The following is a 576,716-nucleotide window of genomic DNA, read 5'->3' as shown; positions in this document are numbered from 1 at the left end:
AACAGCATCTGAGACAGAAGGTGGAAAGTTTATTGTGCTGTATCTGGAAGTGTGTTTATTTTGCTTGATTCAAGATTTTAAATGGAAAAGTACTTTAAAAAGTCTCCTAGGCAGAATGAACAGTTGGTTGCAAGTATTAACTGGTGAGCAAATAAACTCATTTCCCAGGTCTTTTCACCAATTTCAGACAATGAAATCATTAGATCCTGTTTGAGGATGTAGGGAACTGTCACTGAAAGTTGAATCAGAATTGATGCCCTCATTATAATGAAAATCATCTCCAATTACCCAGGACAAACTGGATTCTGGTTTTATAGCTCCCCCTTAATAGACAGAACAGATATTTCCTGGAAAATTGGATGTATAAAGAAATTCTGTGTATCATGCCATGTTTTTTCCATTAATTTTATAATAAGAGACAGAGATATGTTCTTCCAGCCAAAAGCAAAAAATAAAGATGAACCAAGTCGACTCCCAGATAAAACAAAAAATCCTATATTAATTCAGAGCCAACATTTTGAAGTGCCTTTTTAAGGGTGAAACAGGAATCATTTGATCAAATGTCATAATGCTCAATAAGTAAAAGACATACTTAACATTTTGAAACTGAGAATGCTAGAAACTGTGGGGCTTTCCATGTCAAGTATTGGGGATAGGGAGGGGGTGACCATTCACATCACCTTGCTTTGTGAATTATTAGCTTGCTTTGAATTCTAAACACACACAAACACACATACACACACACACACACACACACACACACACACATACCCCTCTATCATTTATTCACTTAAGAGATACTTGCTGGATTGAATTGAATTGAATTGCTCATTTTGAGCTCTGTTACAAATGATGAGAGGGAGGGAAAGTCTTCAGACATCTTACGTTTTTTATTTTTGCTTCTCACTGACATTCTACTATGGCACTTGTAGGAGTTCTCATGAGCATCTCATCCCTTCCTTTCCCTTGTTCGTGCTGAATTGGGAAATGCCATGGCACATGCCTCTTGATTTATAGAATTTAAGAGCTGGAAGGGAGCACAGAGGACATCTAGCCCACTCTTCTTATTTTAGAGATGAAGGAAATGTGCATAAGAAATTGAAAAGAAGTGGTCAAGATCATGCAGGTTAAAAATGGCAGAGCCAGGATCCAAACCAGGTCTTCTAACTCTAAATCCAATCCCCCTTCATCCAAGGTGCGAAACATTTCAGTGATTTTTGTTGTCATTATTGTTGTTTACTCATGTCCAACTATTCGTGACCCCGTTTGGGTTTTCTTGCCAAAGATACTGGAGCGGTTTGCCGTTTCCTCCTCCAGCTCATTTTACAGATGAGGAGACTGAGGCAAATAGGGTTAAATGACTTGCCCAGGGTCACACAGCTAGTAAGTGTCTAAGGCCAGATTTGAATTCAGGAAGATCAGTCTTCCTGACTCCAAGCCCGGCGTTCTATTTGCTGTGTCACCTAGCTGCTTAAAGATTGTATCTTAAATAAACTTTGTATTTACTTTACCACTATAAAAGCACCCCCTTACTCCCTTTGAAAAATTACTATTAGCACACTAGGTACATGAGATGGGCCTCTTTCCTGGCTTGACAATGCTGACCACGACATGGAAAAAAAGTAAAGCTATTTGATAGCCAAGTCAGGATGAGAAGTACGTTTCCATCCTAATCCACCATTCTTTTCTCTAGGTTACGTAGACTTCCTGAGACATTGGAATCTTTCTAAATAGATCTACTATATACGTATTATATGAGGGACTTTCAGAATTCCTTTATGAACCACTTAAGCTAATTCCAACTCTGATTTTAAATTATCACCTAGTCAAATGCCAGATACTGTGTTATTTCATTTGTTAAGGGTCACCTTGATTCTTATTTCTTGGGTTCTTTCTAGGCATAGTGTATAAACACCACCTCAATCCTGATTTTATCTCCAGCAGCCGATACTGTGAACAAGTAGAAAAGCCTGCCTAGCCATACGTGGCAGCTCGAGCCCATGCTCCACGGCAGCATACGGAAGGCACCCTGTAATCTCTAGAGACCAGAATGTTCTACTTGGTTGGCTGTCTGTGACCCAGTAAGAAAGTCCAGCTGAGAGTTCAGCTTTGAGCATCAACACCCAAAAAAAGCCATCCTTTCCGAGTGTTGGTGGGGTTTTTGTGTTTTATTATTGTTTTTTAATATGGGAGGCAGCATTCAGATGGGCATTGTAGACTAATGAAAAGAACGCTAGATTAGGAGCAAGTACATGTGAGTTTAATCCTGACTGTCATTTTTTATCTCTGTGACCTTGAGTAAATCACTCTGGGCTTCCATTTCCTTATCTGCAAAATGAGCAAGTTGGACTAGAATTCAGACTAGAGTTACAGGGTGTGAGAAGAAAACACATCTCTTCTACCTGTGTGACCCTCAACAATTTATTTAACCATCCTGTGCCTCAGTGTCCTCATCTGTAACATGAAAGGATTAGAATAGTTGACCCCCAGAGGGCTTTTCCTTTCAAGAACTATGATCCTATGAGCCTGGGATCTCTAAGATCCTTTCTAAGACATGGTCTTGTGAACCTATTATTTCTAATGTCCCTTCCAATGCTCTGCGGTGTCTTAAAGTGTTTTGCCATACCGTCTTATGTGACACCAGCCTGACTTAATTCAGTGTATGACTGCATTGTTTAGCTATTTTTATATGGAAGGAAAGGTTTACCCCCCCCATAGGGATGCTAATTCACCCATTCCTTCCCAAACAGAGGGTTAAGCAATTCAGCAGTGTACCAGACCCAGCATCTATTTCAACACCATGGACTAAAGAAGACACAGCATCGAGGATCAGTTTCAAAGTGACCCCCAGAGATGATCAATGATTTAGGAAATCAGAGCTGAAGAAGGAACATTGGCCCCTTGAAATGTCCCTAAGGGACCTTAGAGCTCTGATCCCGAGAGGGTTTTAACTAAATGGCTACTTAGTTTATTGGATTTGTACACAGCAAATGTTTAACTGAAACTGATGGAGGGAAAGCTCCTCTGAGCTATGAGACAAAAAAAAAATGACAAAAAGCTTTTCAAGGTCAGAGCACTCAGCACAGCCACTTCAGACAATTGATAAAATGAACAGTCTTCTCTGGGCCCACGTGAGCCCAATGGGAAGAAAGCATCAGAAATGTTTTCAAGTTGATAGAGGGCATTAGAATAAGTGCATTACTGTACATATTAAGTTAATATATGCTGAATTATAATAGCATTGGGCATCCACTTGAGCACCTAAGGAATGAGTTCCTGTAAAATGGTAATGTCATTAAACACCAAAGGAAGTATTTATTACTGTATTATATACTAAACGGCATTGCCTCAAAAAATCCCTTAGAAGAAAGAGCAGCTTTTATTTCAATGATCGCACTGTAAAATAAGAGCAATCTAGCAATACTGAACTGAGGGAAAAGGTGACCGACTGCTTTTAACCTCTGCCTTTGACTTTATCTGCACCTATGGGCGGCTAGATGGTGCAGTAGATAGAGTGCCCAACCTGAAGTCTGAAAGACCCCTCTTGCTGAGTTCAACTCTAGCCTCAGACACTTACTAGCTGTGTGACTCTGGGCAAGTCACTTAACCCTGTTTGCCTCAGTTTCCTCATCTGTAAAATGATCTAGAGAAGGAAATGACAAACCTCTCGAGTATCTTTGCCAAGAAAACCCCAAATGGGGTCACAAAGAGTCTGAAACAACTAAACAATAACAAGCCGTCTATATAGTTACCTTGGATACCATTTTAATTTTCTAGGTTCAGTGTCACCATAGAAGGACATCTCTGTTTGGTTACCTCCAGAGATCTGTGCTTGGCCCCGTGCTAAATAACACTTTTATCAATGGGTTGGAGAAAGACATCAATGACATACTTATCAGATTTGTAGAAAACACAAAATGGAGGAGAATGATAGTTGGGATACAAAAATCACTTGAGAAGCTAAACCATCCAGTTGTTGTCTATCCAGATGAAATTCAATAGAGATAAATGTAAAGTCTTAGACTTGAATTCCCAAGTCCTACACAAATTCTCAAAACTGGATAAGAGAGGCATGGTTAAAAAGCATTTATTCTGTAAAAGATCTGCATGTTCCAGTGGACTGCAAAGTCTGCACGAATTGGTGGTGTGATGAAGTAGCCCCAAAAGCTAATGTGACATTCAGCTGCGCCCAGAGGGCTCTTCCAGGAATGAGGAGGTATGGTCTTCCTCTGTGGGGTCTATGTGATGATCTATTGAAGGAGCTCGGGATGTTCAGGTTAGAGAAGAGAAGACCAAAGGCAGGGTGAGGCAGGAGAGGTGGTAGCTGTCTTCAAATATCTGAAACTCCACTATGTAGGAGGAAAGATTATTTTTCTTCTCTTTAACTCCAGAGGATAGAACCAGAAGTAATGATTAGAAGCTACAAAAAAAAGAAAAAAAGGCAATTTTGGGCTATATCAGGAGAAAATGTCCTAGTTGGATAATCAGTTGCCCAAAAATAGAATGGGCTACCTCAAAAAGTGATGGATTTCCCTTCCTTGGAAGTCTTCAAGCAGAGGTCCTTTATGTTATAGGGAGGATTTATTTCTTATATACCCACTTAGGGGCTTTCTAACTCTAAAATTTATGCTTCTGTGAGATAAATGTCAAGTTCTGGATATTACTTGGAAAAAAATTACTTAGATTAAAAAAAATCACTATTTTATTGAAAATCCTCACTGATTTGACTCATATTCTGGCAAATAACACTCCATTTATGTAGTGTTTTAAGGACTATAAAGAACTTTGGAGGCCACAAAGTTAAACCCATAATAGAGTAAGAATTTCTTTTAAATACCTTCTACAAACAGTCATTAAACCTCTACTTGAGGGGAATTCCACTACCTCCTTTGTCATCCCATCCAACTTTTGGACAGTTATTGTTAGGAAGTTTTCAACATCAAGCTTACCTCTCTTAGTTAATCTGCTTCTCTGATACATCCATCCATTTTTCCTAATTGTGCCTTCTGGGACCAAAAAAGCAATTTCTTATCCTTCTTCTACATGACAACCTTTTAGATATTTGAAGATATCTACTTTGTCCCTGAGTCTTCTCCAGGATAAATAACCCTGAACCTGAACCCTCATATGGAATGGTCTTATCATCCCACGTGCCTTTTTCTGGAATACTACAGTCTACTTATGACCTTCCTGAAATGTGGTTCCCACCACTAGACACAGCAGCCTAAGAATTTGAAAACTTTTCTTAGCTGCCGTGTTAAAATGTTGATACAAACTAAGCTTGTAGTCCACTAAAATCTCATAGATCTTTTCCAAATGGAAATGTTATATAGCCTTACTGTGTTTATCAAGTTATCTTTCTTTGTTAACTAAAGTACAGAACTATAACAGCTAATTTTCTCATAGCTTTATGAGGTCAGTAATAGCAATATTATTATCATCCCTAGTGAGTGCTCCGAATGTTTAAGTTATTTGCCCAGAGTCACACAGATAGCAAGTGTCAGATCTAGAACCCACATTCATCTCTTCTCACTAGAGGACATTCAGCTACCAAACAAAATTGTCTATTAAGAGCTGAAAACAAAGCGCCAAATTTCAGAATGATTACCCTTTTGGTGGACAAACATCATATGTATTTGAAAGTTAGCTTTAAAAGTATATGACATTCAAGAAGGTAGTGATCTCTTAATAACTTACACAGAATTTAGACTTGTATTGTATTTCACATCATTTAATCCTGACAACAAACATGAGATTTGTAAAAGTTCACAATTTTATAGTACTTTTTTATAAGCTCGTAATAAATATCCTTATTCACATTTTACAGTTGAAGATATTGAGGCTTAGAAGACTGAACAACTTATCCAAGGTAACAGCTAGGAAATTATAGGACCTATATTTGAACCTAGGTTTTCTAACTGTAAAGGCTAATGCTTATTCTAGTAAACTCCACCTTCTTAATATGTTTTGCATATTCACACACATATATATTTACACATGTACAAATATGTATGCACATATGTATGAAAATAAAGTAAATGTGTAGATAGTAGCTATATTTTCTATATTGCTTTAAGGTTTGCGAAGCACTTTTTAAATATCATCCTCACAACAACCCTGGAAGTAGGTGCTATCATTATCTCCATTTTACAGATGAAGAAACTGAGAAAGATAGTGGTTAAGTGACTTGCTCAGGATCACACAGCTAGTACACGTCTGAGGCTGTATTTGAAGCCAGGTCTTACTTGACTTCAGGGTCAGTGTTCTATCTATTACGGTACATGTCTAGTTAGGTAATGTCAATAGGACCCCTCTGTGTAGACTGAAATGTATCTTTTTTTTCTGTATCTGTGGCATCGTCCATTCTAGAAGAAATAGTTAATTTTCTCCCCAAGTTAAAATGTGTAAAATTGATATGCAAGAAAAGTCTTGTGCCAAATAAACAGTGTGACAAAACCAACAATCAATTCAGAAAAGCTTTTCATTCTTTAATATAAAAAGGTAAATAAGAAAATAATTGAATAATCAGCCAAGATTAATTGTCTAAATGATTAGCCAAGCAGCAAAAATATAAATATGATTGAGTGAGTGCATAGAGGAAAGGGAAGGGAAACCAATCATTATATCGGTTTCCCTTTGGAGTAAATACTAAAGCATTTGTATGCCTTGTGAATTTTTATTGAGAAGAAGTCAGGGTAACACAGAGAAATAGTCCTGCTGATCTCTTAATTTAAAAAAAAATGCTCGTCTGTTGTTTAGTAATTTCTTAGTGCAGCTCATCTATAAATGTCTATAGCTGCTAAGAAAATATTAAATGTTCAAACTTAAATGCAACTTAGAGGTCATCTAGTCATCCAACCCATGAGGAAACTGATGCTCAGAGAAAAGAGGAAAGAAGGGAGCAAACAAACATTTATTAAAGTGCCTACTATTTCCAGGTACTGTGTCAGATGTTTCCCAAATTGTATTTTATTGGTTCCTTATAACAATGCAGGGAGGTGGGTATTATTACGATTTCCATTTACAGTTGAATAAACTGAGACAGACAGATTGTGACTTGCCCAGACTCTCACAACTAGTTAGTGTCTGAGGCTGGATTTGAACTTAAGTCTACTTGATTCCAGATCCAGAGCTCTAGACACTAGTTAGCACTTCCTAACTGTCTCAGAGAAGAAAAATGATTTGTCCTATACTACATGGAAAGTCTATGGCAGCATTAGGACTAAAACATAGGTCTCCCACTGCCTGGCCAGTGATCTTTCCACTCTACCTCCCTGATTTTAGACACCAATCATTGATTAATTTTCACATTTCAATATCTGTGATTCCATCGATATGAGTTTGACATAACAGTGGTTCAGATCACCACCCATCCAACCACTGTTGAACTTATTTCCCTTGGCATCGTAGAAGTCCTCCATAGGGTATCTGCATAATCTATTAAAAACTTTCTTTGGATAGAGCACTGCCCCTGGAGTCAGGAGGATCTGAGTTCAAATGTAGCCTCAGACACTTGATACTTCTTAGGTGTGTGACCCTGGGCAAGTCACTTAAACCTGATTGCCTTACCAAAAAAAAAATCCTCTTTGTCTTTCAATATCTGCAAAACACATGATATATTTGGATAATCCATCAGTTTATTCCTTCCTCAGAGTATTTAGGTGAACCAACTTTTTCTCTGATCATACATTTCTTGAAGGAATACTTTTACACCACTTGTTAACTGCATATTACCATTAACAATATTCTGCAGGCTACCTAGTAAGCCTTCTACACATTGACCTTGATATCACTTACAATTTTGAGTTTTTGATCATTTTAGAGCTCCATACAATATTTCACAAAGTTATAAGAAAATTTTATTTTTAAAATGGGGTTTTGTGTCAAGGAGCAAGTTGGAAAGAAGGAAGAAAGGAAGGAATGAAGGAGGAAGGAGGAAGGAAGGGAGAAAGGAAGGAAGGAAGGAAGGAAGGAAGGAAGGAAGGAAGGAAGGAAGGAAGGAAGGAAGGAAGGAAGGAAGGAAGGAAGGAAGGAAGGAAGGAAGGAAGGAAGGAAGGGAGGGAAGGAGGGAGGAAGGAAACCAGTATTTATTAACCACTTACAATGTGCCAAGCATTGTGCTAAGGGCTTTACAAATAATCTGGTATTTGATAGTCACAACAACCCTGGGAGAAAAGTTCTATTATTATTCTTATTTTAAAATTGAGGAAACTGAGGCAGACAGAGGTTACATGACTTATCTAAGGTCACACAGGTACTGTCTGAAGCTGGATATCAACTCAGATTTTCCTGACTTCAGTACCAGCTCCTTATACACTGAACCTCTTACTTTGGGATACTTGAAAACACTGCAATTTCCCAAATGCAATGGAGCTCACTAGCTTCTTCCTATTTATTAGCCTGGTTCTTTTGATTTGGTCCCAGTTTGTTCATTTTCATGTCACCTATCATGACAGTCCAGTAATGAAAGATCCAAGATAGAAAACTAAAGTTAGCATGGCTGTAAATTGCTAGACTGGTTGTCGGTGGAAAAACTTGGAAAAACCTCCAGATTGTTATCCAGGTAATTTGACTAGGTAGATGAAATTATAGTCAAATGCCTCTTTCTTTTATTTCAATTAGTATGCTTTTTCCTTTTATTTAATTTTTTCTCAATTACATATAAACAAAAATTTTAACATTCTTTTTTTTTAAAATTAGTTCCAAATTTTCTCCATCCCTTCCCCTTCCTCATCCTTGAGAAGGGAAACAATTTGATATAGATTATGCATGTGCAATCATGCAAAACATTTCTATATTAGCCATATTGAAAAAAAAAGACCAAAAAAACCACTCAAGAATAATAAAGAAAGTAAAAAATGATGCTTTGATCTGCATTCAGGCTCCATGAGTTCTTTCTCTAGAAGTGGATAGTATTTTTTATCATAGGTCCTTCAGAATTGTCTTGGATCGTTGTATGGCTGAGAATAGCTTAGTCATTCACAATTGATCACAGTACAATATTGCTGTTACTGTGTACTTTGTTCTCCCAGTTCTGCTTATTTCACTTTGCATCAGTTCCTATGACTCTTCTCAGGTTATTCTGAAACCATCCAACTTGTCATTTCTTATAGCACAATAGTATTCCAGCACAGTCACATACTACAACTTGTTTAGCCATTCCCAAGTTGATGAGCATCCTCTCAATTTCCAATTCTGTGTCACCACAAAAGAGCTGCTATAAGTATTTTTTGTACATATAGGTCCTTTTCCTTTTTCTTTGATCTCTTTGGGGTACAGACCTAGTATTGGTATTTCAGGAGCAAAGGGTATGCAGTTTGATAACTCTTTGGACATAGTTCCAAATTGCTCTCCAGAATGGTTGGATTAGTGCACAACTGCACCAACAATGCATTAGTATCCCAATTTTTGTTTGCATCCCCTCTGACATTTATCATTTTCCTTTTCTGTCATATTAGTGAATGTGCTAGGTGTGAGATGGTACCTCTTAGTTGTTTTCATTTGCATTTTTCTAATCAATAATGGGGACAGCAAGGTGGCACAGTAACTACAGTGCCCAGCCTGAAGTCAGGAAGACTCATCTTCCTGAGTTCAAATCTATGTGACCCTGGGCAAGTCATTTAATCCTGTTGGCCTCATTTTCCTCATCTGTAAAATGAGCTGGAGAAGAAATGACAAATCACTCCAGTATCTTTGCCAAGAAAATCCAAAATGGGGTCATGAAGAGTCATACATGGCTGAAATGACTGAACAATAACAATAATCAATTAATAATGATTTAGAGCATTTTTTTATATGACTATAGATAGCTTTGATTTCTTCTTCTGAAAACAGCCCATTCTTATCCTTTGTCTGCTTGTCAGTTAGGGAGACTCATGTTCTCATAAATTTAACTCAGTTCTCTATATATTTGAGAAATGAAGCCTTTATCAGAGAAACTTGTTGTAAGATTATTTCCTAGTTTCCTGCTTTCCTTCTAATCTTGGCTACACTGATTTTGTTTGTGCAAACTCTTTTTAATTTGATGTAATCAAAATTATCCATTTTATATCTTGTAATAGTATGCTTTTCCAACTTCTAAATCAAATCCCATTTGCTTGTTTAATTTTTTTTTCTATTAAAGCTTGGCTTCCTGACTGTTGCTAGGTGTTTTAAACCCGGTTTCAGCTGAACTAAGATTTGCTAAATTGAAATATTGTCTGAGAGTTAATTCTTTTGGTTGCTCACTTCTGTTTTTCTGTCCCTGAATTTTGGAAGACTGGACCATGAATTCTCTGGTTCTGGTCCCAGGACCCCTGAAAGTGAACAAGTATATAGGGCAGTCTTTTAAAATGAATCAATCATTTTTAAGCACATCTGGCTCTACACATTTCCTTTTTAGCCTTTTTAGTTGGTGAGTCAGAAATCTGATGTAGTGCAAAGAGACCTGGGATTTGGGGAAGAGAACCTGGTTTCAAATTCTGGCTCTATTAGTTCCTAGTTGTGTGGTCTTGGGTGAATCCCTTCCCCTCTCTGCCCCTCATCTGTAAAATGAAAGAGCTAGATTGATGATCTCTAAAGTCCCTCCCAGCTCAAAAAATGCTAGGAGCCCAAGTCTCAGAGATTTTGAGAGCAGCCCTGGTTTTAATTAGGGCTTCCCAGAAACCTTATCTTCTAGTTGCACTGCCCAAAACTTTCTCATATTTTTCCCCTCTCTTGAGTTTGCACGCAACTTAATCAATCTTCTGCCCTTCATCTCTTTTCCTTTCCAGGGCTGTGTTTGAAGATATAACTCTGGTGCATTAGCAGCAAGCCTGCTTTCTTCCTTTGGAAATGGAGCGGTATTGAAGGCTTAACAGTATTTTTAGTGATATGATTCCATTGTTGGAACTATTCTCTGATTAGATTACTGTGACTGGCCAGCAGTGCCCCAGAGGACATTCTTGCCAGAGGCCTGACTTTTAAGAGAGTTTATTATTTCTTTATGGATGCTTAGAAGTCAGTCAACAATGTCTATTGAGTATAGATTCTGTGCAAAGCACCGTAATGAACATTGTTGGAGATTGGAATAAGAGAAGGCATAGGAGACGTGGGCCTTGGCTCTTGCCCTGAGGGAGTTTATATCTAGTTAGGGCTCCCGCAAAAGACTACCGCATCTTTTCCCAAATAAAAATCATTCTAATAGTTTTCACTGCCTTTCCAAATATTATAGCTCTCTGTTCTGACTTTTCTTAAACACTTACCTACTACACAATATTTTTTGGGGGGGCGATTGATTTTATTTTTATTATAGTTATTTACAAACATGTTTTATTGTCCCTCCAGACTGCAAGCTTCTTGAGGCCAGGAACCCTGATTTATTTACATTTCTCTCTGCGCTCAACCTAGAATATGGCCTTGAACACAAGCCTCAGTATACATTTGTGGAATGAATGAATGAATGGTTCTGAATTGTGATTAAAGCAGGTTGGGAACTATTTTATAGTTTCCTTTGCAGAATTTTCATTTTACCTCAAGGCTTAGGAATAGAAATTTAATTAGAAACTTAGAGCATTTTCACAGTGATAAATAAATGTTTTTGTTTGTTTGTTTGTTTGTTCATTTTATCTTGTGAACGTTCAGTTTGCCTAGCCAGGCAAATCATTTCCCCTTCTCCTTGCTTCAGTACTTCTCATTTCCAAAACTCTCCCTCACAACACCTTTGAAAGTCTCAGGTGTCTAATAAAAATGGTACAAATGTTACTCACTTTTTGGATACTGTATACCTATTCTCCATTAGTGGATAGTTTTTATTTTATTTTTAAAAATAATGTATCAATGAAATTTAGTTGTTGTTAGGCTGTTCTTCCACTGACTCATTAAGAATATCAATCAACAAGGATTTATTGAGCATCTACTTTGACTGCCTAAGCTGGGTGATGGGGTTACAAAGGCAAATAATGTCTCCTCCCTCCAGGAACTTAATATTCTACTGGCCAGAAACAACATATTCATAGACAAGTAAATATAAGATACATATGTATATGTGTGTGTATATATATATGTGTATATATATATATATATATATATACATATATATATATATATATATATATATATATATTCCTACATCTATGTGAGATAATGCTTGTAAATAATATTTGTAAAACTGTGTTTGCGGGACAGCTAGGTGGCACAATGAATAGATCTCTGGCCTTGGAGTCAGGAGGACCAGACTTTAAATCCAGCCTCAGACACTTAACACTTACTAGTTGTGTGACCCTGGGCAAGTCATTTGACCCTGATTGCCTCACCAAAAAGCAAAAAAAAAGACAAAACAAACAAACAAAAAAACTGTGCTTGCCACAGTGTCTGGCACATAGCAGGTCATATATAAATGAGTAGGTCATATATAAATGCTTTTCTTCCCACCTCCATATACAGAGACAGACAGACAGAGAGACAGACACAGAGGAAGAGAAACAATAGGACCTATTTTTGTTCTCTAAGATTAATATCACACTGGATATCCCCTCACTTCACCTGTTTAAGCCTCAGTTTCTACATTTGTAAAATGAGATGGTTGGATTAGAAGCTTTTTTGGGGTCTCTTTCAGCTGTAGATCTAGAATCTTATGATGCTATTATCTCATCAAAACCTTCATTTGCAAGTTTTTCTCTTTCATCTAAAAATAATTGATAATGGTTTCATTTCAGGCTCTCTTATTCATCAGCTCTTATGTTAAGCAGCCAGGCCCGAGAGCAGAATTGGATGTTATCATAAGAAAAGACATTGTTCTACTACGTAAGAGAAATATGTCCTTCCTAATGGATTATCAGTTGATTGGCCTCTGTTCAGAGGGGTGGTAATTATTCTTATCCAGAAAAAAAAAAGGAGGGAAGGGATGATGCAGAAGCATGAATGTCAGAGCAAGTCACAGCCAGATGATTTACTTAGTAAGTTCAAATCCCCCCCCCCACTTGCCACATTGTACCTGTGTGACTTAGAGCAAGTCCTTTGCCTTCTATTTACCTCAGTATCTTCTGTAAAATGAAGGAGGTGAACTGGACTGCCTCAGTCTCCTCATCTGTAAAAGGAGGAGTTCAGGCTAGATGACATCCAAGGTCCTTTCTAGGTCCAAGGCTATAACTCCAAGTACAAATTGGTACCATAAAATGTGTCATCCAACTAAAGTGTGTTTTTTTTTAATTTTTCCTAATGCTTTATCATAGCAGAACAATAACCAAATAGTTTGTATGAACACTTTCTAAGCTCATATATTATGAGTATTCCTAAAAGGCAAATGAATTGACTCTGCCCTAGCTATGCTCCCAAATAGTAAATGTGCCCCTGGAGGCATTCAGTGAAGCATTACCCAGGAGTGCTAAGTCGCTTCCTCCCCTTCAGCCCTTACGTCACCAGGATTCCAAAGAGCGTTGTTCATTATTTGTTCAGAATTTTCTCTAAGATGCCTTATATGTTAAAGGAATTATGCCTCTGTTTAAACTGATTTCTTTCCTATTCTTTCACTCCAGCAGAATAGTGGATTAAATGGTATATTCCTGTACCTACTACTACTTCTCATTTATATGGGGGAAAAAAATTAAAACTTGGTTGACCTTCAGTAATGGGGACAATCATTTTCTAGGACACATTGAAAGCAGTGCTAAATTCAATTTAATGTTCTGTAACAAACAAGGCGAAAAGATATAGAGATACCGATTTTGAGGAAAATGTTAATTATCTTAAGCTTAATTACAGATAGAATCATGATGAGAATACATAAAAGGCTTGAAATGCAGCCAACACATTTCCCTAAGAACATTAAAAAATGATTGTTGTTTACAATTCACAAATCGCTCAGACATAAAGCTGAGATGGGAAAAACAGAGGCAGCCTCTCCTTGAAATGAGAGCTAAAGCTGCTATTTTAAAAACCATTATAACATAGGAGCTCATACAAGGGTCTAGAAGCAAAAAGAGTCATATGAAGTTTCCCTTCCCCCACTTTAAAAATGTAACGATTATTCCTATACAAAGTATTGTTTTCTAGGGAACTTAATCCAATTTTTATAAAAATAATTCACCAGAACTTAGATTGTTGGCAAGGGATTAAAGTAGAATTCATAGATATGTAATGGAAATGCAATGGAAATAAACTCAGGGAAAATGAGAGAGTATTTTTTAAGATCAAGTCCACTCACTGAAAATCTGTCCACCATCATGGAAGCTATCATATTCTTCTCTTAACATCTCATGCATATAAGATGAGACTAGACGTAGATGGATTGTACTCCATAAATGAAAGACATAATACACTTAACAATGAGATCAGGGATCCAACAAAGCTTAGGATAATAGGGAAGGGACTTTGGAGATCACTCAGTCCAACCCCCTCATTTTACAGTTGAGAAAAATATCAATCAACGAACCAATCATTAAACATTTTTAAACACCTACTGTATACCAGACATCATGTTAAGCAATGGGGATAGAACTCAAGTGACTTCTCCAAAGTCAATAAAGTTATGTCTGAGCCCAGACTTGAATCCCTGACTTCAAATCTAGCATTTTTTTATGCTGTATCCCATATAAATCATTTTATGATTGAGTGCAATAATTTGAAATTCATAGAATCAGAGAGCTGCAACTTAGAGACCATTCTTTGTTCTATATAAGGGGAAACTGGGCCCAAGAAAGATGAGTAACTTGGCCAAGGCCACACAGCTAGCTAGTGGTAGTGGTAATTCTGGGTCTAGAGCCTGACTCCCAGGTTCCCTGACTCCCTCCAGCCTTGGCTCACCAGTGTCCCAACATCTGGCGCAGCTGGACTCTCCTGCATTTGACTTTGAGTTGTCATTATTTCTTTCTTCTATACCTGTACTTCCTATTATATCATGTCACCCTAGTAATATTTCACTATCACATTTAATTCAACTAACCTTTATTAAATCGGTACTATGTGCAAATTTGTAAGTGACAGGGATATAAAGATAAAATAAAATGTGGTGCTTGCCCTCATGTAACATACAGGCTACTCTACACGAGTAACAATAGCAGGATCACAAGGTAGAATAGATTAAGTAAACAGCAAAGCAACTTCTATGTAAAATTCGAAAAAAAAAAGGTTGAAAGTTTCACTGAATAGGTGATTAATAATAATAATAATAATAATAATAATAACCGCATTTACATTGCACTTTGATATATCCTCTTTATCTATGTTTTCTCTACTGCTCATCACAACAACCCTATAAGGTCTGTATTATTATCTCCATTTAACACATAAGGAAACTGAGGTTGAAACTGGTTACATGATTTGCTTAGAGTCACACAGCTTGTGCCTAAGGTAGGATTTGAACTTAGGCCTCCCTGACCCCAAGTCCAACATTTTATCCACTGCTCCAAAAAATAGTTATTTTAACAGGCGAAAATGGGGAAGAAGAGAGGGAGAAATAAGTAACTCGATTTAATCTGATTGGCTATTTAGAACTGTTACTTGTGCTTCTTTAAATAGCCCTTCCCAATATGTTACCTATTCCATAATAATAATAGTGTTGTAATAAGCCTTACAACAATCCCCATAAAAGAGATGGTATGAGTAATATTATGTCCATGTCTCAGATGAGGAAACTGAGACTTAGAGAGGTTAGGTAATTTTCCCATAGTTACATAGGTAGAATCAGAGCTGAGATTTTGAGCCCAGGTCTTCCCAGGATGGGAAGGAATGCTGGGAAAAGATTGTAGGATAGTTTGGGAAAAGCACAGAGGTTGGTAGGCAGCCTTAAATTGCTTATAAGGGATCTTTATAGCTACTGTTAAAGGTTTTGTCCAATTGTTTTGTCAGAGCTTTCGCCAGAGAGCAGGTTCAGAGCTCTGCAAACATGCCCCAATTCATGGGCCCCACAGGCTGCGCACCAGATGGTGCTGCCTTAGCTGTTTCCAGAGACAGGTGGTGGAGTCTCTTACAGGCACTAATCGAGCTATAGCCAATGGCTTCAAAGCTCGAGATACGGTCAGAGGGAGAGAAAAAATGGGGTGTGCTCCAGTGGGGAGGATTGAGCTCCACGGGCTTGGATCGACTCTAGTTTTCAGTTTGTGATTTCAAATTTCCCAGGACATTAATTAATTGAAGTTTTAGCAAAAAGAAAAATAAAAAAAAGACCAAACTACTTTGACAAAATTCAACAAGTTGATATTTGTCAGGCAAACAGAATATTTTCTATTTGATCCTGGAGGTGAATAGGAGTGACTGGAATCTGATGGATGGGATGGGGTGGTGATAGGGTGAGATTCAAACTTTTAGGAAGATCACTTTGAGAGCTGAGTGGAGGATAGACTGGAGTAGGGAGGGAATAGAGGCAGGGAAACCAATCAGAAGGCTATTATAGCAGTCCAGGCATAAGGAGATGAGGGCCTACACCAGGGTTTATTTATTGTCCATTCATTCATTCATTCATTCATTCATCCACTCAACAAAAGTCTGTTGAGCACCTACTATAGAAATCCCTGATTTTGTGTTTGCTAGACAAAATCCAGGTTAGATTTTTTTAAATAAGGAGAAGGAACAGATGTGCTAGGTCCTCAGAGCCCGAGAGGATGCTACCCCAGTGGAGGGAAGCACGTTCCTTGTTTGCAACTGAACCTTCTGCTAGACTCAGCAACAATGAGAGGCAAATTGCAGGCTAATGATAACAATCTAGCTCATGTTTAGATCATGCATTTTTGGAAAATTGCAAAACATGTCACAAAGGCTTCCTCATTGGATCATTACAACAACCCCATGCATAGTGGTGGTGTTGTTTAGTTATTTTCAGTCAACTATGTCTGCCTCTTCATGACCCCATTTGGGGTTTTCCTGGCAGAGATACTGGAGTGGTTTGCCATTTTCTGCTCCAGTTCATTTTACAGATGAGGAAACTGAGGCAATCAGAGTTGAATGACTTGCCCAGGGTCACACAGCTAGTAAGTGTCTGAGGTCAGATTTGAACTCAGGAAGATGAGTCTTCCTGACTCCAGGCCTAGCACTCCATACCCGACGTCAATTAGCTTCACCTAGTACAAGTGCTCTTATCCCCAACTTATCATTAAGGAGTCTGTTGCTCAGAGACATTGTCACTTACCCAAGATTCCATAGCTGTTAAGTAGCAAACCAGGCCTTGAACCCTGATCTTCTAAACCATGCTGTGTGCAAAGACAAAACAGGCATTGAAGCCATTTCCTGTGATCCATGGACAATACAAATACTAATACAAATTTTTTTCTTCATATATCTTGAAAAGTATTTTAGCATTTTTTAAGTCACAAAGAGAAAGGATCTCTTGTTGTTCTTATGAGTTGCTTAAGCAAAATTTCATTGTCTCTGATAAGATTTTTTGTCCTTGTTCAGATCTGTGAATGTAGGCAGCTCAGTAAATAGAGCACCTGGCTTGGAATAGCTCAGAAAGTTCAGGAAGAACTGAGTTCAAATCCTGCCCCAGATAACTTCTGAGCTATGTGACCCTAGGCAAGTCACTTAGACTCTGTTTGCCTCAGTTTCCTTATCTGTAAAATAAGGATAATAATAGCACCTATCTCCCAGGGTTGTTGTGAGTATCAAATGAGGTAATAATTATAAAGCCCTTAGCACAGTGCCTGACATATAGTAAGTACTACATAAATGTTAGCTATGATTATTTTTATCATATTATTATTGTTGTTCAGATATGTGAACCTAGGCAGCTAGATGGCACAGTGGATAGAACACCAGTCCTAGAGCCAGGAAGACCTGAGTTCAAATCCTGCGCCAGACACTTACTGGCTGTGTGACCCTAGGCAAATCACTTAGTCTCTGTTTACTTCAGTTTCCTCATCTGCAAAATGGGGATAACAGCACCTGCCTCCCAGGGTTGTTGTGCAGATCAATGAAATAACAATTGTAGTAACTGTAAAGTGCTTCTCATGTTTTTATCCTCAGGCCGAGCACAGTTCTCTGAACTGACACGTAGTATAAATACGAACTATTTTACATTCTCACCATCTGTGATTTCATTTGCTTTGGGAGCCTAATCTGTAATTCATATGTTGTAGAAAGTCGCCTGGAGCCTTGATGTGTGACATGCCTTGCCCAAGGTCACACAGCCGGAAAGAGTTTTCTGCTAGACTCGATTTCAGCCCTTCCAGTTCTCTCTCCATTACTTTAGGCTCCCTCTCCATTATTATTTAAGATGGTCTTTTCAGTTTTGTATTTTTTATGTTTATATTTTTATGTGCACTTTGACTAGGGAATCAAGGGCTCTTCTTAGAGGAGCTGCCATTTGCATGGGGCCGTCATGGACAGTTGGAAATTCAACAGGCACTTTTAGCACAGAGGAAAGCATCAGCAAATAGGAGCAAGGTGGGAGCAAATGTCCCATTTACCTGAAGTGTTAGGAATGTGGAAGGGAATAGTAGAAGATAAGACTGGAAAAGTACAGTGGAATTAGACTATGGAAGGTCTTGAATGTCACTCTAAGGAATTTTAATTGTATTGAAGAGTAATAGGGAGCCATTGTAGGGTTTTGAGCACAGGACATGACTAGATATATACTTAAGGAAGATTGCACTCTCAGTAGGTTGAAGAGTGGATTGGAGGGAGGAGAGGATGAAGACTATTTCCACTATCTAGGATGGTGGCAGTTGTAACACATAGAATGTTAAATAGCCCCTTGTGAACTGAGAATGCATATGACTGTGCATACTGTTCTATAATACACCTTCATCTATGATTCCTTTGTTCTTTCAGTCTTGACTACTCTTGCAGTGGCCAGTTTGATTCGAGGGCATCTCAGTAGGGCAGAGCTGCATTATTTGAGGTTCCATTCATGCTGAGTGCCCTGCACTCAGGAAATATTCATTAGTGATGGCCTTTATTTTGATCACTGAAGAAACCATGGAGCATGGTAAACAAAATGTCCTTGACCTTATCATGTTTCCTTCTGTCTTTCCCAGAAGACCTGGGTAAGGTCCCAGTCTCTTCTGTGGCTCCAGCAGAGATTTTGCAGGATGAAACGTTATCATCCAGGACCAGGCAGGAAAGGGATTTCAGCACTGAGCCAGCTTTAATCTGTAGAAGAGGAAAGGCAAAGAGGAGGCAGCTAGTAGAAAGGAGTATGGAAGAATCAATTACCATGCTGGCAAACCTCTAGCCCAGGAAGGATCAGCGGCAAAGGGGTGTGTCCGGAGGTTGATGGCAATAATTATCCCATAGCATTCAATTCAGTAAACAATAGCTAGGCCTAAGGATAAAAACAAATGGAAAATAACATAATCTCTGCCCTAAAATGGCTTATGGTCTAATGTGGGCTTTTTAATAACAACATGTACCTGCACACAAATAAGTATAATATGAAGTAGAATTTAATAAGGGCAAAGAAGAGCCAAACAAATTACTGAGGGGAAGGGAAGGAAGGGAAAGTTTCATGGAAGAGGTGGCATCTGAGTAGGGCCTTGAAAGCAGGTGCTTCAAAAGATAGAAGGTGGGGGCTAGATCTCTTCTCAAAATGGAATGTGGCGAAAACAAAGGCACAAAGGAGGGGAGAGAGCAGCATGAGAAACAGGAAACTAGGAGGAATTCAGTTTTGTTAAAATGCAGAACATGTTTAGGGGGATTTTATGAGATAAAGCTGGAGGGGTAGTTTAGAGCCAGCTTATGGAGGGCTTTGAATACCGCTCTATTCTAGGAGTTATATGGAACCACAGAAGTTTCTTTGGTTTAAAAATAAAGAATGTAAACTACTTAAAGATAAAATCCTATCTTTTACAAGAAGCCTCTCCTAACCCCTCTTAATTCTAATGTCTTCACTCTGTTGATTATTTCCTGTTTATCCTGTTCATAGCTTGTTTGTATATGGTTGTTTTCATGCTGTCTCCCCAACAAGATTATAAGCTCCTTGAGGGAAAGGATTGTCTTTTGCCTCTTTTAGCCTTGCCAACACTTAGCACAGTTCCTGGCACATAGTAGGTTGTTTAATCAATGTCTATTGATTGTCTCACTTCGTGTACCTTTTGGCACATAGTAGGCACTTAGTAAATGCTTGCTAATAGATTGATTGATTTATAGACGAGTCACAAATCATTGCAATGTAGTTACGCTAGAAGGCAATGGAGAAGGGATAGATGGAAGGCAGGAAGATCCATTCATGGACCACAATCTAATAAATTTAATTGTTGACAAAGAGAAATTTTGCAAAATAAGAGAAAAAAATTGATAGATATTCTAAGGCTTAATCTAAATTATAGAGAATAGCTGCCCCTAGCCTCACTATGCATACACCTCAGTTCTGGGCCTTCCCTTCCTGATTCATTAGCCTCAATTGCCAAAGGTCTGTAGTACTCCACTGGGGCAAGCCCTGCCTTGTTGATGTCCCATGCTGACCCCTAGACAACTGGGTTCCACTTCATATGAAATAGTGGCCTGTGGTAGGTTCAGGTCTGGTTTCTCTTCTTTATAAAAGCAGTCCAATTCAATCTAACAAGTATTTACTGCCTACTAAGTTTCAAGCATTGTGTTGGTCCTAGAGATACCAAAAAAAAAAAATCTCTGCACTCATTGAACTTGGATTGTGTGTATATCTATGTGTGTATATGTTTGTGTGCATTTATCTGTGTGGGAAGGGGTAGTAGTAAGGGGAAATGCTTACAGATAAGTAAATACAAAGTGATTTTTTTTTAGGGAAATGCTAGGAATGTTGAAAATCATAAAAGGCCTCTTGTAGGAGATGGCATTTGAGTTCCACCTTGAAGGAACCTAGGAGAGCCAAGAGGTCAAGGTGAGGAGGAAGAGCATTTCAATTCCAGGCATAGAGAATAGATGGAATGTCATATTCAGGAAACAGCAAGTAGGCCAGTTTGGCTAGTACAAAATGTACGTGAAAGGTTTTCATCTGTAATCAACTTAGAAAGATAGATTGGAACCAGATTGTGAAAGACTTTAAATGCCCAACAGAAATGTTTATATTTCTTCCTAGATGCAATAGGGAGCCACTAAAGCTTCTAGAGAAGGGGAATATGGGGTGAGAGAAATCCTTTAAGAATGTCATTTTGGCAGCTGTGTAGAAGATATATTGGAAAAGGGAGGAAGTGGAGGCTGGAAGAACAATTCAGAGACCACTGAAATAGTCTAGAAAGAAATGATGAAGGAATTGACCAAGACTTGGCAATTGATTGGATAAGGTATAAACTAGTTATGGGCCAAGTAAACAGAGCTAATTCAACTTAACTTACGCTAATAGGCAAGCTTGCAGGTCTCCTATTTCCATTTAATTTGTGCATTTTGACATCAGATTTTTGTCCTAGGTTGTTTTGTTTGTTTGTTTTTTTGGGGGAGGGTTAGCCTCTATTTCCTAACATACAGAAATATAATATATATATATATATATATATATATATATATATATATATATATATATATATATACATATATATACATATGTATATATATATATATATATACATATATATACATATATATATATATATACACACACACACATATATATATATTCCATTAAGTGGAATGGGAGGTTGGTTCCTTGACAGAGTCATGAAAAAAAAATATTTCAGAACAATTTAAAAATATTGATGTCCCACAGATCCCTCCAAAGCATCCATAAACGTCACACTGTTTTGGGGCCAGTCTTTGTGAAGAGTAAATCTGATGATAAGTTTTGCCCCTCAATTATTTGAATTAATCAACAACTATCTAATCAAAATAGTGACAAAATCGAACAAAGTTTTAAATCAATGTTTTATATAGAAATGAGTGCATTGCTCTTCAAATAAGTGAACTATCAGTTATAGTAATATAGTGACTTGGAGTTCAAATATTGGAAATGATCAGTTAAGAAAAAATATGAGTTTAAGACAGCCACTTACAGGTTTCGTCAGTTATAGTTGTATATTTGAGGCAAACTCGTAACTTTGAACCATGGGGGAAAACCGATGACAGATTCATAATGAAGAATGAGAAATATTTTTGTACATGGCTAATGAGGGAATTTGTTTTGTTTTACTATGCATATTTCTTACAAGGGTTTGTTTTGCTTTTTTTTTTCAATAAATGGGGGAGGAGAGAAAATCGATTTTTGCTAGTGGAACAATTTAAATTAAATCATGAGGGAAGCTTGCTGTTCTTCAGACAAAGAATATGAAAGTGAAAAGAGCCAACATTTTGGAAAAGGCATCACTGTGTAAGGCTTTTATCTTTTCATATAGACAAATACATCACAACTATGAAGCATTTAAAATTATCACCTTTGCCACTCCAGTATGTTATGGCTCATTTCTCTGAGATTCTAGCCTGTTGTTTTATTTTAACCCCAAAGAATATTGAACTCTATTATGAAAAAAAAATTTTTTAACAAAAAATTTCAATTCTATTTTCATTTAGATTAATGAAAGTATGTTGTTACTTAACTTTTGCAAACTGAAGGGCTTTTTCCCTCCATTTAATTTGATCAATTGCACTTTAAAACTTTTCACTTTCTTATCAGAAGAGCTTTAAGGCTAATTGGCAAGCAAGTGAATGATCAGTTCAATTTTGAGAGTGGAAACCACTAATATGGGACGTATCATTTAGAAACCTACATAGATTTCAAAGTATCTCTACTGACTATGGATATTGAACCGAATTTAAGTACAGTCTTGGGCAGACAATCTTGACAGACCTCTCTTTCTCCATCTCTAAAATGGAAATAATGTGTCTTCTTCCTGGAAATCTCAAAGATTTGTTCAATATATTTTGCCAAACTAAAAGCTTCTAAGACTCTCCATGATGTAGGCTAGATCTATGACGCTGTATTTTTAAGCAAACTATGAATAATGTAGTTTATAATTTCACAAACCATACTAGGTAGTCTACAGTAATAGTGGTATCCACCATTTTGAAAGAAAATAAGGTAAAGACCATCACACTTATTTTCAGCTCATGCTGACAGACAAGGTGAAGATTATTTTATTAATAGGTAAATGCTAGCTATTTTTCATAATAATTTCTTTTATCTCACAGTAATAATCATATTTTTCCTTTTATTCCCAAGGAAAAGAGAAAGTAAATATATGATGCAATACTTGAATGGTGCCAGTATTTTAAGCTCAACTGGCATGCTGTAAGATGTTTTTGCCAAGATGTCTTCTTTTTTTCTTCTTTTTCTTGTGATATTTTGAAATTGACAGCTTCCAGCTGGCTGCACCAGACTGTCCATTTCAAATGCCATTAAAACCTTTTGGAGTTGGCAGAAATATATCAAAGTCACTGTACATCTTATAAATGGAGGTTGATAACTAGAGACATTACAACAGGAATACCTGTTTGTGATGGAATAATGATAATTATTATAAAATTAGAGTTAAGAAAAATTTACACCATCAATTTTAACCTTTACCTATCCTTAAGTGCCTGGTGTAGTTTTTTTTTTTTTTAACATGGTAAGCATTCAGTAAATAGTTGTTGGAAAATGAAGAGATGAATCTTCTCTCTCTCTCTCTCTCCTTTTTTCTTTTTTTTTTTTTTTGCACAAATATATGCCATTCGTGATGATGGCTATAAATACAAATCAGGCATTGCAGGCGGCCAGAATCATAAGGAACTAACACAGAGGGAAATAAAAGAAGAAAAAAGAACATCAATTCATCTTCCAGTTTTTCAGATCAGACAAGACCCTGGTCTTGATGAAGAAAAGCTGTTCCCATATGCATCAGGATGGTTCCATTGATCTAATTCTTTCATCATCAAAAGGGAGTTGGCTTTTTTACAAAGCATTAAAAAACAGCAGAGTAGTAGTAAAATTGCAACAACACTATCTGGTTCTCTTTATTGGGTGGTTTTCCTCAGTAAAATGTGGGCTTATGGACTAAAAAAGTCAGGAGAACCCATTTACATTGTGCTTTGTTCATGATAAACTTGTAAGGAATGTGGTGCAAGTATTATTATATTCATTTAATAGACAAGAAAACTGAGGCTCAGATTGATAAAATGACTTGCCTAGATTTCAGAAGCAGAAGAACTGGGACTTGAATCCATATCTTTAATCTATACCTAGTGATCTTGCTGTAACATTATGCAACATATTTAATACTTGTTTTTTTGCATAACAATAAAAGTCATTTCATCAATAACTACTTGAAAAGTTATTCAAGCTTACCAGTAATCAAAGAAATACCCATGAAATAATATATGTGAAGTGCTTCAAAAATTTTAAAGTGCTTTAAAAACTTTATTATTTTTTGGAAATCCATATATGATTATATAATAAGCAGTATCAAACCATGCCTACCCTTTAATTCTGAGACTCTAATATAAAGATGTTATTGACAGAAAAAGGAAATCTATACAGAATTATTTATTGAAGTAACAGGAAGAAGGAAGGAAGCAAGGAAGGAAAGGAAGGAAGAAAAGGAAGGAAGGAAGAAAAGCAAGGAAGGAAGAAAGCTCTCTATCCACTATACTATACTTCCTTTCATGTAATACATATGGACAAAATACATACAAGGTTATTTGTAGGGGGAGGATTGAGCAGCTGGGTATATCAGGAAAGGCTTTGTGTAAGAGGTGATGTGAGCTTAAGCTTTGAAGGAAACTAGAAATTCTATAATGCAGAAATGAAGAGAGAGCATTCCAAGCACAGGAGACAGCCAGTGCAAAAGGGAGGAAATGGGAAATGGAGTATTATGCGCAAAAAAATAGCAAGAAAACCAGTTTGGGCATTCTCAGTTCCCTGGAGCCAGGGAAGATGGCCGTGGGCAACTGGAGGTTGGCCTGCCCCTCACTTCCCCAACCATCCTCCCCTTACCTCCCTCCCCCAACTGATAGATGTATTTGGAGAATGTGTGCAATGTGTAACACCTGGGGACCTCTCACCTCCAGTAGTGGGAGGAAAAACAAATGTCAGCTCAACTATATAACACTCAAAGGACAAGATATTTGTGTAGAGACATAGGCTCTGAGAACATCCTTGTTACTATAGGCCACTTGGTCTCTAGCAGTTTCTGTTCAAATCCCTACACACATACCACTAGGACCAGCTAGAGCCCTTGTTCTCATAATTCCTGCCATCCAGTTCACTGGGGTTAGGTGAGCTTCTCTTTTGAGATATATTGGAAATTAAACTGCATTTTTCCATAGAAAGAATATGTAAGAGATGCATAAGTATAGCTGAAATACACTAATTCAGTCTATATTTCAGGTTACTGATGAGTTGGATAGGATTTTATGGGACATCCTAGAAACCTCTTGACTGCCTTTGTAAACATTCTTTTTAAAAATGCCTTTAGAGTTCCAAACAAATGACTTACAAATAAAGTTTTGGAATACCATCAGTTCATAATTTAGGAACTTCAGTTTTCTAAAAAGTGTTCAACAGCCATATTGTTCTATAGAAGAAAAAAAAAATTATGATTACTGGGCCATGTACATTTTCCTGCTTGTTCCTGACAACAACCTTTTATGGTATAAGGGGTATAGTATTAGACTGTAAGTTCTTTGAAAGCAGAGTCTGTGACAGCTCTATCTGTATCCACAGTATATAGTAAAGTATTTTGTAAACCATAGATGCTTAATAAATGTTTGTTTGATGCATAGATTAATAGAGAGGTTGAAGGAAAGTGGATGGATGGATGGTATATTAGTATTACCAGACCACCAACAATGAATATTGTAATTTGATCATTAAATTATACATTTTTAATCTTGATTCAGAATATTATTTATGTTTAATTTGATTATGTGTATGAGAGGGTAGGGGGAAGAGAATTCAAGAATGGTGACTGTCTTTCACTATACTAAGCAGAATCAAAGAGCTGATGCTCATTTCTTTGTACACATTACTGCAGTACACATTACTAATGGACCTGAACATATGATGCTTGAACACTGACCAGAATGGTTTCATTCCACCTGTTGAAATTGTTTTGTAATTCTGAGGACCTGAAAGTTGATATAAAGATGGTTCTGGAGGGAGCAAAGAGGGGCTCAGGAGTAAGGATTCATCTGGTGCATTCAAGCTGCACTTATAATATAAGGTACTATGTCATTGTAAGAAAGGAGGGAGTGGGTTGTACTGTGGAGTAAATCAGGACACCACCATGGGAAGATTAAAACTGTGGCTTTCCGCACACAAGCATTTCAGGGATTTTACAAAATTCTAGGGTATTACATAGGGAGAAAAATATCTGGAGCAAAAGAAGTCAGAGACAGGGGCACATTTGCAGAGCAAGGTCACAAAAGGGCCTAGTTTCTCCAATAATTAAAACTTTAGCACCATTGACTTCATAACCAATTCTGTAGCATCTGGATTTCCCAAATATGTTTTTCCTCTGTGGAGCATGGTTTGCTTTTCCCCTCTGAACATTTTTGTGTTGATTTTAAAAGCTGTATCAGCAAAATGGACAAAGTTTAATAATAAAAACTAACAATTTTAGGAAACCTTTAAAATGACTTTTATTCTAAGAATAATATAGTATTAGACAAAGCCATGTCGTGATCAATTCTTTAGAAAAATGACATCAAAACTCTACCAGCAGATTGAAGATTGGGGCAGGAGGCTTTAATAGTAGTGTTTGATAATAAGTCAGTAAGTATAAAGTCCAAAGAATTAAATGGCATTTTCTAGAAAGAAGTATTTCACAACTAGCAACTTTGGTTTTATTAAAATGTATTTTCACTGAATGGTGAGACCTTGCATGAAATTTTTTGCCACATATTGTGTGCTCTACTGGCTTTTGTCTATTTTTTCATTATGAAATCAAATCTAGAATATGATCTTACTTTGCCGTTTATATTACTTTGCCCACATTCAAGAGCAACCAATCTTGCTTTATTAATGAAGAAGAAGTCAGAGACTTGAGGAGGTCACATGTTACCCTGAAGGCCAAAAACTTTTTTTTAAAAAGGAAGATGTGGAAAATATACCAAATTCTTGACTCCCATTCTTATTTGGAAAGTAACAAATCTAGTATTGCTTATGGAAGATGATAACCATAGATTCACAGCTTTCCATATGGAAAGGCCCTTAGATTTTATCTAGTCTAGCCCCTCATCTTATAGATGAAGAAAATCAGAAGTTAAATAATTTGCCCAGGATCACACAGGCATTAGCCACAGAGCAAGGCTGTAGGTTTATGCATATCCTTTCTTCTTAGGTCTAATAATGAATTACCTACAGTAGTGAAAATGCAATATTTTTTTAAGACTATACAACTGGAAGGTTTAAATCAATGATTTATTCCTCTGGGCAACCCCAGATGTGGAAATTTCCTCCACTGAAGAGTTGTACCTGTCCTATAATTTATAGTCTTAGAAAATTGCCTGGAAGATTAAGAGGTTAATTGATTTGCTTACAGTCACATAGCTGGTAGGTATCAATGGAGAGATTTGAACCCAAGTCTTCCTGACTCTAATTCTCTACCATGTACTGCCCCCTTCGATGTATTTATATACATACTTATACATGTATATAAATATATATTCAAGTATATCAGTATGCATATTATCTACACATGTACATACATATATATTCAGGTATTATCAGTAGGTTGTACCACATTACCATCAATGACTTGCATATGAGAAGTTTCATGAATAACATTAAGCTGTGTATGAGCAGAAAAGGAGAGGAACCAATATTAGCAAAACTGAAAATGACAGATTTACATCCTGAGAGCTGTCCCAGGTGCCATTTCTGTTGTTAATGTTTGGACCTGTAGTTTCATTGATAGGGAAGTGGTGCCAAACTCAAATGGAAACAGGGGTTGCACGTAAGGATCTTGGTGAGAGGAATGTCATACACTGACATAGAAAATTGCATATTAATATTATATATGTTTTATTATATTTTATTTAATTCATTAATTATTTCTAAATTACATTTTAATCTAGTTCAAGTAGTTCTTTGGAATGTAGTGGACCATAAGCAGGCCAGTGTTGACACCTTTGGTATAAAGAACTTCTGGAAAGGAAATTCCTTCTATCAATGTAGATAGGTAACTGTTCTGGAATTTATAATCTTAGAGGCTTGTCTGGGGGTATTCAGTGGTTCAGTGGGCTAAAATTACATAACTGGTAAGTATAAGAGATCAGACTTGAACCCAAGTCTTCCAGATTCCTAGATTAGCTCTCTATATATTATACCACCCTGTCTCCCAGGCTGCACTGGTTCCCATCAAATATTTAAAAGCAGAGGATGTCCTTAAGAGTACTGGCTAACTGCTTTCTGCTAGATTCATAGAAAGGCACAGACAATAATTACACCTAGACTAATCAAAAGGTCCTTGATCCAGGGATAGAAGGGTCATCAGAAGTACAGTCCCCTCATTTGACAGATGATGAAACTGAGACACAGGGCTGTCAGTGACTTGCCTAAAGCCATATGCATAATAAGCTTTAGAGGAGAGAGTTGAACTTAGGTCCTCTGAATCCAGAGAAGGCATGTAGGCAAGGGTACACGTGTAAATGTTTAATAACCAGTTCTTCAAAAATTAAAGACCCACTTTTAAGTTTAGTCTGAATAATTACCATTTTGTCTATCATGTTCTCAAGTCTAAACCAATCAGCAAAACAATAAATCAAGTCCTGATCTGTAGTGTTCTGGTTTTCAAGGTATAAATGCCCATGTTGAAAATATGACAAACTCTGGCAGACCTGCAAACCAGTAGGAATCAACTCCAACACACCTCATTCAAGGAGTGTCTGTAATCCTACAGCAGGAATATTTATGTAACTGATGGAATCACAGAAATAATTAGCATTTATATAGTGCTTCAAGGTTTGTAAAACACTGTATATTATGTTTTCTCACAACACGGCTTCACAACAATCCTGGAAAGCAGGGCTATTGTTATCGCCTTTACAGAAGAGTAAACTGAGGTACAGAGGATAAGTGGATTGTCCAGTACCACAAAACTAGTAAATGTTTGAGACAGAAGGCCAACTCAGGTCTTCTTGACTCCTAGTCTAGAACTGTTTATTGAACCACCTAGCTTCCTTTGAATTGAGTCAGTAATAGAACTTGTAATTGCACCAGGAATAGAATCAGGAACTTGATGAATTCTAAGGTCCCTTCCATCTCTAAATATTATCCTAATGTTAAGTATAAGACTGTGGATTAGAATATCTGCTCTCTTTTTCTGTCAAGCTGCTAACTGGGTTGGAGAAGTGAGAGCTACATCTATTGGTGTGCTGGTGAGAGGTGATAACAGGTTAAGGTCTTCCTTACAGGCCATTTGAAAGGATAAAGATGGTTCGATCAGTGTATTAGCCTTGGATTACAATGCCTTGGGATTCTTGAAGTCACTCACTTTTTGGCAATGGCTGCTCTGTGATGGATAACAAAGACGACTCATTTATTTGGCAGTGGTATAAATACAAGAATACAAAGGGATGAATGAATGGAAGAACAGATACACTGTACCCTTGTGCATAGTCTCCTTCCTGTGCATGCTTTAATCTTGGTTAGGCCTAAATCCTCCCTAAGAAGGGCAAGAGAGAGGCCAGGAGGAAGGAGGAAATGATGGACAAAATAACGGCCATCTGGGAAGCATGTTTTAATCAAGAGAAACCAGATCTCCTGGCCCTGCTCCCTCCCACCCCCATCTTTTTCTTCCTTTAGAGTGATGGACTCTGGAAACAATATTGGCCATGAAGTGTGCCAGTTAAATTCAGTAATTTTATTTCTAGAAAAGGAAAAGACAAAAAACAGCACATGGCCAAACCAATGTTAGAGCTTTTGCTTCCTGATCAAAATAGCAGATTTCGGCTGATTTCCTATTCACAGTGAAGATGAGGGAAGAAAGACATTAGCACTATGTCCTGGTTGACCTTCAGATCAAATATTGTATACACACACACACACACACACACACACACACACACACACACTTAATATAGGGGAATCTGTAATCACTTTTCATTAAAATACACACACACACACACTCTTAATATAGGGGAATCTGTAATCACTTTTCATTAAAATACACACACACACACACACACACACACACACATGTGTAACCAGAGCTGTCTAGCAGAGAAAATATGATTGCCTGAAGCAATGGTACCCTTAATCTGACAGCTGCTGTTCTGCCCTTTTGTATTGATGAAGAGGATACTGCCATCTGAGCAAATAAATATTTGCTTGTCAATAAATATCTACTGATTGTAGCTTGAAATTCAATTCTGGTTGCATTTTTCAATATTGCAAAAATAATTTTGGAAGATGTGAGTTAATTAGGTTTGACATTTTAATACTCCTCGTGGCACTAAGTTTCCACATGCAAATGGCACATTGCAACTACATGGCATTTCAAAAATTATATTCCTCTTTAATTCCTAGAAATGTAAAGCTTAATTGATTGGGTTTTTACTCATCTAATTAGGAAGCTTTTATTAGGCACCCACTAGGAGCTAAGGATGCAAAACATAGGAATCAGGACTGAGTGATTTCATCAGGGTTGAAAACTCCCAGATGCAGAAACTCACTCTACTAATGCAGATCATCACCTCGTTTGCAACTTATAATCTTAGAGAATTTTCTAGAGTACCAAATGGTTAAGGGATATGCCCAGAGTTGGGGCAACTAGGTGGTTCAATAAATGGAGTGTCAGGCTTAACTTCCTGAATTCAAATCTGGCACTTATTAGCTTTGTAACCCTGGGCAAGTCATTAACCCTGTTTGCCTCAGTTTCCTCATCTGTAAAGTGAGCTAGAGAGGGAAATGGCAAACCACTCCAGTGTCTTTGCCAAGAAAACCCCAAATAGGGTCATGAAGAGTTGGACGTGACTGAAAAACAGCTAAACTAAACATAGACAATATGTGTCAAAGGCAGGATACAAAGACAAAACGAAAAAAGTTTTTTATGGAGAGTGTGGGGAGGGAGAAACAAAATAAGAAGAGATAAGTATAAATATGGTAATGTGAGAACAGAGATGGCTTCAGTGAGGAGAATAGGGAGCCTCTGGAGGGATCAGAAGAGAGAGTTAACAACTAGCAGAATCACAAAAGACTTTCCATATAAAGTGGGACATAGGTTAAGCCTTGAAGGAAGCTAGGTCTTCTAGAAGACGGAGGTGAAGAAGGGGTGAATTCCAGACATGGAAGACAGCCTGTACAAAGGTAATAGGATTGTAAATGATGGGATGCTAAGTTCAGGGAGCAAGCAGGTAGGCCAGGTTCAGTGGAATGTTGGGTATCTGAAGGAAGATATTTACTAGGCTTCCAGAGGTAGGCTCAACAGGCTGCCCATCAATTGGGACATTGAAGGCTCTTGAACAAGAAGTGAAATATTTAGACTTGTGCCCTCAGCAGATTACTTTGGCAGCTCTGGGGAAGTAGTCAGTAGTCAGGGGGCCTGAGCTAAGAGCATGATTGTGTGCATAGAGAAATGCAGACTATTGAGAGCTAAGTTCAGTGCTGCTCCACCTTGACTGTCTATGAGGGGGTCCTCAGGAGAACAAGTAAATGCAGTTTGAAACTTGGGGAAAGTAAGAGCATTACTTTCCAAATAATTAGTGTTGAAGATAAAACTCCTGACAACTACAGTCATTTGGGAAGATTAGAGACACTCTTGCTACAAAATGTGGAGATTTTGTAGAACTTGGGAAAATTTGAGCAGAGCTTTTCAGTATAACTCTATAAGATGATTTTCCCCTAGTAATATCAGAAACATATTATTGCATAGGAGTTCAGCTAGAGTAGTCAGGGAGGCAATATTACTATCAATGTCATACTAAGAAAGCTTAGATGATTAAGAGCACTTAGATTAAAGCTAAAATCTTCAAGAATTGCTGGCAAGAGAAACCCAAACTATGGTTTTGACAAAAATATAAAGTAATAATTATATTTTCTAATTTGGTAGGAAAAGAAAATCAAAGTTCTATTTTTCATTTTTTCCCTTCATATGGGAAACTAATTTAATTATATCCATTGGATTGTCATCAATGGGAAGTGGGAGCCAAATTATATCAATTAAGAACCCACATTCCAAACACCCACATTTCCAAGGGTTGGGGCATCTTGGGCATTTACTATGCAAGTGACACTGACTTGTGGTCACACTTGGACCCCAGGTAAATTATCCTTTTCACCAACATCTCACTATCCTCTTATCATTCCCAATTTTTAAAGGGTATTTAACTCAAATCATCGAGCATTTCTTGAATGCCTATTATGTGCAAACGATAAAGAGCAGTAAAGATAAATAATCTGTTCATTAGAAAAGGAATCTATCTATTTATTGTAATACAAAGATAGAATGAGGAAATGCTATGAGAGTTCAAAGAAAGCTGTGAATACTGCTGGCTGGTTTCATAGATTTGGTTGCAACTGAGTTAAACCTTAACAGATTGGGAGGATTGTTACTGCCACTAGACTTGAGGGTCAGGTATGGGGAGAGAGAACAGTGCAACCCTACTATCATTAAGTAGACCCCTGCTTTATAACAGGTGCTGCCTATGGTTCTGGGGACAAAAAAATTAAAAAAAAATAATATCTGCCCTCAAGAAGCTTACATACTATAGGAGGAAATAAAATATTTAAACATAAGTTTGTGTGTATGTATAATAGATAAATATAAATATAATAATAAACTAATAAACATAAGTATGTGTGTATGTATAATAGATGTATATTTACATATGTAATATGTAGTCACACAAATATAAATGTATATAATATTAATGTGTCTATATATACATATCTGTAGACAGATTAGATAGATTAGAGATTAGATAGATGGACAGAGAGAAAGAGAGAGAGATTTCAGGAGATCAAGAGCACTAACGATAAAGACAGTTATGAAAGGTTTCCCACAAGAAGCAATCGGAAGGTAGTACATCAGCTGAGCTTTGAAGGGAGCTAGGGGTTTTAAGAGATGGAGGTGAGCAAGTGAATTCTAGTCATGGGGGACAACTTATGCAAAAGCCTGGAGATGGAAGATACCAAGGTCATGGGATAGCAAGGAGGCCTATTTGGCTGAAAGACCAAATACACAAAAGGGGGTATTATGCTATAAGCCTGAAAGTTTGGCTGGAGCCAAACTGGTGAAGGATATTAAATGCCAAGCTGAGGAGTTTCCATTTTATGTCAGAGGCAATATGGGAACACTGAAATTTCTTGAGTGGGACAGGGTTTGGATAGGGGGTAGACAATGATATGATCAGATGAAATAACAAAATTTTTGTTTGAGGAAAGGCTTGAAGTTGAGGGGTGTTATAGTAAGGATTTCCTTAGGGTACAGATTAGGGTTCCTTAGGGTACAAGATGGTTCCTGAAGACCTTTTTCAACAATAAAGCAATCTTCCTTGCTTTAAGAAGATCGCTTTGTCAGCTGTGTGGAAGATGGATTGGAAAGTGGAGAGACAACAAGTTCATTTTGAAAACTTGCAATATTTGAGGCAGGGGTATGTCTCAGGAGAGCTGATTGTTAAATTTTTTTTAGTGTGAATATTTACACATTACAAATTGGGCAAAAGCTGCAAATTTATTGTTTTATTAATTTCTAGAGTCTTAAGATAGTAGTTGATAAAATATAAATAATATAGATTAAAATTAAAAAATTGTTCTGCCTTATTGGAGAAACAGTTGTTCAATATTTCCCAACATACCATTTCATTGAGGTGAGAGGTAGTGAGGTCCTGGACTAGGGTGGTATTGATTTGAATAAATAGAGGAAGATTGAGATTAAGGTATTTGGAGAGAGAGAATCAGACAAGACTCACATAAGGCACATGATAAATAAAGGAAACAAAGCTCAAAAAGCAGAGGACTTTTCATGGGGAATGGTAGATGGTCCTAGTTAGCTAGAGCTTTGATATAGGAAGAAGAGTGAAAGGTAAGGTTGAAAAGGCTGATTGGGACTAAATTGTGGAAGACCTTGTGTTCTAGGCTAGGATTTGGGACTTAACTTTGTAGGCAGTGGGGAGTAAAGACATTACATGACCAGGTTTATGCATTAGGTATTTGGGGAAAGCCTTGAAGTTAAGGGGTGTTACAGTAGGGATTTCCTTAGGGTACAGATTAGAGAAGATGGTCCCTGAAGACCTTTTTCAACTCTAAAATTTTGTTATTTCGTGATCCTCCATTGATGGCAGTTTTTATAAGGCAAAATTCCAGAAAACACATGAGTTAGGGTTGCTAGTAAGTTAGAAGCCAGGGAAAGTCTAGGAGAACTTAAATTAGGGTTGAAACAGTGAGAATGGAAAGGATGAGTAGAAGTGATATTATGGAAGTTGTATCAGTAGGATTTTAAGATAATTCAGGTATAAAGGATAGGAGAGAAGGAGATTTCAAAGCAGTCAGATTCTGAGCATTGGGTGACTAAGAGAAATTTAGTGCTTTTAATAATAACAGAAAAGTCAGTAGGAGGAACAGGTTTTAGGGAAAAGCTATTGAGTTCAATTTTAAACAGGTGTTTGAAATGCTAATGGAATATTTAGATGGAAATTTGGGTCTGGAACTCAGAAAAGAGATAAGGACTAAAGATTTGGGAGTCTTACACATAGACAATAGTTTAATCAATGGGAGTATCTGGAATTGCCAAGGGGGAGATTGGCAAAGAATATGGAAAGAGAAGAGAAGGATAAGGAAAAAGGTTTCGCTATTGACCTATAGAGCAAAGATATCTCATTATGGGCTGCTAACTCAACTTAATCTCTTATTTTTCCAGTGATTGACCATGGCTCTATAATATTATTCCTACAGCCTCAATTTAAGTATAATAAAAATCTCCATGGAAGTCAATTTATAAGTAATGAAAAAGAAATTAATATTCTTTTCTAAGCCTTTATTGATCTCATAATGGAAAAGGAGTACATCAGTATTGTATGTGTATATACTTGTGTTTAAACCCACATGTCACCACTCAGCCTTTTGATAGCCTTAATATTAATGTCAAATTTATTCCTTATGTAATTGTAGGATGAATCAACTTTGCTAGACACATTAATTCCTTATTATCTATATATCACATCTTCTGAGAGAAGATTTGAGCCCTCGATTGGATGAAAGGAAATTTCTCTCTTTCTCACTCCTCATTTTCTCCTTTTCTACCAACACTTCTTCCCTTCTCTCTACAACTTTACTTATCCTTCAAATTGCCATCCAATACCTCTCTTTCCTTTCACTGCCAACATCCTGAAGAAAGTTGTCTGTGTCTACTGTGTCCACTTTTTATGACACCTCACACTTCTCAAATTCTGGCTTTATTCTACTAAAATTGTATTTTCAAGTAAACCAATTCTCTCTTACTTGCTAAATTAGCCCTAACTCTAAACCTAACCCTAATTCTAACCTTAAATTTCATAGAGTCAGCATCTACCCTGGTTAACCTCCTACGAGGCCAACTCATTCTTAGTCTTTGCGGGATCGCCATCTATCTTCCAACCCCAAAGCATGTGTGATTCCCCCAAGACTTAGTCTGAGCCTTCTTTTCCCTCCACTTTCTCAATGATCTCATCAGCTCACTTTGAATTGTCCTTTAAATGCAGATGACTGTTGAATCCACATATATATAATCCCAATCTTTCTTCACCATTCTAATACCGTATAGCAAATTGCCAGATGCACCCTTCATTTGGCTATCTTGGACGTCTCAAACTCAACAGATCTGATATGGAATTCTTGACCTTCCCTTAAACCTGCTTATCCTTCAAACTTCTACACTTTGGTTGAAAGTATCACAGTCCTCCCAATCACCCAGGTTTATAACCTCAAAGTCATCCTAGAATCTTTCCCTTCCTTTGATCCTCATATCCAGCCAGCTGTCAATTCCAGTAGATTTTTACCTTATATCTTTGTATTTTCCCCTTCACTAACACAGCCACCATATTTCAGGCCTTCATCTCCTCTCATCTGGTCTATTGTAATAGCCTCTCAAATAGTCTTCTTTCTAATCCATTCTCTACAGAATTGTCAAAATGACTTTCTCAGAGCTTAGGTTCAATCATATTCTTCTTCTTCTTCTCAAAAAATATCCAATTGGCTTCTTATTGCCACTAACACAAAATACAAGTCCCTGGTAGTTATAACCCTCCACAATATGTCTCTAATCTACCTTTCCATCCTTAATTTACATTACTCTCCCCTAAAATATTGACATTCCAGCCAAACTCTAGTACCAGCTGTTACCCAAATTCTATCTCCTCCCCCGAAGCAATTTCACAAGTCATTTTTATATCTGGAACAGACTTTCTTGTCAATTCTGTATCTTAGAATCTTTGTTTAAATTCGAGGCTCAACTGTCATGCCTGCCTCTTCCTCCACAGACCCTTCCTTGATATTTAATGATCTCTAGTCATTAACAGTCAAACCTTATATTTGCTTATCTGTGTCTATGTTATAGCCCCCAAGTTGAATATAGCTCTTTGAGGGTAAAGATTATTTTGTTTCTGTCTTTGTGTCACCAATATTTAATAGAGGACCCTGCACACAGTAGGCAGTTAATAAATATTGCTGAATTGAGTTTTGCTTGTTTAAAGAACTGTCCATAATAATAACAATCCACAATTATATAATACATGTACTGTTTTCAGTTTTCCTCATGACAACCATATGTGTGCAAGTATCATTATACCCATTTCACAGATAATAAAGTCCTATAATGTCTCCTTATGGTATAACTTTTACCCTAGGATTTTAAAAGGATATTTAAGTAGAACACAAACTCTAGCAGGTAAAACCAAACTTGAAAGTCTCTGCATACATACTCTACATCAGTCGTCTAATGACTAGCCTAGCTAAATTTGTAGACGCTCATCACCAGAGTGATTGACTTTTTAGTCACAGCATTTCTTAAGGATTATCTCCTGAGTTCAAAGGATGCTAGATTTAAACAAGAATTTACTTTAATTTGACCTAGTCCAACCTTTCTTAAAGATTATCTCCTGAGTTCAAAGGATCCTAGATTTAAACAAGAATTTATTTTAATTTGACCTAGTCCAACTGGCTCTCTCATTTTAAAGATAATGGAATAGACCCAGAAAAGTTAGATACCTTCCCCTAAGATAACAAAGATAATAATTTACAGAGGCCAAATATGAACCCAAGTCTTCTGACTTGGTCCACTTTTCCTTTGTGACTTGCTCAAAACCATGATCCCAAGCAAAGGTACCACTTGAATGTAAAGAGATTAGAGCCTACATGGAGAAAAAAGTACAGGTGCTAAAAGCACAGGTCCTAGAAATAGTGCAGTAAATCAAGATGAGATAACTGAGTCTCAGAAAGATTAGATGACTTGCCTTGTAGTAGCAAAGCTAGTTTCTTGTAGAACCAGAACTTGAGTCTAGATCTCCTGACTCCAAGGTCAATGTTGTTTCCACTATATGCTATGCCAGCCTCCGACTCTGTTAATTTTAAAATTATTACTGTTATGTATTGAGTGACCAAAGTATACATGACATGCTGTGGGGTTTAGCCAAGAAGTCATAGTTCCAACTTAGAGCATGGTGAATTTTTAGATACGTTATTCAGACCTAATATTCAACAAGAAAGGAGAAAACTTTTCTATTTGAAAACAAAATGTGAAATCCAGAACCAAAGTAACTTTATACCACACTTAGAAAACACCATCACTTAGTAGTCAGACCAAAGATTGTGATACAGGAGTTAAAAATCATGGCTGTAGGTTAAATCTCATTTCAGCAAACTCCAAAGCACTCACTCTGTCATACAGAAGAAGTTTAATAGTATCAGCTATTTTCCTAGATGATTGGGTCATGAGCTGGAATTTTTAAAAATTTTGTTATTAAATACATTTTCTCATTGGAGCTATATTTATTACTAAGTAGATTCAATTTGTATTGCACAAAATGTATGTATAAGGAAACTAGAAAATGTTTATAGACTCCCTCTCACTGGCAATTACTGCTACCTCCTTGACCTCCTCTTTCCCAGCCAAAAGCGATAACTCCTACCCTACAATACGCGTAGCACTTGGTAGCTATCTTTATGTATTACATTTCTCTCAACATCTCTCACAACTTTGCACATACATCTTTAATACTTCAGACACTATGGTTTTTATCACAGTGAGCGCCTTCTTCTCTGACTCAGATCATAACCCCTCCATGACTTAGGAGATTGTCTTTGACAGCTGCAATGGCTGAAAAAATAACCACTCTTTGGTTAGCCAAAATAGCGATAAACTTCTCCAAACTTGGCTAGGCCAGTCCTTGAACCAAAGATGTATGTTCTATATTGGAACCTGTGTACAAAACCCTTCTAGTTTGATAGAAGCTGCTGGAGCTTGCTTTCTGCAAGGTTAGGCCCAGCATCACTTCCATGTTAAGGCAAGATGTCAGAGGAGAACTCTAGCACTCAATCAGTCAATAAGCATTTATGTACTTACTAGGTGCCAGGCACTGTGCTAGGAGATGGAGATAATAATAATGAAGATGGTGATGATAGTTGTAACAACTAATAGCATTTTACTGCTAAAGAAACTAAGGCAGGCAGAGGTTAAATGATTTGCCTACGGTCACAAATCTAGTAAATGTTTGGAGCCACATTTGAACATAGATCTTCCTGACTTCACACCCAGAACCATATCTATTGTGCCACACAAAGACAATTAATTCATCTTTGTTTTTGAGAAGTTTGCTTTCTATCAGGAGGTGGTGAATGTCTCATAAATTAAATGCTTAATCAATGGTTGATGAATGAATAAAGGTCTCCAAACACTTCAGTCAAAGAAAAATGTTGCTGACAGGAGGTCTGAAAACCTAAGAATCCCAGCTATGATTTTTTTTTCATCCAAATACTGAACAAAACAGTGTCTTCCAGGATAATGGTTAAGAAGGTAGCTGTGTATGTTTTCTTTATGTACTTAGTGATTCAGCAAAGTGTTTAAATTTGGTAGAAACTTTGGGTTTCCCAGTCCAATGGTGTTTTCTCCAAGTACCTGCCCAAATTTCATCTCTCTCGTGCCCTTAAAAATAATTCAGAAATGGAGGAAAGTTGTTATTATCACATTCATAAGATCAGCACACACAACCTTCTAGCCTAATGAAAATTAGTCATTTCAGAGCTCCTCTTTATTAACCTAGTGATTCTTAAAATTGTGATTGGCCTATGTAATAAAAGAAAGTAGAGTGAGAAAAGGGCTGATGGAAATGTGAGCCTTAAATGAGTAACATCTATTACTCTGATGGATGATTGATGGATATATTTGAGAAAATGAGGCTCTGTTAGGGTGGAACAATCTGAAAGCTGGCCATAATCTAAACATATTAGTACCAAGGACCCAATAGATGAAGCCTTCCAACTGACATTACACTGATGGTTGTGCAGAGAAAGTGTGGAAGATAAATATACAAGAAGAGTAATCGACAAGCCCTGCCCTAGAAAAAGGAGAGCCCATAGTGCCATCATTTTGTTCTCTCAATGATGAGTTCAGAAATGAATATGAAACAGTTGCGCTTCTGGGAGCCAACATGGTGAAGTAAGCGGTAAGTCACTGGAACTCTCCCATATTCACCTCCAAATAGCCATAAAATAAAACCCCAAAACAAATCCTATAACAACAGAACCAGCAAAAAGAGGGAGTGAAACAATCTTTTAGTCCAAAACACTTGGAAGATTGACAAGAAAGGTTTGTCTCACTCAGGTAAAGGAGGAACACAGTCCAAGATAAAGCGCTCCCCAGGAAGCCAGCAGCCCTACATCAGCAAACCAGAGGGAGATCCTCAGCCCCAGTGCAGTGGAGCAGGCATACACCAACACCAGGACCCTCCAAGTGCCTCACCAAAAACTGCCACATGCTTCAGCATAGCCCCAGGAAAACAGGTAGCCACCTGAGGCCAGCCCACCAAGTTTTTCAGTGTAGCCCTGGGAAAATGCAGAAATACCCCACAGGCCTCAGCACATGCCAGACATTAGCACTAGGACCCTGGCTCAGTACCAGGAAAGCTGCCAAATCCCTACAGCCTCCAGCAGCACCAGCCACCCCCCCCATCTACCCACCCCACCCTTTAGTGCAGTACCAAATGTGAGATTGGAGAACAATTTGGAACTATAAAGGGAAACCAAACTGTGTATACCTTTTGATCCAGCAATACCACTACTAGGTCTGTATCCCAAAGAGATCATAACACAGGGAAAAGGATCTATATGTACAAAAATTGTAGCAGCTCTATTTGTGGCGGCAAAATATTGGAAGTGAAGGATGACCGTCAATTGGGGAATGTCTGAACAAGTTATGGTATGTGTGGAAGACTACTGTGCAATGAGAAATGAAGAACAGGCAGATTTTAGAAAAACCTGAAAAGACTTGAGTGAACTGATGCAGAGTAAAATGAGCAGAACCAGAAAATGTTATACACAGTATCTGCAACACTGTGCGATAATCAGCTGTGAATGACTCAGCTTTTTTCAGTAATACAATGATCCAAGACAAGTACAAAGGACTCACAAAGGAAAATGCTGTCCATATCCAGACAAAGAACTGATGGAATCTGAATGCAGATTGATGAATACTTTTGTCACTTACCTTTATTCTTTTTTCACTTTTTTCTTTTGATCTGTTTTTTCTTTCACAACTGTGACTAATATGGAAATCTATTTTACGTGATACATGTGGCACAAGCATAATCTATGTCAAATTGCCTACCATTTTAGGAAGAGGGAAAAGGAGGGAGAAAAATTTGGAAGTCAAAATCTTGTAAAAATGAATGCTAAAAATTTTCTGGACATGTAATTGGGAGAAAAAGGTAAAATACTGAAAAAAAACCCAACAAATGAATATGAAACATCAGAAGGATCCCAGAAAGTGTTCTTGCACTATGAAATTTACCATAATTTTCCCAGTATTAAGTCTGCTGACAGGTCATACATAGCTTTGGAGATTCTAGATCCAGTGGTTCATTTATTAAGCATCTACATTTTAATGACATGGAAAGAGCTCAAAAGTTTCTTAGCAATGGGTAGTTGGCCAGGATTATGAATTGAAGCCTTTAGAGTACATTGGCACAGTATGTGCTTTGCAGTTTGATGCATGCTAAAGTTAACAACGCATATCTCCTCTCCTCTGTTTTTCTCCTTTCTCCTCCTCTCTTCTCCCTTACTCTCTTCCCAATTTCAATTAATCAGTCAATCAACAAGCATTTATTAAGCGCTTAGTATGTGCCAGGCATTGTGCCTGGCACTGAAGATACAAGGAGAAAGCAAAAACAATTCTTGCTCACGAAGTGCTTCCATATCCATAAAAAAGTATATTCAAAATATATACAGAGTAGAATAATTGGAAAGTCATCTTTGAGGCAAAGGCACTAGTAGCTGGAGTGTGGTAGAAGAGACTGGGAAAGGCCTTCTGCAGGAGGTGCCATTTTAGTTGAGCCTTGACGAAAATTCCTGGCTTCCTTCTGTCCCAGGAGATGCCTCTCCCGAAGTATCAAGGACAAAGTCAAGCAGTCAGCAGCAACAAAGGGACGACAATCAAAGAAGGAAAAACCTGGTGACAAATTACGAATGCATAGTAATCTCTAACTTCAAGGCAACTTCTTTATACCCCATGGCCTGCACATGCCTTTATAATGCCAATTTCATTAGAGAATGGGATAAAATTAATCCACTATTTATATTTCTAGTCCAGGGTTTTGTAGACATTCCCTGAAGAATTAAAGGATTGAATTTCCTGGCCTCAGTGCTCGTGCCTTTGCCCAAAGGATGCTGGATACTTGGATCATGAAATCATAGATTAGAGTTAGAAGGAATCATAAAATCATAGCTTCAGAGGTGGAAAGGGCCTCACACACTATCTAGTCCAACCCTTTCATTTTACAAATGAGGAAACGGAGACCCAAGGTGGTTAAGTGATTTGCATAAGGTCACGCAGGGAATAAATATCAAAGGCAAGAATCTAAGAGCTAGAAGGGAATTCAGTGGCCATCTGGTCCAACCCATAAATGAAGGCAATTTCCACTATAACGTAACCGATCATCCCATATCCTCTGTCTCCAAATTCAGAACCCTTTCTGCTACATGAATTAGGGTAAACATATGCATATCCACTTCCAACAGATTCCTTATCAGCCCTTTTCTCCAAGAAGGGGAAAAATCATCTTCATTTTGATTCTGTTAGCAAATTGAAAGGTAGTTTGGGGTACAATATAAAGTGATTTGGTTGGGAAAGGGCTAGCAAACAGATTCATTTAACTTTGATTGACTTGTTTATGTTTTGAGATGTTCTCCTTGCCATTAATATCACCTTTTCTCAGCTTCCATTTGGAATTCAAACTCTGTTCCTTCAAGATTTCCATATGTCTTTTGAAAAGAGGTTAATATTTTCCAATGTAAGTTGAGTGAATTGCTCTCTATTAATACTCATCTCTCACCCATGGCCCACCCCCACCACCCCAGCTTTCCCTGTTGTAATTTCCCATTAATCATTCTGGAGAATGCCAGTAGGGAAATTTATCCACAGGGCTATGAACTTGATGGGATTACAGCAAATTAGCTCAGTGACATACAGTGACAGGTTCAGACTGTATGACAAGTTTAGAATACCCAATTACTTCAACAGAAGCAACATCAGTTAGCAGAAATGCTGCTACTGAAGAGCAGTTGACTTAAAATATCAGTTTGTCTTATTCAGGTACAAGATGAAGCACCCTCGTCAATGAAAGGTAAAGCAAAATTAAAATTGTGTTTATATTTGGAATTCCAAAATCATAGAATCAGAAATTTTTAGATAGAAGAAAAATAGATCATTTTTTCCCCAGATCTTTGCCCCCACTTTGTTTCTGCAGATGAGGATCCTGGGGGTAAAGGCAAATGACTTGCCCAAGGTCATCTATGGGGTAACAGAATTGTTTTTAAGGGATCACTTGTCTAAGTGCTAAAACTGCTTTACAGATAAATTACTTATTTAAACTCCTAAAAAAAACCGTTAGTACTTAATGGAGGTAAGAGGGGTTTCGTAATTGGGCCTGTCTAAGAGAACAGTTGAGGAAGCCAAATTTAGACTCTCTTCTTCCTTCTCCTACATTTCCCAAGGGTTATAGTGACACACAGTAAACAGACTAAAGTGGGAAGCTAGAATCGAAGCCAGTGGAGACCTAGGTCATTAATAGGAAGATTTAAAATGCAGATTCCAGGTCAAGGTCAACAGCCAGCAGAGCCATAACCAGTCAAACTCTCTCCCTGTGCAATTTGCACTCCTACCCCAAGCAAGGGCCAGTTCTCAAGTAGCAGAGAAACCTTAAGGAATGATGAGATATTTCCCCTACTTCCAACACCTTCCCCAAGTGCAAAAATACCTAATTAGCTCTCTACACCACCCACCACCACCACCAAATAGCCATGGTCTAGCATACAAAAAAAATCTACAAAAATTACAGTGAAGAACAATTAATATGAACCGTGAACTTAACAGTAATTGCTTGCTTGGAGACTCAGAAAGTTTAGGCTTTGTCCCAAGCTTTATCCAAACCTTCCTACTAAGTCTCTGCCAGCATAGGGGCATACATTTACAGGATTACTTCCTGTAAAGCAAAGCAGAAGTAGAGCAGTCTCTTACCCCTCCCGCCTCTCCGAAGAAATTGGTGGCTTTATACTTTGGGATTCCTGCTGGTGATATAGCCAGCCTGCAGAGCTTAAACTCACCCCCTCAACAATCTAAGTAATGGGTTTTCTGTATCTTTTAATGAAAAGTATTAGTTGGATTGTTAACTGAAAGGCCATTTTTTTTCCCTTTACATGAGACCATTTAGAGTGCTTACCCAGTGACTATGCCCAGTACTTGTAAGCAGAGGTGTTGTAAGCAGATGAGATAGTGGATGTTAAGCACTTTGCAAACCAAAATCACTAAATAAATGTCAGTTATTATTATTATTATTATTATTATTAATTACCACAATCATCATCATCAATAACCTATAGTCACCAGGCCTCCAGGCTGGCAATGATTTCATCTCCAGGGCCTTTTACTCCTATCAACCTTAGTCAATTTATAGAGCAATATAGGAGGGTTTCAATAAATGTTTAACATCAGACTCTCTAGTATGCTGCAGTTGGCACACACTTTTGAGTTTAATCTACATTATTAGTACTTTCTCAAGTCTAAACAATCGAGAGAACAAAAAAACCAAGCCCTGATTTGCAGCAAGTGCTATTTCTGAGGTATAAATACTCACAGTAAAAATTTAACAATCAGCTCTCCCTAACAAACTTCCAACACACTCTGATTTATAAGGAATGTGAAGAAAGCTATCACTGGAGAGTAATGGTAATGCTTAACAGGTAAAAGGAAGAGTAAAGGTCAAAGTAGTTGAGATTTATTAGTTTAATGAGATTAAGGTGAAATCAAATTATATTCAGCGAATGAATTGAATGATAAATGATGTTCAAGAATATACTTATTAGTATCATAAACTGTCAGATAAAAGTTTCTGAGAATAATAACAATATCTATCAGCCCTCAGCTGTCATGGGATAGTCCTTCCTCCAAGTGAGAGGGTGGTTCAGATGACCTCTTAATGTTCCTCTCAACTCTGTGATTCAGTGTAGTTCTTGGTTTGGGTTTGTTTGTTTTTTAACATAGAACTTCAACAAATCTGCAGTCTCATTGATGTAGGCCCTCTCTCCATTAGGGCAGATCACAACTCAACCATGCCTTAAGTACTGTGCAGGTCTTGCCCATGTCTTCCCACAAATCCTCCATGAAGTGTCCATCCAATCAGCTAGAACTCCTTTAACATTTGGAGAGTATATGTTTGTGTGTGTGTGTGTGTGTGTGTGTACATACACACATATACATATACTTATATGTACATAAATACATAATACATATATACAGCTCTTGTTCCATCTATCTGTTATCCTTTGCTCTCACCATATCTCCTTTCTAGAGTCTACATTTCCTGAATATTTTCATGACACTTCTTGCCTACAAATCATCTCTGGTAATATACCCTCTCACTCCCTCCATTGTCCTTTGAGTCATCCAAAATTGTGATCTTTTATTGAATGTGGTACTTCATGACTCACAGCCTCAGAACATCACCTGGAAGTTATAGACATTTAACGTGATGAACAGAAAATTTCTTATTTTATACTTTGCTTGATATTGTTAATGAGGATCACTAAACAAAGTTAAGTTATCTCTATATATCAAGGAATCTTAAATGATCGCTACATATGCATAGGAGACATATTAATAGAAGGGAGCCTTTAAAGTTATAGTTTGCTCTATTGAGTTAAGTACTTTTGGTTCAAATGTGATTCTAATGTGTCATTACAAGAATAAATTGCAGGGGGGCTAGGTGGTGCAGTGTATACAGCACTGGCCCTGAAGTCAGGAGGACCCAAATTCAAATCTGGCCTCAGACCAGACACTGGACACTTACTAGCTGTGTGACCCTGGGTAAATCACTTAACCCAAATTGCCTAAAAACAAACAAACAAACAAAAAGAATAAATTGCTAATAAAACTCTGCAAAGCAGTTCCATTTTCCATCTTGTGTCTCATGCATAGCTTTCCAAAGACATGTTTTTATTTTCACTGCTTTTTGAAGTTTTGTCATCAGTCAGTAAGCATTTATTACTTACCTACCACGTGACAGGCATTGTGCTAAGGAATGAGGCTACAAAAAGAAGCAAAAGACAGTTCCTGTCCTCAAGTAATTCACAATCTAATGATTTTGGGAGATTTGTCCTTTGTTACAATGGAAGTGAATATGACTACCTGTATGACCTTAGGTAAATCACTCGACCTCTCTAGACCTCAGTTTCCTCATCTGTAAAATAGGAAGCTATACTAGATATCTGTTGAGGTCCCATCTAGCTCTAAATTGGTGATCCTAATGTTCTGCAATATCTTTCTATAATTAATTGCAAATTTGGTTATAATCTAAACTGTTATGACCCTTGACTGCCATATCTCTCCCTGGCAAGATGATCAAGTATTTGTTGGCATGTTGCCATTTCCAGGCCATTTGGCCTCCTCATTGTGGACATTTCTTTACATTGATTAAACTTCTCTCAATAAAGCAGTGTATTCAATATTTGATAGATACTTTTGTTTGTTTTTCACTTTTCAAGATCAGTAACGTATTTTAATGTCACATTACAACAGCATCTTCTCATCTTTATCCTTTCCTCCAATTTGATTATGATTTTGGCCTTTGTGCTTATGGTCTGATGGCACACAGAAACTATTTCAGCAATGATTCTGAAGTAATCTGTTGTTCCTATCTATTAAGATATAATCAATTTCATTTTCTCTGATGTTGTTTGATCTTAAAGAGAACTTTCATGACTTACAAATTTGAGAGTTCTCAATAGTCTCAAAGCTACTTGACTTCAGATTTCTTTATTCTAAATCATATTTTCCTTTTTTTTTAGCTATCTTACCCTTTCACAGTAAAGTCACCAAATACCAAGGTATATGTTGATTCTGTTTAGAGGCTCTGTCAATTTCTCCAGAGAATTTCAAGACACAAGAGCAGTGCTTCCACGGAGCTTGGATCTCCTGTTGTCTTTTTGGATTGACCTAAAGAGATCTTATTAGTCTAGTAAAATTGGAGAGGACAGGGGACATAGCTGTGCTGGCGATAAAATGCCAGCACTAGGAACTGACACCTCATTATGTAACCCCTGTCATACTGACATAGTTGGACCTCTCTGCCTGTGGATTTAAGAAATTGCATATGTGGGAACAATACATTCTTAAGTAAATGTTGTTGGATGACATGCTTTATTATAAAACACATCTGTCATTCACAGTTTTTAGGGCCTGTTTTACTGGTCTTCTGGAACCCCAAATTCAGAATTGCATTCTCACTGTGAAAGTTTTAGAGACAATAGTTTCATGTAATATAATCCTGACTCTGCTTTCTTGTGTGAGATTTCAATAGCCCTGGAAACCAAGAGAAATGCAATTCTTACATTTTAAGGATTTGAAAGGTAGTTAAAGAATCTTTTTAGACACTTGGTCTTAAAATATTTTATTGTAATTTATTTTATAACTAAAGATAAAACAGTAGGCCAGATGCTGTGGGAAATAAATTATATGGTAGGATGGAATTGAGAACAAGACAGGTTTGCCTTCAACCTCATCCAAGGCGGTTTATTACATCCTTGTTTCAGTAGTTTAACTGTTTCATAGGTTTGGACTTAAAGAAGAATGCTATAGCAAGTGATAAATCTAAAAGCTTCTGTAAGGCTTCTCAAAAATGTTTATTTTATACCGTCATACCTACTCACATTCTACAAATCTAAATTTCAGTATTTTCTTTAAAATAAACGTTATATAAGATACATATGTTAACCCTCAGAATATTTTATCTCCCCCACAAAAAAGAGGGTTCTTTCTTTAATAGGCAGCTAAGTGGCGCGTGGCAGAGCTTAACATCAGCTGGCCTGAGTTTGAATTATGGCCTTAAATACTTATTAGCTATGTGTCTTTAAGCAAATCACTCTTCCTCTTTACCCTTTTGGCCTCAATTTCTTCATCTGTAAAATGGGAACAATAATAGATCCTACTCCATAGTGCTGTTGTGAAAGTCAAATGAAATAACCTTGTACAAATCACTTAAGTTCTCTAAATTTCAGTTTTCTCATTGGCAAAACAAAAGAGGTAGACTAGATGACTTCTAAGGTCCTTTCCAGCTCCAAACCTGTGATCATTCAATGCATTGAATGACTCTTCATGACCCTACAGATATATTAGCATAGCATGCCAGGCCCTTCTATCCTCCAGCATCTCTCAAAATCTGTCCAAGTTCATGTTCATTGTTTCCATGACACTATCTATCCATCTCACCCTCTGCCACCACATTTTCCTTTTGCCTTCAATCTTTCCCAACATCAGGGTCTCTTCCAATGAGTCTTCTCATTATATGGCCAGAGTATTTTAGCTTCAGCTTCAGTATTTTACCTTCCAGGGAATAGCCTGAATTAATGTAAGTATTGATTGATTTGATCTCCTTGCTGTTCAAGCAACTCTCAAAAGTTTTCTGTGGCACCCCAATTTGAAAGTGTCAATTCTGCCACAGTCAGCTTTCCAACTCTTTTCCAACTTTCACACACATACATCACTACTGGAAAAATCATAACTTTGACTTCACAGGCCTTTATTGGCAAGGTGATGTCTCTGCTTTTTAGTATACTGTGTTGAGAGCTTACTATTTGCCAAGTGTTATACTAGGTACTGGAGATACACAAACAAAAAATAAAAGTCCCAGACCTTTAAGGATCTTATTACATTCTCCCTGGATAGAGCTATATTTATTTGGACTTGTTCTACAGCATTTGAATTGATTGTTTTTAAATGGCTTCTGCAGTGTTTTGTAAGTGTTAACTAATATGAATTCCAATGTACTCTGAACATGCTTTAATTAAAAATGAAAATTTTGTGTTGTTTTCTAAGATTAAAGAAAAGACAGGGAGACATGTTTGATGTGAGGAAGGCCATGTACAATAGGAAAAGGGTAGCTGTCAGATTTTTCAACTTTTATTATTGATTTGTTGAAAAAATCATTCATATATTAAAAGTCTAAGGTTCTACTAATTTCATTTCTTTATGTGCATTTTGCTGAAGAAATTAAGGACATCATTCCATAGCTTCCCTCTCACATGTTAGGATCATATTGTTTATAGATAGTGGTCAGGAAAAGAATAGTATGAACTTCTCTGAATGTTGTTTTTCTCTGTTTTGAAGAAACTTTGTGACAGATAATGAATATGTAGGATATTTGATATCTTTATATTTCATTTCCCCTCCCCCTTTCTCCCTCTTGTTTTTTTAATGGAGATGCAAAGGAAACAGTAATGGACTAAAGGTGCCATCTATTCTTGATGCTAAAGGACTGACAATGAAATGTCTCCCCTTCCTCTTGGTGTAGGGGAAGAGTGCGGGATTTGGATTCAAAGGAAATAGATTCAAATTCCAGCTTTGACATTAACTACCTTTGCTACCGTAACAAGATATGTCCCGTTTCTGGGCCTCAGTTTTCACAACTGTAAAGTGAGAGGTTTGGGATAGCCTACTTCAAAGGTCCCTTCTGTCTCTAAATATATGATCCCATGATTCAGAGGAAACCTGGGTTCTAATGCCACCTCAGATACTTATGCCCCTCTAAGCCTTAGTTTCTTCATCTGTCAAAATGGGTATAATGCCTCCAATATCAACCTTTTATAAGCCTATTTTCAGAATCAAATGAGACAAAGTATGTGAAGTTCTATGCAGTTGTTAGCTATTACCCCTCCTGCTTTGGAGGAAAATTAAGTTCTTGATTATTGAAGTAATAGATCGATGTGCTAGTTTTAATATAATTTTTTAATGTTTGCAGAAGTTTCTAATAATAATAACTATCAAGGCTTGCAAAAAGTTTTTACATATATTAACTCATTTAATTCTTATAATCACCCTGTGAGATAGGTGTGATTATTATCCTTATTTTACAGGTGAGGAAACTGAGGCACAGAGGGGTTAAGTGACTTCCTCAGGGTCACACAACTAGGGATTGACTGAAGCACGATCTGATCTCAGGTCTTCCTGATTCCAAGAATTGTACTCTATTCACTGTACCACCTAGTTTCCTCAAATAAAATAATTAAAACATTCATTTTTTAAAAAAGGAGAAACGCTATGGTTACAAATTACTTATTATATGACCTCCATGACCTTGGACCAGTCACAACCTCTCTGGGCTTTAGTTTCATCATCTGTTAAAAGAGGCATTTGAAATCGGTGGTCTCTAAGGGCAGTTTCTAGCTCGAAATTCTATGGTTGGACAGTCAACTCCAAGACTTGTTTATGAATGATAATAGGAAAATATTTCCAATGCCATTTTTAAAGCTAGGAAGGATTCTGTGTTGCTAATTTTCTAACTGAATGGTTTCTAAGCTTTTTCTGCCTGGGGATTATTTTTGTCATGTGACAAAATTTTGTTGACTCTTCTGCCTTTATTCTCTATACTCTGACTCCCCTTTCTTATGCGTTAGGTCGGTGTCTCAATGTCTTCAGCTTCTCCTTTACTTTCATCACACCTTGGACAAGTCACTCATCTCCTCCAGGCTTCAGCTTCCACCCGTACAATTAAACGAGTTCAGACTTAAATGATCTCTTAGGTCCCTTTGGCTCGAAATGCTATGATCCCATGAATATCTTCTGACTTATGAAAGGGAGCCATATTGTGTATATAAATACACATACACAGCTTTGTTTCAGAATCATCATATGGCAATATGTCTTTTTTACATCATATTTATATTTCTAATTGTGGTTTTTTTTCCTCTGAAACTCATTTTTAACAAGTACTTTGCTTGTTTTTGTTTTTGAGCACATACAGAATGCACACACATGCAGAGAGAAGGCAATTAGCTCCAAGTTAGGTTGAATAGCAGGGAAAAGCCAATCCAAAATTAAAATTTTGCTTTAAGTCCCCATGCAAATAACTGAGCTAATTCCAGGCATCTATTTGTCTCCTTTCCATCTCTCCCAAGAAACAACTTGCTCATGCTTTTTTCTCTTTGGAATATTCATTACCCTTCCTTCCTTCACCTAACTTGAATAACTCATGGGAATCTATAATACATGAACATCGTTTATTATTATACAACCCATGGCTCTAGGCTTAGCAATACACAGATGAAATTGGACTGAATTTTAGCAAGTTAGAATGAGAAATCCTGGAGGTTGTCTTTTTGAAAACAGCCCCTTGATATCATCTTGTTCACTTGGCAAACAATACTTGTTCATAGGTTTAGAGCTGGTGGGCTATCAAATCTAACCCCCTCATTCTACAGATAAGGAAACTAAATTCTATAATAATGAAGTGGTTTGCCCATGGGATTAGAGGCAGAGCCTCCAACGGACATCCTTTTATTGCAAAGCCAATGTCTTTGACTCTATGTTTTTACATTTCTCCCTGTCTCAGAAAAGGAGAGGGGAGAATGTGGATGGGGAGGAGGAAGGACAGAAAGATTGGGAGTTCTGGTTTCTTGAGCCATCTGCTTATGTGAAAACCCTAGAATTGGCTGTATCTTTCAATAATATCATTTATACATACTTAATACGTTCCTTTGTCTGCCTTTTTAAGGGAGACTGTGAGAAAGCACTGGTGGATGAGCACTGATCCATCACCAATACTAGGAAAACAACCCCAAAAATATCTGCCCTGCTACGGATGAGTCAGAAACATCGTCTTTGTGTGTGGGGAACATATGTTTCATCTTAGTTACTGGTGTTACATTTAATAAACCTTTTCTAATACCTCTTAATAATATCACACATGCTGAATACCACATACTCAGAGGAAAGAGCAATATCATGGTTGATATTGAAATAATTGAGCTAAACCTATAAAATAAATGTCAACATACCTGTTAAATTAATGGTTCAAAAACTAAAATCATTTTAAAAACACAACATGTTTTTGGTAACTATTTACCAGGAAATTCAGTATTCTGTCTACATCTCTTGGCTAACCATGTTGATTTTTTAGGTAAGCCATTTTGTCCTATGTAATGGGACCAACTATATTAACAGAGATGATATAATTAATGCTAAGGTACATCTTCATTATTACTTAGCTTAAAATATTCCAAATGATTTTAATAATCCAGAATTTGTTTGTAAATATAAGTGTAAAATCTACATTCAAAAATAGTGGTAGTTAGCAAATGTTTTTGCCTGAATTTATTCACGACAAATAGCTTCAGGTCAGTGGGTTAGAAACTCATCAAACTTTGACTGCCATCTTGTGGACAGATTCAAATTAGCCCTAAGAGGAACAAGAGTTCTGAGTGCCTCTCTGAGCATGCTCTCCCCAAAAGTGGCATGATTAACCCAAAGGAAATGGCTCATTCATTAATTAAGCTACATACTACGGAAGTGGTCAGCCACAGTCAGTCAAGCCTCAGTTAATTGTTCTTTATCTTTGCAGAGCACTAAAATGCTTGTCAGAATTATGCATATAAATGATCTTAATTTTCTCCTTCCTAATACCCGGGGTGGGTTATGTCAGGGAAAATTGCCTGGGTGGTTTTAAAAAGCTCTGTCTCCTGAAGTGTAAAAATCTAAGAGCTGTTTTAATTAATGCACTGGCAATTAGCAGTTTATCCCCAAAGTACACAATTTTCTGTTGACAGCAGCCCACTGTATTACTCAGAGATAAGGTGGTAATTCTGTAGGTGTATATCTATTTCTGTTCGTTTGTTATAAAGTTAGTATGACAAAGGAGAAAATGGTCAAAAGACCATCTTATTTTCACCTAAATATTTGGATTAAGCAATGAGAAATTAAGTCAAGAAGAAAGGGGAAAATAAAACACTAAGCAGAATTAATTGCTTCTCAAATTCCTTCAGAGAAGGACATCTCTGTGCATATCAGCCTTTCCATTTTCTTTTTCATATTGTATTAAATCCAGTGAAATGAACTCCCACTTCAGATTTAGAATGCATGCAATCTGGATGATATAAGTACTCAACAGACTGCATTCTCTATAGAGCTGCATCCAGATTCAAATAACAGCTCTGCCATCATTGAACCTGGCTGAAGGATGCGAGCATAAGCACACTACGTTATTCTTGACCAATACTCCATTTTGCCTATTAATACAGAACTATAATGAAATTGAGTGTACAAACACATCACACCATGGGATGAACTTATCTTAACATTCAGATATTTGGAAGCAAGCATGTCCTGGTAGCATCAAGTCAATAGTAATAAATATATGCTGGATGAATGAATGAATGAATGAATGAATGAATGAATGACAAAAATTCAGGAAGCCAGGAAAAGTCACAGAACAAGTCTGATTCCTGTTGGTGACATTTTTCTAGTTCATTTCTACCCCATCCTCTCCCAACTCTCGGGGTGTTCCTAATCTCCTCTGAGATTCATTCCCCTCACCTTTCTCTGGCCTGCCTGTCTCTGTTAGCCTCTGTGCAAAGCTTCTGTTTAGAAACAGCAGCCAGAGCTGGGCATGCCCAGTAGCTATGAAAGAAGCTACAACTCCCCCACTTATAGTCTCTTCATTATCAACATGACAGTAATTAAATGCATCTGCAAGCAGATCAGGTAGAAATCTCCCCTGCTGTGCATTAACAGACATTGAAAAAACACATTCCAAGGGAATTTTACAAATTCCTCTCCCTTTTCTGTTGTTGCTATTATAGCTTAACCTAAATACTTTTCCTATGTCATTCTATCAGAGATGACCCCAAATTCTCATAGACTATGCCGATCAATTAGCATTTGTTCAGTGTTTAGTATGCACAAGGCATTATGGTAGGTACTGGACATACAAAGACAAAATTTTAAAGTCCTTGCCTTCAAGGAGCTTATGTTATGTGATGGAAGACAATATGTGCACATATAAGTAAATACAAAATAAATCAGGATAATTTTTTTGGGGGGAAGTGGTAGCAGATGGGGGAATCAAAGAGAGGTTTATGTAGGTTAGAGCCCTTGAATTGAGCTTTGATGGTGATGATGAGGGGGAGAGATACATTCTAGACAAGGGGGACAGCACAAAGATTAGCAATGGAGATCACCATCTGATGGAATGGAGAACACCAAGATGGCCAGTCTAGCTACCAAAGAGTAAGCAGAAGGGAGTCACATTAATAAAGCTTGAAAGGAAAATTGAAACCAGATTGTAAAGGGTTTTAAATGCTAAGCAGAGGAATTTGTATTTAGCCCTAGAGGTAATCGATTTGTTTTTGTTCTTGTTTTTTTGTTTGTTTTAAGTGGAGGAGTGATGAGGTTGGACTTGTGCTTTAGGAAGCCACTTTAGCAGCTTTAGGGAGGATGGGTTGAAGTAAACAGAAACTTTGGATATGGAGACCAGATAGAAGACTATTGGAATAGTTCAGAAGGGGGCTGATAAGGGTGTAGCCTAGGATGGTGACTGTGAATAGAGAAGGGGATAGATGCAAGACAAAGAGATGCTGTAGAGGCAGGAATGGTGACACTTTGTAACTGGAAGGACGGCAGAGTCTGAATAGAAATAGAGAGATTTGAGATGCCTGTGAGATATCCAATTTGAAAAGTCCAACAGGCGGTTGTTGATGGGGACTAAAACTTAGGAGAGAGATTGGAGAGAGAGACAGACAGACAGAGACAGAGAGAGAAAAAGAGAGACAGAGACAGAAAAAGACAGAGACAGAGACAGAGAGAGACAAAGGCAGAGAAAAAGACAGAGACAGAGACAGGAAGAGAAAGAGAGAGACAGAGATCTGAGTTATCTGCAAAGAGATGATAAATAAACCCATAGAAGATGCTGAAGTCTGCAAGAGAAAGAGTGTAGAAAGAGAAGAGAAGTGGGCCCAGGACAGTTTAGGTTTATGTTCCCAGTTAGGGACATGATGTGGGTGATAAGTAAAGGAGGCTCAAAAAGGCAATCAGGCAGATCAGAAGAACAAGAGAGACCTGTGTCCCAAAAATGTACAACTGGTTTTTCCTCCACGGGTTATAAGACAGACGAGGCATGAGACCTGCAGAAATTTGTCATATTGATCCTCCTCTTTATGCTACCCCTCTCATTACTATTATAATTAATCAATCGGGGAAGCTATGTGCCAGGCATTGTGCCAAGTGTCAGGAATATGGAGAAAGGCTCTATTATCAAGGAGCTTACATTCTAATGGAAGAGGGGACAATATGTCAATAAATAGGTACGTACAATACAGGTGGAAGGTCACTTTAAGGGGCAGGCTCTAAAATTACTCACGTATGGGGAACCATTTCAAGTATGGTACAAAGAAACTTTGACCAGTCCCTGTTCTCTAGGAGCCTACAATTTGTCAAAAGACAGAGACTGAAATGAAGAGCTCTTGTCTCAATGAACATTGAACAGTGGAGTCACTATCAAGCCCTGTCTAATGATGACTTATAGTAAATACCTTCACAACATTTCTTGCATCTATCCCATGTTGCATCAGAAAAAGTCCTGAACTTGTAGGGGCTGCACTAGACATCACTGTATCTGAGTCTGAAGCCCAGCTCTTCCACTTACTACTGGTGTGTCCTTGGGCAAATCATGTAATCTCTCTTGGCCTCTGTCTCTTCATCTGTAAAATGGCTTGGACCAGATGGCCTCTAAACTCCCTTCTGCCCCTAGATTCATGATGCCCTTTTCTATTCATACAGCCACTGCCCTAGTTCAGGCCCTAATGACCATTCACATGAATTATTGCACTAGCCTAATTAATTTTCCCTGCCTCTAGCCTCTCCCCTCCACACAACTGCCAAAGAGATTTTCCTAAAGCACCAGTCTGATCATGTTACTCCTCTGCTCTAGAAACTCCAGTGGCTTCCTATTGCCTCCAAGACAAAATATTGATTCTGTTGCCATTCCAAGCCCTTCACATTCTTCCTTTAGTCTGCCTTGATGGATTTAGTGCACATTACTCTATTTCCCATATTCTGCTTTCCAGTCTAACTAGAACTTATTCCTCAAGCATAGGATTCTATGTTTGTCCAAGCTTTCTTCCTTTCCTGGGTTGCATCCCCCTCGCCTCATCTCTGCTTCTTAGAATCAACTCAAATGTTTTATCCTCCCATAAGAAGCCTATGTGCTAGTGCCCTCCCAAACCCTGAAATTACTTTGCATTTATATAGGATCTAGATTTTTGTATCTGTGTACATATTTTCCTTCTGGTAAAATATAAATTCTTTGAACAGGGACTATTTCATTCTTGTCTTCGTATGTCCAGTACCTAGCACAGTACCTGGTATAACCTAGGCATTTCATAAATGCCCATGGGATTAAATAAATTATGTTATCTATGGCTGGCTATTGTCTGAGACCAGTCTAAATAAGTTTGGAGAGGATCATCACTAGGTTGGCCACAGGGTGATAATTTTTTTTCAATCATACTAACTCTTGAAGAAGACATACTGAATCAAAGAAGAAGATGAATAAGTAGCATTTATATAGCACTCTGAAGTTTGCAATGCACTTTACAAATGTTACTTCATCTTACCCTCACAACCCTGGGAGGTAAATGCCATTACTATCCCCATCTTTTATTGTTATTCAGTCATTTCAGTGGTGGTAACTCTTCATGACCCCATTTGAGATTCTCTTGGCAGGGATATTACAGTGGTTTGCCCATTTCCTTCTCCAGCTCATTTGACTTATGAGGAAACTGAAGTAAACGAGGTTAAGTGACTTGCCCAGGACTACACAGCTAGTAAGTGTCTGAAGCCAGATTTAAACTCAGATCTTCTGACTCCAGGCCAGATGCTCTATTCACTGTGCCAACTACCTGCCCTGTACCTCCATCTTATAGATAAGGAAAATGAGACAGACAGTAGCTAAGTGACTTGACCAGGGTCACACAACATATAAGTGAGACTACATTTGAATTGAGGTCTTCCTGATACCCATGCCAGTACTCTGTCTTCCATACCACCTAACTGCTTTAGAAAAGAGATTTATAGTCTGTATCATTACAGTAAGTTTCCACATGGAGAAAATTACATGTCTTTGAAGTATTAAAATAAAAATGAGCCTTCTATAGAAAAATATATGAGTTATAAGTGATGCAGAGCAGAGTTAATTCTTAGACAACAGCAGATAAACACAGTTTATATGGGATAAGCCCAGGTCACTGACAACTGAGATCCTGGAGAGTCACACCAATAGAAGTGAAATGCTGTAGAATTTAGAGTTAGGGAAGAACATTGTCTGTGATTCTTGCTAATTTCATGACCGTTTCTTAGCCTTTTAACTTGTCTCGGTTTCCTCATCTAAAAAAGTAAGAATAGCAGTACCTATAATTCTTAGGTCAGAAAGACATAATATGTATATGTACATACGTATGTATGTATGTATGTATGTATACAGTGCTTTTGAGCATCTTAGCTCACTATATAAAATATCAGCTATTATTTTATCTCTTATTAGCTGCTTCTTAGCTTATGCATACAAAGTTTACAAAGCTCACTGCTGGGCTTTGTCATGTCTTTTGTCACATGGCAGTTTGGTCCAAAATGAGTCATTGCAACACGTCTTATGGAATAACATCATGATTCATCTACTGCTAACACTATCTGGAAATAAACGGCTAGGCTGCGTTTTTAAAAATTTGTGGCATGATGTCCACATAGCATTCATCCAGGTTAAATTGCTTCTCAAACTTTAGCTCACCATGCTATAAAAGTCGTTTAGGTATTGTGTTGTCTTAGGTCACTTTCATGTTTCTAGTAAAAGTAAGTTATGACAAGCAGCATTTCACTTGTCTCAGTTGTCAGTGACCTGGGCTTATCCCACATAAACTGTGTTTATCTGCTGTTGTCTAAGAATTAACTCTGCTCTGCATCACTTATAACTCGTATATATTAGGGGACATGTAAGTGGGTCTTACAGCCATATTCTACAACCCACCGGAGTATGGCTAATCAATTTATAGTCTTATATTTGTGTTGAGAAGGCAAAGGAGGAGTTAGTAATGATATGGAGATGAAAGGTGAATACGGAGTAATACAATGATGTTAAAGGGAAGTAAAAAAGTTAGGAAATTGATGAAGGTATAGATATAAGTACCTAGTGACCAATTATGATTAGAATATTCTAGAAAGAGGTGGAACAAACTGAGCATGCACTTTACATTGTCCTAGCTAGAGAAAGCATGATTTCCCACAGGAACACATTTCCCCAAGGTTTCTTCATGTTAGAAATAACTAGCCTACCCAGGGGCCTTTGCAATGCTGTCAAGCTCTCTAGAAGCACAAGAAAATGAAACAAGCCTAAGTATCTTAATTCTACTCTGGTTGTTAAAATTCTGTTGGAAATTGAATTAGGGGGGAAAAAAGTTTTAAAAGCATTATTCCTGATGGCATGTTGAAGATAAGAGCCCATTGCTAATTACTATTACTATACTTTGCAGAATCACAAAATCACAGAAGTTCAGAGTTGGAAGTTCCTCAGTCCATACCTCCCCCCGAAAAAAATTTCCATGATAGCAGATGCAGCAAATGCTTGTTTAGCCTCTGCTTGGAAGCTGCCTTTAAGAGGACATCCACTACCTGCTGAGACTGCCCATTCCACCTTTGAATGGTTGTAATTGTTAGGAAAGGGTTTTTTTCCCCTTATAGTAAATTTGCATTATTTTAAATTTCCACACATTACTTCTAGCTCTGTCCAATGGTCCCAAAATGTAATGACTCAAATTCTTTTATATGATAGCTTTGTCAAATACTTGAAGACTTACCATATTCATCCCCTACCTCTGACTCTTCTCTTCTCCCATATAAATATCTCCAGTCCTTTGACTGATATTCACATGGCGTACACTCAAGTTTTTTCATCACTGTTATGTACCCTCCTCTGGACATTATCCATTTTATCAACATTTTCCATTAATTGTGGTACCTGGACTGGATGAAATACTTCAGGTGTGACCTGGCTAGAACAGAGTGTGTAAGGACTATCACGTCCTTGTTTCTGGAACCCATACTCACTTAATACAACCCGAGATGACACTAGCTTTTTGAGCTGCCTGATTCATATAGTTTCCTTTCTATTAACATTTCTAACTCTTTTTCAGAAAAATATCTCTCTAAGTAAGCCTTCCTCTATCTTCCCCAAGCTTTTTTAAGTCAAGCAGAAGACTTTCCATTTATTCAAATTGATTAGGTATAGTCCGATGATCTAGCCTAGCATTTTTGGATCCTGACTGTTGTCATTCAGTGTGTTAGCTATCCCTCCCAGGCTTGAGTTGTTTTCCCATTTGATAAGCATGCCTTCCTAGTCATTATTCAAAATTGTCAAACAGTACCCAACCAAGTGCAGATTGATCCTTGGGACCACTCACTGGAGAATGACTTCCAAACTGGCAACTAATACTACTCTGAGTCTGGCTATTGAACCACTTCTGAATTCATCTAACTGTACTCTCATTTTACCCACATCTCTTCATCCTTCCCATAAGAATAACATGATATATTTACCAAACATTTCCCTCTATGGTAGGTAAACTAAATCCACAGCATTCCCCTGGTCTATCAGTTTAATAACCTTGTCAAAGAAAAGAGATAAGGTTAGTCTGGCAGAATGTGTTGAAACTTTTTTTTTGAATCAAATCTTTTATTTAGTCGAGCTCCCAGTGAAAAAAGCACCATCTACCAGTGATGACTGGTACCAGCTTTCCAACTTCAGTGTCTTATAGAGTTATCTGAGGCACAGAAAAGTAAAATGACTTACCCAGGATCACATAGCCAAAATGTGTCAGGCATGGACTTGAACCAGGTCTTCCTGATTCTGAGGCTGGGTCTTTATCTTTTCTAGGGGTTCTAAACCTGGTGTCTGTGAATTTGTTTTGTTTTAATACTTTGATAACTTTATTTCATTATAACTGGTTTCCTTTGTAATATTATGTAGTTTATTTTATATGTTTAAAAGCATTATTATGAGAAGGGATCTGTAGACTGCCAAAGAGATCACTAACACACACACACACACAAAAATGCTTTAGAATCCCTGTTCTACACTCTGCTGCCTCCCCATATTGAAAAGCAAAATAACATTTTTGGCATTTTCTCTAGTCCCTTGCTATAGTAGAAAGAACATTAGATTTGGTGTGATAACCATGTTCAAATCCCAGCTTGGCCACTTGCTAACCTGTGTGACTTTATGCATGTCACTTCCCCTTTGGGGACCTCAGTTTCTTCATTTATAAAATTGAGAGGGAAGGAAAGTAAAGCAGATGAGCTATACATTTTCTTCCAGCTTAAATCTAAGATCCCATGTTCTCTAAGACTTTTTCCAGTTTTAAATTTTATAAAATTATTGATACAAAGGAAAATGTTAAGTACCACCTAATAGTCCAGAGAGCAGGATTTTGCCACATTTTCTTTGTATAAATGTCTTGACAGTGTCTTGATATTTCAAAGTAACAAGAAGTTTTGTGTAGTTATGCTAATTTAGTTACTTAAAAATGAATCCCACAAACCAAAACCATTTTCTTAGGGTGACAGTGGTGGGAAGAGAGCAATCATAGAAGCAGTTGAGAAGACAGTAATTTAGAGAATTGTTCATTTATAATGGGAAATTATTTTATTCTTCAGGGCCTCATCTATTATCAACTGTTACTTATTCACAGGACTCAGCATAGCATCACTTAGTCCAAGCTTTCCCAGGGTGTAATATGACTATTACATAGAGGTCACCTTTAAGGGTGAGTGGACAGTTCGTTTGAGATGGCCTATCCATTCTGTTTTTAACACAGATGCTATGACTGCTAATTATTTTTATGCTAATATATGTACATCCTTTTTATTATGGATGCCAGATTATGAAAAATTGGATAGAGATCGATAACCAACAGATGGCGGTGATTTCAAACCACAACCATCCTGGGCCAGATTTTCACCAGCAGCCAACAATATAAATACTCAATTTACCTGACACCTCCACCTCTTCCCCATAACGACCCTTCATCTTCTCCCAAAATCTCTTCTGTATCAAGTCTATAATCACTTTTTCTTCATGGGAAAACATTTCCCAATTTGCTTCATACCATTATCCCAAAGCAAAGAAAGAACAAATGAAGAGTCTTTGCCATCAACAAACTCAGTATGCAGTTTTAATATTTTTAAAGCAATTCATGCTTTTAAGGCAATTCTTGGATAATAATAGCATTTAGATAATCATTTAGGATGGTTCTGGGGCGAGGAGTTGGGACCGCTGACTTCATTAGGACACGCCTGCACACCACATGCCAAAGGCAAGCTGTAAGTGGCTCACGGGCCACAGGTTGTGCAGGCCTACATTAGTAGAAGGACTGCCTTACCAATAAATTCTTCCTATCAGTACAGATTGTCACCTGTGTAGGGCAATGAAAGTTTAAGTTACTTGCTCAGAAGTCAAACAGCTAGTATGAGTCAACCGAGACCTGAACTGTAGTCTCCCTGACTTTAATACCAACTTTGTATCTACCACATTACCCTGCCTTTTGTCCTCTAAGGATCACAATGCATTTTTTATACATTACCTTTTTTGAGGCTCACAAAAGGTCTCTGAGGAAAGAAGGAAGGAAGGAAGGAAGGAAAAGAAAAGGAGAAAGGGAGGGAAGGAGGAAGGAAGGAAAAGGAAAGGAGAGAGGGAGTAGAAAGAGAGAGGAAGGGAGGGAGGAAGGAAGGAAGGAAATAAGGAAAGACAAAGGAAGGGAGGAAAGTAGGAAGGAAGGAAGAATTAGCAGGTATTATGCTAAGTGCTTTGCAAATATCTCATCGTGCAAGTTTAATTTCCCCATTTTACAGATGAGGAAACTGAGGCTCAGAGATGGCAAATGAATTGTTGAAGGTCACACAACTTGTAAATGTTGTTGACAAGGTTGGAAATCCCGTCTTCCTAACTCAAAGGCGACACAATCCCTTTTTCATAACTGAAGAGCCATTGTCGATGACTGTATCTATATTTAATCCAACAACCCACAGGGTCTGTTGGTAAGTTTGCACTCAAACTTTCCAGCTTGGCATAAAACATACCAGAACTTACTTTCCACTTGGAATAGCCATTAAGAATCCAGAATCATCCCAATGCTGTGAGGAGATACCACGTTAGCAGAGGGCTATTCCATCTGTACCCTTATGTACACTCGTGTATACATCTGTAGGTATGCGTATAGACACCCAAGTCGGCTACATATCCACTTTTCATTTGAGGCAGACAGGTCCACCATTTCCTTCTTGTTTCTGTAGGGTAAACACTGCATTTCATTGATTACTGTGTACAAGACAGGCTGGTATTTTGCCAGCTTTCTAACTGTTGGTGGGTTTCGGTAATAGCACCTTGGTGAGAGCCTTTTCAGAATCCAGAAACTCCAGCCTCAACCCCTGTCTATTGACTACCAAACCCTGAATAACCCTCCATATGGTGCTGCCCCGGAGTTTGATAAATACCTTGTTGATTATTTATATGACTTTCGGCATATTTTGACAGGTTGTTCACATTAGTCCTCCTGCAAACCTGCAGCTTTTGTTGTCGCTATTTTCCCATGGTTCTATATTGCCATGTTAAGTGATCACACTGAGTTTCTGCCACAGTAGATTGAGGAAAGGGGAAAAAAAATGTAAGTAATAGAAAAAACAATGCTGAAAGGCAGGAAAAGGGGCAAAACCTCTATTTAGCAGAGATCTCCATGAATATGTTTGTGCCTTCTGTCAGCATGTTGCTCGACTGTAAACTGCTTTGCTACTTAGATCAATAAAGGGTAGAGCCTAGGGATAGTAATTATGCTAATTGGTAGGAGTGACTAGAAACCAGGCAAGGCACTGGATAAGCAGTGTCTCAGCACTGATAGGCACATTCCTGAAGGTGGATGAGGTCTGATACCAGCAGTGGAGTGGTTCATATTTGCATTATTCTGAGAAATGTCAAAAGGGCTTATGAACAGTCTTTGACAGGAGGTGGGAAGGAGTAGGGAGATCGCTAATCTGAAGATGTGGGTTTGAATACCAGTGTCTACGCAGTAGTGGGTAATTGTGGGCCAGGCATTTAACCACTCTGTACCTGTTTCTTCTACTTTAATATGGAGATAATAATGATTATTCTATGGATCTCATAGGCTTGGTGGGAGGTATATGCGTTTTGAACCTCAAAACACCAGATGAATATACTTCAGGCTTATTATTTATCTATCTGCTTATTTGTTTCTTCATTTGCTTATTTGTTCGTTTGTTTCTTGCAGCTAAGTGGCACAGTGGGTAGAGCTCTAGGCCTGGAGTCACAAAGACCTGCTGTCAGATTTGGCCTCAGATACTTTCTAACTGTGGGATCCTGAGCAAATCAAGTCACTTAATTGCTGGCTGCCTCAGTTTGCTCATCTATAAAATGGGGGTAATTACAGCACCTACCTCCCAGGATTGTTCTGAGAACCAAATCAGATAATATTTGTAAAGTGTTTAGCACAGTGCCTAGGACATAGTAGGCAATTAATAGCTTGTTTCCTTTCTTACTTATTATATTATAATTAAATTATTGCTGCAGGTAAGAACAAGTAAAAATAAATTCTGTTTATTCAATTAAGATTTGCTGTACCTGGTTAAAAAAAGAGATGCCTCCCCGTCTCATCCCCCCCCCAAAAAATTACTTCTTTAACTGAATCAAACTTACAATCTACAGAGAGAACAAAAGCATAAAAAAAACTGAAGGGTAATTCACAGTGGAAAATATCATCAAGCACAGATCCATCTAGTACATGCTGACAACAAAAAATTCTGAAGTGGAGACAAGTCAAGTAATGAGCAGTCAAATGGAAGCAGTCACAGGAATTTCCTTTGGGGGGCTTATCCTGTGGCTAGGTTCTGAAAGAAGGGAGGGATTGAACCGACCACAGGAAAAATGAAGTATAACAGGTAGAAAGACATTGGTTCATATCAATGGAAACTAATAATTCATCTCAAAATCTTTCATTTGAAAGTATAAATTAAATAACTCTCAAACATCAGTTTCAGGAAAAATAGGTCATAGAGGATGTCTCCAGAAGCCCTGAACCTGTCTTCTAACTTGAAAAAAAAATGAGTTGAATAAAGTGTATAAACACTTTTTATTAAAAACAAAACAAAACAAAAACACTGAGACATTTTATTTATCATAGGATGTTAGAGCTGGAAGGTACCTTTGATATTTTACAAATAAGAAGACCGAGGCCTAGGCAGAGAGTGACTTGCCTACACCATAAAGTAGCAAAGCTAAGATCCAATTACATACCCTGTGAATCCAAATATAGAGCTGTTTTTTGGTGTTTTTTTTTTCAACTTCATTATCAATGCCTCTATTTTAGCCATGGTCTGCTAAATACATCACATTTAATCTAAACTATTAAGCCTTTATTTAAAAAATAATAATAACAAACAAAAATTATACGAAGAAGCTTGTATCAGGAGGTGGGAACCACCTTCAAATCCTAGCTGTGGCCTTATATGAGTCACTCTCTCTGGGACTCAGTTTCCCCAGAGCAGTTATATTAGCTTATCTTGAAATCTGTAGTCCTATAATCCCCAGATTTCCTCTGGCCAACTCATTTAATCCTTTTCAGCCTCAATTTCCTCATATGCAAAAAATGAAGATGACAATAACACATACTTCACTGGGTTGTTGTAAAGATCAAAGGAGTAAACACATGCACTTTGAAAACCTTAAAGCATTATATCAATGCCAGCTATTCATAATGACAGTTACCTAAGGATATGGACTAATCAACATATAGGGGTCTTCCTGACTCCAAGCCCAGCTCTCTATTCACTGTGCTACCTAGCTGCCCCCATAGGGATCATGGAACCCTTGAAAAGTGCCACCTTTCACAAAGAGCTCTTGCCTGACTCCTCAGTTGTTAGTGTTTTCAGTCCTAACCCCTCTGCAATTTCTTTGTATTTTTTTTTGCACATATACATATACACAGTTTTACAAAAAGCCTTAGGACAATTAAGCATTAAAATTTAAAACTATAGAGGCAGCTAGGTGGCATAATGGATAGAGTGCTGGCCTTGGAGTCAGAGGACACCTGGGTTCAAATCTGGCCTCAGACACATGACACTCACTAGCTGTGTGACCCTAGGCAAGTCACTTAACCTCATTGTGTCTCCAAAAAAAAAAAAATGATAAAACTATACTAAGGCTTTTGGGACGGTATGTATACATGCCATTACCCCTAATTGAATAAAAGCTTATTGAGATTTGGAATTATCTGAGATATATCCCTATCACCTAGCATAATGCCTCCATATCCTATCTATAAAACCCTTGGGTTGTTTTCTGGGGCCTCATGATTTCATGAGCCTCGTTAATATATTTTTAATGTTTAAAATAGCATTATAGTTTCACTATTTTGAATGTAGCAAAAGAAAAGAAAGGAACCAATCTGTATAAAATTGCATATTCACATTTCGAGTGTTATTACATTATAAAGTCTATAACAGAAAAAGTATTGCCTAGCTAATAAATAAAATTAAGAGGGATGAACTAGATAATTTTTAAATTCCTTTGGGACTTTAAAATACTGTGTTAGAAATAGGAGCTTCCAAGTTATCAGGTTTCCTGGACTGTATATCTGTCTGTTGCAGGAGCCCCATACTGGTTAGATAAGAGCTATTTCATGCCTTTTCTCTCTCTTCTTGTTGTTCAATCATTTTAGTCATGTCTAACTCTTCTTGACCCCATTTGGGGTTTTCTTGGCAAAGATACTGGAGTGGTTTGCCATTTCCTTCTCCAGCTCATTTTACAGATGAGGAAACAGAGGCAAACTGGGTTAAGTGATTTGCCCAGAGTCACCCAGCTAGTAAGTGTCTGAAGTGCCAGATTTGAACTCAGAAAGATGAGTCTTCCTCACTCTAGGCCTGGTGCTCTTTCCACTGCACCATGTAGCTTCTTAGTAATGTTAAAAAGAGAAAAGAAGCCTAAGTACCAAGAACTATATAGAATGTACATTATAAAAACATATATACAGCCATATGCCTATATTTCTCAATGCATCTATACACAGATATAGATAGATAGATAGATAGATAGATAGATAGATAGATAGATAGATAGATAGACAGACAGACAGATAGGTAGACAGACAGACACTTATTCTGTAACCATCTTACCTCTCTGGTTCTCAGTTCCTTTATCTCTCAAGTGAGAGGTTAGATTCAATAATATCTAAGGTCCTTTCTGTTTCTAAATCCTGTGATCACATACTTCACACATCAACTTGCAAATACCACAACTACACTTATTGGCTATATTTTAAAATTCCCTTTAAGTATCATTATTGCTATTATTATTATTATTATTATTATTATTATTATTATTATTATTATTTTGGCTTGATTTTCTGATTTTTTTAGTTTGGAGAAGAACAACTTTGTATGATAGTTTCAGGAATATGGAAGTCCTAGCCCATGAATACTGCATGAAATAGAATTTAAAATGGAGAGAAGAGGTCCTTGATTGTAACCGCATGGTACTAGGAATGCTGCTGGCTGAATGCTCACCAGAGAATGTAAAGCAGCCGAATTGTTAAAAGGTTACATGTCTGTATTTCCCTTAACACCTACCATGGATGGAGAACATAATGCATGAATAAGCAAAGCATCTCACCTTTTTCATAGCCCAACTTCTGAAAGCATAATTAATTTTTAACATTGTTTCATACTTGCTTAATTGAAAAAAAGGATAGGAATATTTTGTTCATTTAAGTATAAATATAAATAAATATAAATATAAACATTTAATTCAAATAAATATAAATATAAATATATATAAATATAATATAAACATTTAATTCAAATTATACTTTGTATTTTTGCCATTTGAAATAAATATTTGTCTGAAACCTAAGGATCACTATTATGTATGATAAAAAAAATATTTAGGGGAGTTTCCAATTAAAATTTTGTAATATAATTAACAAAGAGGGCTGTTTCCCAGGTCCTGCAGCAATCCTGGAGGTTGGAATTTCTTACAGGAAAAGTGTCTTCCTCCCTTCTCCTCCCCTTTTTTTCTATTCTTTTTTTTGGGGGGGAGGGTTGGCAATGGGGTTAAGTGACTTGCTCAAGTTCACACAGCTATTAAGTGTTATGTGTCTGAGGTCGGATTTGAACTCAGGTCCTCCTGAATCCAGGGCCGGGGCTCTATCCACTGCATCACCTAGCTGCCCTCTCTTTCCCTTTTCTACCCACTACCCTCTCTTGCTCCTTCTCCTTGTTATTGCTACTCCCTTAATACACATTCCTTGGATCACAGGATCATAGATATAGAGCTGGAAGAGACCTCAGATGACATTTAATTTTATGCCCTCATTTTACAGATAAGAAAACTGAGGCCAAAGGAAGTTAAATGGCTTGCCCAAGGTCACAAGGTGACAAGTGGCAAAGTCAGGATTAGAACTCAAGTTGTCTGGCTCCAGGATACATCACTCTCACTATTGTACCATCCCTTGGGTTTTCTAGCTCATAGAAGCAGTAGTTACAAGCTTTATCTGCCAGAGAAGATAGTGAATGAAGATGGTGATCCCTGCTCTGCTACCTTATTCAGGGAGAAGGAATCACAGCAGAGTGCTTTTTCGCACCTTTCTCTCTCTTCTGTGACTTGGAAGGATGGAGGTGGAGTAAGAAGAATTTGATGAGGTACAATAATTAATCAATTGCTATTTTTGACTATCAGTCTATCAACAAATATTCATTATGTATCTTCCATGTGCCTGACACTGCCCTAAGTGATGAGGATCAAGTACAATGACAGTCCCTACTTGAGATGAGCTTACATTCTAATGGAAGAGACAAGTATATATATAAATGTATGCTGCATAATCATAAAATTAATAAATACGTATGTATGCATGTATGAGTATATACAGTTAAATACAAGGCAGCTGAGGAACAGCACTAGCAAATGGAGGGGATCAGGAAAGGTTTCATGCAGAAGACGGTACATGAGCTGCTTCTCAAAGGAAGAGAGGGGCTTTGTGAGGCAGAGATAAGGAGGCAATGCATTCCAGAGATGTGGTAGGAGATCAAGTGTCACATGTGAAGAACGGAAAGTCAGTTTTTCTGTATCACAGAATATGGGATGGAGAGTAATGACATATATATATATATATATATATATATATATATATATATATATATACATATACATATATATAAAAAAGATAATTGGCACCAAGTTGTTTCAGGCTTTAAAAACTAAATAGAAGACTTTATATTTTATCCTATAGGGAACAAGAAACTATTAGGGTTGGTGAATAAAGGAGTCAAATGGTGAGATCTGTGCTTAAGGAAACTTTGGTACCAGTATGTAGGATGGACTGGAGTAGTAAGACACTTGAGGCAACGAGACTAATTAGGAAGTGGTTACAATCAACTTGGTGATAGATGATGAGACCCTTAATTAAGGAGGTAATTGTGTGAGTGGAGAGGCGTCAGATGCTAGAGTTTTTGTAAAGGTAGAAATGGCAAGATTCAGAAACTGATTAGATACGTGGAGTAAGAGATAGTGAGAAGTCCAAGATAATGTCAATATTGAAAACCTGGGAGACTGGAAGAATGGTGTACTAAACAGAAACAGAGAAATTTGGAAAGGGGAGACAATTTAGGGGGAAAGGTAATTTGTTCAGCTTTAGAAATGCTGAATTTAAGATGTCTCTGAGCCTTCTAGTGTGAAATGTCCGAAAAAGACAAATGGAGATGCAGGCCTGAAACTCAGGGGACAGTCTGGGGATGGATGTATAGGTCTCTGAGTCATCTGCATAGACATGATAGTTAAACCCATGGGAGCTGATGAGGTTACCAAGAGAGAAAGAGTAGAGGATAAAGTAAAGAAGGTATAAGACAGAATCTTGGGGGAACTCCCACACTTAGAGGTCATAATGTGGATAATGAGCCTGAAAAGGAGACTGAGGAGCAGTCAGGGTGTTGGTAGTGAATCAGGAAAAGTAGAGTTCCATCTATGTTTGAGTCACTGTGAGATGAGAAAGAAATTTAAGACATAATCCTTGCCTAAGAAGAGCTTACCATCTAACTGGGGAGATGAGACTATACATGTAAATTAATTACTGGACAAGAAAGCATTTTACATATCAGCTTCCCCCACACATTGTCCAGGAATCATAGTTTTGTTGTAAGACCGCTAATACATTTTATTTAAACTCTATTGGGGCATCCCACAGCAAATGGCCTATTCATAAAATAGTTAATATAGAATGGACTGAACCCAGTGACATTATTTTCCTTAACATCAGAGTTTTAAGAACCAATTGACACTAAAATATTCATCTGTACGATGTCAAAAATAAATGTGAAAAGAGAGAAGAGAGATTTATGAAGGTCAGTGTCAACAAGGAAGGTTTTGTAGAAGAGATGGGACTCAAGCTGGGCTTTGAAGAATGGGATATAAATAAGTGAAAAGGCAGAAGATAGGCATCCCATATGGGGAAAAGAGTATGAAATAAAGCATTCATACGAGAGTGAGCAATAATAGAGGACTTGTGGAGAGTAAGTAAATAATCTTGAATGAAGATTTCATGTTGGTAATTAGAAGGAAGTATGATGGAGCCAAATTGTAGAGGCCTTGAAAACCATGCAAATTCAGGCTTGACTCAATAGAAGTTTTTTAACAGAATTTTCTGCCTCCTGAGATCTTCAGCGATCATAGTCTTTTTTTCCTTATATTCTCCTGAGATTCTTTTTTTTTTCCTTCACTCTACCTCCTTTGATGGTGGATTTACCCCTGGGGCTGGACCTCAATGCTATCTCAGATGACTATGACACTGGGGAATGTACTCTTTTTTTATACTTTAAAAAGCTAACAATGTATTTATTATATAAGGACGTAATTTATTTTCTCTCCTTTCCGCCTTCTTCCCTCCCCCATTGAGAAAAAAAATCCTCATAATAATTATGACTTCAAGCAAAATAAATTCATGCATTAGGCTTGCCCCAAATATCTCTCATTCTGTGCTTTGAGTATATAACCTCTTGGCTAAGATGTGAGTAGTAGGTATCATCATCATTGTTCCCTGGAATCATAGTTGGTCATTGTGGTGATCAAAGTTAAGTTTTTCAAAGTTATTTCTCTTTATAGCACTGTTGTTAATGTTTAAATTATTCTTCTAATTCTTCTCACTTTTCCCAGCGTAACTTCATACTGGTTTTCCCAGGTATCTCTGAAACCATCTCTTTCATCATTTCTTCTAGCACAATAGTATGCCATTACATTCTTATACATAATTTGTTCAGCCATTCCCTACTTGATGGGTACCCCTTTAATTCCAGTTCTTTGCCACCACAAAAAGAAAGGCCGCTATGACCATTTTTTGTTTAAATGAGTCTTTTTCTTCTTTCCTTAATGTGGTAGGGGTGTAGGCCTAGTAGTGACATCACTCCATCAGAGGATAGAGTTTTGTCAATTTAGAGATTATGGGTAACTGGAGGAAGCAGTTTCAGTTGGATGATAAGATGAGAAGCTAAACTGTAAAGTTAAGAAGAGAGTAAGGAGAAGAGAAGCAGAGGCATCAGTTATGGATGGCTTTCTCAAGGAATTCAGCTATAAAAGGGAGGAGAGATATGGAACTGATAGCTGATGGTGATGAATGGATCAAGTGAGGATTCTTTTGAGGATGTGGGAGATACGGACGTATTTGGAGGCAGTAGGGAAGCAAGCAATAGACTGAGATAGAAGATAAGTGAGAGGGCACATCTAGATGATAGACGGAGCAATCTGTTAGGGAAGACAAGATGGAAATGGGATCATTCATGTATGCAGAGGGGTTTGCCTTGGCAGAGAAAAAGACCATCTCATCACATGAGAAAAGGATGAAGGATGGCAGAAGGCATCTGAGTGGTATGAAATACGAAGAAGGCAAGAAGAGGAAGCTCACAGTGAATGGCCTCAATTTTTTCAGTGAAATATGAAGCAAGGTTCTTAGCTAAGAGGGTGATGGAGGGGAGAAGCTATGGGAGGTTGGGGGAACCATGAAAAGGTTTAGAAAAGCCAATGCAGTGAGTAAAATAGTGAGTCAATTAGGGAGATGAAGACGGATTGCTTTGCTTCAGCGAGCACCCAATTGAGATAATACAAAACAAATTTGTAGTGAACCCAGTCAGCACAGTTTTGTGATTTTCTCCAGCTTTGTTCAGTAGCACATGAGCCAGTGCAAAGGCAGTGGATGTTGGAAGTAATACCAAGCTCGGCTCAGCACGGCAAGATCAGTGAGCAGATCAGGGAACATAGGATAGGATAGGATTGTGGCTTGTGAGAAGAAGAGTATGCAAACATGGAGGAAGGGGTGGGAGAGTGGGAATCAGATGAACTTACCGTTGTCTGAAGTGAACAAAAGAGTTAGATGCACACACATCTAACAAAGTAGCAGTACATCAGGCTCAACAGGAAAACAGTCAGGCATAGGAAAGAGTGAGGTAAAAAGAGAAGATAATACTGAGGAGGAAAAAGCCAAACCAACACAAACTTCCTCATCCTGCAGGAGGTGTTAAAATAGGAAATCAAAGAACTCAAATCCAAGGGGGTGCCCACCAACTGGGGAAGGGCTTGACAAATTGTGGCAAATGAATGTAATGGAGGAAATGAGGAAGAGACAATTTCAGGGTAATATGAACAGATCCAGAATGAAATGAGCAGAGACAGGATAATAATTCATACAAGGACAGCAAAATTATACAGAAAAAATTTTAAAGACCTGAGAAATGATCAACACAATAAGCAGCTATATTTTCAGAGGACCTATAATGGAGGATGTTATGTACCTCCCTACAGAAAGTGAGGGGCACAAGGTAGAGAGACGTACTTTTTTTTGGACTTGGTCATTCTGTGAATTGATTTTGCTCAACTATGCTGATTCGTTTCAAGATTTCCCCCACCCCTTTCTCAATTTTCACTTTGGGAGGGGGAAGTTAGCAATAAAAATGCCCCCCAAAAGAAGACCATTGAAATATATTTTTTTAAATATGCAGAAGAGAACCAAAGAAGACTTACCAGATCCTCCCTAAGGCTAATGCCTTCACTGTGATGATTATCCTTAATTTATATCATATAAATGTTCATATGTTTTCTCTCCCATTAGTCTGTAAGCTCCTTGATGTCAGGTACAGTTTTTTGCCTTTCTTTGTATTTTCAGTGCTTAGCAGAGTTTCTGGCACATGATAGGTACTTAATAAATACTAGTTGACTGAACAGAAGGGAATTCAGAAGAAAGCACAGACAAGCAAGACAATGTTGAAAGTAACATACGAAAATACATATATGAGCATATGTATATGTATATATACATTTTAAAAAGCAATCAGTATGAAATGGAAATAATTTTCTTCATAATCTTTTTCGAAAGCTGTGTATGTAGAAACATTCTATTTTGGTGTTTAAGTTCAGAATAAAAATGAAAAATGTGTATTAAAAGATAAAGTTTAACTTAGATATGTTGAATTTTAAATAGGTCTGCGAAGTAAAAATATTCTATAGGAAACTGGAAGTGTAGAACTGAAGCCTGGATAAGAGGTTGAAGCTATACATTTAAATTAGTGAGCTATCAGTGTGGATTTTATGAAAAGTGTTGTGAAAAAGAGTCATTTCTTCAAGGGAAGGAGTGTAGAAAGATGAAAGTATGAGGTGAAGATTGAGATGTAGGAGAATTGGATGATGAATAAGAGTAAGCAAATGAAGCAAGAAGAAGTAAGAGGCAAACTATGCAGTATCTGTGATATTGAGGAAAAGCCTTTGGGTCTGGCCAGAAGGTGGCTATTAGTAGCCTTCAAGTACAATTCAATAGGGTGAAGACAGAAGAAAAACTTTTGAAGTGTTAAGAAAAAAATGGAGTGGGTACAGTAGGAGAAATGGGATGGTGGTGGTGGTCTTCCTGGCTTTGTGGCTAAGCTTCCTACCACTACATCATGCTGCCATTCCCTATTTAATAGAAAGATAAGTTATTAATTTGGAGAAGAAAATGGCAAACCACCCCAGGATCTTTGCCAAGAAAACCACAAATAGGGTCGCGAAGAGTCGGACATGACTAAAAATGACTGAACAATAAGAAATTATTAATTGTAGTATTAATATTATGGTATTAGTCCCTGGCAGTGTGGGGACTTGAATGGAGGTCTTCTTGGCTTCCAGGTAGGCCGTCTCTTCACTACATTAGTTTTGAAGGTTAGAACCAAGAATAAAGGTCTAAAACCTAATATGTAAGCCATGATGGGAAACACCAGAAGGGAAATTTACTTTAAAACTATGCCAGCTACAGAAGTAACCTGGGCCTGTTTATGAATCACCTAAGTAGTGTCCACTCTCAATTTTCCTCACGTTTAGGGTAACATTTAGTTGCATGATTCATTAGGCTCTGACCTGTGTTATGACTTCCAGTATGAAGGAGCCTATGATCTTCCAGACCTTGGGTCGGCCAAACTCTGGGAAACCTATCCTTCTGCTACAGCAGGAAGATATATCAGTTTTGCTGTCAGAAGCAGACATTGTCTCTGGTCCAAGGTTTCTGTTGTGTTTCAGGGTTTTTTTTTTTTCTGTTATTCTGGCTGTTTGCTTGGCTCTGACTTTCACACTCATTTCCCGCACACTCCCTAATACTTGGATGCCTGCTTAATTCTCTTCTTCCATGTTGGTTCTCCTGCTCATGATTTCCTGGGCTGTGAGCCTGAAGATCCTCTACAGATGGCTCAGGCGACAATCAAATCATCAATGTGAAAAAAAAAATCATCAATGTAGGCTGAACTGCAGAGGACAGTAAAGTAAAAGAAATGCTATTCAGACCTGGGACTGGTGGAAAGCAAAGGATGTTAGACCTTTCCTGAGGCACTCAGCTCCTAGTGCCTCTCTCACAAAAATACCTTGTATTCATTGTGTCTATATTCTTTCTATGCTTAGAGATGCATGGATCTTCTCCTCCATTGGACAATAAGTTCCTTTGAAGGAAGGATGGTCTCTCTTTTGTGTTTGTGCTTCCATCACTTCAACATAGTATCTAGTATATAGTAGATATTTAATAAATATTGAGTGATTGAAAATAGAGAATCAACTAGGGTGCAGCACATGGGGGTACAATGAAGAATGTCATTAATGTTAGGGTTTTATATTATATTTATTTAATGCCAGAAAATTCTACTTTCTACATCACACAGGCAATTTATTTTATGACGCCTTTGCTGACTACCCTAATCGTTAGGTCTTTCCCCAGGCCAGAAATGATTCTTTTTTATTTTGCATTCATTTTGTGTTTCCTTATTTATTTTCCCCAGTAGACTGGTTTGGTTTGGTTTCTTTTTGCCTCCTCAGGACCTAATACAGCCCCTGACACACAGTAGGCACTTATTAAAGGCTTGTTGAATTGCTTGGTGCAGGTGAATGTTTACTAGATATGTAGTCAAGATGTCCATTCAAATCTCATCTCTTCCATTTACTATTCATATGATGTTCTCTAGGCTTCAGTTTCCTCAATTCTAAATTTGAGGGGCTTAGACTGGATAACTTTAAGACCTCTTCTAGTTTTAAATCTATAATCCTTTGAATAATAAATCACAGATGCAATAGTGAGCAGTGGGCAGCTAGTACCCCAAACAATGGATAGAGCCTGGACAGGAGTCAATGAGACTCATCTTCCTGGGTTCAAATCTGGCCTCAGACACTTAACTAGCTGTGTGAGCCTGAGAAAGTCAAATCATCCTGTTTGCCTCAGTTTCCTCCTCTGTAAAATGAACTGGAAAAGGAAATGGCAAACCCCTCCAGCATTTTGACAAGAAAACCCCAAATGGGGTCACCAAAATTCAAACATGACTGAAACAACAAAAAACAATAAACAAATAACAAAAAAATAGTGAAGTCTCAAATGGAGAGTAACAAACTTCCCACTTTGGAGCAAAACTGTGTTTGTATTTTTCAGATTCTGCCTAAAGCATCCACATTGCTCTTCCCTGTTCTGATTTAAAAATCAAAAACAAAAACAAAAGAAAACCTGGTACAGTTATAGAGAAAAACGAAGAAAGATTAGAACCCAGCAGTAAAATTGTCAACCCAGCAGTAAAATTGTCATCCATTCTACAAGAGCAAAGGTGGAAACTGAACTCTTTCTGGGGATAGGCTAGCTCATTTGGTCACAGTTTCTTCTCCCCTCCCCCCCGTCAAAAAAAATTTGTGTTTGCCTAAGAACTACAAAGTAGATTCAGGTGATAGGGGTGAGGGACAGCCATGATGAAGAATGACCAAAAGAAGAAGCAAGGCCTCATCAGAAGCAGTAGGTCCAGGTCTAGAATCTCAAGAGCCCTTTCAGGCTCACGACCAGAGCTGATCTACTCTGTGGGATGCTGGTACATGTTTGAGATAGAGAGAAGAGGAAGAATGGAGCATTGGTACAGAGGCTGATCTTCCTCTGTTTCTCTGGTTTTTAGGGAAGGACCTCAGGCTTTCATACAAAAAAACCCCCTACTAATAAGAGCAAAAACACTTCATAGCAGGAATTCCTAACCTTTTTTTGTTTTTGTCATGGACCCCTTCAGCAATCAGATGAAGTCTATGATCTCCTTCTTGGGGAAAAAAAAAAATTAGATGCATAGGATAACTAAGAAAACCAATTGTATCAAATTACAGTTCATCAACATGTTTTTAAAACAAGTTCATGCGGATTAAAACCTGCTTCATGAATAACAGTTTTCAAAATATCTTTACACATCTCAAAGGAGTTTCAGGACTGCCTTATGAGAGAGGTAAGATAGTGAAGCTTGTTTTATCCTCATTTCACAGAAGAGAAAACAGAGGCACAGAGTGATTACCAGGCTTGCCTGTGGAAATTTGACTTGCTACAAGTCACAAAGCTAAAGCCAGAGTTCACATCTCCTGATTTACTAATCCCATGCTCTCTCCTCCACACCACATGACCATCTCCATTTTATTTTTTGCCTAAGGCTCACCATTGTGTACAGAAGGCCCCAAAACATTAACGTTTGTGCTTCTGTTCTTTAAAGATACCTTGAAAAAGTGAAGGCAAGTCACTTTTGGCAATAATGATACAGATTTTCATTCTGGAACACAGCATGTCTATCACTGAAATAATTCAAAAAGCTATTTTTGTGGGTATCTTTTTGTGTGGTAAAAACAGTCGTTTTGGCTGACTTTAAAGGATGCATCCCTTTCTAAATTCATGCAATATGTTCTGTCATACTACTTAGATTTTATGTCTTCTATCCAGAATATATAGATGACCCTGATTCAGGCTATAGGAAGAACAAATAAATAAAGTTACCATTTTATAGAAGAGATCTTCATTATTAAATTATTTTGGTAGGTTTTGTAACTGTGAAAAACCAATTTGCAACTAATACCCCTCCTGTGTCACTTATCCTATATTTATCTCCTCAAGCTGACTATGAGAGAATAAGAAAGCCGAGGTTACATCTCTACCATCAATTTAAAGAATATGCCTCTTTTTTGCTTTACTGTGAAATTACATTTCTTATAAATTGCCTACAGTTGATGCCTCATGGAGGAAGTATCAAAATTCTTGATGCATAGGTGTCTGCCTGGGTCAATGAATGATTATGTCTTCTTTTGATTTTTCTCAAGGATATGGCAATGATAGAGAGGGGGAAAGGAGGAAGGAAGGAAGCAAGGAAGAAAGGAAAAGGAAGTAAGGGAAAAAAGGAAGGAAAGAAGGAAAGAAAGAAAGAAAGAAAGAAAGAAAGAAAGAAAGAAAGAAAGAAAGAAAGAAAGAAAGAAAGAAAGAAAGAAAGAAAGAAAGAAAGAAAGAAAGAAAGAAAGAAAGAAAGAAAGAAAAGAAGGAAGGAAGGAAAGGAAAGAAGGAAATAAGGAAGAGAAGGAAAGGAAGAAAATAAGGAAGAAAAGGAAGGAATGGAAGAAAAGAAATAAGGAAGAAAAAAGGGATGGAAAGGAATGAAGGGAGAGAGAAAAGAGAGGGAGGGAGAAAGAAAAGAAAATAAAGAAGGGAATGAAGGAAGGAAAAAAGGAAAAAAGGGAAGAAGGAAGGAAGGAAGGATGACCAGAGCAAATATGCCTTAGTACCAATACTGTTAATTCATGCTCCAGCTTAGCAGTTGTGCTCAATAGGTCACTTAGCTTGCAAGTAGCTGATGGCTGCTGAAACAAATCAAGCCAGGCTCTTTTTCTGCCAGTCCCCAGATAAATGTCTTTATGGAACCTGTTCAGTAAGAAAGTTCTGCTGTCCCGCTGTAGCACAGATGGTTGAAGAGCTGGCATCCACACCAAGAGAAAGCTGTGCTCAGCAACAAGGTCAGAAGGAGCCATTATCATCCACTTCCAGAGACCCTTCCTTCCCTGGCTGGATAAGAGCCCTTAAGCTTAAACTCACTGAATTCTCTGGAATTTTTCACTTGAGTCAATTGGCTGAGGGGGACTAGTCCACTGCACACATTTCTGAGTCCTGGAGGGATTAAATATGTGTGTTCCCTGTGAGTCATTGGCTGGATTGTACAAAGAGTTGCAGTTTTACTAGAAATCTTTTAAGTTAGAAATCTAATTGGACCACCTGAGAAATTTTCCAATGAGACACAGTCAAAGAAAGACTACAGTATCATCATCTTAGCTATTTTTCAATTTATCACTGCATATTATACTATAAAAAGAAATATATAGATAATCCATGTATTTTTCTCATTTAGTTTTAAAGTCACTATAGACTACAGCAACTACAAGATTATAAATTCAGAGTTGGCATGGATCTCAGAGACCATTTGTTTAAACCCCCTCATTTTACAGGTGGGGAAACTGAGGCTCCAGAGTGGTTAAGTTACTTGCTCAAGATCACACAAGGTGAGATCTATGTATGCAGTCTTATTATATAGATACTCAATTTGCCCTGCATATATTCTCTATAAGATGTTTCTGAATGCAGCTTTTTTATATACTATATACCTTTATAGCTTCAGTTTCTTCATCTACAACCAGAGGATGTTGGATTAAATGACTTCCAGTATGACAGACAGGGTGAAACAGCAACCAGAATGCTAGACTTGGAGTCAAGAAGATTCGGGTTTGAATCCTGTCTCAGATATCTATTATGTGACCCTGAGCAAGAAACCTAATCCCTCTAAGCGTGTTTCTTCCTCATCTATAAATTGGGGATTAGCTGTAGCACTTACGTTGATAAGGCTCAAACAAAGCTAATGAAGGTAAAAGTGCTTTCTCTTAGTTATTGTATTAATATTATAATTCTAATACCTGCAGCTAAAGGTTTTTTTTAAAATTGGCAACAAATTCCTACAGTTCCAGAAAATCTGGAACCATCCAAACCAACTACTTTGCTTCATTTTTATTTATGTTCTCAGATTTTACTAGAAAAATGTACTGTTTGCACACAATGAAACACAGAAAATATTATCAACCCAAATGATCCAGTTATGGGTAAAAAATATTGAATTAGCTGTCAGGTCAAAATGTTTAAATGACCATTTCCTGGAGGATCAATATAAAGATACTTTAGGACCAGTGCATAAAAATGATTTAGCTTTTACCTTTTCCTGGTTTGCCACCAAAAAAAAATGTAATTGAACTTCAAAATGTTCTCTGAATTATTTGGCTTCTTGCTAAGGACACTGAGAGAGAGAGAGACACACACACACACACACACACACACACACAGAGAGAGAGAGAGAGAGAGAGAGAGAGAGAGAGAGAGGTTTTGATGAATGTTGATTATTATAGGCCTGACAGAAGATCTGGATGCCTCTTCATGAAACTGGAGGTTATGAGACTTCAGAAGTATTACAATAGCTTTCTATGGGCAGTCTTGGCTTTGCCTTTCCTATGCAGCCAGGTTGCTGAAGGTGTCATTATAAAATTACAGGTTCAACCTCTCCAAATAAGTTTCTCTCCCTTTTTCAGGGACCGTGAGTGAGTTAGTGAGTACTGGAGACAAAAGAACTTCAATCTGATTTTACTCTTCGGTCTAGAGATGTCAACAGCTTTGCAAGGAAAGAATGAATGGCTATTCATTCATTTTATCCTCTATTCTCTAACCTTGTTGAGTCATTTCAATTGTATCCAATTCTTCGTGACTCCATTTGAGGTTTTCTTGGCAAAGATACTGGAGTGGTTTGCCATTTCCTGCTCCAGTTCACTATACAGATGAGGAAATTGAGGCAAATAAGGTTAAATGAGATGCCCAAGGTCACACAGCTAGTATCTGAGTTCAGATTTGAACTCAGGTTTTCTTGACTCCAGGCCTAGTACTTTATCCACTATGCCACCTGACTGCCCAGTAACCCAATAATTATTATATAATATATACTAATATATGTATCCATATGTATTATATATATATATATATATATATATATATATATATATATATATACACACATACACAAGCCATTCCACTAATCTTAGTACAGTTTTAATTTGTTAAAACTTAAAAGCTTATACATTTTGTTCAGCCGTTTTCAGTCATGTCCACTTCTTCATAACCCCATTTGGAGTTTTCTTGGCAAATATACTACAATGGTTTGCCATTCCCCTGCTCCAGTTCACTATACAGATGAGGAAACTGAGGCAAACAGGACTTGCCCAGGGTCACACAGCTAGTGTCTGAGGCCAGATTTGAACTCAGGAGGAGGAGTATTCCTGACTTCAGGCTTGGTGCTCTATATACTGTAACACCTAGCTGCCCAAGATCATACATATGTATCTATATATGTGTGTATGTATGTATATGTATATGAACACACATACATATACATGCAAGTATATATGCACACGTGTATATACATAACACACACGCGTGCATATATGATATTTATTTGGCACTTGAAGTCTGCTAAGTTTATTTCTACACCTTTTCTTACCTAAGCCTTGCAGCAACCTTTGAAATAGTCACTACCAATATTATTATTCCCATTTTACAGATGAATAAATCAAGGCTCAAAAAAGGTTAGGTTACTTGCCTGTAGACATTCAGACTGTAAACAACCAAGATTTGAACCCATGTCTCCCTGACTCCAAGTCCAGTACTCTATGGATTCACTGTACCATACTGCCTGTTTGTAGCATAGAACATATGGGAAGAGAACAATGCTTTGCTCCTCTCTGATTCCAGTTCAAATGCTGGTGCAAGCAGAGGAAAATCTGCTTCAGTTAAATCTCATAGTATCCATGCCATATTCAGAGCCAGAGGACCTGGCATCAGATGCTGGCTCTACCACTTACCACCTGTGTGACCCTTAGGAAGTCGTTCATCTTTTCTCTTGGTCCCTTGTCTGTAAAATGAACCAAATGGTCCTTCCTGTCTCCAAATCTATGACTCTATGAGACATAGCAGTTGAGCTAGGACATCTGGAATAGGTCTGGGTTGTCCCTGTTCAAAGCACTCTGTGATGTTTGCTGCCACTTTTATAGGTATAGGTTCTTAAGGTCCCTAAGACCATTTCCTCCTAAAGACTTTGCAAAACAAGAAAAGCCATCTTAAAGTGGGTGATGGAAACTGAGTTGGCATCCTAGGTTATACAGCCAAGATTCTTATAGGCATCAGTAACAGAATGAGAATTTCCAATAATTCTCTACTCAGGCATGATTTTTCAATAGGGGGGGAAAGCAGTCTGTCTTTAAATAATTGAACATAACAGAAACCTCACTGTATTTTTTTAATTTTTTTTTCCATATGCTTTTGAGTTGAAAATGTTTCTCTTCCTTCCTCCCCCTGACCCTCCCCAAGAAGGCACACAATCTGATATAGGTTTTACATTTACATTCCTATTAAACATATTTTCACATCAGTGAAGTTGTAAGTAAAAATTATAACCAGTAGAAGGAACCATCAGAAAGCTGAAACAAAACTCAACAGAAGGTAAAAATAAGATAGCAATTCAACTTCCATATTTCTTTCTTTGGATGTGGACAGCATTTTCCATCCCGAGGCCTCTGGAGATGTCTTAGATCCTTGTAATGCTGAGAAGGGTTCAGTTTAACAACCTTAGTCATTGCAAAACGTGGCTGTTATTGTGTACAAAGTCCTCTTGGTTCTGCTCACTTCACTCAGCATCAGACAATACAAGTCTTTCCAGGTTTTTCTGAAGTCAGCCTGTTCATCATTTCTTATAGCACAATAGTATTCCATTACATTCATATACCACAACTTGCTCAGCCATTCCCCAATTGATGGGCATCCTCTCAATTTCCAATTCTTTGCCACCACAAAAAGAGCTGCTATGAATATTTTTGTACATGTGGGTCCTTTTCCCATTTGTTTGATCTCTTTGGGATATAGCCCTAGAAGCTGGATCAAAGGGTATGCACATTTTTGTAGCCCTTTGGGCATAGTTCCAAATTGCTCTCCAAAATGGTTGGATCATTTCACAACTCCACCAACAATGTATTAGTGTTCCAATTTTCCCACATCCTCTCCAACATTTATCATTTTCCTGTTTTGTCATGTTGGCCAATCTGATAGGTGTGATGTGGTACCTCAGAGTTGTTTTGATTTGCATTTCTCTAATCAATAATGATTTAGAGCATTTTTTCATATGACTATAGATGGCTTTAATTTCTTCATCTGAGAACTGTCTGTTCATATCCTTTGACCACTTATCAATTGGGGAATGGCTTGTGTTCTTATAAATTTGTCTTAATTCTCTATATATTTTAGAAATGAGGCCTTTATCAGAGAGACTGGTTGTAAAAATTCTTTCCCAATTTTCTACCTTCCTTCTAATCTTAGTTGCATTGGCTTTGTTTGTGCAAAAACTTTTCAATTTAATGTAATCAAAATTATCCATTTTGCTTTTCATAATGTTCTCTATCTCCTGTTTGGTCATGAATTCTTCTGTTCTCCATAGATCTGATAGGTAAACTATTCCTTGTTCTCCCAGTTTACTTATGGTATTAGCCTTTATATCTAAGTCCTGAACCCATTTTGACTTTATTTTGGTATATGGTGTGAGATTTGGGTCTATGCCTAGTTTCTGCCATACTCTTTTTCAGTTTTCCCAGCAGTTTTTTTCAAAGAGTGGGTTCTTATCCCAGAAGCTGGGGTCTTTGGGTTTATCAAATAATAGATTACTACAGTTATTGACTACTGTGTCTTGCATATTTAACCTATCCCACTGATCCACCTCCCTATTTCTTAGCCAGTACCAAGCAGTTTTGATGATTGCTGCTTTATAATACAATTTAAGATCTGGAATTGCTAGGCCACCTTCCCCTGCATTTCTTTTCATTAGTTCCTTTGATATTCTGGACCTTCTGTTTTTCCAAATGAATCTTGACTGTATATTTTTAAAGATAATGCAAGTTTAGAGACAGTGTGGCCTCGCTGATAGAGAGCCAGTATCAGAGTAAGGATGGGCTGGGTCTAAGTTCCACCTCTCATTGGCTGTGTGACTCTGGGGCAGGTCACTTCACCTGTCAGTACTCTAGGTAGCCAAGACTAAGTTTCCAAGAACCTTGGTAGAGGTAATTTACTCCTTAGGGAGTTCACTGTACCACATAAACCACTAAGTACACTTTAGTATATTACCTTTCTCATTCCTCTTCAACTGTTATCTGTCACTGCTTAATTTAACCATAATCCTGTCCCCCGGATTTCCTGGGACAATCTGCCTGAACCCAGAATCGTTGAGGTTTATTCATGGTCCCCGAATATCTTGAGGCTTCAAGGCACCTTCATATCAAAAGCCTTTTGAAAGAACCACTTCTTAGATCTTTAATCTTCAATATGAGGAAAGAAATCAGATTATTCCCAATTTAATTAGAGAAAAGGACGTTAAGCTGCCAATCTAGCGTAGGTCTTTAAGCACACCCTCTGTGGACCTGGCTTCATCCCTTTCTCCATGTAAATCAGCTAACCGCCATAAAAGTTCCTCAGGGATTTTCTTCCAATTAAAGCTAAAGAGATAGAGGGGTTTCTTCTCCCTCCTGTAGTTGTGCCTCACAACTTATCATCTCCTACTGTAGAGAGAAAGGCTTCCTGAGCATATCGTAACCTCAATAAGAACATCTCTGCAAAAGAGGGCGGAAATATTTTTTGTCAGTAGAAGCACTCAGTTTCCCATAGACAGACTGAAACAGGACACAAGTCTCTTTCTAGCAGCAGACTGGCAATTGTGGTTTTTCTACACATTTTTAGAAATGAGCAAACAAGAATCTATGAAAACGAATGGACAGATCTCTGGCATATCCATCTTTACTCTTCTGAGAGCTGCCTCTGCCACACATTATCCTTACCCAAGAGTCAACTTATTTTCTTTGTGTTCTAAGTGCTGTCTTCCCAGGGAGCAAAATAATTTGCCACTTGTGACAGTCTATGTGTGTTTGGTTGCAGGGCTAGGTTTTTTTATATTTTATATCAGATTGTTTGTGTTCATTAAATGATCAGTATATTTTATCCATGAACATATCTATAGATCGTTTTAGGGAAAGATGGAGAATGTTTTGTTTTATTGTGTTAGCTAGATTTCAAACCATAATGGCAGAGGCTAGCTTATTTTGTGAATATTATGTCTGTAATTGGGCCCAGAAGCTATTTGGTGATGGGTACTTGCCGTAAATATAATGACTATCCAGTGGCTGTTATTCTTATGTTGGAAAAGCACAGTCAAGTCCAAATTTATGATTGGGGGCAACTGTCCCAGGTCCATAGTCTAGAGGGAGACTCTGATCATTGATGGATTTCTTCCTCTGCCCATAGAATTTTATTTGATCAGAAAGTACCCTATATCTTTTATGGCCCCAAAAGCTAAAATTATGCTTTGAACACTGGTCATGTTCAACTATAACTACTCATATTTTAGAAATTCTGCCATCTGTTGTTTCACTGTGTCCCACATGCTACATTCTAGATTCCCCATCATGTTCTGTCCCTTCCTTCTTTCATGCATTTTTATATACCATTGCCTACCTTTGCAAAGGATTCCTTCCACATCCCCAACTTCCTTTCATTCCAGACTTAATTCAGAAGTTACCATTTCCATGTGTCCATCTGTGATTCCCCTGACCGTAAAAGATCTCTCAGTCCCCAGTGGGTCACTCTTCTTTTTTGGACTTTTTCTATCCTCTGGTCTCATTTGAATTTTTATTATCTTTATTGGTATATTTATCTCATTCTCCTAATAAATTGGGAGCTCTGAGAGTAGGGACTACCTTTGTACAAATGTTTGTTAGATAAATTAACAAGTGAGCATCAGATTTTGGAATACCAGGTCCTATAGCAGCAAAAAAAAGCTTGTCTACTGTATGACAACCTAATATAAAGGTAACTTTGGGAACAGTGATTTCCTGCTGACTTTGGGTTCCAAAAGGCAAAATCATAAAATAATATTACACCTCAATTAGAGTCTAAGAACAGGTTTTCTGTGTGCTAAGTAGAATATGAATTTCATGAGGGAAGAGACTGCTTTTCTGGTCATGTGGCAAAGTGACTAATGACCAAAAGGTAGACCACATAAAGCTAGGTCCCAATTAGTATGGATAATGAATTCCCTGAAGTTATCATCTGTATTCATACTATTTGAAGTTGCAATGATATAAAATACGGTCATGGGCTTTAGCTTAATCCATATTAGATATGTGATAAACTCTGTGATGTACTTATAGCAAGAAGGACAAATGCCACAGAGTGGATTATGAGCTGTGCCATGGGAGGCATTACTATGGTAGTCTCTGAGATCAGAGAGTCACTGCAATATTTTGAGTATCCCCAGGACCAGCACAGTTCCTTACATATAGTATATTCTTAATTGATGCTCATTGAATTTCATCAAATTGAATAAAATCAAGTTAACTGATATAGGTACAAATGATAACTTTATTATATATTTAAAAGGAATAGCAAGTTGTATATAATAAATTTGCAGTTTCATGCACATTCATCTTTTCTTATAATATGTTATAGAAATAGTTGCTTTAGTTCATAAATTAAAAATAAAATAAATATTTTTTTTTAAAAAAAGGAAGGAATGCTAACCACTCATGAATCTCTAAAGCCCTATATTTCCACAGACAGTGGCTTCATGCTACAAATTTTGCTGAGTAGAAATAACCATATTAACAAGCCTAGATTCAGTGTGAAGTTCTCTTCAAGGTCCTAAAAAGAAAACCCACCCAGAGCTTTCTACCCATCTGCCAAACCCATTCTTGTCAGATTCTTCCAGAGGCATCTAAGTGGCTCAGTGCATGCAGTGCTAGACTGTGTCAGGAAGGTCTGAGTTCAGCTTTAGGCACTTACTAGCTGTATAATTGTGGGAAAGTCACTTAACCTCCCCATGCCTCAGTTTCCCTTTCAACTTTCCAAACTCTGTTTCCATTAGTATTTTCCACATTAAACATGTATCCAGCAAAATGGATTTAATAATAGCATCTACCTCATGGGGTTGTTGTGAGTATCAAAGGAGATAAAGGTTAAGCCCTTTGCAAGCCCCAAAGTGCTACATTGCTACCTGCTATTATTATTTTTACAGGATCTTGGTGCCTTTGTTCCACTGATTGATTTTTGACCTTCTAACTTTAAAATCATTTTACTCTGACTGAAGATTTTATTTTTTAATCATGTCCTTTTCTTCCTATAACTTGTTCCATAATTGAAAGAAATATTTTCATAGCACCACAAAATGCTTCCATAATTTCACTAAAAAGAGAGCTGAAGTTTATCAACACAATGAGCTTGGTGCTCTCATGACAAATTCGAGACTCTTGGCAAACCCTGTGATTTCCCTGTGCCTCCTTATAAGGAAATCCAATGGATGAAAGCTCAACTTAACAAAACAGCTTCTTCAGAAAGAGGGTTTTGCAAAAGTATTCATTGCTAGAGAGGCAGAACATGGTAGTGGAAAGAGAGAAGAATGTGCTGGTAAATATTTAACAATCAGATCTCAGGAGAAAAAAAATGTACACATGACACATTTTTAAATTTAAACTGCATTATTAACATTTTCTCCATCACTTATTTAATTCTAGACAATCAACAAAATAATAAATCAAACCCTGAATTTTAGCATTTCCCCACTTTTAAAATGTGAATGCTCACACTGAAAATTTAGCAAGTAGCTCTTCTGATCCTGTATGTACTGGCTCTAGCAGACCCAGAATAGAGGCCTGGCCTTTAAGTAAGGAAGATCTGGGTTTAGATCCTTCTTCTGGTACATATTAGTTGTATGGCTAGGAATCATAAATTTAAAGTTGGAAGGCATCTAGGTAATGTAGTCCAACCTCATTCATTTTACAGATGAGGAAACTGAGGCCCAGAAAGGATAAGTGACTTGCCCAAGGTCACACAGGTAGTATGTGGAAGAACTCAAATTCAAACCCACATCCGCTGACTTCAAATCTAATGCTCTTTCCTTTATACTGCACTGCCTCTGTGGGCAACTTACTTAACCTCTGAGTAGCAGGTATTTTCACACAGGAATTGCCCCCACAGATGAAATTCCAAATTTTCACAGGAGCAATATTCCTAACCCCTTCGTCTATGTAAATCAGAATAACTTTCCTCAAAACACATTGAAACTATTCCCAATATTTGCTTATTTCAGGGGACCAAAGGGTCAAGTTGTTGACATCACTTTCTGGTTGCCTGAGCACAAAATAGCCATGAGGAGCTCCAGACATCCTCTGATGCTTGGCTGTGTGACTCCCTCAAGCAAGGGAGGTTTGTTCACTTGAATTGACTCAAGGTATCCTCAATGCATATCCTTGTTGAACATCCTATTCCTTCTATGACTACGTAATTCTCCTTTTGTTAACTGTTGAAAGAAGGAAACGCAAACCACTCCACTATCTTTGCCAAGAAAACCCCAAATGGGGTCACGAAGAATCGGACACAACTGAAACAAGTGAACAAAACCAGTAAGAATGATCCATAAGTGTCTCATTTCATTCCAGTATGGAGTAGAGAGGGCCAGGGGACTGGCCTGAGTTAAGTCAGCCTCAGAATATAGGTCCAGATCAAAAAAAATTCTACCAGATTATTATTACAAAGCCTCATAATGGTTTGAAAGTAACTGCTGCATTCATAACTTGGATCTGACTTGCCTTTCCAGACTTCACACATTTTTTAGACCAGCTGAACTGGCTTCTTACTTTTCCTTATACACAACATTCCATCTCCTGTCTCTGGGTCCTTGTGCTTTCCCACATGCATAAATTATTCTCTTTCCTCACCTCTCTTCTATTATTCATTATTCATAAAAATTCATCTTCCTGTATGAAATCTCCCCCGTCTCCCTAGCTGCTAATACATTCTCTCAAATTACCTTATGTTTATTTTGTATGTATTTTGAATATATAGTTAGGGCTCAATTAGTTCAAATAATGAATCCTGTAAAGTGTTGGCATTATTAGAATTCAAACTGCATATTTCCAGTGGGCTGGAACCAATTTCCTATTTTACATAATCATAACTTTAAATAATATGAATTTGAATATATATGACCAATTCCCAGGATTCATTGTTCACACTTATTAGGACCTGTATAAGTTGTGTAATAGGAATCATTTTTATATACTTATACAGGTATGTATTATCTCACAATAGAATGTAAGCTCTGAAGGCAAGAACTATTTTCATTTTTGCTTTTTAATCCTCAGAATGGTTCCTGCTGCATTCTAAGCGCTTAATACATGTTTGTTGACTGAATGACCAATTCTTGAAGTCTGTGCTAGCAGTGACGAAGCCCTGTCAGATCTTACCAATCGGCAATGGCATGGGCCCATGGCTTCTCCCAGAGGACCAGGAAAACTGAAAGTACGTAAATTCATCATGAGAAATTAGGCCACCGGGTGATGAATTCTTTGACCATGGCAACCCATAAAATCGATATGTAAGCTATGGAGAGTTGCTATCTACGTCAGTGGAAGGAAGAGAATGCATACCTGTCAAGCTCTCTTGAATCAATGAAGTGCTCTTTACTTTCTAAAAGGATTCACCTCAGAAATCCTTTAAGGACCAAGATCTCCCAAGCACTTTTGAAAGATGACCTACTTCAGGTGAACTGGATTTCCACACAGCTTTTCCAAACCTCATCTCTTGTACGAAGTGACAAGACGTGCTCAAATAAACAGCATGAGAGTGAGTTGGGAACTTTAAGATTTCTCTAGCAGATGAGAGAGTGAAACTATCAGGTGACACTAAATATTTCCTTCAAATGCCTTCAAAGTGTCACACAGTACACAAAGCCAGTGACTCACTCTTCTGACTCACCACGACAACAGCAGCCTGCATCAGGGAGCTGGTAGCACACGCCTAACAGGTTCTAAAGCCTCGAAGTGGTTAATGGTGTGATGATGCTAAGCGTAGCTGTGATCACAGCTCCTGGGGAACGAAAAGCAAATATATACTTTTGTTTCCTTTTACCTTCCCCCAAAAAAGAGTTTTATTCTAAAAACTTATTCTCCTCTTTGATCAAGATTCTCTTTCTCTTCCCTCCTGTTTGGATTTGTTTGTTTGTTTTCAGCATTATTCTGGGTAAACCCGAGCTCAATGTGGAGTAACCCTGTGGGGGAAAAGATGCATCAGACATAAATAACCATGCTCTGTGGCATGGCTTTCAAAATAAGCATTGTAGGAAACCAACCCATATTTACCTGAACAAGGGCCACCATCACTAATATTTTCTGAAAGGGATCACTCGTGGAAGTATACCATCGATTTTCTGTGTTCCAGGCATGATTTGTGATGGTAACTCAGTTATATCAGGAAGCATAAGAACAATTCTGTTTTCTATAAAGGTCCTCCATTCAGCTGGTGTAATTAAAAGAGGACAAAGGAAAGGAAAAAAAAAAATCACTAGATCACTTCAGGTGGTATTTATTAAAGAATATGTATAAACACACATCTGTCTTGACTTTGAATGTTATTTCTCATCTGGTATCTGTTAAGCTTTGACAGCTTCACTGGCTCTGAACATAAGGACAGTTGACTGAAAGCTTCAAAGGTCATGTAAGTGCAAGAAAGAAATTACCAGTATTCCTTTGGGACTCTCTACCAGCAGCCTCTAACTAGATTGCCTCTAAAGCTATGCTCCTCTGTCCTTTCATCTATCTCTATGATTGAACTCCAAAACCAATTCTCTAAGATACATTTAACAAGCATTTCTTAAGTTCCTACTTTGTGCCCAGCCATTGTACTTGGTTCTAGGAATACAGAGACAAAAATGAAAAAGTCCCTGCCCTCAAGAAGCTTACATTCTATTAGGAAGAGAGGAGAGGACAACTAGTACGTAGATAAATCAGGTTTAAAACCATGCAAAATAATTTTGGTGGGGATAAGGGGGCAGGCAGCAAGAACTGGGCCAACGTTCAGGAAAGTCCTAGGGGTGTGGGAAACGTGGTTACATGAGTGAGGAATTCTAACAGGTGGAACAGAGGAGGTCATGCATTCTGGGTATGGGAAGCAGGCTTTGCAAAGTCCCAGAGATAAGAGATGAAGTATCAGGTACAGTGAACAGCAAATAAGCCAAATTGGCTGGAGTTTAGAGTACATAAAAGGGATTAATGAGCAGTAAGCCTGGAAAGGTAGTCAGAAGCCAGGTGTGCTGTGCACCATATTTCTTCTGTCTCTCATTAGAATGCTGTTTGTGATCAGTCAGCAACAATGATCAATAAGCATTTGTTAAGCCCCTGCAGTGTACCAGGTACTGTGCTGAAGCAGCTCTCATCCTCAGAAGTTTGGATCTTTTTATGCAGCTTTGGTTTCAGCATTGTATATTCACAGTGCCACAAATGGGACCAGTAATTTGGTGGCAGTCGTAAGCAAATTTTGTAGGTGGGAATGCCAGAAGTTATTTTCTTACACTTGAAACTCTATACAGTATTTCCATTCCAGATATCTATTCATGTGTTGCTGCACACACCTTAAAGTCAAGAGAGAGGTTTGTAATTACAAGAGTCAGCCCTGAAAAGGAGCCCGAAGGTACACACGCCACCCACAAGATTGTTCTTGGCATCATTTGCAAGGCGGGGCCCAGCTATACAAGAGAATAGGAGTTGTCATTTCATAAATGGTAATAATTCTAGAGGACACTCGAGTTCTTTGAGTTATGTTATTATCTACTCGAATGAGACATATCTCAGTTTTGAATCATAAGTGTGGGAAATGCCACCACCCAGCTCACTCCAAAGTATGCAAATTCTATTTCGGCCCAGACTCTTGGCTATAGGAGAACCCACAACATTCAATATCATGGAAGCTGCTGGTTTGGAAATGTTTTCCTTCCTGTGCTCATTCAGTTGAACAGTTCATGTGACATATTTGACAAGGCAGAACAAGGAATTTATCTCTTCAATGGCGATGGAACATTTTGCCAGTGAGGATGAGTTTTGGGGAAAACTAATGGTAAGTAGAATTCAGAATCTAAATACAGAGGCTATTTTGATGTGCTTTTTCCTCAAGGCTTTTTATAAAATTAAGATGAAAATGGAATAGATATCAAAAGATTACAGACTTGCTCGTTACTTTACAGTGAAACATACCTGCTACATACAAAATGGTATTAGTGACAAATCCCTTTGAATGCAATCCTTTGGATGTAAATTCTCTGAATTTCACTGATAGAGCAATATCGTACTCTTCACTGGCTTGCCAAGCGTTTGTGTCCTTGTTAAAGTAAAATGTGGAACTAATGAATGAAAAAGATTTCAAAATTTCAGCTAGATTTGTATCACAAGTGAGCCATATTTTCCCAAGCTTTTATAGCCTTCCTAAATAATTTTAAAAGATTCCTTTTCTAAGATTTGTCAATTTCTTATTTAAACCTCTTTATAAAATAATATTGTTCCTATGGTCAGATAAGCACAAGAAATATTTGCATATATAATTAATGACTTTCTATAATTAATGCTTTTTTATATAAAATTCTGCTTTGGAATCATGCAGAGGTGCCATTTCACTGATGTACCAGTGGGTTTAGAATGGATAGATTGTCAGTTTCCATTGAAATTAGAATCACTGGATTTAGGCTGAAAGAGACCATCTACTACAACCTCCTCATTTTATAGATGAGGGAAGTATCAGGGGCTTGGGTTGCTACCATAGTGGGGATAGGGAGGAGACAGATAGAGTTGTTGACCCGTCTAAGGAAAGATTCATGTCCCATTTCCCATAGTTGCAGAGGAAGTTTTGTGTGATTTCAGTTCTGGCTGAGGTATTTAGGACTTTTAGAAAATACCTAGAGATGGGTATATGCATATGTGATTTTGAAAGGTTAAAAGCTAGTCTAAACACTATGAATGTTAAAGTGTGTGGAAAGTGAGAAATAGGGGTGTCATGGCTTGACCTGGGAGGAGAAAAGTGAGTGCAGCTGAGCCTAGTGTCTGGGAGCTGCCATAGAACGTGCCATGGAGGGCATTCCCCTGCATGGGCATCACAGTATGGGAAGTGGGGGTGGCTGGAGCTTGTAATCTGTGTTCTAGTTGCTAGCATACCATAAATAGTGCATTCCAATCTGGAACAAATGGTAATGAAAGCTGAAAGACTGGATTTTACCTCATATAAGCAACTCTCTGACCCTGACGAAAGGAAACCCTGGTAGACAGAATCTTTAAACTCAGATTTCTACCTCCTTTGCAAGAACAGAGAACAAAGAAAATGCTGATTAGACTGGCCCTCCACACAATTTGATCTTCTAAAAAGGAGAGCAAAGAGGATGACCAATGGAAAAAGGGTCAGGAAGGTGCTATACAGGAAAGATATCAAGAAAACAAACAAAAAAAACCCTTTCCTATACAGATCTATCATTCCAGCAGGAGATAGAAGAAACACATGCATGTTCCCTGAATGAGAAGGGAACTTTGCAAGGGATAAACAATTTCATCTTTGGTCATATAGAGAAGCAGGATCACCTCCCTTATTTCTCATGGAGAAGAGGATAAGAATGTGTCTTGAGTGGAGTGGTACTTGGCAAATAGTAGATGACTAATAAATGCTTTTTGAATGAATGAATGAATGAATGACTGTCCAAAGCATGGGACAAGAAAAATAGAGAAAGACAAACACAGTTATGTCCCCTTCCACAATAATATTTTCTTTCTATCTGGAAAGGTCCTTTTCTTTTCTAATTTAAATTTTAGCCTCGGTCAGAAATGGAGATTTCAGGGAAAAATAGAAGACAAAATGATATATTAATATCTTCTTTTTAGGGAGTAAGGATTAGACTTACATGTTCTATTTCTTTCTGTAATCCTAACGCTAGGCCTTCTTTGGGGCAGAGGGTATTGGGGTATATTGGTCTGGATCTGTATTTCATTGGTGTATGGAACTCCTGGTGGCTAGAAGGCTGGCCTTGGAGTCAGAATGAACAATTCAAGTTCCATCTCTATCTCATACTGATTGTAGGACCCTGGGAAGGTCAGGTAAGCCTTTGGTGGCCAAGGTAGAACTTTTAGACTAAGGATTGCATAAAAAGTTATCAGTCTGTATTGGTAGAAAATCATGTGATAGTAAATAAAATCATAAGATGAAGGAACATTTCAGAGCAAATTAAAAAGGTCTTTTCAAAGCTCATTTTTTATGTATTAAAGAATATTCAGCATTTAGGGATTTTATGAGCCTTCACATATACTTTATCTTTGCCTGTGAGACAAGGCACTATGGATAGTCATTCGTAAGAAAAGAGGTAAAAACAATGGGTTTTGCTGAAACAATTAAACATAATTTTCAAGGTTTTCCAAAAGTCAAAGATTCAGGTACTGTCAGAGCTTTCAATAAGCTGAAGACCTGCATCAGACATAAAATTGCCTTATGATGGTCCTTTGGGTTCTATAAGTAACTAAATCCTTAAAAGCGAAGTTAATGATATATCTTATTCTGTATTCTGTCTGCTGCTCTATAGAAACAAATGGAATGCAATGACTAAGAGATTCTCCTTCTTTAGAAGTCTTTAAGCAGAGGTTAGATAATCACGTCAGGCATACTATGTCATAGTAAGTTATAATGAAATAACCTTCCTATTCCTTTGGCAATAATAATAACAAGGAGCATTTTTAACACAGGGGTAGAAATTGTTTCTATTAGATATCACTGCACATTTAAGGCTTTTTGTTATTATAAAACTACAGTGATAGGATTTTGGAAGACCATTGCAATAGGTTTGGGGAAGTAGAGCATAGAGTGATAAGTCATCAGAGAAAACTTGAAGAAATAGGCAAGTCTAGCAACCTAAACTGGGAAAGATTTGATTAGCCATCGGGTTAAGTCATTGCTACAGTGCTAGTGAGAGACTCAGACAGAAAACAAAATCAAATGAGTGGCCCAAATGGGACTTTCAAATAGAAGGGACCAAAGAGTGTGCTTCTGGACCCTAGAAAGACCAAGATAGTACAGATGTTATTTAGGTAGAGATGATCTCCATTATCCAGGCCAAATGGCTGTAAGTAATGCTAGCTCAAAAAAGGTCTTCACCTCCACCTAACCTCAATGAAAGGGAGAACCAATCTTAGCACCTAGTAAGGAAGGAAGTAAACCTTATTAAGTGCCTGACTACTTAATAAGTGCCTACTTACTATGTGTCATGCACTATGCTAAGCATTTTACAAACATATCATATTAGCTCAACTAGCTTGGGAATATGCCTCAGACCAATAGAAGCAGGTCAAAGAGAAACAGATTAGGCATATTTATACAACTTCCTGGGAGCCGCAGCCATGTAGGATGAAAGAATAGGATGAAGAAGATAACCATAAAACCAATGCAAAATGGCCTGAAGCTCATGAGAGGACCCTTCAAGGACTATGCCTTCCTCCTTCAGGGAGTGAGGACTCAAATGCTGATTCCAAGTTTATTCAAAAATGTGGTGGAAGTTAAGTGAACTAGAATAGAAAAGAATCAGCCACCAAGACTACCTTTTTATTCTTATTTCATATAACTCTTCTTCACTCTCCATGTTCCAGACAAACTGAACTGTTAGCTGTTACCCAAACTCACTTATACCATCTCCATACCCCAGTTTATACTCCCTACTTACCATGGTCTGTCAGAATCCTCTCCCTCCATGGCTCCACTCAGGTAACTCTTCTATGAAGCATTTTTTTAATTCTCCCAGATTAAAGTTTATTCTGCCTTTCACTGTGTCCTAGAATGCTTTTGTTCTGGTTATCTCCACCATTCAGATCTTGTAACCTATCCAAAAAGCATTTGTAAGCACTGACTTTGTACTAAGCACTGGAGATATTACACATAAAGGAAAAAAGACAATACCTACCTTCAGGGTGCTCACATTCTAATTGGGGAAACAATTTGCAAACTACTATGTCTCAGAGGAAAGGTTCAACTGGTAGAGAGGAAGGAAGTAGCCTGGAAGGGCCTCTTATAGAACGTAGAATTTGAGCTATTGTAAAGGAAACTAGTACTATGCTTGAATATATGACTGTATTATACATCTATATCTATAAATAGTTTACAGAAATATAATTTTTATTATATTTATCCATATACATCATATATTCTTCCCCACCCCTAGAAGTATGAAGGATGAAATAATCATTATTCTGAAGGACTTCACCTTTTCTCAGCCTAGGTTCAACTGATCTCTCTGACATTTCCTGGGACTTTTCCTGGTTCCACTTAACTCTTTGCCATCTGAAAATTATCTCTCTTTCCTCAAATTTTTGGTAATGCTTGTGTCTACCTTACTTTTACACTACCATAGTTGGTATCATAATTATATGTGCATGTCTTTTTTTCTCCTATCATATTATCTACTTGAGGCTTCTAACATCACCATCATGATGTCATTGGTCCCCTTCAAGAATACATGGATCAATAGCAGTAACAACAGAGTAGATGGTATGAAGGGACAAGTAAAATGACAAAGTTTAGGGGGGAATCATGGGTTCATTTTGAAATGTAAATTATTTGAAATAACATCAGATCATTCAGATATAGATGTCCACTGGGAAGTTGGTGATACAGGGTGATAGGTCAAAGAGAGTTAGTAATAATTTGCATAGAAATGTAATAAAACCAATAGGAATAGATGAAATCACTAAGAGATACAATAAGAAAGAAGAATGAAGATCAGTCAAGGACTGAGCTTTCAGGAAAAATCCAGGAATGGATGATATAACAGCAAAGGATACCTTAGGAAGATATAATCAGGCTAAAAAGAAGGAGGACAGGGGGCAGGGCAGATAGGTAGCACAGTGGATAGAGCTCTGGCCTTGGTGTCAGGAGGACCTGAGTTCAAATCTGGACTCAAACACTTGATACTTACTAGCTGTGTGACCCTAGGGAAGTCACTTAACCCCTGATTACCTCACCAAAAAGCAAAAAAACAAACAATAAATAGAAGGAGGACCAGGAAAAAACTCTGCCATAGAAGCCAAGGAAAGAGAAAGTATACAGAGTAAGGGAGTGGTCCTAGAGCACTGGGCTTGGAATCAGAAAGTCTTGAGTTCAAATAGGAAGAACTCAAGTTCAAACCCAACCTCAGTCACTTACTAGCTATGTAACCCTGAGTTAAGTAACCTTAACCTCTGTTTCCTCAATTGTACAATGGAAATAATAATAGGCCTTCCTCTCAGAGTTGTTGCAAGGATCAAATGATATAATATTTGTAAAAAAGGACTTAGCACAGTGCCTGGCATATAGTGTGTGCTATATAAATGCTTATTCCCTTACTCTCCCTTTTTTTTCTCTTCCCCTCCCCGAGTCAATAGCTTCAAAAGCTATAGAGAGATCAGGAAGGATGAGGACAGAAAAAAACAAAGATCATTGGATGAAGCAGTGAAGAAATCAATGGTAAATTTTGAGAGAGTAACTTCAGTAGATGTAGGATTAGAAGGTGGGAGGCAGGGGTTAGAATCACAGAATTTTAAGGTTGAAAGGGACCTCTCAGACATGAACTAGTCCAATGCATATCTGAGAAGGAATTCCCTCTCCAATGTTCACAACCCTTAGTTATCTAGACTCTGTTCAGGTCTTGCAGAGATGAGGAACTCACCACTACCTGAGGCAGTCCATTCCACTTTTAAACAGCTATAATTTCTGGGAATTTTTTCTGTGTAGCAACTACAGCACCCATGTAAACTTCCAGCAACCCCAGCTAAGTGATTACAAATTATCTTGGCTTTGAGATTTCTTTTCAGTCTTTATTTCTGCTTCTTTGACTTCGTGGTGTCTCTGATCTCTTGACCATCTAATTATATCAGAGCTCAAGGGCAGATCATGACTACAGACTGAGGGCAGTGGCCATGCTGAGCTGTGCATATTATCCTAACTCCCTTCTCTATCCATCTAGCAACACTGCTGCCAGACTGATTTTCCTAAAACACTTTTTGCATCATGTCACTTGTTTTTCTTTCTTTCTTTCTTTCATCCTTTCTTTCTTTTTGAGGCAGTCAACATTAAGTGACTTGCCCAGAGTCACACAGCTAGTAAGTGCCTGAGGTTGGATTTGAACTCAGGTCCTCCTGACTCCAGGGCTAGTACTCTATCCACTGTGCCACCTAACTGCACCATTATGCCACTTTTCTACTAAAAACCTTCCAAAATTCTTTAAACCTTATCAAGACTAAAACCTTCTCTCTGTCCTTCATGACCTTCCAAGATCTGGCCCCATCCTACCTAGACAACTTCATTTCCCACTACTCTCCAACATATATTCTCTGCTTTATTCAAAACCCATATGTTTATTATTCTCTCAAACACATTCATTTTAAGCACTCTGCTCACTTCTGCCTCCAGACTTTTGCTTACATTGTTCCCTTCTCATCCTTCTCTCAGTCTTCTCTCTTCTCTGTACCCTTTCAAATCCTCCTCATCCTTCAGGACCCATTGTTATCCCTACCTCCCCTTGAAGCCTTTCGTTACTGTCAAACCTCATCAACGTCTCTCTTCTCTGAGCTATAACACTAATCTGTGCTACCCAAAATAGCACTAAAGTACACACAGTCTCATATTGTCCTGTAATTACTTTCTTTGGATCTATTTTTTTTTTCAAAATCGAATGTGAACTTCTTGAGGGCGGGGACCGAATCATCTGCTGATTCTCCAAACTCTATAGCACTTGGCCCAGTGCTGAACACATAGTCAATACTCACAAACATGTTATTGTTGTTTAATTGATTATAGTCTAAACATCGGACTGAATGTGACAAGTCAGTTGGTTCACTATGGTAGAAGAGTGTTGAGAGGAGCTAGAGAAAGACCTGTATTCTCAAGGCATCTGCTTAAGGGAGGGAGCCCCTGTTAACAATGTTTGGGTTGGCATCAGACAAAACCAGTGGTGAATGTCAAGATTCTTTTCTTCATGAGTACCTTTGCTCGTATACTATATACAAGATATTCCATGATATACATTTATCCCTGAGTTTGTTACGTCATTTAAGTCACACATTTAACCAATGTTTATTCCTAGAGCAATCAAAACATCATGATATAAACAAAGATCAGTAGTGCAACGTACTGGAGTCTGGCCGAAAAATTAGTCTTGACCTCAGTTACTATAATGAAGATGGAGCATGGCTTATTTTGTTGGATGATTTCTTTTGTCGTCAGTCTTAGACTACAAGTTCCCACTGGGTAGGGACCAGGTTCAGAAGCTTATTGTGCATTGGAACAAAAACGTGGAACTTAGAGGGATCTAAGTAATCATCTGGCCCAACCCCCTCATTTTACAGATCATGAAAACTGAGGTTTAGTGATTTGCCCAAAGTCACACAGATAGTAAGCAGGATTTCAACCTCTGGCATCTAGCTCCAGAGCCATTGCTCTTTCCACTGTACTCTACTAACCTTTTAACTCTGTGTATAGCGCATTCCACAGTGGCATGTGCATATAAGTACTGAATAAATAATGTGCATGTAAGTAGTAAATAAAGAATTTGGATGATGCTTGATTGATCTAACATGACATTCACCCAAGTACAAGTATTTGAACCAAACATTTGGATTTTTAATGTGTTGGTCCCACCGGTATTTTCCTTGGTAAGAAATCATTCTGTATACCCATTCGTCCCCAGGTAAAATATTAAATCATTAGTTCTACTGTCAGAGACTCAATACCCTTTTCCCAAACTTGCTGGGTTACCCCAAGCTAATCACTTAACTTCTGTGTCTGATAAGCCTCATCAATAAAATTAAGATATCAATACTGATGACTATAGTTTATTGTTGTGTGGAATAATTATAATTATAAAATGCTAGGAAAATATAAAGTGTTTGGCAAAGGATTGCTGGATTATTATTGCTTCTCACAGGCCACTGGGCAACAATCGTACCATAATATGTTTTAGTCACTTCTGACCTGGGTTGCACTCGGCACTGAAGATTGAAGGTGACAGGTGGCATAAATAGCTTCAAAAACAACTGATTTTTCTCTTTAGTTCTACCCCCCCTTCTGCCCTAAGTCCTGGCTAAGCTCACTCTTTCTCAACCTCTCCTTAGTTCTTGAGGCAAGCCACTCCTTTGTGAAAAGTTCTCCAGGCATAGCTGCTGCCAAAGCTACTCTCCTAGTCAGCATTCTTGAAATCAAAAGCCAGGCATTGACTCAGAAAACTCCCTCACTTATTTCGAGTTACCTTTTTTTAGGCACTCTTCTGTTTCTGTTTTGTTTTTTTTTAAATTCAGATAATGTTCTAGCTTCTTTTTTACCTGTTTATTTCTATCCTCATTCCATACCCTCTCACCTTCCAGACCCCTTGCTATGTCATCACCAAAGTTTCTGACCCACTTGTGCTCTGTCAGCTGTCTATCCATCTCTAACTCATTATAAATTAGAAATAGTATAGTTGTACACTCACGTTTGATATATATATATGTGTGTGTGTGTGTGTGTGTATATATATATATATAAAATATATCTTCTATCTATACACAAGATCATAATTAACATGCAATTAAGAAGGGGTTATTTATGAATGACATCACAAAGCAGAGGGACTGATGGCAGTTGTTATTGTATGCTTAGAATTAAGTTCTGCCCAAATGAAAGAAGGGTGGTTGGCAGCCTGAAAAGAGGGGGCAATATTTAAGTTGTAGACCTATAATATGGGAATGTAGTGATCACACAAAAAGAGGACTAAACAGGTTTTCCTGCAAGTGTGAACATCCATTCAATTTAAGCCAATTAATGCAGAGCTACATATCACCAACCTGAAGGGAAAATTATATTTCTCGGTTAGGAACCATAGCTTTATTTTCCTCTATCAAAGATTGTCATTAATAATTCCTCCAAAAGAATTTGTGGGAGGTAAAAATAAGTGCTTGTTAATTTAAAAAATAAATTTAATTTTTAAAATGCAATAAACTTATGGCATTTGGGGGACCAAATGAGGAAAAGGGAATTCATTCTTAATTTGTTTTTCCCATAATTTGGAAGGAGAATAGGATGGTAGGTGTCAGAAAGTATCCTAGAAAATATGGCTCTTACTGGGTGACATATTTTTGGGTAGTAGAATTTGTCCTAAGATTGTCCCAACCTAAAAGCAAAATGTATCTATGGAAATTTCTGTCTTCTTCCTCTTCCCATTTACTACTACACTCAGTTTCATTCTTTCCTCTGCTGGCCTGGCCTGTTAGCTCAGGTACAGTTTCGTTCTCAAATATATTTGCATGACATTTGCATTTGGCACAGAGCACTGCGACAGTGCCTCTTCCCACTAACCCAGCAGGTTCTGAGACGCCAGCCAGCTCAGAGTGAGAAGAGGGGACATGATGAAGCTGCTCGCAATTCTTAATGCAGTCTCAGTGACCGCTGCTGTACCTCTGTCCAGTGTGGTTTTGGAAGCAATTCAGAAAGCACCTGCTGAAATACTTGCAAGGAACCCATTGCTTTGCCAACTTGAAGTGATTGGCATCACTCTCAAAGAACGTGAAGGTCACCCTTTTGCTTTGTGTATTTTTTTTTGTTTCATTTCATATGAAAGCAAGAACTCCTAAATTTTCTAGAGAGCGAGTACAACTTGCCAACGGGCATTATTGCCTGACTTCCTTCATTGTTCTCTGCAATCCAAATAACCTTTTATGTGAAAGAAGAAAAGCCTATTGGTAACTTGGAGGTGGAGGATAATCACCAGAGGTCATGAGTTGCATGGCTTAAAAATAAAAAAGAACTTTTAAATTCCTTTTTTCTCACTTCTTGTGTGAACTCAGTGCAAATTTCGTCCCCAGGTAGATGTTTCTTTTTTCAAAAGTTTTAATTGATTCTGGCTTAGGGAACATGATCCATTTGCTCTCAGTGGGACTTGGATGAAACTATTTCAACAAAACTACTTTTGGTCCTGTTCTCTTTTGGTTCTTGGGTCCTCCTGCTAAGTTTAAAGTATATACAAACAGTTGGGAGTACAGAGAAGAGCCAAGAGATGAATCTCTATCCAGGAGAGCTTGAAGAAGTCCTAACAATAAATCTGAACAGCGTTCAAGTTCAACAAGCATTTGTTAAGCCCCTGCTCTGTGCCGAGCACTATGCTAGGTACTGGAGGAAATACAAAGTTTAGATAAGGCACAGCCCCTTCCCTCATAGAGCTTACAGTCTAGTGCAAACAGAGAAGCATAGAACACACTATTATGTGATAAATGGATTTGAGAACTATAGAGGAAGAAGAGGAGGAAAAGAAGGAGGAGGAGGAGGAGGAGGAGGAGGAGAGGATGATGGCGAAGTACCATATGAGATTCAAGGGAAAAAGCGATTACCAACTGGGAATTCCAGAAATACTTAGTTTCGGAGGTAACATTTGAGTACAGCTTTGAAAGATGGGAAAGAATTTAAAAGAATGTAATTATCATGATGACTATTGACCCCAAAGAAGAGGTGAGAAAATGTATCTCCCTCCCTTCCTTTCAGAAGCTGTGGTACTATAGCTGTGGGTGTCACATGTACTTGTCAGATTCAGTTGATGTGTTTACTGAACTGCTTTTTCTTTCTTTTTTATTCTTTGTTACCAGAGATGGGTAGGGAAAGGGGAGGGATATATCTGGAAACAGGAATGATGTAAAAATAAAATGTCAATAACTTCTCCTTTTTTAATAAATAGAGAATAGGGGACAATATGAACAAAGTGTCCTTTTCTCCTAGTCTCCCTCAACAAAACACAGAAACACTTCTCATAGAGTCAGAGTTGGGGCAAATCATTTTTTTCCATCAACTTTAGGGTGACTTGTGCCTGACTGCCTCCAGATGACTCCATGATGATTATCACTGCGCTCTTTGGTCTGTATTGGCCAAGCAAAGACTTTTCTGCAGGTACTGAAACCCATGGTTACCATATAGAACAGAGTAAAGAGCTAATCATGGTACCAATGCTGTCTTCCCCTCCCACCTCCCCAGTGACCCAGGCATTTTCTTAGGTAAAAAGCTTCCCAAGTAGAACACACAAGGAAAATCACTGGTCACAGGGCTCCTCTGATGATCCATAGCAGAGAAAACTGAGAGATTCTTTCCTTTTCCCACTTCTTCCTCCCCTCCAAAGCCAAGAGAACACTTCTTTACCTGAATTTGTAATAACTTAATCTGCTCTGCCTATAGGGAGGAGAATTGAGCTCAATATTAAGTGCCTTTTTTTTAAAAGTTTATCCTGTGCTGGACATTGACAGAGCTTCTGGGGACTCAGGAAGCTTAGCAAAAATTTGAAAGGTCCAGTTGCTTGGAGGGGGAAAGATTATTTAGCAAGATTTAGCAAGAGGGAAGAACAAGGAGAGATAGCACAGATACAAAGAAGTAATGAGTTGGAATTAAGGAAAGGGAAATCTAGAGTGAAGATCAGTAGAACTTCTGTGACAGTGATGGACTCTCTGTCCTTGAGACATTTCATGCAGGACTAAAGCAGGAATTAGAAAGGATATTGTAGTAAGGAAATCCTTCACTGACAGAGCCCAGTGGCATGACTGTGCTTTTTCTATCTCTAATTTCAGTGATTAGTTTGTATCCATGTGACATTATTGATTCTTCTGCAGGCACACAGCAGCCTCACATATAGAGACCTCTGGAAGGAATTGATGTCCATAGGTGCAGCTAAGAGAAGCATTCTTCTTCCCCCGCCACACACACACTCTTACCTTATTTATATCCTTCTTTTTTGCATCTTTGTATTACTCCTTTATCTCATTGCACTGTGCCAAGCACAGGTACAGGAATAGAATTTGGGGAATAGATAGGGTGTATGGTTGTTTATTCTTGTAATAACATTGGCAGGTAACTTTCCACATGTAGAAGTGTGTCATTTTCTTATAGCTGAGATTGAAAGCTCTGCTCTTCCCAAGAGAAAAGACACTTATATTGACATGTTTATGTTTTGGAATAATAATATTTGTCCATGTGAAAATATGTGTGATTTTTTTCTGCCACACCATATGGCTTATTACTATTCATAATCCAAACAGTAGCAGCTGCTGCAGAGTGTGTGAATGAATTTCCTTAAAGTAAGAATGGGCTGGTCTTTGGATGCCAGATGTAGTTTCTGCAACATCGCAAAGTTACCCACGAGCAACTTTATACATCAGGCCTTTAGATTTACCCTTTCAGTTCTTTGGTGACAATATTTGAGGAGCTGATTGTCCCCTTCTTTCTATTTAAGTCTTGCAGAATACATCCACCCAAAATGTCACTCATTCTACATAAGTAGGATGAACTATCCTTTCGAAAATTTTTGGCAACGAAAACTAGTTTTCTAGACCAATGACAGCTGGCAGAAAATTACACTGAATTTTTGTCCTAATTCCCTGTTGTGACTTTTTTACACTCTTGATCTGCCTTATACATTTTTATCTAAGTATACACTTAAGGGTATTATATCAGCTAATGACTCACCCTAGACTCTTTTAGAAGAAGCCAATGACTATCTGGTGGCCTTGATGGTAATTTGGAAGATACTGTGAACGTTCCTTATGGGTTCACCACAGTGTAATTTGCAGAGACCTCCCATGACTTCAGTACATAAGGATTTGAAGGAAAAGTACCAAATGCCGGCAGGAGGGCTCATAAATTCAGCGGTATTTATCTGAAGAGCATATTTTGGCAGTACAGAAGTATCTCTCTCATATCATGTCTTCCACATGCCAAGTTGAGCTATTTGATACAAATGTTATGATCCTCTGAAACACGTAAGGTTTTTTGGTTTGATATTTGCTAAACTTGAAATCATGAAGCTCTAAGTTTTGATCTGACTTCTTACACTGGACTAGCTATGTGACATAACTACTCAGCCCTGATTTCCTCATCTCTTAAGTAGATTTATTAATACCTACCTCACACGTTTGCTACTAGTCTCAAATGTGAGATGTACATAATACATTGCATAAATGTCAGTTATTATCATTATTATACATTGATGAATATCATTGGTAACATTGGTAACAATAATAGTTAGAATTTATATAATTTACAAAATACTTTAAAAGTATCTTATTTTATCTTTACCACACTGAGAGGTAGTTGCTATTATTATTCCCATTTTATAGATGAGGAAACTGAGGCACAGAGATTTTAAGTGACTTGCCCAGGGTCACACAGCTAGTAAGTGTATAAGGTCAGATTTGAACTCAAGACTTCCTGACTCCACCTTCAATGCATTATCACTATAAAAATGGAGAACCGTATGTGATATTTCATTCCATTCAATGATAGTCTTTCCTCTGTAGATGGTCCACCCAAAATACCTTCCTTGAGTTCTTTTTATATCTCTGGGGAACCAGTGTAGCACTTAGACCATCAATCTGCTAACTCTCATTGTCTCTATGTGACTGATACCTCTCCTTTTCCAGTCAAACATGCCCTGGATGATTTTCCTTTATACTGTTTCTAGGGAGCAAAATAAAATATTCTGTCCATCACAATGGAAATTATCTTAAGAATTTGATTCCCGAAGTGTTTTGGGTGTTTGTTTGTTTTTGTTTTTTTTTTTACTGTATAATCAAATGTTTTTTCCTTTGAATCATAGAGACAACTCCCTCTATTTTTGCTTAACCTAGAGGGCAAGGGTGAAGGAAACAAGTACTGATTAAGCACCTATTATGTTCCAGGCACTGCAATAAATGCTTTACAAATGTTATCTCATTTGATCCTCACAATAATCATGGGGTGGGTACTATTATGATCCCCATTTTACATTTGAAGAAACTGAGGCTGACATGGATTAAGTGATTTGCCCAGGATCACTCAGCTAGGAAATATTTAAGACTGGTCTCAGTCCAGATTTGAACTCAGGTCCTTCTGACTCCAGGGCCAGTGCTCTATCCACTGTGCCACCTAGTTGCCCCTATGATAATTATATTTCAAGGAAATTTATTTCCTTTGTAGTCCTAATTCATTTTATTTTCTGAATTTAGAAACATTATTTTGAGAAAGAGTTAATAGGATTCACCAGACTTCCGAAAGGATTCACAGACACACACACACACACACACACACCACACACACACACACACACCACACACACACAGAGTTAGTCCTTGATGTAGAGTATTTGTAACTGAGACTTTTTTTAAAAGTTGGCTCTCTAGTGACCTGTCAATGAACATACACGAAATTTGGGGTAGTGGCACTGTGATCCTTGGGTGTCTGACATACTCTGTGGTTTTCTCCTGGCTGTGGGTCTCACTCATTTCCAACTTTGGATCAGCCGTCTCCTTGGAGCTATTCCTCTTTTTCAAATGTCTATTGGTCAGCTCTCTCAGCACCTGCTGCTTTTATCACAAGTTATAATAGGATGATTTATCAATGTCAGTCACCTTATTCAGCAGCAAGAGTACAACTACAAGATATTAAAGAATCAGCCCGTATGCCTGGCCTTTAGTCACTGTTCTCTGATTCGAAGTGGCATTTATACCTTTGCCGTTCCAACACTTGTCAAGTCCTGGGAACCAATCTTCACCTGTTTGTGAGCTTAGTTGTCATGTACCTTTCCTTTCAAGATGAATTAGACAATTGCTTTGTAAACTTTTTTTTTTCTGCAAAAGACCCTTTTAAACATCTGACAATACCAGGGCACCTCTTTAGGCATCTAACTATATTTGTTGCTACAGAGAAAGAAGGTGCTTTTCCATTTGGATGCCTCAATCTCTGCTTCCTTTGTGGGAACCCAAGAGTCTATGACCTGGTACTACATAGGGCCATAGATTTAGAGCTGAAAGGGACCACAAGATTTATCTCATTCAATAGATCTTATTTTACAATCAAGAGATTTGCCTAAGGTCACTCTTACAGTAAGTGTCAAAGTTGAGATTTGAACTCAGGTCCTCTGACTCTAAATCCCACCCTCCTTTCATTTTATCACAATAGTTCTGACAAGTAGTACTTTTCTTCTAATACTGGTTGTCATAAATGGATCTGCAAATTAGCTTGCATATGCTTGGTGCTGACCTCTGTATATAACTGTTGAGGTCAAGGACTACATTGCTTTTGACTTTGTATTTTCAGCGTCTTGTCTTATATTTGTCATTCATTCTCAAAGAGGACCATGATGTCAGGGAGATGATGATATCACTTGCAATTGACTTTGTTTTGAGTCAGGAAGGGTTGTGCAAGCCTCACTCTCTCCTCTAGAGCCATATGGGTCCAGTGGCCAGATATTCATCAGGACAACTGGAGATGGCCCATTCAGTGCCTAGTATATGCTTGTGAAATTGTGTATTGATAATTATTAATAATAATAATAGCTGGCATTTATATAGCACCTACTATGTGCAGCACACTGTATTAAGCACTTTATGTATATTGTCTCATCTGATTCCCATTACAACCCTGGAAGGTAGATGCTATTCTTATCCCAACTATATAGTTGAGGAAACTGAGGCAAACAGAGGTCAAGTGACTTGCCCAAGGGTTACAAAGTATCTGAGGTAAAATTTGAACTCAGGTCTTCCTGACTTTAGGCTCAACACTAGCCACTGTGCCACCTAGCTTCCTAGAGTGATTTCAGAAAGACCAGAAAAGTTCCTTCAAAATATCCTCTCTATGCTGTATTAGAGACAAGGCTCCAGATGCCCCCTTGAATTCCTAGGAAGCTGTGGATAACACTGAATTAGATCTCTGGGGATTCTGTTTGTGTTGATTTGAATTTACCTGTGAATACCTGGTTTAAAAAGAAAAATGTAGAAGATGGTTTGTGTACACAATAGCACATTTCAGTTGTAGAGTGCTTTTTGATTCATAGTTGGACTTGATGCTGTTGTCTTCCTTAATACTTTGCTAGAGTATGGGGCCAACTAGGCCCCTTTGTGGATGCAAAGAATCATGCCTCGACACAGATTATTGTCTGTGCCTCTGCTTTTTCCTTAGCTTCCTTCGTAATTTTGGGCAAGCCAAATAACCCTTCTTGACTACTTCCTCACTTGAGATATGGGGATAAAAATACCAGCCACCTGGTTTTGTTTTGGTGGTTTTTTTTTTTCACCAAATGGCATGGTACAGGCTACCCATGATAAATGACTAAAAAATAGTTGTAAATAAAAATCAGTACATAATCACAATACCATTATCAATTCCTGGTGTTTTCTTGTTATTATTGCCAGATTCAGAGCTTGAAGGGAACATGGAAGCCATCAAATTCAACCATCCCATTTTACACTTAAGAAAACAGAGGCCTATAGAGATCATAGAAGAAATTTTCTCAGGGTCACACATAAGTATTAAGTGACGACAAATATGAGATTTGAACCAACACCATCCCATTTTCCCCACTGAACTACATTTCTTAGAGTGTCTTTACCTATAACTATGAAATTGCATAAAATTTGTTCTTGCGTTCCCAGTGTGTAGTACACAGCTTTCTCTACTTAATGAATAATAAACAATGTTCTGCTTCCATTGTGTATAATATCTAAAATAATAAATGTCTTATATCTGAAACAGAGACCTTTTGTGAGCCTGACTATACTAATGTGCAGTATTGATATACACGAATAATTCCCATTAATGCTAATAGGACTTAATGTGCTTATAGAAATCACCTGGATTTTGATGGTAGAATATACTCAGGATAAATCTGATGGTTGATGAATAGACATGGACTCACAGAGGACATTTGGCTGGAAGCGGTTTATTAATATGACTTCATCCTAGAGCTGAATTCCTATCATGTGTCTGAAATATTCATAAAAAGTCATTTCTGCTTGCAATCTCTACCCCACCTCCCATCCATCAACAGAGATGAAGTAGATGTGTGTGTGTGTGTGTGTGTGTGTGTGTGTGTGTGTGTGTGTGATGAGACACTTCTCTCTGGTTTAAATTTCTAAGTTGGGTTTGAAAAAAATACAAGATATTATGGAAGGCAGAACAGTTGTACTAAAAGGAGAGGACACACACAGCAGCTACCCATCTTCTCATACTTTGTGTCTGTCAGGTCATCTTTATCAGCTGTAGCCATAGGATCAGGTAGGCCAATTGTAAGGAATTCAGAGATCCCCATTTCCATCTCATCGTCCCTGAAAATTGTCGACTGGAGCAGGTAAAAATTTCATTTCATTTCTCATCTAAATGTGACAGCACATTCTGACTTTTTACCTTTAGGGCAATTCTGAGTAACAAGTAAGATCACTGGAAGAATTGCATTAGAATGCTATCAAAGTCATTAAATCACTTTCCAAGTAAGATTTCCAGCTCCTTACACTTATCCAACATCTTGGGGTGCTATTCTTATTATACTTCAGCAGCCTGTACTTTTCAACTTTCCACTGCTCTTCAGGAAAAGAATTTCTTCACAAAACTGTCTTTGTTTGTCCTATGGTGATGATTCAGGGAATTTAGCAAAAAAAAAAAGATATGAAAATTAAGTTGGGTTTTGGGGATTGAGGTTTTTTTTTTTTGATAGAAAGCAATTTGTTTTTTCTTTGTCATTACAAATACAAGAAGAGAGAATGTAGATAGTAAATTCATTTTCATTTTCCTCTCATTTTATTTCCAGGCTAATCTTTCATTCATCTGAACAGCTTACATTTGCTACATTACCTTATCAAATTTCATGTTCTCTTAAAGCTAGTTTTAAACAAAACAAACAGCAACAACAAAAATCCAACTGTTGCAACAAGTAAAAAATTGCACTTTTAACTTTGTGTCACCAATAATTATTCCACTCATTTCTCCCTGGACTTTCATAATTCCTTTTCTTGGGGAACTTGTTGAGTCATTTCATTCATGTCCGACTCTTCCTGACCCAATTTGGAGTTTTCTTGGCAAAGATAGTAGAGTGGTTTGCCTTTTCCTTCTCTAGCTCATTTTATAGATGAGAGAACTGAGTCAAATGGGATTAAGTGACTTGCTCAAGGTCGCACAGCTAAGAAGTGTCTGAAGCCACAATTTGAAGTCAGGTCTTCCTGACTCCAGGCCCATTGCTCTATCCATGGTGCCACCAGCAGTCCCATTCTTGGGAGAAGGGGGCAATGAAAGGATAAGAGGTGAGCACTGGGTTAGAGAACTGGAAGCAGTTTTATTTTTTCTGAAGAAGACAAAGTGAGGGGTTACCAGAGAACCAGGTTCCTCATATTTCTCCCTCACCTCAAAAATAATGAGAGAAATCCCTGAAAAGAATCGCATTTCTAGAAATATTTTGAGAACAGATTTTTTTAGGGCCCTAAGGGCACTCTGAAGAGCAATTCCAGCACAGTAGCATGATGATGATGGTGGTGGTGGTGGTGGTGGTGGTGACGGTGGTGGTGGTGGTGATGATGATATAGAGAAGAAAAAAAAACTGGGAAGAAACCAAGAATATCACAGGTTTCAAAGAAACAAATGGAAAAATCACTTAGAGTGCTCAAATGGATCGGATCGTATACAAATTCAAAGAACTAGAGGAAAAACCAAATAACAAAATCACAAGAGTTGATTAAATGAAGAAGTTAATATACCTAAGAAATTCTGAGACAATTAAAGAAAGAAATCTCAGGAGTCGATAATAGGGAAACTTAACAGGAAAGAAAGAAGCCCAGAAAATATGAAAATTTAATAATACGTAACTTGAACCAGGATTTATGCAATGTGGCACAAAACAATAGATAACTTAAGTGGAAAAACAAATTCAAAAAACTGACCAACTGGAAAAATTTTTGGCAGCAAAGCAGATGAAAAAATTGGGGGGAGAGAACAAGAGGAAACCTCTGAATTATTGGGGGCCCAGGAAAGAAAGAGAAAATAATCTAATCAGTCTATTTTTAGGAAATTGTTCAAGAAAGAAATTCCGATGCTAGCTATCAAAAATAAATTGCATTACAGAAGAAGAAAATATACACAGAATTCCAATATGGAAGAATTTAAAGTTCAACTTACCCAGATTTTAAAACTACAGTGATAAGTTTTTTTTTTAAATGCTTCAAATCATCAAAATAAGAAAGAGACTGCATATAAAAAAATACATTCTATGAAGAATTCCAATGGAGTTTTCTACACAAAGATAAATGACTGACTATAATATATTAAAAATTGTTAAATATGGGTTTCAATCCTAAAGTTAATTTCTCAGCAAATCTAAACAATCATTTTGAAAATCATTCCAAAATGAATATTTAAAAACTATAAATACCTCCCAGGTTTCATGGAGAGAGGTTTCATGAGGTTTGAAACCTCAGAGGTTTCAAAAGTTAGAACTGAGCTAGAAAATTACCTCCAGATAGTTGTGTTTAGAACTGATACTTTCCAACTGTTATCAACTAGTTATCTTAATTTAAAACCCTACATTGGGAGAGAAAAACAACCATAGCATTATATTAAAATAAGAATTAGTTAAATTGTTTAACAATACAGTCAGACTGGAAAAGAAGTACAAAATGATGAATAGAAGGGCAAAAAGAAACTAATGAAATGAGTATCAATCAATCAATAAACATTTATTAAGTGTCTACTATGCATTAATCACAGTGCTAAGGGCTGGCAACACAAAAAAGAAAAGGTAAAAGACTGTCCCTGCCCTTAAGGAGCTTCCAATCTATTGAGTATATAATTAAGAGGATATAATTAAAGATATAAGCTCCCCTTCTTCCCCACAAATAAAATTAGCAGGAAAAAGAAGATGGGTAGAGGAATGATTGTAATAAATTACAAAAGAAAGTTCCAATTCTTAACAGAAAGAGGTATCAAATTTTATAGTTATTTATAGACTTTATAGCCTAAAATATAGAAATTAGTTTGGAGTTGTTATGTTTGGATTAGTTATAAAAATGATAAATGAATAACAATTTAACAAAGAACAGAAAATAAGTCAAATCAAACTAATATTCAATGCAAGTTAATTAATTACATCACAAAAAGAGAAAGGAGCTAATAATGGATTTTTTTTTAAAGACAAGATCTAACATTATATTGTCACAATCTATTGTGAAAAGATATAAACATATTTAACTGAAAAGGTGGGCTGAAAGCTATCATGCTCAAGAAAACCTCAGTTTGCTTCAATAATATCTGAAAAAGTGAAATTTGAACCAGAAAGTAATGAAAGATCAACAATGCAAATATAAGTATTTTTCAAGACACAGGAAATAATTCTTTTAAATCAGGTTTCTAGATATGCCTTAAAAAAATATTTAATTATATTTATAAAAGGAAGGTTCAACTTTGTTAAAGGAATAGAACATTCATGGATAGATTTCTACTATCAAAATTTGATAAATTAATTTTTAAAATTAGATAAGAAAGATTTTACAGACCTGGACAGTGCTGGGGAGGGGGGATGAAAAAAACTAGATTGGACAAATATATGGGAAGAGCTTGAAGGCTAGAGTAGTAGGGTTACATAGAGATCTGGCCCGATAGTCAGAAAGAATCTGGTTCTAGTACTAACTCCAACACATACTACCTATAAGACATTTAATAATTCACTTAACCTTTCTGTGCTCCCAATAATTCTGCCAAACTAAGAATTAAAGATGAATTCACAATCTGCATAGGGGAGGGGGCAGAATTTCCCCACTAAGTATTCCCTAATTAAATGAAATTACAGATCCATACCTCCAAAAAAGGATAAAACTTAGTGGGGAAAACATAATCATGAGACAAACACAAAAACTGATCCTACTCTTGGTGATAGAGAAGATGTAGGTAAATTCAGAAAGCCAAGAATTATGTGTGTTTTATTTGTAGATCACAACAGAATAAAACTGAAGTTTAAAAAGCATAACATAATCAAAATGCACAGGTTTATATTGACCTTTTGAGTCAATTAGTTTAACAATGCCTAGGCTACAGAAGGAGGTATCTAGGTGGTGCAGTGGATAGAGATTCTGGAGTCAGGAAGACCTGAGTTCAAATGTGACCTCAGACACTTACTAGCTTTGTGACCTTGGGGCAAGCCACTTAACCCTGTTGGCCTTGGTTTCCTCATCTGTAAAATGAGCTGGGGAAGGAATGACAAACCATCCCAGAATCTTTGCCAAGAAAACCCCAAATGAGGTTCCAAAGAGGCAGACATGACTGAAAAACAGCTGAACAACATGACTAAAGAAGAAAATATAAAATCACAAAGATATAAATTAATATAAATTTATAAGAGAGAGCTACACATAAGCTTAGAGATAAATTTACAGCACAGAATGCCTATATTAATGAAAGAAAATTAAAAAACTAACAACTCTACATTCAGAGAAATTAGACGAGAAGGAGCAATGTAGTTAATAGAGTACTAAAGAAGGGAGATTATTAAGAACAAGGCAAAAATTAATAAAATAGAAAACAAAAGAACAGTTGAAATTATAAATAATACAAAAGGCTGTCTTTTAAAGCCCAATAAAATTGGTAAATGGTTATTTTAGTCCAAAAGAGGAAAGAGAAAAAACTCAAATTAATAAAATACAAATGAGAGAGGGTAGATCCAAATGGATGCAAAAAAAGAAAAGAACATTTAACAGTAATTTAATAGAATTGTAGAGCTAGGAGGGGCAAGCCATCATCTAGTTCCCACCTCCATGTACAACTTTATGGTAATAAAATTCAAAACTTAAAAGACATGAATGAATATTTATAAAAATATAAAACATAAAATATGAAAATGGAAAAATGGAAAATAGATGACCTACATAGACCCATCATAAAGGAAGTAAGATAGGCCATGAATGACCTGCTCTGTAAAGGTGCACAGGAACCAGATGGACAGATAAGTGAATTTTTTTTCAAAATTTCAAAGAACAAGTACCATGTAGTCCCAGTATCAGTGTTGGGTAGTTGGCAAAGTGCTAGGCTTTGATACCTGGATTTCAATAACAGCCCTGACTCGTTGTAGCAATTTGACCCTAGGCAAGCTATTCCTCTTCTCTGAGATTCAATTCCCTTACCTATGACCTTCTTTTTAATCCTGATGGATCACCTGATTAATTGATAAGCTATAAGGTGCTATGTAAGAGGGAGATTTATGATTACAAGGCTAGGGATAGTTATGGAAATATCATAAGGTCATGAATTCACAGCTACAAGATACCTGAGAGGCCATTTTTTTCAACCCTTTCATTTTACAGATGAAGGAACTATGAACTAGGAGGATTGGACCACTTGCCTAAGGTCCACAAGTAGTATCAGAGGTAGAATTTGAATCCAGGCCCCAAATCTCAGAACTCCAGCACCATAATTACCAACCTACATCAAATTTCTACTACCTCTGAAGTGGATGTCAGTCACCTAAACAGAAATCAGCATGGCTGGCTACAAGCCTCCAGCTTCTAACATTGTGGGGCTCAGTAAAGACCTCATTAATAAAAGTTATATGGAAACAAGTTGACATTGCCCCAACTCTTTTTTGGTGTTGGAGAGGTTTTATATCACAAATGAGGGTTTTTCTACTATTAAACCCTTCAGTGAGCCAGAGCAACCTTCATTCCATAATTATGGTCATGATCATGATGATAACTGACATTTCTATGGGACATTAAAATTTGCAAAGCACTTCACATGCTCTATCTCATTTGAGACTCACAATAGCCTTATGAGGTCAGTATTACAGATTCTTTCCCCATTTTACAGATGAAGAAATCATGTCTCCAAGAGGTTAAATTGTCCTTGTGTTCCTAGTGTCTGTTCTTGGCACACATGTAATTGTTTAACAGATGATTGTCAATTAATTGATTGCCCATAGCCATATAGTTAATAAGAAATAGAGGCTGGATATATGAATTCAAATCTTCCTGATTTTGTAGAGGAAAGAAAAAAGTAGATCAAAAGAGCAAAACCCATTGTTGGTAAGACTGTAAGGAATTGGGCATTGTTACATTGTTGATAGAACTATAGGTTGCTATGATCTTTTTGGAGAACAATTTGGCAAGTTAAAAATTCATCTTATTCATTGATCCTGTGAGCCTACTGCTAGAATTATACCCTAAGGGTATTATCAAATGGGAAAACAAAAACATAACTAATTCATTTATGGATTTAATGGAGAGAGAAACAGCATGAATTTTAAGAACTTATCTAACTATATAATTTATTGATATCAAAAGAAAGAATATAGTGGCCCATTATAACCACTCCCTACAACTCTGGCCCTAGAAGACATTCCAGGCCAATGGTAGGCTACTCAAGAGCACTGTATAATACACCAAGCAATCAGTGTACCTATGGATGTACCAATTGGAAGTGAGGCATGTAAAAATGCGTATCCAGGTTGGTAACAATTTCTTTGGTGATTCAATGGATTCTCTTTTCAATAGAGTCTCTTTTGTTATTTCTGTCATTATATTCCAACTCAGAAACTCTGTCCCATGGGGAAAGGCTCAGGTCTAACTAGTTTTCAATGGAAGGAGTTCTCATACTTGAATTCCACTATATCAATAAAATCACAGTTCCTTTGTCCATTTGAGTATTTTTTAAATCTATACACTAGACTAATGATACTGCCTAATTCCCAAAGGTGTGAAAGAAATCTCAGATTACTAAATGATGAGTCTTCATTTGATGAAATAAGTTTATACCACTTTTTTTTAAAAGTTCAGATAGTTTTCAAAAGTGCCTTTAAAACAATATTGGCTTTACAGGTATTGTACTTTTAAGAACAAGCTAGTTCTGCAAATCTAGGCTGTAAAAACTGTTTTTGTGAGTGAGAGTAAAGAGCAGGGGGAAGCATGGTTGAGAAAGGAGAGTTAATAAAGAGATTAATTGTATATAGACTGAGGAAAAATATCTTCTTGAGAATTTGAAGTTAAAAGCCGGTTAGAAATTGGATACTTGGGAAAACATTTATTGGAAAAATAAAGTCAGCAGTCTCTACTTACAAGAGATTGTATAAGAGTCAGGTATAATACTAGTTGCGAATACTAAGAAAGCAAATTCATCACATTTTCTGTTTGATTAAAGTGGAAGTTGTAATGTCTCTTTCCTACCACAAAGAAAATACAAAGCTAAACAGAAGGCTGTATGAAATGTCTTTTGATGCCAAGCAGCTCTGAAGCTTAGGAGCTATATATGTGCCCTACATAAGCTTTTGATTCTCTGAAAACCTTCAAAGTGAGTGAGATGATTGTATACTATTCAGTTCCCTACTGTATTCCCAAAAAGGCCAGGTTGAATTAAGCAAAACTGAGTAGTCATTTAGGATTGTTGAGAAAGGTACTGAGTTACGTATTTAGTTTATTTTTGATTGTTAAATTTTACCTTCAATTATATGGAAAGGTATGAAAAGACTATTACAAATAAAAAGGCAATTTTTAAAAATTTAATATAAAAAGAGAAAGAGCATGTATAGGTTGTATTCAGTATCCACTGCAGTGAGAACATAGATTCTCTGAAATGTTAAAATACAATTAAATCACATGATCCTTTTAAATATAGTGTAATGGAAACCCTAGCTATTTGGTTCTGTTCAACATTCTGTCAATCAATGGGTGATATCTGGAGAATAAAATTAATGAGTGAAAGAGGATTATACTGAGAGAAGGAGAAAGGGAGAGATAGAATGGGGTAAATTATCTCACATAAAACAGATAAGAAAAGGCTTTTACAGTGGAGGGGAAATGGGGGAAGGTGAGAGGGAATGAGTAAATCTTATTCTTATCGGATTTGGCTTAAGGAGGGAATAACATACACACTCAATTGAGTATGGAAAGCTATCTTACCCTACAGGAAAGTAGAGGGGAAGGAATAAGAGAGCGGGGAGGGTGTATGATAGAGGGGAGGGCATATTGAGGGAGGAGGTAATCAGAAGCAAACACTTCAGAGAAGGGACAGGGTCAAAAGAGAATAGAATAAATGGGGGGGACAGGATAGGATTAAGGGAAATATAGTTAGTTTTCCACAGCACGACTACTATGGAAGTGTTTCAAATGACTACACAAGTATAACCTGTATCGAGTTGCTTGCCTTCTCAATGAGGATGGGTGGGAAGGGAGGAAGGGAGAAAATTTGGAACCCACAGTTTCAAAAACAAATGTTAAAAAATTGTTTTCACATGCAACTGGGAAATAAGATACACAGGCAATGGGTTATAGAAATCTATCCTGCCCTACAGGAAAATAGAAGAGGAAGGGGATAAGAGAGGAGCAGGGAGATAGAAGGCAGGGCAGATTAGGGGAAAGGGTATTCAGAACACGCTCTGTCTTGGGATTGGTGGAGGGATGAGATGGGGATAAAATTTGGAACTCAAATCTTGTGGAAGTGAATGTTGAAAACTAAAAATAAATAAATTAACATTCTATCAATCACTCAATAAGCTTTTGTTAAGTTCCAAGTGTAATTTCTACAAAGCAATAGTTTTATTTTTTTTTATTCCAAGATTGTACACTTTTGCTATACATGCCTATGAGAGGCATAACCATTGGGCCATGATGCTATAAATAGATCGGTCACCATGATCCACCTGTGGTAGTTCAACCAAATGGCTTACACCTGGAATTTAGGGAGGCTAAACAGCTTCATTCTTTCCAGTCTTGAAAACCCAAATTTATCAAGACAGTGATAAATAGCATAATACCTATCTACAATACCCAAATATTGCAATATTGATGTATTATGACAGTTGTGCATTAACACGGACAGTTAACCCATTACTATTATTTACATGGGCTCTTATGCTTCTGTTGGACTAAAAATTCTCAGGATACCATGATACTGGGAAGGTCAACAAAGGGAAAGATTCCTTCTTCATAGGCAGTGAAAGACACTCCGGAAATGGAACTAAAGAATTTCTCGTGTCACTTGTGGGTAAAGAACAATTCTAGCCAATCAGCTAAATACCTTCTCTGTTAACAATTCTGTTGTTGTTGTTGTTGTTTTTATTTTTTTCAAAGAAAATGATCAAAGAGATTAGGTTAGCAGAGCCAGCCAGTGACCTCTGGTTCTAGCAGAGTTTGCAATTACCCCCACAAAAGGAGAGAATTGGCCAGAGAGTCAATTTAGGAAGTGAAATGCATTGCTAAGCTGAGAGCTCATCAGATGAACATGAAGGCAGAATAAATTAGTTAGTGTCTTGTATTATTTCAGTTAGACTGTGGATGTCAGCAGAGGTACTACAAGAACACTGGGAAAAAGATGAGCCAAAGTCGTTGCCTCAGAAAACAACTTTATGTGCACGGGACGACATCACTGAAAGTGGTAACTAACAAATCTATGGAGAACTCTGATACTCAGCTCTCATCTCTGTGCCGTTATGTAGGTTTTTCCCCATGACTAAACTGTTCTCCGTCTTCCCATCCACCTCCTGGTTTTCTTCAAAATTAAGCTCCAAGACCACCTTCAATATCAGAAGTTTTTAACCTGAGATCTATGAAATTGATTTTTTTAATATTTTGATAACTATTTCAATGTATTTGGGTTTTTTTTCATCTTATGTATTTTAACTTACGCATTAAAAACATTATGCTAAAAGAGTCCAATAGACTTCACCAGTCTGCCAAAGGAATCCATAACACAATATTAAGAACCCATGCTCTATATAAAGCTTTTATTGATACCCCACCCCTACCCCCAGCTGCTGGTGCTGTCTCTTCCAAAACTACCTTGGAATTGTTTCATTTTATCATCATTTTGTATATATTTATCTATATATATATAGTCTCCTTAAGAACATAACCTCAAGAGCAGAAATTACTTTATTTTTGTCTTTGTAGCTCCATTGCCAAAACTAATCATGCAAACCACCATGGACACCGAAGTCTAAAAGCATTTCCACCTGGCACATTATGTTTCTATTTTATTTTTCCCCTTGCTCTAATGATTCACTAGGTTTCTGAACCATTATTTTGCAGAATTAAATGTTTCCTACTTTTTAAAATATCTATCTTGAGTATAGTAGCTAATGATCAATGACTCCCAGGAGTTAGAAAGTGAAAATGATGAATAGGAGAAATATGTTGATTATTAGTCAGTGCAGGAGATGATTTTCACTCAGACATTCAGGAAGTCAATGATGGCAGATTTTGGTTTTTTAGATGATTACCCTCCTGACAGATCTGTCACTGTATCACAAGTACAATGCATTCTGCTGTATTTTTTTTCTTTGACAGGAGAACTCATAGCTCATGCCAGAACTTGGAAAGTATTTCTGATTTGTGTATTTGGTAATTGATGTAAATTGACAGTGTATTTATTTCCCGGTGGTAGATTTTTTTTAAAAGGAAGCCACTGGGCATGTCCTGACATGTAAAAAGCTTGCAAGGATATCACTGTTCTACACTTCTTAATAAAAAAAAAAGATGAAAAATCAAAGTGAACAGTCCATTTACAATCCTCTTCTTTTTGTTCTTCTTATATTGAAATGCTCATATTTATTGGTAAATTCATAATAAAAAGAATCTTTTAAAAGCCAGGGTGAAGAACACAGCAATTCTCTCATTTTGTTTGCCTGAATTGATTATATGCAATTGTCTTTGGACCTAAATACATTTGAGTCTTAAAAATAGTTAATCTACATATCTCTTCACTCTTCACAACTCTGAGTAGTCAGAAGAGTAATGGCGATACAAGAGAGGAATTAGAAGGGGGTTGGGGGGGAGCAAGAGGCTCTGCTTATCTAATCTACCTGATCTATTTCTCTCTCTTTTTAAAAAAAAAAATTATTGGCAGAGAAAATATTCAGGTCATTGACCATAACAATATTTTCACTTGAAAGTGAGAGAAAAGCTCCTTAGCTCTCTTCAATTTCATGTAATGGTTGGAGAGTTGATCTTGGAATTAGAAACCCTTGGGTGCAAGTTACCCCCTCCCCATTCCCCCATTTCCACCCACACGTCTTAGTGTATGACTGGGGAAGTTATTTAACTCGTCTATGCTTTAAGCAACTCTCCCAAGTTCTACATTATAGAAAAGGTGCTGCATTAGTAGAGACTATTTCCTTATATAGGAGTTGCCTATATAAATATAGTATTTTTATTGTTCAATTGTTTTTAGTTGTGTCCAATTCTTCATGACCCCATTTGGGGTTTTCTTGGAAAAGATACTGGAGTGGTTTGCCATTTCCTTCTCCAATTTGTTTTACAGATGAGGAAACTAAGACAAACAGGATTAAGTGACTTGCCCAGGGTCACACAGCTAGTTAAGTGTCTAAGATTTGAACTCAGGTAGGCACTCTATCCACTGAACCACCCAGGTGCCCAAATACAGTATAGTTCCCTACTGTAATGAAATCACAGGTCTAGTTTCTATCCTGCTGCTTTACACAAGTAACAAAACATAAATTCTTTTTAGATAGGGAGATATCCTACTCTTTTTTTTTTTGTACCTCACACATAGCAGCCTAACAAATGTTTGATGAATTCTAATTAAGTGGTGTCAGGCAAATCTGGTAAAGCAAATAGCAATCTGCTATGTCTCATCTCTTCTGCTCTTGAAGACTTGTCTGATAATGTGAGATATTTTGGCATTATTCATTTCATGTTATGAAAAATTACCATGGCAATGGTCTACATATTGAAATACATGTGTGTTCAATCAATTTCAGTCACGTCCTTCTCTTTGTGACCCTATTTGAAATTTTCTTAACAAAGATACTGGAGTAGTTTGCCATTGCCTTCTCCTTCTCCTTTTACGGATGAGGAAACTGAAACAACCAAGGTTAAGTGACTTGCCCAGGGTCACACAGCTAGTGTCTGAGGCAGAATTTGAACTCATGAATATGAGTCTTCCTGATTCCAAGCCCAGTGCTTATCCACTGTATCACCTAGCTGCCCTGTGTTGAAAGATATAGATGATCACAATTAATAAGAAAAAATGCTCTTACCAGGGACCAAGTCGTCTTGCCAAGGAAAGGCAAACCCAAAGGGAAGTCTCTTTCCCTGTACTTCCACCTGCCAGGGCTTTGTTCCCACAAGTTAAAAATATTAGAGCCACTAGTATTCTAACCAAAATTTTTGGAAAAAAATGTAATATTCACGACTGCCAAAAATGATGTTTATATATTTCTGCCATTTGATACATCAATGCCCTCATCCTTCTGAAAAATGAATAAGCCCACTCTTGCAAAGGCCTTGGCGATCTCAACTCGCTCAGTTCCAAATTTGGTACGACCATTTGCAGTAATGCGTTAACACGCTGTTTGTCACCAGCTCTTCTTTCCCCTTCCTCTTTACATTTTTGCCTGCCGGCAGTGCTTGGTAGTGAGTTCGGACATGGCAAAACAAAGAAATTTCAAGCAGATGTTTTCAAAAGGCTCCTTCTCACTCGATTGTTCAGTGAACCACACTGCACTCAAGTATGGTTCTATAATATGAGAGGATGGGCTAGATGAGATATCCATATTTATTGTCTAGTGTCCCACCTGGCTGTAGGACTCGATGACCCATAGATAGCATCACTGAAGTGTATCTTAGAAGGATTAAAAATAAATATATTGTATTCTTAAAAAAGTCAAGTCCATTATAGTCTTAAATTTTTGTCTGTGTTTTGTCTAGAATGGTGCCATTTTTTAATGTTCGCCATAAGCTCTTTGAGGAAAGGAATTGTGTCCTATAAAATCTTATATCTCCCTCAGCTGTCCCTGTCTAGTCTCATCTCCCGGTATTTGTCCACATAAACAATGGAAAGAGTACTAGCTCTGGAAGCCAAAGCCATGGATTTGAGTCCTGACTCTTGGGCTTAGTATCTGTGTATTCTTGGGCTTTCATTGAACTTCCCTCTGTCTTTTGTTTGCTCACTTACAAATTAGGAGATTTCACTAAAGGACTTCTGATGTCTCTTCAAAGCTTTGATTTCTTATCCTTTGACCTAGTATGATTCGTCTCACTCCTGGATCTGGACACAGGAGAGACACCTGAGTTCAAATCTCATCTTAGACCCTAGCTATGTGACCATAGGCTAGTCACTTAACCTTATAGAGACTCTGTTTACCCATTTATAAAATGGACATAGTAACACCTAAAGCACCCACCTTACAAGCAAGAATCAAATGAGCAAAAATTTAAAGTGGAAGGGGGAAAGAAGAGCTGGTGACAAACAGCGTGTTAACGCATTACTGCAAATGGTCGTACCAAATTTGGAACTGAGCGAGTTGAGATCGCCAAGGCCTTTGCAAGAGTGGGCTTATTCATTTTTCAGAAGGATGAGGGCATTGATGTATCAAATGGCAGAAATATATAAACATCATTTTTGGCAGTCGTGAATATTACATTTTTTTTCAAAAATTTTGGTTAGAATACTAGTGGCTTTAATATTTTTAACTTGTGGGAACAAAGCCCTGGCAGGTGGAAGTACAGTGAAAGAGACTTCCCTTTGGGTTTGCCTTTCCTTGGCAAGACGACTTGGTCCCTGGCAAGAGCATTTTTTCTTATTAATTGTGATCATCTATATCTTTCAATACAGGGCAGCTAGGTGGTACAGTGGATAAGCATTTATTAAATGTTCACTATTATATAGATGTTCAGTAAAAATATGTGTTGGATCAATACATGAATGAATCAATCAATGAATCTTCGATAAAAGGTTGTAGGCTAGGTGTCTTTAAAATGGGTTTATTGCTTTTTAAAGGGACTACATTTCTTTTTATTTGGGAAAAAAAAACAGGAATAATTGTAAAGAAGATTTTATCAGATAGCAGTTTAGCCAAATACCACTAAGATAGTGGTGTTGAATTCAATATATGGCTGGCAAAACTCCCACCTGCTACCAGATTAAACTGTAATTGCAAAATGTTTAACAAAATAAATAATAATATAATCTAATACAGCCTAGATAATGTTAATTTGTGGTTTTCAATCTACACTCCATAGGCAGGGAGAGATCCATTTCTATTTGAGCTTGACCCCACTGATCTGACCCCACCCAAATCTGAGATTCTGATTCTGTGAAAGCATTCTACTTGTCCTCGACTCCTCTCACTCTACTCCTCATGTCCAGTTACCAACTCAATGGACTGTAGACTTAGAGCTAGAGGGGAGTTTAAAGGCCATCAAATCCAATGCCCCATTATACAGATGAGAAAAAGATTAAGTGACTTGTCCAGGGTTCCACAGCTGGTAAGTGTCCAAGATCTGAACTAAGGTCTTCCTGACTCAAAGTCCACTGTGCCACCTAGATGTCTCTATTCCTCTCAAGTCTTCCTCCCCAACTACCCTTCCTTTCCATTTTCATTGCTGATGTCTTTCTTCAGCCTCTAATTGCCTCATTACTATATTCATGGGGTAGATACCTAATTGACATTCCTGACTATAGTTAAATCAACAAGTATTTATTAAACGTCTGCTATGTTCCAGGCACTGTGCTAAACATTAGACTCTCAGCTATGGTATTACATTATGCCTATATTAACATTCCTCAAACACAACTTTAATCTTATCACTCCCCTGCTCAAAACTTTTCTGTGGCTCTTCACTGCCTATAAGATAAAAGCCCAAATCCCTTTGGCTGACAAATATAGTCCCAAACTACTTTCCTGCCCCATCCCCCACTATTAATACACATAAAGCCTCTACTCCAGCCAAGCCAGTGTCCCCTGAACACATTTCATGCTTTTTCATCTCTGTACCATTTCCCTTACTTGGAAAATCTTCATGCGATTGAAATTCTACTCAGGCTCCAAGGCCCAGTTTAAATCACACCTCCTCCTCCTTGGAGGCTTTCCTCATCCTTCAAGCCAAAACTGATTCTTCCTTCTGCTGAACTCCTGTAGCATTTTTAGAGTATACCACTTACAAGAAACATATGACATATTTTAGGTTTTTTGTGTGCACATCTTATAAACTGAACTAAATTGTAAACTACTGGAGGGCAGAGAATCATATCTTCTACTTTTTTGTATCTGTCTTGGCCCCTACAACTTAGTGAGCGGCATCATGGCAGACAAGCATTGTTTGGTCAGTTAGTCAGTAAGCATTTACAAAGCACCTACTGTGTGTCAGGCCCTGTGCTAAATAGTGAAGATACAATGAACAGCAAATGACAGTTCCTATTCTCAACGAGCCCATAATCCAATAAGAAAGACAACATAAAAACAACCACGGACAAAGATCTATACTGGATAAATCGGAGACAATCAATAGAAGGAAGATACTAACATTAAGGGAGATAAAGAAAGGCTTCTTACAGGTGCGATTTTAGCTGGTGCTTGAAGGAAGCTAGGGGAGCCAGGAGTTAGAGATAAGGAAAGTATTCTAGACACAGGGAACAGCCAGTGAAAGTACCCAGTCTGAAGGTGAAATGTCTTGAGTGATGAACAACTGGGAGACCACTTAGAATCAGAATACCTACAGTGAAGTCGTAACTACAATAACTCCCTACCTATGTGATCCTGAGAAAGCCAATTAATCTCTCTGTACCTCAGTTTCCATATTTGGAAAACAGAGCTAAATACAGCATAGACTAACTCATAGGGATGTTGTAAGAAAAGTGCTCCGAAAATCTTAAAACACTATATACATGTAAGATATTACACAATATGAGCCTAATAAAGATTTGTAGAATGAATGAACTGTACATTGGCAAGCTAGTCCATGTAGAGAGAAAAGTAGAAGCTGCTGAGCAGAAAGAAACCAGTGTAGGTAATTCTTGGGAAGCGGTATATTTCTTTAACAGAAACAAGTGAACCAACCCATTTCCAAGGGAGAATTTGCAAACACCTCAGAAAGGACATTAGCATTGCCCACAGATTTTATTTACACATAGGATCAAGAATTTTAAACTCTTGAAGGAACAGGATTCTTTTGATCTTATTTAAACTGACTGCCTTAATTCTACAAACGATTTATTGAGAAATATCCCTACTAACATTATTATTACAGTTATTGTTGGACCCTATTCCCACCTTCCCTCCATCTTGGAAACCCTTATGTCCTTCAGTACTCTGTGTAAGATGGTGAAATGTCCATATTTGTTGATATTTGTCATGTTTATAATAATAAAAATGAAAAAAAAATTAAACTGCTTATGACACCTACATGGAGCATTTTCTGACCATTTGCCTTTCTTAGTGCCCCCCAAATTACCTTGGACTGATTTTGTTCATGTTTTCTGTGTACTAATTTATGTATATATTACCAACTTAGTCAAATGAATATTCCTTGAGGGTGGGGACAGTTAGGTGGCACAGTGGATGGAGTGCTGGACCAGGAATCAGGAAGACCTGAATTCAAATTTGGTCCCAGATACTCCCTGGCTGTGTGACCCTGGACAAGTCACTTCCTCTGTCTTTCTCAGCTTCCTCTTCTGTAACATGGCGATGATAATAATAGCATCCACCTCTCCGAGTTGTTCTGAAGATAAAATGACACATATTTGTAAAGCACTGCACATTTCTAAGTGCTGTCTGAATGCTAACTTTTGTTATTGTTGTGTTTGCATTTCCATTGTTATGTAATTTTTGTTATATTGTTATATTATATAATATATAATATTGTTATTGTTACATTGGTATTTCCATTGCCTACCACAGTAACTAGCACATAGTAGGTGCTTGATAAATATTTGCTTATTGTTTGAATGATTGATCTTATGCTCACCTTTATCACTATTATCACAGTGTCGATCGGATGGAAAAAAGGAGTATATATGTCTTTCAGTGTTTAAATTTAACAGTTTGTCCCTGAAGCAAAGTCATCACACACAGAACAAATTGGCTAGATTAGAATTGAGTCTTCAAGCTTCAGGGCTACTATAATCCATCATATGTGGGTCAGTTGCTTTAGAAATGCCCATTAGACACTATATCATAAGGAAACCATTTTTAAGAAAATATTTATATTTTTGATTCAGTAACACAGGAGTCTTCTCAACACGTGAATTTAATTTTCTTTTTAGTTAAGGAACTACTTTCCAGTCTTTGAATAGGCTTTTCAAGTGTTCATTCCATTTTTATATTCTCAATCAATTTCATCCGGCATCCCCCAAAGCCTCACTGTAGATGAAGTGGCTTGCTAAACTTGAAAGGGATCAATACATAGCAGCAAAAATACAGAAGGTCATTTAAATTATTATTTTATTAGCAAACCCAGTAAATATGCGCCCATTTTATTCAAATAAATCAGCTGGAAATCAAAAAATTGCTTTTGGGCAAAGAAACCAATTTACTAGGCCCAACCTAAAAATAAACTTTTTCTTTTCATCTTCAGCTGGCATTAACATGACAAAGCCACAACAAAGCTTGCTTAATGAAGGATATATTGTTCCCATTTGCCCACATGATCTTTCTTCATGATTATGGAAAAGTGAAGGTATGGAATTTGTAACTATGGATCCAGTGAAACTGAAAATGCTTGCTGGGAATGGAAGCTCATTGTGTGTGAAGATTGTGAGTCACGCATTAAAATTCTGGTTTCAGATGAAATCTTCAGATTGGCATTTCATTTTTTTTTTCTGCAAATGATCTGAGTCGCACAGTATTCACCAAGCCTACCTAAGGCAAAGGAACAGTCCTCCAGCCCATTGGCCTGATCTAGCTGAATTCATCCAGCCATGGGGTGATATTACTTTGGTCACACACCAGAAAGTAATTTTCCACTTTGTGGGCTACTGTGGTCACTGCACACAGAGCAGAGTCTCTGAGCTGTGGATAGTGGTTAATCAGCTAATCAGAATTGCAAAGGGCAGAATAACCAGTGAACAGAAGCAGGTGACAAGAACAGTTTTCCTCCAATAAAACTCATTTCAGAACCTACTCAGCTCTCACTCCTGGACTTCCTTCCCTTCCTCTCCCCCTCCTTTTGTCCTTTATGTATTTCTCCCTCGTCCATGATAAGTGTTTATGTCTCCCTGTCTTTGGATAAGCTCTCTCATTTTCCTGCTGTTTCTCTCCTGTCTTGGCTCTTCCTTCCTTTCCACCCTTATGCTTTTCCTCTTTCTCTTCCTCTCCCTTCCCATAAGTCTTCTGAAAGTAACCGATCTAGAAAGTAACCACTGATATTTATTTTTAGCATGGCTTCTATTTATTGAATCAAACCTCATGTTTTCTCTTCTTAAATTTGAAAGCAGTTGAATTAAACTTTTTTTTTCTCTGGCAAAAACAATAGAAACTAAATTCAGTTGTTTTTTACTTATTTGAAGCCCTGAACTGATTTCTTTTCCCTCCATCCGGGTTATTGGCCTACAATAAGAAAATAAAAAAGATTACCCACCTCTGGCCAAAGGGATTAGGAAATTTGTGGTGGAGATATTTCATACACATAAAATCATCCATACAGTCTCATAAGATTTTGCTATTTTAGCACTATGAAAAATATTAGATTTTTTTATTCTGATGGAAGGTAGTGAAAGGCAACATGTTATAATAAATTTAGAGTCAGAGGACCGGGATCCTCGTCCTTACTTCGTCACTTCTGTGTAATTTTGAATAATAGCAGCAGCAGCAACAGCAGCAATAGTAGTAGTAGCAGAAATAGAAATATTTGTATTTATGTTATAGTAATATTTATATTTATTTGTTAATATTTATATGGTGCTTATTATGTGTCAGGTGCTGTGCTAAGCACTTTATAACTATTATCTCATTTGACCCTCACAATAACCTTGTGAGGTAAGTGTTATTATTATACTCATTTTATAGATGAGGAAACTGAGGCAAATAAAGGTTAGTGACTTGCCTAAGGACACACAGCTAGTAAGTAAGAATGATCTCTAAAACCCAAACTGGATATCATTTTAATCTGCAAAATCAGGGGTTTAGGCCACACGATCTCTACAGTCCCTTACAAGTCTACATCCTAAGAATCACTTCTCTAAATTGTTCTAGTACTTTTAAAAATCTGCATGTTAGTGACACAGTAATTTGTCAGTAAATAAAGTTACAAGCACAGAACCAGGTGTGCTTCATGTCATCTGGAGCTACTGAACTTGGAAGAGAAAAAAAAAAAGAAACGTGTGTTTCACACCTTTGTTGAGAGGCATCAAGGCCACTTGACTCTAAGAATACACTTGAACTTGTTTGGTCCCGCAGAGCAGCAGGGTACAAAGATTGTGTACCAAGTGCAGCCACATTAAACACTACCTAATTGAAACATCTGCAACTGGTTTGTTGAGTAAGAAATAGCCTCATTTTGATTAACACCATAGATATGTTCATTCATTACCCTTCACATTTTAAGGAAAGACTAGTTGTCACTTTTTTCCTCCCTGAGACTTAGTTTCCTAATCTGCAAAATGGGGGTGGAGAAAATGTTGGCCTAGAAAGTACTGGATTAGGAGTAGGAGGAACTGGGTTCAAATCATAACTTTGTCAGCCTTCTTAATTAGTTTACCTAAGTAGGCCTCAGTTTCCTCATATTTGAAATTGAGGAGGTTTGACTTGTCAACTGGACCCAACAGGCCTCTCACCTGTGTGTGGCCAGAGCTAAACAGAGAGTCAGGAAACAAATAGAAGTTTAATTTCAAAGTAAGGGAAATTGGCTCACTAGCAAGGATCTGGACACATGTTCCAGGGTGGTCCGTAGTGAGGGGCCCTAAAGTAACTAAACTTTGATAGTTATACCAATGGCTATGCAGAGAGCTTTAGCCCTGACAATGAGGGATAACAGCAGCAATGAGGAAAGTTTGATTCATAGCAGGGCTTCATGACCAGAACATGTGCAAGCTTGTCCCGTGCTTATCTGAGCTCAGAGGACACCTGGCACTGGTCAAAGCAATACAGTAATTATATGATTTTGCCAGAGGGTGAGATCATCCAGAGGGCGAGTGCAAAGGACTGTTGTTATGCCAAGCTCAGGACACAGCCTGCTTGCTGGGCCTTAGCTCTGGAAAACAGAGTATCTCCTACTATTCTGACAGACTAAATGTCCTCTGGGATCCCTTCCAGATCTGAATCTGTAGGACCATAGATTCACAGAATTAGATCTGGAAGCGACCTTAAAGGCCATCTCTCCCAACATCTTTATCTTACAGATGGAGAAACTGAGGCCCACAAAAGTTTTGACTCACCAGGGTCTGGTACATACATATATACATACACACACATACACATATATACATATATGTGTGTGTACATATACATATACACATATACATATATGAAGAAATATATATCATATTGAAGAAATATGTGCATGATATATATTTGATATCTTTTGTTTTTATATCACCTCCATTTCCAGAGGTAATAAATAAGGAGAATAACAAATGAGACCCCAAACCCAGCACACATTCCATGTCCCATTGCCTCCTTGATCCTATGTACTCAGTGGTCCTTTTCTTAGCTAACATTCTATGATGCTATGAGACCATCTATACCCCTTTTCTTTCTCAGCCTTAGCAATTCACTGGTAGTAAAACGATAAAGTATAGGCTTGGCAGTGTTTATTTTTTTTTCTTGTTTTATTTTTCCCCTCCCTCCATAAAATTAATGCCATTTGCTCAGATCTGTTTTGTGATATGAATCATCATAGGGCAGTAGCCCTGTCTTCTGATTAGAAAACAGAGCTAGGGGCCTCCTTTTCCAACTTTATCTGTGATACCTTGGATGATATGGGCTGCCAACTAACTAACTGCTTTGTTCTTTCTTGCCCTACCTACACAGTAGACATAATAATATTGTTGTATGCAAACAGATCATCAGATGAAAGGTGGTATGTGAGTACTAGATGTTACATTATCACCATCATCAAGAAATGAGTACTGAATATTTGCTGAGAATACTGCTTCAGAGAAAGAAGAATCATGTAAATCTGATAATACTGGATAATGATCTCCCCTATCCCCACCCTCAAAATCTAGAATTTCTAAAAAGCTTCGTTGGTATTCATTGTTTCTGAAATATTCCTCTCTTTCTACAAGGATTTTGCTACAACTCATGACAAGGGTAAATGTCATTAAACTATGGGCCCAGAGTCACAGAATGTCAGAGGGACCAGCTGAAATCCCACCTTTTTTAGGAAGCCTTTCTCAATCTCTCATAATTCTAGTGTCTTCACTGTTGATTATTTCTGGTTTGGCCAGTGCATATAGCTTATTTGCACATAGTTGTTCCCATGTTGTCTCCTCCGCCACATTGCAAGCTCCTTGAGGACAGGGACTGTCTTTTGCCTTACTTCGTATGCCCAATGTTTAGCACAGTGCCTGGCCCATAGTAGTCACTTCATAAATGTTTGTTGACTAACTGATGAACCTTGGAGGTTCATAGGATCATAGCATCCTAAGATCTAGAGCCAGAAGAGACCGTATAGACTATGTAGCCCAACTTTCTCATTTTACAAATAAGCAAGTGAGGCCCAGCACTTGCCTCCTTTCCCATCTAATCTCATCAAATTTAAATAGAAGAGATCCTTTCCTACCAGCCCCTATTTCTTTTTCTTCCTCCTCAGAGCTAGAAAATGGGTACAGGCTCCCCTTGTGGGTGAGAATTTAAAAACGTAGGTATAACATCCTATGTGTTCCCCTGCCCCAGGACTGCCAAGAGCAGGATAGAGTGAAAGAGAGCAGGAATAAAGGGATGGAAGAGGATATATGAAGGAAAAAGTAGAGCCCATGGGTCCTCTTCTGTGGACCTAAATTATAATTCTATATATGTATGTATGTACACAGACATACATATGTATGTATGTATATATATACATATGTATGTGCATGTATATGTATAATATGTAATTATATTTTATATTATATGTATTCTGTATTATATTCTATATTGTCTTTTGTTTATATATTATACATATCATCTTTTATTTTTATATCATCTCCATTTGCAAATATTTCCAATACCCTATTGCTCTCCATCCCCAAAGAATTATCCCTTGTAACACAACAAAAAAGAGACAGTTAAGCACTAACCAGAGTACCAGCCTTGCCTAACAGCATAAACACTGTTCGGCACCCATAGGCATCCCTGCACCCCACCTCTGAAAAGAAAAGGAGGAGGTGCGTGTTCTCCCCTCTTCATCAGTGCCAGGTTAGCTCATAATAATTTCATAGTATTCAGGGGTTTTGTTCTTTACATTTTTACTCTTTCTCATCCTTGTGTATATACTGCATTCCTGGTTCTATTTACTTCGCTTTGTGTCACTTCATAAAAGTCTTTCCATGGCAAAAGTCTTTTCAACTTTTCATAGTAATTGTCTTCATGGACCTAACCAAACTCCGAATTGGCAACTTCTGAAATTAACACTGGCCTAGGTTCTCGGCAGCCAATTGAACTAGCAGATCCAGGCAAACGAGAAACAGTAAGGATTTAATCAACGCAGAAACAAATAGTAAAGTTACCAAAACAGTATCAGTCACATTCCTGAGTGAGTGTGCTTCTACTCCTCCCTTTCCAGTCAGCTCTACTCCATTCCTCCGAAGTGGTTTGTACATTGTAAGAAGAAATGGTAAGCTTATGCTCCTCCAAACTCACTATTTTAAAAGGGAAAAGTCTCTTGTTTAGTCTAATAGTTTGGGATTTTCTTGGCAAAGGTACTAGAGCGGCTTGCTATTTCCTTCTCCAGCTCATTTTACAGATGAGGAAACTGAGACAAACAGGGTTAAATGACTTGCCCAGAGTCACACAGCTAGTAAGCATCTTGAGGCTGGATTTGAACTCAGGTCCTCCTAACTCCAGAGTTGGCACTCTATCCACTGCTCCACCTAGCTGCCTGGTTTAGTCTTTACATCCCATCTCTTTCCACATGGCTCCTAGCTGAGCCATCTTTGTTTCATCTCACCTCTCTCTACATGCATTTCTCCTACCACATGGCAGGCAAAACTTCCTCCTTGACCATTTATTTCACCAAGGGGAGAGCCAAAATCAAAGCTCTTCAGTACTGGGGGGGGGGAAACTACTTCACTACTCTCCCCCCATGCCTGCCCCCAAAATCTACCACTATTTCTGCATGGTGAACTCTATCCCTCCAGGCAAAAAGGGGGAATTGAGAGGAAAAGTGAGCTATACCTAATCTGGCCCACTGAAGGAGCCAATGGGTACATAGGATAGCGATTAGTACAAAAGCCAAAGATGATCATCTCTTGTGCTCAACCTCAGTCAGAAACATCTGGAGTATTTTTGTCCAATTCTGAATACTACATTTTAAGATAGATACTGATAAACTCTAAAGGAGTTTGACTGGAAAGGTCGGGTCTAGAAACTGAGTCACAGAAGGATAAACTAGCTACCTTTAAATGGACCAGGCTAGGGAATAGAAGAGTAAAGATATATGCATGTAGTAGTGGTCTCAAATAGTTGAAGGTGATAGCTGATCGCAGTTATTCTGTGAAGCTCCAGAGAGCAGAACCAAGACCCAAGAGGGGCAGATTTCAGATCAATACAAGGAAGAACTTACTCAATAATTAAAGCTGTCTGAGACTGAGCCAGCTGCCTCATGACATGAGTCAGCTCTGGAAGTATCCAGGCAAAGACTGACATTTCATCAAGGCTGCTACCAGGTGTCAGATGTCTCATAAAGAGTATTCCTGCTTTGGGTAAGTAATAGGCTGCACCCTCCGATCTCTGAGATTATGTCTAATCATTAAGGTGCTAGGGTTCTAAGATGACAGCAATACTAGTGGCCTGATGGTCTTTGAAGTTCCAAAAGGGCCATTGCCACAAATCTCGTACTTTAATCCACACACTCTGTGATCTATGTATGCTGCTCACTTGCTGTTACTAAAATACGACACTCCCATATCCTGACTCAGTGCCTTGGCACTGGCTGTCCGCCACGCCCATAATGCTCTCTCTTCTCACATCTGCTTAGTTTCCCTGCAAATCAGCTCAAAACCCACCTTATCCTGCAAGACTCTATTCCTAATCCCTTCAGCTAGTAGGCTCATTCCACCCCCTGACATTGCCTTCCATCCACTCTGTATACTATCTTGCATGTGCCTATTTACTCATTGTCTTCAACATTAGAATATGAGCTTCTCGAGGACTGGGACTATTTTTCAGCTTTCTCTTTATGCCTAGCACACACATTTTGCTGTTGTTCAGTTGTTTTCAGTTGTGTCCAACTCTTCCTGACCCCATTTGGGGTTTTCTTGGCAGGGATACTGGAGTAGTTTGCCATTTCCTTCTCCAGCTCATTTTACAGATGAAGAAGCTGAGGCAAATAGGGTTAAAAGATTTGTCCAGGTTATCACAGCTAATAAGTATCAGAGGCCAGATTTGAACTCCAGAAGAGCAGTCTTCCTGACTCCAGGCCCAGCACTTTATCTGCTATATCACTTAGCTGCCCCACCTAGCACATAGTAGGCATTTGATAAATGTTTTTTAATTGATTGATGGATAAGATAAGAGGAATTTGCAGTTATAGATCAGAGAAAGAAAATCTGTGTTTGCGGTAGGTACGTTGTTGTTGATTGTTCATTTCAATCATGTTTAGCTCTTTGTGACCCCATTTTGGGGTGTGCTTGGCAAAGATACTGGAGTGGTTTGTCATCTCCTTCTCTAGTTCATTTTACAGATGAGGAAACTGAGGCAAACAGGGTTAAGTGACTTGCCCAGAGTCTCACAGCTAGTAAGTATCTCAGATCAGATTTGAACTCATGAACATGAGTCTTCCTGATTCCAAGCCCAGTGTTCTGTCCACTGCTCCACCTAGCTGCCCTATTGCCTTAGGTACACAGATGACTTATTCAATGTGTTCACACTCACCCCAGCTCACTGCTTTTTGGATAAAAGTTACATCTTCGCTCCCAGCAGAAATATACTAAAGGTTATTAATCAAGCACTTTTAGTAGGAACTTTATGAAGGTCATATTTCTGGATTATTACAAATGTATAGCCTTACCAGGCTTACATTAAAAAATGAAAATTACACCACTGAAAAATATTGCCCAATGAGCTTGATTGCTTCTTTTGTGGGCTTCCTGAATAAGATTCCTCCCTCTATTTATATGGAAGTGACTGATAGGCCACTGCAGATGAGAAATAGAAAAGGCCTCTTGGCATTTCATTTCAGGGAAAGTTGTTTTCTGACAACAGCATTTTAGCTACTTTATTTTCATTTTCCTTATAAGTGGAGGGCCTAGGAAAATCACATTTTAGAGGGAAGGACTGTATGAAAGGGAGTCCATCCCCCACCCCCGCTTCTCCATACATAATGTATGCCTTTTGTGGCGTTCTCTGGGGAACAAATGGGCGATTGATTTCAATGACTTCTCCATTTGTTCAAGTAATAAAGTGAAAAACTGGACTTTATGTCAGATGTTATATTGAAGCACGCCAAGTACTCCTTAGTGTCACTTTTCAACAGTTGAGGAAAATTCTTATATTCATACTGTTTTATGCAAAGATATTGGATTATTTTAAAATAGATCTCTTTTCATTACAATAAAATGTATCATACTGATTTGTATCCCTTAAAATAATATTAACTTATTTGTCCCTTTAATTGACAATGCCAGACAAAGAATCACAGAATGGTAGAGACAGAATGGACCTTAGAAATCATTTGCTCCTACTCCCTCTTTTTCAAGACAAGGAAACTGAGGCTCAGAGAAGCTTATGACTTAGGACAGAGTAGTTAATGGCAGTGACTATTAACTAGATTTAGATCTTGACTTAGTTCAGTATCCTTTCTACTATTCCCTAGGATGGAAAACAATGGTGCCCAATAGACTTTGAATGCCCACTCCAAAACAATGTATTTGTGAAATTTTATCTAAAACAGGTTATGTTCCTTATAGAAATCTGGTATTTGTTATTGTTGTTCAGTCATTTCATTTGTGCCTGCCTCTTTGTGATTCCGTTTAGGGTTTTCTTGACCCATTTTACAGATGAAGAAACTGAGGATTAAGTGACTTGCTCAAAGTCACATAGCTGAGTGCCTGAGGTTGGATTTGAACTCAAGAAGGTGAGTCTTCTTGACTCCTGGCCCAGTGCTGTATCCACTATGCCACCTAGCTGCCCTGGTTAAAAAAAAAAAAGTGTGTATATGTATTGTGTATGTATGTGTATGTATAAATATGTATCTATGTGTTTACATACATATATATACATATATATATACATAGCAAAATAAATATATACAAAATAAAATCAAGATAATTTAGGAGTGGCACCTTAACAGCTAGAGGAAATCAGGAAAGGCCTTATCTAGGAGGAAGTACTCGAGCAGAGCTTTAAAAGAGATTGTGGAATCTAAGATCCTAAGAAGTTAAAGTCGATTTGTTCATTCAGTTAATGTTTATTGAACACCTTTTAGAGAAGCATTTTGGTATAAGAGAAAGAGTACCAAGCATCAGGCAAGATCCAGGTTTAAATACTCTGATGCTAGTTGTACAAACTTGCACCAATGACTCAGCATCCCTGAACTCCCACTTCCTCATCTGTAAAATGGAGAGGATTATACCAGTTATACCTTTCTCATAAGAGTTTTGTGAAGCTCCAGTGAAATAAGGGCCTTTCAAGGACTCTGAAAACCTTCAGGTCCTGCATTCTTACATTCCAGGTGCGAGGGAGAAGCATATAACCATCCATAGGACCATTCCCACTGTATGTGAGAGAGAAGCCACATACATGGATAACTTCAATCTAAGCCAGTATATTATATAGTTTAGTAGAAATGGCAAAGAACCAAAGTTTTATGACTCATCAGAAAGAGGAATTAATTCTGGCTGGGGAAGACTTCATAGAAGTGAAGGCTGAAGAAGGTCTAGCCCTTGAAGGATGGATTTTAATGAACAAAGCTGAAGTAGAAGTATTCCAGGGGAAGGAGAGTAAAATATACAAAGGCCGGAAGGTTTGGGGGAAAAATAATTAAGGGAGAGGGTATATAAAGGAAATAATTGGGAATTAAGGGTAGATAGATAGGTTGGAGACCAACTAGGGAGCTTTGAATGTCCATGTGAAGATTTTCCTCCTTTATTTGGTGAATAATGGGAAGCCGCTTAAGAATTTAAAACTTAGAAATGACATACTCAAAGAGAAGGAACTAAAGGGAAATGAACCTGATGGCTGTGCGCAAGATGGAAAGATTAGAGGCCAAAAGACCTCCACAGAGATCATTTCAGTAATCCAGGTGTCAGTCTGAGCTAGGGTACTATCAAAAATACTGAAAAGAAAGGGAGAGAGATAGGAGAGATATTATGATGGAAAATTCTATAGTATTCAATGAGTCGTGGTGTTTGAATGTATTTGTGAAATTTGATCTAAAACTCATATATTCTTTATAGAAACCTGGCATGAATGTCAAGGTGAGGAAGAAGGAAATGTCAAGGATGACTCTAGAGGTTTAGAGTCCTGAATGATTGGGATGATTGGGAATGATTGGGAATAATTGAATGATTATTGCTAAAAATAGGAAATCAAGAGGAAGAGCTGATTTGGGAGACATTTTTATTAAAGTCATCTATTAAGAGCAAAGGAGACAGAGGTGGGCTCGTGAGTCATCAAGAAATGAGTAAAAAGCATTGCCAGTCCAAAGCAGAGTCCAGCTGAGGCTACACAATCTCTATTCTTGAGGAACATATAATTTATTTGACAGTCAGTCAACAAGTATTTATTAAGCATCTACTAAATATCAAGTCTTCCTCTAGGCACTGGTCATGTAAGTAGAATGAAACAATTCCTACTTGCAATGAGTTTACATTCTAATGACAAGGACATATACAATATAAACATCATCCATATAAAGTTAATACAGGAATATGTATATATACCAAGTACTTAAGTGCAGGCTAGACTAGAAGACACAGTCCTAGCAGTTTGGTTGATATTAAAAAAATGGCTTTATGCAGAAGATAATACCTGAATTGCATCTTAAAGGACTAAAGAGACTCTGCAAGCAGAAAGTGCTTTTCAAACATGGGGGATGAACTGTACAAAGGTGTGTAGGTGAGCGATGAGGCACCGCAAGTGAAGAAACAGAGAGAAAATGAGTTTGGCTAGATTACAGAATATGGGAGAGGGAAATGATGTCCAATGAGTCTGGGAAGGTAGGTTGGGGCCCTATCTATATAGCTTTCACATCTAACCAGAAAATTGTACATTTTGTTCTAGAATCAAAAGGAGATCACTAGAGTTGGTTAAGTAGGTTAGTCACACAGACTCATGGGTGTGCTGAAGCCAGCTCAAGCCAGCTCTTGAGAGCTGATTGTTAAATTTTGAGTGCAAATATTTGTACCTCGAAAATTGGAAAATGCTACAAATCAAGGCTTGATACATTGTTTTGTTACTTAGACTTAGGTAGTGATGCAAGGAATGTTAATAATGCCAATTAACCTTAAAATTATGTTATTACATGCATTTCCCCCTTCTCCCTAGAGAGCCAGTTACTAAATTTTTGCAGGGGGCAACTAGGTGGTAGCCTCAGAGTCAGGAGGACCAGAGTTCAAATTTAGCCTCAGACACTAGCTGTGTGACTTACTTAACCTGATTGCCTCCCAACAAATGAATGAATGAATAAATGAATGAATGAAATGAATGGATGTTTGAATAAATTAGTTAGTTAAAATACATTAAGCATTTGCAGTATATCCCTGCACGTGGTCATATCTGTGCTTAAGGAAAAATAATTTGGCATTTAGATTTATTTAGATAAAAGACTAATACACATGATACATCACCACATGATATTAGGGCAATTGTGAGATATGAACTACAGGATTCTAGAAAACATGATGGTGAGATGGAGGAATTAGAAAGATCAGGAAGGTCTAGATAAGACTTCTGGAAAGAGGTAGGATTTAAGCTGAGTCTTAAATAAGTAGACTATGGATAAGTGAAATGGAGAAGAAAGGCCATTGTGGGTAGGGATGGAGAAAGGTGAGCAAAAGGAGAGGCAAGAATGAGTAAGGCAACAGAGAGAGAGGGAAATAGCCTGACTTCAACAGTCATGGAATGCAATAGCGGAAATAAGTTTTGATAGGGAAAGTGAAGCAAAATCACTAAGGGCCTTGAAAGTCAGGCAGAGGATTTTAGATTAGATATGATAGAAACGAGGAAACCACTGAAAGTTCTTCAGTGAGGGTGGTAAAAGTAATATTTAAATAAAATTAGGCTGTCAGAGGTAAATATGGTTTGGAGGAAGGAGAAATTAGATTCAGGAAAGAATACCAGCTAGGAAGTTCTGATGATAATCCAGGCATGAAGTGATAATAGCCAGGACTGAGGTGTCAGAGATAAGAATGAGAAAAGAGGGGCAGCAAGGTGGCATAGTAGATAGAGCACCGGCCCTGGAGTCAGGAGGACCTGAGTTCAAGTGCGGCCTCAGACACAGAATAATCACTAGCTGTGTGACATTGGGCAAGTCACTTAACCCCAACTGCCTCACTAAAAAAAAAAAAAGAATATGAAAAGAATGAATACAAAAGACTTGTCGGAGAAGGGGAAGAAAAGACATGGTGACTAGCTGACAAATTCTGGCAAGGGATGGGTCAAAGAGGACTTCACAATTTCCAACCTGTGTGAATGCAAGGTTGGTGATGCCATTGGGAGGTGAAGAGAGGAAGAGAAAGATGAGAGCTCAGTTTGGGATGTATTGAATATGAGGTGATGCTTTCAAATGGAAATGTCCATTAGGGGTTTAAAACATGGGAACAGGTCTCAGATGAGGGTGTAGGATTGAAAGTAGAGATTTTAAAATCCTCAAGGAAAGAGGAGACTGTTGAAGATGAGAATTCCTAAGATGTGAGAGAGAGAAAAAGAAAGAACAGGAAGAGAACGAGAACAGAGATCCCAGAGCTGAGCCTTGGGCTCACGATGATTTGGCTGAAGTTCAGAGAACCACCAGGCATTAGAGTTATGTACATGAGTAAGTGAGGCAAGCTTCCAGTACACTCCTTTGTCAGGCTGGAATCTTCCTGAGGGAGTGAACGAAGTGAAGGAACTTCTCTGAACCTCACCCCACTCCCAAGATGTAAAAACTGGAGCATTAGCTTTGGTGGAAAAAGAAAAATAAAAAACAAACTTGCCAGGGCAAGGATTTTTGTTTTTAAGAACAAACAAACCCAATGAGACCAACTAGATTTCTCTTTGAAATTATCATTCTGTATAACAATCCCTTTAAAAAAAATACTCAGAAACACACACCAAATCTTTTCTTTTGACTGACTCATGGGGCTTGTAGGTCTGGATTTCATTGTCTTGTTTATTTAAAAAATGTTGGCACTCCATTATTGCCTTCTTACCAGCTAAGATTTTTAAAGGTGTGAGAGCTTTATATAATCATTTTTATTTCCTAGAGTGTTTTAGAAATAAGTGAGTTTTAGTCTCAAAAACTAATGGCCAAATAAACTTGTGTATCAGTGTTGGTAAAGGGTATAAGAGCATAATTAATCTTTGGAAGTAGAGGTTAAGTAAATATCACATTAGCCTATGTTTCCCTCACTAACTCCTCCATACCCTGTATTTTAGACCTTGCCTTATAGATAGGAATGTAGTCATCACCTCAAGGGCCATTATGCTGATAGGACTAAGGTTAATTTCAACTGGAAGGGAGGAGTCCTGTGATTTTGCTGGTTCAGGGAATATCCATTGAGGAAGTTCCTTCTACATAGGTACTTTTGGTATCTTTCCTGTGACTGATGGTCCTAGCTAGTTGACTGGGGCACTGAGAGATCAAGTGGCTTGCTTAGGATCACACAGCTTAGTGTAAGAGACAGACATTTACCTACCCTGGCTCTGGGGCTGGCTCTCTAGCCATTACAGCATGACCAGCAGTGGCAAACATGCTGCCTCAAGGCCACATGTGGCCTTCTAGGTCCTTGGGTGTAGCTTTTTGACTGAGTCCAAGTTTTACAGAACAAATCCTTTTATTAGAATAATACAGAATAAATCCTATGAAGTTTGGATTTAGAGGGCCACACTTGAGGACCTAGAGGGCCACATGTGGCCTTGAGGCCAAAGGTTCCCTACTCTTGACAGGACTTTATCAATTTCACTGCCTTAGTGAAGGTACTTATTCATTAAACAGAAAAATAAACATCGGTGGTGGAATTCAATTGAAGGGTCTGGAATCTGGACACTAACCTTAGGTAATCATGTGCCCCATTACGTCAAATGCAAGCAAATCAGTGGGAGGGGGGAAAGAGAGCAGATTCAGAAAGACCCTAAAATGTTTAACCTAGAATATGGTTCCTCCTATGCATCTGTGGGTTTTTTTCTCTTTTGTCCTTCCTGACACATTGTTGATAAAGAAGAATTTATCATTATTATTATTATTATTATTATTATTTCCCCCATCAGATTATTTTCTACACAACATCCCATGTTACATTGATTAGGTACTGTATAATTTTAAGAGCAGGCATTAGTGCTTGGTTTTATATATCTAGGTTGTACACTAACTCAGCAGTTTCCAGGATATAATAACATGTCCCAAAACCCCATGGTCGGCTCTTTTATATTGTAATGAGTCAACTTCACAACTGCTAATTTTCAGCCCACTTATCCAAAGGGACTAGTACAAACATATGTTTCTAGCAATTACAATCAGCAAAGAATGATAAATGCAAATGGTAAGAAGAAAAATCAAGAGTCAAGAGTTGAATTGCAGAAAAGTTCGTCATCTTTGTCGACCCAGTCAAAAAAAAAAAAAGGTCTTGGCTTTCCTTACTAATCTTGTTTCAGAGTTGTGCCAGACACTCTATCTTAAATTAGCAGATAGAGTCAGGCAAAATTTGAAATGGCTTCTAGCCAGACTCAGCGAAAACGTGAGAGATATACACTGAGGCACTCCTAGTTTTTCCTATTTTAAGATTGCATTCATCAGGACAGGGACTGTGGAAGACACAGTGCAAACATTGTGAATACCAAAGTTCATGGAATGAGGTGCCTGTTGGGATGGCCAAATATTTAAGATAATTGGCACCTGAACACTGCTTTGAGCTTCACACTTACATGGCATGAGTTGGAGAGAAAATACAGTGTCATTTTGGGGCCAAACTCTGATTTCCACATTCAGCGGGGCAATGGAAAATCACAGAATCCCTTAATGTAAAAGTTGGAAGAGACCTTAGAATAGCAGCATGGCATATTGGGCATGGAATCAGAAAAACCTGGGCTCAAATCCTTCCTTACACTAACTAGCTATGTGACTTTGGATAAGACACTTATTTTCTTGGAACCTCAGTTTCCTCATCTGTAAAAGGAGGATGATAATAGCACCTGCCTCATAAGGGTGCTGTGAGGACTAAATGCAGTAATGTATGTATGCATGCAAAGTGCTTTGGAAATCTTAAAAATGTTATTATTGTTTATTAATAATAATAATAGCTAATATTCATGTAACACTTACCATATGCCAGGCACTGTGCTAAGCACTTTACTATTATCTTATTTGATCCTCACCAAAGCTTTGAGAAGAAGGTACTATTATTGTCCCCATTTTACAGATGAGGAAACTGAGGTAAACAGAGGTTAGATGACTTGCCCAGGGTGACACAGCTAGTAAATATCTGAGGTCAAATTGGAACTCAGCTCTTCCTGACTTCAGGCTCTGCAATCTATCTGCACCACCTAGCTGCCCCTAGAATCTCTTTATTTTTCAGAAGTGAAAAATTTCTGACACCGAGGAAACTGAAACCCAAAGAGCTAAGATGACTTAACCAAGGTCATACAGCTAACAGAAGGGCAAATTGTGAAATAAATATGTAATTTTTCATCTCCTAGCTATCTAACCACAATAATCAAGGGAGACTCTAAAAACAGTAAAATAGGCATGCCAAAGTTTGTGGCATTGTCCATCTGAGTATTCAGTAGTTCCTAGTAATTAAAGACTGGGTCTAACTGTTGCCTGTAGCACTGAGGCAGACTACCAGACACTCCTCTCCTTTCTTTATGAACTACCAACCTTTTCACTCTCTGCCCACTTAATCGTGGTGTCATCAACCAGCCCAGTCTTCTCAAGCTCTATCCTGGTCCCTGGCATGTGCCAGCAGTTTGAGGATAAACAAATCAGAAGGAGAGAGCAAAGTTCAAAAAGATTAGGTAGAAACAAATAAAAATAAAAGCAAATCAAAAATCCATAATACAGGTTTGGAGACTGATGGATTTGGAGTCCCTGATGATTGATAGCACACTGGCTGTTACTATTGGAGGTTCACCATTCACTCAGCAAGCAATTAGAAAGAACCCACTATGTAGCAAGAATTCTAGGTGATGAATATACAAAGTCAAAACTAAAATAACCCATGCCTTTAAAGAATTTACTTTCTGCTGGAGGAAAATAACATATATACAGGTAAAGTCAATACAACATATATGGAAGTGCCTTTTACTGCCTGTGTTACCTTGGATAAGTCACTTGTAATCTCTGGGCCTCAGTTTCCTCGCTTGTAAAGTGAGAGGGTTGGATTACATGATCTCAAAGGTTCATTGTATCTCTAAATCATTATCTTATAATTTATAATTATAAATCTTATAATAATATCTACTTAGGATCCAGAGGAAGGTTGCTATCTGCTTGGGAGACCAAGAAAGGACTTGTATAAGAGTTGGCAATTGACTTGAACCTTAAAGGAAGCTAAGGATTCTTAAAGATGGAGATGAGGAGGGAGTGAATCTCAGGAATGAGGTACATCCTATCCAGAGGCATGGAGGTGGGAGGCAGGATTTCGTTTACAGGGAATCCCAAGGAAGCTAGTGTGCCTGTCACACTGAGGGCATGAGGAATACCTGACTGTAGGAGCAAATTTGTATGTTTATGGATTAGAATGGTAAAAATCATCATCTAACCAGCTGACTTCATGTAAGTTCTGTCATTCAGAAACTAAAGGAATGGATCTGGGGGAAGTGTGTGAGGAGGTGGCCAGATCTTTTTTTTTTTTTTCTGCCTGGTCCTCTTTTGATCATCTCAAATGTTTGGAACATTTTGATACCTTGCTTCTCAGTTGACTTTCTGAAGTGGCCCTCACTGACCAAGGCAAGCAGGACGCTCAGATGGCCTGTCTGGTTGAGAGTGGAGTGGTTTTGCAAGAGAGAGTGAGAAAGGGAATGTCTGTGCACCAGCCCACAAAAGAATGGAGTGATTAGATACTAGTGGAGGGAGGTTTTCAGTGCCCTTGTCATCCTGACACCCCAAGAAATCAACAACAGCAACATGCTGTCATTAAGCTATGAAGGCAATGCTGCTGATCCAAGCAGTGTGGAATGTACTTGGAGTTGTTTCTCTGGTAACAGTGATGGATCAGATCCAGACTACCCAGTAGCTCTTGCTTGGGCCCCAGAAAGACCAGGGATGAGCTGGCTGACTCGGTAACCCCGCTTCAGTAGCATACTTTTCTCACCAACTGATTGTGGGATAGCGTTAAAAAGATCCATAGCACTAGAGTCTGAGAGGCAGCTAGCTGATGCAGTAGATGGAGTACTGGGCCTGGAGTCAGGAAGACTCATCTTCCTGAGTTCAAATCTGGCCTCAAATTCTTTTGCTAGCTGTGTGACCCTGGGCAAGTCATTTAACCCTGTTTGCCTCAATTTCCTCATCTGTAAAATTAGCTGGAAAAGGAAATGGCAAACCACTTCAGTATGTCTGCCAAGAAAACCCCTAATGGGGTGATGAAGGGTCAGACATGACTGAAATTAACAACCAAAAACAGAGGACTGGGGTGCAAATCTCACCTCTAGTACTTACTGCATACGTACCTTTGGGTAAATCACTTAACACCCCTCAATCTCACTTCCCCTGTCTGTAAACCAAGGAGGTTGGACTGGTTAATTTGTATAGCTCCTTCTAGGTCTAGTCCTAGGATCTTACCTCATGAGTGTTACTGACCTCAAGAGGTGAGACATTTGATGACCACCCCTCCTGAGGGTAAAGCAGAAAGAAAAGCAGGATTGATAGAGGAGCTTTTAGGACAAGAAGAATTTCAGAAGCAAACCAATGTACAACATCCTTCTTTCCAGAAGCAGCTCTCCTCAGGTGGTGTTTGTCTTTCTCACACAAGATCTCCCGAAGGCTTGGGTATGAGTGCTCATACTCCCAACCTGAAAGGTGGCTAGCTGATACCTAGGTATGATCAACTGTAAATCGATGTAAATCATATGTAGCTTTCATCTTGACTGTGCTGGCCAGAGTTCTCATTTGGAGGTGGAGGGGAAGAGAGACAGAGACAGAGAGAAACTGTTTTCTTAAGTGAAATATTAATTGTTCCTAATTGTGAGTCATGAGACACTATGGCATAATAGGTAGAGTGTAGAGTGCCAACTTAGAGTCAAGATGACCTTGGTTCGAGTTTCACCTCTGACACATATTAGCTATGTGAATATGGTCAAGTCGATTGATCTCTCAGTGTCCCAGCGGCTTTCTAAGAAGAGCTATCACAGTGGGAGGCAATTCCCATACAGTAAACTCCTTGAATGATTGGAGACAGAAAGAGAGAGACAGAGAGACAGAGACAGAGAGAGAGAGTTCATAACTAAGCTATCTAGAATGCTGTCAGGGTACATGATTTGTCCAGTCAGTATGTGTCAGAGGTAGGACTTAAGTCCAGGTTAATCTGACTCTAAAGGTCAGTTTACTATCCACCATCCTGGGCTACTACCTATCTGTCTTGTCTGTCTGTCTATCTTTCTATCTATCTATCTATCTATCTGTCTGTCTATACATCTACACATATACATATGCATATATACATACGTGCACACATATAGGCACATATATATTTAAAGAGAAGAGGGGAGAAAGCAGCATATAATATAAGCATATATTATATATATAATATATATATCTTCATATATACATATATAAAGATATATTTTTTCTAGGCCCAAATTCATTAGTGAGAAATATATATAGATATATTATACAGCATGTCCCCAAAGTTTTAACAGACTTTGAAGCTCAAGACTTTTGCGATACCCTGTATACTACATCTATATATGGTTCTCACTGATAGACATAGGCCTAGAGTTGCATATTAGCTTTTCATTCACACATACACACACAAACACACACATATACATACAAATACATTTAATAAATTACAATGTATAGCTTAAGTGAGTTGAGGACCTACTCTAAACTAGCAGCACAAAAGTAACACTGTAGAACAGAAAAGTCCACTGGCTTTGCAGTGGAAAGATTTGGGTTTGTTTCCTAGTTTTCATGACTTATTAAATATGACCTTGGAGAAGTCATTGATAATTGAACTACTGCTGATGATTCTCAAATCTCCCTCTTCTCCTTTAACCTCTTTACTGATTTACAATGTCACATCTGCCTTTCAGGTATCTTGAACTGGATGTCCCGTAGATATGTAAAACTCAAATTATCCAAACTAGAACTCATTATCTTTTCCTCTAAACCTTCCTCTCCTCCTTAATTCCTTATTACTGTGGAGGGAAACATCACCCTCCCAGTCAGTCCCTCAGACTCACAACCTAGGAATCATCCTGGATCCTTCACTATCTCCCACCCCCTGCATCCAATCTGTTGCCAAGGCCTGTTGATTTCTTGAACACATCCCTTTTTCTCTTCTAACACTGCCCTGCCTCTAGTCTAGTGTAGGCCCTCATCACCTCATGTCTCCATAGCCTGCTGGGGTGGGGGGTGGGGGGGCCTGCCTACCTTAAGCCTCTCCCCACTCCAATCCATCCTTCATTCAACCACCAAAGTGGTTTTCCTAAAGCACAGGTCCAACCATATCACACACACACACACACACACACACACACTCAGTAAACTCTAGTGGCTTCCCATTACCTCTAGGAGCAAATATAAAATCCTCTGGTGTTCAAAGACTTCATAACCTAGTCCCTACCCCATCTTCTCAGTCTTCTTACACCTTAATCCCCAAGAGGTCAGTGATACTGTCCTCCTGGATGTTCCACAAACAAGACACCACATCTCTTAGCTCTGGGCATTTTCTCTGGCTGTCCCCCCATGCCTGGAATGCCCTCCTTCCTCATCTCTGCCTATGTGTTTCCCTGGCTTCTTTCAAGTCCCCAGGAAATCCCATCCTCTACAGGAAGTCTTTCTGACCTCCCTCCCCCAATCCTAGCACCTTCCCTTTGTAAAATTATTTCCTATTTACCCTATATATAGTTTTTGCACATTTTCTTTCACTATTAAGATTGTAAGCTCCTTGAGGGTAGGGACTCTCTTTTGCCTCTCTTTGTATCCCTAGAGCTTAGCTCAGTGCTTGGCACATAGTAGCAACTTAATGAATCTTTATTGACTGACTGACTACAATAAAGTACCCCTACAGGGTTCTAAAGGAAGTTCTTTGAAAACTGTTAAGTACTCTATAAAAGGAGTCATATTAAAAATTCTTAGTTAGGGTGAGTTAAAGATAGAATGGAGATATGTAGTGTAGTGGCTAGAAACCTGACCTCAAAGCCAGGATGCCTATCTCTGACATATGCTGGACATGTGACCCTGGGCAACCTTAACCTCCCAATGCTCTAGCCTAGGTAACTCTCTGAGACTCCAAGTTTCAGGGAAGGCACCGACCTGCATTGGTAGAGCAGGTTCCTAGGTGGGGGAGGGGGAAGGGAAAGATGTCCCAATACTAATAAAACCACAAATCTCCTCCTATCCCTATCCTAAGACTAGGATAAAGTCAAGTCCATAAGTAATGTTTTTGTACAATAATTACTAATTAATATAATCATGTGCAAATGTAATTTGTTTCATTTATAAGCTGGCAGGGATGAAGAAAGCAAATTTCTCTTGGAATGGCTAGAGCATGGTCATTAGGATGAGGTCATTGATTTACAGTTAAGTCATGTTTTCTGAAGTTATAATAATAATGGAACACAAAATCTTGTAGCTGACTCTTTGGCAACTAGGAGCCTGGACAAATTCTCAGGGTTTAAGACTCTTTTCCTTGTCCCAGGAACAGTTTCCCACACCCCAGGCCACCAATGGGTGATGGCCTCCTTCATACCACATACGTTACTCCGTGTGTCAGGGCTTTAGATACTGGAAAATCTTTCAGAATGTTGGCCTCTCCCTTAGAAGTGGTCTTGCAATGTGACTGAAGGGGAAAGTATGTAAATTCAAATCCCAGGTTAGGTGCCGGCTCACTTGATCTTCTCTGAGATAACAGGAGGAGAAACCAGCCTTCAAAGGAAGAAGGAAAGGCAACCAGCTATTTGGGGCTGTTGGAGGGAGTCAGGAAAAACTACCAGCTTCATATCCCTGGGCCAAAAATTTAATTACTCATATCATTATGTTGGCTTGCCTAGGTGCACTTTTTTTTAAAGTTACCTTTTTACCTTCCTTCTTCTTCTTGCAGACACAGCAAATGAAGAGTTTTCAGAGATAGTTCTTTTCTGAGCTTAAAAGCAAGCAAAGCTTCAGATATATAGAGACTGTAACAAAAATGAAATCCTTTACTTCTATTAAAATCACCTTTATCAAGTTCTTATTATGTGCAGCAAGGGGCAGCTAGGTAGCTCAGTGGATAGAGCACCGGGCCTGGAGGCAGGAAGACTTATCTTCCTGAGTTCAAATTAGGCCTCAGATATTTACTGCCTTGTGTGACTCTGGGGCAAGTCTCAGTTTTCCTCATCTATGAAATGGACTGGAGAAGGAAATGGCAAACCACTGCAGTATGTTTGCCAAGACAACTACCAATGGGCTCACGGAGAGTCAGATAAAACTGAAATGATGAACAGCAATGATGTTGTGTGCCAGGAGCTGTAGACACAGACAAAAATGGAAGCGCCTGCTCCCAAAAAGCTTGTCAGTCATTCATCCAGTTAATAAACATCAAGGGCTGACCATGTGCCAAGCATTGTGCCAAGCACTGGGAATACAAAAAGGGCAAAACACAGTTTCTGCTCTCAAGGAGCTCACAGCTCAATGTTGCCATGTGGGACATACGGGGCACACATACACAAAATATGGATAAAGCAAATAGAGAGTGATTATGGAGTAGAAGGCCCTAGCAGGTGGGTCGGGGGAAGAGGTTAGGAAAGGCCCTCTGCAGAAGGTGACACGAGCTGAGTCTTGAAAGAATCCAGGGATTCCAAAAGACAGAAGTAAAGATGGAGACCATTTCAAGCTTGGGAGACAATCAATGCAAATGCACAATGACAGAAGATGGAAAAAAGAGCATCATGAGTGCGAAACAGAAAGAACACTGTGGCTGGACCATTGAATGCAGCAGCTGCGTGGTGTAGTGGATAGAGCGCCAGACCTGAAGTCATGAAGACCTGAGTTCTAATCCAGTATCAGATATTTCCTAACCATGTGACTCTGGGCAAGTCACTTAATTCTGTTTGCCTCAATTTCCTCAGCAGTAAAATAAGCTGGAGAAGGAAATGGCAAACCACTCCACTATCTTTGCCAAGAAAGCCCCAAATAGGGTTACGAAGAGTCAGGCACAACTAATCAACTAAACAACAACATAGAATGCTTAGAGGAGAATAATGTATAATGTGTTAGGGGTCAAGGTTAGGACTGAGGTCTAGGGTTAAAATCCTAACATTTTTGGTGATTGTGAAAATTCTTGTGTGCCTTTCAATTGCTTTCTTTCTGTTCTTTTTCATTAAGGTAAAGAAAGACATGGTTGCATATGCACTTATAGTCACATGCTTGTCCACTCCCTTACTTAACTTGCCTCTTAGGTGAATTTCTTCCTTTCTGCCATACGGAAGGAAGTATACTGCACCTTCTACTTTAGAGAGAGCTTAATGGCTTCATGGATCCATTTAACTTTCAGCTAAGAGTCTTAGAAATGTACCCCTTGTAAGGTCTCAATGTACCTATACAGCATGCTGTAAGATCTTTGAGTGAAGGGACCTATGTCATTGTATAGGGAAACGGAGATTTTTCAGTTGTCAAAATACAGTCACACAGGTGGTCTGTCTCCATCAGCCAGAAACTGAGTGCCTGATTTTTATTGCACAAGCACCCATTGTATGCCAAGTATTATGAAAGGTACAGGGACTGCAAAGACAAAAATTAAACAGCCCCTACCTTCAAGGAGCTTACTTCTACTAGAGAAAAGTACATGTATGCAGGCATATAAATATAGAATATGTAAAAAAATCAAAGGAATATAATTTCAGGTATGGGGAGCACTAATGGGAGGCTCATGCTTGTCAAATCAAATTGTTTAATTTTTTTTTCAAAATAAACTTTTTCTTACAAAAATATAAATTACCCAGATTAACAGATCAGGAAATAGAATGCCTAACTAACCCCATCTTAGAAAAAGAAATTGAACCAGCCATTAGTGAACTCCCTAAGAAAAAAATCCCCAGGGCCAGATAGATTCACAAGTGAATTCTATAATTAATTCCAATAATATATAAACTATTTGGGAAAATAAGCAAAGAAGGAGTCCTACCAAACTCTTTTTATGACACAAATATGGTGCTGATGACAAAATCAAGAAGAACTAAAACAGAGAAAGAAAATTATAGACCAATTTCCCTAATGAATATCAATGCAAAAATTTTGAGCAAAATACTAGCAAGGCAATTACAGCAATATATCACAAGGATTATATACTATGACCAGGTGGAATTTATATCAGGAATGCACAGTTGGTCCAATATTAGGAAAACTATCAAAATAATTGGCCATATCAATAAAAAAAAACTAACAGAAATCATATAATTATCTCAATACATGCTGAAAAAGCTTTTAACATAAAGTTTTCTTAAAAAAAAACCCAACAAAACAAGATATCCTTCCAAAAAGATTCAAGGATAATAAATTAAAATATCTCACACATTGCCTTAAATATTACTAAACTGAAATTTGGGCACAAGATGAAGAGAAGCAATATCTTCCCCTGGAATAAAATCTTGAATATTTTCTCTTTTATCTTATAGCTGATAGGAACAGTTTAAGGCAATAGCTGTACCCTAGCAATGATTTACTCCTGTAACATTGACTCTCAAAGTACCTTTGTCCTTTTTACAGGGAGAGATTTTTGACTATGTATAAAATCAGTAATCAAGTATAAGAATACAAAGTTGTGCCTAGTCATCGCCGTGCCATCAATCAGCGAGCAAAGGATGACCTGGTCAGAGATCAATGATTAATGGAGAAAGAAAAAAATCTGCATATTCCTTTTCACCCCAAGGTTTCTCCCTGACTTGTGGCCATCTGAACTACCAATTTCCCGTGTGCATATCTAGCTGAAATAAAAGTCGCTCCAGTTAGTAATTCATTTCCTATGCCTAAATAAAACATATGTGTGTATGTACATCATATTTCTCTCTCTACCCCTAAAAAGGTCCATTGGTTATTTTCTGTTTCGTAATATTTCATCTGCAAGTTGATCCACAAGTTAAGAGATTCTAATACTATTAGTCATTTCTCTGAAAAGTAGCACGTATCACAATTTAGAATTTGTATCAAATTTCAATCTTGGATTTCATTTTCATTTTGGTTAGCTCTTTCAATTTCAGTCTGTTATTTCCCATCATGTGTGTGTATATGTGTGTGTGTATGTGTATGTGTGTGTGTGTATGTGTGTATGGTATGTGTGTTTCTTTTTTAATATAAATTTTCTTTATTATGAACTTAAACATTTCACTGTACAAATAATACAAGAGAATTATATATAAAACAGTGCACTTTTCTATTCATACCATTCGAAGATTCTTAAGTGTATATTAAATCTAACACTCAAGATATTTTCGATATTGAACTCAATTCAGTTCAATCAGTAAGGCTTTATGATGTACCTACTATATACCAAGCTCTGTGGCAGGCTCTTGAGTTACAAAGATAACTAAACAGTTCCTGTCTTTAAGAAACTTACATTGAAGATGGATAAGGGGGCTAAACAGAGGGCAGTAGAGGAAGCAGATGAGTAAATGCAAAATAAGACAAAATAAGTACAAAGTGATGGAAGAGGGAATAATAAAAACTGGATGGGTCAGGAAAGGCCTCTTGAAAGAGGTAGGATGTGTTTTTTCAGTTATTTTCCAGTCTTGTCTGATTCTTCATGACCCCATTTGGGGTTTTCTTGTCAGAGATATTGGAGTGGTTTGCCATTTCTTTCTCCAACTCATTTTACAGATGAGGAAACTGAGGCAAACAATGTTAAGTGATTTGCCCAGGGTCACACAGCTAGCAAGAGTCTGAGTTAAGCATTAAAGAGAGCTAGAGACTCCAGGAGTTAAAAGTGAGGAGAGAGCATTCCAAGCCTAGAGGTGGAAGAAATGTCCTATATAGGGAATAAGAAGTAGGCTAATTTTCTTGTGAACTTGCACAGACCACACACACACACAAGCAGAAGAGTTTGTTCTTGTAAAGACAATGGACAAGAACCAAATATTGTATAAATGTGTTTTGTATAGGCCTTTGATCCTCAATATATGTTGTTCTTACTCTCACTATGATCTAAATTCCATATGACAAATCTAAGCTCTGAATACAGGGCATTTCAAAACCACATATGAAGGGAGAATCAAAGAAGGTGACTTAAGGTAATGGAGCAATTCAGGCAGCTAGGTAGCACAGTGGACAGAGCACCAGCGGAAGGGCTGGTGTGGAGTAGAAAGGCTCACCTTCCTGAGTTCAGATACAGCCACAGATACTATCTGTGTGGCCTGGGCAAGTCACTTAACCCCATTTACCTCAGTTTCATCATCCATAAAATGAGCTGGAGAAGGAAATGGCAAACCACTCCAGTATCTTTGCCAAGGAAACACCCAATGGGGTTGTGAAGAATCAGACATGACCAAAAAATGACTGAACAACAACAAATGGGGCAAATCCTAACACCCTGATGTGTTTGTGGCACCCCGAAGAAGGGTTTTGATGTTTCATCTGATAAGCAGGAATGATAACCATTGTTGGGAATTGTCAACATGTGAGAGTCCACATGGGATAGATGCATCCTGGCATTCCCTTTTCTTTCTTTTCTTTCTTTTTTCTTTTTTTTATTTAGGCAATTGGGGTTAAGTGACTTGCCCAGGGTCACACAACTAGTAAGTGTCAAGTGCTTGGTCTGAGGCTAGATGTGAACTCAGGTCCTCCTGACTTCAGGGCTGGTGCTCTATCCATTGCGCCACCTAGCTGCCCCTCTGGCATTCCCTTTTCAAGCCCACATCCCAGCATGTTCTCTGCCATGAGAACATGAGTTCAAATCCCCAAACACCCCCAAATCTGCCACTTACTCTCAGTATGACCTTGATAGAGCAATTCACTTCATCTATTTCTGCCTCATTTTCTTCATCTGTAAAATGAGGGGGTTGAACTAGATGACCTCTAAGGTCCTTATGCTACCACTGTAGACATCAACATCATTATTGCTGCATCTGAGGGAATGGAATAAGGAACACAAATGAGGTACTTGGAAGGGCAGTCACATATAACTGCTTCCGTGGGCCTCTCAGTAATTCCGTCCAGAACAAAGTAAAGTGTCCAACAGATGGAAGAGCAGATTTTAATGTATTTGGAGCAGGAATGATTTATGTGTCTTCTGGAGTAGTCCAGTGTTTTCCTGACACCATTTTGAAAGAAAAAGAAATGGTTGTCGTTGTTGTTGTTGTTCTTGGGGTTACATTTCTGGTGGCTGTTGCTTCCAAGCAGCTGCAGCCACGGGATGATGTGTCACAGCTGTGCTCCTGCCAAGCCCTGGCCCTCTTCCACCCACTTCATGTGTGCCTGCGTGGGCCCCTAGAGGGGCTGCGCAGCACAGGGCTCCGCCACTTGACGGAAGGAGTCACTGTATTCCCACTTTGCCTTTCCCGAAGAGGGGGAGAAAAAGAAAGCAACCCAGGGTTCAGCAGCTCAAGGGCTTGGAAAGTTGTTAAATAAAGGCCTGGGGGCTCTGTGTATGTCTGTGATTACAAGCTGGGTCCTGGCATTCCCTCTTCAAACCCACATTCCATCATCCCACATTCAGCTCAGTTGTCTTCCAGGAACCTTCCCAAGAGAAACAGCTGCCTGATGCTTTAAAGAGGAAATATTGAAAACTCTTGAGGCTTAGCATTTTAGAATCTGCAGGGTTGAGGAGTTCCTCTCCCTCCTCTTCCTTCAACAAACGTTAACTCCTCTCTTTCCAAATGCAGAGCATTCACTGGAGCTGCAAAGCTCAAGGTCGGAAGTCACTGTACAACTACCAAACGATTTTTCCTCTTCTCCTGGCTCAGTTTCAAGTGAGCCAAATAATGATGATATCATATAGCCCCTAATTAAATAGTTGATATTGTTATTAAAAGTAAAATGTGCTGTTTTATTAGTGGGCTTGTTTATCATTATTCGCTGCTTGCCAAATGATCAAAGGAAAGAGAATGGATGATTCCTAAGGGAGACTGTAAAATTGAGTCTTTCACCCAGAGATTTCGTGAATTCTAACTGAATCTCTAAGCATCCTTAGAGTGTTATTTATTTGTTCAAGTAAAAGAAATTGGTGGTAATCTCAGGATTGGCTCTATAATAAAACAGGAAATGGGGCCATTGGTACCACACTTACTAATTGAAATATGGCATTTGTTTTTAGGTAGGTCAGGGGTGGAGTGTTTTGTTTGGGGTTTGGAAACATCAGTTGAGTAACCACTGAATAGACAGTTGCTTTCTTTTCTCTTTTCTTCCTCTCTTGCTCTTCATCTCTCTTTGTCTCTTAACCCCACCCCTCTCTCTATTTCCCTCTCAGGTTTGCCTTCACCCTTTCTGCTTCTCTCCTCCTTCTCTCTTTTCTCTCCATTTCTGTTTCTCTTCTCCTTCCTCAGTCCTTCTCCCTCTGTCACTTTCTCTTTATCTCTCTGCTATTCCTTTTCCACTCTCCTCCTTCCCTTCCTTCTCCTTTCCTTTTGTCTCCTCTCCCTCTGTCTGCCTTTTCCTCTCTCCCTTCCCAAATGGATTATGAAATAATAAAAATAACAGTAGGAAAGTTAGTAAGGCTGGGTCTGTGGTCTTAGCTGTGGATAAACAGAACATTTTCCTTATTCCTTTCATCTTCATTCATTTTATATATTCTCTCACTCCCTGCCTCCTCCCCCCCCCTTTTTCTTTTTTGTAAAAGAAGTATATTTCTGTTTGGAACTTTCTTCTGAACTGTAACCTGATTTTTTTTAAGTGAGAGAGAGAGAGAGAGAGAGAGAGAAAGCATGTGTATATAAAGGGCATAGTTGATTTTTCAACTTGCAAAAAATGATCTTCAATGACATTTATATCATCTACTTGTAGTCTTTTGCATATTCTTTAGTAAAGTGATTCATTCTAATATTAGATCTTAAAATATCTCAAGTGGCTTTTAATCTCTAGGTTTTAATCTAATGAAGGAATGATTTCTGATTTCTGCCCCAGAAAAAGTATTTTAACACTTAAAAGAAAGGAGCCAATGAAGCCCCCACCCCACAGTGTACACCCAGGTAGAGGAAACAAATTTTATTTGTAGAGGAAGTGTTTTGCCATACACTATGCAATTTGGATAACTTCAGTTGGTAAGACTATCTTCTCTGTGTTGCCAATTACGTATTTGGTGCTCTGTGAATATGATGATACTATTCAGATTTTCTTTTTTAATTCTTTTAAAATGTTTTCCACTGAAAAGAGGACAGAATTAATTAAGCTATCATTTGGTCCTCCCACTCACTTCTCAGCACCTTGTAATGAAGCTTCCAATGCCACCATTGAACTGAACTTGTTCTTTTCGAGGTTACCAATCATCTGCTAAATCCAATCAGACATTGGGGTTTGTGAACTTTTTTATATTTTGATAACTGAATTTCAATATAATCAATATAATGAGTTTCCTTGATAATCCAGTGTATTTTATGTTAACCATTTAGACACATTATCTTAAGAAAGGTTTCATTGATTTCACCAACCTGCCAAAAGAGTCCATGACACAGAAAAAGTTAAGAATGCCCTGCTCCAAACTCTTTCTTGGTGATATCAACCCCCCACATAACAACTGACTATGGGCATCTCTACCTGTAGGTCCCAATGACATCTCAAACTCAGCACATCTAAAGCTGAACTCATGCTCCCCATTCTATCTACCTGTCCTCCAAACTTCACTATTTAAGTTTGAGAGTGCAACCACCCTTCTAGTCACACAGATTCACCACCTACAAGACATCCTTGATTCTTCCTTCACTCAGTCATTCCCTATGGCCAATCACTAGCCAGTTTTTGTTGATTCTTCCTTCAGAACATCTCGTGTCCACCCCTTTTCTCCATTCACAAAGCCTTGCACTTAATTCAAGCCCTTATAACTTCTCACCTGGATTATTAGAATAGTCCCCTAATTAGTGTCCCTACTTCCAGGCTCTCTCCAATCCATCCTCCACAGCTGCCAAAATAACCTTCTAAAGCACAAGTGTGGCCACGGAACTTCCTTGTTCAAAAGGCTCCAGTGGCTTCCTATTACCTCTAGGATAAAATACAAATTCTTCAGTTTGGCACACAAAACCCTTCACAATCTGGCTCCTGCCTTCCTTTCCAGACTTATCACATATTATTGCCCTTCATATACTCTATTTTCTTTCCAAACAGGCCATTTGCTCTCCTTAAATTGAGCATGCCATCTCCTACCTTTGTGCAGGCTGTCCATCAGGTATAGAATACACTCCATCTTCAGCTACATCTCTTAGATTATCAGCTTCCCTAGAGATTTAACTCAGGCATTACCTCTTACTGTTAACATTCTCTTTATTCTTAATTTATCTTAAATATCTTATATTCTCCTATAATGTGAACTCCCCAAGGGCAGAAACCATTTCATTTTTATCTCAGTTTCCCCTTCATGGAATGCAGTGCCTTGCACAGAGTAATTAATAAATCTTTATTGAATTGAAATAAATTGAATTCCTGTCCAGTTTGGGACAGGAATAGGTGGCTTAGGCAGTTCAAAAGATATCTCTAAAGAGCAGCAGAAAAATCTAGAAAGGGTGTTCTCCTGGTCTTATTCAAAACAACAATTCTTATGGGAAACCTCTTAAGGTCAAAGACTTTACATGTTACTTGAATGGAAATGCCCAAAACCATCTATATTTTGGCCTCATAGGAGACCTCTAGTGGCCGCTACCAGGGAGGAAGTTCTACGAATTTCAATCTCAGAATTATTAGGGTTCAGTCACAATCCCAGAAAACTTTTGGCCATAGCTACGGCATCTGACTCAGTGCAGAGTCTGGCAGAGAAGCTGATGGGCTGTGCCACAAAACATGGAAATGTCCACATGAGAGAGCTGTCTTTGGTGACCCATAGGTATCATAACCAAGGTTTGGTTTTGGTTTTTTTAACATCTCTGTCCACGAGCTCTTTGCCCAGAGTTAACCTCTTGCAAGTCAAAAGGATATATATTCCTTCCTCCTCTTCTTCCCATGAAGAAGTTGGGAGATGATGTGAGAATTTGACAACCAACAATACTACACAGTGATATGCCAACAAAACAAATTTAAGTAGAGTGTGCGTAATTTGACTAAAGGAAAAATCTCACAGTTTTTACCCCATTTCATGTTGTAAAAAAATATACTGCTCTACATTTTTAGATTTAATAAGATATAAAGCTGAGGTGAATCTGAGATGGCATTTAATTCAATTCAACAGACATCTATCTCATTAGATGATATTTAACTCACTTCAGTTCAACAAACATTAAGTGGGGGCAGCTAGGTGGTGCAGTGGATAGAGCACCGGCCCTGAAGTCAGGAGGACCTGAGTTCAAATCCAGCCTCAGACCAAACACTTCACACTTACTAGCTGTGTAACCTTGGGCAAGTCATTTAACCCCAATTGCCAAATAAATAAATAAATGAATAAATAAATAAATGAATGAAAATTAAAAAAAAAAAACAAACAATAAGTGCCTCTATGTGGCAGGCACTAGTGATACAAAAACAGAAATAAAATTGTCCCTGCTCTCTCAAGGAACTTAAAAGTACAAATTGTATGCAGATCAATAAATACTCTGTGTGTGTGTGTGTGTGTGTGTGTGGTGTGTGTGTGTGTGTGTGTGTTCAAAATAATGAGGCAGCTAGGCAGTATAGTAGACAAAGCTCTGGGCCTGGAGTCAGGAAGACTTGAGGTCAAATCCAGCCTCAGATACTTACTAGCTGTATGACCCTGGGCAAGTCATTCACTTCAGTTTTCCCAATTGAAAAATAGGGATAATAGCATCTACCTTGCAGGGTTGTTGTAAGGATCAAATGAGACAATATTTATAAAGCAGTTAGCACAGTGCCTGGCACGTAGCAGGCATTAAATATATGCTTATTCTCTTCTCTAACGAAAAGTACATTCAGGAGGGAAAGAGCACCGACAACTGGAGGAAATCAGGAAATCCCTGAGTTAGGGGGTGGCACCCTATGCTGTGTTTTAAAAGATGTTAAGGATGCTACTAGATGGCAATAAGGAGGAAGTACACTCCAGAAATGTGGTGTTCAGGCCACTGAGTACAGGGGAGTAGTCCTAGAGTTCAAAAGAACAATTCTTTTACTAAAAATATATTCTATTACCCTCAAGTAAAAGCAGTTCCCAAGGCAATTAAAGTAGCCCAGGAAGATCAAAACAGATAAAAGCCACAGGCGAAGAGATAGCAGTTAGCCCAGACATACATAGAAAGTAGTCAGCAAGAAAATGGCGTGGGGTCTTAGGAGTTCCCCCACAAAAGTCCACAAAACTGCATTTATATTCTTCTTGCCCAAAAGGCCCACAACTGGATTGTGGATTAATTTAAAAGGGGAGGGCATGGCAAAATCTATCCTAGATCTACTTTACAACTTCTTTGCTTAAAACAGTTCTGGCTAGTATACTATTGGGATATTCACGTCTCCTCATTTCTACAGTATTTTCTCCCATCATTTTAGGTACCCCTGAGGCAAAGGCTCAGAGGTGGGAATTAGAATGTCATGGATGGAACAGCTAGTTGGCCAGTTTGAATAGAACAAAGAGGTGATGTGAACAGGTTGAAGAAAGTTAAGTTTAGGTTCCATTTTTGGAAAACCTTAACAATTCAAGCTATCCATAAAACATATGAGGGTGAGTTGTATAAAGTGAGAATAAAAAGGTAGGTAAGACCATTGCGGAAATGGTCTTTATCAGCCAAGCTGATAAATTTATATTTTGTCCTGTAAACAATAGGGAGCCACTAGAATTGGGGTTTTTTTGTTGTTTGGTTGGTTGGTTTTTTGGGGTGTTTTTAGTAAGGGATTAGCAGATGGAGGGAGGGGAATTTCTTCTTTTTTTTTATTTTAGCTTTTTTCCCACATAGGGAATTCCTATTGAGGGACTCCATCTATTAATGCACATTGGCAATCTCTCCACCAATTGTAGCCTTCTATAGTGTTCTGTGACATGCCCAGAATTACAAGGCCATCATATGATAGAAGCAAGATTTGTACCCAAGTCTTCCTGTGAGTCTAGATTCCTTCCACTCTGCAGCACTAGTTCTCTTGGTAGCTTTGTGGAAGATGAATTAGAGCTGCCTTTCCAGTCTGACGATTCCCTTCACATTCTCTCCATTCCAGTTAAAATGGCCCTGCCCATTACAATTCATCTTTCACCTCATGCTGTGGGCCACCTAAGGGAGAATAAGCGTAGCATCTCACACTAAGGTTCAATAAATCAACTTCAGAAATATAAGATGGGGGTGATGTGTCTAGAAAGCAGTTCCTCTGGAAGAGATCTGGGTCATCCAGAACCATCAGGTAAATATGAGTTGAGAATGCAATATGGCCAACACAAAAATCTAAAGCAATTCTAGGCTGCACTGATAGGGACCGTGTCCAGTACAAAGGTGATGCTGTACTCTGCAGAACTCAGGCTGTACTTAGAGCATTGCATTCATTGTGGATACCGCATTTTTGGAAGAACATTAATAATCTGAGAATGGCCAGAATGGTGAGAGAACTTGGGAAAGAACAGTGGAAAAACATGGTTCCTGCCTTCAGGGAGTTTACAGTCTAGTAAGGAAGAGAGACTATGCCCCATACCCAGACAAATGTGATACAGGGTAAAATGTGATGAGGATAAGGAGCAAAAATTAGTCAAAGAAAACCTGAGGGGAGAGAGAGAGAGAGAGAGAGAGAGAGAGAGAGAGAGAAGAGAGAGAGAGAGAGAGAGAGAGAGATCTCTTTAACCTGAAACAAGCTGGGAAGTCTGAAAGAAGTGATACCTAAATTGGACCCTGAGGAAGGGAATGCTTATAAATTAATTCAACTCAATTCAGAAAGTATTTGTTAAGCCAATTCACTTAAAGATTTATCAAGAACATACTCTATGCTAGACCCTTTGGTAGGCTTCTGGGGATACAGAGACAAAAACTAAAATAAAATAGGCCCTCTTAAAGTTTATATTCTGATGAGATTCCAACAGGTGATGAGAAGGAGGGAGTCAATTCCAGGCAGGACTGCACAAATGCACAGAAACTAGAGAAAACAGGACAATAATGGGGAAATCTTAGTAGTTCAAAATTACTAGAACATAGAATGTATAAAGTAGAATTATGTAAAATAAGGCAAAAAAGTTGAGTCAGATTGTAGACAACCTTAAATGTCAGAGATACTGAATTTTTTTGTGTGTATATGTGCATTTAACACATACATTAAGAATATTTCAGTCGCTGTATGAAGTATGGATGGAGAATTTAGAACTCAGATGGGCCTTAGGGCCATAAGGTAGACAGCATGACAAAGGCTTAATTTGTAGTTACAGGATCTGAGTTTGAATCTGTGCTCTACCATTTACCACTTGTGTAACCTTAGACTAGTCACTTATGATCTTTGAGCCTCAGTTTCCTTATATGTAAAATCAGAGGTTTGGACTAAAAGATCTCTAAGGTCCCTCACAGCTCTAGATCTAAGATTCCATAATCCAGTCTGTGTTGTTCCACAGAAGAATAAATAGAAGCTCAGAGAAAGAAAGTGATTGTCCCTAGGTCATGAGATTTAAATCAAGTTTACTGTCTCCAAATCTAGTGGTCTTTCCACTACATTTTTCTTGAAAGAATCTGGGATCAAGGAAACTAGTTAGAAGCTATTACAATAGTATAGGAAAGAGGTATTGAGAGTCTGAACTGGTGCATTACCACTGGGAATGGAGAGTGGGGCATGAATGCCAAGAGATATTGCCAAAGTAGGATCAATAAGCCTTGGTAGTTGATTGGACACGAGGAATTAAGATAGAGGTGTGTGTGTGTGTGTGTGTGTGTGTGTGTGTGTGTGTGTGCGCGTGTGTGTGTGTGTGTGTGTGTGTGTGTGTGTGTGTGAAAGAGAGAAAGACAGAAAGACAGAGGCACAGTGTGTGTGAGTGTGTGGGTATGTGTATGTGGTGGGTGGGCATTTTAATGACTTGGGGGCTTTAAGCCTGGAAGAATGGTGATGCCATCTGCTGAAATAGGACAGTTGGGGAGAGGGAGAAGTTTAAGAGAGAACATTGTAGATTCAGTTATGAAAATGTCTCATTTGAGATGTCAAGCAAACTAGTTAGAGATATCTAGCACAAATGTGGAAATATAGATGCAAACTCAAGGGAGAAATTAGGACAGGATATGTAGATTTAGAAGTCATCCATGAAGAAGTGATGACATGAAAGCGTTATAGGATAGTCATGGAAATAGGTTAGGACAAGAGGAGAGGGCCAAAGACAGAGTCTTAGTAGTCACTTATATTTAAGGGCTGGATGTACCATAAATAGGAGGCCAAAAATGTATAATACACATGTACAAAATGATTCAGGTGGGCAGGATCTTAGAGTACGTGGAAAGGAGTTATGTGAGATGAAACAGAAAAAGCAGGGTGGCCTCATATTGTGGAGGACTTGGAATATTAGACTAAGGAATCTGGATTTTTTTTTGTTTTGGCTAGGCAATGGGGAAACATTGAAAAGTTTAGAATAAAGGAGTGATGTGACCAGATCTATCCATAAGAAAGACTAATTTATCAACAATATGAAGGCTAAAATGGAGGATAAAGAAAGAGAAGTGGAAACTCTGGTTAAGAATAATCATTTCCAATGCCCTCATTTTAAGGATAAGTAAAATGAGATCCAGGCAGCTACATGGCACAGAGGATAAGGTGCCAGGCCTGGAGTCAGGAAGATTCATCTCCCTGAGTTCAAATCCAGCCTCAGACACTTATTACCTGTGTGACCCTGGGCAAGTCACTTAACCCTGTTTGCTTCAGTTTCCTCCTCTGTAAAATGAGCTGGAGAAGGAAATGGCAAACCACTCCAGTATCTCTGCCAAGAAAACCCCAAATGTGATCATGAATAATAGAAGATGAGTGAAATGAGTGAACAGCAGCAGCAAAATGAGACCCAGAGAGGGCAAGGGGCATGCACAAAGTAACAGCCAATAGTGACAGAGTAGGTTTTAGAACGTAGGACTCTTGGCTCCCAGTCAGATGTGCTTCTGACAAAACTGGGGCATTTGACTAACTGTAGTTTGGAAGTATTTAATGGGCAGGTGGGGTTTTATTTGGGTGGGTGGGGGAGTGAGGATAAGAAGATTTGAGAAAATATATGTTTTGATTCATAATTAACACACTCTGGAAATTATAGAGTATAACAGTCCTCAAACTTGGAGCAAATTAGCAAAAGCTGGTGAAAATGTGAGCAACAAGTGATCACAAATCGTAATTAAAATGTTGATGAGCCATCCTGCAATTGAGTGCTAATGCAGCACGACATCATGCTAATTGCCATCATGTGCGTTGTGCCCCTGCAACTGCCAAAAGGGCAGGACTTTAAGATATTTTTTTCCTTAGAGCTTGAATTAGTATGCCTTGTGACTATGGGCCCCCACGTTGCAAGAATGGATAATACTAATGCAACATCTCATTGTAGAATTCCATCATTTGAAGCTTTGCAGTTACTTGATGGGACTGAACATTGGTAGAAACACTTTTTAAAAAAACAGTATATTGCCCCAAATTGGAGCTGCTTCTGTGACTTCATCCCAGTTTCCAAAGGACATTTGTGTCTTATTATAACAAAGAATTATTCACAAAGTGTGCCTGGCATGCAGATCGCATCTTTTATTTGTAACTATAAAAGAGTCATCTACAGTGGCTGGTGGGGGAAAAAAAACTAGGCAAGCAAAATTTAAAAAGCTGGGGGGTGAGGGTCAGAGGAAGGGGAAGGGAGAGTTACCAGTCATCTTCTTGGTAATAATTTCATGTCATTGAAATCCTCAAGTAAGTTCCTTTTAGGAACTCTGTGGTTGTGCCATTGTATTGTCTGGCAGTGGATGCACTGTGATTCATAGGAAAGCAATGACAAGGTTCTCTTGGTTCACCAAATATTGCCTACTGGACAGGGACATGATGGCTTGCAAGCAAATGACCAAGAACTGTGGTTGCTCTCATTCTTTGTGGGAAAGCTGTATTGAGAATGATTTAGCAGCCTTCAACCTTCCCCTCCACTCTTTTGCCCCCCATCAACATTTTTCCAGTTTTTAAAATATCAGTATGTTTCTAAGGTTGTCATGTGTCTACTTCCAGTTTCCCTGGGCTCACAGACCCAGGTACATATGAGTGCATGCATTCCAGGTCATGCCTAGGTTTCTAGGGATATGGAATTATTTATTGGAGCTCCCCCTGGAATGAGAAGATGCACCAAAGAGATTTGGGGCTTTAGTGTCCCTTGCTGGTCAGCTTGAGGAAAATCTCGTGTTAGTGATATAGTCTAGCCCTTGATTTGTGCTGAGTGGGTAACATCTGATTCTGTGTGTGTGACAAGTCCTGTTTAGGCAGATCCAAAGTTAATTGATGAATTGACATGTCCATCTAGTTTCTGAAAGTGCTTGTGTCTAAAGACAGTGATTGGGAAGGTGAGGTGGCATTTTAAGAAGTCCCTCCACTGCTTTGGTCTAGACTTGTGATTTCGTTGGCCTACGCCCGCAGGGGCAGGGAACCTGCAGCCTCAAGACCACATGTGGCATTCTATGTCCTTGGGTGTGGCCTTTTGACTGAGTCCAAGTTTTATAGAACAATCCTTTTATTAAGGGGACTTGTTCTGTGAAGTTTGGATTCAGTGAAAGGGCTGCACTTGAGGAGCTAGAGGGCCACTTGTGTCCTTGAGGCTTCAGGTTCCCCACCGCTGCCTAGGGAACTCCAGGTTGTGAAACCCTCTACAAATACAGATCAGCAACTGCTCTGCTACTTATTGTCTTGGAGAACTGACAGGAGACAATGAGAAGCCAGGATCATACAACCAGAATGTGTTAAAAGCAGCACTCGAACTCAGGTCTTCCTGACTCTATCAACTATGCCACACTGCTTCTTGTAGGAAATAGGACGTATATTTTAAAAGTTTTCCTATAAGAAGAGCACAGGAAGGCTAAAAACCAGACTGCTGAGGCTTGCAATAACTCCCAAAAACAACAAAAAGGATTTTTTAAAAAGCTGTGTTGAGGGCCAAATGTAGATACAGCTGTGGACAGAACCACTGTTCAGGATAGATGATACAATGATAAAGTTTGACAGAGAGAAAGTGGAATGACTCAACTCCAGTTTTGCTGGGGTGTTTTTTTTCTCCTCCAAGGAGAAACCGAGACAAATATAATTGTGCTAAGGTTGTAGAGAGTTGAGCTGAGATCTCAATAGTCAGTCATTTGATCAAAGTTTGATTCTCAAATGAATCATGATGTCTGATACTTGTGTTTTGCTTTACAACTTACAAATTATCTCACCTCCCTTCTTTTCTTTGATCCTCATGACAACTCTACAAGGTATGCAGTAGATGATGAAAGTAAGGCACAAGGAGTTTGAGTGACTTGCCAAGGTCATGTAGCTAATAAGAAGAAGAACCGGCATTTGAATCCAGGCTTTCTGACTGTGAATCTGTTGTTCTTCCTATTATATCAGGAGGCCATGGAATGATTTGATCCCGGGAAAACAGAACTGAATAGTGCACAGAGTTCACACATTTTGAGAACAGTCGTTTTTTTTATTCTCAGATATGTGAAGCCAGCCCTGTCTTAAACCTTCCCCTAAATTATTTGCAGTGGGACACTTCCTGACATTTTCAATGGCTTTACTAAGAAAACAGCTGTCTCTAAACAGCAGAGGATAAGAGCAAAGATGTCTAACAAGGAGCTGAATCCAAGATACGTGAGAAGAATAGCCAGGTTCTTTAAATTCCATGGTACTAAAATTATTTAGGTAGCCTCATTCCATGCCACACTGGAGGAACTTCTATCTCGAGGCACTGATGTTCTGATTTGTCATTGTTTCTCCCAGAACAATATTTCTAAAAAATCCCAACCACAATGCTTCACTTCACTCCCTCTCCTCCAGAACTCTCTTCTATAGCTTTGCCCACCAACTTGCCATTAAGCGTGTACTTTCTTTACTCCCTCTTCCCACCTTGCTCCTTTTCTGGAACCATGAAACCATTTTTTAAATTTTTATTTCAAGTTTCCCATTTTTTCATTGATGAACTGTGTCCATCTACTTTCCTATGGTCTCGCTCACCACCCCTATAACTTTCTGACCAAAGTGCTCCTCCCTGGTCACCACTTCTGCATGTACGATGTCTCTGTTAGAATACAAACTCCTAGAGTTCTTGCTTTTAAGTTGTTTCTCTAGTGCTTAGCACATAGAAAACACTTAAATGCTTTTACATTCATTCATCCTTGGGGAACTGTGTAGAATAGGAAAGGTGTTATAGTACTTGAGAACAGCAAATATTCTGATTTTCAAAAAAAATGTAAGAAAGGCAATGTTTCAAATGACAGGCTATGAAATTGAGGCTGATTACTGGTAATTTGAGCATAGATTAATAACAAAGTGGTTTGTGAGTGTTTGGAAGGAAAGAGGTGATGACTAGGAATCAGCATGGACTCATTAAGAAAAGTTGTGGTAAATCATTCTCATTTCCTTTCATGAAGAAGTTTGAACCACTGACATAGTCTACTCATATTTCAAAAATATTTAACAATGTATCCCAGGTGGAAAATGTGGAAGAATGTGCTAGAGTTTGGTGAATTTAGAACTGGTTTATTCACTGCATCCAATTGGTGCCTTTAAAGCTGACAGGAAACTGGGAAATTATTCTGATGCAACCTGCTTGTTTACTGATGAAGATAGTAAGGGCCAAGAGAGGCTGAGTATCTAACTCCAAGTTATTTAAGGAGTAAGTAACAAAGGTAGGATTCAAACCCAGGTCCACTAGACACAAATTCAATACCCCTTACTCTACACTGTTACCTCTTAACAGTAGAAAAAAGTCTTGGTGAGTGTCATAGGGCACTGTTATTAAGTTGTTTCGTTTGTGTTCAACCCTTCATGACCCCATTTGGAGTTTTCTTGGCAAAGATACTGGAGTGATGGGCAGCTAGGTGGTACAGTGGATAGAGCACCAGCCCTGGAATCAGAAGGACCTGAGTTAAAATCTGGCCTCAGACACTTACTAGCTATGTGACTCTGGACAAGTCACTTAACCCTGATTGCCATAGAAAGAAAGAAAGAAAGAAAGAAAGAAAGAAAGAAAGAAAGAAAGAAGGAAGGAAGGAAGGAAGGAAGGAAGGAAGGAAGGAAGGAAGGAAGGAAGGAAGGAAGGAAGGAAGGAAGGTAGATAGGTAGATAGATAGATAGATAGATGATAGATAGATAGACAGACAGATAGATAGATAGATAGATAGATAGATAGATAGATAGATAAATGAAAACAAATAAACTGGAGTGGTTTGCCATTTCCTTCTCCAGCTCATTTTACAGATGAGGAAAGTTGAAACAAATAGGGTTAAGTGACTTGTCCAGGGTCACACAGCTAGTAAGTGTCTGAGGCTAGATTTTAACTCAGAAGATGAGTCTTCCTGACTCTAGGCCCAACACTCCATCTACTGTGTCACCTAGCTGCCCTAATACAGAAATAGAATTGACTAATAATTAACAATTATGTATTATTATGTATTTATATTATTGTATATGTTTATATATTATAATATTATCACCTATAATTATTATATACAATAATAAGGTAGCATTTATATGTACTTTAAAATTTGCAGAACACTTTGCATATGTTAGCTCCTTTGGTCTTCACAACAACCCCATATGTAGGTCCTATTATTACCCCCATTTTACTGATGAAGAAACTGAGGTACAAAAATGGTTATATGACTTACAGAGGGTCACAGAGCTGGTAACTATCTGTCTCAAGTTTAGAACTCAGGTCACACACTGGGTCCTACTTCTGTGCTTTATTCACTGTACCATCTAGCTACCTGTTCAATAAAAATAAGTCTCATTCTTTGGATGTAATTGAATTTTGTTGTACCGTATTTATTGTTCCAAAAGAAGTGGCTCTTCAAAACTTTCACCACTCTCATGTTTGTTTTCATGGGATTCTACCTATAATAAGAAGACAAAGGGGATGGAAGCAAAAGAGTCAGAAATGCATGTGATATAATGACAAAATGCAAATTTTTATAAGTAAGGCACCCAAGTGAAAAATAGATAAGGTAGAGACATTCATGCAAAATTGACTAATAATGATCATTTGGCCAAATCTTAAATCCATAATTGGGAGCAAGGTATTGCTAGTGTTTTTAAAACCTAGCTCTTTGAATCTCTTTCTATTGAGCAATAAGTAAGGATTTTTAACCAATGTAAGTGAACTGACTGTTTAGTAGACTGTATTAAGAAGTACTATTAAGGGGGCATCTAGGTGGTACAGTGGAAAGAGCACCAGCCCTGGATTCAGGAGGACCTGAGTTAAAATCTGGCCTCAGACACATAACACTTACTGGCTGTGTGACCCTTGGCAAGTCACATAACCCCATTGCCTATCCAAAGCCAAACCAAACCAAACCAAGAAGTACTATTAACTAGACTGACTATGTCTAACATAATGTCTGTGTAATATTTAACTAGATAGTATAATGAAATGAAGTAAGACCAGAATGAACTAATGAAGGTCATACATATAACTATGTCAGCCAGTAGGTATGAAGGCACAAGTTCATATCAATTAACCCCTGTAAAAAGCCTCAGATACCTACTTTGATACTTAGGTGGACTTGTGATGTCTTTTATGTGGATAAACCTTCCAAAATGGAGGTCTATGTGCGAATCCAAAAACCTATTCATGATTGTCCATTCTGGTGACTCTCAACCACATCCTCCCATAAGTCCACCATAGCCAAGATACGTGGGGCTTTCTTCTAGATCTCAACACTGCCCAGATACTCATGGAACGTGGATGTTGCCACTAGTAAATTCCTCATATTTGCAGAATCCTTCTACCTTTGTCACATGGTAACTATAATTTTTTTTTCTCATGATCCTAGCTTATTAGGAGAGCTGCAGCAGTTACTTATGTCACTGCAAACTCAAGCCTTGGCTTAAAGTTCATGATAATATAGGTAGGTCCTAATTGGTAGGAATAATAAATCCTCTGAAGTGGTTACATGGATTCAGATTCATACTATTCAAAGTCATAATGTAAAATATGGTCATCATTTCCAGACCAATAAAAAATATGTGATGCAAATCCAAATAATGAGACCACTTCATGGAGTTCCTTGTTTACACAAATTGGGACCTGATTGTATTTGGATTTAGAAGGATGTATAGCAACATAGGGAAGAAAGAATCTAAAGGCAGAGGTCTTACTATCTTCCACAAAGCAGGCTTAGTAAACTGCCATGATAGTAAGCTGCAAAGTAAAATTTCCAGGAATGTCCTCTATTGCTCTCTACCTCATAAGTCTAGCAGCAAATGCCAACCTATCAAGAGTTAGGGATGACAGGCCTGTCTTTGGATAGAGATTTCTAATTTCTTGGAATTTTTACGTCCTTATGGTTTTGGTTTCAAGATGTTTCTCCATTCAGAAAAAAAAAGCTTCATAGAATACAATGTTAAAATGAAATAGAATAAAACCTAATTTACATGTTATACCAACTAAATAGTCTCTACCATGGAAACTGTAGATAATGTTAATGTACCTTCAGAAAGAATTGTTTTAATCCTTATTTTATGAAGAGGTTGAAGGGAATCTTTTAGAAGAGATTTTTACCTGTGAAGATCCATATGAACTGATGTAAAATGAACGAGCAGAACTAGGGGGAAAATTTACACAGTAACAGCAATATCATTAAGATAAAACTGTAAAAGACATGGTAAAACACAATGACCCAACACAACTCCTAAGTCCTCATGATGAAAAATGCTATGTACCTCCAGATAAAGAATTGATGGACTCTGAGTGCAGTATGAATCTCTTCTCTTTCTCTCTTCCTCCCTCCCTCCCTCTGTCTCTCTCTCTCTCTCTCTCTCTCTCTCTCTCTCTCTCTCTCTCTCTCTCTCTCTCTCTCTTTCTGTGTGTGTGTGTGTGTGTGTGTGTGTCTGTGCCTGTGTCTCTCTCTGTCTGTCTCAGTTCCTGTCTCTCGGTCTCTCTCTCTCAATGTAGCTAATGTGGAAAAGTGTTTGGCATATTTGCAATGAGTTTTGTATTCCTTGCCTTCTCAATGGGCGTAGGAGGGGATATGGAAAATTAAAGAATCTGGAACTGAAAATAAAATAAAATTTAATTTAAAAAATAAATAAAATTTTGAAAAAGAAGAGACTTTAACTGATATTCTTAGTGAACTAAATAGTGGAACTGTTGTTCCAGAAGTGAGAAAGTATTGTAATTGTACTGATTAGAGGTGACTGTGGTTTTGATCTTTCTCACAGCTAAAATGTTATATATAATTATTCATGATTTTGTGTTATTTGTTACATTGTAAATAAATTATAAATTTAGTAATTTGATATTTATTCAAGGAAAGATTAAATGTTTTGACATAGAAAGAGATAAGAGCAACTGCTTATGAGACAAGTTTTCTCCAGTTTACTAGATAAGTAATATTTAATAATAAATGGGCTGAAAGTTAGTTGTTTAATTAACGAGAAAGATGTTACAACTTTGATAAATGAGGAAATATCCAAACATACTCCTGGAGATAAAAAGACAAAAGTAAAATAGCCTCTGACTTCCAAGAGATTATCTGCTAATGGTAAGGAACAACATAAACAGATAATTGTATGCTTAATGTATTCAAAATGAATAAAAGGCAGTTTTGAAAGGGAGGATTTTAGAAGCTGGGAGATCAGGAAAGATTTCATGTGAAGGTGGCACTCTGGCTGAGTCTCGGATAAAAAAAAGAGATTACAAGAGTTGGAGGTAAGAAGAAAATGTATTTCAGGCATGTAGAACGGCCCGTGCAAGGAAAGAAGAGAGAGACAAAAGATACAGTGTTGTTTGCACATAACGATATAAATCCTAAATTTCAAGACAGAGAATGATGTATAAGACGACTGGAAAGACAGGAAGAAACCAGGTTTGGAGGAGATTTAAATATTAAAAAGAGAAATTTCTATTTGATACTAGAGATAATAGACAGCGATTATATTTTTCGAGATAGAGGTACTGCATGATAGTTGTTGTTCAGTTGTTTTCCGTCATGTCCAATTCTTCATGACCCCATTTGGGGTTTTCTTGGCAAAGATACTGGAGTGGTTTGCCATTTCCTTCTCCTGCTCATTTTAGACATGAGGAAACTGAGTCAAACAGAGGCAAGTGACTTGTCCAGGGTCCAGGTAGCTAGTAATTGTCTGATGCCACATCTGAACTTATGAAGATGAGTCTTCCTGACACCAGGTCTGGTGCTCTATCCCACTCAGAATGATAAGACCTGCATTTAAGGAAAATCACTTTGGAGGCTTTGTGGAGGATGGATTAGAGCAGCATGACACAGAGAAATCAATTTGAAGACTATTAAAAATTGTAACATAGGGGTTCTGAGAGGAAAGGATGGTGTGTGTGTGTGTGTGTGTGTGTGTGTGTGTGTGTGTGTGTAAGACAGAGACAGAGACCAGAGATAAAGTTGGTGGGAGAAGGGGGAGTATTGAAGTAGAAATTGCATGATTTGACAATTGAGTGGATATGTATGGTGAGGAAGAGTAAGGGATCCAGGATGACACAGTCTGGAAATCTGACTGACTGGATGGGAGTACCCTGCATCATAAGAGTTCACAGTTTCACCATAGTTGTAGACTTGAAGGTTATAAGACCTCACCACACGTAACCAGTAATAGCATTTATTAATACTGGATATTAATATCACCCAAGCAACTCCAAAATTGCATAAAGGACCATATAAATTGTGGGCTTCTTTTCCATGAGACATCTGTCTATTTTGCAATTAACAAAAGGTAAGAGGAGCTTTACTCATTTCTTTTTATTGGTGCAGAGAAAGAGAGGGAGACTGCTGCTTCACAGTTTATGCATAACGTTGTTAAGATTATGTACTTTCTCCATTTACATTCTAATAACTAACCCAGAACTCTATACATGTGAAAACTCAATGTACGTAGAATGCTTAGCAGACTGTAACATTTTGGCATCTCCAAACAAAAACACCTTAGTTGAAGGTGTTTCCAAAAGATATACCTTTTTTTTTGGGTTACTTATTGGTTGTGGCTTGCTAAATGGCTAAGGGTTTATGTACAGTAATGGTTATTTATGTTAACTCAAATACTCAAATGGATGTGTAATCTCATTCATCAGGACATTCTTTCAGTGAAGATGACAAACCCATCCAGGACTGCCCATCCTATGCAACTCTTGTCCGTGTTCTCTCAGAAATTTACCAAGAACATCCATCCAATGAGTTAGGTGGCTTTTCTTGATTTCCTTCCAAAAAAATCTTTTATTTTATCTTATTTCAATCAGAAAGCATTTATTTTCTCTCTCATCTCCCCCTTCCTTGATTTCTCCTGGAATTGTGAGAATACTCATGAGATGATACATGCTTTAAAACGTTAAGACATTTAGCATAAAACAAATCCTTGTGAAGCTTAACTGTGTGGTGTATTTTTTTTAATGGTTTGTTATTGTAAAATCCACTATGACTGATATGCTGCTTGAATAGATTTTCTCTTTTTCTGCATAAGGTAGTAAATAAGATTTGGAAATATATTACAAGGACATACGTCATATTCCTGTTCTCATAACATTCCTTTTGGTTTAGTTTTTCTTCCATGTTTTTTGTGGTTTAAATAAATTGTATTGATATTTTTTGTTTTTTTCATAACCATAATTTTTCCCAGCATCCTTTTCCTAACCCTTTTCACAGAACCATCACACATAACAAATAATATTTTAAAGAAAAAAACAGAAAATAAGCAAAATCAGTCTGAAAATATGTGCAATATACCACACCCATAGACCTCCCTGCTCTGCAAAGGAGTGGGATGGGATGGGGGAGTTTTCTCATAACTACTCTTTAGGGCCATGCATGTTCCTTGTTATTTTGCAACATTTGCTTTTTAGTATTTGTAGGGTTTTTTTAAAATTTACATTGTTATAGGTGTATTGTTATAGGCACATGATTTCTTGTCTGTGCTAACTTCACTCCACATCAGATAGTGTAAATCTTTCCATGCTTCTCTGTAATCATCAAATTTGTCATTTCTTGCTAATACATTCATGTGCCACATTTTGTTTAGCCATTCCCCCAATCAATGAATATCTACTTTGTTCCCAGTTCTTTGCTATCACAAAAAGTGCTACTATAAATATTTTTGTGAATATGGGGACTTTCTTGGCTTCCTTGGAATTCATGCCTAGTAGTGGAATCTCTGAGACACTCCTCTTATTTTAAATGAAGTTTTAAGCTTTTTTTTCCTTTATGAGACATTTCATTGGTGAAAATGTCTATTTTAAGCCCAACATAATAACTTCAGATTTCAGTAGATACTTAACTCATTCTCTTTATATGTCCCATATGGAAATATTAAGATCCAGCTTGCCCATTTTCTGGATATTTATACACATTGCAATCAACTCCTAGTTTTCTGCTTGCCTTGTCTTTTGTATAAATAACATTTGGGCAAGCTTCTAAAAATGCCTCCCAAGAGATTAATGCATTGTGTACATTTTCTACCACTGAAGCTGTTGCCAGGAATCTTTCTGTCTACTATTCAGGTTGAGAAAAGTCAGTAGTTACTCCCTAGATGCAAAACCAGTCCATGCATTTTTGTATTTCTTCTAACCTCAAATTCTCCTTGACATGATATGCTGAAACAACCATAGTCTTTCATGTAATCTGGTCCTGTGAGGAGTTTGGCATATCAATTTAGCATTTATTTTCTTTTATCTTTGTTTGGTGCCTTAATTTCTGGCCTTCCTCCTGCTTATAAAACATGTGTCTGTCTGCTTAGGGGAAAAAAGAGAGGTGATCAGAACAGTTTAAGCACCAAAGAGAAACCAAAGCAGGGCAATGTGTAGTAAGTGAAAGACATGTCAGGAAAGCTAAAACAGGAAGAAAAGAGGAGATCGGGCACATTTAGCAGTGTTAGCAAAGAATTTTCAGATACAGGTGACTGAAGCAAATTGCCTGTCAAGAGATTCATTTCATAACTCGACCAGCCATGTAGAACAGCAGCCGCCCAGTGAACAGCCATTCCTCTGGACCATATCTTTAATGGCCCCTGAGCCAGGCTTCAGGAATGACAGTACTACACTCTCAAGCAACATTCACATCCTTTGGGAATGACAGACAAAGGAGGTTAACTCCGCTTGCCACCCCTTCACGTTGTCACATCCAAACCATCAGTCAAAACACTGAATTGAAAAGGAATAATAGAGGTTGGGAAGAAAACGAAGGCAGTGGCTTCTGGGGGATAATTGGGAAGGGGAGATTCGATTTATCTTCAGTATCTTTTCTGCAATAGTTGGTTAAAATCCAAATTGAGAATAATGAGAAGAAGAACTGATATAGAAGCCATGAATTCATCATTCTTTACTCAGGAATCAGCCTTTTGAATTAGGAAGTCCAAGAAAATATTCTTGGAAAGTAAGCTACCACCATCTTTGTGAGCCCACATGAGTGAAGTACAGGTATTCTAATGGTCCTTCCTCTTTGTTGCTTAATCAGGTTTCTATCTGATACATTGCAACAGCTACTATTTAGACACTGAGCTGCCCCCAACCCTAACTTAATAGTTACCCTGTACACTGAATATTCTCTCAAAGTCAGGATAAATTCTACATATTCTCCCCTATGCTGTTGAAGGACCGTGTCTCAATGATCCGAGGGGTCCTACGAAGAATGTCGTTGTGTGATCTGTGGCCCTCACAATGAGAATAGATATGGAAGTGATGGCCTTAATGGGCACTGTGAGATTAAAGGCAGAAGCAGTGTCCTTAATAGGCACCGTGAGGGTAGAAGCAGAAGCAAAAACATACTAAATTCAGTGTTCCATTTGACCTTGTCCGTGTTACTAATAGGCCTATACCCCAAAAGTATCAAAGAAAGAGTAAAGGACCCATAGGTAAAACACATCTATAGTATCTTTTTTGAGGTGGCAAAGAACTAGAAACAAGGGTACCCATCAATTAAGGAATAGCTGAACAAATGATGTTATATTAATTTAATGGAATATTATTGTGCTTTAAGAAATGATGAAGGGGATACTTTCAGAGACTGAAGTAAGCTGAGAGAAAAGAACACTTTCTACAATAACAACATTCATTAATAAAGTTTATTATTTTTATTTTTCAAGATTTTTAAATATTAATCTGTCCCTTCCACTGCCCACCTCCTCCACTGAGCAAATTTGTTTAAAACTCTTCAACATATATTTAAGTAGTCTGGAAAAACAAATTCCCACATTTGCTATATCTGAAAATATATGTCTCTTTCTGCATTTTAAATGTATTGGTTCTGTTGGGAGGTAAGTGGTATGTTTCATCTTTATTCTTTTGGACTGACGGCTTATCATTGCTTTGATGAGCTCTAAAGTCTTTCAAAATTGTTTTTCTCTATAATGTTGTTATTATTACATAAGTTGTTCTCTTAGGTCTAGTCACTTCACTCTGCTTCCTTTCATAAAGGTCTTCTCAGTTTCCTCTGAAATTGCCCATTTCACCATTTCTTATACCATCATAATATTCTATTACATGTACATATCACAATTTTTAGGCATTCCCCAAAAGGAGGATACCCACTTAATTTCCATTTTGGGGCTACCATGAAAAGTACTGCTAAAAATGTTTTGTACATATAGATCTTTTTATTTTTCTTTGATTTCTTTGAGGTATAGGTGATATAGCTGCACAGGCTGGTAACTTTCTCAGTATAATTCCAAACTGTTTCCCAGAATTCCTCTACAAATTCACTGTTCTACCAGCAATACATTATTTCCCATAGCCCTTCCAACACTGGTCATTTTCCTCTTTTGTCATTTGTGGCAGTCTGTGAGGCAAGTATGAATTGCAACCTCAAAGTTGCTTTAATTTGTATATTTCTAATTGTTAGTGATTTAATGCATTTGATCATGATTTTTGATAGCTTGGATTTCTTCCTTTGAAACTTGTTTGTACAAACAGATGTGTTATTTTGGCCCTTTGACTATAGTAACAACAACATTGTTAGAAAAAAAACAACTTTGAAAGTATTAAAAACTCGGATCAATGCAATGCCAACCATGATTCCAGAGGACTCATGATGGGTAGCTCTTATTACTCACCAGGTGACAAACGAAGGAGATTAAATGATACATATTTTTTAGACATGGCTAATTTGGGAATTTGTTTTGCTTGACTGTGTACGTTTGTTACAAAGGTTCTGGTTTTCTTTTATTTTTACTCCTAACTGGAAGGATAGGGGAGACGGAAGACACAGAAAATAGGTTGGGAAAGGTCACTGAGGGAAAATAATTTAATTTTAAGAGAATAGAGGCAAAAGCAATATTTTTAATGTGCATTATGATTCATTTCCAATCAGGTTTTCAAACCCAGGTATTAACTGTGGTATGGCCTTGCAGCATAGGCCATAGTCTGGTATGGAGAGCCTAAGGCTGCTGGCTCTAATGGATCCCAACTCTCTACCAACAAGCTCAGTGAATGGTGTTTGTGTGTTGCTGGGGGTGTGGGTTGGGGGGCTGGGAGTAGGATGGACTGTCAATAAGCCAGGGATGAAGTCACTGGGTAAACAGCCAACTTTATAGAAAAAAAAATCAGCACTCCTGCTAGAAAAGGAAAGAAAGTAAAGCAAAAGCAATAAAAGTATGTGTGTTAGAGACCAATTCTAAATAAGTAGAAAGACTAGAAACAAAACAGAAGAAGAATCATTCTAAGCTCCTTCAAGGCAGAGACCACATCTTGTTCTTCTGGTACCACTTTTAGCACCCAGCAAAGAGTGATTACCTACTCATGGCAGGTGTTTCTAAAGGCATTTGAATGAATGCCTGAATGAATGAAGATACAGAAAATAAGCAAATTATTGCAAATCAATTTGGTCTTGTCCTCCAAAAAAAAAAAAAAGGAAAAGTTTGTTAGGTGTGTTTAGGGTCTTTAAAAAAATCGTTTACCTTCCTTTCAAGTGTCCAGCTTTCTTGCATTCTTAAGCTCATTTTCTAAATGGTCATGTCCTGGGGAACCAGAAGGCAGTACTCAGGTTCACTGAACTGGAACAGCATCTTGATACAAACAGACCAGGGACCTACTGAAAGAGTTATGCACTTGGCAATAACAACACCTTGAGTTCAGACAGAAAGCACATCTGTGCCTCATTGATAATGTAATAACCTACATTATACTTTTGGCGGAGAACACCTGTGCACAGCCCAACGCGTCAGCCCTGGGCAACCATTTTGATGGAGGTGATATTAACAGCTCTCATTAAAACTGATGACTGTAGCCGTACCCAATAGCACTGCTGTAGTGGGGCGTCTGTCAGCATTTTCATTACAGGCCTTGATTTTTAGGAGTTTATAATTCAACCATCAAAACCAGCTTTGCATTGAACTGAAACATGAAAAAAAAAAACCCCAACATCTCCTCATATTAGGAAGTGGTTTAAGTTTTTTGAGTTATAAAACTTGGTGGCTGCCTATTCACACATCTCTGTGTACATCTTTGTATGTTATTATTTCTTGGCCCTAACATTGACAATTTAATAGAAAATAAGTGTGTTAGTGTATCCATTTTGTTAAGTTTTATTTACATTTGTTTAGATATTCTGGAAGATGTGATGTAGATTGAGAAACAGGGAAGATGACAGCAATGGAGTTAAGAAGACCTTAATCCACATCTTTCCTTTCACACTTACTTGCTGTGTGACCCCTGGCAAATCATTTATCATCTCAGTGTTCTCAGGCAATTCCCCAAAACTAGATTATGGAGTTCTTGCCTATCTGTTTAAGTGGAGGGAGTTTCCACACTGGAAGTATTCAACTGTGCCTCTTTTTCACCTTTTTTTTTTTTGCCAGACCTGTGTTTTCATGGGTAAGATGCTCCCAGTGAGGAACTCCTATTAATGCAAATCTCTGCCAACTCTGAAACTTATGGTCTTAGAGAGTTGCCTAGGGTACCAAACAGTTTAGTCATTTATTTTGTGGTCTTTCTGTCTCTATCCACTCTATGATGTGGCCTTGAAAAAGAGCCTTGAATTCCTTGTGTTTATATATAGGGGTGATAAGCTCATAGGCATAAGAATTTCTCATGCTTTCCACAGCAGCACCTATATCTTGATAAAAGAAAGATTCAGGGTTGCAAAGAATCTATTATCTTTGGTTTTACAAGAACTCTGACATTGTGAAATGTAGTCCAGGCACAAGCTAAGCCTGACTGTCTACATTTCTGTAATTCTCTTTCCTTTGAACATACTGCCTCCCTTTAATCACTACTGTAACCTAAATGCATATTTCTCCCAAAAGAATGCTTTGAAAATACAAAACACCATCTGTAGACTATGGTCATAACTGTTATTTGTAAGATTTCTGGTTTACTTGGATATAGTAGAACCAAGAAGACCTGGGTTCAAGTCTTGCCTCTGACACATATTGGCTATATGAACATTGACAAGTTACTTAGCCTTCCATCTGAGCAAAATTCAGCCAGGTAATTAGCCAAGAAGAGGCTGGCCTGGATTGGTACATAGATGTCCTCACCAATGAAATCACACATCAAGTCCCTATCTCTATTTCTAGTTTGGAGAAGGACTAGTCCAATATATCTTAGACATAGGCCTACATGTATATCTGTAACTTTCTTAATGGTCCTCTTTAGAATAAATCCTCTTTCTAAGGCAATTATCATGACAACTGCCTATTAGTTCTCATATGATCCCATTCTTTCCAGAAAGGGTTCAGTGTTATTCTCCTAATAATGGTTCTGGGAATAGGGCTGGGAGTAGAAGCGGGAAGAATCATTACAATCACAGTTTCAGAGTTGGAGGATACCTCAGAGACCATCTAGTCAATCCCCTCATTTTATAGATAAGGAAACTGAGGTCAGAGTGATCAACTGACTTGCCCAAGATCATCTAATTAGAAAGGTAATAGAGGCAAAATTTGAACCTGGTAAAGTAAGTAAGAAATGAAGAGAGCATACTAAGAAAAATGTCACCCACTTCAAAGTTCTTAGGGCAGGTCTTGTATATATACATGCCTATCTGTTCAAACTTACTGACTGATGTTTCTATTTAAGAATCATTATCTATGAATTCTGTGAAAGGAAGGTGAATATATGTTAATGACTTGATAAAAAATGAATAATCAAATGAATAATTCATTAGTCAGTCAAATTCAGAATGTGTCAAGTTAATGCAATGGGGCATTATATTGTCATTAAGAATGACAAGTATGAGAAATTTGCCAAAATAAAAAGAGGTCCATCCAAAGTCATTCAAAGTGAAAAGTAGATTTTAAAATGATGTGTGAACACTGAATTATGTAAAAGATTTGTTTGTATGATCATAAGGATAAGAAAAGGCTGTCAAGTTCACTGTTGCTGATTTTGATGTTTGCAGATGTTTCCTTTTTACTGATGATATTGATTAGATTCCCAATAAAAACACTGACAGCCATTTGTCCTTGTACAGTAGGTAAGCTCCTTGGGATCAAAGGTGGCTTTTTCTTCTGCGTTTGTATTCCCAGTGCCTCGTACCCATGCTTTCTAGCTGCTTGATAGGATCACAGACTTACAGCTGAAAAGGACTTTAGCAGCCATCTTGTTCAACCCTTTATTTTACAGATGAGGAAACTGAGGCCTAAGGAAATAAATTGACTTAGCCAAGACTTATACAAGTAGTAAACACAAGCCAGAGAAAAAAATGTGAGTCCAGGTCCTCTCTGACTCTGGAGCCAATGTTCTTTCCACTGCACCTTGATGCTTGTTGGATTTGATTGCTATATAAACTAGAATCTGTCTCTTTCATCTAGGCAATCTTCACTGATGGATCAGTAACCTGACAATAACCTTTTAATTCTTTGAAAGGATTGGTAGGCAGTTGTTTTGAGACTGAGTCATAACTAGCAATATTTTTTATCTGGGACAAGTGGGAAGGAGGAAGGAAGTAGAGAGGTCTTCTGGAGAAGGTGCTCTTGGGAAGAAGGCCATCCCAAATTGAAACCACTACTGCTATAGGGACAGAGTGGTCCAGGAAAAATACATATTCTGAATTTCTGGTGCTCAGACAAAGCCCCAATTGCTCCACCTTAGTTTTAGCTATGTTTTGAAATGTTAACAGATGCTTCAAATGGACCATCGGTTGATTCACTAAAGAAGTCAATTAATAGTCATTGAAAAAATGTTAATGATATTTTTCCCCACATGGAAATTGTCCTCTATATGAAACACAGACATGAAAATCTTGACTCCCAAACCCAAAGTTATGTTACATAACTATATACTGTCTTAGATATTCATTTCAGCCCTCATGGAAGAGTTTGAGGGATCAGATGTAATGAAAATACCATAGATAACATATGAAGTGAAAAGGGGGCTGTGTAGAGGATTGAAAAACCGATCAGCTGCTGCTTCCCTGGTTGCTAAATTTGGCCAAATTGTGGTTGTGGATGGCAGCAGATGTTTCTGTTTCCTCCATACTATTCTTCAAATCACTGATATCTGTTTTCCATTGGAAAATTCTAAGTCTTTGAAAAGTTGTTTCTTGAGTCCACATAGTAGATCATTGAACCATATATACTCTAGCTGGGTAACTTCACTTGAAAAGTTCAGTTCTCTCTTCTTTCTTCATTATCTTGAATTCAAATTGAGACTATTGTTTTTAACCAAGCCCTCTTCTCATTTTGATTTTGGATCTAGACTTTGTGGTTTTTCTAAAACCAGAATTACATCTAAACTTTCCCAGAAGAATACTCATGAGGATTAAATTTAACAAGGATATAATTTCAGAGCAATTTCTTCCTACTCACAAATGGATTTTATTGATTATGTCCTTTCATATTTTGTCTAAGCCTGGTATCAGAGAAAATGTCTTGAATTTGGAATTAAAGAACTTGAAATTGAGCCTTGGCTAATGCATACTAATTGTGTGACCTTGGAAAAGTTTCTTAACCTCTACTCAATTTCTTCATTTATAAAATGAGGAAAATATTACATTAGCTACAGATTATTTTAGGAACAAATGATGTAATATGGGCAAAGCACTTGGTACTCAGAAGGTTTTGTTTAATAGAGAACAGAGACAGAACCTGTGCTTTTACTGATACAGAGAAAATTCTGTGGAGAGGGAATTCTGACAACTCAAATTATCATTTACTTCCAACATATAGTTTTAGAAAATTGCCTATGTCACTGAGAGGTTAATTAAGTAATTTTCCCAGGATCACACAGAGAGTATCAGAAGTGGGACGTGGACACAGGTTGCCCTGGCCCCATAGCCAGCTCTCTAGCCATATGTCGTGCCTCCATTCTTTATGCAATACAAATGTAAATTATTAATAATAATACTAACATCATGGCATTAGTGACTGTTTTTTTTTAAACACGATCCTCCCACTGCTGAATTGTGTCCTTTAAAATTTCTCATTTAATATCATTATTTCAATAAGTTTAATCAAAGTATCTTCCTTATATCTAACTTTTAGCATTTTCATTCATATTTTAAAGTTTTACTTAGTCTAAATGGTAACTTTAAGAGGGAAAATCTTTTTGATCTGCCATCTTATTGTGCCATTTCAAAGACTTAGTAAGGAAAAACTGAAGTCATATTCAAAGAAACTAGGAAAACCAGTTCCAATGACACACACTGGTGCTTTTAAAAAAAATAAGGTTTTGTGCTTTCATCATTCTGTGAATCTGCTAGCATGGAAACTTGCTCCAATGACATACGTCAGTAACAACATGAGGTAGTAGATAAAGTGTTAGACCTGTCATTAGAATGATTTGCACTATGGACACCTCTGCAAAATGGGGATAATAATAGTACCTACCTCAAAAATAGTTGTGAGGTAAAATGAGAGAATGTTAAAACTCTTTGTACACCTTGAAATGCTATATAAATGAGTTTGCATCATTATTATTGTTGTTACTTTTATCAATCTCATTCTTCTCTTATTTTAGTTTAATGGCATTCAGATAAAAATGCTCCAGAAAGAGTTTTACAAATATGGCATATTTCCCCAAGTCAGCTGTCTATGTGGAATCAAATAATCAAAGGTCAAATTCACAACCAAATTAGGATAAGCATAAGAAGAAAATAATGGCGGCTATGAGAACAATTCTAATATGGCCTATTCAAGTAATTTGATACGGCTAATGTAAAACATCTATATATGAACTATATACTAAGGACCCATTTTTGACAACTATCACAGATAAAATTTATTGTTGTTGTTGAGTCATTCACTTGTGATTGACTCTTTGTGACCCCATGAACCATACTGTCCATGGGGTTTTCTTGGCAAAGATATTGGAGTAGTTCGTCATTTCCTCGTCCAGCAGACTAAGACAAACAGACGACTTGACCAGGATCATACAGCTAGTAAATATCTGAGGCTGGATTTGAACTCAGATATTCCTGACTCTAGAGCTAGCACTCTATCCACTGAGCCATCTAGCTGCCATCACAGATATAAAGAAGTCACCAAAATGAGGAGTACAGTGGAACCTAGAAAACATCTCAGCTGGCAATATTTTTGGCAAGTAGAGAGACAGGGTCATGAAGGGCAACACAGGTTTAGAATATAAATTCAGTTGCAAAAAAAATATAGAAAAGAATGGGAGGAGAGGAGAAGAGGCAGAATAAGTAGCTTGTTTTAAAGGCCATTTTGTATTATGTCACCAAAATAAGTACTTGTTTTTAAAAGCAAATTAAGTTTGACTAACTAATGGATATGAACTGGAAATCATGAGAGAGAAGCACACCAGTGAGGACCCATGAACAATAGCATTAAAAAACTACCCCTATATTGCCCACTTTGAGTAATGCACACGTGTATAAATTTTACAACTTGAAAAATTCTAGGAAATACTACCAACAATAACAGTTGTGGCCAAAAACTAAGTTAATACAGTTTGTATTTTGTTTACTGTTTGTCACTGAAGATAAAGGATGCACAAGACAAATTTTGCTTTGGGTAGTGCACTTCTGGGTAAGATGGCAGTATCTGAGATGGAGATTTGGATTTCTGAATGCCTGCTTAAAATAATGACCAATTCCTAGTTTGTGCTTAAAAAAAGGGGATGGGGGGATTGGGAAGAATCAATTAGACTAATGTCTTGAAAATTGAATAAAAAATGTTTCCAAAAGGATTGGGAAGACTGGGAAGGTGTTATAGTCACAAAGCCAGATATGATAGAGAAGAGGTTGTGTGTTTTGTCCTTTGTTTTCAAAGAGGACCATGACATCAGGAAGATGATTGCAAGTGAATTGATTTGAGTGAGGGAAGGCTGTGCAAAATCACCAGCCTCACTTTCTCCTCCAGAGCCATCTGGGTCCAGTGGCCAGATATAGATCAGGACATCTGGAGATGGCCCAGCAGAGAAGACATGCAGAGAAGGAAGAAGATCAGAAGTTCACAGAAACAAAAATGTAGATAGTATCAATGGTCTCAAAAGACTGTAGATAAATGCCTAAAATATCCACAAAATGTAACATGTACAAGAAGATGTTACAGAATTTTGACATTAGATGTATTACAGAAAATTATTGAGATGAAACTAATGAACTGGAAAAAAAAAAAGAATGCCTAGAAAAACAACTACCTCAAATCTCCCCTGAATCCTAAAGGAGGATATAGTAGCTACCCTCTGAGTAGCTACTGAGGAGCTAACCTACCAGGATAAGTGGAGGTTGGGTGAGTAGCTGCAGAGTATAGGCTATGGAAACCATGCTTTCTCCTTGTAGGAAAATGATTGGAGGATCCAATTCTTGTGGATTTTGTGGGGTTATTCAATTCTGTATAATACTTTCAGCCATAGTTAGTTCTTTTTTTTTTAATGAGTAAAATTCTGAAACAAAAGCCTATCTTTTTAACTTAATATCTGAAGAATTGAAGCTAAGGATCACACAAAAAGCAGTGGAGAGGTCCTAGCTGGACATGAACAGGCAGCAATAATCAAACAAGCAATGGCTCAGGAAAAGTGATACAAATGTTACCATCAGAGGAATTTATTATTGGAAAAAAGGTTGCATCAATCACATGAAAAGATTGCTGACAAACAGGGAGTCTGAAAGCTTTCGTGGCTTTATTTAGTCCCAAAGGGTAGCCCCCAGCATGTTCAGTGGACCCCCTGTATCGGATTTATAGGAAGACATGGATGAGGATCACATAGGACAGATGACTTACAGTCTACCTTGTTAGAAAGAGTGTCAGTGAGATCAAAGTAAAAATCTTGTTACATACACCAAACTTACACCATTGATCCCAGCAGAGAAAGACCTCTTTGAGAGCTGGACAGTCATGCATTTACAAACACTAACATAAGATCATTAGGCCTATCATGTTTCTGAACATCACTATGAGGAAGTCGGAATAGTTTGCCTTTGGCCTTCCTTAAGCCAAGAAAACTATGAACCAGAACAACATTATTTTAATTTGGAGGCTAACTATACTCAATTAATCAAGCGTACCACTGGGGCTGATCTGGATGAAGGAACTTTTTAATCACTTTTTAACATTTTTAACAAGATTCTATTTTATTTTTAAACTCTCTGGGATGCATCTCCTAGCGTTGATTTAAAGCCTGAGAACCTAAGGGGGAAAAAATGCCTCTTTCTGTCAAGGGATTATATTGTACATTAAGCATTTGGAATGAACCCCAGATAGGCCTCAGGAAGCAGTTACTGCCTCTCGACTTATCATCCCAAAAGCGATTTGTTTTTAAAGTTGATAATCCCCAGGGCTATAATAGTGTCCCACATCTGCCGTGAATTGAAAACAGATCCACATTAAAAAGCATTACATCAGTATCGTAGATTCATTAGAACTGAGTCAGATGGGAAGTTAAAGTACATTTCTACGTATGGCCTGATAGAAATACAAGCAATTCATTTCATGGAGGAGCAAGATTGCCCGGTATGTAGGTTATACATTTTCATTCTTAACACTGCTTTGTGCCTGGCCTTTTGACATTTTAACAGGAATGTCCAGAAGTGAAGCTACCCTGGGACACAGGTATGAAACTATGCAAATATCTAAGGACCTCTTAGGACTACTAATAGATCAAAATCCTGAGAGATAGACTGACTTCAGTAACATTCAATCAGTGGTATTTGATGCTGACGTTATTATAATGGCTTGTAGGTTTCAAACACTTTTTTCACCTAGGAAAATGCTTTTTTTAATTATTTATATAATGCATTCTCTGAGCAATTAAAATGTTCAGGTAAACCAAGAAAAGCATTTCATTGTTAAAATCAAAGCTTCTCTAGCTCCTGCTATTTATGGACTTTTCAACAATTTCCACATTTGCTAGCAACTCTGTGTGTGTCTAGACCAGTGTAGTTGGGTTTTGAACTAGAAGAGGGATAGCGTTAAATGATGTATAGTCTTTGATTAACCACCAATAATGGGTTTATTAAATGGTTTCTGGACACTTCTATTAACATCTCTACTGTGTTTGAAATGTGTTTTCAAATAAGACAATTGCAGTGATCTATCTAAAAAAATTTTTTTTTACATAAAATTAAGCTAAAGGACTCTTAAAGGAAATCTGGAGCCTCATAAAAGATATTAATCAGTATGAACTCTAGACCAATTGAAAAAGTGCTAATAACTTTGGTGCCCACTTTCCTCCAAGATACCTGCAAGGCAGTGTGATATTGTAGAGAGAGTGCTGGATTTGGAGTCTGGGAGACCTGAGTTCAAATCCTGCCTCAGACATTTAGATTTGTGATTCTGAGCAGGTTATTTGGTGTCACAGGGCTGCAGTGTCCTCATCTATAAAACAGGGATAGCACCAACCCCCAGGAATTGGTGAAAGGATCAACAGAGAAATGGATGTGCTTTGCACATCTTAAAATGCTACTATATTCATCAGAGTAACTTCCAGGGCTAGGCATTAGACACACAGGTAGCTTTGCTCATTTAGAATCAAGCAGTTGTACTGAACAAGGAGGAATTTCCAGCCTTAGCAATATTATTTAAAGTTTACCAGTCCCTTGCTATGGTGTTAACGGCAGCCAAAACACTGTTCTGAAATGTGAACTTTTAGTGATAACTGGTCAGCCCAAGAAGAGTCTTGAGAAATGCCAGAAAAGCTCGTATAGGAAACCTATCTACTTGTTCTTTCTCAGTGGCTTTTCATTTTGTGTGGATCTGTTTATTAAAAAAAAAAAAATCCCACAGCACAAAGGCTGTTTTTACTACACGTGCTTCCCTTGGTTTCAGAAGGGGAAAAAAATGCATTCAGAGTCAGAGCAGCATTTTTGGCTGGTAACATTTTCAGTCTAAGTGCCAAAATGTGGTTCTGTCTTGACTGGTTGCCCACGGTTCTTGAAAGGGGGAAGGTTCCTCAGATGCCAAGAATTGACTCCACGCTGTGTCATGGGACTCTGCCCTCTTAATCCCAACAAGACAGAGGTTTCTTTTGGAAGGAAAAGTAGCACATTTCTGTTTTCCCAGCTAGAGGATGAAGTGAGATTTATTGATCAAATTAGACAGGAGAGAGAATTTGGAGACATAAACTGCCCAACTCCTCTTAAGAATAGGAGCATAGGATATCCTGTCCTAGGTGGGATGGATGTTTGAGTCTTGAACTCTGAAGACATAAATATTAGTGTTGACTGGTATCCAGACTGGGAAATATGTGTAAACACATCTGGACATTACTATGGCTATAATACACCAACCCCTCCTCCTTTCCCGATCTTCCCCTTGTCATCAAAAATGGTCTTTTCATTTTAAAAAGTCACCTTGTGCCTCTTAAAAATTTTACTGCTCATTCTATTTTGTTGCATACTTATTTGCTTATCTGTTTTATCTTCCCAGCTAGATTATAAATTCCTCCAGGTTCTGATTTTTTTCTTTACCTTCATATCTCTCTCAGTGCCTAGAACAGTATCTCATACATACTAGGTGCTTACTTAATGTTTAATAGATTTGAATTTGTTATTTCTTGAATTTTTTATTAGCGGCAAAATAAATAGCTCTGCACTAGAGAGGAACAACCATTCCATTCCTGAAATATTTGGGTTACTTAAGCACTTTTATACCCATGAATACTAGTGGAGAGTGTGCTAGGGAGACCTAGGTTCAAATCCTACCTCAGACATTAGCTGTGTGACTATGGGCAAGTCTCTGAGTCTCACATTCTTACTCTTAACTTACCTGCCTCAGTTTCTTCACAATGATATTGAGATGTTAATAGTGTTCTCTTTTACTAAATTCTGTGAAGAAGATATGGTAAAAAATAGATTAGAATGCTTCCATCCTATCTGTATTTTCCAACCTATTAAACATTTCAAGCTTTGGAAATAGAAGGAAAGCAAGGGAAAAGAGAACAGAGTGTATTTCAGAGCAAAAGTAACCTATACAAAAGTGAGGAAGTAAGAACAGGAGGGAGTACTTACTTCTTCATCTCCCTGGTCACTATTGTCTTCACCTTGCCCTTATCCCCACTGAACTTTTCCAGCTTCTCCAATTTGATAAATACACTTTAAATTTTCATCAAGACACCTAACCCTCTCAGTTATCTAGAAGACTTAATGAACGCTTTCTCTAATCCATTTAAAACATTTTATTTGTTTGTTTACTTATTCACTTACTTTTGTTTGTTTATTTATATATTTATGTGTTTATTTATTTGTTTGTTTGTTTGTTTTTCCATGTGAGCTACAATGATGTTCAGAACCAACTCTGGTTGAATTGCTTTCTATGTTATCTTAAAGCTGTACATCTATGACCCTCCAATCCTCTTCATATGCCCTCCTAAGACTTACTTTAGCCATCTATTCTTTGGAAATGAGCCAGTCATATATTCAAAAGACCAGAAAGTAATCTAAGCCCCATTGCCATGGGTCCTTTAAAAATAATGCTAAAAATATTAATGATAATAATAATAGCTAGCATTTTAGGGTTTGAAAAGTGCTTTATATATTATCTCGTTTTGATTTGTCATGTTGATTTTCAGAAATACACACATATATACACATACATATATAATTATATTATGCATTATATATATTATACATTGACATATAAGGGTATACATATTGTATATGTGTGTGTAGATGTGTATGTACATACACATAAATATAAATATGTATATATACATACATATATGTGTATATGTATATATGTATGTATATGTATATATGTATGTATATATACATACGTATACACATATACCTAGTATTCTAAATGCTTAGAAATATTTATTTTGATGATATTCCAATATTTTCCAGGTATGGCAATCAATTAGAATATAATTTTCTAGTCCAACCTTTTACTTTTCTTTTAAAAGAAGAAGTATACTCTCATTCTCATAAAAGAAGAGTACACTCATTAACTGTGTCAAGCCTCAGTTACTTCATTTGGAAAATGAGAATAATATTTACATAACCTATTTCACAGAGTTCTTATATAAAAAGCACTTTATAATCTTAAAATGCTACACAGGGCATTCCAAAAGTCTTGGTGCAGATTTAAGCTTTTATGGCTTTATTTTTTATTTAATAGCTATGAAAACTTAAATCTGCACTAAGACTTTTGGAATGTTCTGTATGATTATGGAGTGTTTAAAACAAATTTAATGCCTTACAAAATGACAAATGCAGTTCAGCTGTGTCTACTGAGCTAAAATTAATGATGCAGGCTCTCCTAATTGTACCTCCTTGAATTAATATCAGTAGATCATCTTTCTTCAAAGCAAATGCAAAGACTTAGAAGCCAAAATCTAAATTTGAGTTCAGACTTGATTTACTGTGTGACCTTGGATACGTCACTGAGCCTCAATTTACTCCTCTGTAAATGAAATTAATCATATTTGTGCACCCTGTGTTACAGGATCATTATAAAAAAAAAGTTTTACAACCTCCAAAGGCTATGTAATTGTTAGTTGTATTGTTTCAGAGACTGCCATTATTGATAAGTTTAATCTCTCAGGGAAAAAAAAAAAGATCTACATGTTTCCTTTATAAGGGGCAAGGTGGCACAGTGAATAGAGCACCAAGCCTGGAGTCAGGAAGACCTGCATTCAAATCCAGCCTCAGACACTCACTAGCTGTGTGATCCTGGGCAAGTCACTTACCCCTGTTTGCCTCAGTTTCTTCATCTCTAAAATAAGCTGGAGAAGGAAATGGCAAATCACTCCAGAATCTTTGCCAAGAAAACCCCAAATGTGGTCATGAAGAGTCACACATGACTAAAACAACTGAAAAACAACAGCCTTTATAAACTCTAGAGACACTTATCTCAACTCCCACTATCACTGGCAAGTTGGATTACAAAACAAAACCAGCTTAGAAGCTCGATAGAGTCTTTATCCTTATTTCCACTCTCATGGCAAAGTCTGGTTCCCAAAGAGTTTTATTCTTCAACTTATAGCTTTGTGGTGACACCCCCCCCCGCCCCGTGCCGAGGGTTTGTGTTGTCTTTCTAATGCAGTCAGTTGAAGCCCCCATTTTGATATCTTTCCGGTGTGATCACTTACCAATTATAGTTAATATCTCCCTTATACCATTGGTTGACCCAGTAAGCATACTAGTATAATTTAGCCAATTAGCATCAATTAGCTTTTTCAAAGCAATATTACTGAGAAGATATGACATGAATAGAAGTACAACACACACACACACACACACACACACACACATACACACACACACATACACACACACACACACACACTTGAACCAGGGGCACACTCTCTTCTATAACACTTCTGTCCCTGAGAAGACTGAGCCAAATCTTAAGGCTACTGCTTAATGCTACAAAACATTCACTCCTCTAATTTTGCACTCAGCAGAGCTAGTGGACTAAGTTGCTCTCTTAATTGTAGAAACTAGTTGAACCACCGCTGGAATGAATCAAGCAATTTGCTTCTAGCTTCATGGCTAACTGAGGTCAAACTGGATAGACTCCTGGCACTCACCCCAACCTTTCAGAGCTCATGAGGTCACAGCTTTGTCCACTCTATCTCTAGTCCTCCATCATCACATAGAGTGGGAAAGATTAGACTTAATAGGGACAGAACAACAGCAGGGTGGCCATATGCTCATGGATATCATGTTGACCTGGGAGGGGAGATGTCAGACTGGCAGCAGGAGGCTGCCAAGAGATGCCATCACTACTACTACCCCTCTCCCCACAACAGTCCTTACCTTGTCACTGTAATGCATTCAGGCAGGAAAAAAGAATGAGATTAAAACATTGGCCTCTTTTGTCTCTATACCCAGTTCTGTGTCAGAAACCAATTGAAACCCCCTTCTTCACCTTGAAACAAGGGGACTTGAAAGAGCCACAGAGTATTTACTCATGCTTTGAAAAGTTCATTGGAAGAATGCATCAGACCAAGCACCCTGTACCCTTCCATATGGGTTGAGTCCTCATTTATAATCCCTCATCATGAAATTATCTTGGCTTTTTTGTTCCTTCCCCTTTCCTTCATCTCTTGTATTCAATATTCAAATTCTCAAATAGGTCTATGATCTTATTGATTTGGGTGTTGCCTCTAATGATCTCGACTCAAGCTATCCATGCCATATGACTTATGGAAATTCACCCAGATGTTGACCACTTGAGGTCCCCAAGCTTGCTAAGAGGCCTGATATCTTGAGAGTACCAATCAAGCATTCTGGCCATCCACCTATCATCCCTTGCTCTTTCAACCTGACAAGCCCATCTTTTCTTTTTATCATCAAATTCTTTGAAAATCTCCTTGACTCACATTTTTTCTTCAGAGTTCTTCATTTATTAAAGGTGGCCACCTCTCACAGAATCATAGGATCAGAAATTTGAAGCTGGCAGGCACCTTAGAAGCTATCAAATCCAATACCCTCATTTTACAGATGAGGAAACAGAGGTAATGAAGTGACTTGCCCAGAGTCCTGAAGAAAGTATCTGAGACAAGATTTGAACTCATCTCTTCCTGAACCCCAAGCCCGGCACTCTATCCACTGTGCGACCTACCTGTGTCTGTGCTACTCCATTGCTCTTTGTGTGATGCCCATCCTTTACTTCTTTTGAAGCAGTATTCACTACCATACAGCAACAATGATAAAAAAAAATTGCCCATTTTGAAAAGATGTTCCTTTGAAATTATGTAAAGTTTTGGATCAGGAGAATTGCTTTGCAGTTTCCCACAAGCACACTCTTGTACAAAAATCTTATGTGTGAAGAAAGGGTAGATGGTTTGGTCATGGTGCCAATGTTGGGCTGATTTTAGGATTGCCATAAAACTTTTACTATATTGAAACATTTGCTCTATGAGCCCAAGTTGGAAGATATTCTGACCACTAGAGACATCACTTAGCATTTAGGCAGCGGCTTTCAAGGGCCCCTTTTAGAAATGTTTATATTGGGGCCAGCTAGGTGGCACAGTGATAGAGCACTTCGCCCTGGAGTCAGGAGGACCTGAATTCAAATCCAGCCTCAGACAATTGTCACTAGCTGTGTGACCCTCAGCAAGTCACTTAACCCTGATTGCCTCACCAAAAAAAAAATGTTTATGTTATGTTATCTATTAACCTATTAAACACCATTGAAACCTTTACATAGATTCATTCATCAAGTCATCTGTCACCTAGCAAAGTGTAGGGTCTTGAGGGACTAGAACCATGTAGTTAGAAGACAAGGAGAGAGGAAAAGGAACTGGGGATAGAAACCAAGAAGAACCCAGAGTACAGAAGCCTGACAAATGAGACACAGTGCACTAAATGGGATACCGCAAGCCCTAGGAGGGCAGTAAGAAGATAATGAATACCTCAAGAAAGTGTCCTGAAACATAGGAGGAGATGCTCAAAACACAGTACTTCTCAGTTTTACTTACAACTGACCTGGGAGGGAAACGTTATCTATATTCCACCCTACAAATGCCACACTAAAGATTTATATCTTCCCTATTCTCTCACAGTCACAGCAGACTAAGATGGTCTGGACCTTTAAAAAAAAAAAAAGATCTAAGACAGATGAAGTATTTGGTGACTTACTCTCCTCTCTCTCCCCCCTGCCCTCCATTGCCAACTGTGGCGGGCTGCCCTGGAAGCATCTGGGGTAGCAGGAGCAGCTGGTCCTGTGGCCCCCCCTGGACTCTTGCCACATGCCTTCATTCCAGGGGGGCACGTGCCAAATGGAATGTAGACAGGAATACTGTGAACGGTATGTGTGTGAGTGTGTGCATATGTCCATAAAAGATGCTACCAGGGAGTAGTAAACATATCACAAGGTTGCATAATCAGGCTGGGAGTGGAAGGGATCAAGAATTGTTCCTTCTCAATCAAAAGTGTGTGTGTGTGTGTGTGTGTGTGTGTGTGTGTGTGTGTGTGTGTGTAAGACAGAGAGAGAGAGGATATTTTCATATGGAAAAGTTGATTAGAACTGCTTACTCCTACGTCATGATCAGACTAAATGGGGCAATCCAGGAGTGTTCCAAAAACAGTGGTTTATTCCTTACGTAAGGAAGACAAGACCCTTCCAGATCCAGAAACCAGTTGAAAGATGCCTTTATACACAGGAGATACTGTTGGTCTCTGGAGGAAATGAAAGTCCCTGAATCCCCAACAGTGACTGAATATGCCCTGGGTCAGGAAGGGCAGGAGAAAACTCAAGAACTTTGTGTCAAGAGGTGGGAATAGTCATAGTTATTTTTATAGAGGATTTTCATTCCAAGCACTAAGAGTTTGATTTTTAAAAGGCAGAGTTTTTGAGGTCTTGGAATCTTCTTAGGAGAGAGAGGAAGATTTAGACCCAAAATAAAAAATGATGGCAATGGTAGTGGTGGAGAACAGGAAGACCCTTTGTAGACCTTGGGGACTGGCATTTAAAAACTTACTTTGAGCTGTTTTTCCTGCTAGTAGTGATAGTCTGTGCTAGGCTATCCATACTCCTTTGGAGGAATAAAGGAGTTAATCTTGTTATCGTAATTGGGATATTGAAAAGAGTATGCAAGCATGAAGAAAGAAACAAAGGGCACAGGCATCAGGTGAACCTCACTCTTCTTTGAAACCAATGAAGGACAGGTTAACACATACATAAATACACACAAAGTTTGATGTAGAAATACACAAAATAAATCAAAGGCAAGGTGTAGGGGTGGCACTAGAAGCTAATGAATCAGAAAGGACCTTTGGTGGTGACCAAGCTAAGCTTTTAAGGGAGCAAGGCATTCTAAGAGGTAGAAGTGAGGAGAGGGTGCATTCCAGGCATAAGAAAAAGCCTATGCAAAGATAAGAGTCAAGAGATGAAATGAAACATGGGAGGATAAGCAAGTAGGACAGTTTGACTGAACTATGGGCTGTATGAAGGGGGAAAACTTGCCATAAGCCATATACACACATATAATTGAGATGATATGATTCCAAAGTAGGCAGAACACTTGACATTTTGATTACTTGCATGAATGAGCAGGTACCTTAGATTTATCCTAATTACACAGGATTGCCATTACTTAACCCAACCCTCTCCATTTGCAGAAGAGGAAACTGAGGCCTAGAGAAGTTAAGCAACTGCCTAAGTTCATACTGTTGTTTAACGGTTGATACAGGACTAGAACCTAGGTTTCTCCTATCCACCAGGCTTTCCTCCACACTGTCTACTCAATGTTTGATTTTGGTGCACTATCTTGAAACTACCACAAAATCCTGACCTGGCAGTAGCAGATCTTGATTTCAAGGTTGAAACCAGTGGCTTTCTTTGCTATTACTGCTACAGTCTGCCTTGGTATAGAGAAAAGGTCATAGATTTAGAGTTGGATGGGACCTTAAAGGCCGACTACTCCAACCTTCTTTGACAGAAAGGAAACTGAGGTCCAGAGAGATCAAGTGAGGTACCCTAGGTCACAAAGGCAGTAAGTGTCAGAATTGCAGTTCAAATCCAGGTCCTCTGAATTCAACCTTGCACTCACTCTTTCCACTATGCCTCTTCCAAAAGTCAGATTTTTTTTAAAATAATAAATTTTAGGGGCAGCTAGGTGGCACAGTGGATACAGCACCAGCCCTGAAGTCAGGAGGACCTGAGTTCAAATTGGTCCTCATACCAAACACTTGACACTTACTAGCTGTGTGACCCTGGGCAAGTCACTTAACCCCAATTCCTAAAAATTAATAAAAAATAAATTTTATTGATATATTTTGTTTTTACATCACCTAGATTTCCCCCTTATCCCTCTCCTTCCCAGAGAGTCATCCAATATAGCAAAGAATATTTCTTAAGAAAAAGAAGAGAAAATCAGTAAAATCAATCAATACGTTGAAAAAAATGGACAATATATGCAATATTCCACACCCAAAAACTGTAGCTATCTCTATTTGTAAAGGAAGAGGAAGTACTTTCTCATATCTCTTCTTTTGAGCCACATTTGTTCTTTGTAACTTCATTTTGAGTGTTTTTTTCTTTGTTTGCCATTTTTATTGTGTTGTTTTGTTTTGTTTTTTAGCCTAAGCAGTGGGGTTAAGTTACTTGCCCAGGGTCATGTGTCTGAGGTCACATTTGAACTCAGGTCCTCCTGAATCCAGGGCCACTACTCTATCTACTGCGCCACCTAACTGCCCCCATTTTTTATTGTTTTATGGTTATTCTTCCATTTCCATTGTTGTTGCCATTGTATATAGTATTTTCTTGGCTCTCCTTATTCCACTCTGCATCATTTCATATAAATCTTTTCATACTTTTCTGTATTCATAGTTGTCACTTATTATAGCACTGTAATAATCCATTACAGAAAGATTTCATTCTGATTTGTAAGTACAAAATCTTCAGCATCTCAGTCTCATTCCCCATTATTCTCCTACTTCCACTCCCACCCCCCAGAGGGTATAGGGTGGTGGTGATAATGGGGACAGCAGTAAAGAAATGTTCAAAAGCATGTCCTAGTCAATCAATAAACATTTATTAAGTGCCTACTATGTGCCAGGCACTGTGCTAAGCCATGTCCCATGGCCTTATTCTGTTAATTGTGTTACTGACAGGGAAGAGATTTGATTTCCAATGTGCTAGGAACTGGCAAAAAGGAAGAGAGGATCATTTAGGAGAGTGCCGCTCTTCTTTTTTGCAGAGGTGGGAGACTATATAGGTGTAAAAACACTATATACACTGTCAGACTCAGTAGTGGGGTCAGTTAAGTTTGCTGAATTATTTTTCCCCTTTCTTTTTTTTTTCTTTATTACAGGGGATAGCTCTCTGGGTAGGGGAACAAAAGTCAGATTTTCCCCTCCCTATTAACTATCCAGAATGTTTATGGACTATCCCAAATGGGAATATCTTAAGAATTAGGTCACTTTATACATAAAATAAAAGAGTTTCTTATTGTTCAGTCATTTTTGAGTCATGTCCAACTCTTTGTGACCCCATTTGGGGTTTTCTTGGCAAAGATACTAGAATGGTTTGCCATTTCCTTCTCTAGCTCATTTTACAGATGAGGAAACTGAGACAAACAAGGTTAAGTGACTTGCCCAGCTAGTGTCTGAGGCCAGATATGAACTCGAGAAGATGAGTTTTCCTGATTCCAGGCACTGCACTTCATCCACTGTGCTACCCAGCTGCTGTGGGCTATTTCTTAAATTATCTTTTTTTTTTTTCAGCCAGACATGACTAAACTAGATTCTCTAGGGTAAACATCCCTAAATGAATAGTTATTAAGAATACCAATTATTACTTGAAATAATTTGTTTTACAGTTAGCATGGATATCTGTGTCCTGTAATCCCAATCTTTTTTTGTTTCCCAGCACTTTCCATGGGGCTATAGGCAAGAAACTAGCAACAACACCCCCCCCTTCCTCCTCCCACCACTACCACTCACCACCACCAATACTTCCCCTTTTCCACCATGCCATCTAATGGCATTCATTAGAGACTGCTACTGAATTATAACTGGCTTCAGTCAGCAGTAATTCTAAACTAATGCTCTCTCTGAACCTCCACATTTAAGATTTGTTTTCCTTAGGTCAATTAGCCTCTGTTTTCCGAGTTGAATCTCATTTTATTTCCTGCTTTTATTTTTAGTCTCTAGTCCCTGGAGGGTATCTTTTTTATCCTTCTCTCTTCCCTGCTGTTTGCAACACCTCCCAATTGGATATCATTTGTAAATTTAGTTAATGAGCATTTTAACACATTCCCTTTAATGAAGCTGTTAAATCTGAGCTCTGTGCTGGCATCCCACCAGATGCCTCCCTGAAATCCTAACCCATTCTTGTTTACCCTTTGTCAACCACTTATTTATGGTTCCTTATTTGTTGGCACAATATCAAGCTAACCTTTGGAACTGGCACTCTCACTAGGAAAAAAAAATAGGTGTCTGTGTGTTTTGTAAGCAAATGCTTGACTCTGTAGCTGAAACCAGGCTGTTTTCCTGGCAAGCTCTCTTTTTTGCCAAACAAAATAAATGGCAGACAGAACAAACATTTCATAATTATTCTAACTGGTTGTGCATGTGGCACCTCAACTTTAGAGATGCCTGTCGGCTTTTGCAACAGCAAATACCAAGGTCCAAACCTGCTGGCTACAGCTGTCAGAGAGTTTTCCTGTGTTTAATTATAACTTGATCCCCGAAGAGGGCATAGAAATGTCAGGTGTGCTTTTCAATCACTTACTTACAGGAATCAGAATTCATGGTACGATGCCCCTTAGATTTTCTTGTGGGATAGGACCCCTTGTTACAGTACAGTCATAGAATTTAGAGCTGAATCCGATGATCCAGAAGATTTTAAGGTAACAGTGATGCAAGAAATAGAGGGCTTGGATAGAGTCAGGAAAACCCCAGTTCAAAACTTACCTCTAAGGCTTACTACTAGCTTTAGTAAGTCAAGGCAAGTCACTGTAACTTCCTGGGCCTCAATTCCTTTATGTGTAAAAAGAAGGGGGTGTAGTCAAAGGTCTCTGAGATCCTTTCTCGTTCTAAATCCATGATGATCTATTATAAACCAACACCCTTGTTTCAGTGATGAGGAAAGTGAAGCCTAAAGAAGGAGTGACTTGCCCAAGCCAGGGGTGGGGAACCTGGGGCCTGGAGGCCACAGATGGCCCCCTAGGCCCTCAAGTGATGTCCTTTGACTGAATCCAAACTTCACAGAAGAAATCCGATTTGTTCTGTGAAGTTTGGATTCAGTCAAGATTTGTTTTATGAAGTTTAGATTCAGTCAAGATTTGTTTTGTGAAATTTGGATTCAGTCAAAGGACCTCACTTGAGGACCTAGGGGGCCATCTGTGGCCTCCAGGCCCCAGGTTCCCGACCCCTGCCCAATGCTGTTCAGCTTATGTTCCACCACACCTGCCTATATAACTGAAATTACATCAGAGCAATAACTAGCCAGAGCTCGTGGGACTTTCCCCCAGGCACTAATATAAGAGGAGGGGCTTCTTTTCCCCCACTGCAATGATAATTCCTTATTTCCTCAGCAGGCTGCCCCTTCGACACTTTGGAAGATAGCTGATGACCTCTATCCGACCTGTGACTAGACTGTGCCTTTCATCACACTCTCCCCACCCCAAAAAATTACCTCAGGTACTCTTACGACTAGTCACCACTCTGAATCCCACAGATAGCCAAGCCTGGTTACAAAGTAAAGAAGGACCTTCAAACCTTTCAGCTATTGGCAGAGAGAGTAAAAATAGTCTATCACCAGTCACTATAGGATAATGCACAGACTGTCTCCAAAGTTATCATGCTTATTCCTTCGAAGCCAAAAAATACATCTTCCAAATAAATTTTATATGAGGAAGACTTAGATTGTGTATGTCTGCTATCTGTGTGTCAAACCCAAGAACTGTCCCCTAGGCCATGGGATATTTTCACTCTTCCATTTTCATATCTGACACATGTGTGTACTTCTCTCTCTGCTTTTCAAAGCAGCCATCCTCATCTTTTCTTCCTTCCAAGGCTAATTGCTGAAACAAATTTTGCTGTCCCTCTGGCTCCATCTTTTCCCTGGCCCCTTCCCAAACACCCACACTCAGCATGTACCCTACAGAGCCACTTCCAGGTCAGAGAAGCATTTGTCATTGTTCTGCCATCAGGAAGATTAAGAGTCTCAGCCTAGTGCCCAGCAGCTGGCTGGCACCAGAAGCTGCGATTTTTCAGTGCTAAATCATCCTGCTGCCCAAGTCATGGTATCCAAGACTGGTTACAAAGTAAGGAAGGACCAATAAGCTTTAACCTTCAAACCATTAAGTTAGTAGCAGAGGGAGTAAAAACAGTAATTATCAAACTTCATCTCACAGGGCATCTGAGGACAATGTATAATTTCTGGGCATGGTTTTCAAAATGTATGTCTTTTTCTTTTTCCCATGGAATAAAGGCATAGCATGGTGTTTTCAAACAATTATTTTTTGTTGTCATTTCCTACATCATCTACATGGTATATCCATGGGTTTCAGTCCTGCCACTGACAGTCCCTAAATATCTCTTAGCTGTTGCTGATTTCTAGAAACATGTCTTTAAGTAATTTCCTCTCTTCTTCATATTGAGAAGTTAGAGTTAAAAGAGGGAAAAGATTTTTTCCAACTTTAATATGCTTATTTAAAAGTTTAAATTTGGTTTCTTCTTTTGTCGAATAAAAACTTGAGGGCAGGTACCAGTGCTTTGCTTTTTTGTTTTTTTGTCTTTTTGCTTAATACCTACACGGTCCATCACAGTGCCCAGCACATAAGAGACACTTATTAAGGTTTAATTAATTAATTAATCTACTTTGCCTGATTCCTTCTCTATCCCACCCTCTGTATTTTTATGTTACTCTAGGAACAAAGGGAAGACCGTATAATGGATAGAGTACTGGATTTGTAGTCCTGGCTTCAAATCTTATTTCTAACAATTGCTAGATATGTGATCCTAGGCATGTCACTTACAGTCTCTGAACCTCAGTTTCTCATTTTTAAAATGAGTACCGACTGCACAGAGTTAGCCTGCAAACCTTTGGACTCCTCCATCATGCCGCCACACTGGATATCTCCTCCTCCACCTTTCTGCTTACTTTTGTGTGTTACCTTCCCCCACTTGATTGGAAGCTTCTTGAGGGCAGTGACTATCTTTATTTATTTTTATTTATCCTTATTTTATTTATTTATTTTGTTATGTATAATAAAGCACATATTATATTATACATCATATTATTAATATATTATTTATTTTGTTATGTATAATAAAGCACATATTATATTATACATCATATTATTAATATATTATTTATTTGTTATGTATAATAAAGCACATATTATATTATACATCTTATTATTAATATATTATTTATTTTATTTATCTTTGTGGATTTGTATCACCAGTGCTTAGCACAGTGCCTGGTACATCATAGCTGCTCAATAAATATTTATTGACTAAATGACTAAGATTGGTTATACAGGGCCTGTGAGATGGTGCATGTAATGTATGTATGTGTGTTTATCCTTTTGTGTATGGAGAGGACTAAATGGAGTTCTCTTCCTATTCTCCATTTCTTTAATTCTGTGGGTCTATGATGTCAACCACTTTACAAACTTTATAAATTTTACAAACCTCACAGCACTATTTAAGTGTCAGCTCTTATTAAGTCTGATGGCGAGGGTATATTTCACTCACTTAAAAAAAGTTCAGAGAGGTTGTAGTTTAAAGTAGGTAAAATAACCATGTCAGTAATATAAATGATTGTAGAATTCTTTACTCAAATTTTGTTCCCAGTTCATCATTTGATCTATGACCTTACCCTTTAAAGGACAGAAACAAGTATTTATTAAGTACCTACACTGTGCTTTACAAACATGATCTCATTTTATCCTCACAATGAGGCTGGAAGTCAGATGCCCTTTTTTACAGATGAGGAAACTGAAGCAGACAGAGGTAAAGTGACTTCTCCATGGTCACACAGCAAGTTAAGTGTCTGAGGCTGGATTTGAACTCAGGTCTTCCTGACTAGGAGCTCTGTTCTATCCACAGTACCACTTAGCATTATATTTCTATTAAGCTGAAGGTGGACTATCATAAAGATATAGATATCTGGTTTTAGATTCTCAACTCATCTAGTTACAATCTGAAGATCTTTTTTTCAGAATATCCCAAAGCATCTTAGGTTGTCAAAGGTAGAAAGGCTAGCTTTGTGGGAGCACTAACTGTGTCCTCCCAGGTAATTGTCCAACCCATGATCTACTGAAAGAGGATCAAGATTTCTCAGATTGGGAGACTAATGTGTAGAGCCATAACTAGGGTAGGTTGACAAGGGCTTTGTCCCAGGACAAAGAATTTAGAGAGCTTCAAATCTAGAAGACGTTAACAATACTTGCAATCCTTCAGTGCATTAGACTGGGATCCTCCCCTATCCCACCTAGCTTTCCTTTTCCTGATATACGCCTCTTCAGGAATGGTTTTGTGTCTTAAAATCTCTCCCTTTACTCTACCTTCCACCAACTTTCATATCTCTTACCCTGGACATGGTTTGTATTGCTTGTTGCATATACAAAAATTCCTAGCTACAACTCTTCTAATAGTCCAGTTCTCAGGTAGCACTTGGTGAAAAATTAGTTTCTGTACCTTTAGAGATCATTAAAGAAAAACCAGAGCCTGGACCATTTCCCATAGCATCAGCTTGAATTATTTTTTTTAAGCAAACCATGGATTACATCAAAGGAGTAAAGAAAAAAAATGTGTTTTCCCCTAGAAATGTCAAGGTACGAATGAGAACTAATGAGCACTTCATCTGTCGTGGCTTATGCTTGACTTCTACTGTCTAGCTTGAAATGTAACCTAGTTGGGTAGGGATTTCAGTCTGCTGACAATTAGAGAAAAACTTTGAGTTTCTTCACTAAGCTAAGAGCAAACAGATCAGTAATAAAAAAAATGCCTTAGCCAACAGTTCCCAATAAGGTCAGCCTGTTGATCAATTTGTCTGGGGACAAATGAAGATAAACAGGCCTGGCCAAAAGGAAATTTGCAAACTTGGCCAAGTTTCTCTTTGATGTCTCCTGCCTCACCTATTGGCTGTCTCAGTCCATGAATCCCCCTCCCTGCAATGCTTTCCTGCTTTTTAGCCCCCTCCCCTATGTCATCAAAGGAGAAAAGGTTCTGATGAGAACAAGCATTTTACACTTTTACTGAAACCCACTCACACTGATGAGTTATTCCTCCCAGGGTATTTGCAATTTCAGTTTTTTATTTCTAATTAGACAGCCAATAAATATTTCTTAAATGTTTACCATGCGCCAGGCACTGTGAGACAGTGTGTTAAGTGCTGGTGATAGAAAGAGATGCCAAAACATTCCCCCTGCTTCCAAGGAGTTCCTATTCTAATGGAGGAGAGAACGTGAGCTGTACAAAACACATCTGTCCAGTGTAAATAGGAAGTAATTTCAGAAAGAATGAACAGATTTCTCTACAAACTCAGGAATTTTAGGCAAAGTCAAACAAAAGAGGGGAGCTGGTGGGAGGGAGGAAAAGATAGAGGGATTGCTTCCTTGCTCCAAAAGTCTTAGGAGGATGCCTACTTCTCCCTTGTCCTTCCCTCCTCTTTCTCTTTCTCCTATCAGGGGTGGGAAACCTTTGGCCTCAAGGCCATATGTGTGCTTCTGTAGGTCCTCAAGCTGGGCCTCTTAACTGAATCTAAACTTCACAGAACAAATCCCCTTAACAAAAAAGGATTTGTCCTGTAAAACTTGGACTCAGTCAAAAGGCCACACCCAAGAACCTAGAAGGCCACATGTGGCCTCAAGGCTTCAGGTTCCCCACCCCTGTTCCTAGCTCCTTCTTGAAATACATTCTCCCTTGCCTTGTGCCAACAGTTCTACTTTAAGACTCTTCCTCCTTCCTATGACCTTTTCTTTGCAACCTCCAGTTATCAACATGGTGGTTTTGCTGTTGACCTTTGGTTGGGCAATTTGCAGAGTTCCTGTTACGTCAAGTCCTCCAACACTAAGGACCATCCTGAATGGAGCAGAATGCAGGAAGAGTTGCAGGGATGTAGCTGGTAGAGTTTGTAGAGAGAGGTAGAAGAGGAAGGGGAGGGAAGAATACAAGAGTGTTGGGTTTTTCACTTTCTTTTTCTTGCTTTTTCTTTGGCAACATGACTAATGTGGAAATATGTTTTGCATGACTTCACATGTATAATTGATATCATTTTGCTTCCCTTCTCCCTGGGTGGAAGAGGGACTGAAGGGACAGAGAGAGAATTCATAACTCAAAATATTTAAAAATGAATGTTAAAATTAACTAATTAATTTGAAGAAAGAAGAATCTTGGACTAGGAGCCACAGATAGGGAATGACATAGGGAATATCAGCCCTGGGGTAGCTGGGGAAGGAGGACAAGGTGGGCCAGGGAAACTTTTGGGGAAGTTGAGGCTTAGAAGTGATAGTGTTGGTCATTTTGAGCCATTCTTACATTTATTCATTCAACAAAACTTGATTAATCATCTATTGTTTGGAGCATTATGTTTGAGAACTGGGAAGAGATACAATACTCATGACCAGTTCAACAGTAACCTTCCCTAGTAAGAGCCCATATTACCAGAGACAGAGACTGGGTTTGTGATTTCAACTGATATCGGGAATTTTTTGGTAAGGTAACTCCCTTTACCAATAGAGATTGTCACCTTCCCAGAAACTTAACAGTCTTAAGAGAGTTACCTAGTGCATTGAGATGTTATGTGATGTACCTAGGATCACACAGGTGGTTGTGTGTCAGAGGTGGGATTTGAATCCAGGTCTTCTTAGCTCCTAGGCTGGCTCACTCCACTCTACAATGAGGTCTCTCATGGCAAAGTATAAGTAAATTTCATCTTTCTTGGAAAAATTAAATTATATCTTATTAGGACATGCCAGTTAGTGGCAGTCATCCAGGAATAATGTTCCATTCTGGACTCTTTATATAATACCCACAAAGGTGTAGAAGATTTCCTTGGTGGAAGAGTGGCCAGTTGAACCGCATAACAAAGACATTTTATGAATAGTCTTTAAATAAATATAACAAGTGAAGACATCCCCATACATATAATTATCAAAAGGGAACCAATGAAGAATGTTTATTGATCACATATTTTGCATTGATATGATGAATTCTCTCCTAAATATTAAAGACAAGACTAAAATTTTTGACCCACTTAATGCCCATCAGTAAACGATTGGGAAATTAGTCATTCCATTTCTGTGCTCAGTCTAATGGCTATTTGTTTAACTGATAACTGATGTCTACAGTGTAGATCGAGGCCTTCAGAATGGTACTTCATTTGTGTGTTAGGCCTGATGAAGTATCTTTATGTTTATCCTTATATTCCCACATTTAATTGTTCGAATGATCTCTTTTTAATAGACATTTTGTGGATCAACACAGGCACAGAACTTGTTAATCACAGGGGAATATCAATCACGATACGTGTGTAATATCCACACTGAGATAAGCATGTGTATATGTATAGATAAAAACTTTTTTTCAACAGATATGGTCTTTCAGATCTATGATTTTAACTACATGAGTCATTTTATCCAAGTGCAAACTCCCTCAACAGATTCAACAGTAATTTATAGTCTTTTTTAAAAAAAATAATATTTTATTTCCCCCCAATTACCTATAAAAATAATTTTTAACATTTGTTATTGCTTTTTTTAAGTTTTGAGGGAGGAAGGAAGGGAGGAAGAGAGGGAAGAAAAGAGGGAGGAACATAGGTAGAAGGGAGGGAAGGGAGGGAGGGAGGAAGAAAGGAAGGAAGGGAGAAAAGGAGGGAAGGAGGGAGGGAAGGAGGAAGTGGAAAGAAGAGAAAAATAGCATACTTCAGTCTGCATTCAGACAACATCATGTAACAACACCATGTAACTCTCTTAAAAGGGAGGCAGCTTGGAGTAGTGGATTAGTCAGAATGACTTGGGGTTAAGTCCTATTTCTGACATATACTGGCTGTGTGACCCTGAGCAAGTCAATTAACTTCTCAAGGACCTAAACAGCTTTCCAAGACCAAGTTTCAGAGTAAACTGCAGATCTGCACTCGTAGAGGAAGCTGCCTTCCCAGGAATTCCCTACACCAGTAAAAAATAAAAACAAAACCATAACTCTTAGAGATTTTCCTGAGACACTGAGAAGTTAAATAACTTGAGGATAGGACATATATATGACTGATACACCCTGAGATAAGCATATACATCTATAGGTACCATATCTGACTTGCAGAGTGTTAATTAAGGAAATTCTGTGACTCAAATGGAAGCAATGTTAATTCAATAATTATATCAATAAAATTTCTTATTAATGGAATTATGTACAGTTAGAGAGTAAAATATTTCCAAATGCATAGTATGTATGTAAGGATATTAATGTTTTACTGAACAACTGATGCAATTTCATGAACTCTTCTAATTATAATTAGAGTGTGATTTGGGATTTTATAAGGAAAATGTCCATTAAGAAACATGTCATCTACATGAAATCACATAATGAAGAAATATTACTAAACAAATAGTCATCATTCAAGAGGTATTTTAATATCCACTCATTGTAGACCTAGCTTTAATCCCAGTGCCCTCTTAGTTCAGCTTTGATGTTGGAGTGAATAAGGCCCTAGTGAGTCATAGAACAAAAGATGTTTACTTTTTCCAGACACAGCAAGGCACTTCAGTTTCTCCAAACAAGGTCCTACTTCATTTCCAACTGGGAACTTATCTGCTCAGTACATCATCAAGGCATGGCTGCTCAAATGGTCTTAGGCACCCACCAAGTCTGAGGGGCCCCAACTACACAGACTAGGCCAGGAAGCTGCATCAGGGGCCAGTCAGGTCTCCTGCAGGAAGGAAGTCAGGGAAGTTAGGGAAGCTGGGTCAGGAAAACCTTGGTCCTATCACACTATAGTAATGTGTATATAGAGAACTGATCTAGTATCATAAAATGCTAGATTTAGAGCTCGAAGGAGCCAAAGAGGTCATCTAGCTCAGCTCCCATATTTTACAGATTGGAAAACAAGTTCAAGAAAAGTCAGCTGACTTACCTGAGATCACACAGGTACCAAGGTGACAGAAGCAGTATTAGTACTGCCTTATCTGGTCCTCTGACTCCCCAAACCAGTTTTCTTACCATTCTCTCATGCTGTCAATGGATACTTATCTCTTAAAACTATAAGTCCCAACAAGAAATGGGAATGAAGAGGAGGAAATTTTTATTTGATGGGCAGTAGAAAGTTTTGTTAAGATGTGTGGGAGTGAAAGAAGGGAGAAGGGACAAGATAGCCATGCTATTTTACTGGGAGGTTGCTTGTGATAGAGGTGGGGAAAAAAAGAAAAAATCCTACAGGAATTAGTTGTGATTAAGGAAAAAGGTTTTAGACCAAGAGAAAATTGGTGTTAGTATTTTTGAGAACTTAGTTAACTTAAGCCACTGATGACCCAACATAGAGCTGTAGATAAAAACAACCATCATCTCATACTAATATTAGCAATTAGAAAAAAGATGGAAAGGAAAGGAAAGGAGAGGAGAGGAGAGGAGAGGAGAGGAGAGGAGAGGAGAGGAGAGGAGAGGAGAGGAGAGGAGGAGAGGAGAGGAGAGGAGAGGAGAGGAGAGGAGAGGAGAGGAGAGGAGAGGAGAGGAGAGGAGAGGAGAGGAGAGGAGAGGAGAGGAGAGGAAAGGGGAAAGAAAAAAGGAAAGGGCTCCAGGTGGACTTAGGAATGAAGACTTTAAAAAAAATGTGTCTAATCAAGTGTTTCTGAGTATCGCTTGAGGATGGAGGATGGAAGAATGTAACCAAACAAAGGGAGGGATGCCAGATTACTTTTCATCCAACCATATCATTCTCTCCGTCTTCTATAATAACAATAACAGACTATATATGTATGTGTTTGGATACATATATACACATATGCATATGTATTTATACACATACATACACGCATATATACATATGTGTGTATATAGACATAAAACAATCGACAATTTACAACAACCCTGTGAGACATGTGCATTATTTCCATTTGCTGGATGAGTATCATAGGGTCATAGATTTAGTCATGGAAGGAAGAAAGGAAAGAAAGAAAGAATGAAGGAAGGAAAGAAGAAGGGAGGAAGGAAGGACACATGTATAGCAGCTACTATGTGCCATGCACTACACTAAGTGCTTTATAAATATTATAATATAATATATAATATAATATAATATTAATATAAATATTATCTCATCTGACCGTCACAACAACCTTGGGAGGTAGCTGCTACTGTTATCTACATTTCACAGTTCAAGAAACCAAGGCAGATGGAGCAAGATCACTTGCTCAGGATCAAATAAGTGTCTGAGGCTGGATTTGAACTCAGGTCTTCCTGACTCCATCCCTATCCCTGCACCACTTAGTTGCCACTAAATGGCTTACCTAAATCACTCAGCTAGTAAGTATTTGAGGAGAAACTTGTGGGTTTTTTCTTTATTTTTCTTTATTTTCTTTATTTTTTAATTCTGAATTTAATAAACACCAAATAAAATGAGCATTCCTATAAGAAAAATAGAAATGAGAAAGGATTGTACATTTACCTGTACGTGTACAGCTTGACTTTCCTCTGAGGTGGGATTTGTACTTGTAACATCCCACTTTCAGTATAGCTTTCTTTACCCTATGCTGCTGAGGAAACTGAGGCTCAGAGAACATGGCTTGACTTAACCATAGCTAAAAAGTGACAGAGCCAGGAATGGAGGGAAAAGATAGGTTTTGGTTTGTTTGTTTTAGCCAGCTGTTATGCCAAAGAACTATCTCTTGCAGAAAACTTTGGCAACTCAGAAACTCAGGGCTACATCATTTCTATGTCCTTTCTACAAGCAGAGCAGTGTTCAAGAAACACAGCATATCTGAGGAAATGCTATCTTTACATACCAAGAAGTACATGCAATTTCTAATACTTAGTAAGTTCCAAAAACTTTCAGTAAGCTATTAGAAAGCCATGAAATGCATAATTTACAAACTTTCAGTCCCTCCAAATCTTAACTAGAAGGGTATTTTTGAATCAAAACTGTGCCTTGGAAGCTCTGGGCCCTTCCTGCTGTATCAATCCATTATAACAGAGCCAAATGTAGAAAGCTGAAGTTATTACTTATTCCTCTAACCCATCATGGGTTTAGAAGATCCGAAGCCAAGTCCAGGGAGGGCAGGTTCTATTAGGAACAGGCCTGGGAGGGAGGTATGGATCTGGGTAAGGTTATTCTGCAGTGGGGCTGCTGGTGTTTGACTCCACAGTGTATGCTTAGAATCATGCCAGATCTTCCCCAAGAGAGATCTGGGATCTCCAGAATTGGCCTAGGAATGGCACACGGGTCGGGAGGCCACATGTGGTCCTAAACGTTCTGTGAAGTTTGGAGTCAGTCAAAGGGCCTGTCTTGAGGACCATGAGGGCCCTCTCAGGGTCATTTTCCTGGAAGTAAAAGAACTCTGGTAGAACAACAGCCAGCCAGGACTTGCTTAGTTTTTTACATCCTAGCCATTCTGGCTCTACACTACCTTTGCAGGCTTATCACACGTGTTCTCTGCTTCATACGTGCTACAGTCCAGCAATAGTATACTGCTTGCTCTTTCCTATACATGACAATCTGTTTTTCATCTTTATTCCTCTGCAGACGCTACTGCCCTCCATTCCTAGAATGCACTCCTTCCTCACCTCTGCCTCATAGAATCCTCAGCTTCCTTTCAAAGCTCATTCAAATGCCACCTCCTACAGGAAGCTTACCTTGGTTCCCCAGCTGCTCTTCCAATGAAAATTACTTTTCATCTAATTTATGCATTTTTTAAAAAAAAAATCTATGTATATTTTGTATTCAATGAACCTACACGTTGTGTTTTCCCTTCTCATCCTCCCTTGAAGGTAGGGAGTTTGTGTCTTTTTTGTTTGTGTTTTTTTTTCCCCTTAGAATAGTGCCTGACACTCTCAAGGTCTCTCTGAAGCACTTTGGAATTGACTGTGAGACATGGGAGACACTGGCACGGGAGCGCCCAGCATGGCATGCCCTCATCAGAGAAGGTGCTGTGCTCTATGAGCAAAGAAGAATTGCAGTAGCTCAAAAGAAACATAAGATGCAGAAATTTAGAGACATCTCCACTCTAAATGTTTATACAGAGTATTTATGCCCAAGCTGTGGTACAGCCTTCCAAGCTTGTATTGATCTGATCAACCCCAGTCACACACACTGTACTTGACCCCAACATAGTGATGCCATTCTAGTCCTCTTAGAGAACAAAAGATAACAACTAACCAACAGGCCCTGACACATAATAGGTATTTAATACATGCTGGATGAATGAATGAATGAATGAATGAATGAATGAATGAATGAATGAATGAATGAACGACCAGACCACTCTCAGACAGATATGCAGGTAACTTGCCATTTGACACCCTACACTTGACATAAAATAATGATACATCTGAGGTCAGCAGGAAATCAGTGACCAAGGAAGTATTCTGGGTACTGAAAAATCTTGTGTAATAATCATGTAGTCATGGCAAAGGATGAGAAAATACTCAAGCTAGCTAGGTGGCACAAATGATAGATTGCTAGACTTGGAGTCAGGAAGACTTTGGTTCTAACTGAGCCTCAGATGTTTATTAGCTGTGTGGTCCTAGGCAAGTCCTTAACTTCTCTCAGCTTCAGTTTCTTTCTGTGTAAATTAAGGATAATAATAGCACCTTCCTCAGGGTTATTGTGAGAATCCAACAAGATAATATAAGTAAAACACTTTGTAAGCCTCTAAGCATTATATAAATGCTAGCTATTAGTTTTTTTTTTCTCTTTCTCAAAATAGAGGAACAGTTCTTATTATGAGAGACCTTCCAACATGGCAGTGAATTTCTATTCAGCTTATCTGGCTCTGGATACAGTGAACTACTGAGAAGGGGTGCCTAGCAGCACAATGTGCCCTGGCAACATAAGCCTTCCTTTGCAGCTGCTATTTACAAGGGAGCATCTAGAGAGAGGCAGCCATGGAATACAGGATGGGTTTGAGAAATGTTGCCATTTTCCTATGATATGAGTTGTCATTTTGCAGAAATCAGCATACCTCCACCCAGTGGCCTGACCCAAGAGTTGGAGTAGTAAAGAATTAGTTTTCTTTCAGAATGGTTATAAGGATTTGAAACACAGCTATGTTCAGTATTGACATTTTATGTAGCAAATGAAACATTAGTACAATCATATCTACCCCAGGAGGAAGTAAAATTAAGAGTGCCCAAACCAAGGAATTAATTATATTGTTCTTTGTGAACTCCTAACATATACTATGTCTCTGTGAGCATTAATACCATCCACAAACAAGACAGACATGGGCTGCCGTGATCATTTAGATGGCAAGATTGTTCCTGCCACAGAGAATTCTGTGGATTATTTCTAGATCAATGATCAGGGATTTGGGCAGGCAGTTGGGGAAAAGGGTTTCTGTTCTTTAAACAATGACAGCATGCGTATTTCTAATATAGCCAAGTTAGCTCAGTTAATGCTAACATAAGGACAATTGCTCATTTGATCCTTATGTACCACAAAGAGCTTTGTATAGAGCACAGATTGACACCTTGGAGGTATTTTATAAATGTTCCTATTGGCTACAGTGTGAACCAGGAGAGATTGTGATGAAAAGCTCATTGTACCTAGAAAAAGAGAATAGATGTTCCAAATCTGGACTCAACAGATCTTGAGTGTTAGGTTGTCATGATAACTAGCCATTTTTACCTTTACTCACTTGGACTGGCTTTACCTTCCATGTAAGCCCATTAAGAGCTTTCCATGACCAATGTCAGAGGGTTTATAGAAAGACAGGCACCCTGATGCATTATTAATACAGCTGTGAATTGGTACAACCATTCTGGAAGGCGATTTTGAATTATACAAATCAAGTAGCTAGAATGCTCAAACAATTTGATAGAGATTCACTGATAGGTACATACCCCAGAGTGGGCATTGCCGAAAAGAAAGGCCCCATGTACAGCATGATATTTATGGCATTACTTTTTGTAGAAACAAGGAACTAGAAATAAAGAAATACACATTGATGAGGCAAATAATAGGACGTGAATATAATGGAATATTACTGTGCTGTAAGAAATAAAAAATATGATAAATACAGGGAAGCATGGAAAGACTTACATGAATTGATGCAAAATGTAGTAAGCAGAGCTAATGAAACAATGGCTATAACAATTTAAATAGAAAAAAACAGCCACCAGGAAAACAATTGAAAATTAATGTTGCAAAATTACAAAGAATAGCTTTGTCTCAAAAAAGAAATATAGAGGCAGCTAGATGGTACAGTGGATAGAGCACAGAACCTGAGTTCAAATTTGACCTCAGACACTTAATACTAGCTGTGTGACCCTGGGCAAGTCACTAACACACCCCGCCATTACCTTGCCAAAAAAAAAAGTTATAAGGAGACAACTTCCCCCACACCTTTATGGAGGTAGATAGATCTGCAGGTGTGAGGCATTGCATATAATAACATGTTTTTTTAAAAATGTGATGATCCATTTTAAAGAATTTTTTCTCTTTTTTTCTTTTTAAAAAAATTTCTGTGTTATAAAAGATGACTCTGTAGTAAGAGAAAGGGGAGGGATATAGGGGAAATTTTTGGTGATGTAAACAATAAAAGATATCAGTAAATTTTTTTAAAAAGTCTTACATCGTACCTCTAGGATACAATACTGTAGCCCAGGTCCAAGTGAGGTAGTCAAAATAATAACAACAATAACAACAAAAAAAAATTTATGCAAAGTAGTATACAAATGTTATCTCATCACTCATAATATCCCTGGGAGATAGATACTGTCATTATCTCAGTTTTATAGATGAAGAGACTGAGGATCAGGGATGTCAAGTGACATCTAAAGTTAAAAACAATTTCTGAAGCAGGATTGAGACCAGGTCTTCCTGGCCAGGTCCAGTGTTTACCTGCTATGCCACACTGCCCTATTCACCTATTAAATTAGAATCCCTAAAGCTCTAGAGACAAGAATGTGTCCACAGGTGCACCAGCAAAGTCACTGGCAGTAACCAGTCAGTAGGATCCAAGAGCCAGGTAAAATCAACTGTCCAGTGCCAAAGCAATGGGAAATAGAGCATGGCGAGGGAACTGTCCAAGCTTATGCAAGAAGTCTGCCATAGCTTATTATGCTCAGTGAGCTGGGAACTCTTGTGGGTTGGAAGCTGGGATTCATGGTGCGAGTCTTGCCTGCCAGATCCCTCGAATGGGGCTGCCACTGTAGAGGACTCAGACTCCTCTCTACATCCTCCATCATGGGGATCATCTGTGTTAGCAACGTTCAGGAGTAATCTCAACTGGTTACCATACAATCTTATCTCATAGAATCGATTGATCAATCAACAAGGATTTATTAACTGCCTGTTATATCCAGGCAACATCTTAGGCACTGGGGAAAAACAGACAAAAATGAAGCCGTCCCTGTCCTCAAGGAGCTTGTAATCTATTAGGGGAAGCAGTGAGCACACAGATGAGTCGGGGGGGTAATATATATGTATATTACATATATATGTACATATATATTTGTATGTATGTGTGTGCATGCATATATATCACAGGTGAGTAAATATATTTATGTATATTGTATATTTGTGTGTGATAAATATATTTATGTATATCACATTGCGTATATATTTAACACATTATTAAATAAATCTATTTTACTTATATGTATATGCATGTGAATATTCAGAGGTAATTGGGGTAAAGGTGCTAGCAACTAGTTTGGATCAAGGAAGATCTCACGTAGTAGGTAACACTTCAGTTAGGCTTTGATAAAAACTAAGGATTCCAAGAGACAGTGCTGGCTAAGGAGGGAGTGCCTTCCAGGTGTAAGGCACTGCCCAGACAACAGCACAGAGAGAGGAGATGGAATGTTGCAATATATAACATGAACAACAATTAGGGGAGTTTGGCTGGATTATAAGGGGTGTAAAGGGGAATAATGTGTAACAACAAGGTCTGGCAAAGTAGGCTGGAGCTTGCTCATGAAAGGTTTCAAGGCCAAGCCGAAGAGTTCCTAATTTCTTCTCAAGGCAGTAGGGAACCAGGGGAGGTTTATAAGCAAGGCAGTGGTATGGTGGGTGGTATGATTTGGAATGATTGCTTTGGCAGCTGTATGGTGGAGGGATTAGAGAGAGGAGAAACTTGAGACTGGGAGAATAATTAGGAGACCAAGACAACAAGCCAGGAGGGAAATGATGAAGATAAGAATGAGGATGGTGGCCATGGAAATGGAGAGAAAGGGAAAGACATGTGTGAGAGGTGTCATGGAAGTAGAATCAACAAGATTTAAAGATGGCTGTATATGGGAGTGAGGAAGAGTCGAAGATGACTCTGAGGCTGCACACCTGGTGACTGGAATAACAGAAGTGCTCTCAACAAAAATAGGAGTGCTTACTCCTTCCTGTGATGCAGTAAATGATGAAGTAGAAATAGAGTACCTACTTCAAAGTTATACTGTCAGATAAGAGCTGAATTAATTTAGTCTGGTGAAAGATAATAGAAAATCCTTGCAATAAGACCAACTGGGTCCAGCTTAGCACTTTTCTCTTTCTTCCTACAGATAATTACAAACATAGAGGCCCCTTATCAAAGATCCTTGCTTTCCCAGGGAACCCTCAGATTGGACACTGTTCCACAAACCAAGAACTAAACAGGCAAGTTTTAGGGAAGACAAAAAGCCATCAGAGAAAGGAATATCAAACATTACATGAAAGAAGGCTCCTAGTTCACATGGTTCTTTGATCACTCCAGCTTCGAAGTTCAACAATCTCTCAACAGTCATTTGTTTTTAATAGACAGGGGAAAGTATTCAGGTCAGTAACTAGTATTGGGATGTTCCTGCCATTGACAAGTATAAGCTAGTGCCTCGATGAGAAAAAAAAAAAGAAGGGAGAAGCACAAGTAAGGATAAGCTTTTTCAGCTATTTTACTCCTACTCTTACTGTTCCTCTCATTCTTTGCCTATATGTCTGTGCTTTCATCATTATGCTACATTTCAACAGCTCCCTCCCCTATGTACCCTTATAAGAGCTCATGGCTTTTGGAGTCTGCATCAGTGGGCCATGATAGTGATACATTGACATTTAAAACCACAGAAGTTTTTTTTTTTAATATGAGTATATGCATGATTTGATATCATATTAATAATAATAGCATAATTTGTTCAGTCATTTTTAAGTTGTGTCTGACTTCATGACCCCATTTGGGGTTTTCTTGGCAGAGATACTGGAGTGATTTGCTATTTCCTTCTCCAGCTCATTCTACAGATGAGGAAATTGAGGGAAACAGAGTTAAGTGATTTGCCCAGGGTCACACAGCTAGTAGATGTCTGAGGCCAGATTTGAACTCAGGAAGATGAGTCTTCCTGACTCCAGGCCTGATATTCTATCCACTGCACTACCTATCCACCCCAGTAGCATAATAACTAATTATAAATGGTAACTAGGTGGTACCGTGGATGGAGTCCTGTGCCTAGAGCCAGGAAAACCTAAGTTCAGATTTGGCCTCAGACATTTGCTAGCTGTGTGACCCTGGACAAGTCACTTTAACCTCTGTCTACCTCAGTTTCCTCATCTGTAAAAGGGATAATAATACTATCTACTTCATAGGGTTCTTGTGAGGATCAAATGAAGTGATATTTGTAAAGTGCTTAGCTTAGTGTCTGCAAATAGTAGGTACTTAATAAATGCTTGTTCCTTTCCCTCCCCTCATAGTAATTTTAAGCCTACAACCATGCATGTATGTATGTATGAATGAATGAATGAATGAATGAATGAATGAATGAAAAATAATTTATTGAGGATTTACTACATACCAAATGTTGTGCTAAACTCTGGGGATACAAATAGAAAAATCAAAACATTCCCTGATGACCCTTCTCTAACTGAAGAGGGCAAATCACATATCTAAGAGATGGCCGAAAGGCGGCTGGCAAGGCCCAGGGATCTTTAGGGTACGTCAGAAGGTTAGACCTGGAGGACAAAGCATCACATCAGATGGTGAGGCCCAGAGGTCCTCAGTGGCAGGAAAATTACTAAGGCTTAGTGGTCCCCAATCTCATCAGAAGGATTGTAGTTGGTAACTCTTGGTTCATTTAAGTGATGTGAGAATCTGTGATGTTCTTGCCCCTCTGGTCACCCACACGGGGTCTGCATAGCTTGGGGTTGATGAAGAGGTAAAGAGAAGGCAAGGCAGAGAGTTCCTTCTGGCAGTACCCCCGGTCTCTGTGGTAGTGGAGACCTAGAGACTTTTCAGGATAATTAATCACCACCAACTCTGCCCTGAATAGCTCAGATTCCTGTAAATACTCAAAGGGAAGGAAAATTGAAATGCATGGAGAATGAGAAGATGGCGGAAATTAGTTGACATTGGTCACTAGGACTTCCTTTTACATACATACATACATACATACACACATATATATGTGTATATATATATATATATTTCATTCATATAAATATATATGTAATATCTATATTAAACCTTGTATAAAACTGCCTCTTTGAGGGTCCTTTCAAACCCTTCTATGGACCCCTCAGTGACCCTGATTTGGACCTCAACATAACATTTAAAAGTAATATCTTATGGTAGAATGATACTTGTGTCTCTCTGATTCTCTGTTTCTGTCTCCTAGAAAAGCTTTCCTTATCTGTTGCTGAAACTTTCTTTTTTCAAAAGACTTTCTTTTTATCCAGTACATTTTAAAGAATTAGTTGCAGTCTCCTACCACCAATAAATTACAAAGGATATAGGTCAATCCAGCAGTTTAAGTCTTTAGAGTTAGTCAACAATTTACTAAGAAGGGTGTAAACACTGACATGGTCTCCAGACTCTGAATATTTTGATTAATCTTTGCCAGGGGTCACAGCTAACTCCGGCACTGAAATGAACCTTCTAAAGATCTATGCCACAACTCATGAACAAGGAATGTCTAGGGCAAAGAAAATTCCCATCAGCACCTAATGGGCACTTTGCTTCATAGTAGGTGGGCTGACCCCTAAATCCTATGATTTCTAGTCCACTGTCCTCAATAAATCATAGAAACACAGACTGTTAAAACAGAAAAGGAACTTAGAGGTCCAGTGTCAATCTCAAATAGCAATACCGCCTCTAATCCACACTTAAGGATCTCTGTGGGTCACATATTGACTTAGCTTTAAAATCTAATATTATCTATGTCTTATAATATTTTTATTTTTTTTTTAATTCCCCCATTACATTTTAATTTGGTTTGGCTGCACTCAGGAGTATTGCATAGTTAACATTTCTGAGACCAACCCCCTTCTTTTACAAAGGAAGGAACTGATGTCCAGTAAGTTAAGTGGCTTGATTTTCTGCAGGGATGTATTGTCTCCTGCAGTAGAATATAAACCCCACAACAGTAAGGACTATTTTTTTTCATAATCTATAGATTCCTAGTGTTTTCACATAGCTTGGAACAAAGTAGGCATTTGATAAGCGCTCTCATTGATTGATTAATTGATTGCCCAAGGTCACACAGCTAGATAACAACTTAGGTGATTCAAGAGACAGGTTCCCCTAACTCTTGGTTCGGATTTTTTTTTAATAGCTTACATGTAACTTCAAAAAAGACTTCTCTGCTTTGCCGGTGCTCTCAGGTATTCAGCATGACCTTAAACCTCTACTCTGTTGCTACAAAGGCAGAGAGAGCCCACAGAGAAAGGAGCTCTGTGCTGCGCTCACAACCTTTTGCTTTGGTCCCAGGGCTCTGATGCTAGCCCTGCAGGCGAGTAGTTGCAGTAAACAAATCAACAATTGCTGCATTTTTTTTTAACAGAATAGAACCATTATTCTCTGGGTGAGCAGAATCCAGATTTTGATTTCTAGTCACAGCTCCTTTTAAAAGAGAGAAGGAGGTGGGGGGGGAGGGTAGGAAGGCAGTCAAAAGGAGAGAAAAAAGCAAAACACAGTAGGAAATTAAAACAACTAATAATAAGTGGTATTTATGTAGCACTCTACAGACATTATCTCCTCATTGCTTTTTTTAGGTGCTTTTCAGACCTGACTGTGACCTCTTTTGGGAGGTTTTCTTAACAAAGATATTGGAGTGGTTTGCCATTTCATTCTCCAGCTCATTTGACAGATGAAGAAACTGAGGTTAAATGACTTGCCCAAGGTCACAAGGCTAGTTAGCACCTGAGACCAGATTTGAACTCACAAAGATGAGTCATCCAGACTCCCTGCCCAGCACTCTATCCACTGCACCACCCGGCCACCCCTTCTTATGTTATTTCCTCACAACAACCCTATAATGTAAGCAGGGCATGTGTCATTATTATTCCCATTTCATGGAGAAGTAAATTGAAGCTTAGAGAAAGTCAGTCTTGGGTTCAAGATCACACAGCTTGATGACTGAACCAGGATTCAAACCTGTTTTCCAAAGCCAAAGCCAGTATTCTTTCAGTTAAATTGTTTCAGCAACCCAATGACAGTACTGCTATTCCTTTGAGGAAATGGATGCACTATTTAACAATACCAAAGAGAGATGGAACACATTTTCAGGGGTCTGTGGCTTTAGGAATATACAGACAGTGTTGCAAGGATCACAGGTGTTCTGGTAGTAAAGATTAGGTATGGTTGCTCCATGTATCACCACAAGGATGGGCTGGAGAAGGAGCCTGAGCTTCAGAAGGGAGAGTTCACCACTGATCTCAGAGGGTTCCTGGATGACCTGGGCAGTATGTGCTCACCCTGTGGGCTGGCCATGGGCTATAGTGTGTGCTAGAGGCAGCAGCAGGGGCTGGAGTGTCACCGACTTCCAGAGTTCAAACTTTTCCAGATTGAGGAAAGGAAGCCTGAGAGGAAGTCACTGCTCCTTCCTGGAGGCAGTATGGTGCAGTAGAAAGATTTCAGTCCACAAGTTCAAATCCCAATTTTGCTACTTAAATTCCCTTGTGACCTTATGCAAGTCGCCAATTATCTAGGCCTCAGTTTCCTTATTTATTAAATGAAGAAATTGGACATGTTTTTTTGCATCTCCATGCCTTTCAAGGGCTTAGCCCAGTGTTTAAGCACATAATAACCGCATAATAAATGCTTCTTGCTTTGACTTGTTAACCCGTCTTCCCTCCATGCCTGGGATGTACTTCTTCCTAACCTTTGCCTCATAGAATCCCAGGTTTCTTCAAGACTCAGCTTAAATATATCCTTTTACCTAATGCATTTCTCCAGTTGTTGGTGCCGTTTTCCCCCAAAACCCCCTGCTTCGTCGTCCAGAAGTTCCCCATACTAATGAAATCATGAGTCTGGTGGTTTCCCCTATCCTCTATGACCTAGGTCCTAGCCCCTATGTCTTAACCCCTATCTTAACTCCGATCCCACATTCTACATATTTGAGAGGCAGCCTAGTAGAGTCCATAGAGAGCCAGCCTTGGAACCAAGAAGACCTGGGTTTGAGTCCTTCACCCTAACTATGTGACCCTGGGTAAGTGACTTAACCTCTCAGTGGTCTCTAAGTCTATAAATTGCAGAGATGGAGCAGACCTGCCCTGCTAGGTGTTTCCTTATCTGACAGTTCCATATAACAATTAAATCACAGACCCAGTACCTATCCCTGAATGCATATGTTAAAATAATTCCTCATTAGAATGGAAACTCCTTGAGGGCAGAGACACTTATGAATGCTTAGATATTCCTGGCATAGAGCAAGTACTTGATAAATATTTGCTGATTTACTCATTCAACTGACCTCCTAAGGTCATTCTCAGCTCTAAATGAATGATCCTGTGACCATATCTTAGTCCAGGGGTGAGGAACTTGCAGCCTCAAGGCCACGTGTGGCCCTCTAGGTCCTCAAATGCAGCCCTTTGATTGACTCCAAACTTCACAGAACAAATCCCCTTAATCAAAGGACTTATTCTGTAAAAGTTGGACTCAAAAGGCCACACCCAAGGACCTAGAAGACCACATGTGGCCTTGAGGCCACATGTTCTCCACTCCTGCTAGTCCTTCAGAACCTCTTGCCTACCCAATAACTGCATGATGAGAAGCATTGAACCATGTAAAAAATATTGATGAAAGACCTAAATTCTGTGCTGCTTACTAGCGTTGTCACCTTGGGCAAATCACTTAAGTCATTCAGTTTCCTCATCCTTTCCTAATCCTTCTCTGGATTCTACCACCACCTCAAGTTATTTTATATCATTCCTCCCCCTTACTGCTAAAACTCCAGAGAGATTAGTCTGTCTTCATCGCCTCCATCTCCTTAAAGACCTGTCCATACTTCCTATGGCAGCCTAGTGTCATCTTTGACTCACTCCCCAACTCCTAGATCCAATCTGTGGCCAAGTCCTGTTACTTTTACCTCCCTAAGATCCCTCCTATTTGTTCCTTTCTCTCCTCGGACACTGCCACTGTCCCATCATCACCTCATGCTTGGATTATTGAAATAAGCCTGCTAGTTGGTGCTTCTGTCCCATGTGCCCTCACTCCATTCAGTCCACCCTTCACTGAGCTGTCAAAGTGATCTTCCTAAAGCCCAAGTCTGACCATGTCACTGCTCTACTCAGTGACTCCCTCCAGGATCAAATACAAAATCCTCTGCCTGGCATTCAAAGCCCTTCACAAACTACCCCCTCCCCTTAGCATTCCAGTCTTACACCTTATTCCTTGCCACACACTCTGGACTCTGATGTCCTGTGAACAAGATACTCCATCTCTCGGCTCTGGGCATTTCTCTGGCCATCCTTCAAGACTAAAATACTCTTCTTCCTCATTTTGCCTTCTGGCTTCTCCGGATTCCTTAGAGTCCCAGCTAAAACCCTACCTTCTCTGGGAAGTTTTTCTAAGTCATTCTTAGTTGTAGTGACTTCCCTCTGTTAATTATTTCCTATTTATCCTGTATGTAGCTTGTTTGTATATTTGTTTGTCTGTGGTCTCTCTCATTTGATTATGAGCTTCTTGAAGGCAAGAACTGTCTTTTGCTTCTTTTTGTATCCCTAGCTCTTAACACAGTGCCTGGCATATAGTAGGTGCTTAATAAATATTGAGATGAATGAAAAGAGGGACAGTTTTCAGGTAATTAATAATCAGTTTCTTAATTAGGCTAGCAAGTAATCAATACATTGATGGTCAGTGGTGTATCTTGGTAACCAAAGACAAATCATTGAAATCACTGAATACTTAAATGTCTTTGGAAAAGTTTATCATTTATTAATTGATTTATAATTGTGTTTTATATGTTTCTACTCTATTATATAATTTGTGTATATATGCATACATGTATACATACAATCTATGTATTATAAACTGTAATCTATGATATATTAATTATAAATTCCTTATGTGCTAGTACTGTATCTTGTTTTAAAATTCCTGTAACCTAGCAATGGCCTTAATAAATATTTGTTGAACTGAATTGTTTTACTGAATGTTACTAAGCTTACCAATCATTTTATAGGGCTATTAAACATTATAGAATTGTCAGTTTGTTCAGAGTTCATAGATGGATGTTTATTTTTCACCACTTACTAGGACAGGGAACAGCATGAGTATTTATTAAGCACTTACTGTGTGTTAGGCACTGTGCTAAGCACATTTCAAATATTAACTCATTTTAATCTAACAACAACCTTTTGAGGTAAGTGCTATTATTATCTTTACTATAGAGTTAAGGGAACTGAGGTAGACAGGTGAAGTGATTTGCCCAGGGTTACACAGCTAGTAAGTGTTTGAGGCCAAACCAATTAATTCTGTAGCTAACTCTAGTTAAACTATGTTTCCTTTAAAAAAAAAGTTGTCTATTCAACATTTCTTCCATGATAGGCAATTTTCAGAGGTAGGCTGAAGAGAGCCCATTAAAATTACATGGGAAATCTAATCTCTACTACTGAGGGAGCCTGAAGCTGGTGGATCTCTTGAGGTTAGGAGTTCTGAGCTGCAGTGGAGTCAAAGTCGACTTGTCTGGCACAAATTCGTTGAGTCCCCAGGAGATGAGAGCCACCAGACTGCCTAAGGAGGGGAAATCCGGTCTAGATTAAAAAAAAAGAAAAGAAAAGAAAAAAAGGAATAGGTTAAGCTTCTGTCCCATTTTAGCAGTTATCAGGACCTCTACAATTCCAGTCTGAGTGAGATGGGGAGACTAGGTCTCAAAACAAACAAATACTGCATGTGAATAGCCCAAGACACAAAATAGTAATTCAGGGTGGTAACTTTTATGAACTCAAAGTCTCAGTTCTTGAGTCAGAATAAATTTACTTCCTCAGTCTTTCCTTTACCAAATGGGTGGAGGTTTAGGGCAGAACAATTTAGTTGAGATTTTCAAGCAATAGCTCTGGGCATACAGCCTGTTTCAGCGATGCATGGATATCTGTACAGCAACACCTTGTACAACTCCTCTCCACTTGAGCAGAAGGAAATTGCTTTGTTGCTTTTTTTCCCCTTCAAGGGGAAGTGGATTAACTCTTTCATCTCACTCTGTTACCATCTAGATACTAAAAGAGGTAATTTAGTAAAATCCTTGTGCCCTCAAGGAGTTAATACATCTTTGAGAAGGGAGTTCACATGGTATTCCTTTAGGATTTCATTTATTGAGATCACCGTGAGCCACCTAAGCAAATGATCTGTTGTTGTAGCATAAAATCAGTCTTAGTAGCTTGAAAGGACAAAGGTACCACTCAACAAAAGAGCTACTCTGCCTGGCCCCTTTCTCTGAGGTAGGTTCAGGAAGCAGGATCAAGCTAGAAAAAATGTTTTTTGTTTTGTTTTTAACAGTCAATATAGAATAAAGAATTTTCTCTTTCCTTGAGGGAACAGAGAAAGCCTAGTAAAAGTATGCTCTGAAGGTTTTATAGGCCTCTAAACAAATATTTGTCCTTTCAAATAGTCTTACCAATTCAACCAATCAGTTGTCTGCCTACACATTCCTGATTAAAATAGACATTTAGAGCTGGAAAGTACTTTAAGGACTGGCTAGTTCAACTTCCATCATTGTACAGAAGAGAAAACTGAGGCCCAGGGAAATCAAGGGACTGGCAGAATGTAACACAGCTAAAACATAGATCTCCTGACTCCTAGTGATGTGTATTCTTTCCTTCAATAATCTTTTGTCATCCCTAACTTGTTGAAGGTACCCTAACTCCAGCAGGGTATATGCCTTCCAATTATTTTCTTTTATATGTAACTTCTTTAGCCTACTACCACCTATAACACCTAGCAGAGTCAAGACAACAGCAAATGCTCTCAATATTAATTATTCAAATAAATTAAATCTAAATTAATTTAACTAAATAGAAAATCTCATTAATTAAACAAATTTGAAGAGACCATGTGAATGAAAAGACCCTGGTTTACTAAGGAGAAGAAGGAAGTAATACATTTTTAAGTTGGACTTTGAGGTACACACCCTCCTAATTATTGTAGACCTCATTGTTCCTGAAATACTCAAATATTGTTCTACAACTGACTTACTGATGTATTTTAATTGGTGTAGATGAAAATGAATATTGCTTTGACAATTTTATATATGATTTCATCATACCCCTTGATATGACTAGCCACTGTAGTATGAGGAAGTCTGGGTAGGGAACCCTCACAGCCCTGCCTATTGACTCTTGTCAACACTGAGGGCAAGGTGGCAGTAGTGATAGCTCTCCAATGCCCACTATGACCCAAGAACACCAGTGGATATTCTTCCCACCTCCTTCCTGTTAGGTATTTTTTGCCCTTTTATACAGCTTTATAAAACCTTTTTTATACAACTTTGACCTTTATATAACTAAAACATGCACTTCTTTTCCCTTGGCTGATATTGGATGTGTAGAGATTTCTATTTCTATTTACATTTAATGTGTTTTTTTTCAAGTTTGACTTTCTTTACACACCATGCATTAACATCACAATCTGCATGTCTACCTTAGATTTTAAGCTCTTCAGAGGGCAGAGACTGTCTATCTGCAATTCCATATAGTATGCACCAAACACAAGCAATTACAGTTAGGCATTTACTAAACACTTTCTGATCACTCTGCTTCCCTTTATTTTTAGAGGATGAATAAGACATCCACCCAATCAGGACAGAATCGTGTGTGTGTGTGTGTGTGTGTGTGTGTGTGTCTTATCCTGAATCTAATTTTGAGTGAAAATGCTAAAACACCATCCAAACTTTTTCTATAGTTCTTGGGACCAGGTATGATTGTGAAGGAATACAATGGATTCTGCATGTGACTTGTGGAATTTATCTCACTATTTGATGGTTAAACCTCATGTCCACTTGGTGTGATGTGGAATTTGGTGAGTAGGTTCATAGTATGTATGGGAGTAATAAGGACAGTAAAGGGAGAGCAGAGGGTGAAGAAAAGTGTTATAAAGTCACAGTTCTGAACTAGCTACTAAAAATAGGCATCTCTAACCTTCATATTGTAAAGAGAAACTGCTGCCTTGCCTTTTGGTCTTAGTATTGGGATGTATAAATGAGTATGCGGCTCAATGGAGTTCTCTGGGATACTTCATGGTTTGGTATGTTGCTTTTTGTTTTCTCGGGTTCTTGGTGTTAGTTAAATTAAATAAATATTATTACAAAATCCGTCAAATGTAACATACATTAACTACAGACAAAGGTGTATGTGTGATTTATGGCTGTGTAAAAAAGTGTGTAGGTATGATGAGAATCAAAGAATCTAAGCACTAAAAGGTATTTCTGAGATAATTTAGAACAAGGTGAATGAGAATCCCCTCTACAACATACTTACAAGTGGTCATACAACCTTTTGCCTGGAGATCTCCAGTGAGAAGGAATGCATTTCTTCCAATTCTACTTTTGGCAACATGTCAGAAAATTTTTAATTAACTGTGCCAAATTTTATACCCTATCTAATTTATACATCTTAACAATTAGAGGTCTTTCTTTGTGTCAAGCCTGAATCTGCCCATGTTCTAATTTGGTGATGACTTTCCTAAAATGTGACGTCCAGAACTGAACAGTAATTCAGATATAGTTTGACCACAGCAACCACAGCTTATTAACCTTGCTTATTCTGAATGTTGTGCCTCTTTTAAAGCAGCCCATAAGAGCATTAACTCCTTTGATTGTCATTCTATTCTGCTGACTCATGTGTAACCTGCAATTTCTTAAGAGCCCATTTCTTTTTTTAAAGGAAGTATTGCCAAGTCACACCTCCCTTTTCTGTATTTGTGAAACTGATTTTTAAATTTGTGTAGGACTTTATATTTGTCTCTGTTAAGTCTTATTTTATTTTTTTTATCCAGTCAATCTTTTTTGGATCTCAGTTCTGTTATTGACTGTGTTAAGTATTCCTTCAAGTTTCACGTCACCTGTAAATTTGACAAAGATTTCTTCCAGACCTTCATCCAAATCACTAAGAAACATGTTGGACAATACAGTACCAAGGACAGATCCCTGGTGCACTCATTAGAAACTTCCCTCCAAGTTGACCGATCACTTAACATTTGCAAGTCCAACTTCCTATACTATGTTCTAGCCCTTACCCCATCATCTATCTTATTTTAAGCAGAATACGGCATGAGGGAGTTTGTCAAATCCTTTATTGAAATCTAGATGCATGTTTCCTTGATTTACCTATCTAGAATTGAGGATTTGTTTATTGATTTGTTTGTTTTGTCTTTTGGGACCAGACCTGTTTGTTTCATCAGTATAGAAAATCCTTAATGAGGATTGAACTCCCTCTACCAACACAGGTCTGCACTGCTTTACGGCTTATGCTGTAAAGGGGACACTGAGGAGTTAAGTGATTTGTCCCAGGTCACCCAGTAAGTCTGTGTCAGAGGATGAACCTGAACCATTTCTTCCTGACTCCAAGGCCTGCTCTCTTTCCACCGTCACTATCAATGGCATTTGGTGATCATTGCTTCTTTCTAAGTACTACTAATACCAACATACCCAAACTCTCACATACAATTTTATAAGTGTCCCAGAACTAGGAACACCTTGGTACAGTCGATGGTACCCACTGAGAAGCAGGACTGGCATTCACTACTCCCTCTGGAATGACAGGAAGTCCCAGTTGTTGAATCTTTGTCTTATCTTTGTTGAATTGAATCACTTAGCTAATAGGAGGATCTAGGACAAAGCCTCTCAATCTCTTAGGAGAGATACATAGGACAGAGTTCCTTTTTCTACCTCCTCTTGTTTGACTGTCAAATTAAAAGAAAAATTGATCAGAATACATAATATACTTTGATAATATACTAATAAGGGACTGTGATAACTTCCAATTATACATGGATCCCCATTATATGTGAATTTTTTTTTCTGTCGATGTAAGTTAATTTTACAGATATCATGGATTGTAAGGGGTAAGACTAAAAATAATGAAGCTGTGTTTATGTGTGACTTGTAGAATGGGTCTCATTACTCTATGGTCACACTTCCTATGATGTGTGAATTTGACGTGGTATGTAATTTGGTACATAATGAGCTAGAAGTTGCCTGGCAGGATGGGATAATAGGGGAGTAAGATGGATTGGTAGCAGAAGAGCTGGAAACCAGAAAATGTTCTTCTACCTGGGGTTTGGGGGTGGGGAGAGAAGCAAAGTGAAATAAAGAATAGGATTAAAAAGAAGAATTGAAAAAAAAGAGTCCAGATAAGGTGAATTGTACCAAAAGTAGGAACTACAATGCATCCTCAGGAGTTGAGAAATGCATACAGACTAAGAAAGTTAAAGGGAATCTATAAGAGGGGGAGAAAGGAAGCATTTTGTAGAAACTAATGTAGAAAGAAAGGTTCCTAAAACAAAGACTTGGTAAAAAGGTACTGTAAGTAAAACTCAGAAGCATGGTGGGTTGTCTTTTTTTTCAAGTAGTAAAACAGATGAGCATAGTAGATGAACAATAAACTCTGGTAGACAACATCATGAATAATAATAATTTAGCAAACCTATTCAAAACATGAACCAAGGCTGTGTGGTATCATAGAAAGAACACAGGACTAGACCCAGAAGAGATGTGTATTCAATTCCAGCTCTGGTTCTTACTATCATTATGACTGTAGACACACAGCTTTCACACTCTGACCCTCAGTTTCTTCCTCTAGAAATGGGAAATTATGGTGCTTATGTTAACTCTTCTAGCTGTTGTGAGAAAAATGCTTGACAAACCTTAAAGTTCTATAGAATTGTGAGCTATTATTAGTACTTTTAGTGAGAAGAGACCACTATGCTGATAGCCCACCTCCTTGGATTTCCAACTCTGTTACCAAAAGGCAATTTCTTTGGTTTAATAGATACAACCCAAGACAGTGAAGGCTCTTCCTGGGTGTGTACTGGTCTGAGTCACTCATCAAAATTTAGCTTAAGAATCAGAGACCTGGGTTGAAGATCATTAAGTCACAACCCAAACTTCCGGAGTACGAAGCAAAAAAGTTGAGATTGGGTTTTGGAAAGGAAGAGTAGAAGTCAAATTGTGGAAGCATTTTGAGAATGAGGTTGAAAGAGATGACAGAATAAGGCAAAGAATAAAGAGGCTGTGCAGACTTCTGAATGCCACCATGTCTATATGCTTACCCACGTAGCCTAGGTTTCCTTCTTTTGTGGCAGGGGGCCTTCTTGGCCCAAATATTCTAAAATTCAATTGCCCTGGCTATTGCTTAGTACACATGCTCCTAGGTTTTGGAAATCAGAATGGTGTTGGGGAGAGGAATGCTGGAATCCCCAGATCATTCTTGACTTATGGAAGAAGATTCTCCTCTGTGTAGTGGAAGTTGCTTCAATTCATTGAGGGACAAATTAAATGAATCTGATTGCATTTGCTAATACCTGCTGAAATGAGCAGCATGGAAAAAAATAGTTTTGATTTTTATATGGCAGCCACAGAGAGAGGAATTATTCAACAAACATCTGCTAAGAGCCTTCTAAGTGCTAGGCACTGTGTGCTAGGTACTTGGGATACCAATGCAAAGAATCAAGCAACGTAGGCCCTCAAGGTACTTACATTCTATTAGACAGCTAGGTGATACAGTGGATAGCATTTTGGACTTAGAATCAGGAAAGACTTGAGTTCAAACTACAGTTCAGACATTTACTAGCTGCGTGATCCTGGTCAAGACACTCAACTTTTCTTATCTTGGTTTTCCCAGCCACAAAATGGAGATAATGATAGCATTTCCACATAGAATTGTTGTGGAGATCTTCTTGTAAAGAAATAATATATTAAAAAACCCTCTGCAACTATATAAATGCTAGCTATTAAGGGGAAAATGTGTATATATATAGGTAAATACAGAATAAATATTTAAAAATAATGATAACTGCATTTATGTAGAGCTTAAAGGTTTGCAAAACACTTTACATGTTATTTTTAACTACTGCATCACCTAGGCAAGAAAGTAAAAAGTTGGAAAACTTTAAAGGCAAGGCATGACAGATGTCCAGAATGGGGAACTTTGGACAGCCAAAAAGCACCACGAAAGGACTGATAAAGCCTAGAGGAGAAAAGAGGAGCAAAGCGCAGAAAGAGAGGTAGATGAATGCAAATACAAAATTTGCCTCTACCAGATCTGTACCTAAGCCTGACCCTGAATATACCCTTCCATATCCTAAAGACCAAATAGAAAGAACTGCTCTCCACCACCATTACTGCCACATTCTATCTGAATGACAGTCAAGCATAGTTGTGATTGAATTCTTATTAGGTCTCTGCCTACTTCTCTCTCTTGTTGTAAATTTCTGCCTCTAGGAGTGAGGTGAGAAGAAATAGTAAGGGCCTGATATAGGAGACTCCCCATACCTCCTGATATGGCCCCTCCCCAATTTCTCTCTGAGCCAATATTTTTCTTCCCTTCCACTCAACTAATCAATCAATCACTTTGTAAATGCTCACTATGTTCTAGATATCTAATTCACCTTGAAAATTATCTAATTCTGCTTTCCTATCCCTTCTGCCTTTGAAGTATACAGCAACCTGGGGGATATTTCACAAGGATGACTTGTATATAATACCAGTATGTATTTTGCAGAAAACTGTGTGAAAGGCTAGCTCCAAGGCTCAGACTTTATGAATAAACAGTTTGGACCTTGATTGTGTCTGGAGCCCAAACAGAAAAGGACTGGTTTAGCCAGGACAGAGGGTAAGAAGTGTCCAGAGAGCCTTAGACATAGGAAATTAAGAAGCTAAGTTTTTTTTAAGGGGAGTTGAATAGAATCATTGCCCAAGGACAAAGAGCAAAAAATATGGGATTTGAGATGACTTTAAAAAAAAATTAACTTAAAGGTCTTTTCCTTTTTACCTTTTGCAATTGTATTTTAGAAAATTGAAGTGGTTAAAGGTTTAACCCCTAGACAAACTGGAAAGTTCCTGTTCTTTTTTTTTTTTTAATATATGAGTTAGTCATCTAGTAGTTACTCATTTCTGAATGCATCAGTTCTGAATTCTGAAGTCATTTACAAACTTTAAAGGATAAGTGTTACAAATACTCAAAACAATTTAATGCTTTAATGTTGCCTATTTATGATGTCCTCTGTATAAGACCTAGACATTGCTCATCAGTAAGAATAAAATAACGTTTAATTCACATGAGGGCAAATCAACAACTAAGGTGAAATTTGGCTTAGTATCCAAAATACTTTCAAAATGTAGTTCAAAAATGTTGCCGCCTTTCTATTGTAGAAACTGTGGGTATTGTATTGTTCAGTTGTTTTTAGTTGTGTCTAACTCTTCATGACCTCATGTGGGTTTTCTTGGCAAAAATACTGGACTGGTTTGCCAATTCCTTCTCCAGTCCATTTTACAGATGAGGAAACTGAGACACATAGGGTGAAGCGACTTGTCAAGGGTCACATAGCCAGTAAGTATCTGAAGCCAGATTTGAACTCAGGAAGATGAGTCTTCCTGACTCCAGGCCCAGCACTCTCTCCATGTTTCCACGTAACTGCCCCTGAGTATTATATAGTCAGAGTAACAAGGATATAAAGTAATATTTACACTTTCAGCAAATATTTTCTTTGAAAAATAACAATCCTCTCATCTATATGACTTGCCATTTCTATTTTACTAACCAAACCAAGTGGGTGAGCTTCAATCAACTGCTGGAATCACTAAGTGATATTTAACTTGCTGTGCCTGAGAAGTCAGCAGTATAAGGCATGAAATGGAAGAGCCACTGTCTGGCAAGAGCCAGCATGATATAGTATATGGCTAGGTGGCCCAGTGGCTAGAGTATAGGACGTGGAGTCAGGAAGACCTGAGTTCAAGTCCCGCCTCAGACCCCTGGGCAAGTCACTTAACCTCTCTTGGCCTCGGATGCTTCCCAACATTTGAGGGATCAAATGGATTGTTGCTGTTGATTGTCGTTGTTCGTCCTTCGTTCTCAAAGAGGACCGTGACAGCGAGATGATGCCATGACGGGCAAGTGAATTGGATTTAAGTGAGGGAGGGCTGTGCAGAGTCACCAGCCTCACTTTCTCCTCTGGAGCCATCTGGGTTCAGTGGTTAGATATGTAAAGCCCTTTGCAAGCCCTAACTAAATGCTGGTTATTATTAGAAAGACCATTCAATTTGAATTCAAACCCTACTTCTGCCATTTATTACTGGTATGACATTGAGCAAGTTACTTTACTTTCTGGGATTTTGTGTTTTCTTTTGTAAAATGGAGGGGAGGAACCACATGACCATGACTTTATTCTAAATTGAAGATCCTTATGAGGCACTGAACGGCATTAAGTGCCTAACGGGGGCCTGGAGAACACGGAGGCATTTAGGAACATGGCTTTGCTTAGTTCCTTCTCCAGAGGTAATCATCACTTAAACCAGCCACGTTTAGTCTTCAGGAGAACCTCTGCCTATGGTGAATCCCAAACTTGCCACTCCCTCCCAACGACTCTCAGGAAGGAGATTACATTCGAAGGACGAGGAAGACCAGTTAAACTATGCAATCCTGTTTGAACAGGATGTGTGTGAGCCCTGTTCTCTGAAAGGCTTAGAGGAGCCAAAATACTCCCTACATTCCAGTTGCATATCTTGCTTAACTACCCACCCACTTGACTTAGATTTCATAGGCCTGTGAATGACTTTGCCAGCCTTACCAAAGTGCCTTGTCATCTCCTTCGTGTTTTGAAGAGTGGGATGTAGTGGTCAGATGCTTGTTGTTTTGGTTATTACTGAAATACTTTGAACACCCTCTTAGTCAGCACATTTTTTAAAATCATAGCTTTAGCAAATTCAGGTGGAAAACTAATTAACAGAAAGTTTTTTAAATGGCCACTGGCTCAGACTTATTTTAAAGTTGTCACTGAAGAAAGGTAATTGGCACGAAGTGTCCCAAAAGTTGTCTTCACGGTAATGGATGATTACTTTAGTGCTGCAGGATTAAGAACTAAAAGAAGATGCAAGTCTTACCTCTGAAAATATAGACAACAAACAACTGATTCAGTTCACTATGTAAAAGATTAAGTTCTGATATATCCATTCAAGCAGAGTTTGGAAACTATGTGTGTGCATATATTTTTGTCATGGTTATATGTACATATATATGTAGATCCAGATCTAAATATACACATGTGTATATATGTATGTATATACATACATATATACACATGTGTATATGTAAGAATATATATTTATGTGTATAGATATATATGGGGCAGCATGATATAGTAGAGTCAGAAAAGTCTAGTTTCAAGACTTATTTCTTCTGATGCATACTAGCTATATAGACATGGGCAAATCACTTAATCTATCAGTTCCGCAGAAAACTCTTTAAGACTATAAAATTACAAAGGAGTTACTTACCAGTAACCGTATTGGTAGAAAGGGTTTCCACATGAAGAATTCCCTATTATTGATGAAATCAGACGTCTAGACCAAAATACAGATAGATAGGTAGGTAGATGGACAGATACAGGTACAGGTATAAGTATAGATATGGGTATATACAAATCTGGGATCTCGAGCTGGAATGGACCCTAGAAATCATCTGGGATCATGAACTCATCAGTTCAGAGCTGGTGAGAACTTCAGAGGTGATATAGTCTAACCTCCACATTTTATAGAAGAAGAAAAAAAGGTACAGAGACTTGCTTACAATCACAAAAGTGCTAAAGGCAGGTAATGAATTTGGTTAACCTGCCTCCTTTTTTTTCAAGTGAAGAAACTGAGACACAGAGAGGTAGAGTGAACTGCTCAAGGATAGATAAATAGATCAGTAGATAGATAGATAGATAGATAGATAGATAGATAGATAGATAGATAGATAGATAGAGATATAGAGATATGGATGATAGAACTGGGTTTTCAACTCGGACATTTTGACTCCAAATCAAATGATCTTTTTCTAACATAAGGCCACCTATGAGGCAAAGTATTATATTAGTTGATTTTTTTTTAAAAAAAAGGCTTACTTGTACTCTAAAGACTTTCCTGAATTTCTCTTCATTTCTTTCCTTTTTTCCAAAGTAGTCATAATGGAAATCTGCTTATGTTCAAGAGGCATAATAGTGTCTTTGAAAGAGTAAGGGGGGGGGGCAGCCAGGTGGCACAGTGTATAGGGCACTGGCCTTGAAGTCAGGAGGACCTAAGTTCAAATCTGGCCTCAGACCAAACACTTGACACTTACTAGCTGTGTGACCCTGGGCAAGTCACTTAGCCTCAATTGCCTAAAAATTAAAAAAAAAAAAGAGAGAAAGAGAAGCGCTGCAGAGAATCTGCCCAATATGTTGAAGGCCTTGGTCTGATCATTGGGGCAGCTAGGTGGCACAGTGGATAGAGCGCCAGCCCTGAAGTCAGGAGGACCTGAGTTCAAATCCAGCCTCAGACCAAACACTTGACACTTACTAGCTGTGTGACTCTGGGCAAGTCACTTAACCCCAACTGCCTAAAAAAAAAAAAGTAATAGGGGCAGCTAGGTGGTGCAGTGGATAGAGTACCAGCCCTGAAGTCAGGAGGACCTGAATTCAAATTTGACCTCAGACACATAACACTTGCTGTGTCACCTTGGGCAAGACACTTAACCCCATTGCCTAACCAAAAAATAAAAAAAAGAAAGAGTAATAGATATAGGGTCAGAAGAGCTGGCTCCTAATCCTAGCTCTGCCCCTTCCCAGGTGATCCTGGGTAAGTCACTTAACCCTGTTTACCTCAGTTTCCTCATCAGTAGAACAAGCTGAAGAAGGAAATGGCAAACCACTCCATTATCTTTGCCAAGAAAACTCCAAATGGGGTCCCAAATAGTGGGACATAACTGAACAACACTTGAATATAAAGGATTTGCCCACACTAGCTTTTTTTTTTTACTATAAGCTGAGTCAAGTCCTGAGCTAATCTCAGGTAAACTAGAATTATATTATTCCCTCTGCCACACACATATCCAACCACCATCTCAACCCTAGACAGCCTCTGGCTTTCCTTGGTTTAAGAGCTAGGGCAGACTGGTGAATAATCACATTGTACATGGCAGAACAAACAGGGCAGGCTTGGGCCATGGCTCAGAAGGTAGTAGGTAGAAGTCATTATATTGTGGATAGAGGGGTTACTTGTGCTATTCTGTCAGCTCAGTCATTTTTGCTATGAAAAGAAGTCTGGTAAACCTTGTTGGCTTGGTATGCAGATGAGAACTAATTCAAAAACATGCATATGCTCTCTGACAAACAGGGACGGTCAGGTTTCTTCTCTTTTCTAAAGCAAGGCAAACCCAAGGATTGTTTGACCAGTTTTATTCTTTTGTTTTCTGTTTAAATAATCAGTCATGAACCAGATCCTGAAATGATCTTGAACCAAATCAAAATTTAATTGGTAAATGTATAATAAAATAAATAAAAATACAATACAATGAAAATAATGCCAATTTATAATTTTCTAAGTCAATTTGTGGCCCTCAGAGATTTCTTTCCATTTGAGTTTGACATCACTGATAGGAGATAGTGAATGATCCCTGCCCTCATAGAGCATACAAAGTAGCTAGAGAAATGAAACCTACATTCATAGGAAGGCAACTATCAGGACAAGGAAGGTAATGATCAGTAATCTTAGCCATGGAGTGGTGTTCCCCCCACCCCCCAGCTACATCTTTCTTCTTCAGAGATGTGATTACATATATGTGTAATCTAAGAATGTACATATGTATATTCTTAATATGATTACACATATGTCTGAATAAAAGGCTTAAGGACTATATTTGGGGCAGAATCCAACCCTATCTGTGGTTTTGAAATCCTTGCTAATGAAAGCTCAGGGAGATCAGAGGCAAGAGACAGTTTAGTGGGTAGGAGTAGTCAAGCAATAATTTGCTGAAGAGGAAAGTTATAAGCAGGGCCTTGAAGGAGAATGAAAATAAGCAGAGTAAAGGAAAAAATACCTGAACAAAAATTGAGACATAGAGAGGCAAGAATGTTTTTCATAGAATTACAAAGACATTTACGATCCTTTTAAAAGGTTATTTCATTTCAAATGCCTTCACTGAAGGGAGTCTATGACTGCCCTCCATTCCTTTTTCAGTGCCCAGGACCTTTCACTTTGAGGAAATTAAACTTCAAGCCTACCTTAAGTCTTTCATGCTCCAGTTTATCAATTCTCTAATACTACAAACCAGTCCAGTATCTTTGCCAAGAAAACCCCAAATGGGGTCATGAAGAGTTGGACATGACCAAAACACCTGAACAACAACAAATATTGAAGAGTGGTCAGTAGTGATGGAAGTCAGCTAAAAAATGGTTTTGGACCTTTTGTTCTTATGTCTTGAAAAGTTTCTCTCCTTTCCTCTCCTTGAGATTTTTCCTGTCTCCTTTTTCCCTGCTCTTTTCCCTCTTCTTTCCGCTCTTCTCCCTTTTCCTTTGTCTTTCCAACCTATCCCCTAATCCCTTCCCCCTCTTCCTAATTTTCCTCTGTTCTCCTCCTTTTATTAATTTGCCAATGGTCCTCAGGGGATGGTATTTCAAAATTCTTTTTAACTCTCTAGGTACAAAATGTTACACCGAAACTATGCTACTGTGACAGAGATTTCTTAAGAGTGGAGACTGAGTACAGTATGGGGGAACCTAAAAACAGGCAGTTCTTTGTTTTGTATTAGTATCGAAACCTATGAAGAGATGAGGTATCCTACTCTCCCATTCTGCTAGACGACCTCATCCCCCTAACAGGTGCTACATACTCTTTGAAATTTTTAGAGCAGGTGGGGTGTCATTTTAATATTGTCCCTAATTTACAAGAACCTTGGTGGTTATGGCATTCTCTGCTACATGCCTAGGATAGTGTGGGCAATGGAATCAGAAAACACTTCCTGCTCCTTGGGGCAGAAAAGTGACAGCAATTATTGTGTTAACTGGTTGGAGCACATCATATTACCTTATGACCAATGGGCCCTGTTTTGCTGGTTTAATTTTCCTAAGCTTTCCAGCCTTTCTCTCTCCCACAACCACCACTGCCTTCTGCCTACCGTGCAATCCTGGATTTGGGACAATATTTGAACAAGGACACCATAGAAAAATCCTGTGAAATTCCCTACAACACAAGCCTAATGTTTTCCTGTCCAGATTTTCATAAGCAACCAAGCTCCTGTTAGATTTACACCGGAAGAGAGATTACGCTTGTCTAAAATAGGGCAGAGAGGAACCCAAAGAGAGGAGAAAGTAGCTTAAGTAATCCTTAGAGTCTACCAGATATTCTAATCAGAGTATAAACAATGGGAAAGCCAGAAGCCGTGTCCCTGAGCAACTGTAATTTATGCATCTCTGTTTTATAGGCCATATGGTGAGTAGACACAGGTTTCAGGCCGTCTAGTTCCCTGTAACCCTGAAAAAGTAACCTAGAGTGATCAACCTAACATTACCTGTGTCCACCTTCAGAGAATTGGGGTGGTAGAACAGACCCCACCCCTACACAGATTTGGGGGTTTTTTTAAGTGTAAAAATTCTATTTGGTCATTTAAAGAATTAATTTTAAAAATTTATGGTCCCCCTCTTTCAGTTTCTTAGGCAAAAAATAACTACTCATTTGTTAGTCATGTCTCTTGACCACTGGCTTAGGAAAGATTTATATGGCAAGAAGGACTTTTGCATATGGAGGTGGGAGAGGGATTGAGTGTGTTCTTTTATTCAGATAAAAATTGTGTGTAAGATATTGACTAGGCATGTCCTTTAAAAAAAATGGCAGACCTTCAGATGCCTAGACATGGGGAAGAGGAAGCTATAGAGAGAAGAATGGAAACAGCCTGAGTGATAGATAAACCCATAAGTACTAAAGCAATCATACCAAACTGGCTTAGTTTACTCATCACTAGTGCATTTATAAAAGCCTGCTAGTAAAGCTCATTTTCTTTGAAGTATAAAGGAATGTGGAAGAGGAGAAGAAGTGGGCTTCTCACAGCCAATATTCAGCCTTGGGCAGAGCTGGCCACTTCCAGGATATGCCCTCACAATGCAAGGGCATATCCCAGAGTTAGGTAAAAGTTGGGTCCTATGGTGGCAAGGTCACTGAATACGCCCTATGCATCATGCTCTTTATTTTGAGATCAGTAAATTGTAAAGTACTTTCCTGAATGTGAGCTTCATCTCTATCTGCAAGTTTCCCCAAACAAATATTCAGAAAGGGGCTTGCTTTTCAGCTGCTCTCCCTTTTCTCTTCCCCACCCTCAATACCTTTACCAATAGTTGGGCAGCTAGATGGGACAATTGATAGAGCATTGGACTTGGAATCAGGAACACCTGAGGCTGAATCCTGCTTTAATCAATAACAGTGTCACTGTGGGCAGATCACTCAGCTTCTCTCAGCCTCAGTTTCCTCATCCAGAAAACAGAGAAAATAACACACTTACTGCAAGAAGTACACAGGGGATCAAGTATGTCAAGTAATGTATATAAAATGTTTGGCAAACCTTGAAGAGATTTGCAAATTGCTAGCATTTATGTAGCTCTATAAGGTCGGCAAAATGCTTTACAAATATCATCTCATTTTGACTTTACAACAACCTTAGGTGATAGGTACTATTATTATCCCCATTTTATAGATGATGAGACTGTGGCTAATTACCACCAAACTTGGCAGAAAAGGTTGCTCTTGGGCAGGGATGGCACCTGAGCCTTTAAAAACCTTCTCTTGTTCAATTGTCTTGATTTCATAGTTAAAATTTATTCGATTGTCTTGCTTTCATAGCTGAAACAAAATAAGAGAGCCAAATTCACTGATTAAATGCATACATTTTTTAGGAGACATTGGGGTTAAATGACTTGCCCAGGACCACACAGCTAGTAAGCATCTGAGGCTAGATTTGAACTCAGGAAGATGAGTATTCCTGGCTCCAGGTCCAGCACTCTCTCCACTAAGCCACCTTAGCTGCCTCTCTGATACTTCTTGAAATATGATATCTAGACTTTTTTGTTGTTGTTGTGAGGGGTTTTGTTTTTCATTTTCAGGTAGTCCAAGGATTCTTAAATTTTTTTTTTCTCCTCAATCTATTTTCCAGGCTGGTTGTTTGCTATGAAATACCTTACTTTTTTCCTACTTTTTCAGTATTTTGACTTTATTTGAATAATTCTTGTTGTCTTATGGAGTCATTGGCTCTTAGTTGATTCATTCAAATTTTCAGGGAGTATTGTTTAGGTAAGGTTTTGTACCCATTTGTCAACCTGTTAATTCTCCTTCCAATTCTCTCTTCTATAACTATCATTTCTTTTCCAGTTTTTTCCTCTAGCACCCTTATTTCATTTGTAAAAAAAAAAACACCTTAAATTTCTTTTTTAAACTTTTCCTTCATACCTTCTAGGAATTCTAGTTGAATTTGTACTCAAGCTGTATTTTTCTTTGAAACTTTGTAGATGTTTTGGAGTCAATCCCTTCTTCTGGGTTTGAGTCCTGAGCATCATTCTGCAGAATGCAGATGACTATGAGCTGACTGCAGCTGACCTTGCCCCTGTTCTCAGACCCAAGAATTTCCAGAGGCTGACCAGGTATTACCACCTCCCTAGCCTCTGGCTATTCTGTAAAGATTCCCAAGCTTTCTCTCTGGACTTTCAAGTTGTTATGCAAAACAACTTCTCTGGTAAAAGGAGAGAATGTCCCAACCCCCTCTTACATGCAGCTGGGCTGTTCTAAGAATTGTACCCTTCTCCCTCCACCCTGGTAATCTATAAAAACCCTAATGCCTAACACCCAAACCCGCCACACCTCCAGCTCTTGGGCCAAATGGGGATTGCAATTCTCTTGCCTAGATTGAAGATCATAATTTTTTACTATATTGGCAGTCTTCTCTTTAATTCTGTGGAATTCTCTTGTTTGTTTGCTCATTCTTCCAGCCTACTGCCTGACTCTGGACTTGATGTTGGGGTAGGTTCTGTGAAGTTCTAGAAGGAAGGTCTGGGCTGGTTCTCTTGCTACTTTCTTGGGATATTAAGTGTTTTATTCACCCAGGAACTCAGCAACAGGCTGAAAACATGAAAATTTTCAGTGCTTCCAAAGTGGTCTTGTTGAGGTTTAGGGGTGCTGGGACCCCAAAATAGTGACACAGGTCCTGCCTCAAATGAATTCTATTCAAGTCTTCTTTCAGCCAAAGACAAGGTTTATTAGAACACCATTTAAGATGGGTGAGATTTTAAGAATCCATGCTACTGGCCAGACTCTTAAGGAATCTGAGAGATTTAATGGAGGCAAGATGGACACTTACATAAAGAAAGACTATGGGAAGATCTGGATGGGAGTGAGGTACCAGAGTCTAGAAAGAATTAAGGGTGGGAATGACCTGGGGCCATCCAGACAATGAAGGAAGGGCTGGGATAGGTTAGAGGTAACCAAATTGGAGGTTTGGGCATAGGCCACAATGAAAGGCCAGTTGAAGGATTGTAGCCTCAGTCAAATGCCAGAGACTTGGCCATGTAGGAAAGTTCAAGAAAAGTTGGGGGAGGGGTTTCCAGGGCCCATATCCCATCAGTCTGATCCAAGGCAAAGTCTGATCATTGTCTCTTGGTCTGAGTTCTGCCAGTTCCTGATATGGTTTGGGATCTAAAAAGAACAGTAAACTGCTGCTGGCCTCAACCTCTACCTAGGAAGTTCTAGGAAGCTCTCATAGAACTACCAGCTTTCTTTGGTTTTGGATTCCTGCTGTAGTTATTCCTTTGAAGGCTTCAGACTGGGCTAGAAGTTGGAACTGAGACTCTATTCTGTGCCTGAGATCTAAACCACATCTCTTTTGCTTGTTTCTGAACTAGCTCCTTGCTTGATATAGGCTAAGGCCTTTGACTGCTCCTAATCCCAGAATGCCTGCCTTAGTCTCTTCCTCAGTCCATAGGAGATCTGTGACTCGGTAGTGACTGGGTAGCCCCTATTTCTGCTTCTTGCTTGCAGTTGTGGTGTCCCAGTGTAGGTCTTATACCTCTGGTTTCCCCGGTACATGACCTCTCCCCACAGGCTGCTATACACACCCCTGGCCAAAGTCTCCAATGTCCACAGATTTCTCTGTCTCTCCCTACACCAACCCAGACTAGAAAAGTTATGACTTTTTCTTGTATTTCTCCATCAAGATTTGGTTTGGTGCATTTTCTAGTTCTGTTTGAAAGAGTTTTGTGGAGGATATTATACACTGCTTCCTACTATTCCACCATCTTTTTTTTCCCTAATACAGTAATGGAGAAGGGTTTCTTCAGACTCAAAGGCACTTCCCTGATCCTCTTGATAAGATAAGTCTGCAAAATATTTGGTTAAGGTTAGGGACACGATCTTTGGTTATGTAAAGCAGATCTTTTTTTGTTTGTTTGTTTGTTTTTGGGTAGAAAGTACACTGGAATATGAATCCATTCCCTCAGTTTCTTTTGCCAGCTTCAACAGCTGGGGAGTGGGGTAGGGGAGGAATTCTGTCAAACACTCACTGTAAATACTTGCATTCTCCAGGAAAACCGACTTTCAATAAACTAGTAAGAAAGATCTAACCTACCTAGGGAGAATGGATTCTCCAGGATAGAGCTACAAGTAGTTAATGATCTGTAAACAAACCCTCAAACACTCAATTGGACCTTTTCCTTGAAAGGAAACCTTGGGTGAATTTATTTTTTTTTAAACAACAGATGTTCTCTAATACAAATAATGGCCTCCTAATTTATGTTTTCAAAGTTCACAATTTTTTGTATCAGATTTCTTAGCACATTCTTACATCACAAAACTGAGAATATTTCAAGATTATGTTGTGTTTAGAAACATATTGGCATGCTAAATCCCTGAAGTTTAGACTTCCAGGACCATGATGTTGACGCTAACGTTATTTGGGCCAGGCCTCCAACATTCTTCCCATTCACACCACCAAGGACACAATAATCCTTCTGTTCAATGACTTCCTGAAGCATCAATTTTTAGAATAGTTTCAACAGAGCCCAAGCGTCCCTTGTGCTTGTCTCGACTTGTTTTTTTTTCAATGAAATCTTTAAAACAGCCAATTTAAAACTCACTCTGATCAAAGTCTTCTCACTTTAATTGCACCTGTACTTTTGGAGTAAGTTTTTCCAACTGTAAGCTGTTTTTTTTATAAATTACTGTCCCTCACTTCAACCCCTAACCTCTAAGCCATCCCCCTCCCTAGTTTCTCTCCAATCTGCTTCAAACATCCTACATCAATAACCTTTGTGCTTGATGGTGACCCACTAGAGTCAGAACAGTGGGGCTTGAGGAAAGATAGGCCTCTTTATTTTAAATTCATTGGATATGAAGGGAGCTACTTTGTAGCTGTTTTCAGTCTAGACAGTCTATGATACTAATAGCAGGAATAAAAGTTTACGTATTTTAGCCAGGAACAAATTAAGTGGGTACGCAGCATAGATATATGTCATGGTATTGTTGCTGTACTGTAGCACATGGCCCACTTCAGGGCATGGTGCCCGGATTAATTGGCTTGCCCAGAATGCAGCTCTGATTCCAAGAGTCCAGAGGGAGTCCTGTACAGTGTGCATTCCGAAGAGCGACAGGGTAAATTGCATTAGACACCATTGTTTTACTGAGACTACACATGCCGTAGTAACAAGCCCGATGAACTGAGAATCAATCAAGAAGTTCAAATCCTACTTCTGATATTTAATAACTATATGACTCTGGGAAAGTCACAAACCCTTTGAGCCTCAGTTTCCTTACATGTAAAACAGAGGTGATACTAAAATCATTATTACGTAGAATTGTTGTGGACCAAATGGGACAATATATGTAAAGTGTTATATAAATATGAACTAACCAATTGCAGACATTTATTAAGTTTTGGGGGCTACAGATTTTTTAAAAAAATGAAATAGTTTCTACCATCAAGGAGCAGGTATTCTACTGGGAAGATAACATGTACATATATAAGTAAATAAATAAAAGATTACCATTCCTCAATGTAGTGATACCTTTCTACTGAAGCATTACTAATTGTGTGATAAATATTTCTGAAAGTTAATAAATTTTTATCTATTTAGATAGCAGAGATAGTCTTTATTCACTGATCTGTCCAGTTGGTAATGGTTTTTCCCAACTAAAATAACATTGCACTTTGTACCTTTTAGACAGTTCTGTATTTGTGTATGTGTGTGTGTGTGTGTCACATCCCTCTATTAGACTGTAAACAACATGAGGTCAGGGATTTTGTCTTAAGCTTTGTCAATTCCCTATGACCATGCTCTATGTATAGTAGCCCTTAATAAATGCTTGACAAATGAATTAATGAATGAGTGAATGAGGTGGTCAGCAGAGTTTACAGTGTTGTGATACGGCATTTCATTTTGGGGTATCTGCACAAAAAATAGACAGAAATTCTTTAAATGGTCTAAACTATTAAAATAAAGTACATTCTGAGAAATCTGTGGTGACAAGGGATGTCATCTGTGTTTGGAGGTGGTACCCTAGTGATCAAAAATGTCACCTTCTTGATTTTGGCTACCATTCTGGCTGAGCTAGAGGGGAAAATAGCAGATGGAGGAATTAAGAGTGATGGCCAGAGTGCATAGGGCAACTTCAAAAGCAGCCTCTCTGTGGGAAAGCTGGGGATGAACAGTAAAGAAGGTCAAATCTGTGTCCAAGAATAATCAAGAAAAAGTGTGTGTGTGTGTGTGTGTGTGTGTGTGTGTGTGTGTGTGTGTGTGTGTGAATGTGCTCTCATACTTGCTACTGACCAAAGGCTAAATTCTTCCCTTCGTTGCATACAAGCAATTTTCATTGATTTCCATAGAACCTGGGCATGCATAAACCAAAGGCAAAATTTGGCTAAGAACTCAGTGATATCTGTGACACCATGTTTGCATAAAGAAAGAAATACCCAGAAAGTTAAATGTTGAGAGTGAGTCAAAAGGGAGACTACATAAATATAAAGTACTTATTGTGATTAGGGATATTTCAGTTAAGTTGGAAAAAAACACATCTTTTTAAGTGGTTCCCAAATGCTCTTAAAAAATACTTTTCCACCTTTTTTGTTTTTGTTTTTGCTGGAAGCTTAGACTTCATCCATTCAGTTTTTATTAGCATAATATCTGCCAGCTGCTAAACAGTACACTCCTGTTCTTTTTCTGGAAACAACATACAAAAACTTAAAAATAAAACATTCTATCTCTAAACAACTAGAGATTGAAAAAATAGCACATGCCTGGGCAGACATGAACATTCTGAGAATATATTTGGGTTAGAACTTGCATTTTTTTTTGGTCTATTGACCTTAAGAAGTCAACTATTTCAATTCTGGTAATTATTTCCATAATAAATGAAGAACCTAGATTAAGGATTAAAAAAGACTACTATTCTGCGACTACTACAAAAAAGATATGAGGCCAATGTCATCTGAAAGTGGTATCAATGGAGCAGCTAGGTGGTGCAGTGGATAGAGCACTGGCCCTGGAACTCAGGAGGACCTGAGTTCAAATCCAGCCTCAGACACTAGACATTTACTAGCTGTGTGACTCTGGGCAAGTCACTTAATCCCAATTGCCTCACTCCCCCCAAAAAATAAATAAACAAAAGTGGTATCAGAAGCTTTTGTTAATTATCCATAGCATTTATTATTTTTATTATTTTGTCGTATTTTGTTATTTATTAACAATTTATTAATGACATTTACAATGCTAATGTGCCAGGCCTTGTGCTAAGGACTAGGGATACAAAGCAAAGTCAAAAATAATCCTGCCTCTGAAGGAGCTCACAGTCAATCAAATGTGAAAGACAACACACAAACAACTATGCACAAACCAAATATGTACAGGATAAATTGGAGGTAATTTCAGAGGGAAGGCACGAAAAGTAAAGTAGATCAGGAAAAAAAAAACTTCTTGAATAATGTGGGGTTTTAGCTGAGACTTGAGGAATCCAAGAGGTAGAGATGAGAAGGCAATGAGTTCTAGGCATGAATGATAGCTAGTAAAATGTCCAGAATTGGAAGATGGAGTATCTTATTGAAGGAACAGCAAATAGACCAGTATCACTAGATTACAAAGTATGTGGAGGAGATTAAGGTATAAAGACACTAGAAGAATAGAAAGGGGCCCATTTATAAAGGGCTCTGAATGCCAAACAGAGGGTTTTTTATTAATCTAGAGACAAGAGGGAGTCACTAGAGTTTATCGAATATGGGATGTCATGGTCATATCTGAGCTTTAGGAAGAGCAGTTGGAGAGCTAAGGAAGACGAACCGGAATGGTGAGAAAACTGAGACATGAAGACCAACCAGATGGCTAATGAGATAGGTCAAGCATGAAGTAATGAGGGCTTTTATCAGGATGCAGTCACTATCAGAGGAATGAAGGGAGTGAATAGGAGAGATGTTATGAAGGGACAATCTATAGGACTTGTCAACTGATTGGATGGGGGTAGAGGGTGACAGTGAATAAGGAGTTGAGGATAACACCTAGATCAGGCATGGGGAACCTGTGGCCTCTGGGCCACATGTGACCTTCTAGGTGCTTGGGTACAACCTTTTGACTGAGTCCAAGTTATACAGAACAAATCCTTTTACTAAGGGGATTTATTCTGTGAAGCTTGGATTCAGTCAAAGGGCTGCACTTGAGGACCTAGAGGGCCACATGTAGTCTCAAGGTTGCATGTTCCCCACCTCTGACCTAGATTATAAGGCTCAGTGAATGAGAAGATGGTCTTCAACGTTAATGGGGAAGTTAGGAAGGAGAAATGTTTTGGGTAGAAGGATTTCAGTTTTGGACATCTTGAGTTTTAGATACCTACAAGACATCCCTTTGAGATGTCCAATAGGCAGTTAGAGATGCAAGACTAGAGGTCAACAGGGCTGGACAACTATATCTTAGAATCAGCTGCATAAAGATGATAATTGAATCCATGGAGCTGATGAGGTTAAATAAAATAGCTCAGAGAGAGAATAGAAGAGGGCTTAGGACAGACTTGAAGATCCATCAAAGAAGACTGAGAAAGAGTAGTCAGACATGTTGGAGGAGAACCAGAAGAGAATAGTACCACAAAAAACTAGTGAGAAGTAAATACAAAGAAAAGGTTAGTCACCAGTATCAAAGGCTGCAGAGAAGTCAAGTATGAGGATTGAGAAAAGGCCATTAGATTTTATAATTAAGAGATCCCTTGTGCCACCGCCAAGCATCTACACAACTCTTCATTCATTCATTTAAGAAAAAATTTATTGTGCAACTGCTTCATGAAAAAATGAGCTAAGCACTGTGAAGATAAACAAAGATGCATAAGACAAAGTTTCTGAAATTAGAGTCTGTAATCTAGTTATAGTGAGTTAAGAGATATGTACAACATCTACAATATAAGGCAGCAGAATTCCTGGGTAACCTTGGGCAAATCTCTTCACTTCTCTGGGCTTCAGTTTTCTCACTTATTTAATCAGGGGATTGGACTAGGTGACCTTTATGATCCCTTCCATTGCTTTCCCCCCCTTTTTGGTAGTATATTATTTTTGTTTTTCAATGAACAAGTATTAAAAAATTTTAAGTTAACCTGTCCCTGAAAAAAAATGAAAGAAAAAATTAACACATCCTTCCTACTCTTCCTCTCCCTACAATGAGCAAATTAAAAACAACTTGATAATCAAATCCTTCAATACATAGTTATACAGTCAAGCAAAATAAATTTCCATATTAGCCATGTCCAAAAATATGTGTCTACATTTTATTAAAATCATTACTTCTCCGTCAGGAAGTAGGTGGCATTTTTCTTCTCAGTTCTTTTAGACTCATGGTTCATCATTGAATTGATCAGCTCTCAAGTTTTTCAAAGTTCTTTTTCTCTATAATGTTGTATATTATTCTCTGGTCTGATAACTCTGTCCATCAGTTAATAAAGATCTTCCCAATTTCCTTTAAAATTACCCATTTCATTATTTCTTATGATGTAGTATTCCATTACATTCATGTGCCACTATTTAACTATTTCACAATAGGAGCACACCCCCTCAGTTTCCAATTTTTGTCTACCATGAAAGGAAATGTTATAAATATTTTTATACATATAGATCCTTTTCTTTCCATTTTTTCTTTTAGTCTTTTGGGGTATAAGCCTTACAATGCTAGGTAAAAAGGTATGCACAGTTTGATAAGTCTCTGGGCATAATTCCAGATTGCTTTTCAAAATAACTAAACCAATTCACAGACCCATCAACGATACCCTAGTGTACTTCTTTTACCTCAGTCTCTATACCATTTGTCAATTACCTTTTCTGTCATCTTGCCAGCCTGGTAGTTGTGAGGTGTATCCTTTCCATTTCTGAATCTTATGACCACTTTTGGCACTTTTTTTTTAATCATGAAAGAAAAAGAAGATAGAATTTAAAGAGGATCTAGGAGATTTCAGCCACAAGATAGAACTAGATGGAGAGCACTTAAAATCTAAGAAACAAGATAATCAAGGTATGCTCAAGGAAAGACAACTATACTAGTATAGCTGGAGCAGAGGGATTCTCTAAGGGAACAGAGCAAGATAAGACTAGAAAGATAGGATCTAAGCTAAGGAGTCTGGTCTTTTATCAAGGATGCAATGGGAAACCACCAATGGTTTTGTTTGTTGCATGCCTTTTTTTACACTTTCTAAAGACTAATCTAGCTGCAGTATTCAGGGTAGATGGATACAGTGGAGAATCTAGGGGTAGAGAGAATAGTTGGAGAGAGAACAGAAGAAGAAATAAAGTTATTGCAATAATACAGGCAAGACCCCATGAATGCTTGAACTAGGATGGTGTTAGCAGTAGAAAGCAGAGGATGAAAGGCAAAGAGATTAGATAAAGTAAACAGGACTTGGTGAAGAATCAAAAGTATCTGAACTGTATTGCCAAGAAGTAAACAGGGAAGTCAAGAGAAGAAAGAGCTAGTTAGAAAGGCAACATAAAATGGCATTTTAGATAAATTGAGTTTAAAGATAATAGGACATCTAGTTGAAAAATGCTTAGAATGCAGTAGGAAAACCAAGTAAGAATGGAGCTTGAGAAGTCAGAACCTATAGGAGATAGTATTTATTTGAGACATTTGCTGAAGTTGTGAGAAAAGATGATGGTTTCTGAGATATTACCCTCTCCAATTCTGGATTACTCAGTACTTTGACCTACTTTCTCCTTTTTCTACTTTCATTTTCTATCTGATTGTCATTGTAAAATTGTGTGATACATCTTTTTTTTGAAGGGTAAATCTAATATTGGATTCATTTAAATGCATTCATGTTCCATTTTGCAATGAAATTATAATTATGTTTATTTTTGCATATATCAGATCTCCTAATCAAAGGGTAAGTATCATGAGGAAAAGGAACATATTTTATATTATAATCTCTTCCAGTGCCTGCTACAATTGCCCATATTAATAAAAATTTTAAAAATTAATTACATAATTAAAATGTCAGAGTTCTTTGTTGGTTCCTACCACTTGTTTAATGCTCAATATCATTGTTACAAATATAACTGTGATCCAGCATGGGGTAGTAGATAAAGTGTTGGGTTCTGAGTTAGGAAAACCTGTGTTCAAATCCTCCCTCAACCACTCACTAGCTGTGTGACCATGAACTAATCACATCACATCCTAAGATTTAGCTACTAAGTTGTAGTTACCTGAAATCCATTCCTCCTCCCTCTGCCTATCTCCTTCTGACGTTTCCAAAGTCTAATCCCTGGGTAATTGTTAAGAGTGCTTAAATGTTCCACTATAATGATTTGGCTTTTCCTGGATAAATGTGAAACCATCTGAGGCCTGAGGACATGGTCGAAGGATAATGTGTAACAAATTGCATAACAGAATTGGGATCCAATGATGATAAGCAAACTAAAATAATAGGCAGTATTTAATAAAATGAAATTCAATAGGGACAAATGTAAAACCCTGCACTTGAGTTTAAAAAAAAATCAAGAGGATCAGGAAATATGGCTATGGTTTATGTGAAAAATACCCAGAGATTTTTGTGAACTGCAGGCTTAATATGCCATCTGGTACAACATGGCAGCCAAAAAAAAAAGCCAAGATCTTAGGTTGCATCAATAGAATTATAGTATCCAGAATGAGTGAATGGATAGTTCCATTGTCCTTTGCCCTGGTCAGACTACATACAGTATGTTGTAGTTAGTTCTCCTTGGTACAGTGCAAAGATCTTTGGAGTTGGAATCAGAGAACTTGGATTCAGATTCTGCTTTTGTTGCTGACTTTGTTTGTGACCTTGGACAAGTTACTTAACCCCTCTGGGCCTCAGCTCAGGTTCCTCATTTTACAAATGAGGAGGTTGGAATAGGTAGCTTATCATGCCTCTTCCAGCTTGAAATTTATGATACTATGGTCCCGTGATCCCATGACTGTGATAAGTTAGAGAGTGTTCAGAGAAAAGCCAAGTGGGGAAAGGGAGTTGAAATCATTCCATATGAAATTCAACTGAATGAATTGAGAAAGAGGATTTGGGATGAAGTGCAATCATAACTTCTTTAAAGGATCTAAAGTGCCGATCTATGAAAGAGATATTAGACTTGTTTCACTCAGCTTTCAAGATAGAATTAGAAGAAATGAATGGAAGTTGCAGTGAGATAGCTTTTTGCCTTGATATAAGGAAAAATTTCCTAATAAGCAGAACTGTTTCAAAGTGAGGTGGACTCACTTAAAGAGAGAGTAGGCTCTCTGTCACTAGAGGTCTTCAAACAGAGGTAGCTTGGCAGCTTGTTCAGGAAGCTGTAGAGGGGAGTCAGTGCAGTTTGGATTAGATGATCTAAGATTTTCTTTAAAATTACTTAGTTTGTGCATACCTTTTGATCCAGCAATACCACTACTAGGTCTGTATCCCAAAAAAGATCATAAAAAAGGGAAAAGGACCCACATGTACAAAAATATTTATAGCAATTCTTTTTGTGGTGACAAAGAATTGGAAATTGAGGGGATGCCCATCAGCTGGGGAATGGCTGAACAAGTTGTGGTGTATGAATGTGATGGAATACTATTGTGCTATAAGAAATGATGAGCAGGGGGCAGCTAGGTGGTACAGTGGATAGAGCACTGGCCCTGAAGTCAGGAGGACCTGAGTTCAAATCTGGGCTCAGACCAAGCACTTGACACTAGCTGTGTGACCCTGGGAAAGTCACTTAACCCCAGTTGCCTGAAGAAAAAAAAAGATAAAAAGAAATAAGAAATGATGAGCAGCCAGATTTCAGAAAAACCTAGAAAGACTTACATGAACTGATGCTGAGTGAAGTGAGCAGAACATTGTTCACAGTAACAGCAACACTGTGCAATGATCAACTATGATAGACTTAGCTCTTCTCAGCAATATAACAATCCAAGACACTTCCAGAAGACTCATGATGGAAAATGCTATCCACATCCAGAGAAAAAAAACTATGGAGTTTGAATGCAGTTGGAAGCATACTATTTTTACTATTTTTTGGGTTTTTTTTCTTGTATTTTTTCCCTTTTGTTCTGATTTTTCTTTCACAACATGACTAATGTGGAAATATATTTAATATGATTGTACATGTATAACCTATATCAGATTGTTTGCTGTCTTGGGGAGAGAGATGGGGAAGGAGAAAAATTTGGAAATCAAAATCTTATAAAAGTGAATGTTGAAAACTATCTTTACATATAATTGGAAAAAAATACTATTAAGTGGAGAAAAAAGAAAAAAATCATTGCCTAGCAAAAAAAATAATAAAATAAAATTACTTAGTTTTATAAGTATTATCTCTTCCTCTCGCTGCCTTTTCTTCTACTGAATAGTTAAAAAAAAAACCCTCATAATGAATAGACATAGTCCAACCAAACAATTCCTCCACATTGGCCACGTCTAAAAATATATGTTTCATTGTGCATTTTAAATTCATCGTCTATACTGCAGGAGGTGAGTGATCTGTTTCATCTTCAGTCCAGTGGACTTAGGGTTTATCATTGTGTTGATCAGAATTCTAAAGGCTTTTCAAATTGTTTTTCTTTATAATATCATCGAACAAATTATTTTCCTAGTACTGCTCTCTTCCCTCTGTGTCAGCTCATAGATGTCTTCTTAGTTTACTTTGAAACTGACCATTTCAGATGATCTGAGATAATGTAATTGAGTGAGAAAAACATATAAAAGTAAAATTCACTTCATTTGCCTTCCTTAGGTGTCAAGGGCTATATGAAATCCAAATTAGTTCCAGATGTGGCAAGGGGCAGAGCATGGAACTTTTTCCTCTAAGGAAACATATCTATCTGAACATAACCTAGACTGGGTATATTGTCATTCATTTATGATAATGCTTAATATCTTTATCAGTGACTTAGGTGGAGCAAGAGGTGATTTCCTTACCAAATCTGCAAATGACAAAGCTGTGGAGGATATCTGTCACAGTAGATGGGAGTAGAATCCAAAAAGATCTCAACAGACTAAGACATTGAGTTGAATCTAATAAAAGGAACAAGTGCAAGATGAGGGAAACATAGATAGAACTTTTTTCCGGAAAGAGGTGGAGATTTTAGTTGCCAAGAAGCTTACCATGAATCAATAGTATGATATGACAACCAAAAAAACCTAACAGGATTTTGGGATGCAAAGGGAACAGCATAGCTTCCATTAGTAGGGAAGTGATAGTCCTGTAGGACTCTATGGTCATATGACATTTGGATTCTTATTCTGGAAACCATAGTTTAAGAAAGATGATGGTCAGAATAATAATAATGATGATAAAAATAATAATAATAACATTTACTAAGCACCTCCTATGTGCGAAGCATTGTGCTAAGTACTAGGGATAGGGATAGGCAAAAGACAGTCTCTGTCCTCAAGGTGCTTACAATCTAATTAGGAAAGAAAACACAAAAAATGAAGCTGAAAAGACAGGGACTCAGTGGAAATGGTAATCAGCACTGAGGGATAATGAAGAGGTCTAGGGGTTTGCAGCTGAATGGGAAATGAAGAAATGGGCTGTCCTGGAAACCCTCTTACAAGAGGAACTCTCCACTTCCAATAAGAGAGAGGGAAGGCCTCCAAGGGCAGAGGATATTAAAGAGGCATAAGATCTAGGGCTTAAGCAATCTTGTAGGATGAAGAGATTGGCACATAGTCATTATTTAAGAAGTGATGATTGATTCTTTGAAGGAACTAGAGATGTTTAGTCTGGAGAGAAGACAAGGGATAGGGAGAGTTGCAATGATAGTTGCCTTCAGATACATGAATGGTTATTTTGGGGAAGAACAGAATTAGGAGCATTGAGTGGAAGCTGCAAAGAAGCAATTTAAGCTCAATGTAAGGAAAAACCATTAGAGCTAGCTAAAGGTGAAATAGGTTTGGGAAGAGGGATGTTTTCCTTGGGGTGTTGGAGGTCTTGCAGCAATGGATAGATAACCATTTTTCTGATATATTACAGTAAGGGTTTTTTTCTTCTTTTTTTTTTATTAATTTATTTTGATGTATCAACAATCACTTCCATAAGCTTTTGAGTTTCAATTCTTTCTCCCCTTCCCTCCCCACCTCCCTCCCCAAGACGGTGCGCAATCTGATATGGAATATACGTATATATTCTTATTAAACATATTTTCACATTAGTCATGTTGTAAGGAAGAATTAGAACCAATAGAAGTAACCACCAGAAAGAGGAAACAAAACAAAACAGAAGGGAAAAAAAAAAGCAAATAGTATGCTTTGATCTGCATTCAAACTCCATAGCTCTTTCTTTGGATGTGGATAGAATTTTCCATCATGAGACTCTTGGAGATGTTTTAGATTCTTGTACTGCTGAGAAGGGCTAAGTCTATCAAAGTTAGTGTTCCTATCAAAAGAATCTTTTCGAGGTATACATTTGATGGCTACTGAAGTCCCACTAAACTCTGCAATTTTGATTCTGTGAATCTGTATAAGTAAAGATTATGGCTTTCATGGGGGAAATAATATTATGGATTAATGGGGAAATAATAACTACTGTTATGTTTCACATAAAGTTGTTAAGGGGATTGAAAAAATATCAAAATATTTGGGGAAAAGAAATTTAAAGTGCTATTCAAAAATGAGGTGTCATTATAATTACTTTCCTGAAGTCTGATAAGATTATATAACAATTTAAATTTAAACCCATCTCACTATATTTGGATTTGCTCTTTCATTCCTGTATGAAGATAGAATCCCAGAATATTCCTTGGGAGTCATTTAATCCAAGCCCTTTATTTTACAGATGAGGAAACTCAGACCCAAATAGGTTATGTGATCTGTTTACAGTTGTACAAGGCATTATGAGTAAAGGCAGAACTAGAAACCAGGTCTTTTTGCTTAGGTTCTAGATTGTTTATAACAACCTCTTGGTGTAAGTAGTTGTGTTAATATTATTCTCTGTAATTTACAAATGAGATGTGTTATGAAGAGATTAAGTGCTTAAGATAAAGGTAGTTATTAGAATAAAATCTTTTGAGTAGAAGTGATATGTACTATGATATATCTAGACGGGAGAGAAGGAAAGAGAGGGAGGGAGGAAGAAAGAGAGGGAGAGAGGAGGAGGGGGGAGAGGTGGGAGAGGGAAGAGGGAGAGAGGGACAGAGGGAGGGGAGAGAGAGAGAGAGAGAGAGAGAGAGAGAGAGAGAGAGAGAGAGAGAGAGAGAGAGAGAGAGAGAGAGAGATGTAAAATGAAACCTCACTAATCTGCACTATTTAGGAGAAAGGTCAATCTGAAATATGGAATATTTGAAAATAAATGCTTTTTAAGTTACTTTCAAATACATTCAATAATACAAGGAAATGTCTAACTTAATGCTGCTAAATAGGTATTCCCTTCAATAGCTGCCTTTAATCAGTATAAACACAATGTCATATTAACACTCATTATTTATATGCAAGTTATACTAATAAATAACTTTAAAAGCTAACTTTCTTTAGTAGATAACTATTCCTTCCCCTAGTTTTAGTTATACTTCTTTATTCCAGAGTGGGCTAAAATAATCAGGAATTGTTACATCCTTTTGCTGTCAGCCTCTTATAAGCCCCTAAAGAATATTTATTGTTACCATTATGAAAAGGAGACGAATAGCGTGCTATTGATTATTTGTTTTTGGTTATTCTCGTTGGCAAGGGGTTTCCTTTTGAAGGGTTGATACTTGTGTATGTGTTGTTGGGTTTTTTTTCATTTCAGTAATATAAGTTTCCCTCTTTTAAATTCTTTTTTCCTTTCATGTGTCTCCCATTAGAGCAGGAAATTGACATTTCAGCCTAGTAGACTCAGGGCAGATGTTAGTCCACTAGTTGAAAGACTGATTTCCTGCCCTAATAGGTGACCCTTGTAAGCAAAATAAGGTTTTTCTTAATGGCCTAGACTGTCCAAATGACCTCATCTCTAGGACAAGAGACCGTTGTGAAGGTCCTTTTCTACTGTTGAGATCAACATCATCTGTTTCCCCCCCCCCAGAATCTTTACTAGATAAAGAAGGGTGCCTAATTGTCTCATTCCTGAGCTATGGAGGAATTGGGGTTTAGGGTCTATTTGTTTGCTTTTCCCCCCTAGTTAGGTAGTCCATTATTTGCTTTTTTTCAAATGATTGTGTTTACTTTGTTTCACAGTAGGATAAGGGTAAAGTGGTCCAAATAACTTACTTGCATTTTTTCCCTTTTTCATGAGCTCAAACCCAACATATGTCACTTGATTACGTAGCACATTATTAAATCCTTCCTTAAGGGGCAGTTGTTATACTAGGTCATTCCTACAACTATTTTGGGCTGAGGCTAGGAACCCTCCAAGTCCTGCCTATCTCTACATGTGAGAGTCTTATTGTGTTGTTCTCATGGCACCACCTCTCTTGATGAGTTCTATACTGAGTTCATTTATTTTTGTCTTCAATTGTATAATGACAGCTCAGAAAATCCTAGATAACTGCATCTTTGTGTTTGCCTATGCATGTATATTACAGGAAATAAGCAATTTTAAAAAGTACCATGGAGAAAATAATTGCCCAAAGTGATTGGAGAGAAGAGAGTTGCTTAAAAAGGTGAAAAAGAGAGAAGTTAAACGACATAAGAAGGAAGATATATGTCCCTAGGACTATTCTGGAAGAGTAGCAATGGTCAGTTCAGTGTGTTCCAAGTGTCCAAAAGGAGAATTTCACTTCTGCAAAAATCATGCTTCCACATGACTTGAAAATATTGAATTTTCCAATAGAGAGATGGAAAGGAGACAACACAGTATATTGTGAAGGATGATTATGTTTCATACATTCACCAGGCACACAGAGCACTGTTCAGAATGCAGAAACCACCCAATGTTCCCCTCAGGAAGTTTGGAGAATGATTAAGTGTCAAGGTCTTTGTTCAGGGAACTGAGGATGTTACCATTTCCTTTCTTTGAATGAGTAGATATTTATCTTTCCCAAAATATTACAATGGCCAGTATGATTTTTATATCTTTTTTTTTCCTTAAAGACTGAGTCAGATGCTAAAATTTCTTATTCACCATTTAAAATAAATAAAGATATATAAAGAAATGGAAAAAACCTAACAGATAAAACTCATCAACCAACACTTTCTTGGCCTTGAGACTGTTTCAAATCTATCAAATCACTGAAAATTTTTCTGTGTATCTAATAATAACAATATGTAAATAATGCTTGAAGGTTTGCAAAGGATTTTGAATATATTATCTCACCTGATTCTTAGCAGGGTTGTGTGAGATAAGTACTATTCACCTATTTACATAAGGAGAAACTGAGGCTGAAAGAAGTTAAGTGACTTGCCCATGGTCACATAGCTAGTAAGTGTCTGAAATAGGAATTCTTACTTACTTGACACCTATGTGATCCTGGGCAAGTTAGTTAGCTTATGATTGGTTCCCTTAGCTATTAACATGGGAATAATAATAACATCTGTCTCTCAGATCAAATGAGATAATATATGTCACAAGCTCTTTGCAAGCTTTAAGGTGTCATATAAATGTTAAGTGAGGATGATGATGATGGAGGAGGAGGAAGAGAAGGAAAAGAAAAAAAGGAAAAGAAAGGGAGAGGGAAAAGAAAAGAGAGAGGAGAAGAAGGGGAGGAAAGGGAGGAGAGAGAGGAGGAGGACTGTGAATGAAAATCTGTGATTTCATTGGTTTGTGAAACTCCCTGCTTAGGTAATTCCCTCTATTAGTTCAGTTCATCACCTTCTCTGCAATGTAGAGACCCTCAAAGTCTTACCAATCTCCACATGTGAGGGCCTTGCTGTGTTCTATCGATGCAGGTCAGCACCTTTTTGCAATTTAGAGAGTTGCCTAGACTCTAGGCCCTAGAACAATGAGTGGTTAAGTGACTAGACCAGGGTCACACAGTCAGCATGTGTCAGAAGCAGAGCTGGAATCATGATATTCCTGACTCTGAGTCCAGTTATCTAACCACTACCCCACATTGCCTCTCAGATTGTTGCCTGAAATTTTTAAATTTGTAGCTGTGATGTTTTCATGCCTGATGAAAGAACTTTCAGGCAAAACCACAATATTTGCTTGGTTTAAGACAGCTTCTAAAGGCTCATATCATTCCCTTAAGATCCAATAAACCTGACCTGGAAATCACAGAATCAGTTAATTCCCAGGAAGGATGGGGTATGGAGAGTTCACTGTCTTTCTTCCCCTAGTCTTGTTGCACCCCAGGCAGGACCTTTTTACTTTTCCTTTAAACCAGGGGTGGGGAACCTGGTGCCTTGAGGCCACATGTGGCCTTCTAGGTCCTTGATTGAGTCCAAGTTTTACAGAAAAAAATCCTTTTTTTAAAAAAGGGGATTTGTTCTGTGACATTTGGATTCAGTCAAAGGGTCAAATTTGAGGACCTAGAGGGCCACATGTGGCCTCAAAGCCACAAGTTCCCCACCCCTGCCCTAAACCTACATCCTCATTTTTTCCCTCACTCTCTTTCTCCATCATCCTTACCCCTAAATCCAGGGGTTAGTGATGATAGAAATTAGGTCTGTTTGCTTTTAAGAGAGTCATGAAAAAGTATAGACATTGCAGGCTTTCTCTGTGCTTGCAGCCCTCAAGGCACTGTGGATTACATTCCTCCTCCCACTGTAGTTCTTTCTGAAGGGAACTGACTCCAAGAAAGAATGGAATGGGTACCTGTTTTTATTGCTCAATCTAAGAGAAGTACAGGCGCAACATGTCAAAAACAAATGAGACTTTTCATGGGTTTTTTTTCCCATCTGGGCATATGTTATTAGTTAAAATAAAGGGAAAAGGTGGTTATGCCTTTTGCCCCCTTAAAGTACGATTTTTAAAAGACCTATGTCGTAAAGAGTTATGCAATTTTAGTAGCTGCTTTGTTTACTTAATCTTAATTGTTTATTGTTTCAAAAATCTTTTTTATATGCTCTGGAGATCATTCAGTCACATGAACACAACTTTTTTAAAAATTTATTTATCAAGCTACTCTTTAAAGTGTGTACTAGTATAGTTCCCTCCCCCCATTTTATGTTGTCTATTAAGTTTGCTTTTTAACCAGCCTGACCTAAGTGTCTTCTTTTGAGGTAACCATAGTTCTTCTAGCTGGGCAACAGTAATAGTTGATGTTTATGTAGTATGCTATAGCTTGCAAATCAACAAGCAATTATTAAGCACCTACTATGTGCCAGAATACAAAGACAAAAAGAAAATAGTCTCAAGGAGCTGGCAGTCTTTTGAGGTCGGTAGGACTCATCATGCCCATTTTATGGATGAGGCAGTGTGGTGTCCTATTTAGAGCACTTGGACTTGAAGTGAGGAAGAACTGGGTTTGAATCCTACCCCTGGATGCTTACTTGCCTTGTGAGCCCTGGGCAACTAATTCAATGTCTCTGAGTTGTGGTTTCCTCCCCTGTAAAATGAGGTGTTTAGGTTTGATGACTTCCGAATTCCATTTCAGCTCCAAATCCGTGATCTCATGAAGAAGTTCCTGTCAGAGAGGTTAATTGACTCCGTTAAGCACATATTTAATATAGCATAGAGGACAAAGCTGAGATTCCAATCCAAATCTTACATCACCAAATTTAAGGTCTATGTCAAATTTAATTTCTAATGTACCACATGTGCCTCTTAAGAAGATGAGCTGTCTTTTGAGGCACAGACTCAGGACTTTAGAATTATGAGACTAATATATTGTTAATAACACTAAGAGGACATCGGCAAAATAGTACCAACTCCAAATTATTTCTACTTCTCTACATTTTTGCATTCTTGCTTGTCCTTCACTTTTTGTTGTCAATAAAAAATAACAAGGAATGGGATCATAAGTGGTGCCTAAGTGAGCACTCTACTAGAATCTAACCTCTAGTTTCCAGTTTTTAACAGTTTTATCTTAAGACCTTGGCAATTTTTTAAAAATATTTTTGAGTAATCCCAATGATCTTATTTTATACAAATATATCCTATTAAAAGTATTTGCTTTATGTTTAAAAATAATATTTTGCTGATATCTTTTGTTTTAAAATCATCTTCATTTCTAAATGTATCCCTCCCCCTACCTAGTCATCTATTCAAACAGAAGAGACAGAGAAAGACAGAGACAGATATAAAGAAGAGAGAGAAGAGATAGAAAGAGTTATAGGGGAGAGAGAGACTGAGGAGAGATGGAGAGGGAGAGGGAGAAGGAGAAGGAGAGGGAGAGGGAGAAGAAGAGGGAGAGGGAAAAGGAGAAGAAGAGGGAGAAGAAGAGGGAGAAGAAGAGGAGAAGAAGAAGGAGAGGAGAAGAAGAAGGGAGGAGAAGAAGAAGAAGAAGAAGAAGAAGAAGAAGAAGAAGAAGGAGGAGGAGGAGGAGATGAATGGAAGGAGAGAGGGAAGGAGGGAAAGTGAAAGGAGAGAGGGAGGGAGAGAGAAAGAGAGAGAGAGAGAGAGAGAGAGAGAGAGAGAGAGAGAGAGAGAGAGAGAGAGAGAGAGAGAGAGAGAGAGAAAACCTACCAATACAGTAACTATGACAGCATATGCAACATTCTCTATCCATAGTCTCCCAACTCTGCAGAGAAGAGAGGGAGGTGTACATTATTAACTCTTTCCAAGTTTATGATCATAATTATACAGTGTTCAGTTTTGTTTTGATCTTTCTGTTTACGTTGCTGTAGTCACTGTGTATGTTATTTTCCTGCTTAATTCTGAATTCGCTCATAAAAATCTTCCCATGGTTCTCTGAATTTTTCATATTCATTGTTTCTTACCCTGAAGGAATATGCTATTATATTTGTGTGCCACAGTTTGTTTATCCATCCCTCAATCAATGGCATCTACTTTTAAACAAATGCTTTCAGTTGATAATAAAAATATAATGACACCAATTAATCAGTTTATTAAAAGTTTGATTCCTGCTTATTAACATTAGGCCACAATATGACATGTTACCTCTACTGGCAATTACTTCACTATAACATTACTCATTTTATAGCAGAATTTGTTTTAAGATGGAACTGTATTTCATTTCATCCAAGGTCTTAATTTGAGTATTATTTATACTTGTTGTCATCGCTAATCATGTTTGTTTTGATTTGTTGCATGCTTTATTATAATCACTAATGTTAGAATGAAATTCTATAAGTACATTAGAATTTCATACCTTCTAGATTTTTTAGCCTGGAGAGCTGCTGCATCAATATTTTCATATACAATCATAAATAATTAAGACACTGGGTCTTAGTTAATTCTAATAGTGCTATATGCAGAAATCTGATTTATAAATTTATTAATTATTCTTGTGGACATTAGTTGAGATTTTATGTTTATTGTCAAATTGTACATACATATACATCCTTTTAATTCACGCACAGAGGCTCTTCTGAAAGTCTTAGCAAAGTTTTAAACCTTTTTAGCTAGTGTATGGTGGAAAAAATAATGACTTTAGAATCAGAAGACATGAATTAAAAAACCAGCGTTGAAACTAGCTTTATTACTAGAGGAAAGTCATTTAATCTCTCAAGGCCTCAATTCTCTCTTTTTACAACGTGAGGCTAGTAATAGTTGTACCAATCACTTCAAAATCTCAAAAATCCATCAGGGTTATTTGAGAAAGGCACTTTATAAACCAAATCATAATATAATATGTGAGTTCTTTTTTTTTCTTATTATTTGGTATAACAACAATAACAACAACACAGTTGCACATCATGGAAACTACCATCTCTTAAGAATCAAAACTGTGGATAACCCAAAGAGTACTGGCAAGACATATTGTAAGGGTAAATAGGTTGCAGGAAAAAAAGAAGAAGAGAAGAATGAAGAGTATCATTGAATTTTAAAAATACTGAAGAGAGCAGGAGGTGGTTCAGAATGGCAGTATTGGTACTACCATATTCAATTTTATATATGATTTAGAAAACTAGCTATATATGGTAGATTCACAGTTTTATATGCAATTCTTTTTTGTCTTTTGTACATTAAATGCCCATGTTTGGTGACTGTCAAGTTCATAATAAAATGATTAAAAATAAATAGACTATAGAATATCACTCTAATAGCAGTGGCTATTAGAGTAGGAAGGGCACTCATGTATCAAGAAAGGAGATTAACATATACACTGTACTGATACCTAGGTAATATTAACAGACCTAGAAGAAGGATGGGTGCCTTTCCTTCCTTTTTGGAAGATTTATGGTAGGACATGGACCAGAATTACAGAATGAGAAAGGATGGATGAGTAACGATCTGTACTTTTGGAGAAAGTATTCATATCAATGAGATCATGGAGCTTTTGGTGTTAGATACTAAGGACTAGAGGTTTTGAACATAAAGTAAACATAGTTCTTTAAATCATTTAATTTCTTTACACTTCATTTTCTTCATCTATAAAATGACAGAGTAACCCCATTTATGATAAAGTCACAGATTTTCACTAGATGAAACCTAGGGTGCTTTTGAATTCTAACAGCATTATTCTGTGGTTATGGATTTTATTATTATAATCATATGGGAAGAAAAATCCATAAAGACTCACCTATTTTATAAGTAAGCCATTGTGTTTTATTCTGGGGAATCAAAGATAACTAACACATAGTTCTTGCCTTCAAAGTTCTTACAAATCCAGGAGGATAGAAAACCTTTAAGTGGTAAGTCGACATTGACTATGGAGAGACAAATAAATCTTACATGTAGCAGAGGCAAGATGATTCATTTGAGTTAAAGCATCATGCAATCCATGAGTAAAGAGATAGGAGTGATAATTAAGAATAGCCAACTAGCTTATTCATGCAGCCAGTGTGGAAAGGACCACATTTATATTTCAGATAATAACCCCATAGACTTTAGAATTTTGAAATTGTATACAGTTATACTACCTCATTAGTGATTTATTAGGTGATCCCAGATCACAGGTCAAGAACATATTCAGTGGATTGTCTCTCCATACTTTTCTTCTTGCTACAATGCTGGTTAATGTGTTTAAATAGAATGATCTTGTGATGGTCCCCACACATGATAGCACCTCTAAAGAGGCACTGAATAACCAGGGGTGGGAAACCTGTGGCCCCGAGGCCATACTTAGCCCTTTAGGTCCTCAAATGCACCCTTCGACTGAATCCAGACTTCACAGAACAAATCTCCTGCTTAAGACCCTTGCCCAGGGTTACAAAGCTAGTATGTGTCAGGTAGAACTGGAACCCAGGTCTCCTTAGCTCCAAGGCCAACTCTATCCACTATGGCAAGCTATCTCCAATAAACATCAAATGTAAAATAACATATTTCAAAGTGCTTTGCAAATCTTAAAGTGCTATGTAAATGCTAGCTATTGTTATTATCACATACAAGGTCCTGTGCTAGGGTTTGGAATGGAAAATATTTCTCTTTCTCTTCAACTCCAAAATATAGCACGTTTGCTTTCTGCCAGCTATTGCTATTGAGGTGGTGGTGGTGGGGAGAAGCTCTTTAATATACTGCTATAAATTTTAAAATATTTTTCAAAATCTGCATTTAAAAACTACTTTCTTACAGTGGTTATGGAAAGATAGTTGTTTTGTTAGGCCATCTGGAACACCAGTACTCTGCCGAAGATGTTTAGCGTATAGCTTTTCATTTTTTGCATTTTAGTGAAACATGGAAGAAGCATTTTGCTAAAGGAGAAAAATTAACCAAACATTTTCAGTCTTCTCTACTTGAATCTTTGTAAAGTCAATATGTCAGGAGTACTGTCCAGTGAAAAACCCTATAAGCATTTAAATGGTAGAATGGCCGCTAGAAGATCTTCAATACTTTGCCACCAAGTCTGTGACAGGACCATTGTTTCCAGAACTTCTTTTCTCTCTCCCACATTAAGGGGAGGCTTCACCTAAAAGTAAACCAAGCTATTCTCAAGACCTGATTGGCTCTGGCTTCCTTGACTTAGATTCACTCTTCCTCTACCCTAAGCCATTATGGGGTAGACCCAGGACAAACTTGCCCCTGGGACCTGACTGGCCTTGGCTTCCCTGATTCAGCTTCCTGGTCATGTAAGGACATAAAAAGTCCCAGCCACATGGAGATTATGTCCTTCAGACACAGCAGATCTCTGAAGCCTAGGGGGAAAAAAATCACTTTATTTGCCTTGCTGCTCTGATGTTTGCATGTATAGAAGCTAAGTACCTCCTTATTCTTCTTGCATGCCTTGATGTGTTGGGTAAAATAAACCTCCTAGTGTTCAGTGTTCAATGATTCGAGAGTGCCTCAGTTCATTCCAACATCAAACCTGAACTGAGTCCTGCTATTAAAGCTGCACCTCTGACAATTATGTTTTCTTACTGTAAAGTTCCAACTCTTTATCTGCATGCAAGGCCCACTACAATCTTAACTGCACCCTACCTTTTGAGCCTTATCTCATTCTGCCTTACACTTTTGCAATCCAACAAAATTGGATTCTCTCTATCCTAAAGGTCCTGAACTTACTGCTTTCTTTCCTTTACTCAAGCTGTCTTTAGCATCTGATATGTCCCCTCTCCGCTTATTTATTGAATTCTTGCCTATTCTTAAAAGCCTGACTCACAGTCCACCTCCTCCAAGAAGTCTCCCTTGATCTTTTACCTCACTAGGATGACAATTTCTGTTCTCTCAGACTTCACTTTTTTGAACTTTTGTACATTTATGTGCTTCTTTGTACTTTTGTACATTTTTTGTACTTTTTTTCACTTTCCTAATGCACCTATGATACTTTTCATTTCCCTAGATTATGCTTAATAAATGTATATGTTTTCGTAAACATACTGTGAGATGGGGGAGAATGTAAGCTTTTGGAAGAAAGAGACTGTCTCACTTTTTTATTTGTGCCGTCAGGGCCTAGCACAGTAATCTCCATGCAGTAAGAACTGAACTGAGATTTTAATAATTGTTCTGCACATGTGGCTTTCCATCCCCAACCTTCATATCTTTGCACAAATGGTTCCTCTTGCTCAGATCAGATTCCCTCCTCATCTCCCCCTGGTAGTAGCATCCCTAGTTTTTCAAAGCCCAGCTCATATGTGACTTCTTGTGAGTTCTTTCGCGATTCCCCCAGATGTTAGTGGGTTTTTATCCCCTTCTTGAAATTACTTTATATTTACTTACTCTCTTACAGGTTGTAGCCTATCAGTGAAGTGTGCATTCCTTGAGGGCAGAGACGTTTTTCTTTTTGAGGCCCCAGAGCCTAGCATTGCACCAGGCAACAAGATAAATGCTAGTTAAGTTGAATTGAATTGATCCTCAACGTTAAAGGTAATATTCTTGGCAGCCCAGCTAAGTGCCCCAAATTCACTTACATTTTTGAAAGAATCACGAAGAAATCTTTCTCTTGGGCGTCTTCCTAGCTAAAACGGGTCACGAATCCTCCCCCTTTGAGAAACTGGTACAGGTGTGTTTGTTGACTGCGTTACCGTCATAACACGTGCTCTTAAAACTAGCCCGGCCCAACCCCTACTTAATGTAAAGCCACCACTGACATCCTAAACTCTCTTGCCCCCGGAGTTAGGGGTTTTGAGTCGTAGTGCTGGAGGCCTGGGTGGCAGGGGGCAACACCCCAAAGAGTAGCGCCACTACGAATGAAAACGAGGGGCTCATGCCCAAGCTTTCCCCACTTGGTTTTTATTCCCAACAAGGGCAGGGCTGAAATTCCTCAAGTCGTTGGGCTCTGCGGCGGAAAGGTGGGGGAGACTAAAGACACTTGAAGCTCTGGTCAAGTCCGCAGGCAGGACTAGTTTAAAGATTAACTTTCTCCAGGTCCCAGAAAGCAAGCGAGAGAAGCGGGTCCCTCCCCCGCGCGCGCCACCCCAGAGAAGAAGAGCAGCCTTGGCGCCTGGAGCTCCACGGGGCCGCTCTTTCAACAGGCGGTTTGTTCTTCCTTTCGGTGGCTCATTTCCATGCGAAGAGCTTGACATCAGAGCACCTTTTGTTGCTAAAAAGCTTTCTTAAGCTTGGGGGGTGGGGGGGAAGACCGACCGAGTGAGCAGTCATGTGAAAATGGAAGAGCTCATTCCCGACAGAGGGGGCTTGAGGTTTGCCTGCAAACTTGAACCAGCTCGAGCAGACGCCTGGGGGGCCAGAGCTCGCTGGACAAACGGAAGAGAGGAGGAGCAGGCTGGAGAGGGCTTGACAGTTCGCCGGCCCTGAGTGAAACGCCTTCTTCATCCATCGGATTGCGTCGTGCTGGAGGGAATCCCCATTGGGACGCCCAGTGGTGTGACCGAGCTGAGCCTTCAGCTCCCCTGGGGCTGGCTGGAGCTCCCGCAGGAAAGTTTGGGAAGGCATGTCTGCGCTCCAGCCCTGGCTGGTGCCGGGCAGTGCTGTGCACCAGGACCAACGGGAGCGAGGGGAGAGCTGCAACTTCTAGGAGAGACTTCAGCATCGAATCTGCCTCTGAGAACGCAGCCTCCGCCCCCTCTTCCCCCTTGGGGCATGCATTGGGGAAGCCGCCTGTATCTCACACTGGTGACTAGGGGGAAGGCATGGTGAAGCAGCTCGGCCGGGCTGAAGAAGTATTAACTGTTGGAGTTGTGTGGTGGAGGACAGGCTCATCGCCACCCATCAGTGGCTCTGGTGAAACTCGGGTGAGGTAGAGGGCACAGTCATGGAGCAGGATCAAGCCGCATGTCCCGAGCCAGAGGCAGAAGCAGAGCCAGACAGCATCATGTCTGACGCGTTCTCCAGGCTCTGGACAGATGTCATGGGGATACTGGTGAGTTACCTGGGGAAAGAGAGAGGAAGGATGACCTTAGATCATTGAGGTCAGATCTAAGCCCATATGTGAGTGGTGCTCCAGTTTAATCCTCTCTGTCATCCTCATTCAGGGGTGTAGCCATTGCCTTGTGTTTGTAAAAGTCGATCTGTTGCATGGGGGTTAAGCACACTTGCGAATCGGGTTTCAGTCCCCCAATGAAAATGGATCGCCATCAGATCAGATCAGTTGCTCTCTGGGGATTATTGTTTAGAAAAGTTTTCTCCTGGGCACCTCCTGAAAAGTTAGTGTAGAGTAGGCAAAGGTGTCTCTGAAAAAGGTTGAGCTCCGAGGAAGAGAGCTTCGTATTGGATCCAACAGAACATTTGGATTTGGGGACAAGTTTGTGGCCCACACTTGTATTTGTCTCTCCTTTGTTATCTGACCTTCAGAGGAACACAACCATTGCTTTACTCAGAACTGCCTCAAAATAGATTGCATTGTTTTCAGTTTTATGTTGGTTGATCAGATTTTATGGACCAAATGTAATTTATGTTGTGAATTCTACGTTTTCATGCCATTTAAAACTCTTGATAACAAAATATCTCTCCGAGTTGGCATTATGAAGTTCCCCAAGTATGCAATAGGATTAGGCTTCAACCTGAATCAATCTGTAATAACTCTGGGAATGAGTAGGGTTTTTTTTCTCTTTAGAGTGGGTTATAGTAAGGGTGTGAGTGAGTGAGTGAGTGAGTGTGTGTGTGTATGTGAAAGAGAGAGAGAGAGAGAGAGAGAGAGAGAGAGAGAGAGAGAGAGAGAGAGAGAGAGAGAGAGAGAGAGAGAGAGAGAGAGAAAGAAAAGGGGGGCAGGCAGGATAGAGGCTATCTCAATCCAGATCCAAAAAATAGTTGCAGATTTAGAAAATTATGCACTGCCTATATCATGTAGTACATCTGTGATCTTATGTTAATTCATAGAACCTCGTGTTTGAAAAGACTGATTGAATGATGACTGATACACAGTAGACATTTTTCAAATAGACTACTCTTCTTCCCTTTCCTTCCCCCCTCAACTTTCCCCAAATCAAAATCCACCAGTTATTCCATTTGTTTCATCTGTTGTTTTTCTCACTGATGTTGCATCTAGAGAATCAAGGAAGGATAAGTAATAGATTTCTTATTTTTCTCTTATATTTTAAGAATCTTAATTTTGGACAGGAAAAAAAACCTGCTTTTCAACTGTATTACATTAAAGTGAATTTTTTCCCTACAAACTTTTTCCAAGCGTCCTGAATTGGTTGAACTATGTTGGTAGGTTGTTTTGAAAAATTCTCCAAAGCAGGACAAACACTTCATTATTTCTACTCCCCCCAAAGTATTTATTCCTACTTAGAAACTTTCAAAAATTGGAAATTCAGTTCTGTAGCATCCTATTATAGCCACTATATTTTGGTTAATGGCTCCAATGAAAGAATGGGATCAGAGTCAATGGGGGTGGGGAGGAGATAGGAGGGCAGCAAGGGAGCTAGTCATGAAGTAGGCTGGCATTTACTGAAGAGCTGTTTTCTCTCTCCTGGCAGGTTTTAGCACTGTGTTTGGCCAGTTACAGCAGAGTCTTGTTTGGCTGACTTAAAGATGGGTGGGGCAGAAGGAGATCAAACCTGTTATTCAATGGGCAGACACAGGAGGGAAGAAAATATGTACTTCTTTCAAAACTAATAGCCTAGGCTAAGGTGGGAAAGCATATAAAGCCTACCACAGACAGGTTGTTTTCACATGTGTTTTCGCACCTTTATATGTCTTGTTTTCCTTTAGGGTACATTTAGCCCTTTGAATGTTTTCCTTAGCCAAACTACCCAGTAATTTTACCTAGAAGTACATGTTTTACTCCTTTTGTGAAATGCCTTTTGACATTTCACCTCCACTGCCATCCATTTAAAACCTTGTAACAGAGTTATTACTGTTCTGAATGTCAGAAGCTTATCCTAGTTACTTTAAAAGTCTCCTTTCTAGGGCTACTAATTTTGGGATATTATACCAAACAACAGAATGCCATATTTTCACCTATAGCTCAGTTAATTTTTCTTGTTGTTATTCAGTTATATCCAACTCTTCCTGGTCCCATGGACTGTATTGTAGATGGGTTTTCTTGTCAAAGATACTGGAGAGATTTGCCATTTCCTTCTTCAGTGGCTTAAGGCAAACAGAGGTTAAGTGATTTGCCCAGGGTCACACAGCTAGTAAAGTGTGTCAGAAGCTAGATTTGAACTCCTCTCTCCCGGATTCCAGGCCCAGTATCTATCCACTGAGCCATCTAGCTGCCTAGCTTTTCTTATCCTTATTGAAATAGAAGTCCTTCTAATTTATATATATATGTATATATATACATATATATATGTATATATGTATATATACATGTATGTATATCTGATAATGGTTACATTAGCATGACACTTAGTGGTTTTCTGTCCTTGTTTCAACTGATCCTCACAAAAATATTGTGAAGTAGACAGAACAAGTTTTATTGTTGTCACTTTACAGATAAGGAAACTAAAGTGACTTGTCCAAGGTAATAGAACTGGGGACTGGAACCCAAATTTTTAGTGCTCTTTCCATTTCAGCAGGTCTATCTTTCTAGTACTTGTCACCTCAAATAAACCTGTCAGGTTGTCATTGCCAATATACTCAGTAAAGTGCAATATGACAAGATTCTTTCTGAATCTTAGACCAACTCATATTAGCATCTAATCTTTAGGTAATCTAAATATTAGATTTTGAGCACAAAAATCCAACTTCAAAGCTAACAGATAACAATAACACATTTATTAAGTGTTTTAAGGTTTGCAGAACACTTTTACATCACAAACCTTGTGAAGTCAGAAGTACAAAGTATAATTTGTTTCCCTTTTCAGATAAGGAAGCTGAGGCTGAGAGAGGTAAACAGTTTGCCCACAGTCATATAGCTTTCAGAGTTAGGATTTGAACTTTGCTTACAAGATAAGTCCATGGAAACATTAAAGTAAAACAGCAGTATGATTTTTTTTCTAGAAAGTGAGAGTGGCCGTGGTAGAAATTTGAATGTCAGGGCCTTCAGTGTTGATAACTTGCATAAATTCATGCCAGAAGCAATGTGGGTGTTTTTCTGAAATTGCAACCCATCCACACCTTAGCTTCAGTGACTTTTGTTCTGTTATTTCCATAAATCCTCCCTAGGGGAATCCGCTCTGAATGCTTAAGAGTTTTTAATATTGTAGACCTACTTCCTTTTCCATTCATAACAGGTTTTTTTTTGCCTTGATGATAGAGACCCATTTAAATTATTTGTTAGCAGTGAAGCCTACTCGCCCCCACCACCCATGGCTCCATTGCCTTCAGTCAAACCAAAATTTTACTTAATAGGCATCCAATAAATATGTAATCATTTACATATTTGAATGAGTCCTTGGATTCAGGGTAGTTGAATAATGTGTGCTCATAGCATGAAGTAGGCACACTAATACATATTTGTGAGCAGATTGATCTATACAAGCACAGTTGCTAAATAAAGCATTTTTGGTGGTGATTTTGCTGCTGTAATTTTAGAGGAAAAAAATGACACAACTTATGTTTTCATCAAAAAGACCCCTTAATCCTGTGCTTTGCTCAGCCCCTAATTAATTTTTGGTGCTTACCATAAATGTTAAAAATAGAATTAATAATAGAAGTGTGAATGGAGAGAAATGGAAAGTCCAAGAGGAAAATTAAGCTGCTTGAGGGCAGTGGGCAGATCTAAATCTAGCTGCAAATATTTGAAGACTTATTAGACAACTGCTATTTTAATAGATTCGTGGTGCAAACTGAAACATGTTTGCAACTTATGAAATTACTGTAAGATCTGTATAATTGAAACCTCTTCATAGGAAGCATGCTATGCAATAACTCTGAAACATTTGCCCTCAGTTCCTAAGAATATATGACATTTTCCATTATGGAATGAGACTTCTGCTAAGTATTATGAAAGCGAGAATTGGGTGTGATTTTAGCTCTTTACCTTTCATTCAGTAGGTAAATGGTTCCAGATGTTCCTTATCCTTTGGGCAGCCACTTTGAAAATAGTGTTAATTAGTAAATATTTAGTTTGTTACAAATGGTGGACTCTTTACTCATGATCTTATTATCCAACCAGTGGCTTATCAATATGGTAAGTCTATTTACCAAACCAAAAATTAGGGTGCGTGTTTTGAAAAAATAATTTTACTTTAAAAAATAAACATTCTTTTCTTGAAGTCCTGAGGGAAATCATGGTCACAATAGGTATTAAAGGCCTCTATCTGAATTAGAGTGATGGTCTTCCTTTTGGGCCTACTAGAGAATAGAAAGGGGGGAAAGTTAAACTCCTCTCAGTTTTTCCACTTTAGTGGCTTGTGTTTGGGAAGAAGCTTATAAGTACCTCTCATTTACCTTATCCTTGATTTTTTGCCACTTCTCCTTGACACTTTACTATTACTAAAGAGCTGAGTTCCTGCAATTGGCACCTAGCAGTCAGAAAAACTCGTAAATTAGTCCCTGCTCCTCGGCCCCCTTTAGACTGAATTTATGTAAGCTGGGAATATGATCTAATGGAAGGGTTGAGGAATGAAATTAATGCTTTCTAGCTGTATTTCAGGTAATCTTGTCCTGACTTGATCAATGGGATAATTTGAAAGGGTTGCTGTATCATTCTAGGTAAAATAAGACATTTTCTCCCCATGAAATGATGGACTAAAGATCAAGAGATCATCACCACCTCACCTTTCAGAGGTCTTGAGCCTTGTTCATTTGTTCACCTCCTGTGGCTGGAGTGAGTCACCCAAATCTCCCCATTACCCCATCTTCATAGTTCAGGTGGGTGGGAGAAGGGCTGGTTGAATTAATTGGCTTTGAATTCTGTGGAAATATTAGTGTTCCTTTAAAATTCTAGTACTTGTAGGTTGAGATTAAGGTTTCCAAAGGCTTAAGAGTCACACTTTAAGTCAACCCCAGACCATCTTAATTATCTGTTAACCTTTTAAGTCATACCCAGAATGCAATGCAAGATGAAGGTAAGGAATTTGAAAGGAGAAAAAAAGACATTATTGATACACCTTAGAATGGGATAAGACAATTAGCACTCCTGCCTACCACTTATTGAGATATACGCCTGGGATTACAAAGCTGAAGAGGAAGACAGACTAGATCTAAAGTCAAAGATCTCTCCTGCCAAAGGTGCTACTCCTCTGAGCCTTGCTTTAACAGCCTAAATGTGATTGATAATATGCCTGTATTCTTTTCTCCTGTTCTCTACTTGCCTACTTTAGCCCCTTGAATCTGCTTTTATTAGATACAAGTCTCTTAGTCTGAGTTTTCTTTTCTTTTCTTTTTCTTTTTAAATACAAGCTTCATGAAGTCCAGGGCTTGTATCTCTGATTCAAATCCCAGAGTATATGTTCCCTAAGTACTATCAGTTGTCTGTCCTTTCTATTTCCTGTCCCTCCCCAACTGCCCCAACCTCTTCCACTTCTCCCAAATAATTTGAGAACTAAGGCTACATTTTAATTTCCCATTTACATTTTTTTTCAGCTTTGGTAGATGTTGCTTAACTCCACCTCAACTATTTCTAGGAGGTTTAAGGATGTCCTACTTTAGAACAAAGTACTCTAACATTACATGTTAACAAAGAAGATATAAACACTTTAACATATAAATATTTAAAACATCTGTCTTCTCCGAAGAAAACTAAATGACTTTGCAATGTATCTATTGAAAGCTTTTTTTTCCTTGAGGCAATTGGGGTTAAATGACTTGTCCAGGGTCACAACAGCTAGTAAGTATCATGTGTCTGAGCCCAGATTTGAACCCAGGTCCTCCTGACTCCAGGGCCACTGCTTTATCCAGTTCACCACCTAGCTGCCTCTATTAAAAGCTTTTTGTAATCTTGGGCAATTGACTTTTGCTTTCTGGGCTTCAGTTTCCTCATTTGCAAATAGATCAGACTAGATCATCATCTTTTAGAGAGCTAAATCCTGTGATCCTATGAACTCTAATTTAGAATGTTGGAAAGCAATAGTAACTATTAAATCCTTAACCAGGTCAGTAATGGAAAACATAATAAAAAATAGTTGAATTATGTTTCCTGAAAGGTAAATGTATGATATAGATAAAGAACTGTACTTAACCTTTTGCTTTTTGGATATAGCAATCACAGAAAACTTAAAGGGTCCTAGTTACATATTCTCAAAAGTTATCTATCGCCCAAAGGTTGACTATCAGGTTTTAAGTTTTAATGGAAAGAAAAAAAATGCTGCTACAAGCTCATGAAAATTGTCTATAGAAACAGTGTAGTGGTTGAAGGCTATAATGATATTAATGAAATTACAGAACATTTGATGGGCAGCTGCATGTTGCATTGGATAGAATGAAGGGTCATCTTCCTGAGTTCAAATCTGGTCTCAGACACTAGCTTTGTGACCCTTGGCAAGTCACTTACTTAACCCTGTTGCCTCAGTTTCTTCATTTGTAAAATGAGCAGGAGAAGGAAATGGCAAACCACTCCAGGATCTTTGCCAAGAAAATCTCAAATGGGGTCACAAAGAGTTGGAGATGGTTGAAAAAAAATGACTGAACAACAACAAAATGTATTTTTATTTATTTAGTCAAACATTCCCCAATTATAAGAGGGACACAATTATGCTGCAGGCCACAAGGCCCAGATTAGTAGTTTGATACATTTGTTTAAGTGGATAGATGGATGGATAGATACCCGTACGTGTGTGTAACATAGGATTATTGGTTTTGAAGCTAGAAAGGAATTTAGAGGAGGAAACATACAAGTTTATAGATGGTGATCTAGCATGCCAAATAGTTTTTATTATATTTCTCAAAATCATATTGGGAAATCTCTGCAAATCTTTTTTTTTCTTCAATAATTGACTAAAATGGTGATCAGTATAGAATGAGTAACAAAGTTTCTTCTGAGTACCTTGGCTATTTGGCGTCCTTTCTGTTTGGTAAATGTTACACAAGGAAATGATCTTTTATAAAGAAAGACTCACAAAGATAACCTATTTTGTATCTTTTTTTGTTTCATTCCAGAGCACCCGATATAGATTCTCTTTCAAAGGGTCAATGTATCAAAGAATCTTGTTATCTAGGAGATCCAGCAGAAAAAAAATTTGATAGAAGTAATAGAGTCTCTCTTCTCGGTTTAATGTATGTTTTAAAAATATTGACTTCTTATATGTTTTGTTATTTCCAGATTATTTATACATTTCTCTTTCTAACGAAATATAAATTAACTTTATGACCTTGGCAAATAACTTAACCTTTCTCAGACTTATTTTCAGTATCTGTAAAATGAGGGTAATAATAGCACCTACCTCCTAGGGTGGTTGAAAAGGATCAAATTTACACATATACACACACACACACACACACACACACACACACACAGACGTCTATGTATATACACGTATGCATTTACATATACGTGTATGTATACATACACTTATAGAACTCTAGTTATTATTAATGATCATAATAAGAATAAATAATGATAATTTTGTGTACAGTCTTCAAATTGTTGTCCTCTTGGACAATTCAGCCACAGACCATTACTTTAACTGTCTTTGAGGTCAGTAATGGGAAACCTTTTCTTGTTTGCAGAGTCCTTTTTAATGAAGTCCTTTGGCTACTGTGTTACCAAGACAGACCCATGTCTTAAACCAAATATTGTTTTCCAGCAAACAGTAGTGCTGGAATTCCAATGGATCTGCTTGATTCTCTCCATCCATCCCTTTTTAGCCTTTGCCCTAGACTATTCAATTCCTGAGTTCTATCATAAGGCCGGGGGAGCAAAGGAGTGAAAAGAAATGTAAACTACCACTTTGTAGGGATAAGTCCGGGCACCTTTAAGTGTAGCCATGGTCACATGTACAGATCAAATGGTCATGCTAATGTAAATAAATGTTAATGCAAAATACAAATTGGTATTTATAAGTCTTGTATTTTTAAATATACCCTTGGCAACCACCAAACCATAGCTTTTTTCTCTTCTCAGCTTAGTATTACCTTTGTAGGAATAAATATGGACACAGCAAGCAGTATATTTTTCTTCTTGCTACAGTTACATAAGACTGGGTTTTTTTCCTATGTATTACACATATATGTGTATATATGTATAAATACATTTTTTTATTAAATCATCTATGATGCAAGAGGAGTATCTTAAACTAAGGAAAAGAATTTGTGAAGAAAACTGGGAAATTACATATGGTTTCTAAAGTTTTTACACCTAATTTATTAAATAAACATGGAAGGAAAACACTCTCATAGTTTCCTTTGATTGGATCAGTACGATAACTAAAGATCCTGGGTTTAGAGGAGACAAGAGTATTAGACTTTAGAAACTTGCCTGCTTTAAATTTTTGGTTTGAAAATCAAAGCACAGAATTTAAATTCTGGATAAATTTATACTTTGCAGGTTGGTGTTTATTTGAAATATATTATATTCAAAAAATTTTATCTAATTTATTTTTAGTTGTGTTTTAAAATATAGAGGTGGTATCTGCTTTTGGCTTTTCAACCAAGGGGTCGCTTTGATTTTGAATATGTAGATCTAATTTTATTTTAGCCCTTTGTCTTTAACAAAAATCTTTCAAATAACACTTATGTTGGAGGATATGTGCAAGATATCCTAGAGATAGACAGAATTAATCATTTAAAACACCATGTTTTTCAGGGACGGGGGAGGGATCAACAAAGTATTTGTAATAAAAATATAATTTTCCATAAAATGCCATTTAAATTGTTATTTAAAATTGTCTTTGAGGAAAAAAAATTGTTTTTAGTGAAGCCATTGTAATTCAACAGTTTGTTTTAGAAAATTTTTTTATTTTCCAATTAACAAGCATTTATTTTTTCTCCCTCACACCTACCCTCAATCTGAAAAGAAAAAAAGAAACCCTTGAAACAAATATGCATAGTCAAGTGAAACAAAATCCACATTGTCTGTGTCCAGAAATATGTCTCTGTATCTCGAGTTCATCACCTATTAGTAGATGGGTAGCATGCTGGCTTCCTCAGTGGTTCCCTGGAATCATGATTAGTAATTGTTTTGAGCAGAGTTCTTAAGTCTTTGAAAGTTGATAGTCTTTACAAGGTTGTTATTTTGTAAATTGTTCTGGTTCTGCTCACTTCAGTCCACGTCAGTTCTTACAAGTTTTCCCAGGTTTCTCTGAAACTATCATTTCTTATGGCACAATGGTGTTCTATTCCATTGTGTTCATATACCATGATTTGTTCAGTCTTTCCCCAATTAATGGGCACTCCCTTAGTTTCCAGTTCTTTTCCATCATAGAAAGAGTTGCTATAAATATTTCTGTACATATAGGTCCTTTAATAGTTTTTTTTAAATAGTTGATTTGCTAGTAAACATTCAGAGTAGCCACTCAAACTGATGATTCCAGTTTTATAGTTTTAGACACTCTTGTGAACATACTGTCTAGTTTGGTTCTATTAAATTTTGCCTGTAATATTTTGCCATGGTTTTGTTAATGGCTGTTTCTTTAACAATTCAAATCATTTATTTTGGTCTTTGAATTCTAGTGAGGGAAGTTCTAGTCACCAATTGGGAGATTATGAAGATATCACCTTAGTGTTATGCATAATTAGCCCTAAATCAAGAAAAGTTGCTTTCTGACACATTTTAAGTCAAAAGAAGCAGAAAAATCAACTCATTTGCTGTGTTCATGCAGTGTTATAGACAGGCTATAAGTGGGAAGGGAACTTTTCATTAGAGGGGTGGTGTCTTGAAAGAATTATGACTATGGTGTCAGACAGCCAGGTTCAAATCCTGGCTTTTCTACTTACTTACCTATTAGTATTAACAGATAGTAACTCACTCAGATCCTCTGTTTCCTCTTCTTTAAAATGAGGAGTCTGGATTACTTGAACTCGTAAGGTCTCATTCAGCTCTACAATTAAATGAATTCTATGAAGCTGCTGCACCTAGTCTTTGGAAAGGAATGAAATGTCATGATTATTATTCATCTAATCCAGGGGTTCTTAACCATATGTGTGTGTGTGTGCGCGCCTTTGGCACTTTGGTGAAAACTATGGAAACTTCTTAGAATTTTTGTTGTTGTCAGTTGTGTCTAACTCTTCATGACCCCATTTGGGATTTCCTTGGCAGGTATACTGGAGTGGTTTGCTATTTCCTTCTCCAGCTCTTTTTACACATGAGGAAACTAAGGCAAACAGGGTTAAGTAACTTACCCAGGGTCACATAGCTAGTAAGTATCTGAAGCCAGATTTGAACTCAGGAAGATGAGTCTTCTGACTCCAGGCCTAGAGTTCTATCCATTGAGCCACCTATCTCCCCCCCATCCTATACTTTTACCACAGAATAAAGAGCTACGGTAGTACCCAAATCCTCACATACCTACATGCAACCAGCTACTTTGTAGAATTAGCAAACACTGAGGACTCCTTAGTCTCTCACTTAGTTTAAATGGGGGGGGGGCATTCCTAGCTTGTATTTCTTTGTAATAAACAGAATTCCTTAGATAGAGGAACAGTGACCACAGAAAGAATTGATGTGCCATGGAGGTAAATATCCTTGATATTCTTGATATCATTAAGGTTGATATCTTTGAAATATGTGATTTTTTTTTAACAGGTTCTATTTCTGATTCCTTAGAATGTACTATTCTTTTTGGGGGGAAGCACTGAGGAGTAGGAGAATCTTTCCAGGAATTCCCAGCACTGTTTCCATCCTCTCTCCCCCTGTAACCATTCTTGATAATGGTCACTATTCTTCATCCCCTCCACCCCCCTTGTAATTTGAGATTTGTGTTCCATTGCTCAAAACCTGCATCCTTAGCATATTTTAGTTGCTGCTGGGGACTAAAAATTCCAGACTGCCAGCCTGTTTTATTCAGTTCACTTACTTGAGTTCAAGGTGAAGTAAGGACACGCACTCGGGAAGCATTTCATCCGAGGAGGACTCTGTCTCACAGCCTGGGACTGTATATCTGCTTTGGCCAAGGGCATTTGGAAAGAAGGGGCTTGATGAGAGGTTTGCTCTCCATGAGAACCTCTTATTCATGAAAGACACTCAATACATGCTTATTGAATTGAATGGTTGGATTATAAAATTTAGAAATGGGAAGGCACTTTAGAAGCCACCTACTCTAAACTGAGGCTTGGAGAGGTGAAATGAAGTCTTATTCACTATGAAGGTAATAAATAATAGAGCTGAGGCTTGAAAAACAGCCCCCTGATTCGAAATTCTGTGCCTTTTTTTTTAAGCTGTGAGGCCGCCATAAGCCAGCTACTTCATTCATGCCATAAATGCAGTTAAGTATAATGGAACCCCAGAACATACAATTCAACAACCATTTGGTGATCATCTGTCCTTGAAAGGCACTGTGTTAGGTTCTGGGTCGCAAGGAAACAAAACAGTCTCTGCTCTAACAGTCTACTAGGAGACTACAGTATGTACAGAAGTAAAGACCATATACATATACAACACTATACTTTGCATATATATTAAATTACTCCCTATGTGTATATATGGAGAGGTGTGTGTATAAATGATTTCAAGAGAATTATTAACTAGATAGTGATGGTGAATGAAGCTAGAGATTCTCTAAAGCATAGGTGATTAGGAATTGTAGTCTAAACATGGCAGTCCATTGGTGAAAAGGTGTGGAGGTAGAAGATGGAATGCTGTGTGCAAGGAACAGCTAGTGTGCTTTGACTAGTATCATTTTGACTAGTAGGGAGAATATATAAAGAGAAGTAATAAGAATAACTGGAAAAGGGGGTGTGAATCATGTTATGAAAGACTAAATTCTAGGCTGAATATTTTCTGTTTTATTCTGGAGGCAGTAGAGAACCATTGAATATTTTTTTTCTTCAGTATGAAGCTGACATCAGATGTATATTTTAGGAATAGCCAATTGTGCATAGGATACATTGGAGAAGGGAGATGCTGGAGGCAAGGGGGGGAAATTAAGAAGATATTGTAGTATATCATGTAAGAACTGGGCCTGAGCTATGTGAATGGAAAGAAAGCGATCAATAGATACAAGAGATGTGTGGGTCAGATAGGTAAGACTAGACCACCTAATTAGGTAGTGGCATTGAAAGAGAAGGAAGGATCAAGCATTAATTAAGCACCTACTATGTGTCAGGTAGTTAGATATGGGGTATATACTACTGGATGGGGCACTGTATAGAGTTCAGGAAGACCTGAGTTCAAATCCTGCCTCAAATTCTTGCTAGCTATATGACCCTTAGCAAGTCACTTAACCTCTTTGTGCCTCAGTTTCCTTATCAGAAAAAAAGGGAAATAATGAAGAACCTCTCTGACAGGCTTGTTGTAAGGATTAAATGAATGAAATACATAAAGTGCTTTGAAAACCACGTGTGGCATGTAAACATGTTCACACATATATTATGGTTTTATGCATTACATATGTGTATATATGGTTACACATACATGTTTACATATTTTTATGGTTTTCAAAGCACTTTATATATTTAATTCATTTAATCCTTATAACAAGCCTGTGAGATATATGCTATTTATTAATCTTTACTGTCATAAAGAGAAAAGAATAGTCTCTTCTCTTAGGGAGCTTACATATTATTGGAGGGAAACATCTGCCCAGTTGAGTAAATAAAAAAATAAGAAAGTAAAACTGGGGAGAAGGCATTGATATCTCTGGTAATCTGGAGAAGCCTCATGGACAGAGTGGTCCTTGAGCTTGTGATTTTAAGAGTTGGGTGGGGGGGAGGAAGTACATTCCAGGCATGGATGAATAGCTTGTATGAAGACACAGTTGGGAGATGGAATGTCACCTGGGAGGATAAGTAAGCAGGCGGTCTGACTGGAACTTAGAATGAATGAGTGAGTGTCATATGTTGTAAGCTTGGAAAATTAGGCTAAAGAAAATTGTGTAAATTTTCAAGTTCTAAGGAAAGTATTTTATATTTTAAATCCTAGAAAATTATTCCAAGGTTTTAAACCTGAGTAACTGAACAGATGGTGGTCATCCACAAAGATGGGAACGCCTGAAGGAAGGAGAAATATAAGTTTTATTTTAGACATTTTGAGTTTAAGGTTCCTGTGAGAAATCCCAGTATACTATCCAGTGGGCAGTTGATAACATAGGTGTGGAGATCAGGAGAAAGGTTAGAGTCAGAATATCAATTTGGAAAGCATGCATGGATATGATAATTGAATGGAGCCCATGAGATCATGAAGGGAGAAAGAAGAGAAGAGGACAAGCTTTGAAGGAAATTTACACAGTGAACATGAGGAAAAGATGATTTAGCAAAAGATTGAGGAGAGATAGTCAAGATAAAGGAGAACCAAGAGAGCAGTGTCAAGGGAAGAAAGAATGTTTAGGAGGAAGAGGTGTTTGCCTCAAGGATCAGAACTGAGAGAAGGTCATTGAGTTTACATTTAAGAGGTCCTTGGTAACTTTGAAAAGAACAATTTCAGTTCAGTAGTGGAGTTGGAAAGTATTGAGAAATGAGTGGAAGGTAGAGATGTAAGCTCCCTTTTAAAGGAGCTTGACTGTTAAAGGACTAAGAGATGTAGGATGATAGCTTGAGGGTAGTGTCCGGCTCAAGTGAAAAGGGGTTTTTGTTTTTCTGTTTTTGTTCTGTTTTCTTTTTAGGGTAAGGGACACCTGATCATGTTTGTAAATAGAGGGGAAGAAACCAATAGACAAAGAGATTAAAGATGATAAAGTTAATGGTTGAGGGGGCTGAGATGGGAAGATACTGGATCAAACTCAGGTAGAGGAGTTAGCCTTGGCATGGAGAAGAATCACCTCTTCCTCTTGAGACTGGATGAAAAGAAGAGAATAATAGGTTATGATGAAGGAAGGTTTTAAGATATGAAGTGAAGGGAAAAAAGGGAGTTTCTCTTCATGGATAGCCTGTTTTCTCAGTACAGTAGAGATGCACAGATGAGGAAGCTGAGATGGAATCGGGAAGAAAAGGTATAAGGTCTAAGGAAAGAGGTTGGAACCAACACTGTTTAGAGTCTCTCAGGCAAGATTCAAAGGATTACTGGGCAGCACTGAGGGCACAACCTAGGTGAACCCAGCTGGCATGGTTATGTGATTTTTCCCCCCATGAACATTCAATTCAATAAACATTTAATAAGTGCCTTCTATGGGCCATACACTATGCTAAAAGAGGCAAAAGATGGTTCCTGCCCACAAGAAGCTCACAATTTATTGGGAGAGACAAGCAAACCAAGATGTGTGTGTGTGTGTGTGTGTGTGTGTGTGTGTGTGTGTGTGTATGCCATACACAGGGAGAAGCTAGGAAATAATTAAAAGAGGTAAGGCACTTGAATTAACAGGGGTTTGGAAAGGCTTTCTTTAGAAGATGAGATTTTAATTAGAACTTGAAGGAAGTCAGGGAAGCCAGTAGGCAGAGATGAGGAGGGAGAGCATTCCAGGCATGGGAGACAGCCAGAGAAAATGCCTAGAACCAGTGAAGTGTCCTGTTTGAGGATTAGCAAGGAGACCAGTGCCACTAGATCAAAGAGTGTGTTTTTGAGGAGTAAGGTGTCAGAGGACTGGAAAGGTATGGGAGGGACTAGGTTATAAAGGAACTTTGGGATGGGATGGTTGAAGGGGATGAGGAATGTGGTTTAGATGATGACCTACAGGAGTTCAGAATCATGGGGACATGTAGGGTATGACTAGGTATAAGAATATTCATCTTTTATTCATCTTTGAGTAGAAAGTGCCACTCCTCTTCCCAGAGGAGGCTGGAGATTGGAGGAGAGCCATGTATAGCATGAGGTAGAAGGCCAGATAATCAGTTGGGAGGCCCAATTTCCCCATTCCTCTTCCTTTTGAAGGCTGCAGATAAGGCAAGAGATGGAGCAGAAGGAGATAGAAGTCCTGCTGTCCAATAACTGTCCTCTTCAAGGGACAGGTATGGCAGGAAATGGAAGGCAGGGGCTCAAGGTTAAAAAAAAAAAGGTCTCCTCACATGAAGCTGGAGATCGGGCAGGTACAGCAGGGAGAATGGGGAGGAATGGAAGGCCAGGGGTGGGGAACCTGTGGCTTCAAGGCCACACTTGACCTTGAGGCCATATGTGGCCTCAAGGCATCAGGTTCCCCAACCATGGACTAGTGGTTTAGGAAAGGTGAAGATGATACAAAATTTCCTCTCTTTGACCACACTCCCTTATCCTTCAGAGTTCTTCAATCTGGTGGTGGAACAGTCATCAGTAATGATGAGTACATGACCTTCCTGTGTGGAAAAGGACACAAAAGGAGTAGGGGGAGACAGTGTGAAATTAGGAGGTTGAATTAATGAATCAAAAAGCATTTATTAATCACTTCCTATAAACCTAGCACTGTGCTGAGCTTTGGGAATACGAATACAACAGTAAAGACAGACTTTGACCTCAGGGAGTTTACATTCTGATGGGGAAACTAGACACAGAAATGTGGTGATTCCAGAACTGGAGGAGGGTAGGAGTTGGGAGAGGTGAGGTGAAATTATTGGGAAGACAATGAAGAGGTAGTCTGAGGGAAAGGACTGAAGAAAAGCATGACTGGAACTTTACTGAAATACTGTCAAGGGACAGGCAGTCACTAATTTGAATAAGAGGGGCCAGGGCTTGGTCCCTGGTGGTAGCAGCAAGCCACATGGTGAGAAGTCTGTGTAGGATGTGGCCAAAGAGGAGGAAGGTGCTGCAGTTATCTCCCACTTCTGTGATTCTCTAAAGAGAAGGTAGATGTGGTTTTGAGAGCACAGAATTATCTTGACTATCTCTTCCAGGGAGGAGTGGATGCTACCTTGTTTTATTTATTTATGTTTTGAAAGATTAAAGCATATAAGCTTTTCCAGTCCTTTTAGAAAAGGCAAAGATATTTGCCTAGGACCAATCAATTGGTCATCGAGCATTTATTAAGCACCTACTATGTACCAGACCCTCTGCTAAGCAATTGGGATACAAATACAAAAAATGGAAAAATCCCACAAGGAGGTATTTTTTAAACAGGAAATTGACACTTTGTGTTGAATTCTTCAGTATAATTACAGGAATTGGAGTCAAGAGGAGGATTATATGAGCCAAGGACTGATTTCATTGAGAAAGGAGAATGAATGGATCTGTATGGTAGTAGATGACTGGGACAAGAAGATGGGCTGAGTGATAGAGACAGATGTAGTAAAACTCGAGAGGTTGTTTACTGGTGGCAAAGGGACAGTTTTGAAGGTGAAGCAATCCTGTTCTTCCTCCTGGCCCAGTGTTTGGTTGAGGTTGGCTGGTCATCAGGGAAAGAGCATCTAGTACATGATAGGGTGGCTAGGAATGCTATATTTTCTGGCATTTTCCTTTGTCACAAGAACATTGAAGAGTAGTCCTTCTGAGACACATGGAAGATTGGGCTCCTGTAAACCTTTATGTAGGAAACTAGGTGACACAGTAGATATAACACCAGGCTGGAAGTCAGGAAGCCTCATCTTTCTGAGTTCAAATCTGGCCTCAGACACTTACTAGCTGTGTGACCCTGTAAAAGTCACTTAGCCCTGTTTGTCTCAGTTTTCTCACCTGTAAAATGAGCTGAAGAAGGAAATGACAAACCATTCAGTATCTTTGCCAAGAAAACCCCAAATGGGGTCATGAAGAATCAGACATGACTGAAAAATGACTAATCAACAAAACCTTTATGTGATGGGAACCAGAACCTTTTGGTTCTACTAGTTTAAACCTTAGGTGAATACCACCGTCATTGCCCCCAGAATGACCTACTCAAAGCCCAAGAGCTAGAATTGTTCTTAGAAGCCTTGTAGTCTACCCCACCTCATTTCACAGAAGATGAAACTGAATCCGAGGGAGCTAAAGTCACTCCCTTGGCTACCCAGGTAGTAAGGTCAGAGATTTGGACACAAGACCTTTGACTTCAACATTATCCTTATTTTCTTGAAATCAAGTTGTGTTTCTACAAGATGAGCGCAAGTCAGCGCCCAAGGGAACCTGATCACACAAAAATAGTATCTTTGTGACTTTCTCTTCCATCATCCAATATCCTGGTGACCTAGAAAAAAAACAGAAAGATTTTGAAAAGTACATGTAGAAGAATTTGATAATATTTGTATACTCTTAGATCTGGGTTACCTGAAGAATCATAGAGATTATGTTTGCAGTGCCTGGTTAGAAATTGGCAATGTGCAGACAAGTTACAACTGCTTATTTCGGTTCTTATGCATTAAAGTAGAGATACAGGTCATGCTCCCTTAAGGGGGAGAAGTTAATGTCATGTCAGCAAAAGACATGGAACAAGCCAAAGCAAGGTTGGTTTGAATCCTGAATTTGCTAGTCTAGTCAAGATAAATACAGTATTTATGTAACTTAGTTGGCAGGATGAATTGATCAGGCAGCTAGAGTTGTTTTGGTTAAGCGTAATTGAGCAAAATGGGCATAGAAAGGACCACTTCTTCTTTTGTCAGGAACAAGTCCAAATCAAGCCATGTTTTTGTTGTTGTTGTTAAATTGTTTCAGTCCTGTCTGACTCCTCATGACTCCATTTGGGGATTTCTTGGCAAAGATACTGTAGTGTTTTGCATTTCCTTCTCCAGCCCTTTTTACAGATAAGGAAACTGAGGCAAACAGGGTTAAGTGACTTGCCCAGGATCAAACAGCTAGTAAGTATCTGAAGCCAGATTTGAACTCACAAAGGTGAGTCTTCCTGACTGCAGGCTCTGAATTCTATTCAATTCACCTTGTTGCCTGTGTTTTTATCAGTGAAGAGAAAAGGTCATTTTGAGGTTACTTCAGTGACTCTTTGCTTTCAAATGAAGCTAACTTTCCTGCAAGGGAGGGCTGCCTCCAGTCTCTGTCTCTGTCTCTCTCTTTTTTTCTTTTGGCTAGGCAATGGGGTTAAGTGACTTGCCCAGGGTCACACAGTTAGTACGTGTTATGTGTCTGAGGCCGGATTTAAACTCAGGTCCTCCTGAATCCAATGCTGCTACTCTATCAACTGTGCCACCTAGCTGCCCCTGCCTTTAGTCTCTTGAGATGAACTTAAACATTCCCTCTTCCATGAGAAGCCTTTCCTGAACCCTGTCAATTCTGGTGCCTTCCCTCTATTGATTCTCTAATTTATCCCGTATAGATTTTGTTCACGCATAGTTGATACGAAATTTACACCTAGAGCATATGTCCATGCTGTCTCCTCCATTAAATTGTGAGATTCTTGAAAGCGAGGACTGTCTTTGCCTTTCCTTGTATTCGCAGCATTGAACTCAGTTCTTGGCACATACTAGGTGTTTAATTGATGTTTATTGGTTTAATTAATAATTATTGACTTGTCAAATTTTCCCTGATTTCAACCCCTCCTCACAGTCTGACTTTATATAGCACTTTGTTTTGTAACTTGCTAAATGTATATATTCTGCCCTATTGTGTCTTAGGGATATTTGTATTGATGTTGGCCCCCGTGACTAGACTGGGTAAAGATCTGGGCCATGTCAAATTTAGGATAAAACTTTATATCTCTCTACTGCCTAACATTATATTGTGCACATATTAGGTGTTTAATAAATCATTTTCTATGTGTTTTCTAAAACATTCTGTGGGACTGGGGAGTATGTTGATGAGTTTTGCAGTAGAATTTAAGCTCATTCATAGCAAGAATATCTCTTCATTTCTTTGCATTCTCAGTGCCAAGCACAGCATAAGAATGCTTTATGATTGATTGTTGTTGCTTAACATTTATGAAGCAATCTATCCAAGTAAATGAAAAGAGTTCCTTTGACTCTGAATTTTTTTCTTTTCCTTTCTTACTTTTTTTTTTTGGAGGGGGGAGTAGGGAGGTGGTAAGAAACTGGTTTTATTTTCAATCCTTGTATTTCAGCACTAGTAAGAGCATCTAGCATAATATTTAAGAAAACTCATTACTTCCTACCCATTCAGTAGGTTTTGATTTTCTCATACTGTTTGGACACATGTTGTTCTTTTCCATGAATTCCTTTGGAATTGGGACATACATTCCTTTTTTGGTGCAGGTAAAATGGAGGGATAGGGTGGAAAACTTCCTTGCAAACCAGAAAACTTGGAAATTCCATCATCAGCACATTATGATGATCAGCCTTTTGCAGTGTTTCTTTTCTGCAAGCTACACTTTCCTGTTGTTTCAGAGCTTGGTCTTAAAGAAGACAGGCCATCCATGTGGGTAGAAGATGGGAAGTGACCTTCAATTCATTGTCCAGCTAACTATTTTATTTTATTATTTGTTTTTGGAGAGTCCTACTAAATAGTAGATTGTGTGATTATTTTAATATTCTCAGGTGACATATCACTAGTGTTTAAAAAAAAAGAATTGACGTTTATTTAGAGCCTTCCAATTAGGGGCAGCTTGGTGCCTTATTGGGGGATCCTATGGGAACATTGCCTTATAAGTCTTTGGCTGGTGGGAGATAGGAAGGTCAAATGGCTCTTTCCCACTTTGCCTAGCCTAATTCCTGGGTGGATGGAGTAATAACACTGACAATCTTTAGGAGCTCTGGTTGCCATGCAAATTAAGGATAGTATAAAGGAATTTCTAAATTTAGATATAGTTCCTGGCCTCTGTTATTAGCATAAAGGCAAAATAAAGAAGAGGTAGAAAGGATAGGAGGGATGGGTGCTCTAGAATGTTTTGTACTTAGTAGAAGTGGTAGAGTCGAATTAAAGCTCATAAAAGAAGCATTTAGAAATGCCAGCAAGTACAATGGAGGGAAAAAAAATTCACTCTTAATTAGTCCTGTAGACCATGATTTCTTCCATTGACAATTTGGTTGGGAAAAGTGGTCAGAATTAATCACGAGGGCAATTTTTGTGTTTTTGTATGTCCAGCAATGTCACGATGATTTATACATAATAGGAGCTTAATAAATGTGGAATTGATTTAAATTGAATTGAATTTCTGAAAAGTGGGGGTTCAAAGCAGACCTTTAGTGTTAACTCCTGTAAAGGATGGGCCAAAGAAAGGAAACTAACTTCTTTTTAAAAAATATTTCGAAATATCTTACATTTTAAAAATTAATTTATTTTGATTTATTAATAATCACTTCCATAAGCTTTTGAGTTTTAAATTTTTCTCTTCCTCCTTCCCTACTTCCCTTCCCAAGATGGCACATAATCTGATATAGGCTATACATATGCATTCCTATTAAACATATTTTCACATTAGTGATGTTGTAAGTAAGAATTAGAACTAATAGGAGGAACTACCAGAAAGAGAAAACAAAACACAACAGAAGGAAAAAAATTAGCAAATACTATGCTTCTGTCTGCATTCAAACTCCATAGTTCTTTCTTTGGATGTGGATAGCATTTTCCATCACAAGACCTTTGGAGATGTCTTAGATCCTTGCATTACTGAAAAGGGCTAAGTCTATCAACATTAGTCATCACACAGTGTGGCTGTTACTGTGTACAGTGTTCTCCTGGTTCTGCTCACTTCACTCAGCATCAGACCATACAAGTTTTTCCAGGTTTTTCTAAAGTCAGCTTGTTCATCATTTCTTATATAGCACAATAGTATTCCATTACATTCACATACCACAACTTGTTCAGCCATTCCCCAGTTGATGAGCATCCCCTCAATTTCCAATTCTTGGCCACCACAAAAAGAACTGCTATAAATATTTTTGTGCATGTGGGTCCTTTTCCTATTAGTATGATCTCTTTGGGATATAGCCCTAGAAGTGCTATTGCTGGGTCAAAGGATATGCACATTTTCATAGCCCTTTGGGCATATTCCAAATTGCTGTCCAGAATGGTTGGATTATTTCACAACTCCACCAACAATGAATTAGTGTTCCAATTTTCCCACATCTTCTCCAACATTTATCATTTTCCTGTTTTGTCATGGTAGCTAATCTGGTAGCTGTGATGTGGTACCTCAGAGTTGTTTTGATTTGCATTTCTCTAATCAATAGTGATTTAGAGCTTTTTTTTCATAGGACTATAGATGGTTTTAATTTCTTTATCTGAGAAATGCCTATTCATATTCTTTGACCATTTATCAGTTGGCCAATTGTATTCTTATAAATTTTACTTAATTCTATATATATTTTAGAAATGAGGCCCTTATCAGAGAGACTGTGAAAATTCTTTCCCAATTTTCTACTTCCCTTCTAATCTTGGTTGCATTGGCTTTGTTTGCACAAAAACTTTTCAATTTAATGTAATTAAAGTTTTCCATTTTGCTTTTTGTAATGTTCTCTATCTCCTGTTGGTCATGAATTCTGTTCTCCATAAATCTGATAGGTAAACCATTCATTCCTCTCCCAGTTTACTTACAGTATCAGCCTTTATATTTAAATCATGAACCCATTTTGACTTTATTTTGGTATATGGTGTGAGATTTTGATCTATGCCTAGTTACTGCTGTACTCTTTTCCAGTTTTCCCAGCAGTTTTTGGCAAAGAGTGAGTGCTTATCCCAGAAGCTGGGGTCTTTGAGTTTATCAAATAATAGATTACTATAGTTGTTGACTACTGTGTCTTGCATACTTAACCTATTCCATTGATCGACCACTATTTCTTAGATAATATCAAGCAGTTTTGATGATTTTAAAATCTGGAATGGCTAGGCCACCTTGCTTTGTATTTCTTTTCATTAGTTCCCTTGATATTCTGGACCTTTTGTTCTTCCAAATGAATCTTGTTATTATTTTTTCTAACTCTATAAAATAATATTTTTGGTAATTTGATTGGTATGACACTGAACGAGTAAATTAGCCTAGGTAGAATTGTCATTTTTATTATATTAGCTCGGCCTACCCATGAGCAACTGATGTTTTTCCATTTATTTAGATCTGACTTTATTTGTGTGAAAAGGATTTATACCAGGAATGTAGGGCTGGTTCAATATTAGGAAAACTATCAGCATAATTGATCATATCAACAACAAAATTAACAGGAAACCACATGGTCATATCAATAGATACAGAAAAAGCTTTTGACAAAATACAATACCCATTCCTATTAAAAACACTTGAGAGCATAGGAATAAATGGAGTCTTCCTTAAAATAATAGATAGCATCTACCTAAAACCTTCAGCAAGCATCATATGTGATGTGGACAAGTTAGAAGTATTTCTAATAAGATCGGTAGTGAAACAAGGATGTCTGTTATCACCACTGTCATTCAATATCCTACTGGAAACTTTAGCTTTAGCAATAAGAGAAGGAAAAGAAATTGAAGATATTAGAATAGGCAAAGAAAAAACAAAGCTGTCACTCTTTGTAGATGATATGATGATATACTTAGAGAATCAAGTAAAAAACTACCTGAAATAATAAACAACTTTAGCAAAGTTGCAGGCTATAAAATAAACCCACATAAATCATTAGCATTTCTATATATTACCAACAAAGCCCAACAGCAAGAGATAGAAAGAGAAATTCCACTTCAACTTACTGTAGACATTATAAAATATTTAGCAGTCTACCTCCCGAAACAAACCCAGGAACTATAAGAACACAATTACAAAACAGTTTTCACACCCCTTTCTTTTCATGTACTTCTAACTCAGACTGTAAAAATCTGTGTTCAGGGCGGAGCTGGGAGAGCTGTTAGTAAAGGAATGATATGGGGCTCAGAGGTGGTGGGTGGATGAAAATGTTACTAGACTGCCTGAGACTTCTTTATTATATAGCCAGGCACCATCCCTGCAAACCCTGAAAAGCCTTATTTGGAAATGGTGATGTTTAGAATGCTACTGCACATCCTAGGTAAGCTAGAATTTAATCACCTATACTCTTTCTCACTAGAGGCATGGAGAAGTAAGAGTAGTACAGGGTAATGGGAAAATTAGTAAAACTTGTAGTGCATAAGTGCTTTGTGCCCTGAATACTTTATACTATGCATTATTTTACTTGAGGTTTGTTGGGTTTTTTTTTGGCTGGTGGAAGGTGGGGAGTGGTATTTGTTTTGAAACAGGATTGGGCAGGTGGATATATTGCTTTTACTTTGCATCCTTCAGAAAGAATCAAAAGCTTTCAGGGAAACTAAGCTAAAATGAAAACAAAACTTGAAAAAAAAGATGTCTTAGATCCCCGTAACCCATCCAGTTAAAGAAGGACTGCTCCCCACTGAGTTTTATCCATGAATTTTCCAGCATGATTTAAGTGACTCAAGCAAAAACTTCATCACTTCCCTTTGGAGACTATTACACAGTCCAACAGACATCCTTATTAAGAAACTTTTCCCAGTTTGCTGAGGAAAAGGAAGGTTTTAAAGTTGAAATTTCACTGGGGAAATGATTCATTCACCCAAAGGAAAGGGGCCCCAGAAGCTTTAAAGAGATTGTTGCTTCTATCCTCCCTCATGGCGGGACACATATTCCCATATGACAACATTGACAGTTTCACCAATGTGCTGGGAGTGGGAGAAAGGTAGTTTTTAGACTTATGTAAGTTAAAGTAAAAACTCAGAGAAGTCCTTGGAGAGTGAAAGCCAGGATAGTAATTTGAAACTGTATATAGAAGTTGGTAAAGAGGTGATGAGTGGTGGAAGTTGGATGGAGAAGCAGCAATATTATTTGCTTTCATCATTCAGAGCCTCCTAGACTTCTAGGAAGATTATAAAACTAGAAATTGCAGTGCTCGGGACAAGAAATGACTCAACTAGAATAAAAATTTCCACAAAGTCAAAGATGAAAACAAATATTGACCATTGTTACTTGCACAGGAAGAGTTGAGCTTTTATTTCATTATTTCTCTATCGTACGTGTAACTCTTTTGACACTAGACATGATTTATGAATTATTTAGCATCAGGGTCCATACAATTGTCTTCATAAATGTGCTTCTGGTGAGCAGTGAATGGAGAAAGTCAATGGCTCTGTGTGGCCCAGACTTGGAGGGGTTGTAGAGCATGATAGTTGGAGAGCTAGCCTTGAAAAACAGAAAGAACTGGGTCCAAGTCCTACTTCTGACACTTTTGGGACCTTGGACAACTAAACTTCTCAGTATTCTGGGCAACTCTATAAGACTGTGAGGTATGGAAAAAGAGTTTCTTTCCACTACCTATTCAACCATTCCTTGTAACCAAATTTTATACACATGCATGCATATGTATATACATACATATATATATGTATATATATATATATACACATACATATATATACATATATATACATATATATATGTATGTATGTATATATATACACACACACACATATACATACACATAAATATATATAGATATAGATATATTTAAATAGAGGGGAGGAAAAGCAGTTTAGTCAAATTAACCAGCTGTGTCTGATAGTATATACATTCATTCATTCATAGTCTATGACCTCTGCAATGAAGGGAGGGAGGGGCATTTTTCTCAATTTTTCTGTAGGGTCAAGTTTGGTCATCATGTGTTTATTAATTTTAAATCAGGAGTAACAGAATCATCCTGTTTGTCTCCTTGTCTGATTCTGAATGTTTTCCCCCCCATGTATTTTCCCCAGTTCTATTGTTATAATAAGAATAATATTAATAGTTATTATTAACAATTATGTGTGGGTATGAGTATATATTATATGTGTATGTATACACACATACACACACACTCACCCACATATAGTTGTGGGCAGTGTATATATTTGTTGTCTTGTTCTGCTTTCTTCACTCTTCAATCACTTAATTATCAGTTTCCTTCAAGATTAAGCTCAAGTACCACCACTATATAAGGCATTTCCTGTTTTTTTTTTCAGCTGTCAGTCCATATCTTCTCAAAAACTGCCTTGTACCTATTTTGCATCTACCTAGATATGGACTTGTTTGTCTCTTAGAATGTAAACTGCTTGAGGTCAGGGACTGTTTTGCATTTGTCTTCCTATCTCTAGCGCAGTGTCTGACACACAGACAATAAAAGTTTGCCAATTGCTTAATTCATATGTCTCCTCATGTTCTTTTTCTTTGTAATTTGTTGTCATATCACATTCATATACCACAGTTTGTTTGAGGGTTTCTATGTGCGCTATTCTCGTAACTTTTTAACTTGCTTCCTTAAACACTTGACTGTTCATTCTCTTCAGAGAACTTGACAATGCATTTGATCAATTGGAAATGGCCCTCCCTAAGTTGTTGTACCTGAATGCTTAATGGTCCTCTGTTAACATACATCTTTAAGATGATCTTGCTAATCCTGTAAGGGGGTGCAGTGACTATTCTTGGGGGAATTGTGGCCACTATCAGGAAGTAAGGGCTGTGTAGAAGACTGTTATGAACTGATGGAAAAAGTTAAGCCTCTCTCAGTGAGTATAATGGAAGAATAGCTAGTCTCATGTGAAAATATAATGCTGGTTAAAGAAGGCAAGTAGCTGCCATGAATGAGAGCAATAAATTTCTTACTCTAAAGGTTTATTAACTGACAAAAAGAAAAAACTTTTATTGCCAATTTGATATCTCTAGTTGATATAAAGAGAAATACCCATGAAGTCTTTGATGCTTAAAAGATATGCATCTAAATAATATTTAAATAGTCTTGTGTTTTAAGGACTCCCTGGGGGAAACTGGGTTTGACTTAGTTAAATGAACAGAAATCCCCTAATAACTGTGTATTAATGTATTAGAGTAAAATATTGTCTGTGCATCAGCTTCATAGTGCTTCATTAAGACATTAAAATCCATTGCCCCCTCTTTCATAAAGTTTGTGCCTCAACACTTTTGGTATTCAGTTCACCTTTTCTGTCACCTCAGAAAGGGAAAAAATATTTACTGTACTTGTAGGAAGACATTTTCTCAGATGAAATCTGGCAGCTTAAAACACATGAAAAGCAGTCCCTCTGCCTGGTCATTAGGTTTTCATTTTATTAAGAGGGAAAAGTAAAAAGGAGGAAAGAAGGGGCATGAAGAAGGCACCTATGCTGAGTGGTGAGAAAGAATTCCTAAACCTAGTTTTTCTATATCTTTGAATTGTGAAATCATGAGGGCCAAGTGTGCTGCAATGGAAAGGATATTGGGTTTGAAGACAGGACCAGAGTTTGAATCCTGACTCTGCTAGTTACTTTCTATGTAACCTTGGGCAAATGACTTACCTTTTTTGATTTTCAGTCTCCTCTCCTCTAAAATGATAGAGTTAGACTAGATGATCTGAGGTCCCTTACAGTTAGGATCATATAAGAGATCCTACAGGAAAGCACTTACTATGATCTGTCTCTTAACCTATTATTTGATGGGAAAGGGAGATACTAGAATATTAAGAAATGGGAGTTGGATTGCTCATGTGTCATATGACATTTGTAACAACCTGCCTTTCTGCCCGAGTTAATTGAGATCTGTGTGCAAATACATTAGGGTGGAGTTGAGGTGTACTAGTAGGAAAAAAAACCCATATGCCTCTATTCTTTTTTCTTCTTTTTTTCCTGTTTTCAGCAGAACTTACTTTGCAGTGGGGTGAGTAAGGAGTGTATCTGTGTCACCCCCTCAGGGAATTTATTAGCTAGTATTAGCAACTCAGATTATCCTTATTATAAATAATACAGGCTAAAACCTTTAAAAGCATTTCAAGATTTTTTTTTCAAGAATGAAATTTAAGTGTGGTGAATTTGCTATTAGATTTTTATCATCATCATTATTAGCTTTTATGACAATAGACAATTTGAGAATGCCACTGTCTTTACATAATTCATCTATCTTCTGTGGAGTTGGGTCTTATAAATTCCTAACATACAAATGCTGTCGTTGTATGAGCTAAAGCTTAGTCCTGGCTTTTTAATTGTACCACTGCCAAAAACTGTTCAGCAAAGTCTTGACTCTGGTCTACTGGGACACAGAACAAAACAGAGTGCTACTGTTTACATCCTCTCCCCAGAGCCACCCATTTTTCTGTAGCAGTCAGGATTTCCTCAGGAAGCTTTCTTAGTGTAGGGTGGACCAAGTTGCATCAGGATGTGATACATGCACCTCCCCACACCACCCTCAACTTCCCAGACCCGGGACTGGTGTAGAACCTTCTATTCAGGTTTACCTTGACTGGCAGTGAGTGTACCTCAAGACAAATGCACCACAATTTATTCCCAAATTCTTTGAGGTGTTGAGGGGCATGGCCAAGTACTGCTCCTTCCATTGTGGTATTTTTTTTTTCCTTCTCATGTCATTACTTGTGGTAGTAGGATAAAAAAGAGCCAATAAGGTTTTCACACTTTAGAGTTGGTCTTCGGTCAAAGGTGTTATTAGCAGCTATAACTGTAGCAAAAGCAACAGTTTTAGAATTTGAGTTTCAGTCATTTCTCACAATCTCCTAAAAATGATGTTACTAGTGATCAAGGATTAATAGTGAGGCAAAACTTGAGGAATTAATCATGGGCAGAACTCTGTGACTGCTTGTTTGGTCTGGCCATGCATAGTCAGGTATACATTTTTTCCTGCTTTTGTGTGTGAGGTATTCAAGGAGGGCTAGCCAGCTTCTTGTGTGAGGGCTTGTTGCGTCCTTTTTCAGGGCTGCTCATCCACCTTTGGTGTCTGAATGTCACCCACCTCTCACCTGTGGTTCCAAGACGCTGTAGCATATATAGCAGCCACATCCCAGTAGACCATCTCAGCAGATGGACTAAACAGGTTGAGGGTAACTGACAGGCTTCAAACCCACAGATGAGTTGGGGAGGTGTCTGCCCTGAGCATGTAAAGACTTCCCCTGGTGGAATGGGCAGATGAGAACAATTTGTTCCAGCAACATGAAGGCAGCTGAGGCAGGTGCTATGGAGCACTTAGAGCCTGATCAGGCATCAAAGCCACCAAGGTCGTCCACTGCATCCTGGACCATTGCCACTCATCTTGACTTTTGTCCTGCCACTGGACTTCAGTGACTCAGGGAGAGAGAGTGAGGCTGATGACTTGGTGTGACTCTGTCTCACTTAAATCCAGCTTACCCTCCAGTAAAGATATCACCTTGTGATATTTTTAGTCCTCTTTGAAAACAAAGGATGAACAATATCATCATTTTTCCAGTTGTAAAGTAAATGAGCCTCCTCCTAACCCAAATGAATTTTGCTTAATATTGGTAATCTTTAATTGGGGAAGGAAGAAATAAAACACAAAGCTTCTAGTTTGGGTTTGATTATAACTGGATAGTTTAAGTGACTGGAGTTAGGCTTACTTAAATTAATCAGCTACCTAAGTGAGTTCAGTGTCTTAATGATACAATTAATTCTAAATATTTTCTGTCATCTGTTAAATGAGGGAGTTGGACTAAATGAACTTTAAAGTCCTTCCCTGCTCTGGACCTTATGATTTTCTGACATGTATATTTATCAGTACACAAAGTCATTACATTTCAGAGTTGATGATTTCCATGACAACCCTAAAAATGACCCAACCTCTTTTTGAAGACTCTCAGTTGGGGGAGCCCCCTGTTTCTTCTGCAGCCCATTACATTTTTGTGTAGCTCTAATTTTTAGGTAAATTTTCCTTTTGTTGGGCCCAAATTTTTGTTTTTGTAACTTTTACCTATTGTTCCAAGTTTAGTGGTCTGGGGCCAAACAAAATTTATTAAATTCTTACTATATGCCAACTTCTGTGGTAAGTACTGGGGTTAAAAATCAGTGAGGCTATGTCCCTGCCCTCAGGGAGCTTATATTCTAAAAATCAATCAATAAGCAATTATTGAGAGAGGAAAGAGAGAGCATACATATATGTGTATATACAATATATGTATGTACATATATGTAGATAGCCATATATGTATTTTATATGAAATATATGAGAGAGATAGGGAAATGGTGATGAGGATGGGTGTTTTCTTCTGGAAAGTAACTTTACAGCAACGGTTAGTGAAGCCTTAGGGAAATACTGTAGTGGATAGAGTGCTGAACTTGGCATCAGGAAGGCCTAACTTTTGATCTTAGATACTTTATAACCTTGGTCAAGTCACTTAACCTTTTCTGGCATCAGTTTTCACATCTGTAAAGTGAGAGGACTGGAGTGGATGACCTCTCATCTCTGTTGACTTTAAATCTATGATCTTATAATCTTTCTAAGTTATAGGCAACCCTTCAAATATCTAAGGACAGCTATTAATTCCCTATCTAAATATTCTCTTCTCCAGCTTAAACATTGTCATTTCCCTCAACCAGTTCGGGGGGGGGGGGCCCTCACCATACTGGTGAAAACCTGGAAGAGGCCCTGATCCTTTCCTTTGAACACTGTACTGCATAATAGAGACCTGATGGGAGACTTTTATCAAATGGGAGAGCATTTATCAAATGTGCCTAGCCTTATGAAAGGTGATATGGGAGGATGGATACAAAAGAAGGTCACTGTCCTATTAGAACTTTTGATCTAGTGTGGAAGACAATTTTCTAGTTCTGGATAAATAAATAGGACATGTGTTTGGGTATACCTAAAAGACATCACAACAAGGGAAATTTTACTCTGGGACTGAATCGCCCCTGAAGACAGTGATTGTCAGCTTAGATGAGAGAAGGGGCTAGATTGAGAGTTAGGGAACCTCACAGTCTCTAGGAGATACCCAAAGGCCGCCTATGCAAAGAATACATGTGTTCTGCTAGATTCATTCTTGAACTTGTTGTATACCTCATAATCATATCTGCTTTACCTGATTTTAAGAATATTCTTTGCTGAAAGATGTTGTGTGCTTGCTTGTTATGGTGGTTAAAGAGAATTCTGTCGTGTATTTTTTTTTTCTGTTAGGGATTGTGGAAATATAAGATGTGGTGGAAGAAGTACTGGATTTGGTGTTTGTCAACCTAGGTTTAAATCCTGGTCTTACTTATTACCTGTGTGACCTTGGGCAAATCATTTAATCCCTTTGGACTTTGGTTTCCTCATCTATAAAATCAAGGGTTGGACTAGGTGATCTGTAGTCTCGTCCAATTCCAAATCTATAATCATATATTTGTTCCTAGAGAACAGGGTTTGTCATTAAAAGAAAATAGTGTCCTCAGTGCTTAATATATTACTTTGTACTTTTCTTTGGGTCTGGACAGATGAATCCATCAGTATGGAGAGCTCCCTACCAAAACAAACCAGCAGTTTATGTGTCTTAGGAGTCTTAGAGTTGCCCAGGGTACTGAGAAGCTAAATGATTTGCCATGGTCACATAGGTAATGAGTGAGACCAAAATTTCATCCGATGTCTTCTGGCACCAAGGCCATTTCTCTGTCTATTAGGCCTGCCTCTCATACAATATGAACTTCATCAATAGTAGATACTAAATAAGTGCTTATTAAACTGAATTTGTTGTAGATAGGATCATCTTATCTCCTCACCATCTAGATATCCATGAAACTGCTAAGAACTTACTTGTGATGTATTACTCAGAGAAAATGTTATATCCTGTTAGGAAGATGGAAGTGGAACCAAAGACGGGTGGAGGGAGGGGAGAAGACTATGTAAGAAGCTTTTGGGAGGTCTTTTACATGTTATTCTGTGGAATTATGAATATATCTTGCATATCTTTGATAATAAAAGCAATTGCTGAATGTGATCAAAATCCAAGACAATTGAAATGAGACTGATTTTTTCTATTCATATATTTTGGAATTGAAGCTGCATCCTATTTGTATTAAGTGCTATAAATTGTGCAAATTTTAAGATAATTACACCCAATGAATGACATTTTGTCTGTTCTTCGGGTTCCATAAATAAACATATTGTACTCATTTATTTGTTTTTTAGGCCTTGCCATTTCTTGTGTTTGGGCAATACCACCTTACCTTTATTTTGAGAGGTGAATGTCAAATTGAATTGCATTGTTTTGGGGCTGTTTAAATAAAATGTTTAATTTTCAAAAGCACATTGCCTCCTAAGAAAATGTAGTCTACAGATATTTAAGGTCAAATGTAGAATATGACTTAGTTGTTGTTCATTTGTTTCAGTTGTGTCCAACTCTCTATGACCCCATTTTAGAGTTTTCTTGACAAAGATACTGGAGTGGTTTGCCATTTCCTTCTCCAGCTCATTTTACAGATGAGGAACTGAGGCAAACAGGGTTAAGTGACATGCCTGGGGTCACACAGCTAGTAAGTGTCTGAGGCTATATTTGAACTCAGGAAGATGAGTCTCCTGATTCCAAGTGTTCTATGCCACCTAGCTACCCATGGTATGTAACTACTGTTTAAAAAAAAAAGTGGGATATTAGGATGGCCATACTTTTTATGTTTTATGACATAAAGCATATTACCAAAAAGCTTTAGCCAATTTATTGTTGTTATCTAGGTTAACCTCACAGAAAATGTTGCCACATTACCCATCCTTTACCTAAATCCACTCATTGTTCAAAGACTTGTGAGCTGGATCTGGGTCTTTTTTCTCCTCTTCCCACTCCTACTCATCTTTGGTCGTCTGAGTATTCCTTAAAAGTTCCTCTAGGAGGTAGTTAAGAGGGACACGAATTTTGTTCAACTAGTATCATTAAGCACCTTGCTATGTGCAAGCTTCTGTCCTAGGCTCTGGGGGATGCAAAAACATTAAATGGCACTTTGTTCTGTAAAAGAGCTTACATATTACTGGGAAGAGGCGGACAGAATTTGAAAAGAGATAAATAAGTAAGTATACTGAGAGGTTTCTAACAACTAAAGGAATCAGGAAAGTTTTCCTGAGAAGGTGGTGTTAGAATTGGTATAGATGGTAGAAAAGATCAAGTGTTCCATGACGTAACTGTAGAGACTGGGCAAAGGTGGAAGATAGAATGCAGAGTTTGGAGAGCAACAAGAGTACCAGTTGGACTAGATCATAGAATAGGTTGAAAGGGTGTAATATGAAATAAGTCTGGAAAGATCGATTGGAGGCTGACTTTTAAATACCATGCTGAGAATTTTGTATTTTATTTATCCTGGAGACAAAAGGAAACTGGGTAAGATTTTTTGAGTAAGGGAGTAACGTGGTCAGTCTGACTGTATCTGTAGTATGCATAATTGGGAGATCCTGGAATGGCTTTATATATCCTTTAACCACTTTACAAAATAGGACATTGTGACTATCTACTGATTACTTGAACTTTCATTCAGGCAATGAAGCCTTTTAAGTTCTCAACAAGACATTTATAATTTAAAGAGGAACTACATCAACCACCCTGCCATAAATTATGTAAAAATTTGTTTGAACCGTCTTGATTTTTCACTTTAAGATGTAAAAACTAGAGTTAGTGTTCAAAAAAACTGCTGTACTCTACAGTAATAATTTTCTTCTTGTACAAGATGTATTTTTCAAGGTTGTACTTTCTGGATTCAATATTTCTCTGCGCTTATAAAATGAATAAACTACATAAACTTAAAAGTTCTAAGTGTTAGGACTTAACACCTCCAGTTCTTTGTTTTTAATAAGGCTCCATAATTAACACCTTGAACTTTGTCTTATTTGCTTCTTTGAAAATATACAAAGCAGGTAGGATGATGCACATAATGGTGGCACCAGCAGTTAATATTTGCTTTTTAATTTTTAATATTAAATCACTAATGTTTTAGATGTGAAAACTTGGCAGCTACTTTTAAGTCTTGGCACTGAAAAGCAAGCAGGTATATGTTATATAGGGAGAAGGTTTAAAATATGAAGCAATACATATTTTGGATATATATATCCATGTAAGCCATTTTATTTAATATTAATATTTTGATTTCTTAATGTAAGTATAGTTTTTGAAGTGCTACCTATTATGAATGGGGAAAACAACAGTTCTAACAGAAGGATAATGTCAGCATCATTTATTAACTAATTAAGTCTTAAAATTTTTGGTCTTAGGGGACCCTTTATGCACTTAAAATTAATGAGGAGCCCCCAAATAATTTTTAATTATATAGGTAATATCTATCTACATTTATCATATTCAAAATTTTAATGTCTTAGTAGTATTATGAGAATAATTTTTACATCATGGATCCTTTGAAAGGGTCTCAGGGACTTCCATAGGTCCTCTGACCATACTTTGAGAACCACTGAATTAAAAGCAAATGCCAAAGAAGCTTAATTATATGCTTAGTTTACTTTGTAAACTTTTTTTTCCCCAATGTAGCAAGAGATTAGTATAAAATACCTTTTTTAAAATCCACATCATAGGTAACAAGTGAAATTACCTTTTTTATAGAGCAATTGAAAGATACATAAAAAAGATGGAGGATGTAGCATTCCTGTTTTTTACTAGATCATTTCTTTTTATGAGATGGTTTCCTTGTAAATCCTAAAGTATGGATGGGAAGAAAGGGAACATCTACAAGCATGACAGACTGGTCACAGAGGTAAAATTCTTATATGAAAGTTGTATGGTCTGGTTATTTAAAAATATATTATTTCTTTGAGAATCAAACAGGGTTTTGTTTTTTATTTTTGCTTTTGTTCTATATACTGTTGAGGTGTTGAATTTTTAAAAGACTGGTCCTGGGAGAGTGCGCTATGGCTCATGTAAATTCTGAGCTTGGGAGAAGGAAGCTTGAAAAATAAAAACTGTAATTTTTATGGTAATTTAGATCATTTGATTGACCTGTGAATTTATCTTGTATTTTTCTGTTCTTTTAGGTCTAATGGGAAATGACCATCAGGTTTACATTATAACCTGAATAGTTTAGAGGGTAGGGTAAAGCCTTGCCATCCTAAGCTCTCAAGATGTTTTTAATCTACAAGTAAGAATGAATCCATGTGCTTTAGGATGCTTTTGCAGAGATGCTTCATTTTATGTTCTTGGCAAAAGGAAAAGTGTTTTATGATGAAAATTGAGATCATCTTGAGAGGAAATGATGTAGCTTGAAAAGAACTTTCCAGAAGAAACTGAAATGAAAGAATAGGTACAATTTATATATTTTATATATGTAAATGCACACATGTATGCATTGTATGTTTCACATATATGTGATACACATATCATCTCTCCATACATGTATGTTCATGAACATACACATGGAAAAAGTGGAGGGGAGAGGTTGGTCCAATATGACAGTGATTCTCTTCTGTGGAGAGTGGTCTAATATAAATTTGATTTTTCTTCTTGTGTTTTTACAGAACTGGAATGTAGCTAAGTGGAACTATGATTATATAGTACACAAAGTTGACAATTACCCAATTTATGTGGAGAGTAGATGGGTGGGAGGGGGTAAGATTATTAATGTCGCATTGCATAAATCTGTGTAAACATAGAGATGGTGAAGAAGGATGGAGATATAAAGAATTTGGTTAGAATAGCATTTTTGAATATTAAGTGTGAAGAAGTTTGGAGACAGAGAGGTGTGTAATGGATAAGCATTCTTGGTGGTTTAATTTTTCTAGGGCAGTAGGCAAGCCAGATTTTTTCTCCTCAACTTTGGAAAGGAATACAGAGGTGGTGGCACATTGCCCATGGATGAAATACTCTTGAATAAAGTATTTTTTTTAAAGTGAATAAGCAAGCCACCTCTTGAGCTTCAGGCACGTGGATCATTACATTTCTCTGCTGTTTCCTGGAATAACCAGATTTGCTATGGCCCAATTGTTACCTTTACAAATATATCTTATAGGATTCAAACCTGAAATGTTAATTCAGTGAAGGATAGCATTTTGTGTGTGTGTGTTTTTATGGGCCTTCCTGACAAGCCCCAAAGGCCAAAGATAATTGCTCCTACATAGAATAAGCTTTTCCATAACATTTCTTTATTTCAAAAACTCATAACTAGATTTCTTTACAATAAAATATATAGAGAAAAAAGAAAAATAGATTCTTTATCCTTTGTACATACACCTTAAGCAAATATATAACCATGTTTAATTTAGGTAGGTGGTTTCCCTTCTTTCCTCTCTTCCCCTTTTTCTGGCCTCAGTCTTCATTTCTAGTTTGAAGGCTCCAATAATTTCTGTGACAAATATGTTTATTCATTCTCCATTCTCTGGCCCAATAAGATACTTGGTGTCACAGCCCTGTACTTTAATAGTGACATGTCGTCAGATTCAGTAGAACCCTCCCTGTAAATGTGTTATTTAACCTTGACTCTTGGCTCCAGAAATGGACCCATCTTGGGTACAGAAGCCTAGTTTGTGTGCTCTTGTAGGCTAGCCCTCTTCTGTGTAGTGTCTTTTCATTGGGTAACTATTGCCACACTAATAGAGTAGATGACCTTGGGGTGGAGGCTCCACAGTGTAGGTCCTGCACTTTCTAGCAAATGTGGCTGACATATACTAGATGCCTAATAAATGCTTCTTCCCTTCCTTTCCTTTCCTCCTCATATTCCTAGCAATAGTCCTTTGTCTTCCCCTTCCTACCTCCACCAGCAGTCCAAGCAACATAACAAACTCTTGGCACTGCTCCTGGAGGTCTCGGGAAAGGCATCATGTAGAAGGTAGCACTTGAATTCAGTCTGGAAGAGAACAAATGATTCTAGGAGGTGAGGCAGGAATGCTTTCCAGGCATGAGGGATGGCCACTACAGAAGCATTGAGCTGGACCATGGACTATGGTTTATGAAAAACAATGACAACCAACCAGGAGAAAAAAGGACTCATAGAGAACAAAGCTGATGAGAGAGGGGATGAGTTGTAGACACTTATGTTGTATTGTGTATTATAATTCTGTTTTCTCCTCCTACTAGACACAAATTTCAGAAAGGCAAGGAACCTGTCTAGTATAAATTTTGTATCTTCCCTCAAGACACACAACAGCTACTTAATAAATGTTGGATTGAATTCTATGTGCTGATTCTCTAAGGTACCACTCACTGTCTACCACACTGGGAAACAATGTTTTCCTGGGACAAGAGGGAATAAAGCTGGGAGGAATTAGAGAGTATCGCAGTTCAATAAATAGTTACAAAGCACATACTTAGTGTTAAGGAAATGGGATACAGAATAAGCCCAAGTTATGGTCCCTGCCTACAAGAAGCAGATGTTCTAGTTGAAGAGAAGAGGCTTGTACACATAAGACAGTTAAAGGGCAATATGTGATAGAATATAACGAAGGGATGAATTTGTGGCACAGATTTTTTCCTCTGTAATAATAATGGTAGCTGCAGTTTATATCGTGCTTTAAAGTTTACAAAGCACTTTACAAATATGTCATGTTATCTTCATAATGACCCTAGGAGATAGGTGCTATTATGGTCCTCATTCTACAGATGAAGAAACTGAAGCAAACAGAGGTCAAGTGACTTGGCCAGGGTCACATAGCTAGTAAAGGTCTGAGACTGTATTTGAGCTCAAGGACTACCTGACAGCAGGCCCAGCATGCTATCCACACTGCCATGTTAGCTACCTTTATACAATGGGGAGTTGGGCTAGGTAATTCTGATGGTCTCCTCCAACTCTAACACTTGTCTCTATGACTCTTAAGTATCATGGGAGGTCAGGAGGGGGAGAAATTCTTGTGGCTTGGAATTGGCAAGGAAGACTTCATTAAAAAAAGGTGAGATTGAAGATGTGTCTAGAACAATGTGGGGCAGCTAGGTGGCACAGTGGGTAGAGCACTGGCCCTAAAGTCAGGAGGATCTGGGTTCAAATCCAGCCTCAGACCAAACACTTGACACTTACTAGCTTTGTGACCCTGGGCAAGTCACTTAACCCCAATTGCCTAAAAACAAAAACAAACAAACAAAAAACCCCCCACAAAACAGTGGGTAAGATTTTGATAGGTGAGAAGGAATGAGGAGGACATATATTGTGGATACTTGCAAGTTTGTTATATTATAGCATTTTAGGCTATCTATTTGTCTATATGATCAATCTATTTATATTTATATAGAGGTAGCAAGGTGGTATAGTAGATAGAACCCTGGGCCTAGAGTCAGGAAGACTCGAGTTCAAATCCAGCACCAGGCACTGTCATTTAACCTATCTGCCTGTTTTCTCAACTTTAAAATGGCAGCAATAATAACATCTACGTCACGGGATTGTTATGAGGATCTAATGAGATAATATTGATAAATGCTTTAGCATGATGCTTGGCTTATGGTAGGAACTTAATAAATGCTTGTTTCCTTTTACTCTTTATAGTTTTTATAAAGTCATATTTACTGCAAAGTTGTAGTGAAAACAGAAGTTATAAACATTTCTCCTCAACATTTGGAGGCACAATCTCCCCTTTACCACACTGAGTCCCTGGGGAGAGTAAGACTGTTTCCACATAAAGCAATTTCTATATAACTTTCAGCCCACCAAGTTTACTTCCACATGGCTACGACTGCTAAATGCAGCCTAATCTCAACTGCCCCTGGACTGTCCCTCAGGTTACTCCTCAGGACTTCAATGATGCATGTAAAACTTGGCATAGCCGCTGGCCCCCAGACTTGAAGGTTTTGTCCTCTCAACCTTTCAAAGCCCTTAAGGTAGCCATCTCAATCTCCATCTTAAAGAAAAAGAAAAAAAAAGGGAAGAAAGAGAGGAAGAAAGTCAAAGTGTTGAAGAACAGCGGGTGGTATTCATAGACCACATGTTGGCAGCCTTAAATGGGGAGGGCTTTGAGGCCTCTCCCTATCTAGAGTTTTACAGCGTGTCTCTTTCCTCAAATGCCCACATAGAAGAAGAGAGCAAGAGCTTGCTGAATCTACCATTATGTTGCTGTTTCACATATTAAAAAGTGCTACTTTAGTGGAGACATTTTATTTATAATATTGATGGTCAAGACCTGTGTAGGGAACACCTAGTGACAAAACTGTCTTCTCCCAGTTCAGATCTGTAGTTTCTCTTTTCCTTCATCTTTTTTTTAAACATTTTTTATTAATTTATTTTGATTTATCAACAATTACTTCCATAAGCTTTTGAGTTTTAAAATTTTCTCTCTTTCCCTTCCCCTTCCCTCCCCAAGATGGCATGCAATCTGATATAGCCTATATATATATACATTCCTATTAAAATATTTTCACATTATGATGTTGTAATGAAGAATTAGAACCAATAGGAGGAACCACCAGAAAAAGGAAACAAAACAAAACAAAAAAGAGCAAATAGTATGCTTCGATATGCATTCAAACACCATAGTTCTTTATTTGGATGTGGGTAGCATTTTCCATCATGAGACCTTTGGAGATGTTTTAAATCCTTACATTGCTGAGAAGGGCTAAGTCTATCAACATTAGTCATCGCACAATGTGGCTGTTACTGTGTACGATGTTCTCCTGGTTCTGCTCACCTCACTCAGCATCAGACCATACAAGTTTTTCCAGGTTTTTCTAAAGTCAGCTTGTTCATCATTTCTTATATAGCACAATAGTATTCCATTACATTCACATACCACAACTTGTTCAGCCATTCCCCAATTGATGAGCATCCCCTCAATTTCCAATTCTTGGCCACCACAAAAAGAACTGCTATAAATATTTTTGTGCATGTGGGTCCTTTTCCTATTAGTATGATCTCTTTGGGATACAGCCCTAGAAGTGCTATTGCTGGGTCAAAGGATATGCACATTTTCATAGCCCTTTGGGCATAGTTCCAAATTGCTCTCCAAAATAATTGGATCATTTCATAACTTCACCAACAATGCATTAGTGTTCCAGTTTTCCCACATCCTCTCCAACATTTATCATCTTCCTGTTTTGTCATGTTGGCCAATCTGGTAGGTGTGATGTGGTACCTCAGAGTTGTTTTGATTTGCATTTCTCTAATCAATAGTGACTTAGAGCATTTTTTCATATGACTATAGATGGCTTTAATTTCTTCATCTGAGAACTGCCTATTCATATCCTTTGACCATTTATCAATTGGGCTCCTTCTAATCTTGAAGCATTACCTGAGTCATTGAGGTTGTGACTTAACCTGGGTCTCACAGCCAGTATCTGCCAGAGACCAGACTTGGACCCAGGTCTTCTGACTTGAAGGCTGGTTTTCTACCCACTCTTCCACATTGCATCTCTTTTTTTAATCCATCTCTGTCTCTAGATATCTATACACACACACACACACACACACACACACACACACACACACACGCACATGCTTGAGACTGGTAAGACTGGTTCTTTGTCCATCTAATGTGTATGCTCATTTACCCTGTAGTCCTGTTAGGCACTCTGTTCCATTCACTGGGGTTTAAGGCTACTCTGATATAGTCCTTCCAGAATATATCAGAATACATGTAGCCAGAATCTTGCCGTTACTGGCCCCCACCTCAATCCACCACAGTTGTTTGGGCTGATAGTAGTTTGAGCCAGTAGATCAAGAATGATTTAGAATCCATTAATTTCCAGGGTCCTGCTCAGTAAGTTTAAGGACATCTTGATTTTTAGCACCATTTTATTACTTGCTAACAAGGTTAAAAAAAAGTTCTAGAAGTCAGTAACATAGTATAGGTAGGGGGAAAGAACAGTACATTTAGAATGAGAAGTGGGTTTGAATCCTACCTTCAATGCTTCCTAGCTCTGTGATCCTGGGTAAGTCACTTCATCTCCTTTGGCCTCTATTTCTTCATCTGTAAAATGAAGGGGTTGGAATAGATGATCTCTGAAGTCTCTTCTAGTTCTAAATCTTCCTTTTTTATTTTTGGTTTACATGTTTATTGAGTGATGTTACCTGAACACTGAATCTAACTACTGAAACTGGAAAAATAAATGGGTAACAGAAGCAACAATAACACTAACAGTAATAAAAACTCACATTTCTATAGTGCTTCAGTGTTTTCATTGTGATTATTCACCATTTTAAATCATCATCATCATAGCTAACATTCTGTTGTGACAAGACTTGCAAAATGATTTACATATATATCTTCCAACTTGGTCTCTACATTGACTGGGCCATTTTCAAAAATACAGCAGGGAGATGAAGGCATAGAATAAGAACCTTAGCATTTTGCCACCATTGCAGAAATATGTGCATTTTACTTAGATTTGTGCACTTTCATCCAGAGTTCAGGTTGAATCATTATAGTGAACCATGTGAGTATGAAATGACTGAAAAACACCCTTTCATTGGGCTGTAATTTCACAAGACTGAGAGTCCTTATGAGTAAGAATCAGAGACTGAGTGGAGAAGAAATAGTAAATAAGAAATAAGATTCCTGATACGAAAGGAATTAAGAAATTAAAAACATTGTGAATTGAGATGAGTATGGAGAAGGATTATAATACTAGAGAAATAATACTATGTATTATTACTATGTAATACTATAATACTAGAAAAAATATTGAGAATAATCTATGTTGATTTTTGAGAATGAGGGTAATAAAATGGCTAAGCATACAGAGTTACAACACTGAAAGAGACTTCAAAGGTCATCTTGTTCAATCTGTACCTGAATATGAATCCCCTCTATGAATCCCATAGAAGTGGTCATCCAGCTTTTATTAAAATATTCCCAGAGAGTGAACCATGTTAGAATGGAAAGAACATTGCCTTTTGGCATCAACAGATTATATTTCAAATCCCCTCTCTGCCACTTACTGTCTTTGTGACTTTGAACCTAACACTTAAGCTCACAGCCTCAGTTTCCTCGTCTGTCCATGAGAAGGTTGGAATAAAGGGTTTCTAAGGTCATTTGTAGCTCACAGTCTGTGATTCTATGATCTTACTGTCTGAGTCAGCCCAATCTACTTTTGGATGGTTCTAATTATTAGAGAAGCTTTTTTAAAATCTCACAATGCATTAAAAATGCATAAAAAATGCTTAGAAAAACAGGAATGACAAGATGGGCTATCATATTGTGACTGTCTAAGCTTTTTATGGGAGTAAAGTGGAAGCATGTTATGGAGGGTTGGGGGTGGGTAGAGTGGAGACAAATTGATATTCCCTTCAGGCCTCCCTTGCCCAGAGAATCTAATAAGTTGTGTGTGTGTGTGTGTGTGGTGTGTGGTGTGTCTGTGTGTCTGTGCATGCATGGGCACGCACGCACATACACGTTATTATGTGTGGGTTTCTTTTCCATGACAGACTGTGTCTTCAGCTCTATAACCATCTGCAGGGGAATTGAGCATAACATTTTTGAGAAAGAATTGCAAATCAATTACTATATGTTTTATGAAATTCTTTTCTTAAAAAGATTTGGTAGCATGGTACAAGATAGCTGTTACAAACCTCTTTGATTATAGCCTAGAACTAATTAAATGAGTTTTGAACAAGGAAATTAGAGTTGTTATTAGCTTAAATTCCTTTACATACCATGTGTAAATCTGCCTGAAAGATCTTGCTAAGTTTTGATCACCTTTAGATCTTTAAACATGTCCCCTGAGGGATGTAAACACTGTGAAGTTGTTTAGGCTTCTCTGCATTTTAATATTTTATATTTAGGGCTACATCTAGATGATACAGATAAGAGAATCTGCTTGAACAAGGAACACGGTGAGTCAGGGAAGGACAGGCCAACAGAATCAATTTCCTTCCTTCTGTCCACTCTTGGGACCCTCCCTGACTTTGCTCTTTGGGAGCCCAAGCAATATATCTCTTACTCTGCTGAAGTTTTCCCTTTGCACCCACACCTGGATAGAGATATAAAATAAGAGGTCCATATGTGTTTGCATAGCATTTAATTTGCATACCCACATTGTAGAGTCTTCAGATAACATAAAAGTTTTCTCTTTTCCTCTTGTATTTTTCCCCATGACCAACCCAGTTGACCCACCTGCACTAAGCCAAAAATATACTGTCCAGAGACATAGACACTTGAAATAATAATAATGATAATAGTAACAACAACAATAATATCTTACATTTTTATGGTCCTTTACAGTTTTCTTAGGACCTTCACATCAGATCCTCTCAGCAGTCTTATGACGATAGGCAGCACAGATTTGTGAATGAGGTTCAGAGAGGCCAGGGTTCCTATGTTTATACAGCTACTAAGTGGTAGAACCCAAATGAGAATCCTTGTCATCTGATTCCTAGTTCAGTACCTTTTCTTCTCTACCATATTATTCAAAGACTAGGGAAAACTGGCAAATGGGTCTGACCATTGCCTAGGCAGCTAGGTGGTGCAGTAGATAGAACACAGGCCCTGGAGTCAAGAGGACCTGAATTCAAATGTGGTCTTAGACCACACACTTGGCACTTACTAGCTGTGTGACCATACGCAAGTCACTTAACCCCAATTGCCTCGCCAAAAAAAAAGAGATGGGCCTGACCAAATAGGTGAGCTTTCACCTGATCTGAATGAGGGGCCCAGATTTCTCAGTAGGGGCATCCGGTTCCCTTTCCCTGCCCCTTTTCAAGCACCCTTTTGTGTATTACCTTCTGCCATTGAATGTAAGCTCTTTGACGGCAGAGACTGTAGTGCTTGCTTATATTTGTGTCCCTCAGTTCCTGGAGTACTGAAAGTACTGCACCAATGTTCTCTCCCTCTCTCCTTCTAGCATGGGACAAAGCATCTAGGACTCTGGGGTGGGGAACTTGTTGCCTCAAGGTCTGATAGGTCAATCCCTTGAGGTATGTAAACACTGTGAAGTTAAGTTTGTATTTTAATGTTTTATATTTAGGGCTATATGTAGATTGTACAAATAAGACAATCTGATTAGGAAATGAATGCAGTGAGTCAAGAGAAAGACAGGCCTACAGAATCCGTTTCCTTCCTTCTGTCCACTCCTGGGACCCGCCCCTGATAGGTCAATCCATATATAGTTAATAGTGAGAAACCTGGGGCCTGTACCCACCCCTGTGGCTTAACTAAGAAACAGTGTGTTATAATGGAATGAGTGCCAGACCAGAAGACAGAAAATCTGGGTTCAAGTCATCAAAGAAAAAAATATTCATGTGGTATTTTGCATAGGCATAAGTTTGCTAAAATCAAATTTCTGTCATTTGGTGAAAGGTCTTGAATTGAATTTAAATTGGAGAACATATTTTCAATTAAACTCAAAAGGAAGTTGTTGTTTTTTCTTTTTAAAATATGCTTCCACATAACCCTAGCTCTGACATTCATTAGTTTTGTCCTTAGCCAAATCGACTTCACCCTGATTTTCAGTTTTTTTCATCTCTAAACTGAAGGGGTTAGATCAACTGGTGATTAAGAACTATGTCAGCTCTTTGAAATTCTGTAATCATGCCTTCTTCCTTCTCATCAGCTCACCAGCCATCAACATATACTGTGGACCTTGATATTTACTATGTTGCTCAGTCATTTTCAGTCATGTCCAATTCTTCATAACCCCATTTGGGGTTTTCTTGGTGAAAATATAGTGGTTTGTCATTTCCTTATCCAGTTTGTTTTACAAATGAGGAAATTGAGGCAAACAGGGTGAAGTGGCTTGTCCAGAGTCACACAGCTAGTAATTGTTTGAGTTCTGATTTGAACTTAGGTCTTCCTGACTCCAGGCTTGGTGTTCTATCTACTGTGCCACCTAGCTGCCAATACTTACTATACTTGAATCTAATTTCAAATATTTCCTAGGACCTGAAAGGGACAAATGCCACATTAAAAAATTTCAATCTCCATCCTATTTTGGGGTGCTCATACCTTTGATTTTTTTGCATCATGTTTTATGCTCAACAATAATGCTTTTGTGGTTTGCTACTACAGTGTAGTGTGAAGAGTCCTGTATTTAGAGACAGAAGGCCTAGATTTGAATCTTGATTGTCATTATTTAATAGTGTGTCTTTGGGCAAACCAATTTACTGTCTGGAACCACAGATTCTTCCTCTGTTAAATGGGGATAAGAATAGCTGCCCTATCTACCTCTTGTTAGTGTTGTAAAGTCAAATGAATTTATGCACACAATAGGACTTTGTCACCAGAAAATATTATATAAATGATAGTTATTAACGTGTGAATTTTGCAAATTAATTTTTGTATGGATACTCTGATCTCACAACATTTATCAGTTTTCCATTATGTGAAATGAGGGGTGTAGTTACCTAGTAAAATCAGGAGGAAAAAAAAAACGAGTACTTGACCAAAAATGTGATTTATATATATATGTGTGTGTGTGTGTGTGTGTGTGTGTGTGTGTGCGTGCTGGGAAACTTTGTTGAAAGATAAACTGACTCAAATATTTCACAGCAACAAAAAATGAAACTTCTTCTTGGTGGGAAATATAGTTTCCATGTCCCAAGACTGGAACCAGCAATACTTTAGTACAGTGCATGAGGACAAGGTTAAAAGGAAGAGGAAATGAAATTAATCAGCTAAGTTATATGGTATGAACTCTAGACCAAAAGTTCATTGAATTATGAAATCTCAAAGTTAATAGGACCTCAGAGGCCATTTAGTCTAACTTTTACCTAAAGAAGGATCCTCTTTGGAGCATACCTGACATGTTGTAATCCTCTTTACAACCTAGCCCCAATCTGCCTTTCTAGCCCATTATACTGGCCAGTCCAAGTAAGCACCTTGCTATTCCTCACTCATAACTATAATTCTTATCTCTGTGTTTGTCTTTATTTCTTGTGCCTTTGGACTGGCAGTCCCTAATGTCTGCCATGCAGTGGGATCTCTAGTATCTTTCAAGACTCAGCCACCTTTCCTATTTGCCATGTGGTTGGCCCATCCTTAACAGAAAATCTGTAGCGAAGGGGAAGCTAATACCTTCCAAGGCAGCCACCTCCTTTTACTGTTGGGTAGTTTTTCCTTACATCAGCCCCCAACTATCTCAAGGGCCAAGCAAAATACATCTGTTCTCTCTTCTATGTTATATTTCTTCACATACTAGAAGAGTGCTGTGAAGGACATCTGAATTTTCTCATCAGGCTAACCATCCATAGTTCTTTCATAAATTTAGGACTTTACGTCTCTTGATTGCTTTCCTTTCAGAACTTAATAGCTTATCAACTTTGGACACCTGAAGTAGTGCACAGTACTCTAGATGTTGTATGATCAGGGCAGACTCCAGTGACACTATCACCTCCCTAAGCTTGCACGTGAATATGCTCTAAGATCACAGTTTTTTTGCCTGTCATATCCTATTTTTGGGATCAAAGGGCATTTGTAGTCTAACCATCAGATTTTTTTCAGAAAACTATTTTTGGAATGTCCTTAAAGAAAATCAGATAATTTTAAAAAATGTTTCAATAACCAAATTAGTTGTAGCAAGAGTAAGGAAAATCTAAAGGTGAGTTTGATAGAAGTGACTTTTACAGGTCATGCCTTTTGTTAACTTTACTGGGGTTAACATATAGGATGTTGAAGATGAAGGCAGATGTGGAATCCTTTAAATACCATGGAAGAAAAATGTCATAGGTGTGGTGTTATTAAGGATATCAATGTTGGCAGATACCTCATTTAACTACAAAGTAATGTTACAAATATTTTAGGTGGATCCAGATATTTTCATTGGCTAGATCTTGTAAGAACAGGCTGGGTAAGTATGGTGTAACCTATTTAGCAATCTTGAAAAATGGAGGGATTTAGATCTGATAAACCAACTAACTTTTTTGTTACTCTATGGTTCCATTTGATGGGGGCCATAATAGACTCTTTACAGGGATGGCAGGCCACGATTCTCTTTAATAATTTTTTTTTTTTTTGTTTGTCTTTTTTAGCACTTAAATCACCAAGGCTTAATGTGACATGATAATTATAGGCATTTATTTCACATCTGGAGAAAGCATAAGGCAGATGTGCCACCCCCTCCCAAATTATTATTTGCTGAGCATGAAATGGGGGTGGATATTGCTGGGTGTGAAATGTTTGCTGTCTTTGGCTGGGGTTGAATTATGCAGCTGTGTGTGTGTGTTGTTTTATTTTTTTTCCATCTGCAACTGAGATAATTCCCAGACCCCTAAATTATGCGGAGTTGTGTGGGTGGTTGTGTGGGACTAAGAGATAAATAATTAAGAGAAATTCTTCACTACCACAAAGAATTTTTTTTTAATTAGCAACCTTTTCCCAGTTACTCAGAAACTGTAGCTTGAAGAGCCCACTTAGATTTGAAGGATTTCCTGGGATATGGCAGAGGCAGAATAGATAGAGTAACTGGAACCCAACTACATAAACTATTGTTTGCAACTGTTAGTGACTTCAGGTGAAGGCATTTCCCTTAATTGTTCCAAGGAGCTAGGCTCCTTCAAGGGAGCCTCTAAGACGAGAATGTTTTGCGAGCAAAGAGGCCTTTTGATACTTGGGAGAGCACTAGAGTTTGAGGTTGCAATCTGATGCATTCTCAGTGTTCCTTCTTCTGTGGAATAAGTAGGTGACCACTCAAGAACACTAACTCCCAGAGGAAACATGGACAAGTGTGCAGATGTCATGTCATTGGTAAATTAACTCGGGAATTGTATGATTTTGATTCGTGGCATGTTTGTGAAGTCATTGAGATGGGCAGAGAGCCAGAGAGGGAGTTTTCTTCTACTGTCATAGTTGTACTAGTACCATATTACATATTTCATCTCATTTTATTCTACCCAACAACCTGGTGATATAGGTGCTGTTATGATATTGCCCTATTTGCAGATGAGGAAACTGAGGCTGAGAGAAGTTAAGTGATCTGTCAAGGGCAAGTACATGTTTGAGACAGAATTTGAACTCGGGTCTTCCCAATTTCCAGTCCAGCACTTTATTGACTATGCCACCTAACTGTGTATCTGTTATAGCTAAGGAGAAAAAAACAAACAAAAACCAATTCCCTGTCCTCCCTGTCTTCAATTTCAGGCTCTGGATTCGCCCAACCTGACCTCTGCTCCTTGAAAGGAGTTGACTGGGAGCGAATAGTGGCATGGTCACACAGTATTCACTACTCTAAAATATGAATGTAAGCATGAGATTCTCACTCCCCCCCATCCCCTCCCCAAAAGCGAAATGGATTTTTCTTGTCAATCACAAACCTTCCTTGAGACAGCTTTTTGGGGGAGAGCCCTGAAATTGAGAATCTGTATCATCACATCTAATGGATATTGGTGATAGAAGCCTTGGTTTTCTGTATACTGACCTGGACTGTTATCAGAAGATATCCCATATTTAAGCACATCTGAACTGGGCTTTTGCCTTTATTGAACTGCCATATTTAAACAACAGAACATGGTATGGTGCATCTTAATAACAAAGAATGATATGGGTTATGAGGTGAGGCTTCAGTTTTAATAAAGAATAGTCACATGGCTTCCTTTTCTTCTGATTAATTTTCTATGGAGTTTGCTGAGCAAAATTCTTTCCTGCATATGTGAGAAGGTTCTTTCTCCCCCACTGTTACTTCATATGGGGGCACTGCATCACTTTATTAAACATCAAACCAATAAAGGCAAGACATTTGGGGGCAATGGTCTATTACCTAGCCACTTGCGATTCTGCTCTTTGGTACTGGAGTCTGCTGAAAGAAGATCCAAGTTTTTGTGACAAATAGAGCAGAAAATGGCTTCAACACAAGGAGGTAAGAGAATAAGGAACTAAACTGGGAACCAAATAATAGACTTGAATCTTCCTCATTCCCAAGCTTTTAGTTAATTCATCTTTCCCTGTAGAATGGAGATAACAGAAGTTAAAAAACAAACAAAAGGACCATCCAAAGGGAAAAGTCTGGGAAAGTCTACTGATCGAGGAACCTACTGTTAGACTGAATCATATCTGGTATCTCTAAGGTCAAGGTTGGCTAGATCCATATGTGGAAAAACAAAAGTTGAGACCTTGTTTTTTTTTAGCCGAGTAATAGAGCAGTAGGGGCTGCTTGGGCGCCACCAACACAATGTCACACATTCTTTCACTCATTCCCCCAAGCCTGTACAGTTGTTTTGTATATCCCAAAGAGAAAATTTTACTTCCTGGTGATATGATTCTTTTTAGCAATAGGAAACAACTTTTCCCAAATAGTTTCTAGTTAACATTCTTAAGAATCTCAGCTTCATTCCTGCCACTGTTGGAAAGTTCAGATACTTTTCATTGCCAGTTTTTCTTTTTTAAAATGATATTAAATATACTTGAAGAATATTTTAGAGAGGGGGCAAAGTAATGGGGTATCTCATTCTAATAAGTCACACAATTAGCCTTGCTGTGTGCTAGACTCTCTTCAAAGAGCTTATCGATTGTGGGAGATGTACAGGTACAGGTATATGCAAAATATTCACAAGTTAGCTACTAACTTTTTTTTTTGTGGGGATGGGGAAGGCATCAACAGCTGGGACAATTAGGAAAGATGGCTGAGTCTTGAGAGATAATTAGGAGGCTGTTTCTATAGGCCAAGAGAGGTGGTAAGGATTTGAATTAGGATAGTGGCTGTGTGAGTGGAAAAAAGGAGGTGATGGGTACACTCTTACTAATGTAAGACTGAGGGAGTTTTAAGAATATGTGTATATACTAGAAAATACATATTTTAAAAAATGTCACCAAACCTTTGGCTTCTTATTTGTCAGCATGAGATATTCCCTATGGTGTCATGGATCATGACATCTTCCTGATCTCTCAACCCCTCTTCTCTGTATCCCTGCTGAAAGTACTGCTATATCTCCTTCTTCCCATTGCCTTAAGGCAAATATACATAAAGTACTCCCCTTCTCATTTTGTTGTTGTAGTGGCATGTCTGACTCTTCATGGACCATACAGCCCTTGGGGCTTTCTTGGCAGAAATACTGGAGTGATTTGCCATTTCCTTCTCCAGGGGATTAAGGCAAACAGAGGTTAAGTGACTTGCCCAGGGTGACACACCTAGTCTGAAGCCACATTTCAACAGCCCAATGCTTGATCCACTGAGCCACCTAGCTGCCTTCTCCTTAACATCATCTAATTTTTACCTTTTCTCTTACTTATCTGCTCATGTATCATATTTCTTATTATATTAAAGCTCCTTGAGAGCAAGGCCTGTTTAAATATTTTTGCTTTTCTATTCCCCACCCACCAGAGCCTAGTGCACTCCTTTGTGCAAATAAAAATTTGGATTGTTTTGAATATGTATATGCTATGTAAGTTTTTGTGAGTAAAGGATAATTCTTTAATTAATCTCAAACTATATAGAATGCCTACATTAAGATATCATTGTCTGAAACTTAAGCTTTATCCTCCTTTTTCCTTGGTTGGAGTAAGTGAAATTTTACACATTTTTACCTTTGTTCCAAGTGGATTTACTAAAAGAAGCAAATGAAAAGCAGACAGGAATGCTATTCTTCGGATTTTTTTTTCCAGTGTCCATAATCTCTCTCAACTTTGAACACTGTCAGTTTCTTTGCTAGGGACTGAACAAGAAGTATTTCTTAGCGCTTGCTTAAAAAAAAAATTAAAGAGACAGTAGGTCTTGTCTCTTCTACTGTGTAGTCCGCCCATAGACTAAGCATAAATTTATATTAGAATGATGACCTTTGTTGTTACATGTTGCAGAATTCTGCTGAATTCATTTCATAATTAGTAGTTCATTCATGTTCTTCCTTACCTGTAAGGGGAAGTGTGTGTGTGTGTGTGTGTGTGTGTGTGTGTGTGTGTGTGTGTGTGTGTGTATGTATATATATTCATATATAGCCATTTAAGAAGGGAAATACACATACATATTCTTTGTAATATAGGCATGTGTGTATACACATGCATTAAAAACAAATAACAAAGACTCTCAAAACAGTCTAGGGAACTTTGCTGAAAAGGGACATCTGGTACCAATCAAATAATATCTGGCATTTCTTGGCTCTCTGGGATCAATGATGGCTAGAACAGTATTTGGAAGAACAAAACTGGATATTTTGGCTTTAAGCTCACTATAGTTGGGCCACATTGGTACAATGCTTCTAACTTTGATTTCTTTAGTCAGTCTTTTAAACAAGTGCAGTATACTGCTTTCTTAGGTCCAAAATTTTTAAACAGAAAATTGTTTACTTTGAAGGTGATGTGATTTTTTTCTAACAATATTTTTTCTAATTAGAGATGTCATCATCTAAGTAATCATAACATATTGGACTTCAATATAATAACAAAAATAATGATAAAAATAATGATAGCTAACATTTAAATATGACTTTAAGGTTAAAGTGCTTTTCAGATGTTTTCTTATCATTATCACATCTAACACCCTTGTTCTGCTTCTCATGCTTTCAATGAATTACAGATCTGAGAAACTTTAGGTCTTTTCTCTTTGAAGTTCATGATCTAAAATTTGTGGGTTTTCATTTTGTGTTTATATGTAATTGTTAGTCATTAAAAAGTGGTAGGATTGACTGATCTCTAAAGTTCCTTTCCTCTTTAAAATGCTGACTCTTTGTTCCCAAAGGGAAAAGTAAGAAATATAAGGAAATATTTTTCCCTTCTTGTTTGCTTTGGTTTCCCTATTCCTTGATTATTTACAAAAAGAGAAATATGGAAGAATGGGGCTGGTTTTTATTTATTTCCCACTAAATATTGATACTTTCCAATACCTGTTGACTACTGTCCTTCAGCAATATAACATCTTTATTTTTAAAGGTCAGGTAGTGAGAGCTGCCATTTGCAATTAAGAATCCATTGCTAATATTAGACACGTTATATACTCATTATATACCACAGGGTCATGGTTAACATAAGTTTCCTGAAAAGCTAGTTAATGTTCCATGAAAATCCCCAAATACCCTAACCTAACTATGGAAATAACATTTTAAAATTATATTTGTATCCTTCCTAACTGACTTGGTAACTTAAACTCTTTACACTGAGGTGGATATGGGGTAGTTCTCTGCTTTGTATTGAATGTTAACTATCCTTCCAACATGATGTTTTTAGGGTGATAAATTCAAAGCTAGAAAAGACTGATAACAGAAGGGTCACCTATCACAACCCCATTTTACAAAAGAAGAAACCAAGGCCTAGGGAACATTAAGCAGGAGTTCTTAACCTGGTATTGATGAACTTTTTAAAAAATATATAAGTAGTAGATTTCAGCATAATTGGTTTCCTTTGTAATCCTATGTGTTTTATTTCATGCATTTAAACAGATTCTGAGAAGAGGTTTATATGCATTACTAAATTGCCAAATGGGTCCATGACTCAAAAAAAAGACTAGGAACCCTTTGATTAAGGAATGATAAGCATGCTAAAAAATGTTGGATATTTATAGAACATTAGCTTCAACATATTTATGTATTAAGATATAATAAAAAGAACGATTGAATTGACTTTAATATTTCGAAATGAACATTTTATTGACGGTTCCTTTTTAAAATGTAACTGTTATTTTCCAATTGCTCAGCAGTATAACAAAACTAACCCATCACCTAGTTCTGATAGTTTCTGCAGTTTTGCAGACCCAGAGTCCCTCAGTTATGCAAAGAAGGTATAGAAGTAGATTTCCTCATCACTTTCAGAAACAAGCTTGGTCATTATACTTCTACACTGTCAGGTTTTGTTGTTGTTCCTCATGTTAGTGCATAAACATGTTCCCACCCATTTCTGTATTCTTCACATGCATTATTTTTTATATTTAATTAAATTCCTATACCAGTTTCTTTTGCTATTCCCTAATCTATGGCAACTCTCAATTTTTAGTTCTTTGCTACCTCAAAAAATGCTGCTTTTGGTGTCTTTTCTATCTTTCTTACCTCCTTGTGGTATATGCCTACCAGTAGAATTTCTTAAGTCAAAAGATGAGGACATCTTAGTCACCTTCTTAGTTAAACCCAAATACTGCACACAATGGTTGGACCAATTCATAGTTCCACCAATAATTTCTTAATGTGCTAATGTTTAATCCTTCCAGAAGTGACTAAACTCAAGTCTGCCAGTTTGTTGCATGTGAGATGAAATTTCAGAATAGTTTTGATTTGCCTTTTTCATATAATTAGTGATTTGGAACAATCTACCCTTTGATTATTAATCATGTGCAGTTATTCTGAGAACTGATCCTATCCTTTAACTATTTATGCATTAAGTTATGACTCTTGGTCTTACATAATTTTATTAGCTCCCTATATCTAATGTCTTTCCCTGTTATTTTAGTTTACATTATTGTGGTCATTGTATAAGTTGTTCTCCTAGATCTGCTCTCTTCAGTTGTCATCAGTCCTTAGAAATATTCCCAAATTTCCTAGAGTTTTTAAATTAATTTTTGAAAACATTTTTATTTAAAGTTTTTACTTCCAAATTATATCCATCCCTCCTTCCCTCTGTCTCTCCTTCCCCTCTCTCCTCCCTGATATAGCAATCAGATATAGGTTATACATGTTCAAAAACATTTCCAGATTAGTCATTTTGTCTAAGAAGACTCGAATAAAAGAAAAGAAAGTGAAAATAGCATGCTTCAATCTGTATTCAATCAATATCAGTTCTTTCTCTGCAGGCGGATAGTATGTTTCATCGTTAGTCTTTGTGATTGTCTTAGATTATTGTATTTCTGAGAAGAGCTAAGTGATTCACAGTTCATCATTGAACTGTATTGTTACTGGGTACAACGTTCTCCTGGTTTTGTTCACTTCACTATGCATCAGCTCATGTAAGTCTTTCCAGGTTTTTCTGAAATCATCGTGCTTGTCATTTCTTACAACACAATAATATTCCATTACAATCATATACCACAGCTTGTTTAGCCATTCCCCAAATGATGAGCATCCCTTTGATTTACAATTCTTTGCCACCACAAAAAGAGCTGCTATAAATATTTTTATACAAATAGGTCCTTTTCCATTTTATTTTTTTGTGTGTCTTTGGGATATAGACCTAGGAGTGGTATTGCTGGATCGCAGGGTATGCACAGTTTTAAAGCCCTTTAGGCACAGTTCCAACTTGCTCTCCAAAAATGGTTGGATTAGTTCACAATTCCACCAAGAGTGCATTTGTGTCCCAGTTTTCCTACATCCCTTCCAACATCCAACATTTTCATTTTTTGTCAAGTTAGCCACTCTGATAGGTGTGAGGTGGTACCTTGGAGTTTGTTTTAATTTGCATTTCTTTGATTAGTAATGATTTAGAGCATTCTTTCATATGACTATAGAGAGCTTTAACTTCTTTGTCTGAAAACTGCCTGTTCACATCCTTTTGACCATTTATGAAATGGGAAATGACTTGTATTTTTATAAATTTGACTCAGTTCTCTATATATTTGAGAAATGAGGCCTTTATCAGGCTTACTGATTATATTTTCTCCAGTTTTCTACTTTCCTTATAATTTTGGTTACATTGCTTTTGTTTATGCAAAACCTTTTAAATTTTATATAATCAAAATGCTCTGTTTAATATTTTGTAATGGTCTCTATATTTTCTTTGATCCTAAATTCTTCCCTTATCCATAAATCTGACAGATAAATTATTCCATGCTTTCTTATTTTGCTTATAGCATCACGGTTTATGTGTAAACCATGTACTTGTTTTGACCGTATCTTGGTATATGGTGTGAGATGTTGGTGTATATCTACTTTTTGCCACACTGTTTTCTAGTTTTACCTGCAGTTTTTGTCAAATACTGAGTTTTTGTTCCAAAAGGTTGGGTCATTGGGTTTATCATATATTAGATTACGACAGTCATTTACTATAATGTAATTTGTACCTAATCTATTCCACTGATCCACCATTCTTTTTCTTAGCTGGTCCCAGATTGTTTTGATAATTATCACTTTATAATACAGTTTAAGATCTTGTAGGGCTAAGCCACCTTCTTTCACATTTTTAAAAACTGATTCTCTTAACATCCTTGAGCTTTTGTTCTTTCAGATGAATTTTGTTGTCATTTTTCCTACCTGTATAAAATAATTTCTTATAGTTTTATTGGTATAGAACTGAATAAATAGACTAATTTAGGGAGAATAGTCATTTTTATTATATTGGCTTGGCCTGCCTATAAACAATTAATATTTTCCCAATTGTTTAGCTTTAACTTTATTTGTGTGAAAAGTGTTTCATAGTTGTGTTCATATAATTCCTTGATTTGTCTTGGCGGGTAGACTCTCAAGTGTTTTATATTGTCTATAGTTATTTTAAATGGAATTTCTCTTTCTATCTCTTACTGCTGGACTTTATTGGTAATATATAGAAATGCTAATGATTTATGTGGATTTATTTTGTATCCTGCAATTTTGCTGAAGTTGTTAATAATTTCAATTAGTTTTTTAGTTGATCCTCTAGGATTTTCTAAGTATAATACCGCAAAGAATGGTAGTATTATTTCCTCATTGTTTATTCTAATTCCTTTAATTTCTTTTTCTTTTATTACAATAGCTAACATTTCTAGTACAGTATTAAATAATACAGGTGATAATGGGCATACTTGCTTCACATTGTAATGGGAAGGATTCTAGCTTATCCTGATTATAGATGCTTGCTGATGGCTTTAGATAAATATTACTTATCATTTTAAAGTAAGCTCCATTTATTCCTATGCTCTCTAGTGTTTTGAATAAGAATAGGTGCTGTATTTTGGTAAAGGTTTTTTCTGCATCTGTTGAGATAATCGTGTGCTATCTATTGGGTTTGTTATTTATATGGTCAATTATACTGATAATTTTTCTAATATTGAAGCAGCCCTGCATTCCTAGTATAAATCTCACTAGGCCATATCATATGATCTTTGTGATATGTTGCTGTAATCTCTTTGCTAGTATTTTATTTAAAATTTTTGTATCAATATTCATTAGGAAAATTGGTCTAAGATTTTTTTTTTCGGTATCAGAATCATATTTGTCTCATAAAGGGAATTTGGTAGGAATCCTTCACTGATTTTTCCAAATAATTTATATGGTATTGACATTAATTGTCTTTAAATGTTTGGCAAAATTTGCTTGTGAATCCATCTGGTTCTAGGGATTTTTTCTTAGGAAGTTCATTGATAGCTTGTTTAATTTCTTTTTCTAAAATTGTGTTATTTAAGTATCTTATTCTTTTTCTGTTAATCTGGGTAATTTACATTTTTGTAAATATTTGTAAACTGTCAAATTTATTGGCATGTAATTGGGCAAAATAGTGCCTACAATTGTCTTAATTTCTTCTTCATTGATGGTGAACTGACCCCTTTCATTTTTGATACTAGTAATTTGTTTTTTTCTTTCTGTTTTTAAAATCAAATTAACCAATGGTGTATTTATCTTATTGTTTTTTTTCACAAAACCAGCTTCTAGTTTTATTTATTAGTTCAATGGTTTTCTTACTTTCAGTTTTATTAATTTCTCCTTTGATTTTCAGGATTTCTAATTTGGTGTTTAATTCGGGATTTTTTATTTGTTCTTTTTCTAGTTCTTTTTTAGTTGCATGCCCAATTCATTGATCTGCCTTTTCCCTATTTTATCAATGTAAGCAATTAGAAATATAAAATTTCCTCTAAGTGCAACTTTGGCTGCATCCCATAAATTTTGGCATGTTGTCTCATTGTTGTCATTTTCTCTAATGAAATCATCGATTGCTTCTGTGATTTGTTCTTTGACCCACTTATTTTTTAGAACAACTATTTCATTTCCAATTACATTTTAATCTCTTTCTCTTGTCCATTATTGAATGTAATTTTTATTACTTTATGATCTCAAAAGTATATATTTAATATTTCTTTTCTGCATTTAGTTGTGAGGTTTTTATGTACTAATACATGGCCAATTTTTGTGCTGGTGCCATGTAGTGCTGAGAAAAAGGTATATTCCTTTCTATTCCTGTTCAGTTTTCTCCAGAGATCTATCATATCTAACTTTTCCAGAATTTTATTCACTTCCTTAACTTCTTTCTTGTTTATTTTTTGGTTAGATTTATCTAGTTCTGAGAGGAAAAAGTTAAGCTTCCCCTACTAGTATAGTTTTATTATCTATTTCCTCCTAGCTTATTAAACTTTTCCTTCAAAAATTTAGATGCTATACCATTTGGTGCATATATGTTTAGTATTGATATGACTTCATTATCTATGGTACCTTTCAGCAAGATATAATTTCCTCTTTATCTCTTGTAATTGGATCTATTTTTGCTTTTGCTTTGTCTGAGATGCTTGCTATCCCTTCTTTCTTTGCTTCAGTTGAAGCATAATAGATTCTCCTTTAGCCCCATACCTTTACCCTGTGTGTTATCACTCTGCTTCAAATGTGTTTCTTGTAAACAACATATTTTAGGATTTTAGTTTTTAATCTATTCTGCTATCCACTTCTGTTTTATGGTTGAGTTTGTCCCATTCACATTTATGGTTATGATAACTAATTGTGTATTTCCTGTCATGCTATTTTTCACTTTTTTATCCCCCCCCTTACCCCCTACTCTTTCCCTCTTCACAAATGTTTTATTTCTGATCACTGCTTTCCCCAATATACCTTCCCTTTTATCAGTCCCCTTTCCCCTCCTATTATTGCCATCCCTTTTTACTTCCTTATAGGGTAAGATAGATGTCTGTATCTAACTCAGTTATTCCCTCTTTGAGCCAGTTTTGAAGAGGGTAAGGTTTAAGCCAGGGGTGGGGAACCTGTGGCCTCAAGGCCACATGTAGGGCTCAAGTGTGGCCCTTTGACTAAATCCAAACTTCACAGAACAAATCCCCTTAATAAAAGGATTTGTTCTGTAAAACTTGGACTCAGTCAAAAGGCTGCATGCAAGGACCTAGAAGGCCACAGATTCCCCACCCCTGGTTTAAGTTTTGCCCACCACCACCTCCCCCTATCTTCCCCTCCATTATAATAACTCTTTCATGCCTCTGTTATGTGGGATAATTTACCCCATTAAATCTCCCTTCTCCTTCCAATGCAATTTTCTTCTCATCCCTTTATTTTATTTTTTGGGGTATCATCCCATGAAAGTCACCTTATATCCATGGCCTCTGTCTACATATACTCTTAATTGCTTTTACAGTTTTAAAGTTTTTGAGTTATAAATATTATCTTGCCATGTAAAATAGAGTTTAACCTTATTGAATTTCTTATGTTTTCTGTTTCTTGTTTCTTTTTTATCTTTTTATATACCCCTTGAGTCTTGTAGTTGGTGGTCATATTTTTTATTCAGCTTTGATCTTTTAATTAGAAATGCTTTGAAGTCCTCTATTTCATTAAAGGTCTGTTTTTCCCCCCGAAAGATTATATTCAGTTTTGCTGGGTAGGTGATTCTTGGTTGTAATCCTAATGGCTTTGCCTTCTGGTATTTCATATTCCAAGTCCTCTGGTTCTTTAATGTAGAAGCTGCCAAATCCTCTGTAATCCTGATTGTGATCCCACAATATTTGAATTGTTTCTTTTTGGCTATTTGCAGTACTTTCTCCTTGATCTGTAAGCTCTGAAATTTGGCTATGATGTTCCTGGGAGTCCTTATTTTGAGATCTCTTTCAGGCAATGATTGGTGGATTCTTTCAATTTCTATTTTGCCCTCTGGTTCTAATATATTAGGGCAACTTTCTTTGATAATTTCTTGAAAGATGTTGTCCAGGCCTTTTTTTTTTAAATCATGACTTTTGGGTCGTCCAATAATTCTTATATTATCTCTCTTGGATCTATTTTCTAGGTCAGTTGTTTTTCCAACAAGAAATTTCACAATTTATTCTATTTTTTAAGACTTTTAAAGTTTTGTTTTATTGTATCTTGATGTCTCATAGAGTTATTAGTTTCTACTTGTTCAATTCTAATTTGTAAGGAATTATTTTCTTCAGTGAGCTTTTCTACTTCCATTTCCCTTTGGCCAATTCTATTTTTTAGGGAATTATTTTCCTCAGTGAATTTTTGTATATCTCTTCCCATACTATAGACTATTTTTTCTTAATTCTCTTGCTTTGCTTTCATTTCTTTTCCCAGTTTTTCTTCTACTTCTATAATTTGCTTTTCCAAATCCTTTTCAAGTTCTTCCAGGAATTCTTTTTAGGCCTGAGACCAAATTACATTTTTCTTTGAGGCTTCACATGTAGTCATTTTGACACTTTTGTCTTCTTCTAAGCTTATGCTTTGATCCTCTCTATCACCATAATAACTTTTCTGTAGTTAAGGTTTTTTTTCTTAGTTTTTGCTAATTTTTTCTGCCTTTTTGTTTTGATAACTTCATGTCTTTATGTGAGTTGGGCTCTGGTCCTGTACTCTTCCAAGATTTTTGTGCTGGGTCTTACTGCTGTCTTTCACTGGGCTTCAGGGCTTAGCTGCTTGCTTTCTCTGGAGGGTAGGCTTCCCTTCTGGCTTGTGCTGGGCAGAGGGGTTAGCCTTCATTTTGGCCTCTCCTGGGTGTGGGGTTTAGCTACTGGCCTGCACTAGGGGTGGGGCTTTGCTCCTGGGTTGCTATGGTACAGAGTCTTTCTGGTGGCTGACCCTGGAGAAGGGATCTTTTTGCTGGTTTGCTCCAGGGGTGGGGGCCTGATGCTGCATTGCTGTGGAAACAGGGTCTCTCTGCTGGTAATCCCCAGGGGAGGGGTCTCCCTCTTGGCCAGCCCCAAAATGGGGCTTCACTGCTGGTCAGCAATGGGGGCAAGTCCTGGCTGGTGGCTTGGGGAGTGGGGTTGCTGGTGTGGAGCCTTACTGCACTACACAAACCGCTCTCTTGACTTAGGGGACTGCTGGCTTGCAGGAGGGCAAGGCTTCACTGGTGGATTGCCCCAGGCTTAGAGCCTTGCTTCAGGCCCCATGCTGTGAGGCTGGCTGTTGCTGCTGTTCTTGGACCTCACTCTCTTCCCACTCCAATGAGTAGACCTTTCCTGCCATGCTGATAAGCTGCTTCCAGATCAATTCTGAGGTGGATTTCTAGTTGTTTGGAGGGGAATTTGGGAGGGCTTCAGAGGGTTCCTTCCTCACTTTACCATCTTGGGATTGGAAGTCTCCAGAATTCTTTACATTAATTATATTTTATGGTGTAGTAAAAATATTAAATTATACTCATATACCACTGTGTGTCCAACCTTTCCCCAATTGGTGGGTACCCATATTATTTTTTTGAAACTTCAAAAAATTTTGCTATAGATGTTTTTGGATATATGAAATTTATCCCTCTCTCTTTAACTACCTTGATAGATATACCTAATATTGAGTGGTTTGTTTTTGTTATTCAGTCATTTTCAGTTTGTGTTGACTCTTCTTAATCCCTTTTGGGGTTTTCTTGGCAAAGATACTGCAGTGGTTTGCCATTTCCTTCTCTAGCTCATTTTACAGATGAGGAAACTGAGGCAAACAGGGTTAAGTGACTTGCTTAGAGTCATACAGCTAGTATCTGAGATAAAATTTAAAGTTGGGTCTTTTTGAGTCCAGAGCCAGTACTCTTTCTATTCTACCATCTAACTGCCAGTTTGCAATATATTTGTGTTTAGTTTGCATCTCTTTTGAAAACTTTCTCTGTCTTTTTAACACTTATCTACTGGGGGCAATGGCTTTTTCCTATGTATGTGTATGTGTGTACATATGTATTTATATATATTATACATGTATGCATGTGCACAATATGCAAGGTTTCAGATGGCACATTGGCTAGAATAGTGTGTTTGGTGTCAGGAAGACCTGATTTCAAATACTGCCTGAGACACTTACTGGTTAGTTAACCCTGGGCAAATCACTTAAGTTCGTTTATAAAATGGTGATAATAATAGTAACTACCTCACAGGATTGTTGTGAAGATCAAATGAGATAACATATATGAAGTGTTTTGCAAACTTTAAATTGCTTTATGAATGTTGGCTATTTGATCTTTTATTTATATCAATAATTCTCGTAAATCTTGGAAATCTGTCTTTTATCAAAGATATTTGTTGCAGTGATCCTCTCCCCCCCCTCCCCATAGCAGGTTGTCTTATTCTGGTTGTATTGATTTTTCTCTTGAAGAAGCTTTTAAATTGTATATAATAAAAATGGTCTATTTTATCTTTAAAAATCCCCTAGATCCTTTGTTCGCTTAAGAATTCTTCCTGTAGCTGTAGCTATACCAAGTACCTCCTTCCATTCTCCTAGAGTATAAGGTTTAATTTACATATATTTGTAGCAGTCATTTACATATTCTTTTTCAATATATGTTTCTATACACATGAAATTAAACAGTTCTTAAAAAACTGTAATGCCCCATCTGGCCTTGGGCCAGGGTTTAGTGAGGAACTTGGTTGTGCCTTCTCCTGTCCCAAGAAGGGAGGGAAGGGAGGGAGAAAGTAACAGAGAAATTGTTGTTCAAATTCAGTTTGGGCATGCAATTCAATTAAATTACACAAGTATTCATTATGCAATGAGCTTATACAGAGACAAGTGTCCTGAGTATTAAGCTGGAAAGGGCCAGAGGCAGAAGACAGTCATCATAACCAGAGGCTCCCTATAATGTCTGAGAAAAGATTGACAAAAGGTAAAGTCCAGGCTTTAATACTTTTGAGTTTAGTGCTGAGTGATGAAAAAGATGTGGAGGCAGGCAGTCTACTAGGAGGTACCTCAGCCATTCACTAACCCATTACACAGTCAGATGGGAATGTTCAGCCCAGCCTTATGTCTTCAGTCCTGACCTCCCCATCTATTGTCTGGGGGGAATCCTCCTGTCTTTATTACTCTCCTTAACTTTCATAGAATCTTTAGTGGCAGGTTTACCCACAGCGATGGGGAAGCTGCAGCCTTGAGGCCACATGTGGCCTTCTAGGTCCTTCAGTGCAGCCTTTTGACTGAGTCCAAGTTTTACAGAACAAATCCTTTTATTAAGAGAATTTATTCTGTGAAGTTTGGATTCAGTCAAAGGGCCACATTTGAGGACCTCGTGGGCCACATATTGGCCCCAGTAGAGTTTTCTCTGCACTATTGTCAGCCCTTGTTATCCTCCAAAGAATTCATAGGATGGTACACAAAATGTCATCGAACATAGTTCTAGACTTAACTAATTGATTTTAACATTAATGATGTTGTTGATGCTTAGGCTCCCTACTATACATGTGCCCCTTTTTATTAAGGATATCGTAGAAATAACACTGTATAATTAATTTTTAAGTAAACATGTACCTATCCATAAATTTTAATTCAGTGAGATTCATTTAATGGATGAATGCTTATAGAGTAGCTTACTGCTGACTGCTTGGGTCTTCACAGTTCTAGGTCTCTGTACTGAGAAGGTAGGGGATATGAATTTTAGGGTTGATTACAGGTCATGTTAACTTTCCTGGTGTAGCATCCTGGTTTGCATGCTGGCTCTGCTATTTAATAGCTGTAAAGGCTTTGGACAAATCACTTGATGTCTTACTGTGCTGGGTTCCTTGATGGAAATGCTATTTTTGTTCCCTGCTTCACAGAGCTATTGGAAAGCTCAGACGAGATAATGAACATAAGAGTCTGGTGAACTGTTAAGTGATAAAGAAGTGGCAGTTATTTTTGTTGCTGTTATTAATAGGAATAACTCTTTTGTTTCTCTGTGCTCTCTCCCTCCTTTGCCTCTAGGATGGTTCATTGGGAAACATCGATGACCTAGCACAACAATATGCAGATTATTATAATACCTGTTTTACTGATGTATGTGAAAGAATGGAAGAGCTGCGGAAAAGAAGGGTTTCTCAAGACCTTGATTTGGTGAGTGAGGCGGCACAACTAATTTTTTGTTGTTGTTAATTTAGTAGTATTTTATTTTTTCCAATTACATGTAAAGATAATTTTCAACATTCTTTTTTAAAAAACTAATTTATTTTTAGTTTTCAACATTTACTTCCATAAGATTTTGAATTTTAAATTTCCTTTCCCTCCCTCTCCTCTCCCCTCCCCAAGACAGCCTGCAATCTGATATATAGGCTCTACTTATGCATTCATATTAAACGTTTTAGTCATAATGTTGAAAAAGAATTTGAACTAATGGGAAAACCATGAGAAAGAAGAAATAAAACAACAAAAGAGAAGGAGAGCAAATAATATGCTTCCATCTGCAGTCAGATTCCAAAGTTCTTTCTCTGAATGAGTCTTTTGGATGACATTCTTTTTTTTTTTATGAGATTTTGAGTTCCAAATTTCTCTTCCTCTCTCCCTCTCTCTTCCCAGGACAGAAAATAACCTGGTATAGGTTATACACATGCAATCATGTAAAACATGTTTCCACATTAGTCATGTTGTGAAAGAAGAAACAGAACAAAAGGGGGAAAAAAACACAAAACATAACCCAAAAAAGTGACAATATTATGCTTTGATTTGCACTGAGACTCCATCAGTTCTTTCTCTGGAAGTGGTTAGCATTTTCTATCATAAGTCTTTTGAAATTGTCTTAGATCATTGTATTGCTGAGAAGTACTAAGTCTGTCTTAGTTGATTATGACACAATGTTGCTGTTGCTGTGTACGGTGTTCTCCTGGTTCTGCTCACTTCACTCAGCATCAGTTCATGTAAGTTTTTCCAGTTTTTTTCCCCGAAATCTGCCTGATCATCATTTCTTATAGAACGGTAGTATTCCATTACATTCATATACCACAACTTGTTCAGCCATTCCCCAACTGATGGACAGCTCCTCAATTTCCAATTCTTTGACACCACAAAAAGAGCCGCTGTAAATATTTTTGTACATGTGGGTCCTTTTCCCATTTGTTTGATCTCTTTGGGATACAGACCTGGTAATGGTATTGCTGGATTAAAGGGTGGAAAGTACAACTAATTTCTTATTTGCCATCATACTGTACTCCTTTTCCAGCTCAAATAAGCCCCATTTGATAGTCATTTGCTGTCAAAATTTACCTAGAATAGTTGAACTGCTAGGCCCCCACTTAAGGAGCTTGTATTTTTAATTGAATTTTTAAAAGATCAACTTAGGTTTTGTAGGGACATAAATTGAATAAATTAGAGGGAGTGGGAATCAGTTTATACCTCCTAAGCTAATGTTCTTTATACACGATATTAACAATTCTATTAACACTTTAAACTAGAGATTTCTCCTTTCTATCCTCCAAAAGTGTCATATTTTAGAATGAAAAGTTTGGAATCACGATATTTAAAGCTGGAAAGGACTTTAAACTTCTCTAATCCCATGATTTTATAGATGAAGAAAATGAAGTCTGAAGAGGTCAGTGACTTATCCAAGGAAACATAGGTAGTAAGAAGCACAACTAGGTTTCAACCAGGTCCCAGGAATCTAGTTCAGGGCTCTTTTCACAATTTTAATGTCAAGTCATGTACCTAATGTAGTGTTTGGAATTCTCTGTGTGAATGTTGAATTTTTATATACATTTCTATATATGTACTAACATTTCCGTGTTAAGCCTCTATAAGCAAATATCTGAATAAGAGTAATAGTCAAGTTCACTAAATTGTGACTTTCCCTTCCAGTCATCTTTTGCTTTATTTTATTGCTTTCTTCTTTAAATTCAAAAAAATATATATTGTATTATATTTTTGCCTCTATGCTACTTATTTCCAGCCCTCAGTAAAGTCTTTCTTATGATAAAGGAAAGCAATCCTGCAGAAACAAAATTGGCTTTGTTTGACAATGTTCCCAACATTTGATCCCCACCTTTTTGCCATGGAAGATTCTTCAGTGAGCTTTTCTACTTCCTTTTCCCTTTGGCCAATTCTATTTTTTAGGGAATTCTTTTCCTCAGTGAATTTTTGTCTATCTCTTCTCATACTACAGATGATTTTTTCTCGATTCTCTTGCCTTGCTTTCATTTCTTTTCCCAATTTTTCTTCTCCTTCCCTAATTTGCTTTTCCAAATCCTTTTTAGGATTTGGGGAAGAGATGGGGGAAAAGGTAATTCAATAAAACTTGGTTGTCAGATGGTTGAGTTGGTTGCTCCTTTGTCTGCATAGAGAGGCCCTGTTGTATAATAAAATCAAGAAGTCAGTCAAACACTTCTTAAGGTGCTGCTAGAGTTGGGTTCAGGGAAAGTCTGAGTTAAAATCTTGCCTCTGGTATGAGCTGTATGGACATGGGCAAATTATGCAATCTTTCTGGGTCTCAGTGTCCTTGGCAATAAATCAAATCATAATTGCCCCTACTTGGTCAAATTGTGCTAAGATAAATTGAGGTAGTGTGTGTAAAATGTTTTTCAAAACTTAATTTTATGAAAGTGCTGCCATTTGCCAATTATTATTTTTACATTTATGCTACTTAATCTTTTTTTTAACCTACTTGCACTACTTTACATGTCTTTAGATTACAGTTATTAAGTAGCTGGTCATTCTTTTTTAAAACATCAACTTGTTAATTTTTCTAATAAAATATTAGACCTTAAGTATAGTTGAATGAAGTTTTTTTGGACCAGAAGTAAGGCTATTTCAGGGTTGTCCATTATAGATTTATTCTTCTTCCTTTCATTCACATTCACAGTTTTAGTAGCTAGCTGGACAGTCATATTTTAATAGAATAAGTTTTTTATCCTTAGAAGCATCTAGTGGGAGATAAAATATGTTCTTTCTTTGGAGCATGACCCCATAGCACCAGAGCAGCTATTGCCCAAGGGATTTCTTTCCTGCTGACTTTGTTTTATAGCATGTGTAAATGATGGGGGTCCTTTCTCCCTTTCAAGAATGTAACCTCATGTGGCAAAAGACTTCTGTGCTTGGTTAAAATTATGTAGTGCCTCCTGTTGGGGAATTTTTAATGAGAAAATATTTCTTCTTTTGGCCAGCTTGGAGCTGTATAACAATTTAAGTATTGTATCAAAAGGAAATCTATAATGCTGTTGATTTGAACTTAAAAGATTGTCAGGAGGCTTCATTGAGCATGCCCCAGGGCAGAGAAACTTTGGCTATGAATCTGTGAATGGAGCAGCCTTGTTGTTTTTTGTGTAACATTGAAACACCGTTCTTAAAATTATATAATTACTTGTCCAGATAAGAGTTGGGGATAATGCAGTCATCTCCACAGTGTTAGAGAATTTTAGAAGGCAGCTTCTGTTCAGCGTAACGAAGCATGCCTTATGATGGGAAGGAACTCAGTTCCATTTAGACAGATGGGTCTAATTTGGTGTGCTCTGTTCCAGAGCTGCAAAAGACAGTCTGGGGAAAAAAACCACATGAGCTTAATTAGTTCACATCAAAGGTGCAAGAACTTGGTAGTGGGTTAAATTGATGGGAGCTAATTTGAGCCAGACTTGTGATTCAACTGTTCATCCTCCCAACTGCACTTTTAGTTAGGAGAGCAACTCCGTCAAACTGGCATCTTGGAGCTCTGTCTCTATTTTGTGCAATCCAATCAGCCTGGCTGAGTTTGCCAAGACAAAGGGGAGGTCTCTCATCTCTGTAACCACTTTCCAGTTTGCTCTTTCAGCTTCATCTGTCATTCTGAACAATGAGGACCCTAGGAGTTTATCTGAAGCATTCTTTGTGGTTATCAATTACTCAGGTTGTACCTGGGAGTTACAACTCTTTTGTTTGATGGATCAGAAGACAGTGATCCAGGGCAATTAGTGAGGTTTCCAAGGCTACTCATTCACTTGATAACAGAACCACTGAATTGCAATCAGGATTGGATCTCAGCACTGCTGCTACTTAGAGAGGCAGAAAATGACACTTTTGAGTACACAGAAGCTCACTAGCACAGGTTACAATGAAATTCTTGGAAATACAAATGAAAGCAAAAATTGTGATTCTTTGTATCTCTTGATGAAGGAAAAATTAATACCGTATTCTGTGTTATAGGCACAAGCCATGCTGGAAATTTTTAAAAATTAATTTATATTTATTTGACATCTAAACCTTTTTCTGCCTAGAGAGAGAAATGTTCCAACTAAAGTCCCCTATACCCCCTAATACAAGGCATTTTGAAGTCCTCATACATAGGATTTTTGAACAAGGAATATTTCACAATATGATAAAACAAAGTTAGAGAACTCAGGGTAAGGTAAAAGTTTAGCAAATAGTTTGCCTTACCAAATAGAACAGTAGTCATTTAAATTTTGGCACACCCTTTGAGTAATGTTTTCCTAAAAGTTACTCAGTACTCCTTTGACCGCTTGCTTCGTGTGTATACATATACATATATATATATGTATATGTATATATGTATATTTATGTATATGTGTATGTGTGTATATGTATGTATATGATATAATCAAAGACTTCTTACTTCACTTAGTCTAATTATTATCTGAATCGAATTGTTTCAGAATTGATAGAGAAAGATAGAAAGTTGCTCTTTTAGATTAGTCCAAAGGCTTCAGACCAAGAAAATGGCCTTTTAACATTTCTAAAAGGGGAAGCAGGGATTTGGGGGAGGCTTTATCTGGTTCCACTTTATGTAGACTCCCCCCCCCAACCCCCATCCACCCCTTAGGAATGCAAGGCATTTCATAGACAAAGAAAATTCACAGTATCTTGGATTCAGAGCTGGAAGGAACCCCAGAGGCCGTCTGTCTCCCTGACCCTGTCTAGCCCTATTTTACAGATGGGGAACCCGAGATCCAGAGAGTTAAATCTCATGGGTCTGTTGTAGTAAAAGGGCTTTAGAATTTCCCTTTTTACCACTCTGATTCATGACATGGATAGAGCTATAGTTGGTTAAATTTCTCAGATGCTAGTTGAACTTAGTGGTGTGAAATAATATATAGATGCTAGTGCCTACTTTCAAATAAATAGAAGGAAGCATTGTCACTTAGACCCAATTACATATTAGCTAGAGAAGAATAAGTGGAACTTTTACCATTGCTATCCAGCATACAAAGTACCTTCATTTAATTATTTTGGGGAAAAGTTTTGATAAGCATGTCACACATTTTTCTCAGTAATTAACTTTCTGGATTGGTTGGACAACTTAGTGTTGTTCTGGTCTAGTTGCTCTGACCCAGACATGGATAAAATATTGGATCCAATGGCTTCAAAGCCAGTTATTTTTCATGGTGGCAAATGTAGGTACAGATGGGTAAAACAAAATATAACGACATAAAAATGCATTAGTTTTCAAAATTATTGTGATGGCAAGGATTTTTATTTAGTCCCCAAATGGACCCTAAAGTCTTTTTGAATTTGGAGTTAGGCCTTTGCCTGGGCTGAGGATTAAGGCATTAGTATCTGTGAACAGCAGGGGAATCCCCCATGTTCCTCAACATTTGGCTCATCCCCGTGCACCATGTGTTTTTTTGGCTGGGAAAAAAACAGCAATCAGAAATGGCAACAGTTTTCCAAGTCCATAATGGACCCATCTCTGGTGATATTAAGTGTGACATCTGTCAAAGTGACACTGGCCAGAAAAGGGACTCCCAAAGGTGGCCTCTTATTACTGACTGTTTTCTGCATCCTCTGCATCTTTGACATGGAATTGGTTTGGTGGCAGTCAGCTGAGCATCATGGCAGGGATGTACAGCCTAGGGGTAAAAGCTGTACTTTTCTTACACGTTCCTCACGAGCCAAATCACTGCTACAGTTTGATTCTGGACTTGCTCATTTGCATGTCCAAAGTGGAAGGATTCCAGGTTGTGATAGACACTCGGTTGTTCTTTAGGGGCTGTAAAGGTAGGAAAGAACACATTTAGTTAGATTATATATTTAAAAAGGGAATACGAAGCCATACTAGGAAACATATATGGAATAACAGTATAGCACTGAGGTCAGTGAGCATGTAGACATGTACTGTGTGCTTTCTATGTATTAGGTACTGGTTTGGGTGCGTAGGGGAGGGCTTACAATCTAGAAAGGATGAAAAGAAATGGATAATGTAATAGAGCTTACTAAGTGGACAAGAGGTAAATGAAAAGTGTGAGAGTTCAGAGGAGAGAGCAATTACTTTTGATGGAGGAGATGAGGGAAGAGTAGATGGAAAAGGTAAGGTATGAACTAGGTTTTGATGGGTCGATGTGATTTCAACAGGAAGCTAGGTAGTGCAGTGAATAGAGTGCCAGGCCTGGGATCAGGAAGACTCATCTAATTGAGTTCAAATCCAGTTTCAGACACTTGCTATGTGACCCTGGGCAAGTTACTTAAGCCTGCTTACCTCAGTTTCCTCATCTGTAAAATGAGCTGGAGAAGGAAAAGGCAAATCACTCTAGTATCTTTGCCAAGAAAACCCCAAATGGGGCCACAAAGCGTTGGATGTGATTGAACAACAACAAAGGATTTCAGTAAGCCAAGCTGGCGGAGGCAAGGGCATGAAGGTGAGAAATCATGCGATATGTTCTACCAGTGTGAATTATCCAATTTGGCTGAAACATGAGGGTGTGCAAAGGGTAAGATAGAGCTGTAAAGGTAGGCTGGGGCCATATTGTGGAAAGCTTTCATTGCTAAGTTAAGGAGTTTTTATTTTATCCAATGGGTAATAACGAGCCACTGAATATTGTTCATAGGAGCCTGATGGGTTTTGAGTAGTGCATTGGGAAGATTAATATCATAATGTTGTGATTGTGAATGTGCAGGATTGATTTCAAGTAGCTCTGAAGTCACTTTGGGCATATTACAAGTTCAATAATAACCTTGAGTATTACCTTAGATCTAAGATTTTATTAGTGTGTTTGTTCACTAATGCAGAGCATAACATGAGTGGCCATGTACCAAAAACAAAATCATCTTTTGGTGTGATCCATTTTGTGGAGATGAGCCTCTCCAAACTTAACTAGGCTGCCTGATCCTTAGATGGTGACCTGTTACTGTGCTTGTATTAGAGGTTTTTCATCTTGGAAGGACCTGTCAGGGCTTGCACTTCATTGACATGGCCTTTGGAAACCCAGGAGAAGTTCCATTAAATGATTGAAATAGAACTTTAGCAATGGAACATTTGATGTAGCCTATGTGAACATTATGTGAGAAACTCATTTTACCTTAGTCTCCTTCTTTAAGGTATTTTTTTATTAATGACATTAAAAAGCTATTACAGAATATTCTCTTTTAACTGAACTCAACTTACAAGAAAAAATGGATATTTTATTGTTCAAATTGGAATGGTTCAAGCTGGACTTTGCTTTTGAGAGATATTATTAGACTCCATTGGAAAGTCACTGAAAATAGCTTTTTCCTCTCTTTTTTCCTCTCTTTTCCCTCTCCCCCCTCTCTCATTTCACTTCTCTCTCCCCTCTTTCCCTTCCCCTCTCTCTTCCCCCCCTCTTCCTCTCTCCCCTCTCTCTCTTCCTCTCTCTCTTCTCTGTCTTCTGCCTGCCTCAGTCTACAGCCTCTCCCCATTACCTTGGTTTTGAGAGATCACTGAACTTCAGCTGGCGGTGGGTATGGTGGTGGTGGTGTTAAAGTTAGCACACAGAAAAGCCTTCCATTGTGTTGATCTTGGTACCTCACTGTTAGTATTTTCTCAGTTTTTTCATATTTTTATTTTAACAATGGAGAGGATAAGGGTGAGCATTGTTTTTCAAGTTGTCTTGAGTTTAAATGCTCTTCTGTTAGATTGTTGCTTGTGTGTGTGTGTGTGTGTGTGTGTGTGTGTGTGTGTGTGTATGGGGAGAGGTTCTTACTTTTCAAAAAGCCTCCTTGACTTTGGGGTCTTACTGGATTTTCTGATTGGTCCTTAACAGTGAACATCAGATAGGGATTCTGAGTTGTGGCCTGCCATTTGAGCACAAGACAAATGAATCCTCTGTAGCACTTACTGTAGAGCTTGCCAGATGCTAATAAGTTTCTGTGCCTAGCCTCCCTTCTGACAATGCAACGCTTGTAATTAAATGTCTGATCCAAACTTATTCAGCACTTTTGTATGTCCCACTGCCATCAACACATAAAAGAAATAGATCATTTTGCCGCCTAATTTTATGACAAGATGCTCTCATATTCAGTACCATTCTACTTATCCTGTCTTTTAATTTAGTAAGAATTTTTCTTTGAACCTGACATGCATTTCAATGTGCTTTCTCTCTGCTTTGAGGAGAACCTACAGAGACTGGCTGCATAATTAAGGAAACCAATAAATTAGATCTGTGTGTGAAGTGTGGGGTATAATATCCTGATTATAAAAATATTGACAAATAGCTTCAGTAGCATTATTGTAGGGGGGTTCCCCCCCCTTACACCTGTCCACTGTGAAAATGACTTAATTTTTGTCCTGGGGAAGATTATCCAGTTAGTTTTGTTTTGAATATTGTAATGTGCTTAGAAAGATGAATTATTGAGAGTATGCTGCTTGAAACATAGGTACCCACCAAAGATAAATGTGTTTGCTTTGTTTTTTTCATATTGCATATTGGGATCATGACTTGGCCATGCTCACAGTGAATGCCCACAGTCTGGAGTAATATTTGAACTCAGATCCTCTGCTTTTTCCAGTACATCCAGAAAACTATGATGAGCAAAAGAACCACTCAGTCAGGTGCAGGTATTCCAAAATAAAACATCCAATGACAGGGCCAAGTAGAGGTACATCACACAACTTAGAGTTGAAAGGGACTTTGTAGATAATATCATCCAATTTCCTCATTTTGTTCAGGAGAAAACAGTCCCAGAAAGATAATCCAGAAGAGGCTGGATGTTGTAGAAGGCATTTCTGTTCAGGTATAGTTTGGTTTAGGCTGCTCTGAAAATTTTTCCAACATGAAGCTTCTGTGAAGTTAAATGAGTTTTCCAAAATGGCCCCAGACAGTGGTGATCCTTTCATTTATTTTAGTATGTTTTTTATACTTCTGTGTCTTGCTATCAGATGCCTTTTTTTTTCTAGTTAGTATGCCAGACCATAATAAAAATAATAATAGCTGGAATTTATATAGTTTTTTTCATGTTTGCAAAGCAGTTCACATATGTTAACTCATTTGGTACAACAAGTCTTAGAATTAGGCACTTTTATCCCCATTTTATAGCTGAAGAAACTAAGGCTAAGTGACTTTCCTAGCATCACACAGCTAGTAGATGTCAGGAGGCTAGATCTGAACTGGTGTCTTTTTGAGTCCAAGTCCCGTACTCTCCCAATGTAGTAGACCTTTAGCCTTTGTATTTGCTATTTCTAATATGTTCTTGGCTTGTGTAAATGAAAAGCAAATAGGATTTAAACCCGAAAGAGAATTTAGAAATAGTTTAACCCCTCATCCTTACGTTATAGTTGAAGATATAGAAGCCCAAAGAGATTAATTGATGTAACCACATTTAACAGGTAATAAGTAGCAAAGCAATGTTTCTACCCTAGGTCCTGGGATTTCAAATTTCATTCTTTTCTCACTACGCAATCAAGTGAGAGCTTAGAAGTAAGGGAACAGTGAATGAGGTTGGGCTGACATCAAGGCTGCATGATAGAAATCACTCTTGGGCAGTTTGATTATTTTGATGTCTGTATTGCTACAGTTATCATTCATCATCAAGCACCAACTCATAGTCCTAAAATTTTCTGCAAATCCTTACCTCCAACCCTGTTTCTCATGCACTTTGTCTTGTGTTAAATGTTTAACAGTTAATGATTGTTTAGAACGGAATGTTTTGTTGTGAATGGTTTAGTTGAGGGGCAGCTAGGTGGCGCAGTGGATAGAGCACCAGCCCTGGAGTCAGGAGGACCTGAGTTCAAATGCGGTCTCAGACCAGACACTTGACACTTACTAGCTGCATGACCCTAGGCAAGTCACTTAACCCCAATTGCCTCGCCCCCCCCAAAATTAAAAAAAACAAATGGTTTAGTTAGCTTTGAGGCTATACTTCCCTATTCCCTTAACCAGCTTTCCATCTTCCCTCCCCCAATCCCACATATGTATCCTACAAACACAGAAATGAGGGGAGGGGGAAGGGTGGGTGGGGAAAATGCCTTCTAGGGAAAAAAAAGCACCAGAATTGAAAAAATGCTTTGGGTTCAGATTCTGACTCTGACTTATTAATTGTGTGACTGTGACCTTGGGAAAATCACTTTACTTCTGGGCTACAGATTCCTCATCCATAAAATGAGGAGGTTTGACTAGATGACCTCTAAGGTCCTTTTCAATTCTAAATTCTATAATTAATATAAGTGAATATTTCTGTGGTTCCACTGCCTTTCAAAAATAGGTGTTGTCACTTAAGCAAGATGCCATGATTTTCTTGATTCCTTCTCTTTGTGTTGATATGGTAATTTTGTCAAATGAGAAAAGACAAAACAAAACAAAACAAGACAAGTTGGCCTGTGATGAGGATGAGGGATAACCAATGAACAGCCAGTGTACTCTGACATTTTTGCAATACTCTTACAAGTTTTTGTAAGACTCTTACAGAAATGAAATCACAGATCTGTTTTTTTTTACCTTTGAATTATAAAAACTTTTCTTGCCTTTCTCAAAAACCAAAACCATTATTTATTTATTTATTTATTTTTGACATTCATTTAAATTCTTTTTTGAGTTTTGAATTCTCTCCCTTCTTCCTGCCTCTTTGTTACTCATTGAGAAAGCAAGAAGTATGATATCAGTTATACATGTGAAGTTATGCAAAACATGTTTCCATATTAGCTGTGTCCCACTCCCCCCCAAAAAAACCAAGAAAAATAAGGTAAAAAAATTATGCTTTTATCTGCACTCAGACTTCATCAGTTGTTTCTCTGGTGGTGCATAGTCCTTCAGAATTGTCTTGGGTCATTTTATTTATCAGAATAGCTAAGTCATTAACAGTTCTTCATTGAACAGTATTGCTGTTACTGGGTACGGTGGTTCTCCTGCTTCTGTTCACTTCACTATACATCAGTTCATGTTCATGTAAATCTTCCCAGTTTTTTCTGAAACCATCCTGCTCAACATTTCTTATAGTACAAGGATTCAATCACAATCATATACCATAACTTGTTCAGCCATTTCCCAATTGATGGGCATCCCCTCAATTTCCAATCTTTTGCCACCACAAAAAGAGCTGCTGTAAATATTTTTGTACTTATAGGTCCTTTTCCTTTTCCTTTTTTTTTTCCATCTCATTGGGATATAGACTTAGTAGTGGTATTGCTGGGTATGCACAGTTTTAAAGTCCTTTGAGCATAGTTTCAAATTGTTCTCCAGAATGGTTGGACAAGTTCACAGCTCCACCAATAATGAATTAGTGTCCCAATTTTTCTACATCCCCTCCATGTTTGTTATTTTCCTTTTCTGTCATGTTAACCAATCTGATACATGTGAGGTAGTATCCCAAAGTTATTTTAATTTCATTCCTCTAATCAATAGTAATTTAGAGCATTTCCCCGTATGATTACAGATCGCTTTGGTTTCTTGTTCTGAAAACTGCTTGTTCATATCCTTCGACCATTTATTAATTGGGGAATGATTTGTATTTTTATAAATTTGACTGGGTTCTCTATATAGTTGAGAAATGAAGCCTTTATCAGAGAAATTTGCAGTAAACATTTTCCTCCCAGTTTTCTGCCTTCCACAGCTTCATTTAAGCATTGTAGGATGTCATTTGTTAACTTTGGTCTTTTCTAGCTGTTATAAACGATGGATGGGACCAAACTGAATGTGGCAGGATCTTGGGAAAATGTGATTCAGTATCCCCTTGCCACAGATGTTATCCAAAAAATTGCATCTAGCTCTAGAAGCTTGACATCAGAAAAGTGAGCCAGAAAACTAAAATTTGTAAATAAAGCAGTGACAGTGTTTTCCAGATTAAGAAATAAGTTCCTTTCATTTTGGCTTTTGCAAGGTTTGTGTTTAAAACAGCTGTCTCAAGGAATGGCTTAGGTAGAGCCTTAGTGATTAGTAAGAGATGCCCAATTCTGAGCAGTTGCAAAGACATCAATCTCATGGGCCACAGAAGAAGCTGATGGGACTTAATCAAAAATAAATCAAGAGCAAGTCCCAACCAAACTGGAAGCACATGAATATTCGTGAACATCTGGATGTTTGTGTATATGGACTTTTTTTTTCTTTTGATACAGACAAGGATTCTTACAAAGATGCCAAAAGGAAGACAGATTTCCATCTGTGATATCAAAGAGCTGTTTTCTTTTGTTTCTTTGTGTATGTCCTTTCTCCTCAGGGTATAGGTTTTTCTTCTCTACAGATCTTCCTTTGATCTCTTTCATCTCTCTGGGTCTGTTTGGTGTTTTATCTGATTTCTCCATTGGAATCAGTAACTCAAATGAAGAATAAACTTCCCCTAAAGAGATGGGGAATCTTTCTTTTTTTTTTTTTTAGTCAACAGAAGTTTTTTGTTCTAAATTTTTTTTACCTGTAAAAAATTTTATAATTGTTAATTGAGGTATTTCTTAGTACAGCTTTATTTCAATATACTACATGTAATATATACACACAATATATTTCAATACCTTACATTACAATAAAATTCCTTTAATCACCCCAAGCTTTACATTTAAACAAAGGCCCTTCTTTTTTAATTCCATTATTCCATGGGGGTGCCATATGTCAGTGAAACATGGAATACAACATTCTAGAGAAGTAAAAGTTATTATGACAAAGAGGGCAATGTAGGAGCACATGATAGGTGTGATCAGGCTGTGAAATATAATCAATGAGGAACTGTGAAGAATAGGAATAAATATATTATCAAGGAAATATATGATAAGAAAAGAAGATGGGTTGGTCATGTGGTCAGTGCAATGCATGACAGCTGGAGTGTTCCACTGGGACCTTCTTAATGCTGGAAGGAAACAAGGAAGAACTTGCTTGTTGTTGGATAGACAACCTGTGGTAAATTTATGGGAAGACATGTGCAAGAGTCATACAGGATGGGCAGATGAGGATAGATTTCACTCTCAATTGTCATAGGAAACTCAAAAATTGATGTGACCACAGAGTTATTTGAGAGTAGTACTATTTTCATTTGAAACTTAACTCTGACATATTTACCTGTCTTGAAGCATAGTGAAGATCTGAGAGTTAAGTAAATAGACCTGATCTGCCTAAATAGATGTCCCTAAATCTAAATTCTGAAGCTAATATTCTAATACCTAGGAGAAGAGTATGAGGTTCTTACTTACTACAGCTTATTTGTTCTTAATTTGCATACTACTTTAAAAAGTATGTCTTTTGGTTTCCATGCCAACAGCTTATTACAAATAGCAAATTAGAAGCAGGAAGTCTCACTGGCTTCAAGGCCAGGTCTCTATCCACTGTATCAGGTGCTTTTCCCTGAAAATAATTTTCTGTTATGCATTCTCTCCTAATGTAATTTAGATCTCGATAATGCTTATTTTCAGGTATTTAGATATACTGATTTCTCTTTTCCAGGGTAGATGATGCTCATGGTGCCCTATACAGAGCTTACACAGAAATACTTAATAAAATCATTAATTATGATTTAATATCTTAAAAATTATTGATAATTTTGTTTACATAATCTTCATTTATAAACATATCCTTTCCCCCTTTCTTCTCCAGTAAGCCATCCCACGTAGCAAAGAATAAAAAAATAAGAGGAGGTGGGGAAAGGCCTCACACACCAAATGAGTATGACAGTATGTGCAATGTAACATGCTCATAGTTCTCTGTCCCTTCAAATAAGGGAAAGAGGTACATTTTCTCCTCTTTTCTTTGATGTTAAGCTTGATCGTTATATTGTGCAACATTGCCTTTTATGTTTTGTTCTCTTTTCCTTTACGTTATTGCAGGTATCTTGTATTTTGTTTCACTGGTTCTGCCTATTTTACTTTGTATCAGTTCATGTATATCTTTTTATGCTACTCTGTATTCTTTGTATTATTGATGGGGATGTCTTATGATGACAATCAGTCTCTAGCCCCATGCCATAAGAACAGTAGTATTTCTTCATGCTTACCCAGCAAGACCGACTAGGTTGAAAAAATATGATTAAAAAAACTGAGCTATATGTTTCTGCAGGGTATTATTTCCACCTTTCTGAGCCTCAGTTTCCCCATCTCTTAGATAAAAAGTTAGATTAAATCATATTCAAAATCCCTTGCAACTCAATCCTCTGAAACTATTCTGCAATGACTTGAAGGGAAAATACCTTTATTGTAGATTGGAATTAAAGGCTTTATAAGTAAATTGATTATTGGTGAATTGGTTATTGATATGTATAAGCTCCTACACTAATTGGGGACAGGAGAGATGTACTTTTAATCTTATTTGAAAATTAAATAAATCTTCTCCCCACCCCACTATGTAGTTTTCCCAAAGAATAGCAGCATGTACAAGGATTCTGTCAGCAGCCTCTTGGCCTGAAATGAGAGTGTCAGAAGGAAAAACCCAGGAGCCAGCCAGGACAGACCACTAACAAACCAACACACAAAGCCAGGCTTCTTTGGAGTCTTCAATGGTTTGCAACTCACATTAGCCCCAACCTCCTCTGTGGCTGTTTGTGCTGTCTCCTGCTCTGGACTGGCTGTACCATCTGAGGACTCAGTCAGCCCTCAAAGGCAGGGGCTTTTGTGCTTTGTTTGCCCCGGTTTGCCTTATTGTTTAGTCTCATGAAACCATGGAACAGCAGAGAGATAGCAATAATACAAGCATTTGAAGCGTGGTGCTGTTATGATGAAGTGAATAACCCTATAAAAGCTATTTGTAGTCTAGGAAATGATGCCTGGGAAGGTTTTGTGCCTGTAATGAAACTTTACAGAGAACTGCCTGTATAGTGGGGCATTCCCCGGCTTAGTTATAGGCAAATAAGTCACTATAGGAGTTCTTGCTTTTCCTCTCTGTGCCCTGCTCCTTGTTCCTTGACCACTCCCCTCCTCTCTCCTGGGCCCAGTTTCTGGTTTCTTCTTCCTTTTGTTGATGGGGGTCAGTGTCTCTGGGGGTGGTATGGAGAAGTGAAAGAAAAGGGAGAAAAGACCTCATCTGATCTGTGCACTCCTGCTATCATCACACACACACACACACACACACACACGCACACATGAACACACAGTATCTCACTCCTTCAGCTACTGATTCTTCCTTCTGCCCTTTTTCCTGTTGGGAAAGAAAAGGGAGGAAGGAGGTGGGGAGGAACCAACAATTCTCCTGCTCCCACTCATCATGTTCTGCCTTTCTGAACCTCACTTCAAAGATGCCTTTGCCCCTTGCCTTCTATCTCTGACACTCACCTCTGATTTCTCTCTCCCCAGAGCCCTTCTTTCCCTGTGCCGCAAGCTTAGCCCTCACCATAGACTTCTCACTTCAGTTTCAAAATGCTCCTTATCTCCATTTACAGTCTGCCCTGCCACTACAATCCCATTTCTCTTCACCTGGACCAGTACCTTTAGCAGAGGACCTCCACAGTCTGTGCCTCTGGGGAGATTAATCCACTCAGCTTTGGAATGCCTGCCCTTGATTAAGAAAGGGAAGAGAAACAGGAGGTGTGTGGATGTGTGGAAACTAGTTATTAAATACTGTGTGCCAGGTTCTGTGCTAAATGCATTACAAATGTTATCTCATTTGATCCTCATAACAATCCCTGGAAGGTAGGTGCTATTATGAGATCCCCATTTTATGGTTAAGGAAACTGAGACAGACAAAGGTTGAGATTTGCCCAGGATTATCTAGCTAATAAGTGCCTGAGTCCAGATTTCAGGTTTTCCCAACTCCAGGCCCAGTGTTCTATCCAGCTGTTGATTGGATACAGAGGGAATACAGTTTTACTTAGCCTAATTTGCTGCATCTTGCTGGCCTCAGTTCAATAGGTTTGGAGGTTTTGTAAAACACTTTGCAATACACTTGTATTATCTCATTTGATCCTCACAACAACCCTGGGAGGTGGGTGCTATTATTATCCTCATTTTACAGATGAGATAACTGAGGCTTAGGGAGGTTAAATGATTTTCTCGGGGTCCCACAGCTGATAATTGCCTAACACAGAATTTTTTAGGTCACCCTGACTTCAAATCTATCACTCTATCTACTATGCCTTAATATGATACATACATGACAGTAAAATTCTTTAATACTGTGAGTACTATCCTTGAAGCATATCATTTGCACAGATAATGTACATGCAAACACATGCATATACATATTTATGTGTCTGTGTGTACATACACACATGTATATGGTATTAGAGTCAGTGTGGCCAGTTGGCATAGTAAGTAGAAAGCCAGCCTCCAGATGAGGAAGACCTAGGTTCAACTCTTGACTCTAACTAATACTCTGTGTGCCTGGATAAATAAAGTCACAACCTCTCGGTTTCTCAGGAGACTTTCTAAAACTGTAAGCTCTTGATCTTGATGAAGGTATGTTCCTGCCCAAGAGTTTCTGAACACCAGTGAAATTACAGATTAGATTCCAAATATATACAAATATATACATGAGGGGTGTGTGTGTGTGTGTGTGTGTGTGTGTGTGTGTGTGTTAGTAGTTCTGTCTTGGGAATTCACACCCTTGAACTATTTTTTTAATGATATATATGTTGTTTCTGGGTAGAGTATACATCCATTGTTGAACATAATCAATTTAGAGAAAGTTGAGGAACACCATTCTCTATTAGTTGGAAAATGCTTATGATGTCGTGGCTCAGATCTTGCAGACATTTTTCTTCCAGCAGAGTCATGAAAGTAGGCCACTATCCCACTAATGTTTTTGAATGTGGTACTATGCAAAGTGATGGCATCTCAAAGTGGGAAAACTATAGAACAGAGGAGAGGGGCTTAACTTTCTTTGATTAGTTGCTGGTTAGCCATTGTTTCTTACAAGGTATTTCTTACCCAATGTAAGATAGAATGACAATTTTGAACACATACTTCTCATAAGACTACCGGTATCTCTTTTTTTAAAAAAAATAATTGTCATCTTTTATTTCTTATTACTTACTTTTCCCAGTGTATCCCTTATAACAAAGACCCAAAAAAGGACAGGGAGGGGAACAGTTGAGCATAACTAACCAACACATTGGAAAAAATTAACATGGCAGCCTGGCACAGCAGCTAGAGAGCTGTGCCCCAGACACATGCTGGCTATTTGAGCCTGGGCAAATCACTTAATCTTAGTTCTTCAGGCAGCTTCTAATACAAGAGATTACTGAGAAGCTGCTAATCTGCATTGGTAGAAATCACAGATCCAGTTAAAAAAGCCCAATCCTGATATTATCTACAATATTCCAAAGCCACAGTCCCCCACATCTATAAAATGGGGAGTGGTGTCTGCTTATCTCTCTTCTTTGAGGCCAACTTGGACAATATAATTTACCAGTGTTTGGGTTTGGTGGCGGTGCTGCTGTTCTTTCTTTTCACATTCTTGTAGTCCTGTGTGTATTGTTTTCAAGGTTCATGCTCATTTCTTTTCATAGCAGTGTTTCCATGCTTCTTTGTAGTCATCATATTCATGGTCTGGCACAGTAAATAGCCCATCACATTCATGTAAAAATAGCTCACATTTACATAGCTCTTTAAGGTTTGCAGAACACTTAACAAATATTACCTTATCCTCACAACAACCCCAGGAAGACAACCATCTAGGAATCAAGGAGCTATTATTATCATCTTATTTTATGTATGGGAAATTGAGGCCAATAGAGGTCTAGTGACTTGGCCAGAGTCACACCACTAGTAAGTGTCTAAAGCCACATTTGAAAGACTCTAGGTCTCTTATTATCCACTGTTCCAGCTCCCTCCACTATAACTTGTTTAGCCTTTCCTCAGTCGATGAACATTTATCTTTGTAGTTCTTTGCTACACACACACACACACACACACATGCTACAATATCTTAAATTTGATCAAAGTAATGTAGGCAGTCTTTTTTTGTTGGTGGGGGGGCTTGGGTGGAGCAAGGAAGGCAGTGGGAAAGAGGAAGCTAAAATTCTTACTATACCAGTAAGACCTCAGTGAAGGATGTTACTTTAAATCTATTTCAGTATTAGTAATCAGCAAGGTCCCTAATGAAATCAAACAATATATGGTAGAGGAAAGAACAATGGAGCTAGAAGATATGGATTCAAAATCCAACTCTGGATTTCCCTATATGATGCTAGGGAAATGAGTTAACTAACCTCTCTAAGGCTCAGCTTCTGTGTTTGTAAAACAGCCAAAATAATAATAATAGTAATGATTAGACTTCCTCACATGGATTTGAGAAAAGTACTTTGTAATAACAGCTAACGTATATATCACTTTAAAGTTAGCAAAGCATTCGCCATATTCATCATCTCATGTGGTCCTCAGGACAATCTTGGGGGTGGTTGCTATTATTATCATCTCTGTTTTATAGAGGTGGAAATTGAAGCTGCCAGAATTTAAGTGACTTGATCAAAATTACACAATTAGTATCTGAGACAAGATTGAATCCAATTTGTTTCCCTATCTACTATATCACACTGCCTCTTCATAAAGGCTAAAGTGATCATTCCTGCTGGAAATGAGGGAAAGCTTTAAAAATGTTTAGGAAAATGAAGGTCTCTGGACTGTCTGCCCTTACATAATTTGAGAGACAGTGAAAAGTATACTTAGAGTCAGTAGTTGTAATTCTTCTGTGACACATTAGCTGCATGACCATGCATAGGCAAGGCTTTTTTACTCTCTTTGAACTTCAGGATGCTCATGTGTAAAAGGAAGGTGATGATGCCAGAAAGAAATTATTCTTTTCCCCTTTTATGATGAACATGATGAATGTCAATAAAAGATGGTCTTTTCCCATGCAAAGAACAGAAAAAGAGGACTATTTATGAAATCATAAATCTCTGCTATGTTTTTGAAAGAAAAAAGTATAGTTAAAAATTCACTTGGTGGGTCCAAAGCTGCCCTGCTTGTCTCTCTCCCCTTCTGAACTTCCTTCTGCTTCTTTCTGTTCTCTTTTGTGTAGTTTTTCATGATTCATTGACTTCAAATCAGATACTATTCGTAAAGCACTTAGCAAGATACCTGACATATAGCAGGCACTTAATAAATGCTTGTTCCCTTTCCTTTCCCCCCTCCCTTGTAAGTTGAATCAAGCAAAAGAAATCCACACATTGTCCAAATGGAAAATACCTGTCTCGTGGTACCTCTAATGTATCACTTCTCTGTCCGAAAGTGTGGAGCATGATTTATTATAATACTTCTTTTTACAGAATTGTTTTTAGAATCAAATAAGCTAATATATGTAAATTAATGGACTATGCCAATATCAGCTTTCCTTCTGATTCTTCAAAAAAAAAAAGGAAGAAGAAGAAGGTGGCTAGGACTAAAGAAAGGACTTATAGGTTTCTGACTTTTGCTCTTAAAATCATGCAAGGACATACTTTGTAGACACAAAAATCCTCAATATGGAAATCTTTTCTTTTCCCATTATTCTCTTTTGTACTTGAAAAAGCTAGATAACAATAAAAAGGATATTTCATAACTTATAATAACTTAGAGCCAAGCAACAACTATTGAATGACCAAAATCTGGTTCATTTGATCCATTGAAAGTATATTGGGGCAGCTAGGTGACTCAGTGGATAGAGCACCAGCCCTGGATTCAGGAGGACCTGAATTCAAATCTGACCTCAGACACATAACACTTAGTAGCTGTGTGACCCTGGGCAAGTCACTTAACCTCATTGCCTAACCAAAAAGGGGGGAAAAAAAGGAAAAAAAAAGGAAAAAACAAAACAAACAAAAAAAAGGAAAGTGTTAATCTCCTTACCATTTGAATTTGAAGTTGGAAAATGCTATCTAGACAAATTGAACTTTAGATTATTAGATAGTATAATCCTAATTCTGCTCCCTCCCAACATTTCAGCTTATTTCAGATATGTTTGTTGTTTAGTCTTGTCCAACTCTTCATAACAACATTTGAGGCAAAGATACTGAAGTAGTTTGCCATTTCCTTCCCTATCTCATTTTACAGGTGAAGAAACTGAGGAGTAAATGACTTGCCCAGGGTCATACAGCTAGTAAGCATATGAGACCAGGTTTGAATTCAGGTCTTCCTGACTCCAGGCCTGGCAGTCTATTCACTAAGCCACCTAGCTGCCCAATTTCAGATATATGCATAGCCTCTTATTAAGTGGGAGCCAGAAGTTGAGATCTCTCAAGTAAGCCTAATTAAAATAATGACAATAGTAGGTCTATTCACTTATTTATTGATTGGGCTTTGTTTTGACATGATAGGTAATACAGTAAAAAAAAAAATGGTTCTGTAGTTAAAGACCTTGGGTTCAGATCATTCTTATGACACTTTGAGTGACCTTGCTTATTCCTTCAGTCTCCTCAATTGTAAAATTAGATAGTTTGACTAGTTAGCCTCTGAGATTCCTTCAGTTCTAAACCTGTGATTACATGATCCTTGACTAGATGCTTCTCAACAAACATCAATCAATCAATAAACATTTATTAAGGGACAATCCCTCACCCCTATAAAATCCATTCCACTAAAGCAAGTAAACAAAGCTGACAGATATTGTAACTGCCCCTGATGATAGCACATAAAAAATAATAGGATTCAACTAGTTGAGAGCAGGGACTAGATTGGTTTTATTTTTGGAACCTCAGTTCCTTACAAAATGCCTATTAGTAAATATTTGCTAAATTGAATGTAATTGATAGTAAACATCTGTTTTTGAAGTTTGCTGATAACAGGGGGAAAGGAAGCACGCTTTAACTTTGATAGTATGGTTCCAACATTGTCCTTGTCTTTTATAAGGGGCCTTTTAAAAATGGTACCAAAGAGGACTGACCTTAAGGGTGAAAAAATTAGTGAGCATTTGATGTGTATTATTATGTCATCATGTTACCCTGACCAAAATTATCTTAAAGTAGTGTCGCTACTGTATTACAACCTAATTTCACTGTAATATTTCTTGAAACATGAACTAGATGGCTGGTGATGATCCAGACTCTTGGTGAACTCCAGAAATTATTAATTTCTCTCATCATTATTCTGTTTAACATCATATTATTTACTGGGTATTTATAAAAAATATTCCTGAGAAAATTATTGTCCCTGTAGTATTATTCCACTTAGTATCATATTTTAATGAACCAATTAATGACATTAAATATGATTTTCAAGTATAAAAAATTTCTGCTTGTGTGTGTATATACTTATGCACACACAGATGGTGTCCCAAACATCTTAGTGCAGTTTTAATTTGGAATATACTGTATATGCACATGTTATTGCAGCATGTAAGAAGAGTAGGATTTAATCTTCTTAAGGTCAGGGACTATGTTGGGTTTATCTCTGAAACTCCAGTTCTAAAAGTTCCTTTAAGTAAATGTTCATTAATTGATTTTAATTGGTAGTATACATCACTTTCCGCTTTTGATATTTGCTCTTATCAGAAGGAAAAGCAATACATTTCAATTTTGTTAGTATGGCACCAAAATTGTCCTTGCATTTGATGGGAGCTCTAAAAAGAAAAAAAGTAACGCTAAGGAGGACTGACTTTGAGGAAAAAATATTTGCTGAATATTTGATATGTAGCATTTAATTAGTGAAGGAGTTGTACCCTCTGACAAAACGGCCTTTGAAAACTGCCATGGCTGAAAAATACATTATCTAGTGCAGCTTTTCTTATCTTAGCAAGGCTGGCTCTTAGGCTAGGTTTGTACTGTACTCTATACTTTTCCATCTTGGTAGACTCTGCCAGAACTTTGCTCTAGCTGGAATAGTCTTTGAGAGTACAGGGTCACTTCCATTCCACAGTAAGATAGCAAAAAAGGACTTCAGTGGAAAACTCAGGCTCAGATGAGTGTCTACATACCCATTGATAGTGATATAACATTTTACCTAATGGCCTATCAAATTACAGAGAGGGCTTTAAAAATATTCATTCTTTTAAACAAATATTTATTAAATACCTACTATTTTTGTTGTTGTTGAGTCATTTCAGTCATGTCCAACTTTATGATCTCATTTGGGCATTTCTTGGCAAAGATATTGGAGGAGTTTGTCATTTCCTTCTCCAGTTCATTTTAGAGATGAGAAAACTGAGGCAAACTGGTACATGACTTGCCCAGAGTCACACAGAAGTAAGTGTCTGAGATTGGATTTGAACTCAGATCTTCCTGACTCCAGGGCCAGGGCTCTATCCACTGCACTACATATAATGCAAATACCATAGAAATACAAAAAATAAATAAGAGATGGTCTTTCGTCTCGTGAACATATAACCTAGTAGATAATTTTCTTAACTCAGAAAACTCTTGATACCTTTTATAATAGGTTATGAAAGGCTAATCCTCACTTTCCTTGAAGTGGCAACTGTTCATACTAGTAATACATTTCCTTTGGATCCCTTATTTTTGGGTGGCATTAAATTATTCTCCTATCCTCCTTGTCAGAACTTCACTAAAATTAAACAAATGAAGAGATGAAATTAAAGATGGCACAAGTCTTTCTTGCGTTCTGTTTGAGAAAATTAAGTTACCAAAAAGACCTCATAATGAATCAATATTATTATGACATTATACAATTTATTATTACAGGTTCTCAAACTGTAATACAAAAAAAAAACTGTGCCAGCATATAAATAACAAGGGGAAACTGGCTTCTGTGTCTTTTCAACTTGATCTTAAAAGTGTCTTTTAAATGTAAGCAATGGTGTAATTGACAAGAATCCAAAAATATAATGTTACTGCTCAATCAATCAGTTGAGTGTATTGGCATTACCATGTTTTTGGCATGTTGAGTGGATAAACCCCCTGTGAATGACTTCATGGGTAGTCCTGTTAGGAGCTGAAAAGGATTAAATTATATGGATGTGTTGTAATCAGTACCATTGGAAGGATTGCACTTTTCGAGGAGATCATGCCTCTCATCTTGAGTTTTGAAGTACATTTCCAGCCCTGAACCAGAGTTACAAAAAAGTATCATACAAGGTTTCTTATACTGTATAAAAAAAAGATTTATAATTTTTCGAGGAAGGGTTTTTGGAGGAGACAAGACTATCAGTCAGCATTTTCCTATAGGACCCCATGGTAAAGGTGTGAAACTTCATTGTAACCAGTCTCCCATTTATAAAATAGAATTAACTGTGTCTTGTAAAATTATTTTGCCGAACATCAAGATTTTGCAAAACCAGTTAATGACCTTAGACAGGGTATGCCTGTACAATAAAGTATCAAATTAAACCACAGACAATTAGAGAATAGTATGTACATAACAAGTTGCTAATTGTGCCCTACAGACAGAAAATGGGGGGGGGGAAGAGCAAAAGTTTTGGCTAATGTCTCTTAGTAAATTCATTTTTTCATATTTGATTAATTGATTAAAAATGGGAGTTATATCAGGAGGAATCATTTAGCTACTCAGTTATTTAAAAAATCTGGTAAAAATAGTAATAGTTATTGGTTTACAAATGTCTAACCAATCTCTAATCACCACAGTTTTGTCATCAGTTTTGCTGATACTTAACACTTTCATTTTTTCCTTATTTCTCTTAATAATCTTTCTGATAATACATTTCTCCTTTGTGTAGACTTGTGTGACATTAAGTAAAATTTAAATGGCTCTACTTCCAAAGTTTTGTAACTTGCATTTGAAATTTTACAGATACATTTTTCAATCGTTACAGTATTTCATTAGGAGCACTTATGTGAGCCAAAGTTTGATTTAAGGAATCATAAAAAATTGTCTTCTAAGAAATTATTTTTAAAAATCATCTGTACCTATGGTTTCATTGGGTAGGAAATTTCCAGTGTAGAAACTTCACCTCCCTACCCCCAAGAAAATCTGCATTTGCAATTTATAGCCTTTATTTATTTGTAATTTATAGCCTCAGATAGTTGCTTAGAGAAGTGACATTAAGTTACTTGCTAGGATCACTTAGCTAGTATGTGTCACTTGTTAGGACTTCAGCCCAGGTCTTTCTTACTTTTAGGGGATATAGGGTTCTATTCATTATGCCATGCTACCTCTTAAGAAATTATTTAAAATATAAGATTTCTTCCCAAATGATTTCTATTTTTTGTCTTTGTTCCTAGAAGCAATACCCAGAAGAAGATGCTTCTCTCTACATTACAGATAGAATTAAAGCACATACATATGAGTATTTTACATATACATAGATTTTATACAGTGCTGAAAATAGCTAGCATTTAATGATTGCTAGCTAGTATGTATGTAGTGCTTTAATTTTCAAAGGTTTTTAAAATAATTATCTCCTTTGACCTGCACAATAATCCTGCTATTATTGTTTCATTTTACACATGAGGAAACTGAGGCAGGCCAATGATAAGTGACTTGCTCAGGGTTACGTATCTAGTTAGATGTTTACAGCCAGATTTGACTAAGAATTTCCTGCCTCCAGGTCCAGTGCAACTTGTTGCCTCTCACAGGACAGATCACTTTGTCACTTATTCTTTAAAATTCTGCACATTAGTTAATTTAAGTGGCAGTGGTCCTCTACTGACCAAACACTTTTACGGGAAGTTTATTGTTGTAGAAGGAAGGGTATTAGGAAAACAAATCATTAGAGCAAAATGTGAACAAGACTTGACCCTGTGAATCTCTACATATAGTACGTGTGTTTTTAGCACAGCAAAGTGTGTGTGTGGCAAATAGTTGTTTTTATTGCTAGGAATCTATGTTACTGAGCATTCACTGAATACATGTACATGTACATGTATACTACTGTATCCCTCTCCCTCCCAAATTGGGGTAACATGAACTACACAACATGTTATTATTACCTCTTTCTTATTGATGCCCACCCACCTTTCTTCCTGAGCAAGCCATTCCTTATAATCAATTAAAAAAAAAAAGAAAAAAAAGGCCAGCAAAACCAACCAGCACATCCACCATGTCTGACAGTATATGCAACACTCCATACCCACAGTCTTTAGCTCTGCAATGAATATTCAGATCATGATGGACAAAAATGATAACAACAAGAACAAATATTTCTACATTGTTTTAAGATTTGCAGAACTCTTACTTTACAGCAGTCCTGTGCATTAAGTAGACCGACACTACAGGAGTCCTCAGGTTTCTTAAGTGTCTCCTCTTGAAATTGTCTGCAAGAGTGACTTGTCCAAAGTGAACCCCCTCCTTTCTCTTCCTATTTATCAGCATGCCCCCTCCTTTTTGGGAAGCGATCAGGGTTAAGTGACTTGCCCAGGGTTACACAGCTAGTGAGTATCATGTGTCTGAGGCCAAATTTGAACTCAGGTCTTCCTTACTCCAGGTCCAGTGCTCTATCCACTGCGCCATCTAGTTGCCCCAGCATGCTCTTTTCAAGGAACAGTGATGAATCACCTGAATAATTTGTTTTAAGACACCAGCATGGTATAATATTGAGTTTTAAGCCCTAGTTAGAGGAAATTGTGCGGAAAGAATTACTATGGTATTTCCTCTAGTGCAGAGTACAGGGCCTTGTGCGTAGTAGGTCCTTAATAAATGTTGAATTAAATTTGGCATATGAATTTGAGTAACATTTTTTTTGCTACATAAATGATGTGTATTAGTTTGATAAGTGGCTGCTAAGAAAAACCAAAACTTGTTCATGTACTCTAGAGAGCAGAGATGGGGATAATAACTTTATGTCTAAAAAAAATATATTGAATATCTAGGCTTTCCATTGGCAACAGTTGAAAATCAGGATACTTTTGTTGTTTGGTAGATCTGTGATCTCATGAATGTGGATTGTCTTAATGTGGATAATGTAGATGAGCCAGGCATGCTGTTCCACTCTTGTCCATGTCCCCCCATAAATCTTTCACAGGTCCACCCAACACTTTAGGAGCCTTTATTTCTCTTTATCTTCAAAGGATTCTAGGGTAACACACTAGCAATCTGTTGATTATCCCCTCTCTTGCCACATATTTAACCCACCTTTTCCAGGCATGCATTTCTTTGAAGACATCCTTCACACCTTTATCATGTTTTGAAATTCTCAGTTGGTAGTGTGTTTTACCTTACTTATATTCATTGGCTACTTCTCCCCTGTCTTTGGGTGACCTTCCATCTTAATCCTTTGGGGACTGGTATTCCTTGAATCAAAACCATAAAGTGTCACTGGAAACAAATTATTAAAAAGATGGGCCTTTGTTTTATGGAGGAGGTTGGAGTCACTAAAAACCCTGCGGAGTTCTACAAAGGCATTCCAACCCACTTATTTCTCCCTGTTCAGTTCTTTGTTCATGCAGTGTCTGTGCAAGGTATATCCATTGATGGACCAACTCTGTTGCTTTGCCATCCAACTGTAGAAGTAAGCCATACATTGTTCATGCACATAATTTTTCTAGTGTGAATAGTCAGGGTGAACCCTGTTGAGTGATTATGGGTCTTATTTAAAAAGCTTTGCAGTGTTCTGAAGAATGCTGAAATCAGCACAATATCATCCCTCAGTAGCAGCATTCTTGCCTATATGGAATCCATCTTCATTTGAGCAGTTTAGTAGTCATCTTCCACAGTGGTGGCAAAACACCTTTGGCAAAGATACATCTCTCTATGTTATTTTATTTTATTTTATTTTATTGTTTTTAGGCAATTGGGGTTAAGTAACTTGCCCAGGGTCACACAGCTAGTAAGTGTCAAGTGTTTGGTCTGAGACCATATTTAAACTCCGGTCCTCCTGACTTCAGAGCTGGTGCTCTATCCACTGTGCCACCGAGCTGCCCCGTACATCTCTCTATTTTAGTCCTCACTTTGTATTTATAACAAGTTTCAAGAAAATCATGATTGGGTTTTATTAATTTATGAGAAGTTATATTTGATCATATACATTTCATTGAAACAATTTAGATTCTGACTTTGTGAAGTTTGGAATTGTGAAATATTGAAACCCATAGTAAACTTCATTATTTAAGTTTCCAAATATACATCAGTGCTTGATTTTCATCTTCTACTAGATTAAACACTGCAGAAAAGCACCTTCCTCCAAGGACTTCTCTCATGATACTTCACTTAGTACCCCACTCCAAATAAATGTTACTGACTGACCAACAGCTTTCTCACTGATACTTATGCTAAAGCTTATTTGTTTCCTTCCTTTCCTGACTTTCATAAAATTAGAATCAAGAAATATTTAAAGCATTGGTTTTATAGCAGATTTACTAGAGTGTATAGAAACAGAACGTCACAGCTTGCAGGGAGTATAGAGAAACATCTCATCCAATTTTGCCCATGTGTGGTTAAATGACTTGACCAAGTCACAGAATAGAACCAAAAATAAGGTCTCTTGATTTCTGGTTTATTTCTCCTTCCACTATAGTAATAGTATTTTTAAAAAATCATTTACAAACTGTTTTTGTTTACATTCCCTCATTGATCCTAACAACAATGATACAAGGTAGATAACACAAGTATCTGTTTACAGATGAGAAAAATAAGCATTGGTTATTATAGGTGCTTGTATTAAGTCTCTTGTGACATGAGTAGGAGCTTGGATTCAAGTGAGGGTCTTCTCTTTCCATCTCCAATAACATTACTACATCATTCTGCTACCTAGAAAATGCTAGTGACATTTTCACCAATAGAGTGAATTAAAATATAATTTCTTATGTGTAATGCTTTAAAATTTCTGTTGATCCCTAATTTCTCTAGTCCAGGTGCTCCACTCACAGTCACAGCTCACAGACCCTCAAATGCATCAAGAAATGCAGGAATGAAAGAAAAAGCATTTAATGGGCACTTACTATATGCTGGGCACTAAGCTAAAAGTTAGGGATGTGAATACAAAAGAGTGTAGGTTTTTACCCTCAAGGACCTTACATTTTAATAGGAGGAACCACTTTTGGAGTAGTAAGCTGGAAACTGTGTTTTGGTCTGCAAAGTCTCTGGAATGCTGAGTGGAGTTAGGACAATCCATTGACATTCTTACTTGGCTCTGAATGAGTGTAAATAGCAATTGTTTCTGTTTTGGACAGAAACCCTGAGCGTCTTCTCCTCCTAGATCTATATTTTTTTCCTTTTTGATTAGGTAAAGTGGCCATTCTCTGCCTCATTTCTTTTTAAGCCTTAATCACTGCACAGGTGTTGACTCAGTCAAAATGGGACCTGTTAAAGACCTTAGCTTGAAAAGGCCAAGGTCCCTCACTACATCCTGGGCCATCTCCAGTCATCCTGATCTATATCTGACCAGTGGACCCAAAAGGCTCTGGAGGAGAAAGTGAGACAGGTGACTTTGCACAGCCCTGCTTCACTTGCATGGCAAGGCATCACCTCCATGATGTCATGGTCCTCTTGAGAAAGAAGGACAAACAACACAAATAACTACCACACTCTTGCCCTTTCCAGAAGCCGTGGTTATAGTTGATGTGGTCATAGTTCCCAGAGATAAGATGGGGAGTGGGATGAGATGTGTAGTTATGGCCTGAAGATGTCTGAGAAATGTGGTCACCATGTCAGGGTAGCAGGTGAAGGCAAAGTTGGAAGAGTACAAATGGACAAAAAAGGTAAATCAGGAGCTATGAACTGAGGCATCTCTCTGGGCTTATTATCTATAATGAGCCCTGAGTAACAATATGTTGCTAGTACTCTTAAAGCCTTTTCAGCTTGGTGGGACCTGCTAGAGCGTGTGTCCTCATATAATGCTTGAGAACCCAAGGCTGTAGTCATGCCACTATGGAGCATAGGAGGAAGACTGTGATAAATGTTTGCAAGTAAATGCTGATTCATATCAGGAATGATTAAAGCCAATAAGGTTGACTCACATTAGAGATAAGAAAAATGGCAAACAGAAATAGGCCTGAAAGCATGCTGGAGCTTGTGGACATAGAACAGCTTCATGTATGGGAGACTGTGGTACAATGAAAAAAAAATTGCTGACCATGGAACCAGGAGACCTAGGTTCAACTCCTGCCTCTGACACTTAATCCCTAGGTGGCCTTGGGCAAATTATCCAACTTCTCAGGGCCTCATCTGCAAAATGGGAGGGTTGCACTAGTTATCCTCTAAGGTCTCTTCCTGCTGTAAATCCATGAACCTCTGGTACTAAGTCCCCATCTAGCCCTAAGTATATGATTCTCTGACTTTTAAAATGTCTTTCAACTTTGAAATCAATAATCTACAAACACATAGGTCTATAAGGCTAAAGCTTAGATTTAAAAGTGAGCAAAGTTCAGTTAAAAAAAAAAGGCTCATTCATTGAAAACACCACAGCTGTTCTTGGGAACCTCTCTCCAACACCTTAGTCAAAGGAAGTTAATTAAACCTACCCATTTATTAGTAGGGTTCCCTTTTGGCAGAAAGACAGCTTCCTCAGCAAAGAAGGAATTACTAGCCTTCTTTCATTAACTGAAATTCTTTCCCCCTCCTTGAAGCCAAAAAAGCTTTTTGTAATTATAGCTTATAAAGGTAAGAGAAATCCCACACTCACTTCCCCTAGTCAAACCCCTCAGCATTTACCTGCCTGAGCAGGCTGTGCAGGATTTTAGAAAGCCTGCCTTTTGTTTTTACAGGCTTACTCTTCAATTCAGAAGCCCTTTCACATTTCACTAATATGTCTGTCAGGCCTAGCAGGGCTTTGAGTCATCTCAGACACTTGCGAGCGTCTTTTGCACAGGCAAGAAGCAATTTGTTCCTGGGGCTTTTCTATGTCAATAATTTAGTTTTAAAAAAAAAGACAGATGAAACAGCTGGTTCTTTTGAGGTTTTCCTGGAATATTGGACGCTCATTTTTAACAAGTATTTTTTGGGAAAAAAGGACTTTTTGCATCTTATTCCATAAGCTCCATTCATTGTGTGCATTCTCAATAAAAGAGTAATTGGTTTATTATCTATTGCCTGTATTGAGCTTTCTAAGTTTAGCCCAACCTGTACTCATTGTCCTTTATATGGGTGTGGGCTTTTCCAAAGGTCGGTGTTGTATGGGTCCTAGGGTTAACATGCTTACTGATTTTTTTTTGAAGTTTGCCACAGTTGTTTGTCAATTTAAGTCATATGACCTTAGCAATGTCAAGAATGGTAAGAATTGAGGTCACATGGAACTATTGCCCAGACGCTTTGCCATCTTGGAAAAATCCTTCTGAATTTCTGTGTATGCCCCTTTAGAGGCAGCTCTGTGGTAGAGTGAATAGAGTAATGGGCCTGGAGTCAGGAAGACCTGAGTTTTTACTAGCTGTGTCACCCTGGGAAAGTCACTTAACCTCTTTTTGCTTCAGTTTCCTAATCTGAAAAATGGGGATAAAAATGGCATCTAATCCCCAGGATTGTTGTGAGAATCAAATGAGATAATAATTGTGAAGTGCTTAGCATGATGCCTGACACATAGTAAACGATATATAAATGGTAGCTATTTATCATCATCATGATCATCATCATCAAAGTGCTGGGCCTGGAATCAAGAAGATGAGTTCAAATTTATCCTCCACCTTCACTATCTGTGTGACAATGGCAAGTCACTTAACATCTGTCTGTCTCAGTTTCCTCAACTGTAAAATGTCCCCCTCTTGTCCTACTTGTCCTTCAGGTTAATCTTTTTTATACTGGCAACATTTGCTCAGATTTAACAGTTTCTTTTCCTGTGCTCTTAAAAATCCACCATGAAATTTTAAGATATTCTCTATTTTGCAACGGATGGTAAAATACTGGAAGCATCCTGCCCCTTTTCAGTTCATTCCAGTAAATTACTAAGTGCTAGTTACTGGTGTGAAATGCTATGAATTAAAATGACATAGTTCCTGACCTCACAGACCTTTCAATCTAATGAGGGAGTGTGATATATGCACCAATAAGTGTGATTCAAGGTAAAATGGGATAGAGATCCAGATAAATTGCTCCAAGAAAGTTTGTCAGTGCATAAGAGAGGTTTATAAAGCAATGGATGGGATTATAGGAGGAATTCCTTCTTTACTGGAGGAAATTGGGGATTCTATTTTTTTCAATTAATAGATATTTATTTTTTCTATCTCTCACTCTTCCCCATTGGAGAAAAAGAAAAAAAAATCCTTATCAATCCTTTGCATAATTAAGCAAAATAAATGCCCACATTGGCCAAGTCCAAAAATGTGTCTTTTTTTTTTAACCTTGAGTTTGTCGCTTCTCTGTTAAGAAATGGGTAGCATTCTTTATCCTCAGTTGTCTGGAATCCTGATTGATCAATAAATTGATGAGTTTTACGAAGTTGTTTGTCTTTATGTAGAATCTGACACCTGAGATGAGCCTTGTAGAAAAGGATTCCACCTGGGATAGTTGAGTGGGAATGCTTTCTGTGCTTGGGAGATGATGGACTACATGAATGTCTGGGAGTAGGGAAGGGCAGGCAACATTTTGGGATAACTAGTTCTCTGGTTTGGAGTGTGTCAAGGGAAATAGTTTAAATTAAGGTTGGAAAGGCAGGTTAGGAAGATTATGGAGGACTTTACCTTTTTGTTTCTCAATGAAGTAGAATATGGATGTTAATGAATTGTAGCTCTGTACTAATAATGTTCAGATTTGCAATGTTAAAAACAAAGCCCCCAAAGAACCTTCCTTGGATCCATAATGTATTTCCGTAACAGTTTCTATTTCTAATTAGAATGATATGGTTTCTTTCTTTCTTTCTTTCTTTTTGCTAGGCAATGAGGTTAAGTGACTTGTCCAGGGTCACACAGCTAGTAAATATTATGTGTCTGAAGCTGGATTTGAACTCAAGTCCTCCTGAATCAAGGGCTGGTGTTTTAGCCACTGTGCCACCTAGCTGTCCCTGATATGGTTTCTTACAATACTAAAAACATGGATTTTGTAACTTTGTGAATGCTATCATATTGTATTCCTTTTATGTTAAAATTTACAAGTTACATGAAAAATACCAGGTATTGTGCTTACTTAGAATATATAGAATACTATCACAATGCTCTATTCTTTTTTTTTATATTTTTATATTTTTAATTTTTTTTTTCCATATGCTTTTGAGTTACAATTTTTTCTCCCTTTTTCCCCCCCACCCTCCCCAAGACGGTGCACAAGCTGATGTAGGCTTTACATTTACATACCCATTAAACATATTTTCACGTTAGTGAAGTTATAAGTAAAAATTAAAACCAACAGGAGGAACCATCAGAAAGATGAAACAAAACTCAACAGAAGGTAAAAATAAGTGATAGCAATTCGACTTCCATAGTTCTTTCTTTAAATGTGGACAGCATTTTCCATCCGAGGCCTCTGGAGATGTCTTAGATCCTTGTAATGCTGAGAAGGGTTCAATTTAACATTCTTAGTCATTGCATAACATGGCTGCTATTGTGTACAAAGTCCTCTTGGTTCTGCTCACTTCACTCAGCATCAGACCATACAAGTCTTTCCAGGTTTTTCTGAAGTCAGCCTGTTCATCCTTTCTTATAGCACAATAGTATTCCATTACATTCATATACCACAACTTGCTCAGCCATTCCCCAATTGATGGACATCCTCTCAATTTCCAATTCTTTGCCACCACAAAAAGAGCTGCTATGAATATTTTTGTACATGTGGGTCCTTTTCCCATTTGTTTGATCTCTTTATATAGCCCTAGAAGTGCTATTGCTGGATCAAAGGGTATGCACATTTTTGTAGCCCTTTGGGCATAGTTCCAAATTGTTCTCCAAAATGGTTGGATCATTTCACAACTCCACCAACAATGTATTAGTGTTCCAATTTTCCCACATCTTCTCCAACATTTATCATTTTCCTGTTTTGTCATGTTGGCCAATCTGATAGGTGTGATGTGGTACCTCAGAGTTGTTTTGATTTGCATTTCTCTAATCAATAACGATTTAGAGCATTTTTTCATATGACTATAGATGGCTTTAATTTCTTCATCTGAGAACTGTCTGTTCATATCCTTTGACCATTTATCAATTGGGGAATGGCTTGTGTTCTTATAAATTTGTCTTAATTCTCTATATATTTTAGAAATGAGGCCTTTATCAGAGAGACTGGTTGTAAAAATTCTTTCCCAATTTTCTACCTTCCTTCTAATCTTAGTTGCATTGGCTTTGTTTGTGCAAAAACTTTTCAATTTAATGTAATCAAAATTATCCATTTTGCTTTTCATAATGTTCTCTATCTCCTGTTTGGTCATGAATTCTTCTGTTCTCCATAGATCTGATAGGTAAACTATTCCTTGTTCTCCCAGTTTACTTATGGTATCAGCCTTTATATCTAAGTCATGAACCCATTTTGACTTTATTTTGGTATATGGTGTGAGATTTGGGTCTATGCCTAGTTTCTGCCATACTCTTTTCCAGTTTTCCCAGCAGTTTTTTTCAAAGAGTGGGTTCTTATCCCAGAAGCTGGGGTCTTTGGGTTTATCAAATAATAGATTACTATAGTCATTGACTACTGTGTCTTGCATATTTAACCTATTCCACTGATCCACCTCCCTATTTCTTAGCCAGTACCAAGCAGTTTTGATGATTGCTGCTTTATAATACAATTTAAGATCTGGAATTGCTAGGCCACCTTCCCCTGCATTTCTTTTCATTAGTTCCTTTGATATTCTGGACCTTTTGTTTTTCCAAATGAATCTTGTTATTATTTTTTCTAACTCTATAAAATAATTTTTTGGTAGTTTGATTGGTATGGCACTGAATAAGTAAATTAGCTTAGGTAGGATTGTCATTTTTATTATATTAGCTCGCCTACCCATGAGCAACTGATGTTTTTCCAATTATTTAGATCTGATTTTATTTGTGTGAAAAGTGTTTTGTAATTGTGTTCATAGAGTTCCTGGGTTTGTTTGGGAGGTAGACTCCTAAATATTTTATAATGTCTACAGTAAGTTTAAATGGGATTTCTCTTTCTATCTCTTGCTGTTGGGCTTTGTTGGTAATATATAGAAATGCTGATGATTTATGTGGGTTTATTTTATAGCCTGCAACTTTGCTAAAGTTGTTTATTATTTCAAGTAGTTTTTTACTTGATTCTCTAGGATTCTCTAAGTATATCATCATGTCATCTGCAAAGAGTGATAGCTTTGTTTCTTCTTTGCCTATTCTAATGCCTTCAATTTCTTTTTCTTCTCTTATTGCTAAAGCTAAGGTTTCCAGTACAATATTGAATAACAGTGGTGATAATGGACATCCTTGTTTCACCCCCGATCTTATTGGAAATGCTTCTAGCCTGTCCCCATTACATATAATGCTTGCTGAAGGTTTTAGATAGATGCTATTTATTATTTTAAGGAAGACTCCATTTATACCTATGCTTTCTAGTGTTTTTAATAGGAATGGGTGTTGTATTTTATCAAAAGCTTTTTCTGCATCTATTGAGATGATCATGTGGTTTCTGTTGGTTTTGGTGTTGATATGCTCAGTGATGCTGATAGTTTTCCTAATATTGAATCAACCCTGCATTCCTGGTATAAATCCTAACTGGTCATAGTGTATTATTCTTGTGATAAGTTGCTGTAATCTACTTGCTAATATTTTGTTTAAAATTTTTGCATCTTGGGTTAGCTAGGTGGCGCAGTGGATAGAGCACCAGCCCTGAAGTCAGGAGGACCTGAGTTCAAATCCAGCCTCAGACCGAAGACTTGACACTTACTAGCTGTGTGACCCTGGGCAAGTCACTTAACCCCAACTGCCTAACCCCCCCCAAATTTTTTTTTGCATCTATATTCATTAGAGAAATTGGTCTATAATTTTCTTTCTCTATCTTGACTCTTCCTGGTTTAGGTATCAACACCATATTTGTATCATAAAAAGAATTTGGTAAGACTCCTTCTTCACCTATTTTCCCAAATAGTCTATATAGTATTGGAATTAATTGTTCTTTAAATGTTTGATAGAATTCACATGTAAATCCATCTGGCCCTGGAGATTTTTTCCTAGGGAGTTCATCAATGGCTTGTTCAATTTCTTTTTCTGAGATGGGGTTATTTAAGTATTTTACTTCCTGTTTGGTTAATCTGGGCAATTTATATTTTTGTAAATATGTATCCATTTCACTAAGATTATCAAATTTGTTGGCATATAGTTGGGCAAAAAAATTTCTAATTATTGTTTTAATTTCCTCTTCCTTGGTGGTAGCTTTGCCCTTTTCATTCTTGATACTAGTAATTTGGTTTTCTTCTTTCTTTTTTTTAAATTAAATAACCAAAGGCTTATCTATTGTATTGTTTTTTTCATAAAACCAGCTCTTAGTTTTATTTATTAGTTCAATAGTTTTCTTAATTTCAATTTTCTTAATTTTTCCTTTGGTTTTCAATATTTCTAATTTGGTGTTTAGTTGAGGATTTTTAAGTTGTTCTTTTTGCAGTTTTTTTAGTTGTATGCCCAATTCATTAATCTCCTCTTTTTCTATTTTATTTATGTAAGCATTTAGAGATATAAAACTTCCCCTAAGAACTGCTTTCGCTGCATCCCATAGGTTTTGGTATGTTGTCTCATTATTGTCATTCTCTTGAATGAAATTATTGATTGTTTCTATGATTTGTTGTTTGACCCAATCATTTTTGGATTAGATTATTTAGTTTCCAATTATTTTTTAGTCTATCTTTCCATGGCCCTTTATTACATATAATTTTTATTGTGTCATGATCTGAAAAGGATGCATTTAATATTTCTGCCTTTCTGCATTAGATTATGAGGTTTTTATGACCTAGTACACAGTCAATTTTTGTGTATGTGCCATGTACTGCCGAGAAAAAAGTATATTCCTTTCTATCCCCATTCAGTTTTCTCCAGAGGTCTATCATACCTAACTTTTCTAATGTTCTATTCACCTCCTTAACTTCTTTCTTGTTTATTTTGTGGTTAGACTTATCTAGTGCGAGAGGGGAGGTTCAGGTCCCCTAGTATAGTTTTGCTGTCTATTTCTTCCTGTAACTCCCTGAACTTCTGTAAGAATTTGGATGCTATACCATTTGGTGCATATATATTTAGTAATGATATTACTTCATTGTCTATGGTGCCTTTTAGCAGGATGTAGTTTCCTTCCTTATCTCTTTTGATTAGATCTATTTTTGCTTTTACTTTATCTGAGATCAGGATTATATTCTGCTCCAGCCTTTACCCTGTATGTGTCACTCTTTTTCAAATGTGTTTCCTGTAAACAGCATATTGTAGGATTATGGTTTTTAATCCATTCTGCAATCTGTTTCCGTTTTATGGGAGAGTTCATCCCATTCACATTCACAGTTATGATTACTATCTGTGTCTTTTTCTCCATCCTTTTCCCCCTATTTATGCTTTTCTTTCTCCTTTTTCCTTTCTCCCCTTCACTAGTGTTTTGCTTTTGACCACCGCCTCCTTCAGTCCCTTCCCCCTTTTATTATCCCTTTCCCTTTTCTTCCCCTTTAGTCTTACTGCTGCTTCCCTCCCTTTTCTTTCCCCCCTCCCTTTTCTTTCCCCTTTTCCCTCCTACTGCCTATAGGGCAAGTTAGATTTCTATACCTAACTGATTATATTATGCCCTTCTTGAGCCTAATCTGATGAGAGTAAGGTTCAAACAATGCTCCCCCCCCCCCGTAATAGGATTTTGTGTCTTTTCCTGTAATGTAATTTACCCTTGTCTGCCTCCTCCTTTCTCAGTACATTTTCAAGATCAGATTGATCCACTTATTTGGATCCATTTAACCCACTTGATTAGATTTTTTTTTATCATTACATCAAAGTCAACTAATATCCACCCTCTTTATGTATACTCCTTTAACAAGGTGTAATAACAATACAGTTCTCAAGGGTTGCAAGTCTCATATTCCCTTGTAGGGGTTTAAACAGCCCCCCCCATTAACAACATATTGTATCCTTCTGTCCCATTTACCTTTTTAAGTCCTTCTTGAGTCCTGTACTTGAAGATCAAATTTTTTGTTGAGCTCTGGTCTTTTTATCAGGAAAGTTTGGAAGTCTCCTATTTTGTTGAATAACCACCTCCTCCTCATTTTTGCTGGGTAATTGATCCTTGGCTGCATTCCAAGCTTCTTTGCCTTATGGAATATCATGTTCCATGCCCTGCGTCTTTTAATGTAGAAGCTGCAAGGTCCTGTGTAATCCTGACTGTGGTTCCATGATATTTAAATTCTTTCTTTCTGGCTGCTTGCAGCACCTTCTCTTTCATCTGGTAATTTTGGAATTTTGCTATTATATTTCTTGGCATTGTCAATTTGGGATCTCTTTCAGGTGGTGATCGGTGGATTCTTTCTATGGTTATTTTCCCTTCTGGTTCTAGGACTTCTGGGCAGTTTTCCTTTATGATTTCCTGAAAGATACTGTCCAGGCTCTTTTTTTCATCATGATTTTCAGGTAGTCCAATAATTTTTAAATTGTCTCTCCTGAGTCGATTTTCCAGGTCGGTTGTTTTACTGATGAGGTATTTTACATTTTCATCTATTTTTTCATTTTTTTGTTTCTGTTTGACTGATTCTTGCTCTCTCATAGAGACATTAGTTTCCATTTGTCCAATTCTAGTTTTTAACAGATTGTTTTCTTCTGTTAGTTTTTGTACTTCCTTCTTCAACTGGCCAATTGTGTTTTTTAGGGACTTGTTTTCTTCAGTGTACTCTTCTGTTAGTTTTTGTCCTTCCTTCTTCAATTGGCCAATTGTGTTTTTTAGGGACTTGTTTTCTTCAGTGTATTTTTTTTCCAACTGGCCAATTGTATTTTTGAAGGACTCTTTACCTCTCTCATTTGACTATTAAAATCCTTCTTGAGCTCTTCTAAGAAGGCTTTTTGGGCTTCAGACCAGTTCATATTCCCTTTTGTTGTTGCAGATGTGGGTTTGTTGACAATGTTGTCCTCTTCAGAATTTCTGTCTTGATCTTCACTCTTCTCATAATATGAATCTATGGTACGTTTCTTTTTACTCATGGTGTTTCTTTATTCCCTGGCCTTTAAAGAGATTGAGCTCTCCTGCTGGGGAACAGAGGGTACTGACCCAAGCTTCTTGTGTTGGGAGCCTAGGTCTTGGTCACTGGCTTTGTGTTCTGGGGCCTCTTATGCTGGGAATTGGAGGCTGTAGGTTTCTGGCAGCTTACCTTGTGTTGGGCTGGAATCAGCAAGGCTGGAACTTTCAGGCAATTCTAGGTTGCCTGCTTTTCCTTTCCTTTAGCTTTCTTCAGCTCCTTTTAGATGGCTGCTGCAGGATGTTTATCTGCCTGGGGCCCCCTGCAGTGTTGTCTCCCTCGTTTCTGCTAATGCACTGGGAGATTCCTTTGGTGGAGTGCCGAGGCTCCTGGTGGTTTTCTGAGCTGGTTTCCACCAGTTCCCCCCCTCACTGAGGCACTCGGAGGTCCAGGTGTTGGTGTTTGCCTGCTCTACCACCTGGGCTTCAGGATTTCTTCACAATTGGGGGCTTCAGGGCTCCTACAGCTCACCTGGTGTTGGGTTGGAATCAGCAATTTTGGGGCTTTAGGAAGCCTTTAGGTTGTTTTCTTCACCTCCTTTCAGATGAATGCTGCAGGGTACTTATCGGCCTGGAGCCCCTTGTTTTTGCTGAGGCACTGGAGATCCGTTTGCTGGGCTACTGCACTGCTGCTCCTTGTCTTTCTTCTAGTTCAGGTGTTCCAGGGTTTTTTTTTTCTGTCTGAGGTGATATTTTCTGGGTTTTCAGAGGTTGATAGGGGAGAGTGAGAGCGACTACCTTTTCACTCTGCCATCTTGGCTCCCGGAAGCGGAACTCTCCACAATGCTCTATTCTTGTGAAGAAACCTGATTGTGCCATGTAAAATTCTTTTTTTTTATCCTGTTGATTTTCTGAAAAACAACCCAAATCTTTTAAATAGCCCTTTCAGTTTTTATAAGCACATGCAGGTCTTGGGAAACATTGTTTCTCCATTCTTTTTTCTCCCTTCTCTAAACCTATAACTCTTTATCAAGTATTTATTAAGCGCCTATTCTGCCTACATTTGTATACAAATATAAAAGTGAGATAGTTCCTGCACTCAATGTGCTGATACTCAAATGGGGGGAGGGGAAAAACAACAGCACACAATTTACCACTTTCATCTTTAATTCAAGCCTTCACCACTGTAAATACTATGAAAATGTCATACATCTGCTGACTGACCTTAGAGACTAGGTCCTACTATATTTCCTGTTCTGTTCTGTTTCCTCTTTGCATTCTCCAGAGTACCTTGTTTGTGTTCCTTGAGAAAAATGCTATCTATCTAGGGAAAGAAAAACTGGCTTTAACCAGTGTTTGTATAATACAAATTTTCACTGTATATGTTATGCCATGCTCAATACAAAGATTGCTTTGCAATTAATAGTATGGTTAGTACCAGCATAGCCACACACACACACACACACAAATCACCTTTTAATTCTTTTTCTTTATAACTAAGATAATTTACTTGGGAGAAGAACAAAAACAGAAGAAAGGAGGAAAGCAAGCAAGAAAAGGGAAACCCCCATACCGTCTCTATTACATAAAACCTAAAATTATTCTTTTTCCTTGATTTTATATAATACTTTTTAAAATACCAGGAGTACAACAGTATTTTAAACCACACTTTTAGATGAAGCATGTAGAAGGACACAGTTACAACCTTAGATCTCTAACATTCCTCGATTCCCTGTGATTTTTGGAACTACTACCATCCTCTACTCTTGCCTGCCCTCTTTCATATAAGTAATCTTATGATCCCATATAAGGAATCTTATGATATATGGCAATGCTGCTAAAATATGGTATCAAAGAGAGGCTTTCTGGCCTTTCAGGCTAGTTTTCCTGCAGTGACAGCTCTCTGGTGAGTTCATCTTGGGTCAGAGGTCTAGTTCTAGGTTTCATGGCCTCAGCAACTTGATTTTTTTTTCCAGACTCCTCTATCTTCCAGGGGAAGTGATTTCAGACTCTTAAGAGACTTGATTTCTAAACCAGATGCTATTTTAGTCATTTATACTGGGAGATATATTAGATATGGTTAGCTAGCTTTTATATAGTGCTTTAAAGTTTGTAGAGAATTTTACAAATATTTTCTCATGTAATCCTCACGAAAGCCCTATGAGGTAGGTGCTATTGTCTCCATTTTACAGAAGAGGAAAATGAAGCAGCCCTAGGTTAAGTAATTTGCCTAGGGTCACATAGCTAATAATTGTCTGAGGCTGGATTTGAGCATAGGTCTTTCTGACTGAGTCTAGCCTTCTATCCATTGCATCACCTAATTGTCTCTAATTTGGTTTGGCTGTTTTCATAGGATTTTACTTTTTGGTGAGTAAATCTACTCAGGAGCTCAAATTATAGATCATAAGATTGCTTTATAATCATAGAATTGGAACTGAGGGATATAAATATTCTCAAGGTATATTTTTTTGCCAAGGTATTGGGAGCCTGCAGGATTCTGAGATGGGCTTTCTAAACCACTCTCTGGACCTGTCCTCCGCATACCTACTGGGACTGTGAGCTTAGGAAAAGCATTTAATCTCTTTGTACCCGCCCCCCACATCCTCCTCAAAAAATCATTAAAGCCTTTCAGTTGCAGCACAGGTACTGATCTCCTGTGGTAGTTGGAGTCTTAGAACAATGAAATCCCAGGTCTGATTACCACCTCCTCATGCCTGAAGGAAGGAAGGAAGGAAGGCTGGCTGACTTGGCCTTCTTGGTTCAGGATATTTCTGTCTAGGTAACTCAAGTAAAGCTATGCATCAGAGTTCCCTTTTTGTGTATGGTGCTAGAGATTTGACAGATTGTTATCCTTTGACCCTCCCTTTTCTAGATTTCTTGGAAATGACTTGTCATTGATGTGATAGCACTGACTGCATTGGTGAGTCATTTTAGTCATGCCCTACTCTCCTGACCCCATTTGGGATTTTCTTGGCAAAGATACTGTAGCGATTTGCCATTTCTTTCTCCAGCTCATTTTATAGAGGAGGAAACTGAGGCAAACAGGGTTAAGCAGCTTGCCCAGGGTCACACATCTAGGAAGTATGTGAAGTGAGATTTGAACTCGGGAAGATGAGTCTTCTTGACTCCAGGCCTGGTACTTTAACCTCTGTACCACCTAGCTGCTCTTGTAACAGAACTATAGAATCAGAAATTATCTTTCATAAGTTGACTTTTAGTCTCCTTGGTGGGTTTTGGAAGTCTGCCTTGATCTTCTTGATTGATCAAGGAAGACATTTCCTCTCAATCTCACCTCCCAAGAATTTACAAAATACCTCTTACAGCCAGTTGCTTCCACATATTTCTAATCTCTTCTACTTATGTTGACTCTTCTTATCTTCCTTTTCTGATATTACATTGGTTGACCTTGGACTACACAAGAGTTTTGTTTTTGTTTTTCCTTGAAGTCACCATCTACTTTCTTTTCATGTAGATCATTTGTTTTTAATCTTTGAATATACTTTAAATCAGGGTGGCTGCAGCCACCTATCACCTTCTATATAAGGTTCATTGAAAGGTATTGAGAAAAAGATACATGTCCAACCCCCCCCCCAGCCAAGTTCTATGCATGGCTGAGAAGAGAAAAAGCATCCTCGACATCCTGAGGACTAGCTTCTTACCAGCTATAAGATCAGTGATAGGTTAGGACAGTGGGAATGGTGGCTTCTCTGACAGCAATGGAGCAGCAAAGCTGCATCAGCTACAAACCAGTCGCACAGAGGTGGCTGTCGTTGTTACTATCTCTGCTAAGAGATATAGTAGTTATGGTGTGACAGAAAGGGAACAACTTTGAATTCAAAGATCTGCTAGGTTCAAATATCTCACCTGACCCCCTTATTTAAGCCTGGGCCATAGTGCTCACATTTATTGTAGCCCATGAGGAAGGGAGTACCAGTGTTTTTATTCCCATTTTATAGATGAGGAAACTGAGCCTGAGTTAAAGTGACTTACAGATACTCTGGTATTAAGCAGTTGAGCTGGAACTCAGATCCTGATCATCTCATTTCATATTCAGTGTCTCTCTCAGTAGTTGCCTCTCTAATCATTTAATCATTTTCAAAATGAGATGATGTTGGTACTATCTTCACCACTGTGTCTTATGAGGAAGACCCTTTGTAAATTTGAAAACTATATATAAGTGGGAGTGATTATTCTTCCTCCCTGGAATCCCAGGGATTGCTCTAAGGGGAGTAAGTGTACATAAGACTTCCAGGGGATGGTATTCCATCGTGATCTTCCTTGTTATACGAGGCCTAAAAGAAAATAGGTTTTGCCTATTGCATATTTTAATCTCTTTTAGTGTTAGAAAACTTCATTGGAATCCAATTTAGGAATGCAACAAGAGAAGGTTAGGAGCTTCTATATTACATGAATAAGCAATGTAAAAAAAATTGCTGATGTTTTAAATAGAAATATAAACCAAGCAGGTTTTTCAGATTTTAACTAAAAAAAAGAAAAAAAACCCAGGGTAAACAGTGCAAAGAGGCAATAACTTGGTACAATGAGCTATACTTAACTACAATAACAAATGGGCTGGCTGACAAATCACAGCAATTTCAACATGGCAGTTTTGCCATCTATTAAATGGGTACTTTAGATTTCATTTAGCTAGTGAACTACATTCAGTACTTTGGAGTGTAGGTCATTGAACGATTAATGCTCAGAAAGAAAATCACAACGTAGTCATATAAACACATCACTTACGTATATTACGTTGCCAGCATTTCCATTATAAACCTCATTTTGCAAGCATTTATGATATGGCTGTAAAAAGTTTGCTCTAGGCGAAAATTTGCCATTTGCTTTAGAAGGAAAATTGAAATCCTAGATCTTTTCTTTCCCAGATAGTCTATGACAACTATCAATTTAGAATTTAAAAAATATTCCCTGTGGTGGGCAGCACTATTTACTCAAAAATGAATTTGATATTTAGACTGAAATGTTGTTAGTGATTATTCCAAATGTAATGAGTTATCATTAGGTCTGGCATTTTTGGCAATAATTCTCATTTTATGAAAGACAGATCAGAAAGGGTGGTGGCATGTCATGATGTCATAACATGGTTATGCTACAGAGTAATATACTTCTTCACATGCCATAATGTGAGCTAACCTCATAAAAGAGAAAGTTCAGATTACTTTGTATACCTCTATTTATTAAAAAAAACATATTTACATATCTTGTTTACATGCTAATTTGCTCAAACATTTTAAAGATCCATCCATTCACTCCATAATCCTTTCTGTAGACTGAGTACTGTGTTAGGTACTGGAAGAAAATAGGAAGTTTAAATAAGATACTGCCTTCTTGGAAGTTCAATTCTCTTGGATGATAAGATATAAACACATTAGTTAGAATGCATGATAGTAGCATGAGAGAAACTCAAAGCAGTGCTGGGGACAGGGGGGGGGGATCGACATGCACAAAAACTCTTTGGTTTTGTTCAAATTCAAGAATCCTCCAGTTAAGAAGACATTGTGTTCCAAAAAAGTGTTAAGTTGTTTGAAACTTGTAATACAATTTCCCATAGAAGCTGTGTTAAAAGGATAAGTAAGTTTCCAAATCAGCCCACTATGGCCTATTTAACCCATATTGTAGCAATGCAATAGTAGCAGAATCAGAGATCGAGTTGAAAAGGATCTTAGAAGTCTTCTTGTACAGCTCCACTGCCCTTGGTCAACATTCCACCCAATATAAGTGTTGCTGACTGATAGTCCCTGCTGCAAAACGGCTAGTGAGGTAGAGCTCAGTATCTTGAAGAGAGAGCATGATCTGGTGTAATCAGCATAAGATTTAGAGTTAGAGGTTTGAGTTCTCTTGACTTATCGTGTGTTTGACCTTGGGCAAAACAATGAAGGACTCAGGGTTTCAGTCTCCTCATCTGTAAAAACAGAGAGCTTTGATGAGATCACCTGCAGTTCCTTGCTGCTTCAATCTGGTCATCTAATCTTGTGACCAAGCTCCTTCCACTGTTAGGCAACTCTTGTTGGAAAGTTCATTCATGATGTTGAGCTGAAATCTTGTCTCCCTATATCTTCAAATCCATCAGCTCTGTCTGTGACTTCTAGAACACACAGAACAAGTCACTTTTCAGCATCTATGATGCAGAATGGGCTGCTGGTCATGGTCTAGCACTAAGGTGGTTGACTCGGGAAATGTAGAAAAATAGAGTGCCTTGGTCTAGTACAATTGTTAGTACTATGGGCTGCTTAGAATCCTAATAGATGACCTTTAGATAATGCTTCAGAGTTTGCAATATACTTGATATATGCCATCTCATTTTATCCTGGAGCAGTGCTATTATTATTCCTATTTCATTGATGAAGAAATTGAGGTTCAGAAATAGACATTTGTCTAGGATCTAGCATTAGATGCCATACTTCTAATCTACCTGAAACTTTCATGAAGTCCACAGCTACTGAAGACTCAGAAAGGAAAATTTTTGCCACTGTCAAATGGTTCTGGTTCAACATTAGAAACTGATAAGATTTTTATTGGTGGAAATAACATTAAAGAAGAAGTACTACCATCTGTGTTGCCATTTCACCATTAGGACCATAGGACTTTGCCATTTGACTTGTAACTGAAACCTTTCATGTGTGCTCTTTTCCCTCATTAGAATATGAGCTCCCTGAGAGTAGGGATTATCTTGCTTTTTTATTTGAATCTCCAGTGACATTGCACAATGCTTTGCATATACTAAGTGCTTAATATATGCTTCATTCACTCATTCATTTACATGCTTCCCACAAAGTAGGCACATAGTATAATGGAAAGAACTCAGGATAGTTTGCACTTGCTCGTCTACTGACTATCTGCAGGACCTTGGTCAAATTACTTCTTTTTTCTGGATCCGGGTAGTAAGAGTCTGCAGTGGGATTTGAACCCAGATCTTGCCACTGTCCACACTGCTACATAGCTTAGGTAGAGAATGACTGTGCCTGTTCTGAGAGTAATACAGGTAGGTGGATGCTGACTATGAGAACTGGCTGTGCAACCCTAACTTGCTACCTGCTTATCATATACAGACACTCTTTCGTTATGATGATGGTTACTTTGGACCTTTGTAGCAGGGTATCTTGTCAAGCCCTTACACTCACTTTGACATTTTTTATACCCCCTCTTCACACTCCTACCCTCAACAATACACTGGTGATTCAGTTCTTCAGAAGGCAGCTAGATGGCTCAGTGGATAGAGCACTAGACCTGAAGTCAGACCTGAGTAAAACTCCAGCCTCAGGCACTTAATAGCTCTGTGACTGAGCAAGTCACTTATTTGCCTTTGTTTCTTCATCTGCAAAATGGATATAAATAATAGCACCTACCTTGTAGAGTTGTTGAGAGGATTGAATGGGATAATTTTAAGGTGTTTAGCACAGTGCTTGGCACATAGTAGGCACCGTGTAAATGTTGGTAATTATTTATCATCATTATCATTACCATCATTATTAATAATGTGACCCTGGGCAAATCATTTATCCTCTGCTTCAGTTTCCTCATCTGTAAAAATGAGGATAATAATACCTGTGTCTCACAGCTGTGAGGATCAAATGAAATTACACACACACACACATACACACAGATAGACACTCACAAATATACATATACATACAAACACGCATGTGTTTGTATGTGTATATTTGTGAATGTGTGTGTGTATGTGTGTGTGGGGGGACAGAGGTGGGGGGGAGCACACAAATAAGCATAGTGCCCAGCACATGTAGGCACTATATAAATATTAGCTATCATTAGTATTGTTGTTATTATTATTAATCTGTAGTTAGTGTTGCAAGTTCTCTCTATCATGCCTTTGGCCTAAGTTGGTTACTGTTGCCTTGACATAGACAGGTCTTTGTCTTCTGTGTTTGTTGTACAATGGAGTCGCATATGATAGCCTGTGTTCTCTAGGTAACTGAGGCCAGCCCATGAATTACTTGAGCTATTGGAATGTCACTAACCATATTAGTGCATTCCTGGACTTCTGGCTGAAGCATTTTGAGCCCTTACTCTATCCATCATTAGTGAGAAGATTGGGATGGTTCTTGATGGTGAGTCATGGTTTATCACATTTCATCTTCATATCAGCCTTTCAAATATGATAGTTATCATTTCTCTCACTAGTCTTCTATTCTTCAAGCTGCACTTCCCAAGTTCCTTCTCTCATTACTCGTTGCTGTTTAAAATCTTCATTATTCTTTGTTCACTTATAGATACTGTCTGGTTTATCAGTATCTCCTTCAAAATGTAGCATCTCCAGGCTGAACACCATTTCAGACTGGTGCTGAATAGAGTGGCACCATTACCTTTCTTGGTCTAGTGCAAAGAACCCTGTACTAGAACTAGAGAGACCCTACCCCTAGGCCTGCCCCTGCCCATAATTAGGTGTGCTGACTTGGGTAAGTCTCAAGACTTGCCTCTTGTAAAAATATGAGGCATCATCTCTGAGACAGGCAGTGCAGTGAATAGAGTACTGGGACTTGGAGTCAGGAGGTCCTGATTTAAGATACTTATTAGTTGTGTGTCCCTGGGTATGTCATTTACCTTATCTTTACCTAAATTTCTTCAACTGTAAAATGCGAATAATGCTGGCACCCACCTTGCAGGATTGTTGTGAGGATCAAATGAGGTAACAGGTGTAAAGTATTTACATAAACTTTAAAGTGTTATAGAAATTCTAGCTGTTAATATTATTACCATCAGTATTGCTATCATTATTATTATTAAATGATAGGGCAGCTAGGTAGTGCAGTATGTAGAGCACTGGGGTTGGAATCAACAAGGCTCATTTTCATAAGTTCATATCTGACCTCAGACATTTACTAGCTATGTGATCCTGGTCAAGTCCTCTAGCCCTATTTGCCTCAGTAATGAGATGGATTTTCCTGGATGTCTCATGGAACTAATCTCATAATTTTTTCCACCGTACAGCATTTAATGCATCCTGAGGTTGTATTTGTTTAGTTGAGAAATAGTCACATCTCACTATTCTGTCATGTCAAGCTTGTAGCAAACCCCTAGATCTTTTCCATGGGAATTCATTACAATGCATATGTGAACGAGATTTTTTTAAAAATTGAAATGTGAGACATATTTTATTTGTTCAGTTTCCTTTTGCTGGTTTCTGTCTAGTGTTAGAGCCTGCTGAAACAATTTTGAATCGCTGCTCTGTCATCTACTCTGTTTTGCTCTGTTTCATCTGAAAACTTGATAGTCTTGTCTTCTAGGTTTTAATCTAAGTGCTTGATAAATAATGTTAACCAGGACAGGACCATTCCTGTGACAGGCTACCAGTGTTCTTTCTAGTTTGATCCTGAGCTATTGTAATTTTTGGTATGGCTGTTCAAGTAGCTATGAATCTACCGAATAGTGTAATCATCTACCCCTTATTTCTCCCTCTTGCCCTTGAAAGCATGCTGAGAACATTGATCATGTGTTGCTGCAGCTGGCTAGGTGAGAAGATATGTTACTTCTTGATCAACTAACCTAAAAGCACTTTGAAAAAAGGAAGGAAAGTTAGTTGTACCTATGTTCTTAGTAAAGTATATTCTTAAATCTTTCCTATCGATGTAGTGATAGCTAGCATTTATGTAGCGCTTTGCAAAGCACTTATATATTACCTCATTTTGGTCCTTACAATCAACCCTGTGAGGTAGGTGCTATTAGCGACCCCTCTTTACAGATCGAGAAAGTAAGGCTGAGAGAGGCTAAGTGATTTGCCCAGGACTGGATCTGAGCTCGGGTCTTCCTGATTTCAGACTTGGCAGTCTATACATTGCACCATCTAGCTGCCTATCAGAAATGGTGCAAGGTAGTGGAAATAACACTGGTCTTATTCAGAAAACCAGGGTGCTTTCAGAGCTCCATTACCAGCTTTTGGCCCTGAGTAAATCACTTGATATCTTTAAACCTCTAGTCCAGGGGTGGGGAACCTGTGGCCTCGAGGCCTCAAGCCCACCCCTGCTCTAGTCCATAAGCACACAAATAATCCATGTTCTGCTTATTTTATAGGGTTGTTCTGAGCATCAAACGAAAAGGCTTTTAAAACTATAAAGCACCATACACATATAAGGTATTAGGGTTAACTTAGATTTGTTGGTGGTGAATGTAATGATCACAAGGTTATATGTTTGTAGATATCTCAAATTAATTTGAAAGACATTTTATAATTCAAAAAATTCTACCCCCATAAGTTCTACAAATGTTACATTATTAGCCTGTTACTGAGAAGAGTTTTAGAAGGCTTTAGAGTGGCTGTATGATACGTCTCATTGCTAACCATATCTGAAATTAACTTGTTAGAATAACGATTTTTCCATATAAAAGATAAAAGTAATGGAGCAAAGAGATGGAGTTATTCCATCCCAGTACAAAAGTGGAATAACCACAGAATTTATTCTAACTAAAAGGACTACAAATTTGCTAATCAGCTTAATCCTCCATGTATTTATGAGGCTGTAAAAATGAAAATAATAACAATTCCCATTTATAAGTAGCATAGTAGATATAGCATTGGGCATGAAGTAAAGCCTCAAGATTTCACTAGCTATGTGACCCTGGGCAAGTCACTTACTGATATTTACCTCAGTTTCCTCAACTGTAACATGGGGATAATACAGCAACTACCTGTCAGCGTTATCATGAGGATCAAATGCCATAATATTTATAAAGTGCTTAACATAGTGCTCAGCACGTAGCAGGTGCATAAAAAATGCTTTTTTCTTCTTTATAGAGTCCTTTCAGGTTTGTGAAGTGCTTTCTTCACATTGGCTGTTGACTTACCACAGTGGAATGGCCATTGGCAGTCAACCATTAAAAAAAACCGTAATGCCGGACTTAAGTTATTTCTCCAGCTCTTCCCTTTTTTTGTGTGTGGTATTTGAATATTTGCTCATTCTCTGAGTATGATCTAAAAATATTTCTCATGTGCCATGTTCTCCTGCTTTATAAATTCTGTATCCTAATATATAGTGCTAAGCTCTCAGTGGATCCAACAACAGTGTTATTAGGTGGGCAAATTTCCCTTTTAATGTTAATTGTAAAAGTTGAGGTGTGAGGTTTCCTGAACTTTGAGGTTAGGGTTGGGAATATGCTCCACTCATGGTGTTTGGGTTTTGTTTTGTTTTAAACAAGAGAGGTTTATAACATAAATTGCTTTGAAGTTTTCATAGACATAATTAAGCAGGAGAGATGTACAGATCTTTATTGACATTGCTCATTATTTTTGCTTACTCTTACTTTTCGAAAGGCCTTTCTGACTTTCCAAGATGAGATTTTTCATTACATATCCCCACTTAGATTTTGTGAACCAAAATGCTGAGAAAAGAGAATTTGGCTAAGTACAAATCAATTTCTATTTATTGAATGCATATTATTCATTATGAAATAGATATTGTGAGCCCTACAAAGAAGTCCCTATCTTGCCTTCAGGTAGTTTGCAACATACTGGTAGAGTTGGAGGAAACATATAAATTTATGAAAGTTAAATAACCACACACAAAAAAAAAGAGTCATAGATCCTAAAGCTAGAAAGGGGTCTTCCCCATTATCTGTCCAAAATGGTGAAGTGATTTATCCAAACTCCCACCGTTTTACTGGGCTAGAACTAGAGTTCACCTCTCAGTGGAAAGAACTGACTCTATTGGAAAGTGATGCGGATTCCAGTCTTACCTCTGACATTGCCTGGGAGTTGTTAGGTAGGTGACTTAACTTCCATCACCTTCAGTCCCCTTATTTGTGCAATGGAAGGATTGGACTAGATGGCCCTCTCCATTGCCTAGCTCAGTGCTCTGCCTATACACATGGAGTAAATTTTTATCAAGTATTTCTTAAATTGTATTCTTATATTTAAGATATTTAACTCCCCAGCAACTTTCCCACATAAGTAAATAAGGTCATAGATAATAGTAACAGAGGCTTAAAGGACACTTAATCATAACCCTTCATTTTACAGATGAGGAAAATAAGGCTGAGAGAAATGAGTTACCTGACATCACAGGGGAGAAGATAACAGTAAGCATTTAAGAGAGGTTAGCTCAGTTTTGAGGATTGGATGCATCTGGTTTTTTAGCTCAATGCATGCAGCTTCCAGTCATGACACATACACAAAAATTTTTTGCTCTGTCTTTGTTTCATGTCCTCCTTCCTCTAGAAGAGAGAAGTTGGCTTTGAAATAAGTTGGTAGGTACCTGGTGTCCTTCCTTCCTTTGGGCTTTTGGGTCAATAGAAGATTTTATCCCCTTTGCCTCTCCAGCTGTAAAACTCATTTGGCTTCTAGTAATGGTAGCAGTAAGTAAGTAAGGTAGAATCTCACAAAAAGTGGAAACAAAGTAGGCGGGAAGAATTGGTTTTCCAGAACCTTACTCCTTCCCTAAGGCTTTGATTTTGACTCTAGCATGTTTGCAGAGGCAAAGCATTGGTTTTACCTGTAAATGACTTTAATTAGTTGCTGAGCTCTACTTTTGTCATTTAGCCTGTGACTTGGGTGGGTATATAACTGTGTTTGTAGCAATTAAGCACTTTTTATAGAAGCTTTTCTTCTTTGCCTCTGTCTTAGATTTTTTAAAATGCATCTAAAAATGCTAACTTTTTGAGAGACATGGTTTCTAGACATGGACCCTGAGTTTATAGAAAATGGATTTTGTGACATAATTTTCAGTGATTTCTGGCAGTTTTGACAGATTTGTTTAACCTCTACTGAAATAGAATCTATCATTCAAAATATGTGCTGAGCACCCATATTGATTCACTTTATTTTTTACCAAAATGCTTCAGATTAAAGGTCATCTATGGGTTCCCTTCATTGATGTGTTAAAATAAGACTATAGTTACCCCACCCCACCCCCATGAAAGAAATTAATGTTATATTTTCCTAAGGCCACTTTTCACATTATGTGGTGAGATGATTTTAAAAAAAAATATTTTTGGTCATCTCATTTATTTAATAGATGTTTACAATCTGAAGTTATGTAAAGTTCATAGCATCATAGATTTAGAATCAGAAGGGACCCCAGAAGCCATCTAGGCCAACCCCCCTTCATTTTATATATGAAGAAACCAAAGTCCAGGAAAGTTAACTGACTTTTATGACCTGTCAGAGGCAGGATTTTAAATTGGGTCCTCTGGCTCCACTGACAGTGATCTTTCTGCTGCACTATACCTGCTCATTTCAAATTAAAAGTTATCTTTACAAAAAAAAAGGTTTGCAATTCCAGCAGTGGAAACTTCCAAGGTAGAAGTTACAGTCTGAATTGCCAAATATCTTAGTGCTGAAAGAAGCAAAACAGTTTTTTTATATTCTTTTCATGAGTGGTATTGAGAATTTCCCTCCTTTTTTCTCCCTTTAAGAAGGGTGGGGACAATTTTCTCATCATTAAACTGAGAGGTTTTAATCGTATCTAATGACCCTTCCAGCTCTGAAATTCTATGATTCTTTTTTACATCTGTTTAAATCTATGATTCTCTACTCTAGTAAATTATCTAGTTTCTCACCTGATAACTTTACACTCCTTCTATCTGACCTTTATATGATAGATATTGACATTTTCTTTGAATGATCTTCTGTACCAATTACTTTGTCTTAGGAGCAGTGCAAAATGTTGGATTTGGAATGGTCCCTTGGATATCAGTTAGTTTGACTCACCCATTTTACAGATAAAAAAAATTACAGATGACCAGAGAGGGGGAGTGAGAAAGCTTAAAGCCACAAAGAGAGCCTAGATTTAAAGGCAGACCTTCTGACTCTGAGGTCCAGCATTCTTTCCAATTTCCATAGAACATGAAGCTTTCTCAGGTATCTTAGATCATAGATGATTGGTGGAATAGGCTTTAGGGATCATCTCATGTAGTGTGCATTTCCCAAATGAAGAAACAGACCCAGGCAAATTAAGTGACTTGCCCATGGTCAAATAGATTAAGTGGGAGGTCCAGTGCTCATCCAAGCACACTATGGCATCTTCTTATTTAACTTGTTTTGAACGTTTTTAATGCCATCATTCTGACTGAAGTCTCTGAATTTAAGAACTTCCAAATGAGTTTGGCTCATATGAAAAAAAAAAAAGCCAGACATAAGTAATCTGAAATAAATTCAGTGTCCTGGTACAACACAGCCTGGTCCAGAGAATTTTGCAAGCCCGTCATTTAGTCTCTCAGTGTTTCTCAAAATGTTACTCTGTCTCCATGTATTCTCCAAGGATTGTGCTTCTTTCTTTCCCATCAGCAGTTCTATCAGCAGTGGTAAGTAGATCAAATCGGGCATCAGCCCCCTTTTCAACAAAGCCAGTCAGAGCTCTTGTTTAGGGAGTACATTAGGTTTTCGAGAACTTCTGTTGATCACTCCCATCTCCTCCCACTCTATTCTAACCTTTCCCCAAACCCTTTCTATCCCTCCCTACTCTTCTATTTGCCATTCTGTTGTGTGCCACGTTTGGATGTCTCATTAAACCCGCATCTGTTCTGTTTTAGGAGAAACCTGATGCCAGCCCCACGTCACTACAGCTGCGATCCCAGATTGAAGTAAGCACAATGACTTTAATCAGCTATTTTTGTTTCTGCTTTTTTTTTCAATTTGATATTCTGCACAAGTCAGATGAAGCCCTCTGTTCTTACACTTACAGACATGAATCTTCTCTTATAGGAATCGCTTGGCTTCAGTAGCACGCTGTCAACCCCAGAGACGGAGAGAAAGTAAGTTGGCTTCCCTCCTTTTCCCTCCTCCTCCCCCCCAGCTCCCTGAGAAAGAAATGACAAATAAGAGTCCTCTTTACTCACATTAGTTTTATTTTTTGCATTTCCACACTGGAAATCCTTTTGGTGAAAATGAAATTGACTGTGGTGTGCATGTGTGCGATAGATGTTAATATAAAGCTCTCCACACATTTTTGTGTATGTTTATGTATCTAGTTGATGTAGTTAAGGGTATATTTTGTTTTTCAAGTGTAGCTGTCTGAGGATCCTAGGCAGAGGTATGGATTTCACACTTTGTTTAGTGAGTGAATCTTTCCAAAAAGATTTAGAAATAAATTCACAAAAATGGGAAAGGCATATAACGTCTTCTTAAATCACTTTCCCTTATATAGCTACCCCAACCTCACCCCCATGAAAGAAATTAACCTTGTATTGGTGTGCTCAGTTCTATGGTATAATACCATAACTAAAACGCTATGCCCCTCCCCCTAAAAAACAGCAACAAAACTGAACCCCAACTTAACCTTCTTCCAAAATTCAATTTTACAATATGAGTGTGTAATGTGTAGAAGTCAGTAAAGTAAATATAGATAGGAGCTTAGTAACCCTTTCTGCTAAAAATTTTTGTACTTTTGTAAACTGCCCATTTTAACTTGGAATCTGTAATTCTCATTCTCAACAGAAGTAATTATAGGCTATATTTCATATTTCTAGTAGTGCTATTACGTACCCTGGCAGGGGTGGAGTCGGGAGGGACATTTTTCATTAAATTACCTTCTATCTCATAATTACCCTAAAGTGTTGAGTGTATGAACCTTTTTAGGTAAAGCAGCCTCCAAATAAGAAACAACACATCTGAGTCTCCACACAGTGTCATCTTGGCAAAGGTCCACTTGGATTCTTTCATGCCGAGAGAAGCATATAAGTGGTTTAGAAACAAAGTATTTTAGGAATGAAAAGCCCACATTGAAAGAGTGTGTATGTGTGTGTGCACTTTACAGGGCAGCTCAGGCTTAATCCAGCCACGTGTGTGTGCTGCTGGCACAGTGACAGTTCTGTGTCAAGAAAGCTTGTGAGGCCAGAAAGGCTACATGCTAGCCTTGAAGATCTGATTCAAGGCCTAAAGATGTTAAAAGTAATAATTGTTGTTGAGTCGTTTTTCAGCCATCCAGCTCTTCGTGACCCCATTTGGAGTTTTCTTGACAAAGATACTGGAGTGTTTTGCCACTTCCTTCTCCAGGTGAGGAAACTGAGGCAAACAGGGTTAAGTGACTTGCTCAGAGTCACACAGCTAATAAATATCTAAGGTCCAGATTTGAACTCAGGAAGATGAGTCTTCTGACTTTAGGACTCATACTCTATCTACTGTGCCACCTAGCACCATGCAAAAAAAAAAAAAAGAAGGAGAAGAGGTCTACACCCATCCAAAGTGAATGAGTATAAGTACAAATGAAGTTTGAGCTTCTTTCCATTTTAGTTTTATAGAATCTCATGAATGCTATGTCATCATGACCATCGAAACAGTAGTGAATTGCTATTGTGTGGTTTTGGAGGTGAAGAAAGTGGGAATTATGAAGAAGCATTGAACAGCTGTTCATTTTTTTCCAAACTAGATAAGACTTTTATTATTGATTAAGGCCCAGTCCTAACATACTCTTTAACCTCCCTAAATCCTTCAGACAACAACTGGTATGTTTACCCTTGGTCCACAGAGGAAGTGACTCACTGAAATTGGGCTGATCCAGGAGTGGGGTTTGGGTGTTTTTCCCACCCCACAATTGTGGGTAGTCATTCTTTCCTTGTTTATGTCCTCTTACTTAGTGAAACTGTGGCCTGTATCTTGTGGCCAGAAAGGAGACTGACAGCCTCCTCAAAGATTACCACCAATTTTAGATGACATACACACATTTTTGACACTCCCATTTTTTCATTATACTAGCATTTTCTCCTTGTTTTCTTAAATAGGATTTTTAAACCATCATGTTGTTTCTGGACATTTGGAAAAAATTTCATTTTGTCCTCTCAGGTTCCCATTTTAAAATATTGTGTATATCTAGATACTGACATTTGTGGTGACTAAAAATTCCATAAGACATAGGATCTTTAAAAGAAATGAAATGTTACCCCTGGTGGCCTGGATTAGTCTAGTATAGTAAATGTGTTCTGGCTACCTAAATTCCACTAAAGCTGTGACTGCCTTTTTTTTTTTTTTAACATAAGCTGTTATGTAACACGGATTAGTTTTAGATGCAGACCATTTTCATTCAAGAAGTGGTTTGTTTTGGTTTTGAATCCAGTGTTTCCTCAACAATGAATGTAGGGTTTGGTTGCTACATTTAACACACCACACACACACACACACACACACAAACACATTGGTATCTTTAAATGAAAGCAAGAAGGGAAAATACAAGGACTGAGAATGCATGTTAAATTAGCAAAGAGGCAACTGGCAGCCTGGTTGTTTTTCTTAAACAGAGCTTAATTTTGAGTGGGTCAGCTTTGCTGTTTGGTGGCCAACATTTTTAATCAAATATTTGGAGGCTTCACATAGCAAGTAATCTTAGCAACTAAATTCCACATAGAACAAAAACTGACTACAGCCCTGCTTCTGCAAGTATCAAGGAAGAACCCTTCACTTTCTATCTCCCGCTTGGTGATCTTCCTTGTCCATTCTTCCTCAAGTCCCCTGTGTCCACTTGCTGTTTTTTCCCTATCTTCTTCCTATATCTCCTTATCAAAACCTGCCCTCATGAAAGTCTCTTAAAAACCATTCATAATAAGATATATGTGACCGATGACAGCTTTTAGCATTACCCTCTACTGTGGTATTTTCATCTTAAAAACAAAACACTTTGAATGTTATAGTTTGTTTTTGCTTTTTTTTCCTCAGCATGATTTCTTCCTGAGTTAGGTCTGACCCCTGCTACATGTTACTAGAAATTCTTAGTGGTTTGATGTAGCTGGTCTTCTTTCTGATGAGTCTCTTCAAATTTAGCTGGACCGGCTCTCAAATGATGCTCACAGTCCATTCCTAAGCCCTTGCTTTGAAGCCTTCCTAGCTTAGTGTAGGGCCTACCAAAGCTGGTGCTTTCATGATGTGGGTCCTTCCAGAACCCAGCCTTACTGCTCCACCACTGTAAGGTATCAGAGTGGGACTTCAGTAGAGGTTTTGCACCTTACTAGGAATCAAAACTTTCACAGGGATCATAGCATTTAGAGCTGGGCCAGGCCTTAGAGATCATTTGGTACAACCTCATTTCAGGAAAATGACACCCAAGGGGTTTAAGTGACTTATTCAGGGTCATACATACAGGTGAGTAAGTAACAGAGCCAAAGTTGAAAGAATAAAGCTCTAACTGGTAGCCTGTAGAGGAAAGAATTTTGTTGTTGTTTTTTGTGGGCATTGCAGAAACCAAGCATACACTGAAGTTATGTTATAAGCAGGTATATAGTCTGTATCTACCTGCTCCTAATGAAAAAGCAAGGTTTGTGTCTGAAAGCGGGGTGGCCATCTGTCATTGGTTAGTTTCATTTGTCAACATCATTTGTTTTGTTGCATATTGATGTTGCTTCTTGTTCCATAATTACAGAAAATTTGTGTTTGTCAAGTCAGCATGTATTAAGTGCCAGCTATGTGTCAGGCACTGTGCTAAGTGCTAGGGATACAAAGAAAGGCAAGAAAAAAAAATTCCTCTTCTCAAGGAACTCACAGACCAGTGGGGAGAGGTGGTAGGGGACAGTATGTAAACAACTATGTACAATGAAGCTATATATGGGATGAAATTGAGATAACCTCAGAGGGAACACATTAAGATTAACACCCAGAAGAGAAATTAGATTTTGTTTGGTTCCAGGGGGTAGAACTCGGAGTAGTGAGTAGAAATTCTGGAGAGGCAGATTTTGGTCTAAGGTAAGGAGAAACTTCCTACCAATTAGAGCCCTGCAAAAGAGGAGTAGCCTGGCTAAGGGGAAGGTAGTGCCTTCCTCATCCCTGGAGATCTTCAAGTAGAGACTGAATGACCATGATTTTTATGTGGTAGAGAGCATTCCTAATCCTATGTGGGTGAGCACAGATGGTCTCTGAGGTCCTTGCCAACTCAAAGATTCTGTGGTTCTGTATACTCTTAGAAAAAAATTAACTCTAGGTATTTGAGGCAGCTAGATGGCACAGTGGATAGAGTATTGGTTCTAGAGTGAGAAAGACCTGACTCCAAGGCTTACTAGCTGTGTGACTCTGGGCAAGTCACTTGACCCTGTTTGCTTCAGTTTCCCTCATCTGTAAAATGAGCTGGAGAAGGAGATGGCAAACCACACCAGTATCTTTCTCAAAAACCCCAAATGGAGTCATTAAGAGTTGGACACAACTGAAACAACTAAACAACAAAGGTAGGTATTAATTGGATCATAAGATTTTGGAACTGGAAACCTAGAAATCATCTATTTAGTCATCAATTGCTTCAAGAACATTGATAAAAAAACAGATATTTATTAAGGAAAATGTCCTTTTGGGGGGGGGTGTTAAGAAAAATAACCTTAGAGTATCAGTTAAACTTCAATTTTAATTTGCACTCTAAAGTGGTAACTTGACAATTGAATTAAACTCCAAATGATATAGCCTTATACTGACATATCAAGCTGCTTTATTATCTAGGATGTCAAATGCAGTGAGACATACCTATTTAGCTTTAGGTAGGAATCCAGAGACAACTATTACTATGATTGTTATAGGAACTGAATTTAGGACAGGAAAAGAATGATGACCTCATAGGACAAAACAACAACAACCACCACCACAACCACCCACCATGCAGCAACAACTTACTTACAATTTTTAGTTACGCATATGGTGATTTTAAAGGCATCTTACATTTATTGCCATTAATTAAAAAGCAATCATGAAAACCCAAGGTTTATTGGTTCTTATGGTAATGAGGAAAAGTGACGTTCATTCATCCAGATAAGCTTGAATGAGACTGTTTCCCCTCTGCATTTCCAATGGCTGTTTTCAGTTATCCATACTAAGGGGCAGTGAACTAAAACGCATGGGGAAAATCCAAAATTCTTTCAAGTCTTCATGTGCTACTTTATTTATTAGCCTTCTCCCTCAAGCCCCTCACTAAACTCTTCATCAGAACTCCAAATGTGTGCTATGAGTTTTCTCATTTTTTCCTTTCCTTTGTATAGCATTAAGCCCTAAACAATAGTGAGTTGTCTCTTGTATATTTTAGAATCAAGTGTACAATCTTTCCATTGGAATGGTAGCGGGAGAGTAGAAGATCATTGAGGGTAGAGTCTGTTTTCATTTTTGTCCGTGTATCCCCAGCACCTAGCACTGGAAAACAGTAAGCCCTTAATAAATTATTGTTGAATTAAATTGAAATGGGCAAAGCGGAGTTAAGAAGTGTTTTTTTTCCTGCCCAAGCTGTAATTTCCGATTTCAAATTATATTAAATTGAAACAGGTCTCCTGTGGAATGCTGATACATCTTTTGAATTTTAGGCAGCAAGGTAGTATAGTGGATAGGACACCAGACTTTGAAGCTGGAAGACCTCAGTTCAAATCCTGTTTTAGACACTTATTACCTGTGTGATCAGGGACGAGTCACTTAACCTCTCACTGCCTTAGTTTCTGTATATATAAAATGGGGTTTATAACAGCACATACCTCATAGGTGAGGATCCAGTGATATGACATGTTTAAAATACTTGGCAAACCATAAAGCAATATACAGTCCCTAGCTGTTATGGTGGTTGTTATTGTTATTTTGAATGTGATTTCAACCCCTACAGCATGCTTGGAGACATGTGCTTGTTTTCTGTTCCTAAAACTGGTAGCAAGGAAGGTCTGCTTCTCACCATTGCTCATCAATTGACTTCTATTTTCCTATTTTTCTTACCCCAGTAGTAAAGTTGAAACTCTGAGGTTCCTCCTTGGAAAGCTGTTCAAAGAATGAGTTCAAGTTTCTGTGTTGCTTAAGGTTTATCAGGCACTTCCCTCTTACAGCATAACTATTATTATCTATATTTTGCAAAAGAGGGAGCTGCCTTACACAGAGAACTAGAGACTTGCTCAGGGCCCAACAGCTGTTAAATGTCATCTTTAGGTCCTGAACTTACATTTTCTCCATCAAAGACCTTTCCTTTTTTCATTATACCATTAAAGAGTAACCTAAGCAAAGATGATGAAATTAAACGGCTGGAGAAATGGACTACATGTCAGAAGTCCTAGAGTCTCTGTTTAGGCTCCCACTTTGGCTCTGTAATCTGGTTTCCTATATCCACAGTTTCCTTATCCATTTAAAAAAATAAAAAAGGAGTATAGATTACCTGAATTTTGTCTCTTAAGTGAAAGTACTGCCATCAAGTAATAGCTCTATTCAACATCACATTTTATTTATTTATTTAATTTTATTTTTGAATAGTGTTTTTTTTCCAATTACATATAAAGATGATTTTACCACTCATTTAAAAAAATTTTGGGGTTCCAAATTTTCTCCCTCTCTCCTCTGCCTAAAATGGTAAGCAATATGTTGTATACGTGCAATCTACCTGTTATTTACAAAGGTTTTAAAAACCTGAATGTGATCAGAAGTTGTATTTTTAAAGGTTAAAACTAACTCAGTCATACATAATTTCTTTTGTTATGACGTGACAAGCTGAACTTTGAATTCAATCTCCACTGCCCATGATATTACTAGAAATAGGAAGGTACTTCCGCTGTCTTTAACATGGTATGCTGCCTTTCACTGATAATACAGTATTTACACGAGTCTTCTTTCTCTAAGGTTGCTGCTTGCTGAGGATACAGATGTGGGGTAGACAGACCAGGATATATAGAGAGAGGAGGCTCAGATCCAATCATTGTAAACTTATAACAATGAAAACCCACTTGGCTGTGTTGGTGCTGAGGGCTCTGCATTTTTGACAGGATATCCAGGTCAAACCTAATCGCATAAACTGAGCCTTCTGCATCCTGTCTCCCATCCTGTTTGTCACAAGGATGTTGGAAGGGAGTGAGGAATGATTTTGTTCCAGTGAGGGGAGAGACAGACAGACAGACAGACAGAGAGACAGAGACAGAGAGATGGAGAGAAAGAGAGAGAGAGAGAGAGAGAGAGAGAGAGAGAGAGAGAGAGAGAGAGAGAGAGAGACAGAGAGACAGAGAGACAGAGAGAAACAGAGAGAGACAGAGAGAAAGAATGAGAATGAGAACGTTGTTTCTATCTAGTCTAGAATCCTCTGTACTTATTTGATAAGGTTGTGCCTTTGATATCTGCCTATAGGGTCTTTGAGTAGTACAGCAGAAAGAACAGTGGTCCTGGGGAGTCAAGTGACTGGGTTCTTGTCTTAGTTTTACTGCTAATTAGCTGCAACATCTTTGGCAAGTCATTTGCTCTCGGAAGGTCACATTTCCCCATTGATAAAATAAGAGGGTCAGACTAGATGAGCTTTGAGAGTTTACTCTAGCTATTAGATTCCGTGACTCATTGTGCAGTGTGACCTAAGATAATATAATGGAAAACTGATATTTTGGGTCCAGAGACCTGATCTTGAATGTTGGCCTTACTATTGTGTGACACTGGGTGAGTTCCTTAACCCCTCTGATTCTTAGTTTTCTCATCTGTAAAATGAGGGGTTCAGACTAGATGAGCTTTGGGGTTTCTTCTATTTCTGAAGTCTCAAGACCCACCCTGCCATTTGATTAGCATTTATGGCCGCAAGTGGCAGTGAAGAGGCTGGTTACCTATGGTGTTAATGAGGCCAGGGTCTACGAGTGGCATCTTTCATTCATACCCCCCTGGATTTTGCATGGAGAAAGATTCTTTATTGGTTATGTGGAATAGGTAATTAAATAATTGCAAGATGATAGGTTTATACAAAAGATGGTGGAGAAGCACATGGTGAGTATGAATGGCCTAAAAACATATACTAGTAGAGACATTATCATGAGAGATATCTTGGAGGAGATGTGTGATTAATTATGGAAGTGAGCTGTCTTAAGAGCCAAAGGATAGTCACTGGACATCCCACATGTGCGCTGTTGGTAATTACACAAATTTCAGTTTTAGAGCCAGGCCTCTAGCACGTTGGGTAACGGCTCTATGGGAAGACGTATGAAATAGTTTCATTGAAGAGAGTCCCCTGTCTATGAAATCTCAGATCCATGGAAGTAATTGCAAGATCATTGAAAAGAAACTTTTTCTCATGAACTATTTGTTTCTGTTGCAATGCCACCCCAGAACTGACTAAGATAACATTAATCTGTTCAACAAAAACTGTTCAGGAAGCTTAAGAGTTTGTGTGTGTGTGTGTGTGTGTGTGTGTGTGTGTGTGTGTGTGTGTATACATATGTGCATGTGTGTACTCCCCATCATGCATAGTATCTGAAGGGCTCAACATTCCAGATCACAGGGGCCCAATAGTCTGAGCAGCTGTGAACTAGAATCTTCTACTTCAGCTGTTCTTAAGTTAACACACTATTGCATTAAGCTATGTCTGCCTTACAAGTCACCAGCTGACCTACTCCTAGCTGCAGCCCACATGCCTGGGATGTGTCACTGGCCTGTAACAAGAAGTACCCATCACTGTCACGACTTCTGCAGAGCAATAAGCTGCCTTGAAGGTTGAGCTACTGTATTACTATCTTATTCTGTCCCTTATACTATGCTATTCTCTCCCTAGCATTAGATGAGAGCATAGCTTCAGACAAATTGGGGAAATGTCCTAGAAACCTTTTCTTACTATCTTCTATCCCACCCTACCCCCACTCAAAAACTCCTTCAAAAGCAAACTTCAAACAATCCGAAGCTAAAGAACTGAACTTTTGAAGCTACTAGCAGGGAGATACAAAGACAGATGGAGTTGAGGGACATCTGAGAAGAGAGCAGACATCAGAGATGGAAAAGGCTTTGCTAAGTTCTAGAGAAAGCTGTACTCATTTCTTCTTTCCCTAAAAATCTATTTCTCTTCTGGCTATTACAAAACCTCCTAGCTAGTTCAAGCCAGGAGTATTTTCAGCTGAATTTTAACTTAGTAATTTTTGTTGAATTTTTTCAGCTTTTATATTTTTTTTTGGGGGGGGGGAATAGGAAAGGGATAGGAGTAGCAAAGAAAGTGATTCTGGAGGACTCTTAAGAATTGATGACCTGGTCTCTAAGATGCTTGATTGGCCATCAGTAATAATACCATCTGGTGTTATTTGAGTCAGTGCAATGGTAAAATGATCTAGAAAGGCAACAGAGGATGATCTCCAAAGTTAAGCCTACTAGCAAACATCCTACTGGGGGGATAAGACTTAGGAGTCCTAGGTCACTTCACCATTGTGGTGACTCAAACTCTGTCATAGCTGATTCCAGCAACTCTTCAAGGGTTCCCAAATCATCTGCTGGAGGTGATGATGAGCTCATCTGCAGTAAAACAAGAGTGTTAATAGCTAGAGGATGTGAAGCAATCAGAGGGCAAGATATAAGTGCAACCAGTGGAAAAAATGGAAAAAATGACCAAAGTGACAATTACATATAGAGCAGACTGATAATAGTTTAACAAGATCTTAAAAATAAGTCTTTAAAAAAAGAAGATTGAGAAGAGTGATTTAACCTTCAAGATTTTCATGGCATTTATAATAGAAATTCACTGTCATCTGTGCCTGAGGAATCAAAGGGTCTCCACAAAAGCGGGTTTAACACTGTGCTTGGTTAGTTGTTAGAGCCTAGATTCACGGGAAGCCAAATTATTCATGCTGCCTGACAGAAAGCATCCCCCTAAGAGAAGTAGGGCAGGAAACTCCCACAATAATATTCACAATGGAGCAGGCAGCCAGCTAACCTCGGTCTCCAGCATGTGATGAGCCGGACCAGTGTGAGTCCCTGAGTTTAGCTGGGGGAAGGGCCCTCCCTGCTAATATGCCAATGCCCAGAGTCAGATGAGCTAAGCCAGAGTTATCCAGGACCACTCAGTAGCCATGTGTGTGTATATGGGCCAGGGCAGGGCCTTGGGAGTATACAGAGCCCCATGGCTGCCTGAGAGTGGCTCCCAGCTGGGAAAGAGCATTTAGCTTTCTTAGAGGCTGTTTGACACCAGTATCCCCTCCTAGTCCTTGGAGCAGCTGAAGCAAAGAAAGGCTCTGCCACTCTTGCTCCTGTATATCTCTTTCCTGGTTCAACTGGGCTCCAACAGTGCCAGCAGCCAACATGGCCATCCCTGTTTGGATGATGTTGAATGAGTACCGGTGTTTGTTTCCACTGAGAAAGTTTTGACCTGCTTAAAGAGCCATCGCTATGGAAACATAATGAGGAGATAATTGAATGGAGGCTCTTTTCCTCCCTTCTCCCCCCTCTGTCTTTCCCCCATTCTCAAGCTGATGCCAGTAAGGTCAGGGCCCTTGCAGCCCTGCCTTCCCTTTGGGCTCATGCAAATTTGATAAGAATACTAAAGGCCCATTTTCCTCCCTGTGCCAACTTCTGTTGAGATAAATTATCCCATATTCACCCTGTAACAGTTATAGTGGCAGGCAGTTTTCACACCAGTTATGGAGCTGGGTCCTGCATCAGGCATACAGATAACCAAATGGCCTTCCAAAGGAGCATGCAAATGTCTTTTATATTGCTACATTCAGAGCTTTGCAACTGAGCAGGATTTTCAAGTATAAAAGCCCTTCCTGAACTATTCATTGTGTACATGCAGTAAATTCTGGAGAGAGGTAGAAAAAGGAGGGTTTTCAGTTCCATTTGTAGGATAACTCAAGCCCATTTAAAAATGTAAACAATGTAAAAAAAAAAACCAAAAAACCCCCAAAAACACATGCATAGCTTTTAAAAGGCCACACAAAAACCCTATTGACTAAGTCTTACTTTTTGACTTCTGGCTTAGGTTTACCATCTTAAATGACCTTTAGAATGCCCATGATCATTAAAACCAAATCTGATGACAATTCCACCCCTTCTTTATTTATGGCAATAGATTCATAGCATTGCAGATACAAAGGGGTCGTGTTATCCGTTAGCGGGAGTTAAGAACTCCCCTACATTTGTATTGGTGTAAGGAACTCCCAGTTGAACAAACTCCACTTACCAATGCAGGCAGGGACTTTTCTCTACAATTTGTGTTCTTAAAAAATTGCTTGAGGGTACTGAGGGATTGCCCAGGGTCACAGAATCAATATATATCAGAAATAGGACTTGAACCCAGCTCTTCCTGCCATTGAGGAGATCTCACTATTCATGTGGTATGCTGCGATATCTTATAAAATCATCAGTGAGCACATAAGAAAGACAAGGCAAAACAATGTGATTATCTGGAATCAAGACTGAAATGGGTGAATCCCTGGGCTAAGATCATCAGGGCTAAAAAGCAAAGCCTTTTTTTTCTATTTCTGAAGCTTGGTTTTTCTTTTATATAAGAAGTAGCCAAATTTTGTAATCTGGTCTCCTTTGCCATCATGCTCTGGAACAGTTTTCTCCGTAGTCACCGATGACCTATTAGTTTCAAAATCCATTAATGTTTTCTCAATTCTTATCCTCTTTGACCTTTCTGAAGTATAAATAATCACCACACCTTCTTGATAACATTCCTCTTGATTTCCATGATATCACCTTCTCTTGGTTCTCCTTTCTGACTGTATTTTCTTGATCTCCATGGTTCATTCTCCCCTTTCTTCTCCCCAAATATGGGTTTTCCTCAATGTACTGTTCCCTCCCCTTTTTCCTTTTTACATTCATTCACATTACTAGCTTATATACCCCTATGGTTTCAATTTTCATATATATGCTAGTGATGTCCCAGTTATGTATCTGAGCTGATCTCTCCTGAATTCCAACTTGTCTGCTGAACATTTCCATGTGGATTTCCCATTGGTGCCTAAAATTCAGTTTCAAAGCTGATCTTGTCAGCTTCCTCCTAAAACTTGTCCCTTCTCCCAACTTCCTTATTTCCATTGAAGGCGTGATTTCCCAAATCTTCTTCCTATAACTTAATAGCATTTGCGATATCAACATCTACTAAAGTCTTACTCTGGTGCCATGAGTTGTCAAAGGTTATGCCAGTAGAACACAAACTCTATCAGGTACTACCAAGCTAATTAGGCTCTGGGTACAAACAAAGTGATGAACATCATCTGAACACTTACTTAGCTAGGTTAGAAGAGGCTTATTATCAGGCTGGCTGAGATTTTTCAGCCACGTCGATTCTCAAAATCCATCTCATTTAGGAGTCTGGGATTTGCATTAGTAGAAGGAGCAACTTCACTGAGAAAATATCAGATTAAGTATTGAAGGAAACCAAGGTCATGTAAAAGATGGCACTTCTTGTTTCCACTTCTTGGACCCATAGAGAAACCCATGATATCCCAAGTGAAGACAGCTACAACCCACAGTGAGGAAATGGGAAAGCCACTGGGATAGGTTTGGAAACTTTGTAAGATGACTACAGTAGACCATAAATTTGATTTTCCCTACCCTGTCTGGGTCTACACCCACAGATCTCTCCAGCTGTGTGTTAATACAGTCCTTAGAGATGTAGTCCTAATGAAGCTATATATCAGAGCACAGCAAAACCAAGGGGTCTGTGCAGAGAAGTAATGTCATTTGGCTGCCTTTCTGGCAACGCAGCTCTCAAACTTCTGCCAAGTGTCACTGCATCATTAACTTTCAGTACAAGTTATCAGGCTATGAATGGAAGGACACAAATCACTTTCAATGCCCCTTTGTGAAGGAGTTTCAGATCCAACGCATGTTAGAGCAACACAGTTGGCATATCAAATTTGTGGTCCATTCAGTGATCCCATAGAATCAACCCACCATATGTCTAGAAATTGAACCATCACTTTACTGACCATCATGAGAAGTTTGCAAGTCCAGAGGTGTTTACCAGTATATGATAGGGGAACCACCATTTTTCTTCATTGAAGCATTCCTGGTTATCTATTTTAGCTATTCCATCTTCTACTTCTACTTCTAGTCTCTTCAGGACACCAATCAGTTCTTCACTATCTCCAATAAGCAACAAACGAAAGAAAAAGAGTTTAAAGTATAGCAGGGAAGATGGGCAGACATAAATGACATGTATATGGATAGGGACTGGACTTGTAATTCCATGGGTTTAAAGAGCTATTGGTTGAGGTAACTCCCTTGACCAGTACAAGTCAGCACCTTCTCTGCAACTTAGAGTCATAAAGAATTATCCTGAGCTTGGTTGGTCATTCGTTGTGTCTTGACTCTTTGTGACCCTATTTGGGGCTTTCTCAGCCAGGATGATGGAGTGGTTTGCCATTTCCTTCTCCAGCTCATTTTACAGATAAGGAAACTAAGGTAAACAGGGTTAAGTGACTTACTCAGGGTCACATAGCTAGTAAGTGGGTGAGGCCAGATTTGAACTCAAGAAGATGAGTATTCCTGACTCCAGGCCTGGTACCCTATCCACCGCACCACCGACCTGCCCTTGAACATTGAGAAGTTAAGTGACTTGCTCAGAGTCACACAGCCAATATGTAACAAATGAGGGATAACATATATTTAGCAGACTGAGTACTTCAATGGTAGCTGCTGAATATAAGAGCAACATCCTGAAATAAGTCCCTCTAGCACATTGAATCAGTCTTCTGGGAAGGACTATGAAAGAACGTGGATGAGACAGCAGTGAAGAGAGTGACTCCATCAATGAGTTCAGAGACCTATAGAATCTTGGCATCGAAAGACACATCAGAGACTAACCCATACCTGAATGAGAATCCTCTATACAATTTACCCTTTGAATTTGCCAAAAGATATCTAATGAGAAGAATTGCTGAGGCAGCCCATTTGACTTTGGGATAGTTCTAATTGTCAGAAAGTTTTTATTGACATCAAGCCTCAATTTGCTTCTTTGTACCTTCTATCCACTGATCGTAGTTCTGCTCTCTAGGACCAAGAAGAACAAGTCCAATCCCTATCCCATGTGACAGACCTTTAAATATTTGAAGGCAGTTGTCAACTTTCCCTCAATCAAGTCTTTTCCTCTCCAGGTTAAACATCCCCATAAACTATCCCTATACGACATAATTTTAGGGCCCTTTACCATCCTGGACACCCTCCTCTAGAATTTGTCTTGCTGACCATGTCTTTCCTAAAATGTAGCACTTGGAATTGAATACAATATTCCAGAAGAGGGTCACTGTTAAATTCACATTATTTTCTTAGATTGTATGCTTCTATTTCTTAGTATTTAAGAATGTGAGGAATACCTAAAATGATTTAGATGTAGGCTTACACAGAGAACAGGTCACTTTCCACTTTCCTGGTCCGATGTTATCATTAAAAAAATAAATAAATAAAAGGGGCAGAGGTTTAAAAATGCTTAGAGACATAGTTGAATTTTAATTTTAACTATTTTTCCAATTTAAATTATCTTTATTTTGGCTGTACAGTTACATTTCACTAAATTTAATTTAATTTGATTTTAAGGATTTTCTTGCCATCATATATGTGTGTATGTATATACATATATATGTATATATGTGTAACATGTATATATACACACATTGGTATATGTGCATATTAATATCATAGAAAGATATTTTTCTATAATTTGGTATTCTATAAAATAATTTTTTGTTGATATCCCTTGTTCTTTATTAACTAAATTTCTACCAGTTTCCTTCCCCTTCCCAGAGAACCATCCTTATAACAAAGAATATTTTTTGATTTATTTTATTAATTTATTTTGATTCATCAGGAATCACTTCCATATGCTTTTGAGTTTAAAATTTTTCTCCCCCTTCTTCCCCACCACCCTCCCCAAAATGGCACACAATCTGATATAGGCTCTACATTTATGTTCCTATTAAACATATTTTCACATTACTGAAGTTGTAAGTAAATATTAAAACCAATAGGAGGAACCATCAGAAAGATGAAACAAAACTCAACAGAAGGTAAAAATAAGTGATAGCGATTCAACTTCCATAGTTCTTTCTTTGGAGGTGGATAGCATTTTCTATTCCGAGGCCTCTGGAGATGTCTTAGATCCTTGTAATGCTGAGAAGGGTTCAGTTTAACAACATTAGTCGTCGTATAACGGGGCTATTATTGTGTACAACTTTCTCTTGGTTCTGCTCACTTCACTCAGCAACAGACCATATAAGTCTTTCCAGGTTTTTCTGAAGTCAACCTGTTCATCATTTCTTATAGCACAATAGTATTCCATTACATTCATATACCACAACTTGCTCAGCCATTCCCCAATTGATGGGCATCCTCTCAATTTCCAATTCTTTGCCACCACAAAAAGAGCTGCTTATGAATATTTTTGTACGTGTGGGTCCTTTTCCCATTTGTATGATCTCTTTGGGATATAACCCTAGAAGTGCTATTGCTGGATCAAAGGGTATGCACATTTTATAGCCCTTTGGGCATAGTTCCAAATTGTTCTCCAAAATGGTTAGATCATTCCACAACTCCACCAACAAGGTATTAGTGTTCCAATTTTCCCACATCTTCTCCAACATTTATCATTTTCCTGTTTTGTCATGTTGGCCAATCTGATAGGTGTGATGTGGTACCTCAGAGTTGTTTTGATTTGCATTTCTCTAATCAATAATGATTTAGAGCATTTTTTCATATGACTATAGATGGCTTTCATTTCTTCATCTGAGAACTGTCTGTTCATATCCTTTGACCATTTATCAATTGGGGAATGGCTTGTATTCTTATAAATTTGTCTTCTCTATATATTTTAGAAATGAGGCCACAAAGAATATTTTTTAAAGAAAAAAAAGAAGAGAAAAATAAATCAGCAGAACTGTCAATGTATTGAAAAAAATCTGACAATATATGTAGTAATTTCTACTCCAGATATTCTCACCTCTGCATAGGAGTAGGGGGAGGTGTCTTCTTTTATTTTTCCTTTTTAGGGCCGTGCTTCTTCTTTGTAATTTTGCAATATTCTTTTTTTTATTATTTTATTACTTATTCACATATTATTTATTATTTAATTATTTATTCACTTTTTTAATTTTGTGGTTGTTCTTTCCAGTTACATTATTGTAGTTAACGTGTGTGTTTTTTCTTTTGGTTCTAATTACGTCACTCCGCATCAGTTCATGTAAGTCTTTCTATTTTTCTCCACGTTCATCATATCTGTTATATTTCTTATAGTACAGTAATACTCATCTACTACAATTATACAGCTATTCCCCCAAACCAATGGGAATTTATTTTGTTTTAAATCAGTTTTATGTTGAATTGTAATCTTTTCTTAAACCAATCACACGTCTCTAAATCTGATAATTCTACTACTGCATGGTGTATGGAACATGACTGATAGGCAGACCCAGTCCATTTTTTACGAAGTATAGCATCCATATAAAAATGCTAATTATTTAAAAGTAGTCTTTAGAGTTAAGACCTGGAATTCACTATAAAAATAGTTTCTGTCTCCCTCTCCTTCTCCCTCTCCTTCTCCCTCTCCCTCTCCTTCTCCCTCTCCCTCTACATATGTATGTGTGTGTAATATTTGTATACATTGTGTATATATATATGTATATATGCATATATATAATAGAACAAAGAATTCTCAAAAGAAGAATTGTAAAGTATTAACAATCACATGAAATAATGCTCCAAATCAGTAATAATAACATGAATAAAAATCAAAATAATCATGAGGTTTCATTTCCCACCCTGCAAATTGGTAAAGATGAAAAAGAAAACAGTAGTCATTGTTGGAGTGGTCATGGGAAAATAGGAACACTGATGCATTTTTGTCAAGCTGTGAATTGGCAAAACAATTCTGGAGTACTATTTGGAATTATGCAAATAAAGTGACTAAAATGTCACTACTCTTTGACCCAGAGAATCCATTACTAGGTTTATGCCCCAATGATACCATTAGCAAAAGAAAGTTGCCACATACAACAAAATATTTATAGCAACATGGGGATAGTAAAGAACTGGAAGCAAAGTAGATGGCCATGAGTTGGGGAATGACTAAACAAATTGTGGTAATATTACTGTGCTATAGAAAGTGATGAATGTGCTGAATACAGAGAAGCTTCGAAAGGTCTGCATGAACTGATGCGGAGTGAAGTAAGCACAGCCAGGAAAACAATAGTCACAATGACTATGACACCATAAATGGAAAGAACAATCACACTCCTAAAACTCAAAAGCAAGCATGAAAAAATTTAAAAGATGAAGAGTGACTCAAATGAAGATATGAGAAGACACACCCAATCTGTCCCTTTGTGGAGGTGGGAAGTTCACAAGTGTTGAATATTGTACCTGTTTTGGGACTTTTTCAATGTATTAATTAATACTGATATTTTTTCTCTTAAAAAAACTACAACTTGTTTTTGAAATGGCTTTCTGGGAAGAGAGAGGGAGAAATACAGTGTTAAATTATCATAATGTGAAAAAGAAACATCAATAAAAAGTTATTTTTAATAAAAAGACCTGGGTTTGAGTCTTGCCTTTGATGCATACTAGTTGTATGAACATTAGCAAGTCTTGTGACCTCTCAGTGCTCCAAGCATAATTACGGGATGAGGTGCTGATCTGCAATGGGGTAGGTTTTATGCTCTCTGAGAATGTTCTATCCTGAATTTCCCACCTAAATGAAATCAAAGTCCAGATCTTTGGAGGGAGGGAGGGAAAGGAGAGAGAAACAGTTATCAACACGAAATAACAACTTAACAATCAAATGCACAGCACGGTGCAGGACAGAGTTAGAGTAAGATCCTTGTCCTCTAAGAACAAGGTTAATAATGACATGAACAAATGCCTGTAAAGATAAAATAGGCAGCAGTACAGTGAGAAGAACAGTATATTGCTAAAAATAAATTAGATAAAGAAACAGTTGCACAGGATACAGCCGTCACTGTCTTTTACAAAAAAAATTATGGAAAGTATACATCAGGATTAGGAATCGCAAGAATCTCTAGGTTTAGTTGGTTTTAGGAATTTTGTGAAAAAAAGCAGAAATTTGAGCAAATTGAGAGCATTGGGCAATTTCATGCATTTGGGTATGGCATGAAAGAAGGCATGGAATCAGTCAGTCAACAAGAATTGATTAAGTTCTTACTCTGTGCCAGTTCTTACACTGTACCAAGTGCTGGCAATACTAATACAAAGGTGAGATCATTCCTACCCTCAAGAAGTTTACATTTTAATAGTGTTCCACTAGTCAAGAAAGAGAAAATCGTGCAAAATGAATGAAAAATGGTTTTGCTTTTGTGTAGTGGTCATATGGGTATGTGAAGGAGAAAAGGGATAGTTATTTGCTTGGGCTGATTCAGTGAAGGGTTTAATTTTTTCTTTCAATTTTTAAAAGACTTTATCGATACCTTTTATTTTTACATTGTAAAAATACATCACCATTCCCACCACCAACCAACTGAACTATCCTTTATAGCAATGAAGAATAGGTAAGTTCCTATTCTCAGAATACTATTTTTTAATGCATAAAATAAAATACATAGGATTTCAGAAATACTCATCAATATTTCAAAAAAATTATACATCCAGATTAAGGACCCCTGATTGAGAGGATATTTGAGCAAGGCACAACTAAGAATGAAACAAAAGAAGCTATGGATGAGTTATGAACTGATTTAGGGAAGGGGACGACCAATAGCACCTTGAAATAAGAGTTCCATTAAAGTATTTGTGATAAAAAAAAAACCTTCATTAACAAAGGGGTAGAACTTCATGGGAAACATTTCAGTTCTCTTTCAGTTTACTTATGAGCCAGATAAGTATAAAATTCTGCTTGATGAAAGAGGGAGCAGTGTAGAACATGTATTCCTGATAGATACTGGATGGTTATACCCATAAAACAAAATATGGTAAATTGGAGTTCATTTCCTTATTGATTTTCATCATGTCTGGAGAAAGGAGACTTTTTTTTTTGGTAGAAAAAGGAGCACAGGGCTTAGCTGGGGAAACTTGGTTTCCAAAGCATAACAAAATGACATTTTAATAATGTATCAAACTATAATTCTTCAACACTAATAACACATTGTATTGGCTTCAAACAAATGGATTATTTTTTCATGACATATAAATTGTCTAAAGAAGGTACAGAATCTGAATGAAAGTAGGCTGGGTTATAATTAATTGGCATGGAATCTGAAAAGCATGAAGCCAAAAGAGCAGTTATAGTTTAACTCAATAGAGGAGGCAAATCTTCAGCTTTTATCAAATCCCTTCCCAGGATTACAGAAGAGAACATGCATATCTTTCTGGCTGATAAGATCCTGTTTCCACACTCTGTGACTTTCAGAAATAAAGTAATTTGGGATGAAAGAGGGAAGAGACAAAACCAAAAATGTAATAGGAAATAAACAAATGCGGAAGTTTATTTCCTGAAATACAGTTGGGAGACCTAACAATTTCAAAACACTTTGTGTTTTCCAGTAACAGAGAATCTTTTCTTTAACTTTTAAATTACTTCGATACTTCAAAAGTTTGTAATTTTGTCATTTTGCCTGCTGCTTCAACTGATGTGGACTTTTGAGAGTTAACGTGACCAAGAAGTTTATTATCTTGTGGCCAATCTATTGATGAGCTAAGTTAGAGGCAGTTGGTAGCTAGAGCGCTGAACTTAGGGACATAAAGACCAAAGTTCAAATCTTGTCTCAGACACTATCTGTGTGAGCCTGAGAAAGTAGTCACTTAACCTTTCTCAACCTAAGTTAATTTTTTTCAATTAAAAATTATTTTCTCTCCTTTCCTTCTTTTTCCCAGAAAAAAAAAGAAAAAAGAAATGTGCCTAGTCAAGCGAAATACATTCCTTTATTGTCCATGTCCAAAAATTATGTCATTTTTTTTCTTTTTACCCTGAGTCCATCTCCTCTCCATGAGGTGCTTGAAGGAAGGAAAGGAGGAAGGAAAGATTGATTTATAAAGGGCTTGCTGTATGCAAAGCACTGTGTACCTAAAAAATGAGGCAACCCACTCCTCTTTAGGAGCTCAAATTTTAATGGGGAGACAACAGATGGAAGGCATTCCTTAACCGTAAATGTTTATAATAGTAGAAAATAATAGCATCTACCTCCTAGGATTATTGGGGGGGATAGAATGAGATCATGAATATGAAGTGCTTCGTAAATCTTAAAGTGCTATATACAAATGGTGGTGGTGGTTGTTAGCCTCTTCTAATTTAACTAGGCTGGTCTTGATTCAAAAGACATGTTGTCCATCATGTGGCTCAGATGCAAAACCTTTCTAGCAGGATCTAACCTATCAGAGCTTGTGTTTTCTTCAAGTATGGTCTTTGAGAACTGTAACAATACATATTTTGCTATCACATGTTTCTTTGATGGCATTCTTTATTCTGCTTTTTCTTCACAATTACTTGTTCATACTGTGCTATAACCTGCTTATACTCATTGTCTGCTAGGCTTTTTAAGAATTTTATTTTACTTTATTCCGAATTTAATGAACATCAAAAAAGTAAATTTCTACACACAAAGTAGAATAGGAAAAAAAGGATTATATACAAAAAAAGTGAATCTGTGTTATATACAGCTTTTTTAAAAAGTATGTAATACATTCAACATGTTACTTTTAAAGATATCCAGTATTTATTTAGTCACACACACACACACACACACATACATACACACACACGTATGTATAAAATGAGAAATGGAAGTTTTAGATGAAATAATAACAATACTTGTCATGCCATATTAAAACTAAAATCAGTTTTAGAGCTGACCACTTTTTTTTTTAAAGAGATCAAGTAGGGCAAGGGTGGGGAACCTGTGTCCTCAAGGCAAACTTCACAAATCTTTGTTCAGTCAGAGGGCCTCACTTGAGAATCTAGAGGGCCCTACCCCGGCTCTAGACCAAAGTCTTCACTTAAAAAAAAAAAGTATTGATATATTTTGTTGGGGATTTTTTTTTATCACTTTCATTTCCCAATTTATCCCTCCTCTTCCTTTGCTTAGAGAGCCATTTCTTGTAATAACAACAAAAAGAGGAAAACCAAATAACTCAACAAAATTAGCCAACATATTAACCCCTCCAGCTGCCTCTGCAGTGTTACATTTCCAGAAACCAAACTCTGTAAAGAAGGGAGGAAGGACATTCTCATCATTTTTCTTTAGGACCATCAGTAGGTGTTAGAAGCATGGCCTTCAGTTTTAATTTTTATTGTAGTTCTTTTCATTTGCATCATTGATGGTAATCATTGTGTATGTTGTTTCCCTGTTTCTCCTCATTTTACTTTGTATCTGTTCATGTAAGTGTTCTCCTCCCTCAGTGTAGATTCTCCATAATCCTTTTAATTCTTCAATATAAAGATGAAGAAGCTGGGGCCCAGAGAGGTGGTATGATGTGCTCCAAAATAATGCAGTTATTTAACAACACAACTGGAACTAGAACTCAGTTCTTTATACTTAAACCATAGTGCTTATGTAACTTCCCATATCATCTTTCCCAAAACCACCAATAGACCTGTCTTTGTCTTGTGTGCATCCAGAAAACTGAGCAAGAAGGGGATTGTCTAGAGGGAATTACCTTTGTCTTAATATCTGTATAGTTCCTACGAGCAGTCCTCACTCTCCCAGGCATTCCCTCAAAAGAATTTGTCCAGCTCCAAAATTAAATTGCAGTCCTGCTGCAAGGAGAGAACAGGGAAGAAAGGAGGAACAGTAGGAGCTTTTTGAGTATGAGTACCTGGCAGTGTGCTGTTGTTTCTGGCAACTGGACCAGTGTCTGACAAATTGGGTTTGTGGCCTGACTCTGCTACTAACTAGCTATGTGGCTTTGGACATATCAATTTACCTCAAAGGGCCTTGGTTTTCTTGTTTATAAAATGGGCATAATCAAATCTTCTATTAGGAATCTCACACGGATTGATGTTGGGATGAAATAAATCGTGGAAGTGAAATTGCTTCAAAAAGATTGAATCCTTTTTGTTTGTTTTTTGCATCTAACAGAGGTTCTTGCCCACTGCACTCTTTCAATAAGGATCTCTTGGACTCATGAACCAAAGTGCAACGTGAAAACAGCATCAGGATTGGGATAATATGATAACATTTAGATATAGGGGAAGGGAGCAAGCATTTATTAAGCGCCTACCATGTGCTCATTACTCTGCGTTTACAAATATTGTCTCATTTGATCCTTACAACAACTCTGGGAAGTTGGTGCTATTATGATCCATGTTTCCCAGTTGAGGAAACTGAGACAGAGGTTAAGTGACTTGCCCAAGGTCACAGACCTAGAAAGAGTCTGAGGCCAGATTTGAACTCTGGTTTTCCTGATTCCAGGCCTGATGCCATCTCCACTGTACCTCCTAGTCCCCATGAAAGTTGGGAGGTTGACTAGGTTGGTTATACTTCTAATCCTTCTATTCCTGTGAGACTTTTCTCCATGATAGATTAGTTTTGAAGGAAAAAAACCCAAAGCTAATACCATGTACAGTTTGAGATAATAATCAAACTCTGATGAGAGGCAGGATGGTTGAGTGCAGGGATTCTTGACCTTTTTTATTATATCATGAACTCCTTTGGCCATTTGGTGAAGCCAATAGACCTCTTCTCAGAGTCATGTTTTTTAAATGATTGAAGGAAATACTTAATTTTAGTTATAGAGATTAGTAATTTTTAAAAAAAACTTTCCATCTAAGTTCATGGATCCCCTGGCATCTATCCACTGACCATTTGAAGGTGCATGGGCCCCTGTTTAAGACTCCTTGCTCACTGGATAAACATTTGGCCTTAATGTAAGGAAGATTTCGGGTTCAAACCTTATCTCTGACATATACTGGCTGTGTGATCATGTGCACCTATCAGTGCCCTAGGAACCTTCTAAGACTCTAAAATGAGTTGCCAGTCTGCATAAGTGGAGGAAGTTTCCATACTGGGAGTTACCTATTTTGCCAAAATCACAGATCTGGAACCACTAGCTGCCTCCAAAATGAACTTATATGAAACTCATCTTAATATAATTTTAGGCAAGGTGCTTTCAGATGACTAGCAAGTTAGAAAGGGGTCACCAGGTGTTCCTGGTTGGATTTTGGTCACAGTTAGTATTGCACACATTTTACTGGTTGTCAACGTCCTCCTCAAAATGTGGCACCCAAACATGAATGTATGGATCCAAATGTAGTCTGATGAGAACAGAAGAATCATCTTCTTCTCTTGGAGATTCTCTTTGCTAACACTGAAGGCTTGCCCCAGGGAGCAAACAGCTATTGGCACACAACCCTCAGGAAAGTATTAGATTGTCCTCAAGCTCATGGTACAGTTTTTTTTTTTGAGAGGTTATAATTATCCAAGAAATACGGTTCATGGCAACCTGTACAATGTGTTCCTTTCTACCATTAACACCTTCCATAACCTTGGTAGTCACAGTCTTTCCACCTTGTCTCTCTCTGACTTTTCTCCTCACCTTTGTCCCTTTCATTAATTTTAGTCATATTTCACCCCTATAAACATTCAATCAGGAAGGCTCTGAACAGGATGATCTGCCTCAGGCCTCAGGGCTTCATAAGTATTGTGTAAACCTAGGGGCTACTGTTCCTTAAGTGAATCTGTAACATCAGTCAGAAATTTCTGTTCACTATGCTTTATTAAAGGAAACGCTACTTGTATAAGGTGCTTCAAGAATTTTTCAGGGAGATTTTTAGTTTTTTTTAAGTACTTCTGAAAATAGATGCAAGAGACAGTGTGGTATAGCGAATAACCATGCTGACTTTAGGAGTCAGGAAGACCTAGGTTTCATGTCCCTCTTCTCCTACATATTGTTTGTGACCCTGGGCAAGTCACTTAACATTTCTGTTTTAGGCAAATGAATGAGATTAGTTGGGAGCTCTTCACTTGTTCACCTAAAGGGGAAAAGTCTTATGTGTACCAAAGAAAATATGTCTGGTTGAAAAAAAAAAGTGGAAAAAGCATGATGTAGTAAAAGAAGCCATAGATTTGCAATTAAGCATCCTGGACCCTAGTCCTATCCTTTCAATTTGTGTGACCTTGTGCAAGTCAGTGTCACCTCTATGAATCTTGGTTGAGTTCTAAAAACAGTGGTTAGAATTGATCTCTGAAATTCCTTCCAATTCTACAATTCTATGACTCTATCATAGTAGTATTGATTACTATGATAATTAAGATCATTTGCCCATGGACAATTTTGTTAATGAAAAAATTCTATCTAGATTTTCTGGGAAATTTTATTTTTATTGGTTCATTTTGTTTTTATATCACATCCATTTCTGACTGTATCTACTTTCTCTCTCCCAGTTTGTTATCCATTATAACCAAGATTTCTTTTTAAAGCTTAAAAAAAAAAGCTTGGGAAAAACAGCTAATACATGGACTTTAATAACCCAGGATATGCAGTATTCCATACCTCTAGTGTCCTACCTCTGCAAAGAATGAGGAGTCTATCCATAGATTGTAAGTTAAATCCTTGACATATAATAGGCATTCAATAAATAGTGAATTGCTTTTTAAAAATTTAACAGTAGGTCAATTATTCCTTCCCAGTTCCTGAAAATCTTTGTAACTATACTGTTACTTACTTTTTATATTCCATTTGAAGCAGTAAGGACAAAATGTGCTGTGAAAACCTGGCTCTAGGGTGCATTGTTCCGTGTCCTGGATGAGAATACAGCATTTGGCAGAAGGAAAGATACACAGTTAGGTGGTCAGTTCGCTTCCCATGAACCTGCTCTTCAAAGCATTAACTTTTGTTCACCTGGGGATCAGTCAATGGCCCTTTCCACCTGGTACATCCACATCTAGAATTTGATCACATCAGTTGATTTTCTTTTCATGCCAGATTAAATTTCTAATCAGTCTCAACTAGGAAATCTATGGCATTTCACATGACTGCTGTGCCAGCTTCTGTTTGCCTGGACAATTTACGGAATCAAAATTAAACTTCATACTGTGTCATTTCCCCACTTGCAAATTGATGAGAGGGGTTCTCCTCACTTATAAAATATTGGCATATATAATTGTTTGGCTAGTGAACTAGACAGAAAAGGGAAATAGTTGATATTTCCCCCCAGAGGTTTTTCTGAATATAATAAAGGAACTCTAGTGTCCTCTGCTGGCAGGCCAGGGAAATGCAGATGATATCACCCGAGTGCCTGAATCAGCCCTTCTCTTAGAATTTAGAAGCAGGATTAAATAGAAAGGGAAAAACATCAGTATGTATGTAAATTTATTTAAAATAGGTGAGATAACTGGAAGTTTGGAAGTCAGTATTGTACCTCAGTTGCAGTTTCTTTAGGATAATAATAGTGATGCAATGCTCATTTAAACTCTTAAATGTTTTCTTTGGCATGAGCTCATAGGGAGTTAGGAAAACAACTACTACCAAAACAATGCAAATGAAGGATAATGAGAATGTATAAATAACGACTTTCAAGAATAACCTATCAGTAATTATACATTTCCCTTTCAGGCTGCGACAAGTTTTTAAGTATTATCATTATAGCACATTGTTTGGGCCAGACTCTCCTTGTATTCTTTTAGAAAAGATACTCTTCTTTTAGAAAGAAAAGTATTTTAAAAATTTGGTTATGATAAAAAATATCCATGTAAATCAGTATTTAAAGACAGCTATAGTGCAAAGTTGCTTTAGTAATCCTATCAGACAATAGGAAAGTTCTAGAATGTATGAAAATAAATGTGGAGTCTTTGTTTTGAACAGCTATAATAAGCTTGTGTAGTCCAAGTGGGTTGACCATGGCCAATAAAAATAAACTGGCTTGACACATTTTATGATAACCTTTGAGAAGTCCCTAACGCAATCAATGGGGGTGGGGAAATTATCTGATTTTTACTGGGCTAATATCTGAAAAAGCTGCTTCTCAGCAACCTCCTGATACTAGTGTTTGCTTTTTACAATGTTAAGGTCATTTTGTTTTGTTTTAGTGATCCCAAACAGCTTAGGGCTGGGAAAATAATATTTAATTGTATTCTTTTAAAAAAATCTATTTTTGTTGTGAACTTAAATATCAAAGTTAATGTACAATTAAAAATTATGGCTTCAATAATAGCTCTTAGGTTTCAAAGGTACTTTGCATAAGTTATCTCATTTGATCCTCACAACAGTCATGAATGAAGTACTATTACTACTGCTACTGCTACTAATTGTAGTATTATCCCTATTTTACATATGAGGAAACTGAGGCTTTTTGAGGCAGTTACTTTCCTAAGGTCCCTCAGGTAATAGTCTTTGAGGCAGGATTCAAACTCAGGCATTCCTCATTTCAATGTATCTATTCTGCCACCTGGCTTTCCCCGAAAAAGAACAAGACATTTAAACCATAGAAACTTATTTCTCTATGTTCTGTACATTTCAAAATATAAAAAAGGATAAACAAGTTGTATTTCCAAATCTGGTTATCCCAGAATGCTCACTTTTTAATTGTTCCTTTAGTGGGTTCATTCCTAGCTCATTCTCTTTCCCTTAGTTCACCATGATTATCTTTCAAATTTTTATTTAATCGGCTCTCTTCCCCCCCATTCCCCAAAGAAGTGCCATCTGCTGTTATGCTTTGAGTAAAGTACCACCTAACTTTCAGGGATTGCATTCATGAATAGTGCTTAGCACTCGGCCAAGAGTCAGCTGAGCCTACCAAAGCAGGGCATCAACTTGCTTTATATGGGTAAGTGCTGAAAGTCCCTTGTCTTCCTGGGTAATACGGTGTTTGGGCCTTAAAAAATAGTCAGACTCATCACATAGTAGGATCACAACCCTTAAAAGGGCATCAAGTCTAACCCTCCTTTTTGTAATGAGGGAACTGAGACACAGAAAGATAAGTGATCTGCACAGAGTCATACAGCTAGTATCTGAGACATTGTTTAAATCCAGGTTGTCCTGACTCTAAGTGTCTATTTCAATTTGCTATTTTTTATGGTTTCAACATTTTTTTCTTCACTTGCTTTCTTTCATATATCCTGACACCTTCAAATTCTACTTTCTGCTCCATGATAGTTGACAAACTTGATCTTTAGGTATAAACCCCCCTAAAACCTTCTGTTTTGTGTTCTTTATCCCTTAACCTCTCTCTCTAAAACCTCTTGTGCCTTTCTGTGCTTTCTGGAAGGCAATGGGTTCCTTATGTTATGTCCACCTTTATCCCTCCTTCTTTGACATAAAGTTTTCCCTCTCCTTTGTTTTGCTACCCTTTCACTTTAAGCACATTCACATCTCTATAGTTCAATAGCAATTGTTGTTTAATCCCACCAATCCTATACTTACAGGGTGTAGTTTTCTATTGTTTGCATTGATGTATATTTCCATTTGTATTTGATCCCTTTTTCTAATAGACAGTTGTCTTCAAGTTAGCAATTATGTTTTCAACAGATTATTCAAAAATCTTAGAACTGGAAGGGGTTCTTGAGGTCACCTAGCCCACCCACCTTCTTTGATATTGTGCATTATGCCTAGTGGGTACTCAGTCAACATTCACTGATCACAGAAACCCTGTGCCACAACTGTATTTTGGCAGTGACTTTCAAAAGGGTAAAAGTGATGGTGCAAACTAACCGATGTGACTCTCTACTTCTCCCGATGGGTAAGGATCCCCTGTTAATTGATCTGTTTTCTTTTTTGTGTGTCCTAGGCTTCCTCTTCACAAATCAAATTCAGAAGAAGGCTCCATAGGTCAGTACCACTTTGGGGTTTGCTTTGTCCATGGGCTGTTGTGGGAACTTGCCTTGCAGTTGTCCCTTTGCTTTAAAATGTTACAATGTCACATGTTACATCTTTAAACCTTTAAGACCCCAAAACATCTATGGACCCTCTGGTCAAGCAACTTCTAGTTTCATTCCCCTGGTCTGGTTGGAAGGAGCAGGGGAGGAAATGAGTTGTAACTTAAAGAAGGGTCTTCTATTTAGACAAGTGTTTTGCCCTTTCTAGTAGAGGGGGCAGACTGGTGAGGGTGTTCTGGTTTGTCATATGTCATTGCCAGGCTGGGCTCTGTGAAAAAAGCAAGGTTGTAATCTCTCAGCTTGTGGAGCAATTGTGTGCACTGATCACAGAGGCACTGGGAAAGTCAAGACCAGAAATCTTCCCCCTTGCTGCTTTGGTCATGCCATATAACTGCAGCATCCAAGTAGAAGTTTGTTTTTTTGGGTTTTTTTCCCCCCCTAGAATGAGTAATAGGCTGCTTCAAACCCACTCTCCTACCACCCACATTTTCCCTTTTCTATTTGCCATTTTTCTTAGTAATATCTGGTATGGATCACTGGCTTCTTCTCATCTGTTCAAAAATGGCATATTTAGAGAGTGGATTTTTTTTAACTCTTAAGTCACAAATTTTAATGCAAAACTTGTAAAACAGGACAGGGCTTCTGGGGATGCAATTTGTAGATGTTTTGATTCCCCCCAGGACATCATTCTCTTTGAATCAGAGTAGCCAGCCTATTGGCCACCCTCCAGCTAGTAGTTACGTGCTCCAAATAGATTAAGAGCATGCCCCGTTTGTGGTAAAGATGAGAACAAGTTCCTTGAACTCACACAGACCTAGAGCTCAAGAACCAGTCTAAGATCTCATGTATGAGGGTTGGGAGCACAAACCAGTGAAGATGATTGGTCTTCTCAGGGGGTCCGTAAAATGTGTGAGCTATTCTGGTGCCCTTTTCCCCCCTACTTACTTATTAGCAAGTAATTGATGGCAGTAATTAGAGACCTCATCATTGGTGTCATGCATTCAGATCAACCATAAGAGAGAAAAGAAAAAGAGAAATAGAACAAAGTTTTTCTTCCTTCCTTCTTTCCCTTCTCTTCCTCCTTTCTTCCCTTATTTTCCCTTTCCCACCTCTTTCCCCTCCTTTCTTTCCCCCATCTTTCCTTCCTTTTCTTCCTCCCCTTTCTCCCCTCTTCCTTCCTTCCTTCCTTCCTTCCTTCCTTCCTTCCTTCCTTCCTTCCTTCCTTCCTTCCTTCCTTCCTTCCTTCCTTCCTTCCTTCCTTCCTTCCTTCCTTCCTTCCTTCCTTCTTTCCTTCCTTCCTTCCTTCCTTCCTTCCTTCCTTCCTTCCTTCCTTCCTTCCTTCCTTCCTTCCTTCCTTCCTTCCTTCCTTCCTTCCTTCCTTCCTTCCTTCCTTCCTTCCTTCCTTCCTTCCTTCCTTTTGTAATTTAGGGTTTAGTCTAAATAATTCTAGCCAAATTTGAAAGGAAAAAAAAAACCAGCACAGCCAAGACCTGGTTAGACATGCTACCTAAACAAATTTCTAAGTAGATGGAAAAGTCTATTCATGTGAGTAAATATAAATAATGTCTCTTTGTATCCTAGCTTAACTCTCTGGACCTTTTCTTATTTCCAGACAACTTGAATTTCCTTTAAACTGCTGTGTATTTGCTTACCAGTATTCATCTCAAAATTGAGGGTGGGGGGAATCAACATTCTTTTTGTTGAATCAAAATAATCTTTGTAAGTTTTGAATTATAATGAATCTGCGTTTAATTTTCATGTGCCTGTTGCTTATATCTTTTTTGTCCTTTTAGGAAAAGGAGATTGGAAAAAGAAAAACAAGTATTTCTGGCAGAACTTCCGCAAGAACCAGAAAGGAATAATGAGGCAGACGTCCAAAGGTATCATTGCATAAACAGGGTTTTTTCCCCCCTACTCTCCCAGATATTGAGAGGTTTATTCCACAAGTTAAAATGGACGTTGTGAATTGTATAGCTCATTGTATAGCACCCACAAAAATAAGTTAAAACTTTTCTTAATTTACTATCATTGCTCCAAGAATTGGGCTTTGCATAATGTTGGTGCAAAGGAAAATGGGATAGAAAGGGTCAAAAATCCTTAATATTCAGAGAAAATTAATTCAGACACTGTGGTAATCACTTAATAAATATTATCTCATTTGATCCTCACAACAACATGGAGAGGTAGGTATTATTGTTATCTCCAGTTTAAAGTTGAGGGAACTGAGGCAAACAGAAATTAAGCAATTTGCCCATGGTCACACAGCTAGTAAGTGTCTCAGGCCATATTTGAGCCCAGGTCCTCTTGATTCCAGGCCAGAATTCTATCCGCTATGTCACCTAAGCTGCTTCAAGAGAGGCATAGTGAGTTTTCCAAAGTCAATGTAGGTCATAAGCAGAAGAACCAAAACTTGAATCCAGTTCCTCAGACCCTAAACGCATTCTTCTTTCCAGGGAAGTAAACTGTTTCCTCTTGATGATTTAGATATTTAGATGCTTTTCCAGCATTGGCTCACCCTAGGAAACTCAGCTATTTTCCTGATGGTTCATGAGACCATCTGCACTTTTGACATTTTCCTGGGAAAGGGAGTACCTTGGAGCCTGTTGCTTCTGAGAACTGTCTAAATGCCTTACACTGTGGGGATTTTTCCCATCCTGCCTCAGTTCTTTGTTTTGTTTTGTTGTTCCCATAGTAAGTATTACATTTGGCCATGTTGTGTTATGCCTTGCTAGCATTACATGAAACTGCTTTTCAGAATCCAGCACAGCTGACCTGTGGGCAGCTTTGGTTAACGTCATATGAAAATTTAAGCTGCACACTGTTGATGTGACCACAGTGTTCACTTGCAAGTAGGAACCATGGAACCTTGGGTACACCTCTCTGCTTAGAAGATTTCTTTTTCTATAGTAACCTGAAGGGAAGTAGAAAAACTCACACCAACAGCATGGATTTATAGGCCAGCACACCTGTATTTATTGGCTGTGGTTGGTATGGTATTATTTTTGTGGTTGGCTTATGTTTGTAGAAGTCATTCTTATTCCAGACTTGGAGGAAAGCTTGAATCATTAAGCCTTTTCTTTGTAGTACCTGCCTAGAATTATTCAAGAGTAAAACTCATTCTCAGATCTGAGCACCCCATTATAGATAAATAGTAGACCACATAGATGAAAACAACCACTACCACAAAGTCAGCCCAGTTCCTCCTCTCTTCTCTGTCCTCCCTCCCCCCAACCAGAGGTGATGTGAGTAGTAAAATGAACAACATCAGTTATTTCACCATTCCTCATTCACCATTCCTGCTCTATGTTCAAGTAGATGGGGAGCAGAGAGCACTTGGGTGGTAGCTGTGTACTGATTGAGAGTGAAATGGAAATGACAAAAGGAAATATAGGGGGAGAGCAGATCCAGAACCACCTCTGGCTGAAATTTTGTCCCTACACGTCTAAAACCGAAGTCTTTCACCCTACCTCTGTGCAGCAAGGGCAGGCCATGGCTGAGAATCTTAATGACATAAGAAAGCAGTAAAAGATGTATGAGAAAGACAGGGTAAGGGGAAAAAGATGAGTGACTACAAACAATGCATACTTATTCCCAGTCTGTTTGTTAAAACCAGCACACTTTCACAGATGGATCCTTTCCCACAATGCTGACTTAAAAGTATAGCCCTTCCTAACATGGTTCAAATATATTAAAGATGACAGGAATCTCTTTGCAATGTAGGAAAGCTCTTTAAAAGTAACCTAATAAAGGGATTTGCCTTTCAGCTGCAATTCCAGCTGTTTTCAATGTTGAGTTGGAAGCACCTAGCCTGTTAACAGTTCAGAATATTGTTTATGATAATGCCATTTATGTTTGTGCATGTATGTGTGTATCTGTCGATACATGTGTATATGGCATTATCTTACTAAAAGTACAGCTGCTAGTGGGCAGCTAGGTGGCACAGTGGCCCTGAAGTCAGGAGGATCTGAGTTCAAATCTGGCATCAGACACATAACACTTACTAGCTGCGTGACCCTGGGCAAGTCACTTAACCCCATTGCCTAACCAAAAAAAAAAAAACAAACTACAGCTGCTAATGGGTGTGTGTGTGTGTGTGTGTGTGTGTGTGTGTGTGTGTGTGTGTGTATACATGTATACACACACATATACATTTTGGGGGTAGTTGGTGAGGCAGATGAGTGCTTACCATAATACCTGGCACATAGTAGACACATAATAAATATAATTGAATATTATTGATTGGTGTAGGGAAACTCCTGGTAAGGATGTTCCCTCTACCAGTGAAAATCAGTAACTCTTCTGTGACTTAGTTTTAAGGCGTTGCCTGGGAGCACTGGGAGGTTAAGGATTAAAGTAGGTAGCTGGCCAAGGTCACCATGCCAGTGTGTGCCAGAAGCTGCCTTTGAATCCAGGTTATCCCGGATCCAAGGCCGGTTCTCTGTCCACTGTATGGTGAGCCTTTCATACGCGCGCACGCGCGCACACACACACACACACACACACACACACACGTACACACATAGGTACATATTTATGCCCTTATATTGTCAACAATAACTACCATTTATGTTACTTCAGATTGGCCCCAAATAAGCCAGAATAAAATGCAGTTGGAAAACATTTAGCAAAATAAATAAAAATATGATACAAGTCAGATAATGCTAATTTGTGATTTTCTCAGGCCACGTATGGCCTTCAGGGACCTGTTTCTATTTGAGTTTGACACCAGTTCTTACTTTGGAGAATGTAAGGCATATCACCCTCGCCATCTCATGTGAGGCTCATAACCATCCTGTGAGGTAGGCCTTATTGGTGTTATTATCCCCATTTAACAGATGGTGAAACAGAGGCTTGGAGAGGCTAAATGACTTTCCTGTTGTTAGAGAGCTATTAACTGTTGGAGGAAGGATTTGAAGCAAAATCCTGCTGATTTCCTGTCTGGCCCCCCAGCCATTACACTGTACTGACTTTGTGTGTGTTTATGTTTGTGTACATCTAAATATTTATAAAACAGACCTTTTAGTGAATAAAAAATGGTTCATCTGTGTGATTTCACTTATTTTCTTTTGGCCCATGAAGAAATCATATTCACTGAATAAAATAACTCAGTCTAATCTGGCAGTTTATGAAGCTTTGGGTTTTTTTCTACCATTCACCCTGGTACCGAGTCCTTCTTTTATTATGCCAGAACTTAACTGCAGTTTCTGGGTGATACAATTTGTCTTGTAGATATCAAAGTAAAAGAAGCCTAGGGAACCCTACACCATTTTGGAATACTTCTATGATTTGGGGGTGACTGTATAGGGGCTTCGTCCCACTGGCAAATAAAAATTCCCTGTATCCTTGAGTCTGAAACTATCCTGGTGGGCCTCACTTAGGAAAGCTTCCAACGGCTTAGAGGAACCTTTTTTTGTTTCATTTCTGTCTTAACTTGGTTCCCAAGCTGCGATGTGCTGTTATTAAATTGTAACAATTCTGCCACCTTGCTGTCCCATTAATCCAATGCAAAGGGAGGCCGTTCCACTCTACGTGGTTATTGTTGTGAGATTAATATTTGGTCTTTTGGCAATCTGTGATTTCAAATATATTTTTTCCTCTCCTTTTTCTTATGTCTAGGAGAAGATGTTGGCTATGTGGCAAGTGAGATAACAATGAGTGATGAAGAACGCATCCAGCTGATGATGATGGTAAAAGAAAAGATGATCACCATTGAGGAAGCCCTTGCCAGGGTGAGATATTAGAGCTGCGTGGTAGAACTCTTCCTGTTGCTTGGCTCTCCCTATCTGAAATCACCTTTGCATCTTGATGGGAATAGGCCTGTGTTGGTCAAGGTGGTCTTCTGATGACATTTTGGTGGTGTCTAAGATCACTATTCTTTTATTCCTTTGAATAATATTTTATTTTTTCCCCAGTTTCATATAAAAACAATTTTAAACATTTGTTTTTTAAAAATTTTGAGTTTCAAATTCTTTCTCTCCTTCCCTACCTTCCCCACTCCCTGAGATGATAAGCAATTTGATATACCAAGACCACTATTCCTTTTTTTTGGGGGGGGGGCGGGGGGTGCAAGGCAGTTGGGGTTAAGTGACTTGCCCAGAATCACACAGCTAATAAGTGTTATATGTCTGAGATCAGATTTGAACTCAGGTCCTCCTGACTCCAGGTCTGGTGCTGTATACACTGCACCACCTAGCTGCGCCTAAGACCACCATTCTTGACAAAACATTAGTGATTCTATTTGTCTTAGTTATTATGACTGGTATAGGGAACTACCATGATATTAATGACAGTAATGATAACAATAGTAATAGCTAACATGTATAGAGTGTTTTAAGGTTTGCAAAGCACTTTAAATGTTTATTTCATTTGATCCTCACAACAGCTATGAGCTAGGTGGTATTATTCCCATTTTATGGTTGAGGAAACTGAGGCTGAGAGATCAAATGACTTGACCAGTGTAACACAATAGGTGTCCATGGCAGGTCTTCCTGACTCCACGACCAATGCTCTACCCACTATGCTACGCAGCTGCCTACCAACACAAACTGATGAAATTACAGGCCCATTCTCTATGTCCCTATTACAACTATGTTTCAACGTCTTATAGGACATTTATATGCATAATACTGTACATATATATAAAAATACCTTACATATATATATATATATATAATATATATATATATATATATACATATATATATATAAAATCAAATCTCCAACTTTTTTTAGTTTACAGGACATTTTGGAGGATAAAAAAAAAACCATAGAACACAAAGTACAGTTGTTTGCCATGACAGAAAGTTCTTAAGCCAATTCGATAGAAGGAATGGAGATACTCTGTTGATGAGGCAGAAATTAGTAGTTCAAGATAACAATAATAATAACGATGACAACTGGCATTTATATAAGTCCTTTATAGTTTGCAAAGGGTTTTTACAGACATTATCTCATTTGAGACAATTATTAAAGTCATTGAATCACAACAGTATCAGAGGTACCATGTCATAACTATGGGTTTGTTAGAAATAACTTCTATAGGAAAGACTGCTGAGGTAGATGAGGCAAGCTCATTTATTATACGTTCTTGCAAGCAGTGGGTATACTGCTAGAGGCAGGCACACGCTACAGAAGTGAGAGCAAGCAGTAATATCCCTGTCCAGAAATGCAAGGTCCCTCCCTCTTTTCTCCATTGGCTGGATACTCCTAAACTACTGAGTACCCATTTGCTGTACTGAGGCACAAGTTCATTAAGTGCCATTATGATGATGGAACAGTTAGATGATTGACACAATGATTTCTCCTTTCAGCCAGTTGTTTGGGTATAGACAACACAGTCTAAGATGAGTACTTTTGGAAGTTTCCCACAGGCTTTCGGGTCATTGAGGTATTATTAATTAAAGTGTTACTGAAGTACTTTCAAAGCCTGAGAACTCTAATTGAGTGACTGTATGCCCCAAACTAAGTCTATTAGCTGAAAATATAAAAACATAACAAATTAATTTTAGGATGGACATAATATAAAAGGCCTCTTAAAGTGATTTCTTAGAGGGCAGCTAGGTGGCACAGTGGATAAAGTGCCTCACCTGTAATCCAGAAGATCTGAGTTCAGATCTAGCTTCAGACACTTAGTAGCTGTGTGATCCTGAGCAAGTTACTTAAATTTAATCTGCCTCCATTTTCCTCAGTTTTCTCACCTCTAAAAGGAGGATAATCACCCAAAGTTGTTTTTTTTTGTTTTGTTTTCTTTGTTTTGGTTTGGTTTTTCACCCAAGGACAAGATTTATTAGAACATCTGTCATATTGACCAGACTCTTAAGGAATATAAGCATTTGTATCACTAATGCAAGCAGGCCAGATCTTAAGAATCCGAGCACCTTAATGGAGATGAGATGGACCTTATATACAGAAAGACTGTGGGAGGGATCCAGGAGTGGCCAAGTAGTTTGGTGTGACTGGAGAAGGGGTCTAAGGAGGATCTGGATAGGAGTGGCCAGTAAGCTGGAGTGAATAGAACCAGGGACCAGGACCACTTGGCCAAAGGAGAATGGAGTCTAGATAGAATTAAGGATGGGAAGTGGCCAGTGGCAATTAGGAGGTAACAGAACAGAATTGGGAGATTGAATTTAGCCACAGTGAAAGGCCAGTTGATAGCATTATAACCTCTGGTTATAACCTGAGATTTGGCCAGGTGGGAAAGTCCAGGGTTTTTCCTTTTTGGGGTCCAGATCCCAAAGACATGGTCTTTTCCTTTTAGGGGTCCAGGTCCCATCCCCATCATCCCCCCATCAAACAAATAGGACCCAAATTCTTTTGGGGTAAGGGTGAAGGTCTTGGCTTCTGAAACTGCTTCTTGCTGGCAAGGGGCATAGAGCTGTGCTTGCCTTCGGGGGGGGTCCCAAAGAGGAGGTTGACTGGAACTGAGCACAGGCTGCATCCAGGGGACGATGGGGGGGACATTGGCTGGTACCTGCTATTTGCTACCAACTATAGGTGAATGGCCTGTAGTCTGGAAGACATAAATCTGACAGAAAAGACTGCAGGGCCCAAATATAGGGAGAAGTAAAAGTATAAGAGCCCCGTTAAAATCATTAACATTTGACTTGCAGGATTATCTGATCTCGTTACCTTTTCTGTTTTTTTTTTTAAAGTTGGGCAATCAACAGGCATTTATTACGAGCACTTACTATGAGCAAGGCAACATGAAAACAACTCTATGTAATGAAACTATAGACAGAATATGGAGATAATCAACAGAGGGCAATCAAAAGTGTGGGGCTTAGGGGTGCTGGGACCCCAAAATCACAATACATGGGTCCTGTCTGAATGAATTCGACCCAAGTCTTCTTTCAGTCCAAGACAAGGTTTATTAGAACATTCATCATATTAGGCAGACTCTTGAGGAATCTGAACATTAGTGATCTATTGGTTAGATTATAAGAATCTGAGCAGTGGCTAGATTTTAAGAATCTGAGTACCTTAATGGAGACAAGATAGACCTTATATACAGAAAGACAGTGGGAGAGATTTAGGAGTGGCCAAGTAGTCTTCGGGGGTCTGTGAGGTAATAGAATGCCAGGGACCTGGACCACATGGCCAAGGGAGAATGGAGATAAATGGTGGGAAGTGGCTGGGGGCCATTTGGAGGCAAGACAATGGAGGGCTATGCTAGGTTAAGGGTAACAGAATTGGGAGATTGGCATGGGTGATAACAAAAGGCCAGTTGATGAGATTATAGCTTCAGGCGAAATCCAGAGATTTGACCATGTGGAAAAGTCCAGGGTTTTTCCTTTCTGGGGTCCAGATCCCAATCCCATTATTCTCCCCTCAAACAAATGGGTCTCAGTTTCTTTTGGGGTAAGGGGTGAAGATCTTGGCTTCTGAAACTGCTTCCTGCTGGCAAGGGGCGTAAAGCTGTCCCTGCCTCAAGGGGGTCTCAAAGAGGAGGTTGACTGGAACCAAGCACAGGCTGCATCCAGGGGATGATGGGGGGACATTGACTGGTACCTGCTATTTGCTATCAACTGTAGGTGAATGACCTGTAGTCTGGAAAGCACAAATCTGACAGAAAAGACTGCAGGGCCCAAATATGACAGGATAAAACTTCCTTAGCCCTGTTTGGGTTCAGATAATTAAGTTTTCCAACCCTGCAGTATCAAATCCACTTCATAGCCAGACTCAGGAATAGCCAGGTGGGTAGCATTCCTTTTCAAAGGAACATAATGGGGAAACTGAGCCAGAGAGATCCCATCTTAGACTGAGGCTAAAATTGTCCTGTCAGCTTTTCCAGATGCTGACTTCCCACTAGTATCACATTCTCTCTGAATAGTGTGTGGCATTTCTCTCAGATCGTGGATTATTGATTATTGATGGATTATGATCCATCAGACAACTCAAAATCAAATCCTATGAGTTTTTACCTCAAACAGCAAGTTTCACTAATCACAACTTAAGAAAAACTTTTCTAGGATTTACATCTCAAATTTGAATTTGTCCTGGTGTAAAAAGCCAGTCATTAGAGATTATTTCTATGTACTTGCAAATTCTCAGCAAACCAAAACCCAAATAAGCTTTTTGGCAAGTTTACACACTAAAACAGTAACCAACGGTAGCCAAATTATTTTAGTGGTAACCAAATTATGAAAAGTTGCTTGACGTAACTGATGCAAAAAGTTCACCAATTTAAACTTGAAACAAACCCATTACCAATCAGGTGACTTCAGTTTTGTTAAATGCATTTCCAAATTACTTTACACAGAGAATCAACATCTCATCATTAACAGTTAAAACTACAACTTTAAGAACCCAAGTTCAGAGGCTAGCTTCTTTACCTTGAGCAGGATGTGCTGAACCTGGGTGATGCTTCCTGGCAAAGATTGCCCCAGGACCCAAGACCATTGCCAGCTGGGCCCATGCTCACCCAGTCTTGGCTGGAAAAGAACATGGGGTTAGGCAGGTTCCCCATATGGCCCCCAAAATGTTGAGATTCAGAGGCTTAGGGGTGTTGGCACCCCAAAATCACAACACACAGGTCCTGCCCAAAAGAATTTGACCCAACCCTTCTTTCAGCTAAAGAAAAGGTTTATTAGAACATCTGTCATATTTGCCCAACTCTTAAGGGATCTAAGCATTTGTATCACTAATGCAAGTAGGCTGGACCTTAATAATTGAAGCCCTGGGCTAGATTTTAAGAATCTGGGCCCCAAGGTTGTTTTGAGAATCAAATGAGATGATTGTAAAGTGCTTAGCACAATGCCTGGCACATGGTAAGCACTATAGAAATGTTAGCTATTATTATTGTTATTACCATTACTTTTATTATTATTTTATCTGTAAAGCACTTTGCAAACCTTGAAGTGCTATGTAAATGCTAGCTAGTAGCAATTATTATTATTACTAAAGTGAATACATGTTTTTGGATTGTATTCATCTTGATTATCAGTTTATATGGCTTATTAATCTACCTCAGTAACGTATTATTGAATCCTTTCTTTTATGGGGTATTTTGCAGCATTTAGATTTAAACAAGGGACAATACTGCAGAAAAAGGGTCTAAAGTATAGAGGCTAAGTTATAAAAAGACTTAAAAGTGGGGAGCAGAGATAAGGCCATAGGGAAGGAAGAAATGAGAATTAATGGGAACTTAACTAAGAAGGGAAAGATTGATTGGCAACTTGGGAACTGTTTTTAAGTATAAGAAATGCCCACAAATGGGCATAGGTTACAGATACAAGCAGTTTTTCTCCATTGAGGTTATAATAAGAAAAAAAAATAGATTTAAGTTACAGCTGGAAAGTGTTTAGATTAAGTATAATGGAAAACTTAAAAAAAAATAGCAACCAGAAATCACCAACAGTGTAACTTCTCCCCCATTCTCCATGTTTTTGAGACTAAAACAGGAAGCCAGATGTCTGGGATAGTTTTGCTACAATCCTTAGATCCATAGGAAAGGAATCAATAACCTTTGAGGTCCTTTCTAGACCTATGAGATTATGATAAATATAACCATAGAATCCTGAAACTAAGGGTGTCCAGGCCATGGGATAAGAATAAGAAAATGTGTTTAGGTAAAATAAGAAATAGTATTGTTTATTTTGTAATATAAGTATTTTTGTAATATAAAAATATGAAGTTTTTATTTGAATTTTCTGTCCTTACTTGCTTTACAAGATAGTGCACTATATTCATAAAATTATAAGTAGGTTAGAGAGCTAGGTGGCACAGTGGATAGAGTACAGGCCCTGAAGTCAGGAGGACCTGTGTTCAAGTCCAGCCTGAGACACTTAACTAGCTGTGTGACCTTCGGCAAGTTGCTTAACCCCAATTTTTCCTCCTTCCCCCCCAAAATACTTATAACTAGATCAAATTAATTTTGAATAAATTGTATTTACTTCAAGGTTTCAAAGATCTGTGAAGTCTTCTTCACACTCCCTCTGTCAACGGCAGATTTTAACTTCTCAGTGTCTTCTTTAGCAGATAGTTTAATGACTTGCTGTGGGGAGAAAAATATAATTCCCTGCGGCCAATTGTCCATTGAGCAACTTCTCAGAAAGGGAGAATGAATAAGCATTTCTATAGTACCTTTGTTGTTATTGAGTCACGTCTGAGTTTTTGTGACCCTTCTGGAAGTTGTTTTTTTTTTTGGCAAAGATACTGGAATAATTTGCCATTTCCTTCTATAGCTCATCTTAGAGATGAGGAAACTGAGGCAAATGGGTTTAAGTGACTTTCCCAGAGTCACACAACTACTAAGTATCTGAGGCCTGATTTGAACTCATGAAGATGAGTCTTCCTGATTCTAAGCCTACTGCTCTATCCACTGCGCCACCTAGCTGACCCCTTATTTAGCACCTACTGTGTCCCAAGTACTGTGCTAAGCTCTTTGCAAAGATTATCTCATTTTATCCTTACAACAACCCTGGGAGGTAGGCTATTATTATACCCATTTTACAGCTGAGGAAATTGAGGTTAAGTGCCTTGCCTAAAGTCAGAGAGCTAGTCAATAATTTGACATGGGATCTGAACTGAAGCTTTCTGACTCCAGGCCCAGTTCTCTATAAACTGAAAGAATCTGAAATTCATAAACTACAAAGTACTATACAACCATAAGATGGTATTATTATTTTGAAATCAGTATCTTTAAGAAACACACATCATTAAGTGCTGACTTATACATGGCATTAAACTAGGCATTGCCTAAAGAGAATTAGTTTTACCTGGGCTCTACCCTATAGGAGCCTCCAAGTTAAGGCAAACCTAATTACAAAGTCAGGTAGATAGAATAAAAGCATGAAACCACCTACATGTGTGAATAGTGAAGTGTCTGTATCCTATTGAAGTGGTGGATGTGCCTTTAAAAGACTGCTGGAGAGTGGGCAAGATGGAATAAGGAGCAGAGAGGGCAACTGTAGGGATGGATAGGTTTTCACACAAGCAGAAGCACTTCGTGAAGGATATGGGGATTTCAGGACCTGTCTAAATGATGAGAGTGAGACGGTTTAATATGCTAGGAGGCAAAGATGGTTCTAAGCTAAAAATAAGTATAGGAGACCTAGCTTCTAGCTAGGTCTAGAAATGGGGAGGTCAGACTAGCTATATTTTAAATGCAAAAGAACTATATCATTATTCTGTTGCTTCAAAGCCCTGGAGGTCGATTTAATATGAAGGAAAACACAAAACCCAGAATGTTTGCTAATTTAAGAAAATATAGTGGAATTCCTTTATCCTCTTAAACACTGATGTTTAGGGTTAAAGGTAGTACCTCAAAGGGTAGAGAAAGCTTTTACCCAATCTTATGGGCTATCTTATCAATGTTTTTCTACACCTAATTGTTTTCTTCCACAAAACAAAACATGATGCATGGTGTATACAAATCCATGTTTGATACATTTTTTTAAAAATTCTGTGCTTTTTTGGATCACCATTTAATAACAATAATAACATGTTTATAGTATTTTAAGGTTTGCAAAATGCTTTATCTCATTTGATCCTCACAACAACCCTGAGAGGTGGGTGCTATTATAATCTCCATTTAACACTTGAGAAAACTGAAGCATGTAGAGATTAAGTGACTTGTCCAGGGTCGCATGTCTAGTAAGTACAGGAGGCTGGATTTGAACTTAGGTCTTCATGACTCCACATCTAGCAATCTATCTAATGTGCTACCTGGCTGCCAAACATTTATTGATCATCTATCTGTGCAGGTCACTATGCTTAGCCCTGGGGATATGAATACAAAGAGTGAAGCAACCCCTAGAATCATAGATTGAGAATTGGAAGGAATATATTAGGGGTTATCTAGTCAAACCTCCTTACTTTCTAGGAAACTGAGGCCCAGGAAGAGCAGCTTTGGTTCCCATATTCCATATTCTTTCCATTTCAGTGCCTTCCTCCTGTACTTCAAAAACTCTGTGATCCCATCAGTGTAGGTACTGATACAGAATGAAATTTTTGCACATCTCTAGCAAATAGTCTTTTATGAGTTTGGGGTCCTCCCTTGTGCCACTTTCCCTTCCCCCTCCCCCCACCCAAACAAAAATGCCCTCACCTGATGGTTGGCTTGTTAAACTTCTCCAAACCTTGCTAGGCTGATCCTCTGAACAGTTTGCTGCTAGGCTTGCCTCAAAGCATCCCAGCTGTGGTAGGGTCTGCTACAGTTGCTCTTAGGACCTTTTCAAACCCAAAGTCACTACCACACACCAGTTGCACATCAGAGGAAGGCTTCAACGGAAGAGCAGCCTTCTGTGCACATTCATGTGAAGTAGCAGGGTTGAGTTTCCATTCTTGTTCTGTGGCAGCACGCATGAAAATTTGCAGACGTATCCTACCGAAAGATCTTGTGTTTGATGCAGAATCGTTTATCTAGTTTGCCAAGGTCCTTCTTTATAGTTCAAGATCATCACGTAAGAAAGCTATTTCATGACTCAAAAGATGGGCTACATGTTTTGCAGTGTAGTTACATCCTTTCTTGTCCTCGTTGTTTCCTACTAAAAATGCTCAAAGTTTATTATGCAATTATACTGAACCAGTGACCTGCAGTTCAAACCAGGAAGAAAAAAGATTTTTGAAATATATTTCAGGATTCCATCTTTGTTGTGCAGATTACTGTGGAATGCTGTGCGGCATCTGTTTACGAATGGAGTGTGTGTGACTTGCGTGGGCAGCAGTCATTGGCAGGCCAGACCATAGCCTGTTTCTGAATTGCTGTAGATTTTGTCTGGCCTTGTTACTGAACTTGAAAGGAGAAGTTTTGATGTTGAAAGTCAAAAAATAATGGTGAAGAAAATGAAGAACTTTTCAGAGAACGCAGAAATTTCTTTATACCTATGAGTTTAGTTTAGATTATGCCCCACAGCGTAGGGGATGTACCTTCCTCTCAGTTTTAGAAAGCATGTCCTCAGTTGCTATTTAGTAAACAGCAGTGGCATGTAAAAGGAGGCCCGAAGTAATTAATTTGTGACTGGTTGGTGTGTTGGCCCTTGTTTTAAGTGTCTTTTCATTGCAGCTCAAGGAATATGAGGCTCAGCACAGGCAATCAGGAACCTTGGATCCTGCAGACTGGCCAGATGGCTCTTATCCGTCTTTTGATGGCTCTTCCAACTGTAATGTAAGTAACCCAACCTCTTTGAATACTTTGATCATTTTTGACAGGGCAAGGAAAACTATATAGCAGCAAGGCTTTTTTTGGGGGGGGGGTGAGGCAATGGGGGTTAAGTGAGTTGCCCGGGATCACACAGATAATAAGTGTCAAGTGTCTGGTCTGAGGCTTTATTTGAACTTGGGTCCTCCTGACTCCAGGCCCGGTGCTCTATCTGCTGTGCCATCTAGCTGCCCCCTGCAGCAAGACTTTTGAACTATTGTCACATATTAATTTAGCTCATGACTGTTGGAAACTAAGACAGAATGCTGGATTCAGAATCAGGGAGATCTGAGTTTGAATCCTGACACTGACATTTATTAGCTATGTGACAATAGAAAAATCACTTAATCTCTTTTATATTAATTTTTCTCATCTCCTACCTCATGGGAGTTGTGGTGAAGCTCAAATGAGATAATGTATGTAAATGGTTTGCAATTTTATGGTGCTATATAATGTCAGTTTTAATGGTGGTATCTTTGGCGAACATAAATCTCCCTTTTAGATATTTGTTATCAATGCTTATTATCAAAGCAGTGTGGAAAGGGGTTATTTCTGGAGATTATCCATCATAGAGTCCAAATTGAAAAGGGATGTCTGCGGATGACAAGGTCCTCCAGAGTCCTCCTTTCATCAAGTCCAGGAAAGTTGCAGAGCCTTCAGGAAGAGACCTTAACCACTCGCATGTGTTTGGTCTTTCTATCCACACAAGAAAGACCAAGTGGATGAAAAATGTCTGTTGCCCAGATTTCAATATGCATTTTAAAGGACCCTTTACAGAGCTTGTCCAACAGTATGCATATCTGAGATAGACAAGCAAGTTGGATTCAGAGTTGAACAGGAAGAAGGTAGTGGGCTTTTAGGATTTGTTTACCCCAAGCTTCTAATAAAAGCCAAGACCCATCTTTTTCAATTTCAACTTTCTACCAGTATTGATATATGGTAGCAAGACTAGGAATACACCTGTCTCCAAAGAAATGAAGGTAAGTATCACTTAGAGGGCAGTGACAAGATGCATGGTGAGTGTAAGCAGGCTGCAACATATAATCATTGAGGAACTGGGAAGGTGAACTAGATGTAAAAGATGTGATTAAAGAATTATAGGATAGGAAGAGAAAACGGGCTAGTCACATGGTAAGTTTGAGGTATGGCAAGTAGATGGCCAGAGTGTTTTATTAGTACCCTCACAATGTCAGGAGAAAGCAAGGAGGGCCTTCAGCGTGTTGGGTATATCCTCTCTTGTGAACTTTTGTAAGAACGTGGGCAGTACTTGCACCAGATGGGCAGGCATGGATCAATTGTGAGTTTCACTGATGGAAAGAGCTCTCAAAATGACCATTAGGTCATCCTGCCTCCACTCTTTCTCACTTGCCAGTCCATCGTTCTTCCTACTGTACATTAGCCATAGTTCTTGCCTTAATGTCCCGTGATTCCCTGTTTTGTACTCTAGTAAAGTTCAAATTTCTCAGCCACCCAGTATTCAGGGACCTCTTACATCAGGTGCTAGTTTAACTTTCCAACCTTATCATGTGATACTATCTTCTAAATGATAGAACCAAACTAGATTGTTCCCTGGCCTGAGCATACCATGTACTTTTTCCGAGCCTTTGATCACGTTGCTCTGTAGGCCTAGAATGTCCTCTTGTCAGTTGTTGAACTACTGTTGTTGAGTTGTGTTCATCTCTTTGTGACCCCTTTTCAGGTTTTCTTGGCGCAGATACTGGAGTAGTTTGCCATTTTCTTCTCCAGCTCATTTTACAGATGAGGAAACTAAGGCATACAGGGTTAAGTGGCTTGCCCAAGGTCACAGAGCTAGTAAGTGTCAAAGCCAGATTTGAACTCAAAAAGATGAGTCTTCTGACTCTAGGCCCAGCACTCTATCCACTGTGTCACCTGTTTCCTTTCTTTTAAAGCCCATCTCGAATGATACCTTCCCAATCCCAACTATCCTAAAATATCCTTTTCCCCATCCAACTTCATACTTCAAATGAGGTACCATATGTAAAGTGCTTTGTAAACTTTAAAGCACTATATAAATGTTATCTATCATTATTACAGCCTTTTTATTGGACTTTGATGTAGTCATCTATTTCAGTTGTCTTTCTAGTCTTCTCATTGGTTAACCCAGTGAAATATGTACAAAAATTGGAGTTCTTTCAGGGCTAAAAGGTAAACCTTGAAATGTAAAAGATGATGTCTTCAGATGTAAAATGCAGAGCTGCTATGGCTCTAGAAAACATAGAGGCTTGAATAGTTCAGTTACATATGAAGAGGCCCTTGAAATAATGAACTCACCTTTAGGGCACGTATTAACATTCCTACCATTGTCTCTAGCCACATTTCTGCATAAAATACCCAGAGGAATATGGAAAGTGAAACCGACTGAATTTAAGAGTGATCACTCTAAGGCAAAGTGGAGTGGCTTACTAGGGGAAGGGGCTTTTGAGCAGGAGGAGTGTCAGAACTGGAGAGACCAGACCTTTCCCATCATCCTACCTGAAGTATCTGTGTAAGGAACATTGCCTTTTTTCCACTGTAAATTCTATGAGGGCTAAGATATGTTTTGTCTAAATTTTGTGTCTTCCCTAGCCCTCACATGGTACTCTGTAAACTATAGGGGCTTAATGCATATTTGCCGAATCGAATGGGGTTCTTTCTTTAGAAATGTGCTGTGTCATTTTTAGATGTGGTTTGAAATTTTACTTCTCAATCCCTTGCATTCTGGCTGTCAATCCCTCCAGTCAACCAAAACTGCTCTTTTCCAGAATACCAACCAACCAATTGCCAAATCTAATAATTTTTTTCTTAGTCCTTATCCTATTTGACCTCTACAGTTTTTGACACTTTTGATTACTCCATCCCTTCTACTTGGATATTCCTTCCTAGGTTTTTATTTTTGTTTTTTTAGGCAAGTGGGGTTAAGTTACTTGCCCAGGGTCACACAGCTGGTAAGTGTCTGAAGCCAGATGTGAACTCAGGTCCAGGGCCAGTGCTCTATCCACTATGCCACCTAGCCGCCCCTCATCTGGTTTTTTTCTACCTGTATGACTGTTCCTTTCCAATCTCTTCCTGTTTCATCTTCCATTTCCTACCTCCTAATTGTGGATCTCCCTCAAGGTCTCTTCTTAGGCTCTCTTTTCTTCTGTCTTCTTCTGTTCCCTAGTGTTGACTCAATGATCACATCTGTGCAGAAAACTCCTAAATCTGTATATCCATCCCTAATCTCTGTCCTGTTCTATTTGGCCCACTGCCTATGGAATATATCCACTTGGTGTAACCTCTAGTAATTAAACTCATTAAGACATAACCTACAATAGGTCCACATTATCCTGAATCGTGGCCTCTACTATCTGAGAGAGATTCAAAAGATGAAGTCATCAAAACTGCTTATCTTTTGTTCTGTAAATCATATTGGATAGCTGCAAGACTAAGATACCTTATGCTTCATTTTTGATGTGAGTTGACATTAATCCCATTAGATGCCACTTTCTCTTTGAAAATGGAATAGGCATAACGAATGATTTTCAACAGCCATTCAGTTACACACAGTTTCTTTGGGGAATTTTTGGTATTTAATCATGTTAGTAGCACACAAGTAGAAGGTCACTCACTCATTTTAATTCTGTAAATATGTACTGAGCATTTACTCTGTATTAGACAATGTGCTAGTTTTGGGGCAGTAGAAAAAGGAGTAATGTAAAGGGACTTGCCTTTCTGGACCAAGGATTTTAATTTAGCAAGTTTTCAGGCACTGTATTTCAAAGGAGAGTGGCATTTCTTGGAGTCTTTTTCTTGTTGAGCTGCCCACATTCCCAAACTCCCAAACTCGGACTACCGCCCAAACCCATCCATCTGAGATTTCAGGGAAGTGAGGTTAGAATCTGACTTAATGAGTAGGAATCTGAGAAATTCTGTCTTCCTTGATCTGTTTATCATAAACTTTAAAAGCCATATTCATTTGGTTTAGTTTTGGTTAGAAAATAAAATGTTTGGGATCAGGTAACAGGTGTACACTGTACACTTTTATTGGAAAGATCTTCCTATTACCTGAAGCACATAGCTTTTCAACTTTTTGAACTCCAGGGATCTCCCTTTCAATGCCATTTCAGCCATACACTGACCCTGTAACAATCTGGACCTGGTCTTTAATCAGAACTTCTCTACCACTAACATATCTGAAGTGGCAATCCACTCTTTGACCCCCATCATCTGTTTTGCTTTTTTTGTTTTTTGGTTTTTGCTTAGGCAACGGGGTTAAGTGACTTGCCCAAGGTCACACAGCTAGTAAGTGTCAATTGTCTGAGGCTAGATTTGAACTCAGGTCCTCCTGACTCCAAGGCCAGAGCTCTATCCACTGTGCCACCTAGCTGCCCCCTAACCCCCATCTTCTTACCTCCAAATGTCCCTCTTCCTTGCCAAGATTAAACTCTCCACCTGAGGTCTTGGTCCCCTCTGCACCCACCTCTTGTAAGACCTTGCTATAATGATCATTCCTTTTCTCTCTTGCATCCTAATTTTCTCTTTCAACACCGGCTCTTAATTCTCTACCAGTAAACACTTTCAGCCAGTCCTCTCCTATTCAAAATATTTTCCTCTCTACTCTGTTTTGTCCCTTAAGCTACTCTTGTACATCTTTTATTCCCTTCATTACCTACCTATGTAGAGTAGTGTGAATACTCTTTGTCCCCACTTGTTCGTCACATGATAAATTTTGCTCCTACTCACACACTGTAGAAACAGGTGTCATATTCACCAGTGACTTCTTATTCAGTCTTCACCTTTCTTTAACTTTGTAACATTTGGTACTGTGAACCAGTGTATTTTTAGTGCTATCTCCTCTCCTGGTTTCTGTAACACTCTAACATACTGGCTTTATACTTTAGTATTCCTCATACAAGATATTCCATGCCTGAAGCGGATTTCCTCTTTATCCTGGTTTCCCTGGCTTCCTTCAAATCAAGCTAAAATCTCACTATCTGCCAGAAGCCTTTACCAGTCCTTAATCTTAGTGTCTTTCTCTGTTGATTACTTCCAATTCATCCTGTCTTTAGCTGGTTTATAAACCCTTGTGTTCATGTTGATCTTGCCATTAAGCTGTGAACTCCTTGCGGGCAGGAACTGTCTTTTACCTTTCTTTGTATCACCAGCATTTGGCATAGTCCCTGGCACATAGTAGGTGCTTAATAAATATTTCTTGACTGGATAACCTCAGCCTTCCTCTCCTCTGCTCCATTTTTTTATGCTGTCAGATTAATTGGTTTGAGGCACATCTTTCCTCATGTCAGTCTTCTGCCCAGAAACTTTCAATGACCCACCACTGGGTAAAGTTCATACTCTTCACCCTGCCATTTTTGACCTTCATGATCTGGCAGGAATTTACCTTTTCATTCTAATCTTCTATGACTCTTTTACATTTGCCTTTTTAACCAAATTTGCTTCTAATTATTCTCCAACACACCCCATGCTTTCCCAACTATCTATCTTTGTTTATTCTTTTTTCTTCACAAATAATGCCCTAACTCCCAGTTCTACCCATTTGAGTCCTATCCATCATTCTAGGACTTAGCTCAAATGACACCTTCTCCATGAAATAAATTCTCCATCTTCCCTGCAGTTGGATATGTTGTGTGTCTCTTACCACTATAGTTGCTCTCTTTTTTTGTAACTTATTTTAAGGCTATTATCATGTCTTTCTTATGTTACAGCTATTTTTGTACTTGTTGTCTCCTCCAAAGTACTATAGGTACCTTCAGTTTAGAGACAGTGCCTTATTTATCACTACACTGCTCACCATCTTGACTCTTCTCTCCATTAAAAAAAAAAATCTGAACTACAATGTGTTCTAGTCCTCCTGGGGAAGATAAAGGTCATTCCTTGTTTTCCCATTAGACTTAAACAGAGAATCATGAATTCTCTCACTTGTAAACAGAAGAAGAAATAATAGCTGTATATCACAGAAGTATTCATTTAGCTACTAGGCTTCTATTAAGTTATTTATTTACTTCCATTTCTTTAGTAAAAAATTTATAGTTAAATCTTATAACCAGGAACATTTGCCTGACATTGACAGATAGTTAGAATTTTCACTATAGGTTTATAGGATTTAAAGCTGGAGGTATAACCCCTTTATCTTGCAGATGAAGAAATTGAGGCTTGAACAAGTTGGGAATTGCCCAATATCTTAGAATGACCTCAAGCTTTAAAAACAAAATTTCCCCTTTCAGTAACTTTTATTTTACCTTTAAAAATTAATAAACATTTATATTCTCTCCACCCTACTCCCCCATTTGAAAATGAAGAAAAGAAAAATATAATCCTAGTAACAGATATGTATGGTTAATACATGTTGGCCATATAAAAAAAAATGTATGTCCAATTCTGCATCTTGACTCCATCACCTCTATTCTCAGGTAGGGATAGCTCATTTCATCATTGGTTCTCTCAAATTATGGATTGATCATTGCATTAATCAGAATTAAGTCTTTCAAAATTATCTTTACAATGTCATTCTCCTGGTTCTGCTCACTTCACTATGCATTAGTTCCTATGTCGTTTCAAGTTCAAGTTTCAAAGGAAACTGTCTCTTTAAATCATTTTTTTAAATTTAGAGGAGTATTCCATTACATTCACATACCATAATTTGTTCAGCCATTCCTCAGTTGAGGAAGATCTCTTTAGTTTTTAGTTCTTTGCCATTTGCAGGAAGAGAGAGCTGATATATCTAAATATATACATATATATATATATATATATATATATATATATATATGTATATATCTTCTTTGATGCCCTTGGGGTATAGGCCAAGTCATTCTATCATTGGGTCAAAGGGTATCCAGGTTGGTGACTTTTGGGGCATAGCTCCAGAATGTCTAACAAGGGTGGGGAACTCATGGCTTTAAAGCCACATGTGGCCCTCTAGGTCCTCAAGTGCGACCTTTTGACTGAATCCAAACTTCACAGAACAAACCCCCTTAAAAAAGGATTTGTTCTGTAAAACTTGGACGTAATCAAAAGGCCACACCCAAAAGGCCACAGTTTCCCCACCCCTGGCAACTCTAGAACAGTTCATAGAAGAAAAAGCAATAATATGTAATCGAATAATAATAATAGAATAATAGTCATAGAATTTTAACTGTTGTGCTATATATGGACTATATACTTCTTTGTTTTGCAAACATGTCTTGTGCTATTTTGCTATAGCCTAATGCAGTATTTTCCTTCTGTTAAATTTGGGTTACAAATAGTAGTCTGTCAGAGGCCACCACAAACTGCCTTCTTCTCTTCCCAGTCTTTCTATACATATTCAGTGGGGTACCCTTGCCTTTGTTGCTGTAATATAAAGGGTTATTAACTTATTAATTTCCCTTGTGTGAAGGAGATTGAGGTCTTAGCATCTATAGTAATAAATGTCAGATACTTACCAGTAACATGTCTCAGGACTGTGAAAGTAATTAAATGAAATGTGTCCATAATTTTCAGTGTGTTTTTTGGGTCATTTAACCACAATCCTCAAAATATAACATATTGTAAACCCAGAACTTAAAAAAAAAATAACGTGGAGTGAGTATATTGACTTAGGACTAGTAACAATCACACCTGGCTAGAGAAAGAAAATGAGGCCAAGATTGTCCATAATGGGTCTTTTCGTTCCAATCTCCTAGTATCCATCCACATGACACTGTCTCAAGTGCAGGCCCAGCAGCTCTTAGCCTTTGTCCCCACTAAGAAAAGATTTACAATAAAACATCAGTAGTTCAGGCTCCTGGGAGGAAGGCTAATATGATTCAGTAAAAAATTCAAATTAGTCGGGGCAGCTAGGTGGCACAGTGGATAGATAGAGCATTGGCCCTGAAGTCAGGAGGACCTGAGTTCAAATCTGGCCTCAGACCAAACACTTGATACTTACTATCTGTGTGACCCTGGGCAAGTCACTTGACCCCAATTGCCTAACACCCCCCCCAAAAAAAAGTTCAAATTATAGAATATTGAGAAGATATACCTTAAAATAAATTGATATGCTTAGCTAAGGCTTATCAAGATGTTCCCAAGTGGTGTTCTGAGTGTAACTGCTTTAAAGGAACAGATATAACTTTCAATGTATTTTTGTAATCAACACTTTAGTTGTTTGAATGCAAATAAATGTTCCTGAAGTATTTTAAGTTAACACATACCTGTGAAAACATCATCAAAAAATACTTTATGTTATTAATTAGTTCAGCAGACACTTAAAGTTCAAAATTGATTTCATTTCTTCCTAACCCTTCTTTCTTCCTAATATCCCTATTACTGTTGTTAATCTCCTAGTCACTCAGGCTTACAACTTAGATGTTGTGTCATTCTTGATTCCTCACTCTTTCACCCCACATAGCCAATCTTTGGTCAAATCTTGCCGTTTCTACCTTCATAAAATCTCATATATGTGCCCCCCTCTTCTCCTCTGACACTGCTGCCACCCTGGTAAAGGCTCTCATGTCTTGAGCACTGCAATATCCTGCTAGTCAGTTTCCCTGCCCCAAGGCTCTCTTCTCTCTAGTCTTCGTTCTATCTTTGGTTTAATTATTATAAGTTCTTAATTACTTAGATCTTCGTTTACATTTTCCATAGTTTTGCTATAACTTACCAAAGGTACTAGGGAGTGAATCCTTTTTTTTGATGAGAATTGTAGCGTTAAGACAAGAGGGACAGCACTGAGAAGGATGTCTAAATGAACGATCTTCTTCAAAGGAAGATCTGACTATGTCATTCCCTACTCAACAAACTCTATCATCTTCAGGATCAAGACTGGCTTTCAAAGCCATTTGTAATTGGCCACTCATGACCTTTCCTCATTGCTTTCTGCCTTGCCTGAGTCCAGAAGAGACCCTTGGACACTCTACTCTTCAGAGGCCAGATCTTTTAAATTTCCTGTCTCATATTATGAAGATACTGTGCTTTAAATAGCTGACTGTCTGTAGAAAGGAGTTGTCAACTCATCTAGGTTCAAGGAACTGAGAAGGCCTTTGTCACCAAGTCTCAACGCGTATATTGATGCTTGTTGTGCTTAGAGATTTAATTACATTATTATACCTTACTCCCTTCCATATACTCTGCAATCCAGTAATACTGGTCTCTTTTTCTGCTTCTCAAATTTTCTATTCCATCTACAGACTCTGGATGTTTTTTCACTGTCCATCCCCTATGCCCAGAATGCTCTCCTTTCTCATCTCCACTTCCTATCTTCCCCTGGCCTTTAGCCAGAGAAGTCCCAGCTAAAGTCTGACCTTCTGCAAGGGACCTTTACCAGTCCTCCTTAATCTTAGTGCATTACTTCTGAGATTACCCCCTATTTATCCTGTCTATGCCTTGATTGTATATAGTTGTTTACATATTATCCTTTGCTTTAGACCGTGAGCTGCTTGAGAACAGGGTCTCTTGTGCTTTTATTTATATCCCATGCATAGTGCAATGCCTAACACGTAGTAAGTTCTTAACAAATGCAAGTTGACAGTCTGACTGGTACAAAGACTAACCTCAGCTATCTTTGGTTTCATTATTATAAATTCTTAATTACTTAGATCTTAGTTTACATTTTCCATAGTTTTGCTATAACCTACCAAAAGTACTAATGAGTGAATCCCTTATTGATGAGAATTGTAGCATTAAGACAGGAGGGATAGCACTGAGAAGGATATCTAAAGAAGACATCCTTCAGCTTTATTATGGAGTACATGAATTACAATTCACGGTGCACACTTACATGTGTGCATGTTCATGTGCTCACATTGGTGTGCACTCATATACAACACTCTAAGTCCATGATTTTTTTTTTCCAGAAAAGACAACTGGCCACCTGAATCAGTTTGCTTGAACTCTAATCTTTTTTCTAAACTACATGAGGCTTTCTTATAACTTCGTAACCATGACGCCAGTCTGTGTTTTTTAGTTGTAGTTTTATTTTCCTTTTCGCTCTTGTTCAGACTTAGCAAGAGACCTAACCTTAAGAAAAAAAATCTCACAATTGCAGGTTTTCTCTCCTTTATTACCAATTAATTTTAGCTACTCCTCATTGCTTTCTGCCTTGCCTGAGTCCAGAAGAGACCCTTGGACACTCTACTCTTCAGAGGCCAGATCTTTTAAATTTCCTGTCTCATACTATGAAGATACTGTGCTTTAAATAGCTGACTGTCTGTAGAAAGGAGTTGTCAACTCATCTAGGTTCAAGGAACCGAGAAGGCCTTTGTCACCAAGTCTCAATGCGTATATTGATGCATGTTGTGCTTAGAGATTTAATTTACATTGATTTCTTCTCTGTCCCCAACCCCCATCACTGACATTAGATAATTGTGTGCTAACAATAAGTCTATATTCACATTTCTGGTTCGCTAGAGAGTTAAGTCCTAAAGATAGTTATGAAGGCAAGTGAAAATAGATTTCCCTCTGCCTGGGGAACATCTGCCCTCTGTTGGTATTTAGTTAATGGTGACCTTCTGTTAGAATTTTGAATTTTTCTGAGTGTTTGTTGTTGTTGTCGTAGTATGGACTAATCTTGATTCCTTGTTAAATTCTAACAGGTATTTGTGGGTTATATTAGTTGTAAGAGGAAGAGTCGTATAGTAGAAAGGGAGGGAAGTAGGAAGTCAGAGGACCTGGATTAAAAATCTTAGTTCTATTACTTAACTACCCATATGACCTTGGGTAAGTCATATAACCTTTTTTCTTCACTAGAAGAATTAGGAAACATTTCAAGAAGGAGGTATTGTATCAGTAGTTTTTAAGAAAACAGAGGATTCCCAAAAGATGGGAGCATATCCCAGGCTTTGGGGATAGTCAGTGTTAAGGCTTGGAGACAGGACGTGAGTCTTGTGTAAGGAAGAGCAGAAAGCAAGAAGAATAATGTATAAGAAGATTGGAAAGATGGATTGGTTTTAAATGAGGTTTAGAAACTGAACAGAGGAGCTTATATATGATGCTAAGCATTTAGAGTTTATTGAGCAGGAAAATGGCATGGTCAGACTTAAAGTCACTTTGGCTGAGTGGAGGTAGGATTGGAGAGGGGAAAGATTTGTGGCAGAGACACCAGTTAAGGAGTTAATGCTGTCTTCATGTCCAGTGGTATTGAGGATATGAACTAGGCTAATGGCTGGGTGAATGGAGAGAGGAGATACTGTGGTGAGTTTTGGCAGCTGATTGGTGATTGTTGTATACTAATAAAAATTACCTGTCAGGTCCCTCTCTTTTTTTTTTTTACGTGTATGTCTTAGCAATTTACCATTCTACCATTGTTGAGGTCCATGGGAAAGGCACATAGAGGAATGATCCTGAAACACTGCCTACCAGGTATGAGAGACAAGGTGGCCACAGGTCTGCTATATCACAATGATGTTTAAGCTTTTTCTCAAACAAGGCTTTTCAAAGTTCCATTCAAAAGATTCCATAACAAGATGTCTTTTGTACCACCAAGCAACATTATCAGTAGATTTGGGGGCTTGCTAAACATTTAAACCGAAAGCTGTCATGTTCTTTTCTTATGCTCAACAGTTAGTAAACATTTTGTAAGTGCTTCCTCTGTGCTGGATGCTGTGCTAGGCACTGGGGACACCTAAAGAGGAAAAGATAGTCACTGACCTTGAGGAGCGCCCAACCTTGTGGATGAGACAACAAGCAAAGAAATGTGTACAAACAAGCCACATACAGGAAATATCAATCAATAAACTGTATTCTCTTAAGTCTTGAGGAACCATTCCATATACCTCCATTACTTGTGTTAAAGTCATATCAGAGGATGAAGATGTATGTTTTGAAAATAAACTTTTTTGGTGGCCACTGCTATCATTTTCACTGGGATGTTTCTCAAAGGTCATTTAATAATTCTGCCTCAAAATGAAACTAGTACAGAGCAAGAGTCACTTGAACATTTAGTAATTTTTCAGTTGTCCTTGTGGTGAATGACTTTATTTCTGTAATGGAAAAATGACTGATGGTCATTTAATCATTGTATTAGACTGTTGATGGCACAGCCTAGTAATATAGCTCACTGAAGTCAATTTCAACAGCCTGAACTGTGATTCACTCAGGGAGCAAAGCTGCCATGCTTTCCTGCTAGTCAGAATTCATTCACTGCTTAATATATATGTGTGTGTGTGTGTGTGTGTGTGTGTGTGTGTGTGTGTGTGTGTATGTATATAATATATATGTATGTGTATATGTGTATGTATATATATACACATACATATATATGTGTGAATATATAATATATATGTATGTGTGTGTATATATATATGTGTATATATACATATATATATAATATATATATATGTGTATAAGTTTCCCCCTTGAAATTTCTTTGTTTCACTCTTTAGATTTGTAAAGTTGTATGCCCTCAAATTTAGATTGTGTTAGAAATACACATAGCTTAAAATATAGGAGAATATTACATGTAAAAGAAGAGATATTGAAAGTAGGATTACCCATATAGGTAAGCCAACAACAAATGAGATCCCTCTTTTTTATAACAAGAGAAGGAACTGACAGATGTTTTTCCAATTCCAGAATGCTACTAACAAGTTCAAAAGAAATGTTTTTCAGGACAGTTAGGTGGCACAGTGGATAGAGCACCAGCCCTGAAGTTAAGAGGCCCTGAGTTCAGATGTGGATTCAGACCAAATCCTTGACATTTATTAGCTGTGTGACCCTGGGCAAGTCACTTAACCCCAGTTGCCTAAAAAAATATGTTTTTCAACATTATGGAAGTTTATTCTTGTTTTGGTATCACTTGAGATGGTATCACACGTAATAACAATAAAAGCAGTTTACATTTATATGGTGGACTTGGAGGGGCAGCTTGGTGGTACACTGGATAGAGTGCCAGGCCTGGAAGTGCCTGGAAAAGTCATCTTCCTGATTTCAAATCTGGCCTCAGACACTTAGTTGCTGTGTGACCCTGGGCAAGTAACTTAACCCTATTTGCCTCAGTTTCCTCATCTGTAAAATGAGCTGGAGAAGGAACTGGCAAATCACTCTAGTATCTTTGCCAAGAAAACCCCAAATGGGGTCATGAAAGTCAGACATGACTGAAACAACTGAATAACAACAATAACAAAGGTGGACTTGAAATGTGGGAAACCTGAATTCAAATCCTGCTTCAGACACTCACCAGCTGTGTGGTCCAGGGCAAGTCGCCTAGCCTGTGTTTGCCTCTGCTTCCTCATCTGTAAATGTGATCATCAAAGGACTTACCTCATTAGGATACTTGTGAGGTTCAAGGGATACAATGCTTGGACAGCATTTTTCATACTTTAAGCATTAGGTCTGGAGTAATTTGATTCTCACCAAAGCACTGGTGACTTCAGTAGTACAAATTTTATTCCCATTTTATAGCTAGAGGATACCCAGTAGGTCAAAAGAGGTTAATCATATACCAGTTAGTATAGTATAGGTCACACTAGCTGGCAGATACCAGAGCTGAGAGTGCAACCCAACTTCTCTGATTGCAAAGCCAATCAATACTCCTCTCATTGTACCATGCTGCACGGCTGAGAATAATTTCCACTTTGTTTCTGCTGCCTTTATGGTCTTTTTGTTATTGTGTTTCTTAATAGGAGCGAACTCTCAGAGAAAATGGAATTTTAGTGAAACAATAACAACATTACTGTAGAAACTATCCCCCTTTCTGTTTGGATTTCTTTTTTCTGGAGGACGTTTTAAACTTTTCATAACCCTGCACGTGTGGCTTCTAATTTCTTCTTTAGGGCAAAGCGCTCATCAGATCATCACATTATTTTTTTCTTCTGATTTGTAGCTAAGATGTTGATCTCCTTGTGGGTAGGACTCATGGCTTGTCAAGCTAAACCATAAATTCAGGAGGTTAAGATCTACCTTTGTGCCCCTTACTCACAGGACATTCAGTTGGGGGACTTTTTCTCAATCACTGAACCATTTTAGCCAGGACAAAGGGAGATGAAAAATATACAATTTGTATTGTAGCAATTTGTCCAAGTGCAATTATACTCTATAGCCTTGGAATAGTTTTAGCAGCAGTTGAATGCACCCACTTTTGAAAAAAAGTCTTTTTTGATTTGAGCCTTTTAATAAATAATATATGCTTGACACCTCCAACTGCTGGTTCAGGTGATTATGGGTAATTTGTTAGAATCTTTATTGTTTGACTCGGGGTCGGGAGGAAAGAAATTGTTCTAATTTTAAATAATGTAATGATTTTAAAATTAAAAAGACACTGATTTGTCTGTGAATATCGCAGAACACTATTTAATAATATTAAAAGCCAAAAATCTCTTGCTGGGTAATTTGTGCTTATGATGAAGAGGCAAAAAAAGAGGTACTGCAGGGAGGGAAAAAAGGGTATGGACAGGATGAACAATTAGGAATTGGATTTTTTCCTCCTTGGGTTTTTCACACAGCTTAAATAAAAACAGAGAATGTGAACGTTTCCAGGCTGAGTAAATGGAAAGAGGGGAATAACCAACAGCTTCCTCCAAGTATGCTACCGCTCGCCTCCATCCACCCAGCCCTCCTGGAACACAAAAATCTGAAGTATGGCTATACTGGTATTTTTATTTTGAGAAATATTTGGATCTCTCAAGGCAATGATCTTTACAGAGAGATTAATAGAACATATATTAAGCACTTACATATGTATGGGGTGTGCCATGCACTACTGCTAAGTACTGGGAATAAAAATACAGGCAAAAACAGAAAGATAGTCCCTGCTCTCAAGCAGCTTACTCTCTAGTGGGAGAGAACAACACATCAAAGGGAGATGAATGGGGTTAAGAGAAGTACTTCAGTAAGAGGTGAGAATAGGAAGTAATTCAGAGAGTCCTGGGTCCATCAACTTTCGAGTCAGAATGGCTGGCATTGGTATTTTCCAAATGGAGGTTCTGGGTATAAACTCAGTAGTCAGAGGAGGATACCAGGGGGATAATGCAGAAGTTTTGGGTTGAAGTTTATGGTGACCCTTTTCATGAATGGAGCTCTGGCTTTTCTGAGGACTGAGTTGTAGGTACATAAGTACAAGCTTCAGTCTTATTGAGAAGGAATTAAGAGATAGCCTGCCTAAGTGTTAGACTTGGAACTAGGAGACAATTGGGTTTGAATTCCACCTTCAGCTCTCCCCAGTTGTGTGACTGTGGGCATTTTCCTCAGATGGGCCAGTTTCCTGATCTTTGAAATGAGAATAATTATACCCCTAGAATTTGACCCATATGATTATTATGAGGATCAAATGAAATAATTAATACAAGTCACATGCTTTGTTGTTCTTAAAGCACTAAATAATTGTCAGCTATTATACATACTCTCTTTGTGGTATTGAGCAAGTAAATTAACCTCCCTCGACCTCAGATTCCTTATCTGAGGTCATTTGTTTAGATAATGTGTGTGTGTGTGTGTGTGTGTGTGTGTGTGTGTGTGTGTGTATTCAATTCAACCAGTGTTTACTGCCTGTTCTTTCCATTTACATTGTTGTAACCATTTTTTTTATTATTATCTTGGCTTTGCTTACTTCATCCTCCATCAGTTCATGTAAGTCTTTTCATGTTTCTCCATATTTCTCATTTTTGTCCTTTCTTAAAGCACAGTCACATTTCATTACATTCAGGTACCATGGTTTGCTTAGCTATTACCCAACTGATAAACAACTGGTTTGTTTCCAATTCTTTGCTATCACTAGAAGTGTTATAAATATTTTGGCATAAGTGGGAATTTTTTTCCCTTCTCTATGATCTCTTTGGGGTCTATGCCTGGTGGTAGAATATCTGTTTCAAAGAATGTGGGCATTTCAGTTCCTTTATTTGCATAATTCCAAGTTGTTTTCCAAAACTGTTGTACTGATTTACAACTTCACCAACAAATTACAAAGTGCTTCTTAAAGAAATAAAAAATGATTTAAATAGCTGGAAATATACTAGATACTCATGGCTGGGTCATACCTATACAATACTAATACATATATGTGCACACACACATGCACGCACATACATATACATATATACATATACATAATAAAACAACAATAATCTCAAAGCTAATTTATAGTTTTAATACTATAGTAGTCAAATTATCAAAGTTGTATTTTTATAGAGCCTGATAAAATATTTTTAAAAATCATTAAGAAAACTGCATTTGGACAAACAAAAGATCTGACTATCAAGGGAAATAATGAAAAATGTGAAATAATAAAAAAAAAGGTAGGAATAAGGGAAGAATAGCACTTTCTGTGCTCAAGCTACATTATAAAGCAGCAGTCATAAAAACCATTTGCATTGGTTTAAAAAATAGAGAAGTAGATCAATGGAAAGACTCCGCAAAGGAGAACTGGAAATAAACATTGGGACTCAACTGAGTGATAAACCTGAAAGCATAAATCACTTTTATTTTTTTAAAGCTCCATAATTGATAACAACTGCCAGGAAAAGTAGAAAGCAGTCTGGCAGAAATTAGGCTCAGACCAACATTTTACTTTATATTCCACAAGACATTAAAAATGGAAATGTGACCTTATATTAAAAATCATAGTTTAAAAAAATTCAAAACAAAGTAGATCATATATCTTTCACAGCTGTGGTAGGGAAGGAATTCTTAACTAAATAAGGAATAGAGGCAGTTACAAAAAAATAGATAACTTTGAGTACATGAAAATGAAAAGGTGTACGAACTAAATTAATACACCTACATATGAAGGGATGTGGTAAAATGAGGAGAAAAAAATCTTTGTATTAGATTTATCAGATTAGGGTTTGGTATCCAAGATACATAGACAACTACTAAGACAAGTGTGATTGTCCTACTTGCCATGTGGACATATTTGAAAATCATGCCAAATTTTACTCTTTATAAGGGAGATAGCCAGGCATACATTACTCTCTAGTCATACCTACCATAACCCATGTGCTAGAAGTATACTTTTGTCCTTAAAGAACATTTTTAACATATTTAGCTATCATCAGAACAGCTGAACTGTTACCTAGCCCTGACCTGTCTTGTTCTGCCTCTGTATTTGTAGGGTCACTTTCCACTTCTGTAATCTATTGCCTCCTTGACTCTACCCATTAAATTCCTTTTCTTCTTTAAAGGTTGAATTCAGTTGCCACCTTTCTGAATTCTGGTGTTCTTAAGATGAAGGTATCCTCTCTTGTTAAATTTTCCTTAGAATGTTTTGTTTGGTTTTCTTCTTTGACCTGTTGTGCTTTTAATTTTGTATTGGACTTACCTGGGCATGTGTCATACTTTGAACTCCACTAGAATGTAAGTTCCTTAAGGACTGGTCAGAAGGCCTTTAATTTTTGAATTATACATCAAGTATATATGATTATGCCCCCCCAAAGCCTTTTTACATCATAGAAAACAGCTATGATTATTATAAAAATTGTTGAATTAGGGGTTAAGAAACAGGCATTTCAGTTCCAGTAATGCCAGTGTATGACCCACACTGGTCAGGTAACTTCTCTGAGCCTTGGTTTCCTCAGTTGTAAAATGAGACCATTAGACTAGATGATCTCTGAACCAGTTTGGCTACAGTTCTGTTTCTATGATCCTTTAGAGCTTTAAACAGGATTCTGATTCTGAATAAGAATTGACATTGTGTTTCTTAAGAACTGAGTTTTAAATTTCCATTCAATGTGCTTAGTACTAATCCTGGAAGCATTTCAGGGAATTCTATTAAAGGCAAGGAAAGAATCCTACATTGGAATGTTGTAAATTATTATTCAGTTCTCTTTACTATCTCCCTGACAAATGACTGCTACTGTTTTGAAGGTACATTAGGAGATTGCTTTATAGAAGTGAGCTTTGTGAATTCGACTTGCCTCTGGCTGCCATTTACAACTGTTCAGTTTCCATTTTTCCACATCCACTTTTGGCTAGACAAGGATATTTAGCAGCATCGTCTGGGTAGCCCATCATGTCTACTCAATGAATCAGCCAGTCAGGGAGGCCATAAAAGTGATGTGGCTTCCCTAACACCACCACCCAGTCCCCTCGGAGACTTATTGCTTCTGGGACAAAACCTTCATCATCCCCAGAAATGAGGAGCCCCAAACATTGCTTGCACTGTAATTGCCCTACTTGGCAGCCACATTCTGAATCATCCTTTTTCCGATGGTACAGTGCAATGCTAGAATCTAATTTATCACTTTTTTATCTTGGGAATAATAATAATAATAGTGACAACATTTGTATAGCACTTTAAGATTATCAAAAGCCCTTTCTTCACAACAACCTTGTGGGTGAGATATTATAATGGTTACCATTTTGCAGGTGAGAAAACTGAGATGCAGAGTAGTTAGTTGATTGACTTGTCCATGATTGTATAGCTAATAAGAATATAAGGAGTTAAACAAAGGTTTGCTGGTTCCATGTCTATCATTTTATCAGCTACATCATTGGTAGATGGGTGCAGTGGGGGAGGTAAGAGAGGGAAAGGAAGAGAGAGAGAGAGAGAGAGAGAGAGAGAGAGAGAGAGAGAGAGAGAGAGAGAGAGAGAGAGAAGAGAGAGAGAGAATATTTTAGCTGTTTTCTTTCAACAGCTCTTTTGTACCCTTAACTGAGAGTTCTTTGGGCATATGCTCAGTTTCTTACTATGTCTTCTAGTTGCTTTAAAACACTTATGTAATCCCAAAAACTCCATTCTCTAGCACATGGATGAGAACCTAGGTTGAGGCAAGCTCATGTGAGAGATATTTCTGAAGATTTCCATAGGGTTGGAAGACTTTGATTCCTTTCTCTCTCAACCTTTACTCCTCACCCTCTGCCATAGAAAATGAATACATAGCTATGCCTTTGCCTTGGCTGTTCTTATGCCTGAAAAGCACCCTCTCCCTACCTCTGCTGCTTAGAATCCCTAGTTTCTATCAAAGCTCAGCTGGAGTACCACCTCTTAAATGGGGCCTTTTCTGATCCTTTCAGCTGCTAGTGGGCCTATCCCCCAAATTGCCTTTCATTTGCTTTATACATACTTATATGTACATGCTACATATACTTTTCACGGTGTCTCCTCCTTAAGAATATTAACTCCTTGAAGGCAAGCGTTGCTTAATTTTTGTCTTCATATCCTCAATGCATAGCACAGTCCCTGGCACACAGAAGGTGCTTAATAAATGCATTTTGATTGCTTGATTGTGGATCCCATTGATAAATAATGCAAAGTCCAGGCACACACCCAAGCTGATCAGGGCAGAGTTGTGAACTGGAGGGATTCTGATATCATCAAGGTTATAGGATCTGGTTCATCACCACAGGGCTTCTGAAAGTGTGGAAGTTGGGGATTACTTTTCAAGGCCTCATTTAAAATAATTGGCTTTCCCACATTGTGCGATGACTAATATTGATAAACTTAACCCTTCCCAGCAATACAAGGATCTAAGACATCTCCAGAGGCCTCATGATGGAAAATGCTATCCACATCCAAAGAAAGAACTGTGAAAGTTGATTTGCTGGTTTTTTTTCTCTTCTGTTGAGTTTTGTTTCCTCTTTCTGATGGTTCCTCCTATTGGTTTTAATTTTTACTTACAATACCACTAATGTGAACATATGTTTAATAGGAATGTAAATATATAGCCTATTTCAGATTGTGCCCTGTCTTGGGGAGGGTGGTGGGGAGGAAGGGGGAGAAAAATTTTAAACTCAAAAGCATATGGAAGTGATATTGATAAAGCAAAATAAATTAATAAAATTTAAAAAAATAAAATAATTGTCTTTCTAAGACTTTACATGGCACTTCAGGGAGCTCTGAAGATGAACATTTTTATTCTTCACACCTGTCCCTTACGAGAATACAGAAATACTCTTATTGAGAGTGATAAAACATTGAAGGCCTTGAGTTCAAGTGGGCAGGGAGCATTATTGCTATATGTAACATGGTATGAATGCATTTATTCTTTTGGTTTTATGGTTAATATTATAAATGTGCCATAAGTGTATTCAGGGATGGCAAGCCTTTCACGAAAGACATTATAGTTATTTCCTATGTCTTCTTTTAGATTTTGCTATAACTAGTTAAACTTTGAAACTGCCTAAGAAATTGTTTCAGAGTTAACACTGCGCCCCTGGGAGAAGAATGGAATCTCATCTTTTTTCCATACAGCTAACAAAAAAATTTCCCTCTAATTTCAGAGGGCAATGATGTCACCAGCTAATGAGCAAAATATTTCTTACTAAATCGACTTGAATCCTTTCCTGACTTCTTTGTGAAAAAGCACAATGTGTTTCAGATTTTGTAGAGTTACTTCTGGCAACTCATAAACACGTTTTCAGCAATACTAATTTACTTAAACAGGGGGCTAATTTTTCTTGTGAACATCAAGCATCATACATTAATCCTATTACTGTTCCTGGAAAGCCCCTGCTGTGGTAGTATGCTATACTACTGATAAATCAGTTTGGGAAAACCATAACATTCCCATGTTTTTGAGACCTAGTCATACAGTGAGGCAGAAGCCAACATATTGCCCCCAAGGTAGGGAGTGACCTTGGATGGGAAATCATTCCTTTGGACCATTGGAGATTAGGCATGTTGGAGAGATTATGAAATCGATCTTGGAGCAAAAAAGGAAGGGCACAAGGAGGTTGCTGATTAATGTCATATGTTATTTTTCAAGGACAGTAACATCAGCAATACTCAACTTCGTTGTATCTCTGGGAAGGTTTGTATTTTGCTTTTGGTCAATAGGAGACAGTGTTCAGAATGTGGGGGATTTGGAGTCACTCGTACATTGGTGCACATGTCTTCCCATTTCACTTGTTTTTACTTTTGCTTAGTGACGCTGTTCTGAATCCGCGTTCTTTAGTTAAGGACACAAATGGAAGCTTGATTAATAGTTAACATAGAAACAAATGAAAACTCTTAGGTTTTATTTTTTAAAATGTTTTATTAATGCTTTTTTTTACATCCTAATTACTTCCCACTTTGCCTTGCCTTTGTCTTGCCTAGTACCTTCTCTCATTACAACAATAAAAGCCGTAACAATCTTGACTAACAGTACATCACCACTGTATTGAAAATAAGCATGCCATGTTTAGTTTCTTTCCACTGTATTATACCTTTCTTATTTTGGAAACTCTTGATTTAGATCCCTTGGGCTACTTTCTAACTCTCAGCTTTTCTAAAGTTTCTCAGGGCAGTAACCTAAGAAATATACTTACCTACTATGGTGAGCCTTTGCTACCATTTTGTCACTGAGGTGTGGAAATTGAAGCTTTCTATCCCTTGGAAGTTATGGGTCAGAAGTGGAACATAAGATACGTTATTGGATTTAGTGTTGGTAAGACCTTGCTTAGAGTTCTATGTCAACCACTTTTTTCCCTATGTTATTTGTTTTTATTTTATTTATTTATTTTTAGTTTTCAACATTCACTTCCATAAGCTTTTGAGTTTTAAATTTTCTGCCCCTCTCTCCCCACCTCCCTCCCCAAGATGGCGTGCAATCTGATATGGGCTGTACGTAAACATTCCTATTAAACATATTTTCACATTAGTCATGTTGTAAAGAAGAATTAGAACTAATAGGAGGAACCACAAGAAAAAGAAACAAAACAGAAGAGAAAAAAAAGCAAATACTGTGCTTCGATCTGCATTCCAACTCCATGGTTCTTTCTCTGGATTTAGAAAGCATTTTTCATCATGAGACTTTTGGAGATGTCTTAGATCCTTGCATTGCTGAGAAGAGCTAAGTCTATCAAAGTTAGTCATTGTGCAGTGTGGCTGTGTACAACATTTTCTTGGTTCTGCTCACTTCACTCAACATCAGTCCATACAAGTCTTTCCAGGTTTTTCTGAAGTCTGCTTGCTCATCATTTCTTATAGCACAATAATATTGCATTACATTCATATACCACAACTTGTTCAGCCATTCCCCAATTGATGGGCATCCCCTCAATTTCCAATTCTTTGCTGCCACAGAAAGAGCTGCTATAAATATTTTTGTACATGTGGGTCCTTTTCCCAATTTTATGATCTTTTTGTGATACAGCCCTAGAAGTACTATTGCTGAGTTGGGTGTGCACATTTTTATAGCCCTTTAAGCATAGTTCCAAACTGCTCTCCAAAACTCCAAAATGGTTGGTTCAGTTCACAACTCCACCAACAATGCATTAATGTTCTAATTTTCCCACATCTTTTCCAACCTTTCTCATTTTCCTGTTTTGTCATGTTGGCCAGCCTGATAGGTATGATGTGTTACCTCAGAGTTGTTTTGATTTGCATTTCTCTAATTAATAGTGTGTATCAACCACTGGAGACAGAGGGAAAGAGAGAGAGAGAAAGAAGGAAGATAAAAAGAAAAAGAGAGATGGAGATTGATTGATCACAACCTCTTCAGTCCTCAGGTTTCCTATGTATAAAATGAGAGAAGCTGAACTTGGTAGCCTTTAAGATACCTTCAAGATCTAAATTTGGCATTCTATAGGACTTTGTACTCTTTCGCTGTTCCCTTCCACCTTCCATTCTGATTGTCCTCTGTATTGTTGGGTTCCCAACCTAGAACTTCACTGAATTTCTCACAAATATACTTTTAGCTGGTTATGGTTCCATTGGTATTTATGTATGTTGGAATGGGGGATAGGGGAGTGCCAAAAACCTGGTAATGATGGGGGTGCTAATGATGGACCCCTAAAAGGCCCTGGACTTTCCCATGTGGTCCAGGTCCCTCGGATTCGCTTGGAGCACCCAGCTCTTCTGAGTCCTTCTCTGTTACTTCTCAGTCACCCCAGGCTACTTGGCCACTCCTAGATCACAATCAGACCTTCCCATATCTTCTGTATAAAAGGTCCATCTTGCCTCCATTAAAGTGCTCAGATTCCGGAAGAGTCTGGCCTGTTTGTTAATACAAGTGTTACAATGCTTGGATTCTTAAAATCATGCCCAACTCAATCGGTGTTTTAATAAACCTTGTCTCTGACTGAAAGAAGGCTTGAATCAAATTAATTCAAGGCAGGACCCATATCTTTTGCCCATGAATTTTGGGCTTCCTAGCACCCCTAGACCACAACAATACCTCTAGACCCCAACCAAGCCTTCAGTCCTACAGATCCCAAACCTGTGTGCTGATATATAATACTTCAAAGGTTAGGAGATGAATTGTCCCCTGCTCCTTCATTCCACATAGAATATGACTGAACCTATTTCAAAACTTCAGTTAGTCTAATGAACCACTTGTAAGACCTCATCAAATGCATACTGTTAAAGGACTTGTTCCAGAGTTTTTAATCTTCATTTGCTTTGATGTAGGAAATATGTATCTATCCCTCCTATATCCATAGAATCATTGACACGTCAGCATTTTGTGGGCATGTTCCCAAAGAGGCAGAATTAATAAACATGCAGCATGAAATAATAGAGTACCCGATAAGACCAGATACCCCAAGACTTGCGAGTCAGATTTCTTGAGCATACTGTGCTCACTGAAAGGTGGCCTTATATGTCTGACTTAGGTACCTGTTACTTAACTATATTCCAAACTTATTGGAGTTTATATTCAAGGGTTCTTAACTTGAGTTCCTTGATTTAAAAAAAATATATACATATATGTGTGTATATATATATATGTGTGTGTATGTGTGTGTGTGTGTGTGTGTGTGTGTATACTTTAGGCAATTGGGGTTAAGTGACTTGCCCAGGGTCACACAGCTAAGTGTCAAGTGTTGGTCTGAGGCTGGACTGAACTCAGGTCCTCCTGCCTTCAGGGCAGGTGCTCTATCCATTGCACCTCCTAGCTGCCCCTTTAATATTTTGGTAATTGCATTTCAATATAATTTGTTTTCCATTGTAATACCACATATTTTATTTTATTTTGATTAATTAACATTGAGACTGAGTCTCCTTATCTAACCCAGCCTATAAGTGCAGCAGTCACTCATGGGCCTGATCCCACTGCAGACTGGTACAAAAGCTTTCACCTTCTCAATTTTTCTGACCTGGGCATTTTCCCCCCTACTAAGGCAGCCTAGTGACCATCTGCTCCTAAGGGCTTATCATATTAGTGGCAGACTCAGGGTAGACAAGTAATCAGCTTACCCTATTGCAGTTCAGAACTCCCATACTCAAAAGCTCCAACGGCTCCACAGAGGTGTACCCCTACACCTGATCTATTTTATTTAATGCATTTAAAAACATCATTCTGAGAAGGGGCTGATAGGTTTCAACAGACTACCATAGGGGTTCATGACACACAGAAAAGATGAAGAACCTCTGACTTAGAACTTGTTTGAAAATTGACTGTTCAAATCCTTTAGCCACTTACTTAACACACTGGTTTTCAACAGTGTCTAAAGGCAGTAGAGATACACAAGAGATATCCTTACCTACAATGGTGAGCTTGAGCATGGTTCCTGGCACATAGCAAACACTTAATAAATGCTCCTTCTCCCTCTCCCCCCTTCCCCTCCCCATCTCATGGTGGGGCAGGCTTTCTCCACAACGATGATTAAACTTATCCAGGATTGCTTAAAAACTTGTAAAATGTTCCTTGAAACTCTGCCAGTAAGTACAATGCAAACTAAGAATTTTTTGTTGTATACCACACTCCGGAGAGTAACTTAGGAGTGATGGGTACAGGAGTATGAGAGAGAAGCTTTGCAGGTGGGATAAACCACTTCCTTGACTGAAAGAGTCCAGTTCCATATAGTAGTTAAAAATCTTTTAATGCTTTCTGTGTAATTAAAGTCAGGAAGACTTTATGTGGCTTTTACTGGTGAAAGTTCAGTTCTGTCTTGTTTATGCCATTTTCTGTTAAAATAACAGCATGTGCCTGGGTCTCCCTGGGGACCTTTGAGAAAATGAACTGACTGTCTTGTGACACAGGCCTCATGTGCATGGTTCACCATGGAAAGAGAGCTCAGCTGGGCTGAAATTATGATCAGAAGAATTAGAGAGTGTCCATGGCACCAAAGGAGGTTAAACCACCTAAGTTATTTTTTATAGTAGTTAAAACAGAAAGTGTTGGGTGAGTGCCTGGAGGTGTTGGGAAAGGTATGAAAAAGCAACAGCTTCCCAGGGAAACCAAAATCATAAGTTTTAATTTTGGCCCTCTTAAAAATAACCTAGAAAGCATCTATTTTCAATAGTGGTGACTCCCTTACAGGGGGTTCTTTGGGGAAGAATGTTTGAAAAGGGGATCTTTTTTAAAGCAGAGCTGTATTTCCTCCATGCCCTGGCCTCACCATCTTTTTTTTTTTCTTTTGAGCTAGTCCTAATCCTGGATCCTGGATCCACACACATTCTCTATTTCTTCTTCTTTTCTTTTACTGAAATTCCATAGACAGTAATTAAGGAACTAGAGGCCAGCAAGAGGTCATTGAGCCTTCGTCAGTGAAAACTGGGATTGTTTGCCATTGACAACACTCCCTTTTTTCCTTGTGGTGAATAGAAGATTTGCTTAGAGCTGATGACTTATGCCTTTCTTACAAGTTATGCAGTTAGCAAGTAACTGGGGAATCAGTCAGGGAACAGAAAGAAGCTAATTGAACCCAGGATCTTTTTTTTTCTCCCCCCCCTTTTTTCTTTCTTCATCTTAAACTGTGACACTGGAGCCTATTTGATAATGTAATTTGTGAGTGAGGCAGGTTCACTGGGAGCCTAATCTTCTGTTTGAGACTGTGGACCTGACAGAACAGAAATTAAGAAATCCTTGGACTTGGGGAGGGGGGTGGGTGGGAGCAGGGGAGAATTCCAGATCTGTGTCTCAGGCCTACTAAATGCCTAAACCGGTAAGTCTTTAATTGTGCAGCATGAAATGAAAAGATATGCTTCTTATCTCTGTGAGAGAAAAAGCTTCCTTATTGCTTTACCTCAGGCCACTCTTCTCTTTGTCTATTCTCCTTTATTCTCTTATTTTCTGGGAATTGCTACTTGTCTCCAGTTTCCTCTATTCTCACCTTTTTCTAGTAGATTCATGTGCGACTGATTCGGGGATGATGTCTTGTTCTTGATTAGCTAACTGTGAGACTTATTTTGAGTAAAGAGAGAATGTACATGTAAACTTCGGCAAACTGGGAAAGGCTTCTTGATTTTGAAGGCAGTGAAAGATTAGGATTTGTCCATAGCTTTTGATTAAAATTGTAGATTAATCTTGTTTCTTAGAACTTCCTTTTGTCTTTTTAGCCCTAGCCTTAGCCAGGTGGGTGGCACATAGGAGGCACTGAAAAATGCTACTTGATCAATTGCTTATATTAAAATTGATCCAAGTGTTTGAAGTGTGTATCTGATCTGTAGTATTTCCTTTTTTTCTTTTATTTGCTGTTGAAAATAAATATCAGGTTTAAAAGTCATTTCCAAGATGTTTAGTTCAGAAATTCTTAACTTTCTCTTTCTTTCTTTCTCTTTCCTCCTTCCTTCCTTCCTTCCTTCCTTCCTTCCTTCCTTCCTTCCTTCCTTCCCTTCCTTCCCGTGGAGCATAGTGGCAATTTAACGAAGTCTCTGGGTCTCCTCTCAGAACATTCTTTTAGAGGCATAAAATTTAACACATAGAATTACAGAGGATGTCACTGATATAGAAAAATCAATTATATTGTTATCAGAATATTTTTTACAAACGACTTCACAGAGCCCAAGTTAAGAACCTTGTTTTCAGTATTTTGTAGTGTTGTTTTCTTCCCTATCCTAGACCTAGAGATTAAGTGAATTTGACTATACATTGCAAGTGGCAAGTCTTTTCCTTGTAGGAAAGATAGCAAGCTCAGAAGTTACATTGCAGCCAAGGATATCCTTGTGGTCCCCATTTATCATGGCAGTTCTCCAGTGGAGCAAGAGTTGCTACTTCCAGGGTCATTTCCACATCTGTTGTAGGACATTCTCTATATACTTGAGCAGAGCTGTGTGTCTGTAGTTTGGGAGAAGGCATTTTCTGTGGCATAGTGGTTGCAGGAATCATTTAACTTCACTTGGAGTGAAGTCACTATTACCAACCCGGCAGCAACAGGCCAGAGTTGAGGAGTTAGCGGGATGGGACTACTTTTAGTTTACAGCGTCCTCCCAACCTCAGCCTTTACAGATGCTGTTAATTTGGTTCCTGTTTCCCTGTAGTCCTTTATGTGGTTGTGTAATAAAAAGTTCTCCAAGCTGGCTCAATGTCTTTGCTATTAGAACATTGCAGATGTGTCAAGGATGCACTTGTTCCAAATGAAGCAGAGAAGGAAGGAGGCCCCGCCCTCCTCTGCCTGCCAAATCGGCCCCTTAGGTTCCTCATTGAACGCCCTGGCCCCTTGAATGGCGTGCTATTCCTTTAAAGCAACTAGTTTTGTGTATTGGCTTGGTCAATTTGTTATGGTTTAAGACTGTGGAGCCAGCTGTCTGCAATCTGATGTAATGTTGCTATGGAAACTAGAAATGAAACACTTAAGCATTCACCACAGAATTACTACATATAGCATTAGCCAAAATAATTAAAAGTTGAGCCATATGGGCTTTCTGGTGGAAAAATCTGCAGCAGCAAAGCTGGAAAGGAGTTATGTTTCTATTTACAGTGCTGTAAATCCATTTTTTCTCATCACTTAGCATAGGCAAGTTGTTCTTTGAGGAGACAAGAAGTAGAGGATAAAGCTGAACTTTTCACAGTTTAGGAACAATGGAACAATGGCAAAATTCATGGTAATTTAGTAACTACTTTCATTTTGTCAAGTGGTTATGTTACAGAATATGCCTTGACCTCTAACAGTTACAGTTGCAGTTTTGAAATTGACATGTGAATATGTCATAGGTATGTATTATGTATATGTAATAGGCATGTGTACGTATTTACATATAACTATTTAAGCATTGTTCTTTTCCAACTCTTGTGAAACCTTTCCAACAGGAAGCTATTCATTACCTTTCACAGATTTTCTTTCATTCCCTAAAAAGTTACTTTGCACAGGTTTTTCCTGTCTGTGGTCATATATTTCCCAAATTAGGAGACAATGGGAAGTAAACACTATTTTTGAGAATAGATGTTAAGTCTTCCTGGCAAATGCCCATTTTGAAGCAATTAGGGTAGCATGGTGGCACAGTGGATAGAGCTCCCAGGAGGACTGTCTTCCTGAGTTCAACTCTGACCTCAGATACTTACTATCTGTGTGACCCACAGGAAATGATTTAACCCTGTTTGCCTTAGTTTCCTCATCTGTAAAATGGGTTGGTAAAAAAATGGCAAATCACTCTAGGATCTGCCAAGAAAACCCCAAATGAGGTCACAAAGAATTGGACATGACTGAAAAATGACTGAACAGCATGGATTTTGGATATATACTTATCTCTTCAATGGAAAAAGTCACCTGTAGTCTTAACTTGCACAGAGACCTGGTCTTAGCTATCTTTGTATGCACTTCAGTGCTAGGTGGAGGGCTTTTGAACGCAGTAGGTATTTAATAAATGCTTATAGGATTGGCTTAATATTGAAACTGCTGGGGAGATCACTTTCTTTTCTTCCTTTGTTTTTCTTTTTTTCTCTTCTTTTCTTCCTGTCTTTCTGCAAAGGCAACTTCTAAAATTGTTGTTTGTTTTTTTTAAATCAAGCATTCATTCTCTGAGACTAATTTTTTTTTTCACTGAGGAGGAAGTGAGAAGTCATCACCTTCCCAGTAAAGAGCATCCCTCAGATTTATTTTGGAGCCAAAGTGACTTGTAAGCTGTCAAGAGAGACCTTTCCAGAAATAAGCCTCTCTCTCTCTCTCTCTCTCTCTCTCTCTCTCTCTCTCTCTCTCTCTCTCTCTCTCTCTCTCTCTCTCTCTCTCTCTCTCTCTCTCTCATCTCTCTCTCTCTCTCTCTCTCTCATCTCTCTCTCTCTCTCTCTCTCTCTCTCTCTCTCTCTCTCTCCTCTCTTCTCTCTCTCTCTCTCTCTCTCTCTCTCTCTCCTCTCTCTCTCTCTCTCTCTCTCTCTCTCTCTCTCTCTCTCTCTCTCTCTCTCCCCATTCCCCCCCCCCCAAATAACTTTGCTTTCATTTAGCATTTTTAATCTCTTGGCTAGCAGGATAGCTGCTCCACAATGAGCATTTCCAGCTGGGTCTATCTTGTCTAGTTTCCTACAGAAAGTTCTTGACTACCTTCAGTTAAGAGTTGCTGTGCCATACACCTCCAGAAACCTTCTTTCTCTAAGAAAGTAAAAATAGCATTGGTTCAAAGTCCTAAAGAGCTCAAGTTTCTCAAAAATAGATGGAGCATGTGGAAGCAATTAACAAGTACCTGGAATATATTATTTTCCAACAAAAAGAAGCTGGGCGTAGGAAACTAGGCCCTCAGAACAGCCATTGCCATTCAATCTGTTGTCATGGTTTAACTACATTTGATTTCTCCTCTGGAGGCTTTGCAGAGATGGCATGCCATTCTAGCAGATGCTTTGCGTCAAGAACCAAAGATTGTTTCTATAACTTTCTACATCCTATTGCTTTTTGCCTTTGTTGCTTCACCTTCCCAAAACCTAGATCACAGGTAGTCTCACATCAGTAAGCACCTTGAATTATCAGTAACTATCTTGGCTTGAAACAAACTATAACTATTGCCAATTCATTTAAAATAGATGTGACAAACTTACTTCGCTTGTTTATCCCACCTCTCTCTCTCTCTCATCTCTCTGTCTCTCTCTCTCTGTCTCTCTCTCTCTCTCTCTCTCTCTCTCTCTCTCTCTCTCTCTCCCTCTCTCTCCCTCTCTCTCCCTCTCTCTCCCTCTCTCTCCCTCTCTCTCTCTCTCTCTCTCTCTCTCTCTCTCTCTCTCTCTCTCTCTCTCTCTCTCTCTCTCTCTCTCTCATCTCTCTCTCCTCTCTTTCTCTCTCTCTCTCCCCCTCCAGTTTGGGGTTTCTAATTCTTAACCTTTCTGCATTAGAAGAGCTTAACTTTTGCTCTGATTGAGAAAACAGAGTGCCTGGATAGTTCAGATGTTGTTGTTTAGTCATTTTTTAAGTCGTGTCCAACTCTTTGTGATCCCATTTTAGGTTTTGTTGGCAGAGATAATCAAGTGGTTTGCCATTTCCTCCTGTGGCTCATTTTACAGGTGAGGAAACTGAGGCAAACAAGGTTAAGTGACTTGCCCAGGGTCACACAGCTAGGAATTATCTGAGGCCAGATTTGAAATCAGGAAGATGATAAATCTTCCTGATTCCAGGTCTGGCACTCTGTCTACTAGGCCACCTACTTGCCCCAATTGCCTCAAAATAGGCATTTGCCGGGAGGACTCATCATATAAGATACAGGCAACTGGACATTTTTAAGGGGTTGATTAATCAGATTATAGGCTTATAATCTATCCTCCACCAGTTAACTGCTTTTGGCCATTTCACTCCCTATTAGCAAATTCAGCCAGCATGAATAAAGGAAATAAAATATGACATCAAACTAGTTTCTGCTTGTTGGAAATTTTAAAGAAGCTGAATGTATTGGCTCTAATAAGGGTATTATAATTCATTCTCAGTCATGAGATTGGTAGTAATCCAAAATTCACTCATTTCACTGATACAGAAATTGAGACCAAAATAACCACCAAACACCTAGATCCATTCCCAGACCAGTCTTTTGTTCATAGTTGAAACGCTCTCAATAAATATGATGATTGATTAATTGTCAAAAAGGGATTTATTTCTGGTCATGCAGGATGTCAATGACAGTGAAATATACTACCCTTCCTTTACAGAGGTTTCATTCTTCTTCTTTCAGACCATTCTTTGCCAATTGCTGCTTGTCTTTTGTTGTTGTTAGCCTTGTGAGTAGTAATTGATAAAATCGTTGTGCAGTTTTGCACATGCCTGTTTAGATTGTACTTCTAAAAGTCTTTTTGTTGCACTTAGATGGAAAAATAAGAGTTGAAAGAGTTACTTGCAAGGAAGTGGAATCAAGATGCCAGCTTGGGGAGGATGTGCAGGATTAGGTGGGCTGGAGCCCAGGCAAAGCCATGGAGGTATCCTGTGCTTTCGTGCTTTGGTCCAGCTGTGCTTTGCCTTTGCTCCCTTGGAATGCACTCATGCACCGGGGCCAGTGCTTTGCTGTCATTTTAAGGGAAACTCCTTTCTTTCTTCCTAAGCTTTCTGAGGAGACAGAACAGAGGAAATAACATATTGAATGTGGGAGCTGGCTCAAAAATGAAGCCCTCAGCCCGTTCACAAGGAAAGGATTGTTTTAGCTTGTGTCACTGCTGCTGGAGAGTGAATTTTTTTTGTCTCTGTAATGTTTGATACTTGAGGGAAAACAGCTGGGACTGAGCATACTTGATCCGATGCGAAACGAAATGGGATGCTGGGGAATATGGACTGTACTGTATAGCTGGAAAAGGTCAGAATTTTCCCTTGGTCATTGTCGGAGGAATGCTGGGTCTGTCCTCATGCTAGCCTTCAGAAAGGGGCTGGAGAGGGACGACGGCTGGCTGCAATGTGGCAGGGTGTTGTTACTCACAGATGGGATACAAGGGCTTTTGCATCTCTTCCTCCTTCCTGCCCGGCTGGTTTTGATTTTCTGGGAGGACTGGAAAAAGTCAACAGATTTTCGGTTGGGGAGAAGTAGTTGGTGACCACGTTCAGCAGCTAGTTCTGACAGGCTAGACAGATGAGTGCCTGACCCAAACCACAGCAGCATAACTGGAATTACAAGAAGAGCCCTGGAGAGGAGAGTCCTGCCTGAGTTACACTAAAAGCGGACATGAAAGTAGTTGAGATCAAATACATGAAACTCAATCCGAGGTCAAGAATGTGTATTTGGGGGCATAGGACCTGATTTTGCACTGAACTAGTTGTTAAGATGGTAGGTGCAGCTTTGTGAAGCCAGTCAATATTCTGTTGTTTTTTAAAGGAACTTTTTACTTGGTGCCACAGATTCCATCACCAAATTGCCTAAATTCAGAGGTGGGGATAAACTGTAATTAAGCCATGAAACAATTATTTGATTAACTTTTCCTTTGTTTCTTTGCCAGTCAAGAGAACAATCGGATGATGAAACAGAGGAGTCGGTGAAGTTTAAGAGGTTGCACAAGCTGGTAAATTCTACTCGAAGAGTCAGAAAGAAACTCATTAGGGTGGAAGAAATGAAAAAACCCAGCACTGAAGGTAAAGAGCAAACTACACCCTAGTTCTTCCAAAGTAAATCAGATTTTCAATTTAAAGGGCTGCTTTCAAGTAGGAATCCTACTTTGAGCTATGGGTAAGGGCTAGTGGAAAGAAGTGTGACTACAAGTTACTAAGGCAGTGTTCTATAAATAGTCCAATAAGGCATCCTATATGATCAAGTAATTTTTAGAGTACCTATATAGTTTGATAGTGACAAAAGGGGGGATGGTCAGTATACACTGATGCCTTTATAGTCCCCATTTTTAAGAGCTGTCGTCAAGGTTGGCAGCGCTGTCGCTTATTTTTCCATCTGCTTTATACTTTCTTACTATTGCTCTTATATAACGTACTGTGTCAAAACTGGGTAAGGTATACCATAAAGAAAAAAGAATGAGCCATGACTCCTGGGCAGTGAACTCAGATCTTAGTTTGCCAGACATATCTTGAGCAATAATTTTAGTTGGCAACATAATTGGAGTATCTTTAGTGTCCCTTCAGATTTCCCCTGTGTGATTTGCAGGTTTTACTTCTTTTTCTTTTTTCTCTTTTTTTTTCTTTCTTTTTTTCTTTTTTTTTGGGGGGCAAGCCTAGTAAACAAGTTCAGGCTTAAGTTAAGTGGGTCTTTTAAGGATATCGAATTCTTCTGGGTCCTTAAAGGGATCCTGTTGTCCCACTGGGTTATTAGGTTAAAAAATGAGTAGCTAGGGAGATGTCAGCTTCTGCCATTGTAACAAGTACAGTTTGAAGTTTGATTATGGAAGCTTCAGCACTGACCTTATGACCCTTTGTGTTGATGGTGTGCATTTGTAGGTCTTGTGACCTTGTGAGACTCCTTTTTAAAAATGATGTCATATAGCAATAAGGTTTCTTATTTGGAGCGGTTACTGTAAATAAGGAGACTGGTTGCTCAGGTCATTTAGTTCCAGTGCCTCACTTGTTAAAATGTAATGTGGTACTTAAGTTTTTGGTTGGTGAGGATGCAAAGTTGGGGCCAATAATCATTTTCCTTGTCTTTGTGAGACTTTTCATTGCCCAAACTGAAGCTGAAGTAGACGAGAAAAAGGAATTTCCACTTTCTGGATAGGATAAGTGCTTCCTGTTGATTGTTTTGGTTCAAATTCCCCAGAGACATTTTGAAAGGGAAAGAAGGGAGGGGCAGAAAGAGAGGAGGGATGTGGGAGGAAGTGCATGGGGGAGAGACAGAGACTGAGAGAGAGAGATTTGTTTTTATGGACAGATTCAGAAGTATAGAGTTATTTTTAAAAGCTGATTTTTTAAAAGAAATTTTGTTTTTATTGCTGTTGCTTCAGAGGCAGTCCTAAGTGTCAACTTATATCTTCTCACTATATCCCTATCTATCTGCACTGTGGTAGATTTTATTATTCTGATAGCCAGGTGGAACTATTTATATTATGGTACAAGAACATTTCTCAGCCTCAGTCTGCTTTTATGTAACTAACTTTTTTTGGTTGTTTGTTTTGAATATATTGTTGTAAATAAACTAACTGGGGTAAACAGAATGTTTCTTAAAAGCAAAATAGGGAGAAGAGAAAAAAAATTATATATGAAGAGACAGAGTTTAGTTTTAAAGGCAAATGATGAGCATGCTCCTACCCCTGTTCCTCATTGGCTTGAAAATTGCTCTAGATATCTTCAAATGCCATAGCTATTGTTAATGTGAGCCCAGAGTTACCATTTCAATCCATCTTGTGACCAAGGGGCCATGGTGTCATTGGAGTCTGGCTCTTTGTTCCATTACATTGATGAGATGAGACCCCAGGTATGATTTGAAAGAACGTTGTTGCAAGTGGTAGCACTACAGAAGAGTCTCAGCCTAGGCCAAGAGCCATGATGTAGCCCAGGAAGAGAAGGGAATATCATAATCAAAGGAACTGTGAGAATGGCTCTAACACAAAATCTTGATCTATGCTTGTATTGTAGAGGCAAATACAAGGGTTTCCGGAAACTTAAAAAGGGTTCTTTTAATGCATGGATTTACCAAAACAATAAGGAATCCTAATGCCTATATTGATTATAGCAAGATGAACATCTTTTTGCTTTGTTATATGTATAGGGTTCAGAATCAGCTTAAATTTAGAACTATGGATTCATAGACCCACAAATGGTAGGGACTTTAGAAGTTACTAGACTAACCCTCTCATTTTATAGATAAAGGAAACTAAGCCCCTGAGGGGTTACTTCACTTGCTCAGTATCCCCCAGGTAATAAGTAGTTGAACAGAGATGGAAACTTAGATCTTCTGGCTCCAAATCCATCCCTCTACCAGTAGATCGTGATAGACACACCATACTAGAGTCAGGAAGAGCTGGACTCAAGTTTTGCCTGTGTCATTTACTAGCTGTGTGACTCCAGACAAATCACTCCACCTGCCTGAGCTTTAGAGCTATCAGAGACAGATCTCTGAGATTTATCTACTTCATCATGGACAGGTTGTGATGAGGGTTGGCGGAGGAAGTTCTACACCCAAGAAATCATATATCCTTGAAGTGTCGCTGAATGAGTAATCTTGTTCAGTGTGGGGCAAAAGGAAGGGAAGGGTTTGAATTATCTCTGATTTCTAGGATTCTGGAGGTAACAGTTATAGTTGGTCCCCAGAAGTTTCTGGGTCACAGGTGATATTATGAAATTGGCACCTTCCTATTTCTGTTGTTTTTCTTTTTTCCTGCTATCACCCTTGCTTTAAGGTACTGGGTATCCTGATGGTGGCCACAGCATAAAATCATAAAGCACAATAAAAATGCCAGCTGTTGTTGTCACTGTGGCTATTATTAATAAGCCTGCCTCTCCAGCTCAGTGCCCCATGTGTCAAAAGTGACTCTTCTTTCTCTTCACATGAGAACTCCTCTTTTCCTAGTATCTTAACCTTTTCTAGTCTTTTTTATGTTTCTTTTTTTAATCATTGTTAATATATCCACTCATTAAAATCAGATGGAGCTACATTTTGATCTGGTTCTGTCTACGCTCACATGTGTAGTGGGCCAGTTAGTATTATAAGAAGGTAAGCTGATAAATTTGTTTTCATTATGGTGTTAGATTGTAGCTGATTAATAGGTTATGCCTTTTAAAGTATATTTGCATTTTAAAATAACAAGGCTTGGACAGGTAATACCAAAGATGCCTGAGTTTCCTGGTGGTAAAATTTTAGGCAAGAGTCATTTTGGAGCAGAACACCTTTGTGTCAAGAAAGCCGTTTTGGCTGTATTTGGTTATGGTTGCCAGATTTCAATTGTATTGACTTACCAGATTATGAATTTCTAGAAGTAGAAGTCATGTATGATATACATGTATGCCTGCCACCTGATTGATTTCAGAGTCAAACACAAGACAGTATAGGATGAAGCAATCCTATAGTTAGATAGGAGACATCTATCCCAGACCTGGCTGCTCCATGCCCCTTGGACCATTTTAGACCAAGTTAAATCCCTACCCATTCACCTTTCTATAAATGGCACTTGTTTTATCCTATTTCTATGCCTAAGGTTTTAGCTGTATTTCTTCACAGCTGGCCAAAATCCTTGGTTCCCTGGGCTGGTGGCTTCATCTCCCTAAAAAGAATTTTGGCAGTATCCATGGGTACCAAAATCTTATTCATTCCTTCAGTATTCATTTACTGAAGGATTGATGAATGAACGTTGATTAAGGTATGTCAGGTACTCGGGTATAGAAACACAAAAGGGAAACCATTCCTGTCCTCAAAGAGTTTGCATTCTAGTCAAGTCAACAAACACTTACCGTTTGCCAGATGTTGTGCTAAGTTCTGAGGATACAAAAACAAACAAAAAGACAGTCCCTGCCCTCAAAGAACTTACATTGTAACGGGGGAAGACCACTTATAAGAAGGAGCTGAAAATCGAGGGAGGGATTAGGGGGAAGTGGGAGAAGGAATGGGGTGAAGTCCAGAGAACCAGGAGCAGAGTAAGGAGAGGAGGAAAGGATGACTGGCCTCAAAATAGAGCTTCTGGGAGGAACTCACCAATGGAAGGAGGGAGCTGTCTGTAGGAGTGGAGGGAACTTCTAGGGTAGGAAGGCAGCTAGTGAATGAGGGAGCATCGGGAGTGGAGTTGAGGGATACCACACATATAGGAGATTAGGTCCAGAGAAATTTTAGCTGATGGAGTCACAGGGATTGAGTAGAGCCTTATAGTGTATTCAGTTATCATACCATTTCCAATAACAATGGTAAGATTGGTTTGATTACTGCTCCTAGAGCCAAGACCAAGAGATAGAAATTGTTGGGGGCTGCTGGGGGAGGAGGGAGGAACAGATAAAAGGATATTTGCATGTCTATGCAGATGGCAAAATGCTTGTACTTGGTATGCTGTTTTTTGGTTTGTTTGTTATTTTTTTTTCTCCTGAATGACTGTATGGGAGGTAAAGCATAGTCTAGGACCAGCAAAATATAATGAGTTTTCAAAACTCTTTTACACTCACCATTCAGGATAGGTCATCTTTGAGAGCTGAGTGCCAAAACTGAGTGCATTAACTTCTTGTGGTCTGGAGGGTAGTACCCACTACATATCAGGAATTATACTAAATGCTTGTATTCAAAAGCAAAAGTGAAGTAGTCCCTTCCTTATTTTGGAAATGGCAGGGGAATAAACTATACAATTATAATATATATGAATATACACAAACGCATTTATATCACATATTCAGGGAGCAGCAGGTTGGCCAGTTTGACTTAAACTAGAATGCATGAAAAATAATATGTAAATATACCTGTCATAACATAACGTTGGAGTCCTGAGGTTCTGTGACACTTTGTTTCAGCAACCAGGTAACCAGGAGAGCAAACATAAAGTGTCTGTTATCTTTCCTGGTTTGGAAAATTTGGAAGCCTAATTTTAAACTCCATAGTTTGGTGTTCTCATCGTGCCAGGAAGCTGCACTGGGATCCATCTCTTTGGAATCGTTTGGATCATAGCCCTGGGAAGAGGGTTCCCATTATACCAAGAAGCTACAAAATTGAGGCTTGTACTCCCTTGGTTAAGGGGACCCTGAGATTTGCAGAAAACCGGAGTTGCCAAAAATCGATCCCATCAGCCCAAACAATTATTCTAGTAAATGGAACTGGGCTCTAGGTCAGAAAGAACTTGTGACTTCATATGTGCACACTTGTTAATCTCTTTTTTCTTTAACTCATTATAAGACAGCTCTTTTGTTGCATTCTGTGGTGACACTTCCTCTTCTATTATATTCTTATGCTAAAATTTTAGCATATAAAATTATAAAAAGGCTTTTTAACAATTAAAGGCTTTGTTATGATTTTGGTCACTCATCTCCAATGAAAGCTTCTCCCTTTTAGCTCCCACGTCTAGTTTCTCACCAATGCCGTTGTCCCAGCTGTTATATTTAGTGCCATCCCTCTGTTCCAAGAAGCTTCTTACTTTTTTCCTCTTTAAAAATTCAGCTGGTGGAAAGCTGTGGTGTTAGAAAATTTCCTTCTCGTAATTAGAGGGACACAGCCAGGCTCGGTACACCCACAATTTGACCTACTTCTTTTCTTACATCTGTTCACATAAGATACACAGGAAAGGACTCAAGTGATCCCACACCCCCATCTCTCCCTGCCAGCAAGTCCAGACCTTTCCACTGGGTTCTGTGGGGCTTAACTAGATACCTGGTGCTGGCAGAACACTTAGGGCAGTGACACACTTTAGAATCCTGGAAATCAAATAGAATGCTGGATGTGTCTGCTTGCACGTCAGTGCCCTGAATGCTCTCCTAACTTAATGACTTCACTGGTATTGGTGGAAACCTTGGGCCAAGATCATCGGTATACTGGGTACTATGTGTTTGGCTTGTCAACTACAGACTGTTCATTAATTGCATTTGCAAAATATAACCCTTTAACTCACCAAAATATGCCCACCAAATATAACCACCAAAACTGCCCCTACCCAGGGATTTAGCTGCTCAGATTTCAAGCACACTAATAAAAATTCAGCCACCTGGCATTAATCAACCACCCTACAGTAGCCAATTGGAACGAATGTAGAATGGAGCAAAGGAAGAAGACTGATTCTAAGTACAGGCTTCTGAAGATCAAGCTTTAAAACAGTGAAGGAGGAAAATTATCTTTAAATGCTAAGCAATAAGTTGATAACAGCTAGCCTTGTCATTTATGACAATTTGTAATTGAGCTATTACTTATTTTTAGTTCTATAGAGAGGACCAGATTTAAAATATTTAGGCAGGGTATGACCACACAAAGCTTTGCGTACATCCATGTGTTCGATTGCTTAGTAAAGTAATGTTCTTTATTTTCAATGTATGTTGCAGTGTAGAGTGAAAGAGGAGCAAGGGATCAGAGTGCAAGAGAGGGATTTTGGAACATGAGCTTAGCTAGCACAATACAGTTTGCAGAAGAGTCAGTGGTCAATCAGTCAAAAAACACTCATTAAGTACTTACTGCGTACCAGGACCTATGCTAAGGGCTGGGGATAGAAAGAAAGGCAACAATAGTCTCTGCCCTCAAGAAGCTTACATTCTAATGGGAGATAACAATGTGAAAACAACCAAAGTGGTAATGAATCCAGAAGGTGTATTTGTAAGAAGTATATAGATCATGCATACTGTTTTGTTCCCCCTCCAGGTGTGGAGGATCACCCGATTGCCAGCTCCCCAATCCTGGATGAAAGGTCAGCTCTCTACTCTGGAGTTCACAAGAAGCCATTCTACTTCGATGGCTCCAATGAGAAATCACCAGAAGATGACTCGGACTCCTTCACCACCTGTCCTTCATCCAGCAGTCTGGACACTTGGGGTGCAGGCCGAAAGCTGGTTAAAACCTTTAGCAAAGGAGACGGCCGTGGCCTGATAAAGCCTGCTAAAAAGATGGGGACATTTTTCTCCTATCCAGAGGAGGAGAAGACCCAGAAGGTCTGCCGTTCCCTCACCGATGGGGAGATGAAGAAAGGTCTCGGCTCCTTAAGTCATGGGGTAAGTACCGAAAGTGTTTGCTTTTATGACAGCAATCGACATAAACATCACCTTCTGGTGTCCCTAGAGGAGGTCCAGAGTGTCAGGAAGCAAATCCGGTTGAAGAAAATGGATACTAATTATTCCTGTTCCCGAGCTTTTCTCTGCCAGCGCCCCTCTAGAAAGGGCCTAAGTGCTACCACTTGCGACCTGCAACTGCTCCGGCAGAAACCCAAAGGGGGAGGCGGCTGCGGCTTCCCCAGTAGAAGGCTGCGGGGGCGTACCTCGGTCAGCGAGTTCAATATCACCTATGTGGTGGAGCGGAGCCTGTATAGCCACCTCAACCTGACCCAGCTGGTGCGGCCTGTCACGGACAGGACCCTAAGCAAAGCCGACAAGCAGGACCTGAGGCGGTGCTTGCTCGAGGAGGAGGAGGAAGCCCACAGGAAGTGGGCTGCCACGGTGGACCGCTGTACTAAACGGGTTCTCTTGAGAATCCACCAGAAGTCTGTGAGTCAAAGGAGCTGGTCGTTAAGTTGGCCTTGTAATGCCTGTGAGGTTGCAGTGAAGTACCATTTTCTGTTCCTTTCTCTCTTTCACCCCTTCATGTCTGGGTCCACTCTGTCATCCCCTCAGAACAGCCACCCTCCCTTTCATTTAGTAATAGTTTCCTCCTTTTAGTTTTTATGTTGTCTCCTTGACAGCTGAGGTTGTCAGGTTTTTAAATTAAAGCTAAACATAGACATAGAGATCCAGGCAGGGAATTCCAGTCACCATGGGAGTCATTTGCACTTCTGATTCTTTCTAGGTAGCTGTTTTTGCTTTGAAACTTGATGTCAATAGATCTTATTATAGAACTGTTCCCCCTCCCCCCCAAAAAAAGTATGTCACAAAAAATTTTAATTTAAATTTAATTTAATTTTAAAATTTTTTTAAAAATTTATTTTATAAAAAGATGCTTGAGTCACTAGTGAATCAGAGAAAATGAACACTGGGAAAATTTTCGCTTAAAAAGAATGTTGTAAAGTATGGACATTTTAGGAAGAAGGGAAAAAAAATCTTAAATATAAAAGTGAAAGAAACCTATTGGGCCCCATTTAGTCTACCTAGATCTATTAAAGGTTCTCATAAAATAAAAATAAATTTAATTAGAAATCTCTGTCCTTATATGGGCTTTGAAATCTTGTGAGGATGAGAAAAACATTAATTTGAAGGTACTAGTTTATGTAGCACTGGATTTTGTGTTCTCCAGCATCTCTGTAGAGGCCATTTAGGCCAAACTCTTTAAAATATTGAGGTGTGATTTGTGCAACGTAGCAAAGGGAAGAGCCCAGAATTTGAACCCAGCTCACCTGCCTCCAAATTCATTGTCCTTTCCACTGTGCCATAGTAGCTTATTTCAGAGAACTACGTGATTGACTTTATATGCGTATGTGACTTCATTCATACAGAGAGCTCCCATTTAGGAAAATCTTTATACCAATAGTCTTAGAGACTTGGTGTCTTGGAGTTTGGGACCACTGAGAAGCCAAGTAACTTGACCATTGTGTGTCAAAATTAACACAGTTTGTGTGACTCAGGGAGTGGTTCTCTATTTACTAAGCCATCCTACCTCTGATTATGTTGAGAGACTTTTACATTTATTTTTAGCATTCCTGTCCTGCCTCTCCTATCACAATTGACTTGTAACTCTGGACTTCACTTTCCTCATACAGTCCTCATCTATAAAATTGGGAACTTAGATCTCTAAAATCCCTAAAAGTTCAAAGATTCTGTGACTCTTTCTACACTGTTCATTTACTCATATACCCAGGTTATATTGACTTCTCTTATGTCACAAGTCACCCTGTGCTTGCTTCCAATCCCAGCTAAAGTCCTTTCCCTTTACTTATGCAGTGCTTTCACTTTATTGATTATTTCTGACTCATTCTATACATAGGTCATTAATATGTTGTCTCCTCCACTAGACTGTGAGATTCTCAAGAGAGCAGAGACTGTCTTTTCCCTTCCTTTGTACCCCATGGCTTACTTAACACAATGACTGGCACATAGTAAGCACTTTTAAAAGAAATATTTATTGAATGAATGAATGAATGACAAAGCACGCTAGGGATACTAATAGAAAATGAAAATGGTCCCTACTCTCAAGGAGCTCATATTCCAGTAGGAGGAGGGAAAAAAAAACAAACAAGCAAACAAACACAAATAACTAAACAAGTCACAGTTAGATTCGTTTTCTTTCTTCTCAGTATACCACCACTCCTTGTAGATTTCCCATCAACCTTTTTTAAAAGGAAAAAATAATCTACATATAATCTGGTTCTTCTCCATTAACCAGTTAATCAACTTATAGTATAAAAGATCATTTAATGATGCAAACTAGCACTCAGAATGGATAGTTTGAAGTCATAGTGGCTCTGTTCTGTTGTATTGTCAGATAAATGATGTTATTTATTCCTCAAGAAATTCTCTTTGATGGTCATTAATATCAATTTATTGATTTAGTGTTCCCTGACACTGAAATGGACATCCTGGAGAGTAGCCTACAGTGGAAAGAGTACTGGCTTTGAAGTCTGAGGACCTAGGTTCAAATCCTTCTTCTGTTGCTTAATACCCCTCTGACCTTGGGCATGTCACTTGGGGCCTCCGTTTCTTCATCTGTGAAATAAGAGGATTGGACTAGATGGCCTCAAAGATTCTTTCCAGTTCTAGATCTGTGATTCATCTATGAGAGCATCTTTTCAATAGCAGAATTTTTCATAAAGTTGGTATTATGAGTTGTTTTGACTTTACATGCCAACAATACCAGTATAAAGCTAAATAATTGCAGCTTATCTACCTTTACACAGGGGGATGTGGGATGGTTCTGGATGATAATTTCATTGACTAATTAGTAATGGAAATAAAGAAGAATGACATTTTGTATTTCTAGCCTCCCCCTTCCCCCACAACTAAGGGACACCTCTGTGTTGCTCAAAGAAATGCAAGTGAGCCCCTCTATTTTTTTTTTCTGAAGAGAAGGCACAAGTTCATATTCTTTGCAGTTTCCTTTAAGGAGTTCATAACATTCATCAATTCATATACTTCTCCTTTCTTGCCCCCAAAGTACTGCAGCTTTCTATGATTTTTCAACCTTGAATTTCTTATCTTTTCCAAATACCAGATTTACTTATTGCAACCTCAGGGCAATGACAATGCCTTTGTTTTCAGTGGAAGTGGTCACCTGTCTTGCCTTTAATTTAATCATTTAAGTTTGGTTTTGATGGTACAAACATGCATGGAATTTGAGAATCTTGTCAAGTCTTTTTGTTTTTGTTTTTTTCCCCTTGGTGGTTTTTTTTTTTGTACATAATAATAAAACATTTCAACTGCATGACCATTCCATGGAAAAGCCCTCCTCACTCATGGGTTTAAACGTTTTCAGAATTATAAAGAAAAGATATTTAAGTATTAGAAATTGCCAACTAGGGTGTTATTTATTCATAAGGTCCAAGTATGATTGTCAGATTTTACATTTTTTTAAAAGATTCACCAGTTTCTAATTTTTTCTATTCAGCAAGGACTGCTCTTAAAAGCTTGGTATTTTACAGAACAAAAGTGAGATTTTGTCAAAGATAATTTTACTTGCATACCTTAGGCTGATATATTTTTGTACAGAAAAAGCTGATTCCAGCTTAACCCATTACTGGGTTAAGAATAGGATTGTATTTTACAGTTGAGAATCACCTTCATCCTCTAACTTGTGGTTTGAATATGAGGCCTAAAATCCTTTTTACTAACTCCCTGTATCTATCCAAATATATATTTTGACAGTACCAGGGTCTCCTTTGGTAGTCATTGAAGGATGGCAAAAGAAAAAAGGAATAGTATAACTCATACACTAACCAGGCCCATAAAAATTTAAATAAGCTTTTAATTTATTACAGTCATCATTTTAACCCAGATTCTTTGGAAATTATTTCATTTGCATTAGAAATGACATACTGGGTCCTGCTGTAGTAGCTTACTCTGGCTTAAAGCAGGATGTTGCAAAGCCATAAACTGATGAGGCATCTGTAAGCCATCCCACATCTAGGAAGCAGTAAGTCAAAGGAAAGACCACCAGAGCTCAAAAAAATGTCATTCCTATCATTAAAAAAGTCTTTTTGACAGCATAAGTAGAAGGAGGAGAATTAATACTAAAGGTTACCCCGTTGGGTCCAGTCATACAATGGTTTGCCTAATTAAGTGACTTGGTGAATATTTTTTCATACATGGTATCCTTTACTCATTTTATAATATAGATGTATCCCAGCCAAGTTAGCTTTAAAGTTAATCCTATTTCCCCAACCACTCATTATGAAACTGGAAAAATTGGGGGTGGGGAGAAATTCTACAATGGCCAATTTTTTTTTTTTTGGCAAGGCAAGGTCTGTGACATTGTATTATTAGCCCCGAAAGTGTTTATAGAAATATGTCAGCCTCAGGCGTGAAAGTAACATTATCTTTGACAAAATCTCATATTTGGTCTGTAACATACCAGTCATTAAATCTCTTTTGTCACTCTGGCACCTCTGTTCTACCACATTCCCCACATCTCACACTTCCCAAGGCCACAAGAATTTGTCACATTCCTTAGAGCCCAGTGACACCAGTCATGACTGAGGATCCTGGAAGTTATTCCCCCAACTTAGGTTATTTTCACTCTTGAATAAAGATAGCCCTCCCTTCCACTATTTGCCAGAGGGTGTGACAGTGTTCTCAACATAGTCAGCCTGAAAGTGTCAGGTTCTCAAAACAAATTAATGCCCAGTTCAATAAATTTTAAAATTCTATAATTTTAATTTACTTTCAATGAGGTATATTGGTAAGGATCTTTATGTATTTCTGGAAACATTTTTTTTCCAAATGCTATCATTGCCCTCTGTTAGGAAATGCTTTGAAAAAGTGTTCAGTATAAATCTATTTTTGGATTTTTTTAAATTCCTAAGCCACCTCTGATTTTGCCCGCACACAAGAATATTGCATTTTTTTTTCATTTTCCTGAACGGTCAGGTGTTTTTTCTTAGAAAAAGTGCATGTAATACAAACCAAGCTTAGAAAATGTAAAATCACTTCTCTGTAACCAGCTTACTGGAGTATCTTTCCCCAAGAGGTGGTTCAAAAGTTTCTTCTTTTGCTCAATTTGAACAGCTGTAATAGGAGAGGTTGGACAAGATGATCTCACAGGTCATCTCCAGCTGTAAAGTTCCATGGTTTTGATTCTGTACTTTAAAGACAACAGTGTTTTGTAATTGATCTTAAAGGGACTGGTCCACAATAATGCTTATCATTCAAAAACTTTTTTTCTTTCTTCTTGGAAGATATGGCTTTTATTTGTTGATGAAGATTGCTTCAACCCATTTGCTTTGGGGAGAGAAGTAATGTTATAGCTCATTAAATTGTAGTTACTACCTTATGACCTTGGGCCATTTAGTCAACCTCTTTGGGCCTTAGCATTTTCATCTGTAAAACACAGGGGGTTTTACAACTTTGGGCTAGGTTTCTCTAAAGTCCCTCCCAGTGCTACATCTATGATCCCATGATCTTCATGTTATTAGGGCTTTTGGTTGGGATGTATAACAATGAGTAAGTTATCCTGTTGTCCAAATTGGACCACTGTAAACATCACCTGTTTTTCCCTCCTGTTTGGTATTTATGTCTAAAAAGATATAAAAATAGTAAGTTGAGGAAGACTAGAGTTCAAGATCTCTTAGAGTAACCCCCCATAGCTCTCCCTAATGTCCCTGCCAGAGTTTCTGGATCCCACTGTAAATATTCATAAATTTTCCGTTACTGCATTTGGCCAATCTGAGGGGGTAGTTCAGGGTTGGATGTTGAAATTTGGTTGCCCAGAGACTGGAACTCTTACTACATGGAATAATTGGAGATTTTCTTCAAACCAGATGATTTTAGCATATTAAGGAGATCTTGAACTTTAGAAACTCTGGGTCTGGGCAAGGTTCAATGTCCCATGAAAAGAGCAAGATGAACTAGGTTTCTTCACCACATGAATCATGAGATTTCACATCATTCCTCATTCCAGCTCCCATCTCCGTAAAGCCATTTGTGATTCAGTGGTGTTCTGCAATTGGGAAATGTATTTACTGGGGGTTTGTTCTGCCGTTCTGCCTGTGTTTAATCAGTATGCTACCCTGTCCTTTCCACAGAGGACCTGCAGTTTCGGAGGATTTGACTTGACGAATCGTTCTCTGCACATTGGGAATAATAATTCTGACCCAATGGTGAGTGCAAGACAGGGGAAAACAAATGATTTGGTTTCAAGTGATGTAGCTGCAGAGAAAGTTTCAGATTTAAAATCTCTAAGAATTTATACTATATGGTTGGTTTGGTTTTTTTTCCTTACAAGAAGCCTAAATCTTCTTTTGAAAGAGGGCTCTATATCAGCAACCTTAATGTTTCCCGCTGCACCATAGAAAATGAATAATGATTCTTTATGGCCTCTGTCCGTCTTTCCTTCTGTTAGCTTAGAGGACAACAGATCTTTGATGCCTTTATTACCACGTTCTTTTGTTGTTGTTGTTAAAGTTAGAAGTACTAGAAGTATTTTGCTTGTTTAGATTTATCCATTTGTGTATACATGGAATTCTTCATGACCAGTTTGAAGTACCTGAAACATGTACACAGTGGGGGAATGGAAGATGCTAAATCACAGGGAAGAAAATAATTACCTACATACCTAGAGCAAAAATGACATTTGGAATGCTCAGTGTCTAGCGGGAAGGCCTTTCACCCTGTCTCTGCCTCATTTCATTATGAGTATTCTCCAAAAGTATTTCTGGAACCTCTAGAGCAATTCCTGTACTTGAGTCTGCCTCTAGCCTTGTAGCTATATATCTAAGGGTCAGCTCTGTTATAGGCCCAAAGCATGTAATCCACAAGAGCTGTTAACTCTAGGTCATCTTGGCATGAAAAGCCCTAAAACAGATCCAGTCTCACTGGGGCCAAACCAAGCTAGACTTTTTAAGGCCATTGTAGACTACAGAGGGACATCCCAGACCCTTGGGTATGTTGACATTTTCTGGGAACATTGGAGAGAACCAAATTATAGGACTAGGATATAGAAATATTCTCCCTGAATTATATTTTCTTTCAGTCTTAATAAGATCATTTTATAGGTGGTTTGCTGTTATTCTTAAGAATTTTTATATGAAAATGCTTATTATTATTATTTCTGAAATTGTTAATTTAAAAAAAAAACGAGCATTTATTTTCTCTTCCTCCCACTCACATCCTCCCATTAAAAAAGAAGAAAACACATGCATAGTCAATATGCTTTCTCTTTTGGCTAGCAGGAATCAACTAAAATGCCCATACAAGAAATTTTGATTTTTTTTGGAAGAATTAAAGTATTACATTAGGAAGGGAGGTAGAGAAGAAGGAAGGGAGAGAGAGAATAAATCCTTTTTATTTCATTTTTGTATCATTGATTCAAATAAAATAGATTGAGAAGTAGCTTCAATATAACCTAGAGTCGAAGGATAAAATTGAGAGTTGATCAGTCAGAAATGTGGTGATAATCTGGTGTTAATGTTGGGATAAATTTATTTGTGCAACTTTTAAAAAATCCTTAATTCTCCACTTGTTAACTCCTGCTTTGATGTTGCCTTTATACCTATACCTATCAACAGTAGCACAACTTTTTTTCTAATTTCTTTTTTATGTCACCTAACAATCATCACTAAACACAAAGATTTCAGCATAAAAAGAACAACAAAAAAAAAAGGATTAGATATGAAACTGTAGCATTGAGCTCCCTCTGCCCTCCAAAATAAATTGTAACTTGTGGGAGCTAAAAGGAATCTTAAAGATCATTTATTCTAGCCCTTTCATTTTCCAGATGAAATAATTGAGGTCTAGACATTGTAAATGAATTGCTCAAGTTTTACAGTCAGTAAGTCCCAGAATCAAGATTTCCACCTAGATCCTCAGTCCAAATCTGATGCTCTTCTCACCTTAATTTTCTGCTACTGAAATGTAACCCTCTCTAAGTTGGAAAATAAGAGCAAAAAGACTATGATAAAGCATTTGTTTTGTGCTTACTATATGTCAGGCACTGGGATAAGTACAAGAAAGCAAAATAGCTTCTACCCTCTTGGAGCTTACATTCTAATGTGGGAAAACAAGACATGAAGGACTACTGGAATAAAGGGGAAAAGAGAAGAGGGTCGTATGCAGGTAGCTTGGTTTGGAAAGAATGGCTGGGAGGTAACATGGAGGCCTTTTGTTCCAGGCATGCTCAAGTCAAGGTAAATGGTAAAAGCTCAACTTTCAGATACCAAGATCTTGAGGACTGAAGGATAAGGGGATGAAAGTAATGATTAGAACTCAGGTAACATGGTTTAGAAATGGTAGCCCAGAAATAAGAATTTGCCCAGGCTGATCTGAACCAAAAGCTACCTTTTTGATTAAAAGACTATCCCAGATGGTCAATAATATTTCACTAACAGACAGTAAAAAAAAAATGGCATTATCAAGGCGAATTAAGAAAAAGCTGATGATAATAGTAATAAAAATAATCATTTTTATTGTTCAGTTTTTTCAGTCATGTGCAAGTCTTCATGACCCTCTTTGGGGTTTTCTTGGCAAGGATACTTAAATGGTTTGCTTTTTTCTTCTGCAGCTCATTTTACATCTGAAGAAAATGAGGCAAAAAGAGTTAAGGGACTTGCTCAGATTCCCTAAGTGCCTGAGTCCAGATTTGAACTCAGGAAGATGATTCCTGATTCCCGACCTGGCACTCTATCCACTGGGCCACCTGGCTGCCCTAGAAACAGCTAGCATTTATATAGTGCCCACTATTTGCTAAGTTCTTTATAAATATTATTTTCATTTGATCTTCACAACAATGAAAGGGATACTCCAGTATTGCTCTAATATACTGGACACAGAGAACCAGTATATTTCTCTTTTAATTTTAGGAGATTAATTTTATTTCTAATACTTTTCTTTGTAGGGTAAAGAGGGAGATTTTGTGTATAAAGAAGTAATCAAGTCACCAACTGCCTCCCGCATCTCTCTTGGAAAAAAGGTGAAATCAGTGAAAGAGACAATGAGGAAAAGAATGTCTAAGAAATACAGCAGTTCTGTTTCTGAGCAGGTATGTAACTGAAAAGCAGACCAGCATCCATGGCAATATGACAAAAAGTAGAATTCTCAATGCATGATCTTTTATAGAACAGAGTTTTATGTTTTCTTCAGGATCAGGCAGCTCTATCCATTCTTCACAAAGTCAGACTTTACTTTCCATCATATCTCACCCTACAAAGTAGGTATCTGGTATTGAAGAGAGGCCCAAATGGAGAAAAAATACTAGCTGTAGGGAAGACAAAGGAACTGGGCTCAAATCCCTCATCTGCTGTTACTACTTGTTTGACCTTGTTCAAATCACTTGTTCTTTGTATGGAAATTGAAGGCATGAGATTAGATGTCCTCTGATATGACCATCTACTTCCAAGTCTAAGATCCTATACATTTGATCTTTAGGAGCCAACAAAATAGAATCTTGAAAAGACAGTCCATTGTGTTCTTGTATTCCGGACATGTAGAATAAATTTAATTGCTCTAGAAACACACAATAAGGTAGGGGACCACAACTTACTAGTACTTAAATAGTAAGCGTGTTTTCACAAATTGACCTAACGCATAAACCATTAAGGTAACATAGAATTGATTTTTTTCGTTTCTCCTATGATTCCATCCCTTAGGAGCATGACCAATTTTAGACCTTAATTGCAATGGGAGAGAGATTAATGGTTAAGTAAATAAATGCTGTCTTAAATCTGGGCTTTGGGGTAATTCTGACCAATTTTTTCCCAAGAATGCCATTTTTAGCAGTTTTTACTCATTTCTGTTGGGTGCATTGTCAGACTATATGCGCATGCGGACACTGGCTTTTAAAATCAGTTTTTCCACTTGAAATATGTAAGCAATCACTCAGAAACTGCCAAATAAAACAGCTGGGAAAACAAACATTTTTGGTCTAATCGATATCGCCCTCTTGTGGACCATTAGAAAAAAAAAGATAAACCTATAATTGGACTTCTGTAATCAAGAGGAACATAGTGGTGCAGTGCAAACTCAGTCAATAAACATTTATTAAGTTCCTACTATATGTAGGGCACTGTGCTAAGCACTGGCGATACAAGGAAAGGCAAAAGTCCCTGTTCTAGAGAAATTCACAGCCTAATGGGGAACACTACATGTAAACAACTACGTACAAACAAGCTATCTACAGAATAAATTAGGAAAACACAGGGAAGACACTAAAGGGTAATTTTGGAAAGGCTTCCTATAGAAGTTGGGATCTTAACTGGGTGTTGATGAAAGCCAGGGAAGCTAGGGCAGAAATGAGGAAGGGGACCATTCTAGGGATGGAAGACAACCAATGAAAATGCCTGAGTTAGAAGATGGACTGTCTTGTTCAAAGAACAGGAAGGAGGCCTATGTCACTAGGTAGTAAAGAAGGTGAGGATGGGGAGGTATAAAGTATACTGTAAGGTAAAGGGGGTAAGTTATGGAGAGTTTAAAATGCTAAGGAGGATTTTATATTCAATCTTAAAGGTAGTAGGGAACCACTAGAGTTTATTGGGGCAGGGAGTGACATGGTTAGACTTGTATATTAGGGAGATCATGGATAGCTGAGTGGAGAATGGACAAAAGCATGGAAAGACTTGTGGCCAGTAGGCCAATCCAGTGGTCCAGATGTGAGATAATGAGGGCCTGTGCCAGGGCTGTGGCAGTGTCGAAGGAGAGAAGGGGGCATATGAGAGAGATTTTATGAAGACTCAGAGGAATTTGGTTTGAATCCTGGCTCTCCCATTTACTAGCTTGCAATGATGGCCAAATAGCTTCACCACTCTGAGCCTACTTTCTTTATCAGTAAAATGAGGGAATTAGACTAATGGTCTCTGAGTTCCCTTTCAGCTCTAAATCTGTGTTCCTATGGTATGATCTATAGTATCTTGCAGTTCAAACATAACTTCAGAAACATTATTTAGCCTTAGTGTAGGATGACCTCAGTCTAAATTTGTTAATATTCTAGTCTGTGGTCTTCACCAGTGGGGGAAGGGGATTCTTTTGGGGTTTTTTTCCATCATTTTCATATACTTGGCTGTACTGGCTTGAGGTGTTGTAGCTATTCTGTCCTTCTGTCTAGCTGTGAAGCATTTGCTATGTGTTCTTTTTAGACAGGCTGCTCTTATGCCAAACAAAATCAGAGCCTTCAATTTGAAGTCATTTCATTAGTGGATCATGTTTCTCAATAAACTGTAATACTCAAAAGTTCTTGTAAATTACATGTCCTGAATTTATAAGTATATAAAGATATAAAACATTAACATGAGATATATAAACATTAATATTAAATACATTATCACTATATATAATATATATATCACAAATTATGTATTATATAATAGATATAATAATATATAAATATAATGCATAAAAATAAAAGGTGATTATATGAAATTATGAGTATAATTTTAAGGTCACTTTGATAACATTATAATTTGATTAATGTACAGATGCCTTATTTAGTAAACAGTTGTTCTAAGCCTTAAGTTTGCTCTATTGTTTAAAAACTTATGATGATTTTTCCCTCCTATCACTTGTAAGAGGTAGGGTTGGTATTTTGGATTGATTGAGGGTTGTGCTATTTGGTGAAAAATATTAAAGTGCACGTATAGCATTGTGTGTGCATTTTCAGTTTAGTTTTCTTTCATTATGATATATTTCATACCTAATAAAGTCCAAACTGCTTAACCTACTGTTTAGCATCCTCCACAGTCTGGCTCCACCAGCCTCTTAGGCCTTACTTCATACCATTCCACTCCCCACACTCTAGTTGAACTGAAATGCAGCCTGTTCCATGAATAGAAGGTATGCTTTCCCATCTCCATGTCTTTGTTTGCTCTGTTACCTATTCCTTAAATACTCTGCACACCATCTCCTCCATGAAGCCTTCCCTTGATCCTCCTGAATTATAAATAACCTTGCCTCCCCTCATCCCCAGAAAAAAAACTGTCATGGTTCTTGATGCCCCATATGTATTAATCATGTTCTTTTTTTTTTTTTTTTTTAGTTTATAATGACTTCAGTCTTATCTTCCCCACTTGGTCCTTGAGTGCAGGGACCCTATATCTCAATTAGTGCACCATGTATTATTTGTTTTCCAGTGTTCCTCAGTGCGTAAAACAAGATACTTTATTGATGTTTGTTGAATGCATGCTATATAGGGAATTTAGTGTAGGGATCATTTTCCCCCTGTGTCTTACTTAGGAAGAATTATTTTTTTCAGGGCTTCAAAATTTGGCATTTCAGGGACCTTCTCATACTACATTGGTTTTATTAATACTGGCTTTTTTTGTGTTCTCTAGAAGTAAAGTATGGATTTGTATTAAACCAAAAGGTCCTATTACTGTTGACCTTAAATGTTTGCATGGCCTGCAGAATCCCATACTTTGTAGATAATTTTTGATGAATCTGCACCATGTAAATAATAGGTTTCAGTTCTGATGGTTTATGTTCACATGCCCACAGACAGATTGTGCCAAATCGCTTGTCATTTCTATATTAAAAAGAAGTCTTGTAGTTTATTTTAAAGTTGTACATTGACTTTGCAGCATTATTCCTCAAAATAAGTTGCTGGACAATGTATAGCAGCAATTGACTGCCCAAAATGGAATGGATTGCATCTTTTCTCATAGGATGAACTTGACTGTCAGCATTCTAATATGGACAAGACTTTACAGACTGGCTGTAAAATTGGAAGGAATGAAAATAGGGAAAAATCAAACTGCGCTGTTGCATGTGGAAAAAAGTATCATTGAGTCAACTGAAAAACAAAAACTTTACTGTCTACACGAGTTTTTAGCCAACTTAGGCATATCTGTCTAAGTGAAAACACAAGAATCCAGCGACTTAGGTTTTTTCCACTTGGCATAACATTTTGTTTCAGTTAAAAAATTGTGCTTCTTGTTAAGGTGGCATAATTATTCTGTGATGATTGTTCCAGATCTATATTCCTATTCTGTGGGCTCTATTTGGACCACTTTTGAAAGTTATACCTTTTACTGAGACTATTTAAAGTGCTAGAGACCTGGTTAGGGTTTTAGCTGAGCATTTTGAGAAAACGTTCATTTGTCTCACTTGGATTTCTTGAGGAAAATCTAAAGTGGAGAGTGTGAAAAATGGTTGTATTGACTACAACTTGAAAAATAAGATGTACAATCAGTCCACAAGTGCTTTTATTTATTAAGTGCTTGCTGTGTGCCAGGTAACCGTTTTAAGGACTGAAGATACAAAGAAAGGCAAAAACAGTTCCTGTCTCAGGGAGAAGGGAGGGAAGAAAAGGAGGGAGAAAATTTGGAACTCGAAAGCTTAAAAATTTGTGTTAAAAATTGTTTTTAACATGTAATTGGGGGAAAATGAAATATTAAAATGAAAAAAAAACAGTTCCTATCTCCTGGGCTCACATTCCAGTGGAAGCCATAATAATAATAGCTGGTATTTATATAATGCCTACTATGTGCTAAGTGATTTACAAATATTATTTCCTTTGATCCTTGCAAAAGGTAGGTACTGTTTTATCTCCATTTTTGAAACAAACCTGAAAATGACTAGGTATATAGAAGCCATATACTGATTAGATGTGAGGCAATCTCAGAGAGTACAGGGAAGGCTTCCTGAAAATCTATGATTTAATACATGTCATGGAATCAGGAATGGGACATTAAGGAAATTTTGAAATTAGTTACGGGCCATAGAATTAAGGAAGGACAATTTTTTGGCAACACAGGGAAATGTGTATTTGTTGTAACTTATTTTCAGGACTCCAGCACTGATGGAATACCGGGGTCTCCCCAGTCACCTCAACCTGATAAAGAGTCCCTGGAAAAACCTAAACTGAAAGCTGGTGGGTCTGTGGAGAGTCTGAGGAGTTCTCTCAGTGGTCAGAGCTCAATGAGTAAGTTGAATACCTGACTGTGACGTTTGTATTTGTGTGTGACGACTAAGTGCCTCGGGACAAGGCTCCAGTAGAGGTGTTTGCAAGCATAAATGCAGCGACAAGGCAATGATTCAAAAATTTTGAAATGTCAGTAGATTTTATACTGTAAACATTATGATAGCAGAAACTTTGGTAATTCTGTTTCTAAACTTCCCACTGAGAGCTCCAAATGCCTTACAGCAGTTTTCACACCAGTCATGGGAAAAACCACTTTCTTTTACTGGGAAAGAATGTTCTCAACCATTGGTAAAATTATGAAGGAGATTGAGTTAGTCATTAGTATTCCTTACCCCTCCCTCTTGAGGCGCTCTCCTTGGGGCTTAGGTAGGAAGTAGCGTGGACTAGTGGAAAGATTTGGATTCAAAGGATTTGGAGTCAAAAGACCTGGATTCAAAGTCAGGCTCTGCCCCTTATGTGACTTTGGGTAAGAGGTTTTCATTGTCCCTCAGCTAGCTTTTTCAGTGGTAAAATTAAGGCATCTATCTGGGTTTAATGACCTCTTAAGTTCCTTTCTGGTTCTACATTAATAATCCTTGTGGTCCAATGACCCTTCTTAGTCTATTGACTCATAATGTTCCGTAGAACTACTGAGACTTTTTCTCTGCCATGTTCCTTTTGTTCTATTAAGTTAAGTGAGAAGTGCTGGACTTAGGATCAGGAAGACTCAAGTTTAACTCAAACATTAGTTATGGGACCCTGGGCAAGTCACTTAACCTCTGTTGGACTCAGTTTCTTCATTTGTAAAATGGAGGCAATAATAGCACCTGCCTCCTATTGTTGTTAGGAGGATCAAGTTACATTATATGTAAAATGCTTTGCAAAAAAACCTTAGACTGCTATGTAAATGCTATTAATTTTTATTTTCATTAGTAGAAGTAAAGCTTATCCGTCCTGTATTTCACTCCCTAAAGCTTTCCTGAATGATACCTCAGTAATCTGATGCAGGGATGTAACTTGAGGTGCTAACGAGAGAGAGGTAAAGGAAAGAGCTGCCATCCTGATATAGAGGCCAGTGTCCCTCCTGTTTTACCCCCAGACTAACCAGAAGGGGGAATATCAACATGCAGGCCAGCAAGAGAGGTGTGTTTGCATAGCGAGTGCCTCAGGGTTTGCTCCAAGCGTACCACAATGATGGCATCTTGCATCTCCTAGGCCAAGCCCTGGGTGAAGGAAATGATGCTCAGGCTTTCTCGGAAGCATTTTTCTCTGGTTTTTATAAATGACAGATTTCTAGTGACTAAGCCAATGTTGACTTAAATACTCATTCTCCCTACCAATGATGGAGAACCAAGTGTTCCTGTATGTGTTATCCTAGTATATGCATTAACTTCTGTAACTTTTGTACTGCCTTAAAATGAGGGGAGTAAAGGGAGGGAAGTGATAATTGCAGGGTTTGTGGTGTTCTAGGTTTTAACATATGTGCTTATAGAGCATTGGATCATAATTTTTTTTAAAAAAAGTCTCTCTTTGTCAAAGTAATAAAGAACATTATAATTAGTGTTTGACGTTTCTAGTACTAGAAAGTCTTGCATTTGCACAATGGAAAGCTGTCCAAGAGTTGTACTGTTTTCTCTTCCATCATCTCTTTCCCCTGATGGTCAATATAGGAGGGCTCCTTTAAAAAAAAAATAGTGATATATGTAGGCAATGAGTAAGTTAAATACCCAACTCTGATGTTTGTATTTGTGTGCGACAGCCAAGTGCCTCAGGACAAGGCTCCAGTAGAGGTGTCCACAAGGATGCATGCAGCTACAGAAGACAATGATTCAAAAATTTAAAAATGTTAGTAGATTTGATACTGTAAACATTCTAATAGCAGAGGTAGAGGGCCAGTGTTTAATCCTGCGTCTAGTGATCTGTATGACCTGGGCAAGCCAGTTTATCTTGCTGGGCCCAGAAAAGAGCCTAAGAATTTTGTAGATAAGGAATGGGACCTTTCCAGGTCTAGGCCTGTCTGCTACTCAGACTTACTCTTGTTGTCTTCCCTACGAAGGTGGTCAGACGGTGAGTACAACTGATTCCTCAGCCAGTAACAGGGAGAGTGTCAAATCTGAAGATGGTGATGATGAAGAGCCTCCCTATCGAGGGCCTTTCTGTGGGCGAGCAAGGGTTCACACTGACTTTACACCTAGTCCTTATGATACAGACTCCCTCAAGCTCAAGGTATAGCCTGCCATTTTGTTCCTATAACGTGCATTTTGTTGGCTTGCTTTTGCAAATGTTTAAAAGAATTCTTTCCCTTCTTTGCTTTTTCATGCCTAAAACATTACTGAACTGGTCTCTCCTACAGTAAGAAATGGAACAAAGTCTAGCTAGATTTAAGAGGCTGGAGCTGCTATATTCACTCTACTCTTGCCATCTGCTAACTTGGGTTTCTCTCTAGAACAGGAGTTCTTCAACATTCATTTTTGTAAGATTTTGAGCGCCAAATTTTTCCCCTTCCCTCCCTTTCCCCCAAGACAGCAAGCAGTCTGACATATGTTTAACGTGATTATGCATATATAACCTGTTTCCACATTAGTCATGTTATGAAAGAAGAATCCAAAAGAAAAGGAAAAAAAAAACACAAGAAAGAAAGAACAAAAAACAAAGTGAAAATAGTATGCTGTGATCTGCATTCAGATAGTTCTTTCTCTGGATATGGATAGCATTTTCTATCACGAGTGTTTTGAAATTGTCTTGGATCATTGTATTGCTGAGAAGAGCTAAGTCTATCCTAGTTGATCGTTGCACAGTGTTGCCATTACTGTGTACAATATTCTCTTGGTTTTGCTCACTTCACTTAGCATCAGTAGAACAGGAATTCTTAAACATAGGTCTTTTAACTAGTTTGATAAATAATTATTTCAATATAATTCATTTCTTTTGTAATCCATTATGTTTTTATGCATTTAAAAACATTCTGAGAAGTGTCCCACTTCACCAGACTTCAAAAGGGGTTTGTGATACAAGAAAGGTTAAGAATTTGGAATTTTCATTTTCCATCTTGAGGCTCTGTTCAGTATATGCAAGCCTTAGTTGCCAATTTAGTTTTTACAGCGACTGAATTGTATAGGCAAGAGGAGGACAAGAAATCTTTTTTTTTTCAAATGAGATTTTAGGAGCTTTTTAAATGATGGGGAAGAAAATTGGAAGGCTTTGAGATAATGAATTTACTCTCCTATGAGCTACAGCATCAGGGTCAATCACTTGGTGCTTTCTGCGCTGGGATGTGGCCTGGTATATGAAGGAGGGAGAACATGGCAGAGTTCTATAATTCACTCCGAAGCTTCCATTAAAAGCACCGAAGGACCCAAATTGACTGACACATGCAGGAGTAGAGCCAAACACATGCAGATGTGCCCAGCTCTGTGCTACAAGTTAGGCTGAGAAAGCATAACCCAGCAAGTTTAATGGCTGAGCCCTAGTTACAGCAATCATAGCATTTCCAGTTAATTATTATGACATCTGAATGAATTATGCACAGAAATGTACTTAATGAAAAGATTCTAATGGAAAGTTCTCTGCTTCACAGAAAGGTGATATTATTGATATAATCAGCAAGCCTCCAATGGGTACCTGGATGGGATTGTTGAACAACAAAGTTGGTACTTTCAAATTTATCTATGTGGATGTGTTAAATGAAGAGGAAGAGAAACCCAAGCGCCCCACTAGGAGAAGGAGAAAAGGAAGACCACCACAGCCCAAATCTGTAGAAGATCTGCTTGACAGGATCAACCTAAAAGTCAGTTACTTCTCTTATCTGACATCACTTAGTTTTAGGGTAAATAAGGAATGTAGGGGCAGTTTCACAGAGGGGTTAGTTTAACTGATCTGGTTTAAGCACCTTTATAAGTAGCCAGTGTCAGGGATGTAGATAATATTGCAGTGCTGTTCATTGTTACTTAAATAATACAAGACATAACCTGGTAGAGTGGATAGAGGGCTGTCCTCAGAGTGAGGACAATCTGGATTCAAGTCCTGACTCTCCTGCCTCTGATACATTGTCTGAATAAGTTACTAAACTTCTTGGTACAATACCCTAAGTCAGAGGTGTCAGACATCAAAAATGTGGCCCACAACATTCCTGAGTGGGCTCAAACCAAACTAAAATGTAATTGGGAAATATTTAACAAAATAATTTAAAATACGGTACAATGTAAATCATATTACATTTTCAAATTAAGTCAATTTGTGGCAGCCCCAAGGGATCCTTATGTACGGATTAGTGGGCCCCATTTCTATTTGAGTTTGACATCACTGTCCTAAGCAGCTCTCTAAGATTAGAAATCACCCAAAAAAATTGCTAATCTGTATTGGGTAGGGGGGATTTCTTCATGGGCAGCTTTCTACAGTGATAGAATTAGAGGTCTGGACCCTCTCCTCCCCCAACTCACCAAAAAAACCCAAAAAACCCCAAAAAAACAAAAAACACTAAACCAATTACAGCTAGATCCTGATTTATGGGAATAATTAATAGTGTGAAGTGGTCATATGTATTTGAATTCAAACTATTAAAAGTTATAATTCTATAAAATATATTAATTGGTTCTTGCTTAATGGAAATATGCAGTGAAAATTCAGATATCACAAGTGGTTCACAAGGATTCCCTGTTCCTACTGTTTAGTGGAGCCTAGATGTATTTAATTGTCTAACACCCAGTGACTGAAGATAATTGATGAGTATGTCGGGGGTGACCCCATGTGAATTGGCAACCAATGCTGCATTAAAATGTGGTCACATGATCTAGGAGACTTCTTGTTTGAGATGCTCAGGCATAGGGAGAGACATTACGGTGCCAAAGTGGTCCTTTCCTGCTGCTGAAAAGTCAGTTCCTGAGCCAACAGGTTCCTCAATGGATCGTGAGGATAGCCACCTATTAGAAAAGCTATGTTTCCATTTCCTGGTACAAAGTTTCCAGCTGTCAATTCCTGCAAAAATCCAAAGGAGTTCCCTTTTCCCCCAGGGTACTAATGACTCTGTGCTATGATATACCAAAGTCAACAACTCATTTCCAATAACACATTTATAGATCCCTCTGGGAGGGACCAATCATCACATACAGTGTACCTATTCTGTTGTTAAATGAAAATATCATGTGTGAGAAATGTCTTACAAATTCGCTATTCTTGAGATAGAGAGGATTGGCTCTGAATCATAACCCAAGTTTGAGAACTCAGACTAGTTTTTAAGTTTATAGATTGTATGTGGCCTAGTGAACCACATTGTATACAGTAGGCACTTACTAATGGTTCAGTTATATAAAAGTTTTCTTTCCGTGGTAGGAACACATGCCCACCTTTCTGTTTAATGGCTATGAGGACCTGGACACCTTCAAGCTTCTGGAAGAAGAAGACTTGGATGAGCTAAACATCAGGGACCCAGAGCACAGAGCTGTGCTCTTGACAGCAGTGGAATTGTTACAAGAATATGACAGTAAGTGGTGTGCATGTGTTGGTGCTGATTATTTCTGGAGGCCTTCAGAATGAGAGGGAGCAAATAATTCAGTGAAAATAATTTTTAAATGTTCACCCCATGACTATTTTCCTAAGTTGGTATAAAAATAAGCTATGTTTTGAGTAAAATACAGGCCTGCCCTAAATTAGATCAACAACATGGTGCGGTACAAAGTGCCTTGGATTAGGAGTCAGAAGGTCAAGGTCTGCCACATTAGGTATATGACTAGATTCAATTCATTTTACCTCTGAGTGAAACCTACACAATAAGAAAGCTGGACTAGGTCATCTACAAGAGCCCTTCCAGCCCTGACCCTTCTTTGGCTCTGTGAGCCCTGAAGTCTCTTTTATCCTATTGTTTTCATAGTCAATATTTCTATTAATAAATGGGGGAAGACTACATAAGCTCTGCAACCAACCCTTATTAAGCACTGCTGTGTCCAGCTGCTAGTCCCTGTCCTAGCTTCTACTGCTACAAAGCAGAACAGACAAACTAAACACCAACTCAGTGATCCCCGACTTCACATTCTATTAGGGGAATACAACATATACCTAGATAAGTAAATACAGAGGGCTTTCTTTACAAAATTGATTTCAGGAGGAGGAGAGTGATAAGAACTGGTGTAAGGCAGCTGGGTAGCACAGTAGAGTGTTGGACTTGGAGTCGGGAAATCCCCATTTCAAATCCAGCCTCAGACACTCACTAGCTCTGTTTTCCTGGGCAAGTCACTTGACCTCTGCTCAAATTTCCTCATCCCTAAAATGAGAATAATAATAGTAAGTACCTACTATGTAGACCTTAAAGTGCTATAGAAGTGCTAGTTATTGTTGTTGTTGCTGCTGTATCAGGAAGGATTTTATGTAGGAAATGCTTAGAAGGAAGCCAGGTACTCGGAGGGGAAGAGGTGAGAAGAAAAAGCATTCTAGAGTTGGAAAATGGTATATGGGGAAGACTTAGCAGCACATTTTAACAGAGAGGCAAGGGGCGATGAGGGGAGAGAGAGAGGGAAAGAGAGGAGAGAGAAGAGAGGGCCTTGAGGTAGCCATGAAAGATTTTTGAGTAGAAGAGAAAGGGTAGTGCTCTCAACAGAAACAGGAAAGTTTTGGGAAGAAGGATGAGTTATGCTTTAGACATGCTGAATTTGCTGCATAATTGGGCCATCCATGTAATGAAGGAATGGCAGTCAAGATTTGAGAATTGGCTTCACTGACACTTGAATTCACAGAAATTGATAAGACATTTGGTTCAACAGACATTTTATTCATCAGGTCACTGGATAGTGTCACTGACAAAAATAGTGGTCCCCAGGAAGGAAAGACAAGTCAAATATGAAATTCTGTTTTGGACGTGCTGAATTTGAAGTGCCAGTGAGACATCCAGGCTGAGATGTGTAGCAAGCAGAAGAGCATCTGGGTCTAGTGCTTGGAAGAGAGGCCAGGGTTGGAGATGCAGATTTAGTAGTCAACTAAGTGGATGTAATTCAGTGGTATCAAACTCAAATAGAAACAGAGGCCACTAAACCATATGTTAGGATCCCTGTGGGATGCATATTGCCTTAGAAAAACTATAATTTACTATTATCCATGGTTTAGTGTATTTTTAGTTACTTTGTTAAATATTTCCCAATTACATTTTGATCTGGTTTGAGCCTCATGCAGTCTGTGTGTTTGACACCACTATTGATGTTGTTGTAGGTCTAGGAGTGAATGAAAATGCCAAGGGAGAAATTGCAGTGAGAGGAAAAATAAATTAAGGACTGCACCTCAGGGAATGCCCAACTCAAGGAATTACTAATATCAAGGCAAGGGACCATGAAGGACAGAAGTGGTTAAAAATAAGGGTGAGCACAGATTGGCTCGTCTCTGAAGTCAAGGGGAAAGAGTATCTTGAAGGAGAAGCTAGTCAACAAAAGGTCAAAGAGGCCACTGGATTTTGTAATTAGAATAAATTAACCAACAAGTATTTTTTAAGCACCTGCTCTGTGTCAGACTCTGTACTAGGCCCTAGAGATACAAATACGTATTTATGGAGTAGCCAAATAGAAGATAGTTTGGGAGGGAGGGCACCAAGCTTCATGCGGAAGATGATGCTTGAGCTGTGTGTCTTAACAGGAGAGGACTCTGTGAGGCCATAGGTCAAGAGGGAATGCCACTAAGGCACAGAGGTGGGATGTTGTGTGGGAGAAACAGGGAGAAGGAAGGTTTGGCTAGATCTCAGAACAGGAGAGGAAGATATATCCAATAAGTTGGAAGGTTAAGTTGAGGCTAGATTGGATAGGGATTTAAAGCCTGTCCAGAGGAGGTCATATTTTATCCTAGAACCGATGGGAAGCCACTGGAGTAAGGGAGTCACTTGGCCAGGTCCACTTTTCAAAAACTTGCTTTGGCAATAGCAGGTAGGGTGTCCTAGTGTGGAAAGACACAAGGCAAGGAGATCAGTTTGTAGACTGTTAGAAAAGTCTAGGTGGTTGGGGCAGCTAGGTGGTACAGTGGATAGAGCACCGGCCCTGGATTCAGGAGGATCTGAGTTCAAATGTGGCCTCAGATACATAGCTGTGTGACCCTGGGTAAGTCACTTAACCCCGGGTTGCCTAGCCAAAAACAAAACAAACAAACAAACGAAAAGTCTAGTTTGAAAGGTTTTGAGACTCTAAACTAAGTAGGTGGCTTTCTAAGTAGAGAGAGAAGGTTCAGATGCAAAAGAGGTTGGGTGGCAAGCTTTTGCAGCTGATTCGATATGTGTTGGGGAGGAGAGAGGAGTCGAGGATAATGCTGAGATTATGAACCTGAGTCATTAGAGAGATGGTAGTGGCTTCAATAGAAATAGGGAAGTTTAAAATAAAAGGTTTGTGTAGAAAGATTTTTTTAGTTTTAGATATGTTTTATACTTATATTTAAATTTTTCAAGTAGTGGCAGTGAAAGGGGAAGAGAGACATGACGTAGAAGGATCTAAGGAATGTTGTTTTTAGCATTATGAAGACCCCAGCATGTTTGTGAACAGATGGAAAGGAGACAGTGAAAAGAGAGAGATTAGAGATCATGGAGGCAAAAGGATGACATCGAAAGTACGGGTAGCGGAGAACTCTCTCTAAAGGATTAGCACAGACACTCAACCGTTTTTTTTTTAATGAACCCCCAGGGTAGCTGTACTTGGTCTTCTGCTACATAAGGGGAGGACGACAGAATATATGGTAGCGTTGATAATCTTTGAGGAGAGCTGAATGATGGAGAAGGCCAAAGTCCTCTGTTGTCAGTCTTTAGGGGTAGAGATATAGCTGTGGACTTGCAGAAAGAGGGAGTAATCATTAGCAGAAGAGAACCCAAGCACTATCAATATATAGTAGGTAAAACCAACATCTCGTTCTGGCAGGTTGGAAGACACTTTGTTCAGTCATTTTCGGTCATGTTGGACTTTTCATTTTAGGTTTTCTTAACAAAGATACTGGAGTGATTTGCCATTTTCTTCTCCAGCTCATTTTACAGATGAGGAAACCGAGACAAACAGGGTTGAGTGACTTGCCCAGGGTCACACAGCCAGAAAGTGTCGAGGCCAGATTTGAACACAGGAAGATGAGTCTTTCTGATTTCAGGCCCAGCAGTCTATTCACTGTGCCACCTAGTTGACCCAACAACACTCTACCCTAAAAAATAAATAAATAATAGTATTTATATGATGCTTTAAGGTTTGAAAAGCACATTATAAATATCTCATTTTGTCCCCACAATTACCCTGGGAAGGAGGTGCTGTTGTTATCTCTGCTTCACAGATGAGGAAACTGAGGCAGACAGAGGTTAAGTGACTTACCCATGCCCTTACAGCTACTAAGTGTCTGAAGCTAGATTTTAAACTTCGATCTTCCAGACCCCAAATTCAGTGGTACTATACCATGTAGAAGCTTATATAAACATACTAAGAGAAGTGAGTTGTTACCTATATGGTAATTTAAGAGGTTGAAAGTGGGGAGACTTGCAGTTAAGGTCCAAGAATCACCAAAGGTAACATTCCCTGGTGATTGTCTGTCCTATATAATCATCTGAGACCCAGCTTCCTAGTCTGAGGCTGGCTCTATTGGTCACCTACTCCCCAGCACATGCACATGGCCAGCCCTGTCTATGGAAAAGGCACCATTCATCAACTCTTCTACACCATTCTCTTCTCTCTGCCCTATTATCCCCTTCCCACCTACCACTTCTCTGCCACCTCTCTGACATCTAAGACTCATAGGCTGCACAAGCCTTTTTTGGTGCTATGAATCATACATAAACAACTATCGCCGTATGATCGATTCCTTCCCCATAATCATTAGTACCTCTGTTAGGGTACTTAGCATATTTTGACTTATTTTGTAGTTATTTGCATACTTGTTTTAGGCCTCACACCATATTTGTTAGCCTCTTAAAGGTAAGGATAACATCTTCTTATCTTTGTATATCCATAGGGGTAGGGGTATGGAATACCATTCCATTTCACCTATCTATCCCTCGCTTATTAAAATTTCCTCCATCACTCACCTCACGGCCTCAGTGCATTGCACATAGTAGACTATGCATATATGTTTGCTGAATTGAAGGAAGATAAATACCCAAAGTAAAGATAAGTAAGGAATTCTGTATTGATTTATGAACTTGTAACCAAAAAACGATAGTTTATTTTTACAGACTATAAACTGAATTCATTCAACTCAATGTTGTGTGTGTATATTCACACACACTCACTGTTTAGTAAGCTCACTTATCCCTTCTCCATTTTCCCAGGCTTAAGTCATCTTACATTAGGTCTTATCCTATAAGACATCATCTAAAATATTCCCAAAATTGCTCAATTGCTAAAATAGAATCCCTTTTGTTATTGAATTTAAATGCTTTTTTTCTTCAATCCTTCTGCTCCAGTGGGATGAAATTTTCCAGGCAGCATGTTCACTGCCAACAGCAGACATGCCAAAACACAGAGTTCGGCTAATGGTCGGAGGATTATTAGATATTGCTGCAGCATGTTAGGCCCAAGAGAGCAGCAATCAAATTATTCATGACGGCAAAATTCAGTTCTGTGTAATCGGGCATTTCCTCTAAAAGAGCTAACAATATTGAGACATACAAAATGTCAAGATTTCTGAAAGCGAAAAAAACATGACGCCTTAATGGTCTATATCTTGCAGAAGAGACCACCTTAAAATGAGCTCTTTCAGAGGCTAAAACCATAAGAAGAGCAGTGAGGTCTGAAACCCACTGTTCTCAGTTCCCGTCCATTCAGGAATGAATGGTAATGATGGGTTATCGTAACCTTGCCATGACCGTGTCTCCTTTGTGCTATCTCAACAGCTCAGATATTCATGAAAATGGGAGTCTAGATATCTATTTCCTCCTGCCCCTGATGAGTGTGTCCTAATTCTCCATCCTGAATATTTTAGCCATCAAATGGCCTTTGGCATTCAAGAGTTATTTCTTACATGAGCTCTCCATGATTCTATCACTAGGGAGAGTCTCTCCACTGATATGTACACGAGTTAGGATGGTGGGAACACAGAATGAGAGCTGGAAAGGACCTTGGAGACTTAGTCCAATTCCTTCATTTTAGAGATGAGGAAACTGAAGCCCAGAGGAGCTGAAGTGATTTGTCTGAAGTCTCAGGGACAGCAGACCCAAGATATGAATCCCTGCCCTTAAATCCACATCTAGTACCCTTTCTTTCCACTGTACCATACTGCTTCCCTTTGTGTCTTAGTAAATGGTCTTCCTTAGTAGCCCAGCTTCACTAAACAGGTCCTCTGATGGCAGACATACATCACAGTCAGAGTCATCACCACATCGGGATGAGGCATCAGAGTAGGAATTTAGTGGACTCAGTTAAAAGTAAAAGCTAAATAGTGAGTATATGATCTGCTGTCCATGCCAAGGACTTGAGAAATGTGATAATGGGCCAGATCCCTTGTTGTTCCAGCCAATAGTTTGCTTATGGCACTGGTTTCAAAGGACATTTTATGGGACAGTCTGCCTTCCATAACACCAACTTCAAAAGATGAGAATGAGCCACAGACATCCCTACCTCCTTTTAAAAATAATCTAATTTTCATTGATAGCTTTTGTCTATATGTCATATTCATTTCCAAATATGTATTCCCCCTTACACTCAGTGACTCTTGTAACAAATAAAAAAAAAAAACTCAGTTCAGCAAAATCAATCATGTCTGACAACATAAGCTATAATATTCCATATCTTTGGTCCCCCTACCTTGGCAAAGAAAACAGGGAGACACTTTTTTTTTCCAATTTTTCTCCAGGACTGAGCTTCATCCTCAGCTTAATAAATTCTGTTATGGAGCTACCATCCATGAACTTTTTTTCCACACTCCTTTAGCCTCTGATAATATTTTCAGGCTGTGCTCCCAGTTTTACATTAGTGAAAAACAGAAGTGCCTTTTATTGGTTCACAAAATCCATCTTCCACAGGTTAAGAGGTCTCCCTCATTTTGGCATTCCAAAATTGGGTCAACATGGATTTGTTCACATATCCTATCATCTCTTTCTTCCTTCCTTCAATTCTCTCATTCTTTTCTCGAGATTGGGAGAACAGAATGAGAGGACACACGGTGATTATCTTTGAAAGAGTACTCCTGTTTTGTTTCCACTCAGCACTTTGTGAACTGTTTTGACTTTGGGAGCAGTTGGGTTTCTATCCTCAGGGGCAGGTTACAACAACTCGGAAATCCCTTTCCTGGGTCTTGACTGATAGCTTAGGGCCCATCATTTTCTAAGTATAGTTTGGATTATTTCCCCAAATAATAGGCTAGGCTAAAATAGAGACTACAGAGAACCGTGGATTCTCACACACAATGAGGCCATCACTTTAGAATTTCTCTTTTTTCAGCAGTCCTAGGCATTTTCTTTTGGAGATATACTTTCAGGCATGTAACTATTTAATTTTGCATCGATCATTTAAAAATAACACTTTTAATGTTCATTTTCATTTAAGGCTTTTTTTGGCCCTGATTTATTTTTTTAAAAAAATGCATTCCATATGAGAAAGGCAAACAGGAACTGGTGAGTGAACAGTGAGAACAGCGGGAGCAGATGTGGTAGCCCTCTTAAAGTCAATATTTTTATTTTGATGACCTGAAAATAGGCATCATATTGATGGTTTCTTGATTTCTTTGAAGGAAAAAAAAAGAAAAGGAACGTGAATTAAAGCCATTCATCCTGCAGCTGATTATTTTGTATAAAGAAAAGGGATTATTGGTTTCTGTCTTATTTGACCAAGCATTTACTCTGTATAATAACATATTTTGTGTATAAACTCAGTTGCCTGTGTAGGGCTTCTGTCTGCCTCAGGCAAGCAAATTGTATAACATTTCAGCTCAGGTTTCTTGTCTCTAAAATGGAAGTAATAATAACACCTCCTGTTGTGTTGTGAGGATCAAATAAGATAATACATATATAGAAAACACTTTGCAGACTTTTTAAGTATCACATAAATGTTAGAGGCTATTATTGACATGTAACTCTACTACTGCTATTGGGATGTTTGAACAGAAGTTAAGCTTTTTTTATTCCCTTCCATTTAAGTACCAACAGATGGCAATAGGACTTCTCATTCTGATGGGGGGTGGGAGAACTCTCACCAGTCTGAAATATTTGAAATTTGCTGTGAAAATTTATTAAAAAAAAAATAAATCCATTCATCATTCTTTTATCTGAATGTGGATTGTCTGCTACACAATGAATCCCAGGTTAGCCTCTCCTAGCCACTTTGGTATACTTGAGCCCTGTCGCACTGATTAATTGGTATACATTCAGAGTACCCAAACCAGTGTTTATGTTGGCTCAAGCCTAAGTAAACTTGGAAGGTAAAGTCAATTAGTCAATCAACAGGTATTTTAAAAGTGCATATCCTATATGCTAAGCGCTCAGGATTCAAAAATTAAAATCAAATAACCCCTGCCCACTAGTAGCTTATATTCATCAGAGTAGAAACTATCATTCCACAAACGTTTATTGTTTACTTTGTGCCAGAGACTTTTCTAAACACTAAAGACGTGAAGAAAAATCAAACGTAGTCTTTGCCCTTGAGTGGGCTGGATTCTAATGGGGACAACATCTTTAAATATGGTTCTATGTAACATACACATGAAGTAGATACAAGGTAACCTTGGAGGTTACCTTGGAGGGGATGGTACTAGCAGCTAGGGAAAGACCTCCTGAAGAAGATGGAGGTAGAGGTGAGGTGGGAGACCATTGGAGGCATGGGGGACAGTCATAAGGTACGGAGGGGATATATGGAGTGTCATGTGTGAGAACCAGGTAGGCCAGTAGTGCTGGACCATAGAGTATGGGGAGGTGAGGCCCTAATAGCTGAAGGCATCGGGAAACCCCATGTATAAGAGGCCTTGGCAAAAAGACAGGACACAGGCTAATCATAAAAAGCCCATTCCAAAATCCAGTGGACATGAAATTTTTATTACTCATCCTTTGCCACTTTTTGCCAACCTAATTTCCAATGGTTTACCTCTAAATGTATCTGAAAAACTAAATAAAAACACCCATGATCATTTTAGCAAGTACTAATGCTCAATGTGCTGGGCCTGGAGTCAAGAAGACTTTTCTTCATGAGTTTAAATCTGGCCTCAGACCCTGACTAGTTTGGTGACCCTAGGCAAGTCACTTCACCCTGTTTGCTTCAGTTTCCTCCTCTGTAAAAAAAAAGAGCTGGAGAAGGAAATGACCAACCACTCTGGTATCTTTGCCAAGAAAACCTCAAATGTATTCATGAAGAGTCAGACACGACTATAAAATGACTGAATGACAACAATGTTCCTTTAGTTCTAGTAAAAATTAATTTTTTACATAAACACCTCCTTGTGCTTTCTCTTAATACTTGGCAATTAAGCTTTGAGTTTGACTCTTTCTTGAGCCATTGGAAGAACCTGTGGTCTCATGGATAAAAGCAAGACTTCCAAGCAAATGAGTGCTGGCCCTTCCTTTGATTAGCCATGTGAGCCTGCCTGGGCCTCAGTTTCTTTATCTGTAAAGCCAGGACAATGGTAGAGTTGTAATTGTACCCATCTCACGGAGTTGGGAGAATCAAATGAGACGAGGGCTCCATAAACTACAAAGTTCTAGATCAATGTGAACTATTATCATTACAGGTCACCCCTGTTTTGGAATTTTGTAATGGCCTAATTTTTTTAAGGAACATCCATGGTGGGGCGAAGGGATGTGGAGGAAGGACGTAATACAAGCTGGCGTCAGTGAGTTAAGTCACCGGATAGAAAAGAGAAGAATGATTTACTTCCCGGCAACCCCATGCTGTAAATTTCCCTCCTTCACTAACTTTCATACTCTACTCAGTTATAGCTTTAAAGCTGGAAGACGTCTCAGAAATTATCTGGTTCAAATCCTTTATTTTACAGAAGGAGGAATTGAGGTCCAGAGAGAGGTAAAATGTTCTTCCCAAGGCCGCACAGGTAGTGAGTGATCAAGTCAGGATGTAAAGCCAGGTCCTCTGCCAAATTCAGTGCTCCTTCCACTTCCACGCTATCAACAATCAGTTCATAAGCACTTATTAAGCACTTACTGTATACCAGGTACTTCTCTAAACACTGAGGATAGAAATACAAAAATGAAGCAGCCCCTTGCCCTCAATGACCTTACTTTTATTCTTTTTTTTGTTTTGTTTTGTTTCATTTTGCTTTTTTTGCTTGTTTTTTTTTGGGGGGGGGTTGGTTGGGCAACAGGAGTTAGGTGACTTGCCCAGTGTCACACAGCTAGTAAGTGTTGTGTGTCTGAGGCCGGATTTGAACTCAGGTCCTCCTGAATCCAGGGCCGGTGCTCTGTCTGCTGCACCATCTAGCTGTCCCCTTATATTCTAATAAAGAGTTTATATCCAAACTTTTAAGGGTAACTTTTTTTAAGTCACTGTACCTATTCCATGCAGAGTCTAAACCTGAGGCCTTCAGAGTGTCAATGTATTTTTAGTCTCTCTACTAAGTATAATATTTTAAAACAGAGACAGTCTCGCCTTCAATATACTCATTTTTTTTTCCTGAAGGATGGTAATTAAGCCTTCCCCAAAAGCCCTAACCCTAGGGATTATAGCACAAAATAGTATGTACAAGGGAAAAGTAAGGATTTAGAGGATTGTTTTGTTTTTTCTCTAACTTTTCTACACATTTGTCCACTTTTTCTAGGTAATAGTGACCAGTCAGGATCTCAGGAGAAACTTCTCATTGACAGCCAAGGCCTGAGTGGGTGCTCCCCAAGAGACTCAGGTTGCTATGAAGGCAGTGAAAACCTGGACAATGGTAATCACAACAAAGTGACTAATTCTCTGCAAACAGCCTTACATCATTCTGTCTTTTGGCTGGTGAAATTGCTTCATGCTTAACTTTCTTTCTGCCCACTCTCAGTTCCTCCTCCTGTCTGAATCACTGCTTTAAACATCATCCTTTCTCTCTCTCCTCCCGCGCCCTCTGTTCTGTGTTAGCGAAGGCAGTTTTCATATCGGGAGCTCTTACAGTGAGGAAATCACAGGCCCAGGTCTCATCCCTACTCCCCAACCCTGGCTTGTTTTAGAGTTTGAATTTTACTCCCTCTTGGAATTAAAAGGCACGGTTACCTGGTAGAATCTGATGAAATATTTGTTATGAACAAGAAATGAAGGGGAAGCTAGGTGGTGAGGTGGATAGAGCTCTGGTCTTGGAGTCAGGAGGACCTGAGTTCAAATCCGGCCTCAGACACTTGACACTTACTAGCTATGTGAACCTGGACAAGTCACTTAATCCCGGTTGCCTCACCAAAAAGCAAAAAAAAAAAATGGATGAAGTATACTTTAGTCATTCAAATGAGCTGCAATTGAATTGGTGCAGTTGTTACCTCCACTGGCATAGATCCCAACACTTTCTATGGCTAAAATAAAGCCCAGCTAGGCTAGTCAGCAGATGACTCTGCATGGTTAATATTCAGAACCATACTTGGAACTATCATAATTTATTAGGGCCTTTCAGAGTTTGGGCTCTTAATGGATGTTTGGATAGATCCATAGGGGGAAAAAAGTTAGTAAGCACTTATTATATGCAAGGAACTGTGTTAAGCTCTGGGAACACAAATACAAAAACAAAGACAAAGACAAACTGCATTTAAAGAGCTTAAGTTCTAATGTGGGGAGAGACAACACAGCTAGGAAAGTGTTGGCCAAGGAGGCATATTTTGCCCTTGAAAGTTATAGGGCTAGTGTGGAAAGCCATAGGGATGTAGATTGAGGCATACCCTCCTTTTCCAGTAGAAATGACAGTGTGGTTTTGAATATGGTTTTACAGTTGGATATAGGGTGGGGAACAGTGACCATGAGAACTTTGCAAGGTTGCGTTGCGAACGTGAGATGGCTGAGGAGTAAAGAATAGATAGAAATAGGCCAAAGTTAGAGCCCTTATGTTTCATACTGTGGTTCCAGTCCTAGCCATTTAAATCATTATGAAGCACCTATTATGTACCGGTGCTGAAGATACAAAAAAAGGCAAAAAAAACAGTCTCTCTTCTCAAACATAGTCTGATGGGGGAGACAACATGTAAAAAAACTATGTACAAATACAATATAGACTATGATTTGGAGATATTCAACCGAGGAAAGGTATTAGTATTTCGTTATTGAAACCACTGTTACAGTCATGGAATTTTGGAGTTAGAAGAGACTTCAAAGCTATCTTATCTATATCTGAATTGCATTTTCTATGATGTACTCAACAAGTTTCCATGTAGCCTTTACTTGAAGACTTCCAACGTAAAGGGGACCACTTTCTACCTCTCAAGGTTGTCTACTCTACTTTGGCCTAGTAAAGGATAGAAATTGGCCAAAAGTTAGAGCCTTTATATGTCGTAGTGCCAGTCCTAACCACTTAAATCATTATGAAGCACCCACTGTTCATCCTCTTATTAAAAATAAACTGCTTCTGTGCAACTTTAATTAGGTTGTATTGGTGAGAAGGAAGAAGAAAAAGAATTCTACTCTTTTTTGGAGCCCAGCTGAATTACTTAGGATATCGTGTTTTATACCTTCTAATACTCCAGGGAACCTGTGCTGTCCTCCCATAAGTACAACATGAGGAAATCCACACATGCAGAAGCCTTTCCTTGAATTCTCTTAATATAACAAGAATATCAGTGGAGTATGCTGGTTGTCCATTAATTATCCTTTTCCTTGTTATATGACTGGCCCATTTTTTTCATCATATACTTCCCACATTTTTTGATTATAGCCTTTATCCTACTTCTTATGAGTAATTCTTCATCTGTAGTATGTTGTAGGTTGCTCACATGCACTCCTCTCTTTTGGATGATCCTCAACTTATGGAATATTGAATATATAATAAAGATTTTTTTTAGGGAGAATATTAGGGTCATTAAAAAAATAAAAGAAACCTTTGAGATTTCCCAAAGACAATCTATCCTGCTTCTCTTTCTGCTTAAACCCAGCTCATTGTTTATAGCACCTGTCCAAGATAAACATGCTCTATAGCTAGTTTGTCGATCCAATCATATGTCATGGTGCTAGTAAGTCACTAATCAAAATCCTTGGGGGACAGTACTGTATTTGATGCTTAACATAGGGGGAAAGAGGAGACACATAAAGTTGGGAACTTTGAATTGAATTGAAAATGAGCAGAGACTCTATTTAGCTATATTGAAAATCTGCAGAAAAATAAGCTTTGGAATTGTATAGAAAATAACAAAAACATCTAAGGTACTTAAAACTGTGTACAATGAACATTTAAAAATTTACAAATATGTTCAAATCCTTCCTGCTGACTTTGGCCAGATGGTAATGAAGTACACAACGCATTACCTCACCTTATTTATTCAAACATTAATCAAACTTTATAATACATTTGTGACTCTCACTAGGAAAAAAAAAAGTAAACATTTATATCAATTAATGACACTAAAACAGGGGGGAATATAGGAAAACTAGCACTTTAGACCATGGGTTCCTGCAAACTGGCCTGAAGGCTGAATCTGACCTGCCACCTGGTTTTGTGGGGCCCTCAAACTCAGAATGGTCTTTTCATTTTTCAGTCAAGGTTTATTGTATTTAAATATGCAAAACCCAGTCTTGGCACAGGGCCCAAGGTACTGGCCTTCAAGCCAAAGTTTGCTGACTCTTGCTATGAATTCGTTTGGGATCTTCTGGGTCTGCATCTTTTAAAGACAAACTTGATCAGAAAAGACTTTATAATCATTATTAGTCAGAGGATGATCCTTTCCTTACTAAAACTTCCCCCTTGATCTAGTCAGTCTTGTTACACAGTCTTTTCTTCCTGACTGCTAAGTCAGGCTAATATATACAGCTCAAAACACTTGCAGCTGTAGAACCTTAATTGTCTCATATGTGCTTTTAAATACAATGCACACCAATATTGGAGTGTTGGGAGCTATTAGAACCACGAGGAAAAACAATTTACCAGGTAGATGATACATCAGGTTCAAACAATGAGTGTGTCTTCCAAATATTAAACTCTTACAAAACTAAAAAAATAAAAAGCAATTATACTGCCTCCTCCTTCATCCCTTCCTTTTTAATGAGTTATTTATTAGACAAAGAAACAACGGGAACTCATTCCTAATCATTTTATTTTGTGAACTCCCACTTAAGGGGAGGAGATAACATTAAATGATGTTACTTATACATTGAGTTATACACACACACACACACACACACCACCCTTCTCTTGCTTAAATCTTGGGAGATAAGTTAAAAATCTCTAGAGAGTGTTTTAAAATTCTGTTGCAATCACATTCATTAATTCAAATGCTTGTTGATTGGGAGCACAGTCAAGTGGAATGAATGCTGGTTTGGGGTTTGAATCCGAGGTACAACATTTGCCTTCAAGTTCCTTCATGTCTCCAGTTTCCTCTTCTGCCAAATGAGGATCATAATTAAACTTCCTACCTTGTAGGATTATGAGAAAAGTATTTTGTACACTATACACATTAGAAACATAAATCATTCTAATTATTATCATTGAGTACCTACTGTCATGTGAGGTTTACTAGGAATTACAAAGTACTATAAGTGGTCACTCTTTGACTGACCTTGAAATCCATTTAAAGTGGAATTAGTCACTGCAAAGACGTAATTTTCATCTGTGCAGCCCAAATATAACTAATGCAAAACCAATTCACATGAAATTAGAATGAAATAAAGCCTTCCAAAGAGAAATAGATGGGCTTGTAGTCAGCAAGGCACACTTCATTCAAGCTGTCTTTGTATACCCAGCATTCAGAATAGCGATGGGCACATAGTTGGTACTTAATAAGTGCATGTTGATTGGTTTATTGATTACCTCCAGGTCCTGAGCTCTGTCCACTATCCCATTCTACTTCGAGTTGGCTTTCATAAGTTAGCCTTTCCATTAATGATTGAAAAGCTTCACAGTGGGTGGAAGAAGGCTAGATTGAGTTAACAATGATGTTTTATGTGTGAAAGGGAACATGTAGGACATCACCAGGGCCATGAATGGCCTCTGAAAAATGAGATGGGCCAGCCATCTAGTAAAAAGTGAGGGATAATTGCCTAAATGTTATACTAATTCACCTTCTCCCCTCAAAAGAACTACAAGAAAATCTGGACCCTTCATAAAAGCTCTACAGACAGACAAAGATATGAACTCCACAGGATGAAAAAGTGTTGTTGGCTTATAATCTGCATCAGTAAAGGGGGTAGCCACATTGAGGAGATCATGGATCTAGCAAGGCATCATGAATTAGTCTAGAACAGGACCCCCTTTGACAGTCTGGTGAGGCTAATGCTTTTAAATGTATAAAATACATAGGATTACAAAGGGATCCAATTATATCCAAATAAAGTTATCAAAATATTAATTTTAAAAAGTTCACAGACACCAGTTAAAGAACCTCTTGTCTGAAGTGAAAATGACTAAGTACAATCCCATGCCATACTTGGTTCAGGGAAAATACTTCTATTTCTTAGCTTAAAGACTCCTACAAGCAGGAATTTTATTTGAGTCGGGGGCAAAAGTAATAGATTAAACAAATCAATAAACCAACCAACAAGCATTTATTAAGTACCTACTGTGCGCTTAGTGCTATTCTGAATGCTGGGTATACAAAGGCAAAAATGAAACTGTTTCTGCCCTCAAAGAGCTTATATTCTGTCAGGAAATAAAAAGCTATATTTAAAGATATAAATGTATAAGGTAATGGGTGGGGGGTGAGAAGAGAGTGATATTAGCAGCCTCAGGGTAATCAAGAAAGGCTTTATGTATAAAGTGGTACTTGAGTTGAGTTTTGATAGAAACTAGGGATTCTAAGAGATGGATGGGACAGGGCAGTGCATTCCAAGCATGGGCCATGCCAGGGAAAAGGCATAGAGATGGGAGATGAAGTGTTGTGTGTGATAAATAGCAAGAAGAGAAATTTGGCAGAATCATAGAGCACATGCTAGGATGTAATGTATAAGCCTGGAAAAGTAAGTTGGAGTCAGATTATTAAGGATCATAAAGAAACCAGGAAGACTTGAGTTCAAGTTCCACATGGTCAAGTCACTTGACCTGAGTTTCATTTTCCTTGTCTGTAAAATACAGATTATAATAGTGTCTATCTCACAGTGTTGTAAGATCCAATGACCCGATATAAGTAAAATACTTTACAAGCTTTAAAGGTTCCATACAGATGTGGGTTACTATAATTATTATATTAGAGCATCTGCATACATTATAACGAAAACTGCTTAAAAATTTTGACGAAAAAAAGTTTGGTTGGTTTTTTTTCCCAGGTAAGACTCGGAAGGCTGTACCGACTAAGTCAACCATGGATCCTCACTTTAAAGATTTCGACAGAAATCAGCTGGCCAGCTACCCGACATTGCCTTTAACTAAGTCAGTCAAAGCTTTGAAGGAAGGAGAGAAGGAAGCCCGGCTTATCAAGATTCATGCTTCTGACGCCTGCGGTGAGCCAAGTGTGACCGACTCCAAGACAAACCGTAGAAGCTTACCAGTCTCCATCTGTCGGAGCTGTGAGACCCTGGAGGGCACTGAAGCCACAGAGACTTGGCCAAGGTCCCATTCCCTGGATGACCTTCAAGGAGAGCCTAGTGCTAAACAAGATGTGCCTAAAAAGGAAGCAGAATCACCGCCTCAGAACGTACCAGAAGTGCCCCAAAAGACAACTGTTTGCAACCTGAAGGCAAAAATTCCCTCAGATGTCTCTTCTGTACAAGACCCACTGCTACTGACCCAAAGCGTGAGATTTTCTGATCCTCAGAAAATTAAAACTAAGACATCAGACTGCCCATCCACAGTCTCTTCACATGGGACAATTCCTTGTTTGCCTAAAAATTATGAAGCTCAGCCTGCCTCAGTTAAACAGACTTTAACAAGGACTCCTCTAGAGGGTCACAAAAAAGGGCATGATCTTGAAGGAACAAATAACCCTCCAGTCACCAAAGAAGGGGTCGAAGTGGATCAGAGGGTCACTGAGGCAAGAACACAGCCAAAAATTCCTTCACAGCCTCCACCTGTTCCTGCCAAAAAGAGCAGAGAACGCCTCACTAATGGACTACACCATGCACCCGTTGCCCATACTGGTGCCTTCTCTAATCCAGATGTACCATGCTTGCCAGTTAAAAAGAATAGTCCCATTAGCCCTAGTGACTGTCATACAATAACAGTTTGTAGGTCTTCCCCAGAACAAGAGCCTGGCAGCCCTCCAACCACACGGCCACCATGGCTGTCTGAACTCCCAGAATCCACTAGTATTCAACAGCATGGAGTCAAGCTGGGTCTTCCTTTGACAAGGAAGATCTCCTGTGCCAGAGGAGTAGATCTGGACATGTTGGTAGAGAACAAGTTGCAAACTGAAGGTATCGATCTCACTGAGGAACCATATTCTGATAAGGTATGAAGGTCCACAATCTCTCATGGCTTTCTTTGAAACTCAGGTTACCCTACAATGGACAGCCAGATCAATCAGGGAATGAAAGTTCCAACTTAATCTGATCATCCTTTTCCTGTGAGGCCATTCAGAACAAACTGGAATGGAAACCTCAGTGGCCAATGGATAGATGCTCTGTGCTCATTAACATTCAGAATCCTAAATGTTAATAATTCATTAGGAAAACAGTGCTGGTAAACGGAAGGGTCTCAACAGCTGAAATCAGAACTTTGTGCTCTGATTCAACCTGTTAATCCAGGTAAAGGGAATCTAAGGCTTTCTTCCCCCCACTTTGGCAGCTGGGCTTTGTAGGAAAAACATCTGACGTTGAAAGAAGGTGGTTGAGACAACTCTCTAAAGATGTAACTTGCAGAGGAGGTGCCAACTTTCATTGCTAGAGGGGAGTTCCCAGTAGCAGTGGAAATAGAGCTTTTAGCCCATCCTTGCCATTAACTATCCATATAAGCTTAACCTCTCTGTGCCTTAGTTTCTTCATCTAGAAAATTGGATAAATCATACCTGTCCTACTTGACAAAATTATTAGAAGGATCAGATAACATTAGAGGTATATAATACACTATACAAATGTGAAGGTATTGTTTGTTTTCAAGTGTACTGTGAGAATCTTTTGTAGGGTTATGGCAGTAAAGTAAGAATAAAAGAGCGGAAAGAATTCATATGAAGCTCCCCCAGTGCTACGTGTATGATATAGAAATACATAGAAATTTAACACTTAATTCAGTAAACATTCCCTGTTATGTGCCTGGTGGTGTGTGCCAGGCTAGGAGCTGGCGATACAAGAACACAAACTGAATAATTCCTGCTCTCAAGGGACATTTGTAAAAAGTAGGACTTATAGAAAATGTGGCCCTATTTATAAAAAAAAAAAACAGCATCAATGCAAAGAGTACTGGTTCTACAAATCCTACTCCTGCCATTGTGTGTGACCTATGTGACGCTGCGTAAGCCCCTCAACCTCTCAAGGCCTCAGTTTCTTCATCTTTGATAAAAGGATTGGACTAGATGACTTTTCAGTTTCATTCCAACCTCAAACCTATTAATAGGTGATCTTATTAATAAAAGGAAACATGGTTAGTACTCGCTCCGCTTTGTTACTTTTCAGTATGCCCATGTTAGGGGTCATGTTAAAGGAAAGAATACTTCATAACGCAGTCCTTTTAGTACCTTAGTAATGAAATTCACTTATAGAGTCAAGAAAGGCCCTACTTTACCCTATTTTTACTTTATAACAAGTAGTATTATAGAAAAGTTGAAGTGTCAAATACTAAGAATGTATTTGATTGTTTTTCTTATTGCCCATAACTCTCATGAAGTTTTAAAACCTTCCGAAATCAGACTCGGAAAGTGCAAATCAGTGCTTTGAGAAGCAGCTACTTGGAGTGTTGTGGGATGACTCTTAAATACGTGAAAACTGTCTGCTTTGGTTTTCAAGGAATTTCCTTAGAAAATGCAGTTATTTGAAAGATGAATAGATCCATTTCCTCACAGCAATCTCCAAAGCATCCAATTTGCAATTAAAAATAATGAATTGCTTTTAAATGAAGCTCTTAGTGATATTTGATAGTATTTGAAGGTCACCCCATTAACCCAGGCTTGGTGTATTTTGGGGAAACAATGTACTATTTAATTTGATGGACGGGTAGACTGGCATAATGCAGCACTATCATAGAGAGGACAGGAGTCAGATATCTTGGGTTCCAGTCTGTTCTGATGCGACAGCATGACCTTGGACGAATCATTTTATCTCTCTGGGCCTGTTTCCTCCCCTGCCACTTGAGGAATTTGGACTAGGCGATCACTAAGGTTCTTTTTGATTCTCCCTTGGGTTACAGCATGGCCGTTGTGGGATTCCCGAAGCTCTAGTACAGAGGTATGCTGAAGATCTAGGTCAGCCAGAGAAAGAGATTGCTGTGAAGATGGACCAAATCCGAGTAAAGCAGCTTAGGAAGCAGCACCGGATGGCGGTAAGCTCAGGCGCCACGCCTTCAGTCTTTTTTTTGAGTCTCTTTAAAGTTACCTTAACCTTCACTCCCAGGTTGCAAAAAAAACAGGCTGATAGATGGCTAAGGAAAGCTGCAGGAGACACACTCCCCGTCTTCTCCCCCAAGTCACAAGATGGGTGGGGATCAAGTACATGGGTGCCATGTCCATAGCTCCTACTGTCCCAGAAAAAAAATACATCAAATATGGAACTATACCTTGGAAAAGACCTCAAGTTTCCCTGTAGAAGTGGGCAGGGAAGGTTTGCCACTTGTGAGCTATTGTGAAGCAATGAAGTGTTTCTGGAGGATGACATTGAACTTAGCAGACACATACACACACACACACACACACACACTCACACAATACCTATAGACACACACTTATTCAGTCTTAGTTTTAGTGTATATTCAAATTTATCATGGGAAGTATACTTAAAACATCTTATGTACATCTTCTTATAATTGGAATTTTGTCCTATCCCATTTTGGTCCACAGAAACACAATTTGAGAATTGTTGACTCACAAGGAACATGGTGAGACAAGATAACAGTGATAGACAGTAAACGTGAATAATTGGGCAGTCAGAACACATAACTGGCCTTTGATCCTATTTCAGATACTTTCCCCAGTGTGATGGCTACCGAGATAATCAATGCCATCATCTGGAGGTAAACATGGCATACTAATTCATTATGCTGATCTTGACATTTGAAGCCTCAGTGCTATCTCCTTCAAATTGTAATTGGAGCCATTTATAGAGCACTATTTACCTTTAAAATGCCATCATAAAAATGCAGCCAGGGCCAACCTTAAGAGTTGGCACCCACATGGAAAATCCCTCATTCCTAATATATGCCCTTCTTCCACCCAACCCTATCCTTTCCTCAAGTTGCTGATCCCTTACACTCCACATTAAATCTTCATGTGTTTGCATCCTTAGATGTCCTTAGGAGAAGTAATATTCTAAGACATTGGTCATTTATATATTAGTGTGAATGACGTAAGCAAATGTTTTCTGAAATCTGGTTTTAACAGGAGTATAGAAAGAGAATAACAGCTAATTCACATTAATTATTAAGTACCTGCTGTGTGCAGACAAGAAAGGGAAAGGGATGCTATCCAAGAGGGAAAATGATGCAGAGTGGTAGGTTGGGTACTTTCTTTATGAGTACCTTGAAAGGAATTTCTTAAACTTATTTGTATCTCCTACATGTAGGAAGCGTTCAATAATTATTTGTTCGATGACTAATGTGGAAATATGTTTAATATGATCATGCATGTGTAGCCTATATCAGATTGCATGCTATCTTGGGGAAGGCGGAGTGGAGTGAGGGGAGGGAGGCAGAATTTAGAACTCAAAATCTTATAAAAGAGAAAACCCAAACTAAACATAAATAAATAAATAAATAAATTTAGAAAAAAAAATTACTTGTTCCTTGATTTATAATTTTTTCTAGTGCCAGCCTTGTGTGAGGTTTAAATAGAAAGAAAATAGAAAGAAGAATCAAAAGGACTCTTCTCCTGAGCCTCAGTTTCCTCATCTATTAAAAAAAAGATTAATAATAATACCTGTCCTACCTATTTCTTATAAAGGTTGGTAAGGTCAGATGGTTTCACAATGTGTCAGAACTCAAAAGGACCTTAGAGATCATTTAATCTAACCCCGTTAATTTATAGCTAAGAAACTGAGGCTCCAAAAAGTAAAAAGACCTGTCCAAGGTCATATGTTAGTCAATGATAAAGCTGGAACTAAAAGCCAGATCTCTTACTTTTAACTTCTCACCCAATAGCATTTCCATCAGATCATTCCACATCCCAAGTGAAATAATACGTATGAAAGCACTTATAAAGTACTTGACTGAAGCTAGATTAGATGTCGTGGATAGTTAACTGGCCTTAGAGTTAGGAAAACACGGGTTTCAATTCTACCTCTGGCACATACTGATCATATCATCCTGGGCAAGTCATTTAACCTCAGAGAACCTTGTTCAGTCCTCTAGTACCACAAGCTGCAGAGTATGTTCTGATTGATCTACATTGGTAGAGGGATTTCCCTCACCTGAAGTTCTCCAGAGCAATGAAATTATAGGTCTGGTTTCTGCTCCTACTCCAAACAATTTTTTTTCTTCTTTTTAAATACAAGGTAATAATAGGTAGGAGTTTCAGCAAATTAAGACAGTGGAGGAACCATACTTGACATGAGCAAATGATCCTGAACTTTGGGGTTGTTGACAAGCATTATGTAGGCTCAAAGAAGAGCCCTAGGTATGACGTAAGAAATCACAATGAAAGAGACCACTGCTAAATGACATGTACAATGAAGGAATTCACGGCATTCTCTTCTCTCTTTATCTAGATCCCAAGTGGAGGACTCACAGAAATCTGCAGAAAACCCCTTTCCCCAGGATGTGTGACCTCAGTCTCTGACTGGCTGATTTCCATTGGCCTGCCTATGTATACCGGCATCCTCACAGAAGCAGGGTTCAACACACTGAGCCAAGTGCCTTCTCTGTCACAGACTTGCCTTCAGGATGTTGGCATCACAGAGGAGAGACACATAAGTAAGCTTGTAACGGCAGCCAGACTCTTCAAACCACCCCTGAACCCGGAAGCCATGTAACTGAAAGTGGGCATCCCATCAACATCCACTACCCTTTCTTTCACTGTGCTTAATAATACCCGTGCAATTTCTACAAATGGCCTCCAGAAGAGCAGGGCCAGCCTTGGGCCGGCTCCAATGCAGCCAAGTGAAAGCTCGACCAAGAACTGGAAACTTTCTTCTTAGTGAAGACAAATAACCAGGGCCATCCTCTTTGTCCCCCAAAGGAAAGTCAAGGAAGTATTTTCATTTTGGAAGTTCATGGGAACCGCCTTGCAAACCTGTGACAGATGTCATTTGCAAATCTGTCTTTTTAGGGTAGGATAAGAGTGGGTGAGTTGTTTGAGGGAGCTAAGCCCATTTCCCAATGTTATCGGAACATCATTCTCCTTCCTGTTGCTCTGTATAGTACTGAGCGGCCAAACAGGTTTTAGCTAGGCCAAAGTAACAGACTCTGGAGTTAGTTTACAGTATCGCTCATTTTCAGTTACTCATGGGTAATTAAATGAGACTGGCACCAGGAACAAGAAAAGTCTTGTTTTGGGTTGGTTTGGTTTTTTTCCCTTTGATAAAGCAAGTCATTCTATAACAATTGCTTTCTAGCAATCAGCTTTTTATTTGCCTTAACATAAGCTCTTAAGCAGTATCGTAACTAATGTCCAGTCACCTGTAACCATATTTCTCAATCTTCAGCTTAGACTGCCATCTAACATCCTGGGATGTTTCTGGACAAAAACAAACAAACAAAAAACTGGCTTTTTAAAGTCTCACTTTAAGATGGCCAGTGTTTAGGGTTGTTTTTCCATGGCGTTCATGTTGGGTTTCAGTTGTTAGACTAACAAAATCAGTAAATATGTCTACAATTTACAGAGATATCTTTTCTTGTGTGTGTATACGTGTGTGTGTGTGTGTGTGTGTGTTTGCAGTAACTGCCTTTCATTTTAATAATTTTTAATACTGTTACCGTATCAATCATACTCCAGCATCGACTTGGTATTATGACCACAGCCATTCCAGACTTTATTTTATCTGCTCATGGGTCATCTTTGTAAAAGCCATTAAGAGATTGAATTGTTCAGGATGAGGTTTCAAAGAAGGAAACAAGTTCATAGGTTGTTTTTAGTTTTGGTTTTGTTTTTGGAGAGTTAAGGTGTTTATGTTGCATTTTTTAAAATTGCTGTCTTTTTGTTTTCTGGATGCTTCTTGTATTTCAAAGAAAGTTTCATTTATGGAGGGTCAGACAAATTATTTTTAGCCATATCTGTTAAGGATTTACATGTATTCACAAACTGATGTAAAATATTTTAATAAGGTCCATCTTTTTGCAGCTTAATCTCTTGTTTTCTAGCAGATGCCGAATGCAAAGAACCTACCCATTAGGTAGGGTTATGCTATATGCCCCCCAGTGCCATCTGTTTTTTAACTTCCTATTAAAGCACTCATTTGTACAATAGATGTCACAGTCACAATTTTGATAACTTTGAATGGACACCGGGCTTTGCTTAGTCAATAGTTACAAATACTTTCATTTAGCCATGAAATTCCCCATGAGAAATTATTTCATTATGTCCAAAGCATCTTTCCGTATTCCTTCTATCATTGTCAGCAAGTTTTTGAAGTAAAGGAGAGAATCTTTTTGATGACTTTTTTAGGGGAAAATTAGGCATTACTGAATGCTTTGGTCAGTGGCAAGACTTTCATTTAAAAAACAACAACAACAACAAAGCAACCACTATATTAACTTTGGTTTTTTTGTTGCCATTTTATTTTCAATGATTTGTTTCTCAGTAACATTCAGCTTTTCCAAGATCTGATATAAAGGAGATGCTGGGACATAGCCTAAGAACAGTTAAAGCTGTCAGCTTTATATTTAATGCTAATTAGCATGTCATTTTATCCCAATTAAGCACTTGCATTCATGTGTCTCCGGAGCTTCGTATTTATGTAAACATGGCTTATTTAGGGTGCCCAGAGGTTGGGGGTTGCTAGTGTGACCAAATTATTTGAAAATGTTTCAGGAGATAAATCATGAGATAGGAGTTGGGAAGTGGGCTCTTTTCCTCCACTAGCAATTGGAAGAATAAGACAGAAGGCACTCTTTGGAAGCTCTCTGTAAGCCACCAAGAGTACCACAGTTTGAAGACCTGTGAGACAGGATCAGAGATAAATTGCATTTGACAAATTCCAGGGAAGGAAATTTTATCTGAATTATTAAATTCCCCCCCTCCCCCGCAGTAGATATTTTGTTTACTAGAATCAAGAGAAATAGAAACTTTTGAGCATTTCAGAGACTCTGTGTCACCTTGCCTTTAAAATGATGATTACATTGGGGAGGCAGGGGAGGTTTGAACCAAATCTAGGAAACGTCATATAATTTTAAGAAGTTGGGGGGAGGGGTTTCCAGTTTAATTAATCTGGGAAATGTGTGCTTTCAACCCTGGCTTTTCTGTGGTTTTATAATTTGTTTTATGTTTGATCTCCTTTTGCTTTATACTTTTAACTTGATCCTCGAAAAGCCTTAAGTTTCTGTGTGTGGTTGTCAGCTGAGGTTTGAATGGTCAGCCTATGCACTTCATCTGACAGGTGGGAGGTTTCAGTCATATCACATTTTTAATTAATTCTCTGTTGGGAGCAATTCTTGAGCAAAAGGATTGTAAAGCTTGTTGACTGTTGGAAAGCACAAAAGAAACCTACTGAACAAGTTCTGGCTCTGGCAGATACTTGTTACATGTCCACCTTGTGTAATTTTAACTTCAAAAGTTGTCTGGCAAGAGCCAGTCCCAAATACTGTTTACATTCCCAGATGATTTAGCTAACACATAACCTTTCGCCAATGCCCTGTTCTTCTCAAATCTAAGTTTGGGTGAAATCATAAGATTCCTTTATTGGAAAATAGTTCCTTTCCCTAAGCATGGCTGGAGAGGTCAGTTCACCACAAGGCTGGTGGCTTCTCATTTGCAAGGGAAAAAAAGATTGTACTCTGGGTCCAAGTTACCTTGATTCTCATTTGTCACGTTTAGGGGAAACAAAAACTTGTCAAGCAAGTGATATTAACAACTAACAATGTTGCACTTTCTGTATATGAAATCAATATTTAAATAACTTATTTTTCTCCATTGCTGTTCTTAAACAATGTAAGTAGCTGTAAGATACCAGTACCGATATGGTCTTGCAATTTGCTTCAGCTCAAGAAAGCGGTGTATTGTTTTTAAAAAAAAAAGTGTAAAAAGTTATTGTGCTGTTTCATTTAGCAAAAAAAAAGTGGACAAAAGGGTTTTCCTGTGTATCAAAACTTGTCTATAATTGTCATTTTCTGTTGATAGAAAAAAAGGTAAATAAATTTCTTCAGCTGAGTATGTCTGAGTTTTCTTTCAACTTATATATCAAAAATGAATTTATTATTAGAAATTCTTTAAAGATATAATTGTTATGTATGATAAATGATGCACTTATACTCATTATGTTGAGTGATCTCTTTTATTTTTTTAATTAATTTTTAACTTTCAACATTCATTCCCGTAAGCTTTTGAGTTTTAAATTTTCTCCCCATCCCCAAGACAGCATGCAATCTGATATAGCCTCTACATATACATTCTTATTAAACATTAGTCAAGAAGAATTAGAACAAATAGGAGGAATCATGAGAAGGAAGAAACAAAACAAAAAAAAGAGAGAGAGAGCACAAATAGCTTTCATCTGCATTCAGACTCCATAGTTCTTTCTCTGCATGTGGATAGCATTTTCTATCATGAGTCTTTTGGAGTTGCCTTAGATCCTTTTATTGCTGAGAACAGCCAAGTCTAAAAAGTCAGTCATCACACAATGTGGCTGTTACTGTGTACGATGCTCTCCTGGTTCTACTCAGTTCACTCAGTATCAGTTCATGTAAGTCTTTCCAGGTTTTTCTGAAGTCTGCCTGCTCATAATTTCTTATAGCACAATAGTATGCCATTACACTCACATACCACAACTTGTTCAGCCATTCCCCAATTGATGGGCATTCCCTCAATTTCCAATTCTTTGCCAACACAAAAAGAGCTGCTATAAATATTTTTATATGTGTGGGTCCTTTTCCCATTTTTATGATCTCTTTGGGATGCAGCTCTAGAAGTGGTATTGCTGGGACAAAGGGTATACACAGTTTTATAGCCCTTTGGCCATAGTTCCTAATTGCTCTTCAGAATCGTTTGATCAAACACAACTCCACCAACAATGCATTAATGTTCCAATTTTCCCACACCTTCTCCAGCATTTATAATTTTCCTGTTTTGTCGTGGTAGCCTATCTTATAAGTGTGATGTAATAGCTAAGAGTTGTTTTGATTTGCATTTCTTAATCAATGGTGATTTAGAGCATTTTTCATGTGATTATAGGTAGCTTTAATTTCTTCCTCTAGAAAACTGCTTGTTCATATCTTTTAACTGTTTATCAATTGGGAATGATCTCTTTTCTAATAGAAGTTACCTTTGATTTTATTGATTCAGGTTCAGAACAACATATATTCATCTAAATTCACTCATCTACTTGAGATTATTGTTTCCAGTTAAGTTTTATTTTCTCTTCTTCATCTTAAAGTATATTTTAATATCATAGAATGTGAGACCTGAAAAGAACCTTAGTCATTTCCTTCGGGCACCTCCCCAATGCCATGAAAAAGTCTGTTGTAAGAGAAGCTGAGGCCAAATCACTTGACAAGTTTTTATGGCTAAAAGGGGACTAGAATCCATACTTCTACACTGAGGAAGGAGGAAAAAATAAACAAATTCAAATAAGAGAAATTAACCTAGATTGTGGAAATGTTTGGAATATTGGTATAACAATACAAAATATGTGGTCAGGAATGTTTATGTAAGTAGTATATTTTAAATATATTAGCACAGTTCGTAGGGGAAGTGAAGTCTGTCAAACTATTTTGAAAAACTTAGGAACTGTGATCAACATAGTAGTCAACCACAATTTCAGAGGACTAAAGGTGAAACATGCCACATACCTCCTAAAAGAGGCAGAATGAGCTGTACATTTCAGACGTGGCCAATGGGGTGTGTTATGTGTGTGAGGGGTGAGATTTTTCTTGATTACGCAGATTTGTTCCTATGTGAGGTAGGAGGTGGGAAAGAGAGAAAATAAATGCTTTTTAATTGAAATAAAAAGTTTAAACAATCTGGAACAATGGAAAGAGTGTTGGAGTCAGAATGTCGTTCAGTCATTCAAGTCATGTCCAACTCTTTGTGACCCCATTTGGGATTTTTTGGCTTTTGTTTTAGCAAAGATATTGGAGTGGTTTGCCATCTCCTTATCCATTCTTCCTCATTTTTACAGATGAGGAACTGAGCCAAACAAGATCAAGTGACTTGCCCAGGGTCACACAGCTAATAAGTGTTTTAGGCCAGATTTAAACTCAGGACAATGAGTTCCTGACTCCAGGCCTGGCACTCTATCTACTACGCCACCTAGCTGCTCCTTGAAATAAAAATACCTGGGTTCAAATCTCAGCTGTACTGATGAAGCCAACATTGGACAAGTCAATTAACCTCTCTGGGACTCAGTTTCTTTATCTAAAACAAGGTTAGACTAGATGGATGGCCTCTAAGGTCCCTTCCAGCTTTAAATCTGTGATCTTTTTAAATGCAAATATTTAATTGGTTTATAAGGAGAGATTTTTCACATTCAGTTTTAATCTGGACCTTGTCAGTTACAGTTGAGTGTTGAAAAAAAATCTGACAGTAGACTTCACATCTTAGTAAGTCCACAGTGACCCCAGATCACAGGGTCCAAAGAATGCAGTTCCTGATTCCTGGAAAGCCTTGGGCAGATACAAAATTTTCTCCTCATCTTAGTACATTTCATGTCTTCTGTGACAAATTAGAAATTGAGAGGCAATGGGGCATGCAATCTGGCATCAGAGAGCCTGTGTTCAGATCCTAGTTTTGCTTTCTATGGCCTGTGTAACTGTGGGTGAGTCACACCTTCCTGACCCTGTTCCTCATCTGTAAAATAGCAGATGGCCTCAGGGTCCCTTGCAGTCTTGATCTAATTCCATTAACAATTTATTGAGGAACTAGCTAGGTAACAGTGCTGGGCCTGGAATCAGGAAGACTCATTTCCCCGAATTCAAATCTGGCCTCAGACACTTATTAGCTGTGTGACCCTGGGCATGTCATTTACCCCTGTTTGCCTCAGTTACCTCGCCTATAAAATGATCTGGAGAAGGGAATAGCAAACCATTCCAATATCTTTTTTTTTTTTGCTTTTTGGTGAGGCAGTTGGGGTTAAGTGACTTGCCTAGGGTCACACAGGTAGTAAGTGTCAAGTATCTGAGGCTGGATTTGAACTTGGGTCTTCCTGACTCCAATGCCAGAGCTCTATCCACTCCATTCCCCAAATGGAGTCATGAAGAGTTGGACACAACTGAACAACATTGTTACTGCGTACCTGTCTCTCGTTTTTCTGCCACCAACTCACGTCTTCTGAGCCCATATTAAAATCATGACCTGTTTCAGTTCAAGCCAAAGTATAATGAGTAAATGCCCCAACAAGAAAGACTCCATATGCCTACAGCTTAAACAGCCTCTAAAGATGTAAGAGCTATTCAACTGTTCTTTTTAAACAGCATTAAAAGATGTTAGAGCAATTCAACTGTTCTTTTTTTACTCCTCTAGGTGTGGAGGGATAACTTAAAGAGACTTAAATTAGGAGCAAAACCTCCAGATGTTTTTTACCGAGTATCTGTTCCACAGAAAGTGATTGATTTGTTAATACAAGAATTTATTAAATAATAACAATAGCTAACATTTATATGGCACTTACTATGTGCCGGGCACTGTGCTAAGCATTTTACAATAACGTCATTTGATCCTCACAACCACCCTGGAAGGAAGATGCTATTATTATACCCATTTTACAGATGAGGAGACTGAGGCAATCAGAGATTAAATGACTTACCCACAGCTAGCAAGTGTCAGATGTCATATTTGAGCTTGGGGCTTCCTGAGTCCAATATTCTATCCACTCCTCCAAACACCAGGTGCTGGAGATACAAAGACCAAATGGAGAACTGGCACCTTATAGCTCTCGTTCTAAGTGATATCTGACCTTGCTATTCCTCAGATCTCTCCATCTCCTGACTGTGCCTTTTTACGGGCTGCCCTTCAAGCTAGGAATGTTCTCTCTTCATCTCTACTTCTGGGCTTCCTTCGATCCCTTCTTTCTGCAAGAGGCCTTTCCCAGTCACCCACTCCATCAGTGCCTTCCCTTTGTCATTCTGTCCAATTTACCCTGCATCTATCTCGTTTATATGGAGCTGTCTGAATGTTTGTCTTCCCTGATGGAAGAAATCTATGAGGCTAGGACTAAAAAAAAAAAAAATACACTTAGCACAGTGCCTAGAATAAAGGAAGTGTTTAATAAATGTTGGCTCAAAGGGATGACAGTTTGTGATGGTTCTGAACAAGGGATTAAATAATAATAAAAATAACAATAATAAACAACACACTAATTCTATATTATATAGTACATATTCTATATGTACTACATGATATATAATACATTACTGATAAATATAATTACAAGTAATGAATATAAATTATTATATTATATATAATATACCTAATATAAATTATATAAATGATGTAATATATAACATAATATAGTATACATAATAAATATATAAACAAATAAAAATAATAAATAAAGAATAGCATTTGCCCTCCGAGAAGATGCTTTGGGAAATAGCATTTTAACAAAACTCCTTAGAATTGCCATTTATTCCACCTCTCCTCTCTTTTTCACAGATGGCTCCAGAGGTTAAGTGACTTATCCAGGGTCACATAGGTAAAAGTAAGCATCAGAGGTAGAATGTGAACTCAGCTCTTGTGACTCCAGAGCCTGTTTTTTTTAAAATCATGTCACACTGCCTACTTTAGTGTTAATGGTGCTCTCTAAGCTGCTGCTGTCTTTTGCTATCATTTGATAGTATCTCCATATCGTTGCTATCTGTAAGTGTGACCAATAACAAGTCAATATAGTTTTAAAAAAAAAGTTGTCCAACTTCTCAGACTGCACCATTTAAGCATTTTTTCTTCCATTTACCTAAAGTCAATCAGCCCAAGAAGTGTCACGTGGCAAGACAAGTAGCTGCCCCAGCCCCCTTTAAAAGTGCACTAAGCCGTCTCCAAGGTTCCTCCTTCTAACTATAAAACACGAAGATTCTAACCAGAAAATTTCAATAAGACAGTCCACTTCAAAATAACGGGCACCAGAGGGCACTGCTCTGCTAGCCTAAAACAGGGGAGGGAGTGTGCTTGTAACAAGCCTGGGGGAAGCTTTAGCTAATAATCAAGCAGAATTAAGAGCAATGCCGTCGATGGAAGCAATGACAGAAATGAACTTGGTAAGATTCCCACCCTCTGCAGCTGGAAGAACAGCTGCTTTGCCCTCCACCCTATCCCAGAGCAAAAGCAACCAGCGGCAAAGCTGAGCGATTGGGGATGGGGTGGGGGAGGAGTCTTGCAGACCTCACAGACCAAAAAGAGCCCCAAGTCGTCAGGTTTACGTTAAGGTTTTGCAATCTGCCACCAAGCTGCCTATTCATATTTCTTCTGGAAGTTGAATCAAGGACAGAGGGTAGGTAAAGAGGAAAGTGGTTGAAATTGCAGAAGTCTGCTCCAGTTGACAAAGGCAGCCCCAGGAGCTTATCTGTCCTCACTCCCCTCGTGGTCCTGCGGCTGCTAAGTGCTAGGGATCCTTCCTTTTTCTCTTGGGCTTTGGGAGTCTGCAGATTTGGCAGCTGCAAGAAAGCAGTATCAGCTTCCAGAAGAGGTGGTCTCCTTTGAATTTTGGAATGAGACTTTACATTCCAGAAAGGGAAGGAGGGGAAAAGGGAGGGCTTAACCTCACTTCAGTACAAAGAGTGGTTCATCGCTTGTGACTGAGATATGGTACGCTTCCAAATAGGCTCAGAAGGAGGTTTGGAATCCACAAAGAAGTGAATGGTCAGAGCATTCTTAGGCAGGATTGCTTGAAGGGGGTCTAGAACTTATACTGAGACACTCACTGAGAGTAGTGCCAACCTTTCATCTCATCTCTGAAAAGCCTCCAATGCACGAGCAGCTAGCTTCGTGGCTCAGTGGATAAAGCATAAGGCGCTAGAATCAGGAATACTCGAGCTCAAATCCAGCCTCAGACACTTACTAGCTGTGTGACCTAGGGCGAGACACTTAACCTTGTTTGCCTCAGTTTCCTCATCTGTAAAACGAGAAGGAAATGGCAAACTGCTCTAATATCTTTGCCAGGAAAACCCCATGGCAGTTGGCCCATGGGGTCACAAATAATTGGACATGACTGATCAAGTATTTTAAGTGTCTGCTATATTTCTGCCACTGTGCTGTCATCTCGGAGGTGACACAGTTCCTCATACAAGACACTCTCTCTCCTGACTTCAAGCATTTTTACCGGCTGTCTCTGATGCTTGGAATCTTCATCTCTGTTTCCCAGGCTTCAAGTCCCAGAAAAAATCCTGTCTTCTATAAACTTTTCCCGATACTTCTTATCTCAAATGCCTTCCCTTCATTGATTATCTCCAGTTTTATTTATACATGACTATGTGTATGTTGTCTCCCCAGTTAGACCATGAAGTCCTTGACAACAGGGATTATTTTTTGCCTTTTTTTTTTGTATCCCCAGAGCTTAATTCATCAGATGTTCTTTGTGACCCCATTTGGGGTTTTCAAGGCAAAGGAGTGGTTTGCCATTTTCTCAGGTCACACAGCTGGTGTCTAAAGCTGGATTTGCACTTAGGTCTTCCTGACACCAGGCCTGGTGATTATCCACTCAACCATCTAGCTGCCCTGCCTGGCACACAATAGGTGCTAAAGAAATGTTTGCTGACAGACTAACTCTGAAGACTCTTGCAGATCTAAATCCTATAATCTTGAAGTGGTCCCTAAAGCCCTTCAGATTTCATTAGGTCAAAATGTTTTAAAAAAAAAAGGTTCTTAGAGTCAGTCTTCTATACAGATGAAGAAACTTAGGCACAGAGAAGCTAAATGAGTTATCCACACAGGAAGTAAAGTGGCAGAAGTAGGAACCCAGATCTTTCTGGTCATGGGCAACTAGGTGGCGCAGTAGATAGATTGCCAAGCCTGGAGTCAAGAAAACTTATCTTCTTGAGTTCAAATCTAGCCTCTGACACTTCCTAGCTGTGTGACACTGGGCGAGTCACTTAATCTTGTTTGCCTCAGTTTCCTCATCTGTAAAATGAACTGGAGAAATGGCAAACCACTCCAGTATCTTTGCCAAGAAAACCCCCAAATTGGGTAAGAGTAAATTATCTAGGACCATAGATTTTTGAGCTGCCAGGGATCTCAGTGGCCTTCTAGTCCAAACCTTTGATTTTAAACAACCAAGAAACTAAGTACTGGATATGTTTAGCAATTTGACCAAGGTCACACAGGGGTGAAATACTATAGCTGGGATTTGAACTTTTGTTCTTCCTCTATTGCCAAATCCAACGTGCTTCCTCTGCTGCCTCTGGTACTTAAAGAGAACATTGTCTGCTGAGAGCACCTTCTCCCACTGTCTGGGTGGTGGGGAGGGAAGCAATGGTCATCTAGGCATTTTGTTTCACAGACTCAATCACTTGGTCTTGTGCACAGAAAAAGAGAAAAGAAAAATGCGAGTGGTGGCTTAGCTATTCTCTATCCCTGCATTTTATCCCATCTAGATCTTTCTTCCCGAGCAACCTAGAAACAGGATGCTTGCAATCAAACTCTTTCAAGATACACTTGAAATCAGCAAGACCTGAGTTCTAATCCTACTTAAAGCACCTCTTAGCCAAGTGATTCCCAGCAAAACATTTAATCCATCTCAAATAAAATAAGTAAGGCAATTGGCAAGCCTTAAACGATATGTAAACATGCTCCATTGGCATAAGCCTATCTTGATCATTTATGGAGTGCTAGGAGGTCTACCAGCTCTTCACATGTTTTATCTCATTTGATGAGCATAGAGGAAAGAAGTAATATGAACACCAACATAAAATCCTTCCTACTTCATTCAGTAGGCTCACTGAACAGGAGGCTTTCAATAGCTTCAAGGTGAGTGAGGGACGGGTGAGCTCTGCTTGAATTCCATGTTTAGGGATTGCAAGATCCAGCAAATTATTCCCAATTTAATCAGGAAAAGCTGTCTGTGTGCCTTGATGAATCCTCCCCCCCTCCCCCAGGACACTTGTACAGGATATTTATACTCAGAATTCCTATAATTTGTCACTGGGATCAATAATCACACATTTATTAAGCAGTGTTTTTGTTCTAGTCACCATGCCAAGTGCTGGAGATACAAAAACAGTTACATCATTTCAGTCATGTCCACTCTTTGTGGCCCCATTTAGGGCTTTCTTGACAAAGATACAGGAGTGGTTTGACATTTCCTTCTCCAGCTAATTTTACAGATGAGGAAACCGAGGCCAACAGAGTTAAGTGACTTGCCCAAAGTCACACAGCTAGGAAGTATCTAAGAGTCCTACATTCTACTCTGAAAGATGATTTATAGCATCTTATCGCATATTAATATCATCAAGGGTGCTATTAAAATGAAACTCTTCACTAGGTGGAGCATAAGCGTTGAGCTTCAGAAGCATGGCACAATTAGAAAGGGTCTCTGGGAGCCTTAGTTCAAATCTTACTGCTGACTTCCTATGTGTCCAGGTAAATCACTTAACCTCCTTATCTGAACATTGAGAGATTTGTCCTAGACAGAGATCTAGATAAAGCATTTGTTAAGCATTTGCTGTGTGCCAGACATTCTGCTAATCTTTGGGGATACAAATACAAGTCAGAAAAAAAAACCCAAAACAACAACAAAAAAACAAAAGTACCTGTCTCTGAGGAGTTTACATTCTAAAGTAAGGAAAAATAACATAAATGGGAGCTGGAAAGTGTGAAGGGAGACTAAGGCCTTTGGAAAGGAAGTAGACAAGTCTGTAGGGTACAGAGTAGAGCCAGAAACGAAAGGAGTATACACTAGGAACGCTATGAAATGGCAGTCCTGGCCAAAGATTCACCGATTAGGAGAGAGGGCTGCAGTGTCAGGATATCTCCATGAGTGGTAAGAAGGCTGTTGTCAAGGATGGCCTTAACGGTCTCTCTTCCAGCTCTAGATTAATGATTTGTCAACCAAACAATTCAAATTTGTTTATCAAATTGACTGGGTAGACAGTAGAATTTTAAGGGAAGGCTCACCTAAGTTTTGAAGGAACTCTGCTTGAAGAGGGGTCAGCCAGAGGACAAGGTCAGGACACTGAATATTTAGACAGAGTGAAGCCAAGAGAAAGAAGGAGAGTTATTAAAAAATGTGATATTGAAGTTATGAAAATAACCCTAGCTTTGCCCAGAGCTGGAGCTGTATAGAATCAGTATTAAAAAGATAAATACTGAACAGCTCAGTCCTTGGCCTTCTGTTCCATTTTTTCTAAACTCTCATTCTTTGTGCTCTCATCAACCCTTCCAGCCTCAATAAGGGACAGATTTCCAAATCTGCAGCTCCAGCCCTCAAATCAATTCTGTAGAGCCCACGGGCTCTGAAGTTGGAAAAAGCAGTTGTATGGCTGAGCATCCACAATCATGAACAATTTCCAGAACAGGAGGGAGATCAGCCATTATTTTCAATCAGTCTGCCTTCAGTAAGAGGGATTTATGTTCTATGTATATGGCAAATATCCTTCCCTGTCTTACCCCATACTCTTCAGAGCTGGGCAGTAATCATTACTCATAGGATACATATTCAAGCAAGGGCCCATTTAGACTTTCAGCAAAGTTGAAAATCCTAAGAGGCAAATAACAGAGATAAACATAAGACAAAATGTAAGCTGAGACCGTTTCTGGTGGAAATGAAGCATTTGACATCTTGGAGGTCTGATTTGAAATCAGGTCTTCCTGACACTGGGCCCAGAGCTCTATCCACTTAGTCACCTAGCTGCCTCCTAGGCAAATAGGGGCTAAGTAACTTGCCCAAGGTCCCACAGCTAGTAAGTGTCTGAGGCCAGATTTGAAATCAGGTGTTTCTGACTCCTGGCTCAGCCCTCTATCCATTGTCCTACCTGCTGCCTCGGACAAATAGAAAGTGCTAAGTTGGGAAGGGCTTTAAATGCTAAATAGAGGATTTTATATGCAGTCCTTGAAGGTAATAGGGAGCCCCTTGAGTTTATTGAGTACAGTGGTGATGGGGTCAGATCTGTGCTTTAGAAAATTCACTTTGGTAATTGAATTGAGAATGGACTGGAATAGGGAGAGATCTGAGGTAGGGTGACCATTTAGAAGATTATTCCAAGTGACCAACAAAATGGAGGAGCAGAGAGTCTCTGATCTTTATGACTTCTAAAACCTCTCTAAAATAGCAATTATATACAAGAGATAAAGCAATTTCAGCTGCCTCCATATTCAGGGACACCAAGAACCCTAATGAAGCAAATACCCAATGAACTAACTGAAGAGAAAGCTAATCTCTAATCCCTACCTTGCTCACTCAGCACCCCCCTCTCCCACCAACTACCACATTCTGTCAGGGCTGCACAAGTTGACCCCTGGCTTACAATAGAACTCTATTCCTCCCTTCTTCTTCCTGGGCCACAGAAAGCCAAAAGGCATAATCTTGTTCCATCTACATTCTCCACTCCCCACTCCCTCCACCCTTCACCCTTGCTCTGTGTCAGAGAAAACCAAAAGGTAAAAGTTTGCTGAGGAATTGTGTCACAGAAGGAACTAGGGTATAATACCAGCGTATGTGGTAGTCTGCTGGACCTGAGGGAAAGGGGGCTAGCATCCAACTGGGGCCAGCTCTGTCCTCCTAAAAGTCAGGGGCTGAGACCAAAGCTGGTGATTCATGAATTCTGTAGATGGGGAGAAGTCGAGAAATTTTGAGGTCCAGACCCTGAGGCAGCCACCATCAAAGGGAAAAGAGTCAGAAAGTGAGACAAATAGGGCAATGGAAGAAAAAAAATAATACAGAAATGAACAAAGATCTCATAAGGAAGAAAATGAACAGGTAAACCAAGAGGAAAGATATTAAATAACAGAAGCAAATATGACCTCCGGGTCAGGATATTTAGGCTAGATTTCTATGAACAAATATTGTAAGATAAGATAAAGGTGATGAGAAGCTAGGTAGTACAGTGGATAAAGCACTGGTCCTGGAGTCAGGAAGATTCATCTTCCTGACTTCAAATCTGGTCTCAGACACTTACTATCTGTACGACTCTGAGCAAATCACTTAACCCTGTTTGCATCCGTCTTATTCAATGAGCTGGAGAAGGAAATGGCAAACCACTCTAGTATCTTTGCCAAGAAAATCCCAAATGGGGTCACAGTTGAAATGACTAAACAATAACAAAAAAGATAAAAGAAAACGATTGAACATCTGAGGAGACAAAAGAACTCTGTGGATTCCCAAGAGAGCCTGGAACCACAGCAGAATGTTCCTAAATGGTTTAGAAGATAAATACGATTTTGGGATGCAGAATTTATGACTTGCATAGCAGAAATAAATATCAAAATTTTTAAAAAATTGAATCCATGATGGCATACCTCACCAAAGAAACAAAAAAGGGAATAACCAGTTGGGAATGCCATTACACAGGAGTGTAAATGCCGTTCTGGAAGAAGAGAAACAAAAATGGTAACATTAAAAGAAAGAAAATTGTCACCATAAAGCAAAATATATTGATCTTGAAGACAGACTGTTTCAAGATATCTTGAGAATTATAGGTCTCCTAGAAGAACATAGCACATCAAAAAACCTGAATAGTGCAAGAAATACAAGAAAACTACTTCTGGGGATAGAAAATAACGTGCCAATGAAAAGAATCCACAGATCACCTTCAGAAAAAAAAAAGCCTCATGTTGCAGATGCCAAATTATAAAGTCATTAAATGCAACATTTCCAATGACAAGCAACAAAATCTGCAAGCAACTGGGAGAAAGACCTTCAAATATAAAGGAAAAGAAATTCAAATATGAGACTATTCTTCACCTACTAGAAACTGCAAGAGAGGCTGAGATAATGGGATTTAAAGAGCAAAGGAGATTAAGAGGAAGCCCAAATCTGGCCTCAGACACTTACTAGCTGTGGGACCTTGGGCAAGTTACTTAACCCCTATTTGCCTAGGAGGCAGGTAAGTGGCTAAGTGGCTAGAGCTCTGAGCCCAGAGTCAGGAAGACCTGAGTTCAAATCAGACCTCCAAGATGTCAAATGCTTTGTTTTCACCAGAAACGGTCTCTATCTTACATTTCATATCTTACATTTATCTCTGTATTTGCCTCTTAGGATTTTCAATTTTGACTTAATCTGCCAATTTTAGCTTAGTCATTCATGAAAAAAGATGGATGTTCAACGAAAAGAGGGGATTGAAGCATCTCACAAAGAAAATAAGACCTAAACAAGTTGTTTGTTATGCAAACACCTCACACAATAAAACACAAAAAAGGTATACAAATGCCTTTGTATATACCACCATCACTTCTATTTGATTTTATACCTTCATCCTCGTCTACCTGTGTACTTTCAGAAAGAACTCTCTGAATGTTTTGTCTGTAATTCTGGTGGTGTTGTTAATGCCATGGATGTTTTTTTCTATTTTTCATTGTTTCCCCCTTTTTCTATGGTAATTATTTCATTATCTATGCCTTCCTTTGTTGATGTATTTGTATGCCTTTATAGCAAAATGGAAGGGGAAACCTTAGAGTAGGTATAATCTTCAGGGATTTGGTGCTTAGAGACCACTTATCTTGCATCAGGAGAGATTATTTTGCAAACTGGAAAAAAAAATTCATGGGGGAAGGCAAACATATAATCAAGGGCATAGGAAAAGTCCATGTTTCTATCCCTCCATAACACCTGCAGGAATTGGTATTTCTAAATGGGAAGTACAACAGAAAAAGGGGGGTTGGGTGGGTGGAGAGGCAGAAAGGGCAAGATCCACAAGGCAATAACACAGAACTCAAAGTAGCTGCCCTTGGAAGCTTGAATTCCATGAGGAATAAGAAGGCTAAAGAACAAATAAGTATATTGGCAATAAATCAAAGAATCAAAGGCTAAAATATGCATAAAAGGAAGATAAATAATGAAGAGAATTAGAGAAATGAATTATTTTAAGAAAAAGGTACAGAAGATACAATTTGAAAACTAACAAACAAAAGCAGTTGAAGTGATAGTGGAGTTGCAGGAGAAGATGACAGACTTAACTACTTAACCAAAATTTTAAAAAAAAGAGAAGAAAATTTATATAATTAGATAAAGGAGAAGAAAGAAAAAGAACTGATAAATGAAGTCAAACCCCCAAATGAGAGGGAAAATATAAAATGTATATAAAATGCCTTGTATAGCTGAAAATCAAATAGACATCTTAAATAACTCAATATCAGAAAAAGAAATAGGACTAGTTGTAAAGAAACTACTAAAAGGGAAAAAAAACTTCTGATCATGATGGATTTAAAGGAGAATTCTATTAAACATTTGATGAATAATTAATACCAATACCATAAAACTTATTCTCAAAAATTAAGAAAGCACCCAATTACAGTTCTTTATAGCTAAACTAAGGAAAAATAAAGCAAAAGAGAACTACAAACCAATGTCAGTAATGAATATCAATTCAAAAATGTTAAATGTAATCCTGTCTGACAGACCACAGCAATTTATTCAAGAAATAATTCATCAAGGCCAAGTAAGATTTAACTGGGGATGCAAGGATGGTTCAACATTACAAAAACAATCAATATAATTTATTATATTAAAAAATCCAAAACCACATGATCATTTCAATAGATACAGGAAAAGCATTTGACACAGTACAACACTCATTTATGCTAAGAGCTCTAGAAAGTATCAGCAGAAGGGGACTTTTTTTAATACTATTAAAAATATCAGTCTAAAACCAAAATGAATCATTATGTTCAACTGAGATACACTAGAAGATTTCCCCCAAGAAATACAGCAGTAAGGCAAAAATACCCACTCTCCCCACTGATATAGTTCTAGAAATGCTAGCAATAGCAGTAAAACAAGAATATGAAATTAAAGAAGTAAACAGGAGATAAAACTACTCCTCTTTGCTACTGACATAATGCTTTAATAATTAGAAAAATCATAGGGATTAAGCAAAGACACTGAGGCAAATAATAGCTTCAGCAAAGTCATAGACTGCAAAATAAATCCTCAAAAATCAAAAGCATCTCTTTATAATAATGATAAAATCCAAGAGGCAATAACAGAAAGGGAAATCCTATTCCAAATAATTACATGATACACAAAATTCTGGGAATTAATCTTCCAAAGCACACAAAATAGTTGCCTAGGCTAAATTACAAAATGTTCCAAAAAGAAATAAATAATCTAAATAGCTGGAGCAATATTCAGTTCTCATGGCTGGGCTGGGGCAATGAAATAAAAATGACAATAGTCAAAATTAATGTACAATCTTGCTAATCAACAATTTAATTTATTAATCAAATTATCAAAATGGTACTTTACAGAATCAGATAAAATAATATAAAAATTCATTTGGAAACAGCAAGAGATCTAGAATATCAAGGGAAATATTGAAAAGATTTAGGGATTAAGGTGGAAGAAAAATACTTCCAGAACTCAAACTATGTTATAAAGCAACAGTCATCAAAACCATCTGGTATTAGTTTAAAAATAGAGATATAAGTCAATGAAACAGACTAGACAGGAGAGAATCAGAAACTATGAAACAATAAGCCACTGTTGGATAAACTGAAAAATATAAGTTATTTACAAGAGAACTCCCTAGCTGGTAAAAACTTCTGGGAAAACTGGAAAGCAGCCTGGCAGAAATTAAGCTTAGATTAATACCTTATACCATATTTCATAATACATGTTAAATGGATATGTGACCTTGCTACAAAAAGTAGATGAAGAAGCAGATTATCTACTTTTCACAGCTCTAGTTAGGAGATATATTTTTTTTTAGCCAAACTAGGGATAGAGGTAATTATAAAATATAAAATAGATAACTTTCATTAGTTGAAACAAACAAACAAACAAAAAATGCACAGACAACACAAGTGTGTGACCTTGGTCAAGTCATTCTGGGCCTTAAATTCCTTACCAGATCTTTCCCTCTCCTTACACCCCACACAGTCATGTGACCTACTGAAGTAATTTAAGAACCTCTGTCTTTTTTTTTTTGATGAGGCAATTGGGGTTAAGTGACTTGCCCCAAGTAATGCAGCTAGTAAGTGCTATGTGTCTGAGGCCGAATTTGAACTCAGGTCCTCCTGACTCCCAGCCGGTGCTCTATCCACCATACCCACCTAACTGCCCCAACCTAAGAACCTCTGGACCCTGCCTTATACCCCTATGACTAGATTTTACCATCAGCTTTCCAGCTTAGCACACTATACATAGTAAATAAATGCTTTTTCCACTATATTTTAGCTTATAGCCCAGAAGCTTAAGCTTCGACTCTTTCAGGGAGATGGATCATTCATACAGTCAGTATCATATTAAGTGTGGGATGAGTAGAATTCTTCAAGAACTAGTAAAACCTTCAGGGGTATTTCCTCCCAGAAGTAGAACTTGCCAGTTCTTAGAGTGTTGGATGGTTTTTTTTTCCTATGTAATGGGTGCATGGGATGTTGTTGTTTGTCCTTCATTCTCGAACAGAACCATGACATCAGAAAGGTGAATTGGATTTAAGTGAGGGAGGGCTGTGCAAAGTCACCAGCCTCACTTTCTCCTCCAGAACCATTTGATCCAGTGGCAAGATATAGATCAGGACGACTAGAAATGGCCTCTTCATGGGATGGCTACCCACATGATAACATCTTGCAACTTACATAGGCATATGGACACTTACTTTCTAGGTAAGTTGGCTTGCTTTAACCTTCTCTCACACTAGCAGGTCTAGGTTTCCAGAGAAGGACTTCAACCACACAGTTACATTCAAATTATCTCAGGCTCCTAGGAGTAACCCTTCTGAAAAGAAAGAAATATCCCCTACTCGCTACTCTAGTTCTCAAGTATCCATTGATGTTTTTTTTAAACACAGTCATCTATTCATAATAATGACACTTTCAGATTTTAAACATAACCATTTACTTAAGAGAGCAAAGTAAATAGTAATATCACAGGTTTTAACTAATCAAAGCAAGACTGTGAACAATAAAATAGATAATAATCCACGAATGACTGGTCATACTCTCCCACCAATACAGTGAATACCTGTGGGGAAGAGGGGAACAGGCAGAAACCTGCTAAAGAAACTCCCACTTTCAGGGTAATCCAAAGACCTTTAACTGTAAATTTTAGTGTCATCTTTATATCTCAAGAGCTTTTAAAAATAATTATTTGTCCAATGTAGTGTATGTGTTGAATAGATGCTTTCTTTGTATTGAATAGATGTTTTCACTGTTAAGCTGAATTGATCTACATACACTGGGTTTGACCAGTACCTCACTAGGCAGGATATCTCAACCAAACTAGTTGGTCTAGCAAATGACAAGCTCTAATTCTCTGCTTCCAGTGTGTATCTTTGCTCAACTGGATTTATTTAACAGCAACTATGATAGCTACCATGTCTATATTCAAGCTTAGCTGATACAATTCTGAATTTGTCCTTTTACCTTTCTCTCTCTCTCTCCTTATCTTTATGGGTTTAGACTTCTCAATCAACTCCTCCATAGTTCCTGAATATTAATAACATTTTCCTCTTTTGTCTATAAGCAGATAAATTACATTTGTACCACAATCATTACAGTAGCTTTGAAGTCTACATAAACAGCTTATCATACTGAAAATCAGCAACTGTATGTCTCAGAACTTTCAATCAGGCTCAACCCTCAGCAATCATCTCTCAGAATAACTGTCTTTTAGAACTATGAGGAGAATTAAATCAGCAACAATCCTTAAAGAAATAGTACATTATATACAGAAAGAGAATTTCTGCTTCCAGGAACTAAACTGTTCAGGAATAAAATAGAACAGCTAGTCAAGTATTATCTGAAGGCATGAAGTTTGTTTCTTGCCCTTCCTTTTCACATCCCAAAGAAATCAAGTTTCTGTACTTAACCTCTACTTGATTTAGGATCACAAGATCCTTGCGACTTGATTTCCAATTACCAAAATTTACCACTTAAAATCATTTCAGGGGTTTCTACCTTCAACAAATTGTGAGGGGCTACTTGGGTTGGAGACCCTCCAGTTTTCTCAACTCTGAGATTGTTTTTTGGTGTTCTGAAACTAAATGGGAAGGTGGGAGGGCAAAGAAAACTAATCCCTAGGTAGAGAATCTTGGAGGTGTTCTTGTCTACCATCCTTTATTCTATATTCCTACTTTATCATGAGCAAGTGGTCAGCAATATGCTACCATGCACAACAAAATAATTGATGGGGAAAGAGGTAAGGAAAGGGAATAAGCATTTATATAGTACCTACTATGTGCCGGGTGCTATGCTAATTGCTTTTATAAATACTATCTCAGTTAACCCTCACAACAACCCTGGAGAATTGGTACCCATTATTATCCTGATTTTTACAGTTGAGTAAACTGAGATAGTAGTTAAATGACTTGTCCAGGGTCACACAGCTAGTAAGTGTCTGAAGTCATATTTGAACTTGGATCTTACTGATTCCAGGCCCAGCACCTCCACTTCCAGCTGCCTCTAATTAAAGTCAGTAGCTGTGTTCTATATTCCACTCACTTAAATGAGACCCTGGACTAAGCCAGTATACCTAGACTAAGTGGCAGATAGATAAAATGTTACCTATCTTGGACTTAGAGTCCTCTCCAGTCTGGCTCAGATATGGTGTATAGAGGACAGTGACTGGGAACTTGGAAGAATAATGCAGTCACTTTTCATAGTAGCAAAGAACATTGCTACTATGTTGTTCGAATGCCAAATGTATACTTGCCTAAAAGACTATTTTATGGCAAACTCACATAAAGCAAGCACTCACATGGTGTTCAGAAGAAGCATTACAAGGACACTTCCAAGGTCTCTCTGAAGAGCTTGGAATTGATTGCATAAGATGACAGATACTGGCAAAGCATGGCATGCCCTCATCAGAGAAGGTGCTGTGCTCTATGAGCAAAGTAGAATTGAAGTAGATCAAAAGAAACACAAGATGTGCAGATTTAGAGAATCTATCCCAATATTCACATGGACTATTTGTGGCCAACTTGTGGTAGAGAATTCTGAACTCATATTGGTCTGTTCAGCCACAGTCAGACACATTGTACCTGGTGCCTCTAATGTAGTAATGCCATGTTGGTCCTCTTTGAGAATAAAGGACAACAACCAACCAGTTTGGGGAATTGTTGAACAAATTATGGTGCATGAATGTAATGCCATAAGAGAAATGTGGGAAGACTTGTATGAACTGATATAGAATGAAATGAGCAGGACTAGAACAATTTATATGATCACAACATTGTGAAGACAGTGTTGAAACACTTAAAGATTCTACTCAATACAATTACTAACCTTGATTCCAGAAGACTGATGATGAACCATGCTATCCACCTCCTGGTGGAGAAGATAGAGAATGAGATGTGAATATTTTTGGACATAGCAAATTTAGGAATTCATTTTGTTCAACTCTGCATTTTTGTTATAAGGGTTTTCTTTTTTGTAAATGGGGGAAGGTGAGATAGAAAGTAAATTTTTGCTAATTAAAAATATTAAAAGGAAGCTAGATACAGAGGGAGAAGAAGAGGACTCATCAGTTTTTTAAGCTTATAGCTATTTTAGAAGCAAAGGTCTTTTGTAGGAAAAGGTTTGTGGACTAGTGACAATTTATCTGGAGATTTACAGTTACAAAACACTTGACTAGCTGATTTTTAAACTTTTTTTTCAGTATGACATTCTGTGATTCTGTGAGAACATTGGTCAAGTTTACAACTGGGGAAATTGTGACAGACTAAGGAATTGTTTTCTCAGGGTACAATGGCCACAGTTGAACCATTTTAGAAAGGAATTTCTGGTGCTGAGCCCCGGTCTCAATGTAGATGCTGCTCTCTCATTATTGTTTCTGTATTATTTAGTTAAATCCCCAAGAGTAACTTACACTCTGGGAAGAGCTGGCAGCATGGGAAGTGGCAAGATGTCCTGTCTCTTAGTGTGTCACATTGTTTATGCTGGAAATGCTAACTAAAAGGAATCTTCCATGGTATCTGCTGATTCCTGTCCTGATAGAGCCAATGGAATCTTAATTTACAATGATCTATTCTTGTCTTGCCTGCGTGAAGTGGGAGAGTATCTATATCTGGCCCTCTGACCCCAAGTACAATGGATTGCTTTGACAGCATTGAAGTACTTCACATATTTCTGAGGGTAGATACTATAAAATAACCAGCACAGATATATTCAGCTCTTCACTTCCTGACCGTTTCCTCCCCTATGCAAGTGGAGATGGGAGATGCATCTGATTCGCAAACTTGTAGATAGAGTCAAGAGCAAAGACAGCCTTCTTTATTAAGTTGGTTTTACTGGGGCTGATGCAGAGAATCAGCCTTGAGTAATCATTTCAGGACTTCTTGTTGTTTGTCTTCCGTTCTCAAAAAAGGAGGACCAAGACATGAGGAAGATGATGCCATGATTTTCAGGTGAATTGGATTTAAGTGAGGGGGGGCTGTGCAAGATCACCAGCCTCACTTTCTCCTCCAGAGCTATCTGGATCCAGTGGCAAGATATAGATCAGGATGACTGGAAATGGCCCACTTTACAACTAGTAAAAAAAAGAAAATCCAAATTCTTTTGCATAACCCTAAACTGAAAACCATTCATCCTCACTTGGGATTTTTCTCTTAACCATCTCCCCTCCCCTTAGTCTTACACACAAACCATAAACTACCTGAGCTACCTGCCTACTCCTCCACATCCCAGGCCCACAGACAAAGCAATACTATCACTCTGATGATTGCAAGGAAGCTGCTATCTTTCTGTGATATAGGGAAGCTTTGCAGGTATACTTGCCCATAAAAGCCTTATTCCATATGCTCCAACATGATCATTTAAATGAGAAGAGCTCAGAGGCCAGGCTATGAGGGAAGGATCCATTTGAAAGTCTTCCGGGAACCAAGATGATAGAGTAAGAAGTAAGTCACTCTTACCCTCCCTTATCAACCTCTGAAAGCCCAGAAAATGTTGCCCTAGGTAAAACCCTGGAACAGCTGAACCTGCAGAAAGACAGAGTACAGCAGTCCTGTTGCCCAGGAACCTTGAGAGATTAATGGGAAATGCCCCTCTTGCCCTGGGGGAGAAGGGGAGTACAGAACGGGAGGCATTCCAGCAAGCTAGAGGAAAGCCCTACCTCAGCATACCAGGGGGAGATCCTGAACCCCAAGTGGTGGAGCAGGCAAACACCAACACCAGGACCCCTGAGCATCTCAGTAAGGGCAGGGGAACCAGTGGAAACTGGCTCAGAAAACCACCATGTGCCACAGCACTCTACAGCAGCCAAGTCTCCCAGTGCCTCAGCAAAACTCTGGGAAGGGCAGCTCCAATGTGGAAAGCTCCAGGTGGAGAAATACCACACAGCAGCAAAACATCCATCTGAAAGGAGCTGAAGAAAGTGAAACGAAAGGCCCAGGTTAGCAGGCAACCTCCAGCAGCCAGATTACCCAATCCTACACCTAGAGTTCCAGTGTTGCTGATTCCAGGCCAACACCAGGTAAGCTGCCAGAATCTTACAGCCTCCAACTGCCAGCATTGGAGGCCCCAGCACACAAAGCCAGTGACCAGGCCTAGGCTCCCAACACAAAAAGCTTGGATCAGTGCCCCCTGCTCCCCAGCAGGAGAGCTCAATCTTTTTAAAAGACAGGAAATGAGCAAACACTATGAGCAAAAAGAAACATACTATAGATTTTTATTATGGGAACAGAGAAGATCAAGGCAGAAATTCTGAAGAGGACAACATTGTCAACAAACCCACATCTGGAACCTCAAAAGAGAATATGAACTGGTCTGAAGCCCAAAAAGCCTTCTTGAAAGAGCTCAAGAAGGATTTTAAAAATCAAATAAGAGAGGTAGAAGAAAAGTTGGGAAAATAAATGAGAAGTACATAAGAGAGAGTCAATAGCTTAGAAAAGGAAGGACAACAATTAACTGAAGAAGACAACTCCTTAAAAAGCAGAATTGGCCAAACAGAGAAGGAGACACAAAAACTCACTGAGGAGAAGAAGTCCTTAAAAAAATAAAATGTGCCAAATGGAAAAGGAGGTACAAAATCTAATAGAAGAAAAAAATTTATTAAAAATTAGAATTAGGCAAATGGAAGCTAATGACTCTATGAGAGAGCAAGAATGAGTCAAATAGATACAAAAAAAAAGAAAAAATGGATGAAAATGTAAAATACCCCATTGGTAAAACAACTGATGTGGAAAACAGAGCCAGGAGAGACAATTTAAAAATTATTGGTCCACTTGAAAATCACAATGAAAAAAAGAGCCTGGACAGTATCTTTCAGGAAATCATCAAGGAAAACTGCCCTGAGGACCTAGAACCAGAGGGTAAAATAGCCATAGAAAGAATCCATTGATCACCTCCTGAAAGAGATCCCAAATAGAAAACGCCAAGGAATACAGTAGCCAAATTCCAAAATTACCAGGTCAAAGAGAAAATGCTGTAAGCAGCCAGAAAGAAACAATTTAAATATCATGCAACCACAGTTAGGATTGCACAGGACCTTGCAACTTGCATATTGAAAGATTGTAGAGTGTGGAATACAATATTCCGTAAGGCAAAGAAGCTTGGATTACAAACCAAGGATCAACTTCCCAGTGAAAATGAGCATAATCTTTCAGGGGAGGAGATAAACATTCAATGAAACTGGGGACTTCCAAACCTTCCTGATAAAAATACCAGAGCTCAACAGAAAATTTGATCTTCAAATATAAAACTCAAAAGAGACATAAAAAAGTAAATGGGACAAAAAAAAAGAACCCCAACAACAACATGTTATGAATAAGGGCAAACTGTTTACATCCCTACAAGGGAAGATGATACTTGTAACTCTTGAGAAATGTATTGTTATTACACCATTTTAAAGGGGTATACATAGAGTGGATGGGTATAAGTTGACATTGGTGTAATGAAAAGAAAAACCTAATCAAGTGGGTTAAACGGCAAGTGGATTAATCAGATCTAACTAAGGGAATATACTGGGAGAAAAGGAAAGGAGTAGGCAGACAAGGGTGAATTACATTACTACAAAAGGCACAAAAACTCATTACAGTAGAGGGGGAAAAAGGGAGGGAGAAGAGCATTGTTTGAACCTTACTCTCATCAGATTTGGCTCAAGGAGGGTATAACATAATCAGTTAGGTATAGAAATATAACTTGCCCTATAAGCAGTAGGAGAGAAAAGGGGAAAGAAAAGAGACTGGGAATAGAAGGGAGGTTAAAAGCAGTAAGGGTAAAGGGGAAGAAAAGGGAGGGGGCTAATAGAAAGGAGGTAGGACTGAGGGAGGTGGTAGTCAAAAGCAAAACACTAGTGAGGAAGGAAAGGGAGAAAGGAGAAAGAATGCATAAACAGGGGAAAATAGGATGGAGAGAAAGACACAGATTGTAATCATAACTATGAATGTGAATGGGATGAACTCTCCCATAAAAAACCTACAAAGCACTTTACACAAATAAAGTCAGATTTAAATAATTGGAAAAGCATCAGTTGCTCATGGGTAGGCCGAGCTAATATAATAAAAATGACAATTCTATCTAAGCTAATTTATTTATTCAATGCCATACCAAACTACCAAAAATTTAACTTATACAGCTAGAAAAATAATAAGATTCATTTGAAATAACAAAATGTCCAGCATATCGAGGGAACTAATGAAAAGAAATGCAGGGGAAGGTGGCCTGGCCATTCCAGATCTTAGATTGTATTATAAAGCAGTCATCACCAAAACTACTTGGTACAGGCTAAGAAATGGGTTGTTGGATCAGTGGAATAGGTTAGGTATGCAAGACACAGTAGTCAATGACTATAGTAATCTATTATTTGATAAATCCAAAGATCTCATCTTCTAGGATAAGAACTCACTATTTGATAATTTGACTGCTGGGAAAACTGGAAAAGAGTATGTATGGCAGAAACTAGGTATAGACCAAAATCTCATACCATATAACAAAATAAAGTCAAAATGGGTTCATGATTTAGATACAAAAGTTGATACTATAAGCAAAGTAGGAGAGCAAGGATTAGTTTACCTGTCAGATTTATGGAGAACAGAAGAATTCATGACCAAACAAGAGATAGAGAATATTACAAAATGCAAAATGGTTAATTTTGGTTACATTAAATTGAAAAGTTTTTGCACAAACAAAGCCAATGCAATCAAGATTACAAGGGAAGTGGAAAACTGGAAAAGAATTTTTACAACCAGTATCTCTGATAAGGGCATTTCTAAAATATGTAGTGAGTTAAGTCAAATTTATATGAATATAATTGATAAATGGTCAAAGGATATGAACAGGCAGTTCTCAGATGAAGAAATGAAAGCCATCTATAGTCATATGAAAAAATGCTCTAAATCACTATTGATTAGAGAAATGCAAATCAAAACAACTCTGAGGTACCACATCACACCTATGAGATTGGCCAACATGACAAAACAGGAAAATTATTAATGTTGGAGATGTGGGAAAATTGGAACACTAATACATTGTTGGTGGAGCTGTGAACTGATCCAGCTTTTCTGGAGAACAATTTGGAACTATGTCCAAAGGGCTATAAAGCTGTGCATACCCTTTGACCCAGCAATAGCACTTCTAAGGCTGCATCCCAAAGAGATCATAAAAATGGAAAAAAGGACCCACAGGTACAAAAATATTTATAGCAGCTCTTTTTGTGGTGGCCAAGAATTGGAAATTGAGAGGATGCCCACCAATTGGGGAATGGCTGAGCAAGTTGTGGTATGTGAATGTAATGGAATACTATTGTGCTATAAGAAATGATGAGCAGGTAGACTTCAGAAAAACCTGGAAAGACTTATATGGTCTGATGCTGAGTGAAGTGAGCAGAACCAGGAGAACATTGTACACAGTAACAGCCATGTTTGTGTGATGACTGACTTTGATAGACTTAGCCCTTCTCAGCAATGCAAGGATCTAAGACATCTCCAAAGTTCTCATGATAGAAAAATGCTATCCGCATCCAAAGAAAGAACTTTGGAGTTTGAATGCAGATTGAATCATACTATTTGGTATTTTTTTTCTTCTGTTTTGTTTTGTTTCCTCTTTCTGGTGGTTCCTCCTATTGGTTCTAATTCTTCTTTATAACACCACTAATGTGAAAATATGTTTAATAGGAATGTATATGTATAGCCTATATCAAATTGTGAGCTGTCTTGGGGAAGGAGGGGGGGAAGGGAGGGGGAGAACAATTTAAAACTCAAAAGCTTATGGAAGTGATTGTTGATAAATCAAAATAAATTAATAAAAAAAGAAGAAGAAAACAAGAACTTACCCAGGAAGATGGAACACATTCAGACAGAGCTACCTAAATTTAGGGTCCTCTAAAGCAGTTGTATAAAACTCAAATGGAAATGGGGGCCACTAAACTGTACATAAAGATCTGTGGGCCACATGTAACTTAGAAAACCACATATTAGTATTATCTGTTTTATTATAGTTTTATTTATTTTGCTAAATATTTCTCAATTACAGTTTAACCTGATTCAGCTATACTCTTAAGTGTTCTAGGCCTGCTCTAAAGTAGTGGTTGCCAAACTTTCTTGATTATACATACATGTATTTTAATGCAGCCCAATATGGGCTCCACAGCCAATCACAGTCTGTCTCTTCACCAAGTGATTAGCAGAGTGAACCAATTATGGAATGTCTGTGCATGCTCCAAACTGGGGAGCAGGACCTCCTAATAATGGCCTGATGCAGGTTCCCAAGGCTCTTGAACATGGAGTTGCATCAGCCAAACAAGCTGAATATGTTTACCAGTCCTTCTTCCCAAGTATTCACCCCCATAATAGTGATCAGAGAAAGAGATATTTGTCATAGGCTCCAAAATATTAAACTCTTCATCTGGAATTGTTTGAGATACAGTAAATAGCTAACATTTATGTTGTGCTGAGATTTGCAAAGCACTCTACATGTATTATCTGATTTGATTGTGGACTCATGGATTGATCCTTTACATAATGCTATTAGGTAGATGCTATTAGTAGCATCATTTTACAGATAAGAAACTGAAGTGGAGAGAGGTCAAATGATTTGTGCAGGATCACACAGATACTAAGTAACTGAGGTAGGATTTAGACTTGTCTTCCTACTGAGCAACTTTATCTGCTGAGCAACCTATGCACTCATCTAGTAGACAGATATAATTCTTACCTAACCTCTCTTGGAGGCCAAGCCCCTGGCATGGCCTGCCCCCTCCTCCCTACACAGTTAGAAATCACAATCTTCCTTGGAGATAGGGTCAGCCCAGTTCCTGATCTCATTAGCTCCCGTGGATTTAATTACTATCTCTATGCTGATGATTCTCAAATCTGCCTTCCCTGCCCCAACCTCTCTGCTGACCTCTAATCTTGCATTTCCAACTGCCTTTCAGACATCTTAAACTGGATGTTCCAGTAGACATCTTAAATTCAATTTGTCCAAGATGGAGCTCATTATCTTTCCCCCTAAACCCTCCCCATTCCCACCTTCCCTATTACTATAGAGGCCAATACTATTGTCCCAGTTCCTCAGGCTACCAACCTCAAAGTCATCCTTCATTCCTCACTATCTCTCACCCTCCATATCCAATCTGTTGCCAAACCCTGTTGAATTAACCCCTGCACATCTCTTCAATAGGCACCTTTCTGTCTTCTGACACTGCCACCACTCTGGTACAAGCCCTCAGCACCTCATTCATGGACTATTGCAATCACCTGCCAGTAAGTCCACCTGCCTTAAGTCTCTCTCCACTCCAATCCATCCTCCATTTAGCCACCAAAGTGATTTTCCTAAAGTACAAATCCAACCATGTCACTTCCCTACCCAATAGACTCCAGTGGCCTCCTATTTTCTCTGGGCTCAAGTACAAAATTCAAAGCTGTTTACAACCTAACCCCTTCCTACCTTTCCAGTCTTATTGTTTCTTACTCTCCAACACTTACTCTTTGGGCCAGTGACACTAGCCGTGGGGGATGTTTCACAAACAAGACACTTCACCTCTCCCCTCCAGGAATTTTCTCTGGCTGTCCCCCATGCCCGAACTGTTCTACCTCCTCAGCTCCACCTACTGATTTCCCTGGCTTCCTTTAAGTCTATCTGGGAGAAATTTTAGACCATGTATGTATGTATATGTGTGTATGTATATATGTATCTATACATACACATATATTTTAGCTTGTGTGTTTGTATATATGTATATGTATATATACACATACACACACACACACGTCCTCCCTCCTATCTCTTTCAACCAAACCATGCTGCATGTATACACACACACACACACACACACACACACACACACACACACACACACACGTTGATCTAGCAAACACAATTATCCCTTTCACATCATGACTTTCCCAATCCCGGTTTCAATATATCATGGGTTGGCATAAGAAATTAAATGGGCATTTTTTGGGAGTTTTGTGAAAGCTGTGGACAACACTCAAAGGCCAGAAGATGACATAGAGCTTATAACCAAATACTTAACCCAAATTTTACAATAAGGTACTGTAAGCAACCCATAAAAGAAAAAGAAAAACAGACTTTTTCTCTGGTAGGAAGGGAGGGCCAAAATTTTTTACACAGATTTTCTAGATTATGGGGGCACTGTGCCCCTAAACCCCGTGATGTGGAAGGGATAAATGTAAAATTCTTTTCATGGGTAGTTGTAGTTTTACTACAAAATTCTAATAAATTCACCTAAGCATGTAAAGAATCAGAAATAGATTTGTAAGGGCAGAAGTCCTGATGTATCTATTCAGATACATGGCTCACCAGGCTAGAATCACCTCTGGGCAGCCATGATGCTATAGCAAGAGAGGGCTTCATGAGGGCCTAGAAGCATCCAGGTCCCAAGAGTTCTCTTTGACTAAGATGACTAGATTCTACCCATGTTGTGGAGTTTTGTTAACCTTCTTTATTCTTCTGACTGCTGGGTACTTTTTTGTGCCCCAGAGCACTCTCTCCATCTACTTCTGGCCCAGGACCTCCAGTTCACAAAAAAAGTCACAACATCTCTAAGTTTTGAATGTCAATTGGTTTTGCTCCACATCTGCAGTGTGAGATTGGAGAATGTCTCTAATACTTCACATCAATTCAGGTTTCTTCTGTGTTGTATCTAGTTCTTCCTTGAGGATAAGAGAGACATTATAATTCCCCATATTTCCTCCCAGCCTTATGGTCTCAATGTTTGGGAGCATATATTCTCTAATTTCTTAACGGATCTTAGGAAAAAAACACATTCTCACTGTGATCTACAGAAAGTTGTGTCTCCAATTTAGTCACATAGCCTTTTTCCTTCCTGAGGCCTTTTTTTTTCCACACTGAGTCAATCTCCCTTGAATATAGCAATAAGAAACTGGGATTTTTGTAAAACAATTAACTAATTTACTTGTGGCTACATTTGACATTTAGCAGGAAGATTGCCAACAATGGCATTAGGAACACATCTTTTCCCTCATGTGCTGTCATGAACATGCAGCATGGTTTGGTGGTAAGAGATGGAAGGGAGGACAGGAATGAGTATTTATATAACATCTATGATGTGCTGGGCACTATGGCCAGTTTTTGGTTTTGTTTTTTTTTTTTGTGAAGTAACCGGGGTTAAGTGACTTGCCCAGGGTCACGCAGCTAGTAAGTGTCATGTGTCTGAGGTCACATTTGAACTCAGGTCCTCCTGACTTCAAGGCCAGAATTCTATCCACTGCGCCACCTAGCTGTCCCCTCAGTTGTTTTTTTTTAAACCAATTTTATCTCATTTGATTGTTAACTGTGACATAGGTCCTATTATCCCCATTTTTCATTTAAGGAAACTGAGACATACAGATAATAAGCAACTTGCCTAGGGTCACACAGCTAGTAAGTATCTGAGGCTGAATTTGAACACAGGTCTTCTTGACTCCAGTCCCATGCTCTATGCAATGTGCTGGCAGCTGCTTCCGAGATGAATACATGGCTTAGAGTCTCAGATCTGGGTTTAAGCCTCAACTTTGCCCCTTGCTGACTGTGAGACTTTGGGCGGGTCACTGCTTCTATGGGCCTCAGTATTGTCATTTATAAAATGAGTAAATTTTAGCTAAAGATCCTTCCAAGCTACAACATTCTACATGTCTATGATTTTTGCACTGCAAGAAGAGACTAGAGAACACATCAGTATTGGAAACACGTTTTCTGAACTCATAATACAAGAATAGTAATGTTGATCAAGGACTCTGTAGCCCACTTGATGAAATTACAGCATTTAAATGGCAAGTAATAGAGATGATGAGATAAGGTCACATTCCTTTGAGACTCCAAGTATTTACACACTACATGTGAGAAAGCCGAAGATAAAAGAGATCCGTTGATTTAGGCAAGGTCATACAACATAGACTGGTTTAATCCTTATTTTTTTTTAATTCTCATTTTATTTTTATTTTAAATTTATTTTATATAAATTTGTTTTGTCTAATTTTAATGAAGAAAAACCTGGTCTGGAAAGCACAGGATGGAATTTAGTTCTTTGTCTCACTCCCCACAATGGATGCCCCAGATCTTTTCTTCTCTGTTCATTTCTTCTTTGTTGTTCAGTTATTTCAGTTGTGTCTGACTCTTCTTGAACCCATTTGGGGTTTTCTTGGCAAAAATACTGAAGTGGTTTGCCATTTCCTTCTCCAGCTCATTTTACAGATGAGGAAACTGAGGCAAACAGGGGTAAGTGTTTCACCCAAGGTCACACAGCTATTGAGTATCTGAGGACAGATTTGAATTCAGGTCTTCCTGACTTCAGGCCTAGCACTCTATCTGTCCTTTCATCAGGGGATTTTGTCTTAGAAAATAGAGACCATTTGCTGTGATTTCTTTTCTCCCTTTTCTTTATCTTAAAACTCCTTGACATCATGTACCATATTCTCATCATTTATTCTTATCTTTCATGAAGAGGTGACCCTCTTCACCAAAATCAGCTGTTCTACAAGCATGCTTGCCCCTATCCCCTCCCACTTTCTCTTTCAGATTGTTTCCATAATCATTCCCTGCCACAATCATTCTCTCTCTTTCTACTTGTTCCTTCCTTGCTGTCCACAAAGGTGGCCAGGTCTCCCCATCATTAAAAAAAAAATTCCTTACTTGATCCAATCAATGAATCAATCAACCCACAAGCATCTATTAAGTACCTACTACATGCCAGATATTGGGGATGCAAATACAAAGACTGAAACAATCTCTATCCATAAGGACTTTACATTTTGAGGGATGATAAATACAGAATGAAAGTAAAGAGAATAAATTCAAATAAATACAAATGGTTAAATATAAGGTAGTTAGGGAGGAAGCCCACTGCCATCCTCTCAAGCGACTGTCCAATGTCTCTCTTTCCTTTCATAGCCAAACTTCTAGGGAAAAAAAATGTCTACATATATTATCTTTACTTTCTTTCCTCTCCTTCACTGCACTCTTCAAAGTTACTATGATCTCCTAGTTACCAAACCCAATGGGATTTCTTAGTTCTCATCCTTCCTGAACCCTGCAGCCTTTGAACCTGGTTGACCATCCTCTTGTCCTTATACTCACTTCTCTCTGGGTTTTTGTGACACTGTTCTCTCTGGGTTCTTCTCTTACTTGTCTAATCTCTTTCATTGGATCACCCTAACTGTGGGTGTATCCCAAGTTCTGTGAAAGAAACTGTTCTCTGCTCTCTATTCTTTCTTTTATTCTACCTCATTGGCTCCCATGGATCTCATGATCTCTGCATATCCAACTGTAGTCTCTCTCCTGACCTTCAGATTTATACACCAATTGCTTATTGGACATGTTACACTGGTTTTCTTGTAGGCATCAAAAACTCGACATATCCAAAATAAAATTAATGAACTTTCCCCTCAAAGACATGCATCTACCAAGTTTCCCTATTTCTGTTTAGGGTACTACTCTTCTAGTCGCCCAGGCTATTTAAAGAATATGAGAGAGAGCTGGGCTCAGTCACAACCACTTACTTAATCACATTATTATAATCATCTCCCCACTCTACCACTAAATATCTATGTGACCTTGGACATGCTATTTACCCATTTGAGGCCTTCTCTTCTTCATATGTAAAATTAGACTATATTTTCTTTAAGGTCTCTTTTTTCCCAAGTGAAATTTTTTATATTTTATTTTTTGCCAATTACATGTAAAAACAATTAACATTCATTTTTTTAAATTTTGGGTTCCAATTCTCTCCCTCTCTCCCCTAGCCCGTCATTGAGAAGGCAAGCAATTTGATATAGAATGTACATGCACAGTCATGCAAAACATATTTCCATATTAATCACGTGAAAAAAAAAACAAGGACCCAAAAAAGCCCCAAGAAAAATAAAGAAAGTAAAAAACGGTATGCTTTGATCTGCATTCAGACTCCATCAGTTCTTTCTCTGGAGGTGGATAGCATTATTCATCTCAAGTCCTTTAGAATTGTCTTGGATCACTGTATTGCTGAGAATACCTAAATCACTCACAATTGATTATCATACAATATTGCTATTACCATGTACATTGCTCTTCTGGTTCTTCTCACTTCACTCTACATCAGTTCATATAGGTCTTCCCAGGTTTTTCTGAAACCATTTTGCTCATCATTTCTTATAACGTAATAGTATCCCATCACAATCATATACCACAGCTTGTTCAGCCTTTCCCCAATTGATGGGCATCCCCTCAATTTCCAATTTTTTGCCACCACAAAAAGAGCTGCTGGAAATATTTTTGTACAGATAAGTCTTTGTCCTTTTCCTTTGATCTCTGGGATATAGATCTAATAGTGGTATTTCCAGGTCAAAGGGTATGCACAGTTTGATAGCTCTTTTGGCATAGTTCCAAATTGATCTCCAGGATTATTGTACCAGTTTACAACTCCACCAATAGTGCATTAGCCTGTTTCCATATCTCCTCCAACATTTGTTATTTTCCTTTTCTGTCATGTTAGCCAATATGATAGGTATGAGGTGATACCTCAAAGTCATTTTAATTTGCATTTCTCTAATCAATAGTGATTTAGAACATCTTTTCATATAACTATAGCTTTGATTTCTTCTTCTTAAAATTGCCTGTCCATATCCTTTGACCATTTATCAATTGGGGAATGACCTGTATTTATAAATTTGACTCAATTCTCTATACTTTTGAGAAATAGGCCTTTGTCAGAGAAACTTGCTATAAAAATTTCCCCCAGTTTTCTGCTTTCCTTCTAATTTTGGCTGCATTGGTTTTGTTAACATAATCAAAAATACCCATTTTGTATCCCATAATGTTCTCTGATCTCTTGTTTAGTCATAAATTCTTCCCCGATCCAGTAGATCTGATAGGTAAAATATTTCATGCTCCTCTAATTTGCTTATGACATCACCTTTTAAGTTTAAATTATGTATGTGTTTTGACCTTCGAGATCTCTTTTAATGATACTACTTTAGATTCCTTAACCAAGGTCACATGGGTACTAAAAGACAAGACTGGAACCTTGGTCTTTTGACTTTTAAACACAACAGTGCCTCTCATGAATGTGACTCAAGTTCCTCTTCCTTACATGAGGCCTTTTCTCTTCCCCTCTCCCCCCAGTTGCTGGTGCTTCCTCTCTTTAAGTTACTTTATAATACTGTGTTTACTATCTTATCACCCCAGTAAAGCATATAAGCTCCCAGAAGGCAAGGACTACATCATTTTTGTGTGACTATGTCATTTTTGTTTTTTAGAGACAATGTTGTGTAATAGATAGCCAGGCCCTGTCTTGTCATCAGAAAGATCTGTGGTCAAGTTTTACTTCTGATCCATACTGTCCATGTGGCCTGGAGCAAGGCACTTAATTTCTCAGTCCTCCCTCAGGCATTACTCTAAAGCCCTAAATTACAAAACAGTTGCTAACCTGCTTTGGGAGAGGGTTTCCTCACTGGGGTTTCTCCAGACCAGTTGAAATTACAGGTCTGGATCTTCCCTCACCAAAAAACAACCTCAGCTTCCGCTCTGTACCTTGTGCCTTCTGCACAGTAGGTACTTAATAAATGTGCACTAAAAGAATAGAAACTCTGTCTTCATTGTGAAACATCTCCATCTTATGGTCTTTTGGGATACTGTCACTAAAGGCCATTTTTGCATTTTTTTTTTTAGAATCAAAGGTATAAATCTGTCTCTTTGTACACTGGAGCTAAAGATATGACAACACTGAAGTGTACACAGTATACACCTACACACTGCTTCTGTTTAAGCTATTTTGGCACCAAAGTTAAATAAACCCCTTTAATAGCAGATCCATAGGCTCTAAAAGCCCTTTAACTTCTGAGAGGTCTTCAGAATCTCTGGGGCCAGGTTTAGGTATATAGAGGATAGAATGGGACACATATTAGCTGTGGTGGTCAAAACTTTAGGGCAAGATATGAGCTCAAAGAGGCTATTTTGGGAACATCATTCCTTAAGACATGTTCTAAATCCCTGGCCTAACTCCACAATTTCCTAATGTTCTTAATTTGACACCAGAACTCACAAAACACGTGTCTAGCTTTCCCCAAATTCACTGGTCTCCAAATTCATTCTTCTCAATTACGATCATGTACACCTTCACACCACCCCTACTAATCTATCAACAAGCATTTATTAATTGCCTACTTTGAACCATGACTGCTACCTCCACGGCCCAGAGCTATGAAGATCCCGTCTATAACCATAGCCTCCTATTCTTCTATCTTTCCCTCTGCCTCACTCCTCCTAAAGCCTCTTCTTTGTTCTCCTCATGACCTCTAGTCCCTCTGCCTGTCCTTTTCCCAGCCTAAATTCATTTACATACTGTTCTGTACCCATGACTCTTTTCCCCTTGTACTGTCACCAGTCATGCCTTGCCAAACTCCAGTCCTGCATTACCTTGCCTGCCTTGTCCTCCTCCTTTGCTTCTACTCACTCCGCACTGCCAGAGAAAGTCAGGCAACTTTACCAGCTGGGTCAATCACAAATTTGTTAACTAATTTTAACTGGGCAATCCTTTTATTCTTCTCTGACTGACTCTCCGTGAAGCTTTCTGCTCTGGCTATTCAAAAACTTGCTCCTTAAATTCCTTCTCAAGGCCAATCTTTATCCTTAGGTCTTTGATTCCATTCCATCTATCTCCTCTGGGAACTTGGTCATTCTATCCTTCTCTAATCTTCAACTCTTCTTGTCTACTGGTTCTTTCCCTGTTACCCACACACATGTTCATGTCTCCCCTATTCTTGAAAAACAACTTCATTCAACCATTCCAATCCCTAAGGCTATCACCTCTTTGGGTAATCACTCATTGACTCCATTTTCTCTCTTCTCATTTACTTCTCCAAAAACTGCTTTTTAAGTGATCAGCCTAGGAGAGAAAGATGAGGAGACAACCTACAGCTATCCAGTAGGATTCTTACTAGTTGAACAGCATATACCCCCAAGAGATTTCTGAGGCTCCCATCACTTTTAAAAGTTTTATAGGAAAGGTGGCTGAAGTTATGGACTACAAGGAATTATTAGTTTACCTGGATGACCTCACTATATATGGGAAGCCGTGGGAGGCTGGGAGTTGAATTAGACTATGGTGAATTGAGCATAAACCAATTAAGAGCTCCCTTAGGGAAATGACCTAAGGCATAGGTACAGGTCTCCCAATCACCTGATACTGAGAGGCCTCCCAAGTAGTAGGTAAGGCCTACCCTACAGATTCCTCTTTAGCTCTTTAGACTTTGACTCCATGTGGGCTGCCTACACCTGGAATTATTAAATGTGAGTGGAACAGGAAGCCCAATTAGAAGCTGTGCTCACACACTTAAGCCTATCTTGGTACTACTGCTTGAATACTATTCTTTGCAACACAGTCATTTACTTGTACTGCATGTCTAGACTCTTCAAGTGCTTCATTGGGTCAGAGTTGATCAAAGTCTGAAATAGTTGGGCTGGAAGTAGTGTAATGCTCTTGTAGTTCAGAAGAGGCCATGAACCAGCCCTCCCCCAATTCTGGTGAGCACCTGGTATCTGGTTGTGCAAGAAGTATGGGCCCTGTGGGATAAACCTCAACAGTTTCACCAGGAAAAATGTCCTGTTGAGCCAAAGGACCCATATGTAGAGGAACCAGGAGAGTTTAGGCACTAAAAGGTTACTGTTATCTATTCCTTATGGTAATAGAGGAAAAAATGAATAGAAATAACTTAACTTCACCAGGATATGAGGAAATGGAAGGAACAAGGAGGACATTTGGTCTACAGGCAGAGCAGTACCATCTACCTCCAACTCCCCATGAATTTGGGCTTATTAGAGCTAAGACTGGGAACCATCAGAATTGAATCATGAGGTGGGCATCCAGCATGCACTAAGTAGGTGGTTAGACTACAAACATAGGGCATCATGGATCTTCCCTCCCCATGGTCACCATGGATAAAAAGGACTTGGGGTGGCCCAAGTTTGGTAGGTTGGATCACATCTTGTTGCTACATGGCCCCTTCTCCTGGGGGAATGGGGGAAAAGTATAGCCAATGACTTTCACCAGGTTAACCCATAGAGTGGGACAGGCACCAATCAAGTGCTAGAAACAATGAAATACAATCACCAAGGAATGAAGTCAATATCAGACCAAATTTCAACAGCAGTCAGGAGAGGAGCTTCTCTATTAGCTTTTTCAGTTTTAGAATTATGACCCGTCAGGTAAACTAGAACCAGAGTGAGTTTAAGTGTTTGGGAGTATTAATGACCAAGAAAAGTTTATTGGAAACCACACCTCACACATCCCAGCCTCTCTGGCTGGGTACATTCCCTCCCATAAGCAGTGATCATGCTGACTACCAGAGCCATCACCTATTGGGATTTTCCTAATCCCACCCAATGATGGTACCATGGATGAAGGAATGGAAGAAGAACTCAATAGATATCTTTGACTATTCAAAACAACATTTTTTTCTTCCCTGGACTGACCAGCACTGGAGCCATGGTTTGGATCCGGTAGTGCCCGTTACCAAGGCCACTTCATCACATGAGACAGAGCTAAAGGAGGAGAAAATGGCAGAAGGCATCTTACTGATAGGAGATGAGGAAGAGGGAAGAGGGAGCTCACAGCGAATGGCCTGAATTTTTTTAATGTAAAATATGAGGTATGGTTCTTGAAAACAAAAATTAAAATCCAAAAGCTAAATAATTTTGTACCATATAAAATATACCACATATAAGAAAAACTTTTCAGTTAGCAATTAGACTGAAGATTGTAGTACAAGGGTTAAAACTGATGACTATAGGTCAAATCCTATTTTAGCAAATTTGTCTGAGTCATATATCCATTTGGAATTTATCTTGGTGTATAGTGTGAGATGTTGGTCTCTACCCAGCTTCTGCCACATAGCTTTCCCATTTTCTTAGCAGTTTTTGGTGAACAGTGAGTGCTTAACCAAAAAGCAGGGCTATTTGTAGCATAGTAAATATTACGCTATTTGCTGTATGTCTGTTTTTGCATATGTTTCATCTAATCTATTCCTGGGACTGAACTTCTCTATTTCCATTTGAAGTACTATTATCTTTGTAATTGCCAAACTTAATCAATTGCCAAATCTTATTCATTTTAACTCCATAGTTTCTCTTTCATCTATCCCGTTCTCCCAATTCACACAATCATTACTCTAACTCAGACCCTCATCTCTTACCCAAACTATGAATTGACAAGCATTTACCTAGCATCTGTTATGTGCTTAATAGTCAAGCACTGGGATAAAAGACAAAAAATCAGCAGACTTCTCTCAAGGATTTTATATGCTACCAAGGGAGACAAAAAGTGTTCACATATAAGCAGATACAAAATAAATATATGAAGAAAATACAAATAAACATAAGGTAGCTAAAATACAATGTAATTAAGAACTATACAAGTTAAAAACTGCTGAGCATTTTGAATGCTACTGCAAAGAGTGCAACTCCGATGGGCTGGCCATCTTGTTTGAATGCCAAATGTAAACTCGCCTAAAAGACTATTTTATGGAGAGCTTACACAGGGTAGGCACTCATATGGCGGTCAGAAAAAGCAATACAAGGATACTCTCAAGGTTTTTTGCTTTGCTAGGCAATGGGGTTAAGTGACTTGCCCAGGGTCACACAGCTAGTAAGTGTTATGCATCTGAGGCCAGATTTGAGCTCGGGTCCTCCTGAATTCAGGGCCAGTGCCACCATGCCACCTGGCTGCCCCTCAAGGTCTCTCTTAAGAACTTTGGAATTGGAAAGTGACATGGGAGACACTGGTACGTGACCTTCCATCATGACATGTCCTCATCAGAGAAGGTGCTGCACCATGCTTTTTGTTTTGTTTAATGGCCCCTTTGGCAGCCTTGGCAAAGGCCATGGATCCCTTCTCAGAATATTTTTAAATGCACATAATAAAATGTTTAGGACTATAAAGGAGCTTGTTATAGTGAAATTATTGAAACTATATTGAAATATAGTTGTTAAATCATATATTTTTAAAAAGAAGTTCATAGACTCCAGGTTAGAAATCTACAAAACTAGAGAGGTAGTTTTGTTTGTTAATTTTGGGCGAGGCAATAGGGGTTAAGTGACTAGCCCAGGGTCACACAGCTAGTTAAGTGTCAAGTGCCCGAGTTCATATTTGAACTCAGGTCTGCCTGAATCCAGGGCTAGTGCTGTATCCATTGTGCTGCCTAGCTGCCCCCTGGAGAGGTTTCTTAAGGGAAAATGAGAATAAGTAATAATTCTGTCTGATGACTACTGGCCAAGTGAACAGTGGGGTGCATGACAAGAACAGGTTACCAATAATTAACATAACACTTCAGTACCTTCTGAACTCCTCTTACTCCCAAGCCCAGTTTTGGCTTCTTTCCTCTTCTGTTCTCCCTTTCCTCCTTGTCATCTTTTCAGTTTTTGAATTTTCTCCAACCTTTTTCTACCTTTTATCTTTCTTACTCTATCACCCATATAATGATACAGAACTGAAATACACTTATCATAGCTGCCATGTGGCAGCTAATCATGGAGCACTACAATTTCTGAAGAATAAAAAGCATAGGTCACAGGGCAATGAGGAAATGTATGGAGGACCAAAGGCAATCACCAACTATGGCTTGTGTGCAAGAAATTATATGCTGTACCATTGGAAAGAGATGTTGGCTATTCATGAATCAAAATCAAAGGAAAGTGTTGCGATGGTGGCCATGAATATTAAAAGACAAAGAAAGGCTTCCAGATAGATTCTTTATAGAAGACTTTGGGAGGATGTGGACAACAACTGCATAGGAAAAGAAGGTTGGGATGGATTGAAATATGCAAAATGGAAGAGAGTATCACCATCAAAGACACCACAGATTCATTCAATACATTGTATTTATCAAATAAAGATATTTTTTGTTATTAAATCTTAAAGGGGGAACACTTTATGGTTCTCCAAAAATGGGAAATCAAAAGGTGATCTTACACAGATTGCTTGACCTCATTCAGTTTTCTCATCTGGAGAATTTAGTCCAAAGATGGACTATATGAGCTATAAAGTTCTTTCTTACTCTAAAATCTAATCTATAGTTCCATCTCTAGTTATAATTCTGTCTTTTGTTTTTGAGTCTACCTCAGTTGATTCCTCTCCCTTCCCCAAATTGGACACTGGCCTTCAAGAGGGAGGAAGGAGGGGCCGCTAGGTGGCGCAGTAGATAGAGCACCAGTCCTGAAGTCAGGAGGACCTGAGTTCAAATCCTGCCTCAGACCAAACATTTGACACTTACTAGCTGTGTGACCCTGGGTAAGTCAGTCACTTAACCCCAATTGCCTAAAAAAAAAAAGGGGAGGGTGGTGGAGGGAGAAGACAATGTGATGTTAAAGAAAGAATCCTGATCTATTCATAGAAACCCAGACTTTAGAGCCAAAAGGGAACTTGGAGGTCATTAGTCCAATAGCTTCATTTTATAAAGGGAACCTCTTGTTCCTAGGGAAGTTAAGTGACATGTACAATATCCTATTGGCATTAAGTAGCAGGGGCAGAATTTGAATTTAGATCCTTTGACTCTGTATCCAGTACTGTATTCATTGCTATACAGAGTCAAGGTCTGGGATTGAATAATGACCCTACTACTTAGCCCCTGTGTGACTTTAGGCCTCTCTCAGCCCCAGTTTTCTCAGGGGCTGTTTCATTTATGTTTTCATATTTTCAGTGTCCAACATAGTGCCTGGAACATAGTAGGTTCTTAATGATTCCTTGATTGGAAAAAAGAGTAGATTGAACTAGATGATTTTTAGGGTTACTTGCAACTCCAAATCTAGGATCCTAACCACTGATCCACAAGTTACTGTTTCTTTTTCTTTTTTTATAATTAAATTCTTTTTGTTTTCAACATTCACTTCCATCAGATTTTGAGTTCTAAATTTTTACCTCCTCCATCCCCAAGATGGCATGCAATCTGATATAGACTCTATGTTTACATTCATATTAAACTTACTTTCACATTAGTCATGTTGTAAAAAAGAATTAGAAACAATGGGAAGGACCAAGAGAAAGAAGAAATAAAACAAAACAAAAAAAAAGAGAGGAAATAGTATGCTTTGATCTGCATTCAGACTCCACAGTTCTTTTTCTGGATGTTGATGAAGTTACTGTTTCAGGCACATAACTGTCTTAGTTTTAAGAAAACCTGATATGCAGAAACTTGCAAGTTAGGAAACAAACATATTGAGGAGAGGAGAGTAAACATTCACATTTCCAAATGTGAAAAAAGGATTCACTAAAAGGGCCTATAAAAGGGGTACAGTTATCCCTTCCACATCACAACTTTCCCCATCAAAATTTCTTTGTTGTTGTCGTTGTAGTTGTTTTACTATTTTTTTTTTAATTTTTAGGCAGTTGGGGTTAAGTGACTTGCCCAGGGTCACAGAGCTAGTAAGTGTCAAGCGGTTGGTCTGAGGCAGGATTTGAACTCAAGTCCCCCTGACTTCAGGGCTGATGCTGTATCCACTGTGCCACCTAGCTGCCCCTTCTTCCTCCCTTTCTTTGTTTATTAAGAAACTAAATGGGAAATTTTGGGGGAATTTTGCAGATGACATGTGAAAGCCAGCAGACGACACAGAAAAAGTTTAGAAACTCAGATACATAAAAGCTATGTATGTTATTGTATAATATCAATATCCCATAAAAGAAAAAGAAAAAAAAACCTTCTTCATTGGTATGAAGGGAGGGCCAAAAAATTTTACATGGACTTTCCATATTGTGTGGGGGCACAGTGGCCCTAACCCCTATGATGTGGAAGGGATAGCTATATTTTACAGAGTGTCTTTATAAATTTTTTTTTACAAGTACTCAATCTACTGATAATTTTTTTTTGAAATCATGGATTGTGTACAGTGAGCCTGACTTGCTATTTTGGCAATCACATCGACTGGGCCATGTCACTTTTGAAAGAAGGGCTAGCTTGAAAGAACGGAGAGGGTGAAATAACTTACATCTGAATTCAGAGCAAGAGGTATATAGCTCCTTTCATGGGCCAGGGGATAGCTGAACTGACCACATCTGACCACACTGGGGCGCTGACTGCCTGTGCCTACCACGCAGATCAGCTATTGGAGCCTTCCATGCTTCTTTAGCTGTTAGTGGAGGAAGGCTGGTCCAGAAGCCAGACCAAACGCAGAGTGAGATAACAAGGGAACCGTAAACTAGCTGGGGATCACAGCTGCCTCCAGGGTTGCCCTGTCAGTCTGCCCTAAAGAATAAAGACACTTAATGTTCTACAAACACAAATTTGGCCCAAAAGCAGCACATGAGGCCTGAATTCACTCTTCCTCTATTGGTTAATGCTTATTGAAGTCCAGGCCACTTGCCCTTTCTCCCTCACAAATAAAGAATGATAACAAACACAGAAAAGGATCTAAATTTAGTTGATAATAGATCCCTTCCTATTTGCCTCCTGTGTCTGACAGGAACACTAGCCTGTGAGTGTCTGCTCTCTCTCCTTAATCCTTCGAAGCCTCAACAGTCTGCTGCCTCCTACCTTCTTCTCTGGCCTGCCTCATTTTAGTTATTGTTTGTCCTTCCTTCTTGACGAGGACTATGACATCAGGAAAGGGATACCATCACTTGCAAGTGAATTGGATTTGAGTGACGGAGGGCTGTGCAAAGTCACCAGCCTCACTTTCTCCTCCTGAGCCATCTGGGTCTAGTGGCGAGATATAGTTCAGGATGACTGGAGATGGGCCCTGCCTCATTTTAAAGACAATCAGTGAAATGCACATACACATTCTTAAGGCCTTAGAGCAGGAAGGTGATAATAGTTATAGCTAGCATTTTATCTAGTGCTTTTAAGTTTGTGCAATATGTTTTACACATGTTATCCTATTTGATCATCACAACAACCCCCATGAGGTAGGTTGCCTGTTTTACAGATGAGGAAACTGAGGCTCAGAAGACTGAAGTGACATGCCCTGGGTCACACAGCTAGGAAGTAGCCATGGCAGGATTTAAACCCAGGTCTCTCTTCCTCCAAGTATAGCACTTCACCACAGCGCGTAGTGCCTTATAGCCTCTTAATTCACCTGTCTCATTTAGGAATCTGAAGCTCCAGAATGTCCCACAGATAGTAGCAGAGCCGGGGTTTGTATTCTGGTCCTCTGCCACCAAATCCAGAAGTTTCTCTACTTGCCTAGTCTATCATAGGCACCTTACTCCTCCTGCTGAAGCCCTGTGTCCTCCAAACCTTAACTTCTCATGGTCCTATAGAGCACTCTCTCTCTCTGCCCTTTCCACAGAAACATAAAGACCATGCTTGGTGGTCTTCTCATGGAGAAGCTCAGCCAGTGCTGCCTTGGGCTTTAGCCCTAAGAGTTACAAGCTAATGCCATGCTAGAGGGCAGCTAGCTGGCTCAGTGGATAGAGTGTAGGGCCTTGGAATCAGGAAGACTCATCTTCTTGAGTTCAAATCTGGCCTCAGAAGCTTAACTAGCTGTGTGACCCTGAGCAAGTCACTTACCCCAGTTTGCCTCAGTTTCCTCATTTGTAAAATGAGTTGGAGAAGAAGATGGCAACCCACTCCATTATCTTTGCCAAGAAAACCCCAAATAGGGTTACGAAACAGCTGAATGACAACCAGGCCTAGGTGACACTAGCAAACAGAAGGTAGGAGAGAGAAAACAGAAGAATATCCGGGGATAAGAATAGTAGATAAACTATTGAAAAAGCCCATGGATTGAAAAAAAGAATGTTAATTCATCAAGCACTGCTCACAATTGTTTCAGATGGGCCATAGATAATTAAATCCTGGACAAGCTGGGTGCAGATTCTATGGCTTTTGACATTAAGATCAGAGAATTTAAAGCTAGAAGCTCCCTTATGGATCATCCAGCTTAATTCCTTCATTTTTCCAGTTGAGAACTGAGGCCCAGAGACATAAAGTAACTTTCTCAAGTTCCACAGGTGGCAAAAAACAAGGGTAGGGTTTGAACCCAGGTCCTCTGGCTCCAGATTCAGTGTTGTTCTTTCCACACTGTGTTGCCTCTTGCAGAAGGGCTGCTGGATTCTGAAGTCAAAGGACCTGGGTTCAAAAAAAAAGGAAAAAGTCCCTGACTGAAAGAAGTTTCCATTGTACCGGGAGGATATTATGTCATGTATAGAAGGACTAATTAATACAGAAATAATATCAAGAGGGAATGAGTTCTAAGAACTGGGCAAATGTCTTGTGGGAATTGGCTTCTGAGATGTTCTCTGAAAGGAGTGAAGGATTCTATGAGGTAAGGGTGAGGGAGAAGTATATTCCAGCCATAGGGGACCACTTTTTTTTTTTTGGATGTACATATTTAATTTTATTTCATTGAGAAATCAAAATATGAAATAAATCACAGGGCATTGGAGAGATACATAGGGAAGATAAACAAACTATAGTATATTACCAATAATGAATTTTGAGCAAAAAGTGATTTTATATATATGTATGTGTGTGTGTGTGTGTGTGTGTGTATGTACATATACACACACATACATATACATACATACACACACATATATTATATATATATACATATATATATATATATATATCAACTAAATATAAAACTGGAAAATAAGCTGTATAGAATGAATGAGAGATAGTAGATGGATAGTCCACATTTTGTGTCAGTGCCCTATATCATGAACTATGAATTCAAGTGACCTAGGAGAATCTCATTGGCTGGATCCCATTGGAGGATATGAACAAAAGTCACGAAGGGTAAGAAAACATCAATTTAATGGGGGCTATACCTTTAGAATGTTTACAATGATGATATAATAAATCCTTTGAACTACTGAGTCTTTGTATCCCCATATGCTAGCACAGTGTCTGCTATATAAAGACTATTTCATAAGTGAGTCTTGATTGATTGAATGTAACCAATGATTACAATGAATTGTAATTATGAGAATTGTGGTGCATTGTTCATATGGAAATATTGTAATTAAAAGTTATAGGGGACCACTTTTGAAGTGGCCCCCATGCTGGAATGACAGGTCTCCAAACTCCCCCCCCTTTAATTCCAGTGCTTTCCCTCTCCTATTTCCTATTTATGCTGTATACAGCTTGCTTTGTATAGATTTGTTTGCAGGTCTCTCCCAATCCCCAACTCCTTTTTTTTTTTTAAGGCAATTGGGGTTAAGTGACTTGCCCAGGGTCACACAGCTAGTAAATGTCAAGTGTTTGGTCCAAGGTCGAATTTGAACTCAAATCCGCCTGATGTCAGGGTCAGTGCTCTATCCACTGCGCCACCTAGCTGCCCCCCCCCCCAACTCCTAATAGATTTTAAATCCCTTGAGGGAAGGGGCTGCCTCTTTTTGTATCCACAGAGCTTGGCACTTGATAGATGCTTAATAAATGTTTATTGAATTGAATAGATCCTAAGCATTTTTTAGGGAGAAGAGATTTTAGTACTGATGCTCTTAGTATCGAGTCCTTTTAGGAATTCAAGTAGCTCAGAAATCATTTTCAGGGATTTCAGCTTTTAATGAACTTAGTAGGCATGTTTCATGACAACCTGATCCCCTAGCTCAGGGGTGGGGAACCTGCGGCCTCGAGGCCACATGTGGCCCTCTAGGTCCTCAAGTGCAGTCCTTTGACTATCAAATTTGAAGACCTAGGGGGCCACATGTGGCCTCCAGGCCATAAGTTCCCCACCCCTGACCTAGATATAAATGTGCTGAGGGCAGAAAACAGAATGTCAAAGACAGATGGCCACCCCAGGGATGCAGAGGTCAAAGCTCTTCAGGCGGTCTTTCCCAGAAGGAATAATTGAAGTACCTGCACCCAAACAAGAGGAATAGGCCGAGGGTCCTAAGACAATCCTGCCCATAATATTCATCTGGCTCCCACCTCCCTGTTCCTAAAAAGCAAACTATTCTAACTACAAAATTGTGCTGGCCAGTTTTCCCAAAATACACCCGCCCTGCTTGTTTGTATCCTGGACTTAAAAAAGAAATGCCGGATCAATCAGCAGTCACTCTGTCCTGGCTGCTACAAGGCCTAGAACAAGTTGGAAGAGTTCAAGACTGTAGACTTTTATTTCCAGTTTCTGCCTAAACTCTATCAATTCCATGCCTCACTATTCTGTCTTTTTGTCATACTAATAATAAACACATGACTTGGCTGATAAATTGCTTCAGCAAAGTAAGTTTTAAATTCTAGTGAAAGGTGCTGTTGCTTCTGTAGAATTAGGTCCTAGAGGCACCGTAGCACAGGGAAAAGGCCACTGACTCAGAAGTCAGAAGCCCCAGGTTACAGCCCTCGCTCTGCCAATTAATAAGTAGCTGTATGATTTTGGGCAAATTATCTAAACTTTCTCAGTCTTGGTTTTCTCATCAGGAAAATGGAAATGATAATTCTTACCCCCCTGCCTACCTCATGAGATTTATCAAAGCATGTGTGAAAATGCTTTGTATGACTATCAGGCATGATACAAAGGAAACATACTATTATCCTTAATAGAAACATTTTTATCAAGGTTCAAAATTTAACACTCTGGAAATATCTTTTAGGACCTAATGCCATATCACCAAATGCAACAGTAACACACCAAGTTTCACTAACACAGCAACCTGGGAGAATCTAAACTATGTTTTATTGGTAGAAATGGAACAATGAACCCACGCTTTTTTGGCTTTCTCTGCAAAGTCTAAAAATCGCTGTTTGCATAGAAAAGAAGGGTATGATGAAGTCAGATTAAAAACACTTTTCTCAACTCTTTCTGTTTGCTTAGACAAGGCGGGTATGATAAGACTTAAGAACTAAAATGGGTTTCTGATCATAAGTCAGATAATAGCGTAACTGAGAGACTCAGAAGGGACATGAAAGGGCAAAGTAGTTCAAAGAAAAAATAAAAGCTCAGTTTAGGAAGGAGTCAAGCAGGAGAGTGCTAAGCGCAAACTCACTCTTAAACTGGATCACCTACCTTCTGGTTAATTTAGCGGAGAACTTCCTAGTCACTGGTTGAGAGGGCTCAGTTGAAGTTGAAGGGAATTTCAAAGGCAAGGACCGAGGGCTGATTGAGGAGGGTTACATCCTTCCTTTGAGGGGGAGAAGCTTGCTGAAGATAACTCCTCAGCTGACGGTGATAGATAAGGCACAGGAAGAGGCTAAAAGGGCATGCTGACAGGGCATGGCCCTCCCACACAGGGATAGGCTTATTAACTACAGCTGGCTGGATGTTGGACAGAATATTGGCAAAACTGCAGTTAGGGTCAGGTGATCAGAGCTTTGCCTCAGGGTGTCCTATGTAGAGAATGCTGAAGTTAGGGATACTTAACAGTATCATAAGCCATTAGCAGCTTAGTTAACAAGAATTATTAGTAAAAATAAGAAACTGCTGGATGGGAAGCTAGGGTGAGCTCCTCTACCTACGGATGTTTGGCAGTCTTCCCAGCAGTGGCTTTTTTAGGATCTCTATCTCCTGACCCATTGTTCTGGCACCATTTCCACTGGACCCAAACATATGGTACTTGGCTTATGCTCAAAAATTCCTAGCTACAGTTGTGGATATTGGTGACCCCAAAGATGGCTGGACAGATTAAAAAAAACCCACTGTGATATCTAGTAGTAAGCTGCTTAGATGTAATGCCCAGTGGGGAACTGCTGAGACACAATGTCCATCAGGGAATAGGAGAGAGCCATGCCTGGCAGGGAGCACGCAGGTCCAACAGAGAACAATGAGATGTTTGACTCTACCAGAACACCTTGGCAGCTCTGAAGCTTTGGAGGAGGGATCTTCCTCTCCATGCATGTACTCTAGTCACATATTCACTTCATGAATACTCCTTCCTGGGAGTGTTGTGGCCACATTTGTTCTCCAGGAGTAAGGGAAGCAGGACAAAAGACACCAGTCTGGACTTTTATATTTCTCTCTACCTTATAAGTTCAAATCATAAAATTACCTTGTGTCACCGTGAGAACTCAATTGTGTTGTACTTTTTAAGGTACTAGACTTCCTCATGGAATACGACAGTCTCTGAAGAATCAAGGTTGCAGATTACCAAAGAACAATGGAAAGTCATGTGATTCTCACAAGGAGGCACCAGTGCTCTAGTCCTAAATTCCTATACCAACAAAGAAGGAAAAGTGACAGAAAGCATATTATCCAAGAAAAGTGTTGGAAAAGAAATGTAGCCATTTAAGTAGCAAGACAGAGGGGTATATGATTGAGAATCCATATGCTCCAATGTTATCCAAGCAATGTCAAGAGAGCTAGAAGATGACCTTGGCCACAATAAATGAATCCCCTGTGGAAGACATGGCCTCATAGGATCAGAAGGTACAGATGAGTCATGGCCTACACCAGGGGAGTTCACATCCATATCAGTGAGTTCACAAATCCAGAAGGATTGGGAAGCCCTTCTCACTCATCCTGCAATGCTCTAAGCAGCAAGTTAATATGTTTTAACCAGTTACTGGCACAGGGGCATGATGTCTCTTAGAGTCAAAACCCAGCAGAACTGCTGATGGAAAATGGAGAGTTACCTGAAAAAGCACAATCTGAGGCCTCTCTAAATGAAAATTTTAGGAAGAGTTTATTGCTCCACCCACCAGCCCTCCAAACAGAAAGGAAAGGCAATGGAAGGAGTTGAAAAGATGTTAAGTTTCCAAAACTTCTCAAAAGTCGATTTTTTTAAATTTAAAAATTTTTAAGCAACCTGTGGACAAACCAACTTTTTGGATTCCTCTCCATAAAACAAAACACCAAATCTCATTGGCTCAATAAGAAACTAGCCTCTGAAAATTCAATTCAGTTGATGACTAATTTTTAAGTACCACTTATACAGAAAAATGCTGCTTTCTATAAGCATGTTGCTATGAGCAAGACAAAAATAAATATTTACTTAAAGGTTTGGTCCAAGCAGTCATTTCCTGCTGCTATGGTTTATTTCATGAAAACAACATGAAAATACATTTTTGATTAATATTTGACCCAAGGATAAGCTTTTCTTCAAGAATCTTCCCATAAAGAAGTCAGTTTCCTTATAACAAGAAGGAATATCTGTTTTCTAGGGTCAGTTTGGAGGGGTTGCTTTGGCTGATAGAGGTAGAACCCCAATGCACTCAGCATTCTACAAAAAAGCAAAGGTTGGGCCATAAGTGTTAGTTTGTAGAAAGCTTTGCTCATATTTTTTGCATTAGCTACGGACACATTTGGATTTTGCCACATCAGCACATTTCCCCCCTGTTTTTCCATTAGGCATCTGAGGTCACGGGACCTTCATTCTCAGCACAGATGACATAAAATCATCTCCATTTTTCATAATCAATGAAATGTGTAGCTTTTCTTTTTTTCTTTTTATTGATTTTTTTTGGTTTTTATATCACCTTTATTTCTCAATGTATCCTTTTCTGCCCTATACCCATTGAGTCATCCTTGTAGCAAAGAACAAAAAAGGAAAAGAAAAAGAAAGTGGTTCAGTGAAATTAACACACCTGCCATTCCTGACAGTCTATGCAATGCCACACACCTGTAGTCTCTGACTTTTGCAAAGAAGGGTGAGAGGTGCACCTTCTCAATTCTTCCCCAGGGCCATTTTAATTACATATTTTTCAGGTTTTTTTTTTTAAAGTTTGGTGGCTTTTTGTTTTGGTTGTTGTTGATGATGCTTTTTTAATGAAATGAAATAATAATAGTTACTAGTATTTAAATAGCACCTACACTCTTCTAAGTGCTTTACAAATATTGTATCATTTGATCCTTATAGCAATCCTGGGAAGTAAATGCTGTTATTATCCCCGTTTCATAGTTGAGGAAACTGAGATAAACAGAAGTTAGGTGACTTGTCCAGGGTGACATAGCTAATAAGTATCTGAAGACAGATCTGAACTCAAGTCTTTCTGACTCCAGGTCCATCTATCCACCATACCACCTACTTGCCTATGTGGACATTTTCAAAATATAAATATATTGGGTCATGAGGTAGGCTGAAAAGCATGATGTCAACCATGTACTCGCCTCTACTGTGAACCTGATATACTGAAGATGGTGGTACCAGCATGTTATTTGAGCCATCACCAGGAAAGTAAAAATCATTTGGCCCAAAATTATTTTATAGTTTAAAACTACAAAAAGAATGTACTTGACTTGGAACAAAGGCAGGATTGTTGTAAGGATCAAATGAGATAACATTTATAAAGCATTTAGCACAATGCCTGGCACATAGTAAGTGCTTAATAAATGTTTGTTCCCTTCTCCTACACCATAAGAAGTAACACAAAGTACAAATTAAAGACTATTTGGAAAGAAATGCAAATATTACTTTTATGTCAAGGAAGAGCTCTTTTCATTTTTAATCCCTTGAAGATTATTTATAATCTAAGAAAAGTTGTTTAAGCGATGTAAACAATACTTAAAATGTCTTCCTTTTTAGCTCCCAATCCAATTTTCTTTTAACTATCACTGCACTCTCTAGGCTAAACATGTTCTCTCAAATTTTTTCACATCAATAAATTACTTAATGAAACCTTTTTTTCCTCTCTCCATAGATAATGAAATGGGTGGACTCTAGCCATTATATAACTAAATCACCGTGCTAATTACAAAAATGGTGTTACTAATTAGAAGACATGTCAGATTTTTCTAACACATACTCTGGCTTCTCCCTGCTATTCCAACTCCAAACTGGATTTGCTTGAATGAAAACTGCTTTGAACTCACATTTTTTAATTGTTGTTGTTCGATCGTTTTTAGTTGTGTCCCACTCTTTGTGACCCCATTTGGGGTTTTCTTGGCAAAGATACTAGAGTGATTTGCCATTTCCTTCTCCAGCTCATTTTACAGATGAGGAAACTGAGGCAAACAGGGTTAAGTGATGGATTTGAACTCAGGAAGAAGAGTCTTCTTGATTCCAGTCCTGGTGCTCTATTCACTATCATGTCACCTAGCTGCAGGAACTCACATGTATCCTTGTCTAAATTCTCACAATTGACCAATTAGTGGGGATTGGAAGTAGACCCTTGGTTTCAATAGTATGAGAAACCCCTGCTACCAGTGCAAGTTGGCATCTTCTCTTGAATTTACAATTCAATTTACAATCTCAGACAGTTGCTAGAGTGTGGAAAGATGGAACTCATAGGATCATTGCTCTGCAGCTGGAAGGGGCCTTATAGGTTACTGAGTTCAACCTCAGAATTTTACAGCTAAAAGGATGCACATCAGAGAGATTAAATTACTTATTTAGGGTCACATAGCCAGTAAGAGGAAAGACTTGAACCCAGACCTTCCTGACTCCAAGGCCAGCTTCCTAAGCACTACATCACATTACCTTTCTCTTACTTTCTAAAGACATCTAAAGTCACAGGACATGTGTAAGTGTGTGAATTGTTGACATAATTCAGAGGCATTCATATTTTTCTAGATTGTTGACTGGTGGCTTAGTATAATCAGGATAGACTACATTGGAAGGAAATGTAGATAGCAGCATGGCTGAAAAACAGAGGCCTGTTAGCTTCCACTTTGGCTACCACCACCATATTAAGGCTTGGGTTCTGTCTTGTGTTTAGGAGACAAAAACCTTCCTTCAATAACTGTCTCATAATAAGTCATCATAACAATTATGTTCCCACTCTTCTTGACTGCATTGCCTAATATAAGTGTAACATAAGGGATAATGTTAGCATAAACTCTTTGTGGTCCACACAAAGAGTCTAACTGTTCAGCTTTGGAAGGAGTTCTCATCGAATTCTTTTGGTCTGGATATCCCTTTTCCCTCCCCTGTCCCTGCACTTTATACAGTTTCCTATCCATGTAACTCTTAGTTTAGGGTCTCTTTGGCTGAGCCACCTTCAAGAGGTCTGTAATTTTCTCATTTAAAATGAGCCAGAGTACAAATTCTTTCCTTTTAGACTAAGTTTGAGCTGCTGATTTCTTTGAGTGGCATAGGCCTAGTAGTGGTATTTCTGGGTCAAAGGGCACACATAGTTTAATAACTTTAGGAGCATAATTCCAAATTGCCTTCCAGAATGACTACACTGTACCACTGGATTTGGTGGTATACTCAGTTGATTCTCCTCCCCTCCTCCTACCATGCCCCAATACAGCCAGTGCCCTTCCTCTCAACTGTCTTAAATTTAACTATTTTACAGTTATTCTTTACAAACATATATGTGAACTCATTATTTCCCTAGCTAGAATATAAATTCCTTACGAGTAGAGATTGTTTCATTCTTGGTATTTGTATCCTCTGCGCAGATTTAATGCTTCGACTAATCTCTGCTTTTGTCAGTATGATTATTCCCCCTACCATAATGTGAACCTTCTACATCTTAGCAGACAGCTTAATAATTTCCTGGGACCAAGACAGTTGATCACCCGATGGCCCCTTCTGGTAATAAGGCATCTTTGGTTAGGCTGGTCCTGAGATGACATACATATTGTCCATCACTGAGTGAGGACTCAATTTTTCTGGCCTTATAATACTTACAAGAGCTTCCACAATGCTTGAAGAATTTTCTAGATCCCAAAGTTTCTCCATACTTCGATGAAGTATTGGAGTAGGATATAAATGCTATCAATTCCTCTTTCAAAATCTCTTTCATCTAATTCCATTTTCTATACTGTCTCCGTTTCACCACCATCATTGTAATCCAGAGCCTTCTTAATTCAATGCCTAGATTATTCTAATCATTTTCTTTTGTCCTTTTTTTGAGTCTCCTTGACTATACTCCCTTACCTCTCCAATTCATATTGCTCACTGGCCAGGCTAATTTTCCCTTAGCCATTTTTTTTTAAGTCAGGTCCTTCCTTTGCACGAAAATCTGCAGCTTCTTATTACATCTAAACTTCTCTGACCGACTCTTCAGGCTCTTAGTTAGCTTCTTTGCTATTTCAGGGACACACTACATTAATTTCTATTGGCAGATCTTTTCTCATGATAAGCTTTCTATTTGGAATGCCCTCCTCCTCCCCCTCTTCCTCCTCTTCCTCCTCCCCTTCCTTCTCCTCCTCCTCCCCTTTAAGACTTACCCATCTTTCAAGGGCTACTTCATGGACATCTTTCTCCAAGAAGTTTAGAGTGTTGAATTTGGAGTCAGGAAGAACTGGGTTCAGATCTCTGCCTCTGAAACTTAGTAGCTGTGTGACCAATAGATAAGTTACGATCTCAGCCTCAGTGTCTTCATCTATACAATGGGGATAATAATAGCACCCTACTTCATACAGTTATTATGAGGATCAAAAAAGAAAATGTATCTGAACAATTTTCAAACTTTTAAACACTATTTATTGTTGTTTTTCTGTACTACGGTGATTTCCCCCATTTTCTTAATTCCTAAAGCACTTACAACCTGTGTTACAGACTGATTATAGTCCTATGTCTTATATGATCTGTGAGTCGTGTTTTGTGAATTAACTAAGATAGTAAATTCCTTGAGGGCAAACATTTTATCATATTTCTTTAGTGTTATTTCTCCAAATTGTAGTACAAAATTCCAAACATGAGGGTGGGGGTGGGATGTAGTAGGGGCTGGAGAACTGATTAGCACCCTGGAATTTATAGTTCAAAGGAATAAACATTCTCTCTCAACACTTAGTGTGATTTGAAACTTATATGAGTTGAAAGGCAGAATTGAATCATTCTCTGGAGTTCTAAAAAAGACAGACACAATCTATGAGAGGCAAACTTAGAGGAACAAGGTGGACTTCAAGAGCTGAGCTAGAAAGAATCAGTGACACAGGAGCAGTAGACAAAAGGAGACAGAAAGTAAGGCTGAGCTATGACAGAGATGGAGAAATTGAGGAGGGCTGTCAGCCCCTAGCAGAATTTTGTAGTAGAAGACTTGAACTTAAGATGCCATTTGTATCCTCATTCCAATCTCTTTAAGGTTGGAGGAAAGTCCCACCCCCCAAAAAGAAAAAAAGTCTTTCTCTATTCTTAACTTCCCCTCCCATGTTTAACTATTAACAGACACAATAATATACTCTACTTGTTTCCCTACCTTGTTTCCAGAAAACTGAATTTTTTGTGTCAACTATAAAGAGTCCAGATGCTAGGGAAAAACATATATTTAAATTAAGCCAGGAAACCAAATCTCTGTCTAAATGTTGGACATTTTTGTAACTGGGGGCTCTGAGCTATTTTATTTGTGCTCCTAACTTTTTATTTAGTATAATCTCCATAAAGCAGCAGAGGAAGGAATAAAATGAACCTGAGGGGCCTGTATATGGCCCCTAGGCTAATAAATGTATTATTTGTTATAACAGGGTATGATTGATTAAAACCCCAGAAAGAAAGTGGGCAGGGAGAAGAGAGTAGTGATATTAGCTGGCCAACTTCACCCTCAATTGCAACCCTCACAACTACCAGTATTACATTAGCACAGTACCAGGAAGATATAGGGTAGTGGGAGGATGAGAGTGATTTTACTGGTATGGTTTATAACCAGTGAGAAAATCTCCCTTTAATGATGCAAATCAGCAACTCACAAGTACAGGAAGTAGACACTCAATAACTATTTGTCAAGGGGGTGAACAACTTGTAAATGCAGAAGGATAAATGAATGGGAGACCAGTTTATAGTTTTGATAGACTCTGAAAACACTTTCTAATCCCAGTATCATCACATACAACCCCTGTGTTCCTCTTGGAAAAATGATCTACTCTCTTTAATAAGCAAAAAGTCAGGAGGTCACCTACATGCAATGAGCTTCTAATATCTGGCTCCTATTGATCCACGGGAGAGGAAATTAAGACAATATGAGCCATAAAAGTTGTAGGGTTGATTATCTAAAAGAAAATGACGGCACCTTCCACCCCCACAAGTGCCATGTCATTTTTCCATGAACTGGGCCTGCAGTGATGAAGTATGTGTGCTCCAGAGTGCTTTCCAAGTGTTTGAGCAATCCATCTGGCAGAAGCATTTAACACGATGGGATTTGTTCTTGTGGCACTTCACCTAGAGCCAAGACTTATTTAATTGCATTAGTCATCAAGCACGGTGCCACTAAAGCTAGGAGCTCTCAGAGCGGTGTCTGGCTGGTGAATTTGAAAGACCAAACAAACAAGGCAGAACTACAAAGCTCTTAAAATATTCAAACCTTGAGGAAGAACATATCTCAGTTGCTTCTCTCTATTGTTACACTGAGCTGATGGTTACAATCCCTCAGTTTAGGTGGTAAAGGCAGCTTTTGCAGTCTACCTTGGGAAATTTGAGGGCTACTGAAAGGCTGAACCAGCTCCAGAAATCTCTTCCCCACTCATTTGCCTTTAGTTTAAATTCTTATTTTTTTTTCTGATAAGGATCATAGGAGTATATATTAACCTCAGGCATCATCTAGTTCAACTCCCTCATTTTATAGACTAGGAAAATAAAGAACAGAAGTCAAGTGACTTGCCCAAGGTCATTCAGATAAGTGGAAGAGCTTGGATTCAAACCTGTGGCTTCAAAGTTAGTTCTAAATTTTCCAGTTTACCACATGTTCAGTGAAGTCCCTCTCAACATGCAAATGTATCATCTTGAAGTGAAGAATACACTAACCTCTTAATTTTGATGATCACAGTAGCATGCAAGCAGAGAAAGTATAGACAGGACAGTCGAGTTTTAAAAGTGCAACATGGAGTTGGAAAGCTCTTGAGCATGGGCTGCTGCCTAGGGAGGGTTGGTATGGATCAGGGTTCTCTGGACAGTTAGTGGGGGCTGAAAGAGCATTAGGGTAATGTATATCTAGAGAGAGAGAGATAGCTGTCAGAAAAGAAGACCATCCCCTAAAGGGGAGAGAAGATAATCAAGGTTGCTCCTTTGTAATCTTGCCCAGGGTCTACCCTGAGTTTTACCAACTGTAAATGTTAGCCAAAAGACATGAATCCTAATTTTTAAAGATCTTTTACCTTGAAAATTGACATTAGAAATTACTCCTAACATTAAAAGACTCCTAGAAGGAAAAATTGGGATTGAAGGGCAATTTTTGAAAAGGAAATCTGTTTCCTTTTCTCTTGAAAATTTCCCTTATTCTTATTGTAATGATTCTTAAATATTTTATATATTAATTTTCTGTTCTAAAATTTCTCTGATACTCTCTGTACTACCCATGAAAAAGATAACATTAATAATAATGGTGATGATGATGATGACAACAACAATATAAGAAGCCCAGGACAGCTGGCCTCCATACCAACCAATATGGGTAAGTAAAAACTGATGAATAAAGATCAGGGGGAAAGAGAGTAGAGAGCTAGGAGAAGAACTGTTGGAGTCAGCCATGTGCTGCTCAGAAGAGATGTGAGCCAAATGAGGAAAATGTAAAGTCTTATTGACTCCCAGAAACTCCATTGTTGTGAGATCTTCAGTTAAAAAAATGTTGCATAGAAAAATAATAGCTGATATATTTATAAGTGCTTTAAGGTTTGCAATTTACTTCATATGCAGTATTTTGTTGGATGCTAGAGGATTTTTGGGGGGCAGTGGGCTGGTCCTGCGATTTCACAGATGAACATAAATTCTAACACAGAAACTTCCTTCACAAATTTAAATCTGCAATTAATTTCTCTGTAAGTAATTTCAGTCTTTTCACCCTTATGTTAACTTATCAGTTACTTTCTCACTCCTTCCCCTCATCTGATGGCAGCTCCTCTGAGGGCTGGACCTCAAAGCCATATCAATCTTTTCCTACTCTGAGGAATTTACTTTTCACCAGCCTCAGTGCCTGTCCCAAGTGACTTCTGAGGGTCAGAATTGGCCCAAGAGGGATACCAGATCTTTTCTTCAGGTCTCATATGGCCCCCTACACATGTTGTTACCCTGTCTCAGTTCCTTCACAAGACTCTTCGGGGTCTGTTACATGATGTCACAGAATAGTGGGGTGAGGGCAAAGGCAGGATGTGCTGGAAGAGACTGCAGGAGCAGGTAAGGAAAGGCAACAAGCATTTATTAATCCCTTATTGTGTACCTGGTATCATATTAAGCACTGGGAAATATAAGCAAAAGGAGAGATAGTGCCTGCCCTTAAGAAGTTTACATTTTAATGGGGGAAGGTAACACCTAAAAGGAAGCAGAAAGGAAGCATGTTGATTGAATCCCAAAAAGCAAGCCCTTAGCATGGGTAGTGCTGCTCTGCCAGAGTTGGGGAGTTCGTGAAGGAAGGGATCCTGAGTGAGCATGTTAGAGATTAGGGATTAGCTTTTTCTTCTGATAATTTGCCATATTGTTACTTCATTAGCCATCTTGGCCTCTTCACCTTTGGAGACAGATAGAATTTCTTCATTTCTTGCACTTAATTCTTACATTGGAAGATTTTGAGAGACTGTGAGGATTGGAAAAAATATCTAGTCCTCCATCTTATTGGGTCAGCAGCTCCTCTATAATGTATTCCATTAGATATCTTGCCCAGCAGCACTGAGTAGATCCATGACTTACCCAGGATGCCTCAGCTAGTATGTATTGGAGGAAGAATTTGAATCCCAGTATTCTTGACTCCAAGACCGGCCCACTATTGACTGTACCATACTGCCCTTCTTTGAGGTGGGTACTGTGGGTGTTGGCCCTATTTGGCAGAGGAAGGAACAGAAGGTGAATGGTTGGTTAAGTGACATGTTCGTTGTCAAACAATTAGTAATATAAAGAGTGGAATTTAACCATAGGTCTTCCTTTGTCTAATTACGGCACATTTCCTACCACTCCCCACCTCACACACAAATTAGCTAATTATTTGTGTCAGTTACTTAGGTACTTAATTCACCTGATTTTAAGACATCTCAAGTATAAAGAAAAAAAAAGGTATTGCCATATGGGAAATGTGTAGTATTGGGAATTAGGTGGCCTGGCTTCTCCTACCTCTTGTCAGTATTTTGATGCCTGACCTTGGGAGAGTCTCTTCACCTTTCTCACCCTTTGTTTACTCATGGGTAAAATAATGGAGTGGGGTTTTTTTGGGCATAAAAATTTTCTTTCACAAAATGAGTGATATGGAAATATGTTTTGCATGACTGCACATGTATAACCTATATCAAATTGTTTACCTTCTTGAGGAGGGAGAGGGAGTGATAAAGGGAGAGACTTTGAAACTTAACATTTTTTAAAAAATGAATGCTAAAATTGTTTTTACATGTAATTGGAAATGTTGAATTGGAAATTTTCTTACATGTAATCAGAAAAAATAAAATATATTTTTTAAATGAGGAAACTGGTCTTGATGATCTCTAAGATTCCTTCTAGCTCTGATATTTTCTATTTCCATATTGCTACCCATGTTTTCACCTGAGTTATTAAAATAGATTTTTCCCATTAAGGCTCTGTGAGGAAAATAGTCAAAAGGCCAAGTCCCAGAAGGAATCAAAGTTCCTGCTCATTTTTCAAAATGAAAATTGGTGTGAACTCCATCAACAGGAGAATGCTCCCTTGTGAAGCCAGAGGTACATAGCCTGGCTGTTCTACTCTTAGATACTCATATAACCTCAATTTCTTTAGCCATCTTTTTCTCCATAATGCTGGCAGCTGTCATGTCCTCATCTGTCACATCCCTGTTGTACTTTGGTAACCCATCTATCCTCCCCAGAGCAGAAGGGACAGACTGATTGCAGCTGGTACAGAGTAGTCATTCACCCATCTGGCTACAGCTGCCAAGTACTGGTCTAAATCTCCAGGTCCTTTCTGCCTTTCCTTAAAGATTGTGTCCAGAAACCAACACTTTATCCTTTATCAAGATAGTCCTGGATTAGCTGGAGCCTGCATACCTACAGAATGAGAGAGACATTTGTTTCTCAACTTTGCTTCCCCTTGGCAGCTAAGTGCACTCAAGTTCAATTCAGGACTTGCAGTGTCCAACCAATGGAGACAAAACACTTTTGGTTATATTGGACTGGAGAAGATCTCTGGCCTTCAAAGAAAGGGCTAATGCCTTGCTTGGCCAGATTTTCAAAGCACAAAAGAAACTGAGGGTGGTAGTAGAAGGAGAGGGGGGAGTGGCAAGATGAAATATGAAATAATGGATAGAGACGAGACAGTTGAAAAAGAGACTAAGAATAAAATGAATATGAGAATTATGGAGATTATGAACTAATTTCACTCCTCTGCCTACCCTGCCACACCTAATTTCTATTCTCATTTTCCAAATTAAAGAGTTTTTGAGAAGAGATGATAAGTGAGAAAGGAGTTCAGGGAAGACAGGAGAAAGACATACTTTTAGTGTTTCCATCTCTAGGGTTATTAATGGCTATTGATTAAGAACTGGATCTATACAGACCCTTTACCCCAAATGCCACCCTAATTTAGTAACCTATTCACTTCCCTATTAACATTCCATCACACACTCAGACACACACTTAACCATCCACTCCTAGTCTCATCAGCATTTTCCAAAACACACACATGCATATCACCACTCAAAATTCACAGCCTTCCTTTCTATGTCCACTGAAAGTTCTCTAGCTCCTGTCTCATTTGACCCTGGCCAGTTGGTGGAGCTGTTGACTCCATTGGCACTTTGGAATTTATCATTTTAGAGAGTTGTCTGGCAGGGGGTGTGGGTACAGAAAGATCAAGCAACTTGACTAGGGTACTATAACTAGTATGTATAAGAGATAGGAGTTGAATCTAGGTCTTCTTGACTTTAAGGCCAGCTATCTACCTACTTATCGTACCACGCTCTCAGTCTGGTCAATGTCTTGCATCTTTATTCTGACCCAGAAGCTCTGTTATTTATTCCTGCCTGTGTGTCAAATGAATGTCTCAAGTTCTTGTCTCTCTCTCCCTTCATGGACTGTCCTATTCCTCATAGAATTTTTAAGGCAAGGACTGAATAAACCTTGATGAGTTTCCTGCTAAGGCCTCCATTCACCTTACAATAATCTTCTCTCTCTCTCTCTCTCTCTCTCTCTCTCTCTCTCTCTCTCTCTCTCTCTCTCCCTTCATGGATTGTCCTATTCCTCATAGAATTTTCAGGGCAAGGACTAAATAAATCTTGACAAGTTTCCTGCTAAGGCTTCTATTCACCTTACAATAATCTTCTTCCCTTTGGTTATATGAAATAGTGACTGACCAGTTCAGCATTAATCAGAAAACCCAACTATTCTATTGGTACCTGAAATCTTGGTGTATGGTAAAGTCTTATTGTTCAGTCATTTTAGTGGTGTCTGACTCATGACCCCATTTGGAGTTTTCTTGGCAAAGACACTAGAGTAGTTTGCCATTTCCTTCTCCAGCTCATTTTACAAATGAGGAACTGAGGCAAACAGGATTAAGTGACTTGTCCAGGTTCACACAGCTAGTAAGTGTCTGAGGCCAGATTTGAACTCATGAAGATGAGTCTTCCTAGTTCCAAGCCGTATGTTCTCTCCACTGTACTACCTAGCTGCCCTAAAAATTTAATTGCCTTCTCTTCCAGTATCTAGGATATCCTAGAAAGCCTCTGATGCAGAAACTCACTTTTGCCCAACAAATCAATCTTTTTAAATTTCTTTTTATTTTTAGGCAATTGGGGTTAAGTGATTTGCCCAGGGTCACACAGTTAGTAAGAGTCAAGTGTTTGGTCTGCGGCCACATTTGAACTCAGGTCCTCTTGACTTTAGGGCCTGTGCTCTATCCACTGTGTCACCCAGCTGCCCCAACCAATAAACCAGTCTTTATTTGAGAAGGCTTGAGTTGTCCTGACACATTAGGGGGCAGCTCTACATGGGGTGGGTCACATAAATAGTTGCAGTTGAAACTACAGCTGATGCCAATGAATTATTTTTTATCATATATTCGTGTAAGGAGTTGAGGGCATGGAACTTTACCGCTCTTTAGCTACTCAGTTCCAATACTTCACTTACCTTTCGTATATTCAGTTTCTCTTTTATGCCCTTTACTTCCTTGGTCTTTTGGCATCTTCTCCCTAGGGCAGCTAAGGTCTTGTTGCCTAGGGCCCCACATGATATTAGTGGGTCTCCCAGGACTGGTGCTAGGATTATGTGCAGCTGAGCAGCAGGCTTCTGATAGATTACACATGGGGAGGGGTAATAGAGGAGAATAAGCAAAGAAAGAAGTCTTGAAAGGCAGTATATTGTAGTGAATAGATACTAGAGACCTAGCTTTAAATCCCGCTTCAAGTGCCTACTAGCTGTGTGGTTCTGGTCCAGTTATTTAAATGTGATGAGTTGCAGTTTGATCATCTATAAAACTACCTCTAACATCCCACTTAGCTTTAAATCTATATCCCATGAGCCTTATGATCATCTTACTAGCCAGCTCCCAGGGCTCTTCCAGTTCTGGCCAGACCCCTTGGGTACACATTAGGAGCATCCTTCCTTGTGCTTTGAAGTCAGAAGATATGCTGATGGATCCAGATCACTGTGAGTGAATCTCAGGGAGAAGAGGTAGACTTGGGAACCCTATTCATGAGTTTAGACTCATTATCTAGCATTCCCAGAAAGTAGCAGACCAAAATTGACCACCACGACTCGCTGGAGAACAAACAATTTCCCTGTGGCTCAGAACAGGCCAGTTCTCTTGAAGGTTCCCAGAAATTGCAATCTGAAGGCCAATCCTCTGCCCCCTCTTCCTCTTCCTCCTTCTTTTTTGCTTCACTATGACCTTCAAAGTGAAAAGAATCTTGAGGAAGAAATATTGACCTACACAATGATGACTTGGCTTCACTTCCAAGGAACTGCACTCATCATAATGGGTTATGCAACGACTCTTTGAACTGGAAGTGGGTAAAAGGAAATCCAAATTCCTCAGCCAGATGTACTACTTGTTTCTACCAGTTTCTACCAGATCCACCCTCCTCCTTCATTCCTCTCACACATCTGTGACCAAGGAGTCATTGGCATCAGCTGCCTTTTCAGTATGAACTACAACCGACCAATGTAGATTTGTCCTTAACATCTGTGCTAGAGTTGAAGTCAGAAAGACCTGATTTCAAATTCTGCATGAGAGAGACACATATCAGCTGTGTGTGACAGTGGGTAAATCAACCTCCCTCAGCCTCAGTTTTTTTTTTAACATGTAAAATAAGAGATTTGGATTCAATGGCCTCTGGTGTCCCTTCTAGCTCTGAATCTAAGATCTATGATCTCAGGATAATTCAAGGTCTCTTTTTTTTTAGGCAATTTGAGGTTAAGTGACTTTCCCAGGGTCACACAGCTAGTAAGTGTCAAGTGTTTGGTCTCAGACCTTATTTGAACTCAGGTCCTCCTGACTTCAGGGCTGCCTAGCTGCCCCTCAAGGTTTCTTAAAATACGGATCTGATAGTTGAGCTACAGTGATTTATCTATCTCTCCTAGCTTCCTTAGCTTCCTTCAAATCTCAGCAACCCCCCCCCATAATCTATAAGTTTTTCCCTGTCCTCATTAATCTTAGTGCCTTCCCTCTGTTGATTATCTCCAATTTATCACGTATGTATCTTGTTTGTACATGGCTGTTTGCATAATGACTCTCCAATTAGATTATGAGCTCCTTAAAAACACAGACTTTTTTTTTTTGTATCTGTAGTCCTTAGCACAGAGCCTGGCACATGATAAGGACTTAATAAATGCTACCAGGCTGAGTGACTTTAAATATTTTTCAGTTTCTAGATCCTAAACCAACAACATATCATATATCATATATCACACAATACTCTTTAATTTAGAAACATTCCATTTGTGCATATTATATATATATATATATATATATATATATATAATATATATGAATAACTCTGCATCCAATACCCTGATCCAACCTTAAGGCTACTGCCTATCATCCTTGTTCTGACTCCAGAAAACAAAAACAAAAGAACCCCTAGCAACTGATGGTACCCACTAGTTTCCAGGGTTGGAGAATTGTTTGACCCAATATTCTCTTGAGTCTTTTTGTCCTTTCTTTCCCTTTAGGAGGATCAAATGTGGATCTTCTTCCCTACCTTTCCTCATCAACCCCTCATAGCCTAGTTAAATCCATTTCAGGAAATTTTTTTCACTTTTAAACATAGATTTTTTTTTAATTCTCATTCCCTTAGTTCTTGTTTATACCTAGTTATCTCACTGAGTTATCTCTGTCAAATCTGGTTTTCTTTATGTCTCCTGCATTTATCAACACATGATACTATGCTTATTATCCTAGAGCTGCCCTTGCATGGTTTTTGACTCAGATGGCCCAGCATAAGATACCACCACCCCAAATTTAATGAGATCCAACAATATGATATGGCTATTAAAACATAAGATCTTAATGTGTGTTAATAAGAGTAGAATGTCCAGATCATCAGTGACAACCTCATTGTGGTCAGTGTTGATTATTATTTCTCAGCTGCAGTGCCATTTTGGCGGTCACTTTGCAATAGGAACATTGATGAATTAGTATGAACCCAGAGGAAGAAAGTTAGGATGGTGAGACATCTGGAAATCAGTGTTAGAATTTTAGAGCTGGGAGGGGCAATACAAGTCATTCAGTATAACGCTTTCATTTAACAGATGATTAAGCTGAGACCCAGAGAGGTACTGTAACTTCTGCAAGGTCGCACAGTTAGTAAGACAGAGGGCAGACACTAGAACTAAGGCTCAGTGTTCTTCCCATTACCCCAGGCTGTCTGTAAATCAGACCATGCTAACAGTGGGAGAAAAGAAGGCTAAGATTAAACATGATAGCAGTCTTCAAATATTTAAAGGACTGTCAAGATCCTGCAACCTCTAATGGTAAGGGTGCCATAATTGTTGACATTGACACGCCCCAAGGACAATGGAATTGCTCAGAAGGTGCCATCAAAGATGCAGCTATTGCTGACCCTGTGACACAGTTTTATTCCCAGAGATCCCTCTGGTATTTTCTGTGCCTCAGAAGACAGACAGCTGAGCAGCGTGGTCCAGCATACAAGCATTCCCCACCCCAGAAATACACATAGCACAGGAAAAACACACCCACAGAGGGTAAGACACGTAACTATACCCAAGAAGTCCTAAATGCCTCCTCTCTCCTTTTAATACTTCAAGGTTTTATGTAAAGAGTCTGATCAAAGCCTGTCTCAAATGCCAGCAGTGAACCTCTATTTTCCCCTGCATTTAAGCTTTGGCTTAAGTGAAGTTAGAGGCTTGTCTTTGGAGACAAGGAATGTTTTTGCCTTTCTTTGTAGTACAGCAACTGGCACATAGTAGGTGCTTAATAAATGTTTGTCAACTTGACTTTCCTTATGATTATTGCTCCAAGATGCTGCCTTTCTGCCCCCAAAGCTCAGCTGCCTTGTCTTCCTTATGCTAGTGAGAACTATCATGCAGTAGAAAGAAGAGACTTGTTCTGTGTTGTTCCAAAAGGAAAAAATAGGCCTAATGGGTGGAAAGTTACTTAGAAATAGATTTTGCCTCAATATAAGACAGATGTTTTTTAACAACTTGAGCTGTCAATGAAATTGCTACTTAATGAGCTTCTTGTTACTTGCAATATTAAAGCAGAGGCTGGAAAACCATTAGTCAGGCAGTCTATGGAACTCAGTAAGAAACTAATTGAGATAATTAATAGTTTCAGTAAAGTAGCAGAATACAAAATAAACCCTCTCCACACACACAAATCAACATTTGTATATAGCAATAATGAAACCCAGGAAGAAATAATAGGAAGGGAGGAACCGCTCAAAGTAACTATAAAATGCACAAAATATCTGGGAGTCAATCTGGCAAGACACATTTAAGATCTGTATAGATAAAATTACAAAACACTCTTTAGCAAATACAGAGATGCTATAAAAGAGATTATTTGGAGGCTGGACCAGATCTATCTTTCCAGACTTATTGGACACACCTTCTCCTCCTCCAATCCAACCAGACTGGCTTTCTCTCTCCCACAAGCTTCCCCTAGAAGTAGGACAGGTGGTCTAGAGCAGCTCTTCTTAAATTGTGGGTCGTGACCCCATTGGCAACAGTAAAAGTTTTCTAATGCAAAAATTACTTAAAAATCAACTGTGTGATGAATCTGAGGTATTTCTGGCAGTGCTTCCCCATGTTGCATCATGCAACTTCTTTGCAGCCTTGGTTCTGAACACAAAGCATGGGCACTTTGCACTGCCCATGCCCTCAGGCCACACAACACCTATAGTAAACACTGCGAAGGAGTCCAGAATGGAAAAAGTATAAGAAGTCCTGGTCCCTGGGGGTCCTGTGCTTGTCTGCCTGTTGGTAGTAGTTAGTAGTAACCTCCTGTCTGTACCATCACCTCTTATATGAACTTAGATGCCAATTCTGAACATTTCATACAGAAATTTAACTAATGTAAATCAATAGCTATAACAAAAAGAACACAAGAACCTATGAAGCACCCCAGCTAGCAAACACTTACTGTCACCAGCAAACAGAGGGTGTGGTCACCATAGGCAACAGTGGTTTAGAATATAAACTCATTAACACAATTTTAAAGTGAAATATGGTGGGAGATTATGAGCAATGTGAAGTAGAGAGAAGGAATAGAAGGGAAAACAAGTTTAAAGGAAGCTTGGCAAGAGACCTAATGCTTGGCCATTTATTCCCTTTCCCTGTTCTCAGATACAGTGACCAGGCTTCTTGTTGTTTCTCAAATACAACACTCCATCTCTTGACTCTGGGCATTTTCTGTGGCTATTTCTCTCCTTATTTCCACCTCCTGGCTTTCCTGGCTTCCTTCAAATCTTACCATCTTAGTGTCTTCCCTCTCAGATTTTTTTTCTTACTTATCCAGTCAATAACTTGTTCGTACATAGGTATTTGGAGGTTGTCTCTCCTATTATACAGAGCAGTTTGACAGCAGGGATTGCTTTCTGCCTTTCTTCGGAACTCCAGGGCTTAGTACAGTGCCTGACACATAGTAGGCACCTTAGATATGCTTGTTTACTTGACCCTATAGGAATGAAAGCATAGATCTGGTGCCCCCCCTCAAAAAACAAATGAAAAACATTGTTGAAGTAGAGCCTTTAAAGTAGATGACAGAAAGTGTTCTGAAAAAAGGGAAAATGACCATTTTTCAGATATGTGATTTCTCAAGATTTTCTTTTAAATAGACAATTAAATGGAGGATGAATAGACAGATCAATTAATCAATAGATAATAGAGAGACAGAAAGAAAGATGGATGGATAGACATAGATAGATAGATAGATAGATAGATAGATAGATAGATAGATAGATAGATAGATAGATAGATAGAGGGGTGAGTTCCTAGTCTTGCTGGCTCATGATACCCTCTCTTTCCAATTAGCTGTTGCCAGCCAAATTCCTCTTTTCACATGCTGTCTGCCTTCTGCTATTCTTGGTAAAGATAAGTGTTCAATATTTTTCTAAAGTGAGTTATTTCCTTTGCAAAACAAACCTGCATAATTTCCCTCAAATTTATGTGACTCAATCTTTCCAGATCATTTGGATGTTAGACACTATTTTATTAAGCATATTTTCAACTTTATTTCTTGCCATTCATTTTTTTTAATGAAGATGACATAGCAAATGCAGGCTTACCATTTTGCAGAAGTTTATTTTGGCCATTTAAATTGTTTAATTACAAAGAAGATGATGTAATCTTAGAGGGAAATAATGAGAGGAGTATAACACTACTCAGCATTTTTCCTTATCATTCTGGAATCAAAATAATCATAATAGAATTCCTAGAGTTCTTGTATGTCTCAGGTAATACATTTAGCATTCTGTTTAAAAATATAAAAAGAAAGTGTGATTATAAGAGATTGCAAAATATGAAATCTTCTATTAAGGGAAAAATTATTATACTCCATCCATTCATTTGTAATGAGTACACTTCAGGAACACTGTCTGTGGAGCCAGATTGGTTATAATTTCATCTGAGGGTTCTAGGGGCAACTCTGAAGAGTTAGATTGTCTCTTTTCTTTCTCTCTCTCTCTCTCTCTCTCTTTCTTTCTTGGCAATTGGGGTTAAGTGACTTACCCTGGGTCACACAGCTAGTAAGTGTGTCATGTGTTTGGTCTGAGGTCAGATTTGAACTCAGGTACTCATGACTTCAGAGTCCAGTGCTCTATCCACTGCACCACCTAGCTGCCCCAGTTGTCTCTTTTCTAATGCCTTTAGCTTAAGCATCCACTGGTTGTCTTCTCCGGACTGTCGTTAGCCGTCAGTGATTAGACAATTAAATGGAGGAGTTCCATGTAACTAATTAACATCAATTACCTTTTTAAAAAAATTACTTTGGAGAAATGACAAGGGCAAACAGGCACACACTTTCCCCTACACCACCTTTGTCTTTGCAGAAAGTGGGCTCAGACATAGCATGGTTTCTATATAGCCCTGGTCCCACCAACTTCACATCCAAAGAATCAATGACTGCCAGAGAACTTCTATCTCTGCTACTGATGGGCTGAATAAGCCCAACAGCTCATTTTATGCTCCTTGGAAAATGATTACTCAGCTGGCTGAAAGACCCAGTATGGACTTCTGAACTTCCAGTTTCTTCAAATTCAGATTCCTGGTGGCTTGATCACCTGACCTTTCCTAACTCCCAAGATAAGAACTTCCAGATTAATTTCCTTCATCTAAAACAAATGAACAAATCATTAGGCAAAGTACTAAGGACTTATTTTCGTGGAGCCCCATGTTGGTCTTGGAGAGAGAGGTCCCAAGGCCTGTCCCCTTATAGTATTGTCTCTAACTCGACGCCATCAATATCAAAACCATGAAAAGAGAGCCACATAAGAGAGGGGCAGAGGCTGATGAATGCCCTTTCAAAGAACCAATTGGTGAATGTCCACACATTCACCAGTTTCTCCAAGGCACTTGATGTCCTCCTGACTTTCCTGGAGGGGAGCTCCCTAGCCCCTTCTATGTGGAGATTTCTATCTGTGGCACTCTATGCATGGACCACTTCTGTTATACATCCTATAACCATTTGTTCATGCTGAATTATATCATGGTCTTTTCAGGTCTCATTTTTCACATTTAATTCATAGATTTTTAGATGTAGAGAGTCTTTTCTCTCTCAACTTCCACTGAGCTCATATCCCAATCCTTACAGAAACTACATGGATGGAGTGACTGGGGATTTGCCCTAGGGAACTGATATTAAACTTATGTACTCCTTTAGCTGACTAGAAGGAGACAAGGAGAATGTGAGTTTTGAGCAGGAAAAATTGTTCTGCGCTTGATTTTCTCCTTCAGAGACTCCCCCATCAGTTTTCCTCAGGTGGTGCTGGAGACAGTGTGGTGTGGGGACAACGATGGTTTGTGAACAATGCCCTCCCTTTCTTTGCCCATCTCATAACAAAATCCCCAACCTGTTCTGTCATTCCCCTTTATCATTTCCGGTTAGATGAGCCTCTCTCCTGCAAGCAAAGACATTTTCCTCCAGTTAGGATGAAGAGTCCTCATGCTACCTTACCTTACCTTCTTTGTGGAAGAGAGTCTCACCAAATCCTCACTGAAGAGATGAAAAAAGGATGTATAGGACCCCAACTCCCATGTAGTTGACTGGATAACCTCCAAAATCCCTTGACAGTCTATCCTCCAAAGTATTTTTGTTGTTGTTGAGTTATATTTGAATCTTTGTGACCTTAGGAACCATAATGTCCATGGGGTTTTCTTGGCGAAGATAGTATTTGCTATTTCCTTCACCAGTGGATTAAGGCAAACATAGGTTAAGTGACTTGCCCCGGATCACACAGCTAGTAGGTATGTGAGACCAGATTTGAACTCAGTTCTTCCTGACTCCAGGCCCAGTGCTTTATCCACTGAGCCATCTAGCTGCCTACTCTAAGGAACTATAGTACCCACTCAAAATGTAAGATTCTTGGTCAGTGACCAAAGACAGACATATTCCTGGAGGTACTGACTCATGCCGATTTTGACATTCTCACTTTAAACAAAATGGGAATTAGCAGCAATGTGGAAGTGAAGTTCACACATTCTCTTTGGAGGAAATACATAAAAGAGTTGACAGAATTGGTTTTGTTGTGTGTCCCAGGGCTCAGAGCATTTATTCATCTTATATCACAGTACACATGACAAGAGTTTGCAAAAAGACCAAAATGAAAATAATTGTACTTCATGTACCAACATCTGTTAGAGACAGTGAAGAGGTAGAGAAAATTTATGAAGAACTTGACAAGACCTCTAAATCAAACCAACCTATACTTAAGCAGATAGGTAGGACAGAGGCTAGAACACTGGGCCTGATATCATGAAGACCTGGAGTTGAATTCCAGCTTCAGGTACTTATTAGGAGTGTGATCTTGGGCAAGTCATCTAACCTCCATCTGCCTTAATTTCCTTATCCATAAAAAAGGAATAATAACAACACCTGCCTACCAGGGTTGTAATGTGGATATTTAAATGAGATAGTATTGATAAAGTGCTTCACAAACTTTAAAGAACAGTAATAAAGATCATAATGATGATGATGATGATGATGATGATGTGCTCAACGACTTTAATGCAAAGGTGGGAAAAGGCAAGGATGGCAAGAAATATATTGGAAAATATGGATCAGGAATTAGGAATGGGAGAGCCTAAGAACTTACAGACTAGATAGAAGCCTCCTGCCATTACCTTATTAATACTTTCTTTGAGAAAAGGATTGGAAGGTACTGGACATGATGAGAACCAAATAATATCGCAAAAATGAAATCAATTCTATTTTACTGGAGAGAAAATGGACTGTCACTAATATGGGAGTCATTCCTCCATCAGTTGTCTACGTACAATCAAATGACTGATCGTAATTAGTATAAAGCTAGAAGAATAAAATGAGGAAAAGTTATGGCATGCAACTAAAACAACTCCATTATGACCTATTTAAATAAGTCATTGATGATGAGAAATGGGATGTGGATAGAATAAGGGGAATAGACATCAATTACAACAATACCAAATGCAAGTTTAACCACTGTAAATCAATTGCCACAACAAGAAGAACAAAAGAGCTTAAAAAAATAAAAAGCAACCTAGTCAGGAAGCTTTTAAACCTTACTTGGCAAGTGGAGAGATATAGCAGCCAAGGACAACACTGATTTACAATATGCACTCGTTTGTAGAGTCTTAGAGAGAAGGATAATGGAAGATTATGAGCAATATCACCTCATAAAACAGAGAAAGAAAGACTGGAGAGAGACCTAAACTAAGAAAAGTCATTCTGAAGGTATTTAAGGATAAAAACAAAGGGAGAAAAGTAAGCAAGGAAAAAATGGGAAGAAACAAACAGCTGTAAAGATTTGAAAAAAACCAACTAGTTTTTCCTCTTCATCAAGAATGGTAGGGTCAACACATTTGGGCACTAATATCCCATTCCTGAATGAATGAATGTATGAATGAATGAAAAAATAATTTATTAGGAACTTATGTGCAAAGCACTATACTAAGAGCTAGAGATACAAATAGAAAGGTAAATACAGTTTCTGCTGTCTAGGACCTCCTATAAACTGGGAGTGGGGAACAACACATATAAGGGAGTTCAGAGGGGAAGGCCCAATGGATCCTGGGTACAGAGGCAAGGCAGATTGTAATATTTATTCTTTAATGTCATTTCCATTGATAAAACCATATATATTTTTGGTTGTTGAACCATTAGATATTGCTGAAGACTTTATTTTGGGAAATTTTCCCCTTAGATGAGATTGCAGGGCAATTCCCACAGCCTCTAGGGAAACAAGCTGGAAATCAGGGACATATTGAAGACTTAGCTTTCTCCTACATGTCTGCCTCCCAAAGTCTGTTCTCTCCCCACAAGTTTCTTCCTGAAGGGAGTCTGGAACCACCAATGACCTCTCTAGAAGCAGGAAGATCTTTCATCTCCACAACTCTTCATACATCTCCTCCCCTTACACAGGAACTCAGCATTGAGCCATTGTCCTTTTCATCCACGAAGAGAGACAAATATTCTATCTATCTGTTTCTCTGTCTATCTATTGATCTATTGATTGATCTGTCTGTCTGTCAATCAGTCTGTCTATTTACCTGCCTACCTATAGCAGATTATGGACCCCAAATTAACAGGAGGTAGAGATTAGATGGGACGGCCTTCAGAAAATGGTAAAGTTCTTTTAATGACCTCAGATTTGTCCTAGAACAAAAGTTCTATCTTTTTATTATCAATAACTCACTGATTGTGTTATATGGGTATGAATGAGGGAACAACTCAGCATCAGAATTAAAACGAGGGCAATGAAGTGGTCTGAGCAAGGTAAAACATATGAGAAACTATAAAGAAGAATCAGGATAAAGGATGTCAATAACAACAAAAATGTATGATGATGGTCAAAAAGATGGTCTAGTCACATGCTGACAGCAAGGAATAAATTGATGGATGTGTGTGTGTGTGTGTGTGTGTGTGTGTGTGTGTGTGACATGGTTTATCATTCTTCTATATCAGGAAAATGCAAGGAAGGCTCCCATTGCATGGGGTGGATTTCTTCCATCACTACTACCACTCTTCTGCATGGTGATCTTATGGAAGAAAAGGAATTAGCTCTACACAGCACTGGGAAGTGTGGCTGGTCTCTGATTTGCATCATAGAGGAAACATATTGATGGAACCACAAAGCCAGTAGAGTATTTAAATAATGAGGCCACTGCTTGTATTATTTTCATATCATAAATTACAAAGGTGATTGGGGATCCCATTTTGCTTTTCTTGCTTCAGGCACCATAATTGCTCCCAAGATTGCATTAGAACCAAGAGAGAACCCTTGGTTCTCGAAGGCAGAGTGCCAGCTTTGACTTGTCCTGCCAAGCAGCAGAATCTATTCTTTCTCTAGTAACTAGCTGAGCAAAATGTGGACAGGCTCCCATTAAGAAAATTAGTTACAATGCAATGATTTGTTTTTTGGCCACAGCAACTCATGAAGATCATTACTAACCCTGTCAGTGAAAGGAGTGTTCACATTGGGAAAACCACACATCTTTCAAGGAGCTAGGTGGCACAGTGGATTGAGTATTGGACTTTGAATCAGGAAGGCTGGAATTCAAATGCTACTTCAAACACTAGCTGTGTGCCCTGTCCCAATCATTTAACTTCTTACAGCCTCAGTTTCCTCATCTATAAAAAGGGAATAATAGTAGCATCTAGCCAATAAGTTTATGGTGAGGAACAGCTGAGATAACATGTAAAGTGCTTTGCAAGACTTAAAACATATAAATGGTAGCTATTATTAGTGTGGAGAGGGAAATGGCAAACCACTCCAGCATCTTCGCCAAGAAAACCCCAAATGGGGTCATGAAGATTTGGGCATGACTGAACAACAACAATTATGAGTTGTAAGTACTTTCAAAATGTAAAATACCTCACATATATTGCAAAGAATTCAACAAGAACTTTCTAGATGTTTTATTGTCTTCTATTTTCATCTCATAACTACCACATCTGGGTTGTCCATATGTGATTCCAAGACAATGTTTACTATTTTATCTGCATAAACCTGAATAAATTATTTATTGTTGTAAATAGAGACCTATAATTATAATTCATATTTTGACAATTGTAGTCCCTCAAAATGCTTTAAAAAGTACTTAATGCTTACCTTCTGGTCCATATATCTATGTGTTCTTAACCTTGATAGATAAGGAAAGGGAAGAAGTATTTGTTAAATTCATACTATGTGTCAGGCACTATGTCAAGCTCTTTACAAATATCTCATTTGATCCTCAAAAGAACCTTTGGGGTGGGTACTAATCATAATCTCCATTGTGCAGTTAAGGAAACTGAGGCAGATAGCAGTTAAATGATTTGACTGGCACCACACAGCTTGGAAGTATCTGAAACTAGATTTGAACTCAGATCTTTCTAACTTCAAATCGAGTACTCCATACACTGTCCCACTCAGCTGATTGCTGAAAGGACCTTCAGACAGCATGGCACTGATACAATAATGATGTTCTGCCTTCTGAAGGTCTAGTTCCAATTTGCAAAGCAGAGGAGGCTGAGTTAAGGCATTTTCTAATTTGTGAGTAATATTGTCCCCATGATGAACTGCAAGCACTGTTTATTTTGTCTTCATTAGGGAGGGCTGACAAGCAACCCAATTTCCTAGGCTTAGGCGGGAATCAGTTTTGATTAACTTGAAAGTTCCTTCTTTATTTTAACTTCAGTTAAACACTAATCTTTGCCCCTCTAGCCTCCAGTGGCTTTCCTTTCAAAACCAGTCCTTTAGGGAAGGGAGACAGGGGAAAGGTTCTATATCTGTGTCAATGTCAGCCAGTTGGGTTTGTGAGCTTCAGTCACTGTTTCTGACTCATTTGCCTAGGGAGGTTGCAGAAATACACACATACAAACATACATATGTATATGTATACATACATGTACACACACATATATTTGTTTGTTTACATATAATATCTTGCTCCAAAACTACTGATTGTTTTTTAGTCATCATCAAAGAGATCAAGGAACTTTTTTTAAGGTAGCCTTCATAACTTAGAAGTGATCTTGCCAAATGGAAACAGAAAAAAAAATTGTAGAAATCATAGTGATGGCATGTTGCTAGAGGGAGAATTGATTAAGGAGAAGGAAAGGATTCAAGGAAGCCAAGTCTCTCTCTCTCTCTCCTTTCTCTGTCTTCCTGTCACTCTCTGTCTCTCTCACTCTCTGTCTCTCTGTCTCTGTCTCTGTCTCTGTCTCTGTATCTCTCTCATCCATATTATAACTTTAGGCAAAGTCCCTGAATGAATCACCTGTATGAAAAGAATAATGATTAACCTCAACCTGAAGGTCGTCTGGTGTGATGAATATACAGCAGGCTTTGAAGTCAGGAAGAACAGGGTTCAAATCCTCTTTACCCCTTCCTGTCACAGGTTGGTTATGAAATCCTGGGCACAGTGCACTGGGTTCCACATAGCTCTCTGAAACTACATGTTATAGAGTAGGCATCTTTGTAGGGGGAATTTCCTCATACTGATGAAATCATGGGTCAAGTATAAACCCTACCTTTACCAAAACAAAAAACTTTCAGCTAGCTTGAAGATGCCTACAAAATGTTGATTCTTTTTTTTGGGAAGAGTGTAGGAAATTAAATTAACTGGTTTTTTTGGGACATAGACGTAGCTGGTTTTTCTTTGCAAATCAATCCTTCCATCCACAAATATGTTTTGAGCACTTGCCAAGTCCCCATTTTAGTGTTAGATGCTTCAGGGCATATGAAATTAATTTAAGACATGGTCTACACACTCCCTTTTAGAGCTGGAAGGGCTTCAAAATGTTATTTAGTCAGCCCATAACTCTGATGATGAATCTGGCCTACAACATTCATATTATCTCTCTTTGAAGATCTTCTGAGATAACCCATTCCATTTTGGGATAACAATTATTATTAGGAAATGTTTCTTTATAGTTAGCTTATATCTTCCTCCTTATATCTTTGATTTAATTACAGAACCACAGAATATTACTGTTGCTAAGGACTTCAGTCTTCATGTAGTCCATGCCCTATTCAAAAAAAGTGCTATGACCTACCCAACAGTTGGGTAGACTGAGTCTGCTTGAAAACCTCCAATGAGGACTTTTTTTTTGGTGAATCAATTGGGGTTAAATGACTTGCCCAGGGTCACACAGCTAGTAGGTATCAAATGTCTGAGGCTAGATTGGAACTCAGGTCCTTCTGACTCCAGGGCTGGTGCTCTATCCACTGTGCCACCTAGCTGCCCTCAATGAGGACTTCTTTAATTAGCCCATTCCACTCTTGAATAGCTTGAATGGTTAGCAAATTCTCCACATTTTTGCCTCTTTGCAATGGCTACCTCTTGTTCCTACGCTGCCTTCTGGGGCTAATTGGAATAAATCCTATTCCTCTCCCAGGAAGGCCCTTCAAATCCTTGAAGACAGTTCCTATGGTCCTCCTCCCAAGAATAGTTCCTAAGTTGACAAACATTATAGAGCACTTACATGTGTCAGCCAAGTTCTGGGGTTTGGAAAAAGGCAAAAATATGGTCAAGATCTTCAAAGAGTTCACATTCTAATGGAAGTGAAGACATGCAAATAATCCTATACACACCTACACAACATATACAGTGTAACTGGGTGGTAATCTCAGAGGGAAGACTCTAGCAATGGGAGAAGGCAGAATTGGAGTTGAATCTTGAAGGAAGCCAGGGAAACTAAGGTGTGGTAGAGGAATCCACAAAACTGAGCTGACTGGGTATGCAACATATATATGGACTATGACCTCACTGTAGCAAAGGAAATCTTTGTATTCATCTTGAAATGATTCCCTATCCCATATCCCACAGAAGCTGTTACAAGCCTTTTCTCATCAAGCCTTCTGTACGTCTTACTCTTCCCAAACAATCAACTAAGGCTTTCACTTCCAATTTTGCTGAGAAAATTGAGGCAATTTACTGTGAGTTCAGGGCAGCTAGGTGGTGCAATGGATAGAGTGCTAGGTCTGGAGTCAGTTCAAATCTGGCCTCAGGCACTTCCTAGCTGTGTGACCCTGAGCAAGTCACTTAACTCTGGTTGCCTCAGTTTCCTCATCTGTTACCCAAAAAAATCTGGAGAAGGAAATGACAACCACTCCAGTATCTTTGCCAAGAAAACTCCAAATGGGGCCATGAAGAGTCAGACACCATTGAAAAATGGCACAATAACTGTGAGCTCTCCTTTTTCTCATCTTCTCTTCATCTCAAAACACCTTAGCATTTTCTCCCACTATCTACTGCTTTCTTCTCATCTCTGATAATGAGATGGCAAGTCTTCTTGCCAAGGGCAGTGCATTTATAGGTGCCCTGGATATCTATCTTCTCTAACATATATGTGCTCCTTTCCCTATTCCCTTATTCTCTCTCATCTGCAGGCTTTCCCTATATACTGGTTCCTTTCCTACAGCCTTCCAATATGCCTAAATCTCCTCAATCCTTAGAAAATACTTCACTGGATTTTATCATTCCCATTAGCTATCTCCCTGTATTTCTCATTCCATTCTCAAACAATCTCAGATAAAAACCGTGTCTGGATCCATCACTTCTACTTTCACTCCTCAGCCTTTTGTAATCTGGCGTCCAACTTCATCAGTTCACTGCAATCGCTCTCTCCTAAGTTTCTAACAATCTGGTTACCCAACCTAGTGGTCTTATCTCAGTCTCATCCTTCTTGACCTCTCAGAATACTGACTGACCTCGCACCCTCCTTTCAGGATTTTTTTGAGACTATCCTCTCCCGGTTCTCCTCCTTCCTTTATTACAAGTCTTCTTCCACCTCCTTTGCTAGCTCATCATTCATATCACCACCACCCCTCCCCCCCTTAACTGTGGGTTTTCCTTAAGATTCTGTCCCGAGCCATCTTTTTTTTTTTCCCCTCTCTCTCTCTACATTCTGTCTTGGTGGCCTCATCAGCTTCCATGGGTTTATTTTTCATCCCTGTGCAGATGACTCCAGGATCTGTTGTTGTTGTTGTTGTTCAATTGTTTCAGTTATGTCTAACTCTTCGTAACCCCATTTGGGGTTTACTTGGAAAAGATACTGGAGTGATTTGCCATTTCCTTCTCCAGCTCATCTGACAGATGAGGAAACTGAGGCAGACAGTGTTAAGTGACCTCCTCAGGGTCCCATAGCTATTAAGTGTCTGAGGCTGTATTTGAATTCAGGTATTTCTGACTCCAGGCTGGGTCGTCTATCCACTGAGCCACCTAGATGCTAAGAGATTGATATACTGTATCTACTCTAAACAGCTGTCCTGAACTCTAATCTCACATCACCAACTGCCTAGTTCAAAGTAGATGTCTCCTAAGCTTCTTAAATTCAACATGCCTAAAAAAGAACTCATTGCCTTTTTCTCTTAAACCCATTCCTCTACCACACTTGTCTGTTCCTGTCAAATACCCAACTTTTTTCACAGAACCTGGATATTATTCTAGACTCCTTAGTCTTCCTGACTCCTCTTCACATCCAAGAAGTTGCCAAATCTTTTCCATCTCCATCTCTCTCCAATATCACCCCTTCTCTCTACTCATGCAGCTAGTATTTTATACTTTTTACTTCTTCCCTGAAATACTACAGTGGCCTCTTAATTGGCTTCTTGCCTCAAATTTCTCCCTATTTCAATCTCTCCATCTTCAGCATAGCTGCCAAAATAATTTTTCTTAAGTGCTAATCTGACTTTGTCACTCCCCTATTGGAAATTGGGTTCCCTGTTATCTCTGGGATAAAATGTAAACCTTTGTTTGGTTGTTAAAGCTCTTACAAGATGACTCCAACTCATCTTTCTGGTGTCATTATACTTTATTTCCTTTCCTACATTCTTTGGAAGTGAGGGATTCTGTGAGGCAGAAGTAAGGAAGACTGAATTCCAGGCATATAGGATGAGCAGGCAAAGGCTGGGAGACAGGAGACAGAGTTACGTGGGAGATGGATAGAAAAGGAGAGTGGCCAGATTATGGGATCTGGACTAGAACCACCTTTCTGATTCTGTGATTCTTAAGTGCTGGTACAGAGTATAATTCCTATAGGAGTTAGGGAAGGGAACAGCCAGTGAGTACAGACATGAGCAGTTGGAAAAGACTTTGTGAAGGGGATGAGACTCAAACAGTGCCTTAATGGGGTATATAGCTATATGGAAACAGCATCATTTTATATTCTTGAGCTCAAAGATCATTGCAGATAGTAACTACAGCCATGAAATTAAAAGATACGCCATGGAAGCAAAGCTATGGTAAATCTGGACGGTATACTGAAAAACAGAGATGTCACCTTGCTGACAAAGATCCATAGACTTGAAGCTATGGTTTTGCCCATTCGTAATGTATAGCTGTGAGAGTTGGACTATAAGAAAAGCTGAGTGCTGCCGAATCAACAGTTTTGAATTGTGGTGTTGGAGAAGACTTTTGAGAGTCCCTTGGATGACAAGGAGATCAAATCAGTCAACACTTAAAGAAATCAATTCAGACTATTTGTTGGAATGTCAAATGCTGAAGGTGAAGCTTAAATACTTTGGTCACATAATGAGAAGACAGGGCTCATTGGAAAAGACCCTGATGTTAGGAAAGATTGAAGGCAGAAAGGGGAATGGCAGTGGAAGAGATGGATAGAAGTGTCATGGAATCCTTGAGCATGAGCTTGGACAAACTCAGGGAGATAGTGGAGGACAGAAGGCCTTGGCATGCTATAGCCCATGGGGTCACGAAGAGTTGGACAGAACTGAATGACTGAACAACAAGTGAAGCAACATCAAGAGTTTGGAGGAGGGAGAAGAGTAAAAACAAAGAGCCTTTCCCATGTGAGAGATAAGGAGCAAAGGCAAGTGAAGCCAGCATGAGTTGGGCAAGTTCGTTTAATTACCAAAATATTTTGGGGTCATTTCCAAAGTTACACAATTGATATTTAAGAATTTTAAAAGCTACAAATTATTTGATTAGAAAAGTCATTTAAACGAAGATTCAATGTCTCCTGAATCCATGGTATTTTTTTTTATTCATTCACTTTCTGAGTAATAAAATTGAAACACCATTGCCACTTTTAGAGACAGTGTGTACAAAGGAAGAAGTTCTGGACCTGGAGTCAGGAAGACCTAGATTTGAATTCTCCCTTAAACACTTAGTCTCTCAGTGCCTCGATTTCCTCATCTAATAAATGGGGATAAAAATAGCACTTATTTCACAGGCCCTTGGAAGGAGTAAATTGGATATTGTAAAACTCTTTGGAAAACTTAAAACCCATCTAAAATGGGTTTATGCTGTTATTGTTATTGTTAATCAGTATTTTACCCTTGAGGGGAAAAAAAATTATGTTGTTAATTAGCCTAATCCTCTGTAGGGAGTCCACAGCTTCAGAACAAGAGGAAGTTTTAGTTTGGCTGAACATAATGGTCATTTTTCTTTTTTGGTGAAAGCTTTTTTGTAAAAACAAAATTATCCAATTCTCTTCTAAAATGACTCTTAGCAGGCCTTTTATAGTCAAAGGAAAGTGACCTTCAGGGACACATACAGTCCAGTTGTCCAAAGAAATTCTTAGCTTTAATTTTAGCAGCCAACCAAGAAAATATTTTTCCATCAAAACCTTTGCTCACATGGGTAGGCATAGAAAAGAACATTAATGAGTTCCTTGGTATCCTTTTCCAGAAAGGAAGGCTTCATGATATTAAATGGATGAGACTACACATTTTCAGGCACTTTCAGAAAAATCAAGGCTTACCCACATCCATTAATAATAAACTTCACAAGTCCATGTTCACCTTAAATGCTTAAAATATGCTTCTCCTCTATAAATTACTATGATTTCCCTGTTAGGGGAGGCCATTACTGACAAGAGATCTGGGCCAAATTAATTAGTTATCATAAATCAAAATAATTACTGGTTGGTGAATCCCCTGACACATGAGAGGAATGCGGAGCAGTTGGTTTGTTTACATAATTTTACCAGAAAACTTGTGCTAGGCTTTGCTAAAGAGTCAATCGGGATCCAAAAATCAGACTGGTAGCCAAGAATTCCTGTGTTCCGATTGCCTCTCTGAGGGAAAGTCAGAAAGTTTTTATGCTTTCCAAATTTCTTCACCTTGACTATGACTAATAATAATTCTGAGTACTTGTTGAAGTGTAAAGTAAAGCCCCATTAGTTCTGTATTCCATCATTTAATGTTTATATTTTTCAAAGTCATAAAACTTTGATAATAGTCATATTGATACATCTCTCATCTATGAATACTTCTGAATTCCAGGTATTTTCAAATTCGAAGTATCTTATCCTTGAACCATATAACTGGAAAGAATCTCCAGTGACCAATTAATCCACTCTATACTTAGATTTTTCCCAAATTAAAAAAAAAATACTCTGCTAATTTAGAAGATCCTCAGAGAAACAGACTGACCTCTCCTCCCTATTAGTTCTTCTCTATGGTCATCATCCTTAAAAAACCTACTAAAATGTTCAGCCAACATTAGTGCTAAGAACTTCTTTCTTAGGTTAGGTAGAACTTTTGTTCAGAATCTTGAAATGTTCTTTTACAGTACAGATCCTGCCAAGGGAGTTAATTGTAAGTAGAACTGCAGAATTCTAGGATATAGAGCTGGAAAGAACCTTAGAATATATCTAGAATAGAATATATTTCCTCATTTTGTAGATAACAGAACTGAGAAAAACAGCTAGCATTTAAATTATGCTTTAATTGTTGCAAAGTTATCACATTTTATCTTCAAAACAACCTTAGGAGATAGGAACTATTAATGTCCCCATTTTTCAGATGAAGAAACGTAGGCAGACAGTTTAAGTGACTTGCCCAGAGTTACATGGTCTGAGGCCAGGTGTGAACACAAGTCTTCCTGATTCCAGGATAAGCGCTCTATCTATTGTGCCACCTAGCTGGGGGGCTTAGTAGACTTAGTAAGGTCATCTTTAGCTCAAATGAAGAAAGTAGACTGTCATTTTTACCTTGATACTTTGAATTATATATCAGTGCCAATACTCAACTGATAAAGATTTCAATTACTCCATACCTTCTCATCCTGACTTCTGCTCTTATTTCCCCATACAAATTCCTCTTTTAGGGACTGCCCAATATGCTAGAAAATTTCCATTCTTTAATATCTTTGGGATACCAGCAGACCATTCAGGTTATTCATATCATTGCTGTTCTTCTCAGTAAATGACTGACCTGTGTCCTTTTCTGATCATACTTTTTTTTATAGCAACCTTTATACAATTTATTGGATATCTTTGGTAGCATACTGTGGCTTAACTTCTCCATGTATCTTGCCAATGTTCTTTGTCTAATTTATGATTTTGATTCTACTGAGATTGTAGCAGAATCCATAGGCATATGGCATCACCAGGAGAATACTGATATTAACATTAGGGGCTTTTGGAGCCATTTGAGGCTCATTAAAAATACTGCTACTCCGCCATCTTCCCAGAATGCTTGATTAGTTGCATTCCTTTTCATGTCATAGTCTTGTTGTACTAATGGATCATTCTATCATGGGCACAGCCTGGTCAAGCTACATCATCCACTGTGGATGCTAAGATCAATCTTATTTCACATTGCCATGGATTTCATTGAGGAGACTTTGGGTGTAGTTATAATTTGTGAATATATCAGAATTTATTACAATACATGAAGTATGTCTACAATATTATGGGCAACAAGGTGATGCAGTTGATAGATTGCCAGGCTAGAAGTCAGGAAGACCTGAGTTCAAATCCAACCTCAGACTCATATTAGCTGTATAACCCTGGGCAAGTCACATAACCCTGTTTGCCTCAGTTTCTTCATCTGTAAAATGAGCTGGAGAAAGAAATGGCAAACCACTTCAGTATCTTTGCCAAGAAAACAACAAAAGTTGTTACAGTCAGACATGGCTAAAAAATGACTAAATAACTACTGTATATGAAGAAATGAAAAACTTTCCTAAGAAAAAATTAATGGACATAAATACTTAAATATACCTATGATTTCATCAGGGTTTTTTTTTCTATTTGTAGTGCTCCAATTTTCATCCACAAATGGTCTTGGAACTACTTCGCTTATTTGGATCTCTGGCAAGGCTGTCTTTAAATTGATTTTATCCTCCACTATTTATATCTGCTCTTTGAGATGCTGCTGCTCACAATCATTTCTCATCCTTTTGTAAGATTTTACAAATGAGTTTACATTCAAACCTGATGTTGACTTTGGCAGTCACCTCTCACTATCTGGCAAGGAAGTTAGATGTTTGCTGACTAAGGTCTAACTAGTCTCTTTGTAGTGGCAATTAATTTATTTTGATTAAACTTCTGATTGAAAATGTAATTGATGTCAATGTCATTTCTATTGTCTATTTCCCATTTTTATTTTTCAATTATTTAAAAAATAATTCATAGTTAGATTATTCCACTCATGTGCCATATGCCTTTTCTTATAATTTTTCTTCTTTTTTCCCCTCCTAATTCTTATCTTGGCTATATGTGGTCTGACTATACACAGGTGACTTAGGAATAATTTTCCATAAATATCAGGTCTTTTGCTGTCTATTAAAATACAACATTCTTTGGTCTTTATCATGTTAGTATACATTATTTCCTTTTTTTTTTAAACTAGAAGCATTTAATTATATAAAGATGTGAGACTCCTGTATAGTCTATAAGTCTTTGGCCTCTTTTTTTCCTTTTTTCTGAACCATACTTTTCCATGTATTTCTCTTCATTCTCATCTTTTCCCTCCTTTGCAAAAAGAACACCAATTAAGAGAGTGTATGTTAATTAGATTCAGAGGGTCTTATCAAGTTCCTAGAATTTGTCTACCATTTTATCCTCAGCAAGATGTTACAGTTAGTACATGAACTGCCGTTATCTTTATGGTGATCTTTTTGCAAACATTTATTCTTAGTCTACAATATATAATCATCAAAAATCCTATGAAATGATCAATTAACAATAGCTAGTATTTATATAGTATTTTAAGGTTTGCAAAGCACTTCTATAAATGTATATATAATATTTTGTATATAAATATGTATGAAATAAATAAAAATATAATATATAAAAACTTATTGATCCTAAACAACTCTGTGAGGAAGGTGATATTATTATCCTCATTTTACACATGAGGAAACTGAGGATGAAGTTTAAGTGTGACTTGGCCAGGATCACACCACTAGGAAGTGTCTGTTGTGGGATTTGAATGAAGATCTTCCTGAATCTAAGTCCAGCATTTTTAACTACAACACCACCTTTTTGCCTCAATAATGTTTCTTATTGTTGCTAGGCAGATAATGAAAATCACTTGACCAACTCTTTTTTGTATCTCTAAGGAATACTCATGAGCTCTTTTTCCATTTAGCTGCAATTTCCTCTTTTCTTAGCAAGAATGTCAAGATTGCTGTAATTCAGCTCCTCTCACAATACGTCCACTCATTGGTCATTGGATTAGGGCTTCAAAC

The 576,716-nt window shown here is 38.3% G+C and overlaps 1 protein-coding gene across 3 annotated transcripts; it reads left to right on the top strand.

Annotated features, from left to right (window-relative positions):
- The first annotated feature begins 255,881 nt into the window (after nt 1–255,881).
- SASH1 (SAM and SH3 domain containing 1) lies at nt 255,882–496,715 on the top strand. 3 transcript variants are annotated; one of them, XM_020986580.2, is made up of 20 exons: nt 255,882–257,071; nt 318,026–318,154; nt 370,392–370,442; nt 370,564–370,613; nt 398,177–398,217; nt 400,058–400,144; nt 403,881–403,993; nt 413,269–413,370; nt 445,257–445,389; nt 452,006–452,352; nt 458,520–458,594; nt 461,327–461,470; nt 466,204–466,339; nt 468,375–468,544; nt 469,896–470,105; nt 471,647–471,797; nt 482,000–482,113; nt 487,600–488,720; nt 490,610–490,741; nt 493,117–496,715. In XM_020986580.2, exons 1-20 carry the CDS (start codon nt 256,964–256,966, stop codon nt 493,378–493,380), a joined length of 3,678 nt encoding a protein of 1,225 aa, XP_020842239.1. In that variant the 5' UTR covers nt 255,882–256,963; the 3' UTR covers nt 493,381–496,715. The 3 variants fall into 3 exon arrangements, with proteins under 3 accessions (XP_020842239.1, XP_020842237.1, XP_020842236.1); XM_020986578.2 differs by lacking the exons at nt 255,882–257,071; nt 318,026–318,154; nt 370,392–370,442; ... (3 more) ...; nt 403,881–403,993; nt 413,269–413,370 and adding an exon at nt 444,407–444,622; XM_020986577.2 differs by lacking the exons at nt 255,882–257,071; nt 318,026–318,154; nt 370,392–370,442; ... (3 more) ...; nt 403,881–403,993; nt 413,269–413,370 and adding an exon at nt 444,692–445,087.
- The last annotated feature ends 80,001 nt before the right edge of the window (nt 496,716–576,716 follow it).

This window comes from Phascolarctos cinereus, unplaced genomic scaffold, assembly GCF_003287225.1.
Source record: "Phascolarctos cinereus isolate Bilbo 61053 unplaced genomic scaffold, phaCin_HiC Scaffold_5;HRSCAF=322, whole genome shotgun sequence".
Classification (NCBI taxonomy): Eukaryota; Metazoa; Chordata; class Mammalia; order Diprotodontia; family Phascolarctidae; genus Phascolarctos; species Phascolarctos cinereus.
The sequence above is the reverse complement of the archived record's forward strand: the minus strand, read 5'-3'. Positions and strand labels throughout refer to the sequence as shown.

What these genes read in the sequence shown, in the direction of transcription:
- SASH1 (XM_020986580.2), top strand. Translation starts at nt 256,964, where the DNA reads ATGGAGCAGGATCAAGCCGCATGTCCCGAGCCAGAGGCAGAAGCAGAG. An exon ending in ACCCCAGAGACGGAGAGAAA is followed by an intron (nt 370,614 to 398,176) that starts GTAAGTTGGCTT and finishes TGTGTGTCCTAG; the next exon opens with GCTTCCTCTTCACAAATCAA. An exon ending in TCGGCTCCTTAAGTCATGGG is followed by an intron (nt 452,353 to 458,519) that starts GTAAGTACCGAA and finishes TCCTTTCCACAG; the next exon opens with AGGACCTGCAGTTTCGGAGG.